General features: G+C 48.1%; 1 protein-coding gene and 1 long non-coding RNA gene across 3 annotated transcripts; both read right to left on the reverse strand.

Moving 5' to 3' along the window:
• Positions 1–20,547: 20,547 nt before the first annotated feature.
• On the reverse strand, positions 20,548–441,007 carry doc2b (double C2-like domains, beta). 2 transcript variants are annotated; one of them, XM_038814142.1, is made up of 10 exons: positions 440,184–441,007; positions 372,902–372,981; positions 360,177–360,200; positions 289,877–289,951; positions 227,688–227,797; positions 147,703–147,829; positions 128,465–128,622; positions 27,008–27,089; positions 22,165–22,261; positions 20,548–20,938 (listed from the first exon to the last, which is right to left on the reverse strand). In XM_038814142.1, exons 1-10 carry the CDS (start codon positions 440,497–440,499, stop codon positions 20,802–20,804), a joined length of 1,206 nt encoding a protein of 401 aa, XP_038670070.1. In that variant the 5' UTR covers positions 440,500–441,007; the 3' UTR covers positions 20,548–20,801. The 2 variants fall into 2 exon arrangements, with proteins under 2 accessions (XP_038670070.1, XP_038670071.1); XM_038814143.1 differs by lacking the exon at positions 360,177–360,200.
• On the reverse strand, positions 348,033–355,283 carry LOC119974850. The gene is made up of 3 exons (XR_005462592.1): positions 353,947–355,283; positions 350,080–350,083; positions 348,033–348,228 (listed from the first exon to the last, which is right to left on the reverse strand). It is a non-coding gene; the product is annotated as an uncharacterized LOC119974850 (long non-coding RNA).
• Positions 441,008–558,271: the final 117,264 nt, after the last annotated feature.

Below are 558,271 nucleotides of genomic sequence, written 5' to 3' on the forward strand. Positions count from 1 at the left end.
CTGTTGTTGTCTCCAGTGCCTGGGTTGATATCAGATGGCCCATCCGCTTTCATTCCTTATCCACGTTGTAGATTCTCCGGAGGTTTCCAGCATTAAATATGCCAATCTGCAGGTAATATCATACATGGCAAGAAATGGCTGAAGGCATTGGATACTACAAAAGCATCGGATCCAGGCCACGTTCCAGCAATAGTACTGAAGACTTGTGCTCCAGAGCTAATTGCGCCTATAGCCAAATTGTTCCAGTACAATATTTTCTTGATCATCAACAAAATGATAGAAGGTGTCGTCAACAGTGCTAGTGAGCAAAACTGCTCACTGGCCTTCAGTTTGGCTTCCCCCAGGGCCACTTAGCTCCTAACCTCACAGCAGCCTTAGTCCAAACATGGACAAATGAGCTGAACTCGAGGTGAAGCGACAAAAAGGCCACATTGGACTGAGTGTGGTATCAAGGAGTTCCAGCAAAACTGAAGTCAATGGGAACCAGGAGGAAATTCCTCCTCTGCTTGGAGTCATATCTGGCACAAAGATGATTGTGGTTGTTAGAGGTCAATTATCTCAGCCCGGGACATCACTGCAGGGCTTCCTCAGGGTAGTGTCCTAGGTCCAACCATCTTCAACTGATTCAACATTGACCTTCCTTTCAACATAAGGTCAGAAGTGGAGATGTTCGCTGATGAATGCACAAAGTTCAGCACCATTTGTGACTTGTTAGAAACTGAGGCAGTCTGTGACCATTTGAAACAGGATCTGGACAAAATTTGGGCATGGGCTTATAAGTGGCAAGTAACATTTAGGGCACACAAGTGCCAGGCAATGACCATCTCCAATAAGAGAGAATCTAACCACCTCCTTTTGACATTCAATGGCATTGCTATCAATGCTCTCACTATTCACCGCTAACAACATTCTGGGGGTTACAATTGACCAAAAACTGAAATGGACTATCCAAATAAATACTATGGCTATAAGAGCAGGTCAAAGGCTGGGAATTCTGTGGTGAGAAACTCACCTCCTGACTCGCCAAAACCTGTCCACCATCTACAAGTCAGGAGTGTGATCGAATACACCCCACTTGTCTGGATGAGTGCAGCTCCAACAACACTCTAGAAGCTTGACACCATCCAGGACAAAGTATTTGACTAGCACCCCATCCACCCCCTTCAACGTGCAGTACCTCCACCACTGACATACGATGGTAGCAGTGTGCACCATCTACAGGATGCATTGCAGCCACTCACCAAGGCTCCTTTGTCAGCCCCTTCCAAGCCTGTGAACTTTACTACTAAGGGCAAGGGCAGCAGATACAAGTAAACATCACCACCTTCAAGTTCCCCATCAAGCCACACACCATCCTAACTTGTAACTATATAATTATTGTTCCTTCACTACTGTTGGGTCAAAATCCTGGAACTCACTTCCTCAGAGATTATACCTGCGCCACATGGACTGCAAAGGTTCAAGGAAACGGCTCACCACCACCTTTTTAAGGTCAATTAGGAATGGTAATAAATGCTGGTCTAGCCAACAATGCCTATATCCATGAACAAGAAAACTTACCGTTACTGTCTTTCTGAGGTTCCTGATCCTCTCAATATACTGTCTCCAGGTTGGAATGGTCACATTGCTGTTGCTGACTCCCTTTGCCTCTTCCATGCACACTTGCTTGGTTGGAGAGGCTTCTTCTTTCCATTGCTGGGAAACATCGTCGCACTTCAATCCCTTAGATTCCACAGCACAGTCTCTATATAAGTCAGACACCCAGGGAGCAGCCGTCCCAGGTTTCTTAGCCATTCCTGTCATTTCTGCAGTGTCAATAATTCATGTCCAGGTGAATCACACTCCAGGGACCCTTTGATTAGAAATCCTTCCTCTGACAGATTCAACGCATCATTTCTGCCTGGTCGTTCTGATTGGCTGGGGAACCTAGAATTGTTATCCTAAAGCCATGGAAAAGTCCATTGCATCCGTCAATGGATCCCTGACCCGTTACGCATCCTGTCATTTGAGTATCATTTTGTGGCCTGGTCAACAGTTTAATTAGAGAGTGTTGGGCCACAATGCTAATTCCCATTAACCCATTCCTCACTAGCCCTAATATTCCTTCAACACAAATTCTCAGTGTGCTTGACGATTGGGTGCAAAAGTGAAGAAAATGAATAGGGACCCTTTGCTCTAGTCTCTACTTCCATTGTACTACTTGTTACCTGTCACTTACCGTGACATAGAACTTCTGCATTTAACATAAAACAACAAACTGTTTACTGTTCCATAGGGAAATCAATAGTCCACTCACCATTATCTTTCTAAATTACATCAATTAAATATTCCACTGCATTCGTAAAAATATCATGGTCTCATAATTTACATGATGTGGGGATGCCGGTGCTGGACTGGGGTGGGCACAGTAAGAAGTCTCACAACACCAGGTTAAAGGCCAACTGATTTGTTTGAAATGACAAGCTTTCGGAGCGCTGCTCCTTCATCAGGTGAAGCAGAGGCAGGTTCACAAACACAGCATGTATAGGCAGAGACACAATTGCAAGATAGTTACAGATTGGAATGTGAAGAATGGTTCTGCGGCACGTCGGAACTGTCGGTCGATGAGTCGAGCGCCATAGCCTGTTCTTCCGAGGGCACTTCCATACTGCCCGGGTTTGCAAAATCCTATTAAATGTGGTGGCTTGATACAATTCACATCTCGAGTACCTGTGATTATCCCTCACTCCTCTCATACTGTTTGTACCTGTAAAATTTGTTTCCCCGTAAAGACTCGCATTCCAACCATTCTTCACATTCCAATCTGTAACTATCTTGCAATCGTGTCTCTGCTTATATGTGCTGTGTCTGTGAACCTGCCTCCACTTCACCTGATGAAAAAGCAGCGCTCTCAAAGCTTGTGATTTCAAATAAACATGTTGGACATTAACCTGGCGTTGTGAGACTTCTTACTGATAATCTACAGACAACAATTGCATAAAGCGGCACTGGTTCCACTTCCAGGTGTTCTACTAGCCTCTTCTACTCTGCAAATAGCAATTTCCTTCTGTCGGTGTGGAACCCTTGCCTCTTTTCCATTCTGGCTCTGCTTGATTAATTCTAATTCTGTTTTTAAATGTGGCTGCCTTTCGAGGGATCAACACTCAAAGCCTTGTCCTTTTTTCTTGTTATATTGAGCGATGCTTTCTCTTTGAATGCGAAATGTTGGCACTCAATGCATGTTTTCATGGATATTATTCACCTGAGATGTGAAATATTTTTTGAATGTGCCCATTTAATATCTTTGCTTTCCACTTCTCCTTTCCATCATTTTCCATGAATATATTATACCCATCAGTCACTTCCTCACCTATTGCTTCCAGTGAGATCCTGGCCCGAACTTTGTTTTGTTCCCCAAGCCTATCGCTGTTGCAGACAAATCAAAGCCTCGTTTCCATTTCTCCATGTTCCCGTGACGTTTCCATTCAGTCTTAAAAGATTCCAGAGCTTTAGACTTTCTACTTCCAACCCGGTTTTGCCATCTATTTGAACAGCATCTGCAGCATTTCTCGAATCCAAAATGCCATCTCTGCCCTTCAGGCACATGAATGGTGTTTTTATATCAATCACATCTCTGATCACTAGAAGACTCTATTTAACGTTACACGCATCATTGCAAGGCTGACTCTTACCCTTCCAAAAATGCATGCTTTGGAGGAGCAAAATGCCACAGTGTACTGGAAATGGTGGACAAATCTGCATAAAGTTATTTTAATGGTGGAAATATGTCAAACATGTCAGTGATCCTTTCCCTCTGGAGGAAACTGTTAATGCTTAAACGATCCAATTGGCAAAAGATGGTGAGGATAATGAATGTGCAGTACATTTGACATCGACTTTAGATAAATTGCTGGTCCCAGAGAATAAAATAAGACTAAAAATGTAGTAACAAAGCGTTGCAGTCACTTATTTAATTCTTATTTTTAAATCATTTGAAAATAAGCCAGATTTGCTAATATGGCATACCTGAACAACTTGCATTTTGAAATTGTCTGTCAAATATTATAAAGATTTTCAGAATTATGGAAAATAGATGCAACATGTCGACCTATGAAAGCAATCTGTAAAACAAAGTTTTAAAACTTTAATGAACCAGGTACAAGTCACTGGATACATATATGTCCAAAATGCCAGAGATTAATTAGTGTTTGGTTTCTTTGATGCATTTAATTATGAAAATATTCAAAGATATTCAAAGGGGCTGGTTTAGCTCACTGGGCTAAATCGCTGGCTTTTAAAGCAGACCAAGCAGGCCAGCAGCACGGTTCCATTCCCGTAACAGCCTCCCCGGACATGCGCCAGAACGTGGTGACTAGGGGCTTTTCACAGTAACTTTGTTGAAGTCTACTCATGACAATAAGCGATTTTCATTAATTTCATTTCATAAATAAAGTTAAATCGATTACACATATATAATTCTCAAATCTGAGCAAAGTTGAATTTTTTTTTTAAAAGTTCATTCAGAAACTTTTCATAATGGTCAGTACAATCTGAAACAATCAAACAGAAATAAAAGGGCAAAACATCACAATCACAAGAAAAGGGATAACAACACATAGCACCTAATTAACTTAAATACAAAGACTAACCTAAATTCCTGAACAACTGATGGTGATAAGCTCCTTAAAAAAAGGAAATAAATAGTTGCCATCTTAAATAGAACCTCTCCACCAATAACCTTAAACTGAGTCAGGCTCAGCCGAGAATATGAAGACGTGAAGTTGACCCAATGAGTGGTCTCACTCCACACCTCACCATTAAGAATGGGACCCAATTCACCCTGCATTTCACCCTCACACCGCTCAATGGAGCAGACTCCGTTGATAGGATATGACCATATAGTGTGAGATAGACCCCCCCGCCATGCCTAGTCTGAGTCAGAATTTTCTTCATCAGGGAAGAGGGTGACGCCACAGGAAAGGAGGGAAACCTTTACGCGAAAAATTGCGAACTTGGAAATGCCTGAAAAGACTGGAATTGGGCAACTGGAAATTTTCAGCCAACTCCCTAAAACTGACCAACCTCCCCTCCACCAACAGGTCCCCCAAAACGCTCCAGAACCTCACTTCCCAGGATTTAAATGTCGAGCCCAAACCAACATGTTTAGCCGGGAAACATTCACCCTTGTCTAAGTTCAATTTGTACTCAAAGAGCCAAAGGTGTTACGCAACTTCATTCAGTCGTCAATGGAGGGGGTTGGAACCATAAAAGAGTGCGATTTAACTAATGGGAACAAAGTCCCATAGTGAGCCCATTGAACCATGTGTTGTTTGGTGATCATAGTGCCAAGAAACAACTCTATAAATTGGCACTCATGTTAGGTAGGGTGCCTCAGCGCGGAGCACGCGGCCAAGGTCACACACAGCCCCTTTTCGCGTACTGAGGAGTTCCACTTCCCATAATTCTGCAGTGTAGCGGGAGATCGGGATGCTATTTTTAAATGGCTTCCCAATCTCTGGAGCCCTGAATCAATCTCCGGCCCACCCCCACAAGCCCCAATTCACTATGGGAGGATCCCCAGCCACCCGCACCCCTCCAACACCCGCACAAGGTACCCCTGCCCAATCGCTACCATGACAAAAATGCCAGCTTTGGCAGCATCAACCTGGCCCCCTGACAGTGCCACCTGGATACCTTGGCACTGCCAGGGTGCCAGGCTGGAAGTACCCAGGTGGTAAAGGGCATGCACCCGAGGGCCTCTGATCCCCTGGGAGACCCCTACGAGTGCCGTTCCATTTGGTCCCTGTTTGTGGAGATCAGTACTGAACAGCACTCGCCCCAGTTCTTTGAGGCGACACACCTCTGGCACCCCGGGAATCTGCACATCAAAGTGAGACTAACCGTCTTGCTTTTCTAAACAGATTTGTCATAAAGTGATCCCGTGAGATTGACATTGCAATGTCTCGAGAGGTCATGTTAGATTTCCCGAGGCGTTGCGAGCCATGTAGATCCCAGGAGCAAAGTCTCCCGGCCTCTATTGGCCGTGCTGTGCTGCGGCGAGCTGTCTTTGGGGCACAGCATGGGCGAAATTCTCTGACCCCCCACAGGGTCGGAGAATCGCCTGGGGCTGCCGAAAATCCCGCTCCCGCCGTGGCAGAAATTCTCCGCCACCTGGGAATTGGCGGGGGCGGGAGCCCCCTGCGGTGATTCTCCGGCCCGCGATGGGCCGAAGTCCCACCGCTGGGAGGCCTCTCCCGTTGCCGAGGTTTGAACCACCTCTGGTGGCAGCGGGATCGGCGGCGGGAGCGGGCCCCTGGGATCCTGGGGGGGGGGGCGCGGGGCGATCGGACCCCGGGGGGGGTGCCCCCATGGTGGCCAGACCCGCGATCGGGGCCCACCGATCAGCGGGCGGGCCAGTGCCGTGGGGACACTCTTTCCCTTCCGCTGCCGCCACGGCCTCCACCATGGCGGACGCGGAAGAGAACCCCCCAGCGGCATGTGCGAACCGGCGAAGGCCTTTCGGCCAGCCCCGGCGCGGGGCGGCGGGCGTCAAAGGCCGCTGGTGCCGGTTTTGGCGCTAGTTGGCGTGGTGCCAACCGCTCCGGCGCGGGCCTAGTCCCTCGACGCTGGAGTGGTTGGCGCCACTCCGCTACGCCAGGACCCCCCCCCCCCCCCCCCCCCCCACCGCCGGGTAGGGGTGAATCCCGCCCCATGTCCTTAAAATTACACCCAAAAAGAAGTAGGTCGATCCGATGCTCCACCCCTTCCTGACTTACTAGAAGGAGCCAAGTTGAATGTTTAATAAAACAAACAAATAGCCACACTTCCCAACATTTGAAATATTCCTTCCACAGACACCCAGGTCGGCCGAGAAGTAACTATTTATCTTGATGCCAACTGCTATTTGCACTATGTTCCCATCATTAGAAATGACGCCAAAGTCACAAGAAAAAAGATCACAAGACAACAATTCATGTTCAAATGTCACAGTTTAATTTTTATAGGTAGGCTGAGATACAAAAGTCAGTTATTGTGAGAAGCAATAAAAGATACTTTCAAAGTTGATGTTGCATTCCCCACATTGTAATAAAACAGAATAGTATCAAACATCCGATGTGAAGGTGATTCACAATATTTATCTGCATGCATTACATACAGCTACATAATAACCTGGTGAACTAGAAAGAGAAAAATGAAAAAATCAAATATATTTTTCACATTTTTAATCCACTGATCAACTTCTAGTCAAAGTTTTACCATGAATGGAGCATAGGACCATTGTTTGAGCAGACTATGGTTTGCTGTGTACTGGTATTTAATATCAGCACGTAAGTGAGACAATCAAATCCTGGTAAGTTTACCTTAAATTCGCAACTTAAACTGGGTCTTTAAGAAATACAAGTTTTTTGGAGCCTTACTAAGTTTTTAAAAAGTCCTTCAGCCTCTTAAAAAAAATAGTTTGATGTGATTTCCATCAACAACTTTCAGAATGCGGCAAAGAGCAATAAGCTGTTGACTTTGAACGTTCCAGGGAGAGTATAAAAAGACAGTTGTTAAGGGACTGTAAACTCATTAATGGCATTCTACTCTATCTTTTAGCTGATGCAACCTCGTCCGTCACTCTCCCAATGGTCAATACTGCTAATTCCTGGGGGAGACCAATAAACAGAGGACACCAGCTAATAGAACAGTGAACAGGAGAGATATGGACAAATCCTGACAGTTAATGCATATAGCAATGTGTATAGGAGTCCACTCAAGCTAATAGTTCTACTGTATCCCATATAAATATAATTAATTCCACCTTTTCTGCAGATCTTTCTGTTCCTCAGGCACCACCATTTACTACGCTGGCTGTGTCCTGATGGACATATCTGACAGATATGAAGAACTGTTCAAGCCAAAAAGCAAGATTGAGAGTGACGTCTCTGGTCTCTTCAACGAGTTCCACATCCTGTGACTGCTGATGCCAACTGACACGACTGTTTGAAAACCAGCTGCCCCTACCAGCAAAATAGCTTAATAGTAACCTGTAATAGGTAGTGAGAGAATCAATGAGAGAGGAAAAATCTACTTGTTCTCACCTTCACCAATCTATCTGTCGCAGATGCATCTATGACAGTGTGAGCAGTTATGACTGGCACACAGGCCTTGCAGAGACAAAGAACCACCTTTTCACTGAGGATACCCTGCGTTGTGTTGTGTGGCACTACCACCATGCTAAATGGGTAAGATTTAGAACTGATTTAGCAGCTCAAAACTCGGCATTCTTTCGGTTCTGTGGGCTATGAGCAGCAAAATTGTACTCAACCACAATCTGCAACTTCATGGCCCCACATGTCTCTGACTCCAGCATTACCATCAAAGTCATGGGATGATCCCTGGTTCAATAAGGAGGAGAGCATTGAGGAGTGTAAGGAGAGCATGCCTAGGGAGTGCCAATCAGGTGAAGCTGCAACACAGGGTTATTTGCATAAAATCTGTGGAGGCAGCATACGATGGGCAGAGCTGAACAATCCCAGAGCCCATGCAGTCCTTCCACACCCAGTCGTGAATACTGGTGGACAATTAAACAACTTGCTGGAGGAGGTGGCTCAACAATCATCCCCATCTTCAAAAAGAGGGGAGCCCAGCACATCTGTGAAAAAGGCATGGCTGAAGCATTTGCAACAATCTTCAGCCAGAATCTCCGAGTGGATGATTCATCTCAGCCTCTACCTGAGATTCCCAGCATCATAGATGTCAGTTTTCAGCCAATCCGATTCAGTCCCTGTGATATCAAGAACTGGCTGAAGGCACTGGATATGGCAAAGACTATAGACCTTGATAACATCTCAGTTATTGTACCAAAGGCTTGTGCTCCAGAACCCGCTGCACCATTGCTAAGCTGTTCCAATCTAGCCACAACATTGGTATCTGCCTGACAATATAAACATTTCCCAGTTACGCCCTGTTCACAAAAAACAGGACAAATTCAATCCAGCCAATTGCCACCCCATGGGCGGAATTCTCCGCACTCACGCCGGGTGGAAGAATCGCGGGAGGTCCGCTCTCGCACCTCCCGCGATTCGCCCACCCCACCCGACACGCCGCTCGGATGGTCCGAGCGGCCTGCCGTTCGTGACCGTTTCACGACGGCGGCAACTACACCTGGTCGCTGCCGTCGTGAACATGGCGTGAGATGCCCGTTTGGGGCTTGTGGGGGGCCTAGAGGGGACTGAGCACCACAACCGTGCTCGGGAGGGGACAGGCCCGCGATCGGTGCCCATCGATCGTCGGGCCGGCGTCTCAATGGGACGCACTCTTTCCCCTCCGCCGCCCTGCAAGATCAAGCCGCCACGTCTTGAGGGGCGGCGGAGGGCAAGACGGCAACCACGCATGCACGGGTTGGAGTCGGCCAACCTGAGCATGCGCGGCTGACGTCATTAGGTGCGTCGGCCGCGTCATTCTCGGCACGCCGGGCCTTGACGCCAGCGACAAGGCCCCGCAGCCGAGTTTCCCGGCACGGCCCTCCTAGCCCCCCCGGCGGGGGGAGAATAGGGGGCCAGGAGAGGCCTCCGACGCTGTCGTGAACCTCTCCGGGTTTCACGACGGCGTCGGGCCTTTGGGAGAATTTCGCCCCATGAGTCTACTCTTTTTAAAAAATAAATTTAGAGTATCCAATTAATTTTTTCCAATTAAGGGGCAATTTAGCGTGGCCAATCCACCTATCCTGCACATCTTTGGGTTGTGGGGGTGAAACACACGCAGACATGGGAAGAATGTGCAAACTCCTCACGGACAGAGCCGGGATTCAAACCTGGGACATCGGCGCCGTGAGGCAGCAGTGCTAACCACTGCGCCACCGTGCTGCCCACCCCATGAGTCTACTCTTAATCATCAGAAAAGTGATGTAAGGTCTCATTGGCAGTGCTATCAAGCAGCATTTATACTGCAATAACCGAGTCACTCATGCTCAGTTTGGATTCTGTCAGGGCCACTTGGCTCTAGATCTCATGCAGTCGCAGTCCAAATGCGGACACAAGATCTGTGGGGCAGGGGGATTTTCCACACTACCCTGCTGTGTGTTTCCCGATGGTGGAAGGCAGCCTGACGTTGCCGTTGGCCGGTGGTGGGATCTTCTGTTCCTGCCGCTGTCAATACGATTTCCCATTGAACCCATTCCACGCCGTCGGGAAACACAGGGTGGGGTTTACCATCGGCATGATTGGACGATCCCGCTGGCGAGACTGACTGGAAAATCCCACCCCATTCAGATTCCAAGAGGTGAGGTATGAGTGGTAGCCCTTGACACTGAGGCAGCATTTGACTGGGCAAGGCATCGTGGAGCCCTAGAAAAAACAAAGTCAATGGGAATCAGACAGAAAACTGTCCCCTGGTTGGAGTCATACCTCGCACAAAAGTAGATGGATCTGGTTTGTATGCAGAGTGACTGGCTGGAAAATGTTCAAGCTTGGGCTGATAAATGGCAGGTGTTCACACAACACAGGTATCAGGCAATGATCATCTCCATTAAGAGAAAATCTTCCCTTGATATTAAACAACACTACCATCACCAACTCGCTCACCATCAAGATCTGAGATAACTGTTGTATATTTGATTATCCTCGAAGCAGTGCAGAGTTGATATAACTTTCTAAGTTTACAGGAACTTTGTTTACAGTGTTTTGTTTTGGAATGCTTTAAAACGTCTACATTGCCTTAGTTCTTAACTTCTTCCCTCTATTGTCTACTTATGTATGAATCTACACACAGGTTTAAACAATCAAGCACAGTGAGCAGAGAACAGTTCCCAGACTGTCATAATCAAACACAGGATAATTGAACATTACAGGAACCTTTTTTTTTTAGAAAATATTCTATTGAAGCATTTGTAATTTTCACCGTTTAACACATTAACATTTCTTAAAAGAAAAAAAAAGTGCACGCAAAAAACCTAAAAAACAATGTCCCTACTGCCCACGTCCTATTCCCTAATTACCCGTATATTGAGCTCCCTGTTCTTATCGAACACTGCCATGCCTCCTATTTTCTTCCCCCTCTTCCACCGCCTTACTGTTGACGTTCAATTTTCTTTAAAGAAGTCGATGAACGGCTGCCATCTCTGGGCGAGCCCATGAGTTGATCCCCTCGAGGCGAACTTGACTTTTTCCAGGCTGAAAAACCCCGCCATATCGCTGACCCACATACCTGACTTTGGGGGCTCTGAGTCCCTCCAGCTCAGTGAAATCCATCTCCGGGCCACCTGGGAGGAGAAGGCCAGGACATCGGCCTCCCTCTCCCCCTTGGCCCCCGGATCATCCGATACCCCAAATATTGCCAGTTCTGGACACGGGGTTACCCTCCCTTCCAGGACTTTTGACATAACGTCCGCAAATCCCTGCCAGAATCCCCTCAACTTCGGACATGCCCAGAACATATGTACATGGTTAGCCGGGCTACCCCCACACCGCCCACATCTATCCTCCACCTCTTCAAAGAACCTGCTCATCTGGGCTACCGTCATGTGGGCCCTGTGGACCACTTTGAACTGGATCAGGCTAAGTCAGGCACAGGACGAAGATGAATTAACTCTCTTCAAACTTTTCCACTTTTCCATTTCCAGCTCTCTTCCCAGCTCCTCTTCCCACTTCTGCTTCACCTCCCTGATCGGGGCCTCCTCCCACTCCATCAACTCCTTGTATATCTCCGGAATCCTTTCCTCTCCAACCCCAGTTTCTGACATCGCCTTATCCTGTTAATTAGTTACCGTTGACCATAAACATAACTGGGCCAGCCATATAAATAATCTAGTTATACGGGTAGGTCAGATTCCAGGATTCTGTGGGGAGCAATTTACCTCCGACTCCTCAAGGTCTTTCCACATCGACAATACACAAATAAGGAGTGTGAATTCTCTCCACCTGCCCGAATGAGTGCAGCTCCAAAAGTACTCAAAAAAGCTCAACAACATCCAAGAGAAGGTAGCCCGCTGGATCAGCAACCCCACCCTCCTCCCTACCCCCCCCCCCCCATCTGTCACCTTAAATATTCACTCCCTCCACCACTAGCACATAGTGGCAGCAGTGTGTACCATCTTTAGATGCACGGTGCCAACTTGTCAACGTTCCTTCAACAGCACCTTCCAAACCTGTGACCTTTAGCAAATAGCAGGGCAAGGGCAGTGGGGAAACCACGACCTGCAAGCTTTGCTCCAAGCCACATACCATCCTGACTTGGAATTCCTGCCATTCCTTCGCTACCATTTGATCAAAAACCTAGAACTCGCTCACTAACATGGTGGGTGTGCCTACATCAGATGGACTGGAGCAACACAAGATGGCAGCTCACAACCACCTTCTCAAGGGCAATTAGGGATGGGCAATAAATGCTGGCCTTACCAGTGATGCTCATATCCATAAAATAATTGGGGAAACCAATTAGATTATATTTTTAAAATGCATTATAACTAAAATTGGATTATAAAACTAGCCTGTTCACAACGTTGATGTCATATTTGACCCCAAGGTGAGTTTCTCATCACAAAATTTGTGCTATCATTAAGACCACCTATTCCCACCTCTGTAAAATTGTCCAATTTTGCACCTGTCTCAGCTCAGGAGAACATAAGAACATAAGAACTAGGAGCAGGAGTAGGCCATCTGGCCCCTCGAGCCTGCTCCGCCATTCAATGAGATCATGGCTGATGTTTTGTGGACTCAGCTCCACTTTCTGCCCGAACACCATAACCCTTAATCCCTTTATTGTTCAAAAAACTATCTATCTTTATCTTAAAAACATTGAATTAAGGAGCCTCAACTGCTTCATCGGGCAAGGAATGCAATAGATTCACAAACCTTTGGGTGATGAAGTTCCTCCTAAACTCAGTCCTAAATCTACTTTCCCTTATTTTGAGGCTATGCCCCCTAGTTCTGCTTTCACCCGCCAGTGGGAACAACCTACCCGCATCTATCCTATCTATTCCCTTCATAATTTTAAATGTTTCTATAAGATCCCCCCTCATCCTTCTAAATTCCAACGAATACAGTCCCAGTCTACTCAACCTCTCCTCGTAATCCAACCCCTTCAACTCTGGGATTAACCTAGTGAATCTCCTCTGCACACCCTCCAGCGCCAGTACTTCCTTTCTCAGGTAAGGAGACCAAAACTGAACACAATACTCCAGGTGTGGCCTCACTAACACCTTATACAATTGCAGCATAACATCCCTAGTCTTAAACGCCATCCCTCTAGCAATGAAGGACAAAATTCCATTTGCCTTCTTAATCACCTGTTGGGCCTGTAAACTGACTTTTTGCGACTCATGCACTAACACACCCAGGTCTCTCTGCACAGCAGCATGTTTTAATATTTTATCATTTAAATAATAATCCCTTTTGCTGTTATTCCTACCAAAATGGATAACCTCACACTTGTCAACATTGTATTCCATTTGCCAGACCCTAGCCCATTCACTTAACCTATCCAAATCCCTCTGCAGACTTCCGGTATCCTCTGCACTTTTTGCTTTACCAAGATATTTGCACTCATCTAATTCTGGCCTCTTCACCATCCCCAATTTTAACCCCTCCACCATTGTTGGCCACGACTTTGGTTGTCTTGACGTTAAACTCTGGAGTTCCCTCCCTTCACCTCTCTGCCTCTCTTTCTTGCTTTTCTCCTTTAAAACACTCTTTCAAAGATACCTCATTGACCAAGCTTTTGGTCATCTGACCTGGTATTGCCCCAATGTGGCTCGGGATGTCACACTTCGTTTCATCCTGCTCCTGTGAAATACCTTTGAATGTTCCTTTACATGAAAGTCACTTCATAAATGCAAATGGTCAATTTAAAGTACAAAAGGTTTTAACTTCAAAGGTTAAAACTAAAAATTAACCAAGACGTTTTAAAAGTGGAACTTAACTAGAAAAACACAGAAGCCTTTTGTGTCATTCTTTGGTCTCTATGGGTGAGATCTTCCGGCTCTTCACGCTGGCAAGATCTTCTGGTACCGCTGACAGCATAACCCTGCCGCTTGGGTTTCCGGTGGAGTGGGGTGGAATCAATGGGAAATCCCACTGATAGGGTGGGACCAGAAGATCCCATCACCTCCTGCTGCCGAGAAACACACCGCAGAGGAGAGGCCAGGGAATCCTGCCTTATGTTTTTTTCAGAAATTGAAAATACTTTCCATCAAACAATTCTGAAAAAATCTATCTAATTTAGATCAACCCTTGAATTTTGTTGCAAAAAAACTAACCTGCACTGACAATAATGATTACCAGTTGGCCTTTATACTCTGGACTACATTCTACCAGGATTTGTGTTGATAACACAGGGAAAATGAAGCACCGTCAACACTGTTCAAAGTGTTGGTATCTGATAATCCTATTCCATTGTAAGCAACATGGAAAGCAAAAAAAGAAAGTATAGTTGTCTCATTTATTAATGAGGCATTTCAATTAAAATTAATGTTCCGTGATGCACATTTATTTTAAAGATTATTTTGAAAAGCTGCAATGCACCACGAGGCAATAGAGGATAAATGCAAGTTTACTGATGCATTACATGGTCATTTGTTCCACACAAGGTTAAATTGAATAGCTGTATTGAGGACAATCAAGGAATTATGTGTCACAAACAGTAGAAAGTGTTAAAATGAACCTTTGGCATAACATATGTCTCTTCCACTCAGGAAGGTTGGCTGATTATCAACAAAGTAGATATGTGTATTATAGAACAATAACCTGTAGTGCAAGGCTCATTTACAGAAAATATATGATTCACTGCCAAACAGATTAAGGGCATAAGGAAGTTAACACTTCATGCAGGATGTACTGTTGCGAGCATTACTCTAAACATGTTATTGACCTTAATAACCCACAAAATATTTTCAAACTGGAATGTTTCTTGCTTGTTGCGTTGCAAGTTAGTACAATAATAGCAGCCAAACAAGCTTCATGCACAATAATTGAAATCCATACAAAATTCAGATTCTTAAAAAGCATAAAGAGTTCATCCTCAATCCACGTTCTGAACATTCAACATGGTTTTGTTATTAATTGCGCAAGTAGGTAGTATATAAAAGTCCAAATATTTAAATATCATTTTTTGACACTTAAGGTTTTTGTGATGTGAGTTTTAAACGAGACCTTAAAAATGCAATATTATGCAATGTTTTATCTTGTGTACATTTAGTTAGCTTCAAATACTGAGCAGTCTGCATCAAAGCACTTTAAATAGCCATACATTTTTAATTACAAAGGGTGCAACAATTATTGATGCTGCACAAACATAATGCACTCAAGAGAGTTCCTGAAATCAAATTCAATGCAAGTAATTACCATTCTTTCTGACCAATAATTTTATACGGCCCTAGTATTCCGATGGTAGAGTTGGACAAATTGCTGCATTTTCATGTTCACTTACCATCACAAAAGAACCAGGACTTAAGACCCTTGAGGTGAGACTTAGTGTGTGTTATTTGAGGGAATGAAAGAGGCATAGATGTGGACCATTAATTGGCGAATGCCGTGGATTACTTTTCTCAGTTTTAATGTAGTTCATTATCACCATCAGTAAGGGTAAATTATTTTTAGTATTCACAAGGAAGAAATTCAAATTATTAAATTGAATTGGTTCTTTGTCATTCTACAAACTGCATTAAAGATAAGTCATGGGTTTATGAGAACGTGTGTACTTTAATAATAGCCTGAGATTGTAGAGACTATTGGATTTATTTAAAACTTAAACCCGAAGTGTACCAATTGTGATATTGAAAGATTTCCAGAATGTTCTTACACCTGCTGCCCCACCTCCTTTCACGAATGGAAATCAATGTAGAAACTTGAGACACTTCAGATAACAGCTGCAGCCTCAGCTACGGTTTCCTGACAGCAATTGTTTTGCCTCTTCTAATGTTTTAAATCTTCAGGCAGAATCTTTTGTTTGAACCAAATATTAAGAGTCATGTTAATGTCAGATGCATTTTCTCTTTTGTCCTGAGATAGACTGCCAGAAATGTTAATGTTGTTTTCCATGCATTCCAACAAGACCCAACTTTATTTTTTTACCCATTAGGAAGGAAGTCAGGGTTATTTTCACCTACTGATGTCCCTCAGTTCCAAATCTTTAACAACTGGTGCAAATCATATATTAATCACTCTAGGTCACAATCAGCAAACTGCTAACAACAATGAATTATCTTGATTTGCATAATTAAACATTGCTATCGGTGTAAGGTTAGATGGGAAAGGGATGGGAAAGATGGAAATGAGAAATTGCAAAGGAATGATGATCGTTAAAGATGACATACATTTCTCAACGCTTTGTTGAGCCGTACAAGGCATCTTCATGCAGTAGAAGCATTTTGCAAAGCCGAGAGCCAAAGGAATAAGAATTTGCAAGCCAATGTGAAGTGGGTTGCAGTCAAGGCTCTGTATAAAGCTGAAATCAAATATGGAGCAGAACAGCACTTGTTTGATAGCTGCTGACGTAGAGAAGATGTTCTATGAGATGGTCGCAAGGACAGTTGCCACACCATGGAGTCATCCCAATAGATCACCGCTGCAATCTTCTTGCAAGAAAGATGACCTTTCATCAGAACTGGGAAAAATTAGAGATGTAATAGGTTTTAAGCGAGGAGTGGGTGGGACAAGGACAAAGGAAGGTCTATAATAGGTAGGTATACAGGAAAGATTGTATGAGCCAAAGGGAATTGTGATGGGGAGAGAAAAGAAACAAAGAAAGAAAATGGGTGCCAAGAGCAGATGTAGTGCTATCCCTTTTCAGCATTCCGAAAGGACTGCTCCCCCTGTTATATCCTGATTCACCCCTCATTCACCCCAACATGTCATCACCTGTGCATGACACCTTTCTTCGCAAACGCAGGAGATGTAACACCTGCCTTTTTACATTCTCTCGCTTCACCATCTAAGGCTCTAAACATCCTTTCCAATAGAAGCAGCAATTTACTTGCATTTCTTTCAATTTAGGCCACTATATACGCTGCTCACAATGTTGTCTCCTCGACATTGGGGAGGCCAAACACAGATTGAGTGGCTGCTTCGCAGAACACTTCCATTCAATTCCAGCTTCCTGTGACCTGTCATTCTCCACTTTGTTCTCACACTGCCATCTCTGTCCTCGGCCTGCAGCATTGTCCCAGTGAAGCTTGAGAAACAGCGCCTTGTCTTCAGTTTAGGCACTTCATGCTCATTTGGAACTCTGCATTCAACAATTTCAGACCGTAAACTCTGTCCCCCAATTTGCATATTTTGGTTTTTCTCCCTTTTTTTGCTTTCAGACAGTCGCACACCCACAGGTACATCTTTTGTTTCTTTTCTTGCTCCATTGCCATTCCATTTTGCTCTCTAAGACTCTTAACTCTTCCATCAGCCAATCTCTCCTGTCTTCCATCCTATCACAGACATTTCTTTGTTCTTGTCCCACCCACCCCCTGCTCATAACCTACTTCAGCTCTGACATTTCCCAGTTCCGATGAAAGGTCATTGACCAGTCCATAGATGCTGCCTGACCTGTTGAGCATTTCCAGCACGTTCTCTTTTTATTTCAAGTTTCCAGCATCTGCACTATTCTGCTTTTCAGTTAGGTTGTGTTAGTTGTTGTTCACCCTCTTTAATTAAATGGTAGCAAATGCATGACCGGCAGTGAGGAGGCTGAATTAATGAAGAAACATTGTGGGGAATTCAGGTACTCGCATGGTTTCCTTTGGGAATAGGAGCTTCTGTAGGCATGCATCAAATATTCTTTGAACCACAGCACCTTTCAGGAATAAAGGCAGGTTCACTTTTGGGTGTAACTGGTTCTCAGAACTCTATTATAAGGTTTTATTTATTTTTTATGGGGAGGTGCTGGCATAGTGGTATTGTCACTGGACTAGCAATCCAGAGACCCAGAGTAGTGCTCTGGGGTCGCAGGTTCAAATACCGCCACAGCAGATGGAGAAATTAAATTTTTTTAAAAATCTGGTGATGACCATGAAACCATTGCCGATTGTCATAAAAACCCATCTGGTTCACTGATGTCCTTTAGGGTCACAGGTTCGACTCCCAGTCACTGTCTATGCGGAGTCTGCACGTTCTCCCTGTGTCTGTGTGGGTTTCCTCCTGGTGCTCCGGTTTCCTCCCACAAGTCCCAAAAGACGTACTGTTAGGTAATTTGGACATTCTGAATTCTCCCTCTGTGTACCCAAACAGGCGGCGGAATGTGGCGACTAGGGGTTTTTCACAGTAACTTCATTGCAGTGCTAATGTAAGCCTACTTGTGATAATAAAGATTAAATTTTAAAAAGTGATTTTTTTCCCCCAAATTATTAAATCAGTACATCCAAAATTGATATAATTGTTGCAATCATATACCTAACACTGGGCAGGGATAGATGTGTTAGTGTCTTGCCATCTTTGGAATTATGTCAGTTTTTTTTTAAACAAATTTAGATTACCCAATTCATTTTTTCCAATTAAGGGGCAATTTAGCGTGGCCAATCCACCTAGCCTGCACATCTTTGGGTTGTGGGGGCGAAACCCACGCAAACACGGGGAGAATGTGCAAACTCCACACGGACAGTGACCCAGAGCCGGGAATGAACCTGGGACCTCAGCGCCGTGAGGCTACAGGGCTAACCCACTGAGCCACCGTGCTGCCCTGGAATTATGTCAGTTTACAAGTTAATATGATGGATCTGGGGTTAGAGTTGCTTCTTCTTGTGAAGCCCGACGGCTACTTTGATTTCCTTCCTAAATTTTAGGTGATTTTTGATTTGAATTATTTTGGGCTTGGAAGGCAGAGCACAGCAAAGGGCCAAAATGTCAGCAAACCCATCAAACAAAGCCAAATAATAGGTTTTCTGCAAGTGTTCAAAACTGCTACTGGAAAATAAATCATGTGTTTATGTAACAGTGTAGGTGGCAATTCAGAAGTAATTCGTTGGATATGAAGTTTGATGATATGGCCTGAGGATGTGAAAAGCATTTAATAAAGGTGAATTATTTCTTGTTTTTTGTATATTGGCCTGTCTTTTGTGAAGTTTTGTCATTTGTTGGTCAATCCAGTTTTGGAGCTGCTGGGGAAGCGGTGGTGTAGTGTCACTGGACTTAGTAATCCAATGAACCAGGCTAATTCTCTGGGGAACATGGGTTCAAATCCCACCACATTTGGAGCATAAAACTAGTCTCAGTAATCGTCTCAGTAATGATTACCAAGAAACAGCCATCATTTGTTGTAAAAAACCCATCTGGTTCACTAAAGTCCCTTTTAGGGAAGGACACCTCCAATCCTTCTGTGGTCCGGCCTACATGTGACTCCAGATCCACAGCAATGTGATTGATTCTTAAATGCCCCCTGAAATGGTCTGGCAAGCCGCTCAGTTCAAGTGAATATTAGGGAGGTGCTACAAATGCTGACCTTGCCAGCGACACCCACACCCAATGAAGGAATAAAGGAATTCTTTGGTGAAAGTTTGAGAGCACTGATTGTTGGAAATATTCTTTGCCTGTGGTGGCTTGGAATAGGTGCTGTGGCCTGGGAACAGGTTGATGTAATTCCAAGGAAACATTGAGCCAAACATGCAGCCTACACTTACAGCTAATAGCAACATCTCCCAACAACTCTGCAGACATGGTCTAGGAGAGGAGTGCCAGGGAAGCATATTTTCTCAGCCATGAGGATCCCAGAAGAGGGCTCAAACTGATAAAATCATAAAGAGTGAGTGAGCCAAAATCATAGAACTGTACAGCGTAGAAGGAAGTGTGAGGACATGAGATAAAGATGAATTATTTTGTGGTTCATGTATTGGATTGCTGTTGGCTCTTGAAAAGAGCTTTCCAATTTGTCCCACTCCCTAACTCCTTTACTATATTCCTGCTAATATGAACTATTATATTCCAGATGCTGAGTTATTAACTCGTTCGTTCAATAAAGGGCTTGATGGGTTACAAGTGGTAACTGAAAGCAGTCTTGTATTGTGAATTTCCACTGGAAGTAGGATTCATTGAAGTGACCCATTAATAGTGAACCATGGAGCTACGGAACAATGGAGAATTATTCACTCCCTGCGCCCGATTTAAACCTAGGCTTTAAAATACCCAGTCCTCCTGTTTAAGATCTAGTGATGAAAACATGTCAATAAAATGCGAACCATGCTACATTGATTTTGCGTGTGCCATTTTCAGCTTCCTGTCAAACTTGTCAATTTTATTTTGGAATATTGACAAGCTTTACCTAAAACAGGTTAGCTTTCAATGAAGTAATTAAAGCCAGTGGAACATTGGCCACCATTATGGCCATCATACTCCAGTACTGTATCAAAAGTACTTTATTTCTCCAAAATAATACTGAATGCAGGAGAGAACCCATTCCTTTGTGCTTCTTCTTTTAGAACTGGTTCGTTTCTGCAGTAGAGAGGAGAGCTTATATTTAAATACTTCAGACATTTTTACTTTTGTAGTAATAAAAACTAAACATCCCCATGACAGTAAATAATTTGCTTGGCCTGGGTCACTAAAAGTATCAAGCATCAAAAATGGATAATTCCTGGTGTTACACCAGTTATAAAAAGTCATCCAAAGGTACAGATCTGGTATTTATCCCAAGTGCTCAGATACACAAATGCATGTAAACATGTACATAAGCCAATATGTAAGCCACAAGATTACCAGGCAAAGTTAGGTATCTGTAAAGAGGCCTGGAGAGTGTTGGTTCTGAAACGAAAAGTGCAAAAGGCCCGACCTTTCAACGACAGTTCTTTATGTCTGCTCTCGGAGAGAGAACCTCACTTGTCATGTGCTGAGTTGCAGAGCAGGATTTGCAATTGTCATCTGGCATCAATCACTGAGAATAGATCCTGGGAGTTCATTGGTCAGCGTGTGCCAACGCTCAATTTTCTTGTCCTTGCTCTTCAGACAGTCAAACCAGTGCTTTAAACGTTCACCTTTCGCATTAATTCCAAGCGTCACCCCACCTAAACAGAACATTTATCAGGGTTGTTATCTATTTTCTTCAAATTAGCTATTTAAAATGATGCAAATGTTTTTTCGCAAAGAAAAGGGAAAAATAGTCTAATTAATCAGAAGAGTTTGAAATGGAAAATATACATAATTCAAAATCCACATCATCATAATCTTAGAACAAAGTGAAATTATTCCAATCCCCATTTAAGAAATCCACAAAGGTACAATCATCCGAAGACATTTTTCAGATTACATATGTCATTAATATTGTGCATCAATAGTTCAGAACGTTTAGTTTTAATATTTCTTGCATAGGTTCCATCAGCATTGTCCAGTACCTCTGCAGAGCTGTATTCAAGTGGCGGGCATTAGAGGGGATTCACCTATGCTCTTATAAATAGGAGCAGTTTGAAAATGTGGCTGTTGTGTTAGGAAGGGCATGTTTGTAATGTGCAACTCTGTAAATAAAAGCTGATAACATTGTTTAAAGATTGGCTCTAGTTCAGGGTGGCATGGTGGTGCAGTGGTTAGCACTGCTGTCTCACGGCACCAAGGTCCCAGGTTCGATCCCGGCCCCAGGTCACTGTCCGTGTGGAGATTGCACATTCTCCCCATGTCTGCGTGGGTCTCACCCCCACAACCCAAAGATGTGCAGGTTAGGTGGATTGGCCATGCTGAATTGCCCCTTAACTGGGAAAAAAGAATTTAAATTGATTACAAAAAAGATTGGCTCCAGTTATATCCTTCACCACATGGGTTCTCTGATGTAGGACAAATCACCTGTATATTACTGGGATATCACCAATAACGAAGTTAGCAGGCATTGTTCTCTTAGGAGACGAATTGTAGAAATCTATTTTGTTACCCAGGATAAAACCTACAAACTACCGGTACACAAAAAAAATACTTCAAGGATCTAAATTAATGGACAAGTAGCATTGGATGCACAATATGGCATCCAACTGCTTATGCAAATCCTTGTGATCCTGCAGTGCTACGTGGAAGGAAGGAAGGAAGACATTGCTAAAAGATGGTAGCAAAACAAATATCTAAAGTAACAACTGTATGTCCGGAGTGTAAATCGTGAAAGGAGAATGGTGATTACAAAACTAAAGTAGGTGAGTTGAATGGAGAGTTGCCTCGCTGAAATTATATTTGACATGTCTTCAACCCAACATCTTAAATTTGTACTTTTCTTTCATGAAAGTTACTAAAATACTAAGTCAAATTCACTTACCAATGAAGTCATTTGATTTTCCAATATCATAATCCCAGACAGTTACTTCCAGAGTTTTTTTTGCCAAGTCAGCTTGCTTGATTTCATAGCAAAATTCCTGGATTAAAAAAAGAATGAGTTTATCATCTTACGTTCATTTTCCGGATTGAAATTACTTTCTCATTGTGACCATCTGGTTGATAATTGGGCAGAGCAGCTTAGTCCTCCTTTATACAACCTGACAATTTTCACTCAAATGGACTAAAAGTCAGGTGGAAGAGCCATCTGACCTGACATTGGTGAATTTGAAAATCTAACCCTTAGTTCTTTGTCGACTTGATCATAAGGCTAATGAATATTTAGTAACCCTAGTTTAAGCTTCTTCAATGTACAGAACGGATGTCCATAGAATCTAGAGAGTCCCTTCAGTGCAGAAGGAGGCCATTCGATCCATCGAGTATGCGCCGACCCTCTGAAAGAGCACTCCACCCAAGCCCGCTCCCCCTCCCTATCCCAATAACACCTTAACCTAACGTGCATATCTTTGGACACAAGCGGGAAATCTAGAATGGCCAATCCACCTAGCCTGCACATCTTTGGACTGTGGAAGGAAACCGGAGCACCTGGAGGAAACCCACGCAGACACGGGGAGAATGTGCAAACTCCACACAGAAAATCACCCAAGGTTGGAATTGAACCCGGGCCCCTGGCACTGTGAGGCAGCAGTGCTAACCTGTGGCACCATGCTGCCCCTGTCCTGTGCATTTTCTCATTGATTTGTTGCAAGATGGATGTATTCAAATCATCTCCTGTGAAATAATATTAGATCATTGCAACTGCAGTTTGCTGCCTATAATTAATATATATTAGGGAAATCAATCATAAGAACTTACAATTCAAGAGAATATTGTGTGATGGACCGTACAGTCTCCAACAGTGTAATCCTGATTTACAGATGCCATACGCTTAGCCTTTTCTGCACAACACAATTAAATTACAGCAAATTGATGCATACTTATTAGTTTTTATCAACCTGGAGTATAAATGAGTCTTTTGAAACTACAGGAGGGATCAATAGGACTATTCCAAATTAATCTCACAAAAGTTCTAAAGTTGAAGTTAAAGTTAGATCAACCACGATCTTATTGAATGTGAGATGGGCCAAGTGGCCTCCTCCTGCTCCTAATTCATACGTTTGTGGGCACCTCCTATAAACTTGAGACCCACCAAAGCTCTGTTGCCCATAATCTAACTTCCACCAAATCCTATTCCCCCATTCCCTTTGCTCGCTGATTTACATTAACTCCCAGACATGTAACGTATTGATTTCAAAATGCTCATCCTTGTTTTTAAATCACCCCCACCTCAATCTTCCGCTCCCAATCTCTGCACTCTCTTCCAGCCTCAAACTTCCAAAATACTTTGGCCTCTGGTGGCCTTGCCTTCAGTTCTTTAGGCCTCAAACTCTGGAATACCCTTGCTAAACCTCTCCGCCTCTTTTCCTCGATTTCATCCTTTAAGACACCCCTTAAAATCTATGACTTTGACCAAGCTTGCGATGATCTGACCCATTGGGCTGGCTTCTCCGATTCTGTGGCTATGTCCGCAGGATCCATCTGGACTTACGACCAGAAGGTGGGCGCAACCTCCACACTGATCCACCGCCTGGGGGGGTGGGGGGGGGGGGGGGAGGGGGGGGGGTGGGGGGGGGGGGGGGTGGCAGCAGCCGCGCAGCGTAAAGCGGCTTTACCTATTGATACAACCGCAGAATGGCCGGGTCCGTGGCCGCGCATGTGCACGGTGACGACCACGCCGTACAGCATGATGCCGGCCATGTGCAGAACTGCACTACCAAAAACTGCCTCTCTGTAACACCCCCTGCCACCCCTGGACCACCCCCCACCAGACCCCCAGGCCCGGAAGAAGCCCCCAAGGTCAGCGGAATGGCTTGCCCCCACCTGGCTGTGGCGGTGCTGGACACAGTCTGCTCCACCACACAAGGTCCCCGGAAGTTGCACAGACCCCACACTGTCGTGTGACTCGTCCCATCGGGGAGGTCGCTTAGGTGATGTCCTGAGGCCGTCCCGACGGCGTGCGGTGTACTCCCCGAGTACGCTGGTTTTGAGGCAACAGAGCATCGCAAAAACGGCGCCACCCCCCGATTACAGCACAAAAGTGGATTCTCCAATCGTCGAATGCCATTTCGCCGTTGGCTATCGGAGAATCCCGCCCAATAGCTCCTCAGTTTTGCCCACCATCTGCACTTTATTTTGCATTCACTTATAAAATACAAATATTCTGGCTCCTATACCAAAGAACCAATACTGTTTTATGTATAGGAAGCTCAAAGAATGAGCTGCCCACTGCATCACTTTCTTTCTGTTTTTTAATTTTTTGTTTCTCAAGCATGGCCTAAAAGATTTAAGATGACTTTTGACTGTAGGTGAGATGTTTTTTCGACTATGGATGAAAATAACTCTTTATATATTGTACACTCTGATGGGCACTTTTGCACACAATCTGAATGTGTGCATTGTGGTAGGTTCTGGGCCTAAATCCCAACCCAAGCCTATATCAACATTTTTGTCTTGTATTTACTCCACTCTGACTTTTAATTGCGATTTCCGATTGTAAACAAAATGACATGGAGCATATTTTGGGACTTGGCTGTACGGAGAGATACAGCTAGCAAAAAGCATTTGGAATCTGCTGCAATTGTTCCCATGACAGCTGGGCAGTGACAAAATAATGTGATTGTTCATCAACCGTCTGGCAGTGCTCAAATTTCTAAGAAATGATTTATCTGTGATCACGGATGTCCTGATTTACTCTGCAACTTCACGTTAATACTTTCATCCTTGATTCTGTCAGGTTTTAAACAGCCATTTTCCCCATGTTCCTAGTGGAGGAATAGTCATTTAAGCCCGCAGTTAGTTGTCAATAATTCAGTGATTTGAACATATTTCTGGCCCATTCCCCCTGAATATAACCATGGCTTAACATTACAGATAGCTGAAAAATTATAACGTGCTTTATATGGGAATGATTATAAAAGGCAGATTAGCTGAGGAATGGGTGCAATATAAATTTTGGGTGGGATTCCACAGTCTCCGATGGTGAAATCGCGTACGGCGATCAGCCGGATAATCCCCATTTGCATCAAAATCGGGAGCGGTGTCGCTTTTGCAATGCTTCGCCCCCTCCAAAATGGCGTACTCCGTGAGTACGCTGCACGACGTATGGACGTATGATCCTCTGTCTGGTCGGGGGCTAGCAGGCACGCAATGTAAAGCCCCCCCGGCTTTAGCTGGGGATACGGCCGAAAAATTGCCGGGTCCGTGGCCGGGATGTTACCTGAGGCCCTCCCCCGGATGCTCCATCCCTGATGGGCCGAATTCCCGACGGCGTGGGTCACTCATGCTATTTATTTTGGTGGACCCGGCGTGGCGGCTGCGGACTGAGTCCAGCGCCACCACAATCCGCGGGCGGGGGCCACCACAATCCACGGGCGAGGGGTGGGGGGGGACTTTGGGCGGATGGGGCACTGGTCGGGAGTGTTCCGGGGGTGGCTAGTCTGCCAAAGGGGGTCACTATTTGGCAGGCCGGGTTCATGGCTGGCCGAAGCCATGTTGCACGGTCTGGCTGCCGCAGTCCGCCGCCGTGCGCGGCCACGGACCCGACAATTCTTCGGCCCGTCAGCACTCAGTCTTCAAATCAGAGAGTCCAGCCCTTTGTTTATATTGTTGACTGTTGTTGGAATGGCTAAGCATCGTAATATCCCAGCATTGCCTCGGGGGAAACTTACATAGTGCTTTCAGGAGAAAAATACAGCTGCAGCATTTTGTTTAAAAATGGTATGAAAGCCAGAATCGCTTTGTAATCTGGGGCTGGTTTAGCTCACCAGGCTAAATCGCTGGCTTTTAAAGCAGACCAAGCAGGCCAGCAGCGCGGTTCGATTCCCGTACCAGCCTCCCCGGACAGGCGCCGCAATGTGACGACTAGGGGCTTTTCACAGTAACTTCATTGAAGCCTACTCGGGACAATAAGCAATTTTGTTTTCTTCTTTTTTTGCCAGGCAAATGCTGGTGGAAGTAATGCTTGCTCTAACAGAAATGAAGCGCAGAGGGTAAGATATCCCGATACGGATAGGATGCAAAACCCATACCTTGCAAAGCTATTTCAGTCCGTGGCGGGAAAACCGTGACACTTGGTTCCACTGCTCTTCTGAAACAAGGCCCTGACACACCCACGGGTCACGACCTGCACTTTGAAAAGCCCTGCACTAACAGATCAGCCACAATCTTATTGAATGGTGGAGCAGGTTTGAAGGGCTGAGTGGCCTACTTCTGCACCTAAGTATGTCCATATGTACAGTTGCAAAACAGACCGTTCTAGTTGTCTGCTGGTGGGACACTTAATTTGGATGGGGAATGTGATTCTGGTGGATTGGCCTTTTAATGAACATTCATGAGATGCAATTGTGGTTCTCGACATAGGTGAGCTGAAAACGAAGCCTCATTCAACCCACACCATCAAAGCCGGGAGAACAAAATTCCAAACGGATTTCCCGATGGCGGGAAACAGATTTTTACAATGATTCCAAATTTTGTGATGATATCCACCATGATTCCCGCCACTAACGGAAGTGGGAAATTCCACCCAATGCTTTTTTGGCTGTAAAATGTGTTACCATATCTTTCGGTACACATTATGGACAGTTTATGGGGATGCATTGCACTTTACATTTCAGCATGTGCTCCAATGAATTGTGTTACTGTCTTGGAGTTGTTTTCTGGAAATTGCTTCCTTTAAGCTAATCGTGCCATGATCAACATTTACTTTTCTTTAACCCTTCTACTAGTACCTCATTAAATTCTGGATTAAGTGTTTTCTTTTTCACAGCTGTCTTGTGCTTTGATTTCTTGTCCACGTCTGGCTTCAAGTATCTGGAAAAAAACACATATGTTTGAGAAACAAGTGGTAGTCAAGTGTTGTTAAGTCCCATCATAGTTATCAAAGATGAGCAGGAAAATTCTACTGGTGTCCTGGTCAATGTTGATCTTCAATTTACAAACACATTAACTGGTCTTTCTTCCTTTTCTAATTCTCAATCTCTTCCTGTTGGAAGGGCCAAGGACCAGGAAAGTCTGAGCCTAGGTGGGGAAGGTCGATCAGTGGGAGGTGGATGAGGGGGAACTGGAGGTGGGGTTATCAGGGGTAGGACAGTAGGAGACTATCAATGGAAGGGAGGTGGGGGGTTCAATTGAGTGGGCTGCTGATCCCATGAAGGTTGACTACCTCAGTACTAGTGGCGGTTTGGGGCCTGCAGGTGGGGTCAAGGGCCTGGAGGTGGCACAAATTTATTGAGTCAACCACATTGCTATGAATATGGAGTCATCTGTAGGATGATTTCTTTCCCTAAAGGACATTGATGATTGTTTCATGGCAAAGCCTTTGACAAGGTCCCACATGGGTGACTTATAAAGAAGGCAACTGTACGTGGGATACAGGGTAATTTGATAAGGTGGCTTAGCTGTAGGAGACATAGAGTGATGACAGATGGATGCTTTAGTGACTGGCAACCAGTGGTGTACCATAGGGATCTGTACTGGGTCCCCAATTATTCATCATTTATAGAAATGACATAGATGACTATGTGGGGTTTAGAATCAGTAAGTTTGCGGATGACACAAAGATTGGCCGGGTGGTTAACAGTGAGGCTGAGTGTCTTGGGTTGCAAGAAGATATAAATGTGATAGTCAAATGGGCAGAAAAGTGGCAGATGGAATTTAATCCTGAAAAGTGTGAGATGGTACACTTTGGAAGGAGAAATTTGACAAGAAAGCATTCGATGGACTAGGACATTCTGAGGAACAAAGGGACCTTGGCATGTTTGTCCATAGATCTCTGAAGGCAGAAGGGCAGGTTAATAGGGTGGGGAACAGGTATTTGGGATACTTGCTTTTATCAATCGAAGCATTGATTACATGCTTCGGTCATGTTGGAGTTGTATAGAGTTTTGGTGAGGCCACAGCTAAAGTACTGTGTGCAATTCTGGCCACCACATTATAGGAAGGATATGATTGCACTGGAGGTGGTGCAGAGGAGATTCACCAGGATGTTGCCCAGGAAGGAACATTTAAATTATCAAGCGAGATTGGATAGGCTTGGGTTGTTTTCATTGGCGCAGAGAAGACTGAGGGGGTGACTTGATCGAGGGGTACATGATTATGAGGGGCATGGACAGGGTGGTTAGGGAGCAGCTGTTCCCCTTAGTTGAAGGGTCAGTCACGAGGGAACACAAGTTCAAAGTGAGGGGCAGGAGGTTTAGGGGGATGTGAGAAAAAAGTTTTTAACCCAGAGGGTGGTGACGGTCTGGAATGCACTGCCTGGGAGTGCGGTAGAGGCGGGTGCTTCACATCCTTTGAAAGGTATCTGGAAGAGCATTTGGCATGTGAGAACATTCAAGGCTATGGGTAAAGGGTTCTAAGTGGGTTTATTCAGATAGGTCAGGTGTTTTCCATGTGTCGGTGCAGACTCGATGGGCTGAAGGGCCTCTTCTACACTGTGAGATTCTGTGAGTGTGAGATTCCCCATCCACCACCACCAACCCCCTCAGATCGTCATTAAACTGAATTATATAAAATTCACTATCTGCCGTGGTGGTGGGATTCGAACACGGGTCCCCAGAGTATTACCCTGGGTTACTGGATTACCAGTCTGGTGATCATGCCACTGTGTCACCGCCTCCCCCCCAGGAACACTGTTTTACAATGGAATACTGGTATGGGGCTTGGAGGCCTCATGGTGGAGTGTCTGATCAGGGTGGCTCCTCAGCACCTAGATCCAGGAAGTAGGTGTAAAGGGACTTGACTCCTGCATCCATCAAATCCTCAAAGTCTTCCCATGCTGGGGAAAGCCATTCGACCAGAGTTGAAGCTGAGAAACTGAATGCGAGGCTCACAATCCCATTATTATAGTTCAAGTTCCAACCAGTTTCCTTATGGTGACTTGGTCACTGACGTAGTTTTAAGTCTTGGGTTAAAAACACAAGGGGGTGGGTGGAGTTGACGAACTGACTTTTCAGACTTTAGCCCCTTAGTCTATTCAAACCTACATTTAGGTTAAAATTATCCCCAAAACCTCCAACACAGCTTCTGCCCAGTCTTACCAATCTGGTTAAATATTTGAGTGGCGATTGGTCACTGAGATTTGCGTTCTGCACCATCTTTATTAATCTTACAACACCATGTTAAAGTCCAACAGGTTTGTTTCAAATCATTAGCTTTCGGAGCGCAGCTCCTTCCTCAGGTGACTGAGGAAAACCTAAATTATAACAATAAATCCCCTACTTAAGTTACCTGCCCTCTTAATGAGAATTTTACGATTACTCCTGGCTTTAGAGTTAACCAACTTAACACACTCACAATTTAAAATTTACCCCACACTTCCCTGTCACCATTTTTCCAATATACTTGGATATTTTCCGAGGTTCATAGCTAATCAGGCTATACTAAGAATTAATCCAATATCGATTTTTTATTTCGGTATGAAGCAAATCGCTATTCCCTGGTATTTTCCTTCTAATTTGCCTTCATCCTCTCATTCAAGATAACCAATTTATCCGAACAACATGCCCATGTCTCGGAGCAATTACAACCCTTTTCACAGCAACAAAATGTTAGGAGAATTATGAGTAAAATTGAGCTTGAGGTAATGCTTTAGTTGAACTATAAATACAGAATGTTCACCCTCAGATAGGTTCCGTCTTAGGTAGTGCCTGCCTGCCATTTTCCCGACGATTTTTCCTAGTGGCCATCCTGATACAATGTATCGTGATTTTTTTTCCACATGCTAAAAAAAATAATATACGGCGGTACTCGTTTTCAGGGTTTTTCGAGGTGTCCATGTATTTAAACAGCACGTAAAGTTCCTCAAGATAAACCCCCGAGTTACTTCTAATACCACAAATAAAGTTACCTATATATTTTAGCTTTAGTTCAGCATTCATAGTAGGCCTGATAGGGCTCACATTCCTGAAGAAGGAGCTGCGCTCCGGAAGTTAGTGATTCCAAACAAACCTGTTGGACTTTAACCTGGTGTTGTAAGACTTATGACTGTGCCCAACCCAGTTCAATGCCGGCATCTCCACATCATCTTTATTAATGATCTGGATGAAGGCATGAATGCCCATGACATAAAATTTTCCCCTGCAGCCGCATTGTGGATAGCACCACGGCTTCACAGCTCCAGGGTCCCAGGTTCAATTCCGGCTTGGGTCACTGTCTGTGCGGCGTCTGCACATCCTCCCCGTGTGTGCGTGGGTTTCCTCCGGGTGCTCCGGTTTCCTCCCACAGTCCAAAGATGTGCAGGTTAGGTGGATTGGCCATGGTAAATTGCCCTTAGTGTCCAAAATTGCCCTTAGTGTTGGGTGGGGTTACTGGGTTATGGGGATAGGGTGGGGGTGTTGACCTTGGGTAGGGTGCTCTTTCCAAGAGCCGGTGCAGACTCGATGGGCCGAATGGCCTCTTTCTGCCCTGTAAATTCTATGATATCTATTCGTGGATAAGGCAAAAAACAAATGGCGCTGAGGCCCCAGGTTCGATCCCGGCTCTGGGTCACTGTCTGTGTGGAGTTTGCACATTCTCCCCGTGTCTGCGTGGGTTTCGCCCCACAACCCAAAGATGTGCAAGGGAGGTGGATTGAGTGCGCTAAATTGCCCCTTAATTGGAAAAAGAATTAATTGGGTACACTAAACTTATATTTTTTTTAAATGACATAAAATTTTCAGGACTGTCGGGAAAAGGCAAGGTAGTGAGACTAGTCAGGTTGTTCTTGCAGGGAACTGACCAGGGTGTGTTGGGCCAAATGGCCTCCTTCTGTGCTGTAACCATTCTGTGATTATGTAACGTAAAGATTTATGTGGATCTAAAGAGCTGAGCTAGGATGGGGGATGTGCTGCTGTCTGGCAGAGGTTTAAATATAGATAAACAGCTATGCTACTGGGTAAGGATCATTCTAAGCATGCGTTCACGGTACAGAGTTGGATGCCCAAGGGAGCTGATTAGAGGAAGGCTCTGACCTTTAGAATGGAAAGTAGAATTGAGACTGATGTAAAACTGGGGTTCCCATTTGTTCCCACCTGTGTGCACTTCTGTGAAAAACAATTTCACCCCTATTATTCTTTCCTTACACAATGCCTTGGTCAAGCCAGATTTATAATAATCTGTCCAAGTTTGGTGCCCTCATATACAGACACTAGAAAAGATTGACAGCACAATCACTGGATTCTTACCTAGATTACCAGGCTAGGTTTAGAGGGTTGAAACCTTTGACTCGAGGGAAAAGCATAGTCTTCAAAAAGATTTGATTGAGACCTTTAAAATAATGAACGGATTAGACTCGGTCCAAATCGAGAGGCTATATATAAAATGGAGAGGCCATATATTCAAATAAGATAGTACTAAAAAAGGACTGGGGCCAATGAGCATAGAGTTGGGACAGATGCTAAGAAGGTCACAGAATGTCATCGTTTCTGGAACAATTTGTCAGCATTCAATGTTAAGTCCAGATTTGCTGTCAGCATTCAGAAGGCTTTAATATCTGTGTGTAGAAGGTAAGTGACTCCTTCAGGGATGTGTCATAGGTACCATAATCCCACTGAACATGCCTGATTGCCTTCAGGAGTGGTGACATGAATTTGCTCGAATTCTTTCCTAAACTTACCCAAGCTTTTCTTTCAGCTCTCCCGGGAATTTGCCTGGTTAGGTTGGGATGCTGGTGTGCAGAGGTTACACCATGTCAAAAAAAGAGGATGGCTTAATGGGCCAGCTGGTTATTCTTTGTTAGTCTCATCAATGTGCTCTTCACTATGTCTGGCTCTCACTGTATGGCTCAAATTCTCTTTCCCCTTCTTTTCCAGATCACACTCTTGTCTTTCCTTCCAGCTTCTTCCCCGCTGCTTTTCCTCCCCACCAAACCAACGCATTTCCATTTTCTTCATCTCTCCACTGCTCCTCCTAGTCAGCTGTGGCTGGACAGCCAGCAGGGCTTGCCGCAGGCCAGAAAACCTCGGGGCCGTTCATCAGGAAGACAGGGATTGCGACCAGCAGAAAGGCAAAGCAAGCGATGCGGGAACATAGAGCATTACAGCGCAGTACAGGCCCTTCGGCCCACGATGTTGCGCCGTCCTGTGAAACCCCTCTAAAGTCCCTCTACACTATTCCCTTATCGTCCATATGCCTATCCAATGACCATTTAAATGCGTTTAGTGTTGGCGAGTCCACTACTGTTGCAGGCAGGGCATTCCGCGCCCTTACTACTCTCTGAGTAAAGAACCTACCTCTGACATCTGTCCTATATCTATCTCCCCTCAATTTAAAGCTATGTCCCCTCGTGCTGGACATCACCATCCGAGGAAAAAGGCTCTCACTGCCCACCCTATCTGATCCTCTGATCATCTTGTATGCCTCAATTAAGTCACCTCTTAACCTTCTTCTCTCCAACGAAAACAGCCTCAAGTCTTTCAGCCTTTCCTCATATGATCTTCCCTCCATACCAGGCAACATTCTTGTAAATCTCCTCTGTACCCTTTCCAATGCTTCCACATCCTTCCTATAATGTGGCGACCAGAACTGCACACAATAGGGACTGGGAACTGGGCAGGATCACCACAGTAGCAGGGGGTAAAGTTTTGAATAAATCAAACCTCCGTGGATCATGTTGAAGGGAAGAACTTGCCCTGACTTGCACAGACTGCAAACAATCAGAAGCAATACAGGTAGTCCTGACCCTGCCAGCAGCATTCAGGTTGAGCTGATTTCTTATCAAAGGGCACTCACCTGGCATATTGCAAATCTACATTGTGAAGCTACAAACGCACTTATGAAATAAAGCAACTGTAAAAGGGTTATTGGTTACGTCAGTACATAGAGCCTGACATTCCGGGCGGGATTTAACCAAGTGGGAACAAAGTCCCATGGCGAGGGCGTTTAGCCACGTGTTTCCCCGTGCTCGCAGCACAGAGAAACACAATGCTATAAAACAGCAGCTGGGTTAGATAGCGGAGCCCAATGGGGAACGCATAGCCGAGGGTGCACACAGCCCCGTGTTGTACACTGAGGAGCTCCACTCGCCGGAACCCCTCCGTTTAGCGCGAGATTGGGACTGTGGTGATATGATCTGCATACTTGTCTGCCATTGGGCCAGAACGTCGGCTTACCATTGGCCCTGGTCGGTCATGTGCCTCTTGACCGATTGGCCGAGAGGCTGAGTTAATCACGCCTCTATTAACGAGGTATAAATGGTCAGACGCCTGACGATCATCCCTTTCCATTGTAGACGATCGCACAGCTGTGTTCTAGTCAATTAAAGCCAGACTTTGGTAAATCACTCGCCTCGCGTACAATTGATGGTACATCAGAGACACCATTTTTAAATGGCATCCTGATCTCTGGAGCCCCCAAATAGATCCCCAAGCGCCCCCCCCCCCCTCCCCAGCCCCAATGCACTATGGCAGGGTCCCCAGCAACCCCCCCCCCCCCCCCCCCCCCGCCCCCCCGGATTGGGCACCCCTGGCCCGATCGCCACAGCGCAAAAACTGCCAGTTAACCTAGCTGTACCAGCTGGCACCCAGGTGGTACTCCCATGGTGCCAGGCTGGCACTGCCAGGGCATCACCCTGCCCAAAGGGCATGCATCAGAGGGCCTCCAATCCCCTGGGACACCCCCACGAGTGCCTTTCCATCTGGTCCCCGTTTGTGGACACCAGTAGTGAACGGATCTCACCCGAGGTCTCCGAGGCAAAGGGGTTAGATCCCAATCGCTCAGGTACCTCGGGAAATTTCACATTAAAGTGAGACCAGCTGTCTAATATGCAGATTTGCCTAAAAGTGGTCCCGCCCGTTACATCGCAACGTCTCGCGAGATTAAGTTAGATCTTGCGGGGCGTTGTGAGCCAGGTAGATCCCGGGACCGGGGTCTTCCAGCTTCTATTGGCCACGCTGCGTTGCGGTGAGCTGCTTTTTGGACGCAGTGTGCCTGTTCGATTGCACCCTCCCTTTTCCACAGCAAACTCCAGGAGAAAAAACATGTTTTTCATGAAAGTCAATACTGCTTGAATGAATTTAAAAGGACATGCAACTTTTCAAAACGTGCTTTGTGAGAATGCCATTTCATTAGTGGCACCAACAAAAATCTGCAGGCAATCACTCTGATCCTTCAATACCTCACAGTGTGAGCAAAATTCAATAATCAGGCATTGGTGCGCACGATTGATGGAGAAAATGTTTGAACACCAAGTGGGAATGAATCAATTTAACAAACAGAGTAACGGAATAGAGTGAGCACATTTTTGATGGGGAGTGGGGAAGGACAACTGATATGTCAAGAAAGCAGGAGCTGTGGAAAAAGCCACCTGACATTAAAAAAAATACAAAGGTACAGCACAACTTATATCATAAAGGAGCAGAAATCAACAAATAGGTCTGAATTATCAATGGCCCGTTGAAGTAGGACAGGAGGACTGAAAATGGGCCGACACTACATGTTCCCACCTACCTGGGATTATGGAGGGGCTGGATTGATAGTGAGAATGAGTACCCCCCTGACCATGGTGGCTAACAAAATAATTACCTTAAATATGGACACTCTGCCGATGCCACCTGTATTTTCTTTTTATTGAGACATTTGTATATACATAAAGCACAAACCAACACAAGTGTAAGGACAAACAGAAACCACATAACAAATAAATAATTACCCGAACACTCAAAGTCCCTGCCATACCCCTCCACCCGTCCTGCCTTCCCCTTTATCCCCCTCCATCCCCTCCCCCTGCTGATACCTCAATTTTCCTTGAAGAAGTCGATGAACGGCTTCTATCTCTGGGTAAACCCATGAATTGACTCTCTTAAGACCAACTTAATTTTCTCCAGTCTCCCTCCACTACAGCAAAATCCGTCCCCGGGCTACCAGGGAGACAAAGGCCAAACCCCCCCCCCCCGACTCCCGGGTCTTCCGACACACCAAATATCGCCACTTCACCTTCAGCACCTCGGACATTACATCCGCGAACCCCTGCCAGAACCCCCTCAACATCGGACAAGCCCAAAACATCTGGACATGGTTTGCGGGCACCCCCGCGCACCGCCACTCCTGCCCTCCACCCCCTCAAAGAACCCACTCATCCTTGCCACTGTCATATGCACCCTATGCACTACCTTAAACAGAATAAAACTAAGCCTAGCACACAATGAAGATGCATTCACTCACCTCAGAGCCTCCTCCCACAGCCCAGCCTCCATTACCCACTGCCCCGGATTTCCTCCCCCTACTTCCGTTCGACTTCGCCTATCGGCAATGCCTCCCAGTCCATTAGCTCCTTGTAAATCTCAGCCAACCTACCCTTACCCACTCCTGCTTTCGATATCACCTTATCCTGTAGCCCCGGGGGCGGCAGCACGGGAAATTCAGCACCTGCTTCCTCAAATAATCCCGTATCTGTAAGCACCGGAACCCATTCCCATTGGGCAGCTCATACTCCTCCTCCAGTTCCTCTAAACTAAAAAAACTGCCCCCCACAAACTGGTCCTCAAACCGCTCGATCCCTGCCCGTCGCCACCCCTAGAAACCCGCATCTGACCCAACCGGTTCAAATCTATCATTACCACAAATTGGTGCCCAGGTCGAGGCACCTTCCAACCTCAAATGCTGCCCCATTGTCCCCACACCTGCAAGGCCTCCACTATAACCGGGCTCGTGGAGTAACTGGCTGGCGAGAACGGCAGAGCGGCATCACCAATGTCCCTAATCTCGTGCCCCTGCAAGAGACCGCCTCCATCCACCCCCACGCCGACCCCTCCCCCACTACTCACTTCTTAACCATGGCTATATTCGCTGCCCAATAATAATTCATTATATTTGGCAAGGCCAGCCCGCCACCCTCCGCGCCCCCTTTCCAACAGCGCCTTCTTTACCCGTCGGGATTTCCCCACCCACACAGACCCCGCGATCAAAGCATTAACTTTCCTGAAAAATTATTTGAGGACAAAGATTGGAAGGTTCTGAAAAACAAATAAGAGCCTCGGGAGTACCATGGGAGCACGTCCCACCTCTTAAAGTCCCCCCTCATCTGTTCCACCAACCGCGCCAGATTCAATTTATGCAGTCGTTCCCATCCCCGTGCCACCTGGATGCCTAAATATCTAAAGCTTACCCCCACCATCTTAAACGGCAGCTCGCCCAATCTTCTCTCCTGCCCTCTGGCCTCGATCGGGAAGACCTCACTCGTCCCCAAGTTTAACTTATATCCAGAAAACTGACAAACTCCTCCAGAATATTCATAATTCCCCCTCTGCCTCCCAGTGGGTCTGAGATATAAAGCAACAGGTCATCTGCATATAGCAAGACCCTCTGCTCAAACCCCACCACCCCAACCCCCCAGTCCCCTCTCCAACTGCTTAATGCTCTAAGCCCTATTGATCTCCCTTACCACCTCCTGCTTCCTAAGTTGGTGAGCCAGCATCCTACTCGCTTTCTCCCCATACTCATACACTGCCTCCCTGGCTCTCCACAACTGCCCCACTGCCTTCCCAGTGGATGCCAACCCAAACTCTATCAGGAGCATCTGCTGCTCCTTCAGCAACCCTTCCTCCGTGTCCTCCAAGTGCCTCCTATCCACCCGCAGAATCTCGTCCACCAGACTTGCCATCTTTGTTTCACCTTTTCCCTATGCGCCCCGATCGATATAAACTCCTCCCTGACCACTGCCTTAAGCACCTCCCATAGTGTGGCGGCCGAGACCTCACCCGTACTGTTCATTTCCTCAAAGCCCCGGATTACAGCCCTCGCCTGCTGACACACCTCCTCGTCCACTCGTAACCCCACATTCAGCCTCCGCTGCAGGTGCTGCCCTCCCCCCCTCCACTCTGTCCACTTGCAAGTCCACCAAGTGCAGTGCCTGGTCAGAGGCCACAATGGCCAAGCAACCCGAGTCGACCATCCCCCCCCCCGCCAGCAACGTCTTGTCCACCACAAAATAATCGCTCCGCGAGTACACCCTGTGCACATGGGAGAAGTACAAAAATTCCTTCGCCCTCGTCCTCCAAATCTCCACGGGCCCGCCCACCCACCCAAGCGCTCCATGAACCCCTTCAGCTCCTTCACCACCGTGACACCCTCCCAACCCTGGGCCTGACCGGTCCAAACCTGGTTCACGGAGTTCAATGATCACGTTAAAATTCCATCCCAGAACCAACCGGTGCGAGTCCAGGTCCGGGTTCCTCCCCAGCACCCGGGTCATGAACTCAGCCTTGTTCCATTTGGGGCATAGACATTCACCAAGACCACTGTGCTACCGTGCTGCCCACAAATAATATTTGAGCCCATCAGATGTAAACCTGCTTTTTCAACTCAGGAGAAAATAGTTCTCAATGAAACTTTGATATTCTATAGCCAGAATTCTCAGGCCGTTGGGATTGTCTTTTCCTGCCAGCAGCGCACCCCTGCCCATGGGTTGCCTGGCGACGTGAGGTGGTTTCAATGGAAAATCCTATTGACAAGCAGTGGGAATAGAGAAGCCCGCCACCAGCGAATGGTGCACCGCTGAGAAATACACGGCTGGGGCGAATGGAGAATCATGACCAGAAGCAAGCCACAAGGCCTGACTCTTGAAAACATTTGCTATTATATTTCAAGCCTATTGTTATAGATGGACTGCTTTCTGTAGCTTTTTCCACAGTGAGAAGTTTCGATTCTGTTCAAGTCTCTGGTGAAAGAGCAACTAGAAATTCGGTATTTAAAGAAGTACTGTTGGAATAAAGATATCTTCCCAGATCTTTTAGAGGGGCGTACCCCAGAATATGCACTGGGGGACCTTCTCGGAAGGGCTGCACAGTAATTGCTTGGGAAGTTCCATTGGGCAATTACCCCACAATTGGAACCCTCTGAAACTCCGATTTAAAGTTGGATGCTTCCGTCTCTCTTTAGCAGGATAATTACCCAAGAGATGTTAAAAGGACTAAAAACCAGTTCTAATTCCTGGATAACTAAACTACCAACTCCTTCAGCCTCCCATTGGAAACCCCGGCCACTCCCACCTATAGTCTACCCCTGCCTGACCAACCATCGCCCCCTGACTAACCTTTATTATCCCCACCCCACGACTCTCCCATCAGTACTGACACACCCTGACCACCCGATTACCACCCTGACCACACAGCCTTCCTACCTCCACTCCCCCGACTACCTCCTCACACCCACACCCCACATACACGTCCAACCCTAACTCTAGACGAGCTCCCCCATCTCCCAGACTACACTCCCCTCTGCAAACCCTTCCCCGAAAAACCCAAACTTGCATAACTAATCCCCCACCACAAATTTCTCCACCTCCACCAGCCTCCCTTTCTCTTTCCACCATATAAAACCCCTGGCACTCAACACCACCCTTATTTCAGAATTGTTAGGTGGTGCTGCCTGTAGTTCCACCAGTGGCCACTACTCATGGTGGCATATCGGGACTCCAGAGCTGCTAGCCAATCAGATTGGTGAGCAGCTCTCGGCCCCGGAACTTCCTAGGGTGGCAGGCGGCACAGTGGTTAGCACTGCTGCCTCTCAGCGCCAGGGATCACGGTTCAATTCCAGCCTTAGGTAACTATGTGGAGTTTGCACGTTCTCTCCATGTGCGCGTGGGTTTCCTCCAGGTACTCCGGTTTCCTCCCACAGTCCAAAGATGTGCGGTGTAGGTGGGTTGGGCATGATAAATTGCCCCTTAGAGTCCAGGAATGTTTAGGTTAGGTGGGGTTACAGGGAGAGGGTGGGGGAGTGGGCCGAGGTAGGGTACTCGTTCAGAAGATCAGTGCAGAGTCGATGGGCCGAATGGCCTCCTTCTTCACTGTAGAAATTCTAATTCTATGGTTCCGCCCGAGTGAGGGGTGGGAGTCTTGCCTCCAACCAATAAACATTCCCCGCAGCATTAAACACCTGAGGGCAGGTTATCTTGGGGGTGCACATCCCCTGTAGATTCCTGGCTGGAGAACTGAGAAATGGCATCACGTTTTAAATTTTGCACCATCTGGGTTTAAAGTAAGAATGTAGATAACTGGCCCAACGTCACATGATTAAATTGATTTCTGTCGAAATCCCATCAGTGAGGGCTGCAACAATAGTCAATGGAGCAGCAGAGAATCCTTGACATCAATTTCCAATGTTTTAATTGCACATGTGCAGAGGCCAGAAGCCGTTATCAGTTTTACTCAGTAATAACAGTGGATGCTGACAGCCTTGCCCTTATTAGTATAGCAAAGTCCAGACCATAATTTGTGTGTGTATTGGCAATACAGTGCTCAAGCGAATGTGCTTATTAGACATTGCCCACACAATGCACAAAGCAAAGAGAATCTCTGCAGCCGCCACATTCGCTGAGCACCAGTAACCACCGTGCCTATGAAGGCATGGACCAGCAAAGAGCCACATGCTACAGGAAAAACAGCATAGGGCTCTCATTAAGTGCTGACATGAAAGAGATTTTTGCTTCTCACTTTTCATCAGTTTTTAACATATAATTCTTGACGGGTCGAGCTTCTCACAGCATCACTAAATATGTATGAATCATCTGTTAAAGTTTACCTACAGAATTTGGCCATTCAAATTTTATGATGGCACACAGTACTTTAAGTTCAATAGTATAGACTCAATCATTCTAAACCCCTCGTTACTTGTGATTCAGAATTTCATGACCTGTGGGCCATCTGCTTGAAGTTATATATTCTATCCAATAAAAGAGAACCTTTCGTAATCCCTTCAGCTTGAAGTTTGCCCTGCCCATGGAATGCGGAGACCACATGTTGCTATGGAAACAAATGCCTGCCTCTCCATTGTGACAGTGTGCTCCTTCATCCTCTGAGGGAACTAGAATCTCTCAGTCAAAATAATTTCAATATCTCTTTCAAAGTAATTATACTAGTTGAAGTGTCCATATGTGATGTGTCACATTGAAATGCTAATTCTGGTGAACATTTTGCACGTAACTCATTTGTAAGTTTTCCGGCATGAATTGTGGAGCAATTCTGAAAAGTGAACAGGAAGAATATTTCATTACGGCCCACCGTACAGACTGGATTTGTGTACTTTCCCACTCTGAATTCGGATACCAGCAACTCACATTTCCTTAGCTATGGGGGGGGGGGGGGGGGGGGGGTCAGTTCTGATTGTGAAGGCAAGTGGGCAGTTGAACACAGCTGTAATAAATATTGTGTCTCTAGAAACATTAGCTATCCGGTTCTAATCAAGGATATATTTTAAAAAATAAATTTAGAGTACCCAATTATTTTTTTCCAATTAAGGGGCAATTTAGCATGGCCAATCCACCTACCCTGCACATCTTTGGGTTGTGGGGGCGGAACCCACACAGACACGGGGAGAATGTGCAAACTCCACACAGACAGTGACCCAGAGCCGGGATCGAACCTGGGATCTCAGCACCGTGAGGCAACAGGGCTAACCCACTGCGCCACTGTGCTGCCCTGTCAAGGATATATTTTAACTTGTAAATTATTTTACTTATTTAAAATATCATTTTAGAGTACCCAATTATTTTTTCCAATTAAGGAGCAATTTAGCGTGGCCAATCTATCTCCGCTGCACATCTTTGTGTTTGTGGGGGCGAAACCCACGCAGACACAGGGAGAATGTGCAAACCCCACACAGACAGTGACCCGGGGCCGGGATCGAACGCGGGTCCTCACCGCCATAGGTAGCAGTGCAAACCACTGTGTGAATTACTTTATTTAAAGCTGCAGTCAACCCATTGCTAAAGTCTGCTAAATGTTCAATTGCATGAGCAGGTCTCCAGATTAATTCAGCAGAAGGCCTCAGACTGAAATCAGTCATCACTGTTTTACAATTTCTAATCCCTAAACACCTGGTGAGCAGTGATAAACGCCAATTCTTAGCAGAGGCCTCAGCTAACCTTATCAAACTGTAATGCAGTTGCGTTTGAAAGCAAACAACAAATAGGCAAACATTGGGGCCAGCCTAGAGGCAGTTGTCCTGTATGACTGCTCACTGATATCAGATGAAGTTGGCTTTCAGGTACACAAGCTGTACATGTGAAGATAGGCTGTAGAGGTCCATTCGTATTCTGACCCCTTTGGCACTGTTAGAATTTACCCAGCTGCTGAACTCTCATTTTCAAGCAAAAAGTGCTCTGAACAATAGTGTTTTTTTGGCTGACATTCCACAGCTACAATGTGAATTTGGGTATCATTATTGATGTAAAACAAGGCTTAAATTGTGGAGACGAAGTTTCATATCGAGGACGGCCTCCATCATGTGTGGTGCTATCACTATGCCAAATAGGACAGGTCCAGGTTACATCTGGCATTCAAAACGGAGCATCCATGGGGCATTGTGGGCTATCAGAGGCAGCAGAACTGTATTCCACCATAATCTGTAACCTGCCATGTATCTCGTTCTAACATCAAGCCAGGCAGCCAAACTGGTTCGTGAAGATTGGAGAGGAGCATGAACAAGGTGTACCTAGAAAGGAGATGTCAACGGAAGCCCACAACACTGGATTAGACACATGCTCAACAGTGGAAGCAGCATGTTGCAGACAAGGCTAAGTGATTGCACAACCGGTGGATCAGATCAAAGCTCTACGGCCCTTCCACATTCAATTGTGAATGGTGGTGGACGATTAAACAGCTTACCCCATGAACATCCCAATTTTCAATAACGATGGAGTCCAGCATGTGAGCACAAAAGGTCAAGCCTGAAGAGTCTGCAGCCACCTTAAGCCGTAAGTTTTGAATGGGCGATCCATCTTGACCTCCTCCTGAAGGCATCATCATCACATATCCCAATCTTCGGTCAATTTGATTCAACCCATGTGATATCAAGAAATAGCTAAGCGCACTGGATATAGCAAAGGCCGTGGGTTCCCGCTGCAGTGTTGAAGGTCTATTCCAGAACTAGCCGTGCCTTTAGCTAAGTTGTTTCATTGCAGCAAAACACAGGCATCTATCTAAAACAATTAGTGCCCAGGCCACAATAATCTAATTAAGCCACTTACCACCCCACCTGATGAAAGATATATTTGAAGACCGCACATTGCCTCGTTACCCACCGTCCATATCCCCCCACACACCGGAGCCTGTCCCCCATTCCAAGGCTTCGATGGGACCGTGTGATGGAATGGCAGCTTGCATGCAGGGATCACTCAGGTGGACAGTGGAATTTCTGATTGTGGGCAGGAGTCAGACATTGGCAAATGATGTGGGGCACCGGAGCTCGTCGCAGAGCAGGTCATCATCCTCCTCCAACCCATGGGCCAGACCTGCTGTTACTGCCAACTCAGGGCTCGCACCCCATAGTGAGGCAGGTAGGATTCACAGAGGGGGTTGCAGGTCTGGGGTGGGAGAGGTCGGGGGGGAATGGTGCAGGGAGGGTGGACAGAGGCGGGGGTGGTCGGTTGGGGGTGAGGATGGGGGTCGGAGGGAATGTCCGTTCCACCGTTGGACAAACCCCATAGTCAGTAAATCTGGCACACATATTGTGCGACCTCTATGGCCGCAAGGGCTGCATGCCCTGCCCATCCTTGCCCTCATCTGCATTCCCCTTGTCGACAAGGCCCACCCCCTTCTCTAGCTCCTCACCCCCCTTGCTGCGCAATGTTGTGGAGGATGCAGCAGGCCACCATGATGTGGGAGACTCTCCTGGCACTATACTGGAGGGTTCCTTCCAGTGGTCCAGGTACTGAACTGCATCTTCAGGACGCTGATGTACCGCTCGATCACGGCCCTGGGCATCGTTGTAGTCAATGTAGCGGGTCTCTGTGATGTTCTGTGCCTCTGGATAGGATGCCTGATGATGTATCAGCCACGACTGCAGCCAATAATCCCTGTCACCCAAGAGCCAAACCCTTACCCTCAAAGGTGTTGTGAACCGTCGGGTGTGCAATGATGAAGGTGTTGTGCACGCTGCCTGGGTATCGGGCACAAGAGTGTATGATGTGCATCTCGTGGTCACACACCACCTGCACATTCATAGAGTGAAACCCCTTTTGGTTGGTGAAGGCCATCCCCTCATGCGCTGGTGCTCGTGGGAACATGCGTCCCATCGATCACTTCTGGACATGAGGTATCCCGGCCATGGCAGTGAACCCCACTCCCTGAGCAACCTGATGGGCCTGGTCCACAAAGAAGCTGATATATATCATGCCAACTGGGCATAGAGGGCCTCCATGATGGCATGGATGCACTTGTCTGCGAGATCCCAGGCATCCCCACTCGGCACCTGGAAGGATCCCGTGGGCAAAAACATTCAGGTCGACCGTCACTTTGACGACCACGGGGAGAGAGTTCCCTTGCCCACACCCCCATGGTTCCAGGTGTGCCATGATCTGGCAGATGTGCTGCACGGTCCCCCTGCTCAGCCGTGGTCTTCAAGGACATGCCCGATCTGGCAGGTCCTCGAATGACAGGCGCTGCCGGTACCCTTGGGGCCTAACGACTCCTTCCCATCTCCTCCCCGGCCTGCTGGCCGACCGGCTCCCCATCCTCACTGGCTGGCTCCTTTTCCTCAGGAGCAGGCTTGGCTCCTGCAGGGCCCAACCCGAGCAGCACCTGCTCGTGCTCAGTGCATCCGCCAGGGCTTTGGCGGCAAGGCAGATGCCAACCACTCCTGGTTGGATACCGAAAACCACTGTCTGCAAGGGGTGAAAGGCAGACACGTTAGCAAGGTGTGCACTCCGATGCCTAACCAGGTCCAACAACCTACATGGTGGCCCCGGCCTGCATTGAAACCCCTGCCCTGTATATCCTCCTACCCCCTCCCTCTTTGCCCATCTGCAAACCTAGCCCAGCCATTCCCACAGCACTCTGCCCTTCGCACCTTACCCATGGCCCTGTCGGTGCACGGTGCCGTGGAGGCCTCTGGCCCCAGCATCCGTCTATGACGGCAGCAGTGCCAGTGGCTGGCGCTACCCATGCCAGTGGTATGCTTTGCGGCCCTTGTCCAGCTCCGTCCTGTAGGATCTACTGTGGTGCCCGCCTTGGGTTGGCCATGTGATGACCTTCCGGCAGCTTGGCATCTGGTTGTGGGTGATGGGGGCCCCCCGTATGGCCAGTGTTGCTCTGGGCAACCACGGACCACAGTTGGCGTTCAGTGGAGTGCGCAGCAAGATGGCTGACTTGCAGGTTGTGGTAAAGGCATTCTGTGCCTGGACATCCCGGATCTGGCGGTCCATCACCTGGTCAGCCCCCGCTACTCCCCCCAGCCTTAGCAGATGCCCCCCCAACTCCCCCCGCCCCCCCCCAGCCAGCCCCACCGGCAGCAGGAGCGGCAGCCCGCTGTCGCATCTCTGGGAACATGTCCCACCTCCTCTCTCTGTCCCTCAGCAGCCATGGCGCCTGTTTCCCAATTTTAAATACCACAAATGAACCTCGCCATCGGTAATTCCTAAAGGCGGAGGGAGCATCGCGGGAGGCCTGTGGAATACTGGGGCTTGCCTGTTAATGATATGCCAATGGCGCTTACTGTACCTGCGGCATAGAATGCATTCATGCCGCTGTTGAGGCACCGGAGCATGGCATTCCGTTGGGCAACCTCGATTTTCAGCTGACGCGTGATTCTCTGCCCAATCAATTTTTGCGGTTCTGGCGTTGCTGGGCGGAAATCCCATCCAAGGTGTCTACCTCTTCATTATACCAGGGAAATGTGTTTGCAGATTATTAGACTGCTTGTTTAGTCTTGGATGAGCTGTAATTTCCTCTGGTTGAACATTGATAAGACCAAAGCCATTGGCTGGGATTCACCGACCCCATGCCGAGTCGGAGAATCCCCGGGGGGGGGGGGGGGGGGGGGGCACGAGATTCGTGTCCCGCCACCGGCTTCCCCATTCTCCGCCGCCATTTTTCGGGCACCTGGGGGGACGCTGCGACGCCGGTCGGGGGCCGTTGACAGCGCCCCCTCCCCCCCCGGCAATTCTCCGGGCCCCGAGGGGCCCAGAAGCCGCCAAGTTTGGTGTGGGTTACTCACCTCCCACATGGCGGGAGCTGGAAGGTGAGTGTGCGGGGGCCGTCCAGGAGGGGAGGCAGGGGGATCCGACCCGTGGAGGGGGGCCCACGGTGCCCTGTACCGCGATCGGGGCCGACCGATCGGCGGGCGGGCTGGTTCCGTGGGGGCCTACTTTACTCCGCGCCAGGTCCCTGTAGGGCTCCGCCATATTGCCCGGGGGCCGGTGCGGAGGAGGGAACCCCCGCGCATACACGGAAATACGCCGGCCGTTCCGCGCATGCAGGGACTCGCGCGGGCCGTTCCCCACCAGCTGGATCTGCGGGGACCACTCCGGCAGCAACCTAGCCACCTAGAAAGGTGAGAAGTCCTCCCTTTCGGGGGCCATTAACGCGGAGTCATTGGCGCTGGTTTTCACGCCGGCGTGGGGACATAGTCCCATTATTAGAGAATCTCGCCCATTATCTTAAGCTGCCACCAGTAACGTACCCTTGTCTTCTATACTCCCTGGCGTCTATCCCAGACTACACTACAGACTATTTGTAACCTGAAGTGTTCGGTTCGACCCTGGTCAGGATTTCTGACCGTATGCACACTCCATCACAAAGGTTGTCCCCTTCCACCTTGTGGTAGTCACCACTGATGTTTTACGGTAAGGCTCCTGTACTACAGGTACGGGGGTAGATCCCTGCCTGCTGGCTCGGCCCAGTAGGCGGAGGATAAATATGTGTGCTCTCCGTACAGGAGCCATTTCGTCAGCTGCTGTAGGAGGCCACACATCTTAGTGTAATAAAGCCTCGATTACATTCTAATCTCGTCTCCTCGTAATTGATAGTGCATCAATTTATTACATAGAGATTTTCAGAGATGGACCTCCGCATCAAGCCGGATCGCTGCGTCCTCAAGCAGACAACGCCAAAAAAGACTTTGAACATTGGCTAGCTTGCTTTGAAGCATGCATCGGGTCTGCGCCAGACCCAATCCCAGAAACACAGAAGCTCCAGATTCGGCAAATGCAGCTGAGCTCCAACGTTTTTCCCCTCGTTCAGGATGTGCCGAACTCTGCAGAAGCCATGGCGCTACTGAAGGAGAATTACGCTCAGCGGACCAACAAGATCTACGCCAGGCATCTCCTATCCACGCGGCACCGACTTCCCAGTGAGTCTGTGGAAGATTTCTGGCGTTCTCTGCTCGCCCTGGTGAGAGACTGTGACTGCCGGGCCATTTCGGCTACTGAACGTTTAAACCTGCTGATGAGAGACGCGTTTGTTACGGGCACAGGGTCTGATGACATCCGCCAGCGCCTCTTGGAAGGGGCCACGGTTGACCTTGCGGCGATCAAAAAACTAGCGCACTCACTTCCGGTCGCCTCACGCAACGTACAGGCCTATGCCCCCGACTGCGTGGCCCACCCCCCCCGTGCATCATGGACCCCGCCGACGGCCATCCCATCATGGACTCCAGCAGCGACCCCCCTGCCAACCACACGCCTGTGCCGTGCGGCAGTCAACCAACCCCGAGAGACTCAAATGCTACTTTTGCGGACAGCCAAAACACCCCCGGCAGCGCTGCCCGGCGTGGAGCACACTCTGCAAGGCCTGTGGCAAGAAGGAACATTTTGCTGCACTGTGCCAGGCCCACTCAATCGCCACTATTGTCCCAGTACCCGCCACGTGCGGCCAGTGGGCTCCGCCAGCTTCCCCTCCTTGGACCACATGCGGCCCATGGGCACCACCATCTTGCTCTACTCACAACACGTGTGACCCGTGGGCGCCGCCATCTTACCTGCATCAGGACCCCTGCCCGTCGGACACCACATCAGGCCGCTCTTCGCCTGCAAACGCCGACGACCAGCCGCGTCTCGCCTCGGTCACGATTGACCAGTCTCGACCGCACAACCTCGCAACCGCTTCGGCAAAAGTGAAGGTCGACGGACACGAGATATCCTGCCTTCTGGATTCCTGGAGCTGCTCCCTCGCGGTGCACCCCGCTAACTAGAGAATCTCCCTGGCCTACTGCATCGCCACCCTCACTGTCCAGGGCGTAGAGTTCAGCGGCTTCCCCATGACCTTTGACCTCCCCAACCTCTGCTCTGCCCTGCTACTCGGCCTGGACTTCCAGTGCAACCTCCAGATCCTAACCCTGAAATTTGGCGGGCCCCAACCGCCCCTTATTGTTTGCGGCCTCAAGACCCTTAAGGTCGACCCGCCTTCCCTTTTTGCAAACCTAAACCCGGATTGCAAACCCGCTGCCACCAGGAGCAGACGGTACAGTGCCCAGGACAGGACCTTCATCAGGTCTGAGGTCCAGCGACTGCTGCAGGAAGGTATTATCGAGACCAGCAACAGCCCGTGGAGAGCCCAAGTGGTAGTGGTGAAAACCGGGGAGAAAAACAGGATGGTCGTTGACTACAGTCAGACCATCAGTCGGTACACGCAGCTCGACGCGTACCCCCTCCCACGCATATCTGATATGGTCAATCAGATTGCACAATACCGGGTCTTCTCGACAGTGGACCTGAAATCTGTCTACCACCAGCTCCCCATCCGTAAGGCGGACCGCCCATACACTGCGTTCGAAGCAGACAGCCGCCATTACCATTTCCTTAGGGTTCCCTTCGGCGTCACCAACGGGGTCTCGATCTTCTAACGGGAGATGGACCAAATGGTTGACCGGTACGGACGGCAGGCCACTTTCCCGTACCTGGACAACGTCACGATCTGCGGCCACGACCATCAGGACCACAACACTAACCTTTCCAAATGCCTCCACACCGCCACTCTCCTCAACCTCACTTACAACAAGGAGAAATGTGTGTTCAGCACGAACCGATTAGCCATCCTCGGATTTGTGGTTCAGAACGGAGTGCTAGGGCCCGACCCTGATCGCATACGCCCCCTCATGGAACTCCCCCTCCCCCACTGCCCCAAGGCCCTCAAACGCTGCCTTGGGTTCTTTTCGTGTTATGCTCAGTTGGTCCCAAACTATGCGGACAAGGCCCGGCCACTCAATCAATCCACCGTTTTCCCACTGACGGCTGAGGCTCATCAGGCCTTCGACCGTATCAAGGCCGACATCGTCAAGGCCGCAATGCACGCGGTCGACGAGATGCACCCCTTCCAAGTCAAGAGCGATGCATCAGACGTTGCCCTGGCCGCCACCCTCAACCAGGCAGGCAAGCCTGTGGCATTCTTTTGCCGCACCCTCCATGCCTCCGAAATTCGGCACTCCTCCGTCAAAAAGGAGGCCCAAGCGATTGTGGAAGCTGTGCGGCATTGGAGGCATTACCTGGCCAGCAGGAGATTCACTCTCCTCACTGACTGACGGTCGGTTGCCTTCAAGTTCAACAACACACAGCGGGGCAAGATCAAAAACGATAAAATCTTGAGGTGGAAGATCGAGCTCTCCACCGACAATTATGAGATTTTGCATCGCCCCGGTAAGCTCAACGAGCCCCCCGATGCCCTATCCCGAGGTACATGTGCCAGCGCACAAATGGACCGACTCCAGACCCTGCACGACTATCTCTGTCACCCAGGGGTCACCCGTTTTTACCATTTCATTGAGGCTTCCAATCTGCCCTACTCCACCGAGAAAGTCAGGTCCATCACCAGAGACTGCCAGGTCTGCGCGGAGTGTAAACCGCACTTCTACCGGCCAGACCGTACGCACCTGGTGAAGGCCTCCCGCCCCTTTGAACACCTCAGCGTGGACTTCAAAGGGACCCTCCCCTCCACCGCCCGAAACACCAACTTCCTCAGTGTGGTCGACGAATATTCCCGATTCCCCTTTGCCGTCCCATGCCCTGATATGATGTCTGCCACCGTCATCAAAGCCCTCAACACCATCTTCGCTCTGTTCGGTTTCCCCGTCTACGTCCACAGAGACCGGGGATCCTCATTTATGAGGGACGAGCTGCACCAGTACCTGCTCAACAGGGGCATTGCCTCGAGCAGGAAGACCAGCTACAACGCCAAGGGAAATGGGCAGGTGGAGCAGGAGAATGGGATGGTCTGGAGGGCTGTCCAGCTGGCCCTACGGTCCAGAACTCTCCCGGCTTCCAGCTGGCAGGAGGTCCTCCCCGACGCACTTCACTCCATTTGATTGCTCCTGTGCACCGCGACTAATAAAACCCCCCATGAACGTCTCTTTGCCTTCCCCAGGAAGCACACCTCCGGGGTTTCGCTCCCAACGTGCTGGCAGCTCCAGGACCCGTTCTCCTCCGCAAGCACGTGCGGCTCCACGAGGCGGACCCTGGTTGAGAGGGTACAGCTACTTCACACCAACCCGCAGTATGCCTACGTAGCGTACCCCGACGGCCGCCAAGACACAGTCTCCCTCAGGGAGGCTGGCACCAGCTGGTTCCCCACACACCCCCCCTCTGCCCCGGCGCCACCCTCGCTTCCCCCGGCGCACCCCAACGCAGCCCCCGCTCCAGGACAATCCGTCCTCTCCTTGCTCCCACCTGGGGATGAAGAGGATTTCATCCACTCTCGGAGTCACCGAAGACCAAGCCGACGCCGGAGTCGCCACCAGCACTGCGGCGCTCTCGACGACAGATCAAGGCACCGGACCGCCTCAATTTCTAACATTCTCTGCGATTTTAAAAAGTAATTTGTATGTATATAGTTCTCCACCACCCCCGCTGGATTCATTTTTAACGGGATGAATGTGGTAGTCACCACTGATGTATATATGGGTTTTACGGTAGGGCCCCTGTGCTACAGGTACGGGGTAGATCCCTGCCTGCTGGCTCCGCCCAGTAGGCGGAGTATAAATATGTGTGCTCTCCGTACAGCAGCCATTTCGTCAGCTGCTGTAGGAGGCCACACATCTCTGTGTGATAAAGCCTCGATTACATTCTACTCTCGCCTCGTCGTAATTGATAGTGCATCACACCTCAGTAACGCTGTCTACTGTCACCCCGATTCCCATTTAACCCTGCGGGAATTGATTACTTTTTGATTGATTTCTCCTGGCTGCTCTCCCATACTTTGATCTTTGTAAAACAAAGCTCACCCACAAGGCTGTGGAATGTAACCTATCCTTCTCCCAAATCCTGCACACCCAGCTTTCTGGTGCTTGCCGACCGAGAATGGATCCTGATTTGCTCCATGGCTCAGACTTTAAATTGCCAGCCTTGTTTTAATCACCTCCTTGGTCTTGTCTCCTCCTATTCCTGCATACCTCTCCAGCCCCACAATAAATTCCACCACCTTCCCCACGATCACCCATCTGGAACTCTCTGCTCTTCTTGGCTCCAACCTCTGGGGTGGAATTCTCCGCAACGGCTGACACCGTCGTGAAACCCGGGGTGTTTCACGATGGCATCGGAGGCCGCTCCTCGCCCCCTATTCTCCCCCCCCCCCCCGGGGGGCTAGGAGCGCGTTTCGTGGAACTCGGCCGCCCGGCCTTGACGCTTGCGTCAAGGCGGCGTGCCGAGAATGACCCGGTCGGCGGCGCCTTAGTGACGTCAGCCGCGCATGCGCAGGTTGGCCGGCGCCAACCCACGCATGTGCAGTTGCCATCTTCCCCTCCGCTGCCCCGCAAGACATGGCGGCTTGATCTTGCGGGGCGGTGGAGGGGAAAGAGTGCGTCTCTTGGAGACGCCGGCCCGACGATCGGTGGGCACCGATCGCAGGCCAGTCCCCTCCCAGGCACAGCCGTGGTGCTTGATCCCCTCTCCGCCCCCCACAGGCCCCAAACTCACCTTTCGCGCTATGTTCACGACGGCAGCGACCAGGTGTGGTTGCCGCCGGCGTGAACAGGTTGGGAACGGAAGGCCGCTCGGCCCAGCCGGGCCGGAGAATCTCCGAGCGCCGTGTCGCAAAACTCGACATGCCATTTTGGGGGGGGTGGGAGAATCGCGGGGGGGGGGGGGGGGGGGGGGGGGTGCCAGAGCGGCCCTCCCGCGATTCTCCCACCCGGCCTGGGCAGCGGAGAATCGCGCCCCTGGTGCTTTGGTCCTTTCACGCCACTGTTGATGGTTCAGCATCCTGCCATCAGGGCTCCACACAGGCTGCAATTGCTTGTCTCTAACCTGACTACCTGTCCAATTCTCTGTCTGCTTCTAGATGCTCTTAAAACCCTCCTCCATAACCCCTTATAATCATTACTCTGTTGAAGCAGGGTCCCTTTTTAAGCCTGTGACGTGAAAAATGTGATATAAACTCAAGCTATTTTTGTTGAGCATTTTGAAATCTATGGACTGAAATAAAATAAGTATAATAGATAGTTTATACTTAGAAATTGGAATTGATGGGATTGCTGGCCTTTCCAATGTAGTTATTATAGCTGGTGGAAATTTCAGAGATGTGCAACTACCAGACAGAATTAGTGCCGGAATATTCTGGCAGTGCGCAGTGGTTTTTATCAGCTCCCCCCCCCCCCCCAACACTCACTGTCATAAATGCCTCGAATTGTAAGTGCCCACTAAGCTCCAAAACACTTTTATGTCTCCCTGCAAAGCAGGATTCTGATCCAAATGACATTTCTGTGCTCAATGAGCCAGTTGAAAGAAACTACTTGCAAGACCTTTTTAGGAACTGCATATTCCAAGGCAGTCAACCTCCTGGTGATAGTCCTGCACCATTATAGAAGCAGCTAAAATAATGAGGACTCGGGTTAATACATAATGTTCAAAAGCTCAGAATCTAGACGGTGTGGTTTACGCTATATTTCCAAATTTGCATTATGTTCTGAATTACCGAATTACTTCACTGCACCCCAACCTGTGAAGTCATTGGCTGATCACACTTGTGAGAGGACGAATAGGTTAGGAGCTAGTAATCATGCAAAGGTCAAGTGTGCTGATATTCAATATGCAAATGAGAGCATCTCAACTGAAATATTACCATTCGCACTAGAATTATGATTGTCCTGCGCATTATTTCTCCTCACTACATATCTTAACTCTGAGTCACGGTCTCACATCATTGAACTCAGTTGAACGAATACATTGCAGCTCAGTTGAGGAACTCATAACACGACGGGAGAATAACCATTTGTGAAATAAAATTCTGGTTGTTCATTGCAGTAGGAAATTACACATCAGGGATCACAATTAGAAGATTTACTGCAGCTGTGGTATTTTTGCTTTCATTACAATTAAAAGGTGTACTGTTTGGAAAAAATCACATTCATCGTTGAAGCAATTTATGTCCCAAGTGGCCATTTTGTAGAACTGATTCTCAGTCACATTGACACATTTGCCAGGATAGAAAAAGAATCTGAGGGCATCTAGTTATTTATCTCTGGATTTTGATCTGCTCTACATCTCAAAGATGAAGAAAAGGGACAAAACAGTCAACATGAGGCCTTAACACAAAAGGCAATTACCATCAGAGTATACTTTTCTTGCATTCATTCTCCGTGCCTGGCTCTCTTATGTTGGCCTCAGAGTACATAGAGCGGGTAATGCAGGTGGAATCCCAAGCGGCAGTTTAGTTAACAAACCAAGATCATGATGTAAAGGCTGTGTTACAAACACCTCAATATATGCAGATTTCCACATTCTGCTTTTATTCAGCTGAGGTTCGCAGTCTTGGCTCCATGTGTATTTCTGCCAGTGGCTGGCATGCGTAGACCCTCCAGGGCCCACTCTGAATCAAGCAGGCTGCCAGGGCTAAGCTGGCAGAGCTTTTGAACCAGATAGCTCCTTGGCACACACATCTATCAATGTACCTCAATGTTACATTAAAGAATTTTGCATCTATCACATGCTTTGTTATAGTTACCCTTTCCCCTGATCATATACTTCTGTTATCACATGCTGTTGACTGGCTCAAAGTAACAAATCAGAGCGGCCGACAAGTTAGTCAAAAGTGAGGAAAGCAGCCAGAAAAATATGATGCAGGAAATACTAAGGATTTATGAAAACGATCAATGCTGGATGACCAATGAAAAGGAGGTGCACCATTCAGGTCAATAAAAACACACTGGCTGGGATTCTTCTGGGACCCATGTTCTCTGGCCGTTGGAGGATCGGGACAGGTCGCCACTGGTGGCGGAAGCAAGGCCAAAGTATGAGTCTCTCCCCTTTTGCCATACAATTGATGCATGCGAGAGAGCTTGTCGGATTCTGTCGGAATCGCAGTATCAGGCCGCCATTTTGAACCGGAAGTCCGATCCGAGATCCAGCGGTGGATCCCTCTCCCCCCCACGACGCAAATCCTGTCCCCCTCTACTGACAAGAAGGGACATCCTATTCCTCACAACGGGAATAATGGATCAACCCCCTCCCCCCACAGCCTGCATGCATGAAGGTGACCCGACCTCCCCAGCCCCCCATCAGTCTCTCCCATCAATCACCCCCATCAATCACCACCATCAGTCACCCCCATCAGTTATGCCATCAGCTAAGTAGTTTCACTTTTAGATAGATAGATTTTGAACAGTAAAGGAATTAAGGGATATGGTGCGAGCAGGTAAGTGGAGCCGAGTCCATAAAAAGATCAGCCATGATCTTATTGAATGGCGAAACAGACTCGAGGGGCCAGATGGCCTACTCCTGCTCCTAGATCTTGTGATCCTCTTATTCACAGCAGAAAGCACTTACTTCCTTTTGACGTGGTGAGGGGCTGTTAATCAAAGCAAGTGTGTTTATAAACATTGGGGTTAGTATAAAAGCGGGGTACTTGAGATGCATTCATGCATGGAGGGAAAGATAGAAAAATGATCCACCAAGCACGGCTCTGGAGTAATAACACTGTCAATCACTGGCTAGTGAAATGTATTGCTATGTGAAATTGAATGGGAGTTTTGCATTTCAAAGGTTAACAAGGGATTTGAGGTCCTTTCAAGTCTACTTGGTTTTCAAGGAAGCCTCTGACACCTGTAACAGCTGCTGCTTTAAACACGTTTCTCTGAGGCAGCAAATGTTAGAGAAAGGTAAATAAAAATACAGCGATCTTTCACTGTACTGCCTGGACTGCTCTTCAGCTTTCAGGCCGGGGTGACTGATGTGGGTCTCTGATTGGGGGGAGGTCCTTGATGGGGGGGATCTGTTAGCAGGGGGAGGGGCAGGGGGTTTATGTGATGGGAGGGCCTGATGAGGGGCGATCTAATGAGGGATGGTTGTTGGGGAGGGTGGAAACCAGGTCACCCTCATGAGTGTGTGCTGTGGTTGGGGGGGGGGGGGGGATCCCATTATTCCCATGGTCAGGGGGAGGATGCTCCTACCTGTCAGTGGGGGGGGGGAGCATGATTTGAATTGTGGGGGGGAGGGGGGCCTTCCGATGCACTTTGGGGGCACCTCAATTATGTACTGACCCTCTTGACCTACCTTAGGGTCCTCCACGTCAGCGTCACGCTTGGGTAAACTTGCACCAAAGCCCGATGCACCAGTAAACTTTATGCCAATTACTCATTTCCATCTTTACATTGTTCCCAAGACCCTCTTAGACTCTCCAGTCCACAGAGGCCCATTGAACGCCTTTGAGCTTATTTTATCCAGACCCACTGATCACACAAAGGCCCTAAACTCTGTTCACTACCTAATCGCTAAACCGGCAGCTGCTGTAATAGATTTATATGTAAAAGAGGAAGGGACTACAAATACAGGCAAGTTGTATCTAACTTGCAAGTTGACTAAGAAAACTGAACAGTTAATAGAAAGCATAATCACATATCCATTCAAATCATAGAACTGTCACGGTCAGAAGAAAGCTATTTGGCCCAGAGGTGTCTGCACCAGCTCTCCAAACAAGCATGGTGGCTTAGTGCCATTCCCCTGCCTTTTACCTGTACCCCTGCACATTGTTTATATTCAAGTAATCATCGAATACTCAATTGAACCTGCCTCCACCACACTTCCAGACAGTGCATTCCAGACTGGAACCACTAGCTGTGTGAAAAAGTTATTTTTTCCTCACATCACATTTGCTTCTTTCGCAAATCACCTTAAATCTGTGCCCTTTCATTCTTCAGGTTTTTTTTATGAGGAACAGTTTCTCCCTATCTACTGGTGCAGCACCCTCATGATTTTGAACCTCTCTATCAAATCTCCTCTCAGCCTTCTTCTCTCCAAGGAGAACCATTTCAACCTCTCCAATCTATCCTCATTACTGAAGTTTCTCAACCCTGGAACCATTCTTGTGAATCTCTTCTACACTTTTTCCAATGTGTTCACATCCTTCGATTGATGTGGCATACAGAACAGTGCACAATATCCCAGCTGAGGTCTAACTAGTGGCTTGTATAAGTTCAGCATAACTTCCTTGCAATTGTATTCTATGCTCCTATTAATGAAGCCCAGGATACTATATGCTTTATAACTGCTCGCTCCATCTGTTCTGCCACCTTCAATGTTCGATGCATATGTACACCCAGGCCTCTCTGCTCCTGCAACACTCCCTTAAGAGTTTTACCCCTTATTTTATATTGTCTCTATGTTCTTTCTACCAAAATACATCACCTCACACTTTTCTGCGTTGAACTTCATCTACCACCTATAGTGATCTCTGTAGGTGCACGCACACAAGGGGTTAATGGGTAAATAGCAGCACCACATGATCACTAGAGGGCTGGAACAGCAGGGGTATAAAAAGCAGCCACGCGGGGTCCCTCTCGTGGGTGTACTGTGAACAGGGTAACATCCGAATCACATAGATAGTGGAGTTACGTTTAGTTATTATTGTTAAATCTTGTTAACCAATTCCTAGTTTCTACGTTAAGGTAAAGAACTCATGCATTAATAGTTATAGTTACTCAATGAATCTTTGTTGTTACTGGACAAGTTTGAGTCTTCTTCAAGACTCAAAGGACCTCACCATCAACCAAGGGTTGAGTAACACGTGTTATCGACCACGCAGGTAACACCACACCACCTATCTAACCATTCCACCAACTTCTCTATGTGCTTTTGAAGCACTACACTTCACAGCTTACAATACTTCCAATTTTTGTATCATCCACAAGCTTTGAAGCAGTCCCCTGTGTATCACGATCGAGATGATCAATATATAATCAGGAAAAACAAGGATCCCATACCCACCCCTGGGAACACCCCTACAAAATCTTCCTCCAGCACTGAAAAATATTCATTGACCATTACTTCCTGCTTCCTATTATTCAGCCAATTTTGTCTCTATTTTGCTACTGTCCCTTTTATTCCATGAACTATAAACTTTTCTCACATGTCTGTTGTGTGGCACTATATTGAGTGTTTTCTGAAAGTCACTATGCAGCACATCAACAGCATTACCCTCATTGACCTTTTCTGTAACCTCCTCAACAAACTCCAGCAAGTTTGTTCGACACAATTTGCCCTTTAGAAATCCACGCTGGCTTATTATTACAATTTCAACAGCAAAATTGTTTCTGTGAAGACGTTATGAGCTTGGTGGAAAAGTACAATCCTTAATCCGTAATTTCTCACACTCATAAGAAAGAACTTTAACAAATAAATGGCAGCTCACGGTCACAATCAATAATTTTACTGCTATTTATGACCCAAATGAGAAATCTATAGCTTGTAAGTGACTGTAAAGTTATGTCTAATTAGCCAAAGAGGTGTCTTAATGAACGTAACAAACTGAACACCTGTACACCAGGAATCCGAGGGTAATGGTGGCCAAATTCAAGTCAAACTGCATGAAGGCGCTCATGTGTGTACTGAATGACTTTCTCAGTTATTGGAATATATTAATATTTTGTTTCCATTTTGACAGCTGGAATAAACTGGTTGCATTTGATCGCGAGTTAAATGCTGTGCTTTTTGGCAGGCTTGCTGATAACGTGATGTCAACCTGCTGGAAGTCGATCGCTTTACCTGTCAGTGCTGGAGGGACTGAAGTTGTGTTGTCAATCAAGGGGATTGAATTTTCAGGCTTACCAATGGGGGGTTAGTGGAAAGGTTGCTTGTTTTACATGAAAACTATTGGTAGTGATGATGATATTGGTGGGGGGGGGGGGGGGGGATTGGGTGTGGGGGGGGGGGGGGGGGCACTGCAGGGTGTGATCACAGGTGGCTAATCCAGCAACCCCCACTTTCCCTCCAGGCAGTAATAGTGACAACTTATCAACGATATTGCTCAGTATGTGGAATAGGATTCAGCTGGGACCATTCTGGAGTCTATGAATATTTCAGTAGTAGCAACGTGCGTTGAATATTCCTTACTTCAGGAATTTAACTCGCTTCTGAGGTTCTATCTGTCCGCAGTGTTGTGAAGGGTGGGTCTGGCCACACTGCCGCGGAACGCTCCAAGTAGTTGGACCGTGCCGTACCACCTGTCCCTTGTGGAAACATTTATATTTATACAGAGAAACATCTTTGACCACGGGTCCAGCAGACAGTGGTCTGCACGTAATGTCCTCGAAGTCCTGTGGGAAAAAGAGATGATGGATCATTCGGGTGGTTCCTTGAGCAGACTGTCAAAGTCTTTTGGTAGAGTGCCTCATCACCAGAACTTTCAACCAAGTGCCAAGACCCAACTTGGCTGCTGGTGAGAAAGGCCCTCCCCGTCAGATCTTTCCTACTTGCCCAGAGTCTCACCCGATCTGCACGCTGGCCTCGAGATGGCTGAAGGGGAAGAAACCGTTGTCCACCTTCTTGTGGAATGAGCCTTTACAAAGAGAGTCTGGGGAGAGATGAGGTGGTTTTCGTAAAGGTTCATCCGGAGTAAATCCATGATGCAGGAATCTGTGCTGTACGGGCTGTTCCAGGGACGCAGACTGCTTGGAGGGGGGGGGGGGGGGGGGGGGGGGGGGAGGAGGGGGGGTGGTTGCGAGGGCCGCTTTTAGGTGAGTTGGGGCTTATGGGGCATTCAGGGGTCACATCGGGAGTGTCGCTAGATTGAGACGCCATTTTTAAATGGCTTCCTGACCTCTCCTTGCACAGGGGTTCCGGCGAGTGGAGCTCCTCAGTGCTGAAAATGGGACTAAGTGTGGCCTCGGCTGTGCATTCCCCGCTGAAGCTCCCGGTCTACCCGAATGGCCGCTCGATAGCGTGGTGTCTCTCGGCGCTCCGAGCTCCGCGAAGCACCTGGCTTGCACTACGGGGCTCTGGTCCCATTCAGGTAGATCGTGCCCCATGTTGAAATGGTTTGTAATGTTCTTTCAGATATTTTACAAATTAAGTAAATTTTGCAAAAATTAGGTTCAACTCCCTTCTTGGCCTTTTGGCTAATGTCAAGCGTAAGATCTAGCACGAGTTCAAGTATAATTCCTGTTTTTGTCAGCTTGGATCTAGTACATTCCTTGTCTGGGGACAATGAATTAAATTGAATTGTTTTTTGGAGCAAGCAAAGAGATATATTCGGAGCTTTCCCTTTCCACGCCGCGCATTGGTTTAGTAACTCAAAGGAATACGTTTTTTATGAAAGTTTCACAACCATGGGATTTACGGCCCTTGAGCGAATCATGAGACTTTCAAGCGATCCACCAAAAAGACCCAATTTGTCAAATGCGCAAACTGTCCAAGACACTTTCTCTCCAATGAATATTTAACGACTCTTTAAAACTATAATTTCTGATTACGGTTTTGAAACACGTTTTGTCTTTGATCAGAATGCCCAATTCACCTAACAAGCATGTCTTTTTGGGACATGTGGGAGGAAACCAGAGCACCCGGAGGAAACCCACACATACACGGGGAGAATGTGCATCCCTGGCGCTGTGAAAGTATCATAGAATCCCTACAATGCAGAAGGAGGCCATTTGGCCCGTCAAGTCTACACTGACCCTCTGACCATAACTAGGATCACTTCACCTTTGCCAGTAACTCCATAAACCCACCTAACCTTTGGGCACAAAGGGACAATTTATCATGGCCAATCCACTTAACCTGCACATCTTTGGACTGTGGGAGGAAACCGGAGCATTTGGACGAAACTTACACAGACACAGGGAGAATGTGCAAACTCAACACAGTCACCCAAGGTTGGAATTGAACCCGCGCTGTGAAGCAGTAGTGCTAAACACTGTGCCACCCTCAATTGTGAGGAATGTTGGGTTCAAATTGTTATGCTTTAAACTGCCTATTTATATCTAAAATAAAGAGATTTGGGGTCTTGAGGATAACCAGCATTTCTACCTGGATACAAAGCCTATGTGATTCACACTGCCATTGTGATGGGCTTTGATTGGAAAGGATTTGTAAGATATTCCTGAAAACCCACAGACACAGCCAGTCTGCCAGGATCTAGGAGAGAGGAAGCTGCTCGAGGCCGAGTCTCTTTCGCCTACGATACAAGAATGTGGATGGAACTCATGCTCGGACTGAAAAGACCAAATTCATGAGGACTTAAGATAGGCTGGAAGATTCACCTAGCTTGCGCTAGAGGGCGAATCACCAGGAAAAACCCTCACTGTGAATGACAGGTTCTGGGGGCAAAGGTTACCAGGTAGGAAATGGAAAGATATGGAAGTAAACCTCCAAAGCTAATTGCGGAGAAGCAACAGTGCCAACCTCTGCACTACAGGTTATAGAGATAGAGAGGACTGAGGCCATGAAAAAGTTTAAACATCTGGATAAAAATTTAAAATTTGAGATATTGGGGGACTATCAGTCAACGTAGGACAGTGTGAGCAATGTGAGCAGCAAATGATGTGAGATACGTCAGGAGTTCTCAAGCAGAGGAGGGTGAGATGGTTTCTGCCAAAAATAACCAAAGAAGGTATAGAATGCAGGACCCTGTCTCGATCACTCCCCCTCCCTCTTTACTGAATTATTAAATCTGTACTTGAGTGCTGCAACCATTTGATTCAGCCAAGTGCCAGTAATTGAGATTAGCCACTTCTGCAGGCACAACAAGATATGCAGCCTGCAACAAGTCGCTATGCTCTTCACACAAGCTTCAATCTGGTACTTAGCACCACTATCACATTTCACATTCAGTAATTGAAACCAAAATGATATGTCTATGGGAGGGATTCTCCGTAGCCCGACGCCGAGATCGGGATCGGCAATAGGACGGAGAATAGAATCCAATGCCGGATCCGCGGCATGCTCAGTTTGATGCCGGATTGCGATGCTCCGCCCCCTTCAAACCGGCGCCATCGTGGCGCTCTCCGTGTGCAGTTGCAAGGCCGTTGGCGGGTCATCAGCTGTCCCACCTACGATGCTCCGCCCCTGATGGACCGTGTTCCTGATGACGTGGGACACGTGTGGTCTCAGCCAGCGTACCAGCTGTGGACTGTGTCCAGCGCCACCACACACGGCCGGGATCTGTGCCGTTGGCCGGGGGCTTGTGCTAGGGCTGTGGGGACTGGTGGGGGGTGGCCAGGGGATGGGCTGTGGGGTCGTGTTTGGCGGGTTAGGTTTCGTGCATGGCCGTCGCCATGTTGGAAGGCGCGACCAGTGCAGGTCATCTGCCGTGCTCATGTGCGGCCCGGGAACCGGCCATTCTCCGGCGGTTTTCGGCACAATCCACGGGTGTTTCACTCAGCGCCGGTGCTAGCCCCTCACCGGTACCGGAATTGGTGAGGGGTCGGTGCCGACTTCCCTTTCGTGAAACTCCCGTGGATTCTCCGTTTGAACTGGCACTTTGCCGCAGAAATGGAGAATCCAGCCCTAAATGTTTTGTTATGCAAATATATGCAGGTCTTGTGGAATTCTTACAGCATGGGTAAAGGCCTCAGAAGGAAAAAGGGTGAGAGTCCCTCACTTACTATTAGTTGTATATCAGTTGTGTTTCTTCATATATAGGTGCAGGGCATTATTGGGGCTTTCACTTGAGCGCATATAAAGAGAGAATCACTGAAACTAGGGCGGGAGGGTAGTGGAGTTAGGAGGTGTATGCTTGTAATGTTTTACTTGGTAAGTAAATGTTGGACCGAGTAAAGATTAACTCCAGTACTATCCTCCACCAACTGACTTCCTTGAATATAACAACTTACTAACTTATTGCATAATATCAGGGAATAAAGCACGATAATGAGATCTAGTTTGCTGCCCCTGAAACATTCATAGATGCTTAATGTTTTTTGCACAATATAAATGCTGAACCAGTAGTTATAATTTAGAATGCTACTTGTCAAATGTTAATGCATTCTAAAGTGAGCATGGAATACCCACTGAACTAGACAGGATTGCACATGGCACAGGAAAACGTTTGAAAATGCTCCCACATCCAAATTATTTTGTCAAATTTCAATATGTTCAGACTCAACTCTTGTGAAGGTTCTGACTCAGAAACATGCTCGTTTTATTCTCGCATTTGGAAATTTGCAAAAGGTGATCGCATTCAAAGAACGTTTTTCCAAAATGGCTTCCCTTCAGGAAAACAAAATGCAAACTTAAATCTAGTAGCATCTAGTTGTTCATGACAGACTGCCATGCCACCTGGAGTTCAACACTCACTGGTAAGGCATAGGGTGGGTGGGGAGCCAATCAGGCTCATTCAGGATTTTTCCAGGTATTCTCTGTAGGCAGCAGGAATCAGCTTGGGTCCCTGATGGGGGAGAATCAGCAATAAACTGGACAACCAGTGCTCCAAACAGGCTGAGAGACCTTCTCTGCCTGTGTGCCTGCAGTTGGACTTCCTCTCAGATTCAGCTTTCTTCTGAATCTGTTTTTAAATTGTACTGATTCGAAAAATTGTGAGGGTGGAGGGTTGTGGAGGGGTATTGGGGAAGGTGGGGGGGGGGGGGGGCTTCTGTGGTGATGCACACGCTTTCTTACTACCTTCCATTATAGCCTGCTGTTTCTCTCAAGCTGGAAGGCCTCTGTTTAACCCTCCAACATGGAGAGTCCACTTGTCGTCCTTAATTAGACAGGGACTCGGTTTCCGTGCCGTTTAATGGGGCACGCTACCAATATCCCACTGCGTGACTGCTTCCACCTCGGGGCTGGATTCAGGACCTAGGCTGGGATTCACCCCTACCCGGCAGGGCGGGGGATCCCGGCGTGTTGGAGCGGAGTGAACCACTCCGTCGTTGGGCCGCCCCAAAGGTGTGGAAGTCTCCGCACCTTTAGGGGCTAAGCCCTCACATTGAGGGGCTAGGCCCGCGCCGGAGTGGTTCCCGCTCCGCGGCTGGCATGAACAGCCTTTAGTGCCACGCCAGCCGAGGACAAAAGGATTTCACCGGCCGGCGTAAGTCCGCGCATGCGCCGGAGCGTCAGCGGCTGCTGATGTCATCCTGGCGCATGCGCAGGTGAAGACCATGGCGAAGGCGGAAGAAAAAGAGTGACCCCACTGCACAGGCCCGCCCGCCGATTGGTGGGCCCCGATCGCATTCCAGGCCACCGTGCGGGAACCCCCCGGGGTCAGATCACCCCACGCCCCCCCCAGGACCCCGGCGCCCGCCCGCGCCACCAATCCTGCCGGTCAGGTAGGTGTTTTGATTCCCGCTGCCGAGAGAGGCTTGTCAGTGGCGGGACTTCGGCCTATTGCGGGCCGGAGAATCGCCGTGGGGGGCCCGCCGACCGGCGCGGCGCGATCCCCGCCCCCGCCGAATCTCGGGTGGTGGAGAATTCGGGACACGGCGGGGACGGGATTGACACCGGCCCCGGGCGATTCTCCGACCTGGCGGGGGGTCGGAGAACCCTGCCCCTGGACTTTATTCCCAAACCCCAGAGGGAAAATCTAGCCTCTCGTGTTTGTGTTCTGTTGTATGAAATTTGAGCTGAACAGAGAACATTTACAACATATTTAACAATCTAGTATTTGTGAATTTCAGAAGCATGCTGCACTGGCCACCATAATTCAGACTGACATATTTTATTAAAATTAATCATTTAAATCACCCGAATGTAAGTGCAACAGGCTGATTAATATGAAGCTGTTGGGGGGGGGGGGGGGGGGGGGGGGGGGGGGGGGAGGGGGGGGGGAGGGGGGGGGGGAGGCGATGGCACACCCCCTCCCCCGTACCCACCTCACCGACAACATCGGCGTGGAGCTGACATGCTCCACACCGACTGCCCCAGCCATAAAACACCGCAAGATGGTAAAATGAGGGCCGAATGGGACTTCTGTCTCTCATTGGGGGATCAGGGTTGGCAGCGCCAGGAAGGCTGCCATTGTTACCTCGACAGTCTGCCGAGGATCTATCCTTGACTGCCTTTTTTCCCTCTATTAGATATTGTCACATAGCAACATAATCTGCAGACATTGGGTAGCTTAGCGGTTAGCACCGCTGCTTCACAGCTCCAGGGTCCCAGGTTCAATTCCCTGCTGGGTCACTGTCTGTGCGGAGTCTACATGTTCTGCCCGTGTGTGCATGGGTTTCCTCCGGGTGCTCCGGTTCCCTCCCACAGTCCAAAGATGTGCAGGTTAGGTAAATTGGCCATGCTAAATTGCCCTTAGCGTCCAAAAAGGTTAGGTGGAGTTACTGGGTTACGAGGAAAGGGTGGAGGTGTGGGCTTTATTAGGGAGCTCTTTCCAAGGGCCGGTTCAGACTCAGTGGGCCGAATGGCCTCTTTCTGCACTGTAAATTCTATGATTCTACATGGGAGCCAGATTCCAAATTTTTGCTAATGACTCTTTGTCCTATCTATGCCCCTTCCTCTGGAAACCTTCACTGTGTCAGCGTTATAAAGCATTTATTTAGTCTCAGGTGAGCTTCAGTTTTCTCTATCTAAGCGCTATGTGGCTAAAATGATTGTTTCCGTCCCCCAACCGTACATCTGTACCTACGCTACCTATTCCATCCTGTCTCGGGCTGCCTCACATTGCAATCACAGCATTGTAATCAACTACATGCTGACTTTTTAAGACGCATCAGGAGTGCAGGTGAAAAGTCATCAACACAAAATGTCTGGTGGGATTTTCCAGCCCTCCCCGCGGGCAGGATCTTCCAGTTCCACTGAAGTCAACACCTGTCACCAGCTCACTGGTGGCAGGGCGGGTGATATATTTCCAAGTCAGGGTGGTGAGTAACTTGGAGGAGAACCTCCAGGTGGTGGGGTTCCCAGGTATCTGCTGCTCTTGCCCTTCTAGATGGTAGTGTTCATGGGTTTGGAAGGTGCTGTCTAAGGAACCTTGGTGAGTTACTGCAGTGCATCTTGTAGATGGTACACACGGCTGCCACTGTTCATCAGTGGTGGAGGGATTGAATGTTTGTGAAAATGGTAGCAATCAAGCGGGCTGATTTTTCCTGGATGGTGTCAAGCTTCTTGAGTGTTGTTGGAGCTGCACTCATCCAGGCAAGTGGAGAGTATTTCATTACACTCCTGATTTGTGCCTTGTATATGGTGGACAGGCTTTGGGTGGTCAGGAAGTGAGTTACTCGTTGTAGGATTCCTAGCCTTTGACCTGCCCTGGTAACCACAGTATTAATGTGGCTAGTCCAGTTCCGTTTCTGATCAACGGTAACCCCTGGGATGTTGATTGTGGAGGATTCAGTAATGGCAATGCCATTGAATGTCAAGGGCCAGTGGTTAGATCCTCTCTTGCAGGAGATGGTCATCGCCTGGCACTTCTGTGGCGCGTATGTAACTTGCCACATCAGCCCAAGCCTGGATATTGTCCAGGTCTTGCTGCATTTGGACATGGACTGCTTCATCATCTGAGGAGTCGCAAATGTTGCTGAACATTGTGCAGTCATCTGCAAACATCCCCACGTCTGGCCTTATTGATGGGAGGGAGGACATTGATGAAGTAGCTGAAGATGGTTGGGCCTAGAACACTACCCTGAGGAACTTCTGCAGTGATGTCCTGAAGCTGAGATGATTGACCTCCAACCATCACAACCATCTTCCTTTATTCCAGATATTCCTCCAACCTGTGGAGAGTTTTCCCCCCATGTTTCCTATTGACTCCAGTTTAGCTAGGGCTCCTTGATGCCATACTTGGTCAAATGTTGCCTTGACATCAAGGGCAGTCACTCTCACCTCATCTCTTGCATTCAGCTCTTTTGTCCATGTTTGAACCAAGGCTGTAATGAGGTCAGGAGCTGAGTGACCCCGGCGGAACAAAAACTGAGCGTCCGTGAGCAGATTATTGCCGAGTAAGTACCGCTTGATAGCACTGTTGATCACTCCTTCCATCACTTTGCTGGTGATGGAGAGCAGACTGAGATGGCGGGAATTGGTTGGGTTGGATTTCTTGATTGTGGCAGGAGCAGAAGATCCTGCCAGTGGACAATGGCAAGCCACCTCCACCAAGGGAAAACCCACTGTAGTGGTGCTGGATGTGTGTGTGGGAGGAGGGGTGGGGGTGCTGGAGTGGGCTGGAAAATTCCACCCGTGGACTCTGATCCACAGATGCTGCTTGATCTGCTCAGCATTTCCAGCATTTTCTATTGTCTGTGTGGAGTCTGCACGTCCTCCCCCTGTGTGCGTGGGTTTCCTCCGGGTGCTCCGGTTTCCTCCCACAGTCCAAAGATGTGCGGATTAGGTGGATTGGCCATGCTAAATTGCCCGTAGTGTCCTAATAAAAGTAAGGTTAAGGGGGGGGGGGTTGTTGGGTTACGGGTATAGGGTGGATACGTGGGTTTGAGTAGGGTGATCATGGCTCGGCACAACATTGAGGGCCGAAGGGCCTGTTCTGTGCTGTACTGTTCTATGTTCTATTTCAGATATCCGGCATCTGCAGAATTTTTCTCTTTTTTTCAAAATTCTTGACATGCTCCTTTGCTGATCCAGAGATGTGCAGGTTAGGTGGACTGGCCATGATAAATTGCCCTTAGTGACCATAAAAAAAGGTTAGGAGGGGTTATTGGTGTGGTAAATCACAGTAGCGTAATTCACACTGTGTTACACATGTTGTACTATGTCTCTGTAAGCTCGGCACACGAGCAGTTGCGCTGCTCTGCCACTAGGGGGAGATGCACTGGGAGTATACGGGAGTTTGTACTGGGCTCCACCCTTGGCTCCTCCCCCTAATCGGAAGTATAAAGGTTGATGCTGAGAGCCTGCCTGCCAGTTCATCTGGAGTTCATCTTGTCACAGGCAGGCTCTGTTGTAAGACGATTAAAATCATTGTTCACTTCTAACTGTTGCGTGAATTGATGGTCTCATCAATTTAATCGTCTTAAGAAACAGTAAGGAATGACCATGGAATCAGCCCTCAAGCCTATTTGACTGGAACTCGACCCGCAGGATGCAGAGGCGAAATAAATCTTTTCGCATTGGCACCGATGTTTTAAGGCCTACCTGGCTGAAGCAAGCACCACAGAAACGACAGAGGAGCAGAAACTCAGTCTACTGCACCCAAGGGTGAGCCATCGTATATCTACTCAGCTAAACTGTACCGGCTCATATACAGAGGCCCTGGCCCTACTCGATAGAATGTACGTGAGGCCTATCAATGAGGTCTACGCGCGCCACGTTTTTACTACTCGCCGCCAGCGCCCTACAGAATCGCTAGAGGAATTCCTCAGAGACTTAAAAACCTTATCCCGGGACTAATTATCAGGCTGTAACTGCTGCAGAACATAGAGAACTTGCTGTCCGTGATGTCTTTGTTGCAGGCCTTAGATCGAATTACGTGCGCCAGCGACTGCTGGAGAAGGGGGCCCTAAATTTAGAAGATACTATTGAACTCACTACAACTATGGAGGTCTCATTTCGTAGCCTCACCTCGTTTCCTGCCGACTGCGCGACCCCGTCATGGGCCCCCGACCAGCGACTCCCCCAGGCCTGCGCCGCGCGGCCACCCAGCCACCATGCTGCCCCAGCCTGCCACTTTTGTGGCCAGCCCCAGCAGCAGCACTGCCCGGCCCACAATGCAACCTGCAGCAGCTGCGGGCGAAAAGGCCACTACGCCAGAGTGTGCCTGGCAAGGAAGGCCCCAGCCCCTAAACCTCCAGCGGCACAAAGTGAGCGCCCTCCACACTCGCAGGCCCGCAGGCCCCGGAACGCAGCGGCCTATCCCCTGACTCCGCCCCCACCCACCACGTGCGATCCATGGGGGCCGCCACCTTGGCGGACCCCCACCACGCGGTCCACCACGGGCGACTCATGGGGGCTGCCATCTTGGACGCCATCTTCCTCGCCGCCGCCCCGTGCGATCCACTGGGGTGGCCATCTTGGGCCCCATCCTCTCCACACTCAGAAAACTCGATTGAAGACTGCAACCTCAGCGGGCACTCATCGCGGGGCCATCTCAGCGCAGCCGACCGAGCCGCCAACAACCCGCAACTCAACGCAGTCACACTGGACCAATCGCGCCCAAAGCATCTCCACAACTCTATGACGACGGTCCAAATCAACGGGTACAGTACACCGTGCCTTTTCGTCTCCGGGAGCACTGAGAGATTCGTACACCCAGATCTGGTAAGACGCTGTTCGCTCCCCGTTTTCCCTGCACAGCAAACTATCTCCCTCGCTTCTGGTTCCCACTCTGTCCATATCCAAGAGCGCACCGTCACAACTCTAACAAACCAAGGCGCTAGCTACTCTAATTTCCAACTATATGTCCTGCCCAAACTCTACGCTCCACTCTTATTGGGACTCGACTTTCAATGCAATCTCAAGAGTCTCACACAGCTTCGGCGGGCCCCTACCCCCACTCACTATCTGCAGCCTAGCCACGCTGCGAATCTCCCCCCCTCCTCTCTTTGCCAACCTCACTCCGGACTCTAAACCCGTAGCCACTCGCAGCAGGCGGTACAGCCTACAGGACAGGGTGTTCATTCAATCCGAGGTCCAGAGGCTTTTACGTGAGGGGATCATAGAGGCCAGTAACAGTCCCTGGAGAGCTCAGGTAGTGGTCATCAAGACCGGGAAAAAATTCCGCATGGTCATAGACTATAGTCAGACTATTAATCGGTTTACGCTCCTCGACGCGTACCCCCTCCCCAGGATTGTAGACATGGTGAATCAGATCGCCCAGTATCGGATTTTTTCCACGGTGGATCTGAAGTCTGCATACCACCAACTCCCAATCCGCCCAGAGGACCGCCACTACACGGCATTCGAGGCCGATGGCTGCTTCTTCCACTTCCTCCGGGTCCCCTTTGGCGCCACGAATGGGGTTTTGGTGTTCCAATGAGCAATGGACCGAATGGTGGACCAGTACGGGCTGCGGGCCACGTTTCCGTACTTGGATAACGTCACCATCTGTGGCTATGACCAGCAGGACCACGATGCCAACATCAACTGATTTCTCCAGACGGCCCAGAAGCTTAACCTCACATACAACAAGGAGAAATGCGTTTTCCACACAACCAGACTAGCCATCCTCGGCTATGTCGTGGAAAACAGAGTCCTGGGTCCCGACCCGCACCGTATGCGCCCCGCCCCCTCTTAGAACTCCCTCTCCCTCTTTGTCCCAGGGCCCTCAAACAGTGCTTGGGATTCTTTTCGTATTATGCCTAGTGGGTCCCTCAATATGCGGACAAAGCCCGCCCACTCTTTAATGCCACACTTTTTCCCCTGTCAGCTGAGGCGCGCCAGGCCTTCAACTGCATCAAGGAGGACATCGCCAAGGCTGCCATGCGGGCGGTGGATGAATCCGTCCCTTTCCAGGTTGAGAGCGATGCCTCAGAGGTCGCTCTTGCAGCCACACTAAATCAGGCAGGGAGACCAGTCGCATTCTTCTCCAGAACCCTCTCCGCTTTGGAACTTCGACACTCCTCAGTCGAAAAGGAAGCACAAGCCATTGTGGAGGCTATTCGTCACTGGAGGCACTACCTCGCAGGTAGAAGGTTCACCCTCATCACCGACCAAAGATCGGTTGCCTTCATGTTTGATAACTCGCAAAGGGGCAAAATTAAAAATGACAAAATTCTGAGGTGGAGGATCGAACTCTCCACCTACAAATACGATATTATGTATCGACCGGGAAAGCTCAACGAGCCCATAGATGCCCTGTCCCGCGGGACGTGTGCCAGCACACAGAGCGACCGCTTAAAAGCCATCCACAATGACCTCTGCCACCCGGGGGTCACCCGGCTCGCCCACTACATTAAAGCCCGAAATCTGCCTTTCTCCACCGAGGAGGTAAAAGCCATCACCAGGGATTGCCCGATCTGCGCCAAGTGCAAACCGCACTTCTACAGACCAGACAGGGCCCACCTGGTCAAGGCTTCTAGGCCCTTTGAACGCTTCGCTATCGATTTCAAAGGGCCACTCCCCTCGACTAACAGGAATGTGTACTTCCTGAACGTCATAGACGAGTTCTCCCGTTTTCCCTTTGCTATCCCGTGCCTCGATATGACCTCCCACACAGTCATTAGGGCCTTGCATTGTATCTTCACCCTGTTTGGTTTCCCCAGCTATGTACACAGCGACTGGGGTTCATCCTTTATGAGCGACGAGCTGCGTCAGTACCTGCTCGGCAAGGGCATCGCCTCGAGCAGGACTGCCAGCTATAACCCCAGGGGGAACGGGCAGGTGGAGAGGGAGAATGCAATGGTCTGGAAGACCGTCCTAATGACCCTCCGGTCCAGGAATCTCCCGATCTCCCATTGTCAAGACGTCCTCCCCGACGCGCTCCACGCTATTAGGTCCCTCTTATGTACAGCCACCAACCAAACCCCTCACTAGCCAGGGGCGCTACCCCGGGGGTTTCGCTCCCGGCATGGTTGAAGACACCGGGCCCAGTACTTCTCCGGAAGCACGTCAGGGCGCACAAAACTGACCCACTCGTAGAGAAAGTGCTCCTACCACACTCAATCCCCCAATACGCCTTCATAGAGTTCCCTGACGGCCGTCAGGACACTGTATCCCTCCGGGACCCAGCACCTGCAGGATCCAACCCCACCACTACCACCGCCGAGGTACCCCTCACACTACATCCCACCCAACTCGCCCCCCCGCCCCCGCACCTACCAGTTCGCTACATTTTTTCCGCGCACCCGCGCCAGCGAGCTCCCAGCGCCCCCAGTCCCCAGTCGAACCAGACGGGTACGAAGCCCGGGCGGAATCGCCCCCGGAGTCCGCCATCGTACCCCAGCCGACGGTGCTCACCCAGCACCAGAAGGGGCTGCAACCCCGTTGCTCCGCCGATCACAGCGGACAACTCGGCCGCCGGACAGACTCAATCTGTAAGCCACCACCCCCGCCGTACTTGATTTTTTTACAGGGGGTGAATGTGGTGAGTCACAGTAGCGTAATTCACACTGTGTTACACATGTTGTACTATGTCCCTGTAAGCTCGGCACACGAGCAGTTGCGCTGCTCTGCCACTAGGGGAGATGCACTGGGAGTGTACGGGAGTTTGTACTGGGCTCCACCCTTGGCTCCACCCACGGCTCCTCCCCCTAACCGGAAGTATAAAGGTTGATTCTGAGAGCCTGCCTGCCAGTTTAACTGGAGTTCATCTTGTCACAGGCAGGCTCTGTTGTAAGACGATTAAAACCACTGTTCACTTCTAACCACGTGTCGCGTGCATTGATGGTCTCATCAATTGGGTTACGGGGATAGGGCGGAAGTGAGGGCTTAAGTGGGTCGGTGCAGACTTGATGGGCTGAATGGCCTTCTACTGCACTGTACGTTCTATGTAACAGCTATGATCCTAACTGCAGCTTCTACCTGATGCGATGGCCTCATTCCAGGATTCTCACAATACTGTAAAGGAAATGGCAATAAAAACAGGAGAAACATTAAATGAGCTGATGATTCATTGTCATCCATTTTACATGAAAGCAGAATCATCATTTCACTGATTATACACTCATCGAAGGCACTGGTTTAGCACCAGCTAAATCGCTGGCAATGAAAGCAGACCAAGGCAGGCCAGCAGCACGGTTCAATTCCCGTACCAGCCTCCCCGAACAGGCACCGGAATGTGGCGACTAGGGGCTTTTCACAGTAGCTTCATTTGAAGCCTACTTGTGACAATAAGCGATTTTCATTCATTTTCATATAGCTGTCAGTTATTTGAAATTATTCCCCTCAGCTTTTACCCAGGTTTATAGGGATGATCTGTTTCTCCACCTCAACCCCAATTCATATTGACATTCTTCAATGGCCCATTCCTGAGATCACACAGGCTCTCACCAATCAACCATAATCCATCCTGGCTCGCTCCAATTCCCTACAATCCATCCTGGTTCTCTTTAATTCCGTACAATCCATCCTGGCTCGCTCCAATTCCCTGCAATCCATCCTGGCTCACTCCAATTCCCTACAATCCATCCTGGCTCGCTCCAATTCCCTGCAATCCATCCCGGCTCGCACCAATTCCCTGCAATCCACCTGGCTCGCTCCAATTCCCTACAAATCATCCCGCTCTCTTTACTTCCCTATAATCCATTCTGGCTCTCTTTAATTCCCTACAATCCATCCTGGCTCGCTCCAATTCACTACAATCCACCTGGCTCGCTCCAATTCCCTACAATCCATCCCGGCTCTCTTTACTTCCCTATAATCCATCCTGGCTCTCTTTAATTCCCTACAATCCATCCCGGCTCTCTTTACTTCCCTATAATCCATCCTGGCTCTCTTTAATTCCCTGCAATCCATCCAGCTCATTGCAATTCCCTGTGTTTCATGCTGACACTTTTCTCATACCTAATTTCAAAATGACTATTGTTTCTTTGCGCTGAATCTAAATGGACACTTTTTTCCCCCCACGCACTCCCTGCCATCTCTGTTCCTTCTTCTTTACATTATTCTAGTGTTCTGATTCGTTCCCTGGCTAATAATGGATTTTTTCCTCCCACTCCCAGTGTCAACAGGATGTTACAAAAATGAAGCAGTATTGCCTTGTTTTAGCTTTGTAGTGGTGCTTTAAATTTAGCCATTAGTCATCAAGGAGTCGAATGCTTATTAGAAAATCACAGAATCCTACTGCAGATTCAGGCCGTTCAACCGGCCATTCCTTTACCAGCCCGGTGAGGAGGTACACCATTCGTTTCACTCACCAGTTACCTCCTTTTCAAACAATTCCTCTTGAAAGTAGTTACTGAATTGGCATTTACCACTCTTTCTTGATCATGACAATTTTCGGGAAAAAAATTATTTATCCCTTCAACCCTGGTCCTGTTGTCAATCATCTTAAAATGGCCTTGATGTTGAAGTTCTTTTTTCACTGGTGGCAATGATGATAGGAGAGGCAAGTTATTTTTGAACCAGGACAGGCTGAGTAATTGAACCAAGACAGACTGAGTAATTTATTCAGTTTGTGTGTAAGACAACCAGTTATTTTTAAATGTGACAGTCAAGTCCAGGAAGTCTTGGCAACTATTTTGGGGAAATTACAAAGCAGTGGTTGTTTGAATCACTGAATCATTCGGCAATATACACCGCAAAGGGATGTAGGTCAAACCAGTATAGATCCCACAATGATAGATAATCCACCAGGGAAGAAACAGTGGGGTTGATGTAGACTTTGTCATTGAAAATTAAGCATTGTGCAGAATTTAATGCCCTCCCCAATGGAGAGTTTGATGGTGGTGGGGGAGGGGGGGCATTTATTCCGACAGGATGGTTTCAGGTGGGGACCACCTTTGCGTTTGCACTCCGATTCCCTGGTGGGAAGGCTCGCAAACGTCTATCCCACCTCCCTGCCAATTGAGGCCCTGGTTGCTAATCCAGCGACAGGGAGGGAAGGCGCCATATGGGGAGCCTGACAACAAAGCCTTGTGGGTTTGCATGTAGGCCTCTGGGGTGGGCGGATCCCTCATCAAAAACTCTTGATATGACACAACAATTTTGTGAACTCCCACAGTAGGATTTTATCTCTCGTTCAAATAGCTGGTGGTCAACCCAAAGAATTGTTCATTTTCACGCATCAGGGACCAATCATACCTGTCTCTGCATTATTGTGGAAAGAAGACATTCCTGACCAATAGTTATACAAAGTAGAGCAAAGACTGTCGAAAGTCAGAAGGGTAGGAACAAGCTTTCAAAGCTGAACCAATTAACATCATTAATGTTTTCTTTATCTTTAGTGTCAATATTATTTTTGCAAGACTTCCCATGTAAACTGTTCAAGTTTTTAATCTGGACATTGTATCTTTTCAAGTAAGCAATGATATGACGGCATTTCCTAACAAATACTGAAATATTTCTTGTATTTTCTTGTGAATTATTGCAATTTGCATAATCAGTGTTCTGCTTGGCCCAACATTTGTTAATATTCACCAGTTATAGCTTTGCCAGCGATCCATTTCCAATAAGGCTCTCTAATAGCAGCACTAGAATGCAGACTACAATACCCCATGGGCATATTTTTGAAAGTGTCTTTTCATAAATAATTTAGTAGCTGTTAATCCCAGAAATCATCCCTACATCTGTCACTTCAAGCAAATGGCCCTGATTTCTGTCCAAAGTGGGGAATGTGCCATTCATCAGCTGCTATGGAATACAAATTAGTGTTGGCAGCACTAAGATCTGAAGACATATCGTAAAACAAGGAGTTATTGAAAGCTCATAAGGAATAAAATACATTTGCCTTGGTTTCGTTTTCATGATGTTTCTACACTGCATTTATTAAATTGAAAAACACTTGTTTGTAAATATAAATCCAGTCAACAACTACTTGACAACTGTCATTCCTGCGGTTTAATCCTCAATCTGTAGCAGGCAGTGAGGAGGTAACTGGGATAAATACCAGCATCAGAGAAAGCAGGGAAAACCTGAAATGCGGAGATCCTGTTGTGTTTACCGGCTCTTTCGGATTTATTTCTTCCCTTTCTCGCCCGGCAGTCGGCCAGATTGAGGGTCCGGCTGGCTGGCAAGTCGGAATGCCTGGGGTAAGCAGCAGCCTGGAATTGCTGGGGGTGGCGCCTGGTATTCAACAAGGGGCTGGTTTAGCATATTGGGCTAAACAGCTAGCTTGTAATGCAGAACAAGGTAGGAGCGCGGGTTCAATTCCCGTACCGGCCTCCCCGAACAGGCGCCAGAATGTGGCAACTAGGGGCTTTTAACAGTAACTTCATTGAAGCCTACTGGTGACAATAAGCAATTATTATTATTATTAGATTGTGGATCAGTGTGGGTGATAGTCTCGGAGTGCCAGGTTGAGTGGTGGGGGTGCTCGTAGACTTTATACATGGTGGTGGAGACATTGCTTTGGAGGGGGCGGGGGGGGGGTCAGAGGTCGCAGGGGAATGGATGAATTGTATGGTAACCGAGGAGGTTGCAAGGGCAAGGTAGATTGTTGGAGCCATAGAGGGCGGAGTTATCGCATAGAGTGCAGGAGGATTAGAAAAGTCATGTGGGGGCGAAGGGATCAGAAAGGTGACAGGGGATATTGAGAGATGGGAGAGAGGCTTAGGGGAGATTGCAGGGTCCAGAGGAAGCTGCAGGGCATGCACTGGCAAACCCTTTGGGTCTCCAGAGGAGATGATAGTTGCTGTAAGGGTGATCATACATACTCTATGATAGATCGGGCCGGGCTCCAGGGGAAATTGCGGGAACTCTGGGGAACAATGGGGGGCATCACGGTGGTGAGCACTGCTGCGCTATAGCACCTGGGACCCAGGATCAATTCCAGCCTTGGGTGACTTTGTGTGGAGTTTGCACTCCCCCCCCCCAAATCTCTGCATGGATTTCCTCCGGGTGCTCCGGTTTCTTCTGCCCCTTAGTGTCCAAAGATGCCCAGTTTAGGTGGGTTTATGGGGATAGGGTGGGGGAGCGGGTCTGGGTAGAGTACTCTTTTAGAGGTTCAGTACAGACCCAAGGGCTGAATGACCTCCTTCTGCACTGTAGGGATTCTATGGTTATATTTTGGGAGGAAAGAGTTAAGGGTGATCATAAGGGGTTTACAGGAGATCATCGTACGAGGGTGAGATGGCAGCAGTTTTCATTGAGGGAAGCGCTCCAGATCAGATTCCAAGACTATGGGTCGCGACCTTAACTGTGGTCACAGAAACAGGGATTAGGGTCACAAGCTCCCCCTCCTCAGAGACTGATCTCTCTCCCCATACCATTGTCTCCTGCCTGGGGCTGATTCAGAGTCTTGAAGCCCGTCCCTAATAACGAACATACAAACATAGGAAATAGCAGTAGAGCATTCAGCCCCTCGAGCCTACACTGCCACTGAATAGGATCATGCTTGCTCTGTTTGCGTTTCTTCCCTCGATAGCCTTTGATTCCCTTGACTAACAAGAAGCTTTCTAACTCTGCCTTGAAGTATTCATACAACGCAGAACCCCGACAGTGCAGAAGGATGCCACCCACCCTTGAAAGAGCACTCTACCTAAACCCAGTGCCCTGATGTATTACCGTAACCCTGAGCATTGATCATGGCCATGCCACCTAACCTGCACATCTATGGACTAACTGATCCCGCTTCCACTGCCTTCTGAGGCAGAGACTTCAAAGTCACACAACACTCAGAGGAAAAAATTCTCCTCTTCTCGGACCTAAAAGTGGAGATACTTAGTGAGTACACAGGGTTGATTGAAACACATCACTCCCACCATGTGGATTGTAGCAGACTGGTTCGTCAGTCTGAGTAGCTATAGCAGGATTAACAGGAGAGTCAAATCCAAGTAGGAGAATCGTCAACAGTTTAATAAATGTGTTAAAGCTATCTCCAAGTCTAAACCTTCCTTTGTCAGAATGCACAGCAAGGAAGCAGCTTATGCTACGTCAAGAGCATAACAAAACATGGTACCAAGGAGTGAACTGTTTAAATCCATATAGTTACAACTCAGCAGACAGTGACTACCAGCCACAGCACCCAGGCAAGATGATGTTCGAGATTCCGGTTCCACAGCAGCTCAGGTACCAAGGCAATCTCAGTGAAAACTGACGTGCTTTCAGGCAGAGATTCGAGATCTACCTGGTAGCGTCCGACCTAGATGGCGTGGTGGATGCAGAGAAAATAAAGCTTCTACTTACCATCGCGGGTCCAAGAGCAGCTGAAATCTTCCAAACCGTCAAATACTCAAAGGGGCAAAACAAGAGCAATTTCCAGGCAGTCCTGGACAAATTCCAAAAATTCTGCGAGGATCATACAAGAAAAAACAGTAAAAGAGGCGCCAGTACTGATCACGAGGCGAAGGTAGGCCTGCCATTGCAGAAAACGGCAGTTTTGATTTGTAGCCATCTTGGCAAAGGAGCCGCACGGGCGCAGTTGCGTGAAGAGCGCACAGAACGGGAAGGTCCGCGCGAAAAAGACCCCAAGTAAAGGAACAGCGATCTGCGCATGCGCAATTGCTTCCCACGCTCTACGTCACAAGCTTCGTGACGTCAGAGGCCCCGGACCACGCCCACTTAAAGGGCAATGTCCCAAAACAAGAAGACATTTTTTTAAAGCCTTAAAACAAGATTCTTTCACCTGGAACGACAGCACAATGCCTGAAATTCGACCAGTAGCTGAAAGTAACATCCGCAAAACCCTGCAACAAGCAGTTAGCACCGCCCTAGAAGATGATATGGTCTTGGAAGACTACGACTCAGACAAAGATTTCATCTTGGGAGATGGTTACCCCAGTACCAAATCCGAACAGCAACTAGAGGTGTTGTACCGTGAAGACAACAACGATGAGTTCTTCGGAATGGGGAATCTTCGGCCCAGCATATATGACATTCCGACTCGTGAGTGCAGGATTATGCTGCGGCCTGACGCCAAGAGACAGAGAATGGTTCACACATCACAAAGGGTCCCAGCCTAAACACAAGAAGATGATTTGTTCATTGAACATGAAGAGAACGATCACAACTCCGAAACAAAAAGCTATGATTTGTCTATCGAACAATACACACAATACTGCTCAGACATGGCTGAGTTATTCGGATATGCTGATCACAGCATCAGCATCACGGTTGAAAAGCTCAATCCGACTCTTCTCATGGTCGATGAATCCAATACCAGCGAGACCACTGCACGGCTCCGTTGAGAGCGCACAGACAGACTCCACGGTAGAAGCAACCCAAGACTCCAGAGCGCAGTCCTTGCATGAACAAGACCATGAGGGTCTAGCAACCTCATCTGAGCAACCAGCAGCAGACGATGCAAGTCTGCCATGCTCAAGTGAACAGCAAGAAGACTATGACAGCGCATATGAACTACAAAAGCAACCATGACAGTCCACCCACATTGTTTGAGCCACCAGAAGAAGACTCAGTCTACCCAGCTCAAGTGAATGAGAAAAGCAAGTAGCAGATACCATCATCAAAAACATGGCAGAAGACAAACAAGCCGGATATATGAAAATGAAAGCAATTAATGAACGTGTGTTGCAGGAGGTGGATGCTCGACAGCAAGAGCTGGATATATTAAACACAAAGAAGGAAACCCTGGGGGCTGAGATAGCACATTCCCAGGTGAAGCAAGAAGCTGTGCTGCTGTATGAAAAGCTGCATGAGCTGGGAACTCACCGCAGCAAGATGGTTGCAGAGGATAAGAGTATGGGATCGCCACAGGAGGAGAGGGAGCAGCTCCTAAAACAGGTTAAAGAAGACAATCACAGTGAGACTACTGGTGACTCCGGTGACACCACGTTGATTCACACCTCATCCGCTCGAGCCTCTCCACAAGCAAATGCAGTCCTGAATGAAATGACTCCAGATGGGGAGAATCGACAAGCCAAAGCTGATTCAAGTAAGCCGGACATGACTCCAGACGGGGAGCGCTGGAGACTCAGTGACAGCACGCTCAAGGAAACAGCAGATGCCACAAAGGACGCTGACATGAGTAACTATGTGAAGGACTCGTATTATCCACAGTGTGTGGTCCTTCAGCGCAGCAAACACGATAACAAAACCAACCAACACAACCTATGAAAACCACATCAAAGACAATAACAAGAAGCGTACCAAAGGCAACAACATTGACAACAAGCATGACAAAAACATCAACAATGGAACTACGACTGGTACGACATGGTACAACTCTGCAAATGCGGGACACTGTTACTGCTCAGCTCAGTACAATGACATGCCATGGCAGGATGACACAGATTGCGTACATCGCTACCACAAGCATCGAAAGAAAGAAAGAGTCCACCTCAGACAACAAAGTGATTTGACCACTTCATGGTTCCTTACGCACAGGGACACTGACGGCGTTCACAATGACATGCCACCATCAACAAAACAAGAAAGCCACTCGACCATAATAATTAATGAATTTTGGACTCATACATATGATTTGGACTTATTGTTAATAATCACTGTCATCATGATTTGTACATATCATCATTTATCTATCTATTTTGTTCAATTTTCTTTAATCATGTACAGAAAATATGTAACACGAAAAAAGGAGTGTTGATATGTGTCACTGTAAATACACAAGGGGTTAATGTAAATACACAGACTAGATAAACACTAGAGGGAGCACCAGAGCCATCATGACACACAGACATTCAACTAATAGGTCAGTAAGGTAGGACACGACCAATGGGCAGTCACGACCCACACAGAGGTGACACTACCACAAGGGGGCTACCCATATAAAAGGACAGGGCACAAAGGACAGGGCACAAATGCTCTTTCTCTTTCCATAGGCGACAGTCAGAGAGACAGGGGCAGATCAGGAAAGCATCACACCCACCACATGGATTAGAGCAGACTGGTTAGTTAGATATAGTTACTATAGTTAGATTAGCAAAAGAGTCGAACTCAAGTAGAATTGTTAACGGTTCAATAAATGTGTTAAAGCTATCTCCAAGTCTGAACCTTCCTTTGTCAGAGTGTACATCAAGGAAGCAGCTTATGCTACATCAAGAAGCATAACAACGACAGGTTCTGGTTCAGATGCAGGGACACTACCCATTGTACCTCACGGCCTCCTGCCATGCTGCTGTCATGCTGTTTTGCTTTTGTCGGCATCTGGAGTCATGTTCACTCTCAAGTGTTAAAATGGAGTTATGTTGGAAAATCGTTTGAAAATATTAGGTATGAATATTAAACTCTAATTATTAGGATAACATTAGAAACTACAATTGCTGCCCTAGATCCTCTTATCCCACAAGGAATGTTGGGAAAACAGTTACCTGTTGCATCTGGCTGTTCCCGCCTCTCTTCAGCTGTGCAGCCTGGCCCACAGCCATTAAATACAAATTATGTCAAAATTATTGCAAGCTCCTTGAATTATAATAACTGACCGGCTTCTGCACAGCTGGCCACCCATCCAAACCCCAAACCTGCTGCAATTAAACAGGAAGTAGGCGTATTCCCAGCAGGTTGGTGTCGGCTTCATGTTTTAAATTTAACCCCCTCCCAACCCGCTTTGGTCAATAATGCAGGGGGAGGGGGAGGGAGTTAAAGATGTAGCAACCTTTACATCTTTTGACTGTCAACATTTTTCTAAACGTTTGTAAATACTCTACGCCAATGAAATTCAGCAATTATTTCAACTGTGTTAGCAAAGAAACAACACAGTGTCTGATGTTTGTATACTGTTGACTGATTTAAAAAAGCAAGGTAGTCAAAACAACTGACACGGATACAATTTGATACATTTGCTGTGGATTGGTAGAGGACGTTAACCTGGTTAAATCCTGCGCCCTTCTGGGCTTTTAGTGAACACGTCAACTATCCATGTAATTCTTAAGAGCAGACACAAACCTGTGAGCCATCTGGATACTGTAGTTCTATTACAGAAGTGGTTTTTATCTTGATTTTGACCTTCAAACTGTTGAGCTCGAAGAGTTTACCATCAGCGATGTATGTTATCACCATTTCTGGGATAGTTACAGTGTTGTTGTGAGAAAGATTGGGAATAGAGTTGGTGCAATGATACACCCCTGCTTGATGTCACCTTAACAGGGAAGGGGTCATTTGCGTATTGTCACGTAGGAGACGGATATGTTTGTGAATTTAGCTGGGCATCCAATTGGCTGTCGTACTTTCTAAAGGGCAACCCGAGTCACTGAGTCAAAGGCTTTTGAGAGATCGAAGAAAACATGTAATCAGGGATGTACTGGTCTCTGCACCTTTCCAGAAGCTGTAACAATATGACAGTGTTCCTCTGGTGAGTAGGAAGCCCCACTGGGTCTCTGAAAGGACCTCCTCTACACTTGGCGAGAGGTGGGCGAGAGGTGATTAATAAGTAACCTCACGAGAACTTTGCCAACAGCTGAGAGCAATGGTATGCCCCTGTAGCTGCTTCAGTTCAAATTGTCTTCTTTCTCGAAGATTATGATCCAAGGTCACCTGGAATTTCTTCATTCTGCCAGAGTGTCAGAAATAGGGTGTGTATCCGAGAGATAAGCATGTCTTCTCCAGGTTTCAGTACCCCACAGCGATATCGTCAGGACCAGAGGTTCTGTTGTTTTTCATCAGATTGACAGTAGTTATCAGTTCACTGAGCTTGGATTATCACCTTGCTCACTTCTGATTGTATCTTGTGGGAGGTTCTCCAGTACATGCACATCAACCATGGAGTTCGGACGAGTAGTAAAATATAAAATGTAAATAATCTTTATTGTCACAAGTAGGCTTTCATTAACACTGCAATGAAGTTACTGTGAAGAGCCCTCTAGTCGCCACATTCCGGCGCCAGTTCGGGTACACAGAGGGAGAATTTAGAATTCTCAGCCGGTATGGGAATTGAACTCACGCTGCTGGCATTGTTCTGCATCACAAGCCAGTTGTCTAGCTCACTGAGCTAAACCAGCGCGCCTGCAAAATATTCTTTCCAGCATGAGTTGATACTGTCCATTTCTTTGAGTCTCAGCATCTTTGCCTTTAATTGAGATTAATGGTAAAATGTTGTAACATGTCTTTTACTTCCTATTGCTGGGAAGTCAAATATCACAAGATTGATGAAGAAGTATACAACTGAATCCAGTGTGCTAGTCCAGTCTCTGGTAAATTACATATTTGAATTTTCCAGAATCTTGATATCAGACCCAACACTAAACCCAAAGCCTATGGTAATGATGTTTGGACATCTTATAGACACTGTATCAAAGTCTTCAAACAACATCATCAATACTGACTTTGAAGAATCTTGCAAATCAACTGGAAGGACAAAATAACATGTGAGCTTCCTCCAAGACACGTACAGAGGCCATAATAATCTCACATTAGCTGACATGGACAGGGTAGGTTGTCAGAATTCCCTACTCAAGTCTGCCCAGGCAGGTCCTCTAGTCAGAGTTAAGTCAGGAAGAGCCTGTAAGGCTGAGGCAGAACTCATGAGCCATTTTCAAATCCAAACCATCACTGACCCCAACACTTTCACCTAGCCATCCACAAGAACAAATCATCCTTGGGCCCCTTAGTCCAGGGTTGTACAGGTTAGGCTATGAGGACAGGTTGGTGTGGAGTGGACAAGGGTAGCGTACCCTTACAGAGGGTCAGTGTAGACTCGATGGGCCGAATGGCGGCACGTTGGCTCAGTGGATAGCATTGGTGCCTCACGCCGCTGAGGACCTGAGTTCGATTCCAGCCCCGGGTCACTGTCCGTGTGGAGTTTTCACATTCCCCCGTGTCTGCGTGGGTCGCACCCCCACAACAAGATGTGCAGGGAAGTGCTATGGCTATGCTAAATTGCCCCCTAATCGGAAAAATAACAAAAAAAACAGCTCAGACTATACAGTGGCCTAATGAGCGGCTTCTCAAATACTCAAAATCTAATCAGCTGTGCACATCCAATCACTCAGGGTAACTACCCCAGTGACAGCAAAGAATAATCAATAGACATACTGAGTGGCATCATAAGCTGCTTCTTTGAATATGTACAGAGAGAGAGTGCAGGACCATAATGTTAGAAGTGGAACCTTGTGTAGCGACTGCAATTTCCTTCCATATGAAATTGATTTAGGGTAATTTAGTTAATTGGAGAACAATCAATGGGCCGAATAGTCGACTCCAGTTGACATGTTCGCAATTAATGAGGATTGTGTAGCAGCAGGTCCTTCATCATTGTAAGCTCTTGCTGCAAACATCAGTCAATTTACTTTTTGAAGTGAGAACTCCATGTTACAAAATGGACTTTTTGTACCTGGTATCAGTATCAGGCAAAGGTTCATTAAAAGATAGCATTTCCCTCTATACTGCTCTACATGAACTTTAATGATATACTCAATGCCCCATCGAGCCTACCTGCCTCAGTGTGACATTTGTTGTGATACATTGAAACTACCTCTTTGGCATCAGTTAGGCACAAGCTCTATGCAGGGGACTTGCATGAACTACAAACTGGATCAACATCATTGCAAATCATTTTATTTGGCACCGTTGCAGCTATCCAAATGAATAAAAATATATTCCTTTGTTTTTGAATGGAAAAGTCTGTTTCGAAACTGAGTCATGCGGTTCTTAAGCAACTTTTAATTATCAATTGCATTAAGGAACCCTAGCAAAACTGGAGTCAATAGGAATCGGGTGGGGGGAGGGGGGTGGGGCAGGCATCCTCCGCTGGCTGGAGTCAGACCTGGCACAAAATAAAATGGTTGTGGTGGTTGGAGGTCAATCATCTCAGTCCCAGGATATCACTGTAGAAGTTACTCAGGGTAGTGTCCAAGGCCCTACCATTGTCAGCTGGTTCATCAATGACCTTCCTTCCATCGTAAGGTCAAAAGTGGCATGTTTGCACATGACCGCACAATGTTCAGCACCATTCGCGACTCCTCAGATAATAAAGCAGTCCATGTCCAAATGCAGCAAAACCTGCACACTATCCGAACTTGGGCTGGCAAGTGGCAAGTAACATTCGCGCCACACAAGTGCTAGTTGATTGGCATCCTTTCCACCAACATGCACTCCCTCCACCACGGACGCACAATGGCAGCTGTGTGTACCATCTACAAGATGCACTGCAGGGACTCACCAAGGTTCCTTAGGCAGTATCTTACAAGCTCAAGACCGCTACCATCTCGAAGGACAAACGCAGCAGACTCATGGGAACACCACCACATGGAAGTTCCCCTCCAAGTCATTCACCACCTGACTTGGAAATATATTGCCATTCCTCCACTATCGCTGGGTCAAATTCCTGGAACTCCCTTCCTAACATCACTGTGGGTGTACCTACATCTCAGCGACTGCAGCGGTTCAAAAAGACAGCTCACCACCATCTTCTTAAGGGCAGTTAGGGAAAGGCAATAAATGCTGGCCGAGCCAGCAACGCCACATCCTATGAATAATAGTTTATTTAGATGCATACCTTCTTGTAAATGCTGTGTTGATTCAGATGGAGTGCCTTTAATTACTTGAGTCGCTTATTTTTGCAAACCCTTAGCCTTATCTGCTGACGCACTCTTACATTTGTTAGCTTCCTGCCACACTCAGATTCTCAATCCCCTTATTGCTTTCTTGCTCTCTCTTTAGCTTATCCCATCTTCCCTCACTTGATCCCTTGCCTCCACTATTTAGTTTAAAGCTCTCCCCACTATTCTAGTTATACAATTTGCCAGAACACTGGTCACAGCACGATTTAGGCCAAGCTCATGCTCAATGGTATGGCGCCCACATTCCCCAGCACGAGTGTCAGTGCTCCAGGAATCAAAACACATTTCCACCATACTAATCTTTGAGCCACACATTTAGCTCTCCTAATCTTATTTACCCAATTCCAATTTGCTGGTAATAATCCAGAGGTTATTATGCTTGAAGCTCTTCTTTTTAATTTATCCCCTAGCTGCTCATATCCACAAGCAGAACCTCCTTACTAGTCTGACCTATGTCAGTAATACCGACATGGACCATGTAACTGGGGGGGAGGGGGGGGGGGGCGGTGGCAACAATTGCAGTGTCGGGGGGCGGGGGAGGGTGTCCTGGAGCTCCAACATCCCAGGGGGAGGGCACCTCAACTCTGAGGGTGCCTTCAGAGTGAGGCATCTTCCCCCCGCCCCCCCCCCACCTTCCCAACCAAGATGGGGGGAACAAATAGAAAAGTCACTTTCCCACTCTCCTTCCACCCACTTCTGGCAGCCTAAAAATTAATGTTAGGTGGGAAAAGCCCCTTCAATATTCATTAAGTGGCCCTAATGGGTGAAGGGGTGGGCTTCCTGCCCAACGTCCTGCCCACCCAAGCATGAAATTGCTCCTGGATTTGGGCGGGCAGGTTAGAATCTTAGAATCCCTACAGTGCAGAAGAAGGCCGTTCAGCCCATCGAGCCTGCACCGTTCCCCTGAAAGAGCACCCTACTTAGGCCCATTCCTCCAACCTATCCCTGTAGCCCAGCAACACCACCTAACCTTTTGAATACTGAGAGGCAATTTATCATGGCCAATCCACCTAACCTGTACATCTTTGTACTGTGGGAGGAAACCAGAGCACCTGGAGGAAACCTACACAGACATGGGGAGAAAGTGCATACTCTACACAGTCACCCAAGGCTGGAATTAAACCCGAGTCCCTGGCACTGTGAGGCAATAGTGCCAATCATTATGCCAACGTGCTGCCCTGGTCCCAGTATAATCCTATCCATTCAGTTCTATGCTCTCCCACCTCAGAACCCACCTTGGAGAAGTGTTACATTATTTCCCAGGTCTGCTGGACCATTGTATGGGAGGTGGCCCCTCCAATTCTACCTTCCAGATCCTCATACCTATCTGACTCACAATTACACCCTCCTATCTCTGATAATGGACCAAATTAGACGTCGTATCCTAAAGGATGTGACCACCGCCTGGTAAAATGTGTCCACCTCCACCCCGACATGTTGCAGTGTCTGCAGCTCACCCTCCAGCTCAGTGATTCTGACTCGAAGTTCCTCTAGCTGCAGACATTTACTGCAGATGTTTTTGCCTTCGATCATCCAGATGCCCATGAGCTCCCATGTTCTGCAGCCGTCACACATCACCTACCTGCCATCTTAGCATTTAATCAATTAATTACTTTACTGATTAAATTTTAATCAATGTCTCTGGTCCTGTCTGTGTTTATACTCTTAATTCAATAAATGTTCTAATTACTCCAATTCAAATTCCTTAGTTAAGACAAATAGCAAGTACTCACCAGCCAATCTAATAAGCTCTACTATATTAGTAAATCTTACTACTGCTACTAAAACCTTACAATTACTGAAGTTACCCATTATTTGAAAGATAAATGAGAAAATCTTCACCAATCAACTCACACTTGATTTTTCTCAGAACGTGGTCAGTCCACTCTAGAGTCGCTGACTGGATAGTTATTTTATTGGCTGCTGCTCATCGCCGGGTCCTCCTCTCTACCACTCTTTTAGATGTTGCTCTCTATCGCCGGGTGCTCTTCTCTCCCACTCTTTTAGATGTTGTCGCTGTCTATGTCTGGGTCCTCCTCTCTCCCGCCCTTTTCTTCCTCAGATTGGCATCTAATATAATATCCAGGTTGCAAACAGTCTGGGTCAGCCTCAGCCGACTGCTGATGAGGCTGACAGATTTGGTGATGAGGAAACAAAGTATGTTCAAGGGACTAAAGAAAGTGGCTTCAATCTTCCCAATGTTTCGTCGGAACAGCTTCACAAATTGGAGGGTGGAGTCTCGCTGGGCGCGTCCGTGCATGTGAGAATAACAACAAGAAGGCTTGAATTTACTGTGTGCCTTTTAAAGTAGTAAAATCATTCCAAGGCACTTCACAGAGGTGTCGGCAAACAAAAATATAGGCTGAGGCAAAAGAAGAGGTGTTAGTAACGGTGACCAAAAACCTGGTGAAAGTGGGGGATTTGAGGGAGGGCTGTAAAGGAGGAGAGACAGAGGGTGTTCAGAAGGGAATTCTAGAGGGTGGGGAATAGACAGCTGAAGACAAAGCTGCAAAATATTTGTAGAAGGCGATAAGGTGGGGTAGAGGGTGGCATGAATGAAATGGAGAGTTGGGGGAAAAGATTGTAAGAGGACACTGTAGGGTTGGAGGAGGATACAGAGCTGAGTGCAAGAACCTAAAGGGATGTGAGCACAAAGATAAAAAATGTGGGGATTAGTGTTGTGATAATGATGATATGCAGCTTTTAACTGCTGCCAATTATTATGCACCAATAGAGTGTGATGCCTTAGTTCTATGTCTTGTAGTCAGTTGGCATGCCTCAGGAGTAGGAATCAGATACACTTTGCAGGGTCTCCCAGTTAACTCTATCAGCGTATAGTCTTATCTTCAAATAAAGAACCCGCATTATTGCTTCACCAATCCTTGTGTACAATTGGTATGTTTACATTGAAGAGACAAAAATAACAGCCAGCAGCCAATGCAGACCAGCATCAGGTGCAGGATAAGATACAAGCAGTATCGTTTTGGAGTAGCTAGAGGAGGGTGGGGAGGATGGAGGTTGGCCAGGGTAACATTAAGCCAAACAAGTCTGGAAGGAACAAGTATATAGTAAAGGGGTTGCAGGGGCAAATGGGCTCAAGTAGGAATTTAAGAGAGATGGAAATAGGCTATTTTTGTGATGGAGTCTCAATTACATTTGGGTGGAGTTACTGTCTCCATCATGCCAAGGAGGAGCAACAAAACCAGCTGTAAGTTATTTTCATCCAAACAAAGTCCCAGGAAAATAATGCAGTGTCATCCTGTTATAAAGACCTGCCAAACAAAACTAAGTTGGCTAAATCTCTATCTTCTTAATCCCTAAAAATAATGGCTGGAATTCAATACATTCATAAAATCTCAGTCAACAATTCCGTTGGCAGAACGAAGTTCTGGAGAGTATCTTTCCTTCCTTCGTTTTTATTAAAAGTATGAATCTTATAATTCCATCAACTCTTCCCTCTCCATATAATATCTCTAATTAATATGCTGTTAGGCCAAATTGAATGAATATAAGAAATGTTCCCATTCGCTGCAATAAAAAGGTGTTCATTTTAAAATCACCAGAAAAAACGCTTATGCCAGAAGCTCTATCACCGTTTTAGAATTTCATACAATTTCTCATCAGACAAATTCAGACTGGCACAGTGCATTTACAAAGCCATTAACTGACTGTGGCTCTAATCATCAAGGATTTCATGGTTTGAATAATGTGGTGAAATTTCAGCACAATTTTGAAATGAAATAACATTTATTTTTTTCAGTTAATTTGGAGAAACCAATTGATTAAAAAGTTGGAATCTGTTGTAGATTCTTATGCTCTTTTAAACTCCTCAGTACTGTTGAATAATTTGATACGATTCTCACAGATGATGTACAGAGAAAAATAGCGTCACATATTGCTCAATGCCAAACAAATTAATCTTGCACTGAATACATGTCTCCTTGCTTTTACTACAAGAGCCATGTCTGGTAAAAAATTGATTGATTTGGTTTTCAGGATTCCCTCCATTAATAAAACATTGGAACATAATAACAGCATCTATGGGGTAAAAACAGTGTTGATCTAAATGGTGAAATCTCCTTCCACCATCGAATTTCTATATTAATCATGCTTAAGGGGACAGTAATTATAGCTGGGAGGACTCAAGCCAATGACAACTGTGTCAACATGTAAAATCAGTCCCCACAAGTCTGAAAGATGTTTAGCTCTTTATCACGGAGTAATGTTTCACAGTGTCGTGGCAAATTGGTGGGCTTGTGTCCCATCTTTGCAATATAAATCATCTTAATTGTTTGTGATTCCATTGACCGATGCTTCCTTTTACAACTTTGCGAAGGTGACTCATTTTTCTGAGCCAGAAATCAAACTGTCTGCCCTCAAAGTATAAATTATGAGGGGTAAATCCCCCTGGTCTGTGCGCAGGTGCATAGGAAAGATCGGAAATTCAGACACATAGCGATGCACATCTTTAAAGAACCTACCCTATTTCGGATATTAGGTATCCTGCACTTCGTAAAATTGCCTCTATTAACTTAGTTTGCCAGGCAAATATGCAGCTCCCTGGGCTGGTCTCTTTTTTTTAATGTTTAATCTTTCACGCCGAAATAAAACCACATATTACAGCAATAAAGCTACTCGAATATTATTACTGTAATATTAACCTTGCACCACAAATAGTAACCTTTTAAAATAAAACACTGCTTTCTTCTTCCTAGAGATTGCTTCCTCTTCTGCGTTCAGTCTTTGTTCTGCTCATCGTGGACTGGGCTGTGCAGACAATGGCGAAGCAACCCAATGGAAAAACACGAGGTAGGATTTTCTTGCTTTCTTGCCCAAGTGTCAACTAAATAAAATTAACATAAGTAAAGCATCGATAATGAGGAAATTAATGGAACTAAAGAGTGACAAATCCCCAGGACCTGACGCTTTCCATCTGTGGGTATTGAAGGAAATAGGGGAGTGTGGTAGTCGGTATTAGGGGATATTACAGTACCCAGGTTGATGCTGTAAGACCATTGGTGTGGGAGGTACCTGAGACAGCAAGATCATTGGTGAAGCCTGCCTGCTGGTTCCGCCCAGTCAGGCGGAGTATAAGAGCCTGTGTCTCCCTAGCAGCTGCATTCTGTACCTGCGCTGCTGGGGGAAACATCTAATCCAATAAAGCCTTCAATTGTCATCCAATCTCGCTTCTGGAGTCAATGATCGAGCATCAATTTATTGGACTAGTTTTTAAAGAATGGAGCTCCGAATCAAGCCGGAGTGTCTGAAACTCAGCCCCCATGCGGCAAACTTAGCGGCAACCATCAAACACTGGCTGCCGTGCTTCAACGGGTACCTCAGGACGGCCACAGCTACACCCATGGAGGACCGGAAGATGCAAGTTCTTCACTTGAGGGTGAGCCCAGAGATCTGCACCCTCATCGAGGATGCGGACGATTTCGAAGCCGCGATGGCCCTGTTGAAAGGACACTACATTCAACCAGTAAACCAGGTCTACGCCTGACATCTGCTAGCGACGAGGCGACAAATCCCCGGGGAATTGCTGGATGAATTCTACGGTGCGCTCCTGGTATTAGGTAGGAACTGTGACTGCCTGCAAGTTTTAGCCAGCGACCACACAGAACTTTTAATCTGGGACGCATTCGTTGCAGGTATTCTGTCCTCCCAAATCTGCCAGTGGCTGCTAGAGAAAGAGACACTAGCTCCCTGGATGTGGCCTCCCAAAACGCCCGCGCGTACGCCCCGACCGTGCGGCAGCCCTTGGGCAGCATGGAACCCCCCCCCCCCCCCCCCGCGGCCGACCCCGATGCATCCCCCATCCCCCCACAAGCTTGTGCCCCGCGGCTACCAGGCAACCCCAGGGGGCCACGCTGTTATTTTTGCGGGCAAGCCAAGCACCCCCGGCAGCGCTGCCAGGCCCGCTCCTCCACCTGCAAAGGGTGCGGCAAAAAGGGCCATTTTGTGGCGGTATGCCAGGCCCGGGCGGTCGCCGCGGTCTCCGGGGGCAAACCGGGACCGCCATCACAACTCCCTCCACGAGGCACATGCGGCCAGCAGGCGCCACCATCTTCCTTTTCCCGAGCCACTTGCAGGCCCCAGGCGCCGCCATTTTGTTCTCTAGGGACCACGTACGACGGATGGGCGCCGCCATCTTGCACACCCCCAGCCATGTGCGACCAGTGGGCGGCGCCATCTTGGCTGGAGTCTCAGGACCCCGATTCGGATGACCACACACCGCCCGAGGAAAATCTCCAACTTTGACCACGACTCGCCTCGGTGACCCTGGACCAGTCCCGGCCCCGAAAGCTCTCGACCGCGACGACGACCGTGATCATCAATGGGCACGAAACATCCTGCCTGATCAACTCCGGGAGCACAGAGAGCTTCATACACCCCAACACGGTAAGGCGCTGTTCCCTTACCATCCACCCAGTTAACCAAAGAATCTCCCTGGCCTCCGGGTCTCACTCTGTAGAGATCAAAGGGTTCTGCGTAGCGAACCTCATGGTCCAGGGAAGGGAATAAAAAAAAATTCCGACTCTATGTCCTTCCTCACCTCTGCGCTGCCACGCTCCTAGGGTTAGATTTCCAATATAACCTGCAGAGTTTAACTTTTAAATTCGGTGGCCCGATACCCCCCCTCACTGTCTGCAGCCTCGCGACCCTCAAGGTCGATCCGCCTTCCCTTTTTGCGAACCTCACCCCGGATTGCAAACCCGTCGCCACTAGGAGCAGACGGTACAGTGCCCAGGACTGGACCTTTATTAGATAGGAGGTCCAGCGGTTACTGAAGGAAGGTATTATTGAGGCTAGCAACAGTCCCTGGAGAGCCCAAGTAGTGGTTGTAAAGACCGGGGAGAAGCATAGGATGGTCATCGACTACAGTCAGACCATCAACAGGTAGATGCAGCTCGACGCGTACCCTCTCCCCCGCATATCTGATTTGGTCAATCAGATTGCATAATACAAGGTCTTTTCCATGGTGGATCTAAAATCCACCTACCACCAACTCCCCATCCGCCCTAGCGACCGCAAATACACTGCATTCGAAGCAGATGGGCGGCTCTACCACTTCCTAAGGGTTCCCTTCGGTGCCACAAATGGAGTCTCGGTCTTCCAAAGGGAGATGGACCAAATGGTTGACCGGTACGGTTTGCGGGCCACGTTTCCGTACCTCGATAACGGCACCATCTGCGGCCACGGCCAGCAGGACCACGACACCAAATTCCTCCATCGCACAAAAATCCTTAATCTAACCTACAACAAGGACAAATGCGTGTTCAGCACCGACCGTCTAGCCATCCTCGGCTACGTAGTGCGTGATGGAGTTATAGGCTCAGATCCCGAAAGCATGCGGCCCCTCATGGAGTTTCCCCTCCCCCACTGCTCCAAGGCCCTGAAATGCTGCCTGGGATTTTTTACATATTATACCCAGTGGATCCCCAACTATGTGGACAAAGCCCGCCCACTAATTCAATCCACGGTTTTTCCCCTGTCGGCAGAGGCCCGCCAGGCCTTCAGCCGCATCAAAGCGGACATTGCAAAAGTCACGATGCACGCAATCGATGAATCCCTTCCCTTCCAAGTCGAGAGCGACGCGTCCGACGTAGCTCTGGCGGCCACCCTCAATCAAGTGGGCAGACCTGTGGCCTTCTTCTCACGCACCCTCCACGCTTCAGAAATCCGCCATTCCTCCGTTGAAAAAGATTCCCAGGCCATAGTAGAAGCTGTACGGCACTGGAGGCATTACCTGGCCGGCAGGAGATTCACTCTCCTCACTGACCAACAGTCGGTTGTTTTCATGTTCGATAATGCACAGCGGGGCAAGATAAAGAACGATAAGATCTTACAGTGGAGGATCGAGCTCTCCACCTACAACTATGAGATCTTGTATCATCCCGGGAAGCTAAACGAGCCTCCTGATGCCCTATCCCGCGGCACATGTGCCAACGCACAAGTGGACTGACTCCGCACCCTCCACGAGAACCTCTGCCACCCAGGGGGTCACTCGATTCTTCCATTTCATCAAGACCCACAACCTGCCCTACTCCATCGAGGAGGTCAGGACCGCCACCAGGAACTGCCAAATCTGCGTGGAGTGCAAGCCGCACTTCTACAGGCCAGAGAAAGCACACCTGATAAAGGCTTCTGTCCCTTTGAACGCCTCAGTATGGATTTCAAAGGGCCCCTCCCGTCCACCGACTGCAACACGTATTTCTTGAACGTGATTGACGAGTACTCCCGGTTCCCATTCGTCATCCCCTGCCCCGACATGACGGCAGCCACCGTCATAAAAGCCCTCCACAGTATCTTTACACTGTTCGGTTTCCCCGCCTACATACACAGTGATAGGGGGGGTCCTCCTTTATGAGTGACGAACTGCTTCAATTCCTGCTCAGCAAGGGCATTGCCTTGAGCAGGACGACCAGTTACAATCCCCGGGGAAATGGACAGATAGAGAGGGAGATTGGAACGGTCTGGACGACTGTCCTGCTGGCCCTACAGTCCAGGAATCTCCCAGTCTCCTGCTGGCAGGAAGTCCTTCCTGATGCTCTCCACTCCATCCGATCACTGCTGTGTACCACGACAAACGAAATATCTCATGAACGTCTCCTTGTCTTCCCTAGGAAGTCCTCCTCCGGGACCTCGCTCCCAACCTGGCTGGCAGCTCCTGGACCCATCCTGCTCCGTGGGCACACAAGTGGGACCCATTGGTCGAGAGGGTCCACCTCCTTCATGCTAACCCTCAATACGCCTACATGGCGTACCCCGACGGTTGGCACGATATGGTCTCCCTACGGGACCTGGCACCCGCTGGATCTCCACCCACACCCCCCCCCCCCCCCCCCCCCCACCAACCCCACCCTCCCTCCGACCGGTGCACCCCACAGCTGCCCCCTTCCCAGGTGGATTGGTCCTCCCACTGGTCCCATGAGGGGTGATGAAGCTACCAAAGAAGCTGAAGCCACGCTCTCGGAGCCACAGATGCCCGGGCCGGCGCCTGCATCACCGCCAAAACTGCGACGATCACAGACGACGACCAGGGCCCCCGATCGACTAATTGCTTCATTTTGACACATGAATGTAAATAAATAATGTAAATAGTTGCGACATGTAACGAGGCAAAACACTGTACTAATGTATACCAGGTACCACCATAACGTCAACCTCTACCACTGTATAATGTGAGACCACCACTCCCGCCGAACTCTTTTTTTTAACAGGGGGTGAATGTGGTAGTCGGTATTAGGGGTATTACGGTACCCAGGTTGATTCTGTGAGACCATTGGTGTGCAGAGGTACCTGAGACAGCAAGATCATTGGTGAAGCCTGCCTGCTGGTTCCGCCCAGTAAGGCGGAGTATAAGAGTCTGTGTCTCCCTAGCAGCTGCATTCTGTACCTGCGCTGCTGCGGGAAACATCTAGTCCAATAAAGCCTTCAATTGTTGTCCAATCTCGCTTCTGGAGTCATTGATCGAGCATCAGGGAGCACATTGTAGATGCCCAAACTATAATCTCTCAGAGTTCCCTAGATTCAGGAGTTGTCCCTCTGGATTGGAAAATTTCTCATGTCACTCTGCTTTCTAAGAAGGGCAAAAGAGGAAACCAAGGAATTACAGACCAGTAGGCCTAACATTGTGCTGGGGAAATAGTTGGAGTCTATAATCAAGGATAGGGTAACTGGAAACCTTGAAAATGTAGATAATGAGGGAGAGCCAGCAGGGATTCATAACCGGTAGGCCACGCCTGACAAACTTGACTGAATTTTCTGAAGAGGCAATAAAGATAATGGACAGGGAATGTCCATGGGTGTTGTTTATATTGACTTCCAGAAGACATTTGATGAAGTCTCACATAACAATCTGTTAACTAAGGTAGAAGCCACGGAATTTAGGGCAAATTACTGACATGGCTGGGAAATTGGTTGAGTAGCAGGCAACAGAAAGTAGGGATAATGGATAGGTACTCAAATTGGCAGGATGTGACTAGTGTATTGCATAAGGATAAGTGAGGGCTTCAGTTGTTCACATTATTCACTAACGATAAAATGAATAAAACGGTAGTGCAGTGGTTAGCACTGTTGCCTCACAACGCCAGGGTCCCAGGTTCGATTCCCGGCTTGTACTTGACACGGACTGTACGGAGTCTGTGTCTGTGTGGGTTTCCTCCGGGTGCTCCGGTTTACTCCCACAAGTCCCGAAAGACGTGCTGTTAAATAATTTGGACATTCTGAATTCTCCCTCCCAAGCAGGCTCCGGAATGTGGCAACTGGGGATTTTCACAGTAACTTCATTGCAGTGTTCATGTAAGCCTACTTGTGACAAGAAAGATGATTAATGTTATTATAAAGTCATCTATCCAAATCTGCTGATGACACAAAGTTGGGTGGCATTGTAGACAGTGTAGATGACAGTACAAAATTACAAATAGATATTGATAGACTAGATGAATAGGCAAAACTATGGCAGATGGATTTCAATGTAAGCAAGTTTGAGGTTATCCATTTTGGATCAAAAAAGGATTGATCGCGGTACTTTCTAGATGGTATGAAGCTAAATTCAGTGACTGTTCAAAGTGACCTGGGGGTTCAGGTGCATAGATCTTTAAAATGCCATAAACAAATGCAGAAAGTAATCAAGAAGGTGAATGGAATGTTGGCATTTATATCCAGAGGACTGGAATATGAGGACCCAGAAGTTACGCTGCAGTTTTACAAAACCCTGGTTAGTCCCCACTTGGAGTACTGTAGGAAGGATATTTTGGCTTTGGAGGGAGTGCGACGTAGGTTGAGATGAATGATATCTGGACGTCACAGGTTAGGTTATGACGAGAGATTACAAATCAGGCTGGTTTTCTCTAAAATGGAGAAGGTTTTTAAAAAACTTTTCCAATTAAGGGGCAATTTAGCGTGGCCAATCCACCTATCCTGCACATCTTCGGGTTGTGGGGGTGAGACCCACGCAGACACGGGGAGAATGTGCAAACTCTACACGGACAGTGACCCGGGGCTGGGATCGAACCCGGGTCCTCGGTGCTGTGAGGCAGCAGGGCTAACCATTGCCACCATGCCACCCAGGAATTTAGAAGGTTATGAAGTAATGGGACCAAAGTCTTCAAGATATTAACAGGAAAAGACAGTGCAGATAAAGATAAACCATTTCCACTGGTTGGGGATTCTAGAACTAAGGAGCAGAGTCTATAAATTACGGCCAGACCATTCAGGAGAGATTACAGGAAGCACTTCTACAACAACGGGTGGTGGAGGTTTGGAAAATTTACTTTTCATTGATTTTAATTTCTGTCCTCTGATGCTGCACCATACCTAGCAATCCATCCTTGATAGCCAGCATCTTAGGATATGTACCAGGCATTGTCAAGCTCAGGTGCGCGACCCGTGGGTGGGTGTTCGGAGGGTCATGGAGTGGTCCGTCGCGGCGCTCCCGATCGGGAAAATCCACGTGCAACAGCTGGCTTTTAATAATGCCGCCTGCGAGCGGCCTTTAAAATGGGCAGGAACAGATTTTAAAAATTTGGCTGCACCGCGCATGCGTGCCCGATCATCGGTGCGCATGCAAAAAACTATGCGCATGCCCACCGATGAGCGGGCATGCTTGGCACTGCGACTGCATTTTTTAAAAAACATGGTCGCAGCCTTTTTTTTCCCAAGTTTGGGGGGCCAAAGGGACCAAAGGGCCCCAAAACCATTTCCTCCATTTTTGTCAGCAACAAACAAGGTAAGAGAAAATGGTGGGTCGTGCAGGTTGGCCGGCGTGGGCCACAAAGTTCGGCCGGCGTGCGTCGCGAAGGTCGGCCGGCGTGCGTCGCGAAGGTCAGCCGGGTTGGCCGGTTGATAAAAATGGGTCCATGGAAAAAAAGCTTGAAAAACACTGATAGATACCACTGGATTCAAGAGATTATTCACAGTTTCAGATGAAAGACCAGTTGTCCCATCAAATCTCCCCTAAAATCCATGATATCCAGAGAATTATTGTTTTTATTAGTTCCTGGAATGTGGATGTCGCAGGTTGGACCAGCAAAGAATCAAACACATTGCTGTGGATCTGGAGTCACATGTAGGCCAGACCATGTACGAATGACAAATTTCCTTCCCTAAAGGATATTAGCGAACCTGATGTTTTTTTTTTACAATAATCAACAATGGTTTCATTGCCATCATTAGACTTACAATTCCAGATTTTTGTTAAATTCTAATTTCACCACCTGCAGTGGTGGGATTTGAACTTGGTTCCTCAAGAGCATTACTCTGGGCTTCTGGTCATGTGACAGTACCACAATGCCACCGCCTCCCCAATAATTAGATGCTTCCTGCGATGTAATTTCCTATGCGAGGCTCAAAAAAAACAAAAGGCCCCGTGGTGAACTTATCTCATTTTTACATTGTTAACTATACTCAACCGTGGGTCCCCTTTTCATTTGTAAAGTCATTTTTAATGTTTCTTTTTGCAAACCCCTGGATTCCCTACCAATCTGACCCCAGTACACTTAACGTAGTTAGTTTGTGTTTTCTATTCCGATCTGTATTGAAGTGTTCGCCTATTTCATTTATTTGTTCACCCACCTATTTTAACAGCTGCTCATTTGACTTGCATTTATTTCTTGTCATTTGTATTTAAAATGAATACTTAGCATGAATATGTTTGCTTAAATGGAGTATCGTTCTGTAATAGCACCATGTGAAATTATGAGTTTGCCCAGTGGGGCCTTTCATTGTAGAAGGCTAAATTTCCTTCTTCAGATTGGCTGTTAAACTAGCACTGCAGATTGATTGTCCACTATCGACACTGTTTGAAGCTTCATTTCTATTGATTTCACATGGGCTGGGATGAGACAGGCTGGGAGGGGGAAAGCTGATAAAATGGCAGCAGAAGGAATGCCCAAAGCTATCCCACCATAATTGGATACTGCCAATGGCAAGGCCTGCAGACTGAAAGTGGGCAACTGATTAATCCAATCAACCTGCCCATTAACAGCCACTTTACACCTCTACTGGCATTGGAAATCCCTTCCATTGTGTGTGGAGACAGTCAAGTACATTGAGTCTTTCCCTGGGGGCTCTCTTCCTGGAGGCACCACGTCCCACAGAGAGCCCCCCCCCCCCCAACCCCACTGGGGGCAACAGCCACATCTGCGGCTCCGTGGATGGATCCCCCCTCCGATGGCTGGGGCCTGCCTGCCTGGCTCATTAAAATAGTTACTTAAAATAAAGTGGCCATAGTCCCAGATGACCATAGGCTGCTTTTCCCTTTGAGGGGGAGAGCGCTGACTGGTGGAGATTTCACCTGAGGATCACCACACCTCAGGTGAGGGGCAAGATTCAGAAGGTGGGGCCTTCGTGAATAACCTCAGCCGGCACAGGGATTGAACCCGCGGTTGTTGGCCTTGTTCTGTATCACTAACCAGCTGTCCGGCCAAGTGACCTAAATCGGCCATGGGTTTCTACAATTGGCAGCTGATCCGCATGCCACAATAACTCAAAAAGCATCAGTTAGGATTTTGTTGTGCCACTTCCTGTTTATGTTGGGTTGAACTGAAGTCTCCCAAGATAAAAGTATCATTGACCTAAAAATTAAGCTGATCAATATGACGAAAAGAACACTGATAGAATTCCGTTTCCTGTTATTTTAATTTCCAGGCGAGTGCCTTTATCCTTTACACCCCCCCCCCCCATTCCCTCTGTTTGGAAAAAAAAACACTTGCCTTTCAGCTTTAAAACCTCAGCTAGAGAAGAAATGATGCAGCAGCATCAACATGTTAAAGATACGTTTACTGCGCTTTAAGGTTTTCAACAAATTTTTTAAATGAGCGATACACGAGCTGACACTTTTCATTAGACTAACAGGTGGGCTCACTGACATCCTGCTTAGAGATCATACCACTCGTTTCTAATAATGAAAAACAAATTATCCGTTAGGAATTCCGCATAATATTTCCTCCAGGGAATTAAAATTGCAACACTGACTGTCTCCTTTAACTGCGCTAAACGGCGATATTAAAATTTTCCTGGGCAGGCCACCAAATGGCCTCTCTTATTCTGCAACATGTTTCTCCAATGCAAACACTGCCTTCCATCGTCACAAACAGAATTGCAAAACATCCACACACACAACAAAAATACAAAGGTTGGCTTTTGTCACCGAATGCTTCTACATTGTAAAAGCAGGCAGCTGTTTCTGGTTGGATTAATCTCTGGCTTTTTTGTTGTTGTCCTTTGTTGCTGTTCCAAGGGAAAGAGAATTACTTTTGTTTACAACTGCTCCTCACAGGGGACCGTCTCCTAGCAACGCGCTCACACTGCGCTTCTGATGTCCTACAATTGCGGCGCACAGTGTACAGAGTGATAGTAGAAACTTCAAAAGAGTCGCAATGGACAATAAATAAACAAATAAACACATTTCCAGCTCTTGAGTATTTCCCAGTAAAGGTGAAGTCAGATGAAATGAATGAACTGATGCACTGATAACCTTGTGAAGTGGCTGCACTCTGCAGAGTGACTGTAAAAAGCATTTTTACCCAGGGCTGACATTTAATATTTGGAAAAAAAACTTGTAGATAAGAACCTGATCTTGCAGCAAGGGGCTCGAATAACACACAAATTCTTACTTATATGAATGAACTGATGATGTATATCAAAGATAATGTGCCATTACTATCCAAGCTGGGAGGAAGCATTTTTTGACTTCCTTATCTTTCCATTATGTATCCCCCCATTCCAGTTACATTAACATCAGAGGATAGAGTCCGATACATGAGATTAGAAATTGTAAGGGACATCATTTGGGCGTGGGTCTGGGATTGGGCTGAAATTCTGCCTACCCAGTGGACAAGTCCCAGTCTCATATTCTGGGGTAATATGCATTTAGATATTGCTCTGAGGCGTGTATACTATTTGTGGGTGAATAGAGGGCTTATGTGTATTTGTGCTATCTTCCCTGTGTGTAATCCCCAATAATATTCTTATATGTTATATGCGGAATGGCAGCACAGTTGGTTCGCACTGTTGGCTCACAGCGCCAGGAACCTGGGTTCGATTCCCACCTCGGGTGGCTGTGTGGAGTTTGCACGTTCTCCCTTGTCTGTGTGGGATTCCTCCAGGTGTTCTGGTTTCCTCCCACTCTCCAAAGATGTGCAGGTTAGGTGAATTGGCCATGCTAAATTGCCCCTAAACATTAGGTGGGGTTACAGGGATAGGGCTGGGGATTGGACCTAGATAGGGTGCACTTTCAGAAGTTCGGTGCAGACTCAATGGGCCAAATGGCCGCCTCCTGCACTGTAGGGATCCTATGATTTTTAAATTTTAACAATTAGCTAATAATCAAGGTTTGTTGAGGGATTATTGGGCGGCTTAATACTGTGGTGAGGGGATTTATTGGGGGTTTCTATGCTATGAGAGGGGTTTGGGAGCGGAGTTCATACTGTGGTGGGGGTGTCTTAGTACTGTGAAAGAGGCTGACTGAGTGGTTTAATATTGAGGTGTGTGTTTTACTGAGGGGTTAAATTGCTGTGGTGGTGGGTTTCATTTAACTTAATTTACTGAGGTGGGAACTCTATTGGGGGGGATTAGTGGCTCGGCTGGGTTGTGCCAACAGGGGCCGGAGGTGTCGCGGCTGCCATGGGGGGGGGGGGGGGGGGGCAATTTGCTTTGGAACAGGGCAATTTTTTGTATTTGAAAAGTCCTCAAGCCCTTAGCAACATTGGATGTCAGGAGTGCACAGGGACTCCCTGTGCCATTGCTGCTAGGGTGTAAGAGACAGGCAATGGATTGTATGACCGAATTCCTCCATTTCCATACGGCCAACCCAATGTTGTCAGGTGTGTTACCTGCGCAACCCCACTTCAATCAGAATTTAAATGCGGTTGACCCGCACAGCCAAGTCCCATCCTAAATTCCACCCCAGCGGGCACCTTCACTGAAATGGTGGGCGTATACTTTTCTTTGAAAAAATCAGTACCGCTCGCTTTTACTCCAAAAACCCCATACCCAGAGCCCCAGATAGGTAAAACCAATTGGCTGCAAGATTTTCACAGTATCCCTGGATACTTCTTAAAATGACAAAGGTTCTCTAACTGTCCGCAAACGCAGCACCCGATCCTGTAAGAAATACTAACCAATATGCAATAAATCTGGAATTTGTTCCACAAGCAAATCCACCTTTGGATGAACTCCAACAGTAAATAAGCTTAAAAGTAGAAAATTGTTTACTTTGCAACGTGCTGCTAATGCAATCATAGAATTTACAGTGCAGAAGGAGGCCACTCGGCCCATCGAGTCTGCACTGGCTCTTGGAAAAAGCACCCTACCCGAAGTCAACAACCTATCCCCATAACCCAGTAACCCCACCCAACACTAAGGGCAATTTTGGACACTAAGGGCAAATTATCATGGCCATTCCACCTAACCTGCACATCTTTGGACTGTGGGAGGAAACCGGAGCACCCGGAGGAAACCCACGCAGACACGGGGAGGATGTGCAGACTCCGCACAGACAGTGATCCAAGCAGGGAATCGAACCTGGGAGTTGTGAAGCAATTGTGCTATCCACAATGCTACCATGCTGCCCTAATGCTCTAACATTGCAAATTTCTACCCCTATAAAATCAGATACATAAATAAATCTTTATTTCATCCTTACTTTCAAGCCGTCTCGGCACAGGCCCTTACCTCAATGTCAACCCAGTGTGGCTCCTTTAAGTTGTTCAGGAATAGGGATGCAATTTATACTTGAGTAAGACCTTGCACGTCAGATTTAAGTCTGTCTATAAATGAAGGCTGGAGCTATATTATTTGTGGGACTGGACATTAAATCAAGCAATGATCAAGGATTGGACTTTTCAATAAAGAGTTTCCAAATTAACTAGGCTTTCCATCTGATAATCATTCACTTGCTGACGCAAAATGGAAAGGGCAACACATCACAATAATTCTCTTATCGGTTCAATATTTGATACCACGGGTTGAATTTAATAAGAAGAGCACAGCTCCCTACAGCAGGACAGGAAGTGAACACCACTTTCACTCGCTATCAGGAGCTGCCACGCACACAGTCACAATTTTAATTTTAATTGCGTGCGGTGGGCACATATCCCATGTGCAAGCATCCAATCTCTGCAGACAGGGAGAAGAAGCACTTATCCACCTACAGGGCCAGCTTTAACATTTTTTAGAGACTCACAACCTCCACCCCCTGCTTAATACATCGTAACAATCAACCATCATCCGGTCCTCCCCTTTCATTTGTCAATTTACTTTATTGGATCACTATTACTCTCTCCTTTCATCAGTATTGTGATCTTTTTGGACCCCCACCACAGACCCCCATCATATACCCCCACCCTCCCATTATTCACCAAGACATCTTGCCACAGACAAAGAACGGTCCCACTGTTTGGCAATGCCTCCCTGCCGGTTCCTCCTTCCTGCCCATCCAGGAAAGGCAGGAGGTTCCCCCCCTCAGGGATGGCAACAGGAGTCTCTCCTGCTTGACCAAGTTGGCCTGGACAGAGATTGCAGGGGAGGTAAGAAGCCATGGAACTCACCAAGATCCTGGGTCCAGTGCAGAAAACAGTTGAATGGCCTGGTCTGATCACTGACTAAGTGGAAATGTGGTGTTGCATCTAGAAGCCACTAACGAGACAATTAAGCACAGGTATTTTGTAAGTGGGGAAAGAGGTCCGGCTGGAAAATGCATGCTCATCATCGATACCGTGTTGCCAAAGAGACCAGACAGATATGCATTATAAGGCAATGGGGTACCAGTTAGATTGTGGGGTCAGTATGTGGCACAGGAACAAGGCAGTTGGATATCTCTTGACAAGCCAATAACTCTACAATTTGTCATGCAGGATAAAGACCCATTCAATGACAGGGAGAGGGCCAAAACAGGAGGAGGAGTGGCCAAGTAGAGAATCATTACACGTTTGGAGCAGGAGGCCTTGGAAAAGCTGAAGAACAGGCAAGATGCTCCATTGGGGGTTGTGAGGCTGGACTAGCCAGCCAGCAGAATGAGAATGCCTCCAACCTGGTGTTGAGACGTTGCACAAAGGGCACAGGTGTTGTTTTCTGATAACAGCTGACCTGCTCCCCAATGTCTTTCTTTGTGTTCTCCACTGCAGGTGATCACCACAGGCTGAGAACCAGCGGTCGTCACCACAGGCAGAGTGTTAACCAGTGACTCCACCTCTGATGAAGATGAAGAATGCCCAGAGTAGGCACCATCATCAATCTCTCTCTCTCAACTTCCACCAGCGCAGTTGCACTTTCAGTTTTCCATGAGTTGGTTTGCAGAATTGGGGCACATGCCGGTGATCAATTACATATAGGTCCCAGCAATCAGGGGAGACTGTCAGCTGATAGTCCTGATAGTGGGAGGACAGTTGGGGATCAGGCCCAGGCAGGCGACGAACCTCAGGCCTTGGCCATAGTAAGGCTGCTGGAGATGTAAAGGTAGACTGGGGAAGATCTGGCAGAGGTGCCAAAGTCAATGTGGAACCTTGCATGGATGGTGGAGGAATTTATCTGCGCCTTGCCTTCTGACATGGCTTCGGCATGTCAGTGCATGCCTTCCTCCATACAGCAGTTACTGACCATCGTGGAGAGCCAGGTCTATCACACGCATAAAGAGCATTCTGTCGCTCTGGCCATGGATTTAGCACATCAGTAGCTGGACAAGAGGGGAGTGAGGCACTGACCTCCCTCCAGGTACCCCTTCCCATCAAGGATACAGTGAGGTGTCATTACACACAGAGAACGAGGGGGGGTGCCAGCCAGGCACCATAGTGGCAGCCCCTCAGGGCACTCTCAGGTTGAGTGGCTGCTCCTTATCCTCTCTGACAGTGACCTCAGAGCTATCAATAGACAAAGCCAAGGATGGTGGCACCTGTGCAGGAATGTCCTAGTAGTCCTCAAGGCCTCAGAACACAGGAGAATGGCCAGAAAGGTCATCGTATGCAACAACGCATCACCCTCAGGAGATTGCCTCATCAACGGCTAATATCTGGGTCACACCACAGTATGGTGGTAATTAAAAGAAAAATTGAGAATACAGTGTTGGCTCCAGTGCTGGGACATTGTTGTGGGATACAGATGTATATAGGTATCACAATATAGTTTCTATTATGTGCATTTGTCAGAAGGTTCTGTTTTGGAGGGCATATTGCACTGTCATGCTTCACGTTTGGCCATCCTTGCTGAATAAAGGGGACATTTCACCTCTGTCAGCAACAATGAGGCAGTGTGTTAGAGATCAGGCTTTATTAGATCGTAATTTGTGTGGGTTGATTTGTATTCTCAAGGTAATGCGACATTGTTGAACATACAGCATTACATAGAAACATAGAAAATAGGTATAGGAGTAGGCCATTTGGCCCTTCGAGCCTGCACTACCAGTCAATATGATCATGGTTGATCGTGCAAATTCAGGATCCCACTCCCGCTTTCTCTCCATTCCCCTTGATCCCTTTAGCCACAAGGGCCACGCCCAGCTCCTTCTTGAATATATCCAACAAACTGGTCCCAACAGCTTTCTGTGGTAGAGAACTCCACAAGTTCACAACTCTCTGAGAGAAGAAGTTCTTCCTCATCCAGTCCTGAATGGCTTACCCCTTATCCTTAGGCTGTGACCCCCTATTTCTGGATGTCCCCAACATCGGGAACATTCTTCCCACATCTAGCCTATCCAGTCCCATCAGGATTTTATTTGTTTCTATGAGATCCCCTCTCATTCTTCCAAACTCCAGGGAGTACAAGCCCAGTCAATCCAGTCTTTCTTCATTTGTCACTCCTGCCAGCCCAGGAAATAGTCTGGTGAACCTTTGCTGGACACCCTCAGTAGCAAGAATGTCCTTCCTCAAACTAGGAGACCGAAACTGCACACCATACTCAAGGTGTGGTCTCACCAAGGCCCTGCATAACTGCAGCAAGACATCCCTACATCTTTATTCAGATCCTCTCGCTGTGAAGGCCAGCATGCCATTCGCTTTCCTCAACGCCTGCTGTACCTGCATGCCAACCTTCAGCGACTGTTCCACCATGACACCCAGGTCTCGTTGCACTTCCTCTTTTCCTAAACTGCCACCATTCAAATAATAATCTGCCTTCCTGTTTTTGCCACCAAAGTGGATAACCTCATATTTACCACATCATATATTGCATTTGCCAAGCATTTGCCCACTCTGCCAGCCTGTCCAAGTCACCCTGCAGCCTCTTTGTATCCTCCTCACAGCACACACTGCCACCCAGCTTAGTGTTGTCTGCAAATTTGAAGATTTTGCATGCAATTCCTTCGCCCAAATCACTAATGTATATTGTGAACAGCTGGGGTCCCAGCACTGAATCCTGCCGTACCCCATTAGTCACTGCCTGCCCCTCTGAAAATTACCCATTTCTTCCCACTCTTGGCTTCCTGTCTGCCAACCAGTTCTCTAACCACGTCAATACATTACCCCCAATACCATGAGCTTTAAATTTTCTCACGAATGTCTTGTCTAGGACCTGGTCAAGAGCACAGATACACAACATCCACTGGTTCACACTTGTCCACTCTACTGGTCACATCCTCAAAAAAGTCCAGAAGATTTGTCAAGCATGATTTCCCTTTAGTGAATCCATGCTGACTTGGACAGATCTTTCCTCGCTTTCCAAATGCTCAGTTATTTCATCCTTAATACCTGACTCCAGCATTTTCCCCACCACCGATGTCAGGCTAACCGGCCTATAATTCCCTGTTCTCTCTCACCCTCTTGTTTTTAAAAATGGGGCTACATTAGCTACCGTCCAATACATTGGAACTCTTCCAGAGTCTACAGAATGCTAGAAAATTATCACCAAGGCATCCACTATTTCCCGGGCCACTTCCTTAAGTACTCTGGGATGAAGAACATCAGGCCCTGGGACTTATTAGGTTTTAATCCCATCAATTTCCCCAATACAATTTCCTGAATAATAAGGATTTCCTTCAGTTCCTCCTTCATGCTCGACCCTCTGCCCCCTAGTATTTCTGGAAGGTTATTTGTCGTCCTTAGTGAAGACAGATCCAAAGTATTTGTTCAACTGGTCTGCCAGTTCTTTGTTGCCCGTTATGAATTCACCTGATTCTAACTGAAAGGGACCTACATTTGTCTTCAGTCTTTTTCTCTTCATATTTTCTGGCCTCCCGATACATGATGTGCCAAGAGAGCTAGCCACGGTCATCGACAGGTATGAAAAGTGATGTGATACTCATGGAATCATGGCCTTGACAATGTGGGCAAGGAGCATAGAGATGGTTCATAATAGCTTCATTGACTTGAGTCCCAATGGAAAGCCAGTATCCTTGAGCGCAGTCATCTTTTTTCATCCTGTGTGAGAACAGCCTTTGGCCTCTCATTGGGTAGAGGAAGTGTGTAGTGAGGTAACTCCAGATGGAGACTGGCAGAGGTGGGTGCACAATGAGAGCAGATAAAAGGTTTGAAGGCAAGGAAATTATGATCAGGTAGGTGTGTCCTTCTTGGTCAAAATGATTGAGGATCAGATTGCCTTTGACAACCCTGGCACAGCTCTCTATGATCCTGACATTTTGGTGATCTCAGCCCTTCTCCTCATATTCTTTCCTTACACCCACGTCTGAATTGGTTTGCAGCTCCTCTGTGTTCTTGATTGACAATTTTTCCCCTCTTTGCAAAGTTGCGCAAGGCCGAACAGAGGTTAGCAATCCTGGACACCTTCTGTGACGTGAATGTGGACATCACAAGTGCATTTTAAGCAATCCCATTTTCTGTCCTATGACTTGTGATCATCTGGTGCTACTGATTACACATGAACCCCTTATGTACATGCACATACAGAGATCACTACATGACTGTCCTTGTTGAAAAGTGCACAGCTCCTCTGCAATGCTTTATTGATGACACACTGATGTCATATTTGAAGAATTAGTTTCTTGTGGTCACAGGCAAGTTGAGCATTAAGGGAGTGAAGCACCTTCCAATTTACAAATGCAGCTGGCTGTTTCCAGGGAGCTCTAATGGCCACATGTACGCAGTAGGTTACACCTTGTATCTATGCAAATTGAGCAATGTTGCTGAAGCTAACTGCTCAAGCAGCCTAACTATCAGCAGATATTGAAAATCTGATGAATTAATTGCTCCTTTTGAACAAGGTATCGTTCACCCCATCTACCACCTTAATTGCTCACTTCCTCCAACTGCAGTGCGTAGTAGCAGCAGTCTGTATCGTCTACAAGATGCACCGAAGTGACTTGTCAAAGTTTCTTCGCCAGCACCTCCCAGACCTGCGACCTGTACCATCTAGAACAGTGGTTCCTATTCTGTGGTCCGCAAGATTCTGCAGTTGTTCCGTGGAAAAACAAATACGTTTACCTCGTATGTATCTTAATCACTGTTGCATTATTTCTTCACAATTATCCATCTGTAGTACAGTCCACAATATGTTTTGTGAGTATGCATCATAAACTGTGATTTTAGTAGCCGTTGATATGCAAGTTTAATCCAATTGAGCCGTAGGCTATGTGAAAAATTATGTTTAAAACGGCTTGCGTATGTTGTGGTCCCCAAACGTTCTTGATGATGACCTACGGGCTGCATAAAAGGCTGCACCATTGATCTAGAAGAACAAGGCAGCTGGCACATAGGAAAACCACCACCTGCAATTGTCACCTGATTTGGAAACAAACCACCATTTCTAATGATGCTCGCATCTCTAAACGTAGACAAGTTCTCAACTTTTTTTGATATCGAGGTTGAATATCCCTTATCCGAAATTCTGAAAATTCAGAAATACGTTCTTTTTCTTTGAGCGCCAACGTGACGCTATTAGTCCCCGGGCGAAGGGCAGGTCCCAACATGCCGCACATTCGCAGTTCCCAATGCACCGCAGATGCATATTACATTCTGAAATCCGAAAACTTCTGAAATCATAGAATCATAGAATTTACAGTGCAGATGGAGGCCATTCGGCCCATCGAGTCTGCACTGGCTCTTGGAAAGAGCACCCGACCCAAGCCCACACCCCCACCCTATCCCCATAACCCAGTAATCCCACCCAACACTAAGGGCAATTTTGGACACGAAGGGGCAATTTAGCATGGCCAATCCATCTAACCTGCGCATCTTTGGACTGTGGGAGGAAACCAGAGCGCCCGGAGGAAACCCACGCACACACGGGGAGGACGTGCAGACTCCGCACAGACAGTGACCCCAAGCCGGGAATCGAACCTGGGACCCTGGAGTTGTGAAGCAATTGTGCTAACCACTATGCTACCGTGCTGCCCGCTACACACTCAACCCCAAGCGTTTCGGATAAGGGATGCTCAACCTGGACAACATCTCAAAATGTAGAGAAAGCACAATAATTAAGTAACTCAAATTATTTGTTCAAAATAGCTTGTTTTCACTCCAGTTCGGCAATATGCTGGTAAAATAGCACTTTGATATCACAAAAACAAGTATAATCATAAAAAAATGGTTGTTCTACATTTCCTGAGATAAGTTTAAAAGTAAAAATGCTGGAGTGCTGCTGCAATTGATGTCCTCCAACTGTGAATAGGAGATAGAGGAGTGAACACAGATACTGTGGAGGGAAAAGACTTTGTGCGGAATCATTTTGAGAGCAAAGTCTTTAGTACAGTTATGCTAGCTACATTTATAGAATCCCCAGAGTGTAGGAGGTGGCTATTCAGCCCAGCAAGTCTGCACTGACCCTCCGAAAGAGCACCCGTCCTAGGCTCAATCCCCTGCCCTATCCCCGCAACCTAACCTGTACAACCTGTACAACTGAGGGGCAATTTTAGCATGTCCAATCCACCTAATTTCTCTCAGTTATTCTTACACTCAAACCTCAAAACAAAGTTTCTTCCTATTAATGAGAGAAATGTCTTAGAAAAATAGCATTAAATTTTGGAGGAAGATCCAAATATATGTTCTGAATGTAAATGCTTGTTTGCTTTGAAAGGTACTGCACTCGATTTTGCAAAGGTGGTTGATAAAGGAGGAGAGATGAAAAACATATTTGATGTTTTCTTAATTTTTACAAATTTGTTTGTTGTAAAAAGTCTTACGCTAGACCGACCGTGAAAACTGTTGCTTCCCCACGTGACATTCTAAAATGTATTTATGTAAGTGTGATATGTGGCAGAACCAAATGTCAATTTTCAGAGATTAATCAAAAACGTAATTATTTATGGGGAAATCTATCTCTTTTAATTTCTGTCGGTGGAGATTTTCACCCCACTTCCACGCACCCCTTGCAACAGCATAACCTTTCATTTGCTGTGAACAATGCTATGGGAATCCAACCAGTATTCATAATATACACCGTAGGTTAATTATGTCTTACATGCTGTGTTCACAACCTCTTTCAGTCCGTTGAAAGTCAGGTTCTGAATTAGAAGCTTTAAAGTAAATTAACTCAGAGAGAATAATGCTGGTCACTTCACAGGCTCTGGTGCACAAAACCTTCACAAAAGATTATCCGATTTTCATTGTTATGTTCAATTTTTAGCTTTATATAATTGAATCATTTGACTATGCCACAAGGCTGACATTGTTTAATGAATGCTGCTTCCTTACACATGCTCCTGGATACTAAACAGATGGTAGGTTTCAGCCTGTGCTCGAACACTCTTAACCTGTAGCTTGGTTTGATAAGAGGCAAATGTTGAATGCTTTTAAAATGCTGGGAGGAAAACTGACAGTGTTAAAAATATTGACACTATGGGCAAGATTTTCCTGTGGATTTTGGAACCTCACCGTCAGATTCAAATGGGGTTCATAATGGCCATTTTAGGGAACTCTCTGAAGCAACTTCATGTCCACCAACCACTTAACTGCCTGGCGTTAGGGCATCTGTCCCTTTAAGGTCGGAGGCCCTGCCTCCAAGAGCTGCTGCCCAATGGGGGGGGGGGGGCATCAACTTTCGCCCACTGTCTGTACATGGAATGATTTCAGTTGGGTTCACTGTCCTTGGGTTGAGAATGGGGAAATATGTCTTATCACTCCCAATTACAATCTCATAACCTTGCTGAACTGCCTGGCACCCAAGTGATAATCAAAGGCGATATAAAAGTAAGATATAATAAAAGTTAATCAGAGGGAAAGATGGAACAGAAAAAAATCCAACATGTAATTGTAACCTTAAGAGCAATGATTCACCATTTGATGACTGCACTTTATATCATTATCAAAGTGTGTTTCCAGCTTCAATGCTGACAGTACATGTTAAATATTAAGTTCAGAGAAATTGATAAGGCATTTTGAAGATTACACATATCTCTATTAGACTTGAGATTTGCATATGCGTGCATTTTCTTAGCTGATCTCACACAGCTTTTCACATGGTGAGCAAAGACCTTGGACGGAATATAATGCTCACCCGGAGGTGACTTCTGAGCTGCTGAGGGAGAGGGGGGGGGGGGGGGGGGCTTGCGACTGATAGGGCAGGAGTCTGTGGCTGGGAATCCCGCTGCTTCCCTGCTGCCACCCAATTAAGGCCAAGGTGGAATGTCTGGTGTGTGGCCTTCCTGCCCATAAGCCAATTGAAAACCAAAAAGGAGCAATCACATTGCTGGGAGTGTTCTATAGCCCCCAAACTGTCCGAGAAAAAGCGAAGAGCAGGTATGTAGGCAAATTTCAGAGAAGTGTAAAAGTAATAGTGTAGTGGGGATTTCACCTTCCCCAGCATCAACTGAGGTGGCCACCGTGTAAAAGTTTTAGAGGGAATGAAATCCTCAAAATGCATTCAGGAGAATTTTTAAAGCCAGTACATAGAACGTCCAACAACAGACGGGGTGGTCCAGGATTTAATTTTAGTTAACAAAGCCAGGCAAGTGGTTGGAGTATCAGAGGGGGAGCATTTTGCAGACGTGATCATGACCCTGTTAGATTCAATATTATTATGGAAAGGACAGGGTGGCCTGAGATCAAAGTTCTAAACTGAGGGAAGGACGATTTTAATAAGATCAGACATGATTTGGGTGTACTGGGAGTGGGCTTTTAGGTAAATCAACGACAGAAGAGTGGGGCGCATTCAGTCTGATCTCCATGGTGGGGAAACTATTGGAAGCAATTCCGAGAGAGAGAATAATCTGCATTTGGCGAGGCAGCGATTAATCAAGAACAGTCAGCATGGTTTTGTTAAGGGGAGGTCATGTCTGACCAACTTGATTGAATTTTTCAAAGAGGGGACCAGGTGTGTCGATGACGTAGATGCTTTTGACATAGTCTACTTGGACTTCAGCAAGGTTTCTGGTCTACTTGGACTTCAGCAAGGTTTCTGGTCTACTTGGACTTCAGCAAGGTTTCTGATAAGGTCCCACATGGGAGACTGATAGCGAAGGTAGGAGCCCATGGGGTCCAAGGAAATTTGCCAAATTGGATCCAAAATTGGATGAGTGGCAGGAAGTAAAGAGTGAAAATCGAGAGGTGTTTTTCTGACAAAAGCCTGTATCCAGTGGGGACACGCAGAGATCAGTGTTGGGGCCCTTGCTGTTAGTTTTGTATATAAATGATTTAGACATGAATGTCGGAGGGTTGATCAGCAAGGTCGTGGATGATACAAAAATTGGTGGGGTAGTAAATAATGAGGAGGATAGCCGTGGATTACAGGAGGATATCAATGACATGGTCAGATGGGTTGATCAGTGCCAAATAGAATTCAATCGGGTAAGTGTGAGGTGATGCACTTGGGCAAGGCAAGGGAATACATGATAAATGGCAGGACCTTGGGAAGCACCGAAGATCAGAGGGACCATGGTGTGTATGTCCATTAAGGTAGTAGGGCAGGTGGACACGGTGGTTAAGAAGGCATATGGTAGGTGGGACATGGTGCCGCTGTCGCTGGCGGGCAGAGTGCAGTCCGTTAAAATGACGGTCCTCCCGAGGTTTTTGTTTTTATTTCAGTGCTTGCCCATCTTCCTCCCTAGGGCCTTCTTCAAAAAGGTGACGAGTAGCATCATGAGCTACGCGTGGACGCACGGCACCCCAAGGGTGAGGAGGGTCTTCTTGGAGCGGAGTAGGGATAGTGGAGGGCTGGCATTACCCAATCTTTCGGGGTATTACTGGGCGGCAAATGTATCGATGGTGCGCAAGTGGATGATGGAAGGGGAGGGGGCAGCTTGGAAACGAATGGAGAGGGCGTCCTGTGGCAACATAAGCCTGGGGGCCCTAGTAACGGCGCCATGGCCGCTCCCTCCCACAAGGTACACCACGAGCCCGGTGGTGGCGGCCACCCTCAGGATCCGGGGGCAGTGGAGGCGACACAGGGGGGAAGTGGGAGGTCTGATGGAGGCACCGTTAAGAGGGAACCATAGATTCATCCCGGGGAACATGGACGGGGGATTTCAGAGCTGGCACAGGGTGGGCATCAGGCAGCTGAAGGATCTGTTTGTAGATGGGAGGTTTGCGAGCCTGAGAGAGCTGGAGGAGAAATTCGGGCTCCCCCCGGGAAACATGTTTAGACATTTGCAGGTGAAGACATTTGCTAGACGCCAGGTGGAAGGGTTTCCCTTGCTCCCCAGTAGGGGGGCGAGTGATAGGGTGCTCTCGGGGGTCTGGGTCGGAGGGGGGAGGATATCGGACATCTACAAAGTAATGCAGGAGGCGGAGGAGGCATCAGTAGAGGAGCTGAAAGCCAAGTGGGAGGGGGAGCTGGGAGAACAGATAGAGGATGGGACATGGGCTGATGCCCTGGAGAGGGTTAATTCTTCCTCCTCGTGTGCGAGGCTTAGCCTCATTCAATTTAAGGTGCTACATAGAGCCCACATGACGGGGACAAGGATGAGTCGGTTCTTTGGGGGTGAGGACAGATGTGTCAGGTGTTCGGGAAGTCCAGCGAACCATGTCCATATGTTTTGGGCATGTCCGGCACTGGAGGAGTTCTGGAAGGGGGTGGCAAGGACGGTGTCGAGGGTGGTGGGATCCAGGGTCAAACCAGGATGGGGACTTGCGATCTTTGGGGTTGGGGTGGAGCCGGGGGTACAGGAGGCGAGAGAGGCCGGAGTACTGGCCTTTGCGTCCCTAGTTGCTCGAAGAAGGATACTAATACAGTGGAAGGACGCGAGGCCTCCAAGCGTGGAAACTTGGATTAATGACATGGCAAGCTTTATTCAGTTGGAAAGGGTCAAATTCGCCCTGAGAGGGTTGGTACAAGGGTTCTTCAGGCGGTGGCAGCCTTTCCTCGACTTTTTGGCTCAGAGATAGGGTACAGAGGTCGCAGCAGCAGCAACCCGGGGGGGAGCGGGGGGGAGGGGGAGGGGGGCAACAACGGTTGTGGTGGGTTATTTACGGTTGAAATGCGGGCAAATTTGCTCGCAGTTCATGTTTGATGTTGATTGTTGCTTTGTTTGTTTTTGGGGGAGGGGGGAGGGGGGAAGGGACAACGCGCGCGAGAGTTCGGGCGGGGGGGGGATATTTGTTAAGAGGGAATATTTTGTAATATTTTATAGTTAGTTGGGGTAAATATCTTCATGTAAAAAATTCTTTCAATAAAAATTATTTAAAAAAAAAAAAAAGAAGGCATATGGTATAATTACCTTTATCAGCGGAGACAAAGAGTTTAGGATCAGGGGGATTATGCTGCAACTGTATAAAACATTGGTTAGGCTACAGCTAGATTATTGTGTACAGTTCTGGAATCCACATTATAGGAGGGGATGTAATTGCACTTGAAAGGGTGCAGAGGAGCTTTACTAGGATATTGCCTTGGCTGGAGAGTTTTAGCTATGAAGAGAGATTGGATAGACTGGGGTCATTTTCCTTACCTAGTGTCTGTCTTATGTGGGCCTGGGTAGAAGGTGGGGCAGGGATTAGATAGACTGGTAGACTATTACCCTATTATTTTCTTATATGTTCATCTTTTCTTCTTGTTATTAATAGTTTGTTAATGTTTTACTTATAAATCTGGTGTCTGTAACTCATTGGAGCAGTGAAGGATTAAAGAAAACGCAAATTATTAGTTAATTCCCTTATGCTGGGACTCTGGGGGTCTGTGGGGCTGGAATTGACCGCGCACTCGCCCAGGGTGTCGTAACACTGGGGCTGTTTTCCTTGGGAGCGCAGGAGACTGAGGGGCAGCAGGATTGAGATGTATAAAATTATAAGAGGAATAGATAGAGTGGACAAGGAGAAACTTTCCCACTTGGTGGAGGGATCAATGACCAGGTGAGGGGCAGGAGGGGATGTGAGGCACAACCTTTTACCCAGAGGGTGGTGGGAGTCTGGAACTCACTACCTGAAATGGTGGTGGAGTCAGAGACCCTCATAACATTTAAGAAGAATTTAGATGTGCATGCGCGATGCCAGGGCATACAAGGCTATGGGCCAATTGCTGGAAAATGGGATTAGAATAGTTAGGTGGCTGTTTTTGACTGGCGCAGACGCAATTGGCCAAAGGGCCTTTTCTGGGCAGTAGACCTCTGCGACTCTAAGAGGCCAATTAATGGTCACTTGAGGGCCTTATCCCGCTACTGTTGGCATTCAATCATTGGCAGCAGGGGCACTCACCATGCGAGAGAGTCAGATATGCTTGTAGCAATGTGGGGGCAGGGATGGGTGGGTTTGAGGGCTGTGTGTCCCTTGTTAAAAGGCACTCAACTGTATCTTCAAGGGACACAACATCATGAAAGGTGATGACCACTGAAAGCCACACCCTCACGCCTTGTCCTTCGAACCCGCTGACCTGCCCCTCGCTGGCAACCCCCTCCCCGTGAACCCCATCTCACTGCTCCTCACCTTTCTCCAAGGTCCCTGTTGAAGGCCCAAGTGAATTACCAGCGGCAGCCACTGTTCCTGGTGGTGCCGCAGCGAATGAACAGTGGCCAGCCTCAGATTGGCTCGCTGCTCTCAGGGGCGGGATTGCCGCCATACTGGGGAAGTGCAGCAATTAAATATCCTGGTGCAGCTGGGAGTCCTGGTCGCAGGGCGTACCCACTCACAATAAGGGAGTTAATTCCCTTGGTGCTCCCAAAGATCAGGTGGGTGGGAGTCCTTCCAGTTTCCATGGCGATTCCCCATCGCCTCATTAAATTCCGCCCAGCTTGCTCTTTTCACGGTTAGAAGATGTGACTTAATTAGAGAAGGGCACACAGATATCATTCAGACCCCAGTTTAAATTCACATTCAAAATGTATTTTAACGTTCCATTAAAAATCCCCGTATCCACATTTATAATGGTAACCTGCTACATAAAATATAATTACACCTCCTAGCTGTGGTGATGGTAGAGCAGGTCACATGTTAAAGAGTGCAATTTAGGCATTGGCTGATTTACACAGATAGTTTCCAGTGTAAACATAGGACTTTGTAATTGCAAAAGGACATATGTGCAGTCAGAGGATTTTAATATATTGCATGTATGGAAATATTTTTATTAAAACATTTTGGGCCTAGATTAATTAAATATCTGGCTGCTGATTTATTCAAGCAGTAATAACATTGATTCTTCTCCTGCATCAGGGCGATGAACTCCAATCAACAATGAGCCAGGGGCAAGATGCTGTCACATATTCTTAGTTCAAACCAAACAACAGTGCATTTGCTTAGCACGAAAGGTGAATGTGAAGCAGCAGGAGAAAGACATGTTAAAAGTACCCTGTTTGTTTTTTGAATATATCTGCTTCTCAAAACCGTACTTTCATCTGGAAAGTAGCTTGAGGTTTGGCTGGATAAATGAAAGAGTGCAGTGTTGGCATGTGTAAGGAGCTGGTCCGTGAGGCAGGGAGGAATTGGTCAGTGCAGGGGTGGGCAAACTTTTCCGTGCAAGGGCCACATTCAAAAATTCACAATTCACAAAGGGCCGCATAGTATATTAAGTAAAATAATTACTTCACCCGGTTATGATTCTGGGCGCCTCATATAGAACATAGAACAGTACAGCACAGAACAGGCCCTTCGGCCCTCGACGTTGTGCCGAGCAATGATCACCCTACTCAAGTCAATGTATCCACCCTATACCAGTAAGTAACCCAACAGCCCGCCTCCATTAACCTTAAAAAAAATTAAAAAAAAAAAAAAATTTTTTTTAAAATTTTTTTTTTTTTTTTAATGACTTGGCGGGCCGCAGAAATACCTTTGGCGGGCCGCATGCGGCCCGCGGGCCGTAGTTTGCCCACCCCTGGGTCAGTGGGACAGGACAGTGGAACAGAGTGGAACCAGACACTGGGACAGAATGGAACTGGTCAGTGGGACTGAGTGAACCGGTCAGTGGGACTGAGTGAACCGGTCAGTGGGACAGAGTGGATCCAGTCAGTGGGACAGAGTGGATCCGGTCAGTGGGACAGTGTAGCACCGGTCAATGGGACAGAGTGGATCCGGTCAGTGGGACAGAGTGGACCCGGTCAATGGGACAGAGTGGACCCGGTCAATGGGACAGAGTGGAACCGGTCAGTGGGACAGAGTGGATCCGGTCAGTGGGACAGAGTGGATCCGGTCAGTGGGACAGAGTGGAACCGGTCAATGGGACAGAGTGAACCGGTCAGTGGGACAGAGTGAACCGGTCAGTGGGACAGAGTGGAACCGGTCAGTGGGACAGAGTGGAACCGGTCAGTGGGACAGAATGGAACCGGTCAGTGGGACAGAGTGGAACCGGTCAGTGGGACAGAGTGGAACCGGTCAGTGGGACAGAGTGGAACAGGTCAGTGGGACAGAGTGAACCGGTCAGTGGGACAGAGTGGAACCGGTCAGTGGGACAGAGTGGATCCGGTCAGTGGGACAGAGTGAACCGGTCAGTGGGACAGAGTGGATCCGGTCAGTGGGACAGAGTGAACCGGTCAGTGGGACAGAGTGGAACCGGTCAGTGGGACAGAGTGGAACCGGTCAGTGGGACAGAGTGAACCGGTCAGTGGGACAGAATGGATCCGGTCAGTGGGACAGAGTGGAACCGGTCAGTGGGACAGAGTGGAACCGGTCAGTGGGACAGAGTGGAACCGGTCAGTGGGACAGAGTGGAACCGGTCAGTGGGACAGAGTGGAACCGGTCAGTGGGACAGAGTGAACCGGTCAGTGGGACAGAGTGGAACCGGTCAGTGGGACAGAGTGGAACCGGTCAGTGGGACAGGGTGAACCGGTCAGTGGGACAGAGTGGAACCGGTCAGTGGGACAGTGTAGCACCGGTCAGTGGGACAGAGTGGAACCGGTCAGTGGGACAGAGTGAACCGGTCAGTGGGACAGAGTGGAACCGGTCAGTGGGGCAGAGTGAACCGGTCAGTGGGACAGAGTGGAACCGGTCAGTGGGACAGAGTGGAACCGGTCAGTGGGACAGAGTGGAACCGGTCAGTGGGACAGAGTGAACCGGTCAGTGGGACAGAGTGGAACCGGTCAGTGGGACAGAGTGGAACCGGTCAGTGGGACAGAGTGGAACCGGTCAGTGGGACAGAGTGGAACCGGTCAGTGGGACAGAGTGGAACCGGTCAGTGGGACAGAGTGGAACCGGTCAGTGGGACAGAGTGGAACCGGTCAGTGGGACAGAGTGGAACCGGTCAGTGGGACAGAGTGGAACCGGTCAGTGGGACAGGGTGAACCGGTCAGTGGGACAGAGTGGAACCGGTCAGTGGGACAGAGTGGAACCGGTCAGTGGGACAGAGTGGAACCGGTCAGTGGGACTGAGTGAACCGGTCAGTGGGACAGAGTGGATCCGGTCAGTGGGACAGAGTGGAACCGGTCAGTGGGACAGAGTGGAACAGGTCAGTGGGACAGAGTGAACCGGTCAGTGGGACAGAGTGGAACCGGTCAGTGGGACAGAGTGAACCGGTCAGTGGGACAGAGTGGAACCGGTCAGTGGGACAGAGTGAACCGGTCAGTGGGACAGAATGGAACCGGTCAGTGGGACAGAGTGAACCGGTCAGTGGGACAGAGTGAAACTGGTCAGTTGGACCGGAAGGAATGGTTAATGCGTAGAGCGGAATCAGTCTCTGGGCTAGGGAGGAATCAGTCTCTGGGTCAGGGAGGAATCAGTCTCTGGGTCAGGGAGGAATCAGTCTCTGGGTCGGGAGGAATCAGTCTCTGGGTCAGGGAGGAATCAGTCTCTGGGTCAGGGAGGAATCAGTCTCTGGGTCAGGGAGGAATCAGTCTCTGGGTCAGGGAGGAATCAGTCTCTGGGTCAGGGAGGAATCAGTCTCTGGGTCAGGGAGGAATCAGTCTCTGGGTCAGGGAGGAATCAGTCTCTGGGTCAGGGAGGAATCAGTCTCTGGGTCAGGGAGGATTCAGTCTCTGGGTCAGGGAGGATTCAGTCTCTGGGTCAGGGAGGAATCAGTCTCTGGGTCAGGGAGGAATCAGTCTCTGGGTCAGGGAGGAATCAGTCTCTGGGTCAGGGAGGAATCAGTCTCTGGGTCAGGGAGGAATCAGTCTGTGGGTCAGGGAGGATTCAGTCTCTGGGTCAGGGAGGATTCAGTCTCTGGGCTAGGGAGGAATCAGTCTGTGGGTCAGGGAGGATTCAGTCTCTGGGTCAGGGAGGATTCAGTCTCTGGGCTAGGGAGGAACCAGTCTCTGGGTCAGGGAGGAATCAGTCTCTGGGCTAGGGAGGAATCAGTCTCTGTGTCAGGGAGGAACCAGTCTCTGGGTCAGGGAGGAATCAGTCTCTGGGTCAGGGAGGAATCAGTCTCTGGGTCAGGGAGGATTCAGTCTCTGGGTCAGGGAGGAATCAGTCTCTGTGTCAGGGAGGAACCAGTCTCTGGGTCAGGGAGGAATCAGTCTCTGGGGCGGAGAGGAACCGGTCAGTAGGGCAGAGAGAAATCGGTCAATAATTTACTGAATATAAAGTATTTAGCTCATTATAACGATGTAATAAGCTGATGTTGTTTTTCTCACCATGACTCTCGTTGTTCTGTTGTTAGAAGTTCAGGATGCTCTGCATCTCTTAATAACTTCTAAATTTCCACTTGGCCTCTTCAGGGCCTTTTCCCACTGCGGTGCCTCAATGGCTTGAAAACTGTCAGGCATCCGATTGATATGATGGGTGAGTGGCTCAGACTGGGGAACTCCATTTAAAGGCATGACATTGGACATGCAATGACTGATATTTAAGAAATGAATGCCTGCATTGCAGCCGTTATATATTCCGTTCTGGCACAACAACGCAACAGGAAAGTTGGCGCAACTACACCAAACAGTATAAATTAAAGATAGTACTAAATATAAAGAGGAGTTACATAAAGTTGCTCAAGTGGCAACAAAGGTGCCAAGGAGACTGGAAATGAGAGTCAAAAATGGTTTATTTCAACCCTTGGTTTAGGAAAAGTATATCCAAGCAACAGTCCAAGCCTCATCTGGGACAAATTTGGGACCCTGGCTCTTACCTGGGCCGCATCTTATCCTGTGGAATCAATGGGCCTGCTGATGGGCCTCCGTCCCACGGCAGGGAAGCCCGTACTCCTCGAGGCTCATGGGAGATTAATCGGGTCATCCCTGTGAGCCTCATTGGGGGGGTTATAGCGTGGATACGTGTGAAAATATCCACATTGGTAGAAAGAAAGAGATGGCAGGATATCATTTAAATGGTGATAGATCGGGAGATGTTGATGTGCAAAGGGACCTGGGTGTCCTTGTAAATGAGTCTCTGAGGACAAGCATGCAAACAGTTAGGAAGGCAAATGGTATGTTGGCCTCAGAGTTAGACTTACACTTTCTGGGGGCCTGCACTTTCCCTCTTTGCAGGGCCCCTAATCACGCCCCACCCCTTGGTGATTTTGCACCCTGCCCCCAATGGCATCAAACCCTGCCCCAAATGCCTTCAAGCCCCACCCCAATGACATCAACACCCTCCTGACCACGCCCACCCTTAGCTCACACAATGCAAGGCACAGAAACCCCAGATCACAGCTTAATTACTGCAATGCTCTTTAACTTATGACAACAACAAGTCTGTCCTGTAATTGATGAATTGAAATCCAAGCCCACGTGTCCGCATGACGGTAGAGATGGTAAATATTGCGAGGCGTGTGTCTTGAGGCGAACAAGCACGAACTGGCTGACGAGCAACGGGATGGAGAAATCAGCCGATGACATGACTGCAGCACAATCAGTGACCCAAACGGGAATTGTACCAGGGACCCTGGTGCTATGAAGCAAGAGTGCTAACCACCGTACTACTGTGCCGTACAGGTTTCAAGAGACAGCTCAGCAAAAATGAGCAAACTACACGTGTCCAGAACTCCAACAGAGCTGCAGAAGAAGAACTGGCCTCCATAATAAGCACAGTAGAAGCATCGACAAATTCAATAAGGTTTCAAAACGCCATTGCAAAAATGCACCCCTACTGTGTCACCAGCAGAGAGATTGTATGCATTCAAAACCAAATTATTCCCAAGAATTCACATCTTGTGAAACGTACCTTCCAGTTGAAACGTCCGAATAGACTGAGGCACCTATCATTGACTCTCAAACCGGGTCCACACCAGTTGAAAGAGTTGGAGAGCGCCCAGCAGAAACAAAACCATGGGATTCCCCACCCAACTGCAAACTTAAGGAATGCCAAATGTGTTGCATGCCGACTCCCAAGAGGATGGATTGTTTGTTGGGGAAGAAACAGGGACGGAAACAATAGTGGAATTTCCTGTCGACTGCCTGGTAGTGGAATCTGGCTTTGACCCTCAAACGGCAGAACTCCTCAACAAGCCCCAAAAGGTGAAAGTTCCCCTTGCTTTTCAAACAGTGGATTCTGTGGGTGAAAGCCAGCAAATGAAATTCCCCCATTGAACTCCAAGGAGCGGAGAGCCAATTTGAAAATCAGCAGCCTCAACAATCCTAGGGTGAATTCAAAGCAACGCAATCACCTGTCAAAGATCAAAAGGCCAACAGTAAACATGCTGGGTCAGGAATGGTGTTTCCTGACCGGTTTCAAAAGTTGGGTCCTCCAGCTCCTCTCAGGACAACTAAATCACCTCTAAAGTCTGGGGTAGTTAACACCCAGGAGATGGAACTGCAGATCAACTCCTCGGAGAAATCAACCGCCTTGACACAAAACTGGAAGGTCTTTACCAAAGTGTCGAGGTGGGTGCCTCATTAAATTTTCCCCCACTGAATCTCGAAAAAGAGAATTCACGGAATTGGATCACAGCATGGACAACACTGTTGCTTTGCGGACAATAGCAAGTAGACCTTGCGTTGAATTAAGAATAACTGAATTCCAAGTAGATATTCCAAAGTGCAATCAGTTGACGCCCAACCCTCTCACTGTCAGCCCTGGCCTCTGATCGAGTCGCCCTGCTGCTCCCCAAAAACCACGACGCTGGCATCTACCTGGGTCTCACACATCCCAACTGTTCACCTGTCGCTTGGGCCATAGGACTTCGAGCCTCGATGACCGCATGTGGTCCTGGCTGGCTGCCTGTCTGCTGCTGGCTTTATCTGGCCTCTCTTCACTGATTAGCTGCCTGCCTGCCCTCCTCAACCCTGGCCTGGAGATTAAAGTGGAGGCTGCGCCCTTTGAAATTAAAATCGCTTATTGTCACAAGTAGGCTTCAAATGAAGTTACTGTGAAAAGCCCCTAGTCGCCACATTCCGGCACCTGTTTGGGGAGGCTGGTACGGGAATTGAACCGTGCTGCTGGCCTGCCTTGGGCTGCTTTCAAAGCCAGCGAGTTAGCCCGGTGCTAAACCAGCTCCTAAAGGCCATTGGCCAGAGCTTCCTTGTCGCTTCACTAAAGGCTTGGCAGGCCTGCACCCCAAAGTTAGGTCAGCGACTTCACCTTTGCCTCGGGCTGTCCACCAGGCCGATTGTCAGAAACCTGCTGCTTCACTCAGTGAAAGTTTAAAAAACCTCACACTAATTCAGGAGATGCGTCTGAACTGCTCTGAGTCTCCGCCACCTCTCAATGTCTGGCAAACCGTTTTCCCATTTTCAAGGGGAGTCCACCAATCAGAGACCGATGTTGTTCTATTGCCTGTTGCTAGGCTCATTCGAATTTCTTGAGCCTATCAGCAAATTCAGAGCTACTAGTCTCTGCATGGTGCATGGTGCTCCCACACCACAGTCACCTCTCAGTACGGGCCCCCCCCCCCATTGATCGGGGCCCCGCTGCAGCGCTGTGTGTTTCATCGGAGGTCCACCTCTGGTTGGCCATTGCAAGAGGATTCGATTGCAGGAGTGAGGATGGCTTACTGCAGCTGTTTGGGGCCTTGGAAAGACCACGGCTGGAGAATTGTGAGCAGTTCCGGTCTCCTTACATAAGAAAGGATACACTTGCCATAGAGGGAGTGCTCTGAAGGTTCACCAGACTGATTCCTGAGATGGCAGGATTGTCTACGAGGAGTGATTGGGTCGACTAGGCCCGAGACGGGGGTAGCCATTTAGGACTGAGCTGAGGAGAAACCTCTTCACTCAGAGGGTGGTGAACCTGTGGAATTCACCACCACAGACGGCTGTGGAGGCCAAGCAACTGAATATATTTAAACAGTAAATAGATAGATTTTTAGACTCTAAAGGTGTCAGAGGTATGGGAAGAGAGCAGGAGTATGGTGTTGCGACAGAGGATTAGCCATGCTCATGTTGAATGGCGGAGCAGGCTCGAAGGGACGAATGGCCTGCTCCTGGTCCTGTTTTCTGTTTCAATGTTTACTGTTTTGCAATTTGTGGAAAGGCGGTGGCACAGGGGTAATTCCTAGTAATCCACAGACCTAGGGTAATCCTCTGAGGACCTGGGTTCGAATCCCATCATGGCAGGTGATGGAATTTGAATTTAATAAATATCTGGAATTAAAAGACTAAAGCTGACCATGAAATCATTGCCGATTGTGGTAAAAACCTATCTGGTCCACGAATGAACTTTAGGGAAGAAAACCTGCCGTCCTTACCTAGTCTGGCCAACATGTGACTCCAGACCCACTACAAAATATATGGTTGACTCTTAAATATCCCCTGTATCCGACCGCTCGACAATAAAAAAGGATGAAACCGGATAGGCCACGTGGCATCGATCTCGGAACCGGAAATGACAACGGCAAACCCAGCCCTGTCGGCCCTGAAAAGTCCTCCTCACTAACACCCGGAGAGCTGCCTGGCAGACTATTCAAGTAATCTGACATAGTCCCTCCTTAACAGCACTGTGGACGTACCTACACCTCCGGGACTGCAGCGGTTCGAGAAAGCAGCTCACCACCACCTTCTCAAGGGCAACAAGGGATGGGCAATAAATGATGGCCCAGCCAGTGCTGCCCACATCCTGTAAATTATGTTATTTTTAAAAAATTCACTGCGAGGTATTCAGTATGCTTCACGGTACAGAAATTACGTGATTGAAATGCTGATGCAGAGCTTTGCTAGATGTGGACTTGAAGCACAGAATCAGTGTTGTAGTCTTATCTCCCAATGTGTACATGTGTCTCATGGGGCTCCACAAGAGGAACAAAGCCTTGCATTTACTGTTCTTATTTCATTGCCGGTGTAATATAGCTGGGTTTGGTTATAAATAGTGTTTTTAAACAGACTACTTGGAGGTTTTATATCACATCTAAGATCTCTGTTGGCTACAAGCTGTGAATTTTTTTTTAATACTAAATGAATAATATTACTCAATGGAATTATTGCAATTCCCTTTTGTAGATTCAGCTGCCACTGTTAATGAATTTGCTCCGTGACTGTTAATTAGTTCTGACAGTGGAATTGGCACAGCACAATCAAAACTTCTACATTAGATCAAATTTACATTCAAACTGTAAAATCAAAGGCCAAATGTTTTCACCTTTTATATCAGGGAATGATCCTAATTTCAGAACTGGTGAAGATTCACACTTCTTGATAGTCAGGGCTGGAATAGGCTTGCCAAAACATTTGAACTGTCGGAAACTGATACCATGAGAATATGTCACTCTAAGCTTGGCTGCAAAATTCAAACCTTTGCGAACAAATGAGTCTAATGTGTAGTCCCTAGGGGTTGATGTATATTGAAGAAGATAAAAAGAGGTCATAGCTGCAAAAGTAGGTTGCTAATAGATAAGATTGGATTTGAGAATAGATACATTTCGTGGAGATATTGAATAAATGGCACTAGATACCGAGGTTCAGGCCAGAGATTGAGGGGCTCAGTATATTGACCCTGGTTTTACGGCAATAACATTGGCAAGGTTATCAGCACCCACCTTATTATGGGGTAAATCTGAAAGCAACTACTGGCATCGGCGCACAAGCAATTAAATGTGGAAATTCAGGAGTTGTTGTCAGAGATGCACCACTCTTCCTCAAGGTGCACTGTTGCAGTGCTGACCAATTGACAGAGCACTGAAATGACTATGACACATGAGCTTGCTGTACTCACCAACCAGTTCCCTACTAAGGATGGTCGAATAGGTTTGCATCTGTGCTTTCAGAAGTGAGCATTGAACAGTGTGATAGGTGACAATTACTCATGGACAACCTCTCTGTGGTAGTATGACTAGAGGTATTACGGTAACTAGAAATGCCGAGACACCATTGGTGGAGAAGGCTCGCTGCTCATTGGCCCAATGGTATGTAACACTAGTCACCCATTGGTTAGAGCTGTAAGGTAGCTCCGCCCTGTAAGACGGGGTATAAGAGCCCGTGTGTTCCCCACAGCTGCCTTTCTGTACCTGAGCTGCTGGGGAAACATCTTGTCTATTAAAGCCTTCAGTTTCGGACGACAACTTCGCTTCGGTGGTCAATTGATAGTGCATCACTCTCCAACCCAGAAAAGTGTATTTTTTACACTTGTTCCTCAGAAAAAAATTAGTGTTGGAAATTTTAAAAAGTACCTTCTTTTAAACTTTTTCTTTCTGTACTAATATTGCTCCCTTAATTGCATTTGTGTTTCCCATTCTTCAGTTCACTTTCTAAACGTCATTTAAATGGCATTTTTATTTTCTGCATTAAAGTTTCTGTTTTGAGCCCTGTATATCGGGCAGCACGGTAGCACAAGTGGCTGGCACTGTGGCTTCACAGCGCCAGGGTCCCAGGTTTGATTCCCCGCTGGGTCACTGTCTGTGCGGAGTCTGCACGTTCTCCCCGTGTCTGCGTGAGTTTCCTCTGGGTGCTCCGTTTTCCTCCCACAGTCCAAAGACATGCAGGTTAGGTGGATTGGCCATGATAAATTGCCCTCAGAGTCTAAAAAAGTTAGGAGGGTTATTGGGTTATGGGGATAGGGTGGAAGTGAGGGCTTAAGTGGGTCGGCGCAGACTCGATGGGCCAAATGGCCTCCTTCTGCACTGTATATCTCAATCTGAGTGAAGGGACTCACATTTTCTTGTCCAACCCATAGACGCCACACATTTCCCATCGAGATGCTCAACGCTGGAACAGATGCTGAATTAGAGGATGTTTGTGCTCTAAAGCCACTGAAAACATTTGTGAGAAGCTGTCAGCAAGGTGAATGCCATTCCTTTGCCACTGATTGTGACATTATCATAAATTTAAGAACTGCAAGGGTTAATGAAATGCCCAAATCAACCACTAGGGGGAGCTAGATGTACAAGTATATAAGACATTGATACTAAGCCTCAGGGGCGAGAAGTCAAAGAGATAGCGAGAGTGCGGACTGAAGGAAATATAGTGCAAGAGAGAGCAGATCATAGTTAATGTAATTGTGTTGAGGTTAGTAGTAGATGAGTCCACATTACATATTAATTATCAACTGTGTATTGTATAGGAGTAAGTGTTGAATCCAAAGTAGTAGGGATAATAAATTTATAGCTTTGTTCAATTTAAAGCTATTTGTTGTGGTCCTTGTGAACACTACGCCAACCATCCTGAATTTAGCAACGTAACGAACACCGCACTGATCACATTGCCTAAGCCAGTATGTTGTAGAATACATGGGAACCATGGGCATGACTTTCCCTATTGGATTCTAAACCCAACTATCAGGCTTATCTGGGGGGGGGGGGGGGGGGGGCAGAAGCCCACAATGTGTGGGAAACAGTAATTCAATGTGGGGCTAAAGAGGAAGGAGCCACTCGGAAGGAAAGCCTGCTGTGGCTGCTTGTTCAGGCAGGCAGGGAGAGAAGGCCCCCAAGCCTATCTCAAGCGCTGACTTCCCAGTCAGTCATGGGAAGCCAACTCCAAGCAGCTGAATCGGCCACCGCCATCTCTGGCAACTTGGAGGTCGACTGGAAAATCCCAGTTGGTCGTCCTCAATTGGTCTTCAGTGAGCCTTAATCAGTTTAATTGGCTACCTTCAATCTCCGGATAGGAAAATCTGACATCTTCCGCATCCCGTTTCCGGGAAGGCGGGCCCGAATTGAATGGAGCCAAGTAACTAACACACTGATCATTGGACTATGTGCAGTGTGTGCCCACCTCTGTTCCCAATCCCAAGAGGGGTGGGAGTGGGGGGGAGCATGTAAAAATCCTGCACCACATCTATGCTTACCTCTTGTCTGTAAATGCTTTTCAGAAATGCATGTTCTTTAAAATATTATACATTTAATTTCTGAATCAGATATAATGATGTAAAGCAATAGCTCATCTTGAAAGTTGTCTTTATCAGCGAACTCGTGATAAAAGACTTCCAGTTGGTAAATTACATCTCTAAATTTAAAACAGACACAAAAAGGTAAAAACTACACATGAAAATATATGATAGACACAGAAGCATGGGTGTTTTAATCAACTTGGATGCATGCCTCTGTTTTACATGGAAATACTGGCCGTAACCTTTCATCCTCCTTCGCAGCTGGGATTACCCGGTGCCGCTGAAAGTGAATGGTTTTAGCTGGAACCCCAAAGTTTCCTTTCACACTCGCAATGGGTCTCGCCACAGACTAGACCAGGGAACCCACCTACTTACCTTAGAGTGAAACGAGGAAGAGGAGGAACAGCCAACAGAGAAAGACATGTAAAAGTCCTTCCTGTTTACTGCCTTCCGTTCCATTTCTTTGAGTTTTTATTATTTCGGCCTGTGGACCCATAACAGGGATGTATCTTTAAGCGAAAGACGCAAGGTTGAAGCAGCCACTTGCCAGGACACTGTGTTCCCAGGTTTTGTGTTTGGAAGGGAGAAGCCAGACTCTTTGGCACCAAGTGGATCTTAGCACCCAGGTTTGTAGGGAATAGTTTTGATTGATTAACTGGCAACTGATAGGTTGGTGAGGGACAGTGTTCTGTTTAACAATGGTCGGTGATTGGTTCCTATGTGATGTTTTCTGAGTGTTTTGACATTGGAAGTGAAAGGAACTCTTTCTCTTTCCTGCTTGCTAAAGTGAAAGAACTACTCTATTGTTCTGAAAGCAGTGAGTGCCTGGCACATCCTTTGCTGTAAACCTGAAATGATGTGGAGTCTGCAGAGAAAGTAGATAACCTTGCCAGAGAAAACCATCTCAAACCTCGAAGGAAGAAGTATCAAAACGAAAGCCTGAACTTCAGAAAGACATTGACTGGAAGTCATCCCAGTGCATCAAAGATCCTTATTCTTTTATTTTAATTAATATTTTGTTTTCCCTTTCCACCTCCCTTTCCCCTCTGTGTTGTTTGTCCGAGTGTGTTTGTGTGTGTAGAGAATCGTGGTAGTTAGGAAAGGGGTAGGAGATAGTCAGGTACTCTTTTTATTGGGCTTAACCAAAGACTTCGGGCATTTGAAATAAAATCTCATTTCATCTGTGTTGGACTCCGGGTCAGATGGGGCTGGAATTGACCTCACACTAGCCCAGGGTGTTGTGACAGATGTAAAGGTAATAAATGATTGATAAGCATTGAAATTAATTTTAATTAGCCCTCCACGTGTTCTGTTCCTGGAATTATAAATAATAGAACTGCCGGCTTTCATATTTAGAGATTTATTACAAAGTCTCTGCACTAAATCTCCTGGAATGTTAGTTAAGCACATTGTAAACACATAAATGGTTTATTATTGCCTATTAGGTTTAAAATTTTACACATTATATTGGCAGGATATTGAAATGATAAATAGTTGCCGTAAACTCACTGTATATTTTGGGTTCCAGGGAGATGGAATTGGTAGGCATAATACATTTAATTACCAACCACGTGAAATACAGGTTAACTTTATCTGTAATGGCACTGGGATTTAGGAGAATTGGATTGGATACCAAAGTTACATCTTTTTATTACCCAAATGCTAGCTGCCCACTGTCAGTCCTGTCCCAGCTGACAGCATGTTCACCTGTTCACCTCTGGGTTGGATTGTTGGGGATTAAATTCCCACTCCAAAGACCTAAGACTGGACCTCCAGTGCAGTACTGCATCCACAGAGTGCTGCACTGCCCGAGGTACCATCCACCTCCTTAGCTGGAAGTAAAAAAAAATCCCAAGGTACTATTCAAGAAGAGCAGGAGAGCTCTGTCCATGGTTTGCCTCTAGGTGCTCCGGTTTCCTCCCACAGTCCAACATAGTGTAGGTTAGGTGGATTGACCATGCTAAATTGCCCCTAAGCGTCCAAAGATGTGCAGGTTAACTGGGGTTACGGGGATATGGCGGGAAGAGTGGGCCTCGGTAGAGTGTTGCTGCAGACCCAATGGGCCAAATGGCCTCCTCTGGCACTGTAGAGGTAGAATGGTTCACTGTCCTGGACAATATTTATTCCTCGACTGACATTACCAAAACTGATGATCTGCTTCTTTATCGCATTGCTGTTAGTGGGAGCTGGCTCTGTGCAGATTGGCTGGCAGATTTCCTGCATCGCAACAGAAACTGCATTTCAAAAGTATTTCCTTGACTGTATTGGGCTTTGGGATGTCCCGAGGCTGAAAGAATCTATAAAAATGCAAGTCTTCAGTTTAGCCATTCTAAGCCGGATCAGTGTAAGGTAAACTTTGCTAAGTGCTTCCCCGGGCACCACCTTTGCCAACTGAGTGAATCAAAGGAAGAAATGAAAGGGAGTCAGCCAACAATACAGTCTGGCAAATCACACTGAGAATGCGGGTGATTTGTGTGAGCAGGAAGCTCTGACATCCACAGTAGCGAGATGCTCAGAGCCATTTCTTACCACTTAACACGCGTCCGCTTTCTTCCCAGAAGGCACTGAACCTTTAAAAAAAAAACTTGACATTAAATGTTATTGAAAGCTGACTGCTTACCTCGAGCAAACCAAGGGTAAAATTAACTACAAACACAAGGGACGGCAGCAATTGCCCAATGATATGCACCCGGAAAGGAGGTGGCAAAACATTCTGTCGTGCACAAATGAAATGTGTAGGGTAAATTGTATTTGACAGTCTTAAGTATAGGATTGTTCAGGAGTCCTTCAATAAATGTGGAGTTCAGTATTTACAAAGGCTTAAACTAAAGCAGGTGCCAATTCGCAGACAATTGGCGTGAGAAGAGCAGGAAGCGAACTGAAAGTTGAAGGCTGAACAATACAGTGAGCCCTTTGAAAAACTTTTAAACTAATTTAAGCCATGTTACTTTATTTTATTTCAAAGCTCCCAATCGCTCCAGGTCAGGGAGGAAATAAAAGCTTTTATCTTGTGATTCCCACTGGATTTCTAGCCAGAAGGGTATTCCTTCAGTGATTGAGTCACAGTGCATTGCTGAAGTTACTTCACAAGTATAATGGCTGCAAGTGGCTTTTCCTACACCCGAAGGTATGTCACTAATGCAGCGTTGATTGTGCAGCATTTTGTGCGATCTCTACATGTTCTGGAAATTGTACATTAACAGTTTTCCCAATGGAGTAAGAAGGCAATCTAGCAATAGCTGCGTATTTTCAACAAATCAGGAACCCGGAGACCATGGGCGGGATTCTCTCAGCCCCCGCGGGGCTGGGCCGGAGAATCCCGCGACCGGTGCGAATCACGCCACGCCGTCCCGATGCCGGCACACGATTCTCTGCAGAGCAGAGAATCAGCGCCATTGGCGCCGGCATGGTTAACGCGGCGCCAGTCAGGGGCCGCTCAACGCGGCCGGCCTGCCGATTCTCGGCCCATGAGGGGCCGAGCAGCCGTCATAAAAACGCCGAGTCTCACCGGCACCATCCACACCTGCTCTCAGCCGGCGGGAACTCGCCGTGGAAGAGCCGGGGGGTGGCCTGTGGGACGGGGCCTCCGATGTGGCCTGGCCTGCGATTAGTGCCCACCGATCGGCGGGCCGGCCTCTCTGGTTGGGGGCCTCGTTTCTTCCGTGCCGGCCCCTGTCGACGTGTGCCATGTTGCATCGGGGCCGGCACGTTGAAGGAAGCCACTGCGCATGCGTGGATCCCGCAGCGCCCGGTTCGCGCCGGGATCAGCAGCCGGAGCGGTGTGAACCTCTCCAGTGCCGTGCTGGCCCCCTGTAGGAGCCAGAATTGTTGATCCTGAGGCCGCGCTGATGCAGTCGGGAAACGCGACGGCGTCTTCGACGGTGTCAATACTTAGCTCCAGGATCACAGAATCCCATCCAATGTTTGCAAACAAGCTTTTGTTATCAGTATGAGCTATGATTTTCGGATTGATCTTTTCCTAGGTCTGGAATACCCAAAATGCAAGTCCCCTCATTTATTAAGGTATAGCTTGTTACTTACATTTTAACATACGGATCTGAGTAGCCATTTGCATCCATAGCTGCTAAATGTGCACATCGTGCAATGCCAACGACAAGCCCAGTTTTCTGTGAGCTGTACTTCAAAGAGATGAGAATCCGACCACGCTCCTCCAGTGACTTGTCCTCTGTTTTATCTATCTGCAAGGAGGTACAATGTTAAATCTATAATTTAATGAATATCCATCTTAGCCACACAGAGGAATGATAAGTGAATAGATGTGCAGGAGAACTGGATGCACATGCTCAGCTTTCTTAAACTGAACTTATGTTCAATGATAAATATAGTGGGTGGATGTTGATTTTCCACTCCTGTTTTTTTTTGGGGGGGGGGGGGGGGGGTAGGGACAGCAGAGGGGGCGGAGAATAGCACAGGTCTCTCAAAATGACTTTTATATTGGCAGGATTTCCCTAATCGATTGTCCCTGGCCTCCCACAATTAACATAATGGTAATCAAACTTAAAAGTCAAGATTTGCACACATCCAAATATGCATAATTAGGCTTTTTATGCCTGATAGAGCCTCCCCCCCCCCATCCCTGGGCATGGTCCCCAGCATTGCTCGGGCAATGTCAGGGTGAAGGGCCATGGGGGTATTCCATTGGGGAGGTGCCAGTGGAGTCCCGTGGGGAGAGCGGGGGGGGGGGGGTTTCAATCTTTTTTTTTTAAACATCGGGGCGCCCTTTAAAAACAGAGCCCAGATCTTTTAAAAAGCGGTTTCTGAACCCGCTCTGCCAGCATGATGTTGTGAGAGCCAACCGTTTTTATTTTTTTGCAAAGTACTTAACACTGTGCCGTGGAAACCCAGATGTAGCCAAAGGGCTGTCCTTCGATTTCCCACCCGAGATAACACTTTGCCAAAAAGTGGCAAAATTCTGTCTAATGTGTATTATTATGAAACAAAAACAAAATGGTGGACTATCTCAGCTAGTCTGACAGCACCTGTGCAGGGAGAACGGAGACAAATGTTGAGAGTCTCGATGAGGGCGGCACGGTGGCACAGTGGTTAGCACTGCTGCCTCACAGCTACAGGGTCCCGGGTTTAATTCCAGCTTCAGGTGACTGTCCGTGTAGAGTTTGCACTTTCTCCCCGTGTCTATGTGGGTTTCTTCCGGGTGCTCTGGTTTCCTCCCACAGTCCAAAGATGTGTTGGTTAGGTGGATTGGCCATGCTAAATTGCCCCCTAGTATCCAAAAAGATTAGGTGGGGTTAGGGGATAGGGTGGAGGTGTGGGCCTAGGTAGGGTGCTCTTTCCAAGGGCCGGTGAAGGCTCAATGGTCCTCCTTCTGCATTGTAGAGATTCTATGATGATTTAGATTCTTTGTCAAATTTGCCTTTATTTCAGTGTTTTGCTAGGATCCCAGCTTATGTAACTGCTGGACAAGTCATATCCCAGAGTGAAATCTGAATTGATAGATCCTAACATTTTTTTTACAAACCGTGGAGGAAAATTGCTGAACGAATTCACAGGAGCCTGCTGATGAACTTTTAATACAAATAATGAAATATATTTTAAAACAAAAAAGATGAACATTACACCAGACAAAAAGGTTGGAAAGATCTCAATACACATATAAAAAGATGATTCAAATTTCTACATTTCTTTACAGACACATAAATCAGTGAAGAGTTACCACTAGCTTCACACAAAGGCTCGGGGCTTGCCGAGTTCAAATGGTTTTCTTCTGGTGTGTTCCAGAGCATTTATTTGATGCTTCTTACCCAACCTGTCCCTCCCCCTCCCCCACAACACCCTCAGGCTTCCTGTAGCCCTTCCACTAAACTGATCACTTTACTGAGATCCATAGCTGATTATTCAGTTAATCAGTCTGACTAGCCATGCAGATTTTTTTCCTCAGGGAGACTAAAATACCTCAGCGGAATTCTCCGTCAGCGGGATTCTCCCATCCGCCGGCAGTGCACCCACGCCCGCGGGTTTCCTGACGGGGTGGGGTGGCCACATTGGGAAATCTCATTGGCCGGCTGTGTGAACGAAGAATCCTGCTGCCGGCGGGGGAGCGCCATGCCGGGACACACGGCTGGTGGACCAGAGAGTCTCACCCCCTTTCTTTTCTCTCTGACACCTTCTTAATAACCCCCCCCCCCCCCCCCCCCCCTTTCTCTCTCTCCCTCTCTCTCTCTCTCTCAACTCCTGCCTTTGTGTCTCTGTGTCACCGGATCACTGTCGCTAGGCAACAGTAAATCTTTTCTACTTTATGTTTTGTTTCTCGGATCACTGAACTTTCAACCCCTTTTGACCAATCTCTTTAACTTCATGGATTGTAAGACCTCACTAAAAATGTACACATGCAAACAAACCAAAAAGATCTGAAACCTTTTAGTCGTAAGTCTACCCAGATTCCCAGGCCTCAAGATTCATAAACAAAACCTAAATAAAACTGAAGTCATTTTTACCTTGCTTAACACACGAAATATACATTCAACTTAAAATTATTATCACAATAGTTTGTTACAACAAAATTACTTGTATCATATTGCAATGCTGCCTTTTGTGCTGAAATGGTAATGAGGGTCAGGGTCAGGGAGTGAAATCCTGGGCCCTATTGTTTCTCCTGTTTCTGGGACACTTATCTCTATCCGTCCCCTTAACCGTTCCTCTCACGTTCTTCTGGTTCAGAATTGGGAACCATGTCACAGTATGGTCAAACAGTTTTATAGGTTTAACAAAACCTCTTGGCTTCTGTACACCATGCCTCTATTTAAAAAGCCAGTTGAAAGCTCAGGGGCTGGATTTTCCGTTTGGGAGGCTAAGTCCCCTTGCCGGCGTGAAAACGGTGGTGTTTTACACCAGGAATACGGGCGCAAAATGACCACCGATTCCCTGCTCCACGGGAGGGGGGGCCAGCAGGGAGGCAGCGTAGAACGTCCAGCTCCAGATACGGCCTGCAGGGTCCTTGGCCGCACATGCGCACGGCGGCGGCCTGCAGCGGCAATCATGGCGGATGCAGCCCGCGGACCCAGACCGCAAAAATAGTACCCTCCTTCGGCCGCACGCCCCCCCCCCCCCCCCACCGGACCCTCCCCGGACCTGCGGATCGGCCCTCCCCCGGCTGTGGCGGCGCTGGACTGAGTCTGCTGCCGCCACACTGAGTTCGCAACAGGTGAGACCACACGTGTCCCACGCTGACGGGAACTCGACCGGTCGGGGCGGAGCATCGCGGGGCGGGCCTCAGGCAATGGCCTGAGGCCGTGGATAAGGCGTGCGGTGTGCTCCTAAAGCATGCCGCTTTTCAGGGGGCGGAGCATCGTGAAAGCAGCATCACCCCCGATTTGGGTGTCATCAGGGATTCTCCGCCCCGTCGCCGAACTCGATTTCGATGTCAGGGATCGGAGAATCCAGCCCCAGATTTCAGTATTATACACTTGACGATTCTGGTTTGTTAGATAATTATGCACAACTTGGTCCTTCATAGCATGCAACCAACTTCACTTCTTTCAACATGGCCCCATGCAATATTCAGACGAAACGTCCAATAGATTTCACAAGCACCCCAAACAACTATCCCACGTACAATTGAGAATATCCTGAACCAAGGCCGCTCTTGGAATATTGCGCACAATTCTGGTCGCCACACTACCAGAAGGAGGCTTTGGAGAGGGTGCAGGGGAGGTTTACCAGGATGTTGCCTGGTCTGCAGGGTGTTAGCTATGTGGAGAAGCTGAATAGACTCGGTTTTCATTAGAAAGAAGGAGGTTGATGGAGTGACCTGATAGAGGTTTACAAGATTATGAGGGACATGGATAGAGTGAATGGGCAAGCACTCGTTCTCAGGGTGGAGGGGTCAGACACCAGAGGGCATAGGTTTAAGGTCCATGGGGCAAAGTTTTGAAGCAGATACATTAACGGCTTTCAAAAGGCATCTTGACAAACACATGGATAGGATGGGTATAGAGGGATATGGCACAAGGAAGTGCTGAGGGTTTTGGCAATGGTTGGTATCATGACTGGTACAGGCTTAGAGGGCCGAAGGGCCTGTTCCTGTACTGTATTGTTCTTTGTTCAATAGTGACATACTCGATTGACACATGTCTCCTGGTTTCATTTCCAAGTTGAAAAATGACAAAACCTTCCAGGAAATTAGCACCAACCTATTCACTTTTAATAATGTGCGCTTTCTAGCTGCACAGTCAGGCTTTGTTAACAGAAAAATTACACTTTGCATTGAGTGATAAATATTTTCTCAATTTTAATTGAAATAAAAACACCCTGGCAAACGCAAGCATGAAGTAGATAATTGGAGAGCAGAGTGCTGCAGATGTTGGAAAACTGAAATATGAACAGAAATTGCTGGAAATACTCAACAGGCCAGACACCTGCAGAAAGAAAAACAAATCATTCAGGTCCTCGATCTGCACTTGTTCTGACAAAGGGTCACTGGCCTTTGTTTCTCTCTGCGCAGATACTGCCTGACGAGCAATTCCAACACTTCCTATTTCTATTGGAGGAAAAATAACCCCTTTTCCCAGACCTTCAAAAAGCAATCAGACTTCTTGTGAGCTTCTTGTTCCCCTTTCGCAAGAAAGCCAGCATCAGTAGCTTGAGATGTGGGCCGGGACTCTCCGAGCCGCAAATGCGCTCGGCGCAGGGTGGGGGTGGGGGTGGGGGGGGGGGGGGGGGGTGGGGGTGGGGTGGGGTGGGGGGGGGGGGGGGTGGGGGATGGTGATCGGGTCCAATGCTGCCGCGATTCTCCGGGGACCCGAGAATCGGCGACAGTCGAGTAATTTTTCTGTTAACAAATTTTTTCTCCCTTTGCTCAAGAGGCAGAGGAACAGAGAGACAGACTAGGCCTCAAGTCCTGGTCTTCAGAGAAGGGGTAGGGAGGTGGGACTGAGCAAAGCAGTCAACGCAGCGCCGGTCAGGAGCCATTGAAAGAGGCCTCCGCGGCGATTCTCCGCCGACAAGTGGCTGAGTTCCCGCCAGCGTGGTTCACTCGTGGTTCCACCCGGCGGGAGCTCAGAGTGGCGGCTGCGGACTCAGTCCGTGGCCACTCTGGTGGGGGGTGGAGGGGGGGGGGGGGGTGGGGGCACCGTCACTGGGTGTGGCCTCCATGACGGCCAGGTTCGCGATCGGGGGCCACCGATCGGCGGCCGCGAGCGATCTCGGGGGGCCTATATTGTCGGGGTCAGCCCGCCGTGTGGGTTCGCCGTGTTGCGCGGACCCACTGCCAGAAGTGCAGGCCCCGTATCGGCAGCAGAGCTGCGAGGAGCACTCCGGCGCCCTTCTAGCCCCCTGCAAAACGGAGAATCACACTAGACGTTCTCCAGCAAAGTCCAGAGTGACTCGTGCCCGTTTTTTCCCGGGCGTGGGGACATAGCCCCATTATCAGAGGTACTATGAAAACATTAGCAACTTGCTGAGTAAAAAAAGAACAAGTCATAGCAATAAATTGATCATTTAAAAAATGAGTAATTATTAAAAATGACGATTAAAAGGTGGCAAGTAGTAGAGCTAACTAATAAAAACCTTTTTTTCTCCTTTTGCTCAAGAGGCAGAGGTACAGAGAGACAGACTAGGCCTCAAGTCCTGGTCTTCAGAGAAGGGGTAGGGAGGTGGGTCTGAGCAAAGTAGTTGGGTTTAAGTAACATCCATCTCTGGTGGTAGAGACCCCAGAAGAATTTTTCCAAAAGTGGGGTCAGAAGCAGGTTGCCTTTGTGTGCTGCGGTGAGTGGTGTGTGCTGCGGTGAGTGGTGTGTGCTGCGGTGAGTGGTGTGTGCTGCAGTGAGTGGTGTGTGCTGCGGTGAGCGGTGTGTGCTGCGGTGAATGGTGTGTGCTGCGGTGAGCGGTGTGTGCTGCGGTGAGTGGTGTGTGCTGCGGTGAGCGGTGTGTGCTGCGGTGAGTGGTGTGTGCTGCGGTGAGCGGTGTGTGCTGCGGTGAGCGGTGTGTGCTGCGGTGAGCGGTGTGTGCTGCGGTGAGCGGTGTGTGCTGCGGTGAGCGGTGTGTGCTGCGGTGAGCGGTGTGTGCTGCGGTGAGTGGTGTGTGCTGCGGTGAGTGGTGTGTGCTGCGGTGAGTGGTGTGTGCTGCGGTGAGTGCTGTGTGCTGCGGTGAGTGCTGTGTGCTGCGGTGAGTGGTTGATGCGACCATCAATTCACTCAGAGACATGAGTTGAAGTAAACTGTGGCTTTAATCGACTTACAACTGAGCCTGCCTGCGACTAGCTGAACTGAAGGCAGGCTCGCAGGACCGCAGCACTTTATACTTCCAGCTGGGGGCAGAGCCAAGGGCAGAGTGCTGTACATGCTCCTCATCTCCCCCTGTGGGCAGAGCCACGCAACGGCTCACAGATGGGGCCCACAGGGGGACAGTAATGTACAGTGTGAATTTGTAGGTTATACATTCACCACATTGGTGTGTGCTGCGTGCGGTGCGTGGTGTCTTTGTTTGGTGTGCGTGGCTCAGTCTGTCCTCCCTCCCTCACTCCCTCCTCCCTCACGCACTCACTCCCCTCGGCCCTCAGATGTTTGGAATTTTTATTGCTGAGGAGGATTTCAGGACAGCTGTGAAGGTAACAAGACACAATTCCGCTCAGGCCTGTCTAACAGTCCAGCTGCCCCGGGTCTTGCTGTCGATGCAACTGCCACTCCTCCTGCCCTGTTCTGTCATCTTCAATCCTGTAGTCCTTTGCGGAGGATGTCAGTGTGGCCAAGCGCTGATTATATTAACCAGAACGCACCCAGAACAAATGCAGTCAAAACAAATGGCTGCGCAGACGTAGGCTCACGCTCCAATAACTCCTTGTACTACAGAACTTTGACCTGGAGTTGAGTACATCGAAGCATGAGGTAAACATTTGAGAGAGGGCCTGCGCTCCAACCTGGGCCTCCAGAGGGCAGTGTGATTAGCCCCATGTGCACCCGTCCTCTCCTAGGCCCCAAGTTAGAGCTCAACACTTCCCTTTCCTTGTAGAATGGATTTGTGCCCAGTTTGTAGTTCTGATCCGGTTAACACGGATACATAGCAATTTTAGGGGATATGAAAATTAACAAAAAATGAAATGAAAATCGCTTATTGTCACAAGTAGGCTTCAAATGAAGTTACTGTGAAAAGCCCCTAGTCGCCACATTCCGGCGCCTGCTCGGGGAGGCCGGTACGGGAATTGAACCGTGCTGCTTGGCCTGCCTTGGCCTGCTTTAAAAGCCAGCGATTTAGCCCTATGCTAAACCAGCCCTTTGGAGTAAGGAATGCAGGCAGAGCTTTTTGTCCTCTCACGTTTTACAGATTGTTAAAAATGCGTGCAAGCAAGGCCAGTTTTAGAATAATTTCTGGGGTTTTTTTGTACAATCGCCAAAACTTTGTTTCCAGCATCATACAGTCTCAAAGGGCCAGAAGAAAAACACCTGGCAGTGCAGGGGCTTGTCAGGTGATTGAAGGAGCATTGAAAGATTTTCTTTATGTGGACAGGGTGCTCAACAGAGAGACTGTGTGAATAGCGACCGCATTAACAACAATTTTATTTATTTTCCTCATTCAGTCGAAAATGACTTCCAGCAATTTGTGATCATTACGCTTTTTGCTTGAGCAGATGAACCCTCTGAGATGGAAGAGAGGGCACAATCAGTCAAGTACCCTGAAAATGGTAATGCTGGAAAATTTCACAAGCTTGTCACAACCCAAGAGGGATTTACAGAAAGGATGAATGAAGGAAATTACACTTAATGATGTGCAACTGATTGCTGCACAAAGGTTTGGGAATCCTAATGTGGCACACAGTAGTAAATTGAGATGATAGAACAATTTTGCTGGTGCTGAAAAACGGCACAGCCAGTTCGATTGGTTCAATCGTTGGGCGAGAAACAGGAGACCACAATAAACGGAAAGTGCTTGTCGCATTGCTGCACCGTCCCAGCGACTATTTTTCAATTGAAACATGGAATAGTATCGCACCCAGTACATATTTCATGCCTAACCCAGCCAGAATTGCATGGAGAGTGATGTGTTGGGCAGGCTGGGTCTACGTGGACTGCGTTTGATGCAGTGTAGAGAGAGACAGGCTTCCAACACTTGATGAGATGCAACACGATTTTATTTAACATCTAACTATATTACATGCTTAACTGTGGGTTGACACTATGCTGACTTGACTGGAGACCTGAGGCTAGCCTGACCAGACTAACTGACTACCATATGGTGTTTGCACTGGCTAATGCTCACGAGCTCTGACTGTCTCAGAGGCTGGATCCCGAGAGAGCGGCAAACTGGTGACCTCTGGCTTTATAGTGGTCGTGTCCTGTCTGGTGATTGGCTGCTGTGTTCTATGTGCTCACTGGTCATCCTGTGTGTCAATCACTGCCTGTCTGCTCTCCACCATATACATGGATGTATATTATGACATCTCCCCCACCCTTTTATTTTCTAAAAGAATATGTGTTCAGGTCAATAAATAATGAATATGTGTGCAGGAACTTGACTATATACAGAACATGCTAGCTTATATACATGAGAAGGTGTCCAGTGCAGATAGAGGGCAGATAACACATGAGAAAAACGATATGTACAGATGTCAAAAGGATGAGATAACAAGGTAATGCAACAGTCAGTCTATAAATTTAGTCTCTGTGGTGGGCAACGAATTCTGGTTGACCGCTTCAAGGGTGGGTCAGGGGCCGCCTGCACCTGAACGGGCGGTACTGCCTCCAATGCGGTGGTCGTAGAGGTCGGCAGGATTGCTGGTGAATCGGTGGCCTCGTGGCAGGGCGCGTCCTGAGGAACAGTGTACGAGGCGGGACATCATGGTCGGGTGGCGGGTATGGAAGTCTGCGCAGTGCCCGCCTGTTGCGCCGGAGAAAAGAGCCATCGGGCATGCGAACGAGCAATGATCTCGAGGCCACTTGCTTGACCACCACAGCCGTGGCGGACCAGCCACCGTCAGGCAGCTGAACATGAACTCGGTCAGCAGGGACCAGCTCGGGGAGATCTGTGGCATGGGCGTCGTATGCTGATTTGCATTGGGCCCGAGACTGCTGCATCCTCAGTATGACCGGGAAGTTGTCGAGGTCCGGAATGTGGATGTCCGGAACCGTCGTTTGCAGTGTGCGGTTCATGAGGAGCTGCGCTGGAGACAGCCCAGTGGACAGAGGGGTCGCTCTATAAGCCAACAGAGCCAGGTTGAAATCGGAACCCGGGTCAGCAGCCTTACACAATAATCTTTTTACAATGTGGACCCTTTTTTCGGCCTTCCCATCCAACTGGGGGTAGTGGGGGCTTGATGTGACGTGCCGAAAGTTGTACAGCCGGGCAAAAGCTGACCACACCTGGCTGAAAAAACAGGCCATTGTCACTCATCACCGTGAGTGGGACCCATGTCGGACAAAAGTTTCCTTGCATGCCTTGATCACCGCGCCGACGTGAGGTCAGACAGTCTGGTCACTTCGGGGTAATTGGAAAAGTAGTCTACCAGGAGGACATAGTCACTCCCCTTGGCATGGAACAGGTCAACACTGACTTTGGACCATGGGGAGGTGACGATCTCATGTTGCTGTAGAGTCTCTTTAGGCTGAGCCGGCTGGAATTTTTGACACGTCGGACATTTGAGGACCATGTTGGCGACGTCCTGGCAGATGCCCGGCCAGTAGACTGCCTCTCGGGCTCGACGGCGACATTTGTCGACCCCCAGGTGACCCTCGTGGATTTGGCCGAGAACCGAATCTCGCATGCTCTGTGGGATCACAATTCTGTCAAGCTTCATGAGGATCCCGTCTACCACCGTTAGATCATCCTTGACATTGTAAAACTGGGGACACCGCCCCTTTTTCCAGCCATTCGTGAGGTGCTGCATCACCCGCTGGAGCAGAGAATCCCTGGCCGTCTCCTCATGAATTTGAACGGCCCTCTCATCAGAGGCCGGAAAGTTGGGGGCACAGAATTGCACCTGCGCGTCTAGACAATGTCAGTCTGCTCACATGGTGTGGTGATATCGGCAACAATGAGCTCTTTGCCCGGGGTGTAAACCAGGTCGAAATCATAGCGGCGGAGCTTGAGGAGGATGTGTTCTAACCGTGGCGTCATGTCATTGAGGTCTTTTTGGATGATGTGAACCAATGGCCTGTGGTCCGTCTCGACCGTGAATTTGGGGAGGCCATATACATAATCATGGAACTTGCCGATCCCTGTAAGGAGGCCCAGGCATTCTTTCTCAATCTGAGCGTATCGTTGCTCAGTGGGCGTCATGGCTCTATGGCATATGCAACTGGGGCCCAGGAGGAGGAGTCATCCCACTGGAGGAGCACTGCCCCAATACCATCCTGACCCACGTCAGTCGAAATTTTTGTTTCCTTGGCGGGGTCGAATTTCACCCTCAGCTCACGCCACTCTTTCTCATGAACGGGTAGCCACTGGAAATCCGGCGTTTTTCTAACACGATGGTGGAGGGTTGTGATGTGTGACGCTAAGTTGGGGATGAACTTCCCAAGGAAGTTGACCATCCCTAGAAAGCGGGGTCTTCATGGCGTTAATCGCTGAAACCTTGTCAGCATCCGGCTGCACGCCTTGCTGCGAAATGCGGTCGCCAAGGAATTTGATTTCTGATTGACTGAACGAGGATTTGGCTCTGTTGAGTCGAAGGCCATGCTCATGGATCCTGTGGAACACCCGCTTGAGGCGATCGATGTGTTCTTGAGGAGTTGTGGACCAGATTATGACATCGTTAATGTACACTCGCATCCCCTCGATGCCCTCCATCATTTGTTCCATTATGCGGCGAAATACCTCTGAGGCAGAGATGATACCAAAGGGCATTCGGTTGTAGCATTTGCGACCGAACGGGGTTTTGAATGTGCACAGCTTGCGACTGGACGCGTCCAGCTGTATTAGCCAGAACCCCTTGAAGGCGTCCAGCTTCATGAAGAATTTGGCATGAGCCATCTCGCTGGTTAGCTCTTTTCGTTTAGGTATTGGGTAGTGTTCCCTCATGATGTTGCGGTTTAAATCTTTGGGGTCGATACAGATTCGAAGTTCCCCTGACGGCTTCTTGACGCAAACCATGGAGCTAACCCAGTCCGTCGGTTCCGTGACCTTCGATATGACGCCCTGGTCCTGGAGGTCTTGCAGCTGCTGCTTGAGGGCGTCCTTGAGGGGTGCCGGCACCCGACGCGGTGCGTGAACCACGGGGGTGGCGTTTGGCTTCAGTAGGATTTTGTATCGGTATGGGAGTGTTCCCATACCTTCGAACACGCTATGGTATTGCGCTATGATGTCATCGAGTTGAGCCTGGAAGTTATCATCTGGTGAGTCTGTGTGGATGACATGGTGTGAACCCGCTGCACTGGGTTCAGGAGTTTGCAGGCCTGAGCACCGAGCAGGGAAGCTCTGTCGGGCCCTACGATTTCAAATCACAGCGTCGCTTTCAATGACCTATTGGTCACCGCAAGCTGGCATGAGCCACTGGCAGCAATGGCATTGCCATTGTAGTTGAGGAGCTGGCAGGCCGGTGGAAGAATGCCTCGTCTGACGCGGATGGTGTCGAGGTCAGATTTTGAAATGTGGTTTGCTGAAGCGCTGGTGTCCAGCTTGAAACGGATGCGAGCCTTGTTAACTGTAAGGGTAGCACACCACTCGTCGTCCGGATCAACGCTCAGGATTGGGAGTTGTTTCACCATCGTTGAGAGAGGCAGCGCATGCTTAGTAATGATGCCCACCCGGAATGGGGATTTAAGGCACTCAGCATCAGGACCTGGCGGGCTGTCGGGGTCGGAGTCTGTCACGGCCTGCTGTACCGATCGGACGCTCCTGCGCTGTGGCTGGGATCGCTGGATGCTGGGCAGTGGAGCAGATCTGCAAAGGGCTGCGTAGTGGCCAAGCTTGCCACACTGGAGACAGCGTCGTGATTTTGCCAGACATTGCCGCTTTAAGTGGGTGGAGCCACAATTCGGACACGTCATGATGCCGACATCAGCACGTTCCGTGCGCCAACGCGCATGCGCAGTGTGATTGAACGACGTGCGCACCTGCGCAGGCTGGTCGTCGGTCTCGCTGTCCCCTCAGTCGTGGCGCACATGCGCTGGAGCCCAGGGAAAGCGCGCAAAATGGCCACTCTCATCAAGACTCAGGCCCTGCATTTGTTTGATGGCCTGCAACCGTTCCACCTCGTGGGGGTTTAGCTTTGCCGTTTCTGCCGCCCTGATGTGGGAGTACCGATTGTTAGCATGCTTGTGGAGGACGCAGGTTTCGATAACGATGGTAAGGGTGAGCCGCTTAACTTTCAGGAGCTGCTGGCGAAGGGGATCGGAGTGGACCCCGAAAACGATCTGATCCCGGATCATGGAATCAGTTGTCGAGCCATAGTTGCATGACTGCGCGAGGATGCGGAGATGGGTTAAAAAGGACTGAAAAGGTTCATCCTTACCCTGAAGCCGCTGCTGGAAAATGTACCGTTCAAAGCTCTCATTGATCTCAATGTCGCAGCAGGACTGTTTTAAACTTCGTCTTGTCTTTGTCTTCAGCGAACGTGAGGGAGTTGTAGATGTGGATAGCGTGGTCCCCTGCTGTAGAAAGGAATAGTGCGACCTTCCTGGCATCTGATGCGGCCTCGAGGTCGGTGGCTTCAAGATAGAGCTGGAACTTCTGTTTGAAAATCTTCCAGTTTGCACCGAGGTTGCTGGCGATGCGGAGCGGCGGGGGAGGGAGAACACTGTCCATGTTACCGGATGGCTGATCGCTGGTCAAGGCAGATTATCTCAAGGTAGGTCTGTCAAACATCAGCATCACTCACTGGTACCATGATGTGTTGGGTAAGCTGGGTCTATGTGGCCTGCGTTTGATGCAGTGTCGAGAGAGACAGGCTTCCAACATTTGATGAGATGCTACACAATTTTATTTAACATCTAACTACATTACATGCTTTAACTGTGGGTTGACACTATGCTGACTTGACTGGAGACCTGAGGCTAGCCTGACCAGACTAACTGACTACCACATGGTGTTTGTACTAGCTGCTGCTCACGAGCTCTGTCTGTCTCAGAGACTGGATCCCGAGAGAGCGGGAAAACTGGTCCCCCTGGCTTTATAGTGGCCGTGCCCTGTCTGGTGATTGGCTGCTGTGTTCTGTGTGCTCACTGGTCATCCTGTGTGTCAATCACTGCCTGGCTGCACTCCATCATATACCTGGATGTATATTATGGCACTCTCCTCTCTCTCTCTCCTGCTGACAATTGGCAGCAGGCAACAAGCTCCTCTTCCCCTCCATCCAAACGGCATAGCATTGTTTGTCCTAGCCATAGTCCAGGCTTCAAAGTCTGGAAAAAGGCAGCCAGCACACAGAATAACCCATCAGGTTCAGGAACAAGGGGCGGGATTCTCCTCTACCCGGCTGGGCGGGGGGTCCCGGCGTTACGGAGTGGCGCCAACCACTCCGGCGTCGGGCCTCCCCAAAGGTGCGGAATTCTCTGCACCTTTAGGGGCCAAGCCCTCACATTGAGGGGCTAGGGCCGCGCCGGAGAGGTTGGCGCCACGCCGATTGGCGCCAAAACTGGCACCAACGGCCTTTGATGCTCGCCCCCCCCGGCGCCGGGGCTGGCCGAAAGGCCTTCGCCGGTTTGCGCATGCGCCGGTGCGTCAGCTACCGCTGACGTTACCACCGGCGCATGCGCGGTAGGGGGGGTTCTCTTCCGCCTCTGCCATGGTGGAGGCGGCAGAAGAAAAAGACTGCCCCCACGGCACTGGCCCGCCCGTCGATCGGTGGGCCCCAATCGCGGGCCTGGCCACCGTGGGGGCACCCCCCGGGGTCAGATCGCCCCGCGCCCCCCCCACCACCCCAGGACCCCGGGGGCCCGCTCGCACTGCCGATCCCGCCGCCACCAGGGGTGGTTCAAACCACGGCGGCGGGAGAGGCCTCTAGGCGGCGGGACTTCGGCCCATCGCGGGCCGGAGAATCGCCGCGGGGGGCTCGCCGATCGGGGGGGGGCGTGATTCCCGCCCCCGCCAATTCCCAGGTGGCAGAGAATTCCGGCCACGGCGGGATTTCTGCCGGTCCCGGGCGATTCTCCGACCCTGCGGGGGGGGGGGGGGGGGGGGGGGGTCGGAGAATTTCGCCCAAGTTCACAGCCACAAACAGCCTGCAGCCCTTGTGAGTTGAGGGAATGAGGGGGCCCTCTAAGAATGAGGTTGACGTGCTTATTTCAGTCTTCGCATGGATGAGGTGTACCTCACCTGCCACAAGATGATGTCAGTTGCCTGATCAGCTCCCTGAAAGCCAATTGTGTCAATTAAGTCAGCACAGCAATACCTGAGTGTGCCACTGATTAGAGCCAAGGTCTTAATCATTTGGAAGTGTTGACCCCAAGCATTGCAATCCAATCCTCATATTAACATCTACATTCAAAAGATCACACTAATGTTGACCACAATGCAAGGCATTATGATGAAGTCCCTCATTGATCACCCCGTTCAAGGTCATGATGTGGGGCATTATTGAGGTCCCCGTGAGCTTTGAACTGCCCTATAACCTAACACTTGGGTCGGGTGGGGGAATGTTCGGGGGCTAGGTACCACCTGGACTCTCTTGGGTCGATGCGCTTCATCCAGGTGGAGGGATTGAGAGGAACAACTGTGGAGAAGTAGCTATTGTGTTAAAGGGGAGGGAGTGAGGCTTAGTGGAGAGGTGCTCATTGAGGGAAATCGTATGGGTAGATGTCCTAGATGCTGAAAGGGCTGTGTGTCACGGCACTGTAAGGAATTCGCATCATTCACTTTGATATTCCCTTCCTTTCTGTTTATGATTCTGGAGAATCATGCAACCAATCAAGTTGGCAATTTTATTGATAGCAATGAACCTGTGACATTGCCAGGAACGGTGCACTGCAGAGGAGGGGGAGGTTGGGCCCGTTGATCTTCCATGAACAGGCCACAGATGGTGGAGCCTGGGAGAAGACAGTACTGGAGAAGGTTTTTCCAACGTTGATCATCCTACTTCCAGATGTCAGAGCTGTAATGCTGGAGAAGCCTGCATCTGTCCCAGGGGACAGTGGGCCACTTTTGGCAGGTTATGCAAGAGCTGGAAACACATGGAATGGGTGTTCATCCATTATTTATGGCGCTGAAAGTCACCGCCGCTCTGACCTTCAATGCCCACGGCTCGTTTCAGGGCAGCATGGACGACTTGTGCAGCATCTCCCAGTCAGACACACACAAATGCAAACAGGTGCGCTATTCGCTCGGGCCCACGTGTATATCAACTTGGGCGTGCTAGGATGCCAGGGTCATGGGATTCGCTCATTTAGCAGGAATACCCCAGATGCAGGGTGTCATCGACTACACCCATGTGGCCCTGCGATCTCCATGGCGACATGCAGCACCATTCATCAACTGCAAGGGATACCATTCCTTCAATTTCCAAATCATCTGTGATCACATGATGCGCAGAAGGCAACTTTTGTGCCCGCTTCCCAGGGAGTGTCCATGATAGTTACATCTTGGGACACTCACAAATCCCAGCAGCCTTTCAGGGAGAGCAGCGGCTGGACAAATGGATCCTCGGGCACAGGAGGCGGCTGATGACGCCAGTGCGGAAGCCACAAACACCTGAGACTCGCTATTAACTCACGCGTCAAAGCGCCTGCTGGGCGAGCAGGCGATTAGACTGCTGAAGGTGCAGTTCCGAGACTGCCTCTCAACACAACATTGGCGATGGGAATAAATCATGTCAGTTGAAGGAAACTTGTCAAAAAGTGGTCTCTCTGAGTCCTGACAAGGTACTGCCCTTATTATGTGGGATGCAGGGTACTCGATGCTCCTTCAATTTTGGCATCTTGTACAACCAAGATTTTAATCACTTTCTTAATAGCTTCAGCTGCCTAGGCCCTTATTCCCTCCATGAACCTCCCTCTCTTCCCTTCAGACACAGATAAAGAACTGGCTGGGCAACAGGAGACAGAGAGTAGTGGTCGAAGGGAGTGTCTCAAAATGGAGAAAGGTGACTAGTGGTGTTCCACAGGGATCCATGCTCAGACTACTGTTGTTTGTGATATACATAAATGATCTGAACGAAGGTATAGGTGGTCTGATTAGCAAGTTTGCAGATGATACTAAGATTGGAGTTGCAGATAGTGAGGTGGACTGTCAGAGAATACAGCAAAATATAGAGAGTTGGGCCGAGAATTGGCAGATGGAGTTCAATCCAGGCAAATGCGAGGTGATGCATTTTGGAAGATCTAATTCAAGAGCGGACTATACGGTCAATGGAAGAGTCCTGGGGAAAATTGATGGACAGAGAGATCTGGGAGTTCGGGTCCATTGTACCGTGAAGGTGGCAACGCAGGTCGATAGAGTGGTCAAGAAGGCATACAGCATGCTTGCCTTCATCGGACGGGGTATTGAGTACAAGAGTCGGCAGGTCATGTTACAGTTGTATAGGACTTTGGTTAGGCCACATTTGGCCACAGAACTGCGTGCAGTTCTGATCGCCACATTACCAGAAAGATGTGGATGCTTTAGAGATGGTGCAGAGGAGGTTCACCAGGATGTTGCCTGGTATGGAGGGTGCTAGCTATGAAGAAAGGTTCAGTAGATTAGGATTGTTTTAGTTGGAAAGACGGAGGTTGAGGGGGGACCTGATTGAGGTCTACAAAATTGAGGGGTATGGACAGGGTGGATAGCAACAAGCTTTAGCCAAGAGTGGGGGTGTCAATTACAAGGGGGTCGCGATTTCAAGGTGAAAGGGGGAAAGTTTAAGGGAGATGTGCGTGGAAAGTTTTTTACGCAGAGGGTGGTGGGTGCCTGGAACGCTTTGCCAGCGGAGGTGGTAGAGGTGGGTACGATAGCATCATTTAAGATGCATCTAAACAGATATATGAACGGGCGGGGAACAGAGGGAAGTAGATCCTTGGAAAATAGGCAACAGGTTTAGATAAAGGATCTGGATCGGCGAAGGCTGGGAGGGCCGAAGGGCCTGTTCCTGTGCTGTAATTTTCTTTGTTCTTGTTCTTTGTTCTTGACCTCTTTGTCCAAGTTTTTTGATTACCTATCCTAATACCCTTATATCACTCAATGTCAAATTTTCTTTGATAATGTCCTTTGAAACATATTGCAATATTTTCCTACTTGAAGGATCTCAATAAATGTAACTTATTATTGTTGTTATCCAGGGTGGGGGTGGTACAATGTTAAGTAATTCATTGAGCCCTGACACTCCCAACAAAAGGTTGCAGTCAAATATATCTATCTGTTTGTGTGCATATATGTCTTATTGCTCTAATTTGTCCTCTTTGTGTTAAATACCATTTTCCTACATCACTCTTATAAAGCACCATCACTTTCATTAAGGGTTGCTAACATTGTAATTGCTGTCAGTTGAGATTAGATAAATATACCAACAAGATGCTCAGCAGACATCTGGGAAAAGCTACATTTTCCTCTCTGTTCCTCAGCCAAATAGACATTTTGGAGCAAAGGGCAATGGGTTTAAACCCCCCCTGGTAAAAGCAGGACAGAGCATAGTTAAAATAGCTCTGCAAAAATTAATCTCATTGTTCCAGCTCCAATCCTGCATACTACCATCTTAACTGGGTCCTCTTTGTAAGTGGCAGAAGCATGCCCTGACTTAAGTGGAAGCTTCATTAATATATGGGAACAGCAATGCTATGATGTTCATGATATAATTTCAAGAAATTATTAGCTGCAATTTAAGGATGTTGTGTTTACAACGTTAGAACAGAACACTTTATTCTTCCCTTTCCTGGCCATTCCTCCCGATATGGCTCTTCCATCCCACAAGTCCAGGTGATGTGGGCTGGAGTGTATCTGGCACATCAGATCTGTCTGGACCACAACAAGGGCTATTAGGTGCCACTCTCCTCAGCAATCTCCAGGACCATCCCAGAGAACACAGATAAGCCATTCTTCTTTTTTCCACTATTAACTATTTCTTAAAACACTTTGGGATCCTCCGTCCCGCCGTACCCATTTTCTGGTGCGCGTGCCGCCGCCGGCAGCGGGATTCTCTGTCCCGGCAGCCGGCCAATGAGGTTTCCCATTGTGAGCGAGGGCGTGTGTCCGCTGCCGGCGAAATGGAGAATCCCGCTGACGGACGATCCAGCCCTTGATCTTTACCCACCAATCCAAACATTCCGTCAAGTAGTTTCTTGCTGTAACTTTGAACCCGAGTATTTCTCTAGTTTTTCTATTCCTTCCCTTCGTTCCCTCTCCTGGTTTATCTACTTCCACAGTATTCCATCGACCCCAATCCTATTAAAGCATGGAGTATTAAACCTCCTTTCCTGGCCTTCATGTTGCAGACAGTGTAAATGGTTGCCTTTGCTCTGGTATCGTCCCTTCCAATTGAACACTGCCATTATCATCCTGTCTCCTCAAAAAGCCCATTTCCAGCCTGCCACATCACCAGAACGCTCCAGTCCAAGTAAGCCTGAGCTGGGTGTACTATCCTTCCTCATTCCTTGTGGTTTCTCTGTATATCGGGGTACACTTACCACTCCACTCTCTTCGAATCTCACTTCCAGTGTCCAGCTCAGTCGGTCTATTCTCTCTTGGCTTCACTCTTACCTATCTTAGAGCGAGAGCATCTCTTCCCATTTAACACTGTCAACTCTGGATTTCCCCCAGATCAATATTTGGTCTGTCCTCGTAATTATTCTTATCTACATGCTGCAACTGCATCAACTGGCATGGGGTCAGCTTCCACAATTATTCTGATGACACTCCCCACCACCTCTCTGGACAATGTCGTCCGCCTGTTTGTCCCTCAACAAATTCTGCATGTGTCACTACCTCCCTCCAGTTAAATATTGGGAAAACCAAAGGCCTCATCACACCCCTCACTGTAAACTCCATCCACATTCTTGTGTTTAAATCTCTTCATGTGGCGTGATTAAAGTTTCTGAGAAAAAAGTTTTACAAGAGAGTTAACCTATGTGCTTGTAACTGCACCAGGATATTAAGTTTTTTTGAGAAAAGTACAAACACTGAACAAAGATCTCTAAGGAAAGAATCTGCCTTTTTCATTGTAATCCTGCAGAGCGAAAAAAAAAGGATGCAGCGAAAATGGGATACATTTCGATGGTATTGCAGCCATAATTCCTAACAGTGCAGATCGCACATCGCGTGCGCCAGAGGAACCAACCCTGTGCTTCCTAGCGGGAGGATTACAGATACGCTGTTATTTAGAAGGTGAAATGAAACGTGAGGTTGTTGACCATGACGACCATACATTTGTGGCCTTCAAGTGAATAATCAATGCAAACAGGATTAACACTCACTGGCAGCTGTTTCTCCAGGCAAATGTTGAAAGTCTTCGTTTGATTTGGCTTTAACTTTTTCAGTGGAACTCTGGTCTCACCAATAAACTCGTTATGACGGAATTTATCTTCATCACATACTGAAATTCTGCAAGGAATAACAATGCAGGCATTACCAGCAATTATTTTGGCACCAGTGACAATGTTGACTTAATATACGTGTACTGGTAATAAAACGACACTTGACACTTATCTTGGAAATGATAACATGATTGTAAACATCAAAAACCTGTGGGTATGTTATTATTAAACAATTAATTCCTTCAATCAGTAAATATGCAATAATAATTCCCAGGAAAGAAGTGACAGGGCTCTGGTGCAAAGGTTGTTTAGAAGCTAATAACAAAATATTTGAAAGGATTGTAGTGAGCTTCCCTGTCAGGGACACAATCTCACTTCATCGATTATATGAAATTAGAAAGCATAAGAAAGCGGCAAGGAGGATTGTACTAGACTTTAGAAGGACAGACATTTATCAGGTTTAGGTAGACAGATGGAAAATGCAACCTTATGTTCAAATAAGTTGTTATTCGAAACACTAGGACTGAGAATATTCAATTAATGGGAAGATACTGAAGGGAAGATTGCAAATGAAAAGTGAGACCTGAAAGTTGAAATATATTGTTTATTGAAAATGTAACTTCAAATAGATATTTAAAGGCAATAGATTTCTGAGTTGTATAAATGGGGGCGTAAAGTACAAGTGCAAAGAAATTATAAATTAGTGGAAGAATAATAATTAGGTAACAAATAGAACAACTTACCATCACCACTTAAAGATGTCAATCAAGCAACGTCAACAATTTACTTCAGTTTTCAGAACTAAAGCCCCTGCTGAGCTTATGCTTTTATTGGTCTGGGCTCACAGCCAAGATTGCTTCACATCAGCAAGTGGTTATAAGTTTTTCTTTCAGTGATTGTGTTTCTCAATGTTTATTTGGACAAAATTAAGAAGTGTGAAGTATTTTTTGTCTACAGGGGTGGGGGTGGGGGGATTTTCTCCTGTTTTTTTGCAGAGTGAATCAGTGGGCGGGAAAATTGGGATGGATGCCAACGGCCTCAAGGACAGCTTCCTCTGCCGCCATGATAGGCAACTAGTGAAAACAAAGGTAAAAGGGAGGGTCTCATGACATCACGCTGATTGGGCAGGTTCTGAATGAGTCCACCCCACCGGAAACTTACATATTTTAAAGATCAGGGCAGCCTTCAAGAACAGTGCCCGATTAAAAGCAAAATACCACCCCCACCTCCCGCAAACACCACCCTGCCTCATGTTACCTTCCCCTTCCCACCGCAGAATTCCACCTCTCCGGAAGCCCACTCCCACCACAGAACTCTCCCCCTGCCCCCAACACAAAACTCCACTCCCTCACCATGGAGCCCCACTCCCGCCCACGAAATACCCACCCGTTCAATAATTCCCCACAGCCTGGGCAATTGCAGGGGGAATGCCAAGGTATTGCCCGGGTAGGACCCTCTCCCCCTGGGGGGTCTGTATGCAGCTGTGCATCTCCGCCGGGTTCTGTTCACCAGCTGAACTTCATGGGGACCTGTCATGATTCACGTCGGTGTGTCCTCACACCGCTGTCAATGGGCAATTTAACATCTGAGGGCTGGCAGGTGTCGAGACCTGATAATGATTTTTAAATGGTGATTGATGTTGATCATCAGGATACCCGTTACATCATTGGTGTGGGGACAATCGCAACGGGAAATCCCACCAGCATAAAATGTGTTTTGGGATTCTGCATGTTTCTCCACCTCCTGCTGCTTAATCTGTTCCAACCCCCCCCCCCCCCACCCCCCAACCCACATGAAAATGGGAACAAAATTCACCCCCTACTTTACTGATGGTCTGTCTGATTAACACATGTATAGGGTTATAGGAATGGCACTTTTGTTTCAAAAGAAGGGACGAGATCCTCAGGCTGCTCATACCAGCCGGATCTTCTGGTCCTGCCGTTGGCGCATCCCTGCCACAGATTTCCTGATGGCATGGGGTGGATTCAATGGGAAATCCCATTGACTGCGGCAGGCCAGAAGGACCTGCCACTAGCCAAAGGCGGGCCGTCACTCACCACCAAGAAACAGACCACGAAGAGGCTCCAGAATCTTGCCCGTTATTTGTGAATGAGTGTTTTTTTCTCTCTCTCCATTCACCATTATTATTATATGGCTCATGGGTCATATACATAATGTATACTGGGTGAAAAGGCATGGAAGGGGCATGAGTTGGTATTGCGTTGATATGGACAGTATGAGGGGGGCATAGGGCTGGCTGAGGGGGCATGAGTTGGCAGGGGGATCCTGGAGTGGTCTGGGTCCTCTGAGGAGCCGTGAACCATGACATGGAAAAGCTGACCAACTCACAAAAATTGTGCGTGGGGCTAAGGGGATGCCGACTCCCGCAACGGAGGCGGCCAAGCCAGGGATGCAAACTCACTACCCGCACCCTTATCCTGTGCCAGCAAAAATTGGGGGCACCAGAAATGGGAGCGGGAATCCCAGAATTGGGTCCTGTCTGCCATTTTTAAATGGCTCTGGAGTCATTCCCACTGGATGAAAATTGGGTCTTTATAAATGAAATGAAATGAAAATCACTTATTGTCACGAGTAGGCTTCAATGAAGTTACTGTGAAAAGCCCCTAGTCGCCACATTCCGGCGCCTGTTCGGGGAGGCTGGTACGGGAATTGAACCGTGCTGCTGGCGTGCTTGGTCTGCTTTCAAAGCCAGTGATTTAGCCCAGTGTGCTAAACACAAAGTTCATTAATGTTACAAAGAGTGTACAATACAAATTTACCAAACAATGATAATAATAATAATGTTTATTAGTGTCACAGGTAGGCTTACATTAACACTGCAGTGAGGTTACTTTGAAAAGCCACCGAGTTGCCACATTCCGGCACCTGTTCGGGGTACACTGAGGGAGAATTCAGAATGTCCAATTCACCAAACGAGCACGTCTTTCGGGACTTGTAGGAGGAAACCCGAGCGCCCGGAGGAAACCCACACAGACACGGGGAGAACGTGCAGTCTCCGCACAGACAGTGACCCAAGCCGGGAATCGAACCAGGATCCCTGGCACAGTGAAGCAACATTGCTAACCACTGTGCTACTGTGCCGTCCATCCAGGGATCGGAATTATTGATTTGCATTGAGATATAAGGTAATGCGATTATTCCCGTTAGACTGAGAGAAGTTTTTTAATTTACAAAGTGTTTTGTTAGGCTGAATAGGGAAAAACTATTCCTCTAATTGGGGAATGAGTGACATGGGTCATCAATTTAAAACTGTCAAAAAGAAGAGTGAAGAGAAATTTCTGTACACTGAGTTGTTAAGAGCATGAAACACTTTGCCTGGGGAAATTGTTGGAGCAATGACACTTGTCCTTTTAAGGGAACAGCACTAATATTTATGATTGAAGATGTAAAATAATGGAGGGAGGGTGACAAAACTGCAATAGTTTTGGATTGCTCTAGCAAAGAACAAGGACAGGCATGATGAGCCAAAGGCCTCTTTCTGTACCGTACTGTAAACGTCAATGATTTCCTCCATTCATTATAGAAAGATGCATCAGCTCACAAAACTGAGGGGTATTGGGTTGAGGTAATACAATTTTTAGAAAGTAACTGAAGCAAATTAAAATTGAAACCTTCAATGTGATTAGAGAGATGTATCTCCAAATCATAAGTGGTATGAAAAATCTGCATCAAGCTGGTCATCACTTTAGATTCTCAATTTGCTCGATACGCAAATAGATTTCTTTCAGATTCCGGGTGCGATGTAACGTAAAAGTTTCTCAGTATCATTTGTGGCAGGTTTTGCTGGTTGTTTCCCGTCGGCTCTGCCGGGAAGTTCCCCACCGATATCTAATGACGCTTAGGGCAGGATTTAACGAAATGGGAACAAAGTTCAATAGCAAGCGTGTTTAAACTGCGTGTTTCCTGGCGCTGGCAACGCCGAGAAACACAACGTCATAAAACAGCCCTCAGGTTAGATTAAGGGCCTCAGTGGGGAACCCCGTGGCTGAGCCCACACATAGCCCCGTTCTGTGCACTGAGGAGCTCTACTCGCCAGAACTCCTCAGTGCAGCAAGAGATCGGAGCATGATTTTTAAATGATGTGACGATCTCGGGAGCCCGTGGAGCGACCCTAGATCTCCCAATGCACTATGGGAGGGTCCCCAGGCTCCCCCAACTCCCGCACAGAGCACTCCTGGATAAATCACCACCGTGCCAGCCTGGCACCCTGACAGTGCCTCTGCCAGCTAGCAGTGACCCCGAGGCACCTTGGCAGTGCTATGCTGGCACTGCCTGGGTGCCAGGCTGGCAGTGGGCTTGGGTAACATCAGCAGTGCCAGGGTACCACCCTGCCCAAAGGGCATGCACTTGGGGGCCAGGCTTCGGCCTCCCTGGGGAGGCCGGTAGATCCCAGGAGGCCAGTAGATACTGGGTAAATAGGCCTTAGATACGTTTAAGGCCTACTTATGCAATAGTGGCTTGGTCCCACCCATTGTGGGAGGGTTCCTGATGTAACACCTCACCGGACTTTGGTAGATCCTGTGTGGTGCATGGCTGTTGGAAGGCCGTGGGAGGCTTCACCTGAGATCTACCAGCCACCTCGCACTCCCATTTTCCAATATTTCAACGGTGCAACAATTTATCGGTTGGTATTTATGTAAAAATCAAGTTTAAAATACTGACAATATTGCTTCATTGCTATCATCACAGCAAGCAACAAAGCATTAGTCACATAGCTGAGGTTTCCAAATCAATACCAGTGATTTTTGCTGCACAATCAATTGAATACAGGTGTAGAATTTCCTTTCTTCCTTGTCAAATGTCAAGCTCTTTTAAAAATGAAAATACAGTGAATTTAATAGGATCTTGTGAAAGAACAGAGAAGAAATGTGCGTGATCTTGGTCAACACTGAATCTGTCATTAGCCCAACCTCCCAAACAGTGCCAGCAAACTCAGCAAGGTTTCTTGAACTGAAAATAAAATAAACATTCATTGAAGAAACAAGCACCTTTTCTGCAACCGAGATAGTCATTTTAATGGCAAGTGAAATGCAACAATTTATACGAATTATCCTAATTCTACTTCGTCTGTGACATCTGAAGGACGACAACAACAATGATATAATTGTTTCATGCTTTCCATGTAATCAAAACCCACTGTACTATGCAGGGCAAAAATGACCAGAACTGAGAAATGCAGGAAGGAGAATGAGGGCCTTGTGTCTTGAATCAAAAAGTATGTTTTGGGAAGTTTTTTGAAGGTGGCTGAAGAGGTATCACGGGGTTTAGCAAAAACGCTTCAGAATTGCCAGGCCTAAATGTCTGAAGACCCTGCAAGCAAAACTGAGGCAGTTAGAAAGGGTAATGCAAAAGAGGGAAGGAGGGTATAAAACAGGCAGACTAGATGCTGCAATCAGGTCACTGGCACTGAATGAGATGAGAAAGGTGATGTGCCATCAATTGCACAAGAGACGAGTTGCTTTACAAAAGTTAGGCTTTAATAAACTAGAACTTAGCCCTGCGGTTGTCTACAATAAAATGGACGACCGCCGGGCGTTTGACTATTTATACCTCGGCAAGGAGGCGTGGTTAACTCAGCCTCTCGACCAATCGGTCGAGAGGCACATGACCGACCAGGGCCAATGGTAAGCCGGTGTTCTGCCCCAATGGCAGACAGGTATGCAAATCATATCACCACAAAAGGTTGAGAGGAGAAAGGCGTAAATTGAGTTGCAAATATGCACAAGGATTTTTAAATGTAAGTATAGGCAGATAGGTAACCAATGGAAGTTGGCAAGCACAATGGGGTAAGAACTTAGCGCGCTGGGACTTTGACCGTTGAAGATTTGGATGAATTTCAATTAAAGAAAGGGAGAACTTGGGAAGTTGGTAAGAAGTATATTTTTGGAGGTGATAAAGGCATGGATAAAAGTTTCAATGGTAATCAAGATATGATAGAAGCAGAGATGTTCAATGTTATGAAGGTGGATGTAGTTGTTGCTTGAAAAGTGGTGTGGTTTGACATTTAGCTCAAATTCAAACAAGACAATCAGAGTTTGTTCACATGATCAGCATTAGCCCATGGAAGTACCGAGAGGGTGGCAGTTAGGTGGTAAGGTTGGGCGACATGGTAGGATAGTGGTTAGCACTGCTGCTTCACAGCACCAGGGTCCCAAGTTCGATTCCGGCTTGGGTCACTGTCTGTGCGGAGACTGCACAAACTTGCTGTGTCTGCGTGGGTTTCCTCCGGATGCTCCGGTTTACTCCCACAAGTCCCAAAAGATATGCTGTCAGGTGGATTGAACATTCTGAATTCTCCCTCAGTGTATCCGAACAGGTGTCGGAGTGTGGCGACTCTGGGCTTTTCGCAGTAACTTCATTGCAGTGTTAATGTAAGCCTACTTGTGACAATAATAAAGATTATTATTGATAAAGATTATTATTAAGGTGCCGAGTTTTAGGCAGAAGCCTAGTGGAATAACATTGTTCTTGCCAACGTTGAGCTCAAGTAAATTTTTGAGGAGTCAAGAGTATTGGCATTGGGATGAAGCTGGATCTTGTCAGCATGCACAGGGAAACTGGTTTCGTGAAATGGATGTTGTCACCATAGGCAGCAGGCAAACAGGGAAAAGAAAGGGCCACGGATGAAATCTTGAGGCACGCCAGACATGACCTTGCAGGGCCGGCTGAAACACCAACACAAGAGATGTGCTGGTGTTATTGTGGCAGGCAGAAATGGAACCAAACTGCAGCACTTACACAGAAGCAGAAGAGTTGGGAACGAAGGAAGAAGTTGCCCAACTGTGTTGAACGCCTCAGAGGCTAAGGAGGGTGGAGCACCATAATCACAGGCACAACACTACTGTAAGGTTTTGAACAGGGAAAGGGCAGCGAGTAGAGCAAAATACCCAAAAATGGGGAGTAAGGGGAGAAGTGGATCCAACCGTGGGCCACGAAAACATGTTTGAAGACTTTTAGAAAATTTTCACAGAACTTCCAAGAAGTTAGTAAGTGAGTTCACGAGAAAGAATCTTCCAGCACTGTACAACTTGACATTGATCAACAGCTATGGTAAGGTTCTGAAGGAATCAATTTACAACCCAACAATATACACTTTAGTACAGCCATTTTTCAAGAAGTGTTGAGTACATCAATAATATTGAATACAAGGCCACAGTCAAACAGCATCATTTCATCTCTGTCACACTCACTACAATTAATTGTTTATAGTTAGGATTTGATGGATTGAAAATTGAATAAGATAAAGGATGATACTATTAAAAGTACTGACTGTGTGGCCTGATTACATCCAGGACACAATTAACTTCTAACTTTGCTGAAAAATCCCCTGCTAACTCTACATTTGTCTACTCAAATATTTGAATATGTTATTTTTCTCCAGGCTCGGATGAGTAAAATTGTGTATGTGTTTACATTACACTTCAGCCGGAAAGTTAAAGACCAGAGACATGGTAAACATCAGAAGTGATCAGGTGCAACAGCAGAGAAAGGCTCAAACATTAGAAAGGTAATTGACAGAAAATGTTCTTTCATATGTTTGATAAAAAATAGCGAGTCCCAGACACGTCAGTTGTATCTGATAATAAAAGTATTAAACAGACCAGCATTTGTCTCAGTTCAGGTAACAGATATTAAATTTGCAGCTGTCAGATACTGACTGAGATTTATTTGAAACTACATCCCTTTATCCCTTCAAAATTTCTTCACAGATTTGTATTATTTGTCGTAGAAGCAGGAGTGGTTCGTTCAATTTATTTAGCACCGTAGTACCAATTTCAAGCAATAAAAAACTATATTGGGTCTGGCAAGTACAATCACGGCTGCATTAGTCAAGGCTTTGGACAATTAAGCATGGCAGCAAAGTTCCTCCAAAGACCAACTGAGTTAAGGCACCCACAGTTTTAGCAGTAACATCGTACAAATGCCAAAGTCCAAAGTTCAATGCTGAGCACATAGAATTGGGGTATTATCACACTTGGATAGGATCTGTAACCTTCTCTAGCCCTCCAACCACCTGAGGTCTCCGTACCCCTCCAGGTCTGACCTCAAGAGCAGAGGTAAATCTGGGAAGGTGGAGAGGCAGAGATTGGTGGACGCCATTCATTCACGAGGTGGACCGCCACGACTCGATTGCCCCAACACCGGAGTTATTGGCTGCCCGAAAAAACTGCAAATGGATTTTGAGTTTTTGTCAACAGGTGAGGCAGTGAACCCTCTGCAATACTAGAGGGGAACATATTATGAGTATCGGGAGAAGGCCAGTCATTTGTTGACTCATCAACTGAGGCGGCAGGCTGCCTCCCGAGAGATAGTGCAGGTTAGGGACTCGGGTGGAAGGTTGGTTTCTGCCCCAGGGAAGATTAATGAGGTGATTGAGACTGTATCAGTCAGAACCTCTGGAGGAGGGTGTATCAACGAAGCAATTTTTGGGCTGGCCTTCCCGGAGGTGCAGTGGAGATGCCGATTGGGCTGGAGGAGATCACGAGCTGTAATCGGTCAATACAGATGGTAAAGCTCCGGGTCCGGGTGGGATTTCCATTTAATTTTACAAACAATTTGCGGTTCAGTTGATCCCATCCTGCTGGAGATGTTTAACCATTCCTTGTCCCAGAGGGTGTTGCTGGCCATGTTGGCGAGACGTCGATCGCCTCGATCCTGAAGAAGGACAAGGATCCCAGGGAATTTGGGTCATATCGGCCTATCTCGTTGTTAAATGCTGATGCTAAGTTATTGGCCAAAGTATTGGCAGTGCGTTTGGAGCCTACTTGGTGTGATCTCGGAGGAGCAGACTGAATTTGTTACGGGCCGGCCGTTGTCAGCCAAAATAGGAGATTACTAAATGTGATATTGTCACCCTCCCTAGGGACCGAGCTGGAGGTGATTATTTTGTTGGACATAGAGAAGGCATTCGATAGTGTTCAGTGGGAGTACCTCTTTGAGAGCCTGGGGTGGTTTGGCTTTGGATCATAGAATTTACAGTGCAGAAGGAGGCCATTCGGCCCATCGAGTCTGCACCGGCTCCTGGAAAGAGCACACCTCCACCCTATCCCCATAACCCAGTAACCCCACCCAACACTAAGGGCAATTTTGGACACTAAGGGCAATTTATCATGGCCAATCCACCTAACCTGCACATCTTTGGACTGTGGGAGGAAACCGGAGCACCCGGAGGAAACCCACGCACACACGGGGAGGATGTGCAGACTCCGCACAGACAGTGACCCAAGCCGGAATCGAACCTGAGACCCTGGAGCTGTGAAGCGATTGTGCTATCCACAATGCTACCGTGCTGTCCCTGAAATGTATTCAATGGATTAGGTTTTTAGAAGCTACTTCTTAACTTGTATAAGATCCTAAACCTTAGATTTGGACTACCCATTATTAAACGTACAATGTATATTTGTTAGGGCACTACCGGGAGAAAACAAGTTAATCTTGTGAAGCAAAACCTGAAAAGTAATTGATTGTTTTTAATCAAAACTGAGAAGGTTAAGGATGGCCTGATATAAACATTCAGGATCATTACCAGTTCTAAAGGCTGCGTCCTTGGATGCAAGTTGGCAGGTTGGAGATGTGTAAATCATTGCAGGGGGCACTGTGCCCATAACCTCTCTGCCTTTGCTGGAATTTTACCACTGATGGGATATGTGGCAGGCAGACCACATTCCTTTGAAATTAAATGAAATGAAAATTGCTTATTGTCACAAGTAGGCTTCAGTGAAGTTACTGTGAAAAGCCCCTAGTCACCACATTCCGGCGCCTGTCCGGGGAGGCTGGTACGGGAATTGAACCGTGCTGCTGGCCTGCTTGGTCTGCTTTAAAAGCCAGCGATTTAGCCCGGTGTGATAAAACAGCCCCAATTGAGGCCATGAAGGGGTCAATTAATGGCCACCTAATGGCCCCCTCCCATCGCTGCTGGCATTTTACCTTCATGGGGTTATAGATACCACATTGCAAGGACACAGGGGCTGCCTGACTGTGGGCTCAGTGGAGGAGGAGGGGGAGGGTGGTCCCTCCTGTCAGAGTACACTGTGTCCAATGATGGCCCCCTACCCCAACAACTGTCCCACATGTTTTCTCTCCCAATCTCACCTCACCGCGAACTGCCTGACTGGCCGGCTGGTCTCAGGAGGCAGGACATCCTCCTGGGTCAGGTGGAAACCATGACCTTAGCAACTTCATAGTCTGACAACTTTAAAATTAGGTTGTGGCTTCCCAGTCCTGTGAACATACGCTTACCCCTGACTTCCCAGGCCTGTGAACGTACGCTTACCCCTGACTTCCCAGGCCTGTAAATTCACAGGCCTGTGGAAGCCTGCTTATGTCTGACTTCCCAGGCCTGTGGAACCCTGCTTATGTCTGACTTCCCAGGCCTGTAAATTCACAGGCCTGTGGAAGCCTGCTTATGTCTGACTTTCCAGGCCTGTGGAAGCTTGCTTACTCCTAAATTCACAGGCCTGTGGAAGCCTGTTTATGTTTGACTTCCCAGGCCTGAGAAAGCTCGCTTACCCCCGACTCCACAGGCCTGCTGAAGTCTGTTTACTGACTTTCCAGGCAGAGAGAAGCAGCACTGTGTCCACAAAAAAGGCTGGTCAACAAATTAAATATTTACACAGAACAATTTTTACAAATAAATTCTCTACGTGTGGAGTGTGGTTAGCATGAGGCATATCCTGCCACAAACCATTGAGATATCAGATTTTAACCTTGACCTCCATTCACTGTCGCTGGGTCAAAGTCCTGGAAAGCCCTCACTAACAGCACTGTGGGTGTGCCTATGCCATGTGGACTGCAAAGGTTCAAGAAGACAGCTCACCACCTTTTCAAGGTCAATTAGGGATGGGCAATACATGCTGGTCAACAGTGATGCCCACATCCCTTGAATGAATCATTAGTTATTTAAACGGAGAATTAAGATAGTTGCCTGGGTAAGAAAGGGTATGGGAATCGAGGAGAAATATAATTTTAGATTCAACTTATATTGGAGGAAAACAGCAGGCAAATAGCCCCACAGGAATCTCATACTACTTGAGAGTTTGTCAGCTTTCATGCTCTACTGGTTGTGGTGATATGCATCACTTTAAATACACAAGGGGTTAATGTAAATACATGTAGACTAGCTAGACACTAGAGGGAGCACCAGAGATATGAAACACAGACACTCAACCAATAGGTTAGTTAGATAGGACACGACCAATGGGCACTCACGATACACACAGAGTGACACTACCACAGGGAGGCATTACACCAAGCCATATATAAAGGACACAGCACACATGATCTTCCTCTTTCCAGTGGAGACACTTAGTGAGTACAGGCACAGGGTTGATCACACCCACCACGTGGATTGTAGCAGACTGAGTAGCTATAGAAGGGCTAACAGTAGTGGCGAACCCGAGTAGGAGAATTGTAAATAGTTTAATAAACGTGTTGAAGTTATCTCCACGTCTAAACCTTCCTTTGTCAGCGTGCACATCAAGGAAGCCGCTTATGCTACGCCAAGAGCATAACAAGACATGGTACCAGTGAGTGAACTGTTTCAATCCATATAGTTACAACTCAGCAAACAGTGACAACCAGCAACAATACCCAGGCAAGATGTTCGAGATCCCGGTTCCGCAGCGGCCACAGTGCTATGGAGATCTCCGCGAAAATTGGCGGGCATTCCGGCAAAGGTTTGAGATCTTCCTGGTAGCAGCCGACCTACAAGACGTGGCCGATGCTGAAGAGACGGAGCTTCTACTCACCATCGCCGGTGCCAGAGCAGAAGAAATCTTTAAAACGTTCAAGTTCTCCAAACGGCGCAATAGGAGCGACTTCCAGGCAGTCCTGGACAAATTCAGTAAATACTGCGAGGAAAACACAGTCATACCAACAGAAAACAGTAAGAGAGGTGCCAGTACTCACCACGAGGCCGAAATCCCAGAGCAGAGGACGACAATCTTGATCGGCGGCCAAGTTTGTAAAGGTGCTGCACATGCGCAGTTGCGCGAGAAGCGCACAGAACGGGAAGGTCCGTTTGCGCATGCGCGACTTCTCGCGCATGCGTAATTGCGAAAAAGGCCCCAGTGCAGGAACAGCGATATGCGCATGCGCAAACGCTTCTTACGAGTAACGTCGCACGCTTCGTGACGTCAGAGGCCCCGGACCACGCCCACTTAAAGGGGAAATGTCCCAAAACTCAAAACTAATTTCTGAAAGCCGTAAAACAAGATTCTTTCACCTGGAATTGCAGCACAATGCCTGAAATTCAACCCGTAGCTGAAAGTAACCTCTGCAGAACCCTGCAACAAGCAGTTAGCACCGCTCAAAGAGATGATTCAGTCCTTGAATACTACGACACTGACCTTTATTTCTTCTCTGGACATCGCGAGCCCAATGCCAGCTCTGACACAAACAGTGATGATATGGTCCTAGAAGACTACGATTCAGACGAACCTTTCACCTTGGGAGGCTGCCCCAGTACCAGATCCGAACCACAACTAGACGTGTTGTACATTCAAGACTCCGATGACAAGTTCTTCGAATTTGAGGATCTTCAGCCCAGCACATATGACGTCCCGACTTGTGAGTGCAGGATTATGCTGCGGCCTGACACCGAGAGACAGAGAGCGGTACAAGCCCACAAAGAGCGGCCTGTTGCCATACAGAGGGTGGTCCACGCACCGCTAGGGGTTCCCGACTCCACACAGAGAGTGGTCCACGCAACATAAACAGTCCCAGCCTCTACACAGGAAGCGATGAAAGACTCAACAGCGAGACAACCGCATGTCTCCACACAAGAAGTGACTCCAGTGTCACAAGCCTCCACAGCGAGCTCGTGGACAGACTCCACAATAGAAGAAACACAAGACTCCACACCACAGTCCTTGCCTGAACATGACCATGAGGGTCTAGCAACCTCCTCTGAGCAACTAGCAGCAGACAATGCAAGTCTGTCATGCTCAAGTGAACAACAGCAAGACTATGACAGTCTACCAAGCTCAAGTGAACAACATAATGGCCATGACAGTCCACCCACATTGTTTGAGCCACCAGAAGAAGACTCTTGACAGTCTACCCAGCTCAAGTGAACAACAAGAAGCTACTGAGGCTCTACCCACTGTATGTGAGACAAGTGACGACAGCATCCCACTTCCCATACAAGATGTGCAATGTGACAGACCTCAGCTAGTGTGTACAGAGGCACTCGACGATCACAGTGAGACTACTGGTGACTCCGGTGACATCACATTACTTCAAACCTCATTCACTCGAGCCTCACCACAAGCAAATGCATTCCTAACTGTTTTGACTCCTGACGTGGAGCATCAAGAAACCTCAGCTGACTCAAGTGAACCTGAAATGACTCCAGACATGGAGCATCAAGAAATCTCAGCCGACTCTAGTGAATCTGCTATGACTCCAGACGGGGAGCATCAACAAACTAACACTGACTCAGGTGAAACAGACCAGACTCGGAGCAACAAAACGCCAACGCTGATACAAGTAAGCCGGACATGACTCCAGACGGGGAGTGCCGCAAACTCAGTGACGGCACGCTCAAGGTGCATGTGGTCCTTGAGTGCAGCGAACACAACAACAGCACCATCCAACACAACAGCACGACATCTGAACACCATATCAAAGACAACGACACGACGCGTACCAAAGGCAACATCGTCGACAGCAAGCAACACAAAGGCTACACCAATGGAACTACAACTGGTACGACATGGTACAACTCTGCCCATGAGGGACACTGTTACTGCTCAGCTCAGTACATACCACGGCAGGACGATGCATCTTCCCAATTCACGTGTGCTGCACTACCAACAGGCAACCTGGCTTTCAGGACAGATGCCATCCAACATCGCTATCACAAGCATCGGAAGAAAAAAAGACTCCAAATCAGACAACAAAGTGATTTGACCACTTCTTGGTTCTTTATGCACAGGGACACTGATGGCGTTCACAAGGACATACCACCATCAAAATCACCAACTCACCAACCCAACAAGAAAGACATTCAACCATGATCATGGGTTTTGGACTCACACATATGATTTGGACTTATTGATTAATCACGGTTCTCATGACTTGTACATAGCATCACTTATCTACCTGTTTTTGTTCAATTTTCTTTAAGTGTACAGAAAATATGTACCACGAAAAAAGGGGGGATGTGGTGATATGCATCACTGTAGATACACAAGGGGTTAATGTAAGTACACGTAGACTAGCTAGACACTAGAGGGAGCACCAGAGACATAACACACAGACACTCAACCAATAGGTCAGTAAGATAGGACACGACCAATGGGCATTCACGATACACACAGAGGTGACACCACCACAGGAGGGCATTACACCAAGCCATATATAAAGGACACAGCACACATGATCTTCCTCTTTCCAGTGGAGACACTTAGTGAGTACAGACACAGGGCTGATCACACCCACCACGTGGATTGTAGCAGACTGGTTTGTCAGTCTGAGTAGCTATAGAAGGATTAACAGTAGTGGAGAACCAGAGTGGGAGAATTGTAAATAGTTTAATAAACGTGTTGAAGTTATCTCCACGTCTGAACCTTCCTTTGTCAGCGTGCACATCAAGGAAGCCGCTTATGGCTACGCCAAGAGCATAACAAAACACTGGTGTAGTGCCGTGAGAGGGATGACCCGAGGGCTAGCTGTGCTGCTTTCCTGAGAGACGAGGATCATGCTGCCGCTCTGACTCCTGAGCAGCCAGGTCCTTATTGGATTGGATTTGTTTATTGTCACGTGTACCGAGGTACAGTGAAAAGTATTTTTCTGCGAGCAGCTCAACAGATCATTAAGTACATGGGAAGAAAAGGGAATAAAAGAAAATACATAATAGGGCAACACAACATATACAATGTAACTACATAAGCACTGGCATCAGATGAAGCATACAGGGTGTAGTGTTAATGAGGTCAGTCCATAAGAGGGTCATTTAGGAGTCTGGTGACAGTGGGGAAGAAGCTGTTTTTGAGTCTGTTCATGCGTGTTCTCAGACTTCTGTATCTCCTGCCCGATGGAAGAAATTGGAAGAATGAGTAAGCCGGGTGGGAGGGGTCTTTGATTATGCTGCCCGCTTTCCCCAGGCAGCGGGAGGTGTAGATGGGAGTCAATGGATGGAAGGCAGGTTCCACAACAGTGCCTATTCTTCCTCAGGAAACTTAGGAAATTCGGCATGCCTACATTAACCCTTACCAACTTTTACAGATGCACCATAGAAAGCATCCCATCAGGCTGCGCAACAGCCTGGTATGGCAACTGCTTGGCCCAAGACCGCAAGAAACTTCAGAGAGTCGTGAACACCGCCCAGTCAATCCTCCTCATGAACTATCATCACCTTCCTTGTCTTTTGCTTTGAATTACTATGATGAATCTGAAGGAAAGTCAGTTAGATATACAGGGGCCGGATTTGCACGTCTGTGGCAGATAGCTTGAGTTGGGCAATATCATGACTCAATATACCTTCTTGGCTTCAAAAAGTCTCATTCGACTTCATTTTCACTTTGAGACGGTGGGGCAGGATTGAGAAACTGAACACAGATCCCATGCAGCCAGGGGTGCAGGCGAGTACCAGGGCCGATGGATTACTAAGCTTGTTTCAGTTCTCTGGGACTTCATCCCACTTGTTTTAGAAGCTGCTGGGAGGGCTTGGACGTCTGAATGAATGAATGAAGTTGTGTGTTCTTCTCTGCTTTGGAGTCATGTCTTTCTGCCCTTTGGGCACAGGATGCGTAAGTGCGTTCATAATTCTGTACAGGTAGAACAAGAAAATGCTTCAGTTTTAAGATTTGCACAGAAGATTCCAGGCGGATCAGTTGCATCAATGCTCAACATCAATGGGAGTGCTAATTAGCAGATCCAGGAAACTCATTTGTATTTCCCTCTAGAAGTGTCACAACAAAGCCAAGTTATCCTGAGGGAATTCTATGCATTTCTGAGAAGCCTTCTGTATTCTGTGTCGAGCCCCTCTGCAGTTCTTCTGCTGGATGACACCTACCCATGTCTCTTCTGCGCTGGTGTTTCCATGTGTTGTGTTTTTTAACAGCAAATGATCTGCTTAATGGCAAAGTAACGCATGCAGCCAAACAAAATCTGCTAGTTACTAACAACCCACACATCCCCGTGTTAATTATTCACCCACTAGCTAATGGAATGGAAGGAAGCTATTGAATGAGGGCAACGACCAACAGACCCAGAATTAGGTTCTGGCAAGCACCCATTTCATCGGATATACATTTAACAAGTTTTTTTAAAAACTCAGGTGTTAGATCCTTGAAGAGCTGTTCAGAGATGACTCATTGCAGCTTCTTTATCCGATTCCATCAAAGTCTTTGGAAATGTCGTGGAATCTTTTAGTTCATAATGAACCTGTATGTATATGTTGCACATGTCATTAGGTAAATAGTAATACAGCTGAAGACAAATATTGTCTGGCAAGAACATATTAAAAATTCAATTATCCGTTTGAAATAATGAGATTTTAATCAAAGACAAACTATACTGACCTCTTTTCTTTAACAGAGACTACTGGATATTATCGGTGGATAGTCTTGAATGACATGGCACCCTTTTCCACTTAATTATTGAATATCACACCCATGACTGGCTTGCTACCTCTGTGACTGAAACTCATTGCACATCAATGTTATAGATTTAAGATCTTGCACAGCTCCATGTCAGAATATGGCAGATATGTGATTAAGTTTCAGCCTTTTTCTTTCCACTCGGGCACACAATACAAGACTCTCAGCTCGTAGACAAAGCTGACAGGTTATCCAACTTGCTTTGAGTTACCAAGAGGCATTGAAGCCAATCTTTTCAGCTGAATTAACCGTCCAGTCAGTCACCTTCTGACAAGAATTGACCGAGATGCTACATGAAAACAGTCACTCAACTTCAAAAGTGAATGGCTGTAAAGTGCTTGAAATATTACAAAGTTATGCAAGCATTAGCAGTGGACATCATTTAAAGATAGATCTTTTAATATAATCCCACATTTTCCAGATGTTGTAACCCATTCCGAATTTAACGGTTTGGATTTAAGGGGGCTCGATTCAACTAAATGGGAACAGAGTCCCACAGCGAGCGCATTTAGCCGCGTGTTTCCTGGCGCCCGCAGCGCCGAGAAACACGTGGCCATTCAATGTGACTCATGTTGTATAAGGGGCCTCAGCGGGGAACCCATGGCCGAGGTCACACACAGCCCCGTTTTGTACAATGGGGAGTTCCGCTCGCCGGACTCCCCAGCGTAGCGAGGGAAATGCCGCCCCGATCTCTGAAGTCCCCAAAGCAATCCCCGCTCCCGCAGCCCAAATGCACTATGGGACGTTCCCCAGCCTCCTTGCACCCCCCCCTTCCCCCAGCCCAACACCCACGAAGGGCAGCCCCAGCCCAATCACACGTGCGTAGAAAATGCCAGCTTGGCACCTTGGCATTGTCCACACCAGCTGGCAATGTCACCCAGGCACCTTGTCAGTGCCAGGCTGATACCCAGATGGCACTGCCAGGTGCAGTGCCAGGGCATGTCCCTGTCCAAAGAGTATGCGGCTGGGGGTCTCAGATCCCTGGGAGACCCCCATGAGTGCCATTCCGTCTGGTCCCTGTTTATGGGGACCAGTGCTGAAGGGCGATCGCTGGAGGTCTCCGAGGGGAAGGGGATGAATCTCTAAGCCTCGGGTACCTCTGGAATCTGCACATTAGAGTGGGACTTACTGTCTCGCTCTAACATGCAGATTTTCCAAAAGGTGATCCCGCCCACAATGGGCGGGGTTTACATCTCAACGTCTCGCGAGATAGCGTTGGATCTAGCGAGGTGTTGTGAGCCGGGTAGATCCTGGAAGCGGTGTAGATTCCGGGAGCAGGGTCTCCTGGCTGTTATCGGCCATGTGGCGCGCTGCTTTTCGCCGCAGTGTGGCCATTGGCTCGTGCCCAAGGTCTGTCCCAAAAATTCTGGGTTAATCCGTTACTGCTTTTTGAGTTCCTTAAACTGCTTCAAAGGTTACAATTCGTAAGACATTTTAGAAACATCAAACTGATGTCAAACTTTCCCTTAGAGGTTTGAGAAGAGTGCGGGTCAGGGATTTATTATTTTGTTGAATTAAAGGAACTACAATGCAATTGAAATATTTATGTTGCCCCAGGTGATTAACCTATACGGACGTTTTTGATAAATGTTCAGGGGAGAATTCTGCTACCCGCTCCCCCACACCTCTACCCCTTGCACGCCCAACCCCATGCACCTCCAGCCCTGCACCAATACTGTTACACAGAGGACAGACTAAATTTTAGGAGAAGAAATATTGAATACATCCTTGTCGAGTTTTGAAATTTATTTTGTCTGAAATTTAATAAGTGAGTTCTGAAGCGCTTGATTTAGTCGAAACCCAGATATTAAAGCTGAGGCTGGCTTCAACAACAATGAGATCTGAGATCCATCATCTCTGGGGACACTTTTGCCAGATAGTTTTGAAAATATTGAACCGTGAAGAGGAAAGGTGGTTTTAATAAGCATCAACTCTAATTTTATTAAATCTTAGTGAAGGTGTTCTCACTAACCCAGCTCTTTCATATTATTTTATCAATGCTGCCAAAATCAAGACTGTACGGATTTCGTTCTGTTATAAAGCATTCATCAATCCAAGCCTGAGGTTTCCACCTGAAAATTTCTGCTGGGCAGTATTTGAATCGATAAAATAAAAATTCAGATAATATACATCTAATTAGCCCAGCTGTTTTGCACGGATAACCTAAGCAAACCCATAAACTGTCAACCTTGTTGGCAGTGATTAGAGCTCACAGACTGGTTCATCACAGCATGCTGTCATTAACCTTAGAAATCATTGATCTGTAAAGGAGTTTCCCGTGAGCAACAGGAAAATCTGCAGTTCCTATGGCAACCTTGTTTCATTCTTTCAGATGTGCTCACCTCTACGATTTGGATCTAACTCGGGTTTTTGTTCAAATTATGCCTGCATTCCAATGCGCCGCACTATTATCCACAGATGGGTTGCAAAATCGTTCTCTATTAATTAAAGTGAGCCCATCCAGCATGACAGGTGGCGCACTTCAAGCATGGAATGAGCACGTGCACACTGTCCACCATGCTGAATGATCAGGGGCCGTAACCTCCGTGGATTGACAATCACAGTCGGATTGCTACCCCACTCTTATTTACTTACACTAAAATGCCGCCACATCTTTCCCGCCCGACCTTCCAACTCGGGTCGTGTGCGAAAAGTGCCACCCCGAGGCCTCGAGTCGAGGGAGCTGAGCTGAAGGCAAGGAAGACAGGCTCCCTTTTTGTGTTGCTAGTGGATACTTTTAAATGTCTAGCCACTCCATTCTGAGAAGCCAGGTGGAAGGTAAGAGTATAAGGCAAGCGGGTGTGTTGGGGGATAAGTGCTTGCCAGGGCTTACATGGGTCAGGAGGGCTGGCCAGTGGGGGTTGGTCGGGTGATCAGCAGGGCGATTCATTGATGGGGAAAATCGGGTAATCAATGAGTTTGGGTGGTCAGTGGTAGGGGGGGCTGTGGGTGCTCAGTGAGATGTGTCAGGTGGTTGGGCGGGTGGTCAGTGGATGGGTTAATCCCTGTGCGGCGTGGTCAGTGGAGTTTGGTGTTTGGGGGATGCTAGCTGAAGATAATTGGGGGGTGGAGAGAGTAGTGGGGAGGTGGGGGTGGGGGTGATGTTTAATCGGGGTGTGGTCTAGTCAGGGGTTCCTAATGATGGTCAAGAGAGGTCGCCAAGTGGTGCAGAGGCCAGTCAGGGACTGGGCAGTTAGTGGTGGGGAGGTCACTCGGTGGTGGGTGAGGGGTAGTCGGGGGTTCTTATGGAGAATTGGAGGACTTGGAGGAGTCGCACAGGGGTTTGGGGAGGTGCTTTTAATTCTTCTAACTTTTTTTGGTGATCTATTAGTGTAAGACAGTCAGAACCTTTCAACGTTTATGATTTAAATTGGAATTTTGAATGGTTCACAGTGCAGGGCAATTACCCAATGGAAGTTTGAACTTCCTTGGCAATTTCTATGTAATCCTTACATGGGGACTTCTGGGATGGGCATCACATGCACATCTTTGGGGTAACTCCTCTGCCCCTTCCCCCTATCTCCGGGTACGATGCCTTGGAGATCAGAAGTTATGGGCTGAGGAGAGTATTTTATTTCTTGTAAGCCTCATGTCGTGACATCCAATTTCTATGCCCAAATATGGTTACATTGAACACTGATGTAATAGAACAGAGACCATACAGTGCAGAAGGAGGCCATTCGGCCCATCGAGTCTGTACCGACCCACTTAAGCCCTCACTTCCGCCCTATCCCCGTAACCCAATATCCTCTCCTAACCCTTTTGGTCACGAAGGGCAATTTAGAATGGCCAATCCACCAAACCTGCACGTCTTTGGACTGTGGGATGAACCGGAGCACCCGGAGGAAAACCACGCAGACATGATCGTGATGTCAGGTGGAAGACCAAGGGGGAGGGTGTCCCAGAGCTCCAAGGACCCGGAGGGGATGATACCTCAATTTTGAGGGGGCCTTCAGAGTGAGGCACCCCCCCCCCCCCCCCCCCCCCCTCACACCCAAATTTATTTGTTGGTTTCCCACTCCACCTGCACCCACTCCCATCAGCCTAACATTAAAGCTGGGCAGGAAAAGCCCATTAAGTTCTCACGTAAGGGGATTAACAGGTGAAAGGACGGGTTTCCCACCCAGGGCCCAGCCCGACCAAGCATGACATTGCACCTAGGTTTGGGTGAGCGGTTTCCAGGTGGTGTCCCATCCATTCAATTGTACACACACCCCACCACCTCTGAACCCACCTTGGGGAGCACACAATTCTGTCCATTATTGTTTTAAAATTACCAAACTTTAAAATGAGGGAATCAGACTCCATACTTATAAATTAACCTTTCAGGTCTGTAAAGATTGTTTGGTAGTAATCGTCACTCATCACTCCAATAAAAATGTATAAATTCCTCAATGTAGCAGTCTAAACATTTTCAGACTTTTTTGACTATTGGGCAAGTTCGCTTTGCTGCAGTTATTGTAACGCACAGTCAATCAGCAAGAACTTCTACAGGCACACCCTGTGGATGAACGGGGTTCCTCTTGCAGCGACGTCTGGGTTTCTTCATTTAAATGCATAAGGATGGATGTTAATCTGGTGAACATCCACTGCCAAAGTACTGGAGTTAGTTTGTCTTCAATACAGGCGTTGTTGAAGGATTCAATACATTAAGGGTTAACTGGAGACCGAGTATATACTGCCCACTGGTGATGTAAATGCATGTGACCTAGTGCTTAGGTCAGCAGTGTTGAGCTAGGTAGCGACATGTAAAGACATGTCATGGAGTCCTCTCTGCACCTGTACCCTCTACTGTAAATATGTACATATTTGAATAACATTAATAAAGACTTCTTGATAACTTCTTCGTGGCTACCTTAATAGTGTCTAAGCTGTACACATCATGGGTAGTGACTAATCAGCAAAAGAATAGGCTTATTCACAAATCTCAGTAAACCATAAGCAGACTACTTTTCCCTTTCTCGTAACTCCCCACAACGCAGCTGAAAACTGGTTCTTATATATGTGTCCTAACCTTTTCCCAATTAATACCCACTGCCCTTAGTCATAACTGGAGCATGCACTCAATTGTCACAGCACTTGCAACATTACCAGTGGACACTAGAAATTGCTGTGCTTTTTGCCAAGTAACAATAGTGAGTGTTGATAGCCTTAATGTTATGATTACCCCAGATTTCACATTGTTTGTCTTCACCTGAAGACCAAATATATCCCAGCACAGGCCTGCGATCAGAAGCAGGAACCACAATAGATTTCTACCTTCCTTAGCCCGGGTACTGAAGCTAAAGTTCTCTCACAGATCTAGATTATCTGAATGAGCTAATCTGGGATAAAATGGCAGGAGGGTAAAATTGGCCTTGGCATTTGTCAGTTGGAGAGGAATAAAAGAAAACAAATTGACTGGTGTTTTCCTACCGATCCTTGCTGGGAATTTTTAACTTTAAATTTTAACTTCTATGGAAAGGAAAATTAGACAGGTTGTATAACAGCCAGTCAACTCTGATATCACCCATCCATGGACTCTTTCCAAATAGTGTGCCTCAGTCCCAGCCTTACGGTTCTTTCACACTCACCCTGGCCCTCAGAGGCTAAGAGATTTTATTGCTGCTGAGGAGGATTTCAGGACAGCTGTGAAGTAAAGGCGCCATAGTCCCAGATAACCATAGGCTGCTTCCCCCTTAGAGGGGGGTGGAAGGAGCTGGCTGGTGATGACTTAACCTGAGGGTCACCACATGTCAGGCAAGGGGCAAGGGTGAGAAGGCAGGCCATCGTGAATAACCTCAGCCAGTACGTGAATCGAACCCACGCTGCAGGCCTCACTCTGCATCATGAATCAGCTGCCTAGCCAAGTGAGCTAAACCAGCTCCTGTCAGGACTGCTGTGAAGATAGCAAGACACACTTCCTCTCAAGCCTGTCTAACACTCCAGCTGCCCCGGGTCTCGCTGTTGATGCAAGCGCCGCTCCCCCTGCCCTGCTCTGCCATCCTGAATCATGTATCACTTTAGTAGGCTCGCACCTGTGCGGAGGATGTCTGTGTGATCAGATTCAGCTGGGATGTCGTCACGACTAAATTTCCGACTAACACTCAGGGCATTCATGGTTTTGCAACCCTATCCCAGGGCGAGTGACAATCTTCAGAAGAGGGGGAAACTATCGGAGCACAATGAACCCTTCCCGGGAAAAACACATTATCTCACCTGGCATATTGCCATCTGGTCAAGAAGATTAGTTTTGTTTATTCACACGAAAAGTAAAGAGGGTTCATGATGAGTAGTTTTCCTGTTGCTCTAGATTGACACTGAATTGCTGTACACCGCAGATTTATTTCTCAGTTGATGAGGTTTTAATAGAGCATTGATTTTTAAGGTGTTTTCTAAGAACTAATAGAATGGTAAACAATTAGGTATTTTTTAAGACAGTGATTCATTGATCCAGGATTGCGATTCCTTGCTCTCGGTAATGTAGTTGTTGACTCACAGTGACAAAAACACCCAGCACATTCATTATATTATCTTGAACTAACACAGAGCTGCCTTTGTATTGGCCATGTTATTGCATTTTGTTGTCCAATTGTTCAAACAGTAATCAGTTATTGCTCAATTGCAGCACTTTAATGTTTAACTCAGTAAATGCATGGACTTGAAATTATTAAAACGTAATTGATTCATATTGATCAACTTTTACCAAATTTTCTCACAACTTGCATCTACAGGGTATCACCTGGTTAGAAATAACAACAATTAGAGTGCTAATACAGGGCCCGTATGGGAGGTCTTTTGGCACAGTGGATAGTGTCCCTGCCTCTAAGCCAGAAGTTCCATCCCAGGACCAGGAAAGGTGCGTCCTCAACAAAGCCAGAAAGATTGAGTATCAACCCGCAAGTCCTTCCACACACACCAATGGCAGGTGCTAAGAGCAGGAGTGACTCCTGGTCAGTGATGCAATGAAAAGAATGTTGGAGACTACACATCACATATAAACGTGCCTGTTGCCACCAAAACTCAGACTGCTTGAGTGAACTGTAACACACTGCCATCACAAGGCCTATTGACCTTATTCTCCTCAGCCATCCAGCACATTTTAAGGTGGGATGCCAGCAGAGAAAGCACCAGTGGCGAACCCTTGTTCTCTAGTGCTGTTGCAATGGGATTTTTGAGTTGGACATGACTGGACTTCCACATAGAACATACAGTGCAGAAGGAGGCCATTCGGCCCATCGAGGCTGCACCGACCCACTTAAGCCCTCATTTCCACCCTATCCCCGTAACCCAATAACCTCTCCTGACCCTTTTTGGTCACTAAGGGCAATTTATCATGGTCAATCCTCCTAACCGGCATGTCTTTGGACTGTGGGAGGAAACCGGAGCACCCGGAGGAAACCCACGCAGACACGGGGAGAACGTGCAGACTCCGCACAGATAGTGACCCAGCACGGAATCGAACCTGGGACCCTGGCACTGTGAAGCCACAGTGCTATCCACTTGTGCTACCGTACAGCCCTATGACAACAATAACCCCATTGTAGTATTAGGGTAGAATCAGAAGTGCAGCCTGACGGCCTACCCTGATTGAACCAGAGGAGAATTCATCACATTCTTCTTCGCCAGCCCAAGGATTCAACTTGCCCAACTCTGCTTAACTTTACTAATTTCAATATATTTTCAAACAGGGATGACTATTTTGAATGAAAAGCTTGAAATCTTTAAAATGTGCAGTTGCGTCATAAATGCCCGGGGTATGATAAATCGATGTTTTCGGTGTTACTCTCAGTACCATTATGCTTTCAACTGTCTAACACGTTACAATAAGAGTGTTTGAAGCCACACATGACCTGGAAGAGTCGGAAGAGGAAAAAGATAGTGACCAGAAAGAAGGCATTGTCCCCTTAATAAGCACTTTTATTCCGGTAATGAAATGAAATGAAACGAAATGAAAATCCCTTATTGTCACGAGTAGGCTTCAAATGAAGTTACTGTGAAAAGCCCCTAGTCGCCACATTCCGACGCCTGTTCGGGGAGGCTGGTACGGGACTAATATGAGGATATGAGAAATGTGCATAAGGAGATAGGATGATTTGAGAGACTATTTAATTGTTATTAAATAAGTCAATGCAGGGCAGGTAAAGATGATTTGGTTTCCCCTACCTTTTGAAAGGAAACCAGTGTTTAAAACTGAGTGGAGAAATATGTGCTTGGCAGACACTTTTTTTTTTCTTTATTCATTCATGGGATGTGGGCGTCGCTGGCTGGGCCAGCATTCATTGTCCATCCTGGAGGGCATTTAAGAGTGAACCACATTGCTGTGGGTCTGGAGTCACATGTGAGCCAGACCAGGTAGGGATGACAGATCTCCTCCTAAAGGACATTAGTGAACCAAATGGGTTTTTACGACAATCGACAATGGTTTGATGGTCATCATTAGATTTTTAATTCCAGATTTTTATTGAATTGAAATTCCACAATCTGCCCTGGTGGGATTCGAACCTGGGTACCCAGAGCATTACCCTGTGTCTCTGGATTATTAGTCCAGTGACAATATCACTACACCACTGCTTCCCCATATCAGCTGCTTTATCTCTTGCACCCAGTTATGAGGCACCAGGTAGTAAAATGAAATGAAGACAATACAAAGCTGATAGAACAGGTTAGTGATGGCTGTGAGGTTTGTCAGAAGTACAGAAGGACACCATCACAACCAATAGTAACCCTACCATTGGCTAGGGATTTTAAAGACATTGGACCTTAAGATCTGGGATAAAGCTAACAATATATTTAGTTAGCATTTTGTAGATTTAGCAACCAGATATAGTCAATCAACCATTGTATGAAGTAAAGAAAAGAGAGTAACCCTGGATCAGATCATTGGAAAAATGGATAGGGACAGGAATGGGCCCACCGGCAAAATTCCTGACAGACAACGGGGGAGAATTTGCTAATGATGAGTTTAGGGATATGTGTGAAAATTTAAATATCACAGTTATGAATACAGCTGCGGAAAGTCCAATTAGTAATGATGTGTGTGAAAGAAACCATGCAGTAATAGATGACATACTCTGTAAATTTTTGACCGACGGACCAAATTGCAAGTTAAATTCAGCTTTAGCATGGGTGGTACATGCAAATAATTTGTTGCAGATGGTTGGGGGGCTATAGTCCCTATCAATTAGTGTTTGGTAGAAATCCTAAACTTCCATCCATTTTGGATGACCAGCCTCCAGCTTGGGAAGGGGCTACAATTAGCTCTGCCTTTGCTGAGCATGTAAATGCGTTACATAGCAGTAGAAAAGCTTTTTTGGAGGCAGAAGTCTCTGAAAGAAATCGCAGAGCTTTAAGGCATAATGTACGGCCATCAAATACCGTTTTTCAGCAAGGAGACATAGTGTACTATAAGAGAGACTATTTTAATGAATGGAAAGGCCAGGGAAGATCATAGACATAGATGGCAAAACAATTATTTTGCAATCAGACTATTAGGATACATTCATCAAGGGTAATGGGTACATATGACAAATTTTCAAGTTTAGACAGAGCAGACAAACATGATGAGGAACAAGATCATCTGGTACGCAGGTGTTAAAAAACTATGAGGTGGCCTAGTGGTTAGCACAACCGCCTCACGGCGCTGAGGTCCCAGGTTCGATCCCGGCTCTGGGTCACTGTCTGTGTGGAGTTTGCACATTCTCCCCGTGTCTGCGTGGGTTTCGCCCCCACAACCCAAAAATGTGCAGAGTAGGTGGATTGGCCACACTAAATTGCCCCTTAATAGAAAAAATAATTGGGTAATCTAAATTTATAAAAAAAAACTATGAGGAGCAGTTAACTGATATAGGCAGGGTTTCTGTAGAGGAACACAATGGGCGAATTTCTCCCATCGGGAGACTAAGTCCCGATGCCGGAGTGAAAACCGGAGTGTTTCACTCCGGCGTCGGAGGCCACTCCTCGCCCCCTATTCTCCCACCCCCGGGGGGATAGCAGCGGCGCCGTGTCATTTACGCGCGCCGGACCTTGGCGCAGCGTAAAAGCAGCGCCGTGTAAATTACGCGGACGTCACCCGCGCATGCGCAGGTTGCCGGCCTCCCCGCAGCCTCCCCGCAAGAAATGTCAGATGGATCTTGAGGGGCGGTGGAGGAAAGGAGTACCTCCTTCAGAGAGTCCGGCCCGCCGATCGGTGGGCACCGATCGCGGGCCAGACCCCTCTTGAGGCCCCCCCCCGGTGCTGGATCCCCCCTACCACCCCCACAGGCCGCCCCCCCCCCCCCCAGCGTTCCCATGCTGTTCCCGCCAGCAGCGACCAGGTGTGGCCGGCGCCGGTGGGAACCTGTCGTATTGGACAGGCCGCTCAGCCCATCCGGGCCAGAGAATCGCCGCTCGCCCATTACAAATGGCGAGCGGCGATTCTCCCAGCGGCCAGCCGTGAATCTCGCCGCGGCAGTTTGGGGGTGTGGGAGAATCACGTGCGGGTGCCGGGGTGGCATGGCGGGACTCGCGCTGCGCCCCGGCGATTCTTCCACCCGGCGTTGGGAGGGGGGAGAATTCCGCCCAATACTTCTGATGAATTAGAACAGGCCATTTTCCCGAAAGGACAACTGCCAAAAGTTGGTCCAAACGTGACATACTTTCCTGAAGGATCTAGTAAATGGAAGGATGCAACTGTTGTTAGTAGAGCAGGGAAGGCCACTGGAAAGTATAAACAGTGGTTGAATGTACAGCATTCAGGGGAGGGTGTCAAGACAATGGATTGGGAAGACGAAGTTCAAAAATGGAGGGTACAGAAACGCAGTGCCAGCTCAGATAGTACATTGGACAGTGAAAAGGTTTGCAGGAAAGGTCGAGAACTATTGAAAGGATATCCCACAGCAGAAGGGAAGGATCAGCAGTAGCATACAGAACGAGATACCAGGCAGGATAGGGTACGTAGTTTGTCAAGGTCTCGGAACATGGGTAAGACTATGAATGCTACCTTGAGTAGAAGCCCACATGCAGGTGAGACTTTGGTGGCCTCCAACAAATTGGATGAAAAAGTTATCAAAGATGCCAAACAGCAAGAACTGCATAGTTGGAGTGAATTTGGGGTATACACGAAAGTACCGGATAGGGGACAAAGAGCTCTATCCCACAGATGGATTTGCACGGAAAAGGTTCTTCCAGATGGAACTTCTAAGGCAAAGGCCAGGCTTGTGGCGAGGGGATTTGAAGAAAACTTAGAAGATCACGATTTAAAGGTAGATTCAGCTACGGTAGGAAAGGTTATTTTAAAGATCTTCTTGGCTCTATTAGTCACAAAGGCATGGGAATGCAAATCTATAGATATAAAAGCTGCCTTTTTGCAGGGTCAGCAGCTTCAGAGCGACATTTTTCTCAAGAGGCAGCTAACACAGAAGGGGTACTCTGGAAGTTGAACAAATGTGTATATGGATTAAATGATGCGTCTAGGGTCTGGTATTTTTTGGTAAGGTCAGTTTTGTTAGAGTTAGGCTGTTGCCAGTTGAAAGCAGATCCAGCAATGTTTTACTGGCACCATAAGGGAAATCTCTCTGGCATATTTATGATGCATGTTGATGATTTTTTTATGGGGTGGGACTAGTGATTTTGAAGCTATTGTAATCTCTGGGTTGAGGAAACAATTCATAGTTGGAAGTCAGGCTTCCAGTGCATTTAAATATAGTGGACTGCAAATCAGACAGATTAAGTTGGGGGCAACTTTACGTCAACAGTCTTATTTGGACAGCATCAGCCCAATAGCAGTTAGTCGTAGTTGGGTATCACAAAAAGGCGCAGTGGTTTCAAAGATGGAAAAAGACCAATTGCGAAGTTTAATTGGGCAACTGAATTGGATAGGTAGACAGACTAGGCTGGATGTTAGTTTTTATGTCTTAGAGTTGAGTATAAAAATAAACAATCCTAAAGTGGAAGACATAATGAGGGCAAATAAAGCATTGGTCAAACTAAAAATGCAGGAGTGTGTTTGGATGATCCCGGTTTTGGGTGATCTTAGGCACCTGAAACTCATAGTTTATAGTGATGCATCCTTTGCAAATTTATGTGATGGGGTTTCAAGCGCACGAGGTTTTATAATTTTCCTTATGGGGGACAATGCTAAATGTTGCCCTCTTTTGTGGGAAACAAAGAAAATAAGGAGAGTGGTCAAAAGCACTTTGGCTGCTGAGACTTTAAGCCTTGTGGAGGCAGTGGATATGGCCTTTTATATATCTCCGATATTGACAGACATTTTGAGATTAGGGGATTTGGGTAACATACCCATTGAGTGTCACATTGACAATAAATCCCTGTGGGGAAAATGTGCACTCTACAAAAATAGTCAATGAGAAAAGGCTAAGAATAGACATCGCAAGTTTGAAGTCGATGTTGGACAGAGGGGAGATAGCAAAAATTAAATGGGCCGACAGTAGCTATCAATAACCTGTCTGTTTAATGAAGAGAGGGGCTAGCTCACAGAAACGTTTGAATATTGTTAATGAAGGGCGTCTGTTTCTGTGACCGTTTTGGGAGGTTTTTTCTTCCAAAAAAAAGGGGGGAAATTGTGTGTGTTTTTGAGTTTCTTGTAATTTTGTTTTCACCAAATTATTTTTTTTCTCGAAGGAAGGGGAGACTGTTAAGGAATGGGTTAAGAAACATTCCAATTAGATGTCTCATTGATCCAATAATTGGCACTGATATGTAAAGAGGCTGGCCTTGGGAGCATGTGATGTGATGATGGAGTTTGGTGCTGAGTGTGTTCAAAGGAAAAATAAAGGTGTTTGGGAAAAGGAGCAGAACTCTTGACTCTTTACTCAACAACAGCCAGAGGCTAACATTCAGAAACTGGTCATTTGAATTCTGCAGAGCAAACCATGAACTGTTAGTTTGCCAGTGTCAATGTTGATTGTCATGCCAAATACTGCTTTGACAGCAGGTTACACTTCATTGTTATGGAACCAAATGGAGTGGCTCAGATTCAGTGTGTACGTTGGCTGCGTTGAGTGTAGTTGGCAGGCTAAGCTCCAAAACTGCATTAAAAACATGGAACTGTTGTCATTACAGGTCTTCATTTGATTCTGTGTAAAACTACAACAGCCTGTAAACAGAGAATAGAATTTGCAAGGCTGATAGGCAAGGGGTAATTTTATACTCCTCGTGGGGAGTCTAACCTACGGGAAGTGAACATCAGAAATACAGCCACACAACGGTGACGATTCTCAGACAATTGCTTTAAAAGGTTGGAAGCGCACACTAGGCCGGCACGGCAGCACAGTGGTTTGCACTGTTGTTTCACACCGCCAGGGACCCGGGTTCGATTCCCGGCTTGGGTCACTCTCTGTGTGGAGTCTGCACGTTCTCCCCGTGTCTGTGTGGGTTTCCTCCGGGGGCTCCGGTTTCCTCCCTCAAGTCCTGAAAGACGTACTTTTAGGTGAATTAGGCATTTTGAATTCTCCCTCTGTGTACCCAAACAGGCCTCGGAAGTGTGACGACTGGGGGCTTTTCTCAGTAACTTCATTGCAGTGTAATGCAAGCCTACTTGTGACAGTAATAAAGATTATTATAATTATTATTACATGGTATGAGCCCCCATGTTTAGTTGTGCTCTCAGTGGATGTGACTGCCTGGCAATAAAGAAAATTCAAAAAATGCTTTTATGAGGAGGAATATGTCAAACACTGAACATAGAATCCACATAAAATGCACAATTTTCTCATTGAAACCTAGGAATTTACTTTAAAATTCATTATTTCACAGAATTAAGGTACAGATTATATAGCAGTATATATGAGAATGATTAGACCATAAGGCATAGGAGCAGAATTAGGCCATTCGGCCCATTGGGTCTGCTCCGTCATTCATTAATTCGTGGCTGATACGTTCCTCGTCCCCATTCTCCTGCCTTCTCCCCCATAACCCCTGACTAATCATTATTGGGTTAGTATTACAAAGGTAAGATGCACTCAACTGCACAAAGATAAGTTCTAACTTGACCAAGGAATGCATCACACCCAAAATGGGGTGGCAGGTATATAGAAAGTTGGGCCTCCACTGCACAAGCTGGATGTAAAACTGAGCAGGACCGTGGCTTACATCTAAATCAGGTGAGGCCCAAGAACGTAGCTGCCAAGTAGCCATTTGGAAAGAACACTGTTGGTGAGGCCATCTTTAAACAAACAGAAAGCCCTGGCATCACCTCCATGTTATCCTGCATCACCTCTTCCACTTAGCCAATACCTCTCCTCCCCATTGCAGAGAATGCCCCGAAGCCCAAGGGGCAGCCAGCAGCCGTCACCTGCTAGTTAGAATATTGCAGCTATGGTTCCAAGCATCTGTCATGCATGTGGAGTACCTGAGAACCAGTCATCACCCTCTGTGGTCAGCTTACTTGTGTCCAGATATGTTCTGTGCCTGCTCACGCACCAGCAATAACAATACTACATCTGAGATGTTTAATGACCCCTTCATTTCAAATTGTGTTATAAGATGAGAATGACATGCTTACATTCATAATGAACACACATGGAATCTGTTTTACCCGTGTGTTTGGCCTGCACCTTGTGACGAATGGAGGATTTTAGGAATATTGGATTTTAAGTACTGGGCGATTTAAGGGCTTCACTTGGCAGCAGGGTGGGGAGATCATCCATGCCCCTTTCCACCACCGACTTAATCAGGGTGGGGGCAGGAAGATGGCGGGGCTCGCATTAGCCAACAGCCTCCCTGCCATCAAACTCAACATGGGGTAAGAGCATAAAATATCATCCCCTGTTCACCCACTTCGATCCTGCCCAATTCAGGGTGGGATAGCAGAGGGGAATTCAAGCAGTTAAATGACACCTCACACTTTACCAATGATTGTAGAAATCTACTTAACGCTGCTTTGATATCCTACTTACAACATTCATATTAAGATGCAAGTAAAACTCAGGGAGAGATAACTCTTCATCTTCAAATGTTTGAGCTCAGAACAATCAGTGAGTACCCATGAAGCAGTAGCTGGAACAAAAATGCCATTTCCACCACAAGTGGAACAGTAGAACTTTGACTACGATCCCTCTAACTTACAAATTATCAGTTTACATAGCTTTAAGGAGGCTATTTTTCACTGGAAAGTTATTCTAAAATAATATCTGCGGGGAGTTGGACAAAACTTTGTCAATTTTCAGTGGGAGTGAATACCAATTCTTTACTTTAAATTGATCACGACTGGAATATAAAGTAGAAGTGCTGTTCGCCTCAGATGCTAGCTAAAGTCCTTTTTTTTTGCTAATGACTGGTGTCAGAGCTGGTTGATGTAGTGATGCTAAATGTTAGGTTTGCCTCCTACAGTCGGCCTGTGTCTCTTGCCTTTGGCCATGCTAAGAAATGTTTATCTTCTGAAGTCAGGCACAGAGGTAATTTTAACAGGCATGTCATGTTTCTCATGGCTGTGAGCAGACGTCAGCCTGTACTCCCCCATTGTGTCAGGCGTCAGTTGCAGTTTGCTCTCCTTGAGTCACCTCTTAATTGCTTCCCTCCTTGAAAATATTAGCTTTAATTCAGCAAGGTGTTAACAAGCAACAGTACTGCAAGTAAATGTCTTGAACCTAGCAAAATTGAAGCTGAAATGCATTTTAATTTTCTTATCAGGTATATCCTGGGTGAGGGGCGTTGGGTCCTAACATGCCAATGTAAAGTACCCAAGGCCTTTTTCAGGAACAGGCCTTACACGTCTCTTTATCTTCCTGTATTCATACGCCGATGGCACACTTTTAATGCCACTGAGTGCATGGTCGGGATCGCCGCCGCGCGGTCGGGGGCCTGGAAGGTGTGTCTGCGGGGGCCGTCCTGGAGGTGGGGGGGGGGGGGGGGACACCACGGTGGCCTGGCCGGCGATCGGGGCCTACCGATCGGCGGGCTGGCTGGTTCCGTGCTGGCCTATGTTCCTCCGCGGCGGACCTCTGTAGGGCTCCACCATATTGCCCGGGGTTGGCGCGGAGACGGGAACCCACGCACATGCGCGGAATTACGCTGGCAGTGCATGCGCAGAATCACGGCGGCCGTTCCGTGCATGCGCGGAATTATGCCGCCCGCAGTGCGCATGCGTGAACATGTGCCGACCGGCGCTGCGGGGACTACACCGGCGCCGACCTAGCCCCCTAAGAAGGGGAGCATTCCTCATTATCGGGGACCATTGATGCCGGAGTGGTTGCCGCCGCTTTTCACGCCGGCGTCAAGAGTTTGGCCGCGGGATTGGAGAATCCCAGCCCATATGACTGGACTGCCATATTGTATGTTCAGGCACCTGTTTTAACACTGAAATGTGGACTCAGTATCATCAAATCTCTCGGCCTTCTAGGAGCAGTGTTATGTATCAGTGTAATGCCCTGTGTTACACAATTACATATTTGGCATATTTTGCTGGCTTTTGTGGAGTTCACCATTGTACTCTGTTTGAGCAGCATCTTGTAAATAAACCCCTAGCGTTACATTACACGAACACAACATGTGGCCGCCTCTGATACTTTTTAAAAATTTGTTCGTGGAACGTAGGCGTCACAGGCTGTGGCAGCATTTATTGCCCATTCTTAAATGCCCTTGAAGGGGCAGTCAAGAGTCAACCACTTTGCTGTGGGTCTGGAGTCACATGTAGGCCAGACCAGGAAAGGACAGCCAATTTCCTTCCCTAAAGGACATTAGTGAACCAGATGGGTTTTCCAACATTCGACAATGGTTTTATAGTCATCACTAGATTTTTATTGAATTCAAATTTCACCATTTGCAGTGGTGGGATTTGAACCTGGGACCCCAGAGTACTCTGGGTCCCTGGCTTACTAGTCCAGTGACAATACCACTACGCAACCGTCGCCTCAGAATTTGCTCTTTGCTGCTGCAGCAAAAAACATAACGAAAGAGAAACTGGCGACGAGATCTGGGCCGTAAAAAAAAAGGCAACAAAAACAACTTTCGATAACGATTTTGTGAGCGAGAAGAAGAAATCGTGGACTGAGATTGAGGCTCATAAACCATCGGGAGTGAGGTGGGGAGAAATAGCTCCGACTTCCAAAGTTAAATCATCGTTGAAGCAAGTAAAAACTGCTCGAGTAAATATTTGGACACCGTAAAATTTGTAGGGGGACAAAGAACAAAGAAAAATACAGCTCAGGAACAGGCCCTTTGGCCCTCCAAGCCTGTTCTGACCATTCTGCCCATCTAAACTAAAATTTTCTACACTTCCAGGGTCTGTATCCCTCTATTCCCATCCTATTCATGTATTTGTCAAGATGCCCCTTCAACGTCACTATCGTCCCTGCTTCCACCACCTCCTCTGGTAGTGAGTTCCAGGCACCCACTACCCTCTGTGTAAAAAAAACTTGCCTCATGCATCTCCTCTAAACCTTGCCCCTCGCACCTTAAACCTATGCCCCCTAGTAATCTACCCTGGAAAAAAGTCTCTGACTATCCACCCTGTCTATGCCCCTCATAATTTTGTAGACCTCTAACAGGTCGCCCCTCAACCTCTCTCTTTCCAGTGAGAACAAACCGAGTTTATTCAACCTCTCCTCATAGCTAATGCCCTCCATACCAGGCAACATCCTAGTAAATCTCTTCTGCACTCTCTCTAAAGCCTCCACATCCTTCTGCTAGTGTGTCGACCAGAATTGAACACTATACTCCAAGTGTGGCCTAACTAAGATTCTATACAGCTGCAACATGACTTGCCAATTTTTATACTCAATGCCTCGGCCAATGAAGGCAAGCATGCCATATGCCTTCTTGACTACCTCCTCCACCTGTTTTGCCCCTTTCAGTGACCTGTGGACCTGTACACCTAGATCTCTCTGACTGTCAATAGTCTTGACGGTTCTCCCATTCACTGTATGTTCCCTACCTGTATTAGGGACATCGATCATGACAGCCACTAGTGCAAGTAAGAGGGTTTTCAAAAAAACAAGCTATCGGCCAACTGCGAATTACTGAGGGCTTACTTCAAATGGGGATCAAAGTTTTCCGTACACTTACTGTTGTAGTGGGTAGAGTTACGGAGACAGCGCACGAGTCACTGAAACAGGCCGAGGGAACACTAACCGATGGGGCTGCTGAATCTACACAAGCTACTGCCCGGGAATCACTGGCAAGGCACATAAACAGCTGGTGTGCTTGTGCGTTGTGGGCTTGTCTGCTTTAAACAGAGGGAAAATAAACAGAAAGGAAGACAGGCTGAAGACTGAGTAACACAGATCAGGGAGCTGCAATCCAAAACTAGTGGGAAGAAAAACGCCATGGACGTGTTTGATGAGGAGAAGGAGACATGGAATTCTTATGAGGAAAGGTTCCAGTTGTTCTTTAAAGTCCATCAAACACCAGCAGACCTGCACATTGTGACATTTTCAGCTCAGTTGGGAGGAAAACATTCATGTTGCTCCAGAATGTATTACCCCCAGCTAAACCTGGAGACAAGACACATGATGAGTTAATGACTGTCTTGCAAGAACATTCCTCTCCCCATCCACTATTAATAACAGTAATAAAATTCTTTATTGTCACAGGTAGGCTTACATTAACACTGCAATGAAGTTACTGTGGAAACCATAGTCGCCACATTCCGGCACCTGTTCAGGGACGTAGCGGGAGAATTCAGAATGTCCAATTCACCTAACAGCACGTCTTTCGGGACTTGTGGGAGGAAACCAGAGCATCCAGAGGAAACCCACGCAGACACTGGGAGAACATTTTGACTCCCCTCAGACAGTGACCTAAGCTGGGCATCGAATCTGGGACGCTGGCGCTGTGAAGCAACCGTGTGAACCACTGTGCTACCGTGAAGATTCCACTTTCATCATTTTGCACAGGAGGAAGGGGAAACATTTCACAATTTCTTGCATCACTGTGAAAGCTAGCGAAGTACTGCGAATTTGGCCAGACTTTGGATGATGCACTTCGCAACTGATTATTTTGTGGCCTCAGGAATTGAAATCTCGGTGTCTATGGAATTGCTGCGAGGGAAGATTTGCTGATTGGAGTTCAAGCTAAAGTCCATATGATAGAGCCTGTGAGGAGCAGATCCATCAAGAACCTACCATGTCATCGCTGCAACCAAGTGGGACATACGGGGCGGGATTCTCCAATAATGGGACTATGCTCCCATGCCCGTGGAAAAACGTGCGCGGACCATTCTGGATTTACCTTGAGAAAGTCCAGGGTGATTGTCCGATTTGCAGGAGGGTAGCAGAGCCCTGGTGTGCTTCTCGCAGCACCGGCTGCCGATACGGGGACCTGCACTTCCGGTCATGGGTCCGCACATGCGCACGGTGGCGGCCTGCATCGGCCGCCCTGCGCGACATGACTGACCCAGACCGCGCACCGGCACCGAAAACATACACCCTCCCAGATGCGCAGGCCCACTGATCGGTGGCCCCCAATCGGTAGCCTGGCTGTCCTGAAGGCCCCCCGCCACTCGGTGAATGAATTGCCCACCCCCCACCAAGGGGGCCGCAGACTGAGTCCGCAGCCGCCATGCCAAGTTCCCGATGAGTGAAACCATGAGAGAACCACGCCATCGGGAACTCGGCCAGCTGCGCTCAGTGAATCCCGTGGGGGCCTCTTTCAATGGCCCCTGACTGGCGCCGAGTCGACCGCGCACGCACAATTGGCGGCGATTCTCCGGATTGGAGATTGTTGGAGCAAGGAGAACAAATACAATGGAATTCTCCGTTCCCGGGAAAAACCGGGAGGGCCGTCGTGAACTCGGCCGAGTTCACGACGGCCTCGGAGGCCGCTCCTCGCCCCCCATTCTCCCCTCCTGGCGGGGCTAGGAGCGGCGCTCGGTAACTCTCAGCCGCGGGGGCGTCGCGCCAAGAATGACGCAGCCGGCGCGCTTAATGACGTCAGCCGCGCCTGCGTAGGTTGGCCGGCTCCAACCGCGCATGCGTGGCTGACATCATGACGCTGACGGCACAAACCCGTGGTGGCCGTCTTTCCCCGCAGCCGCCCCGCAAGACGTGGCGGCTTGATCTTGCGGGGCGGCGGAGGGGAAATAGTGCGTCCGATTTGGGCACCGATTGCGGGCCTGTCGCCTCCCGAGCACAGTCGTGGTGCTCTTGCCCCAAATGCCCCCCTAGAAGCCCCAAACGGGCATCTGCCGCCCATTTCACGATGGCAGCGACCAGGTGTGTTTGCCGCCGTCTTGAAATGGTCGTGAACGGCCGGCCGCTCGGCCCATCAGGGTCGGAGAATCGTCGTTCGCCGTGAAAAACGGCGAGCGGCTATTCTTCCAAGCCGGGGGGGGGTGGAATAGCGGGGGGCGCCAGGGGGGCGTGTAAAATGTCAGGGGGCCATCCCGCGATTCTCCCACGCCGCGTGGGGAGCAGAGAATTCCGCCAAAGATTGTGGTAAAGTTAGTCACACTGCCATGGCATGTTGGTCACGCCAACCTTTATCAGCACAAAAGAAGTGTACCAAGGAAAATACTGGAAAATCTAGCAGGGCGAGTTTTCCAGTTACAGGATACCCCTAAGATGAACCAAGTGCCAAAGTGTTAAGTCAGTTTAAGGAACTTAAGCTCGGCATTCTAGCAGTACAAGGAGACCATCAATAATTTTGGGTTTATCCAAATTAGATGGGAACACTATTAAGATGGAAGTGAATATGGGCGCCGCAGTATCAGTTATACTGTCAGACATTGAGGTTTCTGCCATTCCAACCACCTGATGTGGTCTTGAGAACATATACCGAGGAGGTTGTGCTTCATCAAGGCTTCATCAAGGTGACTATGGAAGTTAAGTTGCCTCTTCACATTGTTCAAGGAAACCTACCAGCATTGTTTGGGAGATCTTGGTTCAGGAAAATAAAGCTAAACTGGGCTGTCACGAACTAACTTGTTGATTTTACGAACAATCTTCAACCACTTCTGAGAAAGTACGCAAAGTAGTTGAGGAGTCACTTGGATCGATGACTGGGGTCGAAGTGAAACTCAAGATAAAGGGAGACAGCATGCCTAAGTGTTTGGCAGACTGTATCATAACCTATATATTCAACCTAAAATGGAACTTGAGAAATTACTGAAGCCAAGAGTCATTGAGCCTGTTACCACCAGCTTTGGGTCATCCCCAATTATCCAAGTCTTAAAGGGGGGTGGTTCAGTACGGGTATGCGGGGATTTCAAAATGACCATCAACCCTGTGCTGATCAATTTTGTGGTGTCTCGACCGGGATTGGGGGCAGGGGTGGCGGGGGGGGGGGGGGGGGGGGGGGTGTAGGGGGTCTATAGGGCAGGGACTCACTTTAGGTATCTGGGGGTGCAGTTTGCCCGGCAGTGGGGGGGGGGGGGGGGGGGGGGGGGGGGGGGGGGGGGGGGGCTTCGCAGGTACAACATTTCTAGTTTGGTGGGGAGTGAAAGCCGATCTGGCAAGGTGGGATGGTCTCCCTCTGTCACTGGCGGGTCGGGTACAGGCGGTTAAAATGAATGTGTTGCCGTGATTTCTGTTTACTTTTCAATGCCGACCAATTTTCCTGCCAAAGGCTTTTTTCAGAGAGATTGAGGGAAGGATTACATCGTTCATATGGGGAGGGAAGGTGGTCAGAGTGAGAAAGGTGCTGCTACAGAGGGGAAGGCACACAGGGGGTTTGGATCTTCCGAACCTGATGTATTACTATTGGGCGGAGAATGTGGAGAAGGTTCCTCGTGGCCGGGGACTTCTACCAGGCCAACCTCAAGAGTGTACTGCCAAAATTCCACCAACACATCTCCTGTCCCACCAAGGCCGCCAATACTCTCGACCACTGCTACACAAAAATCAAGGGCGCCGACCGATCATCCCTTGACCACAATTCAGAAAATTGGACCATAAGACGGTGCTCCTTCTCCCAGCATTCAAGCAACAATTAAGCCAGAGAATCTGGTTAAGAAGGTCGTGCAGTGCTGGTCTGAGGCAGCAGAAGAGCTCCTACGTGACTGCTTGGAGTCAGTGGTCTGGTCCATATTTAAGAACTCAGTGATGAACCTAAACGAATATGCCACCGCCGTCACAGACATTATCAGAAACTGTGCGGAAGACTGCATGCCAAAGAAAGTAGTACGTACATTCCCCAACTGGAAACAATGGTTTAATCAGGAGATTAACTCGCTACTGAAGGCCAAGTCTGAGTCGTTCTGACCTATAAAAGAAATCCAGGTATGACCTCCGCAAAGTCATCAGGGATGTCAAGAGACAATATCAGACCAAGCTAGAGTCACAAACTAACATCATGGACTCTCATCAGTTGTGGCAAGGCTCAATCAATATAACGGGCTACAAAGCGAAGCCAAGCAGTATCTCCGGCAGCAGCCCACCCCTCCCCGATGAACTCAATGTATTCCATGCTCGGTTCTAGCAGGAAACCATCAAACCGCTGTTGAGTGCCCCAGCAGCCCATAACTCATCCATACTCACTGTCACAGCGCCTGAAGTCAGATCAGCCTTCCTGAAAGTGAACACTCGGAAGGTGACAGGTCCTGACGATAAGATTGTGGGGGAAGGGTACTCACAACATTGACTCCTTTAAAGAGCACATATTACAAGGATAGGAGATAGGTAAATATTGTAGCATACTGATCTGTGCTTCATTACATTCTTTTCAGGCACTGTCACACAAGATGACATGCAGAATTAAGCCAGAAGACACCAAGGTGTTATAAGTCACATGAGCCATTCACAAAATCTCGATTGACAAATCATTCTCATGAACACTTCAAGAATGCTTCCAATTTCCACTCCTTTCACAGCCTCTCACCACCTTCCCCGTCATCTGAAATAAATTAGCAGTCCAATAATATTGACCATACACAGCATCTACTGTTATATTCACAAGAAGACAAGTATATGTTTCTTATCAGTTTGCAGGCATTGGGTTCAGCTTCCTAAACTGGTGCTTCTTCCTACTTCAGGCCCCGTAGCAAGGGCCTGTGAGTTGAGTGGCCATTCAATGTCAACAAGAGGACCAAAGTGCCTCTCAAATTCAATGGGCATGGCCACCAGTTACCCTGCAGCACTTTTATTCGCAGTCATTGTTCCTTGCCTGTTTTCTGGGTCGTGTGGTCTCTTCAGTGGAGAGAAGTTGGGGGGAAACTCAGACTGGTGTAGATGTGTTGCCATATCAGAAGAGATGGCAACATAAGCCTGTGACAGGCCTAACCTGTTCCATCTCCTGGACTTACTGATCTGCGCATCTGAGCACTCCCATTACATCAATGCATTGTGGAAGCACACACCAAGCTCACCTCATGTGGCTAAACTCATCAGTTATTCTAAAGAAAAATACTACAGATGCTGGAAATGTGAAACAAAAACAGAGAATTCTGGAAATACTAATCCAATCAAAATCAGTTTGCGATCTTCCCAGGTCATTCCCGCTGGCGTCAATAACTAGTCGTCTTTAAAAAACGGGGACCAGGAGCCATTATTCCAAGAGGGAGGACGAGGTGAGTACCCCTCTCTACTTAGTGCCAGGGTGCACCAGAGCAAAGTAACCACTGGCCTGATGCCTTTGGGGGGCTGCTCCAAGTGAGCTACAATTGGGGGTGGCTCGACCTGGGCTGGAGAGGACCGGTCAAGCGTCTCCCCCTGCACGGTGGGGGGGGAAGGGTGCGGTGCATCTGTGATGCCTTGCAGCCTGCTTTCTTTCTTTCACAATCAACAACACAGCTACAGCCTATTTGTCCTATCATCCTCTCACAGGACATAGCTATTCTGCAGCTTGCCTCTCGGAGTAGGATTTCACACCCTTTGAGGTTTCAACAGGCTCTGTGGTTTCACTGTTGCAGTATGCCTGTTTTTATTCCTTTGTGCTTGCCTGTTTATATTCCATTTCATGCCTCATTAAATTTTACGAGTCTCTGAGCTTTCACTGTTGTAGTATGCCTGCTTTTATCCCTTTTTACTGGCACTGTCAGGGTGCTAGGGGCCGTGTCTGGTTGGCACTGCCAGGTTGTTAGAGGACAGTGCCAGGTTTACATTGTCATGGTGCTCGGGGCAGCATTTGGACAGAGCACCTGGTCTTTCAAGGAAAGACTTCAGAACAGAGGAAACCCCAGTAGAAAACAACACACAGACAAAGCACTTGGTCTTTCTAGAAAGCACTTCAGAGCAAAGAAAAAGCCTCTTGAAAAAATCTTACATTAGAAACAGCACATGCTGTGAAGATGAAGCTAGTGGATAGTGAAGAGCTATATAAACAAATAAATCCCTCCTTTGAAATAGCCTGAAATGTCAATCAAGAGGCTTGTTAAAGGTAATAGGCTGTGCAATTGAATGTCAATGATGCAGTTCAAAGCTTTTAAGCTTTCAACACACTCAAAGGCTTGAAAAGGTTAAAGGGAAATGAAATGAAATGTGAAAAAGTACTCCAAACGTTTCCAACACATGAACGGGATGACTTTTTTACCTTCATCAGACAGATCATGGATATTGACATGCTGGGAGAGACATCAACGATTTTGATGCTACAGAAGGAAGACTTTTGCCTTCATTTGACAGATCACTGAACTTGACTTGAGAGGAGAGAGTTGAAAGGTTTTCAAGGCTAGAGAGGGAAGACTTGCCCACAAACCTTATCCCGGGATTGACCCCCAATCTGACCCCTTCCAGCCCAGCCCAATCTCCCCCAGCCCTTTTTTCCCCTGAAGGAACCCCCTCGGCACCTTGGAGACCATGACGCCAGGTTGGCACTGCCATGGCGCTCACTTGGGAGGGGCTTGCCAATGATTTGTAGGGGTGGGGGTGCTTGCCAGTGATTGGTGCAGCTGAAGTGTTATCCTGAAATCGGGGTGCCATATTAAAATGATGGCCCAATCTCTGAGGAGTGGAACCTGTCAGTGTGTTTAGGCCCCGCCACTCTCAAGGTGAGTGCAAAACTCGTCCCTCTCCAAAAAAATATCCAAGTGCGAGAAACGCACCGATTTTCCTGCTGGAGGTATCACTTTCATTTTTTCCGCAGTGAATCACTCCCAGTGAGTATTCATGCATATAGAGGTCTTGCAAGTAGGAATCCACTATGAAAAATTGTGAGGCCTAACCCACACCTCACTCCATCTGTAAATTGGGATCTACTGTCGAGAAAGTGAAATTTCAACTCTGACCTGTTGTCACCCTACCTGCCATGTTTCCCACTCTTACAGGCCCCAAAGCATTCCTCCCTGCATGTTTCAATAAGATCACCACTCATTCTTCTAAACTCCAATGATTATAGGCCCAACCTGTTCAACTGTTTCACATTCCTACATCCCAGGATTCAACATTGTGTACATTCTCTGAACAGCTTGCAATGCAACTGTATCGCTCCTTAAGTAAGGAGACCAAAACTGGACACAAGACTCTAGGTCCAGTCTGACCAATGCATTCTCTAGTGTAGCAAGACTTCCTTAATCTTTATATGCCACCCCCTTGCGAAAAGGTCAACATTCCATTTGCCTTTGCAATTACTTGCTGTACCTACATGCTAACTTTTGTGATTTATGGGTAAGCATATCCAGATATTTCTGTACCACAGCCTTCTGCAGACACCCTCCATTTAAATAATATTCTGCTTTTCTATTCTTCCTGCCAAAGTGAACAACCTCACATTTTCCCACATCATATTCCATCCACCAATTTCTTGGTCACTCACTTAACCTATTTATATCTTTGCAGATGCTTTGTATCCTCCTCACAACTTGCTTTCTTACCTATATTTGTATCATTAGCAAATTTGGCTACAATCCAGTCAACCCCTTCGTCCAGCACTGATCCTGACTCTGCTTTTTGTTGGCTAACCAAGCTTCTTTACATGCTATTATAGATCATTAACCCATATCTAGCTCAGTGACCTTTTATGTGGCATCTTTTCAAATGCTACTTAATCCGAATACACTGCATCTATTGCTATCCTTTTATCCACCGAACTCGTTACAGGCTCAAAGAACTTTAATAAATCCGTCCAACATAATTTGCTCACAAAACTATGTTGACTCTGCCCAATTGTACAATTATTCTCTGAACGCCCCGCTGCTACCTTATTAAAAAAGAATGCTGGCATTTTCCCAATCTAGGTATTAGGTCAACTAGTGTTCTCCTCACTGAGGATCTTTCCAGAATGATTCAGTGATTGAGAATGCAGCTGACTCAATTCTGCCCTCCGGGGTACTCCATCTACGTCCCCTTGCAGTGTCACCTCCTTCCTCCCATTCAATAACCTCCTCATAATGATGTCTTTGACCATGGACTTTGCTGCCTACTTTAACACATCTTACACTGCTTGGTGTCCAGTTTTGTACCTGCCAAGTTTGGGGATGTTTCACTATGTTATGTTCACCTGATCAGGACGGCTAACCTTTTGAAGCTAATGAACTGTTAAAAGAACACTTCATTTGACAAGCAGCTGCACATATTCATGCGTCTTTAACTTTACAGCTCTGGGCTTGGAAGAATAACGTTAAATGCGGTTTGCTGCATTCTTCAGCTTCACAGAAGTCTGGCGATTTAAATTCATGAGGGTAGCTGGCAGTGAGAGAGCCACTCTCCCTCATTTCACAGCACTCCATTACTAGGAAAGTGTCTACATTAAAATATACTGTTAGCCTAATGGAACCATTTTCTTGGTTGCAGCTATGGCAACAGTTATTCTCTTAAATTAAAGGTTATTAGTTTCCAAAAATAATCAGAATTCCAGGAGCTAACACTAAGATTTTAAGAATCAAGATTCAATAGCCTGTGTTAACAAATACCCCCAACATTGCTGGAAAGCACAAAATGAAAACAAAATACCACAAATGAAATAGAAACCGAAAGTGCTGGGGAATCTCAGAGGGTCCCGCCTTTAGAAAGAGAGAGTTAATGCTGCGAGTCCAACTCGGGTTCCAAGTAACAGTCATACTGAGGCTCAACGGGGGAAACAGGTCTGTCGCTCTCCACGGATGCTGCCAGACCAGCTGAACTTTTCCAGCACTTTCTACTTTTGTAACTGGAACGCAGTCGGCCCAAGATGGCTGAACTCTTTCATTAAGAGCAGAGGAGCGGAAAGTGGGAAACGGCAGGAGGTTGGGAGAACTGATGGCCGAAGGTGTGCGAGGCTGCAAAGAAAGTTGCAAGAGCAGAATAGTTTGTGGGGGAGATTTGTTATTGGAAGTCATGAAAGTCACTCCACTTGGGGATGGGAGTCACTGTAGCTCAGCTTACGTGGAGTGATAGATAAGTGAACTTAGTGCCAGACCAAATGCCGGTAGCAGAGCTTTGGGCAATTTGAAACTTATACAAGATGGAGGTTGGGAAGCGGTTAGCAGGGCAGCAGTTAGGCATACAGGGAATAGAATGGCATTTTCAAACATATTTGTCCCTCTTCTCACTCCTAAAAGAAATTCCGATGGGTAGGAATAGGTGCTTCTTTCACCTGACTATCCTGATGAGAATGTCTGGCTGGACCCCAGCTTCTCCAAATATTCTTGCTATGTATAGCCATGATATCATATAAGCAGCGGTGAACTATTGATGTTCAAAGGTGGGACACACCACTGAGGGTAGGACAGAAATGAAAGATATGGGGCACTCTCTTGTTCTCTGCCCAATTCCGCCAGATCCATGGGCAGGTACCCCAGTAGCAGTGATAGGACCAAATCATAGTATTGAAATCACCACTTCCCTCAAAGTTATGTGAATCCTTCGCTGTAAACCTTGACAGCCTCCCAGTGGGCTTGGGCTGGTGAAAGACCCTCCTATTCAGCCACTCTTTGACCCAGAGTAGGACCCCCCTTTTGGTAGTCTTCCTCTGCAGCAACTGGGCCACTTGCCCTAACCAATACCCTGCCTTACTGGTTCTCCCGGAGCCCCTGACTGAGAGCAGTATCCTCCCATAGCATCCTTTTGTTCCAAGTGCAGTTCCAGCAATGGCCACTGGTGCTGCTGCGACTGCTGAGCTGGCAATCCTCTGACTGGCATGTCCTGGGGGCAGGCAGCCATCTTTAGTGGGGACGGCAGACCTGACATCAACCAATTAGTTGCCTGCCATCGGAAAATGTCGCTTTGCATCCTGCAGAACATTGAGGCAAGTGTAGTTTCTTTCGGCCTGAGCAAAGAGTCTGGAATGGAGTTGATAGTTAAGAGACAGAATTCTTGGCAGAGGTCAAATTTAATGGCTTGAGTTTTCCTGAGTGTATTTCTGGAGAATGTGGTTTTGCTGTTTTCACCTTCCTCCCCAGCTCAACTATATTACTTAAATAGCACTTGACATCTCAGAACATTTCAGTGTTATCAAATCTGAAATTTCACAATCTGAAATTATCAACAATCATACTTTTGAAGGTTAGATCAATTTGACCTTCATCCATAACAACACTAGAATCCACACAGCACTTTACTTGCTGTTCCTCTCTCTCAATGCCAAGCTTTCTTTGAAGCCATTGCCGTCATCACATTGGCTACTGCATTGAATTTATGTCTGTCTTGCTCCTCCTTGGTCCCACATTCATAAATGCCAATGTCATACCTTGTTGTATACTGTTTTTGAGTCCTTTGAAAGTCCACTCCCTCACAAAATGCGAGTCCAGCTTCAGTTTTGTAAACAGTGGCCCCAATCCTCGCCTCTTCCACGTTCATACCAGTCCTGTTCTCTTGAAAACACTCCTTTCACAGAAAATGGCAGTTCACGCTCCAAATGCTGCAGCCATGACTGAAGCTGCTCCTCAATCAAATAGCTGTGTTACTATCAATCATGTTGAAAGGTCAATCAGCTACAATTGAGCAACAGAAAAGGGGCACTCGACTTGCAAGTTGGCAATGCTGTATTATATAAATGCAAGTTTTTGCTGGTATTGTTCTTAACAGTGTCAAAAACACTATCTGAGTGTTTCTGATCAGTGTCATTTTGACTCAGAAAACTATGCAAATAACTAAGCCATAAGGCTGTGGTTTCATGACCCACTCCAGTCCTTACCCCTAGGCTGACTCTTTACTACTTTTTTTCTCCTGCTTAGTTAGCTCCTCGGGACTGAAGATGACTTACTTCCACTCTGGGGTTGTGTGTCCTGAGGTGGCTAAAAAGTCCAATGCTGGTTCCGCGCACTCCGCCGCATGTGGGGTAGGTAGTATTTGATGAGGCGGGGTGGGTGACATGCTCGGCTTTGGTTATGCTCCTTCTGTTCTTTGCACTTGGCCTCCAGCTGGGCCTTCCAGGTGCATTCAAAATGGTTTTTACTTTCATGAACACTTCTTCTCCAATTTGGGCGGTTTCCAGGAAGCAATTCCCACAAATCAATGGGGGTGTCGCATTTTTATCAGCTAAGCTTTGAGGACGTCTCAGAAACATTTCATCTGCCCTCTTAACAACCGCTTGCCGTGAGAAAGCTCAGAGTAGAGGGTTTGTTTTGGGAATCGCGGACAGGATTCTCTGATTCTGGGGCTAAGTGTTGATGCCGTCGTAAACGCCGGAGCGTCAACAGGCCCCTAGGATCAGCAATCCTGCACCGCACAGGGGGCTAGCACAGCACTGGAGCGACTCACACAGCTCCAGCTGCCGATATGGGCATCAGGACGTATGCCGCGGGTCTCTGCATGCGCACCATGGCAGGCGCGAGTTTGCGCATGCCTGTGGGTTGCCGTCTCCGCACCGGCCCCGACACAACATGGCGGAGACCTACGGGGACCCGGCGCCGAGGAACATAGACCCCCCCACCGGGTTAAGCCCGTCCGCCGATCGGTAGGCCCAATCGCGGGCCAGGCCACTGTGGAGGCCCCCCCCCCCCCCCCGGAGTCGGATCCCCCTACCCCCACTAGGCCACTCCCTGCAGCATGAACGCTGAGGTCCCGCCGGCGGGACTCGGCCCATCGCACGGGGAGAATCGCCGGGGGGGGGGTGGGGGGAGGCCGCATTGAGCGTCCCCGACCGGCGCTGCGCCAACTGGGCCGACGGCAATGCCGGAGAATCGGCGGACTGGCGTCGGAGCGGTGGCACGTGATTCCCGCCCCCCCCCCCCGCGATTCTCCGACCCGATGCGGGGTCAGAGAATCCCGCCCCTTGTGTCAGACATGCGGATGATGTGGCGCATTCAATGTTGCTGATTGATCGTAAATAGGCTGATACCTGGTTTGGCAGGACTATCCGATGAGGAGAGATTAGTTCGACTGGGCCTGTAGTCACTAGCGTTTTGAAGGATGAGATCTGATTGAAGTGTATAAAATTCTAACAAGGTTGGACAGACTCGATGCAGGGAGGACATGTTCCCTGGTTGGGGAAACTAGAACAAGGGGACACAGCCTCAGGATACAGGGTAGACCATTTAGGACTGAGATGGGTAAACATTTCTTCATTCAAAGGGTAGTGAACCGATGGAATTCTGTCCCACAGAAAGCCGTGAAGTCCTGTGAATGTATTCAAGAAAGAGATAGATAATGTTTTAGGATTTAATGGCATCAAGGAGGATGAGGAGAAAACGGGAATATGGCATTGAGATAGGCGTCATGGTAGCACAGTGTTTAACACTATTGTATCACAGCGCCAGAGTCCCAGGTTCGATTCCCGCTTGGGTCACTGTCTGTGTGGAGTCCGCACGTTCTGCCCGTGCTCTGCGTGGGTTTCCTCCGGGTTTCTTCCCACTAGTCCCGAAAGTCGTGCTTGTTTGGTGGATTGGACATTCTGAATTCTCCCTGTGTGTACCCGAACAGGCGCCGGAATGTGGCGACTAGGGGCTTTTCACAGTCACTTCTTTGCAATGTTAATGTAAGCCTATTTGTGACAACAATAAAGATTATTATTGCTATTTAGATAGAGGATCAGAATGGCAGAGCAGGCTTGAAGGGCTGTGGCCTACTCCTGCTCCTAATTTCTCTTTGCCGCTATGCCCAGTAAGTACCCTATTGCTGGCAGTGTCTCTTTTTGTTGGGCTCTGTTCAGTTCAGTGCAAAAGATCCCATTGTCCTACTCGAGGAATAGCAGAGAATGTTGCTGGCACACCAGCCAACAGTTTTGCTTCAGCCAACACCCTAGAAAATTTTAACTCAAAATGTATATTATTGCTTCTTTGTAGGGCCTTGCTGTGCACAAACTGGTTGTTTGCTTACAGAAGAACACCATCCCACACCTGCATTATGGACCCATCCTTAACTGAGCATCAGAGTATCTTCTTCATTCATCGCTCAACATTGTTTGGAAAGAAGCCTGGGTATGAGGATCTCTGCACTTCTCCAATGTTACTTTGCTAAGATGTAATTAAAATGTTATGTCACTGATAAGTGTGGAAACATCTGGCAATTTTTGTCCAAATATTTGACAGTTCGATAACATTAAAATGCAGCCATTTAATTTGTCCAGCTCTTCCGCAGCCTGCATTGATTTAACTTTTGAAGTGGAAATTGATCACGAGGCACAAAACTGATTTTCACACAGGGCAGCATATTTCTTAATAATGAGAACATGTTTCCGAAGTGTGCGTACCTAGCCTGCATGAAAGCTGTAGGCTGGCCAATTAGTAAAATAGTAAAATGATTCACCTGAAGAAGGAGCCGTGCTCCGAAAGCTCGTGTTTGAAACAAACCTGTTGGACTTTAACCTGGTGTTGTAAGACTTCTTACTGAATTAGTAAAATGACGGCTATCTCATGAAAGCGTTTTGTTTACCAGCATTAACCAGTACAAATGATTTCCAGCCAATATATCAAACAATAACGCCATTGATTCCAAATCAAATATCATCTGCAATAAAATTCTTGAAAACATTTGCAGTGGAATCTCACCGGTATTTGCCATAATTAATGACATGAGAATAAAAATCTAATTGAATATATTTTAAAGGTCTTGGACAAATGCAGTAATGTAGGCAATCTGTTAAGAAGCAGGAAACGGAGAGGAGCCGGAGCGGGAGCCGAGGAGCCGGAGCGGAGGAGCCGGAGCGGAGGAGCCGAGGAGCCGAGGAGCCGGAGCGGAGGAGCCGAGGAGCCGGAGCGGAGGAGCCGAGGAGCCGGAGCGGAGGAGCCGAGGAGCCGGAGTGGAGGAGCCGAGGAGCCGGAGCGGAGGAGCGGAGGAGCCGGAGCGGAGGAGCCGAGGAGCCGGAGCGGAGGAGCCGGAGCGGAGGAGCCGAGGAGCGGGAGCGGAGGAGCCGGAGCGGAGGAGCCGAGGAGCCGGAGCGGGAGCGGAGGAGCCGGAGCGGAGGAGCCGGAGCGGCGACAGGGGGGCCCAACAGCAGCAGGTCCATCCCCTCTCCCTCCCCCCCCCCCCCACGCGGGCCAGGAGCGGTGCGGCGGCGGCGGCCCCTCTTCTCTCCCCCCCCCCCCCCCCACGCGGGCCAGGAGCGGTGCGGCGGCGGCGGCCCCTCTTCTCTCCCCCCCCCCCCCCAACGCGGGCCAGGAGCGGTGCGGCGGTGGCGGCCCCTCTTCTCTCCCCCCCCCCCCCCCCACGCGGGCCAGGAGCGGTGCGGCGGCGGCCCCTCTTCTCTCCCCCCCCCCCCACGCGGGCCAGGAGCGGAGCGGCGGCGGCGGCCCCTCTTCTCTTCCCCCCCCCCCCCAGCCAGCAGCGGGGACCCCCCCCCCAGCCAGCAGCGGGGACACAACCCCCCCCCCCCAGCCAGCAGCGGGGACACAACCCCCCCCCCCAGCCAGCAGCGGGGACACAACCCCCCCCCCCCCCCCAGCCAGCAGCGGGGACACCCCCCCCCAACCAGCAGCGACCACCCCCCCCAACCAGCAGCGACCACCCCCCCCCCCCCCCAACCAGCAGCGACCACCCCCCCCCCCCAACCAGCAGCGACCACCGGCCCACTCGCCCCTCCCCCCCCCCCCCAACTGCTGTGACCACCACGTGGCAAAGACAAAGGGACTCTCTCTCCTGGTTGAGTGGGGAAAGAAGACAAAAGAAAAAAGAGACTTGTATTTCTGTTCTTCCCAAAAGAAAACTGGTAAAGAGAAAAGGGGTAGGGGAAATAAATTTAAAAAAAAAAAAATATATATATATATATATATATATACATATATAGATATATAATAATAAATAAAATAAAAATAGGGTGCGGAAAAGGGGGGAAAAAGAAGAACAAGGAGAGAAGAAAAGATGAAGGGGAAGGGGGAGAAAAAAGTGCCAGAAGGGAGCCAAGAGAAAGGGGGCACCGGAAGTAGACTGGGCAAAGGGAAAGCCAGCTCGGGCGAACGAGTCAACACACGAAGCGGCGGGAAGGATGCTTCGCCGCATCCAGAAGAGCTGGACGGGCGGGCAACCTCTCCCCTGGGGTTAGAGGGGGGCGTGAATTGGAAGGAAGCCTTTGCCGAGGTGGTGAGGGAGCAGCTGCAGGCATTCAAGGCAGAGTTAAAAGCAGACGCAGAGGCCGCAGCACAGGCAGCAGTGACCAGGGCCATGTCAGGGGTGCAGCAGGTTCTGACCAGATTGGAGAAGAAAGTGGATGCCCAAGGGAAGATACTGGAAGCCCAAGGGAAGATACTGGAAGCCCAGGGGGCAACCATTAAAGAGCTGGAGAAGGCAGCGACTGACGCGAGCGACCGGGTCATATCCCTGGAGAGGGGAATGGTGAAACTGAGTGCAACACAGGGGAGCCTGAAGGGCAGGGTAGACGACCAGGAGATCAGCTCGAGAAGGCAAAATATTAAGATAGTGGGCCTGCCAGAGGGGATAGAGGGTAGAAATCCCACAACATTCGTGGCTGCGATGCTGGGCTCCTTAGTGGGGCGGGAAACTTTTCCCACCCCACCGGAAATGGACAGAGCTCATCGGTCACTGCGCCCGAAGCCCAAGGAAGGGGAAAAACCGAGAGCAGTTATAGCCAGACTGCACCGGTACCGGGATAGGGAGACAATCCTGCGCTGGGCCAAGGAGAATAGAGCCTGCAATTGGGACGGGCACGCCATCCGAATCTACGAGGATTTTGGAGCGGACATAGCTAAGAGACGGGCGGAGTTCAACAGAGCGAAAGCAGCTCTCTATAAGAACAAAGTACGTTTTGGTATGCTGTACCCAGCAAAACTCTGGGTCACATACCAACACAAGGAATATTTCTTTACAGCCCCTGCCGAGGCGAATAGATTCGTCGAGGAGCACGGGCTGGAAAAACGCCATGGGAAGTAGGGACGAGGGGCCCATGGCAAGGAGACACGTCATGCCGACGGGGGGGTGGGGAGGGGCGAGGCAAAGCCAGCCCCCTCCCCCCTGGCAGGAACACCCAGAACGGAAAACAACCCAATGCCCTAGGGCCCGCTCCAGGTGGGAGGCCAGGCCCCGGCACGAGGGAACGGGAGTACTGGAGAGGGGAGAGGGGAAGCGGGACAGCAACCTCCGAGAGGGGAGCCACCGTGCTAGCAGGAAAGCTAGCGAAGGGGGCGCGCAACAGAGCAGGGCCGCAGCGCACCCCCAACAGGGGGGAAGGCGCCAGGCAGGGGAGGGGGGGGATCACCCATCAAAGGTGGGAGAGCAAATGGGGACAGGAATGGGGGAGAGAGGGGCAATGGAGGGGTACACAGGGGTATCCCCGAAAGGGATAGAGCGGGGGGGGGGGGCACCCGGGGGGCGAGAGACCAGGGAGGGGAAACGCAGGGACGAAGGGACAAAAGAGGCCAGTAAGGGAATAGGGCCACAAAGTGCCACAGACAAGGGCTCGAAACAGGGAACTGCTGCAAGCACCCACCCAGTACGGTCTGTGGGTGAAGGGGCCCCCCGGAGTGCAGGGGACTACCCGCGTGGCGGACACAAAGTGGACGGCCATGGCGGGTGTCCCCGGGACAAGGGGGAACCCCGGAGCGCAGGGACACGACCGCATGGGGAGAGCAGTGATAGTGGACATCCTGGACGGCCCCCTAACATAGGGAAACCCCAGAGGGCAGGGGCGCGTCCACCGGACAAATATGGTTAACCCCACAGGAGCAAGGGGGCAGAAGCCCCCCACCAGAATAGTCACCTGGAACGTAAGGGGACTTAACGGCCCAGTGAAGAGATCTAGAGTCCTCACCCACCTTAGAAACATGAGGGCCGACATAGTCTTCCTCCAAGAGACGCACTTGAGCGAGCAGGACCAACTGCGGGTAAGAAAGGGCTGGGTGGGACAAACCTATCATTCCTGTTATGGGGCAAGGGCCAGGGGGGGTGGCGATCCTGATTGGCAAGAGGACAATGTTTAGGGCGACAAAGACGGTTACGGACCCAGGGGGACGGTATGTCATGGTCAGCGGGGCCCTGGATGGGGCGCCGGTAGTTCTAGTTAACGTGTACGCGCCCAACTGGGACGACACGAGCTTCATCCAAAAGACCATGGCAGAAATCCCGGACATAGCGACGCACCGACTAATCATGGGGGGGGACTTCAACTGTGTACAGGACCCAACGACGGACAGATCAAACCCCAGAACGGGAAAACCTCAAACATGGCAAGGGAACTCAGCCACTATATGGAGCAGATGGGAGCAGTAGACCCCTGGAGATTCGCCCACCCGGGGGAGAAAGAATTCTCTTTCTTCTCCCCAGTACACAACGTGTACACCAGAATTGACTTCTTTGTGGTGGGGAAAACGGTGCTTCCAGAGATAGACAAGGTGGAATACTCCGCAATTGTGATATCAGACCACGCTCCACACTACATGGATGTGCGGCTAGAGACGGGAAGGGCCCAGCGCCCCAAATGGAGGTTGGACGGTGCCTTACTAGCTGACAAGGCCTTCAACGAAAGGATAGCGCAGGCCATAGCGGAGTACACTGAGATCAACCAAAACGGGGAGGTCTCACCCTCCACGTTCTGGGAAGCGCTTAAGGCCGTACTAAGAGGGGAAATCATAGCCTACAAAGCGCAAAGAGATAGGGAGGAAAGGGTGGCTAGGCAGAAGCTGGTCGACTCCATACTGGAGGTAGACCATAAATACTCCGAGGCCCCGACTGTAGAACTCCTGGCGGAGAGAAAAGAATTACAAAGGAACTTTGACCTGCTCTCCACCAGGAAAGCAGTACACCAACTCCGCCAGGCACGCGGGGCCCTATACGAACACGGAGACAAAGCCAGCCGCCTGTTGGCCCACCAGCTGAGAAAGCAGGCAGCCAGCAGAGAAATTGCGCAAATCAGAGATACCAGAGGCACGTTGGAAACAGAACCAGAGAAGATTAACAAAACCTTCAAGGCCTTCTACCAAGAGCTGTACACCTCAGAGCCCCCAACGGGGAAGGCTGGGATGAACCGGTTTCTTGACGGACTGAACATACCAGTTGTGGGAGAGGGCAGAAAACGGGATCTGGAAGCACCACTAGCACTGGGAGAGATCATGGAGAGCATTAGCTCCATGCAGGCGGGGAAGGCGCCGGGACCGGACGGATTCCCGGCGGACTTCTACAAAAAATTTGCGACAGCGCTGGCCCCGCACATGCGGGAGATGTTCACAGACTCGCTAGCTAGGGGCACGTTGCCACCCACGTTAGCACAGGCCTCAATCTCGCTGATACCTAAGAAAGACAAAGACCCAACGGAATGTGGGTCATACAGACCCATATCTCTGCTGAATGCAGACGCCAAAATACTGGCCAAAATCCTAGCCAAAAGGCTAGAAGACTGTGTACCTGAGGTGGTCACAGAGGACCAGACGGGCTTTGTCAAAGGTAGACAGCTGACCGCAAACATCAGGCGCCTGCTGAACGTGATAATGACCCCCTCCGGGGAGAGAACACAAGAGGTGATCGTCTCCCTGGACGCAGAAAAGGCCTTCGACAGAGTCGAATGGATATACCTCATAGAGGTACTGGAGCGGTTCGGGCTTGGAACAGGGTTCACCGCTTGGGTAAAGCTCCTGTACAACGCTCCCATGGCGAGTGTACAGACCAACAATACCAACTCCCAATACTTCCAGCTGCACAGGGGCACCAGACAAGGATGCCCACTGTCCCCGCTGCTGTTCGCACTAGCAATCGAACCGCTAGCAATCGCGCTCAGGGCAGCAAAAAATTGGAGGGGGATCCGAAGGGGAGGTAGAGAGCACAGAGTCTCACTCTATGCGGATGATCTGCTCCTCTATATCTCGGACCCACAAAGCAGCATGGACGGAATCATCGCGCTCCTGAAAGAGTTTGGAGCCTTCTCGGGCTACAAACTCAACATGAGCAAAAGTGAGATCTTCCCATTACACCCGCAAGGAGGGGGGGGGGGGGGGGGGGGCAGCACTAAAGGGGCTGCCGTTCAAACAAGCCCGACATAAATTCCGCTACCTGGGGATCCAAATAGCCCATGACTGGAAAGGGATCCACAAATGGAACCTCACCAGCCTGACGGAGGAAGTTAAAAAGGACCTGCAAAGATGGAACACACTCCCGCTCTCCCTCGCGGGGAGAGTTCAGACGATCAAAATGAACGTACTGCCCAGGTTCCTCTTCCTGTTTAGATCCATTCCGATCTACATCCCCAAGGCCTTTTTCAAAGCGCTGGACAAACTCATCATGGCGTTCGTATGGGGGGGGTAAAAATGCTAGGATCCCAAAGAAGGTCTTACAAAAAACAAAAACCAGGGGAGGGTTAGCCCTCCCGAATCTACAATTCTACCACTGGGCAGCAACAGCCGAGCGAGTAAGGGGATGGATCCAGGAGCCAGAAGCTGAGTGGGTGCGTGCGGAGGAGGCCTCCTGCATGGGAACCTCCCTCCGGGCCCTCGCCACGGCAGCACTCCCATCCCCACCCAAAAAACACTCCAGCAGCCCAGTGGTGACAGCCACCCTCCAATCCTGGAACCAACTGCGGCAGCAACTTGGCCTGACCAAAATGTCGAACAGGGCTCCCATCTGCAACAACCATAGGTTCAAACCAGCACTGACCGACGCCACCTTCAAAAGGTGGAGGCAGGACGGGGGGACACTGACAGTCAGGGACCTATACACGGACGACAGGATCGCAACACTGGACGAACTGACAGAGAAATTTCAGCTAGCTGGGGGGAACGAGCTACGGTACCTGCAGCTCAAAAACTTCCTACGAAAGGAGACAAGGACGTACCCACAACCGCCACGACAGACACTACTGGAAGACCTACTGGACGCAAGTATCCTAGAGAAAGGGAACTGTAGTGACATGTATGACCGACTGGTAGATAGGGACGACACCGTACTGGACGCAACAAGGAGGAAATGGGAGGACGACCTGGGGATGGAGATCGGGTGGGGACTCTGGAGCGAAGCACTGCATAGGGTCAACTCCACCTCCACGTGCGCAAGGCTCAGCCTGACGCAACTAAAAGTGGTACATAGAGCCCACTTAACAAGAACCCGTATGAGTAGGTTCTTCCCGGAGGTGGAAGACAGATGTGAACGGTGCCAAAGAGGCCCGGCCAACCACGCCCACATGTTCTGGTCTTGCCCCAGACTCGTGGAGTACTGGACAGCCTTCTTCGAGGTAATGTCCAAAGTGGTGGGAGTGAGGGTGGAGCCATGCCCGATAGTGGCGGTCTTCGGGGTTTCAGAACAGCCAGATCTATTCCTGGGGAGGAGGGCGGATGCCCTTGCCTTTGCCTCCCTGATCGCCCGCCGTAGAATCCTGTTTGGCTGGCGGTCAGCAGCACCGCCCAGAGCTGCGGACTGGCTGTCCGACCTCTCGGAATCTCTCCAAATGGAGAAAATCAAATTTGCCATCCGAGGGTCGGACGACGGCTTCCACAGAACGTGGGAGCCATTCATGCAACTGTTCCGGGACCTATTTGTGGCCAATGTACAAGAGGAAGAATAGTCGGGGGAAGGTAGCGGGAGGGGGGGGGGGGGCTACAGGTTCGTTACGGGGGTTCGATGGCTAGCTAAGGCCCAAAACCAAGCTAAATAAACATGTTGAGGGGGGGGGGGGGGGGGGGGCGCAGTTACTACTACGAAGATGCTTACCTGTAAATATGTATGTTAATTTTTGCGTGTTTGTTTTTGTTTTTTTTTTTTGTTTCTCTCTCCTAACAATTTGTAATTTGTTCAATATAAAATACGAAAACTGAATAAAAACATTTATAAAAAAAAAAGAAGCAGGAAACGCTAATATGATTGTCCAGTCATTCATTTCCCTTCCGTAATTGAAAATCAGGGGCTACAGTTTCGCACTTTCATTGCTGGTATAGCTCTGAGTGCTCGACCACAAAATCAGCCTTTGTCATCACATTTTGTGCTCGGAGCTGGAAGTTCCTCGATCTGATTTACTACAAAACCCATGGGCGGAATTCTCCCAGGTTCCCGCTTGTGGGGGTGGTGAGGAATTCAGCAGGAGGCCCAAAAGCCAGTTTTGTGTCAGCGCGAATTTACAGTGGGGACATGGCAAATCGGGAAATCCGCTGGAGGCCAGCGAGAAATTAATTTGTACCCCGCTAATGAGATGCAAATGAAGGACACACCTCCCCACACCTGAATATCAGTGGCACCTGCAGGTAAAAGTGTCAGTCTTAAACTTGTGCAGAACAATGTGGCATGTGGAAGTTGGGACTTTCCTCAAGAATGTCTGGAACTTGCCCGGAATTTAGGATGGGGACCGCCAGTGATCATGCACTCTGGAACACCACAGCAGTGTGTCGGGGAGCATCTACAGATGGACCTTCCAGATTTGGTGTCTGGGAAGGGGGTCCATCTTCCAGAATCAGAATGTTCCTGGAGGTCCATCTTCTTTCTCAGTTAGTCCATCTCTGGCCTCAGGGTGATCCCAGAGATCGATCTTAATTTTCAGGAGATCCACCTTCTTTCTTCAATAATGTGTCAGTGATGTTGGGTGACTTTCTAATATGGTGCCTGGACATGACAGCTGACAATATGTCATCCCACCACTGAATATGACACCAAACACCCGGCTGCATAAAGGACAGGGCCCGAAGATTTGGTGTATATTCCCATCAGCTTCTGCACATTCCAGCCCATGTCAGGGGACTTAGTCCCCAGATGGGAAAATTCTGCCCTATGACAATCTTACCACGAGCAAATTATCCCTAAAATTGCTGGGCAATCTCATTAGCATGGAGTACATCAAATTCTAAAAAGCCACAATAAAGCAGTCAGGAACCAAAAAGTGTGCAGAACGTGTGCCAGCACCCTTCTTGTAGTCCATTTGCATAGGGTTGTGCAAGATTATGAGGGGCATGGACAAGTTGGATGGGAACCAACTGTTCGCCCTAGCTGAAGGGTCTGTCACGAGGGGACAGAATTTCAAGGTGAGGGGCAAGAGGATTAAGGGGGATGTGACAAAAAACTTTTTTTACCCAGAGGGTGGCGACGGTCTGGAATGCACTGCCTAGAGGGTGGTGGTGGCGGGTTCCCTTCCGTCCTTTAAAAAGTACCTGGATGAGCAACTGGCACATCGGGGGCAGGATTCTGCAATAATGGGGCAATGTCCCCACTCCAGCCTGAAAACGTGGGTGAATCACTCTGAACTTTCCTGAAGAAAGTCCAGAGTGATTCTCCTACCTGGAGGGGGCAAGCAGTGCCCCGGAGTGCTCCTGGAGGGGGCTAGCAGTGACCCGGAGTGCTCCTGGAGGGGGCTAGCAGTGACCCGGAGTGCTCCTGGAGGGGGCTAGCAGTGCCCCGGAGTGCTCCTGGAGGGGGCTAGCAGTGCCCCGGAGTGCTCCTGGAGGGGGCTAGCAGTGCCCCGGAGTGCTCCTGGAGGGGGCTAGCAGTGATCCGGAGTGCTCCTGGAGGGGGCTAGCAGTGACCCGGAGTGCTCCTGGAGGGGGCAAGCAGTGACCCGGAGTGCTCCTGGAGGGGGCTAGCAGTGCCCCGGAGTGCTCCTGGAGTGGGCTAGCAATGACCCGGAGTGCTCCTGGAGTGGGCTAGCAGTGACCCGGAGTGCTCCTGGAGGGGGCTAGCAGTGACCCGGAGTGCTCCTGGAGGGGGCTAGCAGTGACCCGGAGTGCTCCTGGAGGGGGCTAGCAGTGACCCGGAGTGCTCCTGGAGGGAGCTAGCAGTGCCCCGGAGTGCTCCTGGAGTGGGCTAGCAGTGCCGGGCCCAGAGTGCTGCTGGAGGGGGCTAGCAGTGACCCGGAGTGCTCCTGGAGGGGGCTAGCAGTGACCCGGAGTGCTCCTGGAGGGGGCTAGCAGTGACCCGGAGTGCTCCTGGAGGGGGCTAGCAGTGACCCGGAGTGCTCCTGGAGGGGGCTAGCAGTGACCCGGAGTGCTCCTGGAGGGGGCTAGCAGTGCCCCGGAGTGCTCCTGGAGGGGGCTAGCAGTAACCCGGAGTGCTCCTGGAGGGGGCTAGCAGTGACCCGGAGTGCTCCTGGAGGGGGCTAGCAGTGACCCGGAGTGCTCCTGGAGGGGGCTAGCAGTGCCCCGGAGTGCTCCTGGAGGGGGCTAGCAGTGACCCGGAGTGCTCCTGGAGTGGGCTAGCAATGACCCGGAGTGCTCCTGGAGGGGGCTAGCAGTGCCCCGGAGTGCTCCTGGAGGGGGCTAGCAGTGACCCGGAGTGCTCCTGGAGGGGGCTAGCAGTGACCCGGAGTGCTCCTGGAGGGGGCTAGCAATGACCCGGAGTGCTCCTGGAGGGGGCTAGCAGTGACCCGGAGTGCTCCTGGAGGGGGCTAGCAGTGACCCGGAGTGCTCCTGGAGGGGGCTAGCAGTGACCCGGAGTGCTCCTGGAGGGGGCTAGCAGTGACCCGGAGTGCTCCTGGAGGGGGCTAGCAGTGACCCGGAGTGCTCCTGGAGGGGGCTAGCAGTGACCCGGAGTGCTCCTGGAGGGGGCTAGCAGTGCCCCGGAGTGCTCCTGGAGTGGGCTAGCAGTGCCGGGCCCGGAGTGCTCCTGGAGGGGGCTAGCAGTGACCCGGAGTGCTCCTGGAGGGGGCTAGCAGTGACCCGGAGTGCTCCTGGAGGGGGCTAGCAGTGCCCCGGAGTGCACCTGGAGGGGGCTAGCAGTGACCCAGAGTGCTCCTGGAGGGGGCTAGCAGTGCCCCGGAGGGGGCTAGCAGTGACCCGGAGTGCTCCTGGAGGGGGCTAGCAGTGACCCGGAGTGCTCCTGGAGGGGGCTAGCAGTGACCCGGAGTGCTCCTGGAGGGGGCTAGCAGTGACCCGGAGTGCTCCTGGAGGGGGCTAGCAGTGACCCGGAGTGCTCCTGGAGGGGGCTAGCAGTGACCCGGAGTGCTCCTGGAGGGGGCTAGCAGTGACCCGGAGTGCTCCTGGAGGGGGCTAGCAGTGACCCGGAGTGCTCCTGGAGTGGGCTAGCAGTGCCGGGCCCGGAGTGCTGCTGGAGGGGGCTAGCAGTGACCCGGAGTGCTCCTGGAGTGGGCTAGCAGTGACTCGGAGTGCTCCTGGAGGGGGCTAGCAGTGACCCGGAGTGCTCCTGGAGGGGGCTAGCAGTGACCCGGAGTGCTCCTGGAGGGGGCTAGCAGTGACCCGGAGTGCTCCTGGAGGGGGCTAGCAGTGACCCGGAGTGCTCCTGGAGGGGGCTAGCAGTGACCCGGAGTGCTCCTGGCAGCTCCGGCTGCTGATACGGGCCCTGCACGTCCGGTCGGGGGTCGGTGCATGCGCACGCCGGCGGTCTATGTCGGCCGCCCCGTGCGACATGGCAGACCCACACTGCGCACCGGCACCAAATAGATAGGCCCCCCCTAGATCGCGCATGCCCGCGGATCGGTGGCCCCCGATCGATAGCCTGGCCATCTGTTTGGCGCCCCCCCCCCCCCGATGAATGATCCCCCCGCCCCTCACCGCCACGCCAAGTTCCCGACGGGTGGGACCATGAGAGAACCACGCCATCGGGAACTCGGTCAGTTACATTTGGAGAATCGCCGCGGGGGCCTCCGTCAATGGCCCAGAACCGCGTAGACCACGCGTGCGCCATTCGCGGCGATTCTCCGGCGACTGGAGAATTGCGGGAGCGGTGTTGTGCCGGATCTCGGTGTCGACGCCCATTCTTCGCCTACGCGCCAATCGTGATTTCTGCACGGAGGCTCGCAGAATCCCGCCCCATAACATTCAAGGCTATGGGCCAAGTGCTGGTAAAATCAGGTGTTTTTCACGTGCCAGTGTGGACTCGATGGACCGACTGCACTGCAACTGGTCACTGGAAGTTAAGAACACCAGCCTGAACTGATTCCTCCTAACATTTTACTCACTTATTGCTGAATTCTCTGGTTCCCAGCCACGTTTTTCTCGCCGGTGCGTTGTTCGCTGGCGGCTGGATTCTATCTTCCCGCCGCTTGTCAATGGGATCACAGAATTTACAGTGCAGAAGGAGGCCATTCAGCCCATCGAGTCTGCACCGGCTCTTGGAAAGAGCACCCTACTTAAGCCCATACCTCCACCCTATCCCCGTAACCCAGCAACCCCATCTGACCTAAGGGTAATTTATCATGGCCAATCCACCTAACCTGCCCATCTTTGGTCTGTGGGAGGAAACCGGAGCACCCAGAGGAAACCCACAAAGCCACGGGCGAACGTTCAGACTCCGCACAGACAGTGACCCAAGCGGGAATCAAACCTGGGACCTTGGCGCTGTGATGCAACAGTGCTAAGCACCATGCTACCGTGCTGCCAATTGGAAGCCCAATGGGAGCCACCCCACACTGCTGGGAAACCCGCGGGCCAGGGTGCGCTGCCAGCAGGAAAAGTGAATCGCAACAGCTGAAGAATTCCGTGTTTAATCGCAACAAGCTGCTGGAACAGACAAACCTGAGACAGCAAATATTCTCTATGTGTTACACGGTCTATATTAGTTTTAGATTTTTAAAGCTGGATCCATCAATTACAGAACAATGGAGCAATCCCCGTTTCATAATGCAAGCTTTTTAAGTAGCATTAAAGGGTGTAGAGACTAATAGTTGTGCAAAACTTGAATATTAACCCTTACCAACTTTTACAGATGCACTATAGAGAGCATCCTCTCGGGCTGCATCACAGCCTGGTATGGCAACTGCTCGGCCCAGGACCGCAAGGAACTTCAGAGAGTCGTGAATACCGCCCAGTCCATCACACGAACCTGCCTCCCATCCATCGATTCCATCTACACCTCCCGCTGCCGGGGGAAAGCAGGCAGCATAATCAAGGATCCCTCCCACCCGGCTTACTCACTTTTCCAACTTCTTCCATCGGGCAGGAGATTCAGAAGTCTGAGAACACGGACGAACAGACTCAAAAACAGCTTCTTCCCCACTGTCACCAGACTCCTAAACGACCCTTTTATGGACTGTCCTCATTAATACTACACCCTGTCTGCTTCATCCGATGCCAATGCTTATGTAGTTACATTGTACATATTGTGTAGCCCTATTATGTATTCTCATGTACTTTCTTGAATTCTGTTCAATTCCCTTTCTTCCAATGTACTGAATGATCTGTTGAGCTGCTTGCAGAAAAATACTTTTCACTGTACCTCGGTACACGTGACAATAAACAAATCCAATCCAATCCAATCCAAAGGGATGCTGTCAAGGTTTTCCATCTTGCACAGACTAATAGATTGTGTAAAACTTCAATATCGCTGAACAAAGGGATGCTGTCAAGGTTTTCCATCTTGCACAGACTAATAGATTGTGCAAAACTTCAATATCGCTGAATAAAGGGATGCTGTCAAGGTTTTCCATCTTGCACAGACACAAGGAGACAACAATGCGTAGTGCAGCAGCAGATCCAAATATAGCAAACGTATCAACATATCGGAAATATGCAACGGATGGGAAGTTAGGCCAAGACTGCACATTGTCACCCGTCCAATTGATAAAGAAATTCTTCATTCAGCTGGCTAAAATGATCTTCTGTCAAACGAGTTGGGGACCATTTCAACCTAGTGCATCGTGAGAGCAGACATCACTTCGCAGAATTGGTCCTAATCAGTTCAATTAATTCAACAACCTGGGGTTCCAGCTAGACACATTCTTGGACCAAAATAAAGGCTGTTTCACCTGTAGCTGTTTTTTGATGACATTTAAAGCATTTGAGTCAAGTTTACTTTTGCCCAAGCACAACGAGCAGCTTTACCTCAATTTAAATTCAATGGAAAGAATAGAGAGAAAAAAAGACAGGCAATAACAAAACAGCTTTATATGTTTATGACGTTTTTAACACAATACAAATATCCCAAGCTGCTTCACAGAGGTGTTGTAAAGCAAAATATGACGCCAAGTAACATAAGGAGACAACCAAAACCTTTGGCAAAGAGATGGATTTTAAGGAGCCGCTTAAAGGATCAAAGTGAGGTAGAGAGGCAAAGGGGTTGAGGGAGGGAATTCTGGAACCCAGGTCCTAGGCAGCCGCAAGCATGGCCACCAAGGTGAAGCAATTAAAATCAGGAATGCTCAAGAGACCAGAATTAGACGAGTGCAGATGTGTCCCGGAGGGTTGCGGGGCTGAAGGAGGTTACAGAGATAGAGAGGCACGAGGCCATCCAGGAATTTGAAGACAAGGATAAGAATTTTAAAATTGAGGTACTTTTTAACCGGGAGCCAATTAAATCAGCAAGCATATGGTTAATGAACGAATGGGATTTGGTCCAAGTTTCGACATGGATAGCAGAGTTTTGGAGGACAGAAAGTTATCGATGGTAGAATGAGAGGGGGGGGGGGGCTAGCCAGGAGTGGGGTGGAATAGTTTTGGCTGGAGGTAATGATTAGGACAAAAAGTAAGATTGATTAAAGCAGAAAACAGTCGAGGCATGAAGTACAAAGTAAAATAAATAAATTGGCATTCATCATGTCCAGTTGATGAATAACAAAAGTTTTCAAAGAACACATATGATAGAGTAACAGGAGAAGAGAAACAGTGATGATACTGTGATTCTCCCAATCAGAGACTTAAGTGCTCCCACCATGAGAAAACTGGAGTGGTTCCCGCTTGCGCGAGAAGTGACCCCGACATGCCATTCAAAAGTACTGATAAACTTTTTTACCCTCAATCAGGTTCTCAGTGCCATTCAATGGCACACCGAGGTTCTTGCTGGACCTGAGAGAGGGGGGGGGGGGGACATAATCTCTCTGACAGGTCTCGCTGCTCAGAGACCAGGGCACCTTTTTTAATGGGGGCCTTAATCTCAGAATGCTGCTGCAACCCCACAAGTCAGGATCGCTGGCAAGCCCCCCACCCACCCTAATCACTGGCAAGGGTCAAATTCCCCATTGCCCCCTCATCCCCCAGCCCCCCTCCCCCCCCAATCCCTTCAGACCCCGCTCTTTGGCAGTGCAATCTGACACCTTGTACTCCTGGAAGCGCTTGAGAACAAAGAAACAGCCTCTTAAAAAAAGCAGGTTAGAAAAACACCTACTCCACTGAGTTAATGGATCCCTGCAGAGCTATAAAAATAAACAATCTTAATCCTCCCCTTGAAACTGCCGTGACCTGTCAATCAGAAAGTTTGTAAAAGATAAATTGTCTGTGAATTGAATGTAAACAGTGCAGTTCAAAGCTTTCGGGTTTCTAGACATACAAACAGGCTTCAATGCTTTAAAGGGCAATGAAATTGACTCTGAAAATCCATTTAAAGGTTTGCACCACATTAAAGGGAATATTTGTACCTTCATCTCACAAATCTTTGATACAATAGTTAATGGATTAAGGGGTGCAGGTGGGAACAGTAGCACAGTGGTTAGCACTGTTGCTTCACAGCTCCAGCGTTCCAGGTTCGATTCCCGGCTTGGGTCACTGTCTGTGCAGAATCTGCACGTTCTCCTCGTGTCTGCGTGGGTTTCCTCCGGAGGCTCCGGTTTCCTACCACAGTCCAAAGATGTGCAGATTAGGTGGATTGGTCATGCTAAATCGCCCTTCGTATGGGGAAACGGGGATAGGGTGGAGGTGTGGGGTTAAGTAGGGTGCTCTTTCTAAGAGCCGGTACAGCCTCGATGGGCCGGATGGCCTCCTTCTGCACTGTAACTTCTATGATTCTATGATTTACTTTCACTTTATTATCATAGAACTGGATTTTGGAGAAACGAACAGGCAGTTCAAAGGATTTAAACGCTGCAGATGGGAAGAGCAGCCAAGACCTCCATCCGAGGAAAGACTCCCAACCTGAGCTCCTCCAGCCGAGCACAAGCCCCCATGATCCCCACTTCCCATGAAGGACTGCCCTGGACACCCTGGAGGTATTTTGCCCACCCCCTTGCCACCCCTCAAATTGCTAGCTGCCAGCTCCCCATTTTCTCAGGACGTTCACTGATTCATGGCAGCAGGACTTTAGGCTGGGGGGGGAGGCGAGGGGGGAGAGGGGGAGGGGGGGGAGAAGGCGGGTTGGAACATTCCAGAAGTCAGATCAATCGGGCACGCTGCCCATAAATTAGATTCAACACAGCTCTCATGAGCTATTTGCACGTTCCCGCTGGGTCTGGGTGGAAACCTCACCAGAGCCATCGGAAGATCATCAGGGCTGGCTGGGAGACTCATAGCGGGTTTCACGGCCGGCTTGAAACCCATTTATGGCTCGGCACCTGATTTAACTGGCCATCGGGATTCCCTCCGCTGGTGGGCTGCCCCAGAGTATACCAGCCAAGTTCTATCAACTACAAATATAAGATAATTGTGAAGGACTCGTAGGAGACCAAATTTCCACACCATTCACAGCAAATTGTAGTTAGGAACATCTGCAGTGCATTGTAGATAACAGCACACCAAGTACTGTTACAAAATTAATTCCCAGGATGTGAACATTATTTGAAAGGCCAATGTTTTATTCCCACCCCAAAACGGAGATGCATTATTGACTAAACTGAGTAGCTTGCGAGGCCACTTAAGAGTCAATTGTGACATGTAGGCCAGACTGGGTAAAGGCAGCAGATTTCCTTCCCCAAAGGACATGAGTGAATACGTTTCTTACACAACCTGGTATTTCCATCATCACTTTACCGATACTAGCTTTATATTCCAGATTTATTTAATTCACAAAATTAATTACTGACTTACTTAATATAAATTCCCCAACTGATGTAGTGGGATTTGAACTCGTATCTCGAGGCCATTAAGTCCCGGGGCAGAATTCTCCTTTTTGCAGAATATGTTCTCCCTGCTGGAGCTGAATTGGACCTCATTTGAATTCACACTTGGATCGCAAATCAGGAAACGATACCTATTCCTTAGCCATGCAAATTTCTGCAGGGCGAGGATTGAGGGGATTCCCCAGGGAATCCAGCTATCGACCCGTCATTTTGAGCTGGAAACCCGATAGTGAGGTCTGATGGCTGGGCACCCCGGTAATGCAGTTCAGCTTTCCTGCCCCCCCCCCCCCCCCCCACCCCAGGAGTTTCTGGGCCATCCGCCTTATCACGTTCCCAGTGCAGGGGTGATCTGACCACCTACTACCAGAGACTCCCCCCGAGAGTCTTCTAATTAAAGATCCTCCCAGAGAACCCCCAAATTAAAGAAGCTCCCATGAGACCCCCTAATTAAAGAGACCCCACCAGAGACCACCCAGAGGAGAAACCCCTGTCTGGAAGCCCCCAGAAGAGAGATCCCTATCTATAATCTAGAGAGCATTCCAGACAGAGGCAGTAAAAAAAAATTGCTGCTTTAAAACTCATCTGTGCAACACACGTGATGGCTCAGGCAGAGGAAGCAGAACCTGTCAATTCCGGGAAAGGGAAATCCCGCTAGCTGGGTTCAAATGCCCTCTTTGAAGTGCCCAGTTGTGAAACTGACCGCAATGTTTATGAACATCAATCATTGACTGACAGCTCCTGGACCAGATCAAAGAGTGTTAAGTGCTTTCTGTTAGTTACACAGTTGACTACTTCTAAGTCACTCAAGCATGAAGAGAGATGAATGGAAACATGCAGACAGATGGGTGTGTGTGGAAGCTGTCAATCACAGCCTAGTGAAATCAATATCAAAGTGAGGTGAAGATCTGAGCTGACTGGTTTTCTCAGGGTGTGAACCTTGATCCCGACATCAGGAGGAGATCGGAGCATCGCAACAGGAACAGCATTTGTTTTCTGCCCAACGGTCGTTTCTCCACCGCTGGTAGCGGAGTTCCTGATGCGGTGGAGAACCCAGCCCCTTGTCTCTGGTCTACTAGTTCACAGACATAACCACAAGGGTACCGCCCTCCCATATAATAAACCTCCAGAATGGAGATCCAATTAACAAATTCATTTCAACACAGGTATGTGTGAAGTATTATATTTTGAAAGAGAAAAATAAAGATCTCACCTATTAGTTAGGAAATAATATTTGGCACAGCAGGTCCAAGCCAATGTTTATACTCCACACAAGCCTCCTCTCACCCCTCTTCATGTTATATCCAATAAAGTAACCGTCCTTCTTTCTTCCCTCTTTATTCTTTACTCAGAATGGTTAAAGTACTGAACTCTCTAATGCAGGAAGTTCGTTGAAGCAAAGAGTTTAGATGCTTTCAGTAGCAAACCAGACAAATGCATGAAAGAACGGGGAATGGCAGGATATGCTGATGGAATAGGAAGAGGCTGCTGTGAGGTACAGACAGGAGCACAGGCTAGTTCTGATGAAACGTCATCGACCTGAAATGTCAACTCTGGTTCTCTCGCCACAGATGTTGCTGCCTGACCTGCTAGGTATTTCCAGCACTTCTTTTGTATTTATTTCAGATATCCAGCAGAAGCTGCAGTTTGCTTTTGTACCAGCTACAGACAAGTTGGTTAAATGGGTCTGTTTTTGCTGTATAGTCTGTGTAATAATGTAGAAAGATGTGGACGTAATGAGACACAGAGAAGAATTCAATTTTGACCAATAATCTGACTACCTCTGCAGCAGAAAGGCTGCAATCCTTTCTAATAGACTTAAATAGAAAGCATACAGTGTAACTACCTGCTGTACAAACTGAAAAGACTCCCAAAATTCTCAAAATAAATACTAACTTATGCTATGTTAGCTTAAAGGTGGCTAAAAGTGAACTTCTGCAATGCTGAAATGAATTATGTTTTTTTAATGGGTGTGAATATCTTTTTAGAATCATACCTTGTATATCTCATAAATATGTAGACAAAAACCTAAGCAAGCATTCTTTTCTTTATATCTCAGTTTAAGCAAAGGACTAAAATTGCTTTTGACCAATTCTGCATTTTTCTTGGGCTGCCGGCAAAATTACATTTTCATTATTCATGTTATTCGACTTGGTCAATGCAAAATAACTCAAATAGGCCCAAACTGGTGCCTTATATCAAACTACAGACACAATTGCAAATTCCAATATACATTCCTCTAAATTAATTGCAGCCGTTGTAACATTGCTCCATCCAGCTAATTATTTCCATCTCATTTTATCCCCAGTGCAAATTAACGATTTCGACAGACTTCAGACCGCTCTGCAAAGTGCATCATTTGATTTATTACCAGACGTACAAATACTCATTTGTCATGGTTTCCCATTACCACCTATCTCCACAATTTAACAGAGTGGCAAACAAACTGGTAAACAATACACTGAAATCAAATGTCTCAATCTTTGCAGTCTGCAACCCCTCCAGACGAGTGAGGTTTTTATTCAATCCAAGTGCTGGATCAAAATCCTGGAACTCTCTCTCCAACAGCACTGTGGGTCTCACTACACCACATAGACTGCCATTGTTAAAGGTGGCGGCTCACCAAAACCTTTGTTAGATGAGGAGTTTTACACCTAACATTTGCTGAGTAGTTATCCCGGTAAGGAAGTCGGAAACCATCCAAAGTCTTCGACTCTAACTCAGAGTTGGAGATTTCTTCGGAGGGTCCCAGGGAGCAGGGGAAATTTCCCATCTGAGGTTCAAGTTTCCTGAGCAATTCCCATGGAATTAATGTATTGAGATTTCCGCGGGGTCTGGTGTCCGATGCTCCAGAGACCTGGGTCGGAATTCTCCGACTCCCCGCAGGGTCAGGGAATCGCCTGGGGCCGGCGCAAATCCCGCCCCCGCTGTGGCCGGAATTCTCCGCCACCCGGGAATCGGCAGGAGCAGGAATCACGCCCCGCCGATTGGCGTGCCCCCCGCGGCGATTCTCCGGCCCACGATGGGCCAAAGTCCCGCCGCTGACAGGCCAATCCCGCCGATGTGGTTTAAACCACCTCTGGTGCCCGTGGGATTGGTGGCGCGAGCGGTCCGATCACCCCGTGCCCCCCCCCAGGACCCCGGGGGGTGCCCCCACGGTGGCCTGGCCCGCGATTGGGGCCCACCAATCGGCGGGCGGGCCTGTGCCGTGAGGGTACTTTTTTCTTCCGCCGCCGCCATGGCCTCCACCATGGTGGAGGCGGAAGAGACCCCCTCCACCACGCATGCGCCGGTGGTGACGTCAGCGGCTGCTGATGCTCTGGCGCATGCACGAACCGGCGAAGGCCTTTAGGCCAGCCCCGACACCGGGCGGCGTAGTGCCAAAGGCCGTTGGCGCCAGTTTTGGAGAAGTCCGCACCTTTGTGGAGGTCCGACGCCGGAGTGGTTGGAGCCACTCTGCTATGCCGGGACCCCCTGCCCCGCTGGGTAGGGGAGAATCCCGGCCCTGATATCTAGGCCAACGATTGTATCTCTTATAATCCATGTGAACCTATGTTTTTAACTTTCCCCTGCAGTTACTTTTCATCAGCAACCTCCTTTCTGACCTGCGAGCTAATCTGCATGTGTGATCTCTGCCCTAACAGCTTGCTTCACTGTCCCACACGAATTGCAATTCGCTCATGTGCACTTCTCATCTCTACAGCAGCTAGTTACTATTCACAAAGTGAATAATAAGAAAGCACCAGCAAAATAATAAAAAAATGCACATTAATATTCAAGATACACCAACACATCAGGTTTCCTGGTACATAGATTGTTTTTGCTGCAGGCACTTTTAAGATGTTTATATGTATTCATTGCTACAAAAGAAAATCCAACTCAACCAAAGGAGAAATGAAAACTGAAAGTGCTGGAAAAACGCAATAGGTATGACAGCATCTGTGGAGAGAGAAACACAGATAATGGGTGCATTCTAACCAAACAAAATCACAGTCCGTTCCGGGCAGTATTAGCAGCGTGGTTCCTAGCGCTCCCGGCAAGGAACATTCCCCACCCCCCCACCCCCCACCCCCACCCCACCCACAAATCCCCACCCCTAGGCCGCACTTAGTGTAATTTCCTGCACTGAGGAACTCCAACGAGCGGAACTCCTCAGTGCAGGAAGTGATCAGGACACCATTTTTAAATGGCACTCTAATCTCTTGACCCCCTGACGTGATCCCTGGATCCCCCCCAAGTCACTTCTAAGGGGATCCTCGGCCCCCATATCCCACCCCAGACGGGCAGGGCACCGCTGGGCCTGGCGTCTGACATGGGAAAAATGTCAGCCTGGCACCATGGCACTGCCAGCCTGGGATCCTGGCACTGCCCCTGTAATCCTAGCAGTGCCAGCTGGGTTCCTGGTCGTGTCAGACTGGCACCCGGGTGGCACTGACATGGTGCCAGGCTGGCAGTGCCATTTGCCCAGGTGGCACTAGCAGTTCCAGGGTGCCAACCTGCCCGAGGTCGACCATCCCGCTGGGCTATCTGATCGTCTGAGAAAGTCTCCCCAAGGGCCGGTACGCCTGGTCCCTGTTTGTGGGGATGAGTACTAATCGTCGCTCAGCTGTGGTCTCGATGCCAGGTGGCTATTCGATCCAGCGTCAGTGGGTTAGACCTCGCAGGGGCGCAAAGGCTGTCAGGAATCCTGGGGGAGGCCTCTCCTGGGATATGCCGGCTGGTCCTGTCCCGATTCAGGTGGGACGTGACCGATAAATCACGCCCAATGTTTTGAGTCCAATGTGACTCTACTTCTTAAATTCCAAACTATTTGGTTAGTATCCCACATGAAGTTCCTGAATATATGTAAGCATTACTGCAAAGAAAAACATTTTTGCAATGATATGGAAATATATTTCAAAAAGCAATATTGACAAGACTTAAAACATTCCTGCTTTTTGTTGATTTCAGTAGATTTGCTCTTGAATTTAATAGGAATTAAAATGGACTTTTCAATGAACTCAGCATTTTCAGTAGAATTTAGTATTGATTCAGAGCACAGGTCAGATCCACAAGATTTACTGGAACACTGTGAACTATGTGGCTTATCTTCAAGTCAATGCGCACTTCTTAAGGATTGTTATGGGCCAGGGTTTAGAGAACCCCAAAGTGTATCATGGAGTTCACCTCACCCACAACTTTTAATAGATTGTGGTATGGGGAGCACACGGCCCACTCTACAGGTGTGGCACAGCAGAAATGGAAAAGTATTTTTTAAAGCAATACAATGTTTATTCTATGAACTCAAGTTAACCTTTTTAAAACAAACAGTGAACATCTTACCAACCATTAATTCAAATACAGCACCCAAAGAGTACAACACACGTAAGTAATGCTTACGCTGTCTTTTTAACATCCAGAAGACTTACAAAAAACATAACCTTTAACAGAAGCACATCAGGTTTACATTCACTACTGAAAACATTTATAATTCTGAATTCACCAAATGATCAAGAGATAGTCTTTTCATGGCAGAGAGATCAACAGTACACCTGCTCTGTCTTTCTTCAGCTCCAACACTGAAGACAAAACTAAAACACACCCTGCAGCAAACAGCCTAAAACGAAAGTAAAAAGCTGACACTCAGCCCAGCTCCACCCACACTCTGACATCACTGCAGTAATATGAGCAGCCAAACATTTCTTAAAGCGACATTTCCATGACAAGGATATACAGCCAAAATAAATATTTGTAATACTTCATTGGTGTCAGATCAGGTGGGGAAACCTGTAATGATTGGTGATGGCACCCACTGGGTGAGTGGCAAATGCTGGACTGTGATTAAGCAACCAAGCAATCCCCAAAAGATGCCCTAGGCCTTGAGAGAGACTGGCTTGAGGATGGGAATGGGACCATCTGTGAAGAAATGCTGCTAAAAAACAGATGAGATAATCCATGAGCTGGCCAATCCAAAGCCTGCAAAGGGCATATAATATTGTGAGAAATGTACAGAACTGTAAGGGTTAATGTTATGTCCGAATCAACCACTAGAGGGAGCTAGATGCAGAACTGTATAAAGCATCGTGCTACGCCTTCCGGGAGAGTGTTGAGGAGAAGGCTAGGGGAAAGACTGTAGGAATGCTAGCGTGAGTGAGATCAGATCATAGTTATTGGGCGCGATTCTCCACTCCCCACGCCGGGTGGGAGAATCACGGGAGGGCCGGGCGACTCATGAAACGCCCCCCTGGTGCCCCCCGCGATTCTACCAACCCCCGCTCAGAAGAATCGCCGCTCAACGTTTTTCACGGCGGCCGGTGATTCTCCGGCCCGGATGGACCGAGCGGCCTGCCGTTCCCGACCGGTTCATGACGGCGGCAACCACACCTGGTCGCTGCCGTCGTGAACATGGGCGGCAAAGTGCCGTTTGAAGCTTGTGGGGGGCGGAGAGGGGGGTGAGCACCACAGCCATGCTCGGGAGGGGACTGGCCCGTGATCGGTGCCCACCGATCGTCGGGCCGGCATCTCAAAGCGATGCACTCTTTCCCCTCCGCCGCCCCGCAAGATCAAGCCACCACATCTTCCGGGGCAGCGGAGAGGAAGACGGCAACCGCGCATGCGCGGGTTGGAGCCGTCAGCCGTTGTGACGTCAGTCACGCATGCGCGGGTTGGAGCCGGCCAACATGCGCATGCGTGGCTGACATCACATAGACGCCACCGTCGCGTCATTCTCGGCGCGCTGCCTTGACGCAAGCATCAAGGCCCGGCGGCCGAGAGTTATGGAGCACCGCTCCTAACCCCCCATGTGGGGTGAATAAGGTGAGAGGAGCGGCCTCCAAGGCCGTCGTGAAACTCGGCCGAGTTTACGACGGCCTTCCCGATTTTTTGCGGGAGTGGAGAATTTCGCCCATTGTATTAGTGTAGAGATTATTGGTTGATGAGTGTAGATTGTATATTTATTGTCAATTGTCTAGTAATTAGAAGTAAGATGCCAAATTCAATGAAATAATGTAAACAAATCCTTAGCGTTGTTTAATACAAAAGCTAGTTGTGGTCTTCGTGAACACTACACCAACCATCTTAGGATCTGAACCACAAAGAACATTACTGGGTGATGAGTTGTGATTTTTGGAAGCCCAAAACAGAACACTGGGGAGACGGGGAGACACACTCACACCGGGTGGTGGTGGGGTGGGGTTGGGGGGGTGACACTGGGGGGAGGGCGGGGTTGGGGGAACACTTTTAGGGTGCAGTATCAGGTATGGGGAATGCTCACAGGAGCTCCATCAATAGTTGAGCGACGGTATTTAATATTCCCTGGGTTATAATTCAAGATAAGGTGAAGCTGAGCTGCAAAGTTTAATTTTAATGCAATAGCGTTGCTTATGTAGACATAAATTTACATATCATCTCATGATAATCATTCCAAATTATTATAACATTATGCGTGACCCTAGGAATTCTGAGAATGGTGCTTGACGTTTCTGGGGCAAGATAGGTTTCTTCTAAATGTCACAAAATGTAAGATTCCATTATTACAAACCTTTTGGTTCTTTATGTGACTGGAAAGAAAAATATAAATTCTATCACTCATCCAATGACAATTGTGGTCATAAATTCAAGAGCAAGTCCACTATAATCAATATAAATGACATAATGTCCAAATAGCAGTGCTTTGTTGGGATATTATAAATATGAACGTTTATTATAGTAATAGAAATATATTTCTGCACCATTGCAAAACTGTTTTGCTTTTCAGTATTTTGCATTTCTATATATTTATATATGTTTATGAGAACTCATGCAGCAGGACCAGAGGATACTGGCTAAATAGTTCGAAAGTGAGCAAGGATGGACTGAGAAAAACACTTCATGGCGACTCCACAATTACTCATTACGTGGAGTCATTAATAATGAAATTCATTTGAATTCAGCAACCTCTTTCTCTCTTCCCCCCTTCCCTCCCCCCCCCCCCCCCCCCCGCTAACCTTCAAGAAACAGTGGTCTGTTGTTTAGTGCAGTTGTCAGTTGCTAGGGTTACTAGATTGAGAAAGATTGTTTCAGCACAGGCAAAGAGTTAGCCGCGTTGAGCCTCGCCATTAGTTAATTTGACACAGAGCAATGTTCGAATGTTACATGTTCTCATGCAATCTCTGAATCTATCAATTGGTTTCGGGAGTGTAGTACATAATTTGTATTCAAACTTCTAAAGTAATAAAACATATCAATTCAAAAAAATATTCCTCTGGCCTACCCCGGCAATAAAACCATGCGTACATCTTCTCTATAAATTTCCTACAGAATGCACAAAACATGCAATTTGGTCCATTGAGTCAACGTGCTGTTTTTCTGCACAAGACATTACTGGATCTCCCCTCTGCTGCTCACTCACTATACCATTGTAATATATTTTCCTTTTCAAGTAACTATTAAAAATTTTTAAAAATGTAAAATGTTTCATGGCAAAGAATTTGCATCGAGTCCATAGCACAGAGACAGGCCATTCTGCCCAGCTGCTCCATGTCTGCAGTTTTTACCAAGTGAGCCTCCCTCTTCATCCCATTGTATCATCAAATCCTTCTTTTCCAATTTATAATAATTCTATTATACCCGGAGGAAACCCATGCAGACACAGGAAGAACGTGCAGACTCTGCACAGACAATGACCCAAGCCGGGAATCGAACCCGGGGCCCTGGCGCTGTGAAGCAACAGTGCTAACCACTGTGCTACCCCTCAAGTAGCCACATAACCTCCCTTTGAATGTACCTTTGCTATTTGGCTCAACTGTACCTTGTGGTGGCATATTCCATTCTTAGCAAAACAGTTTTTCTACTTTTCCTCTTAATAGTTGAAAATCTTTAATATCCCAGGCGGCATGGTGGTGCAGTGGTTAGCTCTGCTGCCTGACGGCACTGAGGACTCGGGTCCAATCCTGGCCCCAGGTCACTGTCCTGTGGAGTTTGCATATTCTCCCACTGTCTGCGTGGGTCTCATGCCCACAACCCAAATATATGCCGGGTAGGTGGATTGGCCATGCTGAATTGGCCCTTAATCGGAAACATTTTTAAAAATTGAAAAAAATAAATCTTGTACCCAAACTCATTGGGTGGGATTTTCCAGTCCGCCCCTGGAGCAGGTGTTCTGGCAGCAGAGCCCACGGCTCACCATTGGCCGCTGGCAGGATCTTTCAATCTTGCCAAAGCCAATGGCCATTTGCATTGCTCGCCGGCTGCACTGCCAGGGGACCCACCATGGAGATCCAAAAGGACTAGAGCTTCCTGCTGATGGGAAGGGCTGGAATCTCTGATTACCATCTCTTCAAGAAGTGGAAACAATCCATCACCTAATCATAGCTGACTATGTTTTTCATTCTTGGTTACGCTCAATATCCTCTACAGCTCAATGTCACCAGAGGCTCTCATTAGCAGGTGATCTACACTTTCCACTGCCCAGTAACTAGCTCGATGACAGCAAAAAACAGTTGGTAACAGAAAAAAGGCAGTTACTGACAGCTATCACATACCATGACCAATCTTTACAGGAGGCAACTGAAGTATCGCACCAGCAAGACAAGACATGGTGGCTTCAAATCATCAACTTGACATTGGTACAAACCAAACAACAGAGCAATTTTGCATGACGAACAATTCATTTTCCTGTGATCCTTGGTTTTGAAAATTAATAAAGGTGCAAATTCTTGACATTATGAACTTGGGCTCACCTTCATTATATAAACCAGTAGAACTGGGTTGCAATAACTGACAATCAGGGACTAACAACAATTAAGGTCTATTGATATTGCTGAGCAACTCTTGCATGCTGTAAGTCTGCCCACGCCCAGGAGAGAACTCGTCCGCCCCCAACACGTGACCCCTTTTGTATCCACGTCATCCTAGCTTCCACGTGACCACCCGCTCCACAAAACTTCCAAAAGCCAACTATTTCAGGCATTTGGAACATAGGCTGTGAGAACACAGTACGCTTAGTTGAAGGGAGAGAGGTTCCTTTATCTCCTATCTTAATTCAAAATGAATTTTTAAAAACTGCATACCTTTCATGATTTAACAAATCCACAACTGATTTTTGATCAACAATGAATAAAGGCAAAGACGACTGGGATAAATTGCACGTTTTAAGCCTGAAAATATGCAGAGGCTTTGGCAGTTAAATTTGTGTTACACTTTTTTAGAGAGGTAATGGGAGGATGTCTAAAAAAGGGGCATGTATTTGGCCCCTTTAATATTGTTACGATCCCAGTTGATGTTACTACTGGATGGGAAGGTCCCAGAATGGAACAAAAGGTCATAGCGTTTGCTTTTTAGAAAATAAAATGTGGATGAATAAAGACACAGGACTGATGAGTAGCTTTTATGTTCAATACATGTTTTTTTTTCTGATGTCAAAGATTAACCATAATACAATCCCTCTTCACTCCTATTTATCTTCACAGATGTACACAGATTTTAAGGACAACACAGGTTACAAAATATATCTTATGATATAATGTTCTCAGTAAACATGCAATCCTTTTAACATTACAGGCTGGCTATGGTCAGCCAACACCTCACCCTGAATTGAATGGTAGATATCACCCAATCAGACGTCTGTGGATTTCTGCTCAAGTCCCCCCAGATGATTGTCACACAAATGTTTCCAAACTCCCCTCTCAAAGAAAAACACTTTAGAATCTTACAAACAATGCTTTCCCGCAGCTGTTTACAGCAAGGATCTACTTCCAGGATTTCCAACTCTCCTTTCAGTAATTCCTTTGCCTTGAATAGCCACATGCTTTCATGTTTTTCACACATTCTCTCAGGGTTACAGTCACCAATTGCTTCACAATTGCTCCTCAGTCTGTAGGAAGATATCGCCATCCTTATGATTACTTCATATCTCTGGCTTCTCACTGGTCAACTTTATCTGTAATTTTCAGCTCTCTCCTTTACTTCAATGAACAATATCCTGTTTCAATTCCAGTTATTCTGTTTCTTTAAATTCAGTTTCCTGGAATTTATCTTTTTGTTCCCCAGTTTATCGAAGTAAATTCTAGTAAATGGTTTCTCTGGGACCTGCTTTCTTGCCCGTTACTCCATTGTTCTGTCTCTGCTTCTGGTAGAGCTGAGAGAGCTGTTTACTCTCAAGCTGTTAAGCTCCTTCTGCTAATGGATTCAGCTAAAATTCAACTCCAAAATCCTTCCTTCCCTAAAGGTGGCCCCTGGTTGCTGAGCAATAGCTCCTTCTTTCTCCAAGCTCTTGCTTACCTTTCATGCTGTAAACTCTCCACATTTAAAAATGAAATCATGAATCTAACTAGAACTTTACCCTTTCTCACACAGAAACACTAAATTAAACTCACTTACTCTACACCTTATTTCTAACATTTCCAACATCCAGCAATACAAATATAGATCATTTTCCGGCATTTTCTCTTTTGGTTTCATTTAAAATAACTTCTTCTTCCAGACAATATATAAATTAGGAGCCTAATGCCTGTTAAATGATAATCACGATCAGTTGGCAATGGTTGGAGCAAACATCAAGCCTGTCGCACCCCGTGATGATTCTTCAGATGCTTCCACAACTGCGAATTCCAGATAAGTTGATTTTTTTTTGTTAAAAACTCCCAACCTATGCAACTTGGAGGGACAAGAGTACCCTCCCAACTCCACAGGAGGCATGATTAACCTTTTCCTGTAGTCTACTGCAACAAGAGAGGCTTTACAAGAGAGTTGCTGCTGCTGGTAAGACAGATGGTCCAGAAATGAGGTCTTGACTCAGGTGAGCCTCTTGTGATGACATGACCAACAGCAGCAGCTAATGCCGAATGTATTGATGAGGTCTGAGGCCCGATTTTGGTTTGGTACTGCGCTGGTCGATAATGGGCTCAGACTAATTTCAAGTCCACCATCTGACCACAAGCTGCGAACATAAAATCCTCATTAGGGATGTACCCCTTTAGCTAAGTGACCTTTGCATCTTCCCTTTGTTTCAAGATTACAAGTTACATGGGTAAGTAGTACCATTGCTATCTTGTCAGGTGCAAGTTGGAAAGGCTTTCTTTCTAAGACACGGTTCATGGTATTGAAGGCCTCTGTCATATCATTTCTTAAATTTATAGATCCAGTGGCAAACTCCAATTTCTTCAAGCTGCAATCTGTCATCCCCGGTAGCATCGCCAATGATCATCATTGCAGGCTTTCCATTGCTTGCCATAATGGGGAGCCCAAATCTTTGCACAATACTTCAGCTGCAGCCTAATCAAGACCATGTATAAATGTATTATCTTTAAAAAAAAGTAAATGGTAGAATTTGGAAGTAAAAAGAGAAAACACTCGAAAAACACAGTCGGGCAGTCAGCATCTGTAAAGAGAAAAGATGCTGTCCGGGATTCTCCATTTGGCTGGGACTGAATAGCGTGTGATTGACACTTCCTTTGTGAGTACTATCCAGTATGCAAGCCAGGGCATGCAAATGGCCCAGCACTCCGCTGGTGCGAATTGAGAACAATTCCCAGCCCAGTGAGCATTGTAACGGTTGGGGACATAATTAGCGCCAAAGAGCCTGACAGCTGGAACTGTTTTTAAGCACTTCACTTACCACACACTCACTACAGCCTGGCTAAGACTGCTATTGCTGCAGTATGTGTTTTAAATGCACCCCTTTGGCATTACGGACTACAGGCCCTGGCTGCTCACACTGCTGAGTGCTGCCTGTGTCCTTTGGATGCTCAGAGAGCCTCTGGTCATCTGCGAACCCACCCAGGCTGCCCCTCTGGACACCCTCATACCCCAGCTCTTTCACAAGGGGATTTGATGGCACAAACCAGTTTGTGCCAAATCATTACAACCCAAAATCGTCCAAGATAATGCAAAGGTATGATTTTACACGGCTATGCGGACTCCGAAGGCTGCTGAATATTGTGAGATTGGTCATCCCTCTCCAAGAGGGTAAGGGTCCATTTGGTGTGCAGGATTAACAACGTGGCAACTCAGAGGAAGTTTTTCACAGAACCAATAATAGACCTCAAAATGGCCATCGAGCCAGCTCTGTAACGTGAGAATGCTGAGAAGGGGGTTCAGGAGCTGCAGGGTTCCATTGACTATGATGTCCATACCGGTGGACGACCCCCGTACAGGAGTGCAGTCGCTACTCAGGTCAGTGCCTGCATGACCAGATCGCCACCAAAGCAGCAAGCAAGTGTACAACATTGTGTCCGGACCCAATGGTCAAGCCCATCCCAGACCAGAGTGACACCTGCCCGGAGGATGACGGGGAGCACAATGGCATTGCCATGCTTGCGGTCACAGAACATGCAGCAGCCAAGACTGCCAGAATTGAAAAAGAAGACGGCGCCCTGGCCAGATGACAAGGTTGCCCTGTGCCAGAGCCGTGGACTTGGCCCAGCCCGAGGAGGACGAACTGATGCAGCTGATTTGCATCATGGCCACTAAAGTTGCACCAATTCAGATGAGACTTCAAGTCAACAGTCACCCCCTGGTAATGGAGGTTATGGGGGCTGCCGTCCCCATCATCGCTCAACAAACCTTCCGGCCGGCTTCGCACGGGCATGCCGCACTTGGGCTTGTGTGCTACCAAGGCCCGGCTGGCGACATATACCAGGCAGCTGTTGAACATCATAGAGACTACTATGACCCTGGTCACAAACGGGTGTCAGACAGTTACACTTCCACTAATAGTGGTACAGGGACCAAAACCCAACCTGTTGGTTGGCTGTGAACACGCGCATGGGCCAGCAACAAATCTTCTGGGTGGGCACCGGCAGTCTGTCCGACGTCCTTGGGACATGTCCGTAGGTTTTGCAGGAGGGCCTTGGAAAAGTAAAATGGGCCAGAGCAAGAACTTATGCCCACCCGGAGGTCCAGCCCAAATACTTCAGAGTACGACCGGTTCCCCCCAAGCCTTGCGGTGGAAACTGAATTACAATGCTTGGAAGATTTGGGTATCATACGCCCAGTCCGATTTCCACTGGTGGTCCCAATGTTGAAAACGGATAAGTCGGTTCATCTCGGCGGTGATTATGAACTGACAGTGAACAGAGCCTACTGCCTGGACCAATATCCCTTGCTGCGTGCAGAGGATCTGTATGCGAAGCTAACTGGGGGCCACTTGTTTACAAAACTGGACATGAGCCATGCGTGTCTCCAACTAGAGCTAGACGCAGCATCACGGAGATAGGAGACCATCAATAACCACATGGATTGGTATGAATATACTTGGCTCCCTTTTGGAGTCTCATCCGCATGTGAGATATTCCACAGGGTAATGGAAGGCAACCACCAGGGTCTACCCAAAGTGGCGGTAATTCTGGACAACGTGCTAATTTCAGGGGCCACTGAGAAGGAACACTCCCAAGTAGGAATCTGCCTGAAGAGAGGCAAGTGTATGTTTCAGGTGAAGGCAGTCAGGTACCTGGGATATCATACAGACAAAGATGGTTTGTACCCAGTAGAAGAAAAGGTCCAGGCCATAAAGGGAGCCCCAACACCAGAAAATACGACCGAACTGAGGTCGTTTTTGGGGTTTGTGAATTATTATGGGAAATTTATCCCGAACTTAACCACTTTGTTCACACCCCTACACACACTGCTGAATAACAACCAAAGACAGACATGGGGAGCACCATGAGAGGAAGCGTTTGCATGCAAGGGTAAAGTGGCAGCCACTATCTTGCCAGCTGTTTATACATTACAGCCCTTCAAGGCCACTCGTCCTCACGTACTATTCCTCCCCATATGGCATTGGAGCAGTGCTGTCCCATTGGTGTGACGATGGCATGGAATGCCTAATATCATATGCATCTAGAGCCCTGGCCGATGCAGAACGCCTCTTCTCGCAAATCGAGAAAGAAAGGTTGGCCATGTTTTAGGCTGTGGAAAAGCTTCCATCATTACGTTAACGGACCCCACTTCTTTATCATCACTGACCATATTTCCCTGCTGGCCCTCTTCAAGGAAGACAAGGCCATTCCTCCCATTGCCTCAGCCCGGATCCAGCGGTGGGCGTCATTACAAACCCCTCAGCCCGGCCCCAGCACTGGCACAGGCACAGCCACAAGGGAAGCGGCAAAGATGGCCCCCTCGGCTGGCCACTGGAGGAGAATGGGGGGGAGGTGGTGGAGGGGTTTAATAACCCTCACGAGGCCCCCTAATTGGTGGACTTGTGCAATATGAGCTTCCCCCCTACACCATGTGCTTATATTTGTATGCAGTAACCTTTGTTGTGACACCTTATCAAATGCTTTCTGAAAATCGAAGTGCCACAAGTCTCTAACTTGATCAATTCCTTTTTGAAAATCTATATAAACACATCCACGTTCAGGTCTCTTCTCTCATCTTTCCTCAAAAAACATTCATAAGGTTGGTCAAGCGTGACGTGCCTTCAAGAAATGTATGTCGACCAGCCAGATTAACTCATACTTCTGCAGTTGCTTATTGATCTCCTTTCTTCAAATTTCAATCGCTTTTACCCCTCATACGCAAAGGAAAAGACTTAAACTGCTTAAAGATTTTCAAGGCATTAAAATTAAATTTTACCTTAATGTCTTCCGTACCATGTCTTCATCAGTGATCCCGTAGTAAGTGAGAGTCTCGTTCCAGACTGGATTCAAAGTATTCCGTAGTGTCTTTGTCCTTAGCTTGTTGGCCTAGAATCAAGCAGTATAAAATAGTCTAATTTTACTAGGTGCTTACACGAATCTTAAAAATACTTTATAAGCCAGTGTTTATAACTCATTGATGAAATACTTAAATGTGGGAATCCAAAAATTGTTGCCAGTGATTCTATATTTCTCTACAGAGTGCACTGACATAAACCCACGCACACACGGGGAGGACGTGCAGACTCCACACAGACAGTGACCCAGCCAGGAATCGAACCTGGGACCCTGGAGCTGTGAAGCATTTATGCTAACCACCATGCTACCGTGCTGCCTCAATATACTTTTTTGTTATGGAGGGTTTTGGAGGGTTCGAGAAAGCAATATACTTTATTCATTTTTGACAGGATATTCAGTCATGATGACTGCTAAACAGTCTCCCTGGGCCAAAAGGAGTGATTTTAATGTTTTTGAATGTCAAATACCCCCATTATGATAAGTTTCACGTATTTTTTTAAACGTTTGTTTGTGATGTTTTTTTCTAACTTAATCCCATGTGGATGCCCGAATCATTTATTTCACTATCTAGAAAATGTAAAACTAAAAAGGAAGGAATTCAGTCTTTTTGATTTTCTGTTGATTTTAGTTTGTTTGTTACAGTCAAAGACTTAAAAAGTGAAATCTTGCACAATTCTGTATGTCGGTCACTGAGAAGTTCAGGGGCGAGATTCTCCGCAAATGCGGAGCCTTCACGCCCACTTCCGGGGCCGATTCTCCCCCACGGGCGGGGCTAGGGTTTGAGAATCGCGCCCCAGATTTCTTGTGTAAAGTTGGCAGTCTGTACTGGGATCATAATTCTATTCCTTGCTGGCATTCAGGGATCTCACTCTGAACCTGAAGACACGATGAACTCGATAAGGCGAGCTAACTTCAACCCTTTTCCTCCCTCCTTACAGGAACAAGTGCTGTTCCAGCCCAATCCCTGCCCTGTACCTGTTCCTTCATTTCCCAGAGAAAATAGGGATTGGCCAATCTCACTCTCCTCCAGTAGAGCAAACGCCTCTGTGCAAAGATATTTGATTAAAATGCTGAGAAATGGGAAATCATTCGTATATTTTCAAAAGAAAGATCCTTCACATTAAAGCTTCAATTCTCCAGACAGATCTAAGTGTTTGTAGGTGAATGGCCCTTCAAATAGGCTTTAAAATTTTCAGCCTATACTCTTCAGTACTAATGGATATGCCCTGCAATAATGATCACCAAGCTCACGTTAATGAAATGGCCCTGGATTCCAGTGATGTTAAAGGGCCAAAGTTGCATTCTTGAATGAGGCTGACACCCATTTCGGCTGGGAGCCCTAGTCACCCATTACTAAGCCTCGGTCAAAATTGGCAGCGATCAGAACAGCAGAGGGAATGGATAATAATTTATGTACACCACTTATGTTGCACCAATGCCTTATTCTTAATCAAAAGCAGGGAGGTAAATTGCTCCCAAATACTTGGAACCACGGATGATTAGGAATATTGAATTCTTCATTCTCACATCAGACTCTTTTGCAAAGGCAACAGATGGGCGGCACGGTGGCACAGTGGTTAGCACTGCTGCCTCACAGCGCCAAGGACCCGGGTTCAATTCTGGCCTTGGGTGATTGACTGTCTGTGTGGAGTCTGCACATTCTCCCCGTGTCTGTGTGGGTTTCCTCCAGGTGCTCCGTGTTTCCACCCACAGCCCAAAGACGTGCAGGTTAGGTGGGGTTACAGGGCGGGTGAATGGGCCTAGGTGGGGTGCTCTGTCAGAGAGTCAGTGCAGACTGGATGGGCCGAATAGCCTTCTTCTGTGGCAAACAGATTCTGGGCGGGATTCACCGTTCCCCGACGCCAATATCATAATCGACGATCGGGCAGAGAATCCCTTCCGATGACCAAATCGGGGCTGCCCCCTCCGCTGCACGCTGAAGGCCTGTTGGCGCATCACCTGAAGGCCCTCCACCGATGCTCCGCCCCCGATGAGCCGAGTTCCCGAACACGCAGGGTGCGTGTGGTCTCAACGGTCGGGAACCCGGCGTGGCGGCTGCGGACTGTGTCCAGCGCTGCCACAGTCAGCCAGGAGCCGTGCTGCTGGCCGGGCGGGGGGGCTTCCTCAAAGGCTGGTGGGGGGTGGCCAGGTGGGCAGTATTTGGCGGGTCGGGTCTGCGGACGGCCGGTGCCTGAGCAGCCACGGACCCGGCAATTCCCTTTTATATCGTGGGAGCGCTGGCTGCGAGCCACTCACCGGTTGCAGGATTGGTGAGGGTTCAGCGCCAATTTTGGTGTCGTAAAACGCCACGGTTCCCACGCTGGTGTCGGCACTTAGCCTCAAAAACGGTGAATCCAGCCCCATGTGTGTGATTTGGAATACAGTCTCTCCTGGATAAATCAGGATTTGCTCTATTTTCATTTCGACATATAGCACAAAAATTGTACATGCCAACCCTAAACTGACCAGTATTTGGTAAAAGGTAGATCTTTGCTTAATAAGTGTTAAAAAAAAGCACTGCCCAAAGTGCGTGATGAGCAAATACTAATTCTTCATTTGCACAAATGAAATCACATTCTCAGGAAGCATGCATTTGAAGACAGCCTGTTCTCCATTTTAAATACTATGACAAAACAGCAAAGAAATAAACCTTTTCCTGAACAGTCTATGGTTATAATTGATTTACTGACAAGTGAGGCCACCAGCTCATGCTCATGGAGGCCTCCAAGAGGGTCATTTTATCATTAACTTTCACACCTCAATGATCAAAGTTCCACAGTGAGTCCATGAAGGACTTCTTCACAACAAACAAATGGGATTAGAGTTTCCACTTGGTGCGCAATCTTCAATCTGGGTGGAAACTGCACTGCACTTCGAGGAACATTTTCTCCACTCATTATTTGCACATTACCAAGTTCAAATTCTGACATGAACTAGCACAATCACATGGCAGTTTGGAAGGTTTTTTAAAATTAAACTTCGGCTTTAAAAATATTCCTTGACAAATTTAAGAATAGTTCTGCCGCAGGTCAATTAAGCTGAAAATGGGTTTAATCAAAAGAAAAGCAAATCAGAGTCTGACCATCAGCGGGGAGTAACATGATTTTAAATGGCTAAAAATGACTTTTAAAACTATACCGAACCATTTGGGAGTTATATCGCGGTATAGGTGTCAGTTCCTTAGTAAATCAAAAAATAACCCTCTAAATTTTTTAAAATAAGGGCGAGATCAATTGCCTGTTGACGTGGGCTTCACGGGGGCATGGGGTGGATTCAATGGGAAATCTCATTGACAGCGGTGGGACAGATCCCAGCGCCAGCCAATGGCAGGCCACCTCCTGCCACTGAGAAACACACAGCGGGGGAGGCCAGAGACTCTCGCCCCCATGTTTATTACATTGGACGGGATTCTCCGACTCCCCGCCGGTCAGAGAATCACCGGTGGGCGGCATGAATCCCAGCCCTGCTGGCTGCCGAATTCTCTGGTGCTGGGGTTTTGGCGAAGGCGGGAATCGCGGCGCGCCTGTTGGCGGCTGCTGGCAGCGCCCCCCCCCCGGGCGATTCTCCAGCCCGCGATGGGCCGAGTGGCCGCCCGTTTTCGGCGGGACCCGCTGACGTAAATCACAACAGGTCCTTACTGGCGGGACCTGGCTCTGAGGGTGGCCTGCAGAGTCCTCGGGGGAGCGCAGGGGGTATCTGGCCCCAGGGGGGGCCCCCACGGTGGCCTCTCCCGCGATCGGGGGCCACCGATCCGCGGGCGGGCCTGTGCCGTGGGGGCACTCTTTCCCTCCGCACCGGTCCCTGTCAATCACCGCCATGGCCGGAGTGGAGAAGAACCTCCCTGCGCATGCGCTGGGATGACACCAGCACACGCTGGCGCTCCCGCGCATACGCCAACTCGTGCCGGCCGGCGGAGGCCCTTCGGCGCCGGTTGGCATGGCACCAAGCCCTTCCCCGCCGTCTGGTGCGGTGCCAAACACTCTGGCACCGGCCTAGCCCCTGAAGGTGTGGAGGACTCCGCACCTTCGGGGCGGCCCAACGCCGGAGTGGTTCACGCCCCGCCTCAGCACCAGAGTGGCCGTCCCCGCCGGTTCGCGGAGAATCCCGCCCATAGCTTTGGTGGCCAAAATCAACTTAATTTTTGGAGCTTCTTCAAAGACCTCCAAACGAGTGGAGTTCGCAGAAACACCCAAAGGTGATTTATTCGTTCGGGATGTGACCATTTTTCTGGGAAAGGCAACATTCTAGCTCAATGTGATTTTTAAGCCAGCCCAAATGAATCTCAATTTTGCGCTGGACACATGTGTTTTAAATTACATGGGGCCAGATTCTCTGTTTCATAGACTAAGGGTGGGATTCTCTGCGTGATATTCATTATGCCGGCGGCGTACCCAAGCCTGCGGGTTTCCCGGACATCCCATTGGCAGGTGGCAGGAACAGAGAATCCCGTTGCTGGCGAGGATGCTCTGCTGAGGAGCATGCGGCTGGCGAAACAGAGAATCGACGCCTGGACTGAATCGATGGAGCTCTACCACCATGGAATAGGTGCCAGTTCCGAGCAATTCAGGATCCGTTAATGGGCTAGTGCTGGCACCAAGTGGAACACAAGCGATTCCAACAACCAACGGTGCCTGATTCGCCGGGGTCGGGATTACCACTCGAGAGGCTGACAAGCTGCAGCCACTCCCCACATAAGCTCATCTGAGCCAACAAGATGGCAGCACAAAGAGCAGCACCCTGGTTTGCAGATACGGAGCTGGCGACCCTGTTCTATGCTGTGGAGGGAAGGCAGGCCACCCTGTTCCCCGGGGTACAAAGGAGGCTGCCACCCGATGCCGTACATTGGGCAAGTGGCAGAGGCTGTGAGCAACTTGAGCCCTTCCGTCAGGACCTGCCAATAGTGCCAGAAGAAGCCGCACAACCTCCTCAGGGTAGCCAGGGTCCCTGGCACCAATCCCCGCCCCAGACACATTCGCATACCATTGCACCCGGTCCACAGCAGATGCCATTTCCATGGCCCTACACTCATCCCTAGAGCATCTCGACAACAAGCACTCCTACTTCAGACTCCTATTTATTGACTATAGCTCCGCCTTCAACACCATAATGCCAGCCGAGCTCATATCAAAGCTCCAAAACCGAGGACTTGGCTCTCCACTCTGCAACTGGATCCTCGATTTTCTGACCAACAGACCACAATCAGTAAGAATGAACAACAACACCTCCTCGACAATAGCCCTCAATATCTGGGCCCCGCAAGGCTGCGCACTTAGCCCCCTACTCTACTCCCTGTACACACACGACTGTGTGGCAAAACCTGGTTCCAACTCCATCTACAAGTTTGCTGATGATACGACACTAGCGGGCTGGATCTCGAATAACAACGAGTCAGAATACAGGAGGGAGATAGAGAACCTAGTGGAGTGGTGTAACGACAACAATCTCTCCCTCAATGCCAGCAAAACTAAAGAGCTGGTCGAAAGGGAAAATGCTGGAAAATCTCAGCAAGTCTGGCAGCATCTGGAGGGAGAGAAAAGAGCTAACGTTTCAAGCCCGATGACTCTTTGACAAAGCTCTTGGGCTTTGACAAAGAGTCATCGGACTCGAAACGTTAGCTCTTTTCTCTCCCTACAGATGCTGCCAGACTTGCTGAGATTTTCCAGCATTTTCCCTTTCGTTTCAAATTCCAGCATCTGCAGTAATTTGCTTTTTTCTAAAGAGCTGGTCATTGACTTCAGGAAGCAAAGTACTGTTCACATCCCTGTCAGCATCAACAGGGCCGAGGTGGAGATGGTTAGCGGTTTCAAATTCCTAGGGGTGCACATCTCCAAAAATCTGTTCTGGTCCACCCACGTCGACGCTATCACCAAGAAAACACAACAGCACCTATACTTCCTCAGGAAACTAAGGGCATTTGGCATGTCCACATTAACCTTTACCACCTTTTACAGATGCACCATAGAAAGCATCCTATCGGGCTGCATCACAGCCTGGTATGGCAACTGCTTGGCCCAGAACCGCAAGAAACTTCAGAGTCGTGAACACCGTCCAGTCCATCACACAAACCTGCCTCCCATCCATTGACTCCATCTACACCTCCCGCTGCCTGGGGAAAGCGGGCAGCATAATCAAAGACCCCTCCCACCCGGCTTCCTCACTCTTCCAACCTCTTCCATCGGGCAGGAGATACACTGAGAACAGTGTCTGAGAACACACATGAACAGTCTCAAAAATAGCTTCTTCCCCACTGTTACCAGACCTCCGCAACCACAGGGCCATGAACCCCAAACGGCAGCAGTCTGCTCACACCCCACCCTGCGCGACATGCCGGCTGCCATGGCCGGCTGCCCTGTTCACAAAGGCCACCAGCTGCCCACCCCCTGCGTCGCATGCATCTGACTGCCTAACGCTTTGCACTTTCTGTCCCCCCCACTCCCCCTCCACCCCACCCCAGGAGAAGGCAGCGCCTACCCACAGGGAGAGAGAGAAGACCAGAGGGGGACCGCTGGACCTGCGGCCCCTCATCAGCGCGGAGCGGCGGGCATTGGACCTGATCGGTGGACCAGAAGAGAGGGCAGTCGCCAAGACAGAGGTTGGCATCGGGCAAGCAAGTTGCAGCATCTCTATGGCACACGTGGCACAACTCCCACCAAACTCACACCACTGCCACACCACCCCACCACCTCTACACCTCCCACACACCACCGCAGCACCCCAACACCACCTCCATACCTTCACACATCAGCTCACCACCCCACCACCCACACACCACCCCCACACCACCCCACCCACACACTAACCCACCACCCATACATCCCTCCACCATCCCACTACCTCCACACCACCCTCATCACCACCCCAACCCACGATCCAACCGTGGGTCATGTCTTGTGTTTTTGCAGAATCACCTGGTGCCAAGGCAAGCCCTTTTAGTGTTTCCAACCCCAAGACAATACCAGCATTGAGGCGGCAACGGACAGCGACACAAGCCCCTAGACACCAGGCTTCAACACCCCGGAACACCAGTCCAGGGCAGACACCAACATCTCGTCACAGCTGCTGCCTCCAACACCCTGCACCATCCCAGAGACACTCACTAGTTGGACACTTTACAATTTAATCCTGGCTTGCAATGTGCACAAGCAACATTCCAGCGCCACGCCGCTGGGACGCAATTCTCCGCAGAGCGGAGAATAGGCGCCATTGGGGCCGGCGTGGTTGGCGTGGCGCCAGTCGGGCGCTATTCTACATGGCCCCCCAGCGATTCTCCGGCCCGTCGCCGTTCTAACCTGCTCTGAGCTGGCGGGACCTCAGAGTTAAAGGGTCTGGGGGCAGCCTGTTGGGGGGGGGGGGGGGGGGGGGGGGGGGGGGTCTGACCCCAGGGGGAGGGTTGTGGCCTGGCCTGCGATCGGGGCCCACTAATTGGTGGGCCGGCCTCTCAGGCTGGGGGCCTCCTTTCTTCCGCGCCAGCCCCTGTAGCCCTACGGCATTTGGTGTCGGGGCCGGCGCGGAGAAGTCAGCCACTGCGCATGTGTGCATTGCTGCCGGTGCCACTGCGCATGCGTGGACCCTGTGCCGCCAGTTATGCTGGGGTCAGCAGCTGGAGCAGCGTGGGCCGCTCCAGCGCCATGCTGGCCATGTGGCGCAGAGAATCAGGCGCCAAAAGGCCTGTTGACACCGGAGTAAAACACTCCCATTTTTACGCCGGCGTCAACACTTAGCCGCGCGATGGGAGAATCCTGCCCATAGACTGGAGAGAATTCTGATGGCCAATGCCATGCTGCCAGTTCCAGGTGTATTGTGGGTATGTGGACAGGGGGTGAGTAAAAAGACAAAAGAAACACCTGCCGACACCTTCAGCAGAATTTGAATGTCTAGAAAAAAGGGGACAAGTATCCAACAGAAGCACATCCCACATCAATTTATCAATTCCCTCTCCAGATAATGGTAGCTTTGCACTGTCAACAGTCAGGAACGTGAGGGTTAAACATTCCGGAGGAACATAAATTGGCTTCTAATAAACCTCAGGGGCAGCTTTGTAGCAAGTTGACATCTCCCAATAACCATAAGGAAAGTGGTAAAGATGTAAAATCTTTCTCATTATAGTTGAACTCAATACATATTTTATGGAATAAACTGTCTTTCAATAACATTGATTTAATCTGAGCAACCCACACAAAATCCACTTGTGTTAATAATCACGGCTACAAAAATCTAAAGATATTATTATACAGTTACCGTAAATCATGACGAAGAAGTCAACCTGGCATATAAGCCCACCCACCTTTTCTGAAACAGAAATCAAGTATTTTTCATATATGCCACCTATAAGCCAACCCCATTTTTCAGTGCAACATGTTATGCTCATATTAGTAATCAGCCTCAATCTTTCACACCGCAAATGGATGTTTTAGCACACTGGGGCTGGTTTAGCACACTGGGCTAAATCGCTGGCTTTTAAAGCAGACCAAGGCAGGCCAGCAGCACGGTTCAATTCCCGTACCAGCCTCCCCAAACAGGCGCCGGAATGTGGCGACTAGGGGCTTTTCACAGTAACTTCCTTTGAAGCCTACTTGTGACAAGAAGGGATTTTCATTTCATTTCATTTTACTACCTGGTGCCTCATGACTGGGTGCAAGAGATAAAGCAGCTGATATGGGGAAGCAGTGGAGTAGTGATATTGTCACTGGACTAATAATCCAGAAACACAGGGTAATGCTCTGGGTCCCCAGGTTCGAATCCCACCATGGCAGATGGTGGAATTTGAATTCAATAAAAATCTGGAATTAAAAATCTAATGATGACCATCAAACCATTGTCGATTGCCATAAAAACCCATTTGGTTCACTAATGTCCTTTAGGAGGAGATCTGTCATCCCTACCTGGTCTGGCTCACATGTGACTCCAGACCCACAGCAATGTGGTTCACTCTTAAATGCCCTCCAGGATGGACAATGAATGCTGGCCCAGCCAGCGATGCCCACATCACATGAATGAATAAAGAAAAAAAAATATATGGGCAAAGATGCACAGGAGTTTAAGCCATGACCACATAGAGCAGACTCTGCATGGCAAAATACAAAAGTGGCAACCGCCCACAGTGGGGGTTCACTTTTATACTTGACCTTTGAATACTTGAAGCATTGCTCCAAAATCGGGGGTAGACTTATACGTCAACATGTACGGTAGGACCTGACACAAACTTAGAAAGTGTCTGCCAAGCACATAGAACATAGAACATAGAACAGTACAGCACAGAACAGGCCCTTCGGCCCTCGATGTTGTGCCGAACAATGATCACCCCACTTAAACCCACGTAACCCGTATACCCGTAACCCAACAATCCCCCCATTAACCTTACACTACGGGCAATTTAGCATGGCCAATCCACCTAACCCGCACATCTTTGGACTGTGGGAGGAAACCGGAGCACCCGGAGGAAACCCACGCACACACGGGGAGGACGTGCAGACTCCACACAGACAGTGACCCAGCCGGGAATCGAACCTGGGACCCTGGAGCTGTGAAGCATTGATGCTAACCACCATGCTACCATGAGGCCCCTATGAGCACTGTAGCGGCCGCTGGAGCGGCCCACGCCGCTTCAGCTGCTGACCCCAGCGCAACTGGCGGCACAGGGTCCACGCATGTGTGGTGGCACCGGCGGCAACGCACACATGCGCAGTGGCTGACTTCTCCGCGCCGGCCCCAACACCAAATGCCGTAGGGGCATTTCTCCACTCAGTTTTAAACACTGGTTTCCTTTCAAAAGGTAGGGGAAACCAAATCATCTTTACCTGCCCTGCATTGACTTATTTAATAACAATTAAATAGTCTCTCAAATCATCCTATCTCCTTATGCACATTTCTCATTTCCTCATATTAGTCCCGTACCAGCCTCCCCGAACAGGCGCCGGAATGTGGCGACTAGGGGCTTTTCACAGTAACTTCATTTCAAGCCTACTTGTGACAATAAGCGATTTTGCATCTTTTCATATCTTTTTTTCAAAATCAACATCATTGATCAATTATTTTTCCAAAAGTCTGGAATCATTAGTGATTTGCCAAAAATTTCCTCCATGGTTTGCCTTTTAACAACTTGATAACATGGACATTTTACTATTCGCAGCTTGACACAATGTTTGTAACCTTCAAACGGTGAGTAAACAGATGATGACAGAGAGAGAGTGATTGACGTTAAATTCAAGTTTCATACGAGCCATTCTACATGGACTGTAAGTTTTAATTTATGGTTTAAAATCCAGTCCTTTTTATCACGTGGTTGCTCAGCAGCAGCTCACCAAGGTTACTTTGACAGCCCATTCCTCCCTTGTGACTTCCATCATTGAGGGTGACAAGAGGAGCAGTGTTGCTGCAACACCATTACCATCAAAGTCACGTGCCAGATGAGCTGGATGTATAATGCTACTTTGCCCTTCGTTTCTGGATCAATATCCTGGAATTCTGCAGCTAACATGGTCGATCATGAGGAAATCATTATGATAAGAACTGGAGTGGCTCTAAAACGAGACCCATCAACACCTTCCCAGGAAAACTAGAGACTACCAATTAATGCAGCCTTGCTGGCAACAGACACGTTGAGAAAGAAATAAAAAATACATGAAGCGTTGTTTGCATTGAGGAAAAACAGTGAAAAAGAATCTTTAATTATTTAGTGTTTAGAATCTAATTGTACACAGCATCACCGAAGGTTACAGTCCTACTGTGACATTGCTTTTTTTCATGTAATGCTACACACATAACTCTGTACGTTGAGTCATGGGCCATTCTAGTCTGAATCATTCCGTTGCGATGTGTCACAAACTTATATTTCCTTTTGTTATTTATATCATAACTCAAGTTCACAGGGGCTTGGATGGCAGCAGTCTGAGACTTCACTGCAGTGCTCAGGCACTTGATAACATGGACATTTTACTCTTCGCAGCTTGACATAATGTTTGTAACTTGTTGCTTCTTACTCGGCAATAGGAGTTGCAACATCAGCCATGAGAAGCTGCTGCATTGTTGGTTTCACAAGAGTGAAAATGGTGTCAAGTCACCACTTCCAGGCTGGGAAGGATGGGCTCGAAGCTATATACAAAGCCTTGTGCCATGTTGGTCCTAGACTCCTCAATTTTTTTTTTTAAATTTAGATTACCCAATTATTTTTTCCAATTAAGGGGCAATTTAGCGTGGCCAATCCACCTACTCTGCACATTTTTGGGTTGTGGGGGCGAAACCCACGCAGACATGGGGAGAATGTGCAAACTCCACACGGACAGTGACCCAGAGCCGGGATCGAACCTGGGACCTCAGCGCCGTGAGGCGGTTGTGCTAACCACTAGGCCACCGTGCTGCCCTTCCTAGACTCCTCAATGCTCATTGCCATTGAACATAGGCTTTCTGGAAGATTTCCCAATGCACCAAGTATTTTGCTGTGTGTATCCATACGTGCTTGTCTGCTGCAAGAAACCTGCATTATCCTTGCCCCCTTCCTTGTTTCTGCCATTCCTCACTCTTCCCCACGTCACTCTTTCTTCAACCATTAATCTCCAGCCTGCTCCAGCCTCAATGAATATTCCCGTCCAGAGAGCTAGTTGAACCTACTGGTGTGTGTGGCCAATCAAAAACTTAGTTAGCACTGGCAAGACACAGAACTTCTTCAAATGAGCAGTCTGCATGAAGTTGGCTCTGGGGCAATCAACAGGCCTGGAATAATGACTCATCGTGACACTCACGCCTGCTCTTGAGGGATCTCTAATTTAACCCTGGCTCTCTCTTCCTCCAACCTGCCAAATCATACTGGAAACTTTCACCCTCTCTAACCTAGTACACGCCAGAAGAATTAACGGAACAAGGATCTTATATTCCTCTGCCCATTCCTCCTGGCTGGAGTTGATTTGTTGCCTTGGCTAGGCTCACTATCTTGAGAGAATCATATCGCCTTTCCTTCCAAGATCAAGCAAAATAACCTCAGCTTGGACCTTTATCGAATGACAATGAATCTTCTTTCTTCCCTAGTGTTTCTAACAAACTGGAGTCTGTCATAATATCCACTCATGTATATAATGAAGTGCAGACAGGCAGTGATTGTCACACAGGATGACCAGTAAGCATACGACACAGTGCAGCCAATCACCAGACAGGACACTACCACTATAAAGCCAGAGGGCACTCGATTCTCCCCTGGCCGATGGGCCGAGTTCCCAGGCCTTTATGACCATTTTCACGAACGCAAACACATCTGCTCTCACCGTTCGTGAAAACGGCCGCAAAGTGCCGTCCCGGACAACCATGGCACCGATTGGCACGACCGCACGGCAGCCTTTACGACTCTCCGCATTTGCGGAGAATCGCGCCCTAGGTTTCCCGCTCTCTCTGGACCCAGCCACTGAGACAGTCAGAGTCCACGAGCTAGCCAGTGCAAACACCATGCGGTAGCTAGCAAGTCTGGTCAGGCTACTACTAGGTCTCCAGTCAGTTCAGTATAGTGTCAAACCACAGCTGAGCGTGTATATTAGTTATGTCATTGAATAAAATTGTGTTGGATTTTCTCCAGTGTTAGAGGTCTGTATCCCGCCACACTGCATCAAGTGCAGTCCACGTCGAACCAACTTGCCTAACACATCATGGTACCAGAGTGTTACTGATATTGACGGACCTACCTCGAGTGAATCAGCATTGACCAGCACGCAGCCATCCGGTGAAATGGAAAACATCCAGCCTCCTCCGCAGCTCCGCATCTCCGGCAACCTCGGCGCCAATTGGAAGATCTTCAAGCAAAAGTTCCTCTTATACATCGAGGCCGCCGATCTTGAAGCAGCATCGGATGCCAGGAAGATCGCGCTATTTCTCTCCCCAGCGGGGGACCATGCCATCCACATCTACAACTCCCTTACATTCGCTGAAGGCGAAGACAAGATGAAATTCAAAACAGTCCTGCTGAAGTTCGACAGCCACTGCGACATTGAGGTCAATGAAAGCTTTGAACGATACATTTTCCAGCAGAGACTTCAGGGTAAGGATGAACCTTATCAGTCCTTTTTAACCCATCTCCGCATCCTCATGCAGTCACGTAACTATGACTCGACAACTGATTCCACGATCCGGGATCAGATCGTTTTCGGGGTCCACTCCGACCCCTTTCGCCAGCAGCTCCTGAAAGTCAAGCAATGACCCTCATTATCCCTATCAAGACGTGCGTTGTCCATGAGCATGCTAACAATCGTTACTCCCACATCAGGGCGGCAGAGACTGCAAAGCTGGCCTCCCACGAGGTGGAACGGGGGCAGGACATTGCACAGATGCAGGGCCTGAGCATCGAGGAGAGTGGCCGTTTCATGCACTTTTCCCGGATCCCTGCGCATGTGCGCCACGACCGAGGGGACGACGAGACCGACGACCCGACTGCGCAGGTGCGTACGTCGATCGACCGCACTGCACATGCGCGATGGCGCACAGAATGCGCTGATGTTGGCGTCATGACTTGTCCAAATTGTGGCTCCGCCCATTTAAAGCGGCAATGTCTGGCAAAAGGACGCCAGTGTCTACAGTGTGGCAAGCTTGGCCACTACGCAGCCCTTTGCAGATTTGCTCCACTGCTCAGCAGCCAGCGACCCCCAAGACCAGGGCATCATATCGAAGGTCACAGAGCCCACAGACTGGGTCAGCTCCCTGGTCGGCGTCAAGAAGCCGTCAGGGGAGCTTCGAATCTGCATCGACCCCAAGGATCTAAACTGCAACATCATGCGGGAGCAATACCCGATACCAAAACGTGAAGAGTTGACCAGTGAGATAGCACATGCCAAATTCTTAACAAAGCTGGACGCCTCCAAGGGTTTTGGCAAATACAGCTGGACACGTCCAGTCGCAAGCTGTGCACGTTCAACACCTCGTTCGGTCGCTACTGCTCCAACCGCATGCCTTTTGGCATCATGTCTGCCTCAGTGGTATTTCACCGCATCATGGAACAGATGATGGAATGCATCGAGGGGGTGCGAGTGTACATTGATGATGTCATTATCTGGTTCACAACGCCCCAGGAACACATTGCTCGCCTCAAGAAGGTATTCCAGAGAATCCATGAATATGGTCTCCAGCTCAACAGGGCCAAGTTTGGTCAATCAGACATCAAATTCCTAGGTGACCACATCTCGCAGCAGGGCGTGCGGCCAGATGCCGACAAGGTCTCGGCGATCAATGCCATGAAGACCCTGGAGGACAAGATGGCATCTCACACCACAGCCCTCCGCCATCTCGTCAAGAAGTCAACGGAATTCCAGTGGCTGCCCACGCATGAAGAGGAATGGCGTGAGCTGAAAGCGAAGTTCACCACAGCCCCGGTTCTGGCGTTCTTCGACCCGACCAAGGAAACCAAGGTATCAACTGATGCAAGCCAGGACGGCATTGGGGCGGTGCTCCTCCAGCGGGATGACTCCTCATCCTGGGCTCCAGTGGCGTATGCCTCCAGGGCCATGACGCCCACTGAGCAACGGTACTCTCAGATTGAGAAGGAGTGTCTGGGCCTCCTGACAGGGATAGTCAAGTTTCACAACTATGTTTATGGCCTGCCAAAATTCACGGGAGAAACGGACCACAGGCCTCTAGTCCACATTATCCAGAAGGATTTAAATGACATGACGCCTCGGTTACAGCGAATTCTTCTCAAGCTACGCCGCTATGACTTTGAACTTGTCTGCACGCCAGGCAAAGAGCTCATCGTTGCAGATGCCCTATCCAGGTCCATTACCACACCGTGTGAACAAAGTGACTTCATCTGCCACATAGAGGCGCAAGTGCAATTGTCTGCCAACCTTCCGACCTCTGACGAGGGGGTGGTCCAAAGTCGTGAGGAAATGGCCAAGGATCCTCTGCTGCAGCATATGATGCAGCACCTTACCAATGGCTGGCAGAAGGGACAATGCCCCTAGTTCTACAATGTAAAGGACGACCTGACGGTGGTGGAAGGCATCCTCCTGAACTCGACAGGATCGTGATTCCTCAGCGCATACGAGCTATGGTGCTCGACCAACTCCATGAGGGTCACTTTGGGGTCGAGAAATGCCGACGCAGAGCTCGGGAGGCAGTCTATTGGCCAGGCATCAGCCAGGACATTGCCAACAGAGTCCTCAACTGCCCTACCTGTCAAAGGTTTCAGCCAGCTCAACCCAAAGAAACGTTGCAGCAACACGAGATCGTGACCTCTCCATGGTCCAAAATAGGTGTCGACCTTTTCCACGCCAAGGGGCATGACTACGTCCTCCTGGTCGACTACTTCTCCAGTTACCCAGAAGTGGTGAAACTGTCCGACCTCACGTGAAAGGCAGTGATCAAAGCCTGCAAAGAAACGTTCGCCAGGCATAGGATACCGCTCACGGTAATGAGTGACAACGGTCCTTGCTTTTACAGCCAGTTTACAGACTGTGATTTTGCACAGTCCTACAACTTCCATCACGTAACCTCCATCCCACTACCCACAGTCAAACGGGAAGGCTGAGAAAGGGGTCCATATTGTAAAGTGTTGCTGTGCAAAGCTGCAGACTCAGGCTCCGACTTCAACCTGGCAATGCTGGCATAAAGGGCAACCCCACTGTCCACTGGGTTGTCTCCAGCTCAGATGCTCATGAGTCGCACTCTAAGGACCATAGTTCCAGACCTTGACCACCTCACGGTCGTACAGAAAATGCAGCAGCCGCGGGCCCAACAGAAAGCCACATTTGATGCTCATGCCACAGATCTACCCGAGATTGTCCCAACTGATCATGTTCATGTCCAATTGCCTGAGGGCGGCTGGTCAGCCACAGCTGTGATGATCAAACAAGTGGCCCCAAGATCGTTCCTTTTCCGCATGGCTGATGGCTCCCTGCTACGGCGCAACAGACGGGCACTGCGAAGAGTTCCACGCACGCTACCTGACCGAAGTGCCCCGCCGCCTACACTGCTTCCTCCGGACGTACCCTGCCACGAAGCCACCGATCTGCCAGCAATCCTGCCAGCCCACGCGACCACCGCGATGGCAGCGATCCCACCCATCCAAGTACAGGCGGCTCCTGATCCACCTCTCCGGCGGTCAACAAGAATCCGTCGCCCACCACAAAGACTAAATCTATCGACTAAACTTTTGTACGTTTTGTGACCTCATCGATTTGACCTCTTAAATATCGTTTTGTTTGCCATGTATCTGCACTATCGGCACCTTCCTATGTATATACATTTATTTCGACACCTTTTGTATATAGTCAGGCACATATATATATCTGCACGCACACCTTAATATTTATTTATCTAAAAAAAAGGGGGAGATGTCATATTATCCACTCCTGTGTATAATGAAGTGCAGACAGGCAGTGATTGACATACAGGATGACCAGTAAGCACACAGCACAGTGCAGCCAATCACCAGACAGGACACTACTACTATAAAGCCAGAGGGCACTAGGTTTTCCGCTCTCTCTGGACCCAGCCGCTGAGACAGTCAGAGTCCACGAGCTAGCCAGTGCAAACACCATGCGGTAGCTAGTAAGTCTGGTCAGGCTAGTACAAGGTCTCCAGTCAGTTCAGTATAGTGTCGACCCACAGCTGAGCGTGTATATTAGTTGTGTCGTTGAATAAAATCGTGCTGGATTTTCTCCAGTGTTAGAGGTCTGTATCTCGCCACACTGCATCAAGTGCAGCCCACGTCGAACCAACCTGCCTAACACATCAAAGTCACCACCAGCTTCAACCATGTTCACTGGAGTAACATCTCGCCCCTCATTTTCAAAACTGAAATGATTCCAATCTGATTGATTGACAAGACTGTGTTGTTTTGCTCTGTAAGCAGCCTCTGATTCAAAATGCGCCACGTATGATCAATTCCACAGTGACACAGCAATATTTTTACCGCACAGCTTCTGAGCAGAAATCTGAGTGCCACATTAGTTGCCAAAGGCTACTTGGAATGCAACTGGTAATGAGGCTTATTATCGTCAAATAGTCCTGACAAAGAATTAAAGATCATTGGATTAAGATCGGGAGGTTGGTTTCCCTTCATTTAAACTTAAAGTAAAACTGTCCTTTTTAAAAAAATCTTTACACAGCCCAATTTAGTATAGGATGTCATCATAATCATACCAGATTGACAAAGAAAGGCAATTATCCCACACAATTTTGACATTCAACTTTCCTTTCATAATCTGATTTGATGCTTAGCACATCATTTTCATATTCCAATTTCACACCCCCCCGCCCGCACACACACACACAGACAACAACTAACTGCTGACTGACACCCGCTACACAATTAGCCACCCAATACTACAGTATTCACTCTCTGACTGCTGTTTCTCAGGGTAAATGATTGTTCTGCATCCTGCTGTTGGTTCATTGCGTACGGAAGCACAGGCACAAACCTACTTCTTAAATGGTGGATAATATTAGTGCGCCCACTACTCCATTCCAATTCTGATCATGCAGGTCAGAAAGCAGGAAATTAAGTATTTGCTTTCCTGCAATTTTATCAAATTCAAAAAAGGCGAGCACTTCAAGTTGCCGGGAGAGTGGCAGTACACTGCGGCAGTAGGAAATGATAAATGGTTTCACATTTATACTTCAGATTGGAATATTCAGTGGCTTATATAAGCATAAGAGAAGAATTAAAATCTTTGCCTTTATTTTCTGTGAGAATCCCAAATAGCATTTGCAGTTAATTGAGTGAAACCAAATTTTATGACACAACATTTCACTATTTTATTACAATTTACAGTCGCGGCCATAAACGGGCTGGGCTATTTGCTGATAAATCAAATATATTTTCAAATTCTCCATGTAGCTTAAATTGTTTCTGATCCCTTCATTTTTCACTGTCAACTTGAGGGTGCACATAGCCGTCAAGTCCTATCTTATTGTCTCTTTGAGGAATAATGGAGCATTTATAAATTAATGACTTGAACTTGGGGGTGCAAAGCATGATTTTCAAATGTGAAGATGGCACAAAACTTGGAAGGCGGCAAAAGAAATAGTATTAGACATCAACAGGATATAGGCTGGGGGAATAGGCAGACACATGGCAGATAAAATTCAACACCGTCAGGTAACCTAGAATCCTGACAGTGCAGAAGGAGACCATTCATCCCATCGAGTCTGCACCGACCCTCTGAAAGAGCACTACACCCAGGTCCACCTCGCCCATAACTTAACCTGCACGTCTTTGGACACTAAGGGGCAGCACTGAAGCACAGTGGTTTGCACTGTTTCTTCACAGCTCCAGGATCCCAGGTTCGATTTCCGGCTTGGGTCACTTTCTGTGCAGAGTGTACAGGTTCTCCTCGTGTCTGCGTGGGTTTCCTCCGGATGCTCCGGTTTCCTCCCACAGTCCAAAGATGTGTCGGTTAGGTGGATTGGCCATGATAAATTGCCCTTAGTGTCCAAAACAGTGAAGTGGGGTTCCTGGGTTATAGGGACAGGGTGGAGGTGTGGGCTTAAGTAGGATGCTCTTTCCAAGGGTCGGTGCAGACTCGATAGGCCGAATGGCCTCCTTCTGCACTGTAAATTCTATAAAATTTAGCATGGCCAATCCACATAGCCTGCACATCTTTGGACTGTGGGAGGAAACCAAATCACCCAGAAGAAACCCACGCAGACATGGAGAGAATGTGCACAGAAAGTCACCCAAGGCTGGAATTGAACCTGGGTCCCTGGCACTATGAGGCAGCAGTGCTAACCATTGTGACATTGTGATGCCTTTTGTGTGAGAGAAACCACACAAACTGAATGGAAACATTTTAAATAAGTGCAAGAACAGGGAGAAACCTGGCAACGCTGTGCATAAATCTTTAACAGTGGCAGGACACGTTAACAAAATAGTCAATAAAGTATATGTGATCCTGAAATCTATACATAGAGGCAAAAAAGCCAAGGGGTTATGTTAAACCTATACAAACGTTAGTAATACATTCAGTTCTAGGCATTGAGCGGGATTCTCCATCGGCGGGATCATCCGCTTCGCCGGAAGTGCATTCACGCCCGCGGATTTCCCGACAACGTCGGGGTGGCCACAATGGGAAACCACTTTGGCCGGCTGCCGGGATGGAGGATCCTGCTGCCAGTGGGGGCGTGTGCACCAGAAAATGGGTGCGGTGGGATGGAGAATCCCACCCATCATACTTTAGGAAGTACACAAGTGTGGTAAAACGGCCAACAGCCTGAATCTTAGGCCCAATACAGAATTGGACATTTTAAATTAAGAATTAAAGCCACAGTCATAACCACAGGCAGATCTGATGGGAACTCAAACAGTCAAACTCGAATACACTGGGCAGAGAAAGGATTGGATGTTCTAAATTGTCCCTAGGTGGGGTTGAAGGGATAGGGTGAAGGTTGGGCCCAGGTGGGTGCTCTTTCAGAAGGTCAGTGCTGACTCGATGGGTCAAATGGCCTTCTTCTGCACTGTAGGGAGTCTATGATGATTATGATTTTGCACCCAAAGCACGGACATACAGGGCGCAGGAGCCAGTATACATGCTGGGCACGTGGGTCAGTCTACATGCAGGGCGCGTGGGTCAGTCTACATGCAGGGCGCGTGGGTCAGTGTACATGCTGGGCGCGTGGGTCAGTGTACATGCTGGGCGCGTGGGTCAGTGTACATGCAGGGCGCGTGGGTCAGTGTACATGCAGGGCGCGTGGGTCAGTGTACATGCAGGGCGCGTGGGTCAGTGTACATGCTGGGCGCGTGGGTCAGTGTACATGCAGGGCGCGTGGGTCAGTGTACATGCAGGGCGCGTGGGTCAGTGTACATGCTGGGCGCGTGGGTCAGTGTACATGCTGGGTGCGTGGGTCAGTGTACATGCTGGGCTCGTGGGTCAGTGTACATGCTGGACGTGTGGGTCAGTGTACATGCTGGGCGTGTGGGTCAGTGTACATGCTGGGCGCGTGGGTCAGTGTACATGCTGGGCGCGTGGGTCAGTGTACATGCTGGGCGCGTGGGTCAGTGTACATGCTGGGCACGTGGGTCAGTGTACATGCTGGTCGCGTGGGTCAGTGTACATGCTGGGACATGTGGGTCAGTGTACATGCTGGGCGTGTGGGTCAGTGTACATGCTGGGCGTGTGGGTCAGTGTACATGCTGGGCGCGTGGGTCAGTGTACATGCTGGGCGCGTGGGTCAGTATACATGCTGGGTGCGTGGACTTCACTCTGCCACTGCCCTTCTTTTTTTATTTTGAAATTTTATTTCCAATACCTGAGTTTTCCACGCTTATGGGCCGGGATACTCCCCTACCCGGCGGGGCGGGTGGGTCCCGACATGTTGCAGTGGAGTGAACCACTCCAGCGTCGGGCTGGCCCAAAGGTGCGGAGGTCTCCGCACCTTTGAGGGCCAAACCCTCACATTGAGGGGCTAGGCCCGCGCCGGAGTGGTTCCCACTCCGCCTGCTGGCGTGAACGGCCTTTGGCGCCACTCCAGCCGGGGCCGAGAGGACTTCGCTGGCCGGCGTATGTCCGCGCATGCGCCGGAGCGTCAGCGGCTGCTGACGTCACACCGGCGCATGCGCAGAGGAGGGGGTCTCTTCCGCCTCCGCCATGGTGAAGACCATGACGAAGGCGGAAGAAAAAGACTGCCCCCACGGCACAGGCCTGCCCGCCGATCGGTGGACCCCGATCGCGGGCCAGGCCACCGTGGGGGCACCCCCCGGGGTCAGATCGCCCCTCGCCCCCCACCCCTCCAGGACCCAGGAGCCCGCCCGCGCCACCAATCCCGCAGGTCAGGTGGTTTAATCCACGCCGGCGGGAGAGGCCTGTCAGCGGCGGGACTTCGGCCCATCGCGGGCCGGAGAATCGCCGTGGGGGGCCGCCGACCGGCGCGGGGGGCCTGCCGACCGGCGCAGCGCGATTTCCGCCCCCGCCGAATCTCGGGGGGTGGAGAATTCGGGACACGGCGGGGGCGGGATTGACGCCAGCCCCGGGCGATTCTCCGACCCAGCGGGGGGTCAGAGAATCCCGCCCATGATTTTTTTACTACTGAAAATTAAAACAATTTCAGTTGAACATGTGCATCGTTACATTTACACATGAGTTTTGTTGTAAATATATACCAATTTCTTTAGAAATTTCAACAAGTATAGAAAAACGTACAACCTTGTTTTTACTTTACAAAGTATGGGCTGGATTCTCTGATTTTGGGGCTAGGTCCGGAGGATCCGTGGCCTTTTACGTGGGAAAAATCAGCGAGACCCCAGCACCAATCCTCCGACTGTTGAGGGGCCAGCAGCCGTGCCATGTAAAGTGCACGGCCTTCTCGATATAAACAACGCTTGGAGAATTGCCAGGTTCGTGGCCGCGCATGCGCACAGCGCTGACCTACAGCGGTCGCGTCGTATAACATGGCGGCGGCCGTGAGTGGACCCGACCTCCCATATAGTGCCCCCCCCCCCGCCACCGTTGGGCCACCCCTCATCAGTCCCCCCAGCCCTCACCCCTCATCAGTCCCCCCAGCCCTCACCCCTCATCAGTCCCCCCAGCCCTCACCCCTCATCAGTCCGCCCAGCCCTCACCCCTCATCACCTCATCAGTCCCCCAGCCGGCCAGCAGCACGGATTCCGGCCGACTGTTAGCAGCGCTGGACACATTCCGGGTTCCCGTCCACTGAGACCACACATCCCCCAAGCAGTTGGGAACTCGGCCCATCGGGGGCGGAGCATCGGGGGAGGGCCTTCAGGTAACGTCCTGAGGCCGTCCCAATGGCTTGTGGCATACTCCTTGATGACGCGGTTTTGGAGGGGACGGAGCATCCAAAAGCAGGCACCATCCCCGACTCAGATGTAAACAGAATTCTCAGCTCGAACGCCGATTACGAAACGCCCTATGACTTTAGACGAGATGAAGTAACTTGTCAAACACAGACAATGTGACAATACCGGCTCCACTGCATTGCTCTATCCAAACATCCAGGTCATCTCCTCCTTCATTCTCACCAAAAGCACTTACTTCCTGGTTTCCAGAGAGTGGTGACACAAAGGTTTGTGTAGTTTTCTTCCAGTGTTGACATGTGTCAACCATATTGACTGGCCTTGTTTGATCGGTATTCCTCATCGACAAACCTGGCCTGGCTTCCCTCTCACTGCCCAGTAGCTACATCCACCCTAGTCACAAACTGCTGACCACTTCACCACCAGTACATCGCATTGTGGGAGTGCAAACAGACATTGTGCTAGCCATTGAATAAGGGAGCCGCAGGTCGCATACAGCTGATCAGTGGCAGGGGACGGTCATCAAAGTGTAGCTTCAAGCCTGGGCCACCACTGTTAGCATCGGCGCCCACGTGGATTCCCTTCAGCCCGTTCCCAGTCCCCTGCGCGCGCGCGTTGACCAGAACCGCCCCCTCAAACGTCGCCCCCCTCAAACGCCGCCCCCCTCAAACGGCGCCTCCTCAAACGCCGCAACCAATTGGGGACTGCCTGCGGCCGGCATTCTTAAAAGCTGGTCGCGGCCATTGGGGTCTTCTTCCCGCAATCGGGAACACCACGACCAATTGCTCCGTGACATTCCCAACACTCGCCCATGACCCACCTGCCAGTCACGACCCTGAGTTTGTTATAATTGTCCAGCACCATGCATTACTGGATGAGGAAGGGCTGCAGAGCTTAGATTTGATCTGTTGCTTGTAGTGTCACTTAGCTCTGTCTGTCTGGCACATGCTGCTTCTGCTGTTTGGCATACAAGCACATTCTGTGTTGACACCTCATTTTCAGCTATGCTTGGTGCTGCTCCCTGCATGCCTTCTTGCACAGCTTATTGAACCAGGATTAACCTGACTTGAAAACAATAGAAACTGGTTATGGACAATATGGTATATGGGTGGGATTCTCCAAAGGCCAACTCCAGAATCAGGTAAGGCAATTGGGGGGAGAATCGGTTCCAACGCCAAAATCGTGGCAAGCGCCAGTTTCACGGCAAATCGAAACACACAAACAGTAAATACCTTTGGCATATCATTAGCGGGCCTGACCCGATATTCTCCAGCTATCCCTGATATTCGGCCTCCGCTGGGACGAATTCCCGACGGCGACGTTCATTTGCGCTTTTAAAAATCATGATACAGGCCCCATAGCTGCTGAGGGAGAGAGAGGAGGTACGGAAAGTGTCCAACATTGCCATAGTTTGCTGACATTTGTGCCGCTAGTGAGGGGGAGGGCATCTGCCAGGGGCAGGGGGAGTAACAGTGGCCTGGAGGTGAGCTGTCGGGTTGGGGTGGATGGGCATGGAACACCATTGCCGCAGTCTGCAAGGCAGCCATGCAGCTGGAATCAATTGTGTTCCACGTGGCACCGGTGCTAGCCCCTTTACAGTCGCTTAATCAGTCCAGGTGCGGCGCCAGTTTTGCTGTCATGGAACTCCAAGAATTCTGCCTCAGCGTCGACACTTAGCCTCAGGAACGGAGAATCCAGCTGCCTTTTAACCTTTTGTTTGTCCTTTTTCTCCTCTTCTTTTCCTCTTTTTTAACTTTCTGTACATGATTTGACATTGAATTAAATATTCTAATAGACACTTCCAGGTTCACTCTCTGCATACCATGGTAACAATTCTTTAATTTGATTGGTTAAGGAGATACACTTTGCTTGACTTGTTCATTAAGTCCTGTAGACCAGTGTTTTTCAAACTTTTTTTCCGGGGACCCATTTTCATCAACCGGCCAAACATCAGGACCCAAGGCAGACAACTTTCACGACGAACGTTGCCCAAACCTCGCGACCAACCATTTTCGCTTGCCTTTAATGCGACAGGCGAGCCTGCTTGGTCATCGTGATCTCACTTGCTTTGTCATTCAATGTTACATATCTGTATGGGTTGTTCATCAGAGATCCTACAGCTTCCACCAGCACTGCTTTGCTCTGCTGCAGACTCTCCTGAGAAGCTCTCTCCAGCAGATTCAGTTGTGTCTCTGGCCCTCTCTTCCTCAGTCCAAAAATATCCATCTTCAGTTCTTCACACAGTCCTGTTGCTTATTTGCTGGCAACTACTAAACGGAGGAAGCTCTCCTCAGTAATACCGTGCCCAGAGGAAGTGACGTCACTGTACCAGGCACGTGACCTGCTCTCTGCCGCCACTTCTGGCGGGAAGACCGATCAAAAATTCTGCCCCAGAACAGTGCGCTGATGTACAGAGGAGGCGGTCTGCCTCACTGGGCTCCGGGCCTGCACACTGCTACATCAGCTGAGGGGGCACGCATGAGCGGGATGGCCGGCATTCCTGAAAGCCGGCTGCAGCCGGCATTTTAAAAAGCCGGTTGTGTCCCATTCGGGCACTTCTTCCCACATGATTGGGAACACCGCAAACGATCGCTCGTGATCCTCCCCACAGCCGCCCGCGGATCGCCACCCTGAGTTTGAAAATGACTGCTGTCGACGATGTCATGCTGAAATAGCTGTCAAATCACATCACGCTGCAAAACCCCACACAAAGTCAGCAGGACATTTAACTGCGATATTTAACAGTTGTGGCGTTTGTTCATTGGTTACTTTGAAACCTAGGCCATTATCCTAGAAAACTGTCTCAAATTCTAGAGAATCACAGCTGGAGCGGTTCTGCTTCTCCCAGTCTTTGCAAAAAAAATTAACATCTCCCATTTTAACCATATTATTTATGCAACATGCTTCCTGATCTAGAGATTTATTTATCCTCCCCGCCACATCATGGCCAATCTGGCGGACTGAAGGCTACATGCATCATCTGTGTCCCTTATTCCTATCCAAATGTTTCCATTTCCGACGATCCTTACTGAAATTCTACCTTTTCGCTGCTGCAATTGTCCAATTTCAGCACAATTGCACATGATGTCGAATGGGCTGTAGTCCTGATGTAACAGCGTCGGATTCACGTCTGAAGCTTCTCAATTGACCTTATCAATCATATTTTCGGGAAAAAAAAGAAACAGCCAGAATTTCAACTTGGAACCTGGATAGCAATTCAACCCTCCTTAAATGACCCAGAATTCACGTAACAGCAATTAGATTTTAGCATCAGAATGCATAATGTAAAGCTTCTGCTGTAAGAAAATAGCACATTATTTGATTTACAGTAAGATGCTCTCCCCTCTGGTCCGCTATGTGTTAAAAAGGAGCCTGCGTCTGTTCATTAAACTTCAAATATTGCACTTCAAAGTACCAAAAGTACTTGTAAAAAGAAAAGGAGTGTTTCTGATCTTCACAACCTGGTTACAGGCAAGAAATTTACAATCAGCATGCAATTACCCTCTAAGTGTCTACCCTGAGTGTTTTATAGGCAGCTACAGTTACCTGAATTTATCTGCTGAGTTGATCCCTCAGAGGAAATACAGTTCCATGTAAACTACAGGTGATACGATTAACCTGGTCATTGATCACTCTAAGGGGACTGTATTAAACCCATTTACACAGTTCCAATCCAGTTCCTAATAATGGATCAGGGCCTACAGTACAAGGCTGCTCTCATAGAAATGATTTCAATTGGGCCTACATGCAGTACAAATTGTCCCCACACAAAATCTTCTTTATGTGTGTTCTGGATCACAGAAACTCTTCTGTTTGCTATCAGTTTAATTATTCATCTTCACGAGTGAGGCAGGATGGTCGATGGGGAGAGCTTTCACTTAAATTCATGGATTTTGAGAAATAAAAAAGTTTTACGTGATAAATATAGATTGGGTGTTGGAATAAAATCATCCCATGAATAATTTAAACTATGCATTAGGCTCTCTTCCCGTCCCATAAAATATGCAAAAAAATTAAGACCGACATAGATACAATTGTTTATAGGCTGATCAACATTTCATTATGGTAAATAATGCCGATAAGAGTCACAGCAAACAATGCCATCTGTTCGGAGATATGCCAACAGGATAGCTGTTAACTAATGGGATGTGGCACTTTGTATACCAGCAGTATTTATATTCTTGAATAGGGTAATGTTCTGCTCCTTAACTGGAGTAAACCTATCAATACACATGGAGGACCTGCACTTCATTGAGACCAGAAAGCAGCCTGGTCTAATCTCATCGACGCTCCACATCGTCTTCTCAGAGCGCTGGGAACATCAGTCTAAAAAACCTCAGCACTCTGAAAATGGAATGCAGCCAGCTAGCCCGCTATTCATTGGCTACACATCTGTCTGGGAGTGGGGGTGGTACGCATATTGAGCTTTACTGACACCAGTTAAATGCAGCCAGCGCCTCTTAAGTTGGAGATCCACCCTGCGACAGGCAACAGTGAAAATCAGTAATGACCTGGAAGAAATACGGAGAGATCACTCAGGTTCGCTAATGCCTCTCGGAAGCCCGAGGGTGGAATTTCTCTAGTTTTCTGTAGAGTAACGTGGTGGGGGGAGGAGGAGAATGGGGGGGGGGGGGGGGGGGGGGGCTGCCACTAAAGCCATCAGCCCCAACAATGGCATTCTCTGCTGTACCATTATCCTGATGGGAAAAAAACTCCAAGGAGCAGTTTTCATGACTTCATGCCCTGCTGGTAACTTTAGTTTTTTTAAAGATCTGGGCACCATCTTTAAAGGCAGCCTGACACTATACAGTAAAAACAGAGCACCCCCTCTCAATGCAAACCTCCTCCCCCCCATGCACCCCCCCGTGCATCCCCGCCATGCAACACCCAACCCTCCCACTCTGCCAGCACACCCCAGCACTGCCCAGTGGCATTGGGAACTGTGCCCAGGCTGTGCCACAGGGCAGTGCCCAGGTACTGGCCAGGCATAATCCTCTCCCCCCAAACGATGCACTCATGTGACCTCCTCTGGCGGGTGCTGCCCGTCAAGTGCATGCCATGGTGGTGGGATAGCAGTTATAATTCACGTCAGCATGAATGGATAACATAACGGGGGTGGGGAGGGGGATTATCAGACTGAATGCGTCGCAGCGTTTTTGGCAACTTAAATTGGATAAGGAGAGTACGAAGCTTTGTACATTTAACACTCCATTTGGGCACTACTGTTTTCTTCGAATGCCGCTTGGGGCAATATCCACATCTGAAATCTTTCACAGGGCAATGGAACACATTGTGGAAGGTATTCAAGGAGTTTACGTGTATGCTGACGATATTATAGTATGGGGTTTTACGAAGGACGAACACAACGACAGACTCATAAAAGTACGACACAGTATTAAAAAGTATGGGCTCAGGTTGAACAAAGCTAAGTGTCAATTTGGTGTTAAAGAAATTACGTTTATGGGGGACAAGTTGCCTGCTCAAGGCGTACAACCAGATCAAGAGAAGATACGGGAAATACTGAATATGCCACGACCACCAGACAAGAAAGGGGTTCTGAGGATATTAGGAATGATCAACTTTATAGGTAAATTTGTTCTGAATTTTTCAGCCAAGACAACATGCCTGAGAGACATTAGAAAGAAGGCTAATACTTTTGAATGGTCAGAAAGGCATGATCAAGAATGGTTCACTCTGGAGACAGCTTTGACAACAGCTCCAGTACTAAAATATTTTGACCCGACGAAGAAAACAAAACCTCGACTGATGTGTCGAAGGATGGGTTAGGTGCAGGAAGATGGAGATTGGAAGTCAGTTGCCTGTGCATCTAGGTCGATTGCCAATTCTGAGTGACGATACGCTCAAGTCGAGAAGGAACGTCTCGGACTAGTTAATGGCTTGGAAAAGTTTCATAGCTATGTGTATGGCCTACCGACCTTTCTGGTTGAAACGGATCACAGACCATTATTAGCCATTGTCAAGTGAGATGTCAGCGAATCCAGAAAATTATGCTTCAGCGGTATGATTTTGATCTGATTTACACTCCAGGTAAGCACATCGTAGTTGCAGATGCTCTATCAAGAGCTACAGCTGTGCTGGAAGAAAACCATATTGACAAAATTTGGGCAGCACGGTAGCATGGTGGTTAGCATAAATGCTTCACAGCTCCAGGGTCCCAGGTTCGATTCCCGGCTGGGTCACTGTCTGTGCGGAGTCTGCACGTCCTCCCCGTGTGTGCGTGGGTTTCCTCCGGGTGCTCCGGTTTCCTCCCACAGTCCAAAGATGTGCGGGTTAGGTGGATTGGCCATGCTAAATTGCCCGTAGTGTCCTAATAAAGTAAGGTTGGGGGGGGAGGGGTTGTTGGGTTACAGGTATAGGGTGGATACGTGGGTTTGAGTAGGGTGATCATGGCTCGGCACAACATCGAGGGCCGAAGGGCCTGTTCTGTGCTGTACTGTTCTATGTTCTATGTTCTATGTTAAAGATGTGCAAGTGCATGTCAATATGGTAAGGGAGACACTGCTGGTGTCTGATAAAAAAATCTAAGCTAATAATCGAGGAAACCATAAAGGATGAAGTTCTGTAGATGTTAATCAAAAATCTCAACAAGAGATGGCCAAAAGGGTCATGCTCAACGCATCACAGTATTTGAGCGGAACTAAGTGTAGCCAATGGATTCCCACTCAGACAACAAAGAATGATAATAACCACAGTCTCTGTGAACTGAAATTTTTTACAAAACATTCATGAGGGCCACCTCGGAATTGAAAAGTGGAAAAGAAGAGCACAAGATCGGCATATTGGATAGGGATCAACAAGGATATCCAAATGGTAGAAGAGTGTGCGACGCATCAGAAACTCCAAAATCGACAAATGAAGGTACCGATGGAGATGGGCGACATTGTGACACTTTCATGGTAGAAAGTAGGGATAGACTTGTTTTTAATATAATAATAATCTTCATTGTCACAAGTAGGCTTACATTAACTCTGCAATGAAGTTACTGTGAAAAGCCCCTAGTCGTCACATTCCGCCGCCTGTTCGGCTATACGGAGGGAAAATTCAGAATGTCCAAATTACCTAACAGCAACTTTTTCAGGGCTTGTGGGAGGAAACCGGAGCACCCGGAGGAAACCTACGCAGTCACGAGGAGAACGTGCAGACTCCGCACAGACAGTGACCCAAGCCGGGAATCAAACCTGGGACCCTGGGGCAGATTGATTGATTGATTTATTATCACACATACCGAAGTACAGTGAAAAGTATTTTTCTGCGGCCAAGGGAACGTACACAGTATGTACACAATAGACAAAAAGAATAATCGACAGAGTACACCTACAAATAGTACATAAACAAATAGTGATTGGTTACAGTGCGGAGCAAGAGCCAAACAATGCAAATATGTGAGCAAGAGGAGAATAGAGCGTCGTGAATAGTGTGTGAAGCAACAGTGCTAACTACTGTGCTACTGTGCTGCCCCGAAGAAAAAGAATATTTGTTGGTCATTGAAAGTTTTCCAACTTTCCTGAAGTGGCACAGTTACCCAGCTCATCAGCCAGTTGTGTCATCAGGCATAATAAGGCTATCTTTCTTCGTCGTGGCATTCCACACGTTGCCATGAGTGACAATGGTCAATGTTTCAGTTGTCAGGAATGGTAGGGAATTTGTGCAAAAGTACGATTTCAAACATATCACATCCAATCTTTTGTATCCAGTCAAATGGAAAGGCAGAGAAAGGTGTACAGATTGTGAAACAGTTACTAAACAATCAATGGACAACCAGGATGATCCTTGTGTGGCATTGCTCAGTTATCGCGCATCACCGTTGAGCAATGTTTTATCATCGTCTCAGTTATTGATGAATAGGAAGATAAGAACAACGCTGCCATGTCTTTCGAATCAGCCAAGCAGTCGTAAAATAGCAAATCAACTGAAGTCTCAAACGAAGAAGCAGAAGAGATACTGTGACAGGTCAACCAGGTAGCTACAACCTTAGGAACAAAATGGCATAGTCAGGGTGAAAGATCCTGATTGCTGGTCGAAATGTGCGGAAGTCATGCTAATGATAGGTCCAAAGTCATATACAGTCGTATCATAGAACAGGGACAAGTAGTCTAAAGCAGTCTAAAGGAACAGAAGAGCTTTGTTAAAGATTCAGCAACCTGTTACTTCATTGCCAGCAGATGATGTATGTGACAGTCTCTGTCTATCCAAACCAACGAAACCTGAACAAGAAGAAAGTGAACAATCTGAAGATGCACACAGTGAGGTAATTCCACCAGGAACATCTTTAGAACCACTCGAATGCCAACCAGATTCATCAAATCAACAACAGTTTAGAAGGTCTGCCAGACAACGAAAGAATCCGGACAGGCTGAATCTGTAATGGACACCAAAATTGTAAATGGTTGGAAATCTAATGTTAAGTATATTGGGCGCGATTCTCCGCTCCCGCGCGGCATCGGGAAGGCCGTCGTGAACTCGGCCGAGTTTCACGACGGCTCGGAGGCCGCTCCTCGCACCCTATTCACCCCCCCCCACCCCGGGGGCTAGGAACAGCGTTGTGAGAAACTCGGTTGCCGGTACTTGACGCTTGCATCAAAGCGGCGCACCGAGAATGATGCGTCGGCGGCGCCTAAGTGACGTCAGCCGTACATGCGCAGGTTGGCCGGCTCCAACCCGCGCATGCGCAGTTGCCGTCTTCCCCTCCGCTGCCCCGCAAGACATGGCGGCTTGATCTTGCGGGGCGGCGGAGGGGAAAGAGTGCATCTCTTGGAGACGCCGGCCTGACAATCGGTGGGCACCGATCGCGGGCCAGTCCCCTCCCGAGCACGGCCGTGGTGCTCAATCCCCTCTCCGCCCCCCACAGGCCCCAAACTTACCTTTCGTGCTATGTTCACGCCGGCAGCGACCAGGTGTGGTTGCCGCCGGCGTGAACAGGTTGGGAACGTCAGACCGCTCGGCCTATCCGGGCCGGAGAATCGGCGGTCGCCATGAAAAACGGCGAGCGGTGATTCTCCAAGCGGGGTGGGGGGGGGGGGGGGGAAATCGATGGGGGTGCCAGGGCGGCATGTGTCATGATTCGCCCGGCCCTCCCGCGATTCTCCCACCCGGCATGGAGAGCGGAGAATCACGCCCATTATCTGTATGATAATTGATTTAAATGATGTATGTTGATTTTGTTAATCTCTGAAGGAAATAGGATGTAATGGTATGCATAAGCAATTCTATATATTAACATGTCAGACCTCCAACCAGCAGGTGGCAGTTGTGATGTTCCATGTGATACTGCAGCCTTGAGGAGTCTGGGTTTAGAAGTCGTTGTGGATGGTCGTGTTTAGTGTTAGTTCTCATATTACACTTCATAATTTAGTAGTATTAGTATTGTTTTCCTTCCCACGTTATTGTAATCAAATAAATTTCTAACTTGTCACCGACTAGACGTTCTCTTTTTTTCAATAAATTTAGAGTAGCCAATTACTTTTTTCCAATTAAGGGGCAATTTAGTGTGGCCAACTCATCTACCCTGCATATCTTTACGGTTGTGGGGGCAAAACCCACGCAAACATGGGGAAAATGTGCAAACTCCACACGGACAGTGACCCAGAGCCGGGATCGAACCTGGGACCTCGCCGCCGTGAGGCAGCATTGCTAACCACTCTGCCACCGTGCTGCCCAACTAGACGTTCTCGGGTGCACTGACTTAATCATTGCAACGTGCCAGAACACAACAGTAGAGGCGTGATAGTTGGATTTTAATGTATTCTAATGGGCTTCCTGGCATTGAACATCCAGAATTCTGTGATGTCACCGGCGGGGGGGGGGGGGGGTTTGGGAGGACAAAGGTGATGGGACATCCTGCTGGCGTATAATGTGTTTCGGGTGTCACGCAAGAATTTGCGCTCCCATCAACATTCATACCCAATACTGAAGGGAGAACAAAATTCCAGCCCTGGTCTACAATAGATGAACAGTAATCTGAATACTCATTCCGGGCTCCACAATGGTCCTGACTGCCGAAGCATTGCACAAGGGCACCAATACCTACCCGATGATTACCTTGGGGACAACATGGCTGTTGTCTTTGGTCACCTCTGTGGTGTGCCCAAGTTTTAGACAGTAGTGCTGTGCCAATGTTGAAGCGGATAGCCCTTGCCATCCAGTCACTAGCCTGTAATCTGACAGACTGGTTAACATAAAGGTAGCACAGAGGGCTGGAACATGGTAAACACATCGTGGCTGCTGTCAGGGAACCAACCACAAACTTGCACAATGTCCAGCCTGAGGCCACACACAAGTTGGACATTGAAGGTGAGGAATTGCTTTGCATACAGAACGGCGACAGGAAGCTTGCAAATCATTGTGAATGCAGTCTAGGACTGCAGGCGAGTGCTAGCCATGTCTTCCGCTGATCGCGAAACGGAATACGCCAAATGCTGGAAATTTTAAATAAAAACAGAATAGTCTGGAAATACTCAACAGGTCAGGCAGCATCTGAGGAGAGAGAAACGGAAGGGGGAATTTTCCAGCCATTCTCGGCAGAAGGAAGCTAAATGGGGTCTGAAATTGTCAAACCCAATGTTGAGTCCGGAAGGCGGTAAACAAAAAAATTCTTTAGTCAGCCTTGAATTATCAACGAGTTCAATAATTTCAGACCGGGGCCCCCATTTTGTTGTTTCGGTTTTTTCTCTTGTATTTTTGCATTCAGCCAGGCACACTGCCACTGGCCAGCTGAGAATTTCCAGCACTTTCTTTTTTTTTACTACTGTCTTGCTTTGCCTATGGGGAAGACGTTTAGATCTTCCTCCTGGTGTAAAATCACGGCTGATATCTGCTGCTAGAGCCTGGAAGCAGCCTGGAAAGCCTGCAGCTGGTGGCATAGCTACTGTTGGCAGCTTCCTTTCTGAAGCAAGGGTAGGTCGGTCCTCAGAGAAGTGCTCCCTGAGGACCCACTGGCTTCCTGCGCAGTGTTTCTTTCTTCCAGTTTCTCCAGCTCTGATCTTTACTGCATCCTTTCATCCTCCAGCTCCAATGGACACCCATTAAAACTATTTTGCAGGGTCGGAGCAGAGGGGGGGGGGGGGGGGGGGGGGGGGGGGGGGGGGACAGGACTCAGGGACCAAGGTGCAGAGTTTCGAGAGAGCAATTTTAACTTTTGATAATGTAAACTGGCTAAGAGATCAGAGGGAACAATCTGAGATGATGTATACACTGTAGTCAAATATGCCTTTTCTTAACAATCCCAAAAAGGGCAGTTTCAGCATTAAAGCTGCATTTAATTAAATGAAACTTTATATGATTTCCTCTCCCCATCATGAAGTGTTAAATAGCAATGAACCCAAGCTGGAGATGTCTAGTGCATAATATTCCATCTCTGTGCCATATTATGTGGGCCAGGGTCGCAGTTTCACTGGAGAAGTCAGCATGTACATGGCAAGTCACACTGATTGATACGATGAAAGCAGAAATAATATCTCAAACCAAAAAGACAATTTCTAGCAACAACAAAAAATCTTTGTTTGTGTATGTAGTGGGTAATATGTGGACCAACATAACATCTCACTATGGGGGAGTGGGAACACCAGTGGTGGTTTTTAAATTACTTAATCATACATCTCTTAATAATTAAGCAACACGCTGTGACCTCGACTGCTTGTGGGAAACAAAACCCAGCTCGTAGCAGGAGGTGCGATGTGTGAATTATAATAAAACCTACTGCTTCAAAGCATTAAGACGGAATTTAGTAGCTGCACCGTAAATGATTTGAAAGTCTTTTAATCCGCACTTGCAACATGAAACAGAAGCTGCTTTGCGCTAGTTTATTAAGACAATTAGTTTATGTTTTTAACCTTCCAGACTCCAGCGACAGAAGTTGCCAGACCAATCAGAAATGAATTTACTTGGCAGAGTCCTGCTGTGTAAAAAGCAGGCAGGTGCACCGCAGTATAAATAATTTTTAAAATAATAATTTCTACGCCATAGTTCTACGAGGCAGAGTATAAAACAGTGGCTGGAGTTAGCACCAATATAGTTGATGTGGCATAAACTCTGAATGTGATGTGTAAGCTGTCCATGCTGTCGTTCCAAACTTAAGAGCATTAAAAGCACCTTACACTTTGTTAATACTGTTTGATGTCACGGGACATTGCTCACAGTCTTGGCCAAGGGCAAGATTCCGGTCAAATAGAATTAGCACATAATTGGAAATTGGACCAACTTGGAAAGGGTGAGGAAGATAGAGGAAATAGATTTGAAAGGGGTAACGTTGAGGGTGAGATTGGGGACAGAAAGGTAGCAAAAGAAAGGAGGACAAGTTGGGGAAAAGGAGGGCTAGGGCAAGGATAGCTGAGGGTCGGTTCGGGAAGATGGGGATGAAAGGCATAAATGGAAGAGTCACAATAAATTATTCGGGGGGGGGGGGGGCAGCAGCCAGGGTGCCACCTTATCCTGTCTCTGACCACCCAGGGGTCTCCAATGGCCTGCGAGACCCCCCCCCCCCCCAGGTGCCATTACACCTGGTCCACATTTGTCTCCCAGGCGCAGGTATTAGTTCCTGGGTGCTGGGATAATCCGGCGCAGACATATTTAAATGAGCCTAATGACTCAATCGCTCCCATTGTCATTGATCACAGCAAGAGATGAAGGGACATAGTTCTGGGTGGCAGATAGTTTGGTGAGGCCGAAGAAAAAAGGCACGAGTTACTGGCCTTGTCGCCTGGGTGCCTGCAGCGCCAAGAACCATCCCGCGGGACACGGGTTTCTTTTGGTCTTGGTGGGGAAATGCCCCATCGAGGGTGCACTTACCTAATTTTTACATGCCTTCCTGATCTCTCGCCCCACTCCCCATCCCACCCCGGCCTCCGAACACTCCCAATGCCCCAACTTCCTGTTAGTGTGTCCCCGAACCCCTCCATACCCCACCTCATAAGGACAGGGCATCCCTGGGCCCAATACCAGGCACGGGCAACCTGGCACCCGGGCATTTAGTCACCACCAGCCTGTCACCGTGGCAGTGAACTGCCAGCACCACCGGGGCATCCTGGCACTGCCAAGCTGGCGCTGTTGGGGCGCCTGGATTGCAGTACCAAGGTGCCAGGCTGGCAGTGCCAAGGTGCCTGGGTGGCAACGGCAGTCCTGGGTACCACCCTGCCCAGGACCCGACCACCTGGAGGCCTCCGATGACCCGAGAGGTGCCCCCAGGTGACGTTACGTTTGTGTGGGCCAGAGCTAAATGATGCCGTGGCGAGGTCTTTCTCACGACTCGGGAGCATCAGGCACCGACATATTTAAGTGAGCCTAACCACTCACTTAAATCCGTAAATCTGGATCCCTCCCAGCAAGGAGTCTCGCAAAAATTAACGGCTTTGTCACTGACGCAATGAGGCTGTTCACGTGACATATCCCGAAGCGAGATTGGCGGGGTATTTGTATTTAATTGTATTTAACGGCATTTAGTGCCAGAGATGGGTTTCTTGCCATTATCAGCTGTCTTGCCATTATCCCAGACCAGGGGCGAAATTCTACAACCCCACACAGGGTCAGAGAATCGCCCGGGGGCGCCGATATTCCCGCTCCCGCCATGTTCAAAATTCTCCACCAGCCATAAAATGGCGTTCTTCAAATCCCGCCGCCCGCCTCGGAGAACGGCTGGCGCTGGCGCCGGCGGGATGCCATTGTTTTTTTAGGCTTAATTATTCTCCGGCCCAGATGGGCCGAAGTCCCGCCGACGTGGCCACTGGTCACGTCGGTGAAAATCAAAGTTGGTTTATAACGGCGTCAACCATTGATGATGGTTGACGCCGTTCAGTGACCTACATCGAGTGCCTGGGGGGGAGGGGGGGGGGGGGTTGTGAAGAGAGAGTGAAATCACTTACATCGCGTGCCGGGGGGTAGGGGTAGGGGTGGGGGGGGGGGGGGGGGGGGTAGGGGTGTTGGGGGTGGTGGGGGTGGTGGGGGGTGGGGGGGGGGGTAGGGGGGGTTGTTGGGGGTGGGGGGGTGTTGGGAAGAGAGAGAGATAAATCACTTACATCGAGTGCCGGGGGGGTGGGGGTAGGGGTGGGGGTTGGGAAGAGAGAGAGATAAATCACTTACCTCGAGTGCCGGTGGGTTGAGGGGGGGAGGGTTTGTGAAGAGAGAGAGTGAAATCAGTTGCATCGCGTGCCGGGGGGTCGAGGTAGGGGTGGGTGGTCGGGGTCGAGGGTAGGGGTGGGTGGTTGGGGTAGGGGTAGGGGTGGGTGGGTGGTCGGGGTAGGGGTAGGGGTGGTTGGGGTGGTTGGGGTGGGGGGGGTAGGGAACTCAAGGTTCTGCAAGATGGTATAATTAAGTTCAAACATTTGGAGTAATAAATAATGAGGATCACCAAGAGTGCAGCAAATTTTTTTCTCTCTCTCTCTCTCAGATAGGCACGCAGCACAATATACTCGCCATTTAAAATAAAAACAAGGCATTCACATCTATTCCAGCCGTGTTGGTTGCGGACTCTGCCACCCCTACCCCCGCACCCCCCCTACCCCCCACCCCCACACCCCCCACCCCCCCACCCCCCCCCACCCCCCACACCCCCCCCCACCCCACACCCCCCCCACCCGACCCCCCCTACTGCCCCACCCTCCCACCTACTCCCTCCCCCCTCCCCCCTACCTACCCCCACCTATCTACCCCTCCACCTACGCCCCCTACCTACCTACCCCCCTACCTACCTCCCCAACTACCTACCCCCCTACCTACCTACCCCCCTACCTACCTACCCCCCCAGCCTACCTACCCCCCCACCTACCTACCCCCCCACCTACCCACCCCCCCACCTAACCACCCCCCCACCTACCCCCCTTACCTACCCCCCTTACCTACCCCCCCTCCTACCTACCCCCCACCCCACCTACCCCCCTCCTACCTACCCACCCCCCCCCCCCCAATGCCGGGCGGCGTTGATGATGTCGCTCAACGTCAACCGACGCGCCACTTCCGCAGCGGGTGAAACTGACGCGTACAGCGTCACTCCGCTGCTGGCCCTTTCGGGACGGGAGATTTCGGGCTGATAAGTGGGCCCCGACGCCGGTGTCACCAGCGCCGTTTTTGCCCGCCGGTCAAGGGCGTCACGATGGACTTCGGTGAATTTCGCCCCAGATCCCAACTGTGGCTAGGATACTGTTTATTTGAAAGACTGTGCCAAAAGAATAATTTGCTCCTGGAGTGATTGCATGAAGAAATAGGGCTTTGATATTTCTGAAACAAAACTTTATTATGAATACAATATTAAACTTTTAATTTCACTCCCCAAAAGAACAGTTTACAAATTACACCTCAAACACTACAACTCAATTTCCCATTGAACAACAAGAAAAGAAATATACAGCTCTCAATCTATCTTACTGTGAGAGAATTGTGAATTCAGCCTCAGGCAGGTCAGAAGGCAACTTCACTCTCTCTCCAAAGTTTCTCCACCAACCTCCTCTCTAATGCTTTCAAAATGTCTCTCTGCCTTCGACAGCAAAGACCCTTTCACCAAGCTGAAAACCCACTTATCTCTGCAGGCTGCAAAGCACATTAACTCCCCAGGGACTTCCCCCATGCAAACCACTCTGCATTAGCCCAGACTGAAAAACACATTCCTTCATCAATTTCACCTGCTGGCTGCTAAAACCACCCAGGCCCGACAAACACATTCTAACCGCAGACTTTTAACCCTTAAATAGCCCACCATATTTACAATCCAATTTTCCGAATATCTTCCAAATGTCACACCGTCTGATACGCCAGACCAGGCTTCAGCTGCTTGCCACTAACAAGCGGGAGCTGCTTTTTAAACACTCCCTCACCACTCACTTCAGTAAGCACACAAGCATGGCAGCATGCAGACCTGTTCCTCGCTTTGGCAATGCTGACCTCACAAGGTCACATCTGTTTGATGTGAGACGGGGCGTCCTGTTCCCCCTCCTACCCGGAAGGCCAGCAGCAGGGTCACCAATTCCGCCTGTGAAGCAGCGGCAGTGGCTGTCAGTGCGGGCAACATGACCAGGAAGATCGCCGTCTAATGTTGGATGAAAGTCAACGACCTCCACCGAGCTGCAACCATCTTTTTCCTGGCATCAATTCCGCCTGCTACCCTTCAAATTCCCAAACCGCCCCCCCTCCCCCAAAAATCTTGTCATTCTTGCTGACGCACCCTTCCCACATCAATCCTTTGCGCTTGCTCGACAGGACCACTGGCACCCATCAGCACAACCCCTTCATGCCCAGTTTCAATGCCCACACATGCCACCTGCTATAGACCACCCTGACTCATCAAGCACACAGCTCACAAAGGCCTCTCTTTGTCCGCACAGGAGAAGATAGCCCATAATAAGTGGGAAAGGACTTAGACAGAGGCGGAGTACCATAGATCCAAGTCCTCACCCCCTATGAGGAACGGGCCCTTGAGACTGCGGGGTTGACTGAGGAGAGAGCAGCCACTGACAGCAAGCTTGGCCTGCGCCCCAGAGGTGAGGATCACTGCCCTTTCACCCAGGTGACCTGATTCAAGTGAGTTGTTCATGTCAGACAACATGATCCTTCACATGTCCATTCTCTCGCAGGATTTCCATCTGATGGGGCCAGGCCATCCGGAGTCGTTTCCCCCTTGCCGCCAACCAAGAAATGACCTTGGAGGAGAAGTCCAAGGAGATCACCATCGAGGCGTCACAGCTATCACCCCACCTTCCACCAATGCAGAAATACACACCTCAGTGGGTGACATTAGTGGACAGACTGGTGGAACACAATCTGGTGAGCACCACACCAGATGTGCTACATCATGAAGAGACAGGAACATACACAGGAGTCAGCAGTCGGAGGTCTGTTGGATCCCAGGACTCTGCTGAGTCCCGGTCAGATTCCGAATCTCCGCCAAGGTTCTCCCAGAGCTGATACAGATGCTAAGACCCATGAGATTGAGGAGGGGATGGCAGTGACATTCCAGCGAGTGCATAGCCGATTGGAGGACTCCCAAAAGGTTATGGGTGCAGGAAATAATGCTGACAATGCGTGGCACTGAGGCCACAACTGCTAGGGTGGTGACCACAGTAGGAATAAAGAAGAAAGAACAAAGAACAATACAGCACAGGAACAGGCCCTTCGGCCCTCCAGGCCTGTACTGGTCATGATACCACCTGCCTAGAGCACGAGGTTAGCATCTTCAATGGTGGCGTCCAAGGCATGGCTCAGTCTGTGACAACCATGGCTGAGGGAAGTGTCCCAGAAGCAGTGGACTTCGCTGAGGCAATGCAGAGCATCTCCAAGTCACTGAGGGACATGGACATTACCGGAGCTCTACAGTGCGTGGCCCAGTCACTGAGGAGAATCGCTAGGGCGTCGACACCGTGGTGGGGAGGTGCCAGATATGGCAGATTCAGATGACGCAGATGCCTCTGGAGTTCACTCTGTCCCATGGAGACCCCCCCTATCGGTGCCCACAGGGAGGATGAAGCTCTGGAGGCCTACCCGGGGCCTGCCACCAAGGAGACAATGCGGTCTCCAGTTCTTCTGAATCTCCCCCTCCTGACACCAGCGCATCTCAAAGGCAGTGTGCAGAACAGGGCGGCATTGGCAATGTCTATGGCATCGGTAAATCGGCTGGGGCCCTATGGATCCAGAGGACGTCCGTCAGGGGCACCAAAGGCCACAGGGCGCAAAAAGCAGCAGACTGCCTCCACCTCTGATGTGCATCCTGGGGTTACATCTAGACGTAGCAGTAGACCATGAAAGGTGAAGTGGACTGAGGAGCACTGAGTGGGCACTGTTGGTGAGTGGGGGGGGGGGGGGGGGGGGGGGGGGTTGGACAATCTATAGCTAGAGGGAATGGAAATGTCCAATGTTCACTATTAAAACATGTTACATGGGAAGCCTCTGTCACGTTAATCATGATAAGTATCCCAGGTTGTAGCTGTCATGCACACTCCCTGGGTAGCGTGTATACAAATGAATAATCTGGAGGTGTTGGTCATACACTAGTTGAACATTTAGGGAGTGGAGCCTCCTTCTTGTTAATGGAGCACCCCACTGATGCCCCAGTGTGCACAAGGCGATATGTGCCACCTATTGCCGCCTGGGCCTGGGGCATCCCAGCGATGGGAGGGGGAGGGGGGGGGATTCCTGCTGCCTGGGCCTCTTGGTGGGTTTGGTCTATCTCAAAGTGAATATAATCTGCTAAGCACGGTCAGATTCCGAGTCTCTGGACAAGGTTCTCCAGGGCTGACACAGAGGCTTAGACACGGACATGGGACTGAGTATATGACCGGCCATACAGGGCATCTGTAACCTCACAGGTGCATTTGTGGGCTGTAGCATTTGAAATGCTGCACTGGTCCCCTTTCGAGCCCTGAAATGAACCAGTTGCAAAAACATTCAGGGCTGCAGTGACCTTTACTGGGCGGGGGGGGGGGGGGGTGAGCTGACGACAATGCCTCATCCACTAGGAAGTGGGTGAGGATGAGGGCTTCCCTGATCCTGCTGGATCCTTTCCGTCGCCTGTCCTCCACCCTCCAGCTCCACCCCAGGCTCATCCAACATCCCTCCTGGTCCGCCTCCTCCTCCTCAGAATAGTGTGTCTGAGAAGGGGTGCCAGGTCCGCGAGGACGTGACCCAGGTGCTGCTGCACTACCTCTTTGCTGAGACGGAAACCTGCCGCGGCACATGCTGTCCACCATCTCCTCAAACAACCTATGATGCCTGTACACCGTGAGCACTCGCTGCCGTCCCCCTCTGGGTTCCTCCTTGGCCTGATGGGTAGCCATGTCTTCAGGGTCATGGCGGCCTCCTGTACATGGGGTGCAGCTTTCCAGCCTGTGGGCGCTGTTGCCTTCTCCGGTGCCTGGCCGCCTGGGCTGCCACCAGCATCCTCTATGGGAGCGACACCACCATCCATTTTGGTATCTGTAAGGAATTGGAGAAGGAGATAGGTGGACAACCAGATTGGGCTTCCATTCTGGGACTCACAAATCCCCCAAGCCCCCCCCATCCTTACATGACCTGCTTTCTCTCAGAGTGCCATCCAGCCAGCCAGTTGTGCTTGAGATGCTCACGCGACACACTCAACTCTGGCCAGAGCAGGAGCCCCTAGACCCCTGACCGTAGAACGTTCCTGAGAACATGAGGGAGACCCTGCTCAGGTGCACTTCCTTGATCCACACACTCACCCTTTGGTCACGAGGATATCCCCAGTGCTGAAGCCCAGCTCTTGAGTGGTTATTGTTGGCTGCTGCCTCTATGGTGCTGACACTTCTAGAGTTCAGGCGCAGTGTTCAGGCTTCAAAGTTAGATTGAAATGCGATGTAATAACCATTATCTGAGTCATGGCAAATATACCACGAGAAGCCACTTGAGAATATTTTGTTTATCAAAAGACCAATGGTAACAAAGATTTGAAAATTAACTATGCAACATTCCACATATCACACTAACCGTCAAACAGTAAGGAAAGGTCACCGTTCAATATTGTGACCAATACAAAGCTATATCAGCTGATTTTCACCAAAGAAACCGAACACACATTATCAACCCTCACATGTTCCTCAACAGAAAGGGAGGATAAGTCTGCAAATGTGTTATCATGTCCAGAACCTTGCTGTAGAAATGATCTGTCCATCAATCTGTTACTTGTTCCACGTACCAGTGCTATTCTCCTTCTCGGAGCCGCAGCTGTGCAGGCCCCTCCCACATGGCCCAATCTCACCAGACCCAAATCCTGGCATCCACATATGAAATGAAAAATGAAATGAAAATCGCTTATTGGCACGAGTAGGCTTCAATGAAGTTACTGTGAAAAGCCCCCAGTCGCCACATTCCGGCGCCTGTCCGGGGAGGCTGGTATGGGAATATTCCACTGGGGCTCAAGGTGCAGTTGACTTCCAGCGTGTTTAACCCATGGGGACGTGCCAATTACATGCAGCACTCACCACACCAGCAACAAAAGCATCAGCAATTTCCCAAATATTTCTTCAATGGCGTCATCAGGCGGCCCATCTGGATCAATGTCGTGCACCAGGTCCCACAGCGTCTTCTTGTTTCAAGCTGGATTTGCTTCTGGACTCATACATCCTCCTGGGCCCAATGTTCCAAGTTCACGGTATCTTAAAAAGTTGTCCTTCTTTCCAGTTACAGAAAAGGAAGGAAACAGCCACAGGAGGCTGCCTCCAGGCATTTGCAAACACCAGCAGGAGCAAGCAGCAAACACAATCTGCAGCTGTGAGCTGCTCGCACAACTAACAAGGTCAATTTCACAGCCTTCAGCTGTGATTCTTAGAACATAGAACATAGAACAGTACAGCACAGAACAGGCCCTTCGGCCCTCAATGTTGTGCCGAGCCATGATCACCCCACTTAAACCCACGTAACCCCATAACCCAACAATCCCCCCATTAACCTTACACTACGGGCAATTTAGCATGGCCAATCCACCTAACCCGCACATCTTTGGACTGTGGGAGGAAACCGGAGCACCCGGAGGAAACCCACGCACACACGGGGAGGACGTGCAGACTCCACACAGACAGTGACCCAGCCGGGAATCGAACCTGGGACCCTGGAGCTGTGAAGCATTGATGCTAACCACCATGCTACCGTGAGGCCCCTATCTTGTCATTGAACTTTGTGAAACAAACCCAGCCATTGACGGGGGGGGGACAATCACATCACACGTTTATGTCGATGTAAAATGCGACTTTGCACTTCCCACAATACGTTCTGCTCCCGTCGCCAAACCTGTCCAACGCGAACGGAAGTGCAAAATCCCGGTCAATGCTTTGTCCATCAGAGCTGAAATGTTAACGTTTCTTTGGAAAACACGTCGGCAGTGATTCCTGTTCTTGTTTCTTATTTCCAGCATTGTCCTTTTAAATTTCACAAGTATTTTTCAAAGCCTCACTTTTAAGCCACTGGAAATTTTAGGGATGAAATTTCTCCTTACAGCAACAAGGGAATCAGGATTAATGAGGATTAAAAAGGAGTGGAGGAATCCTACAATAGATTTCCATCCTGATACACAATGCAACAATTTTCTCAGCATTCTTGGTCCTCTGCCTGGAGTAAGTGGAAGACTATTGTTAAAATAAAAAATGACAGAAATGAGGTTCTTTCCCTTGTCCCACCTCACTTTTTTCCACAGTTGAGCACAGACTGCTCCCATTTGAGTGCTCAGGAAACTAGACGGTGCCAATGGAATGAAGGGTCTGCAGAGGTCCTGAGGAACTCGAAGAAAATAATCAAAAGCCATTAACCTTTCGTTTTGGAGTTTGTGCAGTTGCCTCAGTTGATTTTTTGGCAGATCTCGCAGTGGTCAGGAGCACAGCGTCAGATCCCTGGGACCCGGAAACAGTCTATTCCTCTGGCTCCTGGTTGGATATATCCCTCTTCTTCACTCTGTAATTCACAGCTGCAAGTTCACCCAGCCATTCATCATGCTGTGGAATTCCCTTCCTAAACTCCCTCTGTTCCCCCTTCTCATTTGAGCCTCACTTTGACCAAACCCCACCCTGTCACTCCTTTCATTAACCACCTCTGCCACATTATACTTTATTTTAAAAGTTCTTTAGAAACACAATTTATTCTTATGTTGTTTTTTATTCACACTCAGCTCAGCATTCCTCCCCTTGTGGGTGCAGAGCACCTCAGGTACCCACTGTGCCCATTGGAATGTCTACCTTACCCATTACGATTGCCCAACCAAGAAATGTGGGGCAAGATTCTCGGTTGGCCGACTCCGAAATCAGGAACGGAGATCGAGCGGAGAATAGCTCCCGACGCCGGAATCATGGCAGGCGCTGGTTTGACGCCGGATGCTCCGCCACCTCACTTCTCATTAGCGGGCCCACCTGCGATGCTCCACTTCCGATGGGCCGGGCTCCCGATGGCGCAGTCCACGTGTGCTGCCAACAGTCGTGAACCTGGCGTGGTGGCTGAGGAGAGAGAGCGAGGGCGTATGGACAGTGTCCAGCATTGGCATACTTCGCCGACAGTCGTGCCGCTGGCCGGGCGGCTTTTGCCAGGGCTGGGGGGAGTAGTGGGGGATGGCCAGGAGGTGGGCTATGGAGTCAGGGGTGGACGAGGACACGGTCCAGCACAACCATTTGGCCACGATTGTGTGATCTGCGGGTGTTCTGCACGGCGCCGGTGTTAGTCCCTCACCGGCAGCCGAATCGGTGTGGATGTGGCGCCGATTTTTCTGTCCTAGAACTCCACGGTTCCTCCGTTGGCGTCAGCACTTGGACTCAGGAACGGAGAATCCAGACCGTAGTCTTTTTCATTCTGGGCCAATCTAAACTGAGGATAAGCGTGTTTATACTTCTTTATCTAATTCATCACAGTTGGGAGTCTACAGTTACACTTGAAGACCGAAAATTGAAGAAATTCAGAATGCTCCTCATCGATTGCCATTGATCATTTACTTCCATTACAAATGGGAAAAATTTCAATTTTATTCTTTGCTTGCATGAGTGAATTACCAAACAAAAGTTCTAAAGTCCAGCAACTTAAGCTCTATACGTTCAACTTTGAATGTATGAATACAAAACATATTTTGTATTGAGTCATTACCAGGGTGAATCAGATTAAAGCTCTTACTGAAAAAATAAGAAATTGCTTCACCTTCATATTCAATTCCAGAACAATTCATGACTCAGGGTATCTATATTTTATTGAAAATCAACCAATTCCCCCATTAACTGATGACTCATTCCGTCCTTGTACTGTGACTTCATTATAGATAGCTTACGCTCAATCTCATGCTGCATTTGCGTCAGCTCATGCACTGTGTCTTCATAACTAATTATCACTGTGTGTAGGCTGCATGCTCTTGCTCCCTCCCTCCTGAGATTCCTTACCCCGGCTCATCTGTTTTCTTCGCCTGTTCTCAGAACATATGTGTTGAGGTTCATTGAGGTCCAGAAGCATTGTGCCTGGTCTGTCAGTCCAGATGAAAAAGCATTAATTTGGATACATCACCATCTTCAATTCAATAATACTGAAGGGAGATATTAGTGCTGCCTCAGCCCAAGTTCAAACGCTTTGAGAAAACCATTCTCTCAAGATTAACAGTGGCACGATTTTACTCGTCCTAACCTCATAGTTACTAGTGCAGACACAATGCAATATTAAGAAATGTCGTTCTGCTGTTTCAGTAAAATGCATTCAAAATTCCTTTCTGGCTTTTGGTTTTCAAATCTATCTTGTATTTCCTTACCATTCCGTAATTCTGCAAGCATTTTGAGTTTTGATCAAGTAAATATAATGAGCTCTGAAGAAACTTCATGGATGTTCTCCTGACTGATTAAACTTGGCTGAAAACACTGCTGTCCATAAATGATGGGTCCACAGAGGAACATGAACAGCAAGCATCTGATTGATGCCCAGATACAAGGATGTTAATTATCCTAGGAAGGACCGCTTGGGAAAATTATTCAGTACTATGGAGTCACGGATTTTTGTAAAATATTTTACAGTTCTTTACACATCTTGCTCATTATTTCAGTGATCTGTGCCATGAAGAGCTGAAGTTGGCCAAAGCCTGCGACATAAAATGGGCTCTGATTCCTCAACAGCAGGAAGTGCAAGAATTAATTGTGTGCACATTTTACATTCCCACTGACTTTAACAGAAAGAAACATCATGCGCAGTGTAAAGTGAGCTGCTGATTCACTATCCAACCATTTTGCACTAATAGCTCTGACTAATCACACACCCTAAACTTTTAACATTTCTGTTTTCCTTCCATGAATTTAACCTTTCTTGCTGCACCAAAAAATAATGGGCAGCGAATTATTAGACGTGGTCTGAACTTTAATGTGAATTGGTTTGTGATCGCAGTGGAAATGGCCAACACTATGTCCTAATGCTCAAACTGAAGAGTGGAGGGGCTGAGCCACAATTTGATTCATTTTACAAACCTAAAGGTCAATAGCTTTTCAATTATAGAGAGGAATTGTACGCTAATATTTGCTTTCATACATTCTTCAGCATATTTAAAGTTTGCAGGCATTTCATTTCTCGTGTATTATTTTTGTTATCAGTATTCTGATTTCCATTTATATCGCCCACAATGGGCTGCTGGCATTGTTTAATAATTAAATTGCTCTTCATCGAATTATCTTAACATCTTCGTCGTATAATGTGTAATAAATCATCAGACATTTAGAGCAAATTATTTTGGTAGATGATGGATGACCATCTATTGTAATCCATTCACCCATAACCCCTCTCCTCGCTGTCCAACAGCGACTCTCCGTTAAGCAGTACATTAATTTTAGAATTTTCATCCTTGTTTTCAACTCCCTCCATGGCCTCATTCCTCCTTGTCCCTGTAATATCCTCCAGTCCTACAATCCTCCTAGATAGCTGCACCCCTCCAATTTTAGCCTATCAAATATCCCTGATGTTAATCACTGAAATAGTTTTTATTGTAGCTTATCAGGGCGGCATGGTGGCACAGTGGTCAGCGCTGTTGCCTCACAGCTCCAGGGCCCCAGGTCCGATTGCGGCCTGTGGTGACTGCCTGTGTGGAGTTTGCACGTTCTCCCCGTGTTTGCGTGGGGATCCTCCGGGTGCTCCGGTTTCCTCCCACAGTCCAAAGATGTGCAGGTTAGGTGGATTGATCATGCTAAATTAGCATCCAAAAGATCAGATGGGGTTACTGGGTTATGGGGATAAGGTGGAGGTGTGGGCTTAAATAGGATGCTTTGTCTGAGGGCCGGTGCATACTTGATGGGCTGAATAGCCTCCTTCTGCACTGTAAATTCTATGATTCTATGATAATGCTGCCAGCATACCACACATCAGGTACATTATTTGTTCCATAGTAGCATAGGTGCCAGTAGTAAACAGTTCTCACCAAGATTGTAAGATATTCACCATTTACATCCATACAATCCATAGAATTCTTACAGTACAGAAGGAGGCCATGCGGCCCATCGAGTCCTCACCGATCCTCTGAAAGACCATCCTACCTCGGCTCACCCCTGTGCCCTATCCCTGTAACCGCACCTAACCTGCCGATCTTTCAACATGAAGAGCAATTTTAGCATGGCCAATCCACCTAACCTGCGCATCTTAGGGGTGTGGGAGGAAACTGGAGCATCTGGAGGAAATCCCCGCAGACATGGGGAAAATGTAGAAACTGTGCACAGACAGTCACCCAAGGCCGGAATCGAACCCAGGTCCCTGGCACTGTGAGGCAATAGTGCTAACCACATTGCCACCCAACACAATGGGCACAATCTACTGGCCACTCTCCACCCAAAAGCAGATCTTGCAAAGACGTTGTTATGTGAAGCACGCCCATTGTGGGTGGGATAACTTTAGCTAATCTGCATATTAGAGTGAGATTAGCATTCCCAAGATCTAACCAAGGCGCAACTTCTATCCCTTTTGCCTTGGAGACCTCAAGCGATTGCATTCAGTTTTGGTCTCCACAAACAGGACCAGATGGATCGGCACTTGTGGGGGTCTCACAGGGGATCGGAGACCCCAAGGTGCTTGTCCTCTGGGCAGGGTGATACCCTGGCACTGTTGGTGCCACATGGGCAACCTGGCACCCTGGCACTGCCACCTGGGTGTCAGCCTGGCAGGGGCACTCCCAGGGTGCGAGGCTGGCACTGCCATGGTGCCAAGCTGGCATTTTGTGTGTGTCAGTGATCAGGCCGGGGGTGGGGGTGCACTGTGCGGGTGTGGGGGAGGGTGCAGAGCAGCCTGGGACCTCTTTATATGAGTTGGGGTTTGGGAGTCGCCTGGGGGTTCGAGAGATCGGGACGGCATTTGAAATGGCGTCCTGATCTCTCGCTGCACTAAGGAGTTCTGGCCAGGGGAGCTCCTCAGTGCAGGAAACGGGGCGAAGAGCGGCCTAGTCGGGGTGTTCCCCGCTGAGGCCCCATATCTTACTGGGGGTGGGATTTGCTTCATGGGGAGTGATACAATGGGGAGGCTCGCTAAATATATGTTAATATTATAACGGAGTTCCCATCATTGCATGGTGGGAACCCCGTTCCATCATTGGCGGGGACAACTGGGTGGGCAAATCCCCTCACTTCACTGCCCCCACCACCATTCCGGGCCACTGAAAACAGGGGACGGAACCCCCCCCCCCCCCCCACCCCTGCGACACACCCCCACCCCCGCAAGTAAATCATTATAAACCCGAGAGTTCATACAGTTGATGTTGATGACGTATTTCCTAAAATAATAAAGTAATCGTGTTTTTAAAAATCTGTTCATGGGATGCGGATATCGCAGGCTGGGCCAGCATTTATTACCCAGACCTAATTGCCCTTGAGGGGGTAGTTAAGAGTTAGTCACATTGCTCTGGATCTGGAGTCACGTATGGGCCAGACCAGGTAAGGACGGCAGATTCCCTCCCCTGAAGGATATTAGTGAACACATGGGTTTTTACGACAAATGACAATGGTTTCATGGTCATAATTACATTTTTAGTTCCAGATTTTTTTATTGAATTTGAATTCCACCATCTACCTGGGTCTCTGAATTACTATTCATTGAGCATACTACTACACCACCAGCTTCCCTGTGTGCATGTGTCTGTTGTCAGAGCCCTTCCCAATGATTAACTTATTTCCCCCGCCTTTTCTTTTGCCGTCATTTTTGATCCATGGATGCTTAATGGACATGCATCTTTAAGTCAGGCAGCAGGGAGAATGAGGAATTCAAGAAGTTGCAGCAGAGTATATGGTGCTGCTAGCTTTGGACAGGAAGACCCAGACTTTGTGGCACCCAAGAGATGGGGTGGGATTCGGTTCAATTGGTTGGTGGGTGACCAATGAATTGGCCAAAAGGCTGCAATCTGCCTGGTAACAGGTGGTGATTGGATCCTGCCTGAGTGGAATGATCTCCAAGGACCTGAAGAAAGCAGAGGTGAGACCTGGACACTTAGGGGCAAAGATCTGCCCCCTCGCTTCTCTCTACAGAAATGCTGTGAGTTGATGCATTTCTGAAACTGGAGAGCTATGAATGAATCTACACTGAAAACCTCGAACTTAAAGCAAAGTTTGAAGAGGAGAAAGGTGCTAGAAACAACCACCTGACACAAAGACTCTTACCTTTTGACTTTCATCCTTATTATTGTAACCCTGTTCCCCCCCCCCCCCCAACTCTGTTTGTTTGCCATGTGTGTGCGTATAGAAGCAGGTACGATAGTGACATTTAAGGGGCATCTTGACAAATAAATGAATAGGATGGGATTAGAGGGATATGGACCTCAGAAGTGTAGAAGATTTTAGTTTAGACGGACAGCATGGTCGGCGCAGGCTTGGAAGGCCGAAGGGTCTGTTCCTGTGCTGTACTTTTCTCTGTTCTCTTTGTTCAGTTGCATTTGCTGCATATTTAATTGGAGTTGCTGATATAAATAAAAAGTAATTGTGTTTAAACTTACAAACCCGGTGACTGTAATTATCGGGCAGCCAAGGGTCAAAGACTTTGAGCTGGATTCGCCGTTGGCGTGATCCTCCGTTTCACCGGCAGCGCACTCACACCCGCGGATTTCCCACAATGGCCGGTTGACGCGACGGAGGGTCCTGCTGCTGGAAACGGGTACGGCGGGACGGAGAATCCGGCTTTGTATATTTTTTTAAGATTTATTGGTCAATTCAATTGTGTTGCAACTCTGGGTGAAGGGTGATGTGTGAGGCAGGTTGGTTCGATATGGACTGCACTCGATGCAGGGAAGTTAGAAACAGACGTCTAACACTGGAGAAGATCCAGCACTGTTTTATTCAACTATAGAACTGCTATACATATTCAGCTGTGGGTCGACACTATACTGATCTAACTGGTGACCTTGTAGTAGCCTGACCAGATTTACTAGCTACCGTATGGTGTTTGCACTTGCTAGCTCATGGACTCTGACTGTGTTACGGTATAGGGTGGATATGTGGGTTTGAGTAGGGTGATCATTTCTCGGCACAACATCGAGGGCCGAAGGGCCTGTTCTGTGCTGTACTGTTCTATGTTCTATGTGTCAATAACTGCCTGTCTGCATCTCATTACATACATGAGTGGATATTATGACAAAGGGGTCTGCTGAAATTGACCACGCACAAGCCCAGGATGTCGTAGCATCGTGCATGATTGTTGTTATGAGCAGGGCCAGTGATGTGGGGGAGGGAAGTGTTAATTTTCCAATATGATACAGATGGCTATTAGCTCCCTCTCAATTAAATGAAAATCCAGACATTAATTGAAATACCATCCCCACCATTTATAGTGGGCACATGCATGCAATAAGGATCTTCCCGTAATGTGCAATTACCAGTTTAACGTTTGAAAAACCTTTTGATGAGCATTACTGTCATTCAGTCAAGAGGTACAAAAGTTCCAACGCGTACATTTATAACAATTTCAAATGAAAGAACAGGAAGAATGTCATGTGACAACAACAGAGGTTGAGCCAACAATTATGTGTAAAATGTCAAGCCAATCTGCACATTTCACTCTATACTTCAGGTCATAATTAATATGCCCCGGGTTATGCCTTTCCTATTTTTAATGTAGGTTTGACTGATTTCCAAAAGACATGCCTCAACTAAAGAATGTTACATTCATCAAACAAATGTGCCCTATGAGTCAAACGTAACATTACTTCAGAGACTGCTACAAAAAATGGATATCATTTATAAAAGCTACTAAATTGAATCATGTACGTGGCTGGCTATTTTCTGGAGTAGTTGTCCAAACAAAAGTGAAAACAATTATATTAAACAACCATTTTAGCATCATTAGCTCATGCAGTAATTTGGCTACTGGTCCTAATTTTGTATCATATTGATCATTAATCTCATAGAATAGTAAGACCACACTCAGAGAACTGTGAATTGCCCTGATATCCATATCATAAGCAGTATATGGAGGCACTAGAGAAAGCGCAAAAAAAATTCCTAAATTGATATCAGAATTGAGAGGTTATACTGGTTAGGAATGTGTGAACAGGCGTGGGCCTCTTGTTTGTGAAGAAAAGACAGAGGAATAACTTATTGGAGGCCTTTCAACTTATGAACAAGTTTGACAAGTTAGACTTTGAGAAATCTTTGCATTTGCGGTTGAGATGGGAACTAGGGGCCATAAATTTAAAAAAAACAGTCACGAACAAATCCAACAGGGAATTCAGGAAAAATGTTTTTCCTCAGAGAAGGGTAAAAATGTCGGTCTTGCTACAAGAAGCAATAGTTAAAAGGACTAACTTCAATGCATTTAGGGGGAAAGCTAGGTAGGTACATGAGGAAGAAGGGAATGGACGGATATGTCTGTGGGGTTAGATGAAGACGTTTAGGAGGGGGTTTATGAAGGAGCACAGCATGTACCTGTTGGGCTGAATGGTCCATTCCTATGCTGGAAATAATTTATAGTCATGATCTTGATGGCTTTGCATTTTGTGCATGCTAACCTTTTCATTGACATTAATTTCAAGCGGGACCTGTTCATGCAGCTCCATTGCTTTAATACTGACTGAAGAAGTAAGCAAAATCATCGCTAAGTAGCTAACATTCCTGTTTGAATGTGGTTGAATATTGTGACAATGATTAGAGCAAGACTGGTGGCTGGCTAACTGGACTAATGATTACAATCGTTTTTGCGGAAAATAAATAGAGCACTTAAGATTCTATACTCTGGAACGTTGAAATGATGTTGACACAAATGTACAGCGGCTATCTCTTTTTAACCAATATCAAGTGACTGCCCGTTTTAAATGCAGTCATTTTTTTAGTGGCAGGGATTGTCTGATATTTTGAACCATGTCAAGAACATAAAATAATCGAAGCGGGAATAGGTCATGCAGCCCCATGGGCCATTCATTACTATCATGGTTAATCTTCTACCTCAACACTTGCCCACCCACTCCCTCTTGATTCCCTGAGAGGCCAAAGGTTGATCGATCTCATTCTCATATATCCATAACAACTGAGCATCCATAACCCTCAGGTTAGAGAATTCTAAAGATTCACAGTGCTCTGAGTGGCAAAATGTCTCCTATTCTCTGCTTTAAATGGTTGACCGTTAGCCTATAACTGTACCCCATTTTTGATTGACCAGAAAGGGGAAATAATCTCCATCTGCACTGTCATGCTCCACAAAACTCCATGTTTCCATGTGATCATGCTTCTACTTCAAAGAGTATAGATTTAATTTACTCAACCTCTTATCACAGTAAATAATCCAGTGAACCTTTACTATACCACCTTCAACGCAATTATATCTTTCCTTTGATGGGAGAGCCAAATCTGCACATAGTACTCCAGTACTCTCTCAACAAAGCCTCTCAACAATTGTTGCAAGACTTCCTTATTGATAGGCTGAAACCCACCCCCTGTTGTAATAAAGGCCAATATGTCATTTGCATGCTAACGTTGTGTTCTTTGTGAAAGTGCACCCAAGCCTCTCCAGATACCATTGGTCTGAGGTTCCACACCTTTTGAAAAACATTCTGTTTTTCTTTTCTAAAACGTTGCCCCCGTTCTTGATTCACCAGATCGGGGAAGCAACCTCTCACTATCTACACTGTCATTCTCCATAAAACCTTGGGCTGGATTCTCCCAAAACGTGGCTATGTCCTCGGCGTAAAAACGCTGGCGTTGTACTCCCGGGCGGGATTCTCCCCTACCTGGCGGGGCAGGCCGTACCGGTGCCAAGGAGTGGCGTGAACCACTCCAGCGTTGGGCCGCCCAGAAGGTGCGGAATCCTCTGCACCTTCATGGGCTAGGCTGGCTCCAGAGGGGTTGGCACCGCTCCAGCCGACGTGGAAAGGCTTGGCACCACGCCAACTGGTGCTGAACGGCCTCCGCCGGTCGGCACGTGTTGGCGCATGCGTGGGAGCGCCAGCGTGTGCTGGCGTCATCCCAGCGCACGCACAGGGGGGTTATTCTCTACACCGGCTATGGCGGAGGTTGACAACAGCCGGTGCGGAGGGGAAGAGGGCCCTTCAAAACAGGCCCGCCCGCGGATCGGTGGGCCCCGAACGGGGTCCAGGCCACCGTGGGGGCACCCCCCGGGGCCAGATCCCCCCAGCGCGGGGGAGTCGGAGAATCCCACCCCTGGTTTTGAGTCCGTGCATGCGCAGGGCGGCGGCCTCCAATGGCCGCACCGAGCGCCATGGCGGACTCAGACCACGGGGGAATCTGGAAGATGTAGCCATGTAGCCGCCCCCCCTGCCGATCGGCGGCACACACGAGGATCCATCCAACCCGATCTCTCCCCTGGCCACCCATAAACCCCCCCCCCCCCACCTCCCCGGTGCCTAATCCGCCCGCCCCCACCAGAGCAGCAGTAGACTGAGTCTGCAGCTGCCACGCGAGCGACCCGACCAGCCATATCATGTTAGTTCCATGCCGTCGGGAACTCAGCTGGCCGAGATCAGAGGATCGCTGGGCGGGCCTCTGGCAATGGCCCCCCAGCCGCGCAGAGTACTATGCGAATGCACCAATTTTTGGAGCCCGGAGAAACACCGGATTGGCACCAGGCCCGATTTCGGCGTAAAATCGGATTCTCCGCCTCCACGCCAAACGCGAATTTGGTGCGGGGCTGCGGAGAATCTAGCTCCTTGTTTCAATGAGATCATCTCCCATTCTTACAGTTCCCCATATTGTATTCCTCCAGCTACCTTGCTGCCCACTCATTTTACCTGTCTGTATCTCTTTGCAGCCTCTTTGTGTCCCCCCTCACTGCTTACATTCCAACCTAGATTTGTATAATCAGCAAACGTGGATATATTAGAATCATAGGATCATAGGATTTACAGTGCAGAAGGAGGCCATTCAGCCCATCGAGTCTGCACCGGCTCTTGGCAAGAGCACCCTACCCAAGGTCAACAACTCCACCCCATCCCCATAACCCAGTAACCCCACCCAACACTAAGGGCAATTTTGGACACTAATAGCAATTTATCACGGCCAATCCAGCTAACCTGTACATCTTTGGACTGTGGGAGGAAACCGGAGAACCCGGAGGAAACCCACGCACACACGGGGAGGATGTGCAGACTCCGCACAGACAGTGACCCAAGGCGGAATCGAACCTGGGACCCTGGAGCTGTGAAGCGATTGTGCTATCCACAATGTTACCGTGCTGCCCGAACTTTCAGTAACTGCCTGTACTTTCTGTTCTGAACTGCCTGTACTTTCAGTTCATTCATTTAAGTTATTAATAATAGTCTAAATGAAATGAAATGAAATGAAAATCGCTTCTTGTCACAAGTAGGCTTCAAATGAAGTTACTGTGGAAAGCCCCTAGTCGCTACATTTCGCCGCCTGTTCGGGGAGGCTGGTACGGGAATTGAACCGTGCTGCTGGCCTGCCTTGGTCCGCATTCAAAGCCAGCGATTTAGCCCTGTGCAAAATCAGCCCCAAATAGCTGAGGCTCGGCACTGATCCTTACGGCATTCCATTATTCACTGCCTACCAACTTGAAAATGCCGTTTCCCTACTCTCTGCTTCTTGTCTGTTAATCAATCCTTTACATCTATGCTAATATATTATCTCCAACTCTATAAGGCCTTGGCTTGTATGTTAATCTTTTGTGTGTCACCTTATTGATACATTTTAGAAATTTGCATAGACTACATCTGACTATTGACTTGATTTGACCAAGGTATCCAAGTAGATTCATCCACCTGGTCCGGTCTTACTGCTGCTGCTACAGAAGGGAGCTCTTATAACATTCATTTGAGCTTAGGGTATCTTTCACTGGAGATAATAGTGTAGATGCCCTGGTGCTGCTCCATACCAAACCTAATGGAGGCTGCAGAGCCTCCTTGCCACTTCATCAATCTGATCCTCAGATCCCACTGGTCTCACACATGGGGGTTAGCTGCCTCAAGGTGAGTGATTTGTGCTCCCAACTCAGGAAGCCACCCACAGTCCTTAATAGATGGTGAGCGCAAAGATGGCCGCTCCCATAAGATTCACACTCTCACTCACCTCTGACCCATGCAGGATGGGACCCAGAAATGGTGCCAACACCCGAAAGTTTTTAGAGCTAATAAGATTGGTGTGACATGGTGTTGTACGGAAGTGTGCACCTCAGAGCACTATGTATGTCAAAAACTAAAATAAGGATAATACTTGTTATATTATGCGATAGTAGTATCTTGTTACTCTTTTGCTTACTTCCAGAATGGTCTGACTGGTTGTGGTTCAGTAAAACTACCAGTCTTCAAGTTAAGCAAATAACATTTATTGAATAACGAATATAAATATCTATGAGTTTGTTCACTGTTCTACAACTATAACTGATGATTATGTAAATAAGAAGTATAAATAATGTTAACTACACGTGCCAACTGAGCTATATCTCTAATACTCTGCTCTCAAGTCACTTCTGATACAAAGAGGCGGGAATCGCCTCTGAGTGCAATTTATATACATAGATCTGCTATCTAACGCTGTAATACAGATGTTAATCACTTACATATCAGCAGGTGAGCAGATCACTACAATACTATCCTTGAATTTAGCAAAGGTCCTTCCCTACTCTGCCACTTTGTTCCATGTTATGGCCTCTTTGTTCCATGTCAAGGCCTCTTTGAGTGCACTGACCCCTTGATGGGTGAATTGACAATTGGATCTTCCACTGGTGCCCACCATGACAAGTCAGAAAACCCACCAGAGGCTGATGCCAACCTCATTTATATCAGCCCCAACTCCCCATGCCGGATTCCATTCCCAAGGAACAGAATGCTTTGTGTGGTGATAACCAATGTAGTGATGTGTACTTGCAGTAGGGAGATGTATGGCTGTACCTGTAATACAGGTTCCTCCGGTAAGCCCCTGCCGGCTAGCTCTGCCCACAGGGAGCTTGTGTATAAATATGCATGTGAGTCACTCAGACTCTAGTCTTCAGTTGCAGCCGGAGGAATAGCATCACACAGCAATAAAGCCTCGATTGAACTTGTCTCTCATATTTGACTATAATTGTTAGCGCCACAATTTATTGCTGTGTGATTTTCCGTACACCATGGACATCAGAATCAAGCCTGACAGTCTGCAGCTGGAACGGCAGTTGCTTCATGCCAGGAAAGACTTTGTTCACTGGCTTGCAGTTTTCGAGGCCTACATCTCTTCAGCGGACCCTCCCCCGACGGAGGCTCAGAAAAAGCAACTCCTGTACTCGAGGCTTAGTTCCAGTGTCTTTCCGCTAATTCGAGATGCGCCTAACTACACCAGAGCTATGGAACTGCTCAAGGAGAACTATGCACGGTAGACGAACACCCTGTTTGCGAGGCATCAACTCTCTACTCGCATCCAGCAGCCGGGTGAGTCGATTGAGGACTTCCTGAGGGCCCTTATACCTCTGGTACGAGACTGCGACTGCCGGGCCCTCACAGCCACGGAACACTCTGACTTACTCATGCGCGATGCCTTTGTTACAGGCATTGCATCGGACCCCATCCGGCAACGACTGCTGGAAGGGGCCGCCCTCGACCTTGCGGCCACAAAGACTCTGGTGCTTTCCATGACGGCCGCCTCCCGTAGTGCGCGAACTTACTCCGCTAGCCGCTCGGCCCACCCGTCCTACCCCTCGTGGACCCCGCAAACGGCCCCCCAGGCTCACACGTCCTACCCTTCGCGGACCCCACAACTGGCCCCCCCAGTAGCCTCCCCCACGCACTACGCCAGCGCTGCTCGCCGCACCGCACTCCCTGGGGGTCCCCACTGTTACTTCTGCGGTAGGCAGAAGCACCCCCGCCAACGCTGCCAGGTCCGCACCGCAACCTGCAAAACTTGTGGCAAGAAAGGCCACTTTGCAACGGTGTGTCAGTCCCGGACGGTTGCCGCTATCGCGCACCCGTTCCCCCCACTCGCCTCAGCCGATCGCACAATGGGCCCTGCCATCCATTTCCCCCGACCCCACGTGCAATCCGTGGGTGCCACCATCTTTCGCCGCCCCCTGCCACGTGCGCTCCATGGGCGCCACCATCTTCATCCCCCACTGCCATGTGCGTTCCATGGGTGCCGCCATTTTGTCCCGACCCCACAACATGCGCTCCATGGGCGCCGCCATTTTGTCCGCCGACACCTCACGACCCTCAAGGTCGAGCCTCCCTCACTCTTTGCCAATCTGACCACAGATTGCAAGCCCGTCGCCACCAGGAGCAGACGGTACAGCACCCAGGACAAGGCCTTCATCAGGTCCAAAGTCCAGCGGCTGCTTCGGGAGGGTATCATTGAGGCCAGCAACAGCTCTTGGAAAGCCCAGGTGGTGGTGGTTAAGACCGGGGAGAAGCACAGAATGGTCGTGGACTACAGCCAGACCATCAACCGGTACACGCAGCTCGACGCGTACCCCCTCCCTCGCATTTCTGATATGGTCAATCAGATTGCACAGTACCGGGTCTTCTCTATTATTGACCTGAAATCCACCTACCACCAGCTCCCCATCCGTAAATCGGACCGTCCCTACACTGCCTTCGAGGCAGACGGTCGTCTGTACCAATTTCTTAGGGTCCCCTTCGGCGTCACGAATGGAGTCTCGGTATTTCAACGAGAAATGGACCGAATGGTTGACTGGTACGGACTGCAGGCCACCTTCCCGTACCTCGACAATGTCACCATCTGCGGCCATGACCAGCAGGACCATGACGCCAACCTTTCTAAATTCCTCCACACCGCATCTCTACTTAATCTCACGTACAACAAGGAGAAGTGCGTGTTCCGCACAGACCGCTTAGCCATCCTCGGCTACGTAGTCCAAAACTACTGGGGCCCGACCCCGACCGCATGCGCCCCCTCATGGAGCTTCCACTCCCCCACTGCCCCAAGGCCCTCAAACGCTGCCTTGGGTTCTTTTCTTATTACACCCAGTGGGTCCCGCAATACGCGGACAAGGCCCGCCCACATATCCAGTCCACACATTTTCCCCTCTCGGCCGAGGCACAACAGGCCTTCGTCCGCATTCGATCTGACATAGCCAAGGCCGGGATGCACGCAGTAGACGAGACACTGCCTTTCCAAGTAGAAAGCGACGCTTCAGATGTCGCACTTGCCGCCACGCTGAATCAGGCAGGCAGACCCGTGGCATTCTTTTCACGCACCCTCCACGCCTCCGAAATTCAACATTCCTCTGTTGAAAAGGAGGCCCAGGCAATCGTTGAAGCGGTGCGGCATTGGAGGCATTACCTGGCCGGCAGGTGATTCACTCTCCTCACTGACCAACGGTCGGTAGCCTTCATGTTCAACAACACGCAGCGGGGCAAGATCAAGAATGACAAAATCTTGCAGTGGAGAATCGAGCTCTCCACCTTTAACTACGAGATCTTGTATCGCCCTGGCAAGCTCAACGAGCCCCCAGACACCAGCGCACAAGTGAACCAGCTCCGTGCCTTGCACGAGAGCCTTTGCCATCCGGGGGTCACTCGCTTGTACCATCTAATCAAAGCCCGCAATCTTCCCTACTCTGTCGAGGAAGTACGGACAGTCACCAGAGACTGCCAGGTCTGTGCCGAGTGCAAGCCGCACTTCTACCGCTCGCGCGCACCTGGTGAAATCGTCCCTCCCCTTTGAACGCCTCCGCGTGGACTTCAAAGGGCCCCTCCCCTCCACCGACCGCAACACCTACATCCTTAGTGTGGTCGATGAATTTTCTAGGTTCCTCTTCGCCATCCCATGCCCAGATATGACGTCTGCCACCGTCATCAAGGCCCTGGATTCCATTTTCGCCCTGTTCAGTTTCCCCGACTACATCCACAGTGACAGGGGATCCTCATTCATGAGTGATGAGCTGCGTCATTTCCTGCTCAGCAGGGGTATCGCCTCCAGCTGGACGACCAGCTACAACCCCCGGGGAAACGGGCAGGTAGAGAGGGAAAACGGGACGGTATGGAGGGCCATCCAGCTGGCCCTACGGTCCAGGAACCTCCCAGCCGCTCGCTGGCAGCAGGTCCTCCCTGACACGCTCCATTCCATTCGGTCACTACTGTGCACCGCAACTAACAGTACACCCCATGAACGTGTTTTTGCCTTCCCTAGGAAGTCTACATCCGGGGTGTCACTCCCGACGTGGCTCACGACTCCGGGCCCAGTCCTTCTCCGCAGGCATGTCCGGCACCACAAGGCGGAACCCCTGGTGGACAAAGTACGCCTTCTCCACGCCAACCCTCAGTATGCCTACGTGGAGTTCCCCGACGGCCGCCACGACACAGTCTCGCTCCGAGACCTGGCTCCCTCAGGTGCCGATCCCACGCCCACGCCCCTTTTTCCCCCCGCGCCACCCTCTTTATCCCCAGCTCCCCCCTATTCATCTCCACCAGGTCCATCCCTCATCCCCCTGCCCACACTGGAGGACACAGAAGATTTCGGCTCGCTCTCGGAGTCATCCCACCAGCAGCCAGCACCAACACCACCAGCACCTGCACCGACGTCGCCACCACAGCTACGCCGATCACAGCGGAACATTCGACCGCTGGTTCGGCTCAACCTGTAACCTGCTAACCGGATGGACTCTTGGTTTTCTTTGTTTGGACCCTGTTGTAAATATTTCATCCTTTGTAACATAGTTATACGTCACCCCCGCCGGACTCATTTTTTTACAGGGGGTGGCTGTGGTGATAACCACTGTAGATATGCATACTTGCAGTAGGGGAATGTATGGCTGTACTTGTAATACAGGTTCCTCCGGTAAGCCCCTGCTCTCTAGCTCCGCCCACAGGGAGCTTGTGTATAAATATGCGTGTGAGTCACTCAGACTCTAGTCTTCAGTTGCAGCCGGAGGAATAGCATCACACAGCAATGAAGCCTTGATTGAACTTGTCTCTCGTCTTTGACTATAATTGTTAGCGCCACACTTTGGAGAGCCAAAACAGTGTAGTTTGTGCAAAACCTCTTCTTGTGACACTTTTGTTGCAACATCAAGAAATCCTGTGCTCCAACAAGGCTGCTGGTCCATCCTCGCAATGAGGAAGGCTGAGCGAGTGGTAGAAAATGGCACTCCACTGAAAGCTACTGTACACTTTAAAGCAGTGGCAGGCATGTTGCCCTCTAATTGCAGCAATCTGGTGAATTACACACTGTAAACTCGGTCTGAAATGAAATGAGACCTGACTTGAGGAGATTTGTTGGGATTTCCTTGTCAGCTACTCAGGCAGGCAGGCACAATGCCTGCAACACAGTGTTCCTTTCTGATTGGTACACATGTTGGAAATCTTAGCTTAATTATAAACCTCTGATAAATGTCTGCCATCCCTGTGGTGTGTGAGAAAATCAGCCACACTTATCTACAATAGGGATACAATTCTCTTAAAAGAAGATTTAATGTAAATACATAGATGAATTGCTTCCTTCAGTTCCGGTATGAACAAAAGTAAAAAAAGCGTGACTTTTAACATACAAGTACAGCTCCATTGCACATGACTGTGCATTCATTCTCGGTGTGAATTATAATGACGTTAGATTTAAATCAATAGGATATAGATAAAAGGAGTTTACTGGTAATAATAACAATAATAGCAAGCCCAAATGCAGTAATTTGAAAGTATATTAAGTAGTCAAACTTTAATGTACACGTGGTCCAGTATATTGAGTTTAATAAAGTCAATGATAATAATGGCAGATGACCACACAACATATTTCAGAAAATGTCAAGGTACAAACTCACTTTAATAGGCTGCTGGTATCTATCTCTATTAATGTGGGGCGTGATTCTCCGCTGCCCACGACGGGTCGGAGAATAGCGGGAGGGCCTTGCCGACAATTTTCACGCCCTCCCACTATTCTCCCGATGGGCCGAGTTCCCAGGCCTTTATGGCCGTTTTCACGAACGCAATCACACCTGCTCTCACCGTTCGTGAAAACGGCCGCAAAGTGCCGTCCCGGACAACCATGGCACCGATTGGCATGGCCGCACCATGGCCGTGCCAAGGGTGGCATGGGGGCCTGCAATCGGTGGGCACCGATCACAGGCAGCGGGTCCGATACCTGCACACTATTTGTTCTTCCGCCACCCCGCAGGATCAGTCCGCGGGGCGGCTGAGGGGCATGATGGCCCACGCATGCGCGGGTTTGACGCGCCTGCATGATGACGTCATCCGCGCATGCGTGGGTTGGAGCCGTCCAACCCCCGCATGCGCGGCTGACGTCATCGTGCGCGTCAGCCAGCGTGACGCTTGGCGCGTGGACTTAGCGACGGTCGCTAAGCCCGCGATGCCGTGCTTCACAGGGCCCCGCTGCTAGCCCCGCCCGGGGGGGAGAATCGAGTCCTGGGAGGGAGCGCGGAGGCTGCCTTGAAACATGGTCAGTTTCACGGCAGCCTTTACGACTCGCCGCATTTGCGGAGAATCGCGCCCACGATATTTTTGCCAAGCATTCAAAATATCCTAAGAAACCTTCAACAAACGCGGAAGAATAATATTGCAACATTATCATCAATTTTGTAGTAGGAGTGAATGATATCATTCGTAGAGAATGAGATACTTACAATCTGATCTCCAGAATCACCATCAAACATTCAGGGATCAGGTATAGAATTGTTTACACAACAGGCTACATCTTCTCAGTCTATGCCATTGACATTTAATTTTTTGCCCAGCACCATAAAAATTTATTTTTTTGCCCAGCACCATTGCACATCAGAAAATCCTGGGTGCCCAGCCCATAATTGTCCAATATGTCTTGTGGTAGTTATGTTGCCTCAGTGCCAGTTATCAGAAAAATACGGCATACAACTTCAGTTTCACGCTGGCATGACATTTACTTTGCAATGATGCTAAATGTGTCGTATAAATTCAAAGTCATGACTTCAGATAGAAGTGGAGTGAAACTCCCTGGAGGAGGAGGGCTCAAAACGCTTCAGTTTGACACTCCATGGTGTGCAACTCTGATATGGTGTAAATTCAACTTTTAAAATGTCTTCAGTTGATCCTGCAAACCTTCTGGACTTCAAGACCTACCTGATGTTAAATTAAAATGCATAAAAGGGTATGGACACTGCAACTTGCACTCTAAGCATTTGAGTTGCTGGGGGAAAAGCATGTCACAGGTGTACCCAGGTTTCTGCAGAGCTCTGTCCTAGCTGGGAGATCGGAATTCTAGCGAGACTGCCCAAAACACCACTGTTCTCAGAGCTGCAACTGTCGTGCGAGAACAGAGTTCAATTAAGTGATACACTCCACACGAGCCATCCGATAACCTCTGTGTTAAATTACCAGTTTAGTCCCAATTACTTCCCTTCTGCAGGTAACCTTGTGCAGTGCGTGCCTTCTGAGAATACTCCAACTATTTTGTAAGAGTGCTTACCATCAACAAACAAGGCAGTTTTTCACCAACAACATCGATTAGATTTGGAAATCATTAAGTATGACTCACATGATGATAATGGATTGGAGGGATCTTCATTCTTTCACCTTTAACAATTGAAATTTTAATGGATAAACCTACCTTACTGGCTCCAGGGAGCAAATGTAATTTGACGTATGGATCAGCAAGCCCATTGTGGTCCATTGGCTTAAGACCCTTTAGAAGAAATAAAGAGAATACTTATTGTCATTACTGATGATTTAAATCCAAACCTCAATCAATAAAATAAATCTAAAAATTATCTTTATCATTATCACAAGTAGGCTTGCATTAACACTGCATTGAAGTTACTGTGAAAATCCCCCAGTCGCCACACTCTGCCGCTTGTTCGGGTACACAGAGGCAGAATTCAGAATGTCCAAATGATCTAACAGTGTCTTTTGAGACTTGTGGGAGGAAACCGGAGCACATGGAGGAAACCCATGCAGACACGGGGAGAATGTTCAGACTCCACACAGACAGTAACCCAAGCTGAGAATCGAACCTGGGACCCTGGTGCTGTGGAGTAACAGTGCTAACCACTGGATAAATGAATCAGGTGTATCAATAAGTAACAGTTACATGCCCAGAGGCACCTCCCCTCTTATGGGAGCCTGTGCTCTTTTTACAAGACATGCCTGACTATTTGGACCTTAACAGTCAGGCTGTGGCAATACAAATGCGTGTATTTAATACAGGGCACTGCCATCCAACACAGTGCCTCTGTTTCAAAATTGTCTGAATTGTGGGACACCTACCAGTTGAGAATAAGCGCCAATTAGATTTGCTGAAATAAAATGATCCTGTGTCGGACCTGTTGACCATGTCCAAGTAATGGGTTAATGGGGAAAGGTTACATCAACATTATCGTTGTGTTAGAATTAGAACAGTACAGCACAGAACAGGCCCTTCGGCCCTCGATGTTGTGCTGAGCAATGATCACCCTACTTAAACCCACGTAACCCGTATACCCGTAACCCAACAATCCCCCCATTAACCTTACACTACGGGCAATTTAGCATGGCCAATCCACCTAACCCGCACATCTTTGGACTGTGGGAGGAAACCGGAGCACCCGGAGGAAACCCACGCACACTCGGGGAGGACGTGCAGACTCCACACAGACAGTGACCCAGCCGGGAATCGAACCTGGGACCTTGGAGCTGTGAAGCATTGATGCTAACCACCATGCTACCGTGAGGCCCCCACTTAGTCTGACTGAAACATTTATCCTACTTTTATTGCCAGAATTTCCTAAACACAATTAAACATAAAGCTCAAGTGGACTGCTGGTTATCAAAAGAAAACTATTCCATTACACATAAAGAAAACAAATTGCACAATTAAATGGGAAAAATATAACGATGGCTTTTGATGAATGATAACTCGCAAACCCTGGGCAAGAGAAAATACTGCTGAACACAAATCCTTCTTCAAGCTAAATTTCAAAACAGATTATCTCAATACTTTAATTTGAACTATTCCTTCACTTCTAAGGCCTATTGCTACTAACTATGGGTTCTCACTCAAAAACCGCTACGTGGAGAATTATCATAACAATTCAGGTTACATTCTCATCATTATGCAATACATTCTGACAATAAACTCCCCATTATATTTGTGCTTTGCAAAACTTCTCCTAATGACCGTGGAATAAACTTTCCATAATGTTCAAGATTCCTGATTGTTTTTGAATTCTCCTGGTTATCCATATTCCACAGGCTACCAGAATTCTGCTGAATTGCTGAAATTTATTTTATTTCCGTTAAATATCCTGTGCTTACAGGGATGGGGTGGAGGTGTGGGTTTACATGGGCGCTCTTCCAAGGGCCGATGCAGACTCGATGGCCCGAATGGCCTCCTTCTGCACTGTAAATTCTATGATTCTATGATTGTAATATAGGGCGTGACTTAACCCTGGCGTTGCGCATGGCACCGATCTGGGTGCACCGGATAAGTAGCGGGAAAGGCCAAAATCAGGATCCGCATCGGGCGAGAAACGGTTCACTATCTAACCGGTCTGATCCCGGTGGCGGGTTCCAAATCTCGGCCAAATGTGGCAAGAGGATCCTTGATACTAATTAAGAACAATCTCCATCTCATTCTCCATCTCCTTAGCGACATGGGAGTCCAATGTAACAGCCGCCTGAGAATTAACCAGCTCCCCAGCGAGAGATCACGCAGGGGTCATTTAGGACTCCTGTTTTAAAAACGTGAAGCTGGTGCAATGGCTGCCATGGGGAACTGAGGAGGTGAGTAGCCATTTCCATTTCCGAGCATGTAGCCTAAGGGCACGGAAGCTGCTGCCCTAGTCTTTAGGGGGGGACCCCAGGGGATGACTGGCCTGGTCAGGGGGTTGGGGGGGGGGTCACAGGTCGGAGGTCACCCCTGGGCAACGGCGGGGGGGGGGGGGGGCGGTGAGGGGCTCAGTGTCTGTTGGGCCTACAAGCTATCCTCCAATACTGTGTATAACCATAATAGGGGCAACTATAGCTGCTGTCTGTCTGTCCTACTAAACACTTCCAGGTTGGGGCCCAGCTCTTGGCTATTTGCTGCAGGTCACTTTAACTCCCTTTGACTGTGAGCAGCCTCCAGCTTCATAACTGAAGGCTATTGCGAAAAGGAATTAGCATTGTTAGTTTTGTGAGCACTTTACAGCTCCCAAGTGCATTCTCAAGGGGTACACGTGCCATGTCTCAGACGACTATTATTGCCAAGCATTCCAATCAAACTGTGAGGCCTGGACACTTGGCCTCAACCCTGGAGGCATCAGCACCATAGATACACACAGGAGCTGGGCTTCAGCACTGGGGATATCCCTGTAACCAGAGGGTGAGTGTGTGGATCAGGGGAGTGCACGTGAGCACGGTCTCCCTAATGTGATCTAGAGGCTCCTGCTGTTGCCGGGGCTTAGTGTGCAGAGTGAGATGTTCCATCACAACTGACTCGGTGGATGGCGGCGGGATAAGTAAGGATGGGAGAGGCTTGGAGGATTTGAGGGTCCCAGGGCCAAATCCCTAACTGATTGTCAGTCTCCAATACCTTACAGATACCACAATAGATGGTGCTGTCGATCGTAGCAGAAGCACTCAAGGTGCTGGTAGGAGCCCAGGGGGCCAGATGGTGGAGAAGATGGCAGCAGCATTGACGCAGGTTGGAGGCGGCACCCCCAGGTGCAGAGGGCTGTTGCACATCCTAAAGACCCAGCCACCCATCAGGACGAGGATGGACCCAAAGGGGGACCCCGGTGATGGCCCAAGGTGTACAGGCGCTTTGGTCGTTCAAGGAGATGACAGACAGCTTGTGCCGCAGGAGACTCTGTCTCAACAAAGAGACAGTTCAGCACCTGTGCTACGTCCTCGCAGAATTGGCACCCCGTGGAGGAGGAGGACGTCCTGCTCCCAGTGGCCATTACGGTCACCGTAGCCCTGAATCTGTTTGCCACTGGATCATTCAGTGCGGGGCTCGAGTGGGAACTTGTCCATCTACAGCCTACAAGTACATCCGTGAAGTCAGGGATGCCCTGTATACCCGGGCAGCTGACTGTATCACCTTTGATCTGGACCAAGCCGACCAAGGTGCCCGGGCTGCAGGATTCTACCTTGGATGTTCCTGCCACCTGATGTGCATGAGCAACTGTGCGGTGCTCACCAGGTTATGCCCCAGAAACCTGTCCGCTAAGGTCACCCACCGAGGTGTGTGTCTCTGTGGAAGGTGGGGGTGGCAGCTGTGACACTTTGATGTTGGTCTCCCCAGAGCTCTCCTTGGAGCTGTTCTCTTGGGTGATGTGGAAGGGGCGAGCCTGGATGGCCCGGCCCCATCAGAAGATCCTGCGATGGAATGGACATGAGGGGCGGGATTCTCCGGCGGACCGGCGTCGGGGCGGCGTTGCGCGATTTGCGCCAGACCCGGCGATTCTCCGGCCCGGCCACGGATGAGAGAATCCCGCTCGTGGTCAGTGAGAGGGAGGGATAATGTTGTTTGACATGTACAACTCATTTGAGGCAGGGCATCTGGGTGAAGGGGCAGTGGTTCAGTGACTGCTCTCCTCTCGGTCATACCCAGAATCTTCAGGGCCCTAAGGGGTCAGGACTCTGATATCTGAAACTACGTTGCCCATCTGGGGCCTTTCACGTTTATTTTGGGCTAACTTCTCCAGCGGGGGGGGGGGGCAAAGAGAGGGAATTGTGAGCCACGCACTTGGTGCATCAGAGGGGGTCTGTGGCGGGTGATATGTTTGGGCACTGCACCTGGACATGGAGGGTTTGCGCTGGTTGGTACCAGTTGTGCTGCAGCACAAGTTTTGTGACTGGATGTGAGGGCGGTACGGTGCCAGCCGCTGACGTGGTGGGGTCGGGGGATGTTAACGTTCGGGGGGGTGTCAGACAGAACTGATGCCAGGGGGCCAGTTTTAACTTACCCCTGTGGCCCGGTGGACACCTTTGGTTTTCTTCCTGCGCTGTGCGGCAGTCCTTGCTGCCCGAATCGATGGCTGCTGCCACTGCCTCCCAGGTGGAATTAGCAGGCCTGCTGCTTGTCCTCCCACCCCATCGTGGGAACAGGATGTCCTGTCTCGCATCCACAGGTTCCAGAAGCCTGGCCATGTCGGCATTGCCAAAGCGGGGAGCTGGTCTGTGTGGTGTCATGCCTGTGTGCTGACTGGGAGTGAGTTGTGGAGAGCACTTGTAGAGGGGAGCTGCTGAGGCGCGTGTCCGGCGAATCAGATGGCGACGGAGCCAGTAATGGCGTGAAGCTCTTGGAGGCTCATTTTCTACGGCACAAAGTGCCGTAAAATACGGGCCACGGTCTCGGCAACATTGCCGTCGGAAACTGCCTGACCAATCACGCCCGAAACGACACTTAGAACATTTTCCGTTAAATCGCACCCACAGTTAATGTATCCAGACAAATATTTCAACAAAGTCAATATTTACCAATGAATAAATGTATCAGTCAATGTGTTATTCAACCATGTACACAGTAAGGAAGAGAAATTGAGCTTATTAGCCCCTGTTTTCTGGGCCACTATAAGTTCTTAAGAGTTCAGAAATGTGGCGGGACTCTCCGATAATGGGGCTAATTGTTGACACCGTCGTAAACGGCGGAGCATTTTACAACAGTGTCATCTGGCCCCTAGGAGCACCGACCCTGCGCCGCACAGGGGGCCAACATGGCACCAGATCATCTCACACAGCTCCAGCACGGGTGGTGTGGGTCCGCCCATGCGCGTCACGGCCGGCACGGGCCGCGCATGCGCGTGGGTTGCAGTCTCCGCGCCGGCCCCCGGACAATATGATGGAGCCCTACAGGGGCTCAGCGTGGAGGAACATAGGCCCCGGCCCCGCAATTAGCCCGCCTGCCGATCGGTTGGCCCCGATCGGTTGGGCCTGGCCAACGTGGAGGCCCCCCCCCCCCCCCCCCCCCCTCCGGAGTCGGATCTCCCCTCCCCCCCCACCAGGATGGCCCCCACAGCCAGAATGCTGAGGTTCCGCCGGGTAGGACCACACGTGACCGGTGCTGCGCCGGCTCTGCCGGCGCCAATTCTCCGGTTGCTGTAGAATCGGCGGCCCGGCATCGGAGCGGTGTCATGGGATTCATGCCCCCCCCCCTCGGCGATTCTCCGATCGGAGAATCCAGCCTATGGACATGAGGCATGATTGTGCCTGCCGCCATATCAATTTGGCATTATCGTACGCAGTGACTGTCCATTGGAAGCATGCAGAACAGGCACATCACAGCCTCAGTCATTACAAAGCACTGATTTTGCCCCGGGCAGCTCAACCCTCTGACTAATGCCCTTTCTCAACCTCAAACAGCTGCCCATGCCTTCAGCAGCAGGAAATCTCCACTGGTGCAAGTTGATTACTTACATGTTAGTTGCTCATTGATTTCTTCTGGCTGTTGCTGTGACCCTACCAGCATTTGGTGTTTCCTATTGTCACTTCGAGTTGCAAAGGTCTCCAAGGATTAGTGTGGCAGATGCTAAAGCTCTTTTTTTCAAGGTGTCTGCACGATTGCTCCCAGGCGAGGTTACACTAATAGGTGTTTCCCTCAGCATAAAGCATGACTCGGAGAATGAACAGTGCCCAGGTGGACCTAAACAAGCTGCTGAAGGGGTGGAGGAGAACAGCTGTTAGCAGGAGACCATATTTACCGAGAGCGTTCGGGGAACAATTCACTAGCTGAATCTCAATGAGCAACGACGGCTTCTGTAAGGATGTCCTGACTGAAGAATGCCAGCTGCTGCAGCCCCAACTATAACGGCGGAGCAGGGAAAAGACAGTACTATCAGCAGCTGTCAAGGTGACTGTGGCGATGAACTTTCAAGCACCTGACTTCTTCCACGTTGGAGCTAAAGGCATTTTCAAAATCTCGCAGTTTGCTGTCCACCGTTACTGAAGGGAAGTCACTGAGACTCACCGTTCAAAGAGAGCCAACTACATGTCATTCTTTGTTGTAAGCAAATGAAATGAGTGTGCAAACTCGCCAGGAATACAGCCCCCCCCCAACACCCCAACCCGTGGTGTAGGGGGACAATAATTGCACAGGTAAAATTCTGCCACAAACTGGAACCGAAAGGGCTCCCTCGATGTTCAGCTGTCATAGATAGTGATTCATACAGGTCAGGGCCTCCAGAGTTGGTTCTGGCCAACAAGGCCTGTTTGTTGACGACATGATTGGTGACTCTGGTGTGCATTCCAGGCGCATGGGCGCAGCATGCATGTACTGAGATCTATGCAGCCATATGAAATGTGACAGAGCAGACCACTAACGTGCTGACACAACATTTCTGCTGTCTGGATTGCCCCGGAGGATCCATGCAATACTCGGCAGGGCAGGCGTCCATGGTAGTGTGTTGACATTCTTCACAACCTCACCAACATGAGGGCGCAGGCCTTGCCACCAGCTTTGCAGTGAGCAGCGGAGGAGGAAAAGGAGGAGGCAGCCGAAGGAGAAGAACGAGGAAAGGAAGAGGCAACCTGGACAGTCCCTTTTTGGCAGAACAGCCTCTGTCATTAGAGTGTTTCACCAGTAACTGAAACCCCAATTCCTGTTCACCAACAGTCCCACACATTGGGCTGGATCTCCGCAGCCCTGCCAGTAACTGAAACCCCAATTCCTGTTCACCAACAGTCCCTGACATTGGGCTGGATCTCCGCAGCCCTGCCAGTAACTGAAACCCCAATTCCTGTTCACCAACAGTCCCACACATTGGGCTGGATCTCCGCAGCCCTGCCAGTAACTGAAACCCCAATTCCTGTTCACTAACAGTCCCACACATTGGGCTGGATCTCCGCAGCCCTGCCAGTAACTGAAACCCCAATTCCTGTTCACCAAGAGTCCCACACATTGGGCTGGATCTCCGCAGCCCTGCCAGTAACTGAAACCCCAATTCCTGTTCACCAACAGTCCCACACATTAGGCTGGATCTCCGCAGCCCTGCCAGTAACTGAAACCCCAATTCCTGTTCACCAAGAGTCCCACACATTGGGCTGGATCCCCGCAGCCCTGCACCAAAATCGTGTTCGGCGCAGGAGCAGAGAATCCAATTTCACGCCAAAATCAGGCCCGGCGATTTTCTGGGACCCGAGAATCGGCATGATCGCGGAGTACTCCGCGTGGCTGAGAACGTATTGACAGTGGCCAGCCCAGCGATCCTCTGCTCCCGATCAGCCGAATTCCTGACGGCGTGGAACTAACCTGGTATTGCCGGTCGGATGCTGACGTGGCGGCTGCAGACTCAGTCCGCGGCCGCCCTGGTGGGGGGGTGCGGGGTATCAGACACTGGAGGGTCCTTATAGACAGCCGGGGGACAGATCCGCACAGTCAGATGCTCGGGCACGTGGCTGATCGGGGGTGGGGGGTTTATGTGTGGCTCCGTGGTCTAAGTCTGCCTTATGTTCCAATTGCATTTGCCATCGTTAACTAACCATACAACTCAAATCGCATTGGTGAGTATCGATACAGTCAATGCATATCTACAGTAAAAATGCACTGATTGCTGCTTTGATAGTTCAGCAATATTGCTGGTAGGAACACTATAATGTATAAATGATGTTGCACCATTAGCTGCAATGGTGGAATACTATCTGCTCCATGTTTTTTTTAATAGCACCTGAGGGACCTTGCTGTAGACCATCACTGTTTCCACCACAGTCAGATTTTGCTTTTGTATTCCGAGCCTACACGGGCTTTTCCTTGCTATTGGAGGTGAAATTCAATCACAACTTAACAAACGCAGAATGGAAATAACCGTAGATGCACACAAGGTCACCTTACTATAAGTTGCAGTCACCTCTCTGAAACTCGCCCCATGGGTTTGAAGCAAAGCTGTGGAGGAAATGTGGATTAAGTTATGATGAAAGTAATGCCAATTTTACATTGAAAGGAAACATCTAATAGATAAGTGCTCCTCCGTTGTTTGGTCTCTGGCGCTATAATCACCTCTCCTCCACAAGCACATTTCAAAGCAAATGCTTCCCACTGCCACACTAATGCATTGAAATCAACCATTTAGTGCTTTGGAGAGATTGCTAGTCGCCTTTTCAATTGGCATGTCACTCATTACTGCTGAGAGAGTGACAACATACCCGGGCTTTTTAATTGGAAGATTTCAGAAAAAAGGGGCCTTTTACCTCTGAGTAATAGAAAAGGAATTCCTTTGTGTTGACAGATGTAGGAAGGACATAAACTTAAAATGTATTGGGCACCTGGATTTCAATATTGCTTGTGCCATAAGTAAGCAAATCGGATATGATATTTTCACCTAAAAGGACTGCGGTAAAACATCACAACCCCCAGTGAGGATAGGATCAAGTTCAGCAATGATGGCCTTGGTGGTCCAGAAGCACGACTCACACGCAAAGAATGGCCATTTGGGTGTGGTAGTATGGCTAGGGAGATCACATTACCTTAGAACCAAGCTGCCATTGGTACAGCAGTCCCGCTGCCCATTGGCCCAGGCAAGTCATGTGCCTCTCTGCCAATTGGCTGTGGCTAGTCATGTGACTCCCTGCCGATTGGCCGAGAGGATGGTTATAAAAGCTCGTACCATGCGGCAGTCGGCCTTTCCTTGTACGACCACTGCAGGGCTCACATCTAGCTTATTAAAGCCTAATATTTGAATCCTCTCTATGACTCGTGTCAGATTGATGGTAGATCATTGGGAGACAGTTTGGGGTTTGCCAATAACCCCACACAAAGCACCATCTTCAGAAGAGGGCTGATGTAAAGGGAGACAAAAAAAAAACCAAAGGAGGCTAAAGAATCTTGGCCAAAATTCTCCGGTCGTTGCAGTTCACTCCTCCTGCCAGCAGAGCACCCACACCCACGGGTTTCCTGGTGGTTGCAATGGGGAAACATGTGGCTGGTGGACCGGAGCATCCTGCCCCTTATTAGTGGTGAAGAAACATTTTAGAAAACCATCTCAGTCCCCAAGGTAGAGTGTCTCCACGACTTGCTAATGAGACTGAAAAAGCAGGCATGTGTATAACTTGAGAAAGCTGCTTTAAACTCTTATGAACCTCTTTGTTTAATATCAGAAATGAAGATAAAGATACTGCAGTGTCTTCTACAAATGAGTCACCAATTCAAAGCATAGTTTTTAAATTCATAACTAATATAAAAACGTGAGTCAATTTTCCTTCGCTTTGTGAATGCACAGTTCCTGCGTGAAATGCAAAGGACTAAACGACCGAGACCTATAATACTGGATCTCTGCTGTCTTTATGTTGCCTCAGTATTTCTTGGTAATTCACCAAGTTTGAGGATTACCCTCCAAAAAGGCATAGCGATATTACCAAGGTGGAGAGGGCATTAACGGTCTCCAACCTCATTACCTTCCTTGAATGAGTAAAATAATCCATGTTCAGAGATACCCGGGGCCTTAGAACGTCTGCCCAGCTTCCTTCTGTTTGTAAGATCAATAAGGAGATTATTACAAATAAAAACAAGTGCTACTTTCTCCCACTGGTTGATTAGTAGAAGCCTGAGTCGAGCGTTTTCAGACGAGCTGAAATCGAGGCATATGTATTGTTTATATAGCAAGCAGACCGCCAAAATAGTTCGAAAAGAAAAAAATCCTCAAAGGAGTTTTCTTCCACAGCAGAAACCTGTCAGTTTCATGTGAAGCTGTATTTTCTCCGAGACTAGTTGTAGCTTTTTTGAGATAAGCAGGATGTTCCTGCTGTGTATACAGTAACTGGCTTTATTGAAGCATTTTCTCACTGCACTCTTTGGAACTGCTTGTTTCTTGAAACTGTACTGGGGATACCATGATAAACTTTACTTACATTTTAGAAATTGCACCCAATTTCCAATGTTTTGGATTTTATTAAAACTATAAGGCGGAATTCGCCGTCGGCTGACGCCAGAATCGGGAAACACGATTGGGCGGAGAATCTGTCCCGATGCCTAAATCTTGGCGGGCGCCAGTTTCACGCTAAATTGCAATTCTCCAGAGCCTCGACAGTGGCGTCAATGAGTTCCAGAACGCATGTACAGTAAACGCCTTTGGCATATCATTCGCAGGCCTGACCCGGTATTCTCTGGGGCCTCCGTGATTCTCCGCCTCTAATGGGCCGAATTCCCGATGGCGAGGTTCGCTTGCGCTTTTAAAAATCGTCAAACCTGCGCCGTGGTTGATGAGGAAGAGAGAGGGGATACGGAAGGTGTCCAACATCGCCATAGTGTGCTGACAGTTGTGCCACTGACTGGAGGGCTTCTGCCAGGGCCGTGGGGAGTAACGGGGTGTGGCCAGGAGGTGGGCTGTGGGGGTCGGTGTGGACGGGCAGAGAAATCCATTGCCGCAGTCTGCAAGGCAGCCATGCAGCTGCGTATGCCGCTGACTGCTCACTGTCAACAAAGGGCCACGGGCCATATGAGTGTTTCCCCCAGGCCACCCCCCGAAGTGACCTCTGGCTCCAGCTAACCCATGAGCAGGATGGGTGCGCTCCAACGCAACCAGTGCCATCTCATTGGCTAGGTTGGTGTGTGTGGGGAGTGAAATGTGAACATGCGGCTTCAGCTTGACAGCCTCCTGAGTGTTAATTGCAAATCTGGTGAATCCAGCACTGTTTCTCAATGGAATCATTTGTGTTCCACGTGGCACCAGCCTAGCCCCTCCATGGTTACTGGATCGGTCCAGGTGCCGTGTCAACTTTGCCATCGCAGAAGTCTAAAGATCCTGCCCTAGGGTCAATATTATTCTCAGGAACAGAGAATCCAGCCCATAATGTTAGATGCAAACTGCCAGGGAGATGCCTTATAGCAGATCTGCCGTACAACTTTTGAAAGCTTGTTCAGTTTGTCCATGTGTTTACAATGAAAGATTCCTTGTTCCCATTTGGTAAGGGGGGGGTATACCTGAATAATTTCTATTGGAGTAGCCAACATCCACAAGGAAATGTCAGGGGTTACAATAAAAAACAGTGAGAACTGATTGCAAACCACAGCATGGAGGAAGCCAGTTAGATCCATGTAACAGGATAAAATTCTGCCTTTCCGAATCCTGCAAATCACTTTTTTGTACATGTTAGGTTTTTTTTTTAGGATTTCATTGTGCCCACAACTTCTTTTTTGTGTGTGTGCGTTGAATGAGTCAGAAGAACATATGGACCAGAATTCACTCTTGGTGATAAATAGCACATTCAAATGAATGTTATCTCTCTGCTATTTTAATGGTGGCCATGATGTGGAGATGCCGGCGTTGGACTGGGGTGAGCACAGTAAGAAGTCTTACAACACCAGGTTAAAGTCCAACAGGTTTGTTTCAAACACGAGCTTTCGGAGCACGGCTCCTTAATGGTGGGCATTACGCAGACTAACCCAACCATTAAAATAGCAGAGGCATATTAAGCATTTGTCTGCAGACAGCAGCAATGCTGATTCCTAGCCTTATGCCAGAAGTTGTTTGAAACACACAGCAGTTTGGTCAGCATCAAAAGAAGGAAAGAACGGTTCGCACTTGGTCATCAGAACGTGGATCCAAGGTTTTGTTTCAAAGATACCGACTTTCTGCAGCTATTAAAAATAAAAGTTGCCCGTTTCAAATAATCAAATCAGCACACCCACAATTAATGTAAAGCTGTGCCCCCCACTCTGCTCCCATGGGGTCAGGGATTGATACATTAGTGAGCTAGTCTGGCCTTCCGAATGTGCATTGCCGCTACTGCTTGGGATTGTTAAAGATGCATTTTAGGAAACATTTTAGGTCACAAATTACAACACTGGGGAGGCGGTGGTGTTGTGGTATTGCCACTGGACATTAATCCAAAGACCCAGAGTAATGCTCTGGGGACCCAGGTTCAAATCTCTCCACTGCAGATGGTGGAATTTGAATTAAATAAAAATCTGGAATTAAAAGTCTAATGATGACCATGAATCCATTGTCGATTGTCGTAAAAACCCATGTGGTTCACTAATGTCCTTTAAGGGAATCTGCAATCCTTACCTGGTCTGGCCTACATGTGACTCCGGACCCACAGCAATGTGGTTGACTCTTACCCGCAGTTGGTTGTGGGACACACGGGAGAATTTCAAGTGGGATAAGCCCAATGTCTGCCCTACTCATCAATAATTCAATGGAGTTCAGGGACAGGTGTGAAGTTAACGTTGAGGCAGCTGCCTGTTTCAGGCTGGGACACATGTAAAAAAATGCTCCCCACAAACTGAGCAGTAAAACCAACCTCCATGCAGATTGGGGGCAGGCAGTCCAACTACTAAATTGATATCCCTGGCTCTGAAGAAGAGCTACAGGGACCCGAAACGTTGGCCAGAATTCCTCGGGCTGCTGGTTTTCCCGGGGGAATGGGTTGCCTTCAATGGGAAATCCCATTAACAAGCGGCTGGGGCTCGGAAAATCCAGCCAGTTAACTTGGGTTCTCTCGGGCAGCACGGTGGCCTAGTGGTTAGCATAACCGCCTCACGGCGCTGAAGTCCCAGGTTCGATCCCGGCTCTGGGTCACTGTCCGTGTGGAGTTTGTACATTCTCCCCGTGTCTGCGTGGGTTTCGCCCCCACAACCCAAAAATGTGCAGGGTAGGTGGATTGGCCATGCTAAATTGCCCCTTAATAGAAAAAATAATTGGGTAATCTAAATTTATAAAAATAAAAATAAAAAAATAAAAACTTGGGTTCTCTCTCCACAGATGCTGCTGGAACTGCTTGAGTTTCATTTCAGATTTCCAACCCCTGCAGTATTTGGCTTTTATGATATCCTTGGCCTCGCTTGAGGTGCAACACATTTCAATTTCAACTGCTAGATTTATATCTACATTCAGCCACCAGCAGAATATCTTGATTCAGGGACATTAATCACAGCACTCAGTAAGTGAAAACCTAAGAACATATGATCGGTGATCGGGATGTACACACATGAACTACATCATACCTTCTCATGCAAAGGTTAATACAATGCAAAGGCAGTGGCCACCGCTCTGCAGCCAAACACAAGATAAAAATGTCATACGTGAGCTCTGCAGAAACAAAGCTGTGCAGACAGGAAAATGCAGCAATCAGGACTCTCAAGCACACAAGAAATTATTGGTCCTCCGCATTGCCTCGTACAGCCATTTTTGCTGGAGACCTCCCCACTGAAGTTCCTCACTGTGACACTTTTGGGGGAAAATAGCATAATCCACATACTTCTTTTTCCAATTAAGGGGCAATTTAGCGTGGCCAATACACGTACCTGCACATCTTTTTGGGTTGTGGGGGTCAGACCCATGCAGACACGGGGAGAATGTGATAACTCCACATGGGCAGTGACCTGGGGCTGTGATCCAACACAGGTCCTCAGCGCCGTGAGGGAGTAGTGCTAGCCACTGCGCCACCATGCCGCCCAGTCAATCCACATACTTCTCCTAAACATACGAACATATGAAATGGGAGCAGAAGTAGGTCATTCAGTCCCTCTGGCCTGCTCCTCCATTCAAAAGGATCATAGTATGAAGTCTAACAACACCAGGTTAAAGTCCAACAGGATTGTTTTGAATCACTAGCTTTCGGAGTGCAGCTCCTTCCTCAGGTGCATGAAGAGGTGGGTTCTACAGTCACATATATAGACAAAGTCAATGATGCAAGACGATACTTTGAATGCCAGTCATTGCGGGTAATTAAGTCTTTACAGGTACAGATGCTGCGACTGAAGAGAGGGTTGATTACAGTTTAAAGAGATGTGAATTGTCTCAAGCCAGGACAGTTGGTAGGTTTTCGCAAGCCAAGTTCCGCATGCATGAGTACGGCCTCAACTGGGACCTTGGATTCATGTGTCATTACATTCACCCCCCACCATTTGGCCAGCACCACCCACCCCCCCAACCAATTTCAAGAATCTGAAGTGGACCCACTGTTTGATGCTATTGAGAGGAAGGATGTCCTCTACCTAAGGGTGAACTATAGGCTCAAGCCCACCCTCCTGAACAATGTTGGGTTGAGGTGGCAGAGGTAGACAATGCTGCCAGAATGACTAGGCGGAGACAGCTCCTGTTCCTGAGGGGTGGGCTAGCTGATAATGTCACTGGTAGGGCCTCTACCCCGGGAGGGGCAGTGTGCTAGGGAGGGTTCCATTGGCCACAATGAAGATATTGTTTGTTTGGGCTGAGCTCTGCTAATCCCCAGCTTCCTCGGCATTGGAGCAGAACTTCTGAGGAGAGCACTGAGGAGTGCCAACACCTGGCAGGTCAGCGACGGAGCATGGCCACACCATTCTATTGACGATACTGCTGGAGTATGGCGGTTTCTGGGGGAGGTAGGCTAGGTAGGTACCCACATTTTTTTTTTATTAAAATAATTTTTATTGAAGAGATTTTTTTACATGAGAATATTTACCCCCCCTAACCATAGACTATTACACAATATTCCCTCTTAACAGATATCCCCCCCCCGCCCAACCCCCCGCGCGCGCTGTCCCTCCCCCCCCCTTCCCCCCCCAAAAAACAAACAAAGCAACAATTAACATCAAACATGAACTGCGAACAAATTTGTCCGCATTACAACCTTAAATAACCCACAACCCCCGTTGTTGCCCCCCCCCTCCCCCCCGGGTTGCTGCTGCTGCGACCTCTGCACCCTATCTTTGAGCCAAAAAGTCGAGGAAGGGCTGCCACCGCCTGAAGAACCCTTGTACCGACCCTCTCAGGGCGAATTTGACCCTTTCCAACTGGATAAAGCTTGCCATGTCATTAATCCAAGTTTCCACGCTTGGAGGCCTCGCATCCTTCCACTGTATCAGTATCCTTCTTCGCGCAACTAGGGACGCAAAGGCCAGTATTCCGGCCTCTCTCGCCTCCTGTACCCCCGGCTCCACCCCAACTGGTAGGTACCCACATGACCAGAGGTTCTTTGAGCATCTGCAGGACACAGTGAGCAGTCAGGTGTGAAGAGCTAGAGGTCTGTAAATTGCACCAAACGTGTGTGAATTTAAATCACAACCTGCAGCAATAGCAGTCTGAGCCAGGCCATACCGATCCTGAGGGGGACACCCCGAGTACACAGACTTGGCACCAAGTCGTTTCCCACTACTCCCTGCAGCCCAGCTAGCCACCTCCCTAGCAAGCCAGACAAGTTGAGAGAGTTTTCTTAACTTTCCCTTCCACCCAACAGCTATGGTGCCCAGGCCCCGCTTGTAAATATTTTCACCAATTCGCACCCACGTGACTCCCGCCTGAGAAGAGTGGAGCATTGTGGAGGGGTGGAGCCTGCGGTGTCCAACCCGCTAATGACATTCACATCCATGCAAGTGATGGTTTTGCATGGGCCCGTTGATGGGGGGGGGGGAGGGGGGGGGGGGGGGGAACGTCGACTTCAGTAACACTGCCAGCAGGGGACTGGAGCCGTGGCATCGGAATCGGCAGCGAGCGCAAATCACGATTTTTTGCACGACCCAGTATTCTCCCCCTGTTCGGGATTCTAGCCGCGGCCGTTGGGAGTATAGCTATGGGGCTGGTTTAGCTCACAAGGCTAAATCGCTGGCTTTTAAAGCAGACCAAGCAGGTCAGCAGCATGGTTCGATTCCCGTACCAGCCTCCCTGGACAGGCGCCGGAATGTGGCGACTAGGGGCTTTTCACAGTAACTTCATTGAAGCCTACTCGTGACAATAAGCGATTTTCATTTCATTTCATTTATGATCAGAATATACAATCCTTTGCTGCAATCCTATCCCCAACACATAAGGGAAGCTCTGACAAATAAACAAATGTGTTTGGGATACAGAAGTTGAACAGATGTCCCAACACATTACAAGAAAATTGCGTTGTTTGTGACAGAGAACTGGGTGAGAGGGAACACCCTCGGCAGGAATGGAGCAACCGTTGCCACTTTTAATAGAGTTGTGATGAAACCTGGGCAAGCTGTCAGACCAGAAAACACAAATGGGATTGTGACACGCATTTTGGGGAGAGAAACATGTGGCAGGAAGGGTGCGAAGACATGATGGGTTAATTAGTGAATAAAAGGACAGCTTGAAATGAAAAAATGAAAATCGCTTATTGTCACGAGTAGGCTTCAATGAAGTTACTGTGAAAAGCCCCTAGTCGCCACATTCCGGCGCCTGTTCAGGGAGGCTGGTACGGGAATCGAACCGTGCTGCTGGCCTGCTTGGTCTGCTTTAAAAGCCAGCGATTTAGCCCAGTGAGCTAAACCAGCCCCCTAGCTTACTAGGGTATAATGGCATTCACTTGTGCCAGTGTTTTATTATGGCTAATTGGGGACGCAGTGAGTCTAATCTTGAACCACAGTCACCATTTTTTATATGGCTTGACGGGAATTACAAAATTGCAAACCGAAACATCTCAAAGTGACGGTTAATAAAACAAATCCCAATTTTCATCTTATTCTGGAGAGCTTCAGAAGAAAAAAAAAGTTCAGACCAGTATTCTTATTTCCGCGTTATAGTGGTGTTTCATTTTATTTTAAAGTACACATGACAGGTTCAGACCAAAATTCTTATTTGCCTGTTTTACTGTTTGCTTCCTCAAAGGTTTGTAAGAGTCCATCCTGTTTATTTCCGTTGTTCCCATTTATTTTATTTTATTTTATTATTTTGGTCCGTGACCCCATAATTGGGATGTGCCTTTAAGCAGAACATAGAACAGTACAGCACAGAACAGGCCCTTCGGCCCTCGATGTTGTGCCGAGCATTGTCCGAAACCAAGATCAAGCTACCCCACTCCCTGAGAAGGCGAGAAGTGAAAGAGCCAGCCTGCCAGGACACTCTGTTCCCAGGTTTTGCATTTGGAAGGGAGAAGCCAGACTCATCGGCACCGAGTTCACCTTAGGAACCAGCTTTGGAGGGAGTCGATTCAATTGATTAACTGGCAACCGGTGGGTTGACCAAAGACAGTGTTCTGCCTGTCAACAGTCTGTGATTGGTTCCTATGTGATGCTTTCTGAGAGTTGAGAGAACTGGCAGAAGTATCTAGGCCTTGGAAGTGAAAGGAATTCTCTCTCTCTCCTACTTGTTGAAATGAAAGAACTGCTCTATTGTTTTGATAGCAGTGAGTGCCTGACACAGCCTTTGCTGCGATACTGAAATGATGCTAAGTCTGCGGAGAAAATAGTCAAGCTTGCCAGAGGAAACCATCTCAAGCCTAGGAGGAAGAAGTACCAAAATGAAAGCCTGAACTTCAGAAAGACATTGACTGGACGTCATCCCAGTACAAAGATCCTTTATCATTTTGTTTTCTGAAAAATGTCTTTCCCTTTCCACCACCCTTTTTCCCCTCTGTGTTGTTCCTGTGTGTGTATAGGGAGTGGGGCGAGTTAGGAAGAGGGGTTGGTTGGGAAAGGGGCAGGAGATAGTCAGTTACATTTTCCATCAGTCCAATTATAATACTGTACATAAGAAAAAGGTTACTTGTGTTTTAAAACTACAAGCCTAGTGATTGTAGTGTATTACATTCAGCTCGGATATTTTATAAAAATGAAATTTAATCTGTGTTGTGACTCTGGGTCAAGTGGGGCTGGAATTAACTGCACACTAGCCCAGGGTGTCATGACAGGTTAATGGCTGTGTTAATTAGCTAATGACGCTAACAATCTTATCAGCATGGCATCAGAGTGAGATGACCAAGAGACTCCAAGGGAAAAAGACAGAGCACTCTGGGCCCAGAGAGCCCGAGGACTTGGATGTAAGTAAAGTAAATAAACAGTTTTTAAAACATGAAATACTGACTATCTGCGAGTCACACACACAGTAAGAGAAACTTTATCCAGCCTGAAGGAAATACAAGTACAGGGCAATAAGCCAAACCACTTATCATTTCCAATTAATTTTCAACAGGAGCTAGCTTCAGATTTAATCCATGGTCCTGTCTTATGATTCCCCTCACCCTGTTCCCTGGGGAAAGAAAATTAAGAGAGCGCAAAAAAATATGCTGTCCAGGCCTCACCGTTGACTAGTTGTAGACAATGAGCCTGAATTTGTAAACCAGTACATACTCTCCACCGCGAATAATAGTTGACATTAAAAAGGGGATAAAACTGATTAATAAACAGATTAATGAAATACTTGGGATGCTATCAGCAAAGTAGTAAAAGCTAATGGGGGTGAAAACGGGCTTTGTTGCACCTGTTGGTCGTGTAAAAGTGCAAAGAGGCCCTATTTAGATGGTCATCCTCCTGTGCCGAACAGTATTGGGAATGAGAAACTACTTATTTAGGAACTATAGGGGTATTCAAACAGTATCCCCAGTCATTACCTAAAATAGTTGTTGGACATACAAATATGCACATAAGGGGCCAATTACTTTTTTAAAAACTCAAACAGGAAATTAATTTTCCCTAATTGCACCACCCATCATGTCTACTATGTTATATTAATGAGACCAATTTTTTTGGTTCAGCCACCATCTTAGTTAGACAAACTCGCCACCCAGACTGTGTCCTTACGCAAAGCGATCCAATTTCTCTACCCATTCTGTTAATGCTGAGGTTCCCCACATGTGGTCCACGCAGACATGTGGTGACGGACAATTCCAATTAATGCGAACAGGAGCAATGTACATTCTTCCTTTCTTTCATGAATTCAGTATTTCCCTGTTTCCTCTCTTTGTTCCTTCAAAAGCTTGCACTGGAATAAACATTTATACATTGGGCCAAAACCTTTGTGAAGTGACAATCAGGGTCAGATAGTCACTCTCTTCCCATTTCCCTGCCTTAGACTGGAGCTGCATCTTTCCTGCCCCGACCTCTGACCTGGCTGAAATGTGGAGTGTAGCTGCTCCTGGAGTCCTTCAGTGGGTGCAGGATCATGGGGAAAACAAAGCTTGGCCCTCTTTTTGCAGTACTGGCTGTTGTATACCAGTAGGTTTAAATGTCCCAAAGTCACTTTGGCAAGCCGGGGGGAAGGTAAGTGTGCAAGTAAGTGAGTGAGGGGGCAGGATGGATCAGGGCATGTCAGGTGGTTGGGGGGGGATCGAGCAGTGATTGAGTAGTCGGGGGTTCAGGGGCCAGTTTGACTGGGGGATATTCATGGGGGTCGGGGGAATAGTTGGGAAGAAGGTGGGTAGTCGTGGAGAGGCAATTGGGGAGGGGAGTTTGTGTCGGAGGATTCAGTAGTATACTTATCCAGGAGTTAGAAATGGTTTTAATGCTCCTAACGTTTCCTGTATAACTATTCCACTAATTAAGTCTGGACCACCTGAAGTCTATGACTTTGAATCAGAGTTTTGCAGGATTCCAGACACGGGGTAATTGTCAAATGAAAGTTGAAACTTCCCAGGAAGTTCCCGTGCAGTCCCTGCATGGGGACTTCACAGGGGTCCCCTCGCACATCTTCTGGGGTACCCCCAGGATACAACATTCTGAACAACAGAGGGTACGTTATAACTTATCATCTTACAAAGCATGTTGATACCAGCCGTCGAAGCTGTCATCCCTTTTGCAACAACATGTTGGGAATGCCAGTCTATCTATTAGTCAGTAAGTGTTATTAGGTTGGGCTTTGCTGGGACAAGCCTCTTGGTTGTTTTTTCCTGCACTCTTCAGCTCAAAATGATTTTGCCTAGAAGTTGCTGAAAGTGCTCGTTGATAATGATGTGGAGAGAGCAACAAGACATCTGGGACAAACAGTGCATCTCCTTAACTCATGCAATTTCAGGACTCAAAAAAAAAAAAAAACGACTGAGAAGAATTAGGAGAAAAAGCAACAGCAAATCAGATAGAGAAAGCAAAATAAAGAGAGGGAAAGAACAATTAGATCGAGTGAGAAAAAAAAGAGACAGGAGGAAAAGAAAGAAAAATATTAAATGTCAGATTTGATGGGCTGGATTCTCCCAAAATGGGACCATATCCCCACGCTGGTGTAAAAATGCTGGCATTGCACTCCCCAATGTCCTGCAAAAAATAAAGGTCGATTCACTTACCTTCTGGGGGCTAGCAGGGCCCCGGGGAGCTGCATGCAGCTTTGGCTGCGGATAAGAGCCCCCGCATTTATGGTTCAGAGTCCACACATGCGCACAGCGGCGGCCTCCAGCGGCCGCACTGGGCGCCATGGCGGGCTCGAACCGTGGCCTAACATGGCCACGCGCCTCGGCTTCAGACCGGCCCAATCGTTGCCCCGGCCGCCCATAAGGTTCCCCCTGGTGCTCGATACCCCCACCAGGGCAGCCACCGTGTGAGAGCCCTGACCGGCGATACCACATTAGTTCCACACTGTCAGGAACTCGGCCGGTCGGGTGCGGAGTATCGCAGGGAGGGCCTCTGGCAATAGCCCCCCCCAGAGCGCAGCGTAATGTGCAGGGCTCGGAGAATCGCGCGAGCGGTGCCGGGCCCAACTCGGTCAGGAACTTCGATTTTGGTGCGGGGCTGTGGAGAATCCAGCTCGATGTTGTTAAAATCTTCATCAACAATGCACCACTTAAATTTTAATTTCCTCACTTTTTTGGTCAAAGAGGTTGAGCAACTGTGATCAACAATTATCAAACAATTAAAATGCTTATACTATTATTTCCCAGTTGGTGATTCTCCAGCTGCGATGTGCCCAGTGCAAATCCCGCTAAGTCAAGAGAATTCCGGGAGAGCCCTGAAACTGGATTTGCGTCAGGTGCAAAACACTTTCCAATGTTTCCAGTTGCTATGATCAGGATCTCACCCAGAAAGCACAAGAAACTGATCACAGTTCATTTGCATTCATTTTAATCTCTTTGGTGAGATTAAAGTTGAATGTAGCGGCCTCCAGTATTCTCACCCAGCGGGAAATCACCCAGGCGTGAATCACTGCAGCAGGGACCAGATGCCATGCACTCTGAGGGAGAGCTTGGAGGTAAGCCCCCCTCTCCACTTACCGCCAGTGAGCAAAATGGCACAATTACCACTGGCCAGATGTCATGGTGGGGGGGGGGGGGGGGGGGTCAGTCCTTCAAGGGAGCTGAGGGTTGGGGGATTTGGGCAGGGCTAGAGGGGCCTGGTCAGGGGCTTCCATTGGGATGGGGGTCGCTTTTAGTCTATGAAGCCTACTTTCTTTCATGTCAAACAGGGCAAAGCACAGCTGCAGTGTGTCTGCCCTAAAATCCTTTCATAGGACAGAATCATTCTGCAGCTTGAGAAACATTTCACTCCCCTTGAAGTCTCAATAGGCTCTGAGCTTGAATGTTGTGGTGTGCCTTCCTTTACCCCTTTGTACATGGCTGCTTACATTCAATTTCACACCCATTGACTTTTACAAACATCTGCGCTTTCACTGATGTGGTATTCCTGCTTTATCCCTTTTTACTTGGTTGTTTACATTCCATGTCATTTGTGGGTGGAGCTGGGCTGTGGCTGTCAGGTGAGAGGGGGTTTAATGTTCTGCTTTTTCTTTTCGGGTTGTTTGCTTGGACTGCAGATGAAGAAGCACTGTGTTAAACTGGAGGGAGTTTCCCTGTTGTTTTTCAAAGCTGTTCTAGTGAACTGAAAGCACATTGGGTGTGGCAAACTGCCTTGGTAATCTTAAAGCTAGAGTTGCTTTCCGGAAGGCGTTTTAAATCTGCTGGTTAGAAACTAGGTCAGAATCTCAGGGAAAGCTCCAGTCCCAGTCAAGTGAGATTACAGTGTGCTGGGCCACGCCCTTGAAAGGGGTTTTAGTTTTATTGGATTTTGTATTGAATTGGAACAGCTACTAAGGGGGATTCATTAAGATTTATCGACATAGATTACTGTAGCTGTTGTATTTGTTTCATGTTTGTAATAGATAACAAATTCTTGCTAAGTGTTTTATAGATGTTAACTACATTCTTATAATAAACTTTGTTTTGATAAAGGCGCCGAGGAAGTCTGATGAATCACACCTGAAGTGAAGGCTCTTGTGCTCATCCCAGTCAAATTCGACATAAAAGTTAGAGGTCAGGTGAGCTTCAGAATACACTTTGGTGTTTCTAAGCCCTGGCCCATAGCACTTGGTTCCAAAAAAATGGCCAAATGGAGGTGGATTGCGATCTGGAGGGTTCTACATTTCCTGCCAGAGGCCAGATTTGGACATTTTTTGAGAGACTTGTGCCCCTAGACTTAAATTCCTTTGGTGATTTAATAGGAATTATTGTACAAATGTCGTAATTTCATGTAACTAACAAGTAACTAACAGCTTTTTACCCGCTGTTACCGGGTTCCTAAACGACCCTCTTGTGGACTGATCTGTTCTCTTCACACATCCTCTCTACTGAGCAGTACTACACTCCTGTATGCTTCACCCGATGTCTGTGTCCATGTATTTGCATTGTGTAATTTATGTTTGCCCTATGTATTTTCTTTTCATGCACAGAATGATCCGTCTGAACTGTACGCAGAACAATGCTTTTCACTGTACCTCGGTACACGTGACAATAAACAATTCCAATCCAAGTAGGCTAAGAACACGATGCTAGAACATGGAGTAATGAAAACAATTCCGCAACCGTTGCAATTTGGCATATCTCACCACACATTGGCCAATTTGCAGATAAATCATGACATGTTGTCATTTGTGCACCATTACTGGGCAGCACGGTGGCCTAGTGGTTAGCACAACCGCCTCACGGCGCTGAGGTCCCAGGTTCGATCCCAGCTCTGGGTCACTGTCCATGTGGAGTTTGCACATTCTCCCCGTATCTGCGTGGGTTTCGCCCTCACAACCCAAAAATGTGCAGAGTAGATGGATTGGCCACGCTAAATTGCCCCTTAATTGGAAAAAATAATTGGGTAATCTAAATTTAAAAAAAAAAATTTTTTTTTAAATTTGCACACCATTACTATTAATTAAAACTTCAGCCCATTATGTTTTTTTCTATGACTATGGGGTTTTATCATGCATAATTGTCTGGACTCTGCACCAATAGAAACAAATAGTGGAATGAATTGTCAGTTACTCTCCTTTAAATATTACTACTCATGAATTTTCACAGAACTTTTCATTCATGCATGCACCTTCCCAGCTTCACCTCGCTTGATTATGTCCAGCATGGGAAGGTTGATGCTCGCCTTTCCTGCTCCACCGTCAATTGAGGCCCTTAAGTGGAGAATTAATGACCATTGAATGTCCTCATCCCATTGCTGTTGGTATTAATCCACCTGCAGGCCCGCCATGTCGCCATGAGGCATGCGTAACAAGTTTAACGATGCGGGCTACTTGTCATCTCCCAGGGGAAAGCGGGGTTCCCTCTTTCAAAGCCACTCGGTGCCTGATCAAGGGACCCAATGGAGGGAGTGGGGTCCTGCCGAGATCCTCCACAGTGCCCTTGCTAATGATCCCCCTACATTTTCCACCCCACAAAACCTCTCCCACCATGACCTAAGTAGCCTAGGTCAAACCGCACTCCTTGGCCTCTAGTAGCTGTCTTCCCTGCAGCAGTCAGCACATCCCCCTGCAAAAAAGCCACCAGTCAATCTTTCCATAGGTGAGACCTCCGCCCCAGAGGTCCTCATCCGAGGGAAAGGCCCGCTCCTGTCCTCTTCATTGCCTGCTTGGCTCATGGGTTTGTTGGGCCTTCCCCAAAGGTGTCAACTTAGGTCTCTCACCAGCTCTCCAGCCAGCAGTTGAATTGCCTGTCACCTCCACAAGATTCAGCCACACCTTCCATAACCAGACCCACATCAGTCAGCACCCATGACTCTAAACTCCTGGTCACCTCACATATTAAGTCTACATACCACCCCCACTCTGACCTCTTTGACCTCGGTCTCCTATACTTTTTGATTAGGTTCAGCACAAATTCCAGGAAGAGCACCTAATTTTCGATTAGATTCTTCGAGTCTCCTGCACTCAAAACTGAGCGCAACTTCAAATCATCACTTCTGTCATCATTCTTTCAGCTATTGATAATTCTGCTCTTCCCATTATTACTTGGTTTAGAGTTTAGACCCAACTTATGTTTCCTTACTTGTTCCACTACCTTTTCCTTTTGCCTTGCATCATCATCCTCTTTGTCATTTCATTTCTCCCGCTTTGTACCCAATCAGAGATCTTCCTTTCGTTCTTTCCCCTTCCCCTTTCTCTGCCTCTGTTCATCCTTAAAAACTTTTCCAACTCCCAATTTTCCAGTTCTGGTGGAAGGCCGTTAACTTGAAATGTTTCTCTCTCCACAGTTGCTGCCTGGCCAGCATTTTCAACACTTCCTAAGTTTTCAGTTTTTCGGCATCTACAGTATTTTGCTTTCACAAAGGGATAAGTTGATGGATTAGGTGGGAGGAGATATATTCCAGCCTAGATCTGTTGGGCTGAAGGCACTGTTTCTGAGCTATAAATACTCTGTAAGGCTACTCCCCATGGTCACAGTTGAACAATAATTTAATATTGGTAAAGCCTCAAAATATTGCCTAACATATGGACATGCATACATTCTAGCATGGGTCACTGGACTCTGATCAGAATTAGGAACCCTGGTTGATTCTGGCTCTCCATTATGACTAAGACAAATTGTTGTACCAGAATTGCAACCTATCTGTCAATAGGGATCAAGGGTTGAAATTGGACTTTTTTTACCAATGCGTGTGACTATATTTGGTAATAAAACTAAATTAGAATCTTTATTGTTACAAGTGGGCTTACATTGTCACTGCAATTAAGTTGACACTGCAATTAAGTTACTGTGAAAAGGCCCTGGTCACCACACTCGGGCGCCTGTTCAGGTACACAGAGGAAGAATTCAGAATGTCCAATTCACCGGACAGCACGTCTTTCGGGACTTGTGGGAGGAAACCGGAGCACCCGGAGGAAACCCACGCAGACACAGGGAGAACGTGCTGACTCTGCACAGATAGGGACCCAAGCCTGGAATCGAACCAGCGACCCTGGAGCTGTGAAGCAACAGTGCTACCCACTGTGCTACCGTGCTGCCCATAATTACATTCAGAGATTTTGGAAAGTTTCCACTGAGCTGTCAGAATTTGAAAAGTAACGGGCAGGATTCTCCATTTGGGAGACTTGTTCTCTTGCCAGAGCTAAATCACCTCTGAATTGCATTCAGGCTTGAGTGGTATCCAACGGCGTTTCACTGTCCCTTGCCATGCAAAGTTGTGCATGGCGGGGATTGCACAGGATTCCTGCACAAGGGCTGGCACCTGCCCCCCCCCCCTCCGCAACTCAATTCCAGCCCCTCCCCGACCATTGGATTTGCCGGGTCACCCCCCCCCCCCAAAGCACGCACACATACAGGTGAACCAACCCGCCCATCAGAGACCGTCATAACAGAGACTCCCATCAGAGATCTCTATAATAGAGACCCCCCACCAGATACCCCCACCAGAGACGCCCCACAAGAGAGCATCTCCCCATAAAGGAGACCACTGCCAGGAAGCTAAAAAGCAGTCCAGACGGAAACAGTGAAAAAAATCACTGCTTTCAAACTCACCTGTCCCTTACAGCTGCAAGCCTCGGGTAGAGAAAGCAGCAGCTGTAAATTCCGAGAAAGAAAAACTGCTTCACCAAGGGTCAAACCCCCTCATGTCCTTTGATCTGCAAAGTTTTTATTCACATCAATGAGAAATTGCTTTTACTAGGCTGTGATTGGCAGCCTTCAGATGGCCAAATGTCTGAATTGTTTAATATAATTTCCCTTCACATTTGAATGGATCTCAATTATCCTGCCGTGAAACTAACTGCAATGTTTCTAAACAACCAGCTATGATTGACAGATCTTGACCACATCAAAAGCAGTAAAGTGCTTTCTGCTGAGAAACAGAGGAAGTGACAACACTTGGGGTGTGATATACCCGAATAGCAATAGAGTCCAGTAGCCAGTACATTTAGCCGGGAGTTTCCCAGCACTCAGAGTGCCGAGAATCACCACACTATTGAACGCCAATTCGGGTAGATCCGGGGCCTCAGCAGGGAATGGCTGCCGAGGGCGCACTTAGTCCAGTTTTCTGTACTGAGGAGCTCCGCTCGCCGGAACCCCTCAGTGCAGAAGCAGATCGGGACTCCAGATCTCTCCACCCCCTGATATGACCCCAGAACCCCCAACTCACCTCATGCCCCCCCCCCACCCCCCTCGCACCCACCCAGGGTACCTCTGGGCCCGATCTGCAGCACAGAGTAAATTCCAGCTTGGCAATGCCAGCTTGGCACCATGGCAGTGGCCCTGCCAACTGGCGCTTGGGCACATTGGCAGTGCCAATTGGCAGCCAGGTGGCAGTGCCAGAGTGCTAGGCTGGCAGGGCCAAGGTGCCCAGTTGCACCAGCAGTGCCAGGGTGTCACCCTGCTCAGACGGCAGGAGTCTGGGGTCCTTTGATCTCCTGGGAGATGCCCACAAGTGCCATCCCATTTGTACTGAATGGCGTCTGCCTGAAATCTCCACGGTAAGGGGTTAGATCGCATGCCTTGGATCAATCATGAGAGTGTATATTAGAGTGAGACTAGCTGTCTCACTCTAATATGCAGATTTATTCAAAAGTGATCCCACCTACAATAGGCGGGATTCACAACGCGGCGATCTTGTGATATCATGTTAAATCCCGCGAGGCATGGTGAGCGGGGTAGATCCCAAAAGAGGGGCCTCCTGGTATCTACTGGCCACACCACACTGTCTTTCTGGCATAATGCGGCTGTGAAATTGGACTCTGTTGCTATTCGGTAAGGGCATGATGCAGCCCTTACCGTTTTAAAGCAGTAATTTTTCTCACTGTTTCTGTCTAGACTGCTCTTTAGCTTCCAGATAGGGGACCCTGTTATGGAGGGGTCTCTATTATGGAGGGATCTATGGTTTGGGGGTGTCCTCAGTTATGGAGGGGTCTCCGATAAAGAGGTCTCTATTATGGAGGGGCCTCAGTTATGGGGCTCTGTTATGGAGGGGTCTCTGATTTGGGGGTCTCTCTGAGGGTCTCCATTATGGAGGGGTCTCTGTATTGGAAGGGTCTCTGTTATGGGGGTCTCTGTTTTGGAAGGTGCTCAAGTTTGCGGGGGCCTCTGTTATGGGGGTCAGTTATGGAGGGGTCTCTGGTTTGGGGGGGGTGTCTTTTATGGGGGTCTCCGATGGGAGGCTCCAATGATTGGTCTGGCTGGAGGGGGGGGGGGGTGGGGGGTCAGGATGGGATGGTCAGGCTTTGCATTATGCAGGGGAAGGCGGCTCTTCATGGGACTTTGAGGTCACCTTACTTAAAGACGTACCTCCTTGGCCCACTACGAGGTCCACCACGCCACGGCATACTGAAACCATACTGCACCAACCAACACCCCATGAATCCCGTGAATCCAGACCCACAGGACCAAAGAATCACGGAGAATCCGGTGTCCAGCCCATTAATAGAATGCAAATAGGTCAATATGTCAAATTTGCATCCTCCCCCTGGTATGGGGCACAAACCTCGATACCACTGTTAGTGGGGAACTGTAGCATTAGAAACAGCGATGCTGGATTCTCCTCCTAGTCGCTGATCTCTCTGCCAACGTCACGCAGCGGCGAGTGCAGCCCAATATAGTTAGTTTTTACTGTTGCTATGATATAACAAATGCATTTTCTATTGAGCTACTAAATGATCAGTGGCAATAATAAGAACCGGTATTTGGACACTTTACATATTTTACTGTCATTCTGCCATCACTGTGACAGCAATCATTACCTGATACTGTCATATTGCCATCACTGTGACAGCAATCATTACCTGATACTGTCATATTGCCATCACTGTGACAGCAATCATTACCTAATACTGTCATGTTGCCATCATTGTGACAGCAATCATTACCTGATACTGTCATATTGCTATCACTGTCACAGCAATCATTACCTAATACTGTCATATTGCCATCACTGTGACAACAATCATTACCTAATACTGTCATATTGCCATCACTGTGACAGCAATCATTACCTAATACTGTCATATTGCCATCACTGTGACAGAAATCATTACCTGGTACTGTCATATTGTCATCACTGTGACCTCAATCATTACCTAATACTGTCATATTGCCATCACTGTGACAGCAATCATTACCTGATACTGTCATTCTGCTATCACTGTGATAGCAATCATTACCTGATACTGTCATGTTGCCATCACTGTGACAGCAATCATTACCTAATACTGTCATATTGCCATCACTGTGACAACAATCATTACCTGATATTGTCATCATTGTGACAGCAATCATTACCTGATACTGTCATGTTGCTATCACTGTGACAACAATCATTACCTGATACTGTCATATTGCCATCACTGTGACAACAATCATTACCTAATACTGTCATATTGTCATCACTGTGACAGCAATCATTACCTGATACTGTCATATTGCCATCACTGTGACAGCAATCATTACCTGATACTGTCATATTGCCATCACTGTGACAGCAATCATTACCTGATACTGTCATATTGCCATCACTGTGACAGCAATCATTACCTAATACTGTCATATTGCCATCACTGTGACAACAATCATTACCTGATACTGTCATATTGCCATCACTGTGACAGCAATCATTACCTAATACTGTCATATTGCCATCACTGTGATAGCAATCATTACCTGATACTGTCATATTGCCATCACTGTGACAGCAATCATTACCTAATACTGTCATGTTGCCATCACTGTGACAGCAATCATTACCTGATACTGTCATATTGCCATCACTGTGACAGCAATCATTACCTAATACTGTCATATTGCCATCACTGTGATAGCAATCATTACCTGATACTGTCATGTTGCCATCACTGTGACAACAATCATTACCTGATACTGTCATATTGCCATCACTGTGACAGCAATCATTACCTGATACTGTCATATTGCCATCACTGTGACAGCAATCATTACCTGATACTGTCATGTTGCCATCACTGTGACAACAATCATTACCTGATACTGTCATATTGCCATCACTGTGACAACAATCATTACCTGATACTGTCATATTGCCATCACTGTGACAGCAATCATTACCTGATACTGTCATATTGCCATCACTGTGACAACAATCATTACCTGATACTGTCATATTGCCATCACTGTGATAGCAATCATTACCTAATACTGTCATATTGTCATCACTGTGACAGCAATCATTACCTAATACTGTCATATTGCCATCACTGTGATAGCAATCATTACCTGATACTGTCATGTTGCCATCACTGTGACAGCAATCATTACCTGATACTGTCATATTGCCATCACTGTGACAGCAATCATTACCTGATACTGTCATATTGCCATCACTGTGACAGCAATCATTACCTGATACTGTCATATTGCCATCACTGTGATAGCAATCATTACCTAATACTGTCATATTGTCATCACTGTGACAGCAATCATTACCTGATACTGTCATATTGCCATCACTGTGACAGCAATCATTACCTGATACTGTCATATTGCCATCACTGTGACAGCAATCATTACCTGATACTGTCATGTTGCCATCACTGTGACAGCAATCATTACCTAATACTGTCATATTGTCATCACTGTGACAACAATCATTACCTGATACTGTCATATTGCCATCACTGTGACAACAATCATTACCTAATACTGTCATATTGTCATCACTGTGACAGCAATCATTACCTGATACTGTCATATTGCCATCACTGTGACAGCAATCATGACCTGATACTGTCATATTGCCATCACTGTGACAGCAATCATTACCTGATACTGTCATGTTGCCATCACTGTGACAGCAATCATTACCTAATACTGTCATATTGTCATCACTGTGACAGCAATCATTACCTGATACTGTCATATTGCCATCACTGTGACAGCAATCATTACCTGATACTGTCATATTGCCATCACTGTGACAGCAATCATTACCTAATACTGTCATGTTGCCATCATTGTGACAGCAATCATTACCTGATACTGTCATATTGCTATCACTGTCACAGCAATCATTACCTAATACTGTCATATTGCCATCACTGTGACAACAATCATTACCTAATACTGTCATATTGCCATCACTGTGACAGCAACCATTACCTAATACTGTCATATTGCCATCACTGTGACAGAAATCATTACCTGATACTGTCATATTGTCATCACTGTGACCTCAATCATTACCTAATACTGTCATATTGCCATCACTGTGACAGCAATCATTACCTGATACTGTCATATTGCCATCACTGTGACAGCAATCATTACCTAATACTGTCATATTGCCATCACTGTGACAGCAATCATTACCTGATACTGTCATTCTGCTATCACTGTGATAGCAATCATTACCTGATACTGTCATGTTGCCATCACTGTGACAGCAATCATTACCTAATACTGTCATATTGCCATCACTGTGACAACAATCATTACCTGATATTGTCATCATTGTGACAGCAATCATTACCTGATACTGTCATGTTGCCATCACTGTGACAACAATCATTACCTGATACTGTCATATTGCCATCACTGTGGCAGCAATCATTACCTGATATTGTCATATTGTCATCACTGTGACAGCAATCATTACCTGATACTGTCATTTTGCCATCACTGTGACAGCAATCATTGCCTGATACTGTCATATTGTCATCACTGTGACAGCAATCATTACCTGATACTGTCATATTGCCATCACTGTGACAGCAATCATTACCTGATACTGTCATGTTGCCATCACTGTGACAGCAATCATTACCTGATACTGTCATATTGCCATCACTGTGACAGCAATCATTACCTGATACTGTCATGTTGCCATCACTGTGACAGCAATCATTACCTGATACTGTCATATTGCCATCACTGTGACAACAATCATTACCTGATACTGTCATATTGCCATCACTGTGACAGCAATCATTACCTGATACTGTCATATTGCCATCACTGTGACAGCAATCATTACCTGATACTGTCATGTTGCCATCACTGTGACAACAATCATTACCTGATACTGTCATATTGCCATCACTGTGACAGCAATCATTACCTGATACTGTCATATTGCCATCACTGTGACAACAATCATTACCTGATACTGTCATATTGCCATCACTGTGACAGCAATCATTACCTGATACTGTCATATTGCCATCACTGTGACAGCAATCATTACCTGATACTGTCATGTTGCCATCACTGTGACAACAATCATTACCTGATACTGTCATATTGCCATCACTGTGACAGCAATCATTACCTGATACTGTCATATTGCCATCACTGTGACAGCAATCATTACCTGATACTGTCATGTTGCCATCACTGTGACAGCAATCATTACCTGATACTGTCATATTGCCATCACTGTGACAACAATCATTACCTGATACTGTCATATTGCCATCACTGTGACAGCAATCATTACCTGATACTGTCATATTGCCATCACTGTGACAGCAATCATTACCTGATACTGTCATATTGCCATCACTGTGACAGCAATCATTACCTGATACTGTCATATTGCCATCACTGTGACAGCAATCATTACCTGATACTGTCATATTGCCATCACTGTGACAGCAATCATTACCTGATACTGTCATATTGCCATCACTGTGACAGCAATCATTACCTGATACTGTCATGTTGCCATCACTGTGACAGCAATCATTACCTAATACTGTCATATTGTCATCACTGTGACAACAATCATTACCTGATACTGTCATATTGCCATCACTGTGACAGCAATCATTACCTAATACTGTCATGTTGCCATCATTGTGACAGCAATCATTACCTGATACTGTCATATTGCTATCACTGTCACAGCAATCATTACCTAATACTGTCATATTGCCATCACTGTGACAACAATCATTACCTAATACTGTCATATTGCCATCACTGTGACAGCAACCATTACCTAATACTGTCATATTGCCATCACTGTGACAGAAATCATTACCTGATACTGTCATATTGTCATCACTGTGACCTCAATCATTACCTAATACTGTCATATTGCCATCACTGTGACAGCAATCATTACCTGATACTGTCATATTGCCATCACTGTGACAGCAATCATTACCTAATACTGTCATATTGCCATCACTGTGACAGCAATCATTACCTGATACTGTCATTCTGCTATCACTGTGATAGCAATCATTACCTGATACTGTCATGTTGCCATCACTGTGACAGCAATCATTACCTAATACTGTCATATTGCCATCACTGTGACAACAATCATTACCTGATATTGTCATCATTGTGACAGCAATCATTACCTGATACTGTCATGTTGCCATCACTGTGACAACAATCATTACCTGATACTGTCATATTGCCATCACTGTGGCAGCAATCATTACCTGATATTGTCATATTGTCATCACTGTGACAGCAATCATTACCTGATACTGTCATTTTGCCATCACTGTGACAGCAATCATTGCCTGATACTGTCATATTGTCATCACTGTGACAGCAATCATTACCTGATACTGTCATATTGCCATCACTGTGACAGCAATCATTACCTGATACTGTCATGTTGCCATCACTGTGACAGCAATCATTACCTGATACTGTCATATTGCCATCACTGTGACAGCAATCATTACCTGATACTGTCATGTTGCCATCACTGTGACAGCAATCATTACCTGATACTGTCATATTGCCATCACTGTGACAACAATCATTACCTGATACTGTCATATTGCCATCACTGTGACAGCAATCATTACCTGATACTGTCATATTGCCATCACTGTGACAGCAATCATTACCTGATACTGTCATGTTGCCATCACTGTGACAACAATCATTACCTGATACTGTCATATTGCCATCACTGTGACAGCAATCATTACCTGATACTGTCATATTGCCATCACTGTGACAACAATCATTACCTGATACTGTCATATTGCCATCACTGTGACAGCAATCATTACCTGATACTGTCATATTGCCATCACTGTGACAGCAATCATTACCTGATACTGTCATGTTGCCATCACTGTGACAACAATCATTACCTGATACTGTCATATTGCCATCACTGTGACAGCAATCATTACCTGATACTGTCATATTGCCATCACTGTGACAGCAATCATTACCTGATACTGTCATGTTGCCATCACTGTGACAGCAATCATTACCTGATACTGTCATATTGCCATCACTGTGACAACAATCATTACCTGATACTGTCATATTGCCATCACTGTGACAGCAATCATTACCTGATACTGTCATATTGCCATCACTGTGACAGCAATCATTACCTGATACTGTCATATTGCCATCACTGTGACAGCAATCATTACCTGATACTGTCATATTGCCATCACTGTGACAGCAATCATTACCTGATACTGTCATATTGCCATCACTGTGACAGCAATCATTACCTGATACTGTCATATTGCCATCACTGTGACAGCAATCATTACCTGATACTGTCATGTTGCCATCACTGTGACAGCAATCATTACCTAATACTGTCATATTGTCATCACTGTGACAACAATCATTACCTGATACTGTCATATTGCCATCACTGTGACAACAATCATTACCTGATACTGTCATATTGTCATTTAAAAGGGAACAGCATAACATTGAATTCATTTTGATTGAAACTCAGAGACATTTTTAATCAAGTTAATATTCTAATTAAAACTGATAAACACCCTTGAATGTTAAGTTTCACAATCCTTCACCTGACAATGCACCAAGCTGTTTCATGCCTTTAAATTGAAGGATTCAGGGATTCTATATTCCCATTATTCCAAGGAAAGTTGTTCATGAATGAAATGGAGCTCCACGACAAAATTAATTTTCTGGGCGTTTCGGGTTTGGGCTGAGGGGCAGGACGACTGACAAAAAGACAGGGGAAGACTTCAGGAGGGGCCTCTGCTGTCTTCTTCCTGGCATATTGGCAGCAGTGGGAAGATTGGTGGCTCAGATGCCCAGTGGAAGGCCAATTGAGCCACTGAACCAAGTAGTAAGGACCATTTCCCATCTCCGCAGGCATTTTGCCTCCTTCATGTTAAGTAATGGGTTAAGAGACGTTGCAATTAGTTGTCTCATTTAGGTTAAGTGTCCAATAATTGACACTGATATGTAAAGGGGCTTCAGGTGACCACTGGGTCTGGTGATGTGCAGAGTTTTGTGCAGAGTCTGTTGGAAGATATAAATGTGTGTTGGTGAAAAAGGAACAGAATTTTTGTCTCTTCATACCACAGCATCTAATACGTCTAACAATTGGTAGCAGAGGATGGTTGCTGTGTAAATGTGAAGGGTTGAAAGATACAATTTTTCCAGATCAAACCAAGGAGTGAGTGAAAAAAAAAAAGGGATACATGGCTGAACCCAGGATAAAGATGGCTGGTTATGACTATCCTCCCTTATTTTCTGAAAGGGAATCGTATGACCAATGGAGAAGTACAGTAGTTATGTGGACTAAGATAACTGCTTTGGGAAAGAGAAAACAAGGTATGGCATTGGTTCTTTCTTTACCATATGGCACTAAAATCTGAAACAAAGTGCTTTCTGAGCTGGAATTGGAAGAGTTAGACTCAGAAGAAGGTCTGGCGACTTTATTACATTATGTGGACAAGATTTATAAGAAAGATGACTTGTTAAGTGCGTATGAAGCATGGTCGGATTTTGATAAGTTCTGGAAAATGGAGGATTTATCCATGGAAGACTATATAATGGAATTTGGCAGACTATATAAAGGCTGCAGAAACACAACCTGGAATTTCCTCAGTCTGTGTTGGCCTTTAAATTACTTGATTGTGCTAGAGTGAGCAACATGGATAGACTCCTGGTTTTGACAGGAGTTCAGTTTACGGATAAGGATACCTTATTTGAACAGATGGCAAAAGCTTTACAAAAGTTTCTGGGGAAACATTTGATTCCGATGGCTCTGATGACCCAAATAGGTCAGCCTGCAATAAGGCAGAATATGGAAGATACACTACTAACAGGATGGCGAAATCGTATGGCTACGAGCAGGGCTCTTGACTATAAAAGGAGACCGAGACAAGGAAATTATGAAGACAGAAACCCAGTTAGAACCTACAATAGGAAGATGAACCCCAGAAATGCACGGGGCATGATAAATCGATGTTTTTGATGTGACTCTCAAGACCATTATGCTTTCAACTGTCCAACTCGTTATGATAGAGTGTTTGAAGTGACACATGACACGAAGAATCAGAAGAGGAGAAAGATAGTGACCAGAAAGAAGGCATTGTCCTATTAACAAGCAGTTTTACGCCGGTAATGAGGGTGTTTGTTGCAGAATCCTTCAACTGTGATGTATTGGACAGTGGCTGCACATCTACCGTGTGTGGGATTAACTGGTTAAAATGTTATCTGGACTGCTTGAATGCTGAAAATCGTAACAAGGTTAAGGGATTTGAAAGTTCCACAAATTTCAGGTTTGGGGATGATAATACTCTGAAGTCGCTGAAAAGAGTGGTGATCCGTTGCAACATTGCTGGAGTGAATCATTTCATTAGCACGGATGTTGTATCAAGTGAGATACCTTTGCTTCTGAGAAGACCGTCGATGAAGAAAGCACACATGAAACTGGATATGGAACAGCATAAGGTAACAGTGTTTGGAAAGACGGTGGACTTACAATTTACACAGTCGGGACACTATTGTATTCCATTACTGACAAATAATAAAGTAGAGTGGTTAAGGATGTGTTAATGACAGTTGAAAATGGGACTTTAGTTGATAAAAAGCTTGTTGTAGTAAAACTGCATAGGCAATTTGCACACCCGTCTCCTCGGAGGCTGAAAAATTTATTAAAGGATGCAGGGGTAAGGGATGACGACTGTACTAAACTGATAGAACAGGTTAGTGATCACTGTGAAGTTTTTAGGAAGTACAGAAAGACACCAGCACGACCGATAGTAACCCTACCTTTGGCCAGGAATTTTAACAACATTGTGGCCATGGACCTTAAGATCTGGGATAAAGCAAATAATATATTTATTTTGCATTTTGTAGATTTAGCAACCAGATTTAGTTAACCAACGATTGTACGAAGTAAAGAAAAGAGTGTAATTCTAGATCAAATCCTGGGAAAATGGATCGGGACAGGAATGGGTCCACCGGCAAAATTCCTTACGGACGATGGGGGAAGAATTTGCTAATGATGAGTTTAGGGATATGTGTGAAAACATGAATATCAGAGTTATGAACATGGCTGCAGAAAGCCCATTTAGTAATGGTGTCTGTGAAAGAAATCATGCTGTCATCGATGACATGCTTTGGAAAATTTTGGTAGATCAACCAAACTGCAGGCTCAATTCAGCTGTAGCATGGGCGGTACATGCAAAGAATTCATTCCAGATGGTTGGGGGTGTAGCCATGCTGGCCACGCAAAATGGACACTGAGCCAAACTAAAATGGAAGACAGCAGGGAAAGCCTGTTTAGTGAGAACAGACAGCCTGCTCTCAACTAATTAGCATTTTGCAAGCAGCAAACCAGTTTTCTGGCCAGGTGCAGATCTCCAAGCCAAAGGTGTTAATGGCAAAGCGCTTAACATTCTGATGAGGCAGCCCAGATCCAGGCACACACAATGGCAACATTTCCATCTCAATGTAGCACTTAATTGGTGGAGCAGACAGGATGGCACCAGAGTAACGAATATCAAAACCACCCCCCAACATCGAGGGAAGCCCCCGCATTGGAGGATTTCGAAGGTAGCCGTTTGGAAACGTTCCAATCGGTACCGAAAGGTAGAGCCCGCCTAGAAGGGGGCAAGGACATTAGAGAGGGGTATAAAAGCAAATTCCCCACAGAGCCCGGTCTGTTAAACTCGTGCTCCGGCTCTGACTGACATCTTGCATCCTGACTCCAGCCGTTGAGCACCAGCCGCCGAAACCGTAAGTTCAACGCTCGCTACGCGATCCAAGCCCACTAGACCCCAAAGTACCAGAACGCTTGCTGAAGGCTGCAGTACAAGACCAGGACGAAGGCCTCGTTCTCTGACCTTGCCTGTTCCTGTTAGATAAGTATTCTGTTCACTTAAGTTTAGTTATAGCTTAGTCTCTTAGTGTGCATGAGTATTTATTAATAACTGTATAATAAATATTGATCGTTTGAACTTTACTAATCGGTGTATCGTCTTTATTACTTTGAACTTGACCTTGGAATACTTGTGACGTTGCCTATACGGCAACTGGCGACTCCAGAGCTAAATAATTACATAGAACAGAGCCTAGTAGTGTTAAGCACACGTCGAACTCGGAGGCGTGTTAATACACTCCAATAAACGCGTTTTACAACCACAGTAAAACGTGCAACAGGGGCTATAATCCTTATCAATTAGTGTTTGGTAGAAATCCTAAAATTCCGTCCATTTTGGATGACCAGCCTCCAGCTTGGGAGGGGACTACAATTAGCTCTGGTTTTGCTGAACATTTAAATGCATTACATAGCAGTAGAAAAGCTTTTTTTGGAAGCAGAAGTCTCTGAAAGAATTCGCAGAGCTTTAAGTCATAATGTACGGACATTAGATGCCGTTTTTCAGCAAGTAGACATGGTATACCATAAGAGAGACAATTCTAATGAATGGAAAGGCCCAGGGAAGATCATAGGCATAGATGGCAAAACAATTATTTTGCAACATGGTAATCAAACTGTTAGGGTACATTCATCAGGGATAATAGGTACCGATTACAAATTTTCAAATTTAGACAGAGCAGACAGACATGAGGAGGAACCAGAGTCATCTGGTACGCACATGTTACAGAACTATGAGGACCAGTTAACTGATATAGACAGGGTTTTTGTCGAGGAACACGACACTACTGATAAATTAGAACAGGCCATTTTTCCGAAAGGGCAACTGCCAAAAGTTGGTACAAAAGTGACATACTTGCCTGAAGGGTCTAGTCAATGGAAGGATGCAACTGTTATTAGTAGAGCAGGGAAAGCCACTGGAAAGTATAAACATTGGTTGAATGTACAGCATTCAGGGGAGAGAGTTAAGACAATGGATTAGGGAAAACAAAGTTCAAAAATGGAGGGCACAGAAACGCAGTGCCAGTTCAGAAAGTACATCGGATAGTGAACAGGTTCGTAGGAAAAGGTCGAGAACTATTGAAAGGACATCCCACAACAGAAGGGAAAGATCAAGCAGTAGCAGTACAGAACGAGATACCAGGTGGGAGAGGGGACGTAGTTTATCAAGATCTTGGAACATGAGTAAGACTACGAATACTAATAGGAGTAGAAGCCAAATGCATGTGAAGTTTTGGTGGCTTCAAATAAATTAGATGAAAAGTTATCAAAGATGCTAAACAGCAAGAATTGCATAGTTGGAGTGAATTTGCACGGAAGTACCAGATAGGGGACAAAAAGCTCTATCCCACAGATGGATTTGCACGGAAAAGGTTCTTCCGGATGGAACTTATAAGGAAAGGCCAGGCTTGTGGCAAGGGGATTTGAAGAACACTTAGAAGATCAGGATTTAAGGGTAGATTCACCTACAGCAGGAAAGGTTATTTTAAATATTTTCTTGGCTCTATTAGCCACAAAGGCATGGGAATGCAAATCTATAGATATAAAAGCTGCCCTTTTGCAGAAGCATCAGCTTCAGAGAGACATTTTTCTCCGTCCTCCTAAAGAAGCAGCTAACACAGAAGGGGTACTGTGGAAGTTGAACAAATCTGTATATGGATTAAATGATGCATCTAGTGTAGTACTTTACGGTAAGGTCAGTTTTCTTAGGCTGTTGCCAGTTGAAAGTTAGACTGTTGCCAGTTGAAAGCAGATCCTGCAATGTTTTACTGGCACTATAAGGGAAATCTTTCTGCCACCTTTATGATGCATGGCGATGATTTTTTGTGGGGTGGGACTAGTGATTTTGGAGCTATTGTGATCTCTGGTTTGAGGAAAGAATTCAGGGTTGGAAGTCAGGCTTCCAGTGCATTTAAATATATTGGACTGGAAATCGGACAGATTAAGTTAGGGGCAACTTTACGTCAGCAATCTTATTTGGAAAGCATCAGCCCAATAGCAATTAGTTGTGGCCGGGTTTCATAAAAAGACGCAATGGTTTCAAAGATAGAAAAAGAGCAACTGCGAAGTTTAATTGGGCAACTGAACTGGTTAGGTAGTCAGACTAGACCGGACATGAGTTTTGATGTCTTAGAGTTGAGTACAAAAATGAATGATCCCAAAGTGGAAGACATAATATGAGCAAATAAAGCGTTGGCCAAACTAAAAATGCAGGAGTGTGTTTTGAAGTTCCCGGTTTGAGGTGAGCTTAGGCACTTGAAACTCATAGTTTATAGTGATGTGTCCTATGCAAATTTATGTGATGGGGTTTCAAGTGCAGGAGGTTTTATAATTTTCCTTTTGGGGAACAATGGGTAAATGTTGCCCTCTTGTGTGGGAAACAAAGAAAATAAAGAGAGTGGTAAAAAGCACTTTGGCTGCTGAGACGTTAAGCCTTGTGGAAGCGGTGGATATGGCCTTTTATAGAAGTCAGATATTGACAGAAATTTTGGAATTAGGGGATTTGGGTAATATACCTATTGACTGTCACATTGACAATAAATCCCTGTGGGAAATTGTGCACTCTACAAAAAGTGTCAACGAAAAGAGGTTACGGATAGACATCGCAAGTTTGAAGCAGATGTTGGACAGAGGGGAAATAACAAAAATTAAATGGGTCGACAGTAGCTATCAACTGTCAGACTGTTTTGCGAAAAGAGGGGCTAGTTCATGAACATTTTTGGATATTGTTAATGAAGGGTGCCTGTTTCTGTGACTGTTTTTTTCTCCTCTTCCAAACAAAAACAAAAAACTGGGGGAAAAAAGGAGGCGGGGGGGGGGGGGGGGGGGGGGGAATCACGTGTGTGTTTTAGTTTCTTGAAATTTTGTTTTCACCTAATTTTTTTTTTTCTCCAAGGAAGGGGAGACTGTTAAGTAATGGGTTAAGAGACATTGCAATTAGTTGTCTCATTTAGTTTAAGTGTCCAATAATTGACACTGATATGTAAAGGGGCTTCAGGTGGCCTCTGGGTCTGGTGATGTATAGAGTTTTGTGCAGAGTCTGTTGGACGAAATAAAAGTGTGTTGGTGAAAAAAGAACAGAACTTTTGTCTCTTCATACCACAGCATCTAATACGTCTAACACTTGAGGAGGGCTTGGTGCCATACCAGGAGAGCGTGAAGTGAACTGGCAGCCTCCCATTGGGTTCTGGGAAACCTCTCTTTTTTTAGGAACCCCGTGGCCCATGGAGTGGCTCGTCCGGCAGTAATGTGCACTCTGGGCCCCCCCATGGGTTGAAGCGGGATCGCCTTCCGACTTCGGCCCAGATGACAGGGTTTGAAAATTCAGCGCACAGTTACTGAATTATAATTTTTTTCATGTGAAGCTTTACATGGACCAAAATATTCTGAATTTAAGAAAAACATGGGTTTTTTGAAGAGTTCTTTGTGGAGGGAAGAGATGATGTACAAACATCACTTATGTACGTCTAGGTTTCTATGGCAACTGATTGGGAAGCTGAATTGCTGGAGGAAAGCCATTAGTGGTGGACAAAATCTGGCTGCCTCACGTCTTTGAATTTTAAACTTGTGAAAAAAACTTTCAGATGCTTGTTAGATACTTTAATGTTATGTTTGGAACCAACCCATTCGTTCTGTAAACCCAGTGTCAAAAGATGCTTAGAACAAGGACTGTTGTTCTTTCAAAATACGGGAAATATCAACTTCTCCTGGCTCCCTCAATCAACCCTAACACTCCAGCCACTGCCCGTGCAAGTACAGGTGGCGCAAAACCTGCCTCTTTACCTCCTCCATTTCAACCACGATCCACCACTCCAAACATTCTTTTCAAGGGAAACAGCGATTTACTTGTACTTACAAACATGAGAATTAGGAGCAAGAGTAGGCCACTCGGCCCCTTGAGCCCTGCTCCATCATTCAGGAAGATCATGGCTGATCCGAGTGAAACCCCTCCTCCACATTCCCACTGACCTCCAATAATCTTCCACCCCCTGGTTTATTAAGCTCTGCCTTAAAAATATTCAAAGAATTTTCGCCGGAACTTTTTCACCCCAATGTGAATGTAGGTTTCCATGGCTCACCAACTCCGCCATGGAGAAACTGGGCTGGGCTGGAAAATTCCAGCTACTGCTTAAACTGCCTTTTGAGGAAGAGCGTTCCAAAGACTCATTACCATAGAACCATAGAAATTATACAGCACAGAAGGGGGTTATTCGGCCCATCTTGTCCATGCCGACCCAAAGACACCCAGGTGTCCTTTCTAATCCCATCTTCCTGCACATGGCCCATACTCCTGCAGTTTACAGCACTTAAGCTGCGGATTCAGGCACTTTTTAAAAGAGTTTAGGGTCTCCGCCTCCACCACCAACTTGTGCAGCGAATTCCAGACTTCCACCACCCTCTGAGTAAAAAGGTTTTTCTTCATGTCTCTAATCCTTCTGCCACTTAGCTCGAATCTATGACCATTGGTTTTTGAGCTCTCTGCCAAGTGAAACAGGTTCCTCCTGTCTACCATGTCTCTATCCCTCACAATTTTGTATACTTCAATCCTATCACCTCTCATCCTTCTTTGTTCCAAGGAAAACAAACCCTAACCTCCCCAATCTCTCTTCGTAACTACAGTTCTCCAGTCCTAGCAACATTCAAGTAAATTTTCTCTGCACTTTGATTTGATTTATTGTCACATGTACTGAAGTACAGTGAAAAGTATTTTTCTGCGGCCGAGGGAACGTATACAGTACGTACATAGTAGACAAAAAGAATAATCGACAAGCTAACATTGACAAATGATACATCGACAAACAGTGATTGGTTACAGTGTGGAACAAGGGGCGAAACAAAGCAAATACATCAGCAAGCGCAGCATATGGCGTTGTGAATAGTGTTCTTACAGGGAACAGATTAGTCCGAGGGGGAGTCGTTGAGGAGTCTTGGAGCTGTAGGGAAGAAGTCTCCATAGCAATTACATCCTTCTTGTAATGTGACCAGGCTGCACACAATACTCCAGTTGTGGCCTCACCAGTGTCTTACATAGTTCCATCATTATATATATCCCTACTTTTGTATTCTATACTCTGCTAATACATAGAACATACAGTGCAGAAGGAGGCCATTCGGCCCATCGAGTCTGCACCGACCCAGTTAAACCCTCACTTCCACCCTATCCCCGTAACCCAATAACCCCTCCGAATCTTTTTTGGACACTAAGGGAAATTTAGCATGGCCACTCCACCTAACCTGCACGTCTTTGGACTGTGGGAGGAAACCGGAGCACCCGGAGGAAACCCACGCAGACACGGGGAGAACGTGCAGACGCCGCACAGACAGTGACCTAGCGGGAATCGAACCTGAGACCCTGGCGCTGTGAAGCCACAGTGCCAGCCACGTGTGCTACCGTGCTGCCCATAATGAAAGAGAGCATTCCAAATGCCTTCTTTACAGCCTATCTACCTGCACTGCTACATTTAGGGACCTGTGCACTTGCATGCCAAGACCTCTAACTTCATCTACCCCTCTCAGTATATTCCCATTTACTGTGTATTCCCTTTTACTGTTCGAGCTTCCCAAATGCATTGCCTCACACTTATCCAAGTTGAACTCCATCTGCCACTTTCCTGCTCACTCCACCAACCAATCTACATAATTTTGGAGCTTACAACTATCTCTACACTGTCCACTATATGGTCAATTTTTGTGTTGTCTGCAAATTTCACAATTGTGCCCCCACGTTCATGTCAAAATTGTTAATACATAAAACAAACAGCAGGGTTCCCAATAGTGAGCCCTGCGGAACACCACTTGAAAGAGCTTTCCATTCGCAAGGGCAGCCATTGACCCTTTGTTTCCTGTTACTCAGCCAAATGTGAATCCAATTCACTACAATACTCTATATCCCATGGGCTTTTACTTTTTGACTGGTCTGCCATATGGAACCTTGTCAAATGTCTAGCTAAAATCCATGTAAACAACATGCCCTCATCTATCCACCTTGTCATTTCCTCAAAGAATTCAATCAAATTTGCAAGGTCTGACCTTCCCTTAACAAAGCCACACTGTCACTGATTAGTCCATGACTCTCTAAGTGACAGTATATCTGATGTCTCAGGATTGATTCCAACAGTTTGCCCACCACCAAAGTAAGACTATAATTTTTTGGCACCTGTTCGGGGAGGCTGCAACAGGAATTGAACCCGCACTGCTGGCATTGTTCTGCATTACAAGCCAGCTGTCTTAGCCCACTGTGCTAATCCAGCCCCCTAGTGAGCACAATTAAATTAGATTTAGTATTATTATGGAAAAGGACGGAGGGGGGGAGGCAAATTTTGCAAAATTGAGAAGTGAGGCAGACGCCTAAAAAGGGACAAGTGTGTCTTCCAGGTGAAGGAGGTCACATACCTGGGGTACTGGGTCGACAAGGATAGCTTACACATGATGGAGAAGGTTTGAGGTATCAAGCAGGCCCCCACGTCCGAGAATATAACAAGAGCTACAGTCATTCCTTTGGACTTGTAAACTATTATGGTAAATATGTAAATATGGTAAAGGGGCTGTTTAGCTCACAGGGCTAATCGCTGGCTTTGAAAGCAGACCAAGGCAAGCCAGCAGCACGGTTCGATTCCCGTAACAGCCTCCCCGAACAGGCACCGGAATGTGGCGACTAGGGGCTTTTCACAGTAACTTCATTTGAAGCCTACTCGTGACAATAAGCGATTTTCATTTCATTTTTCATTTCATTAAATTCATTCTAAATTGAGAAACCATGCGCGGAATTCTCCGACCCCCCGGAGAATCGCCCATTATCCTAAACTAACACCTCTGGGATACCATGAGTCGCGAACGAGGTGCGGAGTTTTTGAATGGTAGTTGTTGAATTTGCAGAGTTCATTTTGTAGACGTCCAGCCATTTGGAATGGGGATCTACTATTATAAAAAACATTGAACCCATAAACGGGCCTGCAAAATTGACATGAAGTCGTGACCATGGTCTACCTGGTCATTGCCATGGGTGCAGCGGGGCTGCCGGTGGCACCTTCTGCCCTTGTTGGCATTCTTGGCACCAACCTACCAATGCCGCTATGTCTGTGTCCAGGCCCGGCCACCAGACATAGCTTCTGGCCAGCATCTTCATTTTTGAGACTCCAAGGTGCTCCAAGATGTAGTTCAGCCAGTATGGCTCAACGACCTTTACGTTGACCCCCCCCCCCCCCCCCCCCCCCACACAATAGCAGGATCCCGTCTTCCACGGTGATCTGCTCTCTTCTGCTCCAGTAAGGGTGGAATTCCGCCTGGACCGGTCTTTCTATCTCCCCAGTTAGCACCATGTGTTTTATTTTTGATAAAAACGGGTCCCTTTGGGTCCATAAACAAATGTTTTGTGCGGCCACTGGTAGGGTGTCCAGGAAATGTAATGTCATTACCATTTCCTCTATTTTGGGTACTAATGGCGGGGCGTCCGGTAATGGCAGCCTGCTTAGTGCATTGGCGTTTGCCACCCGGGTTCCTGGCCAATGCTTCAGTTGATACTGGTGCGCCGCCAGTAGTAGGGCCCAGCGTTGGATCCGGGTGGTATTGCTTTGTCTTCTTTCAACCAACTCAGCAACGGCTTGTGGTCTGTAATTATAGTGAATTTCTGCCTGTACAAGTACTGGTGAAATTTCTTCATTGCGAAGATCACAGCCAGTCCTTCCTTTTCGATTTGGGCGTACTTTCGTTCTGCTGCTGCCAGCGTCTTGAAAGCAAATGCTGTAGGTCGTTCCTGTCCGTTTTGCCCTCTGTGTGCCAAAATTGCACCAACGCCATGTGGAGACGCATTGCACGTGAGCACCAACTCTTTCCTGGTTGCAGTGTGCCAAGACGTTCTTGAAGGAAAGCTGTTCTTTTATCTTCTTGAAAGCCCAGTCTTGGCGGGCGGACCACTCCCAGGCTTGCCCCTTCTTAGTAATTGGTGTAGGGGGTCCAAGATGGAAGCTCTGTTCTGTATGAACTTTCCATAATATGTCACCAGTCCTAAAAAAGACCTTAACTCCTGAATTGTGGTGGTGGCCGGGGCATCTTTAATTACCCTCACCCGATCCTCCAAAGGCTGTAGCCCTGATCTGTCAACCTTGTACCCCAGATAGATTACTTGAGGTGCTGGGAAAACACATTTCTCCCTCTTTAGGCGCACACTTGCTGCTGAAAACCTCCTAAGGACTTCCTCCAGGTTTTGCAGGTGGTCTGCTTTTGTTTTTCCTGTAATGAGGACGTTGTCCAGGTAAATGCGGACTTGTGGTAACCCTGTAATATATTCTCCATTGCCCTCTGGAATATTGCACACGCTGACAATACCCTGAAGGATAATCTTGTATACTGAAAAAGGCCCTTCAGGGAGTTTATCGTTGAGAATTTTTGGGACTCTTCCCCCAATTTCAGCTGCTGATATGGTGGCTCATATCCAGCTTTGAGAATAGGAGTCCTCCAGCCAGCTTTGCACACAAATCCTCAATCTGGGGAATTGGGGGCGAAATTCTCCGACCCCCACGACGGGTCGGAGAATAGCGGGAGGGCCTTCCCGACATTTTTCCCGCCCTCCCGCTATTCTCCCCCCCCCCCCCCCCGCCCAACTCCCGACACGAATCGCTGCCGCCGTTTTTTTACGGCCGGCAGCGATTCACAGCTGTTCGATGGGCCGAAGTCCCAGCCCTTTACGCTGTTTTTACGAACGGCAAACAGACCTGGTCTGGCCGTTTGTAAAAACGGCGGGAACAACTCGCTTTTCATAACCATGGCACCGATTGGCACGGCAGTACCACGGCCGTGCCAAGGGTGCCATGGGCCCGCGATCGGTGCCCACCGATCGCGGGGCAGCGGGCCCGATGCCCGTGCACTATTTGTCCTTCCGCCGCCCCGCAGTATCCATTCGCGGGGCGGCTGAGGGGCATCCCGGCCCGCGCATGCGCGGGTTTCGCACAAATACGCGATTACGTCATCCGCGCATGCGCGGGTTGGAGTCTTCCAATCCGCGCATGCGCGGCTGACGTCATATGACGCGTCAGCCGGCGCTAACTCCGGCAAGCGGGCTTAACGAAATTCGTTAAGCCCGTGATGCCGGAGCTTGCGGCGTCGGGCTGCTAGCCCCGACCGGGGACCAGAATCGGTTCCCGGTCGGGAAGGGGCGCGCTGGCGTCAAACCCGCCCGGGTTTTACGGCAGCCTTACGATTTCTCCCGTTTTGGGAGAATCGCGCCCTGGGTATTTGTCCAGTTGTGAGTAGCGATGAATTGTTTGTTTAAAATCGCCACGTAGGTGGACCGAGCTGTTCGGCTTAAGGTTAAGCACCACGTGTGCCGCCCCTCTGCAAACTGGACCAGTTTTATTATTCCTTCACGCTCTAATCGTTTTATTTCCATATCAACGTTCTGCCTTAATGCGAATGGTACTGGTCAGGCCTTGTAAAATTTTAGGATTGCCTCTGGATCTATATGCAATGTCGCTTTTGCTCCCCTTATTGTTCCGAGCCCTTCACGGAAAACCTCAGGGTATTTGTAGAGGAGTTCGCTCAGGCGGCCATTTTCCAGCTGGAAAATGTTTACCCAATCCAGCTGGATCTCTTTTAGCCAGTTTTGTCCCAATAAGCTTGTCCCCACACCTTTCACTACCACTAAAGGCAGCCTCACCAGTTGCTCTCCATAAGCCACAGTTACATGCGTTGTTTCCAAAACTCTCAGTGGTTCCCCTGTGTATGTTCTCAGTTTTGCTGAGGTCCTGGTTAGGAATAAGGGTTGGAGTCCAGTATGAATTTTATTGAATACTGTTTCCCCTATCACTGATACGGCTGCTCCAGTGTCGACTTCCATCAGTGTGGGACGTCCATTCAACCTTACGGATAATTTAATGGGTTTTGATTTCACCATCGTTACACCATTTAGTTGTTCCTCGTCAGAGGTAGGTGGGGCTTCTCAGGTATGCATTCTCCTGTACCCCGGCCTATGTGACCTTTTCCAAGATGATGGTTTTGGGCTTCTATTTCTCTTTTCTGGCTCCAATCTCTGGCAACAACTACAATATTTTGGCGGGCGAAAGGCTGCAGGGGCTGCCTGGTTAACTTAGTATCGGAGTCGTTCCTGAGGGTGGCTATGCAGTTGCCTATCCCCCAGCAATAGTCCCTTAACTCAGTTTCACTGGTATAGGCGTCTACCTCCATCGGAGTACCCTGGAACACATGCGCTCCCCTTGCCGCTTTTTCCAGGGACAAAGCCAGCTGCAATGCCCGTTTGCAATCCAGCTCGGCCTCTGCTGACAGACGTTTCCGGATTGCTAAATTATTTATCACGCACACCAACCGGTCTCGGAGCATCTCATTGAGCGTCAGGCCAAATCCACAGGCCTCTGCTAATCGCCTTAATCTTGTTAAAAAGTTTGTAACTGACTCCTCAGTGTCTCGGAATGCTGAGTAAAGCCGGTACCTTGGCAGGATCAGAGGTGGCTGAGGGTCATAGAACTCTTTTACTCAGTCCGTCAATTCCTGGAAAGTTTTCGTGTCCGGTGCCTCCAAAAAAGTGAGACTGCGCATAATGGCAAAGGCTGCTGGCCCACACGCGGTCAGCAGAATGACCCGTGCTTTTCATCCAGAATTATATTATTTGCTCTAAATAAGTACTTCATCTGCTCTACATATTGGGCCCAGCCTTCCGTTGCAGGGTCAAAAGAATCCAACTTTCCGAATAAAGACATTTTGCCTGTCAGTGGCTTACCTACAATATGCAGCAGCTGCTGACCAGCAGGTTTCTTCAGGTCGTTCCATTTTCCTCGTCGCCACTGTAATAAGTCCACAGAGGCAGAAGTCCCGTCACCAGAATTCCTTTTATTTACGAACCCAACAGCTGAACAACCATGACCATTCAGTCTGCTGTCCACACTGGGAGTGCAGAGGATCCGACACGCCCTGTTATATACACAGAAAGGGTGTCCTGATTGGGCCACTAATCAGGGAACTCGTATTCTAATTGCCCACTCTCAAGTCATTACAGCCGATGACTATGAACCCGTCTTCGCCTGACGTTTCCGAATATTGGCGGGAAGGTGGTGAGTAAACAGGATCTCTAGAAAAAGTACCATGGCCAACAGAAGCAGGACAGAGGGTTCAAGCCAGGGGTCATGATGTACGTCCGGAATTTTGGAGTCAGTGCCTGGTGGGTATTGGGGACCATAGCGGAGAAGACTGGACCAGTCTCTTATACGTTAAAAGCCAAGATACGAAATCATGTGGACCACCTTAAAAGTAGGGAACCCACACCAGGACCTGCCCTGCCAGATGAGTCAGTCCTTTGTCCCATTTGCCTATCATCCAGGAGGCAAGGAACACTCCCCAGAGGCCAAGATGCAGAGATGTATGAGATGGAAGATTCTGGGTCAGGCATGGAGACAGGACCATCCACAGTCTCAGATTGTAGTTTTGCCAGGGAGAGACCGCAGACAGCACCCCAAGACAGTCAATGCTGAAATAACCCTTCCCAAAGTGTTACACTCCCCCATCCCCCACCCGGCTGACCCGGCCCCACAACCACCGGAAACACAGCTGGGGACGAAATGGAGATCTCCTATACCCTCAATGACAGAGGGACTTGCAGACGTCTGGGGGGGAGGGATGTAATAACCCCCATGCAGCCTAATTGATCTCCCGTGGGGCTTGTGGAGTACAAGCTCCCCGCTGAAGAGCGGAGACCAAGCAGCTGGGGCTCGAAGCAGGCATTTAAAAGTCACCTGGATTGGAACCGGCAGATTGGATAGTCCCGGCTGGAACTGATGGACTGCACGCTGCATTGCGGTATTGTTTTTCTTTGATTAAATAAACCTTTATGGTTAAACCTTCTCTGGACTCCTGCGGACATTATAGGCACTGTATTCGCTCTTCTACACTCAAGGCACCAAACGCAGATTGGTTGGTCGCTTTGCAAAACATCTTCATTCAGTCCACTACTACGAACTAAGCTTCTAGTCACCTGACATTTCAATTATTTGCCTACTCCCATTTTGTTCTCTGCCCTTGGCTTCCTACACCTTCAGTGTAGGTGCAGAGGGGGGAGTGAAAATTGACAGTTACAGATTGGCTATCTATTATTGCAGGGGATTTCAATGGAAATTAATGTGAGACGGGGTGTTTAATGGAAATTAATATGGGATTGAGTGTTTAATGAAAATTTATTTGGGGTGGGGTGATTAATGGAAATTAATGGGGGACATAGTATTTAATGGAAATTAATATGGGGTGGGGTGATTAATGAAAATTAATGTGGGACCGAGTGTTTAATGGAAATTAATATGGGATTGAGTGTTTAATGAAAATTAAAATGGAAATGAATGTGGAGCGGTGGTGTACAATGGAAATGATTGTGAGGTGGGGGTGTTTAATGGAAGTGAATGTGAGGCGGGGGTGTTTAATGGAAATGTATATGGGGTGGGGGTGTTTAATAGAAATGTATATGGGGCGGGGGTTAAATGGAAATGTATATGGGGCGGGGGTTTAATGAAAATGTATATGGGGCGGGGTTTAATGGCAATGTATATGGGATGGGGGTGTTTAATGGAAATCTATATGGGGTGGGGGTGTTTAATGGAAACGTATATGGGGCGGGGGTGTTTAATGGAAATGTATATGGGGCGGGGGTGTTTAATGGAAATGAATGTGAGGCGGGGGTGTTTAATGGAAATGTATATGGGGCGGGGGTGTTTAATGGAAATGAATGTGAGGCGGGGGTGTTTAATGGAAATGTATATGGGGCGGGGGTGTTTAATGGAAATGAATGTGAGGCGGGGGTGTTTAATGGAAATACTTGTGAGGTGGGGATGTTTAATGGAAATGATTGTGAGGCGGGGGTGTTTAATGGAAATGTATATGGGGTGGGGGTGTTTAATGGAAATGTATATGGGGTGGGGGTGTTTAATGGAAATGTATATGGGGCGGGTGTTTAATGGAAATGTATATGGGGCGGGGGTGTTTAATGGAAATGAATGTGAGGCGGGGGTGTTTAATGGAAATGTATATGGGGCGGGGGTGTGTAATGGAAATGATTGTGAGGCGGGGGTGTTTAATGGAAATGTATATGGGGCGGGGGTGTTTAATTGATATGAATGTGAGGCGGGGGTGTTTAATGGAAATGTATATGGGGCAGGGGTGTTTAATGGAAATGAATGTGAGGCGGGGGTGTTTAATGGAAATGAATGTGAGGCGGGGGTGTTTAATGGAAATAATTGTGAGGTGGGGGTGTTTAATGGAAATAATTGTGAGGTGGGGGTGTTTAATGGAAATGATTGTGAGGCGGGGGTGTTTAATAGAAATGTATATGGGGCGGGGGTGTTTAATGGAAATGTATATGGGGCGGGGATTTAATGGAAATGTATATGGGGCGGGGGTTTAATGGAAATGTATATGGGGCGGGGGTTTAATGGAAATGTATATGGAGTGGGGGTGTGTAATGGAAATGAATGTGAGGCGGGGGTGTTTAATGGAAATTTATATGGGGCGGGGGTGTGTAATGGAAATGAATGTGAGGTGGGGGTGTTTAATGGAAATGTATGTGGGCGGGGGTGTTTAATTGATATGAATGTGAGGCGGGGCTGTTTAATGGAAATGTATATGGGGCGGGGGTGTTTAATGGAAATGAATGTGAGGCGGGGGTGTTTAATGGAAATGTATATGGGGCGGGGGTGTGTAATGGAAATGAATGTGAGGCGGGGGTGTTTAATGGAAATGAATGTGAGCGGGGGTGTTTAATGAAAATGTATATGGGGCGGGGGTTTAATGGAAATGTATATGGGGCGGGGTGTTTAATGGAAATGAATGTGAGGCGGGGTGTGTAATGGAAATAAATGTGAGGCGGGGGTGTTTAATGGAAATGTATATGGGGCGGGGGTGTGTAATGGAAATGAATGTGAGGCGGGGGTGTTTAATGGAAATGAATGTGAGCGGGGGTGTTTAATGAAAATGTATATGGGGCGGGGGTTTAATGGAAATGTATATGGGGCGGGGTGTTTAATGGAAATGAATGTGAGGCGGGGTGTGTAATGGAAATAAATGTGAGGCGGGGGTGTTTAATGGAAATGTATATGGGGCGGAGGTTTAATGGAGATGTATATGGGGCGGGGGTGTTTAATGGAAATGAATGTGAGGCAGGGGTGTTTAATGGAAATGTATATGGGGGGGTGTTTAATGGAAATGTATATGGGGCGGGGGTGTTTAATGGAAATGTATATGGGGTGGGGGTGTTTAATGGAAATTAATGTGAGGCGGGGATGTTTAATGGAAATGTATATGGGGCAGGGGGTGTTTAATGGAAATGAATGTGAGGCGGGGGTGTTTAATGGAAATGTATATGGGGCGGGGGTGTTTAATGGAAATGAATGTGAGGCGGGGGTGTTTAATGGATAACCAATCTGAAACCGTTGAGTTTCTACTCATGTCCAACCTTTCTATCGCCCTGTGTCTTTGGAAGAGGCTGTTAGAAACATTGGCAAACTAAATAAATATTTATACGAAGATTTCATTAAAGGTCTTCTACTTACTCACCTCCGAAGTCACACAACAAATCAGTAATTGCTTAAAATAGAACCGCCATCTATTATCCAGGCAGAAAGGGCAATTTATGCTGCATCTAGACTCTCCTCTTCAAAGCAATAACATCCGAAGACTTGGGCTGAATTGAGCGGTTTAATTTAATTTTGTCAAAGATTGCTTGCTTTGTGAACAAAAAGGGGACAATTTGAAAACATGTGTTAATGTACTAACATGGCTGACAAATGATTTTGTTTCCAACATTTTAGCGTGTTATCGGACATCCTAACATTAAATATATTCAATCTTCTGGTCAGGTTGTGGGCTGAAAGACAAAGAATGGGAGAGTTGGGCTGACTACCTGAAGCTCAGTAACATTTATTACTAGTGAATGGGGAAGGGTTACACCCAGTTTATGGGTATGGATCCTATTTCCAATTTCAATACCCTAGCCCTGTTATTTGTTCTTTTCTCTGAATCTGAAACCTGGATGAAAACTCTGCTTCCATGTAATCTATCAGATTACTCTCGGCATCTAAATGCATTCTTTCAGAGTAGCATAAAACAGCCAAATCTCATCATTCAGAACAGCTGGATGCTCGACTTCAATCCAAGAGGTTACAATTCTGCATCTCAACACTGTCCACCCATCAAAAGGATTAATTTGCCGAAAGATTAAATTTCTTGTTCCTGCTCGTGCACCTGGGTTGTTGGATCACCTGGACTCAGTGGCATCAGAAAGTGAGGGGAAGCAAACCTTCAGAAGGGGCTCTACTCTAAAGCTGTACCATTTAAAGCAGACAATTCACTAGGTTCCCTTTTGATTAGCCAACAGTACAGCATTTCTACAACCAGGTGTCGGAGTGAAAAATCGGCTCCCTCACAGCTCTCGACATTAGGTTGCATGTTGCGCAGGAATAAAATCTTTCAACTTAGAGTGGAATGGGGAAGGAATGTTGACAATGCCTGTATGCTTATCACATAAGGACAGGAGTAGGCCATTCGGTCCATCGAGCCTGTTCCATCAATCAATGAGATTGTGTCTGTTCGTCTATCTCAACGCCACTTTCCCGCTCTAAATCCCTTGATGCCATTAATGTCCATAAGTCTATCGATTGGACATGCTGAACAATTGAGCTTCCACAGCCCTCTAGGGTACAGTAAGATTCACCACTCTCCGAGTGAAGAAATTCCTCCTCATCTCAGTCCTAAATAACCTTGTGATTATGCCACCTGGTTCTAGATTCACCAGTCGGGGCAAATATCTTATCTAAAGCCATCCTGTAGCGCTCTGTAAGAACTTTATATGTTTCAATGAAATTCTAGGGATCACAGACCCAGTCTCCTCAATCTCTCCTCATACCACAAACTCGGCATTCCAAGCGATTAATCTGATGAACCTTCATTGCACTCTCTATGGTAAATATATCCTTCCTTGGGTAAGGAGACCAAAAATGTGCTTAATACTCCAGGTGAAGTCTCACCAAGGTTCTACATAACTGCAAATAGGACATCTTTACTCCTGTACTCAAATCCCTTCACAGTGAAGACCAGCATACCATTTGCCTTCCTAATTGCTTGCTGCACCTGCATCATGAGAAGGACATCCAGGTCCCTTTGGACACCCACACTTCCCAACCTCTCAAAATTTCACAAATATTCTGGCCTTTCTGTTTTTTCTGCCAAAGTGAATTACTACAAAATTATTCACACTATTTTTGATCTGCCATGTTCTAGCCCATTCACTTAGCCTCTCTAAATCCTCTTAAAGCATCTCTGAGCCTCATCAGAACCTACATTCCTAACTAGTTTGGTGAGATCAGCAGATTTGGAAACATGACAACTGGTCCCCAAATCATTTATAAAAATTTGAACAATTGTGGACATAGAACATAGAATATTACAGCGCAGTACAGGCCCTTTGGCCCTCGATGTTGCGCCGACCTGTGAAACCAATCTAAAGCCCATCTACACTATTCCATGATCATCCATATGTTTATCCAATGACCATTTAAATGCCCTTAATGTTGGTGAGTCCACTACTGCAGCCAGGGCATTCCACGCCCTTACTACTCTCTGAGTAAAGAACCTGCCTCTGACATCTGTCCTACATCCATCTCCCCTCAATTTAAAGCTATGTCCCCTCGTGCTAGCCATCACCATCCGAGGAAAAAAGCTCTCTGTCCAGGCACTGATCCTTACGGTATCCCACTAGTAACAAACTGCCATCACGAGAATAATCCATTTATTCTTACTCTCTGCTTTCTGTCTTCTGTGTGGGACCTCATCAAAAGTCTTCTGAAAATCCTAATACACTATCTTGATGGATTCTCCTTCATCTATGCTACACATAATATCCAGGTTTGTAGTTATCCATTCCTCTTCTTCCTCCCTTCTTAACTAGTTGGGTTACATTTGGTACTTTCCAGTCCTTTTCTCGAATTCACTTTTGGGATGTGGGTATCACTGGTTGGGCCAGCATCAGTTGCCCATCCCTAGATGCCCTTGATCTGAGTGGCCATTTCAGAGGGTATTTAAGAGTCAACCACATTGTGGACCTGGAGTCACATGAAGGATGATGAGGTAAGGTTGGCAGGTTTCTTTCCCAAAAGACATTAGTGACTTCCTTGGGCACTAAGAGACAATTTAGCAAGGCAAATCCACCTAAACCTGCAAAACATTGGACTGTGGGAGGAAACTGGAGCACCCGGAGGAAACCCACGCAGACACTGGGAGAACACACAAACTCCACACAGTCACCCAAGGTCAGAATCGAACCTGACCCCTGGGGCTGTGAGGCAGCAGTGCTAACCACTGTGCCATTATGCTGCCCTAGAGCACTACCCTGGATTACTAGTCCAGTGACAATACTACTACACCATTGCCTCCTGCAGGAACCTTTCCATAATCTATAGAATTTTGACAGATAACCGCCAATGCATTCACTACCAGCTTTCAACACTTTGGAGTGAAGCCCTTCTGCTCCAAGGGATTTATCAATTGTCAATCCAGTTAAAGTTTCAAGTACCAGCTCTTTACCAATACATTTTATTTTCCTCCCTCAATTCCACAAGTTCCTTTGGCACCCAGTATTTTGGGGAGATTTCCTGTATCTTCTTCCATGAAGACAGATGCAAAGTAACTGTTTAGTTTCGCTGCCACTTGCCTGTTCTTCACCATATATTCCCCTGTCCTGGCCTGTTATGGGCCCACATTTGTCCTAACTAATCTGTTCCTTTTCATGCACCTAAAGATGCTTTCACAGTCCGCCTTTATGTTCCTCTTTAGTTTGCTTTCATATTCTGCTTTCCCTTTCTTAATCAGTTTGTTGGTCCTACCTTGCTGGGTTCCAAATTGCCACTTTTTCGATATATTCTTATAAACCACTGTCTTTGATCGGATACAAATTTCCTCAACAACAGCTGATGTACCCTTCTCATTGGGTGTTTGTGCCTTAGAGGATTGCATGCCTGTTGAAAACTGTGTAGGGTTTCTTTAAATATTAGCCTGTCTACCATCAAATCTTTTATTGACTTTTCCCATTTCACCATAGCTAACTTGCCCCTCCTACTGTTTCAATTGCCTTTCATCAGATTTAAGATCCAAGTGCCAGAATCAACAATACTGCATTCAAACGTAATGCAAAATTCTATCATGTTATGATCACTATGTCCCAAAGGTTCCTTTAGAGCTGTTCATTTGCCCTTTCACTTGACATACACTAAATCCCAAATAATCCCTCGTTGTCTCCTCAACAAACTGCTCCAAAAGTCTATCTTGTACACACTGCAGGAATTCATCCACCCACAACATTAGTGTTGATTTGGTTAACTCAGTCGATGTGTAAATTGAAGTCACCAATTATTACCCATTGCATGCATATCTAATTTCCTGATTTATACTATGCCCAACATTGGTCGCCTATAAATGATTTCCATTAATGTTTGCTGTTTCTAAGCTCCACCCAAACTGATTCTATATCTTGATTTGTCAATCTGAGGTCCTTTCTTACCAACGTGTTGATCTCGTCCCTCATTAACAGTACTACATCACCTCCTTTGCCTTTTTAGCCTATCCCTCCTAAATGCTGAACATCCTCATAAATGACATCTGTTTGATTCAGGCCTCCTGCCTGATAGCTCAAAAAGTACCATGGTTGGCAACGGCTGATGCTCTTGCTCTACCAGACAATTCCCCAAAGCCAGAGATTGGTGGATGGTGAGTGAAACGCAAGAGAGGACAAACAGAAAAACAAATATTTTGAAGGTCGACTAACTATTGGCATATATTAATTGAATTTCATTTGTACTTTCACAGTTGGTAATAAGGGTAAAATAATTTCTTATTTTACAATGCAGCAATGAAATAACATAAGAAAAAACAAAAGGCCATGTATATATTATTGAATTAGTACACTTTATTTCAGTCAACATGTTGGCAGTGGAAGCGCTTGGATGTACAACAGATGCTGGCCCCAATTACTTTCCCAGTGAGTGTTTAGAACACACTGATAATTGGTAGATTTTTGCAATATGATTGCAGGAAATAATTTGCAATGTAAAGCCATATCATTTATGCAGCCCCATATTTTGTTTCCTGGATATGGCAAGTCTTTCTATTTGTCCATTGGTAATTTCATCACATATTTCAACAAACCAGCTGCTTTTAAGGGACTGACCCCAATTTAACGAAACAGTGTGCTATGCTTCACAGTTAAGCATGCTCCTCATAGAGCTGAAATTGAGTGAGGCTGAGATTCCTTTTCTCTTGATATTAATATTTATTTATTGCATTTTATCCTGCATCTTGCTGAAGGAGCAATGTTTTAATTATTTGTTCAAAGATATAATTTATGAAGTTGGATATCCTGTTTAGTCTCAGTCTGTTTGGGCGTCTCATACTAATAGACGAGTCAGATGTGTATATGTTAGTCTGCCAAAAATACTTGCAGCTAGCCAACAAATTGGTTGGAGCATCTGTGGTGATACGGATCCTTGTGGCCTTATATTAGTTCTAAGGTCTGAAATAAATGGTATTGGAGTTAGTTCAATACATAAAACAATCAACTGATTATGTTGCATCCGCAATGTAATGAAATACTCTAAGGCGGTTTGTCAGCATATTTTAAAGTAGAATTTGACAATGGGTCATGGAAGGATGTTTTTAAGTCAAATGCTTAGGCAATGAGTGAAGTTTTTGTATCTTTTTTTTAAATTTAGAGTACCCAATTCACTTTTTTCCGATTAAGGGGCGATTTAGCATGGCCAATCCACCTAACCTGCACATCTTTGGGTTATGGGGGTGAAACCCACGCAGACATGGGGAGAATGTGCAAACTCCACATGGACAGTGACCCAGGGCCGGGATTCAAACCCGGGTCCTCAGCGCCGCAGTCCCAGCGCTAACCACTGCACCACAAGTTTTTGTATCTTAAAGGAGGAGAAGGAGGTAAAGAAGCTGAGAGTTTTAGGGATTGAATTCAAGAACTTAGAGCCTCGGTAGCTGAAGACTAGGTGCCAATGGTGGAATGATTAAAATTAGGAACGTTCAAGAGGCCAGAGGGACATAGGAAATAGAATCTGGAGTATGCCGTTCGGCCCATCCACCACTCAAAAATAGATCATGGCTGATTATTTACCTCTACACCAGTTTTCCCCACTATCCACACATCCCTTTATATCTTGAGTATCCATAAATCTATTGATTTCTGTCTTGAACATGCTCAATGATTGAGTTTCCACAGATGTTTTGGGTAAAGAATTCCAAAGATTCTCCAGCCTCTGAGTGAATAAATGCCTCCTCATCTCAGTTCTAAATGACCAGCTCCTTATCCTGAGACTGTATCCCCTGGTTCTGGATCTCCCAACCAGGGGAAGCAGGATATCCACATCTACCCTGTCACCCGCTTTCAGAACTCGGTAAGTTTCAGTAAGATCATCTCTCATTCTTTGGAACTCTGGAGACTAGAGGCCCAATTTCCTCAATCTTTCCTCATAAGACAAACCTGCTATCCCAAGGATTAGACTGGTGAATCTTCGTTACACTCCCTATGTGGCAAGTACACCCTTCCTTCGAGAATTCCTCAGAAGATTAGATATAAGGAGGGGTGAAGCCATGATGCAAATTCAAAACAAGAATAAGAATTTTAAAATCAAGGTGTTGCTCCCCTCACAGCTAATGTTGATATTAGTGAGCATCGGGATGATGGATGAATGGAATTTCGTTAGGACACGGGCAGTAGAGTTGTTTTTTTTAATATAAATTTAGATTACCCAATTATTTTTCCAATTAAGGGCCAATTTAGCGTGGCCAATCCACCTACTCTGCACATTTTCTTTTGGGTTGTGGGGGCGAAACCCACGCAGACGCGGGGAGAATGTGCAAACTCCACACGGACAGTGACCCAGAGCTGGGATCGAACCTGGGACGTCAGCGCCGTGAGGCGGTTGTTCTAACCACTAGGCCACCATGCTGCCCTCGGGCAGTAGAGTTTTGGATGGCATTGGGTAAAATGCAGGAGACCAGCCAAAGGCGTGTTGGAATAGTTAAGTCTACAGGTAACGGACTTCCAGTGGCAGTTATGCAGCAGTAAGCCACACATTTGGGAGCTCCCGTTTTAAAGAGATTTTTCGGCTCTTTTGAGAGCCCAAAACGGAAGTTTTTCGACGTCTCCCGGTGGGGGAAGGTGTGCTGAACGACTTTCCCTGCAGTCCATGACTCGAACTCGGAGTGGAAAGGTGGAAAAAACAGCAGCAGCTCCTCAGAAAAAACGGGGGAAGGGATCCAAGATGGCCACCGACAAAGCTCCAGAGGAATGGAGACTCTGGGCCCAGAAACAACAAACTGATCTCCTGCGCTGCTTTAAAGAATTCAAGGATGAAGTACTGAGCTCTCTGCAGGAAACAAACAGAAGGCTGTCAGAGATTCAGTCCACCCAGGGTGCTGCCATCAAGAAGTTGCAGACGCAGGCCATTGAACGAGAGGAGGAGGCCGTGGTCCTCGTGAGTAAGGTGGAGGGGCACGAAGCACTCCACAAGAAGTGGCAGGAACGCTTTGAGGAGCTGGATCACCGCATGAGGCGGAAAAACCTGCGGATCTTGGGCCTTGCAGAGGGGCTGGAGGGATCGGACCTGACAGCCTATGTGGCTGTAATGCTGAATTCGCTAGTGGGGGCCGGATCTCTCCATCTGCCCTTGGAGCTGGAGGGAGCGCACAGGGTGCTGGCCAGGAGGCCCAAGGAAGATGAACCCCCGTGTGCGGTGCTGGTGAGGTTCCACCGGTTCAGTGATCGGGAGTGCGTGCTGCGCTGGGCCAAGAAGGTGAAAAGCAGCAATTGGGAGAATGGGGTAGTGCGGATCTACCAGGACTGGAGTGCGGAGGTGGCTAAGCGGCGGTCCGGATTTAATCGGACGAAAGACGTGCTTTATAGAAAAAAGATAAAGTTCGGAATGTTGCCGCCCGCGCGCCTGTGGGTAACTTATTCGGACCGGCATTATTATTTCGATTCCCCGGAGGAGGCGTGGGCCTTCGTGCGGACGGAGAAACTGGACTTGAACTAGGGGTTGGGGGTTGCGAGGTCGGCTGTAAGATATTAGTGCTGGATTCTGCTGTTGCTGTGTTCTCTTTTTCTTCTGTTGTTTTCTTCTTGTTTTAGTACTTTTGCAATTTTGATATGGTTATTTACGGGGGGGTTGTTCTGCTATGTTTTTGTTTTTGTGCTGTGGGACATTGTCTGGGCTGTGTATCTTGAGGGGAGGGTCGGGGGGGTATGTTGTATTCTATGCCGGAGTGGGGGTATGGAGTGGGGCTGATATTTGGGAGCTGCGTCAGAAGGGTGTGGTGGGGCAGTGCAAAAGCGCGGGCTTTCCTCTGGTTTCCCGTGCTGCGGGGCTGGGGGGTGGAGATGGTGACGGGGGAGGCGGGGCCTTAACTGGTTCTTCCCCGCGCTGGAGCGGTGCCAGGAGGGGGGATAGATTGGGGGATGATCCCACTTCGGGAGGGGTCGGGCTATTGGCGGGAGTTTCCGGGGTCAGCAGAAGTTAGCTGACCCACGGAAGTACAATGGAGGACGGTTCGCGGCTGGGAGGGTTCCTAGCCTGGGGGGGAAGGGAGGGGGGGAAAGGGGAATACCGGGTTGCTGCTGGTAGGGTCAAGAAGGAGCTGGTGGGGCTGGGGAGACAGAGGTGAGGGGTTGTCGCTATGGGGACGGGGTCGAGCAGGGGGTGCTGGCCTGGGGTGGGCAGTCAACGGGATATGGCTAGCCGACGGGGGAGGGGGGCGGGACGCCCTCTGATCCGGTTGGTCACCTGGAATGTGAGAGGGTTGAATGGGCCGGTGAAGCGGTCGAGGGTACTGGCTCACCTGAAGGGGCTAAAGGCGGATGTGGCAATGCTTCAGGAGACCCACCTGAGGGTGGCGGACCAGGTCCGCCTGAGGAAGGGATGGGTGGGGCAGGTTTTCCACTCGGGGTTGGATGTGAGGAACCGGGGAGTGGCGATTCTGGTGGGGAAAAATGTGTTGTTTGAGGCATCGGAGGTGGTGGCGGATAAGGGGGGTAGGTATGTGATGGTTAGGGGCAGGCTACAAGGAGAGAAGGTGGTACTGGCTAGTGTGTATGCCCCAAATTGGGACGATGCGGGCTTTATGAGGCGTATGTTGGGACGGATCCCGGATCTGGAGGCGGGAGGTCTGATCATAGGGGGGGACTTTAATACGGTGTTGGATCCTTCACTGGATCGGTCCAGCTCTAGGACGGGTAGGAGGCCGGCGGCGGCCAAGGTACTGAGAGGGTTTATGGACCAGATGGGTGGGGTGGATCCATGGAGGTTTGTAAGGCCGAGGGCACGCGAGTACTCTTTCTTCTCCCACGTACATAGGGTCTACTCTCGGGTAGATTTCTTCGTGGTGAGTAGGGGACTGATTCCGAGAGTGGAGGGGGCCGAGTATTCGGCCATTGCAATCTCCGACCACGCTCCGCATTGGGTAGAGTTGGAGATGGGAGAGGTGCGAGACCAACGTCCGTTGTGGCGGTTGGATGTGGGGTTGTTGGCGGAGGAGGTGGTGTGTAGGAGGGTCCGGGCAAGTATTGAGGGGTACCTTGAGGTGAATGATACGGAGGAGGTTCAGGTGGGGATGGTCTGGGAAGCCCTGAAGGCAGTAATTCGTGGGGAGCTGATATCCATCCGGGCACACAGGGAGAGGAGCGAGAGGAGTGAGAGGGATAGACTGGTGGGAAAGATGCTGGAGGTGGACAGGAGGTATGCAGAGGCACCAGAGGAGGGACTGTTGGGGGAGAGGCGCAGCCTGCAGGCTAAATTTGATTTGCTGACCACTAGAAAGGCGGAGGCACAGTGGAGGAAGGCACAAGGGGCAGTGTACGAACATGGTGAAAAGGCGAGTAGGATGCTGGCTCATCAGCTCCGTAAGCGGGATGCGGCTAAGGAGATTGCTGGAGTGAGAGACAAGAGTGGGAATGTGGTGCGGAAGGGGGTTGAGGTGAATGAGGTCTTCAAGGACTTTTACGGGGAACTGTACCGGTCGGAGCCAACGGGGGAGAGGAGGGGAATGAAGAGGTTCCTCGACGGGCTTTCTTTCCCGAAGGTGCAGGAGGAGAAGGTGGAGGGGCTGGGTGCGCCGATTGAGCTGGAGGAGCTAGTTAAGGGGATCGGACAGATGCAGTCAGGGAAGGCACCGGGGCCGGATGGGTTCCCGGTGGAATTTTATAAAAAGTTTGTGGACCTAGTGGGCCCCTTGCTGGTGCGGACACTCAACGAAGCGTGGGAAGGGGGGACTTTGCCCCCGACGATGTCACGGGCACTGATCTCGTTAATTTTAAAGAAGGACAAGGACCCCCAGCAGTGTGGTTCATACAGGCCCATATCTCTCCTCAACGTGGATGCTAAGGTGCTGGCAAAAATCCTGGCCACCAGGATAGAGGACTGTGTGCCAGGGGTTGTGCATGAGGACCAGACAGGTTTTGTGAAGGGAAGGCAGCTGAACACGAATGTGCGGAGATTGCTGAATGTCATTATGATGCCGGCGATTGAGGGGCAGGCAGAGATAGTGGTGGCGCTGGATGCGGAGAAGGCCTTCGATAGAGTGGAGTGGGGGTACCTATGGGAGGTGTTGGGGAGGTTTGGATTTGGTGAAGGGTTCATTAGATGGGTAAGGCTGCTATATTAGGCCCCGATGGCGTGCGTGGCCACGAATAGGAGGAGGTCGGAGTACTTCCGGCTTTACCGAGGGACCAGGCAGGGTTGCCCCTTGTCCCCCTTGTTGTTTGCACTGGCAATCGAGCCGCTGGCGATGGCATTGAGAGATTCAGAGAGGTGGAGAGGCTTGGTGCGAGGTGGAGAGGAACATAGGGTGTCGTTGTATGCCGACGACCTGTTACTGTATGTGGCGGACCCGGTGGGAGGGATGCCGGGAGTGATGGAGTTACTAGCCGAGTTTGGGACCTTCTCAGGTTATAAATTAAACTTAGGCAAGAGCGAGGTGTTTGTGGTACACCCTGGAGACCAGGAGGAAGGAATTGGTAGGCTCCTGCTTAGGAGGGTAGGGGAGAGCTTTAGGTACCTGGGGGTGCAAGTGGCCAAGGACTGGGGGACTCTCCACAAGCATAACTTTACCAGACTGGTAGATCAGATGGAGGAGGAGTTCAGGAGGTGGGACATGCTGCCATTGTCGTTGGCGGGGAGGGTGCAGTCCGTCAAAATGACAGTGCTTCCGAGGTTCTTGTTCCTTTTTCAGTGCCTGCCCATATTTATCCCCAGGGCCTTCTTTAGGAGAGTGACCGGCAGTATTCTGAGCTTTGTGTGGGCACATGGGACTCAGAGAGTGAGGAGGGTGTTCCTGGAGCGAGGAAGGGATAGAGGCGGGCTGGCGCTGCCCAACCTTCTGGGGTACTATTGGGCAGCCAATGTGTCAATGGTGCGTAAATGGGTGATGGAGGGGGGAGGGGCGGCGTGGAAAAGAATGGAGATGGCGTCATGTAGAGGTACGAGCCTGGGTGCCATGGTAATGGCACCGTTGCCGCTCTCCCCCAAGAGGGTTACCACGAGCCCGGTGGTGGCGGCGACCCTAAGAATCTGGGGACAGTGGAGACGACATCGGGGGGAAACAGGGGGCTCGATGGAGGCTCCACTGGGTGGCAACCATCGGTTCATCCCGGGGAACACGGATGGGGGATTCAGGGGATGGCAAAGGGCGGGCATCAGCAAATTGAGGGACCTGTTTATTGGCGGGAGGTTTGCGGGCCTGGGGGAACTGGAAGATAAATTTGGCCTTCCCCAGGGGAACATGTTCAGATACCTGCAGGTAAAGGCGTTTGCTGGGCGACAGGTAGAGGGATTCCCTTTGCTGCCCTCGCAGGGGATGATGGACAGAGTGCTTTCGGGGGTGTGGGTAGGAGAGGGGAAGGTGTCTGACATCTATAAGGTAATGCAGGAGGTGGAGGAGTCGTCAGTGGAGGAGCTGAAGGCTAAATGGGAGGAGGAACTCGGGGAGCAGATAGAGGACGGGACTTGGGCGGATGCCTTGGAGAGAGTCAACTCTTCCTCCTCATGTGCGAGGCTTAGTCTCATCCAATTTAAGGTGCTGCACCGGGCCCACATGTCCGGGACTAGGATGAGTAGGTTCTTCAGGGGTGAGGACAGGTGCACCAGATGTTCGGGGAGTCCTGCGAACCACGCCCATATGTTCTGGGCATGCCCAGCACTGGAAGAATTCTGGAAGGGGGTGGCGGGGACGGTGTCGAGGGTGGTTGGATCCAGGGTCAAGCCAGGGTGGGGACTCGCGATTTTTGGGGTTGGGGTGGAGCCGGGAGTGCAGGGCTTTGCATCCCTAGTAGCCCGTCGAAGGATTCTGCTACAGTGGAGGGATGCGAGGCCCCCAAGCGTGGAGACCTGGATCAGTGACATGGCGGGATTTATAAAATTGGAAAAGGTCAAATATGCCCTGAGAGGATCAACACAAGGGTTCTATAAACGATGGCAGCCTTTTCTGGACTTCCTGGGCTCAGAGATAGGTAACTGGGTCAATAGCAGCAGCAACCCGGGGGGGGGGGGGGGGGGGTGCATTATTGTAGTGTTTATTCTGTAACTTTATAGTGTGTTAATTTGCGTTGTTGTTAAAATGCTGGGTTGTTCATGGGGATGGGGCGAATGTATATGATTGTTAATATTATTGTTATTTTCGGTATTTTACTAAGGTGCGTTATTGTTGTATAAAATCAAAATTTCTCAATAAAAATTAAAAAAAAAAAAGTCTACAGGTAACAAAGGCATGGATTACAGTTCCAGCAGCATATGGGTGAAATCACATGATACCACTGGGTTAGAAATATGAGGCCTTAACGATGACATGAATATGTTGGGTCAATTGTGGGGGGGCAGGGGTTGGAACATGGAGGAAGTGATCAGGATCTAGAACTGGGAAAAAACAGAATACAAATGGAAATTGATGCCAAGGGACAGCTTGTAGATGACAATCTTCTTAGGAAGCAACCAAGTATAAATCATGGGGAACACTGGATGCTAATGGTGCAATAACAGGAAGAGTTGCCATTTCAGATGAGTTTTTTTTGGCTATGTTTAAGTAATTAAGAACAGCACTAGACTAAGTGAGTGCAATCCTACCGACTGGATGATGGGGGAGAGGCATTGGAGGAGGTTGGGGTGATCGCCCATATCGAATGCTGCAGACAGGTCAGGAAAAACAAGAAAGGATAGTTTACTTTTGTCACAGACACATAGTAGGTCACTTGTGACTTTTATAAGAGCCATATAGGTACTGTGGCAGCAGCAGAAATTGATTGGAAGCATTCATACATGAATGGGAAAGTTGGCTGTGGATGGGGGTCAACGTGCAAGGACTTCGGAGAGGAGGGTGAGGTTGGTATAGTTTGCAAGGATGGAGGCTCGAAGTTTTTTTTAAGAATGGTAGTGACAGAAGATTTGAAGAAGAGGGGAACAATACCAAAGCAAAAGAACCGTTATTAGTTAAAACATAAATTTACAACAGCATTTCTTAGCAATTAATAAGGTTCTGCATGCTGCTCTGGTCGCTGTGGCTTGATTGCAGTGGAATATGATAATATAAACCTGATATTTCTCCACTCAACAACAACAGAAACTTGTATTTATGTAATAGTTTTAACATCGCAAATGTCACAAAGAGATTCACAGCAACATTTGCAGCCAAAATCTGACACTGAATCAAAAAAGTGATTTTAGAACAGGTGGAGGTGGGTTTTAATAGGTATCTTAAAAAGAGAAAAATAGATATACGTAGTGGTGAAAGAGGATAATTCCAGAGCTTGGGGCTCAGACAGCAGACGACATGGTCACCAATGGTGGAGAGGTGGATAAAGGAAAAGATACCAGAATTGGAGAAACGCAGAGTTTTCGGAGGGTTGTAAGTTTGCAGAAGACTATGTAGATGGGCAGAGGTGAAGCCATGGAGGTGAAGTGGGAAATGGTTCAGAAGGGCACTTGGCACAGAAGATGGCTGCCTGACACACAAGATGGAGGCACAGAGAATAAAGCAGACATAACTGATACCTGGAACCCAGCAGGGTGCCAGTGGGACAGATAGGAACAGATGCAGGACAAAGGGAGCCAAACAGGAACTTAGAACAGTACAGCACAGAACAGGCCCTTCGGCCCTCAATGTTGTGCCGAGCCATGATCACCCCACTCAAACCCACGTATCCACCCTATACCCGTAACCCAACAACCCCCCCTTAACCTTACTTTTATTAGGACACTACAGGCAATTTAGCATGGCCAATCCACCTAACGCGCACATCTTTGGACTGTGGGAGGAAACCAGAGCACCCGGAGGAAACCCACGCACACAGGGGGAGGACGTGCAGACTCCACACAGACAGTGACCCAGCCGGGAATCGAACCTGGGACCCTGGAGCTGTGAAGCATTTATGCTAACCACCATGCTACCCTGCTGCCCCACATAAATGCAGGACACCATTTGAATAAAGCTGACTTCAGCCAAGGTGTATACAATGATATGCTAATACAAATCTAAAACAAAGGGACAATCGATACTGCTTTCTGTAACCTGTAAAACCTCTTTAACTACATCCATGTGTAAATGGCAAAATGCTTATGTACAATCTGTAAAATGTTTAAAGATAACAAGGTGATAATTGTTTTGTATCCGGGCTCATTGTGAACCCAAAGTATAAAATGAGTGACTGCCATTCAAACGGGGAGAAAGGCTGGCTACCGTACCCTTTCTCCCGAAGCTTCGTGTAACAATAAACTGCACTGATTGAACATAGCAAGTCTGACTCCCAAAGTGGTTGATTTTCCCACAACAGAGGGATTTGAGCACAAGGAAGAAAATTTTAAATTTGAAGGCATTGTTGGAACAGGAGTCAATGTGAGTAAGTGAGGGCAGAGGTGATGGGTGACCAGGATTTGGTACATTTACATGCCTCTATTGTTTGAACATAGAACATACAATGCAGAAGGAGGCCATTCGGCCCATTGAGTCTGCCCCAACCCACTTAAGCCCTCACTTCCACCCTATCCCCGTAACCCATTCAGTTTATGTCCAGACTTTATACAGGTTTCATTGCGTTGTAATGACAGAAAGTTAACATGGTCATTATTATTGTTTCAAAACATTATTTGTTTCAAACACAGGCATGGCCGCTCATATTTGGCAGGGTTTCCATGGCACCCGTGGCATGTTTCACGGCAGCCCGCCATTGGCCGCTGACGGAATCTTCTGATCCGGTCACTGTCAAAGGGGGTTTCCATTCTGCATGACTCCGGGAAACCCACGGCAGGCATTGCCTTCGGCCGGTCCGGAAGATCCCGCCAGCAAGAACAACCGGAAGATTCCGGCCATTTTCTGTTTCCTGAGGCATAACTCAACTGCCAAATTGATACAGAGTCTGGACTAATTTTATCCTTTGAACAAACACCAAATATGAGATTAATTGAAATACTACAGACATTTTTTCAATTATTAATCGAGATAAATTCCTTCAATATCAAAAAGATATGCGACAGCAAAGTTAACAATGGCTCTGAGAAAAAGACATGTTAATAATTAATAACTTTAAAGTAATTTTTTGCACGAGCTGGACATTTCTAATTTGGACTTCAGTGTATAAAATGATATTAAAGAGATGAGAGCAAGATATCTGTAATACCACTGCAGCTATTGTAAGCATTCATGGACTCAGTCAAATAACAGTGGGAGTAATAATAAGCAAAGTGGCATAAGCTTACTTTGTGTCACACCTGCTAATACTACAGGGAGTTAAATACTGAACCAGTGCTGCCGAAAAACAAGTTGGAGACGGGTGACCTCAGAAAGAAAGTGCAGGCTGTCAGGGTGCCGAGGTGGGCTGGGCACAAGGTCTGCCTATGTTCCCTGGCACTGTGTTTAAATAAATAAACATTAATAATAAAAAAACACATTCCCTCAGCCCTCACCACCAACACACCATATTCCTCACCCATGCGGCCCACCACTCCTCATGGTCCCCCTAGTCCCCTATTTCAACTTGGTGCCATCTCCTGCCATCCCATGACCCCCACAAACAACACCCTTTGCCATTACTCCCTCCATGCAAACTCACCTGGAAGCCCTGGACAGTTTTTGAGACGTTTGAAGTGCCCTGGATATCTCTGTCAGGTTTGACACTTCCTGGATAACTTTGACACATTCTGGACAGCTTTGACAGCTGGACAACCCCTTAACATTTTCTTGTCAGCTGGATAGTGTCTTCCTAACTGGACAATTCCTTGACAGCTCAACAGTTCCTTGACAGCTCAACAGTTCCTTGACAGCTCAACAGTTCCAATGGGTTTGCGCGCAAAAAGCTCATAATCATGTTCACTTTTAACAATCCAAAAGGGTGTCTTACCTCTCTCAAAGATTGTTTTGGGTCTCTCAAAGGTGTCCTGGGACTCTATCTAAAGGGGTACCTTATTTCTCCAATGGTGTCCATAGGAATCCATGATGTTCAAACCTGTTTGAATCTGAATACTCTATTTCCACCCACCTTTTTTTCCAGAAATCCCATTTCTATGGAAGTAGCTGGTGTTTTAAATTGCCAGCTGCCTCCATGAATCTCGCATGTACGAACCCCGGGCCAACTATAGTTCCACCCCGGAAAAAATGGGAAATGCCATGCTGGGACGAGATGCCATGAGGGGGGGGGGAAGGTCTGGAGAGAGTGTTCACTAATGACATGGTATGAAAATGAGGTTCTCGGGCTCGCACAGAGAAATTTACACTACACCACTGGCAATGCCGGGGGGGGGGGGGGGGGGGTAATCACAGCAGAGAGAATCACGTTTTTTACTTCTCACTGGTTCTTTAGCCCAAGCCGGCTTTCTCGCAGATGAAGATGCTCTCTCCATGGATGCTACCAGATCTGCGGTTTTGCACCACTCTCTGTTTTTTACATTGCCATTTATTAATGATGGGTTGACTAATCACAACTGCCAATGCAGTTGGAAATAAAATAAAATTTGCAAAATTGCACTGCACAGTGGTTTTAATTCCAGGCCAGAAAATGCCTACAACACAGAAAAAAAACAATCACTGAGTAACAGTATATTGCTAACACATTCCAAACTCATGGGAAAAACTTTCATTACTCTATTGTGCCTTAGGCACTTGTGGATAGTGGGATTTCACTTTTAGCAAAGAACAGCAATGCTTGGTAATAAAAGTCACATTTTATCTGTCTCCTCCCACATTGTTTCTCTTCATATTTTCTTTTCATGTGGCCGCTCACCTCCACCAGTCTCCCTGGTTCTCCACAGCAGCCACTAATAATACACTCCCTTAACACACTCCCTTAACGCTGAGAAGAGACACACTTGCAAGTTAACAATTTCAATTCCTCGTTCCCTGATGGAACACTGAGCTACCAGAAAACAACTCTACTTAACAGGCTAATTATGAATTGACAAACCTTTTTGGTAGGTTTTGGAAGAGGAAATAAAAATCGTCCATTTAAAGAATAAACCGCACATTTACCAGTAGCGGTCATTTCATTTCCAATTCTCTTCCTGCACCAGTGGTGCACCAAGGCAGACTTGTCTTTGTTTTCGTAGCTCGTAATCATAGAATTTACAGTGCAGAAGGAGGCCATTCAGCCCATTGAGTCTGCACCGGCTCTTTGAAATGAGCACCCTACCCAAGCCCACACCTCCACCCTACCCTCATAACCCAGTAACCCCATCCGACACGAAGGGCAATTTTGGATACCAAGGGCAATTTAGCATGGCCAATCCACCTAACCTGCTCATCTTTGGACTGGGGAAGGAAACCGGAGCACCCGGAGGAAACCCATGCCACACACGGGGAGAACGTTCAGACTCCACACAGACAGTGACCCGAGCTGGGAATCGAACCTGGGACCCTGGAGCTGTGAAGCAATTGTGCTAACCACTGTGCTACCATACTGCCCATAAATTGCTGGAGCAGGTCACTAGTCTGTCACCAGAAGCTTATAGCTTGAGGGATGCCTCTCCGCATCATGTGTGATGACCAGGAGTCTCTCCCTCTCTTACTGGCAGCCATTGGCATGTTGGACGTATTCACAGTTTGACATTCAACCTGTTTGGCTGTGTTATGAATGCACCTTCCTTGGCCAGCAAGGTCTGCGGTGTGACTCAAACCTGGAGCTTCTGGCTCAGTAGCAGAGACACTACCCACTGCGCCACAAGAGTAGAGGTAATTACTTTCTGGTTATTAACTATACCGCACAAGTATATTTATTTTCAGCATAAAACAATAAAAGTAACAAGCACTCACTAGTAGAAGCCAGGTACAAGAATATTGGCCTAGAAATTAGATTCACGGCACACGTTTTTCAGGCAAGAAATAGAGGTGAAGAGCCCACTGCGGCACGCAGCGTGCATATGCTGAGTAGGGGTTTGTTTGAAACCTGGAGCTGTACAGCCTGATCCCGTTGAACAGGAAATTGGCCCATAACCTATGTGCCAATCAGAATCTTAAGGCCTATTTCAGGCCCCTATGTTAAACTGGATCAGGACAAAGTTTTCCACAACAATCAGCGGTTAAACCAATGATCCTTGAAGAGGCATCCGGAAGCCGTTGCCAAGTGAGCAGGCAACTTCATACACAGCTCAATGTGCATAAATACTCCTCCTGGCTTCACCTTAAACTGCAGGCCACGGGCAGAATGCACTCATACTCCATTCCCGATTGCCTCATCCTCAAAAGATTTAGATCTCAGCCAGCCAATTTGCCTCCCCGCCCAACAATCAGCGAGTTGCCTCTCGTGCCCGCTACTTGCCAGTGACATACAAATGACAATGGAGGACCAATTTTCCATGCTCCTGTCACCAGGCACTTTCAGTCCAAATTTGGGCACAATCCAATTTCTAGGCCTTTGTTGTAATTTATCCAAGAAACATGGGTATTGTTTTCATCAGCAACTAAAAGCTCTCTTCACTATGGGAGAGGAAGGGGCAATAACCCTTACCTTTTTGTGCCAAAGCTTTGGTACCTTTCCTCAAAAAAAAGCATGCAGTGAAAGAAACATGGGCAGATGAGAAACACAAGTAAGTATGAGACAGAAAAAGTGTAATGTTAATGGTAAAATTAGCTTAGCAAGGCCAAAGGTCTCTTATTGTCTTTTTAAAATTGGACCACCATGACAGATCAGACCAATTTACACTTTGTGACATTCTATCAAACATCAACAACTCAGCTCCTAAGAGAAATATATATATAAAAAAAAGAACAAAGATCAGGTAATTTTGCATTTCAATCATGATTAATGATAGCTAAACTCCAAATCCTTTCGTACTGCTTAAAAGTGACAAGCTTGCACTGAAATGTAGCTTTTGATCTATGATAATGGTTTCATGCTGTTGTTCTTCATGTGGCTGCTGTTCTTCATAATTGATATCCCTGACAATATCTAGATTATGAAATAAACGGGGCCAAAAATTATTTCAATTTTTCTTTTAATTATAATTTGCTCTATAAGTGATAACATTTGACCCGGATTTGGTCATAACGATTGTAATGCAACTCAGATTTACAGCAGGAACACGCTTTGCCAATGAACAATTTCAAGAAGCAGTTGGTTGGTGGGGAATGGGTTTGAGGTCTCAATTGAAGTGTAGCCGAAGGTCAGGAAATACACTTTGCTTCCTGGGCCAGTGAGATTGAGGTAAAAGAAAGAACTTGCATCTCTGTAGGTTCTTTCACGACTCAAAGCACTTTACAACCAATTATGTGCTTTTAAACTGAAATCACCTTCATAACCTGAGGAATGCGGCAGTTAATTTGCACAGAGTAAGCACCCATAAATAGTAATGTGATGCATGATCAGCTATTGACCAAGACGCTGGGAGGATGTTCCTGCTCTTCACTGATCTATGCCATTTGCTCTTTTATGTCGAACTGAAGGGGGATGATGGGCCTTCCTTTGTAACAGCTCACCTGACAGCAGCTGAAGCCCTGAAGCATGCCCACATGCAGCAAAACCTGGACAACACTTGGGCTTAGGCTGACAGGTGGCATATAACATGCAGGCTACCCCAATGCCGGACAATGACTATCTCCAACAAGAGAAAATTAACCATCTCGCCTTGACATTCAATGACATTATCATCACTGAATCCCCAATTATTAACATAACACTCAAGACAAAGGAATTTGCTTGCTCAGCACCCCATCCCTCACTTTAAACATTCAGTCAACAAAAGGAGAAAAACTGAATTGGATATATTTGGGGGGAATCAGGAGGAGCATTAATGCTTCTCCAGGTCCCATGAAAATTCCTCCCATCGTGCACCATCACTAAAGTCCTCCCTCAGATTCTCCCTGCCTTTCTCCCCACCCAGCCCCTCATGTTACAGTGACCAGTTTGGGCTGCAATGGATTTTGGCCTTCCCTCTGATCAGTAAACTGCACCAATTGTGACCAACTTGCTGGAGGAATGGCGATGACACCTACCTGTGAACAATGGCCAGATTTCAGATCATTTCCGTGGGGGCGGACGGAAAACTTGTTCCGCCCACCTCCTCCCAGCAACCCCACCATCCCCAACCCTGTCCCATCAGCAACACACTAATACATGCCAAACAGCCGCAGAAACACACTAGAGTTTGGAAGTAAAAGTTTGTGCAAGTCAACTTTAAAGGGGTCCAATCAATAAGAGGGGCATTACAAAATAGGAGGGGGGAATTATTCAAGCGTTTGAAAAGCCTCCCATTCATTTAACAGCCTTTGCTGAAGATGCAGTGACTGGGACTGAAATGAAGCAGAGCCTAGACACAGGCCGATCAAACCGGCATCCAAATGCAGTGCCTGCTTAATGACTGCCAAAGGCAAGGTGGTGCTGCATGAATTGCTTGTGTGCCGGGTTCCTGCTGTGCTCTCCATAGGACCATCTATCAGTCTGCAAGGGAATGTGGTTAAGCTTCAAGTTACACTGACCCCCACTGTTCCTGCAAGTCCCAGCCTAGGCTGTATAATGGCTACAAATGGCCTTGAAGCAGATGGCAGAATTGCACATCTGCCTTTCTATTAACCCAGTCCCTGAGAAAGCAGGTCACAATAGTTCATGCCAACTAGATGTTTCAGTACTTACAGAAATGGATTGCAGTATCTTGGGATGCAGGAAGGGGCATGAGGTGTGGGCAGTGCTGCCAACTCAGGTGATGTACATCCTTGATCACCTTGGCATCTTTTCTTTCACCCAGTGCTGTATAAAGCTGCCATATGGGTGCCTCTGAAGAACCATTCAGCATATTCATGCTTTGACCCAACTTAATGACACCGACTGGAATAAGGGGCGCAATTCTCCCAAAGGGAGACAAAGTGCCGACGCCGGACTGAAAACTGGAGTGTTTCACTCCGGCGTCGGAGGCCGCTCCTCGCCCCCTATTCTCCCACCCCCAGTGGGCTAGGAGCGGCACCGCGTCAATTACGCGCGCCGGGCCTTTGACCGCGTCAAAGTGGCGCCGCGTAAATGACGTGGTCAGCGGCGCTTAAATGACGTCACCCGCGCATGCGTGGTTGCCGTCCTCCCCTCTGCCGCCCCGCAAGACATGGAGGAGTGATCTTGCGGGGCGGCGGAGGGAAAAGAGTGTGTCTTTCAGAGACGCCGGCCCGACGATCGGTCGGCACCAATCGCAGGCCAGACCCCTCCTGAGCACCCCCCTGGTGCTCGATCCTCCCCCCCCCCCCCCAACAGGCCCCACACGCAGCGGTCGCGCGCTGCCCATGCTGGCAGCGACCAGGTGTGGTTGGCACCGGCGTGAACCGGTTGGATTAGGCAGGCCGCTCGGCCCATCCAGGCTGGAGAATCGCCGCTCGACCGTTAGAAACGCCGAGCGGCAATTCTCCGAGCGGCCAGTCGTAAAACGCCGTTTTGGGGGGGGGGGGGGGGTGGGAGAATCGCGTGCGGGTGCCAGGGCGGCGTGGCGTGAATCGCCCGGCACTCCCGCGATTCTCCCACCCGGCGCGGGGGTCGGAGAATCGCGCCCCTGGTTTCCACAAGCACAACATCTGCCAAAGTGGGGCCATTTCATCTCTATGTAGGTATGGGGATAGCGCAAACTGTGACATTTCCTCAATAGGTTGTCACCTTCCCAAAAGATCAACTTAAAGGGAAACAAGCTGGTGCCAGTAATCTTACTGGGGCAAAAGAAATTATCCCTAACAAGTGGCACAAAGACTAAGGAGAAGTAGCGCCGGAATTGGAAACACTAATGAACAGCAGAAAATCTGAAATATTTTAATAATCTTTGACCATCAAATGACCTCCCAGCTGTCTGCAAATCTCTTTCAACTGAGTTGTTTCAGATACACATCCTGGGATTCCTTGCAGCATTGCTGAGTTCCTCCATAATATTGGCAGGAAACCTGTGAGACCTCATTTTGCTGGTTTCCCACCAGAGTTAAAGTTGGAGATGATTGTGGAAGGTCTGTCATTGAGTATATATAAAGCAGAGATTGGCAAACACATTAATACCAGTGGCATGAAGGGCTATAACGATAGTGATAGTGTGGATTATCAGCTATTATTGTACTGACTAGCAGAGCAGGCTGGATAGGCTGCATGGCCTATCCCTGCTCTTATGTTCTTATGAGTGGACCCTCACAGGATGCTTTTTTTCATGTTCATTCATGACATGCGAGTATGGCTGGCAATGCCAGCATTTGTTGCCCAGCCCTAATTGCCTTTGAAGGCGGTGAGCCACCTTCTTGAATGACTGCAGTCCATATGTAGCTATACCCATGATACTGCTCAGCAGGGAGTTCCAGGATTTTGACTCAGTGACAGTGAAAGAATGACAATATATTTCCAAGTCAAGGTGGTGTACAACCAAGAGAATAACTTGTAAGTAGTGACGTTACCATGTGTCTGCTGTCCTTGTCCTTCTAGTTGTGAGTTTAGAAGATGCTGTCGATATAGGTGCAGTATATCCTGTGGATGGCACACACTGCAGCTATGGTGCGCCACGGGTGGAGGCAGTAAATGTTCAAGGTGGTGCATGGGGTGCCAAACAAGTAGGTTACTTTGTCCTAGATACTGATAAGCTTCTTTTTGGATGTCAGTCATCCAGGCAAGTGGAGATGACAATTGCCTGGTATTTGTCGGGCGGCATGGAAGCACAGTGGTTAGCACTGTTGCTTCACAGCATCAGGGTCCCAGGTTCGATTCCCGGCTTGGGTCTGTGCGGAGTCTGCACGTTCTCCCTGTGTATGCGTGGGTTTCCTCCGGGTGCTCCGGTTTCCTCCCACAAGTCCTGAAAGACGCGCTGTTAGGTAATTTGGACATTCTGAATTCTCCCTCAGTGTATCCGAACAGGCACCGGAATGTGGCGACCGACTAGGGGCATTTCGCAGTAACTTCATTGCAGCGTAAATATAAGCCTACTTGTGACACAAATAAAGATTCGTATAATTATTTGTGTAATGTGAATGTTACTTGCCTCTTATCAGCCCAGGCCTGGATATTGTCCAGGTGTTGTTGCATGTGGGAATGGACTGATTCAGTATCTGACAAGTGGCAAATGGGACTGAACACTGCAATCAAACATCCCCACTTCTGACCTTTTGATGGAAGGAAACTGATTGATGAAACAGCTGAAGATGGCTGGCTTTCCAATGCTACCCTGAGAAACTTCTCTAGAAATGTCCTTGTGCTGAGGTGATTGACCTCTAGCAACTACAACCATTTCTCAGGAGATATAATGCCTGCCAGTGGAGAGGTCTCCTCCAACCCCCTTTGTTTTTGGTTTTCCTAGGGCTCCTTGATATCACATCTGGACAAATATTGCGTTGATGTCAGTCGCTGTCACTTCACCTCACCTCTTGAATTCAGCTCTTTTCCTCTATGTTTGGGCCAAGGTTGTAATGAGGTCTGCTGAGTGAACCTGGCATAATCCCAAATCAGCACTGATGTGCAGGTGAGTAAGTGCCACTTGATAGCTCCGTTAACAACTCCTTTCTGTGCTTTGCTAATAATTGAGAGTTGACTGATGAGATGGTAATTGGCAGCTTTGTGCTTATGTTTCTTCTTGTGGACGTGACTTCCCTGGGCAATGTTCCACATTCTTGGGTAGATGGCAGCATTATAACTGTACTGGAACAACTTTGGTTAAAGGCACAGCTAACTCTAGAACACAGGTCTGAAGCACAATAGCCAGAAAGCTGCCGGAGCCCTTCGATTTTGCTGAATCCAGTGTTTCACAGAAATGAATTTTTGATCACTGTGTCTGGAAAAATCAGAAGTGGAAAATGCCCACTCAGGACCACTTACAACATACAGTGTGCAAAGTCACACCATATCACCACTTATACATCGTTATAGTATCCACAAACACAATGGCGATATTTAACGGATTGACGGAGGTCATGTCTGCCAGCTGAGAAGCTGGCGATAACCACGTCTCCATTGTGGAAACGCCACTGCATTAGCTGCTGGTCAGGCACTTAACTGGACAGTGGCAGTCCTTTCCCAGGACCAGTGTGGGCATTCCTCCAATTGAGAGCTGCTTGCCAACAAACCAGCAGCAGTGGAATAAGGCTCTTCAGTGGGCATTGATGTGAATTTAAGGGTCTCAAACGGTGATGGAACAGGAAGGCTGACCACGAGCCTTCCCACCAGGGACCTTTTGGGGGCAGTGTGTGGAAGGGGACGGGGTTCCCACCCGCCACCGTCCTGCCTGACCCCGCCCACCACCCTCCTGCCTGATTAATTTATTGCGAGGTTCCTTCACAGTGCGGGATTAACTTAACAGACCATCTCCAATTTGATCAGAGTTCTCCAGGTATAGAAATTATGAGTTTGATTTAACAGAAAAATTTCTAAATGTCATTTTGGGCGCGACAAGCAGGGTATTTCTCGATGGCCATGGTGGCGAGATTACAGCCCATATGTAACGGCACTTAGTGCCACTTAGGTTGGCACGGTGGTTAGCACCGCTGCCTCACAGCACCAAGGACCCGTGTTCAATTCCAACCTTGGATCACTGTCTGTGGAGTTTGCATGTTCTCCACGTGTCTGCATCAGTTTCCTCCCACAGTCAAAGATGAGCGGGTTAGGTGGATTGGCCATGCCTAATTGCCACTTAGGTGCAAAAGGTTAGGTGGGGTTACTGGGTTGCGGGGATAGAGTGGGGGCTGGGCCTCTGTAGGGTGCTCTTTCAGAGGATCAGTGCAGACTCAATGGGCTGAATGGCCTCCCTCTGCACTGAGGGATTTTATGATTCTAGTGCTGGAAATGAGTCCCCACGAGCTTCTTGTCATTACTGACTGTCTCGCCTTCTGATTCACCAGAATCATGTCTCAGCTGCTAACATGGGGGAGCTGATTTTAAACACCCCCTCAACACTCACCACTCACTCCCAGTCAACATGCAAGCATGACAGTGCTCAGACCTGCTCCTCGTTTTGCCGATGTTGATCTGTCCAGGCTTCTCAACACAGTTGGGCAGCATGGTAGCATGGTGGTTAGCATAAATGCTTCACAGCTCCAGGGTCCCAGGTTCGATTCCTGGCTGGGTCACTGTCTGTGTGGAGTCTGCACGTCCTCCCCGTGTGTGCGTGGGTTTCCTCCGGGTGCTCCGGTTTCCTCCCACAGTCCAAAGATGTGCGGGTTAGGTAGATTGGCCATGCTAAATTGCCCGTAGTGTCCTTAAAAAGTAAGGTTAAGGGGGGGGTTGTTGGGTTATGGGTATAGGGTGGATACGTGGGTGATCATTGCTCGGCACAACATCGAGGGCCGAAGGGCCTGTTCTGTGCTGTACTCTTCTATGTTCTATGTTCTATGTTCTATGTTGATCACAGATGGGCCATCCTGTTCCTCCGAGGGGGTCAGAGAGCCAGCAGCAGGACCATTAATACTGCCTGGGAGGCAACAGCAGCGGCTGTCAGTGCGGACAGCATGACAAGGAGGACCAACATCCAATGTCAGAAGAAGACCAACTACGTCCACCGAGCTGCAAGGGTAAGTTACCACCTCTCTCCTGGCATCAATTATACCTGCCACCCCTCAAATGCCCAACCCCCCCCCCACCCTAGCCCAGGGGCAACCCCTAAATTAGCATCAGCACCCCCACAAAGCCCGAACCCGCCTCCTCCCCGAGCACTGGGGCAGTAACTCCAGTACCCTTGAGCTGCATGCCCAAAAATGGAAATGGCTACTCACCTCCTCAGTTCCCCTCAACAGCCACTGCACCAGCTTGCGTTTTAAAAACAGAGTATTAAACGATGCCACGTGATTTCTCGCTGGGGAGCCGGGTAATTCCCGGGAGGCCATTACAATCGACGTCAATCTCGCTAATGAGATTGAAATTAATGCAAATTGGGGTTAATGATATGCTCGCCAAATTTGGCCAAGATCCGGAACGCGCCAAAGGGAGCAGGCGGGTTAGATGGCAATCTGGATCGCGTCCAGCGGGAATCTCAATTTTGGCCATTCCCACTGTTTAAACAGCACGCCCTGATCAAGGGAGCAATGCGGTGGTTACATCGTGCACGGTAAGTTTTGATTCCATGGAAACATGTTTCCTCACAGAATGCCTTTCAGTTTAGTTAAAGTTTCTAATGTGCGAATGCCAACTTGCTCTCGGTAAAAGCTGGCTAAAACATTAGAGCATCACTTTTGGAAACAATGTAGGTTAAACACAAAATCAAATGCCCAGATGGAATTTTCTAGGCCTTCCTCATCTGCAGACTTTGAATGGTGGAATCACAAATCCTTGAGGCTTGACCACATTTGATGATGAAAGATCATAGCAAAATTCATTGTGTCTGAGCCTCCCTTTCTTCTAAAACATTGATCAAACTGATTCTTGTCAGATTGTTTGATTAAAAGGGAACTGAATGAGGAGTTGTTGCCGAGCAACAGGAAGACAGACGAAGGTTTAGCTTGTATCCTGTGACACCAATTCAAAGCCATCTTACCAAGCAAGGTTTTCTGCTCCAATTTGAAAACACTTTTTACTTTGGGGTGTGCTGACTCAATCTCATTTTCCAAGTGCACACTGGATGCAATATCTTAATTACTCAATGGACCCAACTGAAAGATATATGTCCATTAAGCATCCATGGATCAAAATGAGAGCAGCAAAAATAAAGAACGAGGATAAGAAGGAAAACAACAGGAAGGACCCTTAAACCACCACCCAAGGGCAATTAGGGTGGGCAACAAATGCTGGCTTAGCCAGTGAAACTTACATCCGTACAAATGATTGTTTTAAAAAGTCCAGGGAAATGGAGTTCCTCAGGGTAGTGTCTGAGGCGCAACCATCTTCAGTTGCTTCATCAAGGAACTTCTCTCATTCCTAAAGTCTGGAGTGTGGATGGTCACAGATATACAGTGTTCAATTCCATTAACAGTTCCGCAGATAATTAAGCAGTTTGTTTCCATGTGCAGCAACATGGTCAACACTCAGGCATGTATTGATAAAAGGCAAGTAACATTCATGCCAATCAAGTAATAATCGCTTATTGTCACAAGTGGGCTTCAATGAAGTTACTGTGAAAAGCCCCTAGTCGCCACATTCCGGCGCCTGTTCGGGGAGGCCAGTACGGGAATTGAACTCCCGCTGCTGGCATTGTTCTGCATTACAACCAGCTGTTTAGCCCACTGTGCTAAATCAGCCCTGCAAGTGGCTCATCTGCAATAAGAGAGAGTCTAACTACCTTCCCTTGACATTCAACGTCATCACCATCACATAATCCATCTCCCCCCCCCCCCCCCCCCCCCCTTAACACTGACCAGAAGCGAAACTGGATGAGCCATATAAATACTGTGGCTGCAGGAGAAGTCAGGTGCCAGGAATTGTGCAGCAAGTAACTCATCTCCTGACTCCCCAAAGCCATCTACAAGGTACAAGTCAGGCGTGCGATGGAATACTCTCCGTTTGCCTGGATGAATGTGGCTCCAACAACAAGAACATTCAAGAAGCTCAACACCATCAGGGATAAAGCAATCGGCCTGACTGTCACCCATCCCCTACCACCTTAAACATTTACTCCCTGTACTTCCGACGCACCGTGGATTCTGTGTCTACCTTCTACAAGATTCTCTGCAGCAACTTACCAAGGCTTCTCCAATAGCACCTTCCAAACCCAAAACTTCTGCCACTCAGAAGAACAAAAGCAGCAGAACAAAAACATTGCAAGTTCCCCTCCAAGTCACAGAACATCCTGATTGGAACTGTATCGCTGTTCCTTCACTATCGCTGGGTCAAAATCCTGGAACTGCTTCCTGATGGCACAGCGGGTTACCTACACCACATGGACTGCAGCACTTCAAGAAGGTGAGTTAACTGTCAAGGGCAGTTAAGGGCGCTGCATAAATGCAGGCCTTTCTAGTGATGCTCCATATCCACTGGAAAAACTTTAAAAGTCAAATATAAGCCAATGTAACCCCCTAACCTCACTGCACACCGGCAATTGTACAAGTTGGATAATCCACATGGAGATTACTTCATTAGAGAATGAACAATGTGAGATCATCACATGTTTGAAATATTTGTTCCCTTTCGGAGAATATGCTCTGCTGCTGGAGCTGAATTGCACCTGATTGGCGCTCCCAGCATGATCGCAAATCAAGGAGCGATTTCCAATCCTTAGCCATGCAAGCTTTGCATGACGAGGGTTGCGAGAGATTCCCTAGAGATCCCCTCCCCCCATGGGATTTTCTGCACCAACCCCAGCCCCGAATACGGGGTGATCTGCCCCTCCCCTCCCTTCACCAGATTCCTCTAAATAAATAGACACCCCCACAGAGATTCCCTAAATAAAGAGACTCTCACAGAGATCCCCAAAATGAACATACCTCCCACAGAGACCCCATAAATAAACAGACCCCTTCCCCACCGTCTCCCTGAAGAGAGACCCCTGTCTGGAAGCTAGAGAGCAGTGAAAAATATCACGGCTTTAGCACTCACCTGGGCAATACAGCTGCTGGCTCAGGCACAGGAAGCACCACCTGTCAATTCCTGGAAAGAGGAAACCAGTCAGCTGGGTGTGAACCCCCTCAGATCTTTGATTTGAAAGCCATTCTGGGGGGTCTCTTTAATTAGGGGGTCACTTTATTCAGGGGGGTCTTAGTGGAGGGGTCTCTTTATTTAGGGGGTCTCTGTGGCATGGCCCTCCGATGGACTTTGCGGGGGCAACTGCCACCACAAGATCCACCGCATCAAGGTCATGCTCGTCAGGACCAGTAGTAATTCTTGCCCTTGTGATTCCCGGCCCAGAGGACCGGGGAATCATGAGGGCCCAGAGAATATGGTGCCCGGCCCGTTAATAGGACGCAAATTGGTTTTGATGACTCGTTTGCATCCTCCCGCTGGCGCAGGGTGCAAACCCCGATCCCGATGCCAGCAGGGGTGTGAGCATCAGAAACGGGCACCAATCCCATTTTTTTCCCCGATGCTGGATTCGGGAACTCCACTCCCAGCGGGGAATCCAGCCCATTGCATTTTTATTGCTTTACTAGATTTTGAAGTTATGGAGACAAAAGAATGTTTCTTTTGCGCTTTTGAATACAGAGAAATGTCTTAGAGCAACAGACAACTGAACACCAAATGGATATTAAAGGAGGGAAAACACAACCAATAGGAAAGCACAAATTCGGAGACAAGCGCTTTCAGCAAATGCCTATTTCAGAGCTTTGGGCCACAGAGGGATTTCAGCTGATTTATATTCAGGTGATGTGGTTGAAACCAGCTCACAAGAGGTTCAATCCACAACTGACAGCTTCTGGAATTATATACAGACCAGGAATCTGTCCAGAATAGTGGGCTGGAGTCTCCGATTTTCAGACTATGTCCTGATGCCAGCATGGGAACGATGGCATTTTACGACCGAAAATTCACTGCAAAATGGCCACCGATCCTCCGTTTGGTGGGGTTAGCAGGCAGGCAACGTAGAGCACCCAGCTCTAGCTGCCCATACGGATGGAGAATTGGCAGCTCTGTAACCGCGCATCTGCAAGGCAGCGGCCTGCAGCAGCTGGCTGCGCATGGACCCAGTCTGCCAAATAGTGCCCCCCTTTTGGCAGGCTCACAATCCCCGGACCACCCCCCAACAGTGCCCCCAACCGCTGCCAAAGTCCCCCCTGCCCGCGGATCGGCTCTCCCTCGACTGTGGCGGTGCTGGACTGAGTCTGCAGCCACCACACTGAGTTCCCGACAAATAATAGCATGAGAGACCCACGCCGTCAGGAACAGGGCTGGTCGGAGGCGGAGTATGGGGGGGGAGGGCCTCAGGTAACGCCCTAAGGCCATCGATATGGCGTGCGGTGTACTCCCGCTTTGGAGGGGGCGGAGCATTGCAAAATGGGGCGTCCCCCCCCCCGGTTTCCGGTGCGAACATTGATTCTCCAGCCAATCGCCGAATGCGATTTTGGCGTCGGCGGCCAGAGAATCCCGCCAAGTATTTGCCCATCTCACATCAGTTTGAAACAACAAATTTTATTGAGATATTCCAGTAAATATGAATACATAACATTATGGGTTGATTTCAGTCAGGGGTAGCTTCCGAGCCAGCCAACACTTAGGAGATGAGTTGACTTGGTTTACAGCTCGGCTGGCTCACTCATGGTTATGGGTAGCTGGGGTGCGATGATAGGCAAGTCTTTGCCTTCCCGATTAGTTGAGTTGGGACTAGCTGGGAAGTCAGTCTAAAGCAATCAGGAATGGAATTCAGGAACAGAGGGGAGTATGATAAAGTCGGGTGCAAAACAAATAACACTGAGAAGACTGGGGAGGAGGACTTAAACGGAGCCCCAAGACGGGTAACGTCAATTCTCTAGACTAGAGCACAAGGAACCAATGGAATTTGGAAAGGATGGGGCGAGGGTGATGTGGGCCTTAGTTCCTAGGTGGAGATGCAGTTCACAATATTCTGGATACGTTGTAGTTTAGGAAACTGGAAGAAGAAAAGTAATCAAGTAATAATCATAATAATAATAATAGTTATTAGTGTCACAAGTAGGCTTACATTAGCACTGTAATGAAGTTACTGTGAAAATCCCCTAGTCACCACACTCCGGCGTCTCTTTGGATACACTGAGGGAGAATTCCGAATGTCCAATTCACCTAACAAGCATGTCTTTTGGGACTTATGGGAGGTAACCGGAGCACCTGGAGGAAACCCACGCAACCATGGGGAGAACGTGCAGACTCCGCACAGACAGTGACTCAAGCCGGGAATCAAACCCAGGTCCCTGGCGCTGTGAAGAAACAGTGCTAACCACTGTGGTACCGTGCCGCCGCTGTGCAGTGTGGAATTTTAGGTTGACACCTGTGGCATTTTAGGTTGACACCTGTGGCTTAGGATTTCAGCAGAAATTGAAGTAGGATTTGATAATGGATTAGATATATCGGAAAGAAGCTCAGTTCGGGATCAAGCAGGGAGGAAAAAGTGAAGAAAAATAAATCCTGGTATTGGAAGTATGTTGGAATGAAGATTGACAGATGTAAGCTATTAGATTGATCGGAGCATTCACACATTCCATTGACTTCTTCATCAAATTGTACACTCTCTCTTTAGCTTCATATTACTACGTCCTCCAATAAAGCTCACAACCGTCAATTGAATTATCTGGCATATTTTATTTTGTAAAAATGAACAATTTGCACCCTTTAGAAAATGCAAAGCAAAATCAATAGACAATGACACCTACAAACAGATTATTTGTTATTTGCAATTTTCTAAGGTTACGTACCTTTGCTTTATTTATTGAGCAATGGAGAGCATTGTTTTCTTGGTCGTGCAGCAAACTGAAATCTAATGTACCCAGGGTGGCTGGAAAAGGAAAGGAGATGGATTTACCATCAACAGAAACAGAATGAATAAAAAAAGTAATTCAGCAACCACCCATAAAATTATATCTGGTGGTGAAAGAAATGCTTAACATGGAACTGTAATAGATAAAAACAATATGCATTCAAAGATAAAGGTAAACCCAGTTACCTATAAGTAATTTTGTTCCACTTATCATGTAGCTCGTGTCTAGTTCCTGTGCACCAAATTGTATGTGACATTTTAATATATTAAAAAAAGCGATTCTCTATTCAGTTACAAATCGTCTCATTTCTAGTGTAAGGACAACATTTGAATAAACTGTTTGGACTAAAGGATCTGAGCTAATACAATGAAACAAACATTTTAATGCTTATTACTTCATTGTTTTTGTTTGCACAATTCGAGATCTAAGGTGGTGGTTTCAGAATCAAAAGGGCAGCAAGGACAAATCCAGGACCAGGCTGAATAGCTGAAAGGAGATATTTAGGGGGCTTCGGTTCTTTCAGTGTGTCCAGGGAGAGGGTACTAATCATTCATGTGTGTGTAATTATAAAAAGAATAGGTAGGGTGAAGTTGGAAAATTATTTATGACACAGCAGAAGAACAAAAGGCTTTATTATCTCCGGCATTTAGATTAGAATAAGAAATCCACAGAATTCACAACAGCCAGGTAGAGTTCTGCCATTAAGCAGATATCGCTCACATTTAAAAAGCCGGCCGTAAATTCCTTTGTTAATGATACTGGAAATCACACCGTGACTCTGGTGACAGTGGTGAATTTTCTGAAGAAAACCTCAGAAATAGACAGGAACCCAAAGAGTGCTGATCATTCTGAACATTTCCAGTTTGCCTTTTGGCAGTGGATCTCTAAATGCACATTGTTTAGGCAAATAGGCAGAGCTGGTGCGGGAATTGATCCAAGGCAGCGATGCCTAGGTTGACAGTTTGTCCTACCTCCTTTTAGAGGACAACTGATATAAGAGTGAAGGCTATAAAACTAAATGAGGAGAGGTGTACTTGCTTCCAGAAGGGCAAAAGTGGTCCCCACACGAACCATAGAATCCCTACAGTGCAGAAGGCGGCTAATCGGCCCATCGAGTCTGCACTGACACTCCGAAAGAGCACTCCCCCACTCTATCCCTGTAACCCCGTGCCCCCACCTAACCTGTACATTCTGGGACACTAAGGGGCAATTGATCATGGTCAATCCACATAACCTGCACATCTATGGACTGTGGGAGGAAACTTGGAGCACCCGGAGGAAACCCATGCAGACACGAGGAGAGTGTTCAAACTCCACGCCGGAGGTCACCCAAGGCTGGAATCGAACCCAGGTCCCTGGTGCTGTGAGGCAGCAGTGCTAACCACATGGCGGGGGCAGGGATTGGGAATCATGGGAGAGATGGGAAGAGGGTTGACAGAAACCATCCTAAGGCACACGGGTACCGCAATTCCCAGCAGATGCCTGCTATCCATGTAGAAGCTGCCCTTCGACCTTGCCAAATCTGATAGGGCAAACACTGGTGGGATCGCAGCCCATGAGTTTTCAGGACAATTGTATTTTTGTAAATGTACAAACTTTGTAGATCCCACTCACTACTCAGTTAGTTGACCTCAGCAACAGTGATGGTAATGACAATCGAATTGGCCTTAGCTTCCACGGGATAAGCAAGGGGAAGGGGAAGATGATTAGATTGCTATTCAGTGACAGTGCAATAGAAAGTACATATATGTGGGCAAAAGTAAGCTGAGTTGTTGTGGTGAATGTGATTCACACCGGATTATAATCTGTATATACATGTGCCTATATTGTAAGTGCAGTTGCACTACCTGACCACCAGGGGAAGTAGCTCTGGGAATGCTCGAGAATTGTACTGGGCCTCTCCCTTGGTTCCGCCCAGGACTCCTCCCCCCTGGAGCTGCTGTATAAAGATCAGTGCCACATGGTCAGCCGGCCAGTTCACCGAAAGTTCAATGGCTAACCGGCTGGCTCTGTTGTGAGTATATTAAAACCGCTATTCTAATCCTACAAGCATGTGTCCGTAGAATTGTTGGTTCCAACAGTTGTGATATCCTTACGTTCAAATAGCCTGCTGACAATCTGTGTAGGTTGAAGCTTTAAAAATGGGCATGTGAGCAATGCCTATGGAACGGAGTACTGAATCCATGCCTTCAGGAAAGGAGGAAGGAAAATATGACAGGATACAAAATGACAGTGACATCTTAATAACAGTTACAAAGCACAGTTTCAATATTTCCTTAGAATGTGAACAAGATGTGCTTTATTGTCCTCTGTGTTCATTTACGTGCCTGGAAAAATGAAATGCCCTATTGCACAAATGTGATGCCGAAATCTTTGTCCCATTATTGTGACCTGCAGTTAAATAAGAATGTAAATTTCATTTTTTATAATGATCAAACATTTAACCTTTGATAATTGAACAGTGGTACGAGGGGCCTTTAAAAAATAATTATTTTTGTGCATTTTAGGTCTATCTGGTCAGCTTTTATAGGGGTTGAATGGAACCTTACACCAGTGATATATTTTCTATTTCCTCACACTAGGTATCATTGTGTTCTGAAAAAAATCAGTGATGAATCAGGGAGTTTCTAAGAAAAGGAGTGAAAATGGGTCCAACTTCATTTCATGTTGGACCATTATGCAACAAACTCCCAGTTTGTCAATCTAAGTTGAATTTCAACCCAGGTTCATGAAATTAAAAGGCAAGTGTGATAACCTAGTTGCCACTACACCTCCATTATTTGTAGGAAGCATTTTTAAATGATTTCTGTTTGGAGGAAGGGCCACATACACGAAAAAGGAAATTTTGTAGAGGTATGGTGAAACCTGGTCTGAATTGGATCGTTCATTAAAGAGCTGACACAGGAAAATAGACCTAATCAGAGGCATCTGACTCTTCCCATTGCCTTTTGCTCCCACTTTCTTCAGTCATCTATCCAATTTAATCTTGAATCTTGACACTTTCTTGGCTCAGTCACTAACACTGAGCATGAATTCCATCACCTCACAATTCTGTGTAAAGAAATTTATCTTGTCCTCAGTTCTCAAGCTTCTGCATTTAATTGTGTGCCTCTAGTTCCAAACCTCGCAATAGGAGACCCACTATTTCTCGTTAGCCTGTCCCTTTTTTTCAAAATTATGAACAATCCATCATTTTTACACCAATAAAAGAGGCCTAATTTTTCATATTTATCTTTGTATTTGTATTCTAGTGAATGTGTGTTGTACCTACTCTAAAGGTTCAATATCCTTCCAGTAGCAACTTGTTGATTGGCAGTACAGGATGTATCTAATAACTGGTGGGCCTGAACCAGTTATGCACTGGTGTCTTTTGATGAACTAGATAGGCACACACATGCACTGTCTAAGATATTCATTTCACTTGAAATTTCCTGAGCATGATGATATTAGAGCTTCCAAAGCCAATATCCACCAGAATGGATATATTACAGCAAATTAAATTAACTCAAGTTCCATTGAAAATAAATCAATTTAAAAAGAATATCAGAACACAGGCACATGCATGCATGCACAACCCATGCACAGCAGGCTTTTAAATCAACGTCTCAATATGTATGTCACTTTCAGTGTTGCCAATAAATCAGGATATAAGGGTGCAGGCAGCAGGTCGAAAGTCATACACACTCCTTCCAAATGTCCTGTGAGTGCACCCATTCTTGTTCATAGAATTTACAGTGCAGAAGGAGGCCATTCGGCCCATCGTGTCTGCACCGGCTCTTGGAAAGAGCACCCTGCCCAAGCCCATACCTCCACCCTATCCCAATAACCCAGTAACCCCACCTAACACTAAGGGCAATTTGGACCCTAAGGGCAATTTATCATGGCCAATCCACCTAACCTGCACATCTTTGGACTGTGGGAGGAAACCGGAGCACCCGGAGGAAACCCACGCACACACGGGGAGGATGTGCAGACTCCACACAGACAGTGACCCAAGCCGGAATCGAACCTGGGACCCTGGAGCTGTGAAGCGATTGTGCTATCCCCTTCCTCCAAACAGAAATCATTTAAAAATGCTTCCTACAAATAATGGAGGTGTAGTGGCAACTAGGTTATCCCGTGCTGCCCTCTTAATGGTGTCTATGACTATTTACCCTCCCTCTGCAAAAAAAAGACATAAAAAATGGTGCATTCTGTTTCATTTTAGAACGGTGACACAGCCGTTACCACTGCTGTCTCACAGCGCCAGGGACCCGGGTTCGATTCCAGGCTTGGGTGACCGCGTGGAATTTGCTCATCAACCCCGTGTGGGTTCGCCCCAGGTTCTCCAGTTTCCTCCCACAGTCCTAAGATGTGCAGGGTAGGTGGATTGGCCATGATCAATTGCCCCTTAGTGTCCAAAGGTTAGGTGGGGTTACGGGGCTAGGGCAGGGTTGTGGGCCTCAGTGGCCCTCTTTCGGAGGGTCAATGCAGATCCGATGGACCAAATGGCCTCCTTCTGCATCTGTGATTCTTCACTGTTGAAACTGTTAATAGGTATTTTGTTATGATAGTAATTAGATAATTTAAATTATTACGGCTATAGGAATCAATAGACCAAAAATGCTCGGGTGCAACTAATATGAAATTAAAGACCAAAGTTATTGAAAATTTGCCTGAAAAACATATTAGTGCAGCATTGCTGATGTTTGTTTATAAATTTACCAGGACAGCCTTGTTATGAATAATTCTATTTTTTTTTCTGCTTCACTAGCCTGTGAAGAAATATGGCTGTCCTACATATGCTCTCCAAGACCTGTTGAACAGCAAAATAATTAATGTCATTAGGAAAAAAAGCCCTCGTGTTCAGATTACAAGCACTGTTTATCAACTACTAGCTGTGAAATCTGCACAGACTGTTTCTCCAATAGCTTGATCTTTAATCCATCTTTCACACATCTTTGTGCTTCAAACAAACATTGTAGCCACCGAAGTTGGCCATTCCCTAAATACAAAATGGGGGAACGCAAAGCATACAGGTTAAAATGGACAATGTTTGCAGCACCAGCAGGCTGCACCATGCAAATGTGGATTCTGTCTGCTAAGAGAGCAGACAGCACTGAAACGAACATTCCGCATACTAATGAGGCAATCTCCGGGATAGTTAACATAGCAATGGAACAATCCCAGGGACAATGGACACAAATGGGGAAGTAACTGCAACAATGTATGAGAAACCAGACACCCCGGCACCAGCGGGGTCCGAAAACAAAGCACCTGAAAGCCCACCCAGTAGCCAAGGAACAGCTTCAGTATTGGGGGATTCAAACATATCGATTGGGAAGAGGCTCAATCGATTCCGAGCAGGTAAAGGGGTCCGCCCAAAGGGGCGCGGATCCCTGGGACCTATAAAAGACAGGTCTCACACTTAGTTCGTTCTTCTGAACCAGCCCTCCTCTCCTTGACCAGCCCTCCTCTCTGGACCAGCATTTCGACCAGCTTTTGCCAAGAAGACCTTGAACGAGAGAGAGAGAGGAGAGGTTTGGGACAGCAGCCGCCAGTAAGTAAGTCTCACAACGATCGCTACCAGAGATAGACACTCCTGACCCCTTTTTAACCCGTACCACCCTGAAGTCTGCAGACCAGCGCAGAGCAAGAGGCCTTGTCCCCTGATCCGGCAGTTCCTTCGAGATAAGTATTTGTTTATTTAGCAGTAGGAATAGTTTAATCCTCTTAGCGTGTGCATGGGTAGGATTATAATTGTATTATAATAAACTCAGTTGTTTGAACTTACTAATTGGTGTATGGTTTTATTGCTTTGAACTTAACCTTGAAACTTGTGGCGGTGTCTTAACGATACCTGGCGACTCCAGAGCTAAGTAACGAAACAGAGCCAAATTGAGTGTTAAGCACACTCACCCAGAACGAGCAACATGACCATATTTTAGATTTCACTGTGTGATGGTCGAACTGATTCTGAACTCCATGCACCAAGATGATTAACTCATGGATAGAATTGATTTAACACTGAAAATATGATTTAGTCGGAGTGACTTTTTGTCAGTCCAAATGGCAACAAACAGACTTCAAAATGGCCTTCATATTAAAAGGCTTTTGTTTTCCTTCACAAATATTTTTCAGTTCAGGAATTTAAGCTTGCCATACTTTCGTGTTTCATACAGGTATCAGATGCTGAAAAATGCACTCACATCGAGGCGGGAAGCACACTAAATGTCATGATGTAAGACAATTTCAGAATGATTTAGCCTTTTCAGTGTCATTTGACCTGAAATATCCATTACAGGGATTGCAATTTAAACATTAACATCACAACAGTATTATCTGGTCTAAACTCAGGCCTGAAAGTCTGTTCTGTGACCTTCCTTCAGTACTGGACTTAAAGATTATCTGCTTCATTCAGAGAGGTCTCCACGTGTTTTCATTCTCCTTCACTCACTTCGTCTTATTCGCCTGGTGTCAATGTCTTGGCGTTTGTCATGCACTATTTCCAGTGCCTAGCTTCCTATCTTTGCTTTGTTCCCAGAATTTCCCATTCTTTTCCCCATGAAAATCTGCTGGCATTGCCTCCATGTTGTCATGGGTGGTGGTGGGGGGCGGGGGGGGGGGGGGGGGGGGGGGGGGGATGAGAGTCGCTAAGTTGCTCTTGCAGAGGGATGGCATGAACATGATGGGCCAAACGGCCTTGTTCTGTGCTGTAATAATTCTTTTATTCTATTGTATCCTTAAATATTTATGGCGGCCACTTCCTCTGCCTTCTGAGCCTGGTACACTATCCTTTAATTTTATGCAAAAGAAACTGCAAAGAAAATTGGTGGCTTGTGCCCTAGGAATAGATAAAGTTTTGTTGAGAGGCAAGTTTCTTCTAGCCAAAGAAGAGCCAACAACTTGTATCTATAAACTTGTATCTATAAATTTGTATCCATAAAGTATCTTCAATATCGCAAAAGATAACAAGGCACTTTGCAAGATAATTATTTTTTTTAAAAATAATTTTTATTAAGATTTTCACAAATTATAAACAACAAAACAATATTAACAAAACAACCATGGTAAAAACCCAAGAACAACAACCACCCAACTACAAAAGCAACTACAAAAACAGAAAAAAAGCAAACAACAAAAAGGAAAGAGATAACACCCGCCACATCCAACAAACCCATGTACACAATTCTCCCTCCCACCGAACCAAACCCCCCCCCCGGGTTGCTGCTGCCGGCCTATTTCCCTACCGTTCCGCCAGGAAGTCCAGGAAAGGCTGCCACCGCCTAAAGAACCCCTGTACCGATCCCCTCAGGGCAAATTTCACCTTCTCCAATTTGATGAACCCTGCCATATCCATTGATCCAGGCCTCCACGCTTGGGGGCCTCGCATCCTTCCCATTGAAGCAAAATCCTCCGCTGGGCTACTAGGGACGCAAAGGCCAGGACACCGGTCTCTTTCGCCTCCTACACTCCCGGCTCCACTGCAACCCCAAAAATTGCGAGTCCCCAGCCTGGCTTGACCCTTGATCCAACCTCCCTCGACACCGTCCTTGCTACCCCCTTCCAAAACTCCCCCAGCGCTGGGCACGCCCAAAACATATGGGCGTGGTTCGCTGGGCTCCCCGAGCACCTAGCACACCTATCTTCGCCCCCGAAAAACCGACTCATCCTCGTCCCAGTCATGTGGGCCCTATGCAGCACCTTGAACTGTATGAAGCTAAGCCTCGCACAGGAAGAGGAGGAATTCACTCTCTCCAGGGCATCCGCCCACGTCCCCTCCTCAATCTCCTCACCCAGCTCCTCTTCCCATTTCCCCTTCAGTTCCTCCACCGAGGCCTCGTCCACCTCCTGCATTACCCGGTATATGTCCGAAATCCTCCCTCCTCCAACCCACACCCCCGAGAGCACCCTGTCCCATACCCCACGTGGGGGCAACAAGGGGAACCCCTCCACCTGCCGCCTGGCAAACGCCCTACCGAAACATGTTCCCGGGGGGAGCCCAAACTTCCCCTCTACCTCCCCCAAGCTCGCGAACCTCCCCTCCACAAACAGGTCCCTCAACCTCCTAACCCCTACCCTGTGCCAGCCCAGAAATCCGCCATCAATGCTCCCTGGAACAAACCGATGATTCCCCATATCATCGGGGGCTCCATCGAGCCCCCCACTTCTCCCCTATGCCGTCTCCATTGCCCCCAAAGTTTCAGGGTAGCTGCCACCACCGGGTTCGTGGTATACCTCATTGGAGGGAGCGGCAACGACGCCGTTGCCAGCGCCTCCAGGCTCCTGCCCACACAGGACTGCCCCTTCCCCATGCTGCCCCTTCCCCGTCCATTACCCACTTACACACCATCGCTGCGTTGGCAGCCCAATAGTACCCACAGAGGTTGGGCTGCGCCAGCCCCCCCCTTTCCCTGCCCCATTCCAAGAACATCCTTCTCGCCCTCGGAGTCCCATGCGCCCACACAAATCCCGTAATACTCCTGTTAACTCTCCTAAAAAAGGCCTTAGGGATAAGGATTGGAAGGCACTGGAACAGGAACAAAAACCTCGGGAGCACCGTCATATTAACGGACTGCACCCTCCCCGCCAGTGACAGCGATAACATATCCCACTTTTTGAACTCCTCCTCCATCTGCTCCACCAACCTTGTGAGGTTGAGCTTGTGCAGGGCCCCCCAGCTCCCAGCCACCTGGACTCCTAGGTACCTGAAGCTCTTCCCTGCCTGCTTCAGTGGGAGCCTACCAATCCCCTCCTCCTGATCCCCCGGGTGCACCACGAATAACTCGCTCTTGCCCAGGTTCAGCTTATACCCAGAGAAGCCCCGAAATTCGCTGAGAATCCTCATCACCTCCGGCATCCCCCCCACCGGGTCCGCCACATACAGCAACAGGTCGTCCGCATAAAGCGACACTCGATGCTCCTCCCCACCCCGCACCAGGCCCCTCCAGTTCCCTGACTCCCTCAACGCCATGGCCAGTGGCTCAATTGCCAACGCAAAGAGCAAGGGGCACAGGGGACACCCCGTCTCGTCCCCGGGTACAGCCAAAAGTACTCTGACCTCCTCCTATTCGTGGCTACACTCGCCATCGGGGCCTTACAGAGCAACCTCACCCAACGGACAAACCCCTCCCCAAACCCAAACCTTCCCAACACCTCCCACAGATACCCCCACACAACCCTATCAAAGGCCTTCTCCGCATCTAATGCCACCACTATCTCTGCCTCCCCTTCCACAGCCGGCATCATAATAGCGTTGAGGAGCCTACGTATATTAGTATTCAACTGCCTTCCCTTCACAAACCCCGTCTGGTCCTCGTGAATGATCCCCGGCACACCATCCTCTATTCTTGTGGCTAAGATCTTTGCCAGCAGCTTGGCGTCTACATTTAGCAGCGAGATCGGCCTATATGACCCACACTGCAGAGGGTCCTTGTCCCACTTCAGGATCAAGGAAATCAGCGCCCGTGACATAGTTGGGAGCAAACCCCCCCCCCCCCCCCCCCCCCCCCCCCCTCATTAAAGGTCCGGACCAACAGGGGGCCCAACAGGTCCGCATACCTTTTATAAAATTCAGCCGGAAACCCATCCGGCCCTGGCGCCTTCCCCGACTGCATGCTCCCTATCCCTTTAACCAGCTCCTCCAGCTCAATCAGCGCCCCCAGTCCCTCCACCTGCCCCTCCTCCACCCTCGGAAATCGCAGCTTGTCCAAGAAGCGCCCCATTCCCCCCCCTCCACCGGGGGTTCGGACCAGTACAGTTCCCCATAAAAGTCCCTAAAGATCCCATTAACGTCTACCCCCCTCCGCAGCACCTTATTGCTAGAGAATTATTAAACAAAATTTGACACTGACCCACTTAGGCTAGATGGCCACGTGCTTAGTTAAATTGATCGATTTTCTGCTACATTTTTTAGGGGAAAGGAAAGACGGAGAGGTTTAGGGTGGGTACTCCAGAGTTTAGTTTGCAACCTTAGCAATTGAAATTGGAAGAGCTGAGAGTTATATGGCAGGAGGAGGTTCCCAACATAGGGAGCAGTGAGTATATCATTAGTGGCACATGTTTACAAGATGGAAGAAGGGCAGTCTGCTCATCAGGTCAGTTCTTTGCTTCAGCAAGCAAAACTAATCCTTGTCCCAGTATTTTTATGTCTTCATCTGGAGGAACTATAGCTGAAAGAAATATACACATGTACAATGTAGGCACCCACTTTTCACTGCTGCCACTAAAGATAGCCTTTGAATTAGAATTCACACTAACACGAAGAATCAGTATCCACTTCTTATCAAACTCAGCACATTTTACTGTGCATGTCAAAGGAAAAAGGATAGCTGATGACATATGTAGAATGATATAAAATTATTGCAAGTCTATAGTACTTGCAGTGGTTAATTTGTTATTATTTAATTGGCATTTGAACAATTGTAGAGTGGAGCAGTTCTTTCCCAATGAATAACACCTTCCATTCATTGCACCAATTATATTAAGGTGAATTGTGGCTGCTTTATAACCATGTACAGCAGCTTAACTCACCTGCGAGTTAAGTCAGAGTTTAACATTTTTAGTCGGGTCCTCTTTAGTCAGTATATACACTTACAGTTGTTTTCATAGTGGTCATAGTGGCAACGTGTTTTACAACAATATACACTGGCCACACAAGGAGGCCATTTAGCCCACAATATCTGTGCTGGCTCCAGTATCCAGTTCTCTTCCCATAGCTGGGTATGCTCTTCCACAAATGTTTTTTTTCCATTTTTCCCTAAAAAATACAATAAGCTCTGCCTCAACCATTCCCAATGCTAAATATTTCAAGTTCCAAAAAGCTCTTAAAACCTGTGAACCTTTTTCCCCAGTCTCAGCGAATTTTAAAATGACAGCGCCGTACCATCATCATTCAATCAGTGGAAATAGTCTTTACCAATTCATTCATATCATGGAATTTTAGAAACCTCTTTCCCTATTAGATATTTCTAATGGAAATAGTCCAAATATCTCAAGCCTCTCCTCAGAACTTCAACGTCCCTATCCCGATATGTTAATGAAACTATACCATACAGCCATGGTGTGGTGGATGTCACTTCTATAATGATGCACCCAAAACATGCTACCCAACCAAATGCCTAATCATTGCCAACCTTTTTTTTTTAAATTTAGGGTGCCCAATTCATTTTTTTCCAATTAAGGGGCAATTTAGTGTAGCCAATCCACCTACTCTGCACATCTTTTTTGGTTGTGGGGGCGAAACCCACGCAGACACGGGGAGAATGTGCAAACTCCACACGGACAGTGACCCAGAGCTGGGATCGAACCAGGGTCCTCGGTGCCGTGAGGCAGCAATGCTAACCACTAGGCCACCATGCTGCCCTTAATCACTGCCAACCTTAGCCTTATCACTATTTCTTTGCTCCTGCATTCTATTCCCCATGCTAACAAACGTTTTATGGCTTTATCTATCAGCGCTTCCACTTGCAGAGAAGTCTCGCTGTTCATCTATATTCCAGTATCTTCTCAGTGAGTCGGCTTCAATTTCTTGTTTTTCCTTCCGCCACCTTTCCACACTAAATTACACCTGCAATCTGTCTTTACATCATAATAAAGAACAAAGAACAAAGAAAAGTACAGGACAGGAACAGGCCCTTCGGCCCTCCAAGCCTGCGCTGACCAGGCTGCCTGTCTAAACTAAAATCCTCTACACTTCCAGGGCCCGTATCCCTCTATTCCCATCCTATGCATGTATTTGTCAAGATGCTCCTTAAATGTCACTATTGTCCCTGCTTCCACCACCTCCGCCGGCAGAGAGTTCCACACACCCACTACCCTCTGTATAAAAAACTTGCCTCGTACATCTCCTCTAAACCTTGCCCCTCTCACCGTAAACCGTAAACCTATGCCCCCTAGTAATTGACCCCTCTACTCTGGGAAAAAGTCTCTGACTATCCACTCTGTCCATGCGCCTCATAATTTTGTAGACCTCTATCAAGTCACCCCCTCAACCTCCTTCGTTCCAGGGAGAACAAACCAAGATTATTCAATCACTCCTCATAGCTAATGCCCTCCATACCAGGCAACATCCTGGTAAATCTCTTCTGCACCCTCTCTAAAGCCTCCACATCTGGTAGTGTGGTGACCAGAATTGAACACTATACTCCAAGTGTGGCCTAACTAAGATTCTATACAGCTGCAACATGACTTGCCAATTTTTATACTCAATGCCCCGGCCAATGATGGAAAGCATGCCATATGCCTTCTTGACTACCTTCTCCACCTGTGTTGCCCCTTTCAGTGACCTGTGGGCCTGTACACCAAGATAATTTGTCCACTACCTGATTTTATTTTATTACAGTCATCCAAACAAATACAAAGATTGGTTTCCTTATGTCTAAATCATTTATTAATTCCATGAACAAAACTTGGCCATCATTGTGGCATGTTACTTCTCACCCTTTTTCCAGTTTGAGCACCATAGAAACATAGATCATAGAATTTACAGTGCAGAAGGAGGCCATTCGGCCCATCGAGTCTGCACCGGCTCTAGTAAAGAGCACACAACCCAAGGTCCACACCTCCACTCTATCCCCATTACCCAGTAACCCCACCCAACACTGAGGGCAATTTTGGACACTAAGGACAATTTAGCATGGCCAATCCACGTAACCTGCACATCTTTGGACTGTGGGAGGAAACCAGAGCACCCGGAGGAAACCCACACTCACACGGGGAGAATGTGCAGACTCCGCACAGACAGTGACCCAAGCCGGGAATCGAACCTGGGACCCTGGAGCTGTGAAGCAATTGTGCTAAGCACAATGCTACCGTGCTGCCCCTTACCTAGAAAATAGGTACAGGAATAGGCCATTTGGCCCTTAGCTTGCACCGTCATTCAATACGATCATAACTGATCATGCAAATTCAGTATCCCACTCCCGCTTTCTCTCAACACCTCTTGATTCCTTTAACCCCATGGGCCATGTCCAACTCTGTAATGACTTCCACCAGGCCTTTGAGATTGGCCAATTAGAATACGAATTCCCTGATTAGTGGGTCAATTAGGGAACCTCTTCTTTGTAGAAAACAGGGAGCGTCAGATCCTCTGCACTCCCAGTGTAGGCAGCAAGCTGGTCGTCCAGCTGTTGGTTTTGTTAATAAAAGGTATTCTGGTGAAGGGTCATCTGCCTCCGTGGACTTATTACAAACTCCCTCTTGAATATATCCAATGACTGGCCCCAACAGCTTTCTGTGGTAGAGAGTTTCACAAGTTTTCAACTCTCTGAGAGAAGAAGTTCTTCCTCATCTCAGTCCTGAATGGCTTGCCCCTTATTCCAAGACTGTGACCCCTAGTTCTGGACATCCCCAACATCGGAAACATTCGGCCCACATCTAACCTGTCCAATCACAACCGGATTTGATATGATTCTATGAGATCCACTCTCATTCTTCGAAACTCCAGTGAGTACAAGCTCAGTAAATTCATATGTCAGTCTTGGGAATTAGTCTGGTGAACCTTTGCTGGACACCCTCAGTAGCAAGAATGTTCTTCCTCAAACTAGGTGACCAAAACTGCACACCATACTCAAGGTGTTGTCTCACCAAGGCCCTGTATAACAACAGCAAGACATCCCTCCTCCTATACTCAAATCCTCTGGCTGTGAAGGCCAGCATGCCATTAGCTTTACTCACAGCCTGTTTTACCTGCATGCCAACAACCTTCAGCAACTGTTTCACCATGACACTCAGGTCCCATTGCATTTCTCCTTTTCCTAAACTGCCACCATTCCGATAATAATCTGCCTTCCTGTTTTTGACACCAAAGTGGATAACCTCACATTTACTCACATTATATTGCATTTGCCAAATATTTGCCCATATTTGCCCAGTGCCACCCAGCTGAGTGTCATCTGCGAATTTGAAGATTATGCATACAATTCCTTTGTCCAAATCACCAATGTATCTTGTGAACAGCTGGGGTCCCAGTACTGAACCCTGGTCACTGCCTGCCACCCTGAAAGTACCCATTTATTCGCACTCTCTGCTTCCTGTCTGCCAACCAGTTCTCTATCCACATCAATACATTACCCCCAATACCATGAGCTTTAATTTTGCTCTCTAATGTCTTGTGTGGGACCCTGTCAAAAGCCTTTTGAAAGGCCAGATGCACAACATCGACTGGTTCACCCTTGTGCACTCTACTTTTCATACTCAAAAAAGTCCAGAAGATTTGTCGAGCATGATTTCCCTTTAGTGAATCCATGCTGACTTGGACAGATCCTGTCCTCGCTTTCCAAATGCTTTGTTATTTCATCCTTAATAACTGACTCCAGCATTTTCCCCACCACCGATGTCAGGCTAACCAGTCTATAATTCCCAGTTTTCTCTCCCTCATTTTTTAAAAATGGGGCTACATTAGCTACCCCCCAATACATTGGAACTCTTCCAGAGTCTACAGAATGCTGGAAAATTATCTGCAAGGCATCCACTATTTCTAGCGCCACTTCCTTAAGTACTCTGGGATGCAGAGCATCAAGCCCTGGGACTTATTGGGTTTTAAATCCATCAATTTCCCCAATACATTTTCCTGAATAATAAGAATTTCCTTCAGTTCCTCCTTCGTGCTCGACACTCTGCCCCTAGTATTTCAAGAAGGTTAGTTATGGCCTCCGTAGTGAAGAGAGATCCAAAGGATTTGTTCAACTGGTCTGCCATATCTCTATGAATTCACCTGATTCTAATTGTAAGTGACATACATTTGTCCTCACCAGTCTTTTTCTCTTCACATATCAATAGGAACTTTGCAGTTAGTTCTTATGTTTTCTGCAAGCTTCCTCTCGTATTCTATTTTCCCCTCCCAAATTAAACCCTTTACCCTTCTCTGCTGAATTTTAAATTTCTCCCGGTCCTCAGGCTTGCTGCTTTTTCTGGCCAATCTATATGCCTCCTCTTTGGCTTTAATACTATCCTTAAATTCCCTTGTTAGCCATGGTTGTGCCACCTTCCCCATTTTATTCTTGCGCCAGACTGGGATGTACAATTGCTGAAGTTCATCCATGTGCTCTTTAAATGTCTGCCATTGCCTATCCACTGTCAACCCCTTAAGTATCCTTTGCCAGCTTATCCTAGCCAATGCATGTCTCATACCATCAAAGTTAGCTTTCTTTAAGTTCAGGACCCTAGTCTCAGACTTAACTGTGTCACTCTCCATTTAATGAAGAATTCTACCATATTATGGTCACTCTTCCCTAAAGGATCTCACACCACAACGTTGCTAATTAATCCCCTTTCATCGCACAGTACCCAGTCTAGAATGGCCTGCTTTCTAATTGGTTCCCCGACATATTGGTCAAGAAAACCATCCCTTATACATTCCACAAAACCCTCCTCTGTCGCATTGCTACCAGTTTGATTAGCCCAATCAATAAGCAGATTGAAGTCTCCCATAATAACTGCTGTACCCTTACACATCCCTAATTTGTTCCTGTTTGATGTCATCCCCAACCTCACAACTACTGTTTGGTGGCCTGTACACAACTCCCACTAAATTTTTTTTGTCCTTTGGTGTTCCGTATCCATCGACCCGAAGTCTTGGCTTCCTTTCCATTAACCTTCAAATACACTATTACATTTTTTTCTTCGGCCTCACACCTGAGTTATATTTTAACAAGCCTTTGCAAAACAGAATCAAATGTCTTCTGAAAATCCATATGCATTACATCTAGTGCATTCTGAACTGGGTACTTCTTTTAAAAATGCGAAATTTGTTTGTCATACAACTTCGGCTGCTACGCTAGTTTGTTATCTGAAGGTTTTCAATGGGGGCAAGTCGTGCTTTGGTTGTACTGAGAAATAGTTAAATCCCCACTAAAATTGTCTTCAACCATGGAAACTGATAACCCAGGAAGGATACACTGGCCTTGTGCTTTATAGGTCGTGGACAGGCTTTGGGGAGTCAGGAGGTGAGTTACTTGCCGCTGGATTCCTAGCCTCTGACCAGCTCTTGTAGCCACAGTATTTATATGGCTAGTCCAGTTCAGTTTCTGGTCAATGGTAACCCCCGTGATGTTGATAGTGGTAGGTTCAATGATGGTAATGCCATTCAATGTCAAGGGGCGATTGTTTGATTCTCTCTTATTGGAGATGGTCATTGCCTGGCACTTGTGGGTTACTTGCCGCTTGTCAGCCCAAGCCTGGATATTGTCCAAGTCTTGCCACATTTGCATGTGGACTGCTTCAGTGTCTGAGGAGTCGTGAATGGTGCTAAATGTTGTGTAGTCATCAGCGAACATCCCCACATCTGGAAGGAACGTCGTTGACGAAGCAGTTGAAGCTGGTCGGGCGTAGGACACTACCCTGAGGAACTCCTGCAGTGATATCCCAGGAGTAAGATGACTGACTTCCAACAACCGCAATTATCTTACTTTGTGCTAGGTTTGACTCCAAGGAGCAGAGTTTCGCCCCGATTCCCATTGACTCTAGTTTTGCTCGGGCTTCCTTGATGCCATGCTCGATCGAATGCTGCTTTGATGTCAAGAGCAATCATTCGAACTTGGACTCTGGTGTTCTGAACAGGAGTTCATATCATCATGGCTGATCTCATCCTGGCCTTGTCTCCACTTTCCTATCCGATCCCCACAACCCTTCATCCCGCTCGTCATTAAAAACCTATCTATAGCCTCCTTCAATTCATTTAGTGCATTAACTACACTCTGGGGTAGAGTCAGAATTCCACAGGTTCATGACCCTTTGAGTGAAGTAATTCCGAATTTCCCTTGTTAGGGAACCACCCCTTAAACTAAAACCATGTCCTCTCATTCAAGATACAAGTTAGAACTGCTTCCCTGTGGGGGGACCAAGAATAAAGGGCCTTAATCTTAAAATTACAGCTAGGACACTTAGGAGGAAAATTCAGAAGCATTTCATCATATTTGGACTGAGCTCCTCCTTTCCCCCGCACAAGTATATGGTAGCTGAGACAACTAGAGTTCCCGAGAATGGGATTCGTAAATTTTTGTTAGCTAAAGGCATAAAAGCATATTGAGTTAAGATGGTTAGGTGGAGTTGAGATACAGATAAGTCATCATTTTCATTTTCATTTCATTTATTTGAACAAAGGATCAGGTTTGAAGGGCTCAATGGACTTTTGGGTTGCTACGCACACTTTATATGTACATTGGGCAATATGGTAAATATGGTTAAGCAGGTTTTACAGTAGGGATGCAATTACTTGACTCACGTTTTATGACACAAGCATTTATGGATTTATTTTGAACAGCTTGATTAATAATCTAATCTAATGCATTTCTACACAACATGGATCCTCCATCGGCGGGATCCGCCATTTCGCTGGAAGCGCACTCACGCCCGCAGACTTCCCGACGGCGTAGGGGTGCCCACAATGGAAAAGCCCATTGGACGGTTGCCAGGATGGAGAATCCCGCCATCGGCGGGATTTTTTGCATCAGTTCTTTAGATTTGTAATCAAACTATTCAAAATAATCTACAAAACATTTCTAAACAACATATATTCATACCCTTACCCAGCACCCTTTGCTCGTACATTCAGCATGGGATGACATCAGGGGCGGGATTCTCCGACCGCCCCTGCCTTCCGCCGAATTCACCGGCACCGGATAGTCGGCGGGGGCGGGAATGCCGGTCGGCGGCCGCCCCCCCCCCCCCGGTGATTCTCCAACCTGATATGGGCCGGAGTCCCGCTGGTTCTTTGACAGTCCCGCCGGCGTAGATCAGACTAGGTCCCTTACCGGCGGGACCTGGCGGGCTCCGGGGTCCTGGGGGGGGGGGGGGCGCTGTGCGATCTGGCACCGAGGGGTGCCCCCACGGTGGCCTGGCCCGCGATCGGGGCCCACCGATCTGCGGGCGGGCCTATGCCGTGGGGGCACTCTTTTCCTACGTGTCGGCCATGTCATCCTCCGCGATGGCTGACGCATAGGCGAAGCCCCCCCCCCCCCCACGCATGCATGGGGATGACGTCAGCAGCCGCTGACGCTCCCGTGCATGCGCGGACTTGTGCCGGCCGGCAGAGTCCCTTCGGCCCCGGCTGGCATGGCACCAAAGGCCTTCCATGCCAGCTTGCGGGGCACAAACCACTCTGGCGCCGACCTAGCCCCTGAAGGTCCGGAGGATTCCGCACCTTTAGGGCGGGCCGACGCCGGAGCGGTTCACGCCACTCTGTCCCACCGGGACCCCCCGCCCCGCCAGGTACGGGAGACTCCCGCCCCAGGAGTCATACTGAGATGAAATAAAGAAATAAATAAAGATTAATACAGTTTCCACTTTCATAAATTCCCATTCGTGAAAGCTCATTCAAAAATTCAAAAAGCACCTCAAGGAATCTAATATGCACAATCCCTAATTAAAGACAGAAAATCCTTTAATAACACCTGGCACAATAACACAACTAGCTGTCAATCAAACTACGAACTTACAACCCCTTCCAACCCCTTACTCCACTCCAACCCCTTCCCGCCAGCTAGTTTAATTGGAAATTGTGGAAAGCGGCCAACAATTACTAATGATATAATGATAGATTTTGAGGTAATGACAATAAACACCTATCATAATTCCTAGAACAGATTTCATAATTCCTAGAACAGATTTCTTTTCAACTCTCACGGACACAGGCAGGCTATTTAACTTAAATTACAAGTTTGGAGGTTTAAATAAATTGACATCTTGGCAGCTCTGTGTTCAAATGACTCTGCTAAGTTTAGGTTTCCCTCAGGTGTGAGTCATCTCCCGTATCCTTTCTGTAGTAATCCACGGGAGGCAGGAGTTCCGTCACCACACCAATATTTATTTACAATAACGATATTACAGGAGCAGCTACAAACAAGCTGCTAGCAGTCCAGTCAACTTAAGACTGCTCACCAAGCCTACACAGGTGATTATATGGGCCCCCTCAATGAGCTATCATTGAGGGAGCTCATACTCCAATTGGCCAACCAATAGCGCCAATTGGAGTTAATTGCACTTTCCTACTGGAAAAAATGGGATCTGTCAGAAATGGGGTGGGTCTTCCAGAACCAGATCCAATCCATCATTTTTAAATGTCTGTCGAGTCTCCACGACTCTAAGAAAATTTGGCTCACAGTCTCATTCAAGGGGGCCTCATCTGTATCTATTGGTCATAATAATTTCCAGCCACAAAATGAAACACAACATTAAAATAATTTGAAAAACAGATACCTCAGATGCCATCGATTTATGTCTATTCATTTCTAAATTCATACAAATCAGAGCCTCTGAAAGCCTTTGGCCGTTGCCATTTTAATAAGTAATGAAGCAAGACGGCACAGCCTGTAGAAGTTTAACAGAATGAATTGATGTAGTTTTTTAACATATCACCATATATTAACCAATAAATAACACTGGCAGACTGGAAACTTGGATCAGAACATTTAAATAGCAGCATAATTGAGAGTTCAGTGAAGACAGATTTAGTTAATATTCTCGTAACTCAGTTACAAGTAGTGTGTTGTAGACTTTAAATCAATGTCTAAAGGCATCAAGGAGCTTTTAAATTCAATATATTTGACAGGCCTTTTCAGCTCAATTTCCTAACTGCTGCTGAAAGCATTTTCAGGAATTACACTGCACAGAACATTCCAATTTAGTGATAAGGAACATTATGGAATATTAAAAATCTGATTCCCTGCAGCAGCAAAAAGGCTTGGCTGGTGTTAACAGCCGACATTCATTCACATGCTCCATTCCAGCTATCTATCAAACTGGTCAGAAGGGCAGTGTGAGTGGCAGGAAGTGACACCTTGGGAGCCGGCAGGTGGTGGGGAGGGTGGTGGTGGGGGTGCGGGTGTTGGGGAACAAGGTGAGTGCTATCCTGCTTTGGGATGGGTGAAAGCCCAGGGCAGGGGAGGCCCAAATTTTCTTAGTGGATTCTGAAGGATCACTTCCCGAGGTAGCTAAAAGCAGACGTGAAATAAATCATACTTGCTTGGCCCTGGCCCTGGCTGCTCTTTCCGGCAGGTTTAGCCTCGGAGGTGTGGTGTTCTTTTTGTTGCTAAATTCAGAATGGTTGGCGTAATGTTCACAAGGACCACAAAATTGTTTTAACTTGAACAAAGCTATAAATTAATTAACACTACTAATTTGGATTCGACACATACTCCTAAATAATGCACAGTTAATAATTAACATGTAATCTACACTCACCTACAACTAATCTCTACACTGTAATAAACTATGATCTGCTCTTTCTGACACTATATTTATTTCAGTCTGACTCGAGCTAACTCCTTCCCTTCACTCCCCACAAGGCTTAGCATCAATGTCTTATATACTTGTAACTGTAGCTCCATCTAATTGCTGATCTGGACATTTCATTAACTCTTGCAGTTCTTACATTTATAAAGGAGGGAACCGGTCCATTCATCGCAGCTCAGTCTTTTGGTTAAAATAGCAGATCAAGCCCCAGTGACATCCTCAGATCCCTGCCTGCATTTTTCATCCAGATCCTTGTTGCTTGGAAATGGGTATTCTTGCTACCTGCATTTTCAAATTGCAGCGGCCCAGATTGAGGTTGGCCCCCAGCTGCCTGCTATGCACCAGGTAGTGAAGGTCACGGGATGGGGGGCAGTGCAGTGTTTAATGAACTTGCAATTAATTATCTGTGTGGTAGCATGCCCCTTTAAACGGCAGGTTCTTGGAGGGTCATCTGACTAATCAGGGCAAAGCACGTGAATCCTGGGGCTGAGCATAGTCCTGGCCAGTCTAGAAACTGGAGTCAAAGTCATCGGTAACAGTATCATTCTCTGTACATAATTATAATGTTAATAAATAGTTCTATAGTAACTCTGCTTGGTGGTCACCACCCCTTCTAAGTTATTACATTTTGGCAATTAGTTGGTCCAAGCATTTTGAATACATTTCTGAAAATACTGAAATGGGTGATAGCCCGATTAATGTCTCATGGCAAATATTGTATATTTATGCTGAAATTATTTGCTGAAATAGCTGCTAATTTGGCTCGTAACTATGGGTTTGGCATTTATTATAGGAAAAAGTAAAATGTGCAAATTCATTCCAATGATTTTTAAATTATACCGTTAAAATATGATCACCTAAAATTGGCCATGAAATTCCTTTGTTCATTACTTCAATGGAGACATTAGCCTATTTATGAATTAATATCTACAATTTAAATTGTAGACAAGGAAACTTCATATGGACACAGATTATGCTAATATACAGTCATTTCAAGGCTTATGAGATTTATTAAAATGCAAATTAATTAATTTTTACCCTGTTGAATGGAATTACCAGTTTACTTAGTATTATAAGCAATATGGCTATAAAGATTTTCAGTGTGAAATCTTTGATTTCATATACTGGTAATTAATGCATTGAGTAAGATTCTGCACATCTTGAAAAATCAATCAAATCGGCATCAATACTGACACAACACTGGAATTTTGAAATGGCTAAATTGGAAATCTTTTTTACAATAGCACACAACAACGCAGGTAGATATTCAAACCACTTGTCGCACTCAACTAAGCTTTGGGAAAATGCATTTAAAAACACACTGCATTCTCAGGCTGGTCTTGGCATGCATGTCAAACACTGTGCTTACTTAGTGCGTCTCTTACCGAAGGTACTTCAATCTCATGTTGGCACTTTTGCAAACACTCCACCCTTGTGTGACTAAGATGTAGGTACTCCAGGCTCTTGCTGTCACTGACTTGGATATGCCAACCTTGAGCAATCATTGGCATAGAAACTCCAAGCAATTACGCTAGATACCCAATTACAATTACATATGCCTGCCAATGTCACGCTGTCATTGCTTTAAACACACCAACCACACACCCCTTTTGCCCCCTGTAACATAATATTGCAAACATTGTACTTTAGCAAATAACCCTATTATTTGGAAATGCTATGCCTGCATATATTGGTCCCTTAAACAAGATGAACGTTACATAATATTCACTTTGCACATAATCTTCTTACTGGTCATTTTCCGTTACTTTTCTTTTCCAGTACTTTTAGATGTTTTGAAAATATTGTAGAAATTTTTTTATTTGCTCATGGGATATCGGCGTCACTGGCTGGGCTAGAATTTATTGGCCATCCCAGGGGGCATTTAAGAGTCAACCACATTTCTGTGGGTCTGGAGTCACCTGTAGACCAGACCAGGTAAGGATGACAGATTTTATTCCCTAAAGGACATTAGTGAACCAGATGGGTTTTTATGACAATTGACAATGGTTTTATCATGGTCATTAAACTTTTAAATCCCAGATTTGTATTTTATTCAATTCAAAATTCCACCATCTGCCCTGGTGGGATTCGAACCCAGGACCCCAGAGAATTACCCTGGATTACTATGGAACTGACAATACCACTTCACCACTGCCTCCCCTTATCCATAGACTTCCCTTAGTATTGTCTATATCAGGGGTGGTCACGTTCCAGCTTAAACCTGGGAAACTGCAGCATTTCTAAGCTTAGTCCAGATCCATACTTTCTACCCCACCTGAAGTCTGGTCACATATAACTATGCCTCAGTCCTGCTACTTCCATGAGTCATGCCACCAAGGCCAGGGATTGTGACGTATTTGAAGAGAGCAGCAGTGTGGAGTAAGAATTGAAATCACATTGGCTGAACAAACAGGAAGGGTAAAACATGTGGCTGCGTGTACAACTTCCCGTACCAGCCTCCCCGAAAAGGCGACGGAATGTGGCGACTAGGGGCTTTTCACAGTAACTTCATTGAAGCCTACTTGTGACAATAGGCGATTTTCATTTCAACTTAGGGCGAGGGGGTGTGGGGAGATCAGTACCTACTGTGTTCCTTATTGTGTCTGTTCTTTCCTTATTCTGTTGCACAAGGCAATGCATCTATAATTTCACATCTACATAATTTTGCTGCAGGGTTCCAGCAGTAAATTGGTCTCCATGCAAACTAAGCGCGTGATTCATCGGACAAGAGTTTAAGTCCACTTTTGGACCGATTTGGTGGGTTCTGTTGCAGCCGTGAAACCCCCCCCCCCCCCCCCCCCCCCCCCCCCCCCCCCCCTATTCACTTTGCCTTTTTTTGGGGGGGGTCTGTGGAATTTTTCCCCGCCGAAGCCACACTCAGAAAGATTTCCTGCTGATGAGCTGATCTACTCAGCAGGAACAGCTGCTCACAGATCAGGGCACCATTTGGAACAGCAGCCCGATCTTCCTCCTGCCCCTTTCGAGTCCCCCGCTCTTTATTCACCCCCCCCCCAACCTTGTCGAGGCACCTGGGAACTCCCCCTCACCCCCTTCCAATTGGTAAGGGCCCCATGGACTCGAACCCTGGTAGTGCCAACCTGGCATCTCAGGACCCTGGCACTGCCGGCCTGACACCCCGACAGTGCCCTGTTACCTTGGCAGTGCCACCTGGGGTGCCAGAGTGGCACTGCCAGGGTGGTCATGTGGCACTGCCAGGGTGCCAGGCTGACAGTGTCAAGGTGCTAGGGTGCCAGGACAAATGCCCTGCACTGTCCCCGACAAACAGGGGTCTCCAATGGACTGCAGGACCTCCCGATGTGCTTCTAAGCTAGTGGGGAGTGTCATTTAAACGCTTCATTATAGTACAGCTGCTGATTTACTGAGAGAATGGATGCACGTGAAGGAGAAGAAAGACAGGGGGTTGACACCTGGAACACGGCTGCCCCTCACTTCTCTGACACTGGCTTGAAGTTCCTTTTGAGGTTGTGAGAGAGGACAAGGATCTCTTTCCCATGGAAAAAGCTGGAAAGGGTAGAGGTGGCTGAGACTGTCAACAGCTGGTGTGGTCAGGTGGAACTGAAAAGGTGAGTGTAATGCCAAGTCCTCATAACAGGCCTCCGGTTATTCAACTTCCAGCAGACAAACCAGCTGAGGAGCCTGAGAGCACATGTTGTTCCTGTGCAGGTAAAACACAGTGTGGCAAGGGATACCGTCTGACCCTCAGCAAGACCCAGAGACAAGGTTAAGGTGGAGAGATGCTAGCAGATTATACATGCAGCCGTCTATGTCAATAAGCCTGTGGCATTGGCCACAGAGGCCAGCATTGCCTTAACTCACTCTTTGTGTCCCCTGAAGGAGGAAATGGCTCATCATGCCTAAGCAAGGGCCCCGACAGGAGGAACAGTGCCATGTCTCCACATCGTCACTGCCATGGAGGTGAAAATATATTGTAATCTGTAGATGGGTCCTGGAAGCTCACGGAAGGAGGTCTAAGTGCCTGCTCTCCCTCTTTTCTCTCTCTATAGGAATTTTGTGGGCTGCTGTATTTCTGAACCGTCAGAGAACCTGAATGAATGAATCTACAGTGAAAACCATTACCGACTGAAAACAGAGACCTTGACCTGAAAGATTAATTTGAAGGAAAGTGTGCTTAAAGACAACCGCCTGAAACAAAGACTCTTTATCCTTTTATTTATTATTTTCACCTCTATCTTCCCCTCTGTGTTTATTTGTTGTGTGTGTGCGTAGAGAGTGGTTGCAAGTTAAAGTGGAGGGATTAGGAATTAAAGAGTTAACCAGTTGTATTTGCTGCATATTTCATTGTTGTTCTTATTATAAATAAAAAGTAATTGGGAGGGATTCTCCCGCAATCGGTGGGATGACCCGATGCTGGCGACAAGAATGGCGCGATCCACTCTGGCGTCGGGGCAGCCGGAAGTTGCGGAATCCTCCGCACTTCTGGGGGGGGCTAGGCCGGAGCCGGAGGGGTTGGAGGAGCCGAAAGGCCGCCGCATGCGCAGAACCGCCGGCGTGTTCTGTCGCATGCGGAGAACCGCTGACGTGTTCCTGAGCACGCACAGGGGGTTCTTCTCCACGCCTGCCATGGTAGAGCCCTACAGAGGTCGGTGCAGAGGGAAAGAGTGCCCCCACGGCACAAGCCCGCCCGCAGATCGGTGGGCCCCGATCGTGCGCCAGGCCACTGTGCCCCCCCCCCCGGGGCCAGATCCCCCCTGACCACCCCCCACCCGAGGACCCCGCTACATGGCCAACAAGCCTGGTCCTGCTGTGATGGACCATGTCCATTTCACGCCTGGGGACCGGCCAAAAACGGGCAGCCGCTCGGCCCATCGGGGCCCGGAGAATTGCCAGGGGGCCGCTGCCAACGGCCCCCGACCGGCACGGCATACACCCTGCTCCCGCCCACAAACCGGCGTGTGAGAATATGGAAGCCGGCGTCGGAACGGTGGGGCGGGATTCACGCCGTCCCCCCGGGGATTCTCCGGCCTGGCGGAGGGTCGGAGAATCCCGCCCATTGTGTTTGAATGTACAAACCTGGTGACTGTAATTATTGGGCGGTCAAGAACCAAAGACTTTGACTATTTTTCTGAGAATTATTTGTTCCTTCAATTGTGTTGTGACTCCGCATAAAGTGGGGCTGGTATTGACCGCGCCCCAGCCCAGGGTATCGTCACATCACCATTACGCCACTGCCTCAAAGTGAATCTCAGACTACGCCATTCCTCCTGATAGAGAGGGGTCAGCTGAAATATGCCTAAATGAGTTGATCCTGGTTGTTGATGGCATCTGACAAAACCCTCAAGTCCTGCACTGGATTCGGCCACTCCCTGTGCAGCGGGGACGTCTCTGTGTTTTACATATTCCTATTCTGATGAGCGGCATCATCCCAGGGCCTCACCTTCTTCACGGTGCACATCTCACTAAGGGGGGGCATGTTATGAATAACCTGAGAGACAGTAGTGTACTACAGGGCACCACCCTACTCCTCCACATGTTCAGAAGCTTGATGGTCTGCTCAATGGTGATCCTTGTGAGAAGAAGGTTCCTGTGTAGCGTCTCAAAGTCTTTGTCCTGAGCACACATGTAGTCATTAGCACAGTTGCTTCACAGCTCCAGGGTTCTGGGTTTGATTTCCGGCTTGGGTCGCTGTCTGTGTGGAGTCTGCACGTCCTCCCCGTGTGTGCGTAGGGTTTCCTCCGGGTGCTCCTGTTTCCTCCCACAGTCCGAAGATGTGCAGGTTAGGTAGATTAGCTGTGTTAAATTGCCCTTAGCGTCCAAAAACGGTTGGGTAGGGTTACGGGGATAGGGTGGAGGTGCCGGGGATGGGGTGGAGGTATGGGCTTAGGTGGGGTGCTCTTTCCAAGGGCCAGTGCAGTCTCGATGGGCCGAGTGGCCTCCTTCTGCACTTTAAATTCTATGATTTTATGATTCTATGACTTCCTCAAGGAATAACCCTTGTCCCTTAAAATCCCTGCACAGAGTCTGGGTGGTGGAGTGAAGAGTCAAGACACTGCTGGGTTGCCTGAAGATGAAGAAGTTGTGGCGGCTGCCTGGAAAGTGAGCACACACAGGAGGAAAGCTTGCCTGAGGTCACAGAGTTGGTGAATGTCGAGGGAGTGGAAGCCCTTCCTGTTGATGAATCTCCCTGGGCAGTCCTTGAGGTCCAGTTTGGGATTTTGGTGGGGATTGCTAAGCATGGTCAGTGGCAGACCAGGTGCATGGAGGTGGTAACACAGTGAGGAGCCTGTCATGGCCGCACCATCAACTTAGATGGGACATAGAAGGGAGAAGAGCTGAGAGGGGAACTCAGCCATTGGTACATAGATGCCATCAGGATTTGCAAAGGTTACGTGTAGGCTTGGGCAATGAGAGGATCATCACATTCCTAGTACGGTGCTCAGAGAAGGGATACTGTTTCCAAACATAGGGAATCCAGCTGAGCACAAGGAATACAATAGGTGGCAATGGGAACTTTTTGAATTCTGTTGGTATTTTATTAATATACAATGGTACATGCCTTATTTAAACGCACAATGTTTCTTTGTATTCCCCAGCTTAGATTGGGACCCACAATCAAAAATTGTTGAGAGCCCCTGGTCAGAATGAATGAAATGTTCTAAAGAACGGGCAGCACGGTAGCATGGTGGTTAGCATAAATGCTTCACAGCTCCAGGGTCCCAGGTTCGATTCCCAGCTGGGTCACTGTCTGTGCGGAGTCTGCACGTCCTCCCTGTGTGTGCGTGGGTTTCCTCCGGGTGCTCCGGTTTCCTCCCACAGTCCAAAGATGTGCTGGTTAGGTGGATTGGCCATGCTAAATTGCCCGTAGTGTCCTATAAAGTAAGGTTAAGTGGGGGGGGGGGGGTTGTTGGGTTACGGGTATAGGGTGGATACGTGGGTTTGAGTAGGGTGATCATTGCTCGGCACAACATCGAGGGCCGAAGGGCCTGTTCTGTGCTGTACTGTTCTATGTTCTATGTTCTAATGTCATAAATTGTGATTCATGACAATGAATTGTTTGAAGATAATGGGCTGGATTCTCCGCTCTCCTATGCCGAAATCGTGTTCGGCGACATGGCGGATAATCCATTTTGGCGGCAAAATCGGGAGCGGCACAGGTTTTTGAATTCTCAGCCCCCTGAAAAGCAACGTACGCTAGGAGTACGCTGTGGCGAGTATCCACCGCCTTAGGCCATTGCCTGAGGCACGTCTCGCGATGCTCCATTGCCGACCGGCCGAATTCCGGACAGCGTGGGTTACGTGTGCTCACACTGTCTGGGATCCTCGCGTGGCGGCTGCGGACTCAGTCCAGCGCCGTCACAGTCGGGAGAGGGCCAATCGGCGGGCAGTGGGGGCTTCATTCGGGGCTGGGGGCAATGTGGGCGGGCGGGCAATCCGTGGTGCACAAGCAGTCGGAGAGGGGCACTACTTTGGCGGTCCAGGCCAGCGGGCTGAGTCCGCCATGGAGCACGGCGCGGCCGCTGCAGGCCGTCCACGTGCGCGGCCTCTGAACCGGAAGTGCTGGCGGGTATATCAACCGCTAGAGCTGCGACCTCAACGCTGCCTTCCTGCTAGCCCCAGCAAAACAAGGAATCGGTGTCCTTTTGGTGCCAGTTTTCCTGGCGTAACAGACCACCGTTTTTACGCTGGTGTGGGGTCTTAGTCTCCAAAACGGAGAATCCTGCCCAATATATTTATAGGTTGTTAATAAAGAATTAATTTTTAAAATGTCACATTTTTTCTCTGAATTCTTAAAGATAAATTCCAAAAAGCCAGGCTTGGACATTCAATAGGGTCAGTTTTTAATTAAAATTGACAATAGTTGCACTACTACAGACATCTAATTTGATTACTAAGATACCTTGAATGGCAATACTCATTTACATCTATATTGCAGTGGGGATAATCACTGATTCTGTCATGAAGTTGCTATCCATCCAAAGGAAGACACCTGGAGTAAGGAGAAAGGTTTACATTCACTCCTTGTTAAATGGATCCAAGCCAGATAGTGAAGTATGAAACAAGACACAATTATTTTCCTTGGTTTCTTCACAGGATGAAGCCTTCCAGATCACTGCCTCCTAACTACTAATCCAAAATCCCAGCTGATGCTTTCATGTATACCACATGAACAAAATAAAATAATTAACTAATGATCTACGCCTTAAAGGGTACTGTAACAAAAACAGCACTTTAAAGCAAACTTAGCAAATTGAACTAAAATATCATTTTGGGTGGTGGTAATGCATCCCTGCCCCTTTGGTGCCCACTGGTCACAGAAGGCCTCAATCAATCCGGTGGAAACCACATGCTGCTTTTCCAGGGAGATCCAGGTGTGGTATTAACCATGGAAGACAGACTGAATGACACCTCAACAGCCTGTTTACTAATCAGAGCCAAGTTGCCTACCTCAAATTTCAAACAATGCTTGGCAGGCGACTGTCTGTCACCGTCAACTGATGCAATCTCCGTGGCAATGCCTCGACCAATCAGAGTATACTTGTCAGCCAATCAGCATTCTCCTCTCATACAGCATAAATTTATTCTTACATTGGTATTCTTGAAAATTATTCAGTGGAGTGCAAACCGTCAACAAAATATTTCTTCTTTTCAGCAATGCGCAAACCAAACAGATGAACTAATTGACAGCCCCTCACTGAAAACAGGCTCCACGCACTGGAGTTCTGTCGCTGGACCCCTCTGCCCTCTTCACCTTCCTCTCCTCTTTCAAGGTCATCCCTCCGGATACCAGGGTTGCCAAGGCTCCAGAATGATCCTGTAGCCTTCGGGAATTAATCTCCTGGACACTACTGTGAGCAGCTCGGGACAACAATCACATGGATCTTAAAACAAAATCTGTTTTCTTTTCCACACTTCTGTTTATTAAAAGTATTGGAGATGTTTGTTGGTTGAAGATGGAAGGTCATGTGAAGAAACCTCCAGGAATATATCCAACTAGAGTTGGCAACCCTAGCTGACACTTCATTATTTGGCATGGCATTCATTTTCTCTTTACAACTCTGTGAAGTGCCTTGGGTTGTTTTCTCTACATTAAAGGCACTATATAAATGCAATATGTTGCAGCTTCTGTTACATGAGAGTTAATGTAAGATGAATTATACAAAACCAGGGGAATGTGTACCGAATAAAATGCGCCAGATTTTGGATTTATTTTTCTTTTCCAATGTTCTCCCCTCATCCCTCCTCCCTTGAAAGGTGTGGCTCACGCTGAAATATACGGGGAAGGAATTCCTCAGTTTTGTAAACTGTCGCGTAATTGTAATTGAAATTTGAATTTACAATTTCACTGTAAATAACAAGAGGACATTATCCTCCACACACAGGCGGCAGATGAGAGCGGCCCTACCGCCTCCATCCCAAGCGGGACCGGACTGAAAGAGTTGGCAGACTATTCGAAGGTGGCAGCTGGGCCCGGTTCTGTCCCGAATAGACCCATCCACACAATGTCCAGACATCAAATCGAATCGACAAATGGCATGTGGCTGCTCGGGATCGTGTTACCATGGTCTCTCTCTGATCCACAGCCCTCCCCCCCCCCCCCCCCTTCTCATTCAGCAGTCGCGCCACGTAATAGCATCAACGGAGCAGGCAGATTGTTTTATCAGGTGAAACACACCGCACAATGCCATCCCACAGTGTTTGTGTTCTTTATGGAGAATGGCACGGGTACAAAATAACCGAGAGCTACTTCTGACACAATATATAAATCTACAGCATTAAAAAAAAAAGAAGCAAAAAGGTGCTGGACGTCAGGAGGAATCACAGCACAGCGCCGCTGCCTGATTACGAGGGAAGATGATGAAGAAACATGTCAAATTAAAAAAATTACAAAAAATAATTGACAAATGGCTATCATCATCTCATTTTGTAGCTGGGCTTAATGTGCAATATTGTGCGACATAAACATTCAACGTTTGGTGATTTATTACATGTACCTTTGAGTGAAAATATCTAAAGTGAGTAAATAAACATCACACTTATTTTGTCCCTGTTATTCCTCATCAATTGACAGCCACTACATCACAATGTTATTATCCGAGGAAAAATGTAAGCCTGGATGAAATGAGGATGATAAATAGTGATGATATTATTTTTAAAGGACCACCTTCTCTCTCGATAATGTAACAGCAGGTCCAATACTCAGATATTCTCCCTACAATCCTGAAGCTGCATCATAAATATAAAGTCTCTTGTCTACCTGGCTTCCATCACACTCCAGACATCACAAGTTATTACAGATGCTAAACTATCTTATTTTGTTGAAAAGCCAGGCATTTTTGACCCGGAGCCTGGAATTGACAAACAGCTTACTGACTCCTTATTGATCTGAGGAATTTCCAACCAGCTCCAATTACCGGGATTACCGTGGGATTTTGAACTGCCACTTCCACATACTTAGCAGACATTTATTCCTAAGGGGATAAACCAGGTTCGCAGCTGAAAATAACAATCATATTCCAAAGGCAGTTACCCAGGAGCAACATCAAGGGAGATACGCTAATAGAGAACAAAATAAACATACATGCAGTATGAAAGTCACTAAGAGATCAATTCCCTTCAGGGTGAATCACTGCATACTTTCTATAAGAGTTTCAGTGCGTCAATAATTAAAGTTCTATTTCTGAGCAGTCTGTTTTGCCTTCCCTCAAATCTCCTGTACCAACTTAATGAGTTCCTCAAGTAGGGAGATTATTCGGAGCACATTGGGAGGTGTTTTAAAGCTATTTTAAAGCCGATTTCACAGCAGCAAGAAAGAAAACAGCGATGCTTTAGAATGGAATGTCATTAATGGACGACTAAAGCAAAATTCACAAACGTGTGAGAGGAATGGGGAAAGATAGTGAGAAGAACGGGACGGAAACCAAATAGGATCAGAAGCAAAGGTGAAGGGGGAAGGGCAGGAGGAGAAAACCAAGTAAAAATAACAAATAAAATGAAAGGTCAGTGACTTCATGCTAAAAATATGAGAGAAAGGATAACAAAGTGAAACTGCAACCAGGAGGTTAACTAAAAGAGAAACGGAAAACAAAAAAAAGTAATGCAGAAAAAAGGGAATATAGAAAACATAATCCGTTGGGAAGAAGTGGAGTTTCCTTCCGGAGATGGCAGCGGAGTGGTCATGCTCTGGGGACATGGGTTCAAATGCCACCACGGCAGCTGGACAATCTGGAATTTTAACCTACTCTCAGTAATGGTATCCATTATCAATTGTCACAGAAACCCATTTGGTTCACTAATGCCATTTAGGGAAGGAAATCTACAGTCCTTACCAGGTCTGGCCTGAGGGTCCAAGAGAGGTGGGTGCAGGTGATGCCACACACCGATTTCTGGCTTGGGCCTGGGCTCGGTGTTTTAAACAGAGTTCTCAAGTCGTCAGCACTGAGCAGCCAGAGCTTCAGACCTGAAAGACAAGCTTTTTTAAAAAAAATTTAGATAATCCAATTATTTTTTCCAATTAAGGGGCAATTTAGCGTGGCCAATCCACCTACTCTGCACATTTTTGGGTTGTGGGGGCGAAACCCACACAGACACGGGGAGAATGTGCAAACTCCACACGGACAGTGACCTAGAATCGAACCTGGGACCTCAGCGCCGTGAGGCGGTTGTGCTAACCACTAGGCCACCGTGCTGCCCAATGAAAGACAAGCTTTAAAAAAAAATCAGGACTGCCAGGCCGAGAGTTCCAACTTTTTAATAACTGGTCTTTCAGTTTAGTTTCACTAATTGCTGCGTTGCTGATTCTGGCCTTCAGAACCTTCGTGGTTCGATTTTGTTTGTTGAAAGTTCACCAGAAAATCACGAAGCTGCCCAAAGGTCAGTAGTAGTGCAGCAACTGGTATGAGAAGTGGTAAGTGAAAAGTGGTCGGTGAAATCCCTATCATTTTACAATCAATTGGATGTTGTGTGTATGTGTGTGGGTGGGTGGGTGGGAGGTTTTGGGGGGGGGGGGGCAAGGCTGGTTGGAGAGAAGTCGTGGGGGAAGGTTGGAGGGGAGGTTGGATGATGGGGGAGAGTTTTGTGGGGAGTTGTTGGGAGGTGGAGGTTTTCAGAGGTAATGGGGAGTTTGGGGAAGGTTAATGGGCAGAGGGAGCTTGGAGTGGGTTGGGAGTGGAGGGAGGTTGGGATTGTTGGTGGTGGGGAGTGGGAAAGGAGTTGTTAGGGGATGAGCTCGAGGGGTACTTGAGAGTGGTGGAGAGAGGATGTGACTTTTAAGGTATAGTACCACGACATGAACTACTGCTCAAGATTATCTTTTAAATTTTAATTTCCACATAAATAGCAGTCTAAATTTCTATGATGCTCTAAAGTCTGTGGCATGCTGTGTTGATGTACCAAAGGCTTGAGAATCTTGGGTCTCATCAAAATAGGTGGAGAAACTAAAACGCAGGAGAGAGGCAAAGCAGGAAGCGATTTAAACAAAAACCTTTGAAGTGCCATTTTGGGTGAGATTGGCAGGATGTTTCTCATTGACCTTTTGGATGACATCCACACTAGTATTTACCCACACGTAGGTCCATGCGATTCAATTTGCCTGCAGGCACCACAGTCCTGCCTGTGGGTTTTGTGGTGGCGTGGGATAGTTACAATGGAAAATCCCACTGGCAAGCACCAGGAAGACAGAATCCTGCCACCAGCGAATGGCGCACAGCTGAGAAACTCGCGGCTGGTGGACCAGAGAATCCTCCCTTCGTAATTTTTTTGGGCCTTGGGGAAGTTTCTCCCCGATCTCGCCCCACTTCGGGTGCGAGTTAATGAAAAACAAGAGTCCTGTTTTGGACATTTTGCCAGGGTACCCAGGTGGCACTGCCGGGTTGCCAGGATGGCAGTGTCAGGGTGGCCCAGGTGATATCAGCAGTACCACCCAGACCAGAGGCCAGCCACCCAGGGGCCTCTCATCGCCCGAGAGATCCCTAACGTGCCGTTCCACCTGGTCCATGTTTGTGAAGACCCGTGCTAAACAGCGCCCGGCTGGGGTCTCCTCGGCAAGGCCGATAGACCCCGGGGGTTGTTTAGTTAGGTGTAGGCATGGTGTGCTAAACCGCGCACTTAAACTATGCAGATCTGGATCCTACCCATTGTGGGTGGGATTCAGATCACAACATCTCACGAGGTTACGTGAGATTTTGCAGGGCATAACGAGTGTTGTGAATCCCGGAAGAAGCCTCTCACTATTCCTGCAGGACGTGGCCACTAAATCGTGGCCTTAGAAACCTTTTCAGCAATGGGGAGCTGACCTCGCTGGCGAGACCGGCTCCTGACAGATCAGGCCGCCATTTTGGAAGGGTGCTCCAAACTGTAAGTGGGCTTGAAGGTTCCCCCCCCCCCCACCCCACCCCTACCATGGGCAATGTCCATCCTTGCACACATGGACATGACCCCACACCACCCCCCACCCAAGTGAGGACACCGTCTATGGGTTCACTGAGACCCCCCTTTTCAGGCCTTCCCACCCACCTCTGTCAGCCCCTCCTTTCACTTCCCCCAACCGTTAGGAGGCCCCTTCATACCCGCCTTCACACACCCTCATCCCCCCACTCAGGCCCGACCCTTGGCAGTGCCACCCAGGCACCCGAGTACCCAGGCAGTGCCACCCAGGCACCCAAGCAGTGCCCCTGCCAGCCTGGCAATGCCATCCAGGCACCTTGGTAGTGTCAAGGTGGCAGTGCCACGGTGCCAGAAGCAGGGTACCATCCTGCCCTTTCCCTGACCACCCAGGGGTCTCCAATGGCCAGGGAGATGCTCCCTGGTGCCGTTACGCTTTTTCCCTGTTTGTGTGGACCAGTGCTAAATGGGGCAGGGAGAAGGCCTCCCAAATCTGGGCATTTCTTCCTGGGCTTGGGGGGAATTGGGCACCGACATATGTAAATAAGCCACAGGATCTCTCTCAGCGAGGGCGAGATCCAGATCACGACATCTTGTGAGATCTCATTAGGCCTAACGAGGCATTCTGAGCATCGCAAATTCTGCAGGAGGCCGGCCTCATTGATTCACTGAGTCGGGAGCGACGGGGCCATATGATCACGCCCAGGGTGTTGGCTAACTTTCGCTCATTTCATTACTCTTGCAAAGTCTGGGAATTGTCACAAAGAGATTGCTTAACTAAAGGTTTACAGATCCCTATTACATCTTAGGTTCACCAAATCATGCACCATCCTCTTTAAAATCTATCAGCTGGTGGTCACACGGTGGGACTAACTTTTCCCGGGGGGGGGGGGGGGGGGGCGAGGGGACGTTTCCAGATCCTCGATTGTAACGTGGACAAAAACATCCATTGACATCCCAGAGAAATAGCATAAAGGGCCTTTACCACAAAGGGTCTTTACAAAACCCAATCCTGTGACTTGAGTGTTTCTAGAGGTTATCCTGACAATAGATGATGGAATCATGGCTGGAGTTCTGTTTACTTTGTTGCTAATAAAAGTTTACTTTGAACAGGCTTTGTGGGTGAAATTGCCAGGACAGGGGTGTATAAGGAGCCTCTGATGAATCAATAACCTGTATTACACTGCTCGTGGTTCTCAAGAGCCTTTTCCATTGACTTCAATCTTGTCCTTTTGTCTACTTACCTATTATCCTCTATCTTGATGCTTTTCAGCTTTTTGAAGTAGTGAAATATTGTGACAAAGTTGTGTTTCCTAGAAGATATTCAAAATATACTGTCGTGTGAAGCAGCAGCCAGCAGAGTCTTCAGACTCGCTGATCAAAAAAACACAGATCCAATTGTGATCCATTCAGTCTTTGTCTTCTGGCATCTTAAAGGTTATGTTGCACAGAGACACCTGAGGGCTCCAAAGCTTTGCACTGACATGAAGACCTATCTTGTTCAATCATTCCATTTTGTTGCTGAGGATTCATTTGATCTTTCCAACTGATAACATAAAATCTAATTACACCTCTTGTATGAAATAATTATGTTGAATATTATCATGCATTCAGGCAGAAGAACATCTTCTATTTCTACAGAATTGGAAAAGATTTTGTGCAGTTTATCTGGGTTGCAACTACTGAATATTTCCTCAAATATGAGCAGCGTGATAGCACAGTGGTTAGCACTGTCACTTCACAGCTCCAACGTCCCAGGTTTGATTCCCAGCTTGGGTCACTGCCCGTGCTGAGTCTGCACGTTCTCCCCGGTCTGCGTGAGTTTCCTCCGGACGTTCCGGTTTCCTCCCACAAATCCTGAAAATTGTGCTGTTAGGTAATTTGGCCATTCTGAATTCTCCCTCTGACTACCTGAACAGGCGCCAGAATGTGGCGACAAGGGGCTTTTCACAGTAACTTCATTGCAGTATTAATGTAAGCCTACTTGTGACAATAAATATTATTATTATTATTATTATTATTAAATATGAATTTGTGTTCACCGTTTCTATTTGGTGCAATGTGCAGAACATGTTACTGAGGACTGAGACGTTCACTGAGATCAGTGCTATCGTCTGCAGTGTTATCATTGGCAATGTAATAAAGAACTAATGAGATATTTTCCTGTTACATTAACAACGTTGCATGATGACATTAAAGTAAAATTTGTTATCTCTGGTTTGTTTAGTCATTGTGGATGGTATCCCTTTTAGGGTGCATACAAGCTAACACTATATTATATCATTGCTGCTCTTAATGTTATTGACTCGTGGAGCAATTATATATCAGATTAAATTTGTAGGCAGATACTACCAATGGACATTATCATTTTACAAGGACCTTTCTGTTTGGTGAAATCTGAAAGGGAAAAAATATCAGGATTGAGGGGGTGGTTTAAAGTGGGTGTTGGGGGGGGGGGGGGAGAGCGGAATAAGAGGCCTGAAAACAAGAGATACCCCAAGGCTCATGATTGTTCTCCATGGCCCTGCCTGGCCTACATGTGACTCCACACCCACAGTAATGTGGTTTAGTCTTCATTACCTTCTGAACTGACCTAGCAAGACTCTCAGTTCAATGATAATTGTGAATGGGCAATAAATACTGGCCTAGTCAGTGCCAGCCACATTTCATGATTTTTTTTTTAATACAGAAAGTGAGAAAAGCAACGTCTGGGTTCCTGACACAGTTGTGATCAGGGCCAAAATCATTTGGGCTTGTCAGAAAATGTTATCCTGACTACATTTACATTTCTTTTAATCCATAAGATAGCATCCGAGTGTTATTTATTCTTTCACAAGATATGAGCATCTCTGGGTAGGCCAGTATATAATGCCCATCTTTGACTGCAATTGAGAAGGTGGTGGTGAGCTGCCCTTTTGAACGCTGCAGTCCAAGTGGTGTAGATACATTCACAGTGCTGTTAGGGGGGGGAATTCCAGGATTCTGACCAAGCAGCAGTGAACCAGTGGAGGTAGTTCCCACTCAGGATGGAGTGAACCTGCAGGTGGTGGAGTTCCCATGCACCCTTGTCCTTCTAGCTGCTAGAGGTTGCGGGTTTGGAAGATGCTGTCAACGGGGCCTTATTGAGTTGGTGCAATATGTCTTGTAGATCGCACACACTGCTGCCACTGTGTATCAGTGGTGGAAGCAATGAATGTTGAAGGTGGTGGATGGGTTGGCTTGGATTTTTAGATCGAGTGCCAAGTGGATGATCCATCTCAGCGGGTCCAAACATCAGAGGTGCTAATTTTCAGTCAATTCAATTCACTTCACATGAAATCAAGAAATTATTGAAGGCATTGGAGATTGCAAAGACTATGGTCTTGACTCTATTTCGGAAATAGTCCGCAATACTTCTGCTCCAGAACTAGCCATGCCCCTAGCAAAGCTGTTCTATTAGGTTTCCAATATTGGGATCTGCCCAGGAATATAGAAAATTGCCCAGGTATATTCTATGCACAAGGCCAAATTCAATCTAGCCAATTACCACCCCACCTGTCTACATTTGATTGTCAACAGAGTGATGGAAGGAATCATCAACTGTGCTATCAAGCAGTACTTGCTCAGCTGTAATCTGCTCAATGATGTTCAGTTTGATTCTGCCAGGGCCACTTGGTTCCTGACCTCATTACAAACTTGGTCGAAGTTTGAATGGACAAAGGAACTGAACTCCAGAGGCGAGGTGAGAGTGACTGTCTTTGATATCAAGGCAGCATTTGACTGAGTGTAACATCAAGAAGCTCTTGCAAAACTGGGGTCAATGTGAACCAGGAGTCATGCCTAGCATAAAGGAAGATGGTTGTGGGAAGTCAATCATCTCACTCCTAGGAATGCTGCAGAATTTCCTCAGGGTAATGGCCAAGGCTCAGCTGCTTCATCAATGACCATTCTTCCACCACAAGGTCAGAAGTGTGTTCTGATAATTAAGCAACATTCAGCACCATTCACGACTCCATGCATTGCAAAGGCCCATCGAGTCTCCACCAACCCTCCGAAAGAGAACCGTGCCTAGACCCATTCCCCCGCACTATCACCATAAGCCTACCTAACCCGCACATCCTTGGACTCTGAGAGGTAATTTAGCATGACTCATCCATCTAACCTGCAAATCTTTGGACTGAAGTATCCTCAGACACTGAAAAAGTCCATGCCCATATTCAGCAAGACTTGGGCAGCATTTAGACTTGCACTGACAGGTGGCAATTGCATTCATGCCAAATGAGTGGCAGCCAGTGACCACCTCCAACAAAAGAGAATTTGACCATCTCCCATTGTCATTCTATGGCAAGATCATTGCTGAAAGCCTTGGGGTTACCATTGACCAGAAACTGAACTGGACTAGCCACATAAATACAGTGGCTACAAGAGCAGGTCAGAAGCTAGGAATTCCGTGGTGAGTAGTTCACTTCCTGACTTCCCAAAGCCTGTCCCCCATCTACAAGGCCCACATCAGGAGTGTGGTGGAATACTTCACCCTTGCCTGGATGAGTGCAGCTCCAACAATACTCAAGAAGCTCGACACTGTCATGATATGCACTCATGCACATAATGAGATACAGACCAGCAGTGACAGACACCCAGTACAGCCAATCACCACACAGGGCAGAACACAACCAATCACCAGGCAGAACACTAGAAGGTGGTCTCCCACTATAAAACACACGAGGCATCAATCTGCCTCTTTCCACTGGTGTCAACTGTAGTGACAGTCAGGGTGTATATATCAGTTAGCACCTTCTACACATGGCTCAGAGCTAGTCTGGTCTAGTTAGTTACAGTAAGCACGCTTAGATTAGTAGAGTGTCAAACCCACAGCGAACTGTGTGCACTGCTTAACAAGTTCAGAACTAACATCAAAGTTTGGAGTCTACTTTCAAGTACAACTGCATCCAGTTGCAGTCTGTGTTACCCCAAGGTGATTAACACAACAAACACCATCCAAGGGAAAGCAACCCATTTGACTGGAATTCCATCCACCTCCTTAAACAATAACTCCCTCCACCACTGATGCAGAGTAGAAGCAATGTGTACCATCTACAAGCAGCTATTCACCAAAGCTCCTTCAACAGCACCTTCCAAACCCATAATCTCTAGTACATGCAGAGAACACAGCCCCACAGCTTGGGAGGCATGGTGGCACTGCCTCACAGCTTCAGGGACCCAGGTTCAATTACGGCCTCAGGCAACGGTGTGGAGTTTGAACTTTCCCCCCATGTCTGCTTGGGTTTCCTCCAGGTGCTCCGGTTTCCTCCCACAATCCAAAGATGTGCATGTTAGGTGGATTGGCCATGCTAAATTGCCCCTTAGTGTCCAAAAGGTTAGGTGGGGTTCATGGGTTATATTGGCATGGGCCTAGTTAGGCAGCTCTTTCCAAGGGCTGGTGCAGAATTGATGGACTGAATGGCCTCCATCTGCACTGTAGGGTTTCTATGCTTCTATGATAGAAGGAAAAGAGCAGTAGATGCATGGGATCACTGCATGGGAATGCCACTGCCTGCAAGTTCCCTTTCAGGCCACACACAATCCTGACATGGAACAATAGTGTCATTCTATCACTGTGAAGTGTCAAAATTCTGGAACCCCTTCCTAACAGCACTGTGGGTGTACCTACACCACATGGACTGCAGAGGTTTAAGTAGGCAACTCACCTTCTCAGGTACAACATGGGATGGGCAATAAATGCTGGCCTAGCCAGTGACACCCATATCCTATGAATGAATTAAAGCAAGTCACAATGTTGTGCTGCCTGGAAGAGAACTTGCAAGTTGTGGTGATCCCACACAACAGCTGCCCTTGTCATTCTAGGTGTTGCAGGCCATTTGTTCAGAAGGTACTGTCAAAGGACCGAGTCACTGCACTGCATCTTGTAGATGGGACTCACTGTGGCCACTCTGCACTGGTGATGGCGGGAGTGAATGGTTAAGGTGGTGGATCGAGTGGAAATCAAATGCGCTGCTTTGTACTGGATGAGGTTGAGCTTCTTGAATGCTATTGGAGCTGCACTCATCCAGGCAAGTGGGGAACTTTCCATCACACTAGTGACTTGTGCCTTGTAGATGGTGGACAAGCTTTGGGGAGGCAGTAGGTGAGTTACTCGCCACAGACCTGTTCTTGTAGCCACAATATTTACGTGGCTGATCTATTTAAGTTTTTGATCAATGGAACTGCAGGATTTTGATGGTGGGGGTTTCTGGAATGGCAATGAACAAGAAAGGAAGATGGTTACATGCTCTCTTGTTGGTGATGATCATTGTTAGTGCTTACGTGACACAAATGTTACTTGCCTCTCATCAGCCCAAGCGTGAATGTTGTCAAGGTCTTGCTGCATGCAGGCATGGACTGCTGCAGTATCTGATTTGTGAATGGCCCTGGAAACTATTCAATCCATAGTAAACACCTAACTCCTAACCTTATGATAGAGGGATGATCATTGATGAAGCAGCTGAAGATAGTTGGACCTAGGACACCACCCTGAGGACCTCCTGCATGAATGTCCTGGGGCTGAGATGGTTCACCCCCAAACAACCACACCCATTCTGTGTGTTAAGTTTGACTCCAACCACTGGCGGAATTTCCCTCTGATTCCTATTGGCTTCATGTTTACCAGGATTTCTTGACGGTGCCTTGATATCAAGAGCAGCCGCTCTACTCACCGCGAGTGTTCAACTCTTTTGTTCATGTTTGGACCCAGTCTGTAATGAGGTCTGGAGACAAATGGCCTTGACAGATCACAAACAGGGCATTGGCAAGCAGGTTATTGCTGTGTAAGTGCCACTTTATTTCACTGTCAATGACACATTCCATCACCTTGCAGATGATTGAGAGTACGCAGATGCGTAATTGGTCTGATTGAATTTGTCCTGCTTTTTGCGGACAGGACATACCAGGGTAATTGTTCACAGTGTCAGGTGGATGGATGCCAGTATTATATTTTAAGGAACAATTTGCTTAAGGGTTCAACTAGTTCTGAATTACAAGTGTTCAGTACTACAGTTGGGATGTTGGCAGGGTCCATAGCCTTGGATATATTGAGCGCCTGCAGCCATTTCTTGCTATCACATGGAGTGAGTCGAAGTGGCGAAGACTGGTAACTGTAAATGCTGGAGACCTCAAAAGGAGGTCTCTTTGACCTCGTTCTCACACTTGGTTAGCAGCTCTAGGCTTGACGTTCTAACAACGTTGGGAAGAACAAAATAATTTTAAACTATATTATTGCAATATTATTCCGTTGCATTCATAGTCTAAGCTCTTGTGATGAAACCTAGCATTCGTTTAACCTTACCGTACACAAAACCGAGTCCTGTTTTGGGCATGAACAACAGGATCTTTCTCGGTGCTGCTATCAAACGGGCTCTGCTGGTTTTTTCTGGCCTCAGTCAGGAATTGTCCGCTGAGGCCGCACTTCTCTCACATCCTGCACTGACAAGTCGGGGTGTCATTGTCAAATGCTGCCACGTGCCTTCCCCCCCCCCCCCCCCCCCATGCATCCCACCGCTGCATCCGGACAACCCACTCGCCCAGTTTACCTCTGAGGGGGTCCTTGAGCACCCCCCCCCCTCCCCCACTTCCCCTCTCCTCTAAAGGGCAGGGCGCCCCAAGGCCCGATCACTGGCATGGATAATCTTGCACCAGGGCACCTTTGTACTGCCAGCCTAGCACCCTAGCAGTGCCTAATGGCCTACTTAAATATGTTAATCTGGAATCGTCCAGCAAGGGCGAAATCCAGATCGCGACGCCTCGTGAGATTTGATAAGATAGCCTCATTGCATCACCGAGTCGGGCGCGATGAGGTCATTCGATTGGGCCCAGTATTTTGAACAAAAGCAGAAAACGTTTCAAGTCTGTATGACTCTTATAACTTTGGCAGGCTAGCTTTTAATGACTTACGTGGCTGAACAGCTATCTCCTTTTATTCGTCTGTACTTCTCAGTCCCTCGTCCACCTGATTTTTTTGCATTCAAAGTGCACCATTTTACATTTCAGGTTAAACTTCATCAGAAATTATTTAATTCATTTATATTAATTTTAGCTCATAGTCTTTTGTGCCAAGCCAAATCAATTGTCTTCTAAAAATTGATACTTATTTATTTATCACTTATCACTTACAATTACTGCAGGCATCATCGATTCTTGAACCCTGATCGTGAAATCGGACCAATTAGTAGAGTGATAGAAGTAAGCGGATAAATCGTCATGCCTATTTTTACGAAGTTATAAGATACACGTTTCGGAGTCTGTGGGGTGTTCCTTCCGCAATCTGCACCAACCTACAGGAGCTATGCCCTGAAGGGTTTGTGTCATCCCAAAGTAGGCACTTCTGTGTCAACATCTAGGTCACAATATGAATTCAGTCTACAGTGGGAAGAAGGGCAGGTATTTCACCATTATGGGAAGTATAGGGTTTGGCTTAAAGATGTTAAAGGCAAAAATAAATTAAAGTTGTTGTTGCTGTGGCGTTTGTGTCTGTTTGTTCAGAACTCCAGGACAGCCACCACTCCCTACCTTACCCTCCTGCCAGGAGAAGAATGATGGGTGTCTGGGAGGTCGGCACCAAGGTAACAAGTAAGGTAACAAGGTCATATTTTTCTTTAAAAGTGGATGGGCAAAGTGCGTATGCCACAAAGAACTTCCTCAAACACTGCAGTTGGATACTATTTAACATGCATGTCATATTGCACCATATTAAACCTTACAGCTGAAAATCTTATTGTACTATATCTTTAAAGATACGCCTTGAAATGATGCATATTCATCCAACAAAACCTAGCCACATGATGCATATTAATTTGCTCACAAATGCACACTGGAATGCAAAATTTATAATTATAGTAATCTTTATTGCTAAAAGTAGGCTGACATTAACACTGCAATGAGTTACTGTGAAAAGCCCCTCGTCGCCACTTTTCGGCGCCTGTTCGGGTACACGGAGAGAGAATTCAGAATGTCCAAATTACCTAACAGCACGTCTTTCGGGACTTGTGGGCCAAAACCGGAGCACCCGGAGGAAACCCATGCAGACACAGGGAGAACGTGCAGACTCCCTAAAGACAGTGACCCAAGCCGGGAATCGAACCTGGGACCCTTGTCATGTGGATCTCGCTTTATTCTTTCACCAAACGTCCAACATCGCAACAGTACCTTTTCTGTTTGCAGAATAAGTTGGTGAAAAACAGAAATAAAAATAAAAATACAGAAGGGGCAATCTCAATTTTACTTCCGTATTGTCCCTGTGGATTCATGTCAAAATTGTTGACAGGAGCGTAAAGGCAGTTCACAGGATAAAGCCAGAGTTCTTCCTCAACTGTCTTCTCATTCCCATCCTCATGTAGCCATACTCTCAAGAACAGCCCATCAAAGTCTTTCAATGCAAGAAGGGGTGTCCAACATCTGCACATCCTGTTCCTAGATTCATATCCCAAGAATCAGCCACAGCACCCAATTCCAAGGGAGAGACTGGGATGCTCACACCACCTTTTACAAGCATCTGCACACCAATTCACCCTGGGGGCAGTTTGAGGAAGTAGATCTCCTATAAATTGCAGGACATGAATGAAGAGGAGTGTATAGTGTGATAGTGGAGGCGTCAATAGATGCTGGCCAGAAAATGATCTCATGTCCATCAATGACTACAGAGCTCAGAGATTTAGACCTCACAGGGCATGCATATTAAAGATATTGCTATCGTATCTCAGTCATACCCTGGAGTAGTTTGAAGCTATGTAGAATGCTTTTCTCCATCTGATAGTTGACGGTAGCTATGAAAGAGTTTACATTAACCTGTGGCATTGCACATGATGCTTTATCAGAACTGCAAGTCACCATGGAGTGTATGGCATACTTATCAGCATTTGCAGCTGAGCAGACAGAATCAGAACTCCTTCACAGAATGGGGGCATCTCTGATAAATGCTCACAATTTGCAAACATCATGGAGTTTCACAGCACAGAGTGAGGCCCATCGGCCCATCGTGTCTACACCGGCCTTGGGTTTGAATACGCATAAGGCTCCTTTGTCCAACTTCCCCATGCTGGATAACTGCATTGTGAAATGCTTGACAAAAACTATTGCAGTCCAGAGACCTGCTCCAACACAACAGGCAAAACGAGAAGTAGTTCAGCAGCTGGGTTGTAGCTTGTCTCGGCATGAATTAATTTGTTGTATCTCAGGCTATGTCATATCCATCAGACCCCTCCTCTTTCCCAATGCTCCAAAAACGCCAACCGCCCCCACCAATAATAACCCCACAAATACAGAGGTGAAAGAATGTGGACAAGACCGACCAAATCACAATAGAAGCTGTGGTAATATTTGTTACAGGTAACCCATGAATCAGCAAAAGGAGGCATAGGACTACTTCAATCTCAAAATAGCTCCAAAAGACACTCGCAGTTAGCTGTTCCACGTAGACCCTTTTAAAAATTCATTCGCAGCATGTGGCAACATTTGTTGCCCATCCCAAATTGCCCTTGAGATGGGGAAACTCTTACAGGGGCATTTGAATATGCAGTGACAGATTTGTGTAACCTGTTGGAACCAATGCAACAGGTCACATTCAATTCCGAAGTAGTACCAAATCCTCCAGTAACTTTGGTCAGGATTTGCCGGACCGACTAGGCCAGGTTACCCAGTGGGCACTGATGTGTTTTCTGTGTTGGTCTAACATCGACTGCAACTGGATGCAGTAAAATGAGAAATAGGCTTCCAACACAGGAGATGGTCCAACACTGTTTTATTGAACCTGTTGATTGCTGTACATAATCTGCTGTGGGTTGACACTCTATTAACCTAACTGATAACCTCCTACTGGCTTGACCAGACTAGCTCTCTATCACATGGTGATGATGTTCATTGGCCTGTGCACTGCGACTATCTCCCTGGTCGTGTCCTGTGAGAGAGAGAGAGCCTTAATGCCCTGTGGGCTTTATAGTGGTGGTGTCCTGTCTGGTGATTGGTTGTTCTGTGTCGTGCGTGTTCATTGGTTATCCTATGTGTCAATCACTGCCTGTCTGCATCTCATGATATATATGAGTGGATATTATGAGAGGCACGGCCAGTCATTCAAATGTCCATTGACTTCGGTGGGAGTGGGAAATCTCACCAGCAGAGGAACTGGAGAATCCTGAACAAATTTACTTCTATTGCGCTTTGCAATGAATCAACTAGTGGAGACCACTTGCATCATCTAAATCATGCAGATTACTAATACCTGTATTGTGCTTGGAAGAGTATGTGAGTGTGCATGTTCATAAGGGTTCTGTTCCCTCCAGCTCCCTGAGCATCAGCTAGATTCAAAATATCTGATGGACATAGGGAGAAGTGCAATTTTAACACATAGTGACAGGGTGAGTAAGAGAGTTAAGTCAAAGGAGAAAAGAGAGTAGCCTCCAATCTGGCCATACTAATGCCACACATCCTCATTCAGCCAATGATACTGAGAGCACCTCCTTTACTGGCATCAAGATGTGTATAAAGGCAAGGTTAGACACTCTATTCTGTAGTGTGTCAGTTTCTCTTGAAAGAAGAATGCAAATGAGTTTGCCTATGTCTTACTGAATGGATTGGATTGGATTTGTTTATTGTCACGTGTACCGAGGTACAGTGAAAAGTATTTTTCTGCAAGCAGCTCAACAGATCATTCAGTACATTGGAAGAAAGGGAATTGAACAGAATTCAAGAAAGTACATGAGAATACATAATAGGGCTACACAATATATACAATGTAACTACATAGGCATTGGCATCGGATGAAGCAGACAGGGTGTAGTATTAATGAGGACAGTCCATAAAAGGGTCGTTTAGGAGTCTGGTGACAGTGGGGAAGAAGCTGTTTTTGAGTCTGTTCGTCCGTATTCTCAGACTTCTGAATCTCCTGCCCGATGGAAGAAGTTGGAAAAGTGAGTAAGCCGGGTGGGAGGGATCCTTGATTATGCTGCCTGCTTTCCCCCGGCAGCGGGAGGTGTAGATGGAATCGATGGATGGGAGGCAGGTTCATGTGATGGACTGGGCGGTATTCACGACTCTCTGAAGTTCCTTGCGGTCCTGGGCCGAGCAGTTGCCATACCAGGCTGTGATGCAGCCCGAGAGGATGCTCTCTATAGTGCATCTGTAAAAGTTGGTAAGGGTTAATGTGGACATGCCAAATTTCCTTAGTTTCCTGAGGAAGTAAAGGCGCTGTTGTGCTTTCTTGGTGATAGCATCGACATGAGTGGACCAGGATAGATTTTTGGTGATGTGCACCCCTAGGAATTTGAAGCTGCTCACCATCTCTACCTCAGCTCCGTTGATGCTGACAGGGGTGTGTACAGTACTATGCTTCCTGAAGTCGATGACCAGCTCTTTAGTTTTGCTGGCATTAAGGGAGAGATTGTTGTCATTGCACCACTCCACTAGGTTCTCTATCTCCCTCCTGTATTCAGACTCGTCGTTGTTCGAGATCCGGCCCACTATGGTCGTATCGTCAGCAAACTTGTAGATGGAGTTGGAACCAAGTTTTGCCATGCAGTCGTGTGTGTACAGGGAGTAGAGTAGGGGGCTAAGTACGCAGCCTTGCGGGGCACCGGTGTTGAGGACTATTGTGGAGGAGGTGTTGGTGTTCATTCTTACTGACTGTGGTCTGTTGGTCAGAAAGTCAAGGATCCAGTTGCAGAGTGGAGAGCCAAGTCCTAAGTTTTGGAGCTTTGATATGAGCTTGGCTGGGATTATGGTGTTGAAGGCGGAGCTGTAGTCAATAAATAGCAGTCTGATGTAGGAGTCCTTGTTTTCGAGATGCTCTAGGGATGAGTGTAAGGCCAGGGAAATGGCATCTGATGTGGACCGGTTGCGACGGTATGCGAATTGAAGTGGGTCAAGGCATTCCGGGAGTATGGAGGTGATGCGCTTCATGATCAGCCTCTCAAAGCACTTCATTACAACTGACGTCAGGGCCACCGGGCGGTAGTCATTGAGGCACGTTGCCTGGTTCTTCTTTGGTACCGGTATGATGGTGATCTTCTTGAAGCAGGTGGGGACCTCGGAGTGGAGTAGGGATAGGTTAAAGATGTCTGTGAAAACCTCTGCCAGCTGGTCCGCGCAGGTTCTGAGTGCACGACCAGGGATCCCGTCCGGGCCCATCGCCTTCCGTGGGTTCACTTTCAGGAAGGCCGATCTGACTTCGGAAACTGTGATGGTGGGTATGGGTGAATTATGGGTTGCTGGGGCACTCGATAGCGGGTTGTTGGTTACCTGCTCAAACCGAGCATAGAATGCGTTAAGTTCATCGGGGAGGGGTGCACTGCTGCCAGAGATACTGCTCGGCTTCGCTTTGTAGCCCGTTATGTTGCTTAGTCCTTGCCACAACCGCCGAGAGTCTGTCTGTGACTCTAGCTTAGTTTGATATTCTCTCTTGGCATCTCGGATGGCTTTGCGGAGGTCGTACCTGGATTACTTGTATAGGACAGGGTCGTCTGCCTTGAACGCTTCAGCTCTGTCCTTCAGTAGGGAGTCAATCTCGCGGTTGAGCCATGGTTTCCGGTTGGGGAACGTACGTACTGCTTTCTTTGGCACGCAGTCGTCCACACATTTGCTGATGAAGTCTGTGACGGTGGTGAATGGTTTTGAAGGTGTCTAAGGCAACTGAGTACAGTGTCCATAATAAGGAGTGGGCCGGTGGCACAGTGGTTAGCACTGCTGCATCACAGCACCAGAGACCCGGGTTGAATTTCGGTCTTGGGTGACACTGTGTGGAGTTTGCGTCTTCTCCCCATGTCTCCGAGGATTTCCTCCAGGTGCTCCGGTTTCTTCCCACAGTTCAAAGGTTAGGTGGATTGGCCATGATCAATTTCCCCTTCGTGTCCAAGGATGTGTAGGTTAGGTGGGGTTATGGGGATAGGGTGGGGGAGGAGGGACCTAGGCAGGGTGCTCTTTCAGAGGGTCGTGCAGACTTGAAGTGACAGAGGAAAGCATAGTTAATGCTACAACTAAAGTAGAGTGGTGCAGAGGTGTGCAGAGAAGAATAAAGGTGTAGAAAGGAGTCCTACCTGCAAACAGGTCCTCAGAACAATGCTGGTGGCATTGAATTTCCATGCCACCTTTATCCATTGCTGCTGATTCATTTGTCCACGCACTTATGTCCACTGAAAAGGGAAGAGGAACCCCTTCCGATTGTTCACTCACTCTACACGTACCTCCCTGGCTATATTAGAAATCTAGGGAACTTATCTGAAGTCATATTGTCCAAAAATCAATAAATGATCAATCTCCTGCCAGCTGAGGTGGCACAAGTTACATGTCAAATTATACCAAGTCAAAACACAAGCTCTTACAAAACCTGCAAGTATCTTATCCAGAACTGCTGAAGAGACAGATCCTCAATCGACCTAGTCCATCACATAATTGTTTCTGTATACATGGCATGAGTTGTGTACTTCAGGGTCTCCTTTGTCCAAATCGCTGGTACTTTTAAGTTACCGTGTCTACACTAATTACCACACTAATGCCACACGTCCTCATTCAGCCAATGATACTGAGAGCACCTCCTTTACTGGCATCAAGATGTGTATAAAGGCAAGGTTAGACACTCTATTCTGTAGTGTGTCAGTTTCTCTTGAAAGAAGAATGCAAATGAGTTTGCCTATGTCTTACTGAATGGTTTTGAAGGTGTCTAAGGCAACTGAGTACAGTGTCCATAATAAGGGGTGGGCCGGTGGCACAGTGGTTAGCTGTGGACAATCAAGGACCAATCCTTGATTGGTCTCGCCACAAAAACATAACATGTGGTGATATCCCTTTCCTACACCTAGATCTCTGGAAACTGTGACAATTTATCTTGAAACCTGGACCTTTCAAGCAAGTCACACTGATTCATCAGAACGAACCTCACTATACTTAACTGGCAAGCTCAACATCTTCTGGCCTTTCACATATTTTCTCTCATAAATTACATACACAGTCAGGACGTCCTAACTAACTTTGTCGTAGCAGAACATTTCTTGATAGATTGCTGGTTTCCTCTGGGCTTTCCCCAGCACTATGCGATCTTGTCCAGCGTCTCATTTGTTGTGAAAAAGCGATGTCAGTTCCGATTATGTGAATTATAGAAGATTGCACCTTGTGGCTATGTTTTTGCAATGTGATATCTGGGCAACCTTTAAGCAAAATGTTCCCAGATTCAATCTCTCGTGGTGAAACCAAATTGGATGTAGGGCCTTCCTTAATACAGTGAATGATGTTGACACAGTGAGGACTATTTTCCCCTGAAAATAAATACCAATGTAATAATGTCACTTGCACAGAACAAAAGATTTATATCTGCCATAAAATAACTATGTTCTGTACTGGACCCACCTTCACTCCATTTTTTTTGTCATTGTCAAGCTGATCATCAGAAAGAGCCATCAAATGTAGACTGCTTTTCGCACAATATGCATTCTGTCCTTTCTCATATTGCTAAGGCGTCTGGCTCATGAATTACATTGATGTCAGATAAAGATGACAAGGTGCAAAGAAGTTGGAGAGCTGGATTTCAAATCAATTATTTTAGATTAAAGGGACTTAAGCATGCTTGTTTGGAGGTGAACTGTATGCTCGGGCTAGCTAAATGATTTATAATATTTTTGTGACTGAGTTTGAGTAAGGTGAAACAATAGCATGTGTGTAGTGCATGTACGAGAGAACGAGTGACTGAAGGGGAATTTTTAACCATCGGGTAATTGAGCAGTGAAATGGGTGAGTTGGCCGACGGTGGGAGGCACCCTCTACTTTGAGGGCTCAACCCGTGCACTCAATGATCCACAAAATGCAGACAGACATCTTGTGGCTGCTCGCCAGCTCTGGGCTGGTACCATATCAAGCAGCCATGGGGTTGAATGGCTGGGAGAGAGGTGGGTCTGGGGCGCGTTGGGAATTGGTAGGGTTGCGGTGGGAGGATGCGATTGTGCCCACATTAAAGTTTCGGGCCCACTGCTCCCTCTGTCCTCACCAAATTAATCTTGACATTTGGCCAATTTTCAGGCCTCTTCCTCATGACTACCATCATGGCACACAATCCCCTCAGTGCAGCATGAATGGTGCATTGGGCCCTGATGCACTTCATTCGAGCTCCATTCGCATGGAGTCCAGAGGTTTCGATCTCAACCGGTACTACGGCCCCTCAGCTGAAGGTCCCAGGTAATAAGGTGGTTAAGCAGGTTCAGGATATAGTGTGCCCATCACCTTGCTTTTACCTTCACGACTGTGCTGGGTGGATGGACTTTTATCCCTACTTAATTTTTAATTCAGTTTTGGGTTAAACAAATTTAAACTCCTCAACTGAAACTGGTTTTCCATTTCATTCATGGGCAAAACTCCAGAAAGCAACAAATAGCAAATAAAATGAGCTAGTTTTTAATGATACCAAGAATATTATAAATCGTGCCAGGATTCCGTACAAGTAAATTTGAAAACTTAATTAATTTTTTTTGAAATAAAGCATATTGCTTCACTAAGTGCATGCAGGCAATAATGAATTGGCTTAATGTTTAAATAGCTTCCAAGTGCAGTACACGATCGAAGGGCAAATTAGCCCTGCTGCAGAATCCCTGCTGGGTAGTCGCCTGTCTTAATCAGGCGGGAACCTCAACAATCAATGCAATTTGGGATCCTATGATATACATCAGGCCCCACAATTGTAATGGTCAAATGGTAGAGCATATGCCAAGGATCCACCACCACCCCTCTCCCTCCAACCCCACCCCCTCACCAAATGATGACAGAAAAATGGAAGAAACCTGAAAAGGTTAGCACTAAATGTTTTAATTATTAAAAAACATGAAACAAAATAACAAATATTCCACAGGCTTCACACAAATGAAGGAAAGTTGTGATGGAGACAGGACCATGAAGGATAAAATCGCAGGTACCGATAGCAGAATGGCCGGAATATTAAATAATGACTTTGCTTCAGTATTTACCGAGGAGACAGATCAAGTGGACATGACATCAGAAGATCAGATTACAAATGAAATGACTACATTTGAAATAAAAAAATATAGAAATATTAAATATACCAATGAAATTCAAAGTTGATAAAGACTCTGTCCTGGACAGATTAAACCACCCATTTTAAACTAATCTAAAGGAGACAGCAGAGGCACATATTTCTTTTTACACATATTTAATACTTCAATAGAAAAAGCTGCATTGTCAGAGTGGGGGGGATAGCTAACACAATATCCATATTCAAGAGAGATAGAATATCTCCAGGGAACTATAGACCAGTCAGCTTAGAATCAGTGGTAAGGAAATTTACAGAACCGTATGAAAGGTGAAAACCTAGCAACCAAAAAGGTAACAATGTGGAGCCAGCATGGATTTCAAAAGGCAAAGCCTTGGCCAACTTCACTGAATTCTTTGAAGAGATATACCAGAGAGAGCAGACTAAGATAGTGCTGTGAATGGAATTAAACAATGAATTCCCAAAAAATTTCAATAGGGTGCTACGTTTAGCACACTGGGCTAAATCGCTGGCTTTGAAAACAGACCAAGGCAGGCCAGCAGCACGGTACGATTCCCGTAACAGCCTTCCCGAACAGGCGCCGGAATGTGGTGACTAGGGGCTTTTCACAGTAACTTCATTGAAGCCTACTCGTGACAATAAGCGATTTTCATTTCATTTCATAATAGACTAATGAATATGGCGTTAAATTGCAGAATAGGTTGCCAGTTGGCTGCAAGACAGAAAGCAGAGAGTATAGGAGTAAAGAGCACCTATTCAGAGTGGTCGCAGGCGAAAGGTGGTAGGAACATGGTGTCCACGTTTTATATGAATGATTTAAAAAAAAATTTGAAGTGCCCAATTCTTTTATTTCCAATTATGGGGCAATTTAGCATGCCAATCCACCTGACCTGAGCATCTTTGGATGGTGGGAGTAAGACCCACGCAGACACGCGGGAGAATGTGCAACCTCCACACGGACAGTGACTCGGGGTCGGGATCGAACCCGGGTCTTCGGCGCCGTGAAGCAGAAGTGCTAACCACTGCACCACCCTACTGTCCTATTATATGAAAGAATTGGACACTGCAAGCAAAAACACATTCTGAATTTACAAATGACACCATATCGGGTTGGATAGTCAATATTGAGGAGGGCTGCAATGAATTGCAAGAAAACATTAAGAAATTTGCAGAATGAATGTACAATTGGCATCGGAATTTCAATATATAGACACATATGCGATATTACATTTTTTGCCAAGAAAAATGAGGAGGTTGCATATAACTTGGAAAGTAGGAATCTAAATGAGTTGAGGAGCAAAGGGATCTGGGTATACAAATACACAAGTCACTAAAAGTATTTATACATGTTAAAAATGTCATAAAGTAACAAACCAAGCACTAATTCTAGAGGAATAGATTTGAACACAAGAGAATGAATGTGAAACTTGTAGCAAACCTTGCTCAGGCCATTCTTGGAGTACTGTGTACAGCTCTGGTTGCTGTATTATCAAAAGAATACAGAAGTATTGGAGAAGGTATGAGGAAGATTCAACAGGATGAGACCAGTGGTGAGCTGAGATAAGCAGACTTGTGAGTGCTTTTACCTGTTACCCTTATTGAAGCACTGAGCCCCAAAGAAAGCATTTGCTTGACTGACAACACTGGTCTTTAATCTCTGCGGTCAATTTTGCAATGTTTACTTATACAAGGTTAAGTGATTTCAAAGACTTACAGTTTAAGAGCTCTGGATGATTGACACTTTTATTGGTCTGCAGTGAATGGCCTTGTTTAACCTAGTAGAAAGTAATGAATGAATGATTCATTTTGAAAGTGTTTTTTACACATCCTACTGTCATTATAGGGTTCTTTGGTTCTATACGGTGTATTATCGATCAATGGGCATTGTTGGTAGGTTTAAAATCAATAGGTTCAGATTGACCTGACCATTTTGTAGTCAGATTCAATACATTATTTAATGTAGGAAGATAATTTATGGTCAAGAAGCCATTTTGAACCACCTCAGGGGATATTTTAAAACTAACCAGTTGCTGCGTGGTTGGAAACCAGCCAGGAATGATTGAACAAGTAGTGAGCATAAATTGTAACACAGCTGAAGAGTAAGAAATGGATCAATAGATGCACTGGGAGCGGCTGGACATATAACTTGTGATCGAATGTTTTATGCTTTAAAATAACACACATAACTAATTTTCTGTTTAAGCTTAAATATGCTATTTGTACATTATGAGACTGTTCATTGACATTGAAAATTATGGATCTCAAGATAGTCTAGAAAGATAAGGGGCGGGATTCTCCGGGAATCGGCGGGGCGGGCAGAACGGCGCAGTGGAGTGGCGGGAACCACTCCGGCGTCGAGCCCCCGCACCTTCAGGGGCTAGGATGGCGCCGAATGGTTTGCACCCCGCCGGCCAGTGTGAACGGGTCCGCGTATGCGCGAGAGCGTCAGCGTCTGCTGACGTCATCCCCGCGCATGTGCAGGGGGGGGGGTTCACCTTTGTGCCGGCCAATGCGGAGGCTTACATGGCCGGCGCATAGGAATACAGTGCCCCACGGCACAGGCCCAACCGCGGATCGGTGGGCCCCGACCGCGGGCCAGGCCACTGTGGGGGCACCTCCCGGGGCCAGAACCCCCGCGACCCCCGAAGAACCCCAGAGCCGACCCACGCCTCCAGGTCCCGCCGGTAAGGGACAATCTCCAATTTATTCCGGCGGGACCGGCATAGAACGGGCGAGACTTCGGCCCATCGTGGGCTGGAGAATCGCCTGGGGGGGGGCCACTGCCAGCGGCTGCCGACCGGCGCGCACAATTCTCGGCCCCGCCAAATCCCCGGTGCCGGAGAATTCGGCAGCCGGCGGGGGTGGGATTCACTCCGACCCCCGGCGATTCTCTCACCCGGCGGGGGGACGGAGAATCCCGCCCTAGGTGTGCTGAGCTTCATGACCTTGGGAAGCTACATTAAGATGGGTAAAGAATAAGGCATCGTATAACACAGGCATTGTCCAACTCGGGGGCGCGACCCACAAGTGGGTCGCAGGCCGGTGTCGGGAGGGTCGCGGAGCCGTCCGTTGCGGTGCTCCCGATCGCGCAAATCTGTGCGCAACAGCCGCAGCAGCCGGCTGTTAAAAATGGCGGCTGCAAGCAGCCTTCAAAATGGCCACGAACATGTAAACAAAATGCGGCTGCACTGCGCACGTGTGCCGATGATCGGGCACGCATGCACAGTGCGGCCATTTTGTTTTTTAACGCTCACAGCTTTTTGTTTTACAAGTTCGGGGGGGTTTATTCATTTATTTTATTCATTTAATGTTTATTTTTTTCATTTATTTTATTCATTTTATTTGTTTTTACAAGTTCGGGAGGGTTTTATTTGATAAAATTTTACAGGAAAAAAAATGCAGAACTTTGCACAGATGGAGATTCCATACTTTCCGACATAGGAAGGCTTCACCTTCATCCAACAGGTTCCATTGGAGGAGCGTGTACCAGGGCCAAAGGGACCCAAAACCATTTCCTCCATTTTTGTCAGCAGCAAACAAGGTAAGAGAAAATGGTGGGTCGCGCAGGTCGGCCGGCGTGGGTCGCGAAGGTCGGTCGGCGTGGGTCGCAAAGGTCGGTCGGCATGGGTCCCGAAGATTGGCCAGTTGGCAAAAATGGGTCCCCAGAAAAAAAGTTTGAAGAACACTGGTATAACGCATGGGAAGATGTTCACATGAAACATCTTGAGAAGCCCCATTGTGTTACTGTTGTATGGGAATATAATAATCATAGTAATAATCATTATTGTCACAAGTAGGCTTACATTAACACTGCAATGAAGTTACTGTGAAACGTCCCTAGTCGCCACATTCCGGCACCTGTTCGGGTACACAGAGGGAGAATTCAGAATTTCCAAATCACGTAACAGCACATCTTTCAAGACTTGTGGGAGGAAACCGGAACACCCGGAGGAAACCCATGCAGTCATGGGGAGAATGTGGAGTCTCCGCACAGACAGTGACCCAAGCCGGGAATCGAACTTGGACCCTGGAGCTGTGAAGAAACAATGCTTCCCACTGTGCTACTGTGTTGCCGAAGCTTATCTGTGTTAGGACCAATTATAAACCAGCAGACAGTTAAGTTAATCAATTATTGTTTGAGAGTCAGGATAATTTGAGACAGGAAAATATGAGTTGAGGATATAAATTGAAGGTTTCAGGAATCTATCTTTGTTAGCATGTTACCCACATACTGAGTGTCTTGCAGACAGAGGGTTATCATCATTTGACGCCTTCAGCCTCAATCAGCTGAGGAATCCGCGAGAAATCTGTTGCGTTGTTAAGTTAAGCTTTTCCCTTTTATTGTTAATTGAGCTTTGGCTTCCATCTTAGCTTGTTACTTTCTACCTTTCATTTGACAATAAATCTTTCGAATTTGCCACCTGAAGTGTTCAATCTTACCTAATGGTTAAGTCTAATGTGAACAAAAGGATTTATTAGATAATTCACAATTGGGGATTTATTGCAAGCATGTTATACCCCATAAATTACCTTCGACACTGGCGGAAGGACAGGACACTGGTTCGGTTGGTAAATATTTTAAAAAGTTAAGATGAATAATAGTGAAAAGCTACATGTTAGAAACTATTAATTTACAATTGCAGATGTTAAGATGAAGCATAACATCTTTTCCCAGTGCAAAGCAAAACTGGATCGTGGGTCCAGTGATGAAATTCAGTTGCTGCAGTCAGAATACTTATTAAAAAGTGACAAGTGTCCAATGTCAGGACATTCTCGCTTCCATTGAAGGTAAAGTTATAATAATAATAATAATAATAATAATAATCACTTGTTGTCACAAGTAGGCTTCAATTAAGTTACTGTGAAAAGCCCCAGTTGCCACATTCCGGTGCCTGTTCGGGGAGGCAGGTACGGGAATTGAACCCGCGCTGCTGGCCTTAGTCTGCATTTCAAGCCAGCTGTTTAGCCCCCTGTGCTAAATCAGCCCCTGTTGACAATAAGGCCAGTGAAAGTTCTGAATCTCCTGGTGCGTAATGCACGTTATTGTGCTGGCAAAGGTGAAGAGGTATCCAGATTAAGGATGAAATAATCCTTGAGTTAGAATAGCTGATAGCTAAGGGAAAGGAGTTCAATTTAAAAGCAAAGTGTTTTTGTTGTTGCGATTGGTCAAGGGAACCCAGTTCCAGGTTTTCCATCAGTACCTGCGGAGTGCATGTCACGCTGGGTGGGATCAGATCTGCCATCACAACTCGAGATGACTCGGGTGGAAAGGGAAATGTTTGAAAATACGTTTTCCCTTCCGCCAGCTGTACCTCCAACTCTCCGAACCCCTCTTACCCTTTACTCCCCAGAATAGAGGGATCAGCGGGAACAACCCATCCCAGTAATGGCTAGAATAATGGTCAAAGATCAGTATGGTGAAGCAATGATGGAGGAGGAGCTGTCTGTCTCTCTCTCACACACTGAAATACAAGCCTGTATTAAATAGCGAGGGAAAGTTGGTGCTGGAGATGATCCCCAAGATGTGAACAGACGGTGGAAAGATTTTAAGCAAGGTCATTCAGAGTTAGAAGACATGGATTTAAAATGCATTCTCTTGGCTGCCTGCTCCAGAGGGTTGAAAGAAAATGCAGATACTGATGTCTACCATCTCCCCGCTTCAGCAGAAGTAGTGGCTGCTATTTTCTGGTCTCTGGGTATTGCCAACGTGGATTTACATGAGAAAATGAAAGAAACAAAGCAGCAGATTACGGAGTTGCCCCAAGTCTTTGAATGCATGATTTATATGAGCGCACTCAGTTAGTACAACCTGGAACTGTGGCAGGAGGGAAGAATCAGTCCAAGAATATTAAAGTGCCACAGCTTGGCATCGGGGCGTGAGGGGCTATAGGGATGGGCTGCAGCACCGAGAAACATCCCACTATCCAACGGGACTATGCCCTTTTTTTTGCCATGGGGAGATTCCACTGAAGCTGCATTTAACAGGGGTTTCCAAGGTGTCTCGCAGATTCGGCCGCCATTTTATCCTGATGTCCCGCACTTTCTCCCCCACCTTTCAGGCACCCCTGTTTTTCTGAACTTACTTCACCGCTCCAACTTTAGGGAGAGCCCCGGGAATGCACCCTCACCCCCGCCTCCCTGGTAGGTCCCTCAGCCTAACCCCTGGCAGTGCCAACTTGGCACCGGGACACACTGGCACTGCCATCCTGGCAGCCTGGCAGTTCCCCTCGCACCCTGGAAGTGTCACCTTGGCACCCTGGAAGTTTTCCTAACTCCCATCACCCGCCTCGTTGCTGAAATTTCAGCCCAATGTTTCCACTTGTGGGGGACAGCAAAACTAGAGACCATCTGTCTTAGATAGCTACCGAAATAATATGTTTAAGCTCTTATCTTTTAGAAAACCTTTAGTTCTTGTAAAGTCCTATTTCATTGCTTCTACCTGATGCATTTTATTCACAAAACAATCGACTAGGAGTTGGCTCCTGGCAGTTTGCCATTGCAAATCAAGTGCTCACGCTGGCGCCGATTAATACTCCTTTTGAGTATTTGAGGCCCAACCAGACAACTTGCTGGCAAAGAGGATTTCAATTTGTGGTCACTTTGCCATAGGCAAGAGCTTACGTCGAAGTGATTTGGAGAAAATGGTTTGGAGAGAAGGGAGACAATCATGACAGGATTCCAGCTATCCATGAGGAGGCAGCGATCCAGGAAAGGACTGGCCTTCAGCAGCGAAGCAGCACCAGGATAAACAACCCTGCTCCTCCCATCCCCGCGTTCAGGCAAGTATTTATGAATAACGGATCGTTTTGGTGACAGCTTCCAGAGTTCCCATGAAGAACTGTTGGTTCGATCACAAACGGCTCACGTTTTCCTGAATGCCGCTGGCCTGAATTTGCATTTGCAAAAGGCGTTTTGCCTCTTTCAGGTGCAAGCCCTGGATGCCTCTTTGGCCACCATAATGGGTTGAGTAGTGTACTTCCGGTATGTAATGAGCACCTGTGCTTTGCCCCAGCCACCATCGTGGATTATTAGGCACTCATTTTGCGTCTGAAAACTTGTACAGCACTAACGACTTTGAGACCTTGGAGGGCATTTTCCACGTCTCCCATGGTGCGCTTTTTGGCGGCGGGAAACGGCCTGCCGCTGGCCGACGGCGGAGTATTCTGGTCCTGCCGCTGTCAATGGAATTTCCCATTGAATACATCCTCCCCCCCCCCCCCCCCCCCCCCCCCCCCCCCAAATCCCACCACCAGGAAACCCATGGCAGGAGTTAGCTGACAGCGGGACTGGAAGATCCCACTGGAGAGAGTAACTGGAAAATGCCGCTCCCCCCCCCCCTATCCATTGGTGAGATGCATACCTAATTTCTGAGAAATCAGGAAGTGAGCCATTCGGAGGAAGACACACTAAAGCAGCTGGCCTCAGACGGACTGAAAATTAGCTTCAGTGCAGGTCGGCACATGTAAAGGTCAATGCAGCGGCACCATTGACATGACAGGTCACTTTGGGCAGAATTCTCCCAAGCTGGTGCGTTGAGTGGGGCGGGTGAATGTGGCGTGAGACCCAGAAATCAATTTCATGGCAGAGTGAATTTACAGCAGCATCGTCCGTTGGTGCCTTCCATGGCGGATCGGAAAACCCACCAGAGGCTGGCATGAACCCCCCCCCCCCTACACACCAGCTTCTATGTGATGCCAGCAGGAGAACACTCCGGTGTGAAACACGTTTGGCGTACAGATGTCAGGACTCACCTGAACAATACCGGGGGCTCACTGGAGTTCAGGATGGAGGCTGCAAGCAACCATGAACCCTGGAACGCCACAGCAGTGGGCCAGGGAGCTTCTGCAAGCGGACTTTCCAGATTAAGTGTTCTGGAGGTGATCCATCTTCCAGCTTCAGAATGTTCCTGCAGAAACAGCTTTGTTTTCAGGAGGTTCATTTTCTGATCTCCAAGTGCCCCCCGGAGAACTACATTTTTAGGTGGCCGACCTTGTTTCTTCAATAGTGGGTCAATGATATTGGATGCATTTTCAATATGGTACCCGGACACGACGACAGACTACGTGCTATCCAGTGTTGTCTTGCGAATGAAATACGGTGCAAAACACCCGGTTGCATAATTGATGAGGTTGTGGACAGAAGATTTGGCATGTTTTCCTGCTTACCGCCACATTCTCACCTCCGCCCCAACACTGAGTCTCAAAATGGGGGAATTCCATTCATAATTTCCTCATGTCAGAGACTTCCTTCTGCTCGGCAATCCCACCAGCAAGATGAAAACAGACAACATAACTCAACGTGCAAAAATATCATTTCACAGGGCGGCACGGTGGCGCAGTGGTTAGCACTGCCGCCTCACGGCGCTGAGGACCCTGGTTCGATCCTGTACCCTGGGTCACTGTCCGTGTGGAGTTTGCACATTGGGAACTCTAAATTTATTTTTAAAAATATAATTTCAGAAATTCCGTTCATTACCAGTGCCAACCATAGATGATTTGTGATTGAAATGATTGGTCTACTTCAAAATCCGAAAACTAAAAACGGCACTTAAGGAAAGTTGTTGGTAACATTTGCTTCATGTCTAATAGCAGAATTCACGGGTCTGGATTGTCCGTTCCTGAGACTAAGGGCGCGATCTTCCGGAAAGATTTCCAAGTGTTGTAGCGAGTGGGAATTGCTGCGAGTTTCCTGTCGCTCAACCCAGCGAAACCGACATGCAATTCAACGTTAATTGCTCCACTTAAGGGCTTCTTGACGCAAAAAATGTCTCGCTAGCCGATTCACCAGGACTGCGTCGCTAGCCCCGCCACTAACAAGGTCGAGCAGCACTTAAACTGCACTTTCTTAGCCAACCACAGCCAGCCCTCAATAATGCCACCAACGACTCCGGCCCCAAGATTCAGGGACGCTGACCTGGGGAGGCCCCTGGACGCAGTGGAGACCAGAAGGGATGTCCTGTTCCCCTGGGGGTCCCGGAGGGTGAGCCACAAGGCAGCTTGTGCTGCCTGGGATGAGGGGCCGGCAGCCATTAGCTCCAACAGTCTGGCCAAGAGGACTCGTCAGCAGTGCAGGAAGATCAACGATCTACACCGGGCAGCACGAGTGAGTAGACATCAACACCACCCCCCCCCCTCACCTCACCCCCCAAGGGAGCATCATCTCCCAATGCTCAAAGTGACCCCCAGTCCTCCCTCCCTCTTCCCCCCAACCCACCCTGACACCCCCTTTCCCACCACTGAACCAGTGGGGAGGGGGTGGGAATTGGGGCTGGACGGGGCGGCACTATCTGGAATGGGGTATTGTGCAGCACATTAAACAACTTTTTGCACAACCATTATGATGCCTCTATCACTTTCTTCCGCAATGCGGACCCTTTGCCCATCTCTCGATGCAATCCACCCCCACCTCCATGGTGCCCACTCAGCCTCCCAGCCATGGACATGTCCCCGGAGCTGTGTTCCATCCACTGGGTGTTCGGATGTTGGCTGCTGCGTGTGTGGTTTGCCTCCTGAAGTGTTCAGGCACAGTGTGATTGGATCAAGGTGCATGCATCAAGGTGTGATTGGGCTGCTCGGCAATGACTCCCACATGCTACATGGCCCGCCCACCCACGGGAATCCACTGCTCACTTACCCATGATTGCCAATTCCCAATTAGCGATAGCCTTCAACTGCACAGCCAGAGTCCGCAGCGGTTGGTGAGGGTTATAGGTGATCGGTGGGGCAGACGGGCAGGGACAAGGGTTACCCCGGAATGGTGTTGGGATCCAGGGGTTGGCATGGTGGTGCCATGAGCGATTGCGCCGCCAGTTGCCCCCACTAGCACCTCCCTCCCCTCCCCCCCCCCACCCTCCCACGCCTGCGGAGGGTTCCCTATACCCAACCGAGCACTGGGGTGGCAAGGCGAGCACACCCGGGCACTTTGCCTGTGAGGAAAGATGGCTACTCAGCTCCTCGGCTCCCCACGGAAGCCCTACCATCAGGTTCACATTTTTCAAAAGGCGCCAGCGTGAGCACTTGCTGAGGAGGCTGATGAATGACAGGAGGCCATTGGATATGGGGTGGCTCTCGTTAACTGTATGGAAATGGGCTTAAGTGGCGATAATTGGTTTCTCGCCACATTACTGCGAGATCCCGATTTTGCCTACTGGAGTGGGCTGGTTACATTGCAAACTGTTTGGCGCCCGGTGTGGATCTCGCTTTTGGCCTCTCCTGCTATTCACTGGCCTTGTTACATTTGAGCGCGAGTGTAACGAGGCCGAAGATCGTGCCCTAAGTGTTGATGTCAGGGCAGGATTCGTGCACTTCCCCGATAGCAAAACGGCCGCCGCACCTGGATTGACTCAGTGACCGAGAGGAGCTAGCACTGGCACCAAGGGGAACATAATTGATACCAATGAAAAATGGTGCGGGATGTGCCGAGTCTGTGGTTGACATTCAGGTGACTGACAAACTACAGCCGTATACAGTATACACATTACCCTCCCACACACATCATACCAGCCAACTAGATGGCACCGGTTCCACTGGAGTATGTCCATCCTTCTGATGGGTTGGCTGGGGCCAATGGGCACCGAGGGGGCATGTCCTGGGGAAACAACCTGTAGTTCTAAGTTCACAGACAGCAGCATGCGTAGCTACATGGCTGCCTTGCAGGCCACGATAATGGTGCTCCGTGCCTGTCCACCCGACCCCACAACCCACCTCCTGGCCACCCCCTGCCATTGGCAGAAGCCCCTCTGGCCAGCGGCACGACTGTCAGCAAACTATGGACACTTTCGTACCCCTTCTCTCTCCCTCAGCAGCGACGGCACTGTCATAATATCCACTCATGTATATCATGAGATGCAGACAGGCAGTGATTGACACACAGGATAACCAATGAACACACATGACACAAAACAACCAATCACCAGACAGGACACCACCACTATAAAGCCCACAGGCCATTAAGGCTCTCTCTCTCTCTCACAGGACACGGCCAGGGAGATAGTCGCAGTGCACAGGCCAATGAACATCATCACCATGTGATAGAGAACTAGTCTGGTCAAGCCAGTAGGACGTTATCAGTTAGGTTAATAGAGTGTCAACCCACAGCAGATTATGTACAGCAATCAACAGGTTCAATAAAACAGTGTTGGACCATCTCCTGTGTTGGAAGCCGGTTTCTCGTTTTACTGCATCCAGTTGCAGTCGATGTTAGACCAGCACAGATAACACATCAGGCACCTGTTTCACGATTTTTAGAAGCGCAAATGAACCGCACCATCGGGAATTCACCCCGGTGAAGGCGGAGCATCGTGGAGGCCCCGAAGAATACCGGGTCGGGCCTGTTAATGATATGCCAACAGTGTTTACTGTACGTGCATTATGGAACGCATTGACGCCGCAAATTGTGAATTGGCGTCAAATCATCGCCCGCCAGGATTTTGGCTTCAAAACCGATCCTCCGCCCAATCACGTTTCCCAATTCCGCCATCAGCCGGAGGAGAATCCTGCCCACAGTTTCACTAAATTAAATGGAACTCTGGTGAATTATATCAACATCAATTGGTTGGGGATGAGATAACTGCACAATGATTATACGGGTCTGGATTGTCCGCCTGACATCGGGGGCTGAGTTAGAATCATACCAAACAGATGTAAAGGAATTCTCCTTCCCAATAGCTGATCCTCAACAGAATGAGTAGTGGTGAATCTCAACTCAGCTTTCAATGAACACAAATCCACAACAAATGATTGATTGTCTATAATTCAGGATTAACTGTGTAGCTTCACTCCCCAATATCACTAGATCGCTAATATTGAAATTGTTAAGCACCACACTAGCACTCCACTGAACTTATGATTGAAACACATTGACAGTGCAGACTTTACACTTGACCGGTCTGATAGACACTTGGAATGAAAGCCCCTTTCTTGCTGTAAAAATGAATCTAAATTGTATCCGAAATCTTAATTCAGCTCCCAAGCACTTCAAGACAGTATTGTTGAATTTCTTTGTATATGAATAATAATCAAAATCAGAAACACCCATAGGGTAGAGTTTTACAGCCCCTCCCACAATCAGGAGCATTTTTCGGCCCCGCCCTCCCTCCACAATGGGACCAGGAAATTTCATCCATAACGTTATTAACCACCAATGGGCAGAAAATGGGATCGTCATGTGGCTGTGAAACTAACAGAAAGCACTTAACTGTCTTTGATGTGGTCCAGGAGCTGTCAATCATAGCTATATGTTTATAAACATTGTGGTTAGTTTCACAGTTGACAACTTCAAAGCCACTTAAGAGTGAAGGGAGAGGAATAAAACAATACAGAGAGCTGGATGTGTGTGGAAGCTATGAATCACAGCCTAGGAAAAGCAATTTCACAGAGAAATTAAGAAAAGGCTTGCAGATCAAAGGTGTGAGGGGGTTAAAACCCAGCTGACTGTTTTTCTGTTTCCAGGAATTCACAGGTGCTGCTTCCTCTGCCGGAGCCAGCAGGTGTATTTGATAAGTTTTAAAGCAATTATATTTTTTCACTGCCTCTGTCTGGACTGCTCTCCAGAAAGGGGTCTCACCTGTTGGGGGTCTCTGATGGGGGGGTCTTCATTAGTGGGTCTCTGGTGGAGATCAGGTCTCCCTCGTATTGTAAGGGGGGCTGACCCAGAAGGTCCCGGGAGGGGGGCTGAATTACATGATGGGGGGTAGGGGGACACGGCAGCTAGACCTCGCTATCGGGCCACCTGCTCAAAATGGCAGCCCAATAGTGGGGTTCTCGAGGGAATCCCTCGCAATCCTTGCCGTGCATAAATTTGAGACTCACTTCCTGATTTGCGCTTCCAGCGTGAGCGCAAATCGAGTGCGATTCAGTTCCGGCATAGTCTCGCAATCAGAGAATCCTGCCCAAAATCTCTGATTGGATCAGTGAAAACGAGGGAATTAAGGAAATAGGTAAAGCCACTTGTCCAGTTAGGAATTTATGTTCCTGGGCAAACGATACTTTCACATAATAACTTCTATATCTCCTCAGTTGACTGTAGCGTCGCAAGCACATACGGCATGAAAAGAGGCCATTCAGGTTAATATGTCTGTGCCAGTGCATTAATGGAGGAATGCATATTTAATCCACTACCTTGCTCTCTTGAGATAGCCTATAGATTCCTACAATGCAACTATTTGTCCGGTTTTCCTTTGAAAGATGCAGTGATGCAATAGCTGCAACCACCTCCTTTGAGGGGTAGATTTTCCCTCAACATGAAGTAGTTCTCCGGCATTCCGGCCAGCTGCCTAAGAGCCAGTAAGAGACTGGAAAACAATTGTGCTGAGGCACAGTATTGGGCAGACCGACCGGCTGGTCCCTGAATTTGGGTTGGGTTGCGGGGGAAGTGAGGAAGGAAGGGGGGCAGGGAGCGGCCCAAGTTGTTTTTCTGAAGAACTCCTGCTTCTCCAGAATATAAATAAAGACTTCGCTTCTGGGTTCCTCTTTAGCTGGACCTTCAGCTGAAACTCAAAGTAGCACTACAACAATCCCTTAATTTCACTGTCCACAACAGTACTCATCTCTCCCCCATCTTAATCCTATGTGTTGCCCCAAATTCCACCCTTCACAAACTTCAACTCACACAAAACCCTCCTGCCCACACCTTCTCCCGTACAAGGTCCTGCTCCCTGATTACCACTGCCATTGTCAAACTTGCTGGATCCACCAAAATCAAAATCCACCTCCCATTTGAAAGATGTCCCGACTGCCAGCCCCCCATCCCTGCTCTGGCCTTGCTCCTTACTACCTCTTTAAACTCCTCCAGTCTTCACCATACCCACCTTCAGCAGCACACCTGTAGCTGCCTTGCCCAATTCTGGAATCTCCACACCATTCTGGAATGATTGCTCATAGAAACACAGAAAACAGGAGACGGAGGAGGCTATTTGGCCCTTCGAACCTCCTCCACCATTCATTATGATCATGGCTGATTATCCAACTGAATAGCCTAATCCCGCTTTCCCCCGTATCCTTTTATCCCCTTCACCCTAAGTGCCATATCTAGCTGCTTCTTGAAAACATACAATGTTCTGGCCTCAACTACTTCCTGTGGTAATGAATTCCACAGGCTCACCACTCTCTGGGTGAAGACATTTCTCCCCATCTGTGTCCTAAATGGTCTACCCTGTATCCTCAGACTGTGACCCCTGGTTCTGGACACAGCCAGCATCAAGAACATCCTTCTTGCATCTACCCTGTCCAGTGCTGTTAGAATTTTATAAATTTCTATGAGATCCCCCTCATTTTTCTGAACTCCACCGAATACAATCCTAACTGATTCAATCTTCATATGTCAGTCTCGCCATCCCAGGAATCAGTCTGGTAAACCTTCACTGCACTCCCTCTACAGCAAGAACATCCTTCCTCAGATAAGGAGACAAAAACTGCACACAGTATTCCAGGTGTGGTTTCTCCAAGGCCCTGTATAGTTGCAGAAAGACAGCACTCGAATCCTCTCACTATGAAGGCCAAAATACCATTTGCCTTCTTTACTGTCTGCTGCACCTGCATGCTTCCTTCAGTGACTGGTGTACGAGGTTAATTCGTACTCTTTGTTTCCTGTCAGCCAACCAGTTTTCTATCCATCTCAATACACTACCCCTAATCCCATGTGCTTTAATTTTACATACTAATTTCTTATGTAGGACTTTGTCAAAAACCTACTGAAAGTCCAAATATACCACATCCATTGGCTCCCCCTCATCAACTCCACTAGTTACATCCTCGAAGAATTCCAATGGATTTGTCAAGCATGATTTCCCCTTCATAAATTCATGCTGACTCTGTCCAAAGCCTGCCCTTTCTACCTCTGTCCCCATCTTCAAAAGCATCCCCAAAATCAATCTCTTTGATTCTGCCTTTGGTCCCCATTGTTGACCCTTCTCCTATCTCCTCTTGATGTCTGTTTACTTCTATTGCTGTGCAATGCCCTGAGACTTTTTTATTGCATTGAAGTTGCGATATAACTGCAAGCTTTCATTCAACCAGAATTGATCTGAGCTCACTGAAATCGCGGTTGAAGATAAATTTCTAGCATTCCTATTAAATTTTAAATGGAACTTGGGTCTTTCCCAGACTGTAACTCATTCAGAGCTGGATTGCTTGATGAAAAAATGGTCTCATATCTTTTAGAGAGACTCCAATCTTAATACAGTATTAATCACCCAATCCAGGACTAGTTGTACAAATCTGTCTGCTATTTACAACCTCAATTCCTCAAGTTGGATACTGATTGTTAATGCAGAAGCATCACCATTTTATATTTTCAATAATGTTGTTTAGAATCAATATCAGTTGGACAGTTAACTCATCAAGACTAATTAAAAAGGATTCTTGGAGATTTCTGCCCTTTTTCTCATTAGGATTACAGATGGCTCTGCAGAATCTGCTCATATACGTTGTGCCCAACATATCAAGTACCTGGTGGGAACTGGCTGGATAAAGCTTTCTTAGTGTATCCTAGGTTGTCTATGTGGATCATTGTAGAGAGATGAATAATACATTTGAAATATTCAGACTGAGAACATCATGTCCAAAAACACAAAATTAAATAAAATTGGGTGTGGTGTTTTTTTCAAAAATGTATTTTCAAATCACCTGTTACATATTAGTATTGGGAATGCCATTAGAACATATTTTGAGTTTTAGGGGTAAATACTTACATTTTTATCTTGCAGCATTTAGTATTACAGAATGTACTGGGCTGAAAATATTATAGCTACATAGCTGACCCTATCCCAGAGCTGGAAAACATCATGCTGATGAGGATCTTCAATTTACGACTGTTTCCACAATACTGGACTACATTTTGACTTGTCGCAAATAGCCAAATCCATGTTATGTGCAACTTTTAAAATATACCTGCAGCTTTCCAAAATAATCTGAAGAGCTTTTTTTGTGCTGCACTGTCAGTTCAAGTACATTTCTATAAATCTGTTTGAAAGCCTGTCCGTTCTGAAATTAATGGGGCTGGGATTTAAAGAATTAAACACACCACTCATATTTAAATAAATAACCCACCCCCCCCTTGCAATGTTAAAATCATATTCTTGCATTTTCTGAAGTTTAGGATTGAAGAGCGAGAAAACCTAATGTTCTGCAACAGTCAAATTCTGAAAAGTCAGCGGTCTACGGTGAAAAATAGATGGTACTTTCACTGGTTAACCATTCAAGGTCGGGTTCATTAAAATGTAACTCACTCTTCCGTGACCTCAGATGAAAAACAAAAGTGCAAAATGCTTTCCATTTTGACTGACCAAAGACCTATTGGTTGGTGTTGAGATAGTTTTCTGATCCATGCTCGTTAAAGGAAGAATCAATGGGACTTGAGAAAGGGGCGGCTAATGGTAGATGGCTTCATCAATCAAATGAAGTTTCACTTTAACACTTTGCATTCCAACCTCCTTTAACTGAAATTTCTACTGTTGCTTGAAATGCCACAGCAGCATTTGAAGGGTTAAAAGTCTGATTTGGAATCCGCTGAAATGCCCAAACTATAGTTTTGTTGTACACTTATATTTAAAGCTCGCAAAAAAAAAAAAACATTAATGGTTTACTGCAATAGCATGCCGCCACAAACACAACAATTAGTTAAGTTATGAAGTAATGGACTTACTGGAGTCATCAGATTCGTAGCCTTCAGCCTCGGTCTCCTCTTCATGTTTGGTAGGTGCAGCAGAAGCAGCTCCATATGCTCCAAATAATTTGTCCACATCATCCTCATCCTTTGGAGCCTCTGAGTGGGTGACGGAAGGCTGGCTGACAGTGGAATGCACAGAGTTGTTGCGGCTCACAGCTGCAGGAAGACCACGAGGAAAACGAGGGAAGTAATCAGAGATTTGTTTAATAGGTTTAATAGGACCTGGACAGACATCAATAGCCATATGCTCCTGAATGCTTATGGCCATTTTCTCTCCTTTTCGGACTGTCATGCATGCAACCCTTTTTAACACAGCAGACAGCAAAAGGAAGAAATAAAAGCCACCGTGAATCCTGAACTGGGCAAAGAGCTCCGGGAGTAAGAAGCCTATCTCACACACAGCAGACCTCAATCGTTAAGCTAGGATGCTTATGTACTTTGAGTTGTAGAAACCCTGTGCATGCTGCCTCACTGTCACAGACACTCCTTATCTTTCTAACACTGCTGCTCAGCCTATGAATGTGTGCGTGTGTGAGAGTGTGTGTGTCTCTCTCTCGCTGTGTATGAGAGATTGATTGGGAGAGGTGGAGACTATGATGTCAGTGGTTAGCAACCAAGCAGTAAACAGGAAGCACTGGAATGAAGACAAAATCAGGTGTGAGCGTGAAGAGAGAGAAAGACAAGAGTCTGTCTGGAGGAGGAATTGGACTCCAATAAATCCTCCAAATACTGAAAGTCATCACCTAAATGAAATATCGTTCCATTTACTGCCAGCTTGGATTGTGTTGAATGACCTGACTGCAGATTATAGCTTCAGTCAAACTGAGGCACTTCACACAGGTCTGTAAATCAGGATTAAACTCGTGGTCGCTCCTATCAGACGATGTGAAGAAATATAAGGAGAGAAGGATGGGTGCCAGTTGTGATAAATAGAGGAGACAGCAGTACAACTGAATGGCATGTTAAAAGCAACATATTGTAAACAAGACAAATATGTTTTGAAATAACGAACAGGAGGAAGGCAGAAGGAATGCAGCAGAATATGGGAGCATATGTTTAACTATTTAAGCTCTTATTCTTCAAAACAGCTTTAAATTTCAGACATTACCATCATGCAGGAGATGAAGAAATATATGTGTGTAAATTTCTAGTGTTAATTCCAAAAGCATAATTGGAAAAAATCCATATTAATTATTAACATAATGTATTGTACAGTTTCATGCAGATTCACTCGTGGTAAATTGCACTATATTTCTAATCCTTCATTATGTTACCAAATACATCAACTGTGTAATGTGTTCTAGTCATCAATTAGAACACCCACCAAATGCAATCTAATAAAAGTACCCAAAGAACGGCAAGCATCATTTATGAAAAATGGACATGCTTTACAAAAGAAATAATCCAACCATTAAGTTCAATGGCAAATAAACAGCTTGACCTTCACTTTGGTAATTTATAATGCCAGCTGAATCCCTCAATTAGATGTTTTTCTTGTAATCACTCACTACTTCATAGATTAATATCCACAGCAGTTGGTACAACGGAACACAATGCAATCTATTATTTCTCTGCAAAAGCTTTCTTCACATTTCCACATGATGCATTCATACCTTGGCAGGCATGGGTATGGGCAGCAAAGAGAATACTGACAGCATTAAGGAAAGTCATGAACTGAGACAGAAACACTGACCGAAGAAAAATGGGAGGAGCTTGTATAGATAAGAAATGACAGTAAATTCAAAACTTTAATATATTCAAACAGTTCAGCAATGTTCTGTCACCACTTGTCGCTCACGATGTAGGTGTTGACAGTCTTGCAATATATTTATTGCCATCTATTATTTCCTATATATCTTCAAACCTCGCTGTCTCAGAGACCTCTGTACAGTTCTGGTCATAAAATAGATTAAAGAATGTTCAAAAATGATTCATTAAGAATTATACCAGAACTGCAAGGTTTACCAATCTGGAAAGGATGAACAGGCTGGGTCTCCTTTCTCTTGGAAAGAGAGTTCCTTAAAGGTATAAGAAGACTTGACATTCAAAGGGAGGGGCTGGTTCAGCACAGTGGGCTAAACAGCTGCCCTGTAATGCAGAACAAGGCCAACAGCACAGGTTCAATTCCTGTACCGACCTCCCTGAACAGGCGCCAGAATGTGGTGACTAAGGGCTTTTCAAAGTAACTTGTGACAATAAACGATTATTATAAAAATAAGGGGGAGTCTTGATGATAATGACTTATTGCCACAAGTAGGCTTCAATGAAGTTAATGTGAAAAGCATCTAGTCACCACATTCCGGCGCCTGTTCGGGGCGGCTGGCATGGGAATTGAACTGTGCTGCTGGCCTGCCTTGGTCTGCTCTCAAAGCCAGTGATTTAGCCCTGTGCTAAACCATCCCCCAGCTCTTGCTAAAATAATAGAAGACACTAGTTAGACGATGCCTGGAATCCCCTGAACAGGTTAGGTCCCCTTATCTAAGGGAAGATATCTTGCCATTGGAGGCCGTCCAGAGAAGGTTCAAATGGTTGATCACGGGTATGGAAGGATTTTCATTTGGGGAGAGGTTGAGAAGGTTGGGCCTGTAGTCACTGGAGTTCAGAAGAATGAGAGGCGACCTATTGAGACTTGGCAGGGGAGCTTGATAGGCTAGATGCTGAGAGGTTGTTTCCTTTCATAGATTTTCATAGAATTTACAGTGCAGAAGGAGGCCATTCAGCCCATCGAGTCTGCATCGGCTCTTGGAAAGAGCACCCTACCCAAGCCCATACCTCCACCCTATCCCCATAACCCAGTAACCCCACCTAACACTAAGGGCAATTTGGACCCTGAGGGCAATTTAGCATGGCCAATCCACCTAACCTGCACATCTTTGGACTGTGGGAGGAAACCGGAGCACCCGGAGGAAACCCACGCACACACGGGGAGAACATGCAGACTCCATACAGACAGTGTCCCAACCCGGGAATCGAACCTTGGTTCCTGGAGCTGTGAAACATTTGTGCTAACCACTATGCTACGTGCTCCTGGGAGTGTCTAAGAGCAGAGGGCATAATCTCAGAGTAAGTGGTCGCCCATTTAAAACAGAGATGAGAAGGAATTTCTTCTCTCCAAGGGTAGTGAATTTGTGGAATTATTTGTCACAGAAAGTGATTTGTTAAGTATGTCCAAGGCGGGAAAGTGGAGTTGAGGATTATCATATCAGATCAATCGTGATCTCAATGAATGCTGGAGCAGACTCGCTGGGTCAAATGGCCTACTTCTGCTCCTACACATTATGGTCTCACATAGAAACAGTGGGCTAATTGACAGCAGCGGAACCCAAAGGACAATTATGAAGGTGGCGACCAATTAAGTGACCACCTCCAGGAGCCCTATCCAATTAATGACTGTGAGTGGGCTCCCAAAGCTGGGCCAATAGGAGATCGTCAGGCTGTCAAAGATTAACAGCCTCAGCGTCAGTGGTGAGCACTGGCAGTGTAAATTGGAGAGCCTACTCAAGGTAGAAGCCTCTGAAATATCTGAAAAAGTGACCACAACTGCTAGACAGAGGGTGAATCCCTCCATAAGGCACACTGCAATCACAGCTGTGGTCATTTGTCAATCGCGGCTGAGGAGTGATTTAAATTGGCCAGGCGCTGGGAGGACGCCTCAATTAATCGACCGGGCTTTGGCCTCGGCAGGCACAGCTTCCAGGCAAATTTTGACAAGAGGCCTCTACGGGGACATTAATTGGCCTAATTGGCTACGTGTAGCTGGGAGGCAGGTAGCTGTCACTCACGCAATGCAGCGTCGATGAAAACAGCCCAGAGGTGGGATCGTGGCAGTGGAGTAGCATCCCAGTTGGTATTGTAAAACTATTTCAGACAGGCCTACCTCCAATCCTGTCTCTGCATCCCAATAGAAATTCAGCTCAGCCATTCATTGACAGGTAAGGGCAAGACTAGAGGCCATCAATATAAAATTGTCACCGTGAGATCAAACAGGAAATAGAGAAGGAGCATCTTCACCAAGCAAACGGTGAGCATATGGAGTTCACTCTCACAGGGACTTGCGAGGTGAATAATATAGATACATTCAGAGAGAGGCTAGATAAGCATTTGAGGGAGAAGAGAATAGAAAATTACGGCAAGAGTTCGAAGAGGAAAGATGAATGGAGGGTCAAGTTCAACACAAACATCAGCATGGACTGGTTGGGCCGAATGGCCTGTTTCTGTGCGGTATATTCTACATCATTCTGTATTAGCTCAAAACTTCCACCATATTATCAAAGAATGTATGTAACCATTTTTTAAAATGTTGCTATTATGCAATGAATATGTATCCGCAAGTTTAATATGTGCGACAACAAATCATTTTTATTGCACATTGTATGATTGCAAAAACTAATCTTAAAATGTGAATTGTCAGAAAATCTGTTTAATATGTCTGCTGCAGTTGGGTTGCTGAGTTAGGGTAATGCCTGCCAGAGTTTACTACGTTGTTGAATGAGTGATGAGGTTGAAAGACCCAGAAATCAACAAAGCAATAAACACAAACGTGAACAGAAAAAAAAAAACGCCCCACATCTACAAACAGTATCAGAATACAATTCCTCAAACGTCTACAATTTCTAGGTTATGATACTTACGCACAAATTTGTTTTTCCTTACTTTTACCAGCGACATTTTATATTTGTGCAATATTCTACAAGTAAAATACAAGGTGGTTGAAATTCATTTGGGGTTCCACCCTTTTCCAGCTGTACCTCCAGTGGGAAACTGGTGAAACTGTCCGGAAATTGCTGGTCGCACTAAGATTCAAGATTTTTTTCTTTTAAATCTGATTTGTCTTGATGAGGAGCACTGACTTCACACGGCAATTTATGCTAAGGAAGCAAAGGTAGAGGCAGAGTTCTTCAAAACTGGACTTCTCACTCCTTTGCTTCAGTTGGGACAAGTATATCTCTGCAGAATGCCAGCCTGCACACGAGCAGATATGGCTCCCTTGGATGGTCCCAGTTCATCAATGAAACATGCAGGGAAGGGGCTGCATTGTAAAGTTTTGCTCTGGGGCCCAGTGAGCACTTTGAACAATCTCCCCCTTCCCTGCCATGGTGTGCTGATGCAAGTCTCCAGCTGCCTGGAGTTCTTTGCACCTGCCCATGCATTGTTAATCAGGTGCAGTTGCACTGGCCACTGTACAGTGTGGCCAGCCCTAGAGGGCACTGGCAGGTGTGATCCCATTGTAATTGCTGTGACCGAGCCTGTGGAAATTTGGTCCTAAGGTACAGTACAATCGCCACCAAGCTTGTTGAAAATGTTAAAGAAAATATCATTATTAGTTAAAGTTTTGGAAGCAATCTAACTGTGTCAACAAATGATACCTGAAAAGTAATAGCCTCACAAAAGTCACATCCCCTGGAGTTTGGAGGGTTGCAGTGAAGTGCAATGGTCTTGCCATGTTGCCTCTGCAGAGTAGTTATAGCATGGATCGGTACCCATGGTTACCCAAATAGTGAGTTCCTAATCTAAACTGAGTTTCAAGGGGAGTTGCTGAATGCAAGCTTGATGTTTGAGTGATGAAATCTGGACATGAATGCACACTGAACTTCCGTGATACACGTGAAATGTATTAAGAGGCTGCAATGACACAGCTTGGAACAGGTTACTTGCTCCTGATCAGAGGCTGGTGTTTACTGGGGGGGAAAAGCTGTCATTTAAAAGAGCCAATTTTAAAAAGCAATTACTGGAGGCATCTCAATAGTTAAAACATTTTCTACACTCATTTTAGGGCCACTACTGCATTTGGTCACTGACTGCCAGAATGGCACAATGTGGACTTTAAACCTTTCCATTGTTATCATCAATGCTGCCATATAGGAGCAACCAGGAAGGTGCATTGCTTCAGCAAGCAGCTACTTCCAGCTGCATTGCTTTTGGCTAGAACGCACATCAAGCTTAATGGTGTTATGTCCAGGTTTCTTGCTAAACACAACTTGCACTGTGCTCCATCTCACCCCGGGAAGCTCACACGGTGACGGTAAAGGAGGAGAGTTGAAAAATGAAAAACGCTTATTGTCACAAGTAGGCTTCAAATGAAGTTACTGTGAAAAGCCCCTAGTCGCCACATTTGGGGAGGCTGGTACGGGAATTGAACCGTGCTGATGGCCTGCCTTGGTCTGCTTTAAAAGTCAGCTCTTTAGCCCTGTGCTAAACCAGCCCCCAAGTTGGACAAGCTAAGATCTAAAACATATCGATCCATTCCAGCTACCAGGATGTCATCAAATAGCCTATTTCTAAGTGCTTTGAATGATTAAAATAAACCCTTTTGTTGCATTATTATATCCATACATACTGTGAATGAAGGAAATTTGTTTATTTGGCATATCCATGCAAGTTAAACATTTTAAAGCGGTTTGGTCAATGGCTCAGCTGGTTGTGGCAGTGAGAACTGAGCCATGGAAATCAATATTATGTTAGGGTCAATCCAGTTGCCCGAGATTATTAATCTCAGTGAGTAGTAATTATTTATTTTAGCGTCCCTGGGTCAGAGAAGGGCAAATCAGTCTCCCCCCTTAATCCCCCTTATCTACAAATTCTACTGCAAGCGCGCAGCGTGAGGGCAGTGCCCAGTTCAATAGTCTGCTAATTCTCTTGGTGGGGGGCGCTAGTGAGTTAAACAACACCGCACATTCATAGATCCTTACATGAGCAAAGATTCAACACCTTCAAGAAAGGAATAGGGAAGGAGGAAACAGCAAAAAAAAGACGGAAGAAAATAAAATAAATGTTGTATGTTAAATAGGTTTCAGGGCAAAGATTAATTTACATCGATGCAATCATTTTAATAATGATAATTTCAAAATAAGCAAGACAGCTGCTGCTTCATATCTCGCATATTGCATATAATTGTTACCTTGATTCTTTATTTAAAAAAAACAAGTTAGAAACTTAGCTTTGCCCATTTATTAATCTCAGAGAGCGGGAGTGTGTGTGTGTTGGATAAGGATGTGCGGCAGGGAATGGATTTGAAACTAACTTGCTTACTAAGCAAATCCTTTTCATGACTGTAATCACAAAGCCATATGTGCTCATCTATTATGAAATCAGCTTGTTGCATGAAAAAACCTACTTGGTTAAGTGATCTTTTAAACAGTACTTTAGTGCATGACACAATGCTACGTAGTGCATACACCTTTGGTAGCAATTTATAACGGGATATGGAGACCTTACGCATGCCGGGCAATAGCAACATATCTCAAAATAGCATTAATGGATTTCCATTGCCACTAATGATATTCCTTACAGCTATGACAACAGGCAGGTGATGGAAATTTAAAATGTTAACTCATCAGATCCAGTTTATTGGATAACGCAGCACACGTAATCATGCAATTACTCACATGTACATCTGGTGACTGTCTTGTCATGACTATTCTGTGACGAACATGCTGTAAAAAAAGACACTTCCACTGGAAATAACAAGGAAGCATAAAATTGCTTCATCCCGCTGATTATGTAAATCTCCTGCTCAAAGCTACTTAACTAATACAACGAAACCAATCTCTCACACATCAAAGCACTACATTAAGTGCTTTTCACTATTTACACTGCCAGTAAAGGGAGTCAGCTGCATCATCTTCCAAGTGATTTATGAATCACCCTCATTCACATGCAGCTGAAGTCTTCAACTAAAGTATGGAAAAACCAACAGACGTATGTCCTGGTGTCAAATTATTAGCATCTGCTGATTATGGTAGAAATGGCAACATTTTAAGACCATTATCTGGCTGCATTGCTTTTACCTGTTTCACACAGTAACCTGTGCACCCAAAAGCAGGTCTTATAAAAGCTTGTTGTCCAAGTCAAGATTAGTGGGCTATGTAGTTCAGAATGTTTGTTCAAAGAAATCCAGATACTGGTACATTTAAGTTAAGGCTGGTTAAAAGAAATTGCACAGTAGTGATAGATACTCGTTGTAAAGGAGGAACCTTTACCGTTTGTAATGCATGAAAAATAAAAGCTGAAATAGTACATGTGGCATCTCAAGAGTTAAGTGCAAAGATCAGATTTTGGTAATGAAAGGCATCTTGTTTGAATGTATCATTTTTCAGTCTAAAGATAATGCACACTTTAGCATTAGATTAATCCAACTTGCCTCCTCACATTTACAAATAAATATTATTCCATTTTGCTTCCAATTGTACCTCTTCAGAGCACCAACACTTATTGAGGACTAGGCTGAATGGTGGAAAGCCCTGGTCATACCTCATCACTCTCATTCTATTAACCCCAAAAATTTTCAACTATCAGTAAAGCTCTGAAAATGCATATGAGATATTTATTTTAAAATTTATTTCACTGTTGAGCAATAAAATTGGATAAATGAGAAGCACTGTACTTATTCCTCACACTACGACTCCAGTCTTACTCATTGCCTACTGAGTGAGCTTCAAATTACAAAAGATTGTTAAGCTTCAACAATGTAGAATCATTTCACATTGGGAGATGATGCTGATTCAGCAAGCTAGCAAAACATCAATGGGGATGGACACAGAAACCTGTGAATCAGAAGTGGCGCATGCACAAAGCTGCACATTTGTGCCAGCTAACAGACGGGTTAACTATATTTAATTGGCGCTTCAATCAAAATACATTTCAGAACTTGACCCTTTATCATTATGGTTTCAGCAGTCTTTTGCAGTGCAGAATAAAAGCAAACTCAAATTTCAACAAACTATTGAAGCAGTTTAAAATTGATACATTATTTGAAATTAACACCAAAAGGCATTTTTTGTAAGTCAGGATGATGACTTTATATCTCACTTAACATTTCAGTGACGTGTTGTAAGTTTTATTTTATTGAATACAAACTTAAGTAGCCCCAGTAGTTTGTCTGTCCTCCTGTTAGCTTTTAATAGTAAAAGTAAAGTGGCCATAGTCCCAGATGGTCATAGGCTGCTTTCCCCTTTGAGCGGGAGAGCTGACTGGTGGTGATTTAACCTGAGGGTCACCACACCTCAGACGAAGGGCAAGGTTGAAAAGGTGGGGCCTAAGTTTTTAGTACCTTACTGTTACTTCACATCATACTAAACCAAACTGTAAGTAAATGATTCAGAGTTTCCCATAACTAAACTGTCCCTTTGTGATAGATAAGAGTCCCATTAGAATGTCTGCAATACCTCTGGGAACTACATAGATCATATCGTGGAGAATTAGGTAGGTGAAGAGGCACAAGTATCTTTGCCTATTAACTCGCATATACCTCAATCTTCTGATGGGAGTAATTCCTGCTGTACTGGATTATACTTTGCCTACCAATTAAGCAATAGTTCTAAAGATAGCCCTTTTCACACCTTCAAGATCGCAAAATCCAATAGAACTATCCAGCAAGTGGAAATATAAGCACAAGTCGAATTGAGTTACTAGAAATCTGAGAGATGGACGGTGAAGGCTTGAGGACTGCATGTGTTCCGTGGAGTAGATGCTGGCCCATAGCAGTGTTACATCTCATTTTATGCATAAACTGATGTCTAACAGGGTAGAATCTTTAAGTAAATCTGATACATGCTTAAAATAAATCAACTAAACTAGGTCAGTTTTACTAAGGTACAATATGGTCACCAACTTTGCCCAACTAGTCCCGCCCTTTTATGATTTACATTCTTGAAATGTAACGGTATCTATAACCCCCCTTCTACCCTTCAACGCAATTGTGAAAGGAATAAGTAAAGCAATCCTGAGTTTAATAAATTGCGAATTTAATAATAAAATCAAATTCAAATTTCCTCAACCAACCCCTCTGCGGAAATTCAGAGATGTCGAGCAATGGGGTAGGTGTTGATTTTGTGCAGAAGGGTGATAACAAGGTGAGAGATTGCTAGGGCTTCCTATTTCCAGCTATTTACCTGTTCTTGGTCTACCAGCCAGTACAGAGCTAACCCCATCCTGTTAGCCTGGCATCAACAGAGAGGAGGGGGCAAAATAATGCCGCAGATTTCAGGATTGGGGCGTTCTTGTTGCTGACGGAGATTCTGAAGTGAGTGTAAAATTGAGCAATGTCAGCAGTGAGGAACAAAGGCAATGAGCTGGATCCCGCTGAATTTAGGACACTGGCATTGGGATAAATGGGAAAGCTGAGCCTGCACATGTCAGCATCAAGACTAGCTCAGCATCTTTTGAGAGGTGGCCTCCTATATTGACTACCTCGGCGTTCACCATCCTGAGAAGCTGACCTTGTCAGAGGGCCAATAGCTCTGGAGCCTCAACAGCCCCACGGGGTTTGTAGGCTCTGGAGTCAAGTTGGAAACTGCAAGGTTGCCGCAACATGGAGGCACCCTCACTTGCCACACAGCTGGCATATTCATCGGGAGGGATGGGAAAGCCTTCCATTGGATTGGTTAGATCAAGATTACTGTCTGTTATGCCCGTCAATGGCGAGGCTGCTAAACCACCTTAACCAGTGTAATTAGCTGCCCGAGTTCAAGGAAAACATACAATTGCCAGCCTACCCCCCCCCCCCCCCCCACCATCGAAAGGGGCACCCATTTCAAGCAGTTTGCCCTGATATTCCAGCCCCCCCTCCAACTCTAATATCACCATCACATGGGTGGGATCATCCAGCTCAATATTTTAGCCTTCCCGAGGAACCCCCATAATACTGACAGAAATATCATCAGTGATAATACAGATTTAAATATTTGTTCCTTTTCTTTTCTTATTTTCCTCACGATAGTCTCTTGTGCAACAGCGATATTTGATTAATGGTAGCAACATAAAGGGTGCGTTCTACTGGCCTCGTCCTGCCGGAATCAGGGCAAAATGCAGCCGGCCTCCCACAGGATTTCTGCTCGCCACTACGTCTCGTGAGATTAAATTATGCATGTAGTTTCCAGATTGAAAGTGGGTAAAACGAGGTCATAAACAACAGAGGTCCTTATCAGGGCCAGAAAATCAGGGCTAGGGGGGTCATTAAAATCAATTAGCAATATCAATTATTCATATAGGTTACATGTAAAACTATCTGTTTACGTTTTGGTTTGAGAGCATCCAAGAGCGTGCCAAATTGTCATGGAGGTGGAAGGTGGTGGCAGATTCCCGTGTTTAATTTACCTGTGTTGAGTTTGCTGACAGAAGCAGGCAGTTCAGTTCAGTTGGTTTTCATACAGCAAGAAGATTTGCTCGAGCTTGCTGGTAGTAGAAGAAATCTATAGTGTTCCTCACTGTGGCAGAAAGCTTGAATAGATAGCCTAGAAAGAGCTATACTGAAGCCATGGAAAAAATAGCAGCTATGTACGTCCAGGACAAGGAACTGGCGGGTTCACAGGCAGAATTTCCCATCCTGCCCGCAGCATTTTTTTATTTTATAAATTTAGAGTACCCAATTCATTTTTTCCAATCAAGGGGCAATTTAGCATGGCCAATCCACCGACCCTGCACATATTTGGGTTGTGGGGGGCGAAACCCACGCAAACACAGAGAGAATGTGCAAACTCCACACGGACAGTGACCCAGAGCCGGGATCGAACCTGGGACCATGGCGTCGTGAGGCAGCAGTGCTACCCACTGCGCCACTGTGCTGCCCGTCACAGTGGGTTTCATGGCAGGCAGGAGCAGAGAGTCCAACTGCAGGCAGAAAATTGGAAATCCACCGGCAAAACATTTGTTGGCAATTCACCCAATGTCGGATTAATGGAGGATCAGGTATCCCGGTGCCTAGTGGTGTGAATGTAATTTGCAGTCATTACCATTTCATGAATGCTCATCAAAACAGCTGCACACCAGAATCATGTGCCGCCTTCCAATCTTCCACCAGGCCAATGGGAGATTACAAAATGCTGAAAACCATTTGAAAAAGAATGGCGTGTACAGGCCATTCCCGCACTTCGCTCACGACTTCAAGGTGAGTGCCACAGCCCTGCAGGGTCTTGCTGTGACGAATGCCATACTGCTGGGGTGTAGGGCTAGTCTCTTCCCAATGGTTGCTTCTGTATTCACAAGAGCACCACTGCGTAGTGGTACATAAATGGGGGACCACATGGGGTCCATGGGAAAGGAAGGCTTTGCAAGAGGTGAAAAGGGATACCACAACATGTATGAATAGGAGGGGATGCACGCAGACTCTGGAATAATAAATTGGTGGGGAGGGGGTGTTGTGTGACACAAGAGGGATCGTCGCACAGAGTTTCATGGGGGGTGGGGGGGTGGTGTTAGGAAGGGAGACAGTGTAGTTTTCAGTTAGGAGGACAATGGAGAACTCTGAAAGCCAAAGTCCTTGGTCCGGAGCTTGCAATCAGGAGTCATGGATTAGAAACACTACTGCGATTCTGTGGAAAGGAGTTAGAGAGTAGAGACACTCCTGCGACTCTGTGGAACCCTTAGTCAGAGACTGGAGACAGCCAGGAGTATTAATTGGGAGCTTTGTTTATTCCAGCTCCAGCGAAGGGCAAGGACTGAGTGTTGATAACATAAACATAGATAACATGGAGAAATACAGCATAGAACAGGCCCTTCGGCCCACGATGTTGTGCCGAACTTTTGTCCTAGGTTAATCATAGAATTTTGGACACTAAGGGCAATTTATCATGGCCAACCCACCCAACCTGCACATCTTTGGACTGTGGGAGGAAACCGGAGCACCCGGAGGAAACCCACGCATACACGGGGAGGATGTGCAGACTCCACACAGACAGTGACCCAAGCCGAAATCGAACCTGGGACCCTGGAGCTGTGAAGCAATTGTGCTATCCACAATGCTACCGTGCTGCCCTTCAAAACAAATTAATCTACACTCCATTATTCTACCATAATCCATGTACCTATCCAATAGGGACCGCATGAAGGTCCCTAACGTTTCCGACTCAACTACTTCCACAGGCAGTGCATTCCATGCCCCCACTACTCTCTGGGTAAAGAACCTACCTTTGACATCCCCCCTATATCTTCCACCATTTACCTTAAATTTATGACCCCTTGTAATGGTTTGTTGCACCCGGGGAAAAAGTCTCTGACTGTCTGCTCTATCTATTCCCCATAGCATCTTATAAACCTCTATCAAGTCGTCCCTCATCCTTCTCCATTCTAATGAGAAAAGGCCTAGCACCCTCAACCTTTCCTCGTAAGACCTACTCTCCATTCCAGGCAACATCCTGATAAATATCCTTTGCACCTTTCCCAAAGCTTCCACATCCTTCCTAAAATGAGGTGACCAGAACTGCACACAGTACTCCAAATGTGGCCTGACCAAGGTTTTGTACAGCTGCATCATCACCTCACGGCTCTTAAATTCAATCCCTCTGCTAATGAACGCTAGCACACCATAGGCCTTCTTCACAGCTCTATCCACTTGAGTGGCAACTTTCAAAGATCTATGAACATAGACCCCAAGATCTCTCTGCTCCTCCACATTGCCAAGAACCCTACCGTTAACCCTGTATTCCGCATTCAAATTTGTCCTTCCAAAATGGACAACCTCACACTTGTCAGGGTTAATCTCCATCTGCCACTTCTCAGCCCAGCTCTGCATCCTATCTATGTCTCTTTGCAGCTGACAACAGCCCTCCTCACTATCCACAACTCCACCAATCTTTGTATCATCTGCAAATTTACTGACCCACCCTTCAACTCCCTCATCCAAGTCATTAATGAAAATCACAAACAGCAGAGGACCCAGAACTGATCCCTGCGGTACGCCACTGGTAACTGGGCTCCAGGCTGAATATTTGCCATCCACCACCACTCTCTGACTTCTATCGGTTAGCCAGATTGTTATCCAACTGGCCAAATGTTCCCACTATCCCATGCCTCCTTACTTTCTGCATAAGCCTACCATGGTGAACCTTATCAAATGCCTTACTAAAATCTATGTACACTACATCCACTGCTTTACCTTCATCCACATGCTTGGTCACCTCCTCAAAGAAGTCAATGAGATTTGTAAGGCAAGACCTACCCCTCACAAATCCGTGCTGACTATCACTAATTAAGCAGTGTCTTTCCAGATGCTCAGAAATCCTATCCCTCAGTACCCTTTCCATTACTTTGCCTACCACCGAAGTAAGACTAACTGGCCAGTAATTCCCAGGGTTATCCCTATTCCCTTTTTTGAATAGGGGCACGACATTCGCCACTCTCCAATCCCCTGGTACCACCCCTGTTGACAGTGAGGACGAAAAGATCATTGCCAACGGCTCTGCAATTTCATTTCTTGCTTCCCATAGAATCCTTGGATATATCCCGTCAGGCACGGGGGACTTGTCTATCCTCAAGTTTTTCAAAACGCCCAACACACCTTCCTTCCTTTTTTAAAATTTTTTTAAAATTTAGATTACCCAATTATTTTTTCCAATTAAGGTGCAATTTAGCGTGGCCAATCCACCTACTCTGCACATTTTTGGGTTGTGGGGGCGAAACCCACGCAGACACGGGGAGAATGTGCAAACTCCACACGGACAGTGACCCAGAGCCGGGATCGAACCTGGGACCTCTGCGCCGTGAGGCGGTTGTGCTAACCACTAGGCCACCGTGCTGCCCTACATCTTCCTTCCTAACAAGTATCTCCTCGAGCTTACTAGTCTGTTTCACACTGTCCTCGCCAACAATATGGCCCCTCTCATTTGTAAATACTGAAGAAAAGTACTCGTTCAAGACCTCTCCTATCTCTTCAGACTCAATACACAATCTCCCAGCTACTGTCCTTGATCGGACCTACCCTCGCTCTAGTCATTCTCATATTTCTCACATATGTGTAAAAGGCCTTGGGGTTTTCCTTGATCCTACCCGCCAAATATTTTTCATGCCCTCTCTTAGCTCTCCTAATCCCTTTCTTCAGTTCCGAAAGCTAACGGAAGACCCTCATGTAATTGGTACCACGAAGAATAGCTGGAATACCAAGAAGAAATAAAATAAATTCTAAAGATCTGTGTTGGTCCCAGGAAAAGCGAATGAACCTTCAAGAAAGGGCACTCTTTGGTGGTGGGAGGGGAGAGAGAGTAAAATGTAGAACTGGATTTATAGGGCAAATCTTTATAAGCTGTGGTGTTAAGTTAGTGGTGTTTACGCTGTTTCATTTTTCCTCATACAGGCAGTAAAGTTTGTTTTTGCTTTAAAAATGTGAATCCTTATAGCATTGTTCTCTTGGTTAATGGCTGGGTGTTCAGATATTTTTCTTTAAATTTTAACCTCCCCTAACAGGATCGGAACTAACTTGAGATTCCGGTATTTGCAGCATTTTCTTTTTATCCCCACCGTCAGGGAAGAGTTTGCTGATAAAATGGCAAAATGGGAAGAGATCTCTGACTGCAGCCGGCCTGACGAAGACTCAAGAAAATTATACATTCCTTGGAAATCATTTTATTTTGCAGAACATGGTGATGCATCGGAACGATTTGAGGAAAAGGAACATTTACGCAGGCGTAGAAATATCCTCCCTAAGAAAAATACTCTGCTGTCTTCTGTAACCATGACTGAGATTTTTAAAATGTAATTTTGCTCATGACGAAGGTCACCACTGAAACATTAGCCAATATTTTATTTTCCAGGTGATGATCATCATCTGCACAATTCTGTGGTTGCATTTTAGTTTATGTAACATTTGGAATATTAATGCTGATAAATAGGCACTAATCTTAAGTTCAATAGTACTTTAACTGATCCATTATTGCATTAGCTTGATGTGGGTTTGTATAATAAAGCCAGTTGGAGTTACATTTGTATCTCGACAACATGTACTGTAATTAATGTGATGTGTGCAAATTAGGTTCTTCAAAACTGTATGACCTGTAGCTGTAAGTGGCAGGAGTGTTTGCATCTATTTTTATGATCTCTTGCCTCTGATACACGATGGGCACCGCTCTTAGGATCCGAAACAGTCAGTTTTACACCCACTCACCATCTAATATAAACCAGTTACAGATCGGCTAATGAGATTAGTTCTTGGGCACTTAAAATGGACACAACTGCCACTCAAAATCAATACTCGTACTCTTAAATTTGTTTGTGCTTAATGTAGCAACTACAGTCACCAATTCTAATTAGTAAAATTACTGTTATGCAAATTAGGTAGTCAGAGCAATTAAGGTAACATCTTAAAACCAAGACACAGCCTCCACACATCATCAATTTAATGCACACAATATTCTTCCAATTACTTTTTATTTATTCAGTCTGCGGATATGGGCATCGCTGGCACGGGCAGCATTTACTGCCCATCCTTAGTTGCCCTCGAGACCAATCTGGCTCAGGTTTGTTTTAACTCGTTCATTTGCAGTTGTTAACTTTGAAGGACAACACAATTCACTTAAAAACAAATGTTTTCCACATTTAATGTTTGCTGTCAGGCTTTGGCACCAGATGAAGCGATCACATCGATGACTGGCTAAGGCAATGGCAAAATAATAAATGTGGCGGCTGGAGGTATTTACTATATTATATCAAATAGAGAAATTCTCCGCATGTTTCAGCATGTGACATCCATTAGTATATGCATAATAAAGCATCCATTCTACTTTTAAAATCCTACTGCCAGGATGTAGCTATTGTATAAGGTCTCTTTCAATTAATTATATTTACTAAGGTTATATTGAGCACGGTATCTAAAAGCCAGAATATTTCAGAAAAGTTCCAGTTGTACCACAGGCACAATATGTATTTCACCTCTCAATCAGTAGTGCCACATTGAAGTGAAGTCTTTAAGAAGCTGGTCTTTTGTAACACTCTCCACTTTGCAGGATGATTAATTTGTCAGATAATTCAAAGAGTGAAGGTAAATTTCACAAGTTTGTGCTCCCAGGAAGGAAGGAAAAGATAGACTTGTTGATTTTTCAATTAATGCTGCATTTGGTGATGGTGGATTTAACCTATTGAGTCATGGTAAATGTCTGTTCATTCTCTCCTTACAACAGCTCTGCAAATGTCCTCGGAGAAGTGTATGTGACTCAACTCGTGTTGCTCAACATCACCATTAACCTATTGACTGCCATGATGCCAATATATAGTTATTGCTCATGACACAAATCCTGAACAGTTATTGACATCGTACCTAATGTATAAACCAAGCACACAAATAACATATAGTAAAGAAAATAACTACCCATAACTAAGGAATTTTCATTTCAATGTTTCATTGCGCTATTAAAGGTAAAGGTAAAGTCTCCATAATCCTAGATGGCCATAGGCTGCTACCCACTTAATAATAATATAATAATCATTATTGTCACAAGTAGACTTACATTAATACTGCAATGAAGTTACTGTGAAAAGCCCCTAGTCGCCACATTCCGGCGCCTGTTCGGGTACACAGAGGGAGAATTCAGAATGTCCAAGTTACCTAACAGCACATCTTTCGGGACTTGTGGAAGGAAACCGGAGCACCCGGAGGAAGCCCAGACAGACACAAGGAGAACGTGCAGACTCTGCACAGACAATGACCTAAGCAGGAATCGAACCTGGGACCCTTGCACTGTGAAGCAAGAGTGCTAACCACTGTGATATTGTGTCTTTGAGGGGGAGAGCTGACTGGTGGTAATTCAACCTGAGGATCACCGCAGCTCAGGCAAGGAGCAAGGTTGAGAAGGTGGGGCCTTCATGAATAACCTAGACCAGGAAGAACTCAGATGACAGAATCATTGCAGACTATTTGACAGAATTAAAGGATAATTTTATAAGAGTGGTTGGTGATTAGGGAAAAGGTTAATTGGGCAAACCTATTGTGGAAGGAAATTAATGCTGAGAAGAAATTAAAACTATTCTGAAGCAAAAAAGAAGCCTTGCATGTCCCAAGGGTTAAAATGGGTAAATGACAAAAGCAAATCAAAATAGTTAATAACGTTTATGTGAGAATAGGATTAAGCAAAAGCACATTTATAGATTAAAGGAATACAATTCAAAGGAATAGAGGCAAGTATCATGGGGAATTATGAAAAATTAAACAAGCTGACAGAGCAGCCCTTCCGAGACGCACACTATCCTAACTTAGAAATGTATCACCGTTGCCTCACTGTCGTTGGGTCAAAATGCTGGAACTCCCTCCATAACAGCATTGCAGGTGTACTTGCACAGACAGACCAATTTCCAGCAAGGTGAGAGGAGGTGGAATCGAAAATGTGTCCACTCATTCCCACCCTCGTCGTCTCCTCACAGCGAACCAAGCATTGGCCATTCATTTAGTGGTCATCCGGCAGGAAGGCTGACAATTTGCACTGGGGTGGGGGGGGGGGGGGGGGGGGGGGGTGGCTCTGCACCCAATTGGCCATCCAGGGCGGGATGTCAGGTGAGAGAGGAGTTAGGCCATAAACCGGACGTTGGTCATGGCCACCAACTTAAAGGTCCTGGGCCCTCTCTCTCTCTTCATTTGTTACATCACCTAAACATAGTGCAGGAAAAACATCCAAACTTTGCCGAACATAATATCAGCTGCCATGGTCCCGTTTGTAGGCCCTTTCACCTGCCCTTGTGCCACCTCCTCATAACTGCCATAAATCACTCCCAATGTTTTTCCCATACACTACTGAGAAAAGGTGTGGGCAATGTAAAATTGTAGTCAACTGCCTCATAAACAAGTGCAATAGCTGGTTTAATTGTTTTTCTTTAAAAATGTGATGATGGACTTTTGATTTCAGCATCTGCTCCTCTTCCGTAATGTCAGGAACCTGCGGAATGTTATTGGATGTCAGACCGCACAGCATTACGCTGTATTTTACGTATGTATGGGAGCAGCCACACCCATTTTTCAGGCAAAATTTCCAGCCCATCTTTTCTGCACCCTCTCTAAAGCCCTGACATTCTTCCTCGAATGAGGTGCCCAGATTTGAGCACAGAACTCCAGTTGAGGCCAAACCTGTGTTTTAAACAGTTTGTTAAACTTTGTTGCCACTATTTATGATCGTTTTCTCAACCTGTCCTGCCACCTTTAATGATGTTGGCGCATGCCTCTGGGCGCCGCTGTCCCTGCAACCCTTTTCAAATTGTGACCCTTATTTTATATTGCCCATCCTCATTCTTCCTACAAAAATGTATCACTTTACATGTTACGTCACACTTCTCTGCATTAAATTTCACCTGCCGCTTGTCCTCCCCCACCCATCCCAAGGGGTCTCTGTCCCCTAAAAGTCCGTCAGCTCACAATCCTTTCACGTTTTGTAATTTTTGAAATTGCGCTATGTACACCCAAGTCTAGGTCATGAATATATATCAAGAGAAGTAATATTCCTGGTACCAACCTCTAGGGAACCCCACTGTCGACCTTCTATGTCCAATATTCTATGTCCTTCAGCTCAGGTAACTTCATATTCATGCTGTCACTTTCCCATTTTTCCATAAATTTCAACATTGATGGCAAGACTGCTATGTGGCACTTTATCAAACATCTTGTAGAAGTCCATTTAGACCACATCACCTGCATTACCTGCCAAACCTCTCTGTTACCTCATCAAAAACTCAATCAAGTTAAATATGAGTTGCCATTAATAAATGCATGCAGTCTTTCCTTAATTAATCCACACTTCTCCAAGTGATGGTTTCCCAGGAGACATTATAGACTTAGAAAGCTTTGATAAGGTGCAGTGCAACAGAAGGCGCAATTCTCCGGCCGCGTTGATAATTCTCGCTTGAGCGCAAGGCAGCCGGAGAATGCCGTGAGAGGCTTGCAGTGAGCCTTTCGACAGGCCCCGTGCCTCCCGGGATTATCGGAAGTCCCGCGAGACATCAGAGTTGGAACCCCATCCCAAATGGGTGGGACCGAATGATGCTCACGGAAGTAGGTCGTAAACCTTCATACAGTAATGTTCTTGTTCAGAGAGCCTGATTTATATTACAAGAACACTTGTAGCTATACTTAAAGCTATAAATGATTTATTGACATTAACTGTGGGTCAAATATATGCAAAACAACAACAGATGTATAGCAGTATGAACATGCACATGCAACCTCTCTCCCAGCTCCCTAGTCAGTCTGAGGTCACCTGGCTCTAACATTCACTTATCTACTAATGAGACTCCTAATGGTCAGTCGGTGAATTACAACACATCCATGATATCATTACACTTACCACCTATCTGCGCAGGATCCACCGGCCGCCTTCAATTCGCCAGCCTCCCCAGGGAGGTTGCACCCAGGCACCAATCAGTGCTAGTCCACACAACGTGGGCCAGGTGGTCAGGGTAAGGGCAGGGTGGCCCCCTGGCGTTCCTCCTGCAATGTGGGCACCTTGGCACTGCCCAGATGGCACCTTTGCACAGCCACCCTGGCACTGCCAAGGTGCCCAGATGGCACTGACAGTTTTGTTCCTTTCATATAATGGATAATATAAAAGTTGTTAATAAGTGCAGAGGAGGACCACAAGAATGGTTCCCAAGTTAGAAAGTATTAGTTACTCAGAAAGGCTTAAAAACTAGGGGTTTATGAGGTAATAAAGCCTTTTCATCACAGAAGCAAGCCATTTAGTCAGTGTTTATGCTCCACATGAGCAACCTCCCATCCTCTTCATCAAACTGCATCAACACATCCATCCATGGCCTTCTCCCTTATAGGCTTATCCATCTTTCATTTTAATGCATCTATATTATTTGTCCGAACTACTCTTCCCAGTAGTGAGTTCCGAATTCTAACCATTGTCTGAGTAAAGAAATGTTTCCTGAATTCCTTTTGGATTTGGTTGGGATTGTCTTATATTTATGGGCCCGGATTCTCCAAAATCCTGCAGTGTTTCACGCCGACATCAACGGGCCTCTTGCCCCAGTGATTCAGTGGCCCACAGGGGGCCAGCATGGTGCCGGAGAGCTTCACACAGCTCCGGTGCCGATACACGGCCCTGCACTGCTGTCGCGGTTCCGAGCATGCACGCTGTGGCAGTTTCCACGCCGGTGCATGCGCGTGATGGCACATGGCGTAGTGACACAGCGGGCCTACGCAGTAGGCAACCCCCCCCCCAGATCGGCGCGCCCGCTGGTTGGCAGCCCCCGATCGTGGGCCTGGCAGTCGTGAAGGCCCCCCTAATTCCCCCACACCCCCCACCAGGACGTCCACAGCGGCCACGGGTCCGAGCTCGCGCTGGGTGGCACCATATGTGAACCACGCCGGCGGAACTCGGCGGAGAATCGCCTCGGGGGCCTCTTTCAATGGCCCCTGAACGGCGTCCCAGCGTCAGAGCGGCGCGGCAGGAATTTTCGAATTCAACGGCGATTCTCCGACCCGGCGCGGGTTCGGAGAATCCCGGCCCATGGTCCCTAGCTCTAGCTGGTCTTACAGGAAAGTGGGACCATCTTCTCCCCGTTATTGTATCAAAGCCTTTCATAATCTTAAAGACCTCTATTAGGTCGCCCCCTCAGTTTTTGATTTGCTGGAATTAAATAATCCAGCCTGTTCAATCTTTGATGATCCGTATAACCCTCAGTTCTGAAACTACTCTAGTATATAATTTTTTGTATCTTCTATGGTATCTCTGTGGCCAGAATTGTACATCCAAAATTCAGGTGTGTGTCCAACCCAGAAGAGTGTGAAATTGCACGAGAAGAGGTGGTCGTGTGTCACAACATCATTGCGTGCTCACAATGTTTTGGTCAGCGAGCGTGCGCGAAACACACCTGTCGACACTCAAGAAGCCAATGTAAATCAATTAAACACCAATGGACTTGAATTTTACGTGGCCCATCTGCCTTTATGGTTGATGAGCAGGCCGATTGGCAAAGCGGCCTCTACCTTTCAGCTGCAACTTCAGTCCACGGCCAGATGAAAGGTCAGGGTTCAAGTAAAATTAACAGATGGGTCCAGGGACTGACCTGTGCTCAACTGTGCTGCTTAGACACTCGTGGCACAGTTTTTCCAACGATATTTATTTTTCATGGATCAGCAGCTCCCTGAGACACATCTGCAGTGGTTGACCCCTGAGGGAGTACCGCCAGACCACACCCTCCCTTTCTTTGGTGTCCACCCTCTTCCCGTCCTCCCAGGAAGTACTCAGCATTTCACAGTGCAGGTTTCACACTGGCTCCCAGATATCGCCACATTAATCTTGCTCAGGCAGTGTGGAACATCTTTGTGGGTGGTACATTCACCAAGTTTGCGAGGCTCTTTGGAATGACTGCTCTTTGTCTCACCCGACCTCTTTTACCATTGAATCTTTCCCATCGGCGTCAATCTTCCTAAATCATCATTTCGTATTACCTGCCCAAGGAATACCAGCCACCTCTTCCTGAGCTTGGTCACCAGAGCTCTCTTGGTCTCGGATTTTACTCACATCGACTCTTCATCGACTTGCCCAAGACATCTTCATTATTCATTGCAGGAAACACAACCCAGCAGCCTCAATTCTTCTCTTCATTGCTTTATGATTGCTCCACACTTGCTGGAATGTCACAATTGGTGTGATGCAGCGTTCCAGTATTCCCAGCTTTGCTTTCATGGCTAAATTTGAGTTGATTATAAATTGAACACATACATCCCTGTTCGACCCCACTGTTTATAAAAAAAAAATTTTTTATTGGAATTTTTTGAAAAATATATATCAACAGAACAATAATAACAATAACAATAATAAACACCCCCTGGCACCCGTAACAACGCATATAACAAACACCCCCACCCCCCCAACCCAATAAACAACAAAATAAATTAACAATAAGCAAATTAACTTAAACACTATCCCCCTAAAACCCCCTCCCCCTTTCGCCCCACCCCCCCCCCCGGGTTGCTGCTGCTGCTGACCTAGTTCCTTATCGTTGAGCCAGAAAGTCGAGGAAAGGCTGCCACCTCCTAAAGAACCCTTGTACCGACCCCCTCAGGGCGAATTTGACCCTCTCCAGCTGAATGAATCCCGCCATGTCATTAATCCAGGTTTCCACGCTTGGAGGTCTCGCATCTTTCCACTGCAGCAAGATCCTCCGCCGGGCTACTAGGGACGCAAAGGCCAAAACATCGGCCTCTTTTGCCTCCTGCACTCCCGGCTCCACCCCAACCCCAAATATCGCGAGTCCCCAGCCTGGCTTGACCCTGGATCCTACCACCCTCGACACCGTCCTCGCCACCCCCTTCCAGAACTCCTCCAGTGCCGGGCATGCCCAGAACATATGGGCATGGTTCGCTGGACTCCCCGAACACCTGACACACCTGTCTTCGCCCCCAAAGAACCTACTCATCCTAGACCCGGACATGTGGGCCCGGTGCAGCACCTTGAACTGAATGAGACTAAGCCTCGCACATGAGGAGGAGGAGCTCACCCTCTCCAGGGCGTCTGCCCATGTCCCCTCCTCAATCTGCTCCCCCAGCTCCACCTCCCACTTAGCCTTCAGCTCCTCTACCGACGCCTCCCCCACCTCCTGCATCACCTGGTAGATGTCAGACACCTTCCCATCCCCGACCCACACCCCCGAAAGCACCCTATCCCTTTGTGGTGAATGTGATTCACACGGAATTATAATCTGTATATACATGTGTCTCTATTGTAAGTGCAGTTGCACTACCTGGCCACCAGGAGGAGTAGCTCTGGGAATGCTCAAGAGTTGTACTGGGCTTCTCCCTTGGCTCCGCCCAGGACTCCTCCCCCGGGAGTTGCTGTATAAAGATCAGTGCCACAGGGTCAGCCGGCCAGTTCACCGAAAGTTCAACGGCTAACAGGCTGGCTCTGTTGTAAGTATATTAAAACCGCTATTCTAATCCTACGGTCACGTGTCCGTAGAATTGTTGGTTCCAACAATTTAATATACTTAGGAAACAGTCGAAGAAAATCATGGAAGCAGCACTCAAGCCTGGACGCCTGGAACTCGACCCACAGGATGCAGAGGCTAAGGAAATTTTTTCCCACTGGCTGAGATGTTTTAAAGGCTACCTGGCAGAAGCCAGCACCGCTGGAACAACGGAGGATCAAAAACTCAGCATACTGCACGCGAGGGTAAGCCACAGAATCTCTACACAGCTAAATCCGGCCAGTTCTTACACCGAAGCGCTGGCAATATTAGACAAAATGTACGTTAGGCCCATTAACGAGGTTTATGCACGCCACGTGTTTACGACTCGCCGTCAGCGGCCTACAGAAATGCTTGCTGAGTTTGTACGGGAATTGAACAATCTTTCCAATGACTGTAATTATCAAGCCGTTACCGCGGCTGAACATAGGGAGCTTGCTGTGCGGGACGTTTTCGTAGCGGGTCTTAGATCTAACTATGTGCACCAAAGACTGCTAGAAAAGGGGGCCCAGGACTTAGACACTACTGTGGAGGCTGCTACCACTATGGAAGTCTCCTTCCGCAGCCTCACGTCGCTTCCAGGCATGTGCCGCACGGCCCCCCAGCTACCGCGCTGCCAAAGCCAGTTACTCTGCTACCCCAGCCAACTACTCAGCTGCTCCAGCCAGCTACTCAGCAGGGCCGGCTCAAGGCACCGGCAACTCGGGCAGTCGCCCGGGGCGCCAGGGGGCCCAGGACTTAGACACTGCTGTGGAGGCTGCTACCACTATGGAAGTCTCCTTCCGCAGCCTCACGTCGCTTCCAGGCATGTGCCGCACGGCCCCCCAGCTACCGCACTGCCAAAGCCAGTTACTCTGCTACCCCAGCCAACTACTCAGCTGCTCCAGCCAGCTACTCAGCAGGGCCGGCTCAAGGCACCAGCAACTCGGGCAGTCGCCCGGGGCGCCATGTGCTAGGGGGCGCCAGAGACTCGGGTCCCGCGCATGCGCAGTTGGGCAGGTGCCAACCAGCGCATGCGCGGTGGCCGCCCTCCCCCAGGGTGGCCCCCCCTCGGCCGCCCCCCACCCCGCTCGGTCCGCTCCCCCTGCCCCCCCCCCTCGGTCCGCCCCCCCCCCTCGGTCCGCCCCCCCCTCGGTCCCCCCCTCCCCCCCTCGGGTCCGCCCCCCCCTCGGGTCCGCCCCCCCCTCGGTCCCCCCCTCCCCCCCTCGGGTCCGCCCCCCCCTCGGGTCCGCCCCCCCTCGGGTCCGCCCCCCCGCACGCCCCTCGGGTCCGCCCCCCCCTCCGGGTCCGCCCCCCCCCGCCCCCTCCCTCGGGTCCGCCCCCCCTTGGGTCCGCCCCCCACGCCCCCCCTTGGGTCCGCCCCCCCTTGGGTCCGCCCCCCCAGCCCCCCCCTCGGGTCCGCCCCCCCCTAGGGTCCGCCCCCCCGCCCCCCCCCTCGGGTCCGCCCCCCCGGCCCCCCCCGGCCCTGCCCCCACCCCCCCGGCCCCCCCCCCCCCCCCAAGGGCGCCGAAGTTCAGCTTACCCGGGGCGCCAGCAACCCTAGGGCCGACGCTGCTACTCAGCTGCCCCAGCCTGCCATTTCTGCGGCCAAAGCCAGCACCCGCGGCAGCACTGCCCAGCCCGATCTGCGACCTGCAGCAGCTGCGGGAAGAAAGGCCACTATGCCAGAGTGTGCCTCGCGAAAAGGGCCCCAGTTTTTAACTCCTCTGCAGAGAGAACAAATCGCTCCCAACACCAGCGGGCCCGCGGGGCCCGAAACGCTGCGGCCTACTCCGCCCCCTCCCGCCACGTGCGATCCATGGGGGCCGCCATCTTGGCAAACCCCCACCATGGGGCCGGCCATGTGCGACTCATGGGGGTCGCCATCTTCCTCGCCGCTCACCACGTGCGATCCACGGGCCCCATCTGCATCGGCATGCTCAGAAAGCTCATCTGAAGAATACGACTTCCCCGGGCACTCACCACGCGGCCCGCAACTCAACGCGGTCACCCTAGATCAATCCCGCCCCAAGCACCTACGAAGTTCGATGGCGGAAGTCCAGATCAACGGGTACAGCACGCCATGCCTCTTTGACTCCGGGAGCACCGAGAGCTTTATACATCCAGAGCTGGTACGATGCTGTTCGCTTCCTATTTTTCCTGTGAGCCAAACTATCGCCCTCGCTTCGGGCTCCCACTCAGTCCAAATCCAAGGACGCACCGTCGCTACGCTCACAATTCGAGGTGTTAGTTATTCTAAATTTAAACTTTATGTCCTGCCTGACCTCTGCGCGCCATTCTTATTAGGCCTGGATTTCCAGTGCAACCTCAAGAGCCTCACCCTCAGTTTCGGCGGGCCCCTGCCCCCACTCACTATCTGCAGCCTAGCCACGCTGCACATCTCCCCCCCTCCTCTCTTCGCCAATCTCACTCCAGATTGCAAACCAGTAGCTACTCGCAGCAGGCGGTACAGCCTACAGGATAGGGTCTTTATCCGATCGGAGGTCCGACAACTGCTCAGTGAGGGGATCATAGAGGCCAGTAATAGTCCCTGGAGAGCTCAGGTGGTGGTCGTCAAGACCGGGGAAAATCTTTGCATGGTCGTCGACTATAGCCAGACCATAAATCGCTTTACGCTCCTAGACGCGTATCCCCTCCCCAGAATTGCAGACTTGGGGCGGGATTCTCCGACCCCACGCAGGGTCGGAGAATTGGCGGGAAGCGGCGTGATTTCCGCTCCCGCAGGTCTCCTAATTCTCCCGCCGGTAAAAAACCGGCGTTGTGCAAATCCCGCCGGCAGCCTGTGAAAACAGCTCCCGCCGGCGGGATTTCATTTTTTTAAAACTCACCTTTAAATCTCCGGCCCGGATGGGCCGAAGTCCCGCCGCTGGGAAGCCTTCTCCCGCCGCCGAGGTGTACACCACCTCAGAAACGGCGGACTCAGCGGCGCGAGCGGGCCCCCGGGGTCCTGGGGGGGGCGGGGGGCGATCGGACCCGGGGGGGTGCCCCCACGGAGGCCTGGCCCGCGATCGGGGCCCCCCGCTCACTCCGCGGGGCAGTGCCGTGGGGGCACTCTTTCTCCTTCCGCGCCGCCACGGCCTCCGCCATGGCGGACGCGGAGGAGAACCCCGCATCGCGCATGCGCCGGCAGTGAGGTCAGCGGCCAGCTGCCGCTGACGTCACTGCCGGCGCATGCGCCGACCGCCGAAAGCCTTTCGGCCAGCCCCGCTTCCGACTGCGCCGGGTGTTTGCGCCAGTCTACCGGTGCAAACTGCTCCGGCGCGGGGCTGGCCCCCAAAGGTGGGGAGAATTCCCCACCTTTGGAGGAGGCGCGACCCCTGAGTGGTTGGCGCCACTCCCCTACGCCGGCACCCTCCGTCATGCCGGGTAGGGGAGAATCCCGCCCATGGTTAATCAGATCGCCCAATATCAGCTATTTTCCACGGTGGATCTGAAGTCTGCATACCACCAGCTCCCAATCCGCCCGGAGGACCGCCACTACATGGTATTCGAGGCCGATGGCCGCCTCTTCCATTTCCTCCGGGTCCCTTTTGGCGTCACTAACGGGGTTTCGGTGTTCCAGCGAGCAATGGACCGAATGGTAGACCAGTACGGGCTGCGGGCCACGTTTCCGTATCTGGACAATGTTACCATCTGCTGCTATGACCAGCAGGACCACGACGCCAACCTCCGCCGTTTTCTCCAAACGGCACAGAAATGAAATCTCACTTATAACAGGAGAAATGCATTTTCCGCACAAACAGACTGGCCATCCTCGGCTACGTCGTGGAGAACGGAGTCCTGGGCCCAGATCCGGACTGCATGCTCTTAGAACTCCCCCTCCCTCATTGCCCCAAGGCCCTCAAACGGTGCTTGGGGTTCTTTTCATACTACGCCCAGTGGGTCCCTCAATATGCGGACAAAGCCCGCCCACTCTTTAAGGCCACTCGATTTCCCCTGTCAGCTGAGGCGCGCCAGGCCTTCAGCTGCATCAAGGAGGACATTGCCAAAGCAGCCATGCGGGCGGTGGATGAATCCACTCCCTTCCAGGTTGAGAGCTACGCCTCAGAGGTAGCTCTAGCAGCCACTTTAAATCAGGCAGGGAGGCCCGTTGCATTTTTCTCCCGTACCCTATCCACTTCAGAACTCCGACACTCCTCAGTCGAGAAGGAAGCACAAGCCATCGTGGAGGCTGTTCGTCACTGGAGGCACTACCTCGTAGGTAGGAGGTACACCCTCATCACCGACCAACGATCGGTTGCCTTTATGTTTGACAACTCGCAAAGGGGCAAAATAAAAAATGATAAAATCCTTCGGTGGAGGATCGAACTCTCCACCTATAGTTACGATATTAAATATCAACCGGGCAAGCTCAACGAGCCCTCGGGTGCCCTATCTCGCGGGACATGCGCTAGCGCGCAGATCAGCCGTCTGAAAGCCATCCACGTTGACCTCTGCCATCCAGGGGTCACCCGGCTCGCCCACTACATCAGAGCTCGAAACCTGCCTTTCTCCAACGAGGAGGTGAAAGCTGTCACCAGAGACTGCCCGATCTGTGCGGAGTGCAAACCGCACTTCTATAGACCAGACAGGGTCCACCTGGTCAAGGCTTCTAGGCCCTTTGAATGCCTTGCGATCGATTTCAAAGGGCCATTTCCCTCCACTAACAAGAACATTTATTTCCTCAACATCGTCGACGAGTTCTCCCGATTCCCTTTTGGCATTCCATGCCTTGATATGACCTCCCACACAGTCATTAGGGCCCTGCACAGCATCTTCACCCTGTTCGGTTTCCCCAGCTACGTGCACAGTGACCGGGGTTCGTCCTTTATGAGCGACGAGCTGCGTCAGTACCTGCTCGACAAGGGCATCGCCTCGAGCAGGACTACCAGCTACAACCCCAGGGGGAACGGACAGGTGGAGAGGGAGAACGCAACGGTCTGGAAGACCGTCCTGCTGACCCTCCGGTCTAGAAAACTCCAAGTCTCCCAATGGCAAGAAGTCCTCCCAGACGCGCTCCACGCTATCAGATCCCTCCTCTATACAGCTACAAATCAAACCCCTCACGAGCGACTCTTCATTTTCTCTAGGGGCATTACCACAGGAGTCTCACTTCCGGCGTGGCTGAGGACATCAGTCCCGGTCCTCCTGAGGAAGCACGTCAGGGGGCACAAAACTGACCCCCTTGTTGAAAAGGTGCACCTCCTCCATTCCAACCCCCAGTACGCATTCGTGGAGTTCCCGGACGGTCGCCAGGACACAGTATCCCTTCGGGACCTGGCACCCGCTGGATCCAGCCTCCCCCCCCTACCCCCACTGAGGAACCCCTTACCCCATTCCCTATGCTGCCGCCCCCTCGCGCCCCCGATCCCGCAAGCTCACCCCACCGGTTCCCAGCGCCAGCACCAGCCCTCCCCCAGCGCCCCCAGTCTCCGGTCGAGCCAAAGGTGTATAAAGGTCGGACGAGACCTGCCCCGGAGTCTGCCATCGTACCCCAGCTCTCAACACTCACCCAGCCACCGCAAGAGGCTGCAACCCCGGTGCTCCGCAGATCGAAAAGAACAATTTGTCCACCGGACAGACTAACTCTGTGAGCCACCACCCCCGCTGGACTCGATTTTTTTCACAGGGGGTGAATGTGGTGAATGTGATTCACAGAGGATTATAATCAGTATATACATGTGTCTATATTGTAAGTGCAGTTGCACTACCTGACCACTAGGTAGCTCTGGGAATGCTCGAGAGTTGTACTGAGCTTCTCCCTTGGCTCCGCCCAGGACTCCTCCCCCGGGAGCTGCTGCATAAAGATCAGTGCCACAGGGTCAGCCAGCCAGTTCACCGAAAGTTCAACGGTTAACAGGCTGGCTCTGTTGTAAGTATATTAAAATCGCTATTCTAATCCTACAAGCACGTGTCCGTAGAATTGTTGGTTCCAACACCCTTACCTCCCGCGGGGGCAGCAAAGGGAACCTTTCCTCCTGCCGCCTAGCAAACGCCTTGACTTGAAGGTACCTGAACATATTCCCCGGGGGGAGCTCAAACTTTTCTTCCAGTTCACCAAGGCTCGCAAACCTCCCGTCAATGAACAGGTCTCCCAGCTTCCTAATGCCTGCCCTGTGCCACCCCAGGAACCCGCCATCCATGTTCCCTGGGACAAACCGGTGGTTCCCCCGCAGCGGGGCCTCCACCGAGCCCCCCACTTCCCCCCTGTGTCGCCTCCACTGCCCCCAAATGTTCAACCCCTCTTTTAATCTCCACAAAGTAATTTGGATCATTCACAACTTTTATGGCTGCAGTTTGTTCCCAATAAAGATTTCTTATCACTCTAAGATCCTTGCCATCAAGGTCAAGAAGCTCTAACATGCTCATCAGTTCTTCATGTTGCACCTTATAAGATGCCTTACTATAATCAATAAAACACATTAATACATCTTTTTTCATCTCTATTGCTCTTTCTGATATCATGGGCACCATAAAGATGGCATTTGTCATTCCTCTATCTTCTACAAAATCACAATGCAGAGCTGAAATTTCTGGCTTCATCTTGCTCCTTGCCTTTTTTTATCAGCACTCAAAGAAGGATCTTAGTAATGTGATTCACCAGACTTTCGGAGTGCAATAAATATTGATTTACTTATGTCTTCTGGCATCTCTCCTGTATTGTAAACTTTTAAAAAGATGAGAGTCAGTTTGTCTATTCCAAAGTTTTCGAAACTTTTAATTTGTTTGGTGACTGTTTCATTTGGGCCTCTGACTTCATTCTTGTTCAATTTATTGCTGTTCTTATCTTGTCTTTCATGGACAATCCATGTTTTCTTTAATTATTGGCTCTTCTTCTTGCCCGTTGCCCTCACGTAAGTCTTGTATATATTCAGTCCATTTTGCAAGAGCTTGGTCAATTTCCTTGATAATTTCCTCATGCTTCCCTTTGATACATGTGCCAGACGTGCGCCCAACCTTTCCATGATTTCCTTGTGCATCGTTCTCAACGCTCTGTTTTTCATTTTTCTGCACCTTCACATTTTTTGTTCAATCACTTTTCCTTCTTTACGACACATTTTTGGTTGATTCTTTAATCCAATTCCTGATATTTGCATATCAGAACAGTACGTGTGTATTGAGTTGAAATGTCAAGGCACAGTTCCATTTTCCCAGAGAATAGTTTGTTCATTTTATATCTTCACAAACACTTTTCTCCCCGCTGGGGAATAGTGGGGATGTATTTGAAGGTGTAGCAGCTTGGTTATGAATCTGCTTGACCTGCTTCATAAACGCTCCTGCTGCGGCCAACAAGCCCTGCAATGAACCCAGAGCTTTTGGCTTAGAGTCAGGCTGTGCTAACTACTAAGCCACAAGACCTCCCCCGAAGGCAGCAGACGTTTGGAACAGGTCACCAGCTTATGCTGGCATTCTGCAATACCCTCAAAAGAGAGTTGGCCCAATCTTAAGCTAGGCAGAGATCATGGGTGCGATTTAACGGCAGTGTCCACGCGGCGTAGATCCGGGCGCACCAGTTAAATAGCGGAGCGGCCAAAATCGGACCTGCGCTGGGCACAAATTGGTTCACGATCTAACCAGCCTGCTCCTCGTGGCGGGTTCCCGACCTTGCCGACACCAGTTGACACCAATTAAGATCAATCTCCACCTCATTAGCGAGATGGAAGTCCCATCTAACAGTTTCCTGGGAACTAAGTGAAAGTTCATGTGGGCACTGTTTAGTACTCCTTTTTAAAAACAGCAACCTGCTGCAATGGCTGCTGAGGGGAGTTGAGGAGGTGAGTAGCCATTTCCATTCCCCAGGCATGCAGCCCAGGGACACAGGAGCTGCTTCCCCAGAGCCTGGAGAGGGATGTGTGACCGCCCCCTCCCCCAAAGGGGAATGGGCCTGGTCAGGGGGCTGGGCATCAAAGGTCAGTGGTTGTCCCTGGGCTGGGGTGTGCAGCACCACTTGAGAGCTGTGGTGCTCCCATAACTAACAATGCCAATTCCTTATTCGCACTAGCCTTCAGCTGTACAGCTAGAGACTGCTCACAGCCAAAGGAAGTTAAAGTGACCTTCAGCCTATAAGCAGGAACAGGGCTCTGTTCTGGAAGTGTTTGGTAGGAGAGTCAGGTAGCAGTTGTAGTTGCCCCTGTTATGGGTATACACAATACTGGAGGGAGGCTTGTAGGCCCCGCAAATGCCAAGCCCCTCACCCCCCAGCCCAAGGGCAACCCCGGACCTATGACACCCAGCTCCCTGACCAGGACCACCTCCCACCCTCCGTGGGTCAGCCCTCCCTCCCGAGCAATGGGGCACCAGCGTTTGGCCTCACCTCTGCTATTTAACTGACGTACCTGGATCTGCACCAGGTGCCATGCGGTCATTAGATCGCCCCACTGTGTGCAATTCTGGTCTCCTGATTTAAGGAAGGATGTCAATGTGTTGGTGGCGGTTCATAGGATGTTTACAAGATTGAAACCTGGAATCAGTGCGTTGTTTTATGAGGAAAATTTGGACAAACTGGGCTAGTTTCCACTGGAGTTTAGAAGAGTAGGGGGAGACTTCACTAAAGTATAGAAGACGCTGAATGGTCTCGGTAAGGTGTACGTGGAAAGGATGTTTCCTTCTGCAGGTGAGTCCAGAACTAGGGGGCACTGTTTAAAAATGAGGGGTGGCCTTTTAGGATGGAGACGAGGAGAATGATTTTTCTCTCAGCAGGTTGTGTGACTTTGGAATTCTCCGCCTCAGAAGGCAGTGGAGGCGGGGTCATTAAATATTTCTAAGGTGGAGGCAGATAGATTCTTGTCAGGCAAGAATGTTAAAGGATATCAGGGATAGATGAAAATGTGGAATGTGAAAGAGGGAACAGATTAGCCATGATCTTATTGAATGGGCACGGCAGGCTCGAGGTACCCAATGGCCTACTCCTGCTCCTATTTTGTATGTTTGTATGTAGTCAATGTGATCTTCTGGACCAGAGCTGAACTGCCTAATGCGGTTGGAGAGGAACTTTTCAGGTCCTTCTCCTTATTGATTTTTAATTTCATGGTGGGAGTCTCCGCCCCCTCCGCACCCGTTTTCTGATGCGGCACACCCCTGCCGGCAGCGAGATTTTCCGTCCCGGCAGCCGGCCAATGGCATTTCCCATTGTGGGCACCACCACGTCATCGGGAAATCCGAGTGCGCTGCCCGGCAAAACGGAGGATCCCGCTGACGGAGAGTCCAGCCCTAATCTTTTATTTGCCTCTTCCATTAGATTACATTGCTGCCTTGGGTCAGGGTGTAGTTTAGCACACTGGGCTAAATCGCTAGCTTTTAAAGCAGACCAAGGGAGGCCAGCAGCACGGTTCAATTCCCCTACCAGCCTCCCCGAACAGGCGCCGGAATGTGGCGACTAGGGGCTTTTCACAGTAACGTCGTTGAAGCCGACTTGGGACAATAAGCGATTTTCATTTCATCTATTCATAAGATTTCTGGCATCACGATGGTATGGGACAGATCTGATGGATGAAATGGTAATTTTCTGCCTATTATTTGCAAATCTTTTCTAAGAATAATAGATAGGTTAAGCTGAGATGAGCTTGGTGATGACCCCTATGCTATAAGGGCTGAAAACCCATCTTTCCGTGTAATCGTTTAGCTCCAAATTAATTCCAACAGCAAAAGTTGTTCTGCATTTCAACAATCTGCAAACTTCCAAAAATGTCACACAGAATAATAAAGTGCTCATATATTGGACACCTTTTCTCTTGAGTAAGCAGAACATTCTTCAAATGATAGTCACTTGGAACTTTGTCCCCTGTTGCATAAATTAAAAACACTTCATAAATCCCCATATGAAGCAAGAGAGTTGAAATTTGCATCAAATTGTGATTTGTATACAGGTTGGTATCCCAGTAAACTGAATCACTTAGAGAAATTGTATTATGATATTCGTCTTCCATGCAATCATAGATTTCCTATGGTTTAATGCAAACCCCACGAGGTTCGCAAGAATGATACCTGGAATGAAAAGCTTGTTGTATGAGGAACGGCTGAGGACTCTGGGTCTGTACTCGTTGGAGTTTAGAAGGATGCGGAGGGATCTTATTGAAACTTACAGGATACTGCGTGGCCTGGATAGAATGGACGTGGAGAGAATGTTTCCACTTGTAGGAAAAACCAGAAGCAGAGGACACCATCTCAGACTAAAGGGAACGATCCTTTAAAACAGAGATGAGGAGGAATTTCTTCAGCCAGAGGGTGGTGAATCTGTGAAACTCTTTGCCGCAGAAGGCTGTGGCGGCCAAATCACTGAGTGCCTTTAAAACAGAGATAGAGAGGTTTTTGATCAATAAGGGGATCAGAGGTTATGGGGAGAAGGCAGAAGAATGGGGATGAGAAAAATATCAGCCATCGTTGAATGGCGGAGCAGACTCAATGGGCCAAGTGGCCTAATTCTGCTCCTATATCTTATGGTCTTAAAGTCTGCTTCATTTGGCTCCAAGCCCATTATACCCACAGAATGTAAAACTAGCCAATAAAGCCACAAACATCATAGAAAGGAACTTCGATCCCCTTTGTCCCAGATTACCTCAGACAGGGAACAGCTCAGGGTGGCAGCAGTTGTGCATAGCAACTGAAATTGGGTTGCAAGTGCTCCAGATTGCAAACAACCTCCACCAATGGGCTGAATTTTGTCGGGGCAGCTTTGGCCATTTTGGGAATCATGGCTGTTTAGACCTATCTACCAATTAATTAGTTGCCATCAGGGGCTCCCATACCGTTAAAAGATGGAAGCCTGCAGCCAAGACATGCAGGCCAATCGGCGACCCAGCAGCTATTGGGCGCAGTGAGGATGACAAGGTGCCTGTGGGACAAGGTGAATGGAGTCAGGAGTTACTGGGGTCAGTCGAGGTAGGCACCGGGGGGAGGGGGGGGGGGGGACAGTTGCAAACCCCCCCCCCCCCAAAACTTAATTTTCAGGTGGTCTAAATGCTGTGTAGATCAAATACATAACTGCACTTGTTCGTAACTCAAAGTAATATTCTAAAAGATCGTTTTCAAAAGTCACTAATGGTTGACCATTACAAGATTATTCTGTGCCTAGCTATTCCGTGACACTTCGAGAAGGTGTCCTCGTAAACTGGTGTTAAATGCAACATTTGTATAAATTAATTTTGAAGATCCATCGCATATGAGTTTTTAAGCATGGGGGGGGGGGGTATTGTTTTTGATGCCGCGGTCAATCAAACTTTATTGTGGAACACAAAATAATTTAAAATCTGTCACAAATTGTTACAGCTTTTAAGTGCCAGGTATCAAAAGGAATACTTTGGGTTCAACTGGATTTGTTTTATTGTCACGTGTACTGAAGTACAGTGAAAAGTGTTGTTCTGTGTACAGTCCAGACAGATCGTCCCATACATGAAAAACATAGGACATTTGATAGATACACAATGTAAATACATTGGTTAAAAACAATGGGTGAGCCTATGGACTGCAGTACTACTCAGTAGAGAAGATGTGTGAAGAGATCAGTTCAGTCCATAAGAGAATCATTCAGGACCCTGGTAACAGCAGGGAAGAAGCTGTTTTTTAACCTGTTAGTGCATGTTCTCAGACTTTTGTATCTCCTGCCTGATGGAAGAAGTTGGAAGAGACAATAACCCCGGTGGGAGGGGTCTTTGATTATGCTGCCCACTTTCCCAAGCCAGTGGGAGGTGTAGACAAAGTCAATGGATGGGAGGCGGGTTCATGTGATAGACTGGGCTGTGTTCACGACTCTCTGTAGTTTCGTACGGTCTTTGGCTGAGCAGTTACCATACCAGGCTGTGATGCAGCCAGATAGTATGCTTTCTATGGTGTATCTGTAAAAATTGGTAAGAGTCAATATGGACATGCCGAATTTCCTTAGTTTCCGGAGGAAGTATAGGCACTGTTGCGCTTTCTTGGTCATAGCGTTGACGTGGGTGGACCAGGACAGATGTTTGGTGATGTGCACACTTAGGAATTTGAAGCTGTCAACCATCTGCATCTCGGTCCCATTGATGCAGACCGGGGTGTGTGTGATAACCTGAGACATTCAGAACATGTTGAAATATTTCAGAATATAATTTTTTTTTTTGCATACATCGCTGTTAAGTTTGAAAAACTATTCAGGGTTGCTGCTGTGTGGGAATGCATGGAACATGGCAGTGGCCAGAGAGCTAGTGCCATTTACAAGCTACTGCGGTGCAAATAAAATTGAACGCTATTTCAAAAGGTGGTCAAGAAAACACCAGACCTAATTTGCTTGTGTTATCGTCTGAACAAAGCTGTTTGATCTAAAGCAAAACAAATAGTGAAGCAACAATGTTCAGTGCAAAAAATAAAGGTTTGAAAAAAAAGGCAAAATTATGTCCATTATAATCCTCGGGTAAATACGGGAAATATAAATGACTGGGTGGGTCATCATTTGCAAGCTGGTCATGCACGAGTTCTGAAGCTTCAAGTTATACTTCCATGGTAAACACAACTGAAAGAATGCATTATTTATGCTCATTTGCTCTTGGGAACGTTTTATAAGTAAATGTTCTACTTCAGTGAAAAGTAATGGCACATAAAGATGACATTAATCAATGACATTCTAAAACAAGTCTCTGTAGGACATTCCAGCGTATAGTCTTCAATATGAATAAAAAAACAAAATGGTGTGATAAACAGAGAATCGCAAATTTGAAACTGGACCAAGTTCATGAGCTTTTCTTTGAAGATTTATTTACAAATTATTATACATGAATTGTGGCCTCGGTACTGGGAACTCTCTGAAGTGTGTGGGGTAGAAAATTACCAAATCGGCAGCCATTCATTGAGAACATTTAAATAAAGGCAACAGTTTAAACCTCTGTTTTTGCCGTTAGAATTTGTTGTAGTGTTCCTGAAGCAGCAAATATTTTCCAGCTCCTCCCCTATTCTTACACCTTTGCCAGGTGAGTGTTAATTGTACATCAATTAGAAGTTAATTATATTCTAATATAATTATATTATATTCAGGTGGAGGGAATGAATTGGGGCTTACCCATGCTTGTACACAAATACCAGTTTGACAGAGGGCTACATGTGCACAAGATCAGTTTGAAAGAGAGCTCTATAGACGCCGGACCAGTATATGTCATAATATACATCTATGTATATAATGGAGTGCAGACAGGCAGTGATTGACACACAGGATGACCAGTAAGCACACAGAACAGAGCAGCCAATCACCAGACAGGACATGACCACTATAAAGCCAGAGGGCACCAGTTTTCCCGCTCTCTCTAGACCCAGCCTCTGAGATAGTCAGAGCTCATGAGCTAGCCAGTGCAAACACCATGTGGTAGCTAGTAAGTCTGGTCAGGCTAGTATCAGGTCTCCAGTCAAGTCAGCATAGTGTCAACCCACAGTTGAACATGTATTATAGTTTAGATGTTAGATAAAATTGTGTTGCATCTCATCAAGTGTTGGAAGTCTGTCTCTCGCTACACTGCATCAAGTGCAGTCCACATTGACCCAGCCAGCCCAACACATCATGGTACCAGGTTTGGATGCTGAAAATTGACCTTGAGTGAATCAGCGTTGACCAGCAAACAGTCATCCGCTGACATGGAAAACGTCCGCCCTCCTCCGCAGCTCCGCATCGCCGGCAACCTCGGTGCAAATTGGAAGATCTACAAACAGAAGTTCCAACTCTATCTCAAAGCTACCGACCTCGTTGCCGCATCGGACGCCAGGAAGATCGCACTATTCCTCTCCACAGCCGGGGACCACGCCATCCACATCTACAACTCCCTTACATTCGCTGAAGGTGAAGACAAGACGAAATTTAAAACAGTCCTGCTGAAGTTCGACAGCCACTGCGACATTGAGGTGAATGAGAGCTTTGAATGGTACGTTTTCCAGCAGAGGCTTCAGGGTAAGGATGAACCTTTTCAATCCTTTTTGTCCCATCTCCGCATCCTCGCGCAGTCATGTAACTATGACTCCACAACTGATTCCATGATCTGGGATCAGATCGTTTTCGGGGTCCACTCCGATTCCCTTCGCCAGCAGATCCTGAAAGTCAAGCAGCTCACCCTCACCATCGGCATCGAAACATGCGTTCTCCACGAACATGCTAACAATAGGTACTCCCACATCAGGGCGGCAGAAACGGCATAGCAAACCTTCCACGAGGCGGAATGGGTACAGGCCATCGCACAAATACAGGCCAGATCGATGAGAGTGGCCATTTTGCACGCTTTTCCCGGGCCCCTGCGCATGCGCGCCACGACTGAGGGGACAGCGAGGCAGAAGTTCAGCCTGCGCAGGTGCGTACGCTGTTCGACTGCACTGCGCATGCGCGCATGGAACGCGCTGACGTTGATGTCATGACGTGTCCTAATTGTGGCTCTGCCCATTTAAAGCGGCAATGTCCGGCCAAATCACGACTGTGTCTACAGTGTGGCAAGCTTGGCCACCACACAGCCCTTTGCAGATCTGCTCCACTGCCCAGCATCCAGTGATCCCAGCCACGGCGCAGAAACATCCATTCCATACAGCAGGCCATGACAGACTCCGACCCCGACAGCCCAACAGATCCTGATGCTGAGTGCCTCAAATCCCCATAATGGGTGGGCATCATTACGAAGCATGCGCTGCCTCTCTCCAAGATAGTGAAGCACCTCCCGATCCTCAGCGTGGATCCCGACGACGAGTGGTGTGCTGTCCTCACAGTCAACAAGGCTCGCATCCGGTTCAAACTGGACACCGGCGCATTGGCGAACCTCATCTCGAAATCCGATCTCGACACCATCCGCGTCAAACCTGGCATTCTTCCACCGGCCTGCCAGCTCCTTGACTACAATGGCAATGCCATAGCTGCCACCAACTTGGAGTTTCCAATAAATCTTTTAAAGCAACACTGCGATTTGAGATCGTAGGACCTGACAGAGCATCCTTGCTTGGTGCTCGGGCCTGCAAACTCCTGAACCTGGTTCAGCGAGTCCACACCATGTCATCCTCACAGGTGACGGCCTCAGCTGATGAAAACTTCCAGGCTGAAATTGATGACATCATCATGCAGTACCACAGCGTGTTCGTCGGAATGGGCACACTCCCATACCGATACAAAATCCTGCTCAAACCAAACGCCACCCCTGTGATTCACGCACCGTGTCGGGTGCTGGCAGGACCTCCAGGACCAGGGCATCATATCAAAGGTCACAGAACCCACAGACTGGGTCAACTCCAGGTCTGCATCAAGAAACCGTCAGGGGAGCTTCGAATCTGCATCGACCCCAAAGATCTAAATCGCAACATCATGAGGGAACATTACCCAATACCAAAACGAGAAGAGTTAACCAGCGAGATGGCTCATGCCAAATTCTTCACCAAGCTGGATGCCTCCAAGGGGTTCTGGCAAATACAGCTGGACACATCCAGTATGAAGCTGTGCACATTCAACGCCCCGTACAGTCGCTACTGCTACAACGGATACCTTTTGGCATCATCTCTGCCTCAGAGGTATTTCACCGCATCATGGAATAGATGATGGAGGGTATCGAGGGGGTGCGCGTGTATGTTGATGATGTCATAATCTGGTCCACAACTCCTCAAGAACACATCAATCGCCTCAGGCAGGTATTCTACAGAATCTACGAGCATGGCCTCCAAATCAACAGGGCCAAGTGCTCGTTCAGTCAATCAGTAATCAAATTCCTTGGTGACCACATCTCGCAGCAAGGTGTGCGGCCAGATGCTGACAAGGTTTCGGCGATCAACGCCATGAAGACCCCAGACGACAAGAAGGCGGTCCTCCGCTTTCTAGGGATGGTCAACTTCCTCGGGAAGTTCATTCCAAACATGGCTTCCCACACCACAGCCCTCCGCCATCTCATCAGAAAGTCGACGGAATTCCATTGGCTGCCCGCTCATGAGAAAGAATGGCGTGAGCTGAGGGCAAAACTCATCACAGCCCCGGTTCTGGCATTTTTCGATCCTACCAAGGGGACCAAAATATCCACTGATGTGAGCCAGGATGGTATTGGGGCGGTGTTCCTCCAACGGGTGACTCCTCCTCCTGGGCCCCAGTTGCGTATGCCTCCAGAGCCATGACTCCCACTGAGCAATGGTACGCTCAAATTGAGAAGGAATGCCTGGTCCTCCGAACGGGAATCGACAAGTTTCACGACTATGTGTATGGCCTCCCAAAATTCACGGTTGAGACGGACCACAGGCCATTAGTCCACATCATCCAGAAGGACTTAAACAACATGACACCACGGTTACAACGAATCCTTCTCAAGCTACGCAGCTACAATCACAGCTGATTGTCAAGCAAGAGGGTTGAGGACTGATAGAAATTTAATGTTGTGACCGATCAGCATACCCAATGTGATCTACCAGCACTGATTACATTTCAGCTCCTATCAGGAAAATGTTTATTTTCAGGCCCTTGCCTCGCAGTAGAGGTAATCCTCGGAAGGTTGGCAAAGGAGCGGGTATGGTGCAGGGCTATCGTGATTCCTGTGAAGCAACCCTGTTCCACTGGCTCCTCAAGGATGTATTTCTTTTTCCCCACCCACAATACACCGCGGGAGATTCTTGAGTGGAACAGACTTTGACACCTGCCCACACATTTGGAGATAAACTTCTAACAGGGGTCTTCAACAGGCGCTGGGCATCTTGAAAATGTCGGCAAGGAGCCGAGCACTTGTTCGACACTGTTCATCCAGAAAGCTTGAAACCTGGACCCCACACATTGAGGAGCAGACATTGAGGGTCAGTCAGTCCACAGCGAAACCCATGATCTGCACCTATTTTTATGCCTGAGGAAGTGCGCAATGCAACTCAATCTCTACCCTGCGAAGCTCACATACCAAGCTTCAGAGTCTCAGCCTCGGCTTTGATGGCATTTTTGTTATCCTTTCATTATTATGCAAAGATAAGTTCAAGAAATGCAGCACTGTCCAATTTATATTAATCTTTTGTGTGGTGCGTTAAAATAACTTATCTACTGAAGCTAGATCATTGTCATGCAAAAATATAATCCTTTAACATGCACACTACCTATAGAAGAACAGCATTTTTACTATTTATCAAATATTTCAGAATTTCAAACACTAATTAAGAACATGTCGGCCCAAAAAGAATTTTACCCACCCAATATTCACAAAGGTGTGCGATTATAAACCATCCTGAAAATGAAATGAAATGAAATGAAAATCGCTTATTGTCACGAGTAGGCTTCAATGAAGTTACTGTGAAAAGCCCCTAGTCGCCACATTCCGGCGCCTGTCCGGGGAGGCTGGTACGGGAATCGAACCGTGCTGCTGGCCTGCTTTAAAAGCCTGCGATTTAGCCCAGTGTGCTAAACCAGCCCCTACACACCCAGCTCCTCACACAGAATGCAGTTGTTTTTTGAAACAACAAATTTACAAACATCAAACTTGTGCACGGTAAATACTGACTGCAAACTTGTTCAGAGTCAAGTGCCGCTGATTCAGATATTCTTAATGTCACCTTTCAATGTAACCTAAGATTTGGGTGAATAAATCGAGCCAAATGCCATTGATCCTTAAGTTAAGATTTAAAATGAGTAATATCCTTTATTGCATTAGAGTCATGTGTGAAAATTTGCACCCCAAATCCTAATGATGGTATTGAATATGGATCATTATGAATATGAATATGAAATCCAGCCGTCGCACGGTCTTGTTGAAGCAGATATGTATTCTAAAGTATTTACGGCTCATTGCTCCTCCAGTTCAATGTCACAAGCTGTTAGGGCTCTAAAAGATCTGTGAGCAGCTGAATGCAGTCATCGTTTCCTGCAAACACCAGCCTGCCCCTTTTGAATTCCCCATGAATTGATCAGCGGCTCGACGCAAAGATCAGACCCTGATGTTATTTTCGAGGAAACAGATGGCAGTCGGTTAACCTCTGGAGCTAACAAATATTGAAAACCAGAAATTAAGTTTCCAGGTGTGTGGGAGGCTGGAGAAGAAACTCCCCCCACCCCCACCCCACCCCCCCCCCCCCCCCCACCCCCACCCCCACCCCCCATCCCACCCGAGTGAAGTCATTCAATTTGCGCCATGTTTCATCCCTTTTTGTACTTACTTAAGGGCTTATCAAAATTGTCAGCTTTTATTTTCGCACACGAGAACAACTTCGGCTGAAAGAAGATGATTGGTTCATTGAGCCTCGTCCCTTTAGTACTCCAAGTCTGCCAGCCTAACATTTGACTGCATTTTGAACACCCGCTGAGATTTTCTGTCTCTCTGAACCTGTCTGGAAGATTAGTCAATCTGTGGGGTTCATATCAATGATAGATAGTATTTCTCACCGACTTGAATTTACAGGACGGGGTTCTCCACCCAGCAACGCTCAAGTCGCAACTGGGTGGAGAATCTGGCGTCAGCCGAAAATCGAGGTTGCCGCCAAGTGCCCAATGGATCACCATGCTGCGGTGCCTCGTGCATTGCACGCAGGCGTGAACTTGCAAATTGTCTAGTATCGGCGTTCGCAAAGCATAAACAGGCCTGACCTGGTATTTCCCGGCTTTCTGCAATGTTCTTCTGCCTGTGCCAGGCGGAAGTGACGACGGCGTGGTTCACTACGGTATTTAAAATCGGGAAACAGGTACCATGGCCAATGTGGGAGAGAGAGAGAGGAGGTAAGCCAAGTTACCAAAGGCGCAGCGGTGGGCTGCCAGTTGTCCCACTGGTCAGGGGGCATATTCCAGTGTCGGGGAGAGTGCAGGGGGTGACCAGGAGATGGGCCGTGGGGACGTGGGGTCACGGTGTCCCCCCGGAATCAGGGTGCCCAGGCACAGACCGGCATTGCCGTGGTCTGTAAGGCAGCCATCTGACTGCACACTCCACTGACTTGCCACTGTGGTCCGTAAATGTGCCATGCGCCACCGGCCGTATGGGTGTCCCCCACATCCACGCAGGTCACCCCTCCTAGGAGCCCACAGATCCCAGCCGACCCATCAACGGGATGGGCATGGTTCAGCACAGCCGATGGCCCATCAGGTGTTGGCACACCCCAGTGCACCCATCCAAGGCATTGCCCCACTGCAGGGGCAGCAGGGGAGCCGCAGAACATCCGGTGGACACATGCACTGTGGGTGTCGGCATGCTCCGTATCATCCTGCCCTCAGCAGGGCAGACGTCCCACCAGTGACACCCTCAGCTAGCCACTCTGCAGAACCACCGGCTGTCAGAAAGACCTTCCCCTAGACATGTAGACACGACCAGTGCACCGCACAAAGGACCCACAGCACACCACAGCCAAGGTCCCAACAGATGCCCAACCCCTGGCTGTGCCCCACCTGTGGGCACTGCTGCACACATACCATCAAGCATGGCGCCGGTCGGTGGCACACTGCGCCCACACCCCCCTCCCACAACCTGGTGCCATCCTGCTGTTGGGGTAGCACATGGCTCACCCACAATGAACGCAACAGGAGGGCACAGGACGGGGCCGCAGAGCATACCCCTCAGATGGGTAGTATCAGCCCACTGGTACCCCTGCGGCAGGGATGGGTGGCGGGGTCAGGGGCCCTCAATTCCAGGCACTGACAAGGCCAGGGGTGCGTTGTGGAAGGAAAAGTGTCAGGGGGAACGGCTGAGGGTGGGTGTGCGAATGGTGGATGGGGGGTGGGGGGGACATGCGGGGGCAGGGGTTGTAGTGCAGGCCAGGGCCACTGTGTAGCCCATGGGACCTTGTTGGGCATGGGAATACTCACCAAGCTAACATGTCTGCCCTTTACCCCCTCAGAGAATGGACTTTGGTGTCAAACCAGGGGTGGTTGGCATCTGCCTTGGCGCTGCAGCCCTGGCAGATGCAATGAGGCTGCATGAGCGGGAGCTGCTCAGGGGGGACCCTGCAGAACCGCAGCCTGCCCTAGAGGAGCAGGAGCCAGCAGGTGATGATGGAGAGTTGGCTTCCCAACAAGCTGAGGTTGCGGTGGGTCCAAGGCCTTGTGTGTATCAACAGCGCCTGTCAAAAGAGGACCTGCCAGGCCAAGCATGCCACCACTGACTGTGGTTAAGTAGGAAGACCATGAGACATCTGTGCCGGATCATGGCGCATCTGGAAGCGCGGAGGTATGGGGGAGAACACCCGCTCCTGGTGGCCGTCAAGGTGATAGTCGCCCTGTACTTCTTTGCAACGGGGCCCTTACAGGCGCCGAGTGGGGAACTATCTGGAATCTCACAGACCTTCGTGCACAGATGCATCTGCACTGTTATGGAGGCCCTGTATGTCCAGGTGGCACAATACATCCACTTTGATATGAACCTAGCCCACCAGGTAGCCTGGGCAGCGGGATTTGTCGCAATCGCCAGGATGCCCCAGGTCCAGGGGGTGATTGATGGGATGCGTGTCCCCTTACAAGAACCACCACATGAGGGGGATGCCCTTCATGAACTGAAAGGGATTCCACCCACTGAACATGCAGTCGGTGTGTGACCACCGGCTGCACAGGATGTACATCCTAGCAAATGTTTTGCTTCATTGAAGAGAAACCAATTGCAGAACCGCCAATGCTGGTGCCTGCAGAATGGCTGGGTTCAAAATAGTCTGGGCATTGAACCCAGCATCATCCTGAACTGAATCAGGTGATGTTGCTAAGAATGAGGAGACTGCTGCATTGTGAGGGGCTGCATTTTTCAGCGGTATGCGGACTTGAACCTGGAATCCAAGCACTGCATGTGTGACGGCTCAACTGAAACTGGCTCAATTTAATTTGGTAAATACTATATTAGTTTGAATTGGAGCCAAAATGAGGCAGTGTTACATCAATACATGTAATGAAATAGGTCGCAGTGCACATTAGAGGGCTGCTTCTGGTGAATTTCAGAGCTGTGACTGTTCACACAAATGAAGCTTTGAATAAAATCAAAATAAAACACGTTCTCCATAGGTCAGGCCCCTCCTAATGATTTTTATTGCTCCTCTGAAAAGCAGTCTCCATACAGATGGCCTCTGTAGCTCATATCATTGACAGGTAATTTCAATCCTCCTTTATGTTCCTCTATTAAAATACATGAATAGGATGGGAATAGAGGGATACGGACCCAGGAAGTGTAGAAGATTTTAGTTTAGATGGGCAGCATGGACGGCGCAGGCTTGGAGGGCCGAAGGGCCTGTTCCTGTGCTGTACTTTTCTTTGTTCTTTGTTACACATGCATTTTAAGGAGGATAAACTGAATTGGAAATTGAATGTGACTGATACTTAGCCTAATTAATACCACTTTCAAATATATCTGTTCCTTTCTGAAGGAAGAAGTCTGTGCATATTTATATCCTTTGATGGCTCAATGGAGGAATGTGTTGGTGTTATCTGACACAGGGAAGAAATGGTCAAGCAAAGGGCTACTGTAATTCGGGTTATGTTTCAATACCATCTTCACGCACACCCATATTTTAAGGTCGCCGAACTAATTTTCTGAGAAATAGAAATGGCAAATTGCTAAAATATTATCTGGAAATGTTTTCTTCCACCATGAGGACACAAATTTCCGTAACCGTCTGCCTGTAGAGTCGCATGGTTCTCTGACGTGGTTCTTTGATGGTACAGCCTATGCTAAAGACACGGCCTCTATTGACTTGCTGCCAATCTCCGCTCCCTTCTACCTACCGGGGTGGAGCGGTCTGCCCTTCCCAAGCAGAATGTTGCTCCCCATCGCCACAGGACCCAACATCTTAAGGTCATGCTCCTATTGCCAGCTGCGACCTTCCTTGCTCTCGGGTGGTGCCACAGATGTGTCTGGACACCATTCTGCCTCCTCCAATACCCCTGCAATACTAGAATGCTGGTAATCCTCTGCACCCCTTGAGTACTTAGTCACCACTCTCCCTGCAATCTGTGCAGACTTGTTGGCATCTATGTGTCAATCGCTCAGAGCCGCCTCAGCTGCACTCCCTTTTAAGCATCCACTTAATTTTTTGGCTAGACCATGACTGAGTCCGCACCTCCAACTCCATGCATTTGGTCTGCCCTTGATCAAATGTGCAGGCCATGTGATCACACCAAAATTTCAATCAGCTCCGAACAGCCTTATTTGTACTTGTTAGTGGATCAAATGGGTTCCTGGTCCGGGCTTCCCCGTGCCCTGTTGAAGTTCGGCTGTTGCAGGAGCAGTGATGGGAAACTGGAACTGTACACTAACAAACCCGCTAGAGATTTGTTGGCAGCTGTACATGAGATGAACGTGAAAAGTGGGGTTCCAATGACACGGAAAGAAACCGAAGACTTTTTCTGCTGACCAAAGGAAATTAAGATAGCTACTACAAGTCACCTGATTACAGGGTCGGCTCTTTGTCTGGGAGCTATCCCCGGGAGTTTCAAGAACAAAATAATTATTTTCTCAGCTTCTGGAATTTCACGCTACATTTTACAAACACTTTGTAATTGACGGAAGCAGAGAATATTCATTTGACAGAGAATGTCAGTTGTTTAAACAAATTGGCAACGGACACCGCAACACCTTAGACCCCTCCTCCTGTCCCTGGCGCATATGGTGGGCAGTGGGCAGAAGAGGGTGGCACCTTGCCACCTGGGACACCAGAGCAGCAACCGAGCCCATCCAGGCCTGGTCCCCCCAGAAGACGGCCGCCAAAGGGGACCCCGGTCACAGGGCGGGAATCGCACCAGGCTGCCTCCACTCCTGATGGATCATCTGGAGATCCACCTAGATGTAGCTTTAGGGCCTATAAGGCCAGAAAAGTAGACGCCGATTAAGTTACCATGGGTGCAACGTTTAGTGATAGGGGCGAGAGCACATATTTGCATATATGTTTTCACATTAAACACCAGTGCACAATGTTACAATATGCCTCAGTACTCTGTCAGAAGGGTGTGAAGGGTAGGCTGGTCTGAGCTGACTGCAGAGGACATGTGGTTGGGGTGCAGATGGGGAATGGGCAGACACTGTGGGTGGGCTTCGTTCAGGGACCGCAGTTCAGCCAGCGCTCACCGCTCCGGACCCCTCCCCCCATGGGGGGTGGTGTGGGGTGGGGGGGGGGGGGGGTGACACTCACATCACAGGGAGCCGCATCTCAGCGGGGTCTCAACTCTTCGCCCGAGGCTGATCCCCACCCTGGGGACGGCCCTTTCCTCGGGCCCGCCGACCACATCCAAGGCCCTCTGCTCTGCCGCGGTGAGTGGCTTCAGGTCCAGTGGTCACCTTCCAGCCTTCTCCCGCTCCCAGCAGTTATGGGCAGACTTTTCCTGGGGAGGGGGGGGGAACAGAAGTGTGTAACAATCCGCACATGCAGCCCAGGGGGTGGGTAGCTGGTGGCTTCAGTGGCCAAGGCACCCGGCCATGGCGGCCAGCATGTGGTGCAGCGTTGGGGTTCAGTCGCCCTCTGGGTTGGGGGGGGGGGGTAGGGTTACAGGTGTGTGGGTTGGGGGTTAGAGAGAGGGGCGAAGTGGTGCCTTCTCACTGCTTATTACCCTGGCCACCCCGGGAAGGTTGTGCAGTCTTTCCCGGCACTGCTGGCCGGTACGTTTGGTGTTGTTCGTGGCGCTGTCGGCCTCTGCCACCTGCGCCCAGGCACGGCGAACGGCGGTAGCTGGCAGTCTCCTTCCCGGTCCGGGTTACAGGGTGGCCTGCCTCTCCTCCATAGCGCCCAACAGGGTCTCAAACCAACGTTGGTGAATTTCTGAGCCGTTCCCCTTGCTGCCACCTTGTTGGCTGGGATGGTGTGCGTGGGGAGTGAAGTGTCCTTATGAGGGTGCAGCTTGTGGACCTCATGACTGTTAATCGCAAATCTGGCGAATCCGGCCCCGTTTCTCATTGGAATCAATTGTGTTCCACACGGTGCCGGTGCTAGCCCCTTAACAGTCACTGAATTGATCCAGCGACCTCCACGAATGCTGCCCTGGTGTTAACACTCAGAAACACAGAATTCCGCTGAGTAATTTCATCATGTTTAACTCCTCACACAGATCAAGCCTCCATATGTACTGGTAAGTGCATCCCATGTGCCAGAATGTAGCAAATATCACATTTCTACTTTCCCTTTATAAGAGGGCGAGGAGTTTTTTTAATGTGAAATGAAGTTATCAATTGCCTGGCTCACTTTTTTTCTAACACTCCGAAGTGTGTCAGACAAACCATAATTGCTACAAACAGCCAGGTATAGTTTTTTTTTATATGACCCTTGCTTCCTGTTGGCATGAATGGAAAGCAAACGCTTCAGGATTCACGCTGAGGGTGTGATGATAATACCAGCATGCAATGGAAAAGTACTAAAAGTGTCTGTGACATTGAAGTCACAGTATGCATCATCTTGTATTTTATGACTACTGGTTTTCCAAGGTTTTTTTTTTCTATTTTAATCTAGATTTCTGCTGCTGTGCTTCCAGAATACAATGAAGTCTGTTGATTTTTTACATTGGTTTTCACACAATAGATAGGGAACATCTACTCACCTAAAGGGCGTGGCCAAGCGGCCTCGCTCGCCATGGGCATCAATCACATTATGGCTGCTAGATCCCGCAAGCTGGGTTGAGCGCCTCTTAAAGGTGGGGTCCTGATATCTGTAGAGCGGCTTTGCCCCTAGATCCTCTGTGCACTAAGTGCCAGAAAATTGGGTCTGAAAACTCGGTTAATAGTCAGAGGCTGACACTGACAGATTTTGCGAAAATTCCACCCATACTTCCTAAATTTGCCTTTTGCCAGTTTGAATCTGTTCATCCTGCACTTCTATCATTTGAAGTAATGTTAGGGATTTATTCTTTTACAACGTTTATTATTTCACAGCTATGTGGCTGTCATCTCCTTTATAGCAATCCAGATTCTCCCGATAACTATATCTTCTATTGGTGGAGTCAACCTGTTGGGTTGTATTTTTACATTTTCAATATTCCCCCAACAGCAGCCCAAGCCTGACAGAGTTCTGAAGCTGCAGAGCGATTAGAGTATTGCACAGGTTTAGCATGATACTTCAAAAAATATTTTACACTTTCAAATGTTGAAACTCAGTGCAGCCCTGACGTTGCACAACCATTTTTACACGGGTGTAACAAAGTTTACACTCCTTAGTAAGGCCAAAAGAGAAGCACATCTCGAGAGTTAAAATAAGTGCACTGGCTCCATAATTATAGCAAGAAGACTGAAACCACCTCCAGTTACCTTCTGCTGCCAGTTGAGTTGCAGAATAAGTGCCACCTGCTTGACTTGGCAATGCTTACGTGTGTGTGTTTGTGTGTTCTTTATTTCTTTCTTAATATTATGTTTACGTTCTGTTTGAATGAATAACACACAAGAAACAATAGTGACGCTTTCATAAGGTTAAAAGAACGAGGATTTAGTTTTGGATAAAGATTATACAAGGGTGAAATTAGTCGACACGACAAGCCTGTTTTATACCTTGGCCAATTTTATTTTCCATTGACTGGAGTGCAGAGCAATTGGGGGTAAAAACAAATGATTACAAATACTTATGATAGGAAAGGAAACTCAGGTTCAAACTAGGGAACTGTAAATTATAGATAGACATCAGGAAGTTATTCTTCACACACAGACTGATCAACAAACAGAAATAGGGCTGGATCCGACGCTGAAATTGCGTTCGGCGATGGGTCGGAGAATCCAAATTCCCAACAGAATCGGGGGCGGCGCCACTTTCGTGATGCTCCACTCCCTCTAAAGGGGCGAACCCCTAGCACCGCGTAGGCCTCAGGCCTTTGCCTGAGGCCTGCCCCCTGATGTTCCACCCCCCGACTGGCTGAGCTCCCAACGGCGTGGGTCTCTCATGACCTCACCCGTTGGGAACTCAGCGTGGCGACTGCAGACTCAATCGGGGGAGGGCCGATCCGCAGGTAGGGGAGACATGGCATGTGGAATCTAAACAACACATGTTCAAATAAACTAAAGCAACGGTCAAAGTTACAAAACAGAAATAGGTAACCCACTTATATTCAAGTAAGTCAATGGGCCGCATTACGCTTCACAGTGGTAATGTCCCAAATATGAGAATACTATTATATTCTTTTGAAGAGATATATAAGTTATCACCACTTTAACTCCTGTCTCTATTTTGTTTGCCATTGTGGTATTCAAATAAAGCTGGCCCGTACACACACCCCAGGAAATATGAAGCATCTTTCAAAACGCGTCTGCAACTGGTCTGTAGAATACCCACTTCACATAAGGAACCAACCAGTTCACTAAGCACATGGAGGTGCTGTTGAGGGAGATAATGGCTGCGATGAAGGAGTGGGTGGGGGAGACGATTGCCCCCCCCGAAGGTGGCGGAGTGAAGACATACGTCGGCCAAGGTACGGGAGCAAGGAGAGAAGTTGAAAGGGATGGAGAAGGCTCTGTCGCAGCACAATGACCAATTCACCTCGATGGTGAAGAGCTGTGGAGGGTGGCAGAGATTAACAAAGGACTCACAGCCAAGGTGGAGGACCTAGAGAACAGGTCGAGGCGGCTAAACTTACGGATGGTGGGCCTGCCTGAGGGGGTGGAGGGCCCGACACTGATCGTGTACTTTGCGAAGGTGTTGGCAGAGTTGTTGGGGGAGGGGGAAGAACCCTCCCGACTCATCGGTTACTAAGGCCTAAACCGAAAGCAAATGAACCACCGAGCGCAGTTATAATTTGCTTCCGTAAGTTTCATGTCAAGGAGAAGGTCCTGATTTGGGTGAAGCAAAGGCGTGAGGTGAAGTGAGAATGCGTTGGTATCCGAATATACCAAGGTTTGACAGTAGACCTGGCGAGAAGGCGGGTAGCCTATGGACGGGTGAAGGCGGCACTCGACAGTAACGGTGTGAGGTTTGGTGTGGTCTACCCGGCGATGTTGAAGGTGACACACAGCTCGAGGGATTTCTACTTCGAGACGGTGGAGGCGGCAGAGGCATTCGTCAAGGCCGAAGGATTGGGACTGAAATGAAAGATAGGAAGGGTTTTGCACTTTGACTGAGGGGATGGGGGGGAATGTGCTTTGTCTTTAGCTCTCATTTATTTTGTTTCGTTTTGTACTTGGTTGGGGGGGGGAAGGTCTGGGTTTTGGGTTGGTTGAACGGGGGAGTGTAGTTTACCTTTGTTTAGAGTTGGTGACAAGTACATTGGGCTTTGGGATTATGATGGTCCTCTGGGGCACGGGTTTGCACTGTTTTTTTTGTTTTTCTGGGACTGGGTTATGGGTGAGGGGATTGGGAGGAAGCGGGTCTGGGCAGCGAAGGTTGGCTAGTGAACTGGAGTGTGGTGGGTGGGGTGCTGCGGTTGTTGGGACCTGGGAATACAGGTTTCGATGGGCCTGGGAAATGTGGGGAGATGGGATCGATACTGGGATGTCGAAGACAATATTTTTTCTGCTTCTTGACTGTGGTAGAAAGACTCAAAAAAGTTCATTCCGACAAAATAACTAGTCTTTATTTACGAAAAGGCAGTAAAGGAAGGGGCGGGTCAGGCCCGAGGGACAGGGCCCGGGTTATGATGATGGCAGATAGGAGACGCGGGGGAGTGGGGGGGGGGGGGAGTTGAGAGACCCCATTAAAATAGTGACGTGGAATGTGAGGAGGTTAGGGGGTTGGTGAATAGATTGAGGATTTTCACACATTTAAAGAGCTTAAAAGCCGATGTGGTGATATTGCAGGAGACCCATTTGAGGGTGAAGGATCAGGTGAGGCTTAAGAAGGGATGGGTGAGTCAGGTGTTCGATAGCAGGGATCGGGGTGTATTGGAGAAGATAGTGGTGGATCAGGGGGCAGATACATGAGAGTGACGGGGGCATTGGAGGGGAGGTTGGTGGTACTGGCAAGCATAAATAGTCCCAACTGGGATGACGCGGGGGTTGGGTGTGGGCAGCACCATAGCACAGTAGTTAGCACAGTTGTTTCACAGCTCCAGGGTCCCAAGTTCGATTCCCGGCTGGATCACTGTCTGTGCGGAGTCTGCACGTTCTCCCCGTATCTGTGTGGGTTTCCTCCGGGTGCTCCGGTTTAGTCCCACAGTCCAAAGATGTGCAGGTTAGGTGGAATTGCCATGACATATTGCCCTTTGTGTCCAAAAGGGTTGGGTGAGGTTACTGGGCAACGGGGATAGGGTGGAGGTGTGGGCTTGGGTAGGGTACTCTTTCCAAGGGCTGGTACAGACTCGATGGGCCGAATGGTCTCCTTCTGCTCTGTAAATTCTATGATTCTAATCCGGATGTGGATACCCAAGAGTTAATGGTGGGTGGGGATTATAGTGTTGGAACCGAAGGTGGACGGATCTCAACGCCGCCCCCTGGCCCAGTCGAGGTGGGGCAAAGGCGTTGGTTGGGCTCTTGAGGAGGAATGGACCTGTGGAGGTTCTTACACCCGAGGGAACAGGAGTATTCGTTTTTCTCTCTGGTACACAAGGTGTACTCGTGGATTACCTTTTTCATGGTGGGGAAGGACGCTATTGGCTGGGGTCAGGAGGTCAGAGTACTCAACAATCATGATTTCGGATCATACTCTGCATTGGATGGATGTGGTTTTGGAGAAGGTGATGGGCCAGAAGCCGGGGTGGAGAATGGACATGGGTTGTTAGCGGACCAGAGCTTTTGTGATAAGATTAGGAAGGTGATTAATAATAATAATCTTTATTATTGTCACAAGTAGGCTTACATTAACACTGCAATGAAGTTACTATGAAAATCCCCTAGTCTCCACACTGATGCACCATCAATTGGACACGAGGCGAAGATGTGATCCAAACAAAAGGCTTTAATGCACAAGATGTGTGCCCGGCAGCAGACGTACAGAAGAATGACCGACTGCCGGGGAACACGGGTTCTTATATCCCGTCTTGTAGGCGGAGCTACCTACCTCTCAGCCAATCGGCTGAGAGGCACATGACTTACCCGGGCCAATGGGAAGCGAGTCCTCTGCACCAATAGCAGCTCACCTCTGAGTTACCTTAGTACCCCTAGTCATACTACCACACACACTACGGCGCCTGTTCAGGTACACTGAGGGAGAATCAGAATGTCCAATTCACCTAACAGCACGTCTTTCCAAAACTTGTGGGAGAAAACCGGAGCACCCGGAGGAATATGTGAGGTTTAATTTCACAGGGTAGGTTTCGTAGTCGGTGGTTTGGGAGGCTCTGAAGGTGGTAGTGACGGGGGAGGTGATCTTGTTCAAGGCTAAGGTGGCTAGGGAGGAGAGGGAGGAATGCCAAAAACTGATAGGGGAGATCTTGGAGGTTGATAGGACGTATGCGTGGACCATGAGGAAGGAGTTGTAGGCGGGGTTTGACCGGTTGTCCACAAAGAAAGCAGTGCGCCAGCTGAGAAGGGTAAAGGAGGTTGTGTACGAGTACGGGGAGAAGGCAGGGCACATGCTGGAGGGAGGCAGTTAGGAGGGAGATAGTTCCAGTAAAGGATAGGACGGGTAAATTGGTGGTGGCTCTGGAGCAGATTAATAAAGTATTTGAGGAGTTTTACAGGGAGCTGAATAGGTCGGAGCCACCGGAGAAGATGGATCACTGCCAGCCTCCCAGACGGTCTCGATCCACTGCAGTTTGCCTATCACCGCAACTGGTCCACAGCAGATGCTATCCCCCTGGCTCGACAATCAACACTCGATCACCTCGACAACAAGGACACCTATGTAAGACTGCTGTTCATCGAGTACAGCTCCACCTTCAACACCATTATCCTGACAAGACTAATAACCAATCTCTGCAATCTTGGACTTGACCCCTCCCTGTGCAGCTGGATCCTTGACTTCCTCACCAACAGGCCGCAATCTGTCAGGATAGGCAACAGCACCTCCTCCACAATAGTCCTCAACACCGAAGCCCTGCAAGGATGTGTACTCAGCCCTCTACTGTACTCCCTATACACCCATGACTGTGTGGCAAGATTTAACTCCAACTCAATCTATAAGTTTGCGGATGATACGACGGTGGTGGGCCGTATCTCAAAATCAGACTACAGGAGGGAGATAAATCATTTGGTTGCATGGTGTACCGAAAACAACCTCTTTCCAAATGTCAGAAAGACCGAGGAAGTGATCATCGACTTCAGGAAGCGTAGCACGACACACACTCCCGTCTGCATCAATGGCTCCGAAGTGGAGATGGTCGATAGCTTTAGTTCCTGGGGGTCACCATCAGCAACAGGCTGTCCTGGTCCACTCACATTGATGCAACAGTCAAGAAAGCCCAACAACGTCTCTACTTCCGATGGAAGCTAAAGAAATTTGGCATGTCTGCATAGACTCTCACAAACCTCTACAGATGTGCGATAGAGAGCATCCTATCCGGCTGCATCACCGCCTGGTATGGCAACTGCTTGGTCCAAGATTGCAAGAAACTGCAGAGTGTGGTGAACTCAGCCAAACACATCACACAAGCTTGCTACCCCCACATTGATTCTGTATACACCTCCCGCTGCATCAGGAAGGCAGACAGGGGCAGCACGGAGGCACAGTAGTTAGCATTGCTGCCTCACGTCGCCGAGGTCCCAGGTTCGATCCCGGTTCTGGGTCACTGTCTGTGTGGAGTTTGCACATTCTCCCTGTGTTTGCTTGGGTTTCACCCCCACAACCCAAAGATGTGCAGTGTTGGCGGATTGGCCACGCTAAATTGCCCTTTAATTGGACATAATTAATTGGGCACTCTAAATTTATTTAAAAAAGGAAGGCCGACAGCATGATCAGAGACCCCTCCCACCCAGGCATTGCCTTCTTCCAGACCCTTCCATCAGGCAGAAGGTACAGAAGTCTGAAGACCCGCACATTCAGACACAGGAACAGCTTCTTCCCCACAGCTACAAGACTCCTCAACGACTCCCCCTTGGACTGATCTGTTCCCTGTAAAAACACTATTCACGACGCCCTATGCTGCTCTTGCTCATGTATTTGCTTTGTTTGGCCCCTTGTTCCGCACTGTAACCAATCATTGTTTGTCACTGTACCATTTGTCAATGTTCTCTATTGATCATTCTTTTTGTCTACTATGTACACACTGTGTACGTTCCCTTGGCCGCAGAAAAATACTTCTCACTGTACTTCGGTACATGTGACAATAAATCAAATCAAAATTAAATCAAATCAAATCAGGAGGAGCGTGGGATGAGGGAGTTCTGAGGCTGGGAGAGGAGGCGAGGACAGGGATCAGGCCTAGTGGGGGAGCAGGTGGTGATTGGGAGGATGCAGGCAGGGAAGGCAGGGAAGGCCCAATTGGTTCCCATTTGAATTTTCTAAGAAATTTAAGGACAATGTGGCGCCAGTGATGGTGGGAATGTTTGAGGATACGATAGGTAGGGGAGTCTTGCCCCAAATGATGGGGCAGTCTTCCATCTCGTTGTTACTAAAGAAGGACAAGGAACCTGTGGAGTGTGGGTCTATAGGCCCATTTCTCGGCTCAACGTAGATGTCAAGATATTGGCAAAGTTGTTGGTGTCGAGGTTGGAAGGGTGTCTCCCGAAGGTTATTGAGGAGGATCAGACGGGGTTTCTGAAGGTAATGCAGTTGTCTCGAACATGAGGATGTTGTTGAATGTGGTCCTTTCTCCAGCCGAGGGAAGGGGGATGGAGGTGGCATTGGACACACAGAAGGCATTTGATTGGGGAAAGTGGGGTTACTTGATGGTGGTGCTGGAGAGATTTGGAATTGGGCCGAGGTTTGTGGCATGGGTGAGGCTGTTGTACAAGGACCCGATGTTCACACTAACAGCATGATTTTGGGGCATTTTGCACTACATTGGGGCACGAGACAGGGATGCCCTCTATCCCCCCCTATTGTTTGCATTGGCCATTGTGCTAAGGAGCTCGGGGCTGTGGAAGGGGATAGTGAGGGGTGTCCGTGTAAGCCAATGATCAGCTCTTGTATATTCCGGAACGGGCACGTCGGCGAGGAGTATAATGAAGCTGCTGCAGAGATTCAGGACATTCTCAGAGTCTAAATTGAATTGAATTTAGGAAAAAGCAAGTATTTTATGGTCTCCTCACCATGAGAGGGAGCGGGGGTGGGGATGGGGGCTGCCATTCCGCTTGGTGGCATCCCAAGTTAGGTATTTGGGAGTGCAGGTGGCCCACGATTGGACAGGGCTTCGGAAGTTTAATTTCACAAGTTTGGTGGGAAAGTTGAAGACCGATCTGACAAGGCAGGACAATCTCCCTCCGTCGGTGGCTAGCGGGTGCAGGCAGTTTTGCCGCGATTCCTATTTTTGTTCCAGTATCTGCCAGTCTTTTTACCCAAGCTCTTCTTTAGGGGGGGCGGACAAGTTGATTTTCATGTTTAATTGGGAGGGGAAGGTGGCCAGGATGAGGAGGATGGTTTTGCAGAAGGGTAGACATGTGGGGTGTTCGGCCTCCCAAATTTGCTGTACTATTATTGGCGGCGAATGCGGAAAAGGTGCGGGGCTGGATCAAGGGGGGGGGGGCTCTGTGGGTAAAGATGGAGGCGGGCTCTTGTACGGGGTCGGGGTTGCGGACGCTGGCAACGGCACCTCTCCTGATGGCCCCAGGGAAGTACTCAGTGAGTCCGGTGGTGGTGGCCACATTGAAGATTTGGAGGCAGTGTCTTTGAAACTGGGGGCCGAGTTGGGGGGGGGTGTGATGGTCGGGGGGGAGGGGGGGGGATCATCATAATAATAATCTTTATTGTCGCAAGTAGGCTTAAAATATCATTGCAATGAAGTTACTGTGAAAATCCCCGAGACGCCACACTCCTGCGCCTGTTCGGGCACACTGAGGGAGAATTCAGATTGTCCAAATTAACTAATAGCATGTCTTTCGAGACTTGTGGGAGGAAACCGGAGCAACTGGAGGAAACCCACGCAGACACAGGGAGAACGTGCAGATTCTGCACAGACACTGACCCAAGCCGGGAATCGTAGCTGGGACCCTGGCGCTGTGAAGCTATAGTGCTAACCACTATGCTACCGTTCTGCCCAGGGGCTCGAGTATGGGGGGATAGATGCGAGAATTCAGGGATGGGACAAGAGGGGGAATCAAGGAAATTAAGGATTTGTTCCTTGGAGGCGATTTGCGAGCTTAGATGAGCTGGGAGGGAAGTATGGGTTGGCACAGGGGGAAGGGTTTAGGTACATGCAGGAGCGGGACTTTGCAGGGAAAGTCTTCCCGACCTTCCCCATAGCGGCTGTCTCCTCGTTGGTGGAGGCGGTCCAGTCAATGGCGGGGGGAGCTGGAGTGGGGGGTTGTTTTGGCGATCAGCAGGAGGTCCTGGAGGAGGATAGGGTGTCCATGGAATGGATTAAGGCAAAGTGGGAGGAGGAGCTAGTGGTGGGGCACTGGAAGAAGAACTGTGGTGTGAGGTGCTGCGGAGGGTGAATTCCTCGACTTTGTGTGTGAGGTTGGGGCTGATATAGCTGAAGGTAGTGCATCGGGCACACCTCACAAAATCAACGATTAGCCGGCTGTTCGAGGGGGTGGAGGATGTCTGTGAGTGATGTGGGAGGGGCGCCGTGAACTATGTTCATATGTTTTGGTCCTTCCCGCAGCTGGAAAGGTTTGGAGGACAGTGTTCAGTACAATCTCGGGGGTCTTGCATGTGGAAATGGAGCCCGGCCCCCTGGAAGCCATTCCTGGTGTGTCAGACCGGCTCGAGTTACAGGCGGGTGCAGGGTCAGATGTCTTGGCCTTCGCCTCGTTGATCGCTCGTAGGTGGGTCTTGTTGGGGTGAAGGTCAGCTTCTCCACCCTGTGCCTTGGCGTGACGAGGGGACCTACTGATGTTTCTGACCCTGGAGAAGGTGAAGTTCAAACTGAGGGGGGTGAAGGAGGGGTTCTACAATTGTTGGGGTCTGGTCATCATGCACTTTCGGGAGTTGGTTACTGTTGATTGTTGAGGGGGTGTGATGATATGATCTGCATACTCGTCTGCCATTGGGCCAGAACGTCGGCTTACCATTGGCCCTGGTCGGTCATGTGCCTCTCGACCGATTGGCCGAGAGGCTGAGTTAACCACGCCTCTATTAACGAGGTATAAATGCTCAGATGCCTGACGATCGTCCCTTTCCACTGTAGACGATCGCAGAGCTGTGTTCTAGTCAATTAAAGCCAGACTTTGGTAAATCACTCGCCTCGCGTGCAATCGATGGTACATCAATTTAATTGACTACGACTTTGAAGATGGAGTTCTGCATCAAGCCCGAATGCCTCCACATCAGCCCGCAAACTCCGAACTCTGCAGAACTTTTCAAACTCTGGCTGACTTGCCTCGAAGGGTTCCTAGCATCTACAACCACCCCCCCCACCGGGGCACAGAAGCTGCACGTCCTCCACTCCAGTGTGGGTATTGACGCTTACGCAATAATCAAAGAGGAAACGGATTATGATGACGCTATACAAAAGCTAAAAGGACAATTCATCAAACCGATCAACAGGGTATTCGCTCGATATCTGCTGGCCACCAGAAAGCAGGTCCCCGGTGAGTCTCTAGACCAATGCGCCCGGGCCCTCTATGCCCTGGGGAGAGGTTGCGCCTGTGAAGCGGTGTCCGCTACAGAGCACATGGAGCTACTGATCAGAGACGCTTACGTGGCTGGGATGCTGTCTCCCGTGATCCGCCAGCGGATGCTGGAAAGAGACGAACTCCGTTAACGGAGACGCTGACTCTCTCCGCCTCCCTGGAGGTCGCAGATCTAAGCGCTCGCACCTATGACCCTGGCCAGGCCGCCTCCTGGCACGCTTCCCACCAGCCACCCGCCACTCCCGGCCTCCCTCAGGCTTGTGCCGTGGGGCGCCCCGATAAATCCGCGGGGCTCCGCTGCTACTTTTGCGGGTACGCTAAACACCCTCGCTCGCGCTGCCCAGCCCGCTCCGCCCTCTGTAAGAGCTGCGGGAAGAAGGGCCACTACTCCACGTTCTGCCAGGCCAAAACGCTGGCTGCAGCGCTTCTGGAAGCTGCACAGCACTCTCCTCCCCTCCCCAGGCCTCTGCAAACGGCCTGTGTGCCTCTCTCTCTCCCCCAGGGCCCCTCCAGCCGCTCCCGACTCGCGCCCCGCCGGCCGACAAGCGCACCTCCCCGGCCCCTCCAGGCCTCTGCCAGCCTGCCCCGCACGTTTCTCCCCCCTGCCCCCGGGCCCCGGCGCCCGACTGGCTCGCCTCTCCGGGCCCTCCCGGTCCCTACCTGCCCGCCCCCAGCCCCCCGCACCCAGCCTGCGCGCCTTACCTCCTCCCGCAGCTGCTACACCTAACCGGCGTCCTGGAGCCGGCCTGCGCGTCCCCACAGCTGCTACACCTAACCGGCGTCCTGGAGCCGGCCTGCGCGTCCCCACAGCTGCTACACCCGGCTCGCCTCCTGGAGCCGGCCTGCGCTTCCCCACAGCTGATGCACCCGGCTCGCCTCCTGGATCCGGCCTGCGCGCCTCACCTCATCAGCTCGCAGCGCCGGCAACGCTAGCTCCGCCACCAGCGGCCACGAGGGCTTCCTGGGCGCCGCCATCTTGGGGTGCCAACCCCACGTGCGGGTCCTGGGCGCCGCCATCTTGGGGCCCCGACCCCACGTGCGGATACTGGCCGCCGCCATCTTGGGGAACAGACCTCACATGTGGATCCTGGCCACCGACTTCCAGATCTGCCACGCAAGGTCCCTCCAGCATGGAATCGGACAGCGACGACGGATTTTCTCCACGGCTCGCGGCCGTTCACCTCACATATGGATCCTGGCCACCGTCTTCCAGATCTGCCACGCAAGGTCCCTCCAGCATCGAATCGGACAGCGACGATGGATTTTCTCCACGGCTCACGGCCGTTCAACTCGACCAGTCTCATCCACGCACGCTCGCCAAAACGACTACGCTGATCCACCTGAAGGGCCACGAGACGGACTGCCTGCTGGACTCCGGGAGCACGGAAAGCTTCGTTCACCCTGACACGGTAAGACGCTGCGCGCTCCTTGTCCATCCCGTAACACGCAAAATCGGTTTAGCCTCAGGTTCGCACTCCGTCCACATCACCGGGTGCTGCATCGCGGACCTCATGGTCCAAGGGAAGGTTTTTAAAAATTATAAATTCCTTGTCCTCCCTGACCTTTGCGCACCGGCACTCCTAGGACTGGACTTCCAGTGCAACCTGCAGAGCTTGACCTTTCAATTCGGCGGCCCTATATCCCCCCTCACTGTCTGCAGCCTCGCGTCCCTCAAAGTGGACCCTCCCTCCCTGTTTGCTAACCTCACCCCCGATTGCAAACCCGTCGCCACACGGAGCAGACGGTACAGCGCCCAGGACCGATCCTTCATCAGGTCCGAGGTCCAGAGGTTGCTGACAGAAGGGGTCATCGAGGCCAGCAACAGTCCCTGGCGAGCCCAAGTGCTGGTGGTCCGGACGGGGGAGAAAAACCGGATGGTCATCGATTATAGCCAAACCATCAATCGGTTTACGCAACTGGACGCGTATCCTCTTCCCCGTATTTCTACCATGGTAAACGAGATCGCGACATAAAAGGTCTTCTCAACTGTGGACCTTAAGTCCGCTTACCACCAGCTCCCCATCCGCGCGAGTGACCGACTGTACACCGCGTTCGAGGCTGACGGGCGCCTCTACCACTTCCTTAGGGTTCCGTTTGGTGTCACAAATGGGGTCTCGGTCTTCCAACGGGAGATGGACCGAATGGTCGACAAGTACGGATTACGGGCTACCTTCCCGTATCTTGATAATGTCACCATCTGCGGCCAAGACCAGCAGGACCATGACGCCAACCTCCAGAAATTCCTCCAAACCGCAAAACTCCTTAACCTCACTTACAATAAGGATAAATGCGTGTTCAGCACCGACCGCCTCGCCATCCTCGGCTACGTAGTGCGTAACGGAGTGATAGGCCCCGACCCCGAACGCATGCGCCCCCTGATGGAACTCCCTCTCCCCAATACCCCCAAATCCCTCAAACGCTGCCTGGGGTTTTTCGCATACTACGCCCAATGGGTTCCCAACTACGCGGACAAGGCCCGTCCCCTCATGCAAACCACGACCTTCCCGCCGTCGACGGAGGCCTGCCAGGCCTTTAGCCGCATCAAAGCGGACATCGCAAAGGCCACGATGCGCGCCATCGATGAGGCCCTCCCCTTCCAGGTCGAGAGCGACGCATCAGAAGTAGCTCTGGCGGCCACCCTGAACCAAGCGGGCAGACCCGTGGCCATCTTCTCCAGAACTCTGCAGGCTTCCGAACTCCGCCACCCCTCTGTGGAAAAGGAAGCCCAGGCCATAGTCGAAGCCGTGCGACATTGGAGGCACTATTTGGCCGGCAGGAGGTTTACCCTCCTCACAGACCAACGGTCAGTAGCCTTCATGTTTGATAATGCACAAAGGGGCAAGATCAAAAATGACAAGATTTTACGGTGGCGGATCGAGTTGTCCACGTACAACTATGATATCTTGTATCGTCCTGGGAAGCTCAATGAGCCTCCTGATGCCCTGTCCCGCGGTACCTGCGCCAGCACGCAGATAGACCGCCTCCGCTCCCTCCACGCAGACCTCTGCCATCCAGGGGTGACCCGCCTACACCACTTCATTAAGGCCCGCAACCTGCCCTACTCCATCGAGGAAGTCAGGTCAGTAACCCGTGACTGCCACATCTGCGCCGAGTGCAAACCGCACTTCTGCCGCCCCGAGCGCGCACACCTGATCAAAGCATCCCGCCCCTTCGAACGTCTTAGCATTGACTTCAAGGGGCCCCTTCCCTCTAACAACCGCAACATTTACTTCCTGGCGGTTATCGACGAACACTCCCGCTTCCCCTTCGCCATTCCCTGTCCCGACATGACCACATCGACCGTCATTAAGGCCCTATTCTCCATCTTCTCACTGTTCGGCTACCCCGCGTACATTCACAGCGATCGGGGGTCCTCATTTATGAGCGACGAGCTGCGTCAATTCCTGCTCGACAGGGGCATCGCCTCTAGCAGGACGACCAGCTATAACCCCCGGGGTAACGGACAGGTCGAGCGGGAGAATGGTACCATCTGGAAGACCATACTACTGGCCCTCCGGTCCAGAAATCTCCCTATTTCCCGATGGCAAGAGGTGCTCCCCGATGCACTGCACTCTATCCGCTCACTCCTCTGTACTGCAACTAATCAGACACCTCATGATCCCCTCTCCCGACGTGGCTGGTCACCCCCGGGCCCATCTTGCTCCGGAAGCATGTGCGGGTGCATAAGTCCGACCCGTTGGTGGAACAAGTCCAGTTACTCCACGCTAACCCGCAGTACGCGTATGTGGAGTACCCCGACGGTCGGCAGGACACGGTCTCCCTCCAGGACCTGGCACCCGCCGGCGTGCGGCCCCCCCCACCACAGACCCCCCCTCCCCTTTTTCACCCCAGCACCCCACTCAGCTTCCCCATCCCTCATCCATGGCGTCTCCGCGGCCAGCTCAGGTGACGGAGACTACTCGAAGTCTATCGCTCCCGGACTCCAGGACATCAGCAGGACCATCAGCCGATCCGACGACAACTCCTCCACTACGGCGCTCGGCCAGGACGTCAAGGACCACCAAAAGACTGATCGAATCCTTCTAGAGTTCTACAGCCCCATGGACTTTCTTTTTGTAAATATCGTTATGTCTGGCGTGCAATCGATGGTTCATCAGGGAGGAGTTTGGGGAGGAGTCAGGTGGCGGGGGGTTGTTTGGTTGGGGTTGTTTTTGTATTGTTTCGATTATTTCGCTATAATGAAAATGGTGAAAATCTGACTAATAAAAATATTTTTTTTAAAAGATGATATTCTATTACGTTTGTTTCTTATGCATATTAGAAGATTATTTATGCTAAATTATTTATTTATAATAACTTATTTGGGAACAACGATGAAATTAGTCTATAACTGCAGTTCTCAGCCCATCTTAAAGCTTTTCTGCCTACAATGCATGTGAAAACCAATACACAAAGGTCTGCCATTGATCGATTCTGGCAGCTCTCACGCCCGCCTCCCAACAGTTCTAACAAGCTACTAATTGACTTTTCCAGTGTCAGTGAAAACATTGATAATTCTTGTGGAATACTAACAAGCCGGCCCCTGGAATGTTAATCTACTGATAAACCAGACGAGGGATGGTTTTGTTATCCTGCACTCTCTTCTGGAACTGTACCTTTTAATCAGAGCATCCCAATGTTGGACCCTTTTGAATCTAAATCTAAAGTGCTAATTTTCTATACATTGATGACTAAAATGAATCAAAGGGGAGTCTGTTCGACTAGCCCAATGCTGGTGTATCGAGATTTTATGTATGCCAAAGAAAGGTTAATTTCTGATCATTTGAGATGTGAATATGCAATAGCTCCAACCAACTCATCTGTATAATAAGAGCTTTATTTGAAGCAAATTAATCACATTTAAGTTTCATCAGACTGAGCATCACCTTCATTATCTAAGAGGAACATCACAAATAATGTATTATTTTATTCTTTCATGGCATGTGGGCATTGCGGGCAAGGCCAGAATTTGTTGCCCATCCTTAATTTGCCTTGTGCTGAATGGATTGCTAGCCCACTGCAGAGGCTAGTTAAGAGTTAACCACAATGCTGTGGGTCTGGAGTCACATGTAGGCCAGACCAGGGGCGGAATTCTCCGACCCCCCCCCCCCCCCCCCCCCCCGCAGGGTCGGAGAATCGCCCGGGGCCGGCGTAAATCCCGCCCCCGCCGTGGCCGGAATTCTCCGCCACCCGGGAATCGGCGGGGGCGGGAATCGCGCCGCGCTGGTCGGCGGGCCCCCCAACCCCCCCCGCCGACTCTCCGGCCCGCGATGGGCCGAAGTCCCGCCGCTGTCAGGTCTCTCCCGCTGATGTGGTTTAAACCACCTCTGGTGCTGGCGGGAGCAGGCGGCGGGAGCAGGCCCCGGGGTCCTGGGGAGGGGGGGGGAGCGCGGGGCGATCTGACCCCGGGGGGTGCCCCCACGATGGCCTAGCCCGTGATCGGGGCCCACCGATCGGCGGGCGGGCTTGTGCCGTGGGGGCACTCTTTTTCTTCCGCCGACACCACGGCCTCCACCATGGCAGAGAATCCCGGCCCAGGTAATGGTGGCAGATTTCCTTCCCCACCGGATATTAGTGAAGCAGATAGGTTCTTATGACAATTCACTGGTCTCTATTACTGAGACTAGCTTTTAATTCCGGATTTGATCAATTAATTGAGTTAAAATTCCAGCAGCTGCCAGAGTAGGATTTAAACCCATGTCCTTAGAACATTATTCTGGACCTCTAAATTACTAGCCCAGTGACATTACCACTACACTATCATCTCCCCCCCCCCCAGTTTATTCTAACAGCATTGAGCAATAAATTATCCCTGTAGTCCATGCAGCATCCTAAAATCAGGGAAATATTCGCAAATCTTTCCATTTTCATCTCATTGCAAGAGAATAATTGCTCAAAAAATAATCAGCCTACTATGCCTGTAATTAATTTCCACTTTACATGTTGTGCATCGAAATGTACGCTTCAACAACACAAACTTCCTGCTTGTCTAATTAACCACATTTCCTGTTGAGTGAATTGTTGAAATTACATTATAACTTTACAAGTAAAGCTGTTTACTTGAACAGAATCAGAGTTCAACGGGGCCTACTTGTGGTTTGTGAAGCTTTCCTTATCATGTTGGATTAAAACATGACTTAATAGAATTCAGTCCAGATAAAAACAAAAGAACCGACATTTAGAGTTTTGGTTGGAATTCAGGCTTGACCTTGGGTGGGGGGGGAGCCACCCGCGTCAGCTAGTGAACGGAGGTGAGGTGAGAAGAGGGCTGCGGACATTGGAGCCTGGTTAGCAGGTTTCAATGGGCCTGATTTACCATCAATTGGACTCAGGACGCGATTAGGATCCAAACTGTGGCTTTAATCAGCTAGTTGTTAGCCCGGTGGTCGACTACAAAGTAAGGCCGACCGCTGGGAACTCTGGGTACTTATACCCCGCCTCGGAGGCGGGGTCTACTTGCCTCTCGACCAATTGGTGAGCAGTCACATGACTAGTCCCAGCCAATCGGACGAGAGGCACATGGCCAGCCAGAGCCAATGGGAAACCCATGCTCTGCACCAATGGCAGTGCTCACATTCATACCACCACAGGGCCTACAAGGCGACCAAGGGGAGGGGGGAAGGGATCAATGCTGGGAGATTTTTTTTCCGAGAGGAAATGTAGGGGGGGATTTTGGGAGGGGGGGGAAGGGGTTCACTGTTAATAATGGATAGGGGTGGGTCAGGGCCCGGTGGTATGATGATGGTGGATAAGAAGGGGGGGGGGTGAGAGACCCCCAGTTAGGATAGTCACGTGAAATATGAGGGGGTTAGGTGGCCCGGTCAAGGGTGCTTGCGCATCTTAAAAGTTTGAAAGCCGATGTAGCAATGCTGCAGGAGACTCACTTGAGGGTGAAGGACCAGGTGAGACTTAAAAAGGGCCGGGTTGGTCAGGTGTTTCACTCTGGATTTGATGGAAGGGCTCGAGGGGTAGTGGTAATGGTCATCAAAAGAGTACATTTCCAGATGGAGAAGGTGGTGGCAGATCAGGGGGGTAGATATGTGATTGTGGCTGGGGCGCCGGAGGGGAGGTTAGTGGTGCTGTTAAGTGTATACGGTCCCAATTAGGACGATGTGGGATTCACAAAGAAGGTGTTTGGGGCCATCCCCAACTTGGACTCACACAAACTGATTGTGGGGGGGGGACTGGAACTTGGTGCAGGAGCCAAGGTTGGACAGTTCACGGCCGCGCCCGCTGGTCCCATCGGGGGGGGCGAAGGCGTTGGCTGGGCTAATGGTGGAAATGGGAGGGGTGGACCCTTGGAGGTTTCTGCACCTGAGGGAACGGGAGTACTCGTTTTTCTCGGCAGTCCATAAGGTATACTCGCGGATCGACTTTATCGTGGTGGGAAAGGCTTTGCTGGCTGGGGTTAAGGGGTCAGAATATTTGGCAATTGCAGTATCAGATCATACTCCGCATTGGGTGGATAGGGTACTGGAAAAGGGCGCAGTGGCCGGGGTGGAAATTAGATGTGGACCTTTTGGGGGACCAAGTGTTCTGTGACAAAATTGAAAAGGTAATTGAGGAATATGTAGGTTTCAACTGTACGGGTGAGGTGTCGATTGCAGTTGTCTGGGAGGCTCCAAAGGCGGTGGTGAGGGGTGAGGTAATTTTGTTTAAGGCCAGGGTGGACAAAGAGGAGAGGTTGGAGCGGCAGAGGGAGAGGTAATAGGTGAGATGTTGGAGGTAGATAGGAGTTATGCAGAAGATGGGGACCCAGTGAAGTTGGAAAAGAGGAAGGAACCAAATGCGAGCTTTGACCGACTATCTACCAGGAAGGTGGTGCGCCAACTGAGGCGAGCAAGGGGTGCAGTTTAAGAGCATGGAGATCAGGCGGGACGTATGTTGGCGAGTTGGCTCCGGAGGGAAGCAGCGGTAAGGGAAATTGTTCAGGTGAGGGACAGGGCAGGGAAGTTGGTGCTGGCTCCGGATCTGATTAACAAGGTCTTTGAGGAATTTTATGAGAGGTTGTACAGGTCAGAGCCACCTGGGGGAGACCGGGAGATGCAGAAATTTCTAGATGGATTGGAGGACCTGAGGTTATGGGAGGGAGACAGGGCTACATTAGAAGGAGCGATAGTGGAGTAGGATTGGGAGGATGCAGTCGGGGAAGGTGGCAGGGCCTGATGGGTTTCCGGTGGAATATTATAAAAAATTCAAGGATAGGTTGGCACCCCTGATGGTGGGGATGTTTGAAGAGGCGATAGGGAAGTGGGTGTTGCCACAAACTTTGGGGCGGGCATCGATTTCCCCGTTGCTAAAAAATGATAAGGACCCGACGGAATGTGGGTCGCATAGGCCCATATCACTTTTAAACGTGGACGCAAAAGTATTGGCGAAGGTACTAGCGGGTAGGCTGGAGGAGTGCCTCCTGAAGGTGATAGGTGAAGATCAGACGGGGTTTGTGAGAGGGAGGCAGCCCTTTTCAAACGTTAGAAGGATATTGAACGTCGTTATGGCACTGGCGGAGGGGAAGGAAACCGAGGTGGTTGTGGCATTGGACACTGAGAAAATGTTTGACCGGGTAGACTGAGGGTACTTGATGGCAGTTCTGGAGCAGTTTGGGATTGGACCAAGATTTGTGAACTGGATAAAGTTACTATATAAAGAGCCGAGGGTGAGTGGCCGCACAAACAGTATCAGCTCGAGATACTTTTCTCTCCACCATGGGACTAGGCAGGAATGTCCCATGTTCCCCCTGCTGTTTGCACTCGCGATTGAGCCATTGACAATCGCATTAAGAAGTTCGGGGGTATGGAAAGGAATAGTGCGGTCAGGGGGGTGGATGGATAGAGAATAGAGTGTCCTTATATACCGATGATTTGCTGTTACACGTGTCGGAACCGAGTGTGTCGATAGGGGGAATATTGGAGTTTCTTCGAGTGTTTGGGTCTTTCTCGGGGTACAAACTAAATTTAGACAAGAGTGAGTATTTTGTGGTGTCTCGGCCGGGGGTGGGAGCAGGGGTGGGGGGCTGCCATTCCGTAGGGCAGTGACTCACTTTAGGTTCCTGGGGGTGCAGGTTGCCCGGAAGTGGGGGGGGGGGGGGGGGGGGGGGGGGGGGGCTCCACAGGTACAACATTTCTAGTTTGGTGAGGAGAGTGAAAGATGATCTGGCAAGGTGGGATAGTCTCCCTCTGTCACTGGTGGGTCGGGTACAAGTGGTTAAAATGAACGTGTTGCCGCATTTTCTGTTTATTTCCCAATGCCTGCCGATTTTCCTGCCAATGGCTTTTTTCAGAGAGATTGAGGGAATGATTACTTCATTCATATGGGGAGGGAAGGTGGCCAGAGCTGCTACAGAGGGGTTAGGCAGGCAGGGGGTTTGGGTCTTCCGAACCTGATGTATTCTACTGGGTGGCGAATGTGGAGAAGGTGCAGAGTTGGGTCAGAGGGGTTGATTCCCAGTGGGTCAGAATGGAGGAGAGTTTGTGCAGGGGGTTTGGATTGGAAGCACTAGCAACAGCGCCGCTCCCAATGGCCCCGGGGAAATACTCAGGGAGTCCGGTAATAATAGCTTCATTGAGAATTTGGAGGCAGTTTCGGCAACACTTCGGGTTGGGGGCAGAGTCAAGGGAAATGCCGATTCGGGGGAACCACAGATTTGAGCCAGGGAAGTGGGAAGGAAATTTTCGGAAATGGGAGGAGACGGGGATTATGACACTAAAAGATTTGTTTCTTAGGGGTCGGATTGCAGGGTTGAAGGAACTGGAAGCGAAGTATGAGCTGGAGCAGGGGGGAAATGTTTATATACATGTAGGTTCGAGATTTTGCCAGAAAGGAGATAGAGAGCTTCCCGGTGGAGCTGGCCTGGAGAAGGGGGTAGTGTCGGCGGTTTACGGAGCTATTTGGAAGAAGAGAAGGCAGCACTGGAAGGGATCAAAGCAAAGTGGGAGGAAAAGTTGGAAGAGGATCTGGAGGCGGGGTTCTGGTGTGAGGTGCTCCGGAGAGTGAATGCCTCCACCTCGTGCGCGAGGTTGGGGCTGATACAGCTGAAGGTGGTATACAGAGCGCACCTCACGAGGGCGAGGATGAGCTAATTCTTTGAAGGAGTAGAAGATGTGTGAATGTTGCGGGGGAGCCACGCTAATCACGTTCATATGTTTTTATCTTGTCCAAAGCTGGAGGATTACTGGAAGGAGGTTTTTAGGGTAATTTCTAAAGTGGTGCACGTGAAACTGGACCCGAGCCCCCGGGAGGCCATATTCGGGGTGTCAGACCAGCCAGGGTTGCAAGCGGGCACGGAGGCAGATGTTGTAGCCTTCGCCTCGTTGATCGCCCAAAGGCGGATCCTGATGGGACGGAGAGCAACCTCTCCACCCCGTGCCCTGGCGTGGCAGGGGGACCTGTTGGAATTCTTGACTCTTGAGAAGGTTAAGTTTGAACTGAGGGGAAGGATGGAGGGGTTCTACAATTCATGGGCATTATTCATTCTGTATTTTCAAGAACTGGATAACATCGAACATTAGTTGGGGGGTGTGGGTGGGAGGGTTAGGGGGGGGGGGGGGCGGCGGTGTGTGTTAATGGCGACTATGGGTGATTCCTGATTCTCTTTTGTTATTTGTTTGTGTGAACATGCGGGCTAATGTTTGGGGTTTGGTGGGAGGATGGGATCGTTGTTATTGATATGGGGATTGACATATTTGTTACTGATTATTGTTTATTGTTGGTGGGTGTAAATATGGGAGAAAATGTGAAAAAGGAGGAGAATAAAAATATTTTAAAAAAAAGAATACAGGGTTGAATTACTTAGCCCTCAGATGGAACTATTGTTTTCTTGAGATTGTGCCGAGCTGCGGAAATTCCCCGGACGGCCCTCCAGCGCGCTCCTGACCTGTCCAAAATTTTACAGGGATCAGGTGAGGCCTAAGGTGACAGCTCTCTGAGGCAGGACTTCTGTCCATCTCCAGCCAACTAATGCTCCTCGGGCCCGTTCCCTGCGACTCTTCAGCAGGTAGGATGGCAAACCCCGCCATTCAGAATTGTTGCCCATGACGCATTGTGGAACTCTGGAGGGTGAACGATGTAGCTTGGGAATATATCAGCTCCAAGGGATAATATATCCAGTGAGGTGCGACTGACTGCCCTTGACATCAATGCAGCACTTGATCGAGTATGGTATTAAGGAGACACAGCTAAACTGGAGTCAATGGAAATCAGGGAAAACTCTCCACTGGTTGAAGTCATCCTGGCACAAAGGAAGATGGTTGTGGTTGTTGGAGGTCAATCATCTCAGTTCCAGGACATCACTGCAGGAGTTCCTCAAAGTAGTGTCCTAGGCCCAACATTTTCAGCTGCTGCATCAATTATCTTCCTTCCATCATAAAGTCAGAGGTGGAGATGTTCGCTGATGTTTGTTGGTTACACAATGTTAACCCCATTTGCAACTCCTCAGATATTAAAGCAATCCATGTCCAAATGCAACAGGACCTGGACAATACCCAAGCTTGGGCTGACAAGTGGCACATTACATTCATACCGCACAAGTGACAGGCATTGACCATTTCCAATGAGAGCCTGACCATTGCCCCTCAACAGTCAATGACATTACCATTGCTGAATCCCTGACATCAGCATCCAGGAGGATACCGTTGGTCAGAAACTTTACTGGACTAGCCATATAAACACTATGGCTACAAGACCTGGTCAGAGGCTCGGAATTGCACAGCAAGTAACTCAATCCCTGACTCCCTAAAGCCTGCTTACCATCTACAAAACAAAATTCAGGAATACTCTCTGCTTCCCTGGATGAGTGTAGTTGCAACAGCACTCAAAAAGCTTGACACCTTCAGGATAAATAGCCCACTAAATTGGCACCACGATCACAAACATTTACTCTCTCCACGACCGATGCACAGTAGCAGATGCGTACCATCTGCAAGATGCACTTCAGGAACCCACCAAGGCTCCTTAGACAACACCTTCTAAACCCACAACCACTGCCACCTAGAAGGACAAGGGCAGCAGTTACATGGGAACACCACACTTGGAAGTTTCCTTCCAAGCCATTCACTATTTTGACTTGGAAATATACCGGTGTTCCTTCACTGTCGCTGGGTCGAAATCCTGGAACTCCCTCCCCTCCACCACTGTGCGTGTACTTCACAAGGACTCCAGTGGTTCAAGAAGGAAACTCAGTACCTTCTTCGCAAGGGCAATTAGGGATGGGCAAAAAATGCTGGCACAGCCAGCGACACCCATATCCCATGAATGAAATAAAAAATCAGAACATTTCAATCTGATTAGTTGAAGAGTTTCACTGTTGCTTGTTATGTTCACAGATTCCTGAGTTTCTCTGCAGAGGTGCTGCACTGGAAAGGGAACGGATTTGAGGAAAACTCAATTGACAAGCCCAGCAAAAGTGAGCAATTGACTGGGAGGTAAATCCTGTTCCTTCACCTATTGCAAAACCCAGGCTATTGTCTGGAAATGGGCCCTCTAAATTCAGTGAAAACTAGTGAAAAATGGTGCACAAAAAGGGGGTTGTATTCCCCAAAACCTTATGGCTATCTGTCTTTGCTTTTTATTATTTACCTTGTTATTCACTCATTCACTTCTTGACACAAAGGGACATACCTTGTCATGCAAGCTAATTTTGAAGGGGAGTGAACTGCTCTTCAACATTACATTGAATTTACAGCACAGAAAGAGTGATTTATTCCTACTGACACTGTGGTGTGTCTGTGTTTCACACATTTCCTTGTGTGGGCCAGCGCTTTCACTCCTGGCACCACTGTTGTTTTCAGTTTCCAGTCCCAACTGGTGAATTGTGCTTTGTAACTTCTGGGTGCCCTTCTCCGCACTCCCCATGACTAAAGAAATCTCCAGTGCCTTTTTAAAATCTAAGTCCAATTCTGCCACAAGCTTTTTTTGCATGGCGTCATCGTTAACGCCACATACTAATCAATCTCTTAGCATTTCATTTAATGTAGCCCCCAAATCGCAATACTCTGCCCCCTTCTTGAGCCTTATCACAAAGTCTGCAATGGTCCCTCCTGGGGTCTGGTCAAATTAAACTTGTAACAGTGTAAAATTACTGGGGGGTTGGGGTGGTAGTGCCCTCTGAGTAACTCTATGATCTCTGCGAACATTTTGGTATCAGGGCATTTGGGGGCTACTGCCCTAACCCAATCTACATATCATTCTATCCCTTTCTCTCCAATGTATGTTATCCAAATTCCGATTAAAGGCATCTATGCGATTCACTTTAACTACTCCATGGGCATAATTCTTTTGGATGGCAGGGTCATATGTCCACCGATCTCAGCAGCCCCACGGTCGTTTCAGACCCCAAGAATTGTTAATTGGTTGGAGCCTGGACTCCTGCCCTTCATGGATGTCTGCCCCTCAGGGATGTCCGCCACAGAGAGGTATAGTCCAACCAGCGCCAACAGTGGTCAGGTTCAGCACTACAAGCAGTCCCCGGATTCTAAGATCCAGAATCCAGTACCAGAAAAACGTGTATGTTTGGGGCCCTGGATCTCATGGCAGGAAGGATAGGTAATTCCTGTGGGGTGGTTCAGGGGGTTATGGGGAGAGTGGGGTGGCGGTCATGGTGAAGTTGCCAGGTGGAGGCGTGGGGAATATCCGCTGGGGCGGACCTTTGGTGGGGGCGGGGCACCTGAGGTGGAAAGGGGAGTGGCACCTCATCCCTTTCCTGTCTGACACCCAATAAGGGTGACCAGCCAGTGTTTCCCCCACACCTGTATTCCTCCCGCCAGTGGGAAGTGGCCCTTAACTCTCCAACATTGACCACTTAAATGCCTCAATTGTGTACAGGTGGGCGGGTCACCCCCTGCAAAAATCATGGTCAGGGCAGGCGGGAGGGCGGTGTGAAGGTCAGCCGCCCAGAGACTTTTACAAGCTCTCACCGCCTGCAAACCTGCCAGCGGGGACTGTAAAATTCTATGTCCCATATTATAACAACTGTTTGGGTAAAGAAGTCCATATTAAGTCATTCTTCAATATTTTGAAGATTCCCAAGAGGAGGAAGACTCAAAAAACAATGTCTGCCCTGAAGTCCAGCTATTAAGTCCAGGCAATCTAACTTCCCACAAATGTAATTTGGATGCTCGGTTTCAATACTCCTTAAATTTGTTTGACAGAAACTTTAAGCAGCCTGCAAACTTTGGTCCCATCTGTGAACTGGAGTCCACAGTTCACATCTGTGTGTGAGACCCTCTGGTCGTGTTAACAAGAGAGCATGGGCCCCTGCAAAAAAACATTGGATAATGTGGTTTGGTTATGGTTCATATTTCCGATTCTGTGGCAATTATTCTGAGTCACTTCTTTCAGAGGGGAATCAGAAAGCTGGGGAAAATTAACAAAATTAAATGAAAACAGATTAAATGTATGGATCCATCTAGTAGTGTTCAATCCTGCACTTAACTGGATATTTGTCCTGTTTGGTCTATCCTGTGTATGCATGCAGTTGAAAATTCTATTTTTATTATGGTGATCTCTTCCAGTTTAATGCTGGCTTCACTTCTTGTTTCCAAGGACTGCAGTAATTACCCATTAGAAAAACATAGATGAGGTCAGGGCACCCATTACATATCTACCTGTATTCCAGCCTGCCTATCAGAAAAAAATGAATTTAACCTGTTTTAAATGGGCTGATATACGTGTTAGAATCGACCACGTAGACATTTAATATTAATGGCTGCATTATAATAGTCCACAATTCAAATTAAAACCATGCATTTTAATAATCTGGATGCCCATCTGACATTCCAGTCATTTTTCTGCTTATGCCCAAAACCATTGAGATTTAGCTCCCCGCACCAATGCGGGCAACCACCACCTAACCAATACCACCATCACTGCCAGCCACAACCCCCCCCCCCCCCCCCCCCCCCCCCACCCCCCCCCACCCCCTGCCACCACACCACATAAGGGAAGGCTGCCAAGGGGGTTCCCTGACGTTTTCTTTATGACGTCTACGGCAATAGAAAATTATGTCAGAAGCTATGCAAAAACAATGCCTCCTGCACCACTTACTGCCCAAGGAAGGCCAGTTCAATACGCCTATCTTTTCACTTACTTGGAAAATCAATACTGATCAAATTCCGTTATTCTTTTCCAGTAGGTAGTTGAATGGAGTTGCTGAAAATCAGGTAATGAGGCCAAATATATTTTTCCGTGGATGCCACAAAAAGGAATATCAATTTCAACAATTTTGAGTTTTGACAAAATTATAGGCCAATTTTGAATTGATAAATATCAAACTAAGTTCACCACATCCACACTTTTTCATGCATCATCGACTTTTCCTCCTCCTGATAGGGAGCAAAGTAATTTTACTTTAAATGCTGCATAACAATTTCAACAGTTTCAAACAAATTCCAAGCGAAGGGACATAATTAACCATCAGATTCAGAACGCAATATCCGTCATGCTTGAAGAAAGATTGTTTGCTTGTTCCAGCTGACCTAAAATGTGATAAGAGTAAACAAATAACGCCAGGCAAACATGCCTATTAATTCAAATTTCACTTAACTCTTGTTAATTCCACCCACTGCAATGTCAAAACGTGAGAACGTCTGAGAATGCGCACTACGCGCTCATCAGTAAGGTAGAACCCTGGTCAGAAAGCAGCCCATGGCAATTTAACCTTTGCGGAGCTGAATCTGTTCAGACGAAAACCTCTTAAAAGTGTCTGTTCAAATAATAATCGAGAATTTCATTGCCAGCTGAAGTATGTTCAAGCACAAAGCAAATATGGTGGCATAAAATCATAGGATTTACAGTGCAGAAGGAGGCCATTCAGCCCATCAAGTCTGCACGACCCTTGGAAAGAGCACCCCACTTAAACCCACACCTCCACCCTATCCCCGTAACCCCACCTTACCTTTTTGGACACTAAGGGTAATTTATCCAGGCCAATCCACCTAACCTGCACATCTTTGGACTGTGGGAGAAAACCGGAGCACCCGTAAGAAATCGACGCAGACACGGGGAGAACGTGCAGACTCTGCACAGGCAGTGACCCAAGCCGGGAATCGAACCTGGCACCCTGGAGCTGTGAAGCAACAGTGCTAACCACTGCGCTATCGTGCCACAATTGAAAGAATTTAATTATATTGCGTAGTTCAACAGAAACAGAATTCTGAATTAAGAATGCTGCATGTGGCAACGATTGAGATTTTTCCTTTGAATAGAAAGGCATCAAGTGAAGAATATTTGGACGTAAGAGCACCTTATTTATCTCACACCATTACTTACTGAAACAGTAAGGGGACCAGTTCACCAGGCACCACCGCGGTTTATAAAAGGAAAGTATATTCAATTTGTTTTTAAACCTACAAATTGTAGCCAAGGGAATACTGTGGATATATCCACTGTATGGTATGGAAATCGGCATTGCAACACACATCCATGGAGCAGTTAGACAAGGGATCACAATCTCAACCAAATTCCAATCTCATGCATATCCAGGAGGGTGCGTGCCAATATCCCGCATGCCCATGAGTGGGGGCTGAATGGTAGTTTGGAATATAGACAATGAGTATTCCATATATGATTCTGCTCAGTAAATCATGCATTATGCCTGGTGATCAGAGCAACGTTGGAAAAGGCCTATTCTCATGTTTTTATTACACCAGAGGAGAAATCAAGAAGAGGGAGAAATTAGAATGCAACACAATGAATACCGACCGGGTAGCAATTGCCCTGTCCACTGGCTGGAAAGCAGGAGCAGCCTCCCTCCGTCAGTTACAGAAGCCCTGAATGAATTTTATGCTAACCAGACAGTTAACCGTTGTGACTTATGGCTCTCTAAAGTTGGATGTACCGCCCGCCCCCAAGAGTTTCCGGCCAATTTAACCTTTGTGGAGCTGCATTTGTTAAGAAAACCTCTTGCTGTTTCAATAAGTAAAGGTGTTGAGATATTAGGTTGCTCTTACGTCCAAATATCCTTAGCATAATGCCTTTCTAGTCAAGTGAAAAATCTCTAGTGGCCGTCCACCAACTACCTAGAGATTGGTAAAATATCAGCAGCTCCTTGGTTCCAACAGCGCCACTTGCAGTGGTGGTGAGTGCTGGAAATGCTGATCCTGGACCCACCACATTGGAGGAGGCCCTGGCACACAGCTAAGTGGGATCAGTGCTCACCAAGGCCAATCGGCAGGCCCCAGCAAGGGGGTTGGGGATAGGGATCATCGACTGTGAGGGCAGGGTGTCTTTCAGCAAGAGCAGTCTATGCTGCTGGGGCCTTCCCATCTGCCGCAGTGTGGCCAGGCAGGCAGTCCCTCCTCACACCACCACAGGGAGGCTAAAATGGTATAGCTGGCAGTCTACCTCAGTGGCAGTGGCCATCAGCCACTGATGAAAATCAAAATAGTGACAGAATGAAGCCCATTAGTGACTTTTAATTGGCCACGTGAGGGCCTCAATTGGCCAAAGGGCAAGTGGTCATGCAAGAAGGCTGTGGTCACGGCACCCTCTGCCATCTCACCCGATTTTACACCCTCCCCCTCCCAAACCTGCTCCACGGCCCCATCAAATCCTGGCCAGCATTTCACAATGAATGATTTGTGCAAAAAAATTATCATTGCTAAGTTTTGCTTAATTACTTCGAACAATGTAGCACATTGAAATAGGATTGTTAAACACATTAAACACATTAAAATACCATTATTAAACATATTAAAATATGATTATTAAACACATTAAAATATCATCATTAAGCCATAGGGCCTCACGGTAGCATAGGGCCTCACGGTAGCATGGTGGTTAGCATCAATGCTTCACAGCTCCAGGGTCCCAGGTTCGATTCCCGGCTGGGTCACTGTCTGTGTGGAGTCTGCACGTTCTCCCCGTGTGTGCGTGGGTTTCCTCCGGGTGCTCCGGTTTCCTCCCACAGTCCAAAGATGTGCGGGTTAGGTGGATTGGCCATGCTAAATTGCCCGTAGTGTAAGGTTAATGGGGGGATTGTTGGGATACGGGTTACGTGGGTTTAAGTAGGGTGATCATTGCTCGGCACAACATCAAGGGCCTGTTCTGTGCTGTGCTTTTCTATGTTCTATGTTCTAAGCACATATGTCTTGGGGTTTCCGTTTCGGGCCCGATCGACAAACATTGGGCAGGATTTACCAACCACCCCGCCCCATGTTTTTCTGCGGGATCAACCAATCCTGCCATTGTCAACGGGAATTTTTTTCCGTGCGCCAGCGTGGGACTGGAATTTCTCGCCGGCGTGAACAGTGAGTCAACCCCGCCCTTTGAGTACCTTTACTCGGCTTTCCGTTCAAACTCATGTGCATATGAGCAAAAATAAAATGTGCATCAGACAGCGATTTAAAAAACAATTGCTTCATAAATATGCCCAGATACATTTAAGAATGGTAACTTGGTGCAGTTTGGTTAATTCAGCTGAAAATGAGTTTACCACAAAAATAAGTATTTTTAAGTAGGGCAGCACGGTAGCACAAGTAATTAGCACTGTGGCTTCACAGCGCCAGGGTCCCAGGTTTGATTCCCTGCTGGGTCAGTGTCTGTGCGGACTCTGCACGTTCTCCCCGTGTCTGCGTGGGTTTCCTCCGGGTGCTTCGGTTTCCTCGCACAGTCCAAAGATGTGCAGGTTAGGTAGATTGGCCATGATAAATTGTCCTCAGTGACCAAAAAAGGTTAGGAGGGGCTATTGGGTTACGGGGATAGGGTGGAAGTGGGTCAGTGCAGCAAAAGGTACTTAAGTGGGTCAGTGCAGACTCGATGGGCCAAATGGCTTCCTTCTGCACTGTATGTTCTATGTTCTAATTAGTGGAATCCACTGTGGGAGCAACTGATTGTAAAAGGTGGATTGACAAAACTATGGAACAATTTTCTGCTTATATTTGCATACAATAGTCATTTAATAAGAGAAAGTTCAAAAGTTGTGAAAATGTTCCTGTAACAACTTGGCTCCACCAGTTAGGTGCAAACAGTGAACATTTATTCACAAAACATGTTATGTACATGAGTATTGCAGCCACAATACTGCCAGTCTGCCTCCTGGATCGAACTGAACAAACACCCGCACTCTGCCTGCCGATTCCCAGATGCTAATTACTGATTGGACGAGTGGGTCACATGCCCCTTCAGAAATTTGTCCCTTAAAGGGACCGGCTTCTACATCCCTCCCCCCTCTAAGTTCCTTAATACACAGAATGTTAGGTAATTTATACAGCTCCCCCCATAATTTACAACAATGAATATTTTTAATTGGTCCATCAAAAACTCAGTCTTTCTGGTGGCTTTTGCTTCCTCATTGAGTGGCGCAACTCCTCTGACTGGGGTACTTACGTTGGAGGGGGGCTTCGTGTAGACACTGAGTAAGGATTTCCCTGTTTGTTCCTGTTTATTCCCTTATTTTCCTTTATTTTCACCGTTACATTTATATCCAGGGATGATTTATGGACACGTGTCTTTAAGGCAGCCTCCCATTACTTCAAGCAGAAGGAAATCGTGGACTGTACGTTTCATTCAAACAGCAGAATCCAGAAGGCAGTGCTGTTTTAGACCAGCGATTGGAGATTGGCTGGTCTCAGTGACAACTCAGTTTGATTGATGTGGCTTGAGGCCAAAAGGCCATGCCCTGCCCGCTAACAGGTGGTAATTGAATCTGATCTCAGTGGAATGTTCCAGAGCTTCATGGGTTGAGCTTTTGGTTTCACTTTTGATGCTACAGTCTGGGTGGAGGATACAAACTAATTCTCTCCCAAAAGACCCAGCTAAACTCTCCTCGTGAGGCCTCTGTGAAGGCTGACCCTCTCTCTCCAGCACGTCTGAGGACCATTCTTTCAAGACTGCCAAGGCTTGAAGTCAAAGCACGAACTGAAGGCAAGGGTTGATGTGAAATAAAGTGTGTCAAGAAATAAATAGGCCTGGGTGTGTACCTCGGGTTGAAGGCCCAGTTTGATAAGAATGAAAGACTCTTATCTTTTGACCTTCATCCTTATTATTGTCACCCCTTTCCCCTCATTCACTGGACGTGATGGGTGTTCAACTGCACCTTGAGTACCAGTGGAAGACATGGATGCCAGGATTTGGTTGCCATGTGATTGGGCCGTATGGGAGGGCCTGCAGAGCTGCGCCTGCTGGGCAGAGAATGGCGCTGCTACAAGGGACAAGTCACACATTGATGGACAGATCATTTCTACGACAAAGGTCCGGACATGATAACACATTCTCAGGCTTATTCTCCATTTCGGTTGAGGAACTTGCAAGGGGTGACGCCGGGTGTTTGATTTTTTTGTGTGAAAATGAGCTGATCCAGCTTTGTATTGGTACCAATATGGAACGGTGACGTTTCCTTGCTGATTAATGGTCAGTATGATATGTGGAATGTTACATCGTTGATTTTCCAATCTTTGGGACTGTTGACTGTTTAATAAACAAAATATTCTCAACTCTCAAGTGCCTCCTCCAGGGCACAGATGCCATGTCTCAGGATGATTAGTGCACAGCATTTCAATCAAACTTTGAAGCCTGAATACTTTGCCTGAACTCTAGGAGCGCCAGCACCATTAGAGGCAACTGCCAACAATCAAACACTAAAGGGCTGGGCTTCAGCACTGGGACTCCTCTCATGACCAAAGGGTAAGTGTGTCTTTCAGAATTGGACATTCTGAATTCTCTCTCCGTGTACCCAAACAGGCTTTGGAGTGTGGCGTCTGGGGGATTTTCACACTAACTTCATTGCAGTGTTAATGTAAGCCTACTTGTGACACGAATAAAGATTATTATTATCAATTTAGACGGTAGAAGAGTGATGATAACTCACTGTCAGGAATGTTCTGGTGCTCTTTAGTTTCTTAAAAGCCTGACTCCTGTCTTTTGCTGACAGCGCACTCACACCCAATCTTGGAGGGGTGCTTGATTTTGCACCACGGGGGGGGGGGGGGGGGGGGGGGGCAGAGGGAGAGGAGGGCATCAGGGGGCGAGGATGCAGGCAGGCCTACTGTGAAAATTAACCTAACAGAGGCTTCACATGTACCCGGTGTTACATATTTAAATAGTGAACTTTTGACAATTCCATTCCCCTTAGCTGCAGATAGTGACCTGGCCTCCCCAGTGCCCATTCAGTGCTCCTCAGTCTTCTTGATCTTTTGTAGTCTAGTGCTGCATCGAGGTGTGTCCCCAGGATGCACGTCAGAGGTGGATGCAGTCTGCTGTTTTCCCCACCCTTTGCTGCCCTTGGCCGACGTACTCTGGAGGGCCTGGAGCCGAAGGGTCCCGGCCAACTTACCTGTGCCACTGCCGTCGCTGTGGCACCACGTTCTGTCCTTGAGATGTGCCAGTGTCCGGAAGTGGGGATTCAGGAGAACTGGAGACTGCCGTCGTCACCTTGGTGAAAGGGCAAGTGAGAGGGAAGGATCATTTTGTCTGACATGAACTACTCACCTGAGGCAGTTCATCTGGGTGAAGGGGCAACGGATCCTCACCTCTCTGGCACAGACCAACCTCGCTGTCTGTGACCGCTCTCTCTCCTCAGTCAACCTCACGATCTCAAGGGCCCATTCCCCATAAGTGGTGAAGACACAGATCTCTGGGGCTCCACCCCCGCCTTGGCCCTTTCCTGCTTTGTATGGACAATCTTCTCCTTCAGGGGCAAAGAGGGGGGATTGTGAGCCACACACTTGATGGGTCAGGAAGGTCTATAGTAGGTGGCATGTGTGGGTACCGCATCTGGACATTAAGGGGTTGTGCTGGCGGGTGCAGGACGGTCTGAGGAACCAGCATGAAGATCAGATGTGGGAAGGTGCGAGGTATCAGCCTGTGATCTCTGGGGTGCGGGGGAGGCAGTTTGAGGATTTGAGGGGTGGCAGGTGGAACTGATGCCAGGAGAGAGGTGGTAACTTACCCTTGCAGCTTGGTGGAGGCCGTTGGTCTTCTTCTGACATTGGATGGCGGTCCTCCTGGTCATGATGCCCGCACTGACAGCCGCTGTCGCCCATGCAGCATTTCTGACCCTGCTGCTGGTCCTCCAACCCCCTCGGTGGAACAGGATGTCCCGCCTCTCATCAACAGCGTCGAGAAGCCTGGCCAGGTCAGCATCCCTAAAGTGAGGAGTTGGTGAGGTGGGAAGACAGTGGTATTCGTACATACCAGGATGTCACAGTGGAGCTGGCAAAAAGGCGTGTGCCTTTAATAGAGCGAAGGCAGCGCTTTTCCAGTGTGGAGTGCGGTTCGCGGTGGTCTCACCCGGCGAGGCTGAGGGTCACGCATAACTCCAGGAACCATTTCTTCGAGATGGAGGATTTGGAGGCGTTCGTGAAGATTGAAAGACTGGGATTGAACGGAGATGGGCATTGATACTTTGCTGTGCTGGTTGGTGTGAGTTGGATGTGTTCTACTGTTTGGGTCCCTTGGTTTCTTAGTGTTAAAGTTAAATTTTGTTTGGGGTGTTTTTACGTGGTGTGGGTTGCCTTTCTCCTCGCCATGGTTGTGTTGGGTTGGCGAGGGTATGCAGGTGGGGGGAGGGGAGGAGAGTGGCAGTTTTGGGATGATCCAGTGGGCGGAGGAGATTCAGTACTTGAGGCGGATGGTATGTGTGTGACGTGTTTGCTTGTAGTTCCTTTGTTATGGTTGGGGGGGGGGGGGCGTCTGGCGTATGAATGGAGGAATGGAGCGAGGTGGGAGGAGGGGCTGAATCGGCCAAACTGGGCAGTCAGGTTTCGGCTTGCCGAGGAGGTGTGAATGGTGGGGGGATGGATGGGGGTGGGGGGGGGGGGGGGGGGGCGGAGATGGATGGGTGGGGGGGGGGATTGAAGAGAAGATCCATGTCACGAGGAAGTGGTTGGGAGGTTTCTGGGATGGGGGTGGTGGGGCAGTTGGCTGACGGTGACTGGGGTAGTTTTTTTTTCCCCATTTGTGAGGTGGGGGCCATAGTGGGTGGGCTCTGGCTCGAGGAATCTGGGGGAGGGAGAGCATTACCCCTCGCGGTGGACATGGCTGATATATGGGGGGGGGGGGGTGAGCGACCGGTTCAGATAATAATGTGGAACGTGCGGGGTGGGGGGGGGGGGGGGGGGGGGGGGAGATGGATGGGTGGGGGGGGGATTGAAGAGAAGATCCATGTCACGAGGAAGTGGTTGGGAGGTTTCTGGGATGGGGGTGGTGGGGCAGTTGGCTGACGGTGACTGGGGTAGTTTTTTTTCCCCATTTGTGAGGTGGGGGCCATAGTGGGTGGGCTCTGGCTCGAGGAATCTGGGGGAGGGAGAGCATTACCCCTCGCGGTGGACATGGCTGATATATGGGGGGGGGTGGTGAGCGACCGGTTCAGATAATAATGTGGAACGTGCGGGGTGGGGGGGGGGGGGGGGGGATGGTAGCAATACTGATGATGAAGAGAATGCAGTTTCAGGTGAGAAGGTGATGGGTACTGTGGAAGGAAAGTCGGTGGTGTTCGTTAGTGTGTATGCCCCTAATTGGGACAACGTAGGTTTCATGAAGAAGATATTAGTGGCCATTCCTGATATAGATACACATCAGTTGATTCTGGGGGAGCAGATCGTGAATACAGTTCCCAACCCAAAAGTGGATCTCTCTAAGCCAAGATATTTGGCCTCTTTGGGATAGGGCGAGGGCAGAATTGTTGGCAGCGTTCATGAAAGAAATGGTGGGGGTAGATCAGTGAAGGTTTCTGAATCCAGGGGGCAGCGAATATTCTTTCTTTTCTCTGGTATCTAACATGCAATCACGGATCAATTTCTTTACCATGGAGTGGTTCGTGTTGCCGAGGGTGAGGAAGGCAGAATACTCGGCGACCATCATTTCTGACCATGCCCCATACCTGGTGTAATGGCCGGCATGGTGTTTGGATGTGGTGTTTCTAGCGGACTTGGGGTTTTGCGTGAAGGTGGCGAGGGTCATTGATGAATATGTGAGGTTTAATAAAATGGGGACGTTATGGGAGGCTTTGAACACGGTGGTGAAAGGCGAGATAATCTCGCATAAGGCATATGAGAAGGAGGCAAGGGAAGAGCGCCAGTGGCCCAGAAATGAAATTTTGGAGGTAGATAGTAAGTACTCGGAAGATCCCACTTTGGAGCTTTTGGCCAGTAGGAAGGAACTGCAGACATGGTTTGATCTGTTGTCCATAAGTAAAGCAGTGCGCAGTTGAGGCGGGTAAAGAGAGCAATGTATGAGTATGGAGAGAAGGCCAGTCACCTGTTGGCTGGCCAGCTGAGGCAGCAGGCGGTCTCCTGGGAGATTGTTCCAGAACGGGATACAAGTGGGGGATTGGTGTCCACACCAGAGAAGGTTAACAGTGCATTTGAGGTGTTTGACAAAAAGCTGTGCATGTCGGAGCAGAATATGGTGGATTTTGTTGAGGGATTGGAGTGTCCTATGGTGAAGGAGGGGGATGACGGGGCTGGAGGAACCATTGGGAATTGAGGAGGTTTGAGGCTAAGGACTGTGCTCTACACGATTCCCCTCTTTCACCTCAGATTATGAACTCCTCTGGTAACCTGAGGGGGGGGGGTTTCCCCTTTACAGGGCGTACCTCTCGGAATAAAAACCCAGACGTGGTTTCAGTTCAGGAAGGCTGGCTCTTCAGGGGAGAGGAATTGTAGCTTTGTGATTTTGTGTATACTGTGATAAATGCCTGTTCATTCCTATCCTACCGTGCGTACCTTCGTCACTTCCATTGGATTCTACACTGGTGACAAGGGTGAAGTGGAGCTGCCACAATTATCGTGCGTTATACTGCCAACTCACTTCGTCCAGGCCCAAGAAGGCCTCCAATCCGAATGGTGAGATGCAGGACATCTGGAAGCGTGAATAGTTTGATGCTGATACCAATAACTGGATCCAGTAAGTCAAGCAGATACAGTATTTTATTCAGTCTAACGCAATTGTTGGGAATGAGAGACAAACCGTTATCCTATTGACCGCAGTTGGGGGGCCCACCTGTGCATTCATCAAAAGCATCTCCCACCCATACAGGCCGGACTCCACGTCTTTTGCCGAGTTTGTGGCCCTGGTCGAGGCACATCTTAACCCACAACCCCCGATAATAGTCGCCGGTTCCGTTTTCACATGGTCTCGTAGGCCCAAGGGGAATCCAATGGCGGCTTTGGTGCACTTGAGAACACTCTCTGCCTCATATCAGTTTGGGGCTGCATTATCCGAATCTCTACGGGACCGTTTCATCTGTGGACTCCGAGATGCCGACACCCAGAGGAAACTCCTTACAAAGGCCCACTTCATCCTCCAACGGGCAGTAGGCATTGCCATTTCCCAGGAGAGCGCAGAGCGCGAGGTCCAAGAGTTGAGGGCTCGGCGGTCCTGAGCGACTGCCGACCGGCCACGCCCAAGCCTGGAAGACGAGAGCTTCCGTGAAGCAGGACCGACCGGGGGACCCAAGGCTGTCGGTATGACGCACCCGGGTGCAACTGTGTTGAATCCCCTGAACCGGAACACCAAGGTGGAAGCCGCAGGCTGCAGGCTGGGCGCCATGACCAGGGCCGGGATACCTGACAGGCCCATGAAGGAGTGCTGCCATCCCCCAAGACATTAATGTCCCTGCTACAGGCCAACGATTTAATGTCAAGGACCAAGAAGATGCCTACCAGCAGTTGCATTGCGTTGCAGCCCCCAGGATCGCACCCATCCAGATTGCATTGAAGGTGAATGGACATCCCATTGACATGGAGCTCAACACAGGATGGCAGTCTTGGCAATCAGCCGCCAGATATTAGCCATGATCGGGCCAGTCTCCAGACATTGGACCTTCTGGACACGAATGACCGGTTGGCTACATACACTGAAAAGCCTTTGGTCATTGAAAGCACCACCTATGTGACCGTGGAGTATGGGGACCAATCCGCACATTTACCCTTGGTTGTGGTCCATGGTGGAGAACTCAGCTTATTAGGCCGTGATTGGCTGTGCCAGATTGGCAACGCGTCAATCGCATGTACCCCCAAGGCACGGAAGGAGTGCTAGCAAAATTTCCTGGTGTCTTCGCGAAAGGCCTCAGCACAATTAAAGGGACAGTGGCCAAAATCAGTGTGGACGTAAACACATAACTCCATTAATTCCGCGTAATAATCTTTTGTTCATTCCTATCCTACCATGCTTTCCTACGTCTCTCCCATTAGATTCTACAGGACGGCTATAGGGGCAGCACGGTGGCACAGTGCTTAGCATTGCCCCCTCACAGCGCTAGAGACCCCGGTTCAATTCCGGCCTTGGGTGACTGTGTGAAATTTGCACTTTCTCCCTCTGTCTGCGTGGGTTTCCTCCGGGTGATCCGGTTTCCTCTCACAGCTCAAAGAAGTGCAGGTTAGGTGAATTGGCCGTGCTAAATTGTCCCTTAGAGTCCAAAGATGTGTAGGTTAGCCGGGGTATGGGGATAACGGAGGGGAGGTGGGTTTGGGTGGAGTGCTCCTCAGAGGTCAATGCAGATTCGATGGGCCAAAGGGCCTCTTTCTGCATTGCAGGAGTTCTATTCTAAACTGCAAGCAGGCACGGCACTGTGGCCGGACGGATTCCTCGTGGAATTTTATAAGCAGTTTGCGGATCGGTTGGTACCACTGTTGGTGGAGATGTTTGAGGAAGCAGTTGAAAGGGGGGAGCTCCTGGAGACGATGAGGCAGGCATCCGTTTCACTTCTATTAAAGAAAGTCAAGGACCCTGTAAAGTGCGGATCATACCGGCCGATATCTCAACTAAATATGATTCTTGCTAAGGTGCTGTCGCTGAGGTAGAGAAGTGGCTTCCCAGGTTTGGTGGGGAGGGCCAAACAGGGTTTGTAAAGGGCAGGCAATTGTCTTCGAATGTGCGGCTTGGGGGGGGTGGGGAGAGCAGGAGGTTATTGTGGCACTTGATATGGAGAAGACCTTTGATAGAGTGAAGTGGAGTTACTTGTTTGCGGTGTTAGAACAGTTTGGGATAGGGCCCAAGATTGTGTTGTAGGTCAAGTTGCTATATAAGGAGCTCAAGGCGAGTGTCCCTTTGAATTTGAATTCAGGATACTTTCAGTTGTACGGGGGAATGAGGCAGGGGTGTCTATGTCTCCCCTCGTGTTTGCACTGGTGTTAGAGCCTTTGGCCAACGTTTTGAGGCAGTCAGATAAGTGGAGGGGGATTGAGGGGGGTGTGTGGAGCATAGGGTTTCCATATATACTGATGACCTTCTCTTGTATATCTCGGACCCAGTCCCCACGGTGGGGATATAATGGGGCTGTTGACTTGTTTTGGGGTATTCTCAGGATACAAACTGAACTTGCAGAGGAGCAAGTGTTTTTTCGGTCTCTTACCGGGGGAAGGGTGTGAATTTGGGGGCCTGCCACTTGACTTGGCGAATACCCAGTTTAGGTGTCTGGGGGTGCAGGTAGCAAGGGATTGGGCCCGGCTCCATAAATTAAACTTCGCAAGCCTGGTGAGTAGGGTCAAGGCAGATCTACAGGTGTGGGACAGGCTCCTTCTATCATTGACAAGCCACGTACAATCGGTGAAGATGAATATTTTACCGCGGTTTCTATTTTTATTCCAATCATTGCCGGTGTTTTTGCTGAAAGCATTCTTTTTGGGAGTGGACAGGTTGATCATGTCGTTTATTTGGGTGGGCAATGTAACCAGAATTCGGAAAACGGTGCTCCAGAGAGGACGACAGTCGGAGGATTTGGCGCTACCGAATTTGATTTATTACTACAGAGCGGTGAATGCCGAGAAGGTGCTGGGTTGGTGATGCGCAAACAATTGCACACAAAGACACAAAACGGTACAAGAGAGGCTTTATTACCATGAGATGTTATTCCCTCAACTGCAGCTGTAGAGTGGCAGCTCAGGAGAGCTCATGAATATTTATACTGCTCCCTGTGGGCGGAGCTAGCCGGCAGGGGCTTACCGGCAAACCTGTAATAGCAGGTACTATTGTACATCCCCTAATAGAGGCACACACATATATATATACAGTGGTGGATCACCACATTCACCCCCCAGTTAAGAATGAGTCCGGCGGGGGTGACGTGAAACTATAATACATAAGCAGTGATTTATTTACAGAGGGGGGAAAAAAAAATCAGGTGTCCATCTTGCAACCCGGTGCCCGTCATAGGTTGAGTCTGACCAGTGGTCTGACGGTGCGTTGAGAGCGACGCAGCAGTCGTGGCGACGTCTGCACAGGTGGTGTCGGCGTCGACGGCATCGGTGGTGGCGGTGTTGGTGCTGGCCAGTGGCTGGACGACTCCGGGAGCATGCCGAAATCTTCCATGTCCTCTAGTGTGGGCAGGGGAACGAGGGATGGACCTGGTGGGGCTGATGTTGGGGGCGCCGGGGAAAAGGAGGGTGGCGCGTGGGAGGGGAGGTGTGTGGGCGTGGGATCGGCATCCGAGGGAGCCAGGTCCCTGAGTGAGACTGTATCCTGGCGGCCGTCGGGGAACTCCACGTAGGCATACTGGGGGTTCACGTGGAGCAGGCGTACCCTGTCCACCAGATGGTCTGCCTTGTGGAGTCTGACATGCCTACGAAGTAGGACCGGCCCTGGAGCTGCGAGCCACGTCGGGAGCGACACCCCGGATGTAGACATCCTAGGGAAGGCAAAAACACGTTCATGGGGTGTTTTGTTAGTCGCGGTGGACAGCAGTGACCGAATGGAGTGGAGTGCATCAGAGAGTACCTGCTGTCAGCGAGTGGCTGGTAGGTTCCTGGACCGTAGGGCCAGCTGGACGGCCCTCCATACCGCCCCATTCTCCCTCTCTACCTGCCCGTTTCCCCGGGGGTTGTAACTGATCGTACTGCTGGAGGCGATACCCCTGCTGAGCAGGAACTGACGCAGCTCATCGCTCATGAATGAGGATCCCCTGTCACTGTGGATATAGTCGGGGAAACCGAACAGAGCGAATATGGAATCGAGGGCCTTGATGACGGTGACAGACGTCATATCTGGGCATGGGATGGCGAAGGGGAACCTAGAGAATTCATCGACCACACTAAGGATGTAGGTGTTGCGGTCGGTGGAGGGGAGGGGCCCTTTGAAATCCACGCTGAGGCGTTCAAAAGGGTGGGACGCTTTCACCAGGCGCACACGATCTGGCCGGTAGAAGTGCGGCTTGCACTCAGCACAGACCTGGCAGTCTCTGGTGACTGTCTGTACTTCCTCGACGGAGTAGGGCAGATTGCGGGCTTTGATTAGGTGGTACAACCGAGTGACCCCCGGATGGCAAAGGCTCTCGTGCAAGGCACGGAGCTGGTTCACTTGTGCGCTGGCACATGTACCTCGGGAGAGGGCGTCTGGGGGCTCGTTGAGCTTGCCGGGGCGATACAAGATCTCGTAGTTAAAGGTGGAGAGCTCGATTCTCCACCGTAAGATTTTATCATTTTTGATCTTGCCCCGCTGCGTGTTGTTGAACATGAAGACTATCGACCGTTGGTCAGTGAGGAGGGTGAACCTCCTGCCGGCCAGGTAATGCCTCCAGTGCCGCACTGCCTCAACGATAGCCTGGGCCTCCTTTTCAACAGAGGAATGTCGAATTTCAGAGGCATGGATGTCGCGGGAAAAGAATGCCACGGGTCTGCCTGCCTGGTTTAGAGTGGCGGCAAGGGCGACATCTGAAGCGTCGCTCTCTTCTTGGAAGGGCAGTGTCTCGTCTACTGCGAGCATACCTGCCTTGGCTATGTCTGAGCGAATTCGGGCGAAGGCCTGTTGTGTCTCGGCCGCAAGGGGAAATTGCGTGGACTGGATCAGTGGGCGGGTCTTGTCCGCGTATTGTGGGACCCACTGGGCGTAGTAAGAAAAGAACCCTAGGCATCATTTGAGGGCCTTGGGGCAGTGGCGGAGGGGAAGCTCCATGAGGGGGCGCATGCAGTCGGGATCCGTTCTGATCCACAGTCCGTTCTGGACTACGTAGCCGAGGATGGCTAAGCGGTCTGTGCTGAATACGCACTTCTCCTTGTTATAAGTGAGGTTGAGGATAGATGCAGTGTGGAGAAATTTGGCACGGTTAGCATCATGGTCCTGCTGGTCGTGGCCGCAGATGGTGACATTATCTAAGTACGGAAACGTGGCCCGCAGTCCTTACCGGTCAACCATTCGGACCATTTCTCGTTGAAATACTGAGACCCCGTTAGTGACGCCGAAGGGAACCCTAAGGAATTGATAGAGGTGACCGTCCGCCTCAAAGGCAGTGTAGGGACGGTCCGATTTACGGATGGGGAGCTGGTGGTAGGCGGATTTCAGGTCAATTGTTGAGAAGACCCGGTACTGTGCAATCTGATTGACCATATCATACATGCGAGGGAGGGGGTACGCGTCGAGCTGCGTGTACCGATTGATGGTCTGGCTGTAGTCAACGACCATCCTGTGTTTCTCCCCAGTTTTAACCACCACCACTTGGGCTCTCCAGGGACTGTTGCTGGCCTCGATAATACCCTCCCGAAGCAGCCGCTGGACTTCGGACCTGATGAAGGTCTTGTCCTGGGTGCTGTACCGTCTGTTCCTGGTGGCGACGGGTTTGCAATCTGCAGTCAGATTGGCAAAGAGGGAGGGAGGGTCAACCTTGAGGGTCGTGAGGCCGCAAATAGTGAGGGGAGGTAGGGGTCCACCGAATTTGAGGGTGAGGCTCTGGAGGTTACATTGGAAGTCCAGGCCCAGTAAAAGTGTCGCACAGAGGTTGGGGAGAACGTACAGGCGGAAACGGCTGAATTCCACGCCTTGTATGGTGAGTTTGACCAGACAGAAGACCCGGATCGGGACAGAGTGGGATCCGGAAGCCAGGGAGATCCGCTGGTTGGTGGGATGGACCGCGAGGGAGCAGCGCCTTACCGTGTCCGGATGAATGAAGCTATTGGTGCTCCCGGAGTCAAGTAGGCAGTATGTCGCGTGGCCATTAATGAGCACCGTCGTTGAAGCGGTAGCCAGGTTGCGAGGACCAGATTGGTCGAGCGTCATGGAGGCGAGTAGCGGGCGATCATCCAAAGAGTCCGAAGATTCTGACGAGTCGCGGCAGCGACCCGGGTCCCGTGGTCCAGTCCCGAGGGGAGAACAAAATGGCGCCGTCCGGAGTACCTGCGGGGAAGAAGATGGTGGCGCACATGCAGCGCACGTTGTGGGGGCGGGGCAAGATGGCAGCGACCGTGGTGCGCGCATTGCGGGGACGGCGAAAGATGGCGGTGTCCACTGATCACATGTGGCCCCGGGAGCTGCGTTCGGCGGGGCCCATTGTGCGATCGGTTGGGGAGAGAGGGAGAGGTCGGTCGCGATAGCCGTGATACACCGCTGCAAAGTGGCCTTTCTTGCCACAAGATTTTCAGTTCAGGGTGCGGGCCGGGCAGCGCTGGCGGGGGTGCTTCTGCTGGCCACAGAAGTAGCAGGGGGACCCCCAGGGTGCGCGGTGGGGCGAGTAGCACAGGCATACTGCGCGGGAGCGGCCCCAGTCCGGGGGGGGGGGTCGGTTGCGGGGTCCACGAGGGGTAGGATGGGTGGGCCGTGCGGTAGGATGAGTGGGCGGGGTAGGATTGCACGTTACGGGAAGCGGCCGTCATAGAGAGCGCTAAAGTCTTTGTCGCTGCTAGATCGAGCGCGGCCCCTTCCAGTAGTCGTTGCCGGATGGGGTCCGATGCAATACCCGTCACAAATGCATCCCGCATCAGGAGATTGGAATGTTCCGTGGTCGTGATTGCCTCGCACTCGCAGTCCTGTACTAGAGGGAGAAGGGCCTGCCAGAAGTCCTCAATCAACTCACCCAGTTGCTGCACGCGAGTGGAGAGTACATGCCTTGCAAACTGAGTGTTCGTCGACTAGACATAATTTTCTTTGAGCAGTTCCATAGCATGGACGTGTCCTGTATCAGCGAGAACACGCTGGAGCTCAACCTTGAGTAAAGTAGTTGCACTTTCTGAGCTTCCGATGGTGAAGGGTCCGCTGGGGTGATGTAGGCCTCGAAGACGGCCAGTCAGTGGTTAAAGTCTTTCCTGGCATTCGCCGATTGCGGATCCAGCTGCAGGCGATCGGGTTTAATTCTGATGTCCATGATGTGGGAAATTTCACGGTAATAAATTGATGCGCTAACAATTGCACACAAAGACACAAATCGGTACAAGAGAGGCTTTATTACCGTGAGATGTTATTCCCTCAACTGCAGCTGTATAATGGCAGCTCAGGAGAGCTCATGCATATTTATACTGCTCCCTGTGGGCGGAGCTAGCAGGCAGGGGCTTACCGGCAAACCTGTAATAGCAGGTACTAATGCACACCCCCTAATAGAGGCACACACATATATATACAGTGGTGGATCACCACAGTCGTGTAGGGATCAGAAGGCAATTCGGGTAAGGATGGAGTTGGGTTCATGTAAGGGGTCGAGGTTGTGAACGCTAGTAATGCCGCCACGTTCGTTCTCCCCAGGGAAATACTGAGACAATGCAGTGGTGAAAGGCAATTTTGGCAGCATTTTAAACTAGGGCCGGTGTAAAAGTTGATGTCAATCTGTGCTAACCACCTGCTTGAACCAGCTAGATTAGATTCTAGGTTCCTGTACTGGGAGGACAAGGGGGTGTGGGATGAGGGATTGGTTTCTGGAGAGTAGTTCGCCAGTCTGGAGGAGTTGGCGGAGAAGTTCGGGATTCCGCAGTCAGATTCCTTCCGGTATAAGCAGGTGCAGGATTTTTGCAAAGAAGGTCTTTCCGACATTCCCGGAAATGCCACCTTCCTTATTGTTAGAGTTCTGTCAGTGGCAAATATGGAGGAGAGGGGAACTTTGGCGATCTATGGGAGGATTCTGGAGAAGGATATGGGGCGGGATTCTCCAGTCACCGACGGCGAAATCGCGTTCGGCGATCGGCTGGTGAATACCTGATTCCGACCAAATCGGGGGCGGCACCGCTTTCGCGATTCTCTGCCCCCTCCAAGGCGGTATACTTTAGGAGTACGCCACACCATGTATCCTTGGCCTCAGGACATTGCCTGAGGCCGCCACCCCCGACCGGCCGAGTTCCCGACGGTGTGCGTCGCGTGTGTTCCCATCCGTCGGGAACTCAGCCTGGCGACTGTGGACTCCGTCGGGGGAAGGCCGATCCGCGGACAGGGGGGACATTATTTGGGGCTCGGGGCACTGTGAGGGAGCACACGAGCCGGCTGAAGGGGGGGGGGACTATTTTGTGGGCTGAGTCCATGGGCTGCCTCCGCCATGTAGCATGCCGCGGCTGCTGCAGGCCGTTGCCATGTGCATGCGCGGCCACGGACCCGGCAATTCTCTGGGGCGTATCGGCATCTGGAGCTAGGTGCTCTACGCTGCCGGCATGGTACTGCCCAGCAAAATGGGGAATCGGCGGCCGTTTTGCGCCAGTTTTCTTTTACCTCATCGCCAAAATCCTGGCTCCACCAATTAGGTACAAACCATGAACCTTTATTTCCACAACATGCTATGTACAGGGTCGTGCAGCCATGATGCTGCCAGTCTGCCTCCTGGACTGAACTGAGCAAAAGCTCTGCTCAGCAATTCCCGGGCACCAAATGCCGATTGGACGAGTGGGTCACATGATCCTTCAGAAGCGGATCACATGATCCTTAAAGGGGCCAGGAGCTACAGTGCCCATCAGTGTCCTTGCCTCTAAAACCTATTAATTTTGAGAACCTTGAAGCCCTGCACAGCAAGACTATTACGGGAATTCACAACGGTGATTAAATCAATCTGGGGGCCAGTTTTGAGGGCTGAACTGGGCTGGCTCCGAGCCCAACGCTGTTTTTAAACTAGTGACTGAGAAAACACGAGTTGCCATTGGTGGAATTTGTGCTTGAAATTTCTTTCCACTAACTTGGCAGACCAGGCCGACTACCCTGAATAAAGAAAGTGCAGCAAGCGGAAGGCCCATGCCGCTGCCCACACTCTTCTCCCTTCAAAACGCGTTTCCCATTTCCCTTTTGTGAAACGCCCCAGCACGTTGACATTAAAAAGAGTCAATGATGAAAAGAGCCTATTCACTCTCTAAAAGCTATTCCATCTGGCATGTGAGCTTTCTGATTTTAGCATCTTGAACAGCCCTAATGTTTTTTCAGCAGCACTAATTCATTCCGCGATAAATCCAACAGCCTAACTGTGATAACGGATGTATTTTCTCTGTGCATGCATTTCCAGAGGCAGAAAATAGATGGAAATGGGGAACAAGAGCTTAAAGCAAAATTGCCTGCCGACTCACTGCTGCCAGTTTTGCAATTCCACCCAATCCCTTTCCCCCGCCCCCCATTTTCTCTTTCCGCCAAGCTGGATATCACAATATTTATCTCCCGTGGTGCAAATGTCTAATATGAGACATGATCAGATTTTTAAAAATTAGGCATGTCTGTAAATCCTTCTTACTGTGCTTAAATAAGGCCACTTACCAGAGAGCCACATCTTCCCACCCGAGGACTGATTCTTTCCAACTATTTTCAAACAGTAAAATCTCGCATTGCCTCAGTGTAAACTGGAACTTTTATGTTGATGAATACGTACATATTTCTAATTGACCATTGAAACAATAGATTGCTGGTGCCACAGAAGTGCTTTTGGCCTCCCAACTTCAATTACGTAGCCACAGTGAACTTTGAGCCAAATGTAAATTTGTGCATTTGCATTCAAATACTCTCATTAGTTTTCAAAACACAATTTTTTAAAAATGTAATGAAAGCCTCATACAATCAATCTCAACAAGACTGCTGAATGTATCATTTTAATCAGTTGTTGGACAGCATTTATTTGCATAAATTGTGCATCAGGATAAAAACAGCAGTTTCAGTTCGCTGTAGATCAGAAAAAAAGGATATCTGTATTTTAGGGGGGAGTTTTCCACACAGGTAAGCTGTTGACTGGATATTTCATGTTAATTCATATACCGTGAGAAATACCGGGGACTGGTACCATAGATGTTATGTTACTGAACGAGTAATTGAGAAACCTGGGCTAATGAGACCGACATGTTAGTTCGAGTCCAACCATGGCAGCTGGGGATTCGGAATTCAATTAATTAAGTAGATCTGAAATAAAAAGTTAGCATCGGCCATGTGACCACGAAACTACCTGACTAATGTAAACACCCATGTGGTTCATAAACGCCGTTTGGGGGAGAACATCGGCCATCTTTATCCGATCAGGCCAAGCTGTGTCCCCTAGACCCACAGCAATGTGGTTGACTCTTAACTGCACTCAGAAATGGGCCTGCAAGCTACTTATGTGTATCAAACCACTGTGAAAAAGTTTAATAAAAGTAAAACCAGACAGGCATCAACCTACGAATAGAACACAACCAAGACACACCAGGCTAGACAACCTAAAAGGTCCTCCTCACTAACATCTGGGGGCTTGTGTGAAAATCAGAAGAGCTCGTCCACAAAATAGTCAAGCAACAGCCTATCACAGTCATACTCACCGAATCATAGACCTGAGTTATCACTTCGCTGCATCCTAAGGGTTGGCGGGGAAGCACAACCCCACCGACTCTGAGTGCCCCGCAGCCATTTCACACTCGAATGAGTGGCAAGCAGCAGTTCCACCCCTCACTTGGGAGCAAGTCCTGCCCTAGAGAGCTTTCATCCAATAAGATTGGTCGGCAGCCCTCCAGCAACCGCGCTGAAATGCACAGGGCTGGAATTGCAGGAAGACGTCGGAGTTGAAGTCCGGGCACAAAGACCCCGGTAAGATCAAGGGGCCCTAGGGCGGGAAAGGTAGGGAAGGCCTGAGGTAGTGCAAAGGGGATGATCAGGGTCTCAGGTTGGCGGCCGGTGGGGTGAGCGTGGAGTTGTGGGGGTTGGAGGTCTGGAGGCCATTGGACCTTAATGGAGGCAACTGACTTCAGAAGGGGTTTCTGAGGGAGACACCGTCCCACCCACCCTTCCCGCTTGAGATGGAAATCTTCCTTTCCAGGCTTCGCGCACGGATGTTCAATCCACCCACCAGCCTAAACATTTAAGCTGGACAGGAAATGGTCCTTAAGTGGCCAATAACTGGCCCCTTGTCTCAAGTAGGCAAAGGCGGGATTCCCATCCGAGGCCTTTCCCATCCCAGCATAAAACCACTACGTTTGGGACAGGTGGGAACCTGGAGGGAATCCCAACCTTTCAATTTAACCCCCCCTCCCCACCCACCTAAAAAACCAACGGCCGGTGGGGTAATGTAACAATCAGGCTATACTTTATAACAAATGTCCTAAACTATTCCATTGCAATTCAATGTGGGCAAGGGAACCACCCGCTGATTACTGCCCTCGCTCAGCTGATGATTCAACGCTCTTCTATGCTAAATACCACGTGGAAAAAGTACTGAGACTACCAAGGGAATAGAATGTACTCTGGGTGGAGGATGTCAACGTCTATCACTGTGTGGTTTGACAGTAACACCACTGACCAAACAGGCCAAGTACTAAAGGACATCGCTGCCAGGCTGAATCTGCAGCAGGAGGTGAGGGAACCATCACTGGGGAAAACTTAGATGATCACATTCTACCATCCTACTTGTCGCAAATGCATCTGTCCAGACATATTGATAGGAGTGACCGCCGCACAGATGAAATTGCCTTGGGTACACCCTATGTCATGCTGTGTGGCACTATCCCCATGCTAAACGGGATCGATTCAAAACAGATCTAACAGCTCAAAACTAATATCCATGTGGTGGTGAAAATTATCAGCAGCAGCAAAATTGCTTTCCACCACAATTTGTAACCTCGAGCCCCAGCACACTCCTCACTCTACCATTAACTTTAAGCCAAGGGATCAAGAGTTTAGGAACTGTTCCAGCAACAGGACCAGGCATACCGAAAGATGAGGTGTCAACCCAGTGAAGTTACAGCTCAGGACTACATACATGCATGCTAACAGCAGAAGCAGTGTTATTAATGACAGTCCTGTCACATTCAGTTGTGAATGGCGATGGGCAATTAAAGAACTAATGGGAGGAGGCTCCACGAACATCCATATCCTCAATGATGACACAGCCCAGCACATGAATGCAAATGACAAGGCAATAAGACTTGCAGCCAGCTTCAGCCAGAAGTACCAAGTGGATGATCCATCTCAGCCTCCTCTGGAGGTCTCCAGCATCGCCCATACCAGTCTCAGCCAATTCAATTCACTCTACTTTATATCAAGAAACTGCTGAACATACTGGACATAACAAAGGCTATGCACCCTGAAAGCATCCCAGCTAAGGTTTATGCTTCACAATTGACTAATAGCTTAACTTGAGCAGCCACATAAATATTGTGGCTATAAGAGCAGGTTAAAGGTTGCGAATTCTGTGGCAAATAACTCACCACATGACTCCCCAAAGCCTTTAAGCCATTCCATCACCTGCAAGGCACAGGTCGGGAGAATAATGGGATACCTTTCACCTGCCTGGATGATTGCAGCTCCAATAACATCCGGAGATGGCAGCCTGCTTCATCAGCACCCCATCCACCTTAAACATTTATGCCTTACACCACTGGCACACCATGGCTGCAATCTGTACCATCTAGAAGATGCACTGTAGCAACTTGCCGAGGATTATTCAACAGCATCTTCCATACCTCCAATCTCTACAGTTTAGAAGAACAGGGCAGCAGATGCAAGGGAATACCACTTCCTGCAGGTTTCCCTCCAAGTCATACACCATCCTGACTTGGAAATATATTCCTATTCCTTCATCGTCGCTGGCTGAAATCCCTTGAACTCCCGACCTTATAGCACACACCGCACAGAGGACAATGGCTCACACCACCTTCTCAAGGACAACCAGGGGTGGGAATTAAATGCTGGCCTAGCTAGTGCAACACTCGCATCTCATGAGCAAAGTTTAAAAAAGGCATGATCAATCTTACAGTCCTGACATTTTGGAAATGAGTTGATTAAACATGATAACAGGCAAGGTGTGATTCTTGATAGATGTTGAATATCAGAACATAGGAAAAAGCCATTCAACTTCCTATTAGTTTGATTCTCTCTTGGGATCCAAGCAGTTCATTTAACCACTTTCCTGATCTGGCATCAATCCAATTTCTCTCTATTTCATTGAATCATGAATCTGCCCGTTTCCTTCCTACACCAAGTCAGCACTCCCCCTTACAGAATGAAAACCTACATTATAAACGAAGAAACTCGCGTATTATACTGATTTACAGCCCTGGATTGTGTAAGCCTACATTATAATCGAAGAAACTTGCGTATTATACCGATTTGCAGCCCGTGATAGCATAATCATAATCAAATTTTCAGTTACCATCTCTTGGTTCCAAACAATGCATTTCTAATGCCAACCCGCTGGCCAATAGGAATTGCCGATGGCGAGGTTCACTGGCGGTATTTCAAATCGGGACACAGGCGCTGTAGTTGCTGGAACCCCAACATCGCTGTGGTGTGCTGACAGTTGTGCCGCTGGCCGGGGAGCACCTGACAGGGCAGGGGATGGGGGGGGGGGGGGGAATGGGGGATGGCCAGGTGGTGGCCCATGCCCATCCTCCCCAACCCCATGGTCCACCATTGCTGAAGTCTGCAAGGCAGCCATCCGGCTACGCATGCCATTAACTGCTCACTGTGAACTTAGTGCCATGGGTTGTATGGGTGCCCCTCCAGGCCATCCTCCAAAGTACCCTCTGGCCCCAGACAACCCATCAACAAAATGGGCGTGCTCCAGTGCAACCAGTGGCATAATCTTGGCTGGGATTAGGGTCGGCCATGCATTGGAATTGCGCGAGTTTGACATGGCGCCAGGTGCGAGCGGCCTGAATCGCTCCAGAACAGGCACCGCTTTTGTTCACGTAGAAGACTCACGGTTCAGACTTGGCGTCAGCACTTAGTCTCTCAAACGGAGAAATCCGCCCGTAATCTTTTCTTCTGAGAGCGTGCAAGACACCTCCGCCTGGCATGACCTCATGTACCTTTTTTGAATACCGTGGGCAGGCAATGATTTTGCCCTTTGTCAGGAGAAATCCAGATTTTTTTTTAAAATGGCAAAGTCTCATTTTTGGCACAAAAAATACTGTGAATCGCATTGGCCCCAGCAGCACAATCCAGATCGCAATATTTAGACACATGAAAAAAAAAAATTCCCCACGTGAAAAAGGCCACGTCTGAGGTGCAAAGCACTGCAGGGGTCTGAGCATTTCAATGAACTTGAAGTTAAACGGCTCCACAGCACTTGATCCCTTTCAAGCCAGCGGCATGGCAGCTGGAAGACCAGCTCCCGGATTTCCGGAGGGGGCCCTCACTTGATTGCTGGGTGCCATAGAGGAGAGGCAAGCCACAATTTACCCATGGGTTGGCAGGAGCCCCTCCAGCAAAGTCCACAATCCCACCTGGGAGACAGTGGCAGTGCAGGTCCGTGCGAGCAGCCTGACCAGGAGGACGCCGGTTAGGTGCAGGTAAAAAACGAATGACGTAATACGATCTGCAAAGTTAAGTTCCTCCCGTCTCCCCTTAGCACTCCATCCTTCCGTCAATCCCGAATGTCACCTTGAACCCACATGCTGCTACCTTGCAGGCTCCTAGTATTAAGATCCCGGACCAGGCCCCAACGTATGTCGGGCAAGAATCTCAAACACTTTTGAAAATTTGTTAAAATGTGAGGAAAGGATACTTCACTCCAGGAGTGATTCCACTGACCAATAGGTATCTTTTAGATTAAAACAAACTATCTTATTAAAACAATATTAAACTACATTAACATCATAGAAAATAGCTTATAAACAACAATTAACTAATTCTTAACAATGAAAGAAAACACTTCAACTTCTAACTGATGCCTTCTCTGTCTCCAATCAAGCAAAACCCAGCATCTGTCAAACATCACTTATAAATAAAGTTAGAACCCACAGGGATACTCGCCATGCACTTAAATAGAGATTTTGTGGAAAGACTGCTTTAAGAGAGAGAGAGTCCCATCAGGAAACACCCTGCAGATTCCTTCCGCTGGATTCTCGCACCCCGATGCCAAAATCGCGTTCGGCGCCGGGGCGGAGAGTTCGTTTTCCCACATGAAATCGGGAGCGGCGTTGGTTCCGCTATTCTCCAACCATAAAAAGCAGGATACTCAGGGAGAATGCCGAGCCAAGTATCCACTACCTCAGGCCATTGCCCGAGGCCCACCCTGCTATTCTCTGTCCCCAAACGGCCGAATTCCCGATGTGGTGTTTCTGATCTGGTCCTGCAATTCGGGAACCTCGCATGGTGGCTGCGGAATCAGTTGTCAAGTGCTGGCCTGACAAATGGGGACCAGATGGAACGGCACTCGTGGGGGTCTCCCAGGGGATTGGAGGTTCCCAAGTGCGTGTCTTCTTGGCAGGGTTGCACCCTGGCAGTGCTGGTGTCACCTGGGCAACCTGCCAGTGCCAGCCTGGCACTGCCAAGGTGCCCAGGTGGCACTGCTAGCTGCAAGGGCACTGCAAGGGTGCCAGGCTGGTACTGCCAAGGTGCTAGGCTGGAATTTTGTGCACGGCGATGATCGGGCTGAGGTGTGCCCTGTCCGGGTGAGTGTTTGTGTCTGTGGGGGGGGGGGGGGGGGGGGGGGGGGGGGGGGGGAGGGAGAGGCCTGGGGACCTCTTTATAATGAGTTGGGGTTTGGGGGTTGCGCCAGGAGCTCGAGATGAGGGCCTCATTTGTTCTCTCGCTGCACTGAGGAATTCCAGCGAGAGGACCTCCTCAGAGTAGAAAATAGGGCTAAGTGCTGCCTCATCAGGAAGTTCCGCGTTGAGGCCCCCGATCTACCTGGATGGGCATTAGATAGCAGGTGTTTCTTGGCACTCCGAGTGCCGGGAAACACACGGCTAACCTTGCGGGCTATGGGACTCTGTTCCCATTTAGGTAGATCACGTCCATTATCGCTAATTATCTATTCCCCAGAAATCATAACAAAATTCCATTAGGCCTCTCTTTGTAAGTATAAGTACGGCTTGAAAGAATGATGATCTCACTATCACAACATCTTAATTGCACCTTCTGAAGCCACTCTGCCTTTAAACCAGGATTTTTAAAATCATTACTGCACCATACATATAATACTGTATATATATCAATTCTTACATTCTTCACACCAGCACCTGACCTCCCAGCATCATCCTCAAACCACAGCACCCAGCAGTCCTCATCAGAATCCCTCCCTGCTTAAGCACAGTGCCCACACAAACCAGTTGGCCTCGACCACTGGCTCGCCAGGCATCCGATTCACATTATACTCTTTTGTGTCCCTGCAAAGAGAGTGAAGAGGGGCAGTGGAATGCCTGAACTAAGGATCTTGACTCCGTTCGAGGAGAGGACCATGGAGCTCGCAGGGGAGGACCAGACGCGTGCCTGCGTAGTGAGTGAGGTTGGCCTTCGACAAAAACGTGAGGAGCCACTGCACCTTCATCCAGATGGCCAGTTTCAAGTGAGTTTTTTGTTGTCCAAATCCTTGACTAGGCCATGCACTAAAATGATGTCCCTCACAGGAACATCAACCAATCAGCTTCGGCCGACAACCAGCAGTGCCCCCCCCCCCCCCCCCCCCCTCTCCCCAGCAAACCCTCGACAGATCCAAGAAGGAGACCTCTGAGGAAGACAAGGATGATGATGACACGTCCATCACAGCTATCACCCGCTCCATCCACCATCACAGAGACAAGCATCTCGGTGGGCGAACATAGCAGACTGGCATCTGTCTCACTATTTGGTGAGCACTGCACTGCTTCAGGTGCACATCAGGTGAAGATAGCACGATCCCCAGGGATCAGATAGTCAGAGGTCTACTGGATCCCAGGATTCAGCTGTGCTCCAGCCAGGTGTAGTGCCTCTGGACATGTTCACCTCTCAGCTGCTTGAGATGCAAAGGCACAGCCAGGAGAGGTTTTCAGTAACATTCTTGTGACTGCAATGCCGAATGGAGGAGTCCCGAAGGCGTCAGTTGCAGGAGATGTTTCTGGCGTTGCGGGGCACCCAGGCCAACACTGGAAGGACGCCGTCCACCATGGAAAGCCTGGGGTAGGAAGTCAGAGCCATGGCTGCAGATCTCCGAAGCATGACTCAGTTCCTGAGGGCCATGGCTGAGGGGCTGCGGGATATAAGAACCCGTGTTTCCCGGCAGTCGGCCTTTCTTCTGTACGTCTGCTGCCGGGTACACTTCTTGTGTATTAAAGCCTATCGTTCGGACTTTATCTACGTTTCGTGTCCATTGATTGTGCATCAAGCGCTGTGAAAACTTTTTAAAACATACAGCGTGTAGGTTTCAGGCCAACCCACACAAAAGCGGCCACCCCCTTCCCTGGAGGAAGCCCTGATCCCCCCCCCCCCCCCCCCCACTTCACCTGCAAACGCCCCTAGCGACACCCCCCTCCCCCACACCCTTGAACACTCCCCTCTGGAGCTGGCCATCGGAACTGTCCCTTTGTACACCCTGGTACAAGGCAGAGAGGGATGCTTAACTCCTTCCTCCCTCTCGCAGGTCATTGCGCCTAGTTCCTGTTTTTAAAAACCAGTAGTAATCCCCGCCTGCGTGATATCAAATGAAAAATGAAATGAAAATCGCTTATTGTCACGAGTAGGCTTCAATGAAGTTACTGCGAAAAGCCCCTAGTCGCCACATTCCGGCGCCTGTTCGGGGAGGCTGGTACGGGAATCGAACCGTGCTGCTGGCCAGCTTGGTCTGCTTTAAAAGCCAGCGATTTAGCCCAGTGAGCTAAACCAGCCCCTAAAGCTAGTGGATGAGAGGATTCAATGAGGCCTGAAGATTCAACTCTAAATTCGCGAATTAGATTTAAATGCATTCAAACCAGGTTCTTGCCATTCCTGGATGCGAACCTGATGGCGTCATTAGGGAGGGCCCAAAGATCGCATTCTGACGTCTCGCCGGCTACCCATTCTGGCTACTTGTGGCCCTTATGGGATTTGCACCCCCCGGCAAACGGACCTGCAAAAGTGCATCCCCAGTTTCTTAATTCAACGGTGCAGCAGCTTAAAGTGCCCAAGCGACTTCATTATTTTGCATCCGAAGCAATTTGATGGCACCAAAATGTCTGATATTGGTGGCTCACCAGGGCGACAATTTGCATCTGTGCTGTTATGGGCTGAAATTCAGCAAAGGAAAATGCACCTTTTTGGCAGAGGAAGGGAGGCCTCCATAGGGACTGGATAGATGGAGGTTGATGTGTCAGGCAGGTTGGTTTGATGTGGACTGCACTCGATGCAGGGAAGTTAGAAACAGACGTCTAACACTGGTGAAGATCCAACACTGTTTTATTCAACTATAGAACTGGTATAGATATTCAACTGTGGGTCGACACTATATTGATCTGACTGGTGACCTTATAGTAGCCTGACCAGATTTACTAGCTACCGCATGGTGTTTGCACTTGCTAGCTCGTGGACTCTGACTGTCTCAGTAGCTGGGTCCCAAGAGAGCGAGAAACCTAGTGCCTCTCTGGCTTTATAGTGGTAGTGTCCTGTCTGGTGATTGGCTGCCCTGTGCTGTGTGCTTACTGGTCATCCTGTGTGACAATCACTGCCTGTCTGTATCTCATTATATACATGAGTGGATATTATGACATCTCCCCCCCTTTTTTGTTAATTAAATAAATACTGAGGTATGTATATGTATATATGTATGCCTGACTATATACAAACGGTGCTTGAACAAACGTATATACATGGGAAGGTGTCGATAGTGAAGATACATGGCACACAAAGCAATATTTACAATGGTTAAATCGATGAATTCAGTCACAAAATTAACAAAAGTTCAGTCTACAGATTCAGTCTTTGTGGTGGGCGACGAATTCTTGTCGATCGCCGCAGAGGTGGATCAGGAGCCACCTGCACGTGGATAGGTGGGATCGCTGCATAATCACGTGGGCCGGCAGGATTGCTGGCAGATCGGTGGCCTCATGGCAGAGTACGTCCAGAGGATGTATGGTGGCAGGCGGAGCACTACGGTCAGGTGGTGGGCATGGAACTCTTCGCAATGCCCGTCTGTTGCGCCGTAGCAGGGAGCCATCAGCCATGCGGACAAGGAAAGATCTTGGGGCCACTTGTTTGACAACAACAGCTGTGGCTGACCAGCCGCCCTCAGGCAACTGGACGCGAACATGATCGGCTGGAGTCAGCTCGAGTAGATCCGTGGCACGAGCATCATATGTGGCCTTCTGTTGGGACCGGGACTGCTGCATTTTTTGTAAAACCGTGAGGTGGTCAAGGTCTGGAACATGGATGGCTGGAACTGTGGTCCTCAGAGTGCGATTCATGAGCATCTGCGCTGGAGACAACCCAGTGGACAGTGGGGTTGCCCTGTATGCCAGCATTGCCAGGTTGAAGTCAGAGCCTGAGTCTGCAGCTTTGCACAGCAACCGCTTGACAATATGGACCCCTTTCTTTGCATTCCCGTTTGACTGCGGGTAGTGGGGACTGGAGGTAATGTGACGGAAGTTGTAGGACTGTGCAAAATCAGACCATTCCAGGCTGTAAAAGCATGGACCGTTGTCGCTCATTACCGTGAGCAGTATCCCGTGCCTGGCGAACGTTTCTTTGCAGGCTTTGATGACGTGAGGTCTGACAGTTTCACCACTTCTGGGTACCTGGAGAAGTAGTCGACCAGGAGTACGTAGTCACGCCCCTTGGCGTGGAAAAGGTCTACACCTACTTTGGATCACGGAGAGGTCACGATCTCGTGCTGTTGCAGTGTTTCTTTGGTTTGAGACGGTTGAAACTTCTGACAGGTGGGGCAGTTGAGGACCGTGTTGGCAATGTCCTGGTTAATGTCCAGCCAATAAACCGCCTCCTGAGCTCTGCGTCGGCATTTCTCAACTCCAAGGTGACCCTCATGGAGTTGACCCAGCACCATAGCCTGCATGCTCTGAGGAATAACGATCCTGTCGAGTTTCAGAAGGATTCCCTCCACAACCGTCAACTCGTCTTTCACGTTAAAGAATTGGCGACATTGTCCCTTCTGCCAGCCATGGGTAAGGTGTTGCATCACACGCTGCAGTAGAGGATCCTTGGCCGCTTCCTCACGAATTTGGACCACCCATTCTTCAGAGGCTGGGAGGTTGGTGGCACACAATTGCACTTGCGCTTCTATGTGGCAGATGAAGTCACCTTGTTCACACAGTGTGATGATGGACCGGGATAGGGCATCTGCAATGATCAGCTCTTTGCCTGGCATATAGACAAGTTCGAAGTCATAGTGGCGGAGCGACCGAGGTGTCATGTCATTTAAATCCTGCTGGATTATGTGGACTAGAGGTCTGTGGTCCGTTTCCACCATGAATTTCGGCAGGCCGTAAACGTAGTCATGAAACTTGACTATTCCTGTCAGGAGACTCAGACACTCCTTTTCGATCTGGGCATACCGTTGCTCAGTGGGCGTCATGGCCCTGGAGGTGTATGTCACTGGAGCCCAGGACGAGAAGTCATCTCGCTGGAGGAGCACCACCCCAATGCCGTCCTGGCTTGCATCAGTTGATATCTTGGTTTCCTTGGTTGGGTCGAAGAACGCTAGAACTGGGGCTGTGGTGAGCCAGTGACAATGACATGGTGTGGACTCGCTGAATCAGGAGCATGCAGGCTCGAGCACCGAGCAGGGATGCTCTGTCAGGCCCGACGATTGCAAACCGTAATGTTGCCTTGATCGCCTTGTTGGATACCCCTAGTTGACACGAGCCACTGGCAGCTATGGCATTGCCATTGTAGTCAAGGAGCTGGCAGGCCGGTGGAAGAATGCTTGGTCGGGCCTGGATGGTGTCAAGGTCGGATTGTGAGATGAGGTTCGCAGACGCGCCGGTGTCTAGTTTAAATCGGATGCGAGCCTTGTTAACTGGGAGGACAACACACCACTCGTCGTCGGGATCCACACTGAGGATCGAGAGGCGTTGCACAGGTGTGGTGGAGGCCAGCTCATGTGTGGTTCTGATGCCCACCCGATATGGAGACTTGAGGCAGTCAGCATCAGGGTCTGTTGGGCTGTCGGGATCGGAATCTGGCATGCCTTGCTGTATTGAGCGAATACTTCTGCACCGCAGCTGGGATCACTGGCTGCTCAGCGGTGGAGCAAATCTGCAAAAGGCTGCGTAGTGGCCATTTTGCCACACTGGAGACATCGGCATCCTTTGGCCAGACATTGCCGCTTTAAGTGGGCAGAGCCACAATTCGGACACGTCATGATGCTGAGGTCAGCGCGTTCCATGCGCCATCGCGCATGCGCAGTGAGGTCGGGCGACGTACGTACCTGAGCAGTCGGGTTGTCGGTCTCGTCGTCCACTCGGTCGTGGCGCGCATGCGCAGGGATCCGGGAAAAGTGCATGAAACGGCCACTCTCCTCGATGCTCAGGCCCTGCATCTGTGCAATGGCCTGCACCCTTTCCGCCTCGTGGGAGGCTAGCTTTGCAGTTTCTGCCGCCCTGATGTGGGAGTAATGATTCTTGGCATGCTCATGGACAACGCACGTCTCGATAGCGACAGAGAGGGTCAACTGTTTGATTTTAAGGAGCTGCTGCCGCAGGGAGTCGGAGTGGACCCCGAAAACGATCTGATCCCAGATCATGGAATCAGCCGTTGAGTCATAGTTACATGACTGCGCTAGGATGTGGAGATGTGTCAAAAGCGAGTGAAAAGGTTCATCCTTACCCTGAAGTCTCTGCTGGTAGATGTACCGTTCAAAGCTCTCATTCACCTACGGTACCTGCAGCTCAAAAACTTCTTATGAAAGGAGACAAGGACGTACCCACAACCGTCACGACAGACACTACTGGAAGACCTACTGGACGCAAGTATCCTAGAGAAAGGGAACTGTAGCGACATGTATGACCGACTGGTAGAAAGGGACGACACCGTACTGGACGCAACAAGAATGAAATGGGAGGACGACCTGGGGATTGAGATAGGGTGGGGACTCTGGAGCAAAGCACTGCATAGGGTCAACTCCACCTCCACGTGCGCAAGGCTCAGCCTGACGCAACTAAAAGTGGTACATAGAGCCCACTTAACAAGAAACCGGATGAGTAGGTTCTTCCCGGAGGTGGAGGACAGATGTGAATGGTGCCAAAGAGGTCCGGCCAACCACGCCCACATGTTCTGGTCTTGCCCCAGACTTGTGGAGTACTGGACAGCCTTCTTCGAGGCTATGTCCAAAGTGGTGGGGGTGAGGGTGGAGCCATGCCCGATAGTGGCGGTCTTCGGGGTTTCAGACCAGCCAGATCTATTCCTGGGGAGGAGGGCGGACGCCCTTGCCTTTGCCTCCCTGATCGCCCGCCGTAGAATCCTGTTTGGCTGGCGGTCAGCAGCACCGCCCAGAGCTGCAGACTGGCTGTCCGACCTCTCGGAATCTCTCTAAATGGAGAAAATCAAATTCGCCATCCAAGGGTCAGACAACGGCTTCCACAGAACGTGGGAGCCATTCATGCAATTGTTCTGGGACCTGTTTGTGGCCAACGTACAAAAGGAAGAATAGTCGGGTGGCCAAGAATCAGGGGAAAATGGACGGGAATCGGGGGAAGGTAGCCGGCGGGGGGTGGGGGGGGGGGGGGGGGGGGAGGCTACGGGTTCGTTATGGGGGTTTGATGGCAAGCTAAGGCCCAAAACCAAACTGTAAATAAATGCCTATAAACATGTGCCTCGGCCATATTGGGGAATGTAAAATATGTATGCCGGCTAAAGGGGGCGGCCACAGTTGTTATTATCAGAATGCTTACCTGTAAATATACATGTTAATTTTTGCGTGTTTTTTTTTTTCTAATAATTTGTTGGATATAAAATATGAAAACTCAATAAAAAACATTTTTTTAAAAAAAGCTCTCATTCACCTCAATTTCGCAGCGGCTGTTGAACTTCAGCAGGACTGTTTTGAATTTTGTTTTGTCTTCGCCATCAGTGAACGTAAGGGAGTTGTAGATATGGATGGCGTGATCCCCCGCAGTGGAGAGAAACAGCGCCATCTTCCTGGCATCTGGTACTGCCTCAAGGTCGGAGGCCTCGATGTGCAAGAGGAACTTTGCTTGAAGATTTTCCAGTTGGCGCCGAGGTTGCCGGAGATGCGGAGTTGCGGAGGAGGCTGGATGTTTTCCATTTCGCTGGATGGCTGCTTGCTGGTCAATGCTGATTCACTCGAGGTAGGTCCGTCAAGATCAGTAGCACTCTGGTACCATGATGTGTTAGGCTGGTTGGTTCGATGTGGACTGCACTCGATGCAGGGAAGTTAGAAACAGACGTCTAACACTGGAGAAGATCCAACACTGTTTTATTCAACTATAGAACTGCTATACATATTCAGCTGTGGGTCAACACTATACTGATCTAACTGGTGACCTAGTAGTAGCCTGACCAGATTTACTAGCTACCGCATGGTGTTTGCACTTGCTAGCTCGTGGACTCTGACTGTCTCAGTAGCTGGGTCCCAAGAGCGCGGGAAACCTAGTGCCCTCTGGCTTTATATTGGTAGTGTCCTGTCTGGTGATTGGCTGTACTGTGTTGTATGCTTACTGGTCATCCTATGTGTAAATCATTGCCTGTCTGCATCTCATTATATACATGAGTGGATATTCTGACAGAGGTTACCTTTGCAATGAGACACTTTATAATTAGAAACCAAAAGAAAATCAGTAACAGGTGTATGGCCAGTAGAGCCTGTCATATTTCTTTCGCTCTCACATAAATATACTGTTAGCGGGAATGAATCCAGAAGAATCACAACACTAGCGTCTGCTCCAAATGTCAATTTATTACGCTAGCGGGGAGTAAGTCACTGGGTACACCATGCGCCCCTCCGCTAAACATGGGAAAGCATCCATTTTTTATAAAATCCGGACAGCTACACAGCCAACCTCGGCTGGATACAATCCAAGCATAATAATTACTGGTTGCCAGGCAACATGAGGCTTCATGGTCAGTTCACAATGGATTGAGGCCCCTCAAAATATTTACTGGACCCTCTTAATAATTGTCCTTGGGTTTTCTTGCTACCTTAAAAACTGAAATATGACAGGCTCTACTGGCCTGAAACATTCTTATCTCACCCTCGTTACAGACTGGCACAACAGGCCCCACTCCTTGAAGGCAGCTGCTCGGAGCAAGGAATGTCTTGCAGAATCAGCCGTTTCTGTGTACACCCGTGGGAACTAAGGATTCACAATTGTGGCCAGGCCAGGTGGATAAGAAACCCAAGATGCCTCACAATCTGCTCTATTTTATATATGTGATCAGGATTATACATTGTTAATAGTTAGCGCAGATCTACAAAATAATATAGATTAGTTAGTGCTTATCTGGGAAATAACATGTATTCAAATTAACATACATTCAACACACATTTATATTGCAGGTGCCTCTGCTCTGGGTCCAAGCCTACAATACTAAACTAGACGAGCACACATTCTGATCATTTTTACTTGAATATAAAGCTTTTGAAATTTGACCTAAAGCTTTTCTTCAAATCATTTTGAATATCAATCAAATAGCGTTTGGAAGAAAATAATTCCGCAAGATGGTCAACTTAAATGCTACTGATCAGTCCTGGGAAGTTGTGCACACTGCACAGCATGCTCAGCTCTCACCTCAACATTCGGCAAATATGAACAAGGTCAAGGCCAACCTTGAAGCCTTCAACTAAAACCTCTAAGAGAGGTTTTAAAAGGTACAGAAGGCAATTTAATGTCTAAATGTAGTTAGACTGTGAAATATATAGCTTTTCAAATAATTTAAAATATTGTTTTGGACATTAACTGAAATTTACGTTGATAAAAGCACATTTCTGGAGAGGATTTTGAAGCATTACGGAGGTAAGCCTCGAGGGCATGGAGCACTGAAGTAGTCTAGTGTCATCAAGCACTGAGAATGGAGCCTCGTGCCTGTAATTGATTGTGAGTAGCAGTACTATCGGAGTCTTTTCCTGATGGCAGGTGTGAGCACAGAAAGGCCTCGAGGTTTACAATGTTCTAGATTAGAGATAATTTAATCAAATTGCTGTACAACTGGCAGCATTTATAGACAAGTAATGGCTAGGTGATAACGGAAAATATCAATGGAACCATATTAACAGTACGCTGCCTTGATCGACTAATAAATTTTATAGGCTGTTTCCTATCTTGTTAACAGTAAATCTCCAAGGCGAAAGGCCAGAAACGCAACAAAAAAAAATGACATGTGATGTAAGGTTTTATTTCCTCAAAGGTAGCTCTATCCCTTCACTTTTTTTATAAATGCAGGTTCTATGTAATAAACTATTCCCACAAACCAACATGATGTGCTGAACAGCCCACATTAAAGAGGAAGCCTAATCTTAAAGGTCATTGTATTTCCTGGGAACATTAACAAAGTTGACATCTAATACTTTTTTTATGGATTTAAAAGTTAAAAGACTACTATAGTACTGCTATTCACAATCAATAAAACATTAAGATTGCCATTTTTTAAAATCAATTATCTTGTTGAGCACAATTCTCGTACATGCATAATTTAGCACTCCTGGTACCTTTCATCTGGCCATTTAGACAGCATGCTGGAAAAGATTTGCCTTAATACACCAACCAGGACAAACACTGAAGTATCATTTAGTAGCTAAAGTTTACAGCATCAAGCTTCAAGCAATGTCCTGATTTATTTTAAACTCTGATATTTGAGGACTAACAAGAATGGACAAGAAACAGTTCACATACAAGCGTGGGCAGGGAAGACAAGCAGGAGTGTAAGTGGATGCTTCCATGCCAGTGTCTGGAATTGTACCCAAAGAAAATCAAAGTAAGTCAGTTGCACATGAATAAGCGGAGTGATTCTGCCCATGGGCGAATGAATAGTAGGCACAGTAACTGCTGCAGTGGGTGATGGAGCAAGTTAATGAAATGGACGTGTAACTGTATTACTGACTGATTGAGAGTGTTGTTACTTCAAAAGGAAGTGTCACAGACTTAATGCTATGGGCATAAACAATGAGACATGGTCCACATATAGTGTGGATTTCATTGTTTGTATAAATGAAGTTACTTGTTCATTCAGCACATACATTATGCTTTAAAGGCTGCAGGGCAATTGTCAAATGTATGAACCAAAAATGTATTCAGAATGTGTTAGAATTTCACATTAGTATTGAAAATTGTGCAAGGCATTAAACACAAATTACATAGCATGCACAGTACAGAAACAGGTCCTTCAGCTCAAATTGGTTTTTACGCTCCAGACTAGACTCCATCTGCCCTTCTTCATTTAACCACATCAGCATAACTCTACCGCTTCCTCTCTCATGTATTTAGCGAGCTTCCCTTTAAATGCATCTATACTTGTTGCCTCAGTTACTCTGATGATCCACATTTGAACCAGCCTCACTCTTCTGCCCTTGTCCAAAAGCCACTGACTGACCTTTGGTTTTAGTCTTTGTAGATGAGTTTTTAGTCAAAATGGACAACCATTTATCCCATCCTAAGGCTGAGGTCCACCAGCCTAATCTGGCAATGACTACTGGGTTCACATAAATAAAACCTGGAATGCTAAATTGTGTTTCGTTGTCTCCAGAATGCTGGCTTCAGGTGCCTATTCTGAAGCAGACATAGACTTTTTTTAAATTATAAATTTAGAGTACCCAATTCATTTTTTCCAATTAAGGGGCAATTTAGCCTGGCCAATCCACCTAACCTGCACATTTTTGGGTTGTGGGGGCGAAACCCACGCAAACACGGGGAGAATGTACAAACTCCACACGGACAGTGACCCAGACCCAGGATCGAACCCGGGACCTCAGCGCCGTGAGGCAGCAGTGCTATCCACTGCACCACCGTGCTGCCCTAGCAGCCATAGACTTTATAGTTACGGAATTTAATCCCTTGAAAGCAAAATGTAGATTTAAAACACTTTTCTACACTTACATGTTATTTTCAGTTGAGCCTATTTCATGTGGCTTGGTAGTCCCGTTTTATATAGCAGTGACATTACCCATCAGGCCATCTGCTGATTATTACCTTTCCATCCGTTCTATTAAAAAAACATAGCAAATAGATCTGAGACACTGATGGCCTTTGAGACAGTTGGTTACAATAGTCTTCACCCACCATCAATGCAACCAAATATTATAATGGTTTTAAACTCAATTGTCTACTTTTCCTGATTTCTGCTCGTACTGATGATGTCAGTGGGTTAGGCGGCCAAAGCAATCCACTTTGAACTGCACGCCCACTAATTAATAATTGGCTACTCCTAAAGGGTCATGTGCTATTTCCAGAGTTGTATCCCTCGAGATTTTTTGCTACCAGTCTTTTAAGCCACTGGCAGACTTCGAACAAAATTCTGACTTATTCTGATCTGCTCGCTGCAAGCCCATTTTGCAAACTGTACAGAAAATGGCGCACTTGCCAAATGTCGCTTCAGCCTTATTAGGAGTAATAGCCCAATTTGCATACTCACACCTGCTGTGAAATGGAGCGAGAGCGCAAATTCACAGGACTCTCCATCCCGCTTCACATTTAATCAGCAGAGCACATTAGAGAGGAGAGAGGGAATTGAAAAGCAGCAGTGCAGTGTCAACATTGCAGGACGGGGGGGTGGTGGGGGGGAAACAACATTTCCCTTAAAGCTGATCTCTTTGAATTCCATCAGGACATCTTTACCCTCAGCAGCGAGAATGATGAAGCAAATTGGAACAGTTTTACTTCCAGTCAAGCCGCCATCATCTATTATGCTTTTCTCAAAAACAAAACCCAGTATGCTGCTGCAATACAAACCTTCCACATACTGTATGATCCAAAGTTAACACTGCTCAGCCCAGTATATGTAACTCTAAAAGTAGCAGTGGGAGAGGGAGCTGTTCGTTGGACACAGGCATATTCTGTTCAGACACACGGGATTCTCCGACCCCCCCCCCCCCCCCCCCCCCCCCCCCCGCTGGATTGGAGAATCGCCGGGGGGGGGGGGGGGGGGGGGGGGCGGCGTCAATCCACCGCCGCCATTCCGACGGCAGCTGCCGAATTCTCTGGCGCCGGTTTTTGGGCAGGGGCGGGGATCGCGCCGCGCCAGGCCGGCAATTCTCCGGGCCCCAATGGGCCGAGCGGCTGCCCGTTTTCGGCCAGTCCCACTGGCGTGAAATGGACATGGTCCATCCCGGCGGGACCTGGCTTGGAGAGCGCTTAAAGGGGTCCTCGGGGGGAGGGGGTGCACGGGGGGATCCGGCCCGGGGGGGGGCCACGGTGGCCTTGCCCGCGATCAGGGCCCACCAATCTGAGGGAAGGCCTGTGCCGTGGTGGCACTCTATCCCTCCGCATCGGCCTCTGTAAGGCTCGACGATGGCTGGCGCAGAGAAGAAACCCCCTGCGCATGCGCCAGAACACACTGGCAGTCCTGCGCATGCGCCAACTTGCACCGGCCGGCGGAGGCCTTTCAGCGACGGTTGGCGTGGCGCCAACCCCTCCAGCGCCGGTCTAGCCCCTGGAAGTTCAGAGGATGCCACAACTTCCGGGCAGCCGACGTCGGAGGGGTTCACGCCGCTCGTGATGCCGGTACATGCCGCCCCGCCGATTGCGGGAGAATCCCACCCTCACAACATATCATTCTGCACTCAGTATGACAGAACTTTCAGTACAATAAAGTTCAGGCCAACAGATCTGTAACGGTGCTGGCTTCACTCCAGAGATTTCTATTCCAATCCAATTTCACTGATCTTTTCTCATATCTGATAATATTTTTCTTCAAGTGGTTTTTCCAGTTTCTCTTTGAAGTAACTAAATCATGACATTTCACATTCTAATGCTTTTTGACATAAATGTAAAAGAAAATCTTCTATCTTCCATTTTGTGTTTTTGATATTAATTATGCCCCCTAGTCACTGTCCGATAGAAAAGATCTTTTACAACTTGCTCTCTTAAGTCCTTTGAACACATTTCAATTTACCAGAAGTACAGAAGAATGGAGAGGCCTTGGAGTGCATACTCACAGATCTCTGAAGGTAGCGGGACAGGTAAATAATGTTGTTAAGGCTTGGTGCGTACTTTCCTTAATTAGCTAAGGGAAGGAATGTTAGAGTTATACTCGAGGTTATACTAGAAGTCTGCAACACTTAACAGTTGCAGGTTTTCATACAGTTCTAGCCAATATATTAAAGGAAGGCTACAATTGCACCACCGTGGATACAGACGAGAAGGAGCTGGTTTAGACCATAAGACCATAAGACATAGGAGCGGATGTAAGGCCATTCGGCCCATCGAGTCCACTCCACCATTCAATCATGGTTGATTTCAACTCCATTTACCCGCTCTCTCCCCATAGCCCTTAATTCCTCGAGAAATCAAGAATTTATCAATTTCTGTCTTAAAGACACTCAATGTCCCGGCCTCCACCGCCCTCTGTGGCAATGAATTCCACAGACCTACCACTCTCTGGCTGAAGAAATTTCTCCTCATCTCTGTTCTAAAGTGACTCCCTTTTATTCTAAGGCTGTGCCCCCGCGTCCTAGTCTCCCCTGCTAATGGAAACAACTTCCCTACGTCCATCCTATCCAAGCCATTCATTATCTTGTAAGTTTCTATTAGATCTCCCCTCAACCTCCTAAACTCCAATGAATATAATCCCACGATCCTCAGACGTTCATCGTATGTTAGGCCTACCATTCCTGGGATCATCCGTGTGAATCTCCGCTGGACCCGCTCCAGTGCCAGTATGTCCTTCCTGAGGTGTGGGGCCCAAAATTGCTCACAGTATTCTAAATGGGGCCTAACTAGTGCTTTATAAAGCCTCAGAAGTACATCCCTGCTTTTATATTCCAAGCCTCTTGAGATAAATGACAACATTACATTTGCTTTCTTAATTACGGACTCAACCTGCAAGTTTACCTTTAGAGAATCCTGGACTAGGACTCCCAAGTCCCTTTGCACTTTAGCATTATGAATTTTGTCACCGTTTAGAAAATAGTCCATGCCTCTATTCTTTTTTCCAAAGTGCAAGACCTCGCACTTGCCCACGTTGAATTTCATCAGCCACTTCTTGGACCATTCTCCTAAACTGTCTAAATCTTTCTGCAGCCTCCCCACCTCCTCATTACTACCTGCCCCTCCACCTATCTTTGTATCATCGGCAAACTTGGCCAGAATGCCCCCAGTTCCGTCATCTAGATCGTTAATATATAAAGAGAACAGCTGTGGCCCCAACACTGAACCCTGCGGGACACCACTTGTCACCGGTTGCCATTCCAAAAAAGAACCTTTTATCCCAACTCTCTGCCTTCTGTCTGACAGCCAATCGTCAATCCATGTTAGTACCTTGCCTCGAATACCATGGGCCCTTATTTTACTCAGCAGTCTCCCGTGAGGCACCTTGTCAAAGGCCTTTTGGAAGTCAAGATAGATAACATCCATTGGCTCTCCTTGATCTAACCTATTTGTTATCTCTTCAAAGAACTCTAACAGGTTTGTCAGGCACGACCTCCCCAGTTGGCTGGACAGCTGGTTTGTGATACAGAGTGAGACCTACAGCACGGGTTCAATTCCCATACCAGTTGAGATTATCCATGAATTCCCCCCTCGCCCGAGGTGTGGTGATCCTCAGGTTAAATCGCCACCAGTCAGCTCTCCCCCCTCAAAGGGGAAAGCAGCCGATTGTCATCTGGGACTATGGCCACTTTATGTTCCCTCACAAAAGAAACATAGTAAGATGTCACCAGAAATTAAGACTTTTAGCCATGAGGAAACACTGGACAGGCAGAGATTGTTTTCATTAGAACAGAGAGGCTGAGGGGAGATTTAATTGAGGTGTCTACAATTACAAAGAGCTTTGGCATAGTGGAAAGGAAGAATCTATTTCCATTAGCAGAGTGGTCAATAACCAGAGGACATAGATTTATTAGGACAGAAATGAGAAGGATTTGAGGAGAAATTGTTTCATCGAAAGGGTGCTGGGGATCTGGAATTCACTGCCTAAAGGAGTATAGAGACAGAAAATCTCATCACGTTTAAAAACTATTTTAAATGCACTTGAAATGCCTTAATCTGCAGGACAATGGACCAAGAGCTGGAAAGTGAGATTAGGCTGGGTTGTTCTTTTTCAGTTGGCCCAGACAAGATGGGCTAATTGGTGCTGTAAATGTTCCATTTTTTTTATGTTTCATCTCGCTCTGCTCTAACAGATAGAGTCATAGCTTTTTCAAAACTATCATTCCAACATCTTGCCCTCAGGCCAAATTCAGAAAACATTTTCATAATTCTACACAGTAATTCCCCCTTTACTGCTTGCTGATCCTTCATGAGAAGATTCCCGCTCCCTTACCACTATTTACTGAGATCTTTACTTCCATTGCCAATTGTCACAGTGTCATTTTGAGTATGGAGTGTTCTTATAAGCCTTTCCCCTATGTAATTGTTTTACTGCCGTTTGTAGAAGGTTCTGAGCATGTGTGACGTTTTTCAGTCTGTAAGCAAGACCTGTTTTACTAGAACTCCTGTTTTCATAGTCTGTCACTACTGTTCTGCTGAGTTACTGTTATTGTTAAGCTTAGTCATTTATTATTTTTTCAATTCATTTTCACGGGATGTGGGCATCGCTGGCTAGGCCAGCATTTGTTACCCATCCCTAATTGTCATTGAGAAGGTGGTGGAGAGCTGCCTTCTTGAACTGCTGCAGTTCATGCGGTAGGTACACCCACTGTGCTATTAGGGAGGGAGTTCCAGGAATTTGACCCAGTGACAGTGAAGGAATGATGATGTGTGTCTAAGTCAGCATGGTGAGTGACATGGAGGGGAACCTCAAGGTGGTGATGTTCCCACATATCTGCTGCCATTGTCCTTCTAGGTGATCATGATCGTAGGTTTGGAAGGTGCCATAGTGAGTTACTGCAGTGCATCTTGTAGATGGTAAAATTGCTGCTACTGTGTGTCAGTGGTGGAGGGAATGAATGTTTGTGGAAGGGGTGCCAATTAAGTGGGCTGCTTTGTCCTGGATGGCGTCGAGCTCTTGTGTTGTTGGAGCTGCATTCATCCAGGCAGTTGGGGAGTACTCTATCATGCTCCTGACTTGTGCCTTCTAGATGGTGGGCAGGCTTTGGGGAGTCATGAGTTGAGTTGAATTGTTCACAATTTACATTGATGATTTGGAGTTGGGGACCAAGGGCAATGTGTCCAAGTTTGCAGATGACACTAAGATGAGTGGTAAAGCGAAAAGTGCAGAGGATACTGGAAGTCTGCAGAGGGATTTGGATAGGTTAAGTGAATGGGCTCGGGTCTGGCAGATGGAATACAATATTGACAAATGTGAGGTTATCCATTTTGGTAGGAATAACAGCAAACGGGATTATTATTTAAACGATAAAATATTAAAGCATGCCGCTGTTCAGAGAGACTTGGGTGTGCTAGTGCATGAGTCACAGAAGGTTGGTTTACAAGTGCAACAGGTGATTAAGAAGGCAAATGGAATTTTGTCCTTCATTGCTAGAGGGATGGAGTTTAAGACTAGGGAGGTTATGTGGCAATTGTATAAGGTGTTAGTGCGGCCACACCTGGAGTATTGTGTTCAGTTTTGGTCTCCTTACTTGAGAAAGGACGTACTGGCGCTGGAGGGTGTGCAGAGGAGATTCACTAGGTTAATCCCAGAGCTGAAGGGGTTGGATTATGAGGAGAGGTTGAGTAGACTGGGACTGTACTCGTTGGAATTTAGAAGGATGAGGGGGGATCTTATAGAAACATTTAAAATTATGAAGGGAATAGATAGGATAGATGCGGGCAGGTTGTTTCCACTGGCGGGTGACAGCAGAACTAGGGGGCATAGCCTCAAAATAAGGGGAAGTAGATTTAGAACTGAGTTTAGGAGGAACTTCTTCACCCAAAGGGTTGTGAATCTATGGAATTCCTTGCCCAGTGAAGCAGTTGAGGCTCCTTCATTAAATGTTTTTAAGGTAAAGATAGATAGTTTTTTGAAGAATAAAGGGATTAAGGGTTATGGTGTTCGGGCCGGAAAGTGGAGCTGAGTCCACAAAAGATCAGCCATGATCTAATTGAATGGCGGAGCAGGCTCGAGGGGCCAGATGGCCTACTCCTGCTCCTAGTTCTTATGTTCTTATGTTCTTATGAGTTACTCGTCGCACAGTTCCTAGCTACTGGCCTGCTCTTTCAGCCACAGCATTTATATTGCTAGTCAAGTTCAGTTTCTGATCAATGGTAACCCCCAGGATGTTGATGGGGAATTCAGTGATGGTAATGCCATTGAATGTCAAGGGTCGATAGTTTGATTCTCTCTTATTGGAGATGGTCATTACCTGGCACTTGTGTGGTGCAAATGTTATTTGCCACTTGTCAGCCCAAGCCTGTATATTGTACAGGTCTTGCTGCATTTGCATGTGGGCAGCTTCAGTGTCTAAGGACTCGCAAATAGTGCCGAACATTGTGCAATTACCACCGAACATCTCCACATCTGACCAAAAGGAACGTCATTGATGAAGCAGCTGAAGATGGTCTAGCTTAGGACAATACCCTGAGGAACTCCTGTAGTGATGTCCTGGAACTAAAATGATTGACCTCCAACCAGCACTACCATCCAAGATGGCATCAGAGCTAGCAGACTTCTTGCAAGCTGTGCCCAGCATAACCTCTAATTCTATCTTTTACTCTCATTCTATGCTTCTAAAACTTCACTCTAACTCTTTTAAACTCTCTCACAATGTTTAAGTTGATCTTTTCTCTACACCCTAGCTATAACTGTAACATTTCATTCTGTAGTGTCTCCTTCCTACCTTATGTACGGTATGCGTTGTCTGTACAGCATGCAAGGAACAATACTTTTCACTGTATAGTAATACATGCGACAATAATAAATCATATCCTTGATCTAGGTACGACTCCAATCAATGGAATCCCATTGACTCCAGTTTTGCTAGGGCTCCTTGATTCCATACTCAATCAAAGGCTGCCTGGAAGTCAAGGGAAGTTACTCTCACCTCACTATGGAGTTCAGCGCTTTTGTCTATGTTTGAACCAAGGCTATAATGAGACCAGGAGCTGAGTGACCCTGCCAGAACCCAAACTGTGCATCAGTGAGCAGGTTATTACTGAGTAAGTGCCAATTGATAGCACTGTTGGTGATTCCTTCCATCACTTTGCTGATGATTGAGAGTAGACTGATAGGGTGGTAATTGGCTGGATTGGATTTGTCCTGCTTTTTGTGTACAGGAGATACCTGGGCAATTTTCCACATTGCCAGGTAGATGCCAGTGTTGTGGCTGTACTGGAACAGCAAGTTCTGGAGTATAAGTCTTCAGTAATATTGACGGATTATTATCAGGATCATAGCCTTTGCAGTATCCAGTGCCTTCAACTGTTTTTTTGATATCACAGGGGCTGAATCGAATTGGCTGAAGACTGACATCTGTCATTCTGGAGGCCTCTGGAGGAGACCGAGATGGATCATCCACTCGGCACCTCTGGCTGAAGATTATTGCGAATGCTTCAGCATTGTCTTTTGCTGATGTGCTGAGCTCCTCCAACATTGAGGATGAGGCTATTTATGGAGCCTCCTCAACTGAGTTATTTAATTGTCCACCACCATTCACGATTGGATGTGGCAGGACCGCAGAGTTTAGATCTGATTCATTGGTTCTGAGATTGCTTAGCTCTGTCTATTACTTGCTGCTTATGTTGTCTGGCATGCAGGCAGTCCTGTGTTGTAGCTTCACCAGGTTGACACCTCATTTTTCGGTATGCCTGGCGTTGCTCCTGGCAGGTCCTCCTGTACTCTTCATTGACCCAAGGTTGATCCCCTGGCTTGATAGTAATGGTAGAGTGCAGATATGCTAGGCCATGAGGTTGCAGATTGTGGTCGAACACAATTCTGTTGCTGCTGATAGTGCTTCATGGGCACCGTTTGAAGTAGCTAGATTTGATCTAAATGTATCCCATCTAGCATGATGGTAGTGCCACACAACACGATGGAGGGTATCCTCAATGTTAAGACGGACTTCATCGCCACAAGGACTGTGCAGTGGTCACTCCTACCAATACTGTAATGGACAGATGTGCCTGCGGCAGGGAGGTTGGGGAGGATGATATAGTATGTTTTTCCCAGTTATTGGTTCTCTCATTACCTGTCGCAAACCCAGTCTAGCAGCCGCATCCTTTAGTATTTGGCCAGCTCAGTTAGTAGTGATGC

The sequence above is a fragment of the Scyliorhinus canicula genome, chromosome 12 (assembly GCF_902713615.1).
Source record: "Scyliorhinus canicula chromosome 12, sScyCan1.1, whole genome shotgun sequence".
Lineage (NCBI taxonomy): Eukaryota > Metazoa > Chordata > Chondrichthyes > Carcharhiniformes > Scyliorhinidae > Scyliorhinus > Scyliorhinus canicula.

What these genes read in the sequence shown, in the direction of transcription:
- doc2b (XM_038814142.1), bottom strand. Translation starts at nt 440,499, where the DNA reads ATGACAGTCCGAAAAGGAGAGAAAATGGCCATAAGCATTCAGGAGCAT. An exon ending in TGCTCCCTGGAGCCAGTAAG is followed by an intron (nt 227,798 to 289,876) that starts GTAGGTTTATCC and finishes GCTTGATTCTAG; the next exon opens with GCCAACAAGCTAAGGACAAA. An exon ending in GCCTGGAGAAACAGCTGCCA is followed by an intron (nt 128,623 to 147,702) that starts GTGAGTGTTAAT and finishes ACCTCCTTGCAG; the next exon opens with ATAGATAAAACAGAGGACAA.